Raw genomic sequence first — 517,019 nt, forward strand, 5'->3', positions numbered from 1 at the left:
ATGTGACCTACTTGTAGACTAGTTGAATGCCAATGTCATCCTCCTCTCTTTCATGTTGGCTAAACGGTCTATGGCTCTGTCATACAGTAAGTACACTTTTAGTTTTTGTTGTCATAGGCTACCTAGCTAAAATGCTGGCTAGCCTAAATTCCTAACATGGGCAACAATGAACAAGCTAAGTTAGCTAGTTAGTTAACGTGAGCCTACAAGGCCTACATCGAGGCTACATATTGAACTTCAATCGTCTAAGGCCAGTGCCACAAAATATGAATGTATGGTTAGAACTGAATTGCTGTCATAATCATTGTCTGTACAGAGAATTAGCAAGCCACACTGAACAAAAATCTAAACGCAACATTTAAAGTGTTGGTCCCATGTTTCATGAGCAAAAAAAAATCCAAGAAATGTTCCATATACACAAAAAGCATATTTCTCTCCAATTTTGTGCACAAATTTGTTTACATCCTTGCTATTGAGCATTTCTCCTTTGCCAAGATAATCCATCCACCTGACATGTGTGGCATATTAAGAAGCTGATCAAACAGCATGATCATTACACAGGTGCACCTTGTGTTGGGGACAATAAAAGTCAAGAGGTGTGAATACTTTCTGAAGGCACTGTACATACTTTTGTATATATAGTGTATGTGGACACCCTTTCAAATTAGTGGATTCGGCTATTTCAGTGATACCCGCTGCTGACAGGTGTATAAAATCGAGCACACAGCCATGCCATCTCCATAGACAAACATTGTCAGTAGAATGGCTTTACTGAAGTGGTAAGCTACACAAGCTGACAGAACGGGATCGCGGAGTTCTGAAGTGCGTAGCGTGTGAAGAATTGTCTGTCCTCGGTTGCTATTCTCACTCCCGAGGTTTCAAACTGCCTCTGGAAGCAACGTCAGCACAAAAACTGTTCTTCAGGAGATTCATGAAATGGGTTTCCATGGCCGAGCAGCAGCACACAAGCCTAAGATCACCATGTGACAGATGCCAGGAGACCGCAACCTACCTGCCCAAATGCATAGTGCCAACTGTAAAGTTTGGTGGAGGAGGAATAATAGCCTTGGGCTGTTTTCATATTTCGGGCTAGGTCCTTTAGCTCACGTGAAGGGAAATCTAAATGCTACAGCATACAATGACATTCTAGACAATTCTGTGCTTCCAACTTTGGTAACAGTTTGGGGACGGTCCTTTCCTGTTTAAGCATGACAATGCCCCCGTGCACAAAGCAAGGTCCATACAGAAATGGTTTGTTGAGATCGGTGTGGAAGAACTTGACTGGCCTGCAGAGCCCTGGCCTCAAACCCATCAAACACCTTCGTGATGAATTGGAACGCTGACTGCGAGCCAAGCCTAATCGCCCAACATCAGTGCCCGACCTCAATAACGCTCTTGTTCCCGCAGCAATATTCCTACATCTAGTGGAAAGCCTTCCCAGAAGAGTGGAGGCTGTTATAGCAGCAAAGGGGGGACCAACTCCATATTAATGTTGGTCATGTAGTGCATCTACGTCAATAACCTCGTACCCCAGCATATTGACTCGGTACTCATTGTGTATTTATTCCTAGTGTTATTTATCTTTTTTTTTTCTCTGCATTGTTTGGAAGGGCCGTAAGTAAGCATTTCACTGTTTCACTTTGTACTACATCTGCTTGTTGGGTCAGTGGTCAGGGTTTGACTGCATGGTGACCTGTGTGACTGCAGGGCACAAGTTAAGCTGTCCTTTTACTCTTCCCTTCCCTCTGCCCTCGGACACTAGATAAGGGTTCAGAGGTCAGGGGTGGTTGCTGTGTCCACACGGTGGTCAGGGTGTTTGTAGTGGACAATCAGAGGGATGGCCATTACTGGCCCATTGAGAGGGAACAAGGGCTTGACTAGACTAGGGGATCCAGAATGGACCAGTACAAACACACAGGGAGCAGCTGTACTCTTGACTTACTGGATTGGCACTTTCTGTTACATCAGTAAAAATGGTTGCATGGTGTCAATGGAATCCTCTTTTAACGATAAGAGGACGGCACTTAATTACTTTTGATAAATTCAAACAAAGTATTTTTTTTATTAATTTACAAATAATTTATTAAATAAATAGTTCCAATAAATAACATAACAATATTAACCAACATTTTACAAAAAGCATATTAATCACAATAGCCTTGAGAAAAGATGGTAAAATAAAAATCTTTGGCTACATGACATGCCTATTGTACAAAAAGAGCAAGATGGATAAATACTTGAATGGACAGACAACCAAAACTATTCCTGTTATGTGTTCATACAAAACAGTCCTACAGTTGAAACATATTTCAAAGAGGATTGTCAGTTGTGTTATCCTTCAGCTCATTCCCTGTCATCCAAATAAATAATCAATCAATTCTGTACGTAATCAATACATATAAAGATCAATGTGTCACTCAAGGAATGTGGTCATATTGCAGGATTTGATAATAAATAGTGCTTTGCAAATAGGCAAGGTCAGAATCAGAGATTCAGCACACAAAAAACAAATCTCCATAGACTTCTGTAATTGGATTGCAGTCCTTGGTGAATTGGACAAGACTTTATCTTTCCTGAAATTACCCCGCCCCCCCCCCAAAAAAGAATAATTCCTTGACATTTTCTATTTCTTAATCCTTTAAATTGTCCTTCATGGCCTTAATGCATCCTTATTTCTCATTTCAAAACGAAACATTTTTGATGCAGACATCTTTCACCACTGACAGGATGAACATACATGTCAGACATGAAGATGGGGATACATCCAAGCTACCGGTACATCCATGCAGATAACAGATTACATTTCACAAGGCTCCCATCATCCCGTCATAATTTCAAACATACAAGTGTAGCTAAATACATCCATCTCCATCTCTTTATTTCAGCAGGGACGGCATCACCCACAAACACCACACAAACATCCTCTGCTTGCCATCACCACCAACACTGTCCCCCTCAAGTGTTGCAGAGCTAAAATGGAGTTTATGGGTGGGGGTATGGTGACAGACAGTTTTACCCCAGGGAGTGGTAGATGATGATCACCCATCAGAGGAAACTGCAGCAGGCAGACTACCAGGCCTCGGTACTGTCACAGCTTGATCCAGGGGAGGGGGCGTCAGTGTCGCTGGCCAGGCCCCAGGTCCTGGAGGAGGAGTGGAGATGTTCCACGTTGCCTCTGAGGAAGGTGAGCAGGGCGGTTGGGGAGTGCGAGGCCGGCTGACCACTCTGGCTCTCCAGCAGCTGCACCAGGAAGTTGATGTAGCGCATGGCCAGCCGCAGGATCTCGTTCTTGCTCAGCTTCTTCTCTGGCGGGTGGGTGGGGATGAGCTTGCGGAGCTCAGTGAAGGCAGTGTTGACGTTGTGCTGCCGCCAGCGCTCCCGTGTGTTGGTGAACACCTTCTTGGTCATCGTGCTGCTCTCCTGGAGGGAGGAGGAGAGGGAAGTGTTTTAGAGAGAAATCTACACAGAATCAAAACTACCACGGTGTTGTTCTACTGGAATTACACCCTATTCCCTATATAGTGCACTACTTAGCCCATGGCAAAAGTAAATGTTCTTTGAATGTTATGTGACATGTTTTTCTCTGGAGTTTAGTCTGAAACGGCACTATAGTGCACAACTTTTGTCTAATCAGAAGTAGTGCACTGTATAGGGAATAGGGTGCCATTTCTGGCGCAGACCCCAGGCAGAAATGCAGTATGGTGGTGTCACATAACATTTGAATTGCACCTAAATCTCCACGATGACTGAAATATGGTGCATTAACACCGTAATGGTAAGAAATAGATGTAAAATATAGTTTAAGTATGACTAATGTAATGCATTTGATATTGGAATTCAGTTTCACCTTCAGAAGAGGAGAAATACCATCATGAAAATACATGTTTATGGAAAAGGTCTGACCTTCAGTCAATGCATACAGAGGATGCTAGTGTGTTCGTCACGATTAGCGTACATACAAATAAATACACTTCTGTTGTGTTGAACTATTAATTTCTGAATGGTACACCAAAAAACACAAGCGGAAAATGTGCTCCATCTTTCATGAGATTCCTTAACATTTTCATTCCAACAATTTTTTACTCCAACAATTCTGCAATTCAATAAAGGAAAACCTCAGAGGAAAAAACTAAAAAAATCCACTTATTGTCCCTGATCTCACCTGGTAAGTGCTGTAGCGTGCAGACAGAGGTATCAGGTAGCAGAAGTGTGTACCTCAGGTCATCAGTGTTGGCTGCTGCAGTAGACCAATGTAGTAGTCCAGTCCTGTGTGTAGTAGGTCCAGTCAGTCACAGCCTTCTCATACTCTGATGACTGTGTGTGAGAGGGAGGGATGGAGAGAGGGAAGGCTGGCGCATACATCTCACATTTTTATAGCTGGGCGAGCCCCTATTGTGTGACGTGTGCGGTCGTTGAGCCTCTCCTCCAGTCTGCTGCATTGTGGTGTTCAACTCAAGAGTGATGTTTCCAGCCGCAGACCACTGTGTTTCCCGTTGGGTGTTCCATTCTGTCTGTAAACAAAGAAATGACCAATAGGTTAGCGGTAAACATATGAACACTGATGTAATATCATACGTTTAACAATTTCAGAGAATATTGGAAAACTTTTACTTTCGTATCATCCACTCCTTTTTGTTGAGTCATTTCACTAAATGATTCATGAATTTTAATACGCAACGATGTGACTTTTAAAAGCTAACATTACGCTTACAAATAAATTCCTATTGAGCTGAAACTGAGACGTTTCCCTTCCTGATCCTTCCCTTACAATTCCGGACATTTGTTCCTTTCTATGCGCAAACATCAACCATGGGTAACCCATTCAGTAAAACTTTGATATCACCAGTCCTGCTACCACTGAATTCACCCTGATTGGGCCACAAAAGGTAAAAATACCATATCCAGATTGACAGTTTAACAATGCGTGTTTTGTTATGACTATGGTAATCTTGTTGAGCCATTCCAGGGGCCACACATAAATTACAGGGGGAGCATGGGGAGCGAGCAGGCTGGTCCTTCCCTGAGCCACAAGCATGAGCGCAAGTCAAGCCATCTCTCTACAACCCCTCCTCCTCGGCCCACCTCTCCTACACCCTCTCTCTCCGCCTCCCACTTTCAACCTCCGTTTCAGATTTTTTTAAACGACGTCTAGTTTAACCAATTGTTAATGTTCTTTTTTACACCCTTCAAGTGTTGTTTCAAAGACGCAGCCTTCCATAAAAGTCTCTCTGTGTGGAGTAGGAATTTACATAATCCGATTAGGGCCTGGGATTAGCGCTGGGGCCTGGAGAACAGGCCCAATGGGGCCGGCCCTGAATTGCTGCCATTCATGGGCCTTGCTGCACTTCCAAGGGGCTGCACCTGCAATGGTGGGTTCCCCTCTCCCCTGCTCTCTCCACTCTACTCGGCCTCAGGTCTGCAGACGCACTCACAGCAGGCAGTAGGCCCCTTCAGCCAGCCAGCCAGTCCCTACGTCCCCATCCTCACACCAGGGGTGTATTCATTACGCAGATTCTGTTGCAAAACATTTAGCAACGAAACCTTTAACTCCAAACAGAAACTGTTTTGCAACAAAAACTTGAGTTTCTATTGGACAAATTCAGGTAGATCCCTCCCAGTTTTGTTCTGTTTGCTGTGTTCGCTTCCATTTGGTTCATAAACGGTAAACGGTTTACGTTGCAAGACTTAATGAATACACCCCAGGGCCGCATTCAGTAGGGCCAGGGCACAACTTTGTGGAATGTTTAGATAGAAATGTATTATGTAGAATAAACATGCCTCTCTGACATGTAGAATAAGGTATCACATTGTCAGATTTATTCATGACATTTCTATCTGCAATGTTCCACAACATTTTCCTGCTGAACGCTGCCCAGCACTCTCCCAGAGCATTTACTTCACCATGACCACGATCATAAAATTTAGCTCAGCAAAGGACTTTCATCTGAAGAGCTGTGGACTGTAGCTCGGCTTTAGCTTTGGTTTTCCTGTCACGGAGGGTGGTGTGGGGGTAAAGAACCATTCGGCTTGACGACACTGAAGAAAACAACATAAAGCTCCTATGGCGAAGTGAGAAAAAAATACATTAGTCAGTTTTGTTCAATTGTAGATCTTATTGAACTACATAAACATCAAATGCAGTAAGATAGCCATGCAGTAGTGGTGTCATCAGAATAAAAAGAAACATCAGTGTAGCTAAAGAAACAACTATGCAGAGACTACAATTACAAAAGTAAATGTTAACGTCTCCTTTCAACTGACGTTCACATCGAGAGCCTGTCCAATCAAAGTACTGGATCTAGAAGAACATAGTGTTATAAAACAATCAGAGTTGTAGCCTGACCTTTGAGGTGGTTAGGAAAGAATTCTGCTTTGAAGGTTAGATTTGAACAGCCTGTTAATTCTCACAATATGTCACCTATTCAATCCAGGGCCAAAGTGTGGCAGGCAGGACCAATTACTGGACCATTACACTGACGTTGATTTAGCCTCCACGTGTTGGACTTCTTTAATCATTTTCTCCCTCAGCTTTTGTTTTGCTTGCCGTTAAAAACACCCCCTTTTGGTCTTTTTGTTAGGCTTGTTGTTAAGGCAATGTGGCCAGAGACATATAACCGAAACGAAAGGCTAGCTTGGTGGTTATTTATGGTGTGTATGTGTCTGTGTGTGTGTGTGTGTGTAGCTTATGGACAGAGGAGGTTTGCTGCTGGCAGGAATCAATGCCCTCGGGGGCTCTTTGTCTGAGGCTCATTCCTGCGGGAGCAGGCTTCAGTCTGCTGGCTGGTGGAGATAAGCACTCTCTCCACACTCTGAGAGACAGTGATAAGAGGATTTCTGTGCTAAATGAAAAACTACCTTTTGAGCTCTGAAATGAAGTGGGGGGGGGAACTATCAGTTTTAACTGGAAAAATAGAACCTTCATAAAATGTTCTGATTAGGAAATATTATTCTATGTAAAAGTAGTATTCGTAATAATAATGTATCTGGGTATTTAATCTAACGTAAACGGACTAATTTTAGAGTGTAAAATTATTCATGTATCAAGTCGGAATGCCAAGGACTAAATTGCAGGTCAATTACAGAGAAAAAAACTATCCTTATTTTCAGTGCAGGGACAATCCATATAAAACTGAATCCCCAGCAAAAACAAATACAAAGCACGTATTACTTTCCCAATGGTTATTTCACACACACCTCCCAAATAGAATATATGTAGTATTCCTTTTGGAATTCTCTCGAACCCTGCAAAATGTTTCTCTCAGCAACTATTCACATGGCAGTGGAAATGCAGTGTCTATCTGACTACATAAAGCATTTTTACAAGTTGTAACTGAGGTATTTGGGACCAGTATAGTCTTAGTCCCTTATTGTCGGTAAATACAGTGGCTATGCTTGTGAATGGAGCTTTTATTGCAGTCCTGATGTCCAGTCCACCTGCTGTTTCTCACTGCGGCACAGCTAAAAACACTAACCATGGAGACAGTTGACTGCTACGGAAAGGTCACAAGACGAAAGAATTGGACTAGACAGAAGATGTTTAGATATGCACTAAGTGAACATTTGAATTCATGGAAATTACTAACATACATTCATTTGAGTTCATAAATATTAATCCGGTCTTGTTCATGGTCCTGATACAATGCTTAACATATTTTGGCAAAAGCAAAGAAAGATAGAGGACAACATTTCAGTATCTTTAACGTCATATTTTTATATGAATTTGTAAAAGCCAAAATTACACAAAACTGTCTACACGCATCCTTCTTATAAAACATTCACAACATTTTTATTAAAAAAACTTAAACAAAAATGTATGATTATTTTCCTAACAACAGTTGAACATTTAATAGTGTCCTATAAAACACTCAAGAACCTATGGTATATTACAGAGCCTTCAGAAAGTATTCATACCCCTTGACTTTTTAGAAATGTTGTTATGTTACAGCCTGAATTTTAAATGAATTAAATTGAGATTTTGTGTCACTGGCCTACACACAATACCCCATAATGTCAAAGTGGAATTAAACATTTAAAATGAAAAGCTGAAACGTCTTGAGTCAAGAAGTGTTCAACCCCTTTGTTGTGGCAAGCCTAAATAACTTGTATGGACTCACTCTGTGTGCAATAATAACATTTAACATGATTTTTGAATGACTACCTCATCTCTGAACCCAACACATACAATTTATCTGTAAGGTTCTTCAGTCGAGTAGTGAATTTCACCCACAGATTCAACTACAAAGACCAGGGAGGTTTTCGCAAAGAAGGGCACCTATTGTTAGATGGGTAAAAAAATAAATAAAGCAAGACATTGAACATCCCTAGTCACTCCACCTAGTCACTACAAAGATACAGACGTCTTTCCTAACACAGTTGCCGGAGAGGAAGGAAATCACTCAGGGTTTAATGGCTATGATAGGAGAAAACTGAGGATGGCTCAACAACATTGTAGTTACAACACAATACTAACCAATTTGACAGAGTGAAACGAAGGAAGCCTGTACAGAATACAAATATTAAAAAATATGCAACCTGTTGGCAACAAGTGATTAAAGTAATACTGCAAAAAAAAACGTGGCAAAGCAATTCACTTTATGTCCTAAATACAAAGTCTTATGTTTGGGACAAATCCAATACAACACATTACAAGAGTTGCACTCTCAATATTTCCAAGCATAGTGGTGGCTGCATCATGTTATGTGTTTGCTTGTAATAGTTAAGGACTGGGGAGTTTTTCAGAATAAAAAAGAAACTGAATGGAGCACAGGCAAAATCCTAGAGGAAAATCTGGTTCAGTCTGCTTTCCACCAGACACTGAGAGATGAATTCACCTTTTAGCAGCACAATAACCTAAAACACAAGGTCAAATATAAACTGGTGTTGCTTACCAAGAAGAAACTGAATGTTCTTGAGTGGCCAAGTTATACTTCTGATTTAAATCTACGGCAAGACCTGAAAATGGTTGTCTAGCAATGACCAACAACCAATTTGACAGATCTAGAAGAATTTTGAAATAAATAAAATGGGCAAATGTTGCACAATCCAGGCGTGGAAAGCTCTTAGAGACTTACCTAGAAAGACTCAGCTGTAATTGCTGCCAAAGGTGCTTCTACAAAGTATTGACTCCCAAGATTTCTAAAAACACGCTTTCTATTTGTCATTATCTGGTATTGTGTATAGATGGGTGACAAACAAAATAAAAGGAATCCATTTTGAATTCAGGCTGTAACACAACAAAATGTGGAATAAGTCAAGGGTTATGAATACTTTCTGGAAGGCACTGCACCTGTATTTCTTACATACTGAATATCACTAGTTGTAGACAGGGCAAGGGACTGACAGGATTCTATCCTTGAGAGTTTTCTGTTCATTCAGGTCATTCTTACTATTTTGCAACTTCATAAATATGAGACATTTTAGAAAAACCTTAGTCTTGTCTGTCCATCACTTCGGCCTGGCACCTTCTCATAACTGAGCTTTCCCCTCTTCAATGGCGTTAAAACTGGGGGGAAATAAGAAGAGTGAAATACATGAACAGGACAAAATAATCTTGTAATTGCTCACATTTACATAAATAATTATGTTCTTTTCACACTTCAGGCTATATTGGAACTTTTCCAAAAGACTAAAGGAGTTCTCTAAAAACCTATTTAAATTCAAACTTGATTTCTCAGCACTCTAAACATGTTACTCTCAGTCTTCACCTGTGCCAGCCATCTCTGGGCCTTCTGCTCTCCTCTTCCTCTCCATCCCCGTTCTGTAACTGGTCCCATAGTCAGGTGACACACTCATGTCTCCCCTCCCCAGGGCAGTGCTGTTGGGACTGCCACTGCTACTGCCCCCCCATGCCAGAGCTCCTCTAGGCGAGGCCAGGCTGGGGTAGTGGCTGACATCAGGGTAGTGCAGCCGGTCACTGTACCCTACTGTAGAGAACGAGTACATCTGGTTGTCGGAGTACGCTGGTCTCTGTGTGTTGGTGCTGTAGCTGAATGAGGATGAGAGGCCCGTCAGAAATTGATTTTCTGGCGCGTAGTTTCTGGGGGAGCCACAGGACTCCTGGTGCAGGGGTGCGCTGCCCGTCCACTCCTCTCCTCCTCTATTCCAGCCTACAAACTTCAGCTCATTGCTCTTCTCTACCTCCCATGGGTTGTGGCTCCAGGTGTGCTGAAAAGGGGCCTGCTGGGAGCCAAAGGAGGGATTCAAGTCCACCTGGAAGTCTGCACCATCTTCCTTGGTCATGACAGAGCTTTCTTCATAGAAGCTCCCCGCTACACTCTCAGCACTGGGGGAGCCAGCGAGGAAGCAGATGGAGTTGAATGGTTCTGGGTCGCGGTGTGTGTGACGGTTGCAGTCGGCGTGTGGATCGCGGCTTGTATGAGTGTCGGTGTGTGTGTATTGATTGTCTCTGCTTGTGGCCCAAGGCTCAGTGGGGCTATTGTGGTCTTTCTGATGAGTGAAGTCAGTGTGAGACTCTGTGGAGGAGGTAGCCGCAGTCAGCTTGTACAGAGACGTGGTGTCACTGAAGAGCTGAAATAAGAAGGAAGATAATTATTTCAAGTTTGTATCAATATAGCACCTTTACAGAGTTTGGCTGATTAAACATAACTGAAGACAAAGTTCGGAATGATGAGGATGCAGATGTTCCATAGTATATGGAAAACGCATACATCTACATTGTAATATACAAAAAAGTAAAAGACAACCCCATATTTTCTTCCCAATGAAGGCAAGGTGTATGACAAGACTAGGAAACTCGTGAGACGAGATGGCTGGCCAGGTCACCTTGACAACTTTGTAAGGGACCTCAGGGAGCAGCTCCTGCAGCTGGGAGAGGGAGGCCCCCAGGAGCCAGTGGAGAGAGGGGCCCCTACTCAACATCAGCTGGGCCACCAAAGGGTTCACACAGGGGAAACTTAAGAGGCACCTCTCCTCCTGGAGGGAAGACATAAGGGAAGAGCAGCCGGTGAGACCAAATAAACAAACACGTACACACACGCAAAAAGACACACACACAGTACCAGTCAAAAGTTTGGACACACCTACTCATTCAAGGGTTTTTCTTTATTTTTTATACTCTTTATACTATTTTCTACCTTGTCACAACACAACTGATTGGCTCAAACGCATTAAGAAGGAATGGAATTCCACAAAGGCACACCTGTTAATTGAAATGCATTCCAGGTGACTACCTCATGGAGCTGGTTGAGAGAATGCCAAGAGTGTGCAAAGCTGTCATCAAGGCAAAGGGTGGCTATTTGAAGAATCTCAAATATAAAATATATTTTGATTTGATTACTACATGATTCCATATGTGTTATTTCATGGTGTTGATGTCCTCACTATTATTCCAAAATGTAGAAAATAGTAAAAATAAAGAAAAACCCTTGAATTAGTTTGTGTGTCCAAACTTTTGACTGATACTGTACATCCATATACACATACAAACACATTCGCACACACGCACACAGACCCTCCACTGGGACAACTAATTCCCTCTGTGTAAACTGTATGCTTCCGTCATTAATTAACTAAATGATGAAATCGGCACTATTATACAGCACTCTGAAATTAACTACATTCATTTGGTATTAGGATCCCCATTAGCTGTTGCAAAAGCAGTATCTACTCTTCCTGGGGTCCACACAAAACATGAAACATAATACAGAACATTAATAGAAAAGAACAGCTCAAGGATAGAACTAGATCCATTTAAAAATGTCACACGTAACCTACATATCAATACATACACACAAACTATCTAAGTCAAATAGGGGAGAGGTGTTGTGCCGTGTGGTGTTGCTTTATCTGTTTTTGCAATGGCTCGATATAATACTGTACGCCTTCTTGAATTTGGGGACTGTGAAAAGACCCCTGGTGGCATGTCTGGTGGAGTAAGTGTGTGTGTCAGAGATGAGTTTAAGTTGACTATGCAAACTATTTGGAATTTTCAACACAATGTCTCTCATAAAAACAAAGAAGTGATGCAGTCAATCTCTACAGAACTCTTAGCCAAGAGAGACTGGCATGAATAGTATTTATATCAGCCCTCTGATTAAAATGAAGAGCAAGACGTGCCGCTCTGTTCTGGGCCAGCTGCAGCTTAACTAGGTCTTCCTTGCAGCACTCAACCACACAACTGGCCAATATTCAAGATAAGACAAAACTGGAGCCTACAGGACTTGCTTTTTGGAGTGCAGTGTTATAAAAGCAGAGATTATCTTTATTACAGACAAAACTCTCCCTATTTTCACAACCATTGAATCTATATGTTTTGACCATAACAGTTTACAATCTAAGGTAACACAAAGTCATTTAGTCTCCTCAACTTGTTCTGGATTGCACCCTTCATTACCAGATTCAGCTGAGGACTAGAACTTAGAACTACCAAATACAATGCTCTTAGTTTTAGAGATGTTCAGGACAAGTTTACTACTGGCCACCCATTCCAAAACAGACTGCAACTCTGTTAAGGGTTTCGGTGACTTCATTAGCTGTGGTTTCTGATGCTTATATGGTTGAATCATCAGCATACATGGATACACATGCTTTGTTTAATGCGAGTGGAAGGTAAAAATTGGTAAAAATAGAAAAAAGTAGAGGGCCTAGAGACCTGCCTGCTATAGACCACACTTTACATGTTTGACATTATAGAAGCTTCCATTAAAGAAAACCCTCTGAGTTCTATTAGATTGATAGCTCTGTATCCACGATATGGCCGAGGTTGAAAAGCCATAGCACATAAGTTCTCAACAACAGTTAATGGTCAATAATATCAACTGCTGTGATGAAATCTAACAGTACAGGTCCCACAATCTTCATATCAATTTCTTTCAACCAATCATCATTCATTTGTGTCAGTGCAGTACATGTTGAGTGCCTTTCTCTATAAGCATGCTGACAGTCTGTTAATTTGTTTACAGAGAAATAGCATTGTATTTGGTCAAACACAATTTTTCCCAACAGTTTGCTAAGAGCTGGCAGCAAGCTGATAGGTCAGCTGTTAGAACTAGTAAAGGCCACTTTACCACTCTTGGGTAGCGGAATGACTTTGGCTTCCCTCCAGGCCTGAGGACAAAGACTTTCCTCTAGGCTCAGATTAAAGATATGACGGATAGGAGTGGCTAAAGAGTCAGCTACAATCCTCAGTAGCTTTCCATCTAAGTTGTCAATGCCAGGAGGTTAGTCAAAAAGAATCAACCAAAATTCTATCTTGCAATGCTTTTTTTCATTATTTGTATTTTTATGCACGAGTATGATGGCTCACTGTTTGTTGTTGGCATTTCCTGCCTAAGTTTGCCCACTTTGCCAATGAAGTAATCATTAAAATAATTGGCAACATCAAATGGTTTTGTGATGAATAAACCATCTGATTTGATGAAAGATGGAGTTGAATTTGTCTTTCTGCCCATAATTTAATTTAAATTTTTTATACAATTAGTCTTGGCTCCATAATATAGTTTCTTCTTCGATTTGTTGAGTTTAGTCACATAATTTCTCAATTTGCAGTAAGTCAGCCAGTCAGATGTGCAGCCAGACATATTTGCCACATCACTTTCAACCGTACAGTTTTTCCATATCCTCATCAATGGTGCCCTCACAGTTCTAACATTGAGTTTCTTAACAGGTGCATGCTTATCAATAATTGAAAGAAGCAATTTCATAAATTCATCAAGTGCAGTGTCTACATCATCCACATAAGGGTCACAGCTAAATCTTTTGTATGATCTCTTATACACTATTTTAGGCCCAGCTTTTGGAACTTTGGCTTCCCTGATATAGCCACTGTATTGTGATCACTGCATCCAATGGGTACAGCTTTAGAACAACGTTCTACAGTATCAAAAAAAATGGAATCAACACATGTGGATGACCTTGTTCCTGTCGTGTTTGTAAACACCCCGGTAGGTTGATTAATAACTTGAACCAAATGATAATAATAGCAGTGGAAAGGATGAAAATACCACATGCTACTGAGAGATAAAAAGGCAGTTTGGTAAGACTACAGTAGTTACTAGTCACCTTTGAGGAAATCACAGAAAGCCACTCTCTGTCCAGGTAGCTGAGAGGATCTCTGTCACTGGACAGCAGTGTATGGAAGGCTATCTGGCAGATCCATTTGGCAATGTCCACCACTTCTGATACAATAAGCACCTGGTATTGAGAGAAATAAGTCAGCAAGGCATTCATAGAAATGTTGTATCAGACTTGCATGGTTGATTTTGATGAGATATTAAATGTATTTTACCTTGACATCCAGGTCCTCAGTCTTGAGGCCAAACAGCACCAGAGAGGAGTAGACCAACACCAGGTTGTTGAAGCCCTCACTGGTCAACCTACACCCACAGAGACGACCACAAAGACAACTCAAAAATGTCTTCTGTGGGAAATGTGTGTGCGTTGATGGTGAGTACTAACCCAGAGTCCTGCTGGCAGTGAAGGATGAGCCAGCAGCAGCTGTACTGCAGAGACAGAGCAGTCAGTCGAATCACTAGACTCTCACAGGCCCGCTCCTGACACAGCTCCTCCTGCTCCTGGTGATGGGGGAGACCAGAGCAAAGAACACATATGCACAGTTTGAGAATAATGTCTTAACCTACAGTTCTTCTAGATATGAGACAGAAACAGATAGAAAAGTGGTATCAACTGGGAAATGTGGTATTCAACAATGTAATAATAGGATAGAAAGGGGAGTGTATGAAGGGAGAAGGCCATGGGCATACAGTCCATTTTGGTGGAGAGACATTCTTCCGAAGAACATTTATTGGGACACAACTAAACAATGGATAAGATCATTCGAAAGAGACAGAGCATGGCTCTCTCCTCAATGAGACTGGCCAGGAGGACCTACTTGAATGATGACTGCAGTGCTTTCGTCTACTGTAATCACAGCATAGTGGTGAGTCCCTCCAAGCATCTGCAAGGACTGAGAATGGCTCCTCTCCAATACAGTCATATTACACCTGCAACAAAGAGACACATCCTCAAACCTACTCCAAGAAATAAGGCCAGTAAAGTCAACGGATTTCAGAAGTGACTTCAAATTATTCAGTGGAAAGAAGACCCACGTTGATTCCAGTATCTGAAGCAACAGAGGACAGCTGAGCAGACCCTCGGTCACAAACAACACGAAGGGGACACTCTGCTCCAGAGACCAAGACTCAGGGTCACTCACTGATGGATTATTACAAACACAGACAGGCAAGCACACACAAATGGAAATTGGTGAAAGGAGAATAGATTATTATAGTGCCTTTACATCTGCATTGCTTGCGCTCTTGGGTTTAAGGCTCGGTTTCTGTATACGCACTTTGTGACAACTGCTGTTGTAAAAAGGGCACTACAAATATATTCGATTATCATAATTGATCGATCATTTTAGAATTTCATGAGAAATGGCCAAGAAGCAATTTAACACCATTTAAAAGAATCATCTTCCTGCTGAGTTCAATACAAACCAGAGGAATTAGGTATCCTGGTCTGGAAGGTGATGTGTGTGATGTTCCTCTCTGTGCAGATGGCAGCCCAGGGCGAGTGTTCTGTGTTGCTGTACTCCACCACCAGGGAGAAACAGTCCCAGGGGAAGTCTGCTCCCATGTGCTGACTACACACCACCACACAACAGCTATGCTGCAGGCTGGGAGAAGGGAGAAGGCATGACAGTATAATTTCTCAATAGGAGTTCCAATAAACAAAAGAAGTATGTATAAATAGAGTTTTGGGAGATACTCGCCTATCTAGAACTTTCGAACCCTCCAGCTTACTTCGACTCTCCTCAGGATATACTGCAGCTACAGTCTCACCTGGGACACACACACACACACGCACACACACACACGCACACACACGCGCACACACACGCGCACACACACACACACACGCACTCAGATAGGGTGGGGCTGATTAGTAAAGTAATCTTGCATAAGACTATTAAATTTAAAAATGTGAGCAAGTGTAAGATAAATGCACCGCAACAGGCCATGTCTGCTGGAATTGGCATTACTGAGTAATACAAACTAGACAATACTAGGTCAAGTCTGAGAGAAGCGAGAAAGTTTCCTTACCTGTGACTTGGCTCAGGGCTTTAATGAGCATAGCTATGGCACAGTCCAAGTCCATTGTTATTATCACCAGAACCTACAATATTAAACGAATTTACCTCTGAAATACTACAGTCATCAATTGTGATGACTTTCACAACATAGTCGGATTTGTGGTAAAGTTCACATACTGTAGATCTTATCGTGCCTTTTAGCTTTCATGTTGAATTAAGTGCAACTTTTTCTTTTCATATCCATATGCATTTTGATAGGAAAGAAAACTCACATTGGAGTTTTGGACCCCTTTGCTCTTGCTCTGCACCCATGTGGACAGCTGTTCCTGCAGTTCCAGTATCTTAGGGTTGGGCTCTTGTTTTTTCTGACTGAGATACAGAACAATCTCCAGCTTTCTCACCAGCTTGTCCAGACTCTGCCCCACGCAGGCCTCTGTGGCCTTGGATAGGTACTCTGTTACAGGACCAAAAAGAGGGGAATTCCAGATGTATAGAGGACAAAACCGTGGTTTGCGATCAATTAAAAGCATTGTTGAATAGTAGTGTGCTAGGAGGTGACATTTTCAACTCCTGTATACTGACCCACTGCAGTGCTAAGGTCACACTTGAAGAGCAGGTCCTTCACTGTCACAAGGACATGTATCAGTGCCACATAGTTAAACAAAGCCTCTGGGTCTGCAACACAACATCAAACAAGTTATTCTATATGTCAGGCCATAAAATGAGACATTCAGATTCAATTACTAGGCTGCAGTATATTATTACCTTAATTTGTATTTACTTTGATTCTTTCAATCGTGGCTTAAACACGGTTTATCAGAAATCTACTAAACAAATGGAAAGTCAAGGAAGAACACACCAGAATAAGCCAACACATATATACACCAGTGTCCAAGCATGATGGATGCCTGACTGGTTGTGTTTGGTAAATGTGTGTGTGTCTCACCCTGGCCCTGTCGAATGCTGAGCTCCTTCTCCTGCTGTTTCAGTAGGAAACGTGTGTGGTCCGGGTACAGGGTGCTGTAGTCTCCACAGGCTGTGTTGGTAAGTCCCAACTCCCTGGCTCTGGACAGGCAGGGCAGAGCAAACGCCTGCAGCTCTCTGTATGCCCAGAACTGACTCTCTGCAGCACAGAGGGAGGGGAGGCGGCTGTAACTGTGCTCAGAATTGGACGTGTGTCATGGTTAGCAGCTTGATGTTTATTGGGATGAATCTTGTCCTGGAGGCAGAGCTGAGTGATATCCTCTAGATTGGCCAGCTGCAAAGTCCAAATTGACTATATATCGTAATAATTAATGAAATGGTCTTTAATTTAAGGTTAGGATTAGGGATAAGGTAAGCAGTGTGGTTAAGGTTAGGTTTTAAAAAATATTTTAGGACATCGTGGCTGTGCCAGCTAGTGACCACTCTGCAGAGCTGCCTCTAGTACATAAGTCATCACAATAATTGCCAACCTGCTCATGGTTAGGGGACGATGGAATCAGTTTTCACAGCATCGTCTGCATTTGGTTATCAATATACTGTAGCTATGTAAATGTTTAGTAACAGTATTTAGCTATTAATATAGGTGAACATATTTAGTAGGATTATTTAGTTCAATGTGAACCACAGTACTGCACTGTACCTGTGGCTTGGACATGTATGACTTTGCTGTTATGTCTGTCCTCAGGGACAGGCTGAATGACTTCCTCAGGGTCTCTGATGTAATTTCCTGTGACTGCATAGGCAACAGGCTTTACATCAAAGCCAGGCCTCATTTCTGTCGTAGGTGGCTGTGGTGTCTGCTGCTCCACCTGTGCCACTGAAAATCACTCACTTACTTATTAAATAAGTTAAATCCTTAGAGGGCCTAAAATAATCTCACAAACCCATGTTGCTGTGAATACTGCTTGTCATGGTGAATTACCATGAACATGGACAGTAAAATATCATATTGTATCTATTTCATACTCTACCTGGGGTGCTTGTATGGTTCTGAGGCGACACCGAGACGTAGGTTCTCTGTTGGGCCCTTAACATCATGAAAGTGGACAGAGGGTCTAAGTCCTTCTGAGGTTTAGCCACTGGGAGACTCATGTGACGGTCTCTCACACTGGGTCTGGGGGTTGGGAGTTTGGATATATTAGCTCTCTGGTGAGGTAAACCCTCCTTCTTCTGAGGTCTAACGGCATGGTTTAACTTCTCCAGATAAGTAGTGGTGGTAGCCTGTGCTGCTGAGATGGCCACACTCCCAGGTCTCTCTTTCTCACGAGAAGTTGAAACAGCCTGCGTTGAAAAGACCACAGTCCCAGATCTCTCTTTCTCTTGGGAAGAAGTAGATGCTTGGGCTGTGAGAGCCACATTCCCGGTCCTCTCTCTCTCCTGGGAAGTGGCAACAGCTGGTGCTGAAACGTCTGTGTTCCCAGCTCCCTCTCTCTCCTGATGATACGACACAACCATGGGCGTTGCATTCTTCAGGATAGACCTGCCTTTGATCTCACTTGGTGGGCCTGACAACTCTAGGGACAGAGAGAGGAGCGAGATCCAGAACTTTGCTGCAGCCATATTATACACATTTTCAATGTATTTTCAAGCACTGCGGAAGATAGCGGCAGCAAGGTGATTATTATATTATATGGTAATAAACTGATTCATATATCGGCCTGATATTAAACTTACCAGAGTCATCTACAGATTCCCTCAATATATCTGTAAAACAAGATAACACAACATCCTAAATAAGTTTCACGCTTTGAAAGAATTTACAAAGTTACCTAGACAGGTAGCTAGCAATACTGCAGTGGGACAATAGTTTTATAGATCAGTCAAACTTACTGTCCATCTGGCAGGGTGATAGTAGTGTGAAGTCCTCTATCATACTGCTCAATGTCTCCATAAGGTGGGGTTGGTCTGAGATCATCATACTCTCAGTGAAGTCAGAGGAACCATTCCCATACATCCCTATAAGTTCTGGTGAGTTTGTTCCCAGAAGTGATAGTTCCATTCCTTCATCGAGTCTCACAGAGTTGTCCCGACCAATCCCTAATAAGACTTCGGTCAAAGGCTGGAGCTGCACAACGGATTCTGACTTCTGAGGCTCTGTTAGCATTTAGCAAAGAGAAGAAAATGTATTCTTAGTAATGCACTGCTGCTAACAACGCAATGTGCAAAATGCAGCATGAATGCAGGCAAAGGAGGTGTGACAGAGGGAACGTAGGTAACTGTGAACTGGTAACAGTGCATATTGTAATTTGTGATAAGTCTTGTTATGTCACACACCTCATCCAACTACAGTACTATGCTCTTACCTGCCAAAAGAAAGCCCACTACCAAGTCAAGGTGCTTCTCCGCCCTCCAAAGTGCCTCTTCCATCTCCTCCTGATCTTTCTCAGACACAAAATAACTACAAGACAATCACCGGCCCCATGAGACCCTGCATCACTTAGTGGCACGCTGCATCACTTAGTGGCCCGCTGCGCCACTTAGTGGCACGCTGCGTCACTTAGTGGCACGCTGCGTCACTTAGTGGCACGCTGCGTCACTTAGTGGCACGCTGCGTCACTTAGTGGCACGCTGCATCACTTAGTGGCACGCTGCATCACTTAGTGGCACGCTGCATCACTTAGTGGCACGCTGCATCACTTAGTGGCACGCTGCATCACTTAGTGGCACGCTGCATCACTTAGTGGCACGCTGCATCACTTAGTGGCACGCTGCATCACTTAGTGGCACGCTGCAACACTTAGTGGCACGCTGCATCACTTAGTGGCTCGCTGCATCACTTAGTGGCTCGCTGCATCACTTAGTGGCTCGCTGCATCACTTAGTGGCTCGCTGCATCACTTAGTGGCACGCTGCATCACTTAGTGGCACGCTGCATCACTTAGTGGCACGCTGCATCACTTAGTGGCTCGCTGCATCACTTAGTGGCTCGCTGCATCACTTAGTGGCACGCTGCATCACTTAGTGGCACGCTTACAGAGCCATATATAGAGATATGATGTACTGTGTATATGGTGCAGCGCACTTAGTGATGGAATCTCAGAACAAACAACATTACAGGTTGCTAGATCCTGTATCATGATATAATTAGCCACATCTGCAGTGGTAGAACAGCCCAAGGAATGTACCCCAGATATGAAAAATACATGGTATTATCTCTCTAGTCTTACTCTCACACTGGTGAAAGGTCAAGAGGTGACTTACTTTCTATAGAGTGGAGAGATCTGCTCAGCTGAGAGTTGGGAGGAGGCCAGACAGAGCTGGGTCAGGTTGGGCTTGGGAGAGGGGGTGAGGGGTAGGTCCATCTCCATCTGAGTAGGCAACACCAAGTGATCTGATAGGAGGGGGGTGGAAATTCTAATAATTCACACATTGATTTGGTTATACCATATGTCAACAATACATTGTGCAGTGTATGTAGCCAATCTGTTGATTTATTGACTCTTGACACATAATGAGAATATACAATAAAGTAAGAACTACAGTAAAGTGAGATCTACAGTAAAGTGAGATCTACAGTAAAGGGAGATCTACAGTAAAGTAAGATCTATGGTAAAGCGATAGTTTTGTACCTGATGACTTGAGATCCAGCAGCATTTCATTAATCTCACAGTGGGATTCATTGACTGGCAGGCTTGGCACTTCAAACTGGGATATGTCTACTGACTCCAGTGCATCTGGGGGAGTTGCTGAAAGAAAGAACATAAAACAATGACTTAACTGGCTAAAGGTTAAATAAACAGCTGACACAGGACTTTGTGATTAGCCTCAGTCAGTCATTCTACACGGTAAATGCTGTTCCTAGATATAGTTACCCCCCCACCTTTAGTGAGCATATCCAGGCAAGAGGTTCGCTCCTCTATCAATTCAGGTACAACATTCAATAGTTTAGGAATATTTGAAAAGGGGAGGCAATCTTCCCTCCTGGGTGTGCAGGTGTCCATTTCAACAGGTAACATCAGAGACTATAAGAAAGGAATAACATTGAATCATTTATACAATCTGGTAACTATTTGCTAAACAGATGTGTTATATAATCTTCCTACTCAGTGTCCTGTATGATCATCTCTTCATTCTCTATGATTGTATTTGTACTAAGGTTTTTTTGGGACAAATCTTGAGCCTTTCTTTATTAGATCAACTGGTGCTGGGGATCAGCTTGACGGTAAGGATGCATTACTTTGATTTCATCATCAGGATTTGGATCAGAACAAAGTATACATAATGAATCTCTTTTATGTATGGTAAATATTGTATACATAAATGCAAGTGCTGAAGAAAACCCAAGAAAATTACTTTAAAATGCTGCATGAATAAATGTAAAAAATGGTAAAGCACAGCGAACCCTAAATGCCTGTGAAGCCTTACGTATTTTTGTTTAAAGATGCACTACGCAGAAATCGCTCCACCATTTCATGGTTGCTAAAATTTGAATAGTCGCTTAATTTCAGTTTATGTGACAAAACGAGCAGTCATAGTGTAGAGTATCATTGTACCATCTAAACCGCTGCAAAACATATTTAATTTTTAGCTTTGTACACCAGCTTCAAACAGCTGAAACTACAAAATTTTTGGTTATGGAAAAGACGCAAAAATGAAACTTAAGAACGGGAAGCATAAAAATAGCGCACATAGAACAGATCTACCGCTTCTTCAGACCTATAACTCACATTTCTATGTGAATTTAGTTGGGTTGCCAGAAAAGTTACATATTGTAGCTTTAAATGTGTATACCCTGTGTATAAAGATGGTCTTTGTTTTGCATACTGTGTTGCAAAGTATGACTATTTTTTGTTGCATTTGTTGTTAATAAAACATTAAAATAATAATAATAATACAAATAAATGACCTCTTCATTCAACAACGACTCTTTGCTAAAGTCCTCGTCAGTGTTTGAACAGGTTTCGGAGCTTTCCGTCTCTGCATCAAGGGGTACCTCATAGGCCACACAGTGCCTGAAAGCCCAATTGACATTAAATAGTTTACAAAACAAAAACGGATCATTAAGTAATACTACACAACAAAGACACCTGTATATTACCACCATGAATTAAAATATCCTTAATGAATTGAAAATTGCCCATGGTTTTCTATAAGGATGATTAAGAATTTAATTCCAATTCCCTTACTGAGTTCACTGAAATGACCCCAATACTGTTGCCTACCTGAATATAGCTTCCTCTGACAGGGTGCCTCCAGTGGAGCTGAGAAGAGGATCTGACACAGGCAGATTCCTCAGTCTGGACAACTTGGCTTTCATGGAGGGCAGATGTTTCCTGAACTGTGGCAAGTGATCAGCAAACAGAACTTCCTCTGGCATGACAAGATCTGAGAGGAAAATACAGTTTTGGTTATATCAGTACATGTCCACATAGTTATTTTGCGACTTGTTTCTTTTAACTTACCTCTACTGACATAGACACTTCTTATAGCAGATACCTTAGGAGAGGATATCTCTGGATACGTAATTCAAAATAACTCCAAGGGATTTTCCTCTTCATTGTTATTCATCCAATAGCAGGAAAATAACATTGTCTGATACACAGTGTAGGAATATTGGCATTGAAGCATTATGTTATGAACTGACCATCACACTGATGTCTTGGGCTCATTTTCTCTCCTGTGCTCTTGCTAAAGGATTCATTACAGACAAAGTGCCCCTTGTCCTTCCTAGCCTCTCGCAGGAACCACGCTGCTTCATCTCTATCTAAGTCAAGCTGCGAGTTAGGGTTGGAGCTCGGTATCACCTCCAGAAGATCCACTCTCATCTGGGTCAGACTAACACTCAACCTGAAAAATGACATCATGATAAGAAAACCCTGTCACATGTAGCGCATACAATCCTTCAGTAACTTCTCAGGTGTAAACTGAACTTTAAGCATTTGGATTGTCTTTCAACACACATACTGTAGATGTACAGTAGCCTATATACATGTATTCAAATTAAGTGTTTACTTCTCAAGAGAATATGTTGGTTGTCCTTTAATGCCCAAGTCATCTAGTACAGATCCACTGACAAACAGTTTGCAGTTGGAAATCACATTCCCTGTCAAAACATGGAATAGGAAAAACTTGCCTATGAGTCCTTATCTAACCACTGCTGATGCAATAATGTAAATGTTTCGACTCCTTCCTATAGATAATCATAATCATACAAATCTATGTTGGCCCATATTTAATTGAAGCATTTACATTGAAAAACCTTGGAATAGGGCCAACTGCTGGGTAGTCAGGTAGATAAGTAATTAAAAAGAGTAACTCAACATACCTCTGCTCCATGGTTTCCTGTAGGTGACCTCAGGGGGGTTACCAGTGTGGGGGTAGAGGTCACTGCTACCCAGATGGTAAGGCATTGGCAGGGCCAGCCAGTTCATGGTTAATTTGAGACTAGTAGAAGCCTATAGATTGAGACAACGATGCAATCTAACATCAGACCAAGGTTCAAATGAAGCAATTTTATACGAGATGGCAAGGTAAACTACTTTTTTTAGCATGGCTGCAGTTATAGATACAAAGCAAAGCCGAAAATAATACCTTGAATAAATAATTTCAAATACTTTAGCTGTACTCGATTGAGTTTGACTGTTGCAATGGAAGCAATAAAAAATAAGAAGTTTGGTAACAATATACAACACTAATTTATGTTTACTAAAAATAATAAACAGGGGATAAATCATTGGCTAACACACAGTCTTCAGATAGAGGGGAAAGGCCTAAGTAGTCAACTCACCTCGGAAGAATAGTCGAGAGCTCTATACTTGACTGCTGAGAAAATATGACTTGAGAAAGAGCACCCATCTTCAGACCTGGAGGGGGACAAACAAAAGTAGAGCAAGAATAGAGAGTCAAGATCTGAGTAGCACTTGTTGTGCAGAATTTTTATAACTCTAATAGATTGATCATATTAGAGAAACAGACTTAAATTATGGATATTGGTCCTGTAACGCTAACATATTGTATTTGCATGACTTATTAGCTATAGTATTGTGTGACGTGGTGACGTGAGCCAGTGGCTGCATGAACATAAACACACAAACTAACACAGGTATTTGGACTGTGTCAGATACAACAGATTGTAAACCAAAAAAAAGAAAGAAAACAACAACAATGTATCACTACTAAAGAGAAGAGCATTCCATCAGCCCAGGTTTGATTGAGTTTCAAAAATTTTAAAATAATAAATTATTAATTCGAGCAGAATAGAGTATTTTGTATCATGGCTCCTTATCGTATTTTGTCTTAAAACATTTGCATTTGTTTGACTTGTGAAATGCACTCCAACTCAAAGATTAAGATTAATGTACATTTGACAGATATTTTATTTAAAAAGAAGGTACACAATGAGTACATCCATATATTTTAAGAATGTACTTGGCTTCATGTTGTCAATATCCAATGAAAATGTCTGATGGCAATCTTTGAGAACTCAGTTAGGGACACAGTAGGAAGCAACGTGGGTGGTGTGCCAGCTGTAATGAGTTTTTCACCTACAGTATAATGTGATTTAAATCACATTTCAGAGACTGGAAATTCCTGACCACTATTTTGATTTCATGTCCACAGATACTCCCAGGTGTATTTTTCAGACGAGCCAAACTACAACCAAAGAGGAGATGAACACCACTGATTTCCAAAGGCAGACACCTGTCTATATAAGGTCCCACAGTTGACAGTGCATGTCAGAGCAAAAACCAAGCCGTGAGGTAGAAGGAATTGTCCATAGAGCTCAGAGACAGTATTGTGTCGAGGCACAAATCTGGGGCAGGGTACCAACAAATGTCTGCAGCAATGAAGGTCTCCAAGAACACAGTGGCACCACCCAGACTCTTCCTAGAGCTGGCCACCAGGCCAAACTGAGCAATCGGGGGAGAAGGGCCTTGGTCAGGGAGGTGACCAAGAACCTGATGGTCACTCTGACAGAGCTCCAGAGTTCCTCTGCGGAGATGAGAAAATCTTCCAGAAGGACAACCATCTCTGCAGCACTCCACCAATCAGACCTTTATGGTAGAGTGGCCAGACGGAAGCCACTCCACAGTAAAAGGCACATGACAGTCCACTTGGAGTTTGCCAAAAGGCACCTAAAGACTGTCAGACCATTCGAAACAAGACTCTCTGGTCTGATGAAGATTGAACTCTTTGGCCTGGATGCCAAGTCACATCTGGAAGAAACCTGACAGTATCCCTACGGTGAAGCATGGTGGTGGCAGCATCATGCTGGGGGGATGTTCTTCAGCGGCAGGGACTGGGAGACTAGTCAGGATCGAGGGAAAGATGAATGGAGCAAAGTACAGAGAGATCATTGATGAAAACCTGCTCCAGGGCACTCAGGACCTCAGACTGGGGCTTAGGTTCACCTTCCAACAGGGGAACGACACTAAGCACACAGCCAAGACAACGCTGGTGTGGCTTCGGGACAAGTCTCTGAATGTCCTTGAGTGGCCCAGCTTGAGCCCGGACATGAACCCAATCAAAAATCTCTGGAGAGACCTGAAAATAGCTATGCAGCAACGTTTCCCACTCAACCTGACACAGCTTGAGAGGATCTGCAGAAAATAATAGGAGAAACTCCCCAAATACAGGTGTGCCAAGCTTGTAGCTTCATACCCAATAGGACTTGAGGCTGTAATCGCTGCCAAAGGTGGTTCAACAAAGTACTGAGTAAAGGGTCTGAATACTTATTAAATGTGATATTTTTAATGTTTACATTTTTTTTAACAATTTGCAAACATTTCTACAAACCTATTTTTACTTTGTCATTATGGGGAATTGTGTTTAGATTGATGAGGGGGAAAAACAAATGTAATCCATTTTAGAATAAGGCTGTAACGTAACAAAATGTGGAAAAAGTCAAAGGGTCTGAATACTTTCCGAACGTACTGTATACTGTTTGCCAAGTCTCCTACTTTGTAGTTGGCCTTCCTGTTAACGGTTGGGTGATGTGGCTGATTTTGACTGACTCTGGGTTGGCTGCAGAAATCTTCATCCTCAAGTTGAGCATGACTGAGATCCTCCACTGCATAGATAATGTATACAACTGTTATGGGAGTTAACATCCCTGGAAAAGTGGCATCCTTCATGTGGGATTTTATGTGGATTGGTTGTCCCCTGATCCAGTGCTGTGTCTGTGCAGAGCACTACCTGGCGGTGGTCCACCCTGTGGTTTTCTTAAAGTTCAGACCCCCTAGATACAGGGTGTAGTGTAGTGGTTTAGTGGTTTGTAGTTGTGGTTAATTATGTGGTATTTGGTATCTTCTATTCTCATGTACCATACTATAGGGCCTTGGTCTTATTCCTGATTATTTTTGGTGATGTTGTTTTGCTGCCTCAGTTCTCAAGGCTCTTAAACAGCCCAGGCCCAGGGAGAGAGAGAGGAAGGTGGGAAATAACATGAAAGTCTTTAGGATCCTTTTGACTCTAATGACTACCATATGTGGCGATAATCTATGTCCCGTTACCAGTTGTTTTCATCCTGTTTGATTATTAAATATAGCGGAATTGTTCTGTGGGTTAGTGCAGCCCCTTCTCTACCTCCACAGGACTGGCAAACTGCCCTGTATTAAATCAAATCCAATTTTACTTGTCACATGCTCCAAATACAACAGGTGTAGGTAGACCTTACAGTGAAATGCTTACTTACAAGCCCTTAACCAACATTGCAGTTTTAGGGGTACAAAATATGTACATTGAGGTGGACACTATAGCTCAAATGTAGCTATCTTAGGCTATATTCTTTGAGAATTAAACAACTAAACAGATTCCCAGACTGTAGCTTTTAAATCCTGATATTAGGCTAAGCCAAGGGTTTTCAAAGTGGGGTCTGCAAGGGGTTCGCAGCCAGACCTCAAAATGAAAATACATGAAAAATGAATATTACTAACAGATGAAACAACTTTTGGCCAAAGGAACTGTGAAATAAGTTTAAAGTGTGTAATACAATGTAATATTATGTTCTTAACCTTGGGCAACATGGCCCTGGGAGGCTCAAAGGGATATTGGTAGGCACATTACTCCACCACTTATACATTTCTTAACTCAAAACATGTATTTATTTTCACATCAATGCACTGTAATTTAAGGCTTACAACTTTAAAGTTGTCTCTCTGCCTCATGGCTAAATGTGTAGAATTGCAGCATATTAGCGTTAAAGCGGCACCAACCAAAAAGCTTTGCCTCATGGAAAAACTATGTAGAATTGTAGAGCATTTGCTTGAACAATGCAAAACTTCCTCTCCAGGCCGAGACTTGGTTCATCCAGCCATGCACTGCAGATGTCATAGTAAAACTCCTTGTAGACTATTTTTTATCGCACTCCTGTTGTGTGATTATGATTATGAGGGGGTCCCTGATGAATTTGCTATCACAAAATGGGATCCCTGGTCCCCCCAAAATTGAGAACCCCTGGACGAGGCTATATGTTGTTCTGTTAGCTAATAGTTTATTGTAGCTGTAAATTAGCTACACCTTGTGATTCATTTGAGTTAGTACACCCTGTTGAAGATAAACTCCTCTGATATAGGCCTTAGTAGGGAGCACTTGGCCAATAGTGTACTGTATTTTGTACAATACATTACCCAGGGCCTAAATAGCTTACTGTATGATCTTTAGCCATGTGTTTTTGTTGCTAAAGAGATATTAACTATATTATAATGACTATAGTGTTGTACAAAACCAATGTCTTCTTTGTAATAGAAATTATGCCTAATTTAGTTATCTACTATTCTCATGAAGTACATTAAGCAGGATATTACAAGTATTCTGTTAGCTAACTCTTTTTAAATTGACATTCGTTCTCTAGTATGATGTTGGATAGCCAACCAGGCCACAGAGGCTAACTAACCTAGCTAGCTAACGTTAGCTATCTTCACTGCCAAAACATATCAAATGTGGGTTAGCTGAGCTAGCTATCAAGCTCTGGACATGGACTCAAGCTCTCTCTAAAAAAAAAACAGGAATACAGTTAGTTGTATATGACCAACCATACATTTTTGTTCAATACTTATAGCTAGCTAGCTACGTTATTATATGACACTTACATGGCGGCGCCAATGACCTCCCTTCATCTAAAAACAAATGAAATAACAACCTCTTCTTTACTTCAGTCTCACCTCACCTTTCGATGCTCTCGTGACCTTCACTTGACAGATAATCATGACGTCACGACTCGGCCTTCTCCCAGCATCTCCGTTTCCACTAGACAATACAGCCACAAAGTCAGTTTCACAGCCCCAAAGTCTAAATTGTCTACATAAATTTGCTTTTTGGTCTTCATTTAAGGCTATAGTTAGGCGTAGGGTTCGCAGTGTGGTTACGATTAGGGTTACAGTTAGGGTTAGAATGATTCTAAGAAGATACATTGTAGAAATGGCCGGGGGTTTAGCCATAATGATGACTTTGTGGCTGTGTTATCTAGTGACGACTCAGGATCTCTGCTCCCATCCTTCACGCAGAATTATATTTGTATGCTTCCTTGAGCTCAATGATATGATAATTCGACATTGAACACAGACTTGACATTCATGAGGAAAAGTGTTTGATCACAGAATATTGATATTTCCTTCATGAAATATTGTAATTTTGTGCATAATATAAATGTTCACCTTCAGTTTTTATCATCTCATAGTACTGGTATTGCATCTATTTCATTCTGAACTTGTTATTAATACATGTAATTATAAAAGGTTTTGCTACCGACAGAGTAAAGATTGTGTATTTTATTGCATGTAGGCTATTTTAAGAACATATTATTTATGATATTGCTGATAATAAAACTATATGAACAATTAAAAACACTGAAAACATATTCACTTGCATGTTATCACAAATAAGAATACAACACCTTTTTTACACAGTCACAATTTTACAGATAGATGTTGTTGAACATTATGCTGACATTACCAAGTGTGACCCATCTGAAAAAGTCAGTTATCACGATGACTGTCATGTCTTCTTACAAATCCTGACAAAGGGATACAAAAGATTCAGCAGGCGATGTATTAAGTCAGATTTGATCAATATACTGAAAAATAATTGCACATATAGAACATGTCATATATAGGCATACACACAAAAATGACCAAAGCAAAGACTCCAATTGATCCTCCAGCAAAAAGGGATGAAGCCTTCGTTATGAGGATGTACCTACCAAACAAGAGAAAACATCTTACAACAATCTGATTAAACCACAACAAAGCTAAAGGGATAAAGATGAGGAAAGGGAACCTCTCCCTTTTGCCCAAATAACACAAGTGTGCTTGAAATCCTAGAAAATAGTTCAAATGGCACAGTATGACTAATAGCACAGGAGTTCAATAAGATCAACAATCAATATAACTTTGTTAAAGACCTTCAAAACTGTCATTCCTTTTTGATGAATAAACTCCACATATAATTTATTTCCAATGCAAAGCAGTTGGTCTTACCCCTCCCCATTGACTGACAGCTTGTGATATGATGTAATAGTCTCTGCCATTCTGTAGTGGCGCGTTGTAGAAGACATCATAGTAGGTTCCGTCGGCCACAGTTAGGGTCATCTCTTTCCCCTCATCCCTCAGATGGACCTGGGCAGTGACGCACTGTCCATGGGACTTCCTCTGATTGGAGGAGACTGGATTCTTAGGAGAGCTGCAGTCAAACACACGGGTCTCCTCCAGTGCCACCTGGAAGAAACTGTAAACCCAGGAACAAAAGAGAAAAGTGTTTGTGTCATAATAGAGAGTGGCAGGCGTCACTGGGTCCATTTCAAGATATTAAATCAGCATTTCGTGAGGTAGAGGGATAGAGGTAAACATATTAATTATTTAACTGGGTCCACAGTGTTAGCTGATCTGTGTAGCCACAGTGGCAATGGAGCCTCAACTTCTCTATAAAGATGTATTTGGTTTGAGGAACTATAAGAGAAGAAGTTATTGACACATTTAAATATCATGTCAAAGTCTATATTAAAAGCAATATTCTGCTTCATATTTCTCATAATACCTTAAAATATTCAATCATCAAACTGTTATTAGTTGAGGTTGTTTGTAGTGTACCTTGTAGGCTGGTGTGAGCTGTGACCGTGGAAGTGAACCTGCACAATGCAGTAATGCTGATGGTATAGCTGGTAACAGGCAGCAGGTTCAGGCAGATATCAGGGAGGTCTGAAGTGGAGCTGTGGAGCTTTCCTCCTGTCATGGAATGACCTTGGATTGTCCCTGAATCCCGAAAATGCTACCTGTGATAGACAGGTAGACAGATCAAGTAACTATGTCAAGGTATATGCATAGGTGTATGCAGTTCAGAGAGCACTTTTTCTAATAAACAATTTGGTATAGTTTATGGTCTTTGTTCAGATAAACTTACTCTGTAATGTTCTGTATCTTCTTCATACTTGTCTGCATTCCAACGCAAACATTTTTCATTAAAACAACCGTCGCTGATGGCAGGCTTGATTTATGGTATTCACAAGAGATGAGAAACAACGTGTTAAAAAACGTTAAAAAGTCAATAAAAAAGTTCACTGATTTGCAAATTCCTTCCATATACTGAAAGGTTTTTCAAGTGAACTATGGTTTACGATTCATGAATGGCATTGCAGTGTAGAAGCCTGCCACTTCTCGGTGATGTCACACACAGAGGTGTTCCTTCCTCTCCAGCTGTGGAATCCCTCCAGACAGCGATGGAACACAACACGTGTTCTGCCACATCTCCTCTGAGTTGGCCAGAGCAGGGGCTGGTCTGCATTTAGCTGTAAAAAACATGGTAGAAGTCATATCAATTGAAATATACAAAGGAGATCCTGTGACAATTACCATAAAATATTAGATCACAATATACAGTATATACAAATACTAGTTTTCATTATTTTGTTGTAACATAATCAGGATCATGATTAAACATGAATTTACAACACGGACGCACACTCTCAATACAACCAATTATCCAATACAACATTACCCCCTTCTGGTACAGGGTACTAGGTGCTGAACGTCTCTCTTCCATTGGTAGGCGCAAACATGACAAACAACACAGCATCAATTTGAATGTGAGCACTTTAACACAATATAATGGGTTCACGGTTATATTGTTAATATAACTTTGCATATTATTGAAACAATTCCCCACTACCCTGATGGTGTACAAGTTGAGAGACTATTTCCACCCTCCTGGTATAATCCATCCTTACATACATACTCAATAACTCTCACCAGGCCAGTTGTATTGACCCACAACATGTTAGTATGGGGAAGGTTTAGTGGAGCCCCACAGTTTACCTCTGCTCACTGAAATACATTTGTTTTTGGTAGCCCTTTCCTACAGTCAAATGACCAAATCACCTTATGGGTTGGCAGCAAAGGGAAATGTGAATTATTATGTGGATTGTAATTAATAGACCTTCTATAGGGGTTGAAATTTCAAAGTGGAAATGACACATTTTAGCAATTTTGCATTTGAATATACTGTACGTTTAAATACATGTCTTTCAATACATTCATTCATGAAGTTCTATATCCTCCCAAAGTGTATTCTCTCCAACTCGTGGTGTGATATCCTTCAACACATCGGTAATAAACAACAGTACCAATCAACAATGTCCGGTTCCATAGCATCTTAGCATGGGATATAAACACTGGCTCCCCACAGTCAATCTCTAGAATTTAACCAGTTAAATTAAGCGAACAGTAATTGAAAATGTAATCTACGTAATCCCCAAAAGTAATACATTATCATGAAAGGGCCATAAACAATAACTAGTAATGTTGCATGCTCCAATAAAGGTTAAAATCTCACTTTTCTGGTAAAAATAGTTATAAATTGCTGAGGTGTAGTCACTTTTGAGGACACAAGCTCAAGTACACAGGACAAAGATGATACAAACGTGAAAATATGAATAGCTGTATGAATAAGGCTTGAAATGACTTGTATGCTTTCTAAATATAGTATATTCAAAGTAGAAAATTACTTACTATAAGATTCCTTATAACTGTAAAATACATATTTGTATACTTACTTTCTAAAGGTCTCTCTTGATCAAAAGTCTGCCCCCATCTCTGTGAATGTCTCACAGAGTGTCACGAGTCCGACTGAGGGTGGTTTCCCTTCTCGGTCGGGTGGCGCTCGGCGGTCGTCGTCACCGGCCTATTAGCTGCCACTGATTGTCTTTCCTCCCCCTCCTTGTATGTTTATTGGTAGCACCTGTGTGTATGATTAGTTTGTCTTTATTAGACAGCCGGCCCGCCTGGTTGTTGTGCGGGATTATTCTTTGTAACCTTCTGCTCTGTATCAGAGGAACGTGTTAGTTCGTAGTCGTGCATTTTTCAGTCGTCATTTTGTCATTCCCTGTGTTTTGGGGCCGTGATTACTGTTAGCACCCTGTGGTACGTTAGTGCAATTAAAGAGCACGGCATTGTACTCTCTGACTCCTGCCTTTGACTCCACACCCACGACACCCGGATTGTTACACAGAGCTCTAGCTTTTGGCTTTCTGAACTTGTTAGGAACTCAACATTTCATCTCCTAATAATCTTTTCTGTCTTGTCACGCCCTGATCTGTTTCACCTGTCTTTGTGCTTGTCTCCACCCCCCTTCAGGTGTCGCCCATCTTCCCCAGTGTATTTATACATGTGTTCTCTGTTTGTGTCATGTCTTGTTATGTCTGTTCCTGTCCTTTCTCTTCACTCTGTCTCTCTCTGCTGGTCTTTTTAGGTTACCTTCTCTGTCTCTCATTCCTCAGCTGTTCTACATCTCCTCTAACTAGCTCTTTCACTCGTTCCCACCTGTTCTCTCTTCCCCCTCTGATTAGGTCTCTATTTCTCTCTCTGTTCCTGCTACTTTCAGTGTCTGATTCTTGTTTGTGTTTTTTGATGCCAGAAGCAAGCTGTCGTCGCGTTTGCTTCCACCTTGTCCTATCCTGTCGGAGTCTGCCTGGCAGGTGCATCCTGCATTATACTAACGTTCTTTTGTTCTATTGACTACGTTGGAAGAGGATTTATGCCATTCCTGTTTTTTCATTAAAGAACTCTGTTTTCTGTTAAAACCGCTTTTGGGTCTTCACTCAAGTACATAACAGTTTGTCTGTTGCGGTTCATCTGGTCTTGTCAGGTCTTACCAGCTTGTTTTCCCATCTCTCTGCTTTCTGTGTCCCCGGTTCTGACCATTCAGTCTGCCCTGACCACGAGCCTGCCTGCCATTCTGTACCTGTCTGACTCCGCCCCGTTTACCAACCTCCTCTACATATCCTTTTATCCGCATCTTTATTTATTTCCATTTTGCAGACCCCACGGTGCTGAGCGGATTTGATAACCAGACTTGAGAGATGGGTATCAGAGTTAGCTGAGGTCACAATGAAATCCAACCACCGCTCTGTCTCAATGGTGATGTTGGCAATGGTGGTTTGTCATCATCAGCATTTTTGACATATTCCGTTTTTCTGTATTGTGTGTAACAGTGATAACACCAAGTACAACTGAAATGATAACTTAAAACACAAAATATAAATATCCATTAACAAAAGTGTTATTGCTTATTAGACACATTTCCACTTCCTGAACACATACTACTTAAATAAAAAACATACAGCCTTTTCTTAGTAAAACGCAAACGTAAAAATGAAATAAATACAGTAGTCTTTCCACCATATAGTCAGACACATTCTATTCACAGGCTTGTACGCAGCACAGAGGTTGTAGTAGCATTTTAGCAGTGCAGGAGATGCTAATATGAAGGATTATGTACTCCACTTTGGGAGACATATAAAACACATTAGCAAATTCCACAGTTATGATGTGTACGCCAATAAGAGCTACTATATATGGCATAACATAACATAACATTATGAATTAAAGAAGTTTAAAACTAGGTAAGTAAGCAGCCCAATGTATAAATGATTAACATAGATATGGGAGTGACATGAACAATTGGTGATATTCAATGAATTTAAGAAAATTAATCTTCAAATTGTAGGCAGGCCTACTTGTTTATACAGCCTACCTTTTCCTGAATCCACTTTATCCACAGTGTTTGTGAGAGCGAGTTAGTCTAGTATACAGTAGTGTAGGAGGGGGGGATAAGTCCACCATGCTGCTATCATCACCCAGCCCACCAGGACTCAGAGGGGGTCTCCCTCTATCACTCCCCCAGTGAGCCCATGTCACACTGTGCCTGCTGGAGAGGCCTGATTAAGCACCAGCCTGTCCCTAAAACCAGCAAACAAACACTCCACTAGGGTATCTCCACATATACTGTACAGAGGAGGATGCAATGTATGGTAACACAACATTGTAACTAAGAGGCAAACTAAGAGGCATGGGCCTCTACTTCAGATGACTTTTCTCAAGACATTTGACTACAATATTTAGGAATGCAAAAAAAAAATAAGTTTATTGAATGTACAGTAAACAAAGGACACATATTAGTACATAAAGTACAAGTATTAAAAGTGTATCTAAAGTGAAGAAGAGCAAGCAGAACATAAATGGAAATCAACACATGATCACTCAAAGGCTTTCTGTAAAGAACCTATTATTCAGATCACAGTGTTTGATTCAAGAAGCATTCAAAGTGGTCCTAAGTAGCTAAGAGAAATGCTGATGATTTCACTATGCACCTTTATTTCGTATTACCCAACACTATAAATAAGAATGCAAAATCGATGCAAATACTGTGCAGTGACATGACAAATAACCATGATTTTAACATCACCACACTCATTTTGTGCAGAGTAGTGGGCAGCTTTTGAAGACAATAGGGGTTGATTGATAGAAAATGTATACAAAATTACAAAAACTAAAAATTACTACAGTATCTGCTCTGCCTCTGATACAGTGTGAATGGATGAAATTGTCATAAAAAGGAACAGATAGAATGATCATAGAATGGAACAGAAGCAACAAGGCTGCTTTTTAGTGTGTGTGTCTGCTTGTGCAGTGGGTTCCGGGGCCACACTCTCCTCTTTACACTCAGAGTAAGTGTCATTAGAGATGGACAGCCGTCTGCCACAGACCAGGTCTGCAGCATTACCATCCATGATGGACATGTTAGTGACAGTCTTCTCTCTTAGGGACATGTCACCGTCATCATCATCATCAATGAGGACAAACTCCTTATTAATGTGTACCTCCATTACACAGAGTAGGCTGTGTGTCTCCCCCGACTCATCAATAGTGAGTGCATCCACAAAGGTCATAGTTGAAGTCTCTGTTAGAGTCTCGTGTGTATCTGTTGAGTTGTCCTCAGGCCCAGAGCAGGGCTGGCTGCTGGAGGCATCACAAATCACCATTACGTTACAGACCTTTGGAGCATTCTGATCCTGTAGGTCGTTCTGTCTCCTGCCGTTGGTGACTACGTCCGATGGAGAGGGCACCTTTCCTCCACCATCTCTGCTGGTGACCTGGGACAGTCTTTGGGAGTGGGCATCATTCTCCATGATGCGTACATCACCAGGGTATACCTCATACACCACCTTCACCTTCTGGCCATCACCATAAACTGTCAAACTGCTTCCATCAAGCTTCCTTTCGCCCTCCACCACTGGAGAGGAGAGGTGGATGGCGCTGTTCTCGCTTTTCCTTTGTTTCTTCATGCACTGCTCTGAGGTGCGCTGCACTGAAATAGAAAAGGGAATTATCATCACCCCCCTTTTGTCATAACATAACTTAGACATCTCTATTTCACTTGAGCTAAAAGAGCTCCAGGCTTCCCAGTTTTAACGTTGTAATAGTTGTCCTCAGAGACCATGCTTAGCGATTATGTGAACACTTGTGAAAGACAATAAAACTCTTATTCAATTACTTTTTTTCCTGATTTATCCAGTGTGGACTGGTTAAAACCTTTAAATTAGTTTAGCGCACAATACCGTATCCATTTAGGAGCATGTGAAATAGTCATTATGATAACAAACTGATTGGTACAAAGAGGGAACATGCTTCCATTTAGTATAGGTCTTTAAAGATAAATGAATGAAGTGAGAACTTTAAAAAAGGCAAAAATAACTGAAATCCCCATAAGATCTAAACCCTTTCAGGAGAGGACAGTGTGGACATTCTCCCTTTTAAGTGAGTGAGTAACTGAGGGAAAGTTGCTACAAGTAGCAGCTCCATAAGACACTACCTTGCCACACCCACAGTGAGCAGTTGTTAGTAAGAACATGTTTCAGTAAAGCATCTATTCAGGATATGAATTTCTTAGTCTAACAATTTATTAATAGATGTTGTTGAAATTGTTGTAATAGGATGATGCAAACATTGCTCCTTCTACAGTTGGCCCCTAAAAGCCTTACATAATCTAAATTGAGGGAGAATGGTACTAGCCACTGGGCACAGATGTCAATTCAACTTATTTCCCATGTTGGTTCAACTAATTTAATTGAAAATTGGAAACAATGTTGATTCAACCAGTGTGTTCCCAGTGGGCAGGGCATGATGGGACATTAAACCACACTATCATCCAACCAGACATAGCCAAGCTTTTAGTCATCAGCAGGGCTCTGCCATTCCAGACACACTAACAGGAATGCATTCCATAGTTTAAAGGATTGGCCCTGTTACACATGACTGAGTTCTAAGCATTACAGAATAGGGACTCCATGAATTAATAATACAATATTTCAAAAGGCTTAGTGGTCGAGGGAAAATGGATCAATAATGAAAATCTGATTTGAAATTACACAATTATTGCATTATATTGTAAGGGGGTATGCTGTGACATTGCACATACAGTACAGTAGTTTAACAATAGGTTCTGCTATCCACAGAAGAGAGCATTAAGCAGGGATGAAAGTAAAGCGGTATGGTCAGTTATGGCGTCCCGGTAAAATAAATAGTGGGGGTACGCCATACTGGTAAAACGTGAGCCTATCACAATTAATACAACATGCCCAGAAAACTATAGGCGATTACACCATTATTTAACATTACTGTATGTCAGCCGCATGATAAACGTGACAATTTACTGGAAACCGGATGGTATACGCTCCAAATTGCTTTGTGGTTTGAGGAGAACACTTGCATTTTGTCAAGGTGCAGAGGCAGAAACATTCGCGGACAATGCGGAGATGAGTGGCCGAGACCGATGTGCGCGTTAACAACGCATCAATTAAGGCTACAAATGTAGGCCTAATGACAATCGCAGAATGCCATTACACTACACGTAGGTGTTTTGTAACTGATGTCCCTTTCCATTCATCAAATTGCGGGTGTACAGCGCACTGTTGGGGTTTGGATACTGAAATTATTTTGGGAGTGAACGAATGTGCGCTGGTAGTCTACAGAAGCGCCTTTGTGACTGTTTGACAATCTGATGAAAACATCGTGACTGGTTGTTTATGCCACATCAAAAGGCATATGCGCCGTGTCCATACGGCGAGGGGAAGCTAAATAAAATGCATTGTCAAAAGTATATAGTCTAATTTGCTTACTCCTGTCTTTACATAAATAAATACAAATCATAAAAAATAGCCTACTACACCAGCAAGCATGATTTGGCCACAGAGGATTAAAAAATGGTTTATTAAATGGCATAACATGAACTCGGAAGGGCCCGCAATTTGGGAAGCGTGCGCTCCAGATACCAAATAGATGATTGTTAAATTACAATATTCAGTGAAAAGCAGAGAGACCCAGCCAGGCATATCGCAGTATTTAAAAATACAATCGTGGAAAAACTGTTTGGAAAGTAATTGGCTATTGTTGTAAAGAGATGACAATGAAAATACTCCAATAAGTATTTTAGTTAGCCTATCAAAATATGTAACTAAATTGAGCGAACAATGGCCTATCTTGTTGGCACCAGCGGAGAACATCAGCCATATCCTCCGTGAGAGGCTACCATGTCATTTTTGTAGTATAAAAAAACTGCGTGTGCCACTTGTGTCCCATACCTGTAAGAAAGTAAATATATACTGAACAAAAATATAAACTTAACATGGAGCAATTTCATTGATTTTACTGAGTTACAGTTCGAATGAGGAAATCAGTCAACTGAAATAAATGTATTAGTGCCTAATCTATAGTTATCACATAACTGTGAATATAGATATATGCAACTGTTGGTCACAGACACCTTTAAACAATCCACCTCACAATAGGCCTCAGGATCTGGTCAAGGTATTTTTGTGCTTCAAATTGCCATCGAAAAAATTCAATCGTGATCATTGTCTGTAGCTTATGCCTGCCCATACCATAACCCCACCGACACTATAGGGCACTCAGTTCATAACGTTGACATCAGCAAACTGCTCCCCCACATAACACCATACATGTGGTCTGCAGTTGTGAGGCTAGTTGGAGGTACTGCCAAAATCTCTAAAAAGATATTGGAGGCGGCTTACTTTAGAGAAATTAACATTCAATTATCTGGCAACAGCTCTGGTGGACATTCCTGCAGTTAGCATGACAATTGCAGCTCCCTCATAATTTGAGACATCTGTGTGGCATTGTGTTGTTTGCCAAAACTGCACATTTTAGAGTGCCTTTTGCTGTCCCCATTACAAGTTGCACCTTTGTAATGATATATGCTGTTTGATCAGCTTCTTGAAATGCCATACCTGTCAGGTGGATAGATTGTCTTGGCAAATGAGAAACGCTCACTAAAAGGGCTGTAAACAAATGTGTGCACACATTTTGAGAGAAATAAGCTTTTTGTGCATATGGAACATTTCTGGGATCTTTTATTTCAGCTCATGAAACATGGGACCAACACTTTACATGTTGCGTTTATATTTGTGTTCAGTGTACTTTCACACTGGTATGGTACATCTGACTGTGAAGACAAATGTGGAAGGAAAATGGGGTCCCAATAATTTCCCAGTGAACACCCATTTGGTAAAGCAGCAGTGTGCTTTTTGGCTTGCATTTCAGGTCAGAAACAGGTGCATAAAGTCTGATTGTGTATAATGAAATCAAAGCTAATTTGCTTGGTTTCACAATCATGGAATTGAAATACATTTTCATTTTTGGACTTACTTTGATTAAAATAGTGGATAGTCATGTTCATATGTCCTTGAATAGTTCTAGAATCCAGCCACCTGTCTCTGCATGATGATACATGAAGTGCAAATGCTGCTTTGTGGTCACTGTGTGGGGAATAAGAAAATGGGGAATTTGGTGTATTTTCATCGCAACAAAAAACACAAGTATGATTCATTCAAAGCTTTGCTACACAGCCTAATAAGCTGTAGTAAGACCAAACATGCCATTATGTTACCTACAATCAAGCTATAGGTACAGTATGATTTACTGTTTCCTCAATCCCATTCAACAACAATCACTGAGCAATGTTTCAAGAATGTACAAGAGCTGCAGGCAAAGTGATCATAATTTTATTTTACCAAAAGTTGTGCAGTCCTCCATTGAGCAGTAAACCTCCTTCCAGCTTCTTCTTCAAGATGTCAGGGGGTTTATGTAAATCACGTCACATCACATGTAGGACATATTGTCAGGATTTGATCAGTGGGCAGTCAGACAGTAAATATTGTCAGGCGCGGTTCAGTTTTCCAGTGATATGAAGGTCTACAAACAGAGATGCCTTTCTTCACAACCCCCCACCCTCCTCTCCTTCCCTCATCTCATGCACTCAGAAAATACATATACTCTCCGTGCAAGGATAGGCAGTCATGGGATGCTCCACTGATTACACTCACACGACTACCACATGCAGTAAGGTGGAAGAGATCTGAGCTACTGATCACATAATTTAAGGATGGTATTTACAACTCTACAACAGCAGAATTACATCTCTATGGGCGTGCAGACAATAGAATGGTTTTACGCCACCTAATCCCCTCACAATAAAGATGATTTCTTTACCACATTAGCTGAAACTGCAATTAATTGTATTTATATTTATTGAACATTTACATACAATCCAGAATCTAATCTCCACTCAGAAAAGATGCTTGAGTAGAGACACTGACATTAAACATTAGTATAGTTTAATTAATGGATCTCTACAAAGCATTTCCATGATACAATACTGTTTGATGTTCCTCTATATATCTACCCTGTCCACACCTCAGGGATAACATGTTAGGAACAGTCTCCCCCTCTAAGCAACATCACACGAGTGCAGGGAGGCATGGCAATTCCTTCTCTTCGTCCCCTATTACCAAATGTTTCACAATGAATAATACAAGAGGAAATACTTTCACATACATGAAGGCAATGGACAAGGATATAAAATATTCAAAAGTCTCCATTCCCTGTAGCCTATGCCGCTTCTGTGAACATAGCAGCATTGGAGTTGTAGAGGAGGACACAGAAAATGCGTTTACACCTCAGTTATTGTTTGATGCAAATATTTATTCTACAGGGTAGCAGTATTTGGGTACTTTGGATCGAAGATGCATTAGTGTAAAAAACCTGCTGGACCATAAAGCCAATGCCACACTGACTATGATGCCACATATTGGCAAAGATGAGATTCATACACATTCATATCCTTATTATTACAACTTTCATCTACATGATATTTATACAAAGTCATAACTGATCATTTTAATTCACTTTCTCTACTGTAGTCCTGCAGATTTGTCCCATGATATGATGTATCTTCCTCCCGTACTGCTCCATTTGGAAGCTGACACACTGGAGAGGATTGCACTCGTGCACTCTCACAAAATGAAATGGTCACTATTCCTGGTACTAACAACGGCTTCTTGAACTTTGGCGGTGACAGAGATGGGGATGTTGCCAGAGAGTTTGGCAGGAAGTTAGGAGGAGAAAATGTGGAGAGTAGTAGTTTGTTCTGAGATTCCATCACGAAGTGTGCTACACCATATACACAGTACATCATATCTCTATATTTGGCTCTGTAAGCATGCCACTAAGTGATGCAGCGTGCCACTAAGTGATGCAGCGTGCCACTAAGTGATGCAGCGTGCCACTAAGTGATACAGGGTCTCATGGGTTCAGTGATTGTCTTGTTGTTATTTCTTATCTGAGATAGATCAGGAGGAGATGGAACAGGCACTTTGAATGTAAACTACCGACTTCAACTGTAGATATTCCATTAAAAATCTGCCGTTTCCAGCTACAATAGTCATTTACAACATTAACAATGTCTACACTGTATTTCTGATCAATTTGATGTTATTTTAATGGACAACATTTTTTATTGTCTTAAAAAAAAAGGAAATTTCTAAGTGACCCCAAACTTTTGAACGGTAGTGCAAATGAGAAACAATATCAGCACATTGAAGATAATTGTTCCAAACGTGAACAAATAAACAACCATCTTAGTAGGCAGCGTGCTGTTTGAAATTATGATTATAATGAAATGTAATCATATCCCTAGAACAAATTTGACTGCTACATTGTCAAGAGACTCTGACTTTGACACCACCATTGCAGGAGTATAAATGGCCCTGTTTTTTAAGAAGAGCGAAAAAGGTAGGGAAACATAAAATTCTTTGACTGTCAAACATGACATTAGCTTTGAGTAGTTTATAAAAGCAATAAATGTTTGTATAAAGAAAATATATGGCACACGCTGGAAGCTCAGCAATGAAAAAATGTATCAGAATATTTCCAATTTTCAGAAAATTGATGAGAAGCTAGGTGCTTTTAGCAATGCTGATGTATTTATGTACACTAGTGTTGCTTTCAATTGTATGGAGGAATGCTGTGTTCAAAACAACTGGGAACTCGGAAATCTCTAACTTCCGACTATATCAGCCATATACCACAAACCCCTGAGGTGCCTTATTGGTATTATAAACCGGTTACCAACATAAATAGAACAGTAAACAAGTATTTTTGCGTCATACCCGTGGTATATTGTCTGAAATATCACACGTTTCAGACAATCAGCATCCAGGACCCAAACTACCTAGTGTAAATACCTTGCTTGTAGTAACCAAACAATCCACTTATTGTGATCATTTGACAAAATGTTAACAATAATGGAATGATGAGATTCAAAGGATTAAAATTGATGAAAGATGAATGTCTGCACTGCAGATGGGACCACCAAATAAGGGAGTGACGAGCTGAGCACTGAGCACTGAGCACCGCAATGCACATTCTGACAGTCAAACATAGAATTGAGTTATAATGTCCATCCTCCATTGACTTGACGCGTTAGAAGTTTCAGGAAATGGTCGCATCTCCGGCTGGCTGTGCCTTTCAGGAACTGATATTTTAGTCGCAGGAAGAATCTACAACATACAGTAAGTAATATGGTATTCCAAGACTGTGATGATACACGAAACAATACTTCAAAGACAAGGACTGACAGGGATCAGCATGTTAGTGTTAAATCATTTGTTTAAATAACAAGACTTGAATGACAACAGAAATTCCTAACAATGGAGGAATAATTCCTTATATTTGGGGTTTTACTGGGGTGGGCAGGTACAGTATATGACCCTGACTGGTTTGTTATTTGTCCACAATCAATTTACATTTACATTTAAGTCATTTAGCAGACGCTCTTATCCAGAGCGACTTACAAATTGGGATAGCTTTGGATAGCTTTTCACCGTGAATTAAAATGGCCATGGAACAGACAGTAATGCCTTTTAATAGCTCTCAGTGAGATGTTTGGTGTTGCTATTCTCATGGCACAAGAAAGCCAGTACTTCCTCAGGTAGGCCAGGACAAACGGATACAGAAGCACTTCCTCCAGTGTTGTTGAAGTGTCTTCAAAGTCTTTATCCTGTAAAGTGTATTGACAGAAAAACATTATGGTACTTCCAGTATGTGATGTAATCATCCAGATCCAGACTTATTTTCTTGTTTACAGCCTGCAGAAAGATAACGCTGTCATTCAGTGTATCTTTTTATCCTAGCCTAAAAGTGAACACGATTCATGTCAAAAGTGTTCTTTAAAAACATTCTTACAATAATAATTACCTGCTAGACGTGATACCAGCACAGAAGGATGTGGACATTTGGGAACACTTATTTTGTAGCCCCCACTTCCTTCATGTCCTTTTTGGTCTTCTTAATGTGCTTTTGACACAGCCATGATCAAAGAAAAGTTGTGTAAGTAGGGAGTGTGTTCTGGGATAAGAAAATGATGTAATGTTCAACTTGCTCTGAGAGTTAATCGCTCTATATGAGTGCGCCTGCAAAAATTATTATTCTTTTTAGCTAATGTTGGATTACGAACAAACTCAAAAGTGGTAGATTTAAAAAAAAATATTTATTGTTTTCAAGTAATTCATAGAAAGTTACTTAGAAAAAGTCAAACATAATTAAATTGTGCATGGGACACAAAATGACAACTTTTTATCCAGGAATATGTTAAAAGCAACAGACATAGAATATACTGTGACGAACCACAATTTCAAATAAGGAGAAAGAAAGTGGAATCATGAGATCAAGGTCAATTATCCTTTTACAATGAAGAAATCTTCCAAAAGCAACTGTAGGCACTTTTGAACTGCCTTGTGCTATAACATTGACTAACAGGTGTCTGTAAAAGAAACTGCGAATGTAGTAAACTCAGATTGTTCTTACATCTGAACTGTCACTTAGCCTGACCTAAGACCAACAGGTTTGACAAATGACGTAAGGAATAATAATAATAAAGGAAATCAAATGTAATGCTGAATCTCTGAGATACATAAACGTGTGGGTGTACTCTTCTTCCTGGTGCATGTAGGGTCCCTCCTCCAGGTGCCAGGGTGACATCCTCCTGACCCCTGAAAGTGGCTTCTCTTAGTTCAGCATCCAAATTCAGTCCAGTCTTCAGCCAAAAAGCAGCAACAACACAATGCAGACAGAATTGACAGCAATCAAGGGCACTGCAAGATGAGAGAGTAAAGATTATGAATAATGCCAAAGGCAGACCAGTCTCAGTTCAGTCTGGTCAACATCAAATTGTTAAGAGGAAAACAAGAATAATCTATCAAAAAAAAACAACAGCATGAATGCAGAATATTTTTGTTGTTGATATTTGAATATGGTATTGATTTTTAGATGGACATTGCATTATATCTGTCCCATTATGGCGTCTGTGAGAGCACGTGCAGCGCCACTGAGGCCATCTCCATTTTGAAGGGTTTCCACTAGATGACATAGCCAATTGTCTATATCGAAAAAAATGTATGAAAACAAAAAATGTGCCTTTTTGTTTTAATTTAAGGTTAGGTGTTAGACAATGTTAGCAGTGTGGTTAGGGTTAGGTTAAAGTCAGATATTAAGAAGATATAAATTGTAGAAATAGGAAGAGTTTCTGACTTTGTGCCTGTATTAACTATTGTCAACAATTACATTTTTCTACTACTACTTTGTGCTGTCAAACAAATGGAAAGGCTGCACACTGCCACGTAGAATGTGTGGTTTGAACAGGTATAAAGTAAAGGTTGGTAATTTACTGCCAACCGCAGTTATGGAATGTTTTCTCACGAGTATAATTCATTGCCTGATCCCTCCTGGTAACCTAATGGAATTATGTGATCCTTCCTTAACCCATAGATGGGTTAGGCTACAACTGCACGAAAATGATGCCCGGGCATCAATGGAGCGAAATTCTGTGTGTTATGATTCCGGATGATCAGATAACTATTAAAAATTACAACAAGTTGCAATGTGGGGAATTGCAGGTGGCTCGTTCTCAGCTTGTTGTATCTTGCTATTGATAACATGTCTAGTTTTGAGGTGTTTTGACTTGTCTGGTTATGAGGTGTTTTGTCACACCTATGCCAATATGGCTATATGTCGCTAGCTAGTTAACCAAAATTAACCAACAACTAACGATGAAATTAAAAGGCAAGTGCTCATTGTACAGATTTATTTATGTTTTCAATAAATATTATTAAAGGAAATATAGTTTACATCTTGTCAACAATCCTTTGATTCTATGCCAACTCCTCCTTGCTTGACTGCTGTGAGGGTGATAAGCACAATTCCGTTAGCGAACTGCAGCACCTCGAACAATTTGTTCTCGAGTTCAAGTTTGTTTATAAAGCTGTGTCCGTCATAACTTTTCCGCAACCTGATCAAATTCACATAGAAATGTAAGTTATAAATCCGTCATTCTCATTGAAAGCCAGTCTAAGAAGCAGTACATCTGTTCTATGTACGCTATTTCTATGCTTCATGTCCTTAAGTTTCATTTTTGCGTCTTACTTTTGGTTTTGTACACCAGCTTCAAACAGCTGAAATTACAGTATTTTTGGTAATTGAAAATATATTTCACAGCGGTTTAGACGGTACAAGGATTCTCTACACTATTGCTTGTTTTGTCACAAACTGAAATTAGGAAAACTATTCAAATTTTTGCAACCAGGAAATGGCAGAGCGTTTTCCGCATATTGCAGCTTTAATTAAATAATTATTGCACCATGCGATTATCAGTTTTTCTTATCTATGCTGCCTTAAGCATGATCTATTTTCCTGTGCGCATAAATGACAGACAGTTGTTGGTCGGAGAAAGTCTCTGGAGCCACTGAGTGTGTATCAATCCTGCTGTGGGACCTATTATGGCCAGCAGATCAAACAAACAACTAAAATGACAGGTCACTCAGAAAAACTAATCATGACTCTTCGAGTCAGTACAAAAAGCATAAATCATTCACCAACTGCACATCACCACAACCCATATGAAGTCCCACCCAGTTGACTACTTCAAAATGGTGAAAGTAATCAATGGCGCTGCTCAGTCTAAAACAAGCTTTTGGGCACTAAAGTCACAGATAGAACAAGGAGCCAGATGTTTCACCGGATGTATAAATCTGAAGCATCCGGAAGGAATTTTCACCCCTCACTAAATATGGTGAGGAGAGGAAGCCCAGTGGTTGGCAGTGGGAGAGTATGAAGCGAGGTGGAACTGGGTCGACATTCTGCAGATTTTCTCATCGAAGAAAAGCCCAACCTCAATACAGTTCTGTTTCCAAAACTTCCAAAGTTTTGTAGACGTGACCCTTTGACAGAGTTTTTAAAAAGTACGTTGTTTACAAGGAGTGCAAGGGCAAATTGAGTTATTGTATACATGCACTTCACAGAGAAGGCGTTCCCTAATGGAAATACGCAAATACATGCCAGAACGTGCCAATAGGGTCTTACTAGATTGTGCTTGGCTCTGCTCACACTATGCTTCATTGCTCCCATTGAAAATGACACAGATGAACTACACTGTATATACAAAAGAATGTGCACATCCCTTCAAATTAGTTGATTTGGCTATTTAACCCACACCATTGGTGACAGGTGTATACGATTGAGCACACAGCCATGCAATCGCCATACACAAACATTGGCAGTAGAATTGCCTGACTGAAAAGCTCAGTGAATTTCAACATGGCACCGTGATAGGATGCCACCTTTCCAAAGTCAGTTTATCAAATTTCTGCCCTGCTAGAGCTGCGCCGGTCAACTGTAAGTGCTGTTATTGTGAAGTGGAAACGTCTAGGTGTAACAACGGCTCAGCCGTGAAATGGTAGGCCACACAAGTTCACAGAATAGGACCGCTGAGTGCTGAAGCGCATACAAATCGTCTGTCCTCTGTTGCAAAACTCACTACCGAGTTCCAAACTGCCTCTGGAAGCAACGTCAGCACAAGAACTGTTCGTCGGGAAGTTCCTGAAATGGGTTTCCATGGCTGAGCATCAGCACAAAAGCCTAAGATTCCCATGTTCAATGCCAAGCCTCGACTGGAGTGGTGTAAAACTCAGTGCCAGTGAAAACATGTTCTCTGGAGTGATGAATCACACTTCACCCTCTGGCAGTCCGACGGACGAATCTGGGTTTGGCGGATGTCAGGAGAACGCTACCTTCCCCAATGCGTAGTATAGTGGCAGCTGTAAAGTTTGGTGGAGGAGGAATAATGGTCTGGGACCTTTTTAATCATCATTTGGGCTAGGTCCCTTAGTTCCTGTGAAGGGAAATCTTAAGGCTACAGCATGCAATGACATTCTAGATGATTCTGTGCGTCTAACGTTGTAGCAACAGTTTGGGGAAGGCCCTTCCCTGTTTCAGCATGACAATGCCCCGGTGCACAAAACGAGGTCCGTACAGAAATGTCGAGATAGGTGTGGAAGAACTTGATTGGCTTGCACAGAGCACTGATGTCAACACCATCGAACACTTTTGGGATGAATTGAAATTTTAATTTTTTAAATTTTTTAAATTTACCTTTAGAACACATTCTTAATTTGAATGACGGCCTGGGAATAGTGGGTTAACTGCCTGTTCAGGGGCAGAACGACAGATTTGTACCTTGTCAGCTCAGAGGTTTGAACTCACAACCTTCCGATTACTAGTCCAACGCTCTAACCACTAGGCTACCCTGCCACCCCAAAAATGCCAGCTGCAAGCCAGGCCTAATCACCCAACAGGTGTCCACATAATTTTGATCATGTAGTGAATCTTGGGTTAGTTATAATATATATACACACACACACACACACACACACACACACATCTTTGCTAAAGTCCTCTATCCATCTCTATGGTCATACCTCTCATCACTGTCCTCACAGAGCGGACAAGGTTCATTAGCTGCACTTTGATGCCTGGTTCATCACCAAATCCACCAACACTTTGGTCCACACCCCAGCCAACTAGAGGGGGAAAAAATGCTATATTATATGCAAACACTAGACCGTAAGAGATATCATTGTAGCCTTTCCACTTATTACTGGTGTAGCCAGCTAACGTTAGCAAAACACTGTTGAAAGTAATGTTAAACAAAATATGCACAGCCACTTACTTTTACTTAAAAATCTATCTTCGTGCAATACGGCGACAGCATTAACACACAAAATCACCGCTTGAATAAGGGAATATAATGTAAACGCCATTGATATCTGTAAAGTATTAGCTAGCTAACTTTAGCAGCTTCACGTATTTCTTGTGACGTTGCCTAAATGCAGCTATGGCAGCATGAGAAGGACGAATTGAACGAGCAGTTCAAAAGCGTGACTTCCTGAAGAGCGAGGGACACAGTAAACGGCCAATGTAATACCAATAATGTATAATAATAATCCATACTCATGGCCAAAGGGGTAGCTATTGATTTGATTGTGTTAGTGCTTAAACGTTGTCCAAAAACGAATATTCCTGGGAGGCTAGGGATGTAAACATAGACATATAATTGAATGGCTCTCATTTAATAAGATCAAACACTGAATTTGCAACGATTTACTATAACGGTCAAATTTCATTTCTGTAGATAAGAAAATGTAAACATGAGGACGCCACTGTAGACTGAGATCAGTGGAAAACATTCGTGTTAATAAAGATGACAGAAACATGGTCATCATGAGAATAAAAATCTTTATTAGTGTTTTATGAAGTCTGCATAATATGCCACACGCCTGAGAAGCTTATGGTCAGAAAAAAAACCCTGCTCTATCAATACCGCCCTCTACTGGTAAAACAACTGTGACAACTACTATACTGACTGCTTTGCAAATAGTTTACTGTTAAATACACATATTACTGTTCTACTGTTATGTACGTCTGGTCCACTTCAGATTTGTTATGTACTCTTCACATTCATATCTTGTAGGCCAATGGTACAAGGCTTCAACACTGGACCCTAACACATGGTTCAGTTCCCAAAATCCAAACTCACTACAGTAGTTGCACTTACAAAGTACAATCACTAGTGCCGTAAGGTTAACAGATTAATAACATCAATAAAGGAGAAGGGAGAAAAGGTGTTAAAAAAATCTTGCAACAGCCACAAAATGACAATGGCATACTGCAAGCTCAGTCTTGTTGTACATACTGTATTTTATAGACAAGAACAAATACATACACTAATACAGAATCTATGTCCCAGTGTGCAGTTTCATCTCTCATGTAAGAACATGGAATACTGCCAAGTTTCTGTAACATTTAGCTAAAAAAAATCTGAAAAAATAAAATATCAGTTTTATGGTTGACCTTTTATCCTTTATTGAGCACCAAATGGCTTCCAAGAGTGAAGAGATGAATGAGTCAAAAAAAAGTTCATACATGCCTCTGAGTCACATAACCTAACCATACATTGCAGGAAAACAGATATCAGGTTACAGGCATTTAAGCTTTGACTTGTGTACTTCTGAAGTACCAGATGTGTTTTTTGTTGTTGTTGAGAATATACCTGTTTACATTACGTGGGGCAGTGTTTTTTTGAAATTAGATTAAAGTTTAACCTTTAAAAAAAAAAAAAAATCACCTGGAATGATCCATGCTCCTCATCGATTGCGAGCCATGTCACTTAAAAACAGGCAGTCTTGAAAATATTAACTCTAATAAAAAGTGAATGACAGAAGAACATTTAAGTATATTTATATATAAAAATACATGAGAATACAAAAAAAGTAGCAAAAGAAAGGGGATATAGGCTAAACACAATATAGAATGAAATTCACTGATACCTTTAATTCTCCAAGTGAAATAACCTTTCAATAATTCACCTCGAGAGACTTAGACACCCAGTGAAACATGAGAAAAAGCTTTTGGAGCTGATATTCTCTGGTCCCTGCTTTGTGCATCCAAACTTAAGAAAGTTCAGGACTTACTAGCCTGCATTCTGAGGCTGTGTGTGGTGGAAATGAAACATAGGCTACCTATAATAACATTGAGGATGCCATATAATGACAAAGAGCTCAAATGAATGTCAGCTATAGCCAGATTGATTTTGCAGCTTGTTTAGTTTTTTTTTGTGCTAAACATTCCTATATGTCCATTAAGAAGTGAATCTTACAACGACACACATCTGGAATAAAAAAAGAAATATTCTGACAAAAGAGTAAATTACGTCAATTAAGCAAATACATTTAAAAACATAATTTAGCATTTCCCTTAAAGGAGAAAGCAACAAAGGCCATCATAATTTCTTAACCAAGCTAACTCCCCCTGACAAAAAAAGATGTATCCATGTTTCCCAGAGAAAAGTTACCTCATGGTCAAAAAGATGGATGAATATATTTAGCATTTACGCTTGTGTTACTTATACAAGCATTCTCTTACTGAGAAACTATGTGTAGAAGATTTTTTGGTATTTCCCCTGCCGACAACAATTCATCCCTGGACTTTAAAACCAATATACATTTTATTTGTACCACAAATAGATCTAATATTAAGGATTTGGGGAAAAGCAATTTAACAAGGTGCAACACAAAGATGGGTAACAAAGTGCCAAATTATATTTGGAAAAGTCTGTCTCACGGCGTGTGTGCGTTTAGACAGGGAAGTGGCACTAGGCCACAAATACTATGAAGTATGTTACAGCAGAAATGTATTCTGCAGATTTTTTTTCACGATGGGACTCAAGTTCGAATTTTATGATCTTTGAGTGGGCGACTATTTGGGTCGTTTTCTAGGATTATGACATACTGGAGCAACGTACAGAAGGGGATCCCATCTGAGTCAACACTTTGTCCAGCCATTGCAGGGGTCCGTTCAAATGCAGCTCAATCCAGCAGGGAGTGCTTGTGACAGTCTGCCGTCTGTGAGACAAATGAAAGACCACAACAAAGCCAAATTAGTGAAATCACTCGGCATGCAAGCACAGGAACATCACACAAAACCCAAGGTTAGCCTGAACTTTTTTTTTAAACTTCTTGCCCTGTAACAGAGGTATTGTTGAAGAGGGTCAAGTAACGTTTGAATACCCCTCCAGCTCCTTAAACATTCCAAACTTCTAATAAATCCAGAAAAGCGGACCATTGGCAAGCTACAATGTTTTGTTTTTTTAAATGTATGCCGATGAGTATATTAATATTACCGTCTTCCTCCGACTATCCATCGTCTACTAACTACTTAGATGTGTACAACTGCAAGAATAAAAGTATTCTTGTAATAGTCAGTCATCATGCTTGCCTGTATTCAGCCCCCCAGCCTTTGACAAAGCTCATGCGGATGGTGCACATCCTGGTGAGCTGGTACACAGCCTCAAAGCCCTGGTTTACGGACTGGGCCAGCAGTGCTGCAAACTCCTGGTTGTTGAAGATCTTCAGGTTACAACCTGAGGGAGCGAGGGGAGGAGAGGGTCAGCTGGGAATCATGGATGGACTTTGTTTAGAACATAAGTAAAGCCTGCAGAACCTCCCTGCTATCAATATTATATTTTCTGTAGAAACAAGTAGGAAGACTAACTAAACAATCTAAACCTGAGACAACAGAAAACATATTAGTAATACTATGAAATGATAATAGGAGTGAGCACATCGAAATCAAAGAGATGGTGTTTGTCTAAGTTACCTGGAGGAATTTTGCAAACGGTTGCTGGGTGCCACCCATACCGTTGGTTGCAGTTTGGACTCTGAACAAAGATGGCGCTATCACTGAGACACTCAGCAAACACCTCACCGCCAATATAGTACAGCCGGACCCCTCTTCCTGTGGAATAATGCAAAATATACTTAAAAAAAATGCAACACGTAACAATTTCAAAGATTTTACTGCGTTAGAGTTCATATAAGGAAAACAGCCAATTGAAATACTTGCATTAGGCCCTAATCAATGGATTACACATGACTGGGAATACGGATATGCATCTGTTGGTCACAGATACCATGTATATAATAAATAAATAGAAATGGGGCGTGGATCAGAAATCTGGTGACCACTATTTGCCTCTTGCAGCACAACATCTTCTCAGAGTTGATCAGGCTGTTGATGGTGGCCTGTGGAATGTTGTCCCTGTCTTCTTCAATGGCTGTGCGAACTTGTTGGATATTGGCGAGAACTGGATAAAATGCCATTATTTGTTTTCCGTAGCTTATGCCTCCCTATACCATAAGCCTACTGCCACCTCGGGGCACTCGGTTCACAACGTTGACATTAGCAAACCGCTCACCCACACAACGCCATACATGTTGTCTGTGGTTGTGAGGCTGGTTGGACAAACTGACAAATTCTCTAAAACAACATTGGGGGGGTTGCTTATGGTAGAGAAATTAACATTACATTCTCTGGTAACAGCTCTGGTGGACATTCCTGCAGTCACCATGCCAATTGCACACTCGCTTAAAAAGGAGTCATCTGTGGCATTGTGTTGTGTGACAAAACTGCACATTTTAGTGGCCTTTTCTGTTTAATCAGCTTCTTGATATGCCACACCTGTCAGGTAGATGAATTATCTTGGCAAAGGAGAAAAGCTCACAAACAGGGATGTAAACAAATTAGTGCACACAATTTGAGAGAAATAAGCCTTTCGTGCGTACATAAAATTTCTGGGATCTTTTATTTCAGCTCATGAAACATGGGACCAACACTTTACATGTTGCGTTTATATTTTTGTTCAGTGTAAATAAGCATGAGTATTTCAGCTACAAAACAGTGCTGTTCAATTACTTTAATTCCATTTAGTTATAGGTTTTTCTGAGTCCAACACGTTGTTTCTTTAGAGAGAAATCAAATAATCCACAAGAGAAATCAAGTCAAGAACTACGCTGGGCTGAAGGGAGCTGTAGTTTTCATTATTCAAATATTCAACCTAGTTCAGTGCAGAAATGATCTACAATGACCATAATCCATTGCGCCAGTTTTTCCAGCTCAGAGACTGATCAGAGGAAGAGGCGAAGCGAGAGGTTTCACTCTCGCCAAAATCTTTCTAAAATAAACCCAATCCGTTTCTATGGGCTTATTTTGGACCTAAGCTTGCACTGCATCGCAATGCTTGAGGCGTCACTACAGACCCGGGTTGATCCCAGGCTGTGTCGCAACCAGCAGTGACTGGGAGTCCCAGCGCAGTCGGGGTTGGGAGAGGGTTTGGCCGGGGGGGTGGCTTTACTTGGCTCATCGCGCTCTAGCGACACCTTGTGGCGTGTCTGGTGCCTGCAGGCTGATTTAGGTCGTCAGTTTCTGAGGACGCATGACTCAACCTCGTCTCTCCCGAGCCCGTTGGTGAGTTACAGCGGTGAGACAAGATCGTAATTGGGTATCACGAAATTGGGGAGAAAAAGGGGGTAAAATACAAAAAAATGGAAAGTCATCAAATAAAAACAAAGTAATGTACACAAAAAATATATTATTTCATATTTTTCTATTTACATCTACCCAATGTGGACCTGACAGAGACAATGGAATATTTTCAATCTTTTGGAAATTGAAGTTCACTATTTCACAATACATTTAATGTTTTTTTTTTAAATTATCAAAACCAAAAACAGTGATATATTTTTTTAAAATAATAGAACTGAACTCAAAAAGCACTAATCTCTCAGCACTAACAAAACATGTGTGTTAAATTACAGAACAAATCCTGTGCAAATCTGAATTGGCACCATATTCCTTTTGGCCAGAGCCTTCAAAAGTGGTGCACCACATAAGGAATAGTGTGCCTCTTGTGGCGTAGCCCGTTGTACCTATGTGCCTCCTGGTCATCTCTACAGTGGCATTCCTGTTGACGTTGGAGAGCAAGCCCAGACAGAAACGCTCTGAGTTGGAGGGATCTGTGAAACCATCCACGGTCAGAGAGGGCTGCGAAGCGTGGAATGTCTCTCCAACACGCTGGTTCAGCTCATAGTAGGCTATAGAGCACCAGAACGCAGGCTCAGAGTAGGTCACCGGCTGCAGGTCTGAAAAACATGGGGGATGTCATTATAAAAAGCAAGTACACATGTTGACGGGAGTAGACCAATGATCTCCAAAGTAGGCACTGGGCTGTCTAAATAGTACTCAATGAATGTTGTCAAATTTGGTCAGATTACAAGTGACTGATAAATGACTGATGCTTTAGACAGACAGTTATTCTTACCCATGCTATGATTGACAGGTGAGAGGGTGCCAGGGGACAATTCAGCAGGAGAACCTGATATGAAAAATACAAAATAAAATAAAAAAAATTATAAAATCGCATGGTCGGACTTATTGTTGCAAAGAATCCACTAAGATATTTAATCAACAAATCAAAACTTGACAGTTTGACAACTGTCTTATTTCTTATTTTATGTTAGAACATCCTATTTGAGGTAAGTGGAATATACCTGTGTCCATACTTTGATTCATCGGTTGATCGCTGGCTTCCCCATCCTCACTTATGTATCCAGGTGGTGGTGTTTCTATAGTAACAGAGGGGGGAAACTACTGATGAGCTGAACCTGATACATCGTTATCATGAAGTCCATTTGCATGTCAACTCATGGTAGATGCACAAACCTGGTATGTAGTTATTTGGAGGCTCGATCCCCGCAGGAAAGCTTGTGTTCTCAGGTATGGAATGAGTGTAGTCGTCCAATGGGGGCAGCTCTGTCAGAATCTCAGAGTGTCTTGGCACAAGTACAGGAGGCAGAACTAGAGGAGAGAAGATTCTTCAAATGTCAAACAAAGTTCTTCACAAAATATCAATGAAGACTATTCCCACTTATCCCATCCTTTTGCATGTACCTATGTGCATGTCTCATGTCAGCAGAAAGAATCGCAGAACGAGCTGTTAACATATAGGCTTTTATGGCACCTCCACCACTGGTTCAAAAGACAACCTACCCGGGGTCTCCACCCTCTGGTAGTGGTAGGGGTTGATGCAGACCTCATCCTTCTTGAGGTGGAAGGCGTACTCGCAGGCCTCGATGGCACGCAGTTCATGGTGGCTGTGCAGGTCGGGCCATCGCCACAAGCGGCAGTAGATGACGTGAGGAAGACCCTTTCTGTGAGATACCTGCAGGCGCCCATCCAGGGATCTGACAGGACGGACAATAGAGGAAATAGATGTGAGAATTGAAAGTGTAAGGGAAGGAAGAAATGGGGAGGAAGAGAAGAAGAGATGGAGACGCATGTGGCCAGGAAGACAAAAGGTGGCGGTGTGGAGAGGGGAAGAGGGGAGTGATGAGGTATGAATGGAATTTGTGTTCTCAATGTCCCTCACCCCCCTGGAATGATTACTTCCCACATCAAGGTTGTACAACAGTATGTAGCACAGGACAGTTGAGGATAGATAGTCACCTGGTTTGGTCAGGGTAGCTGTATAGGCCTGAGGTATCCCACTGTTCTATCGTATTTGGTGTACTCAGTCCCCATATTTCAGAGCAATTGCTGTGCACAGAAAAACCAAACAAAACAAAAACAAATGATAAACATGGGGCATGAGTCATTCAGAAATACCAGTATGGGTAATGTAAACATTAAAAGGCCTCTTTTATTAGAGTCATTTTCAATCAGGTATTTCATTCTTTCAGTCAGGAACTGAAAAAAGACACGCCAAATAAGAGAAGCCTTTTGACGGAATAAAGAAAAACGGCATAAGATGGGAATACAGCAGTGGAGACTGGTGGGAGGAGCTATAGCAGTAGGGGTTCATTGTAATGTCTGGAATGGAATTAACGTAACAGAGTCAAACATGTGGTTTCCATATGTTTGATACCGTTCCATTAATTCCATTCCAGGCATTAAAATGAGCACGTCCCCTTATAGCTCCTCCCACCAGCCGCCTCTGGAGTATAGTAGTATATACAAATAAACAGTATGCAAGACAAAAAAAAAACATTAATGTTACTGTGGCATTGTACCAAATATTCTGAAAAACTGTGAAACTTTTCCACCACAGCTGTGTCGGTTGGAAGCACTTAACTTATCTTGAGACATTCAAGTAAACACAGAAGACACACAATGGGACTAAAAGAAAAGGAGGGCGCAACCTTGGAAAAAAAGTACATTTCCATTTAACCACCCTCTACAATTCACTTTGTGATTCTAATGGACACGTAGAAAGGAATGATCAGAAAATTAACACTAGAAATTAAATAAAAATGGAATGGCGAAATATGATGTGATATTTGCTTCTGATACAATATCCAGAATCAGAATTCAGAGCTGATATAGCCTACCTCAGAAGTGGGAATGAATCTAAACTATAGGCTCGGCCAGTATGTTATGTTCCTAAAAGAGCTCTGAAATAGGTTCTAAACTTCCCGCCTGCCCTGATTGCAACTCGCCAGTCTCCATGTGTCACCAGCCGCCTCTGCATTTGCGACATTCTTCCATCAGGCTACATTCCGATAGTTGACAACAACAAAAATATGCAAAAATAAACAAGTGACAGGATTTCACTCTCTAACTTATAGTATAGGCTGCCTTCGCATGATGGCTGACTTGGTGGGAAAGAAAAGTACGTGTTCACCTTCTCGGCAGTTCTTCAGTTTTAGGCTGAATGATGAAGGTGAGCTAGCAGACCTGACCCAAGTCACTTACAGAATTTGCAAAAAGATTATCAGGGCAAAGGACTACAAACCTCCGTCATCCTGCAGAGTTAGCTACTATAGGGGAGAACATGATGGTGATCCTTGTTATAAAGAATGCTACGAATTATTTGTTTTATCCGATTGTATATTTAGGATTTTTAAAGTTTGATAAGCAAAAAGGCATAGCCTAAGGATAACAGGACTATTCGTTTTTAGCCCAATGTTCATTCAATTGTTAAAGAATGGAATACGCTAAATAATAATTGGTTTTATCTGATTGTTGTTGACTTTTATATAAATGCGCCAATCAAATTAAAAAAGTTGTTTGTGAGACAAATCCCCCCCCCCCAAAAAAGTGTTCACACTTAGTGCTGCTGCAGGAGTTTTTCCAAGCACGTTGTGCAATTCAAGAATACGAATAAACACTGTCAAAGTAACATTTACTGAAATTGTTATTGACAGTAGCCTGTGGTAAGCCTATATTATTGGCTGTTTGGTTTGCAAAGAGGGATTTTCTGACGGCACAATTTATTTTGCCTACACGTTGGTCAAGCAAAGCAGAAACGCATCAGGTTTGTTTAAACTTCCTATTCGATTACTCCATCTTGAAATTGTTTGTTCTCTCTCGCTCCATGTTACTTGTTTCTATTTATTACTTATTAATTTCTCATGTTTCTTATTTAGGCTATTAGCAAAGAACTTTAAGATGCAAATCCGTTATGACAACATATTCAGTCGATGGTTGATCATGAAAGAGTTGGCTATGCCTAGGCCAACAAGTCACGTTCAAATCAAAACGGGGAGAAAAATTACGATTTTAAAACGATAAGCCAGACAATGACTTGTCTGCTGCAAAAGGCCCACGATCATCAGACTTTGGAGAGAGAGAAAAAACACATTAGGCCCCGTCTGACCTTTTGCACTGCTTTGGTGCTCTTCGCTCTTTCTACATTGTTCTCTTGCATTATTTAGTCTAGCTACTTCTTACAGTATGTATTGAAAATGTATGCTATGGCAATTAGGGAATAGGCCACTTGGCATGGCAGTCATCTGTGTTCTCAATGCGATGCACGACTGTGTGCAATCAAGCTCAAATATGCTAAACCATCGTTTGTAACATCACAATGTCATCATCATCAACGATAGCGGTCAAACATCGTCGATAGACGATGCAATTGTAATAATCACCCAACCCTAGTGAGCTCAAACCATTGATTTCTTCTCAATAATGTCTGTAAAGTCAAAGTTAGCACACCGAAAGGACTGACGTCACACGAGTCTTGTGGAGCTTGTGGGCGTCGTATAGCAAAACAGGCAACATGTCTGTGTTCGTGAAAATCTCAGTTTTCGATAGTGGAATCGTAGCTCAAACCACTCAGACGACTTTACGGATGTTTTCGTGAACCGTAACGTTTTGGCATCGTCTCACGTCTGACAAACACCGCAGATTCAGATGCCTGACACCAGCGATTCCACAGATTGAGACGCAGCCCATGCAAAAACCCAGAAATTTGTAGCGCAAACACGGGGTTGCATTTAATAAAAAAGGTGATGACGTCGCCGATTTCCTGCACGGGCGCAGACATCGATCTTAGAGGGTTTAAAGAGCGCCAGGTTGGTGTGTGACAACATGCAAGAGATCAGTCATTCATTCATTGATCTCCTTGGATATACTGGTAAAGTAATCAGGCTGTTCGCTACCTAATGAAGTAACATGATTGAACAAGGTGCAAACAAATGCCCACGAGTGTTTTTTCTCTAGGGCACTCGGAAACGGTACAGCGAACTACTGTCTGGGAGTTGTTTTTTCCCCTCCGCACTGGTGCTCCCAAAATAGAATGTCTGGTAGCACAGCAAAATATTTAGGAGCATGTGTGAACAAAATGGTTGAACTTTCAAGCCCTGATTGCAATACATTTTGCAAGACTATCTACACAATATTGATTCCACCTGTCAACAAGATCTATACCAAATTACTCATTATCTAATAAACATACAAACATCAACTGTTCTAAGCAGGTTATCATTGAATAAATAGGGTATTTTACAACATACCCAGAGAACATGTTCTACTCTAGGACATCAAGGTTAACTGGCTGATTGCCTTACATCAGTCATACAATGCTTTCATAAAGTATACCCCTCGACTTATTTCACATTTTGTTGTTACAGGCTGAATTGAAAATGTATTTTGTCACCCATCTACACACAATGCCAAAAGTGAAAATATCTTTAGACATTTTTTGCAAAATGATTGAAAATTAAATACAGAAATATCTAATTTGCATAAGTAGTCACACCCTTTGCTATGACACTCCAAATTGTGCTCAGGTGCATCCAATTTCCTTTGCTCATCCTTGAGATGTCACTACAACTTGATTGGAGTCCACCTGTGGGCAATTCAATTGTTTGGGCATGATTTAGAAATAAACACACCGGTCTATATAAAAAGGTCCAACAGTTGACAGTGCATGCCAGAGCAGAAACTATACCATGAAATCCAAGGAACTGTCTGTAGATCTCAGAGAAAGAATTGTGATGAGGCATATATCTGGGGAAGGATATAAAACCATTTCTAAAGTGTTGAAAGTTTCTTAGAGCACAGTGGCCTCCATTGGAAAATGGAAAAAATATGGAACAACCGGGCAATAAGGACCTTGGTCAGGGAGGTGACCAAGAACAATGACAGAACTACAGAGTTCCTTGGCTGAGATGGGAGAACCTGCCAGAATAACAGTCTACAGCAATTCACCAAGCTGGGCTTTATTGGAGACTGGCTAGATGGAAGAACATGACAGCACAGCATACCTGTAGTTTGCAAATAGGCATGTGAAAGACAGAGCATAAGGAAAAATATTCTGTGATCTGATGAAACAGAAATTGAACTCTTTGGCCTGAATGCAAAGCTCTATATCTGGAGAAAACCAGGCATAGCTCATCACCCGTCTAACACCATACCTACCTTGAAGCATGGTGGGGGCATGCTATGAGGAAAAAAATAAATAATCGATTGAATCAATTTTCAATTCAGGCTGTAACACAACAACATGTGGAATACATCAAGGGGTATGAATATTTTTGAAAGCATTGCATAAGTACATGTTGGGGTGCTGAGTCAGCATTTACATTTAACTGTAGGACAATTTCTGAGATTCAATGGAGGACAGAAAGATTTAAATAATTTGGGAGTTATAATACCTTTATGTTTTAGGACCTTGTATGTTCGAGAGGCTGTTTAAAGAAAGAGGAGGCCACTAGAGGGTTAGCCGATAGTAAATACACAGGTAAAATACACCGTATATAAGCATCCCCATACAAAGTTCTCTGATGCATGGTCAACTGTTCACTCTACAGAACCATACAACGAATGTAAGCAGAGCTCTGTGTTGTTACCTGGCATGGGGTTACGTACCTGGGGATGGTGACACACTTGGTGTTACAGTTCTGGGTGGTGATGGCCTTCTCCAGCTCGTCCAGCTGTCCAGTCTTCTTCAGCTTCTTAACCAGGCTCTTGACAGCCTTCTCACACCACTTCTCCTCCTGGCCATTCTGTTCTCCACTCCCTGCTCCCCCGGGGCCGCTGGCTGACTTCTTCCACCCCAGGAGCCTCTTCACAACCGGAGGGGTGAAAGGCAAGATGGAGGACATTTTGGGTATAGCGAGCAGGATTCTTGAGAGAACTCAAACACACTCGGGAGGCAGAGGGGACCTGGAGGAAGGGAGGCACAGTTTGGCCCTTTCTCTGGTGTGGTCCCTCTGTTTCGTGAGGAATCACAGGGCTGGTGTGAGGATGAGCTAGATATGTGCAGAAGAGATGACACCTGAGGGGAAAATCAAACAGGAATTCAGTAATCAATGTCAAAAAAAGAGATTGTGATGTGTGATAATGTATTCAATTGTGTGTGTGGGGTCCTTTACAAAGTGAATGGGTGGTCTTGAAAAACTATTCACCATACCCGATTAAACTCAACCCCACAATTTATGGAGTTGAGCAGCGACTAGTGTCGGTGACCTGAAGCTCCGAAGTTTAGTGTAATAGCGTGCTCTTCTTTGTGTGCCGAAATAAATGTGACATCGGAGCTCCAGTCTGCCCACACTAATCGGCTATGGTGGATAAGGGATTTTTCAAGACCACCCACAAAATCAGAGAGTTGAGTCATTCAATCCCACCATCACATCCTTTTATCAGCAACAACTGCAGTTACATTAGGCAGCAGATTCAACCCGCTTGCTTACAGTTGCACTAGGGTCACAGACAGCCTTCCCGTGTACATTGAGTATACCAAACATTAGGAACACCTTCCTAATATTGAGCTGCACCCTCCCTTTTTGAGCACTACAAGGCGCTCAACGCGTTCCCACAGTTGGCTGGATGTCCTCGTGTCAAGTGGGCTGAATGTCATTTGGGTGGTGGACCGTTCTTGCTCAACAGTTACCCCCCTTGTGTATCGTGAAAAACCAAGCAGCATTGCAGTTCCTGACACAAACCAGTGCACCTCGCACCTACTACCATATCTCGTTCAAAAGGCAGTTAAATATTTTGTCTTGCTCATTCACAGTCTGAATGACACACATACACATTCCTTGTCTCAACTGCCGCGAGGCTTAAAAATCCTTCTTTAACCAGTCTCCTCCCCTTCATCTACACTGATTGCAGTGGATTTAACAAGTGACATCAATAAGGAATCATAGCTTTCACCTGGTCAGTCTAGGTCATGGAAAAAGCATGCGTTTTTAATATTTGGTACACAGTGTATATCAAGACACTGTGGAGCCGGCACAAGATATGGCTTGGAAAACAGTTGTTCAATCTTCTCGGTGTAACGGGACAATTCAGAGTACATCCCTGGATTGAGGTACATTTTCCGAGCCATATCTCGCGCTGGCTCTGTGGTGTCTTAAAGTGGAATGGAAACACCGTAGGAAGTAAAGCCAAGCAAATAGATATATTCCATCCACTAATACTAAACATGTGCATACACTAACGTACACTGAACAAAAACAAACGATTTCAAAAACAGTTACGGTTCAGAGGTCGACCGATTATGATTTTTCAACGCCAATACCAATTATTGGAGGACCAAAAAAGCCGATACCGATTAATCTGACATTTTTTGTTGTTGTTGTTGTTGTTGTTGTAATAATGACAATTACAACAATACTGAATTAACACTTATTTTAACTTAATATAAAACATCAAAATCAATTTAGCCTCAAATGCATATTGAAACATGTTCAATTTGGTTTAAATAATGCAAAAACAAAGTGTTGGAGAAGAAAGTAATATGTGCCATGTAAAAATGTGTGCCGTGTTAAAAAGCTAACGTTTGAGTTCCTTGCTCAGAACATGAGAACATATTTAAGTTGGTGGTTCCTGTTAACATGAGACTTCAATATTCTAAAGGTAAGAGGTTTTAGATTGTAGTTAATATAGTATTTATAGGACTATTCCTCTCTATACCAATTGTATTTCATATACCTTTGACTATTGGATGTTCTTATAGGCACTATAGTATTGCCAGTGTAACAGTATAGCTTCCGTCCCCCTCCTCGCCCCTACCTGGGCTCGAACCAGGAACACATCGACAACAGCCACACTCGAAGCATCATTACCCATCGCTCTACAAAAGCCACGGCCCTTGCAGCGCAAGGGGAATAACTACTCCAAATCTAAAAGCGAGTGACGTTTGAAACAGTATTAGCGCACACCCGGCTAACTAGATAGCCATTGCACATTGGTTACACCAGCCATCAGGCTGATAGGCTTGAAGTCATAAACAGTGCTGTGCTTGCGAAGAGCTGCTGACAAAACGCAAGAAAGTGTTGTTTGAATGAATGATTACGGGCCTGCTGCTGCTCAGACTGCTCTATCAAAGCAGACTTAATTATAACATAACAACACACAGAAATACGAGCCGTTGGTCATTAATATAATCGAATCCGGAAACTATCATTTCGAAAACAAAACGTTTATTATTTCAGTGAAATACAGAACCATTCGGTATTTTATCTAACGGGGCCATGCATCCTCATCATCATGATAAATTATGAGGTGATGGCAGCGGATGAATGGTATGAGAATGGCCCTCAATCTCTTCACAGTATCCCTCTGCATTGAAATTGCCATTGATAAAATGCAATTTTGTTCGTAGCTTATGCTGGCCCATACCACAACCTCACCATGGGGCACTCTGTTCACAATGCTGACATCATCAAACCCCTCACCCACACGACGCAGTCTACCTGGTTAAGTTGAAACCGGGATTCACTCATGAAGAGCACACTTCTCTAGCATGCCAGTGTCTATCGATGGAGAGTTGCATCCCCCCTTTTGCCCTCAGAACAGCTTCAATTTGTCAGGCATGGACTCTCAAGGTGCCGAAAGCTTTCAAAAAGTTGTGTCAAGTTGGCTGGATGTCCGGTACAGTTGAAACCAGGATTCACCCATGAAGAGCACACTTCTCTAGTATGCCAGTGTCTATCAAAGGTGAGCATTTGTCCACTAAAGTCCATTACGACACCGAACTGCAGTTAGGGATCTTTTACTTCAGCTCATAAAACCAACACTATTCATGTTTCTTTTTAGTATTTTTATATTGAACGTTTATTTTAGGTATGTGTAGCGCCATCTTGAATTGCCATAGTAATGATTGACGCCAATTGCGTTAATGGCAGGTTTGAGCAAATTGTGAGTTTTCGTACGGGGACTGAAAGTGAATGAATGCTACTCCCGGGAGGCTCCTCGCCTCCACTGGACCTGAAAGGTTTCTCACAACTTTGAGATCAGGACAACAATTTGTTTTTATGCTAGTAATTATAATAAGTACATATAAATCTTTGATTGATAAGACTGTGAAATTAACCTTTGACAGTCAGCCAAAAACAAGGTAGCTAGTTAGCCAGCCGACTTGATTTAGCTCATTTTGTCTTTGTGTTAATGTAGACTTTGATAACTAAAATTAAGTGCTCATATTGACAATTTGAAGAACATTTGTCGTCATTAGTATTAGCTAGTATAGAGCTAAAATTAACTGGCTAGTGTCTGATTCGATTTGTAGCTAACGAGCTACAGCAGATAGCTTACCAGCCACAACTAAGAGGGCTGCAGGATTGCTATTTTACCAGTAAAATGTATGATACCCATATAATTATTAACTAGCTAGATCATTAGGTGTCTGTTTATTTATGTGATATGATTCCTAAAAATAGCAAACCTGCTGGCTGATGATTGCAAGAATGAATGTAGTCTAAGGCTGAAGCTTAACCATTTATGATGAAAACTAGCTAATAGCTATGACATTTGAAAGCTTAGGCTGGTAGTCAGTTTGCAACAAAATCATCCTGGTTTAGCTGGTAATGGTCGTTGTGTACTATTACCTTGCAAAAGTATTCCGACCCCTTGGATTTCTTCAAATTGTGTTACAAAGTGGGATGAAAACGTATTTAAATTGTAATTTTGTCAACAATCTACTCAAAATACTCTGTCAAGGTGAAATAAAAATGCATTTAAATTTTTTTTTAAAATAAAATAATACAAAGTAATTACTCAAATGTAACCACAGCTCCTTTGTTCAGGCAAGCCAAATTAGTTCTGGAGTAAAATGTCTTAACAAATCACATAAGTTACATGGACTATGAAATAATAGGGGTTCAAGGGCTGACCCCAATTAGTCCATTGGTCAATTATTTGGTTGATAGGCTGTTGGTCAGCCGAGATAAAAACAATTGGGGTCGAGAAGTAGCAAAATAGATGTTTTTTCTCAGAGGGCTAATTCATCGAGTCTGCAGGGAAGCCACGGTCCTAGAAGGGGAGTGTGGTTAATAAGATGCACAAGGCACATCTCTCTCCAGAATGCGCTCGTTCACCATTTCGTGCTCAATCAGCATTTCATAACTTAAATTGTGTGAATAGTTCGCCCTTTGATTTTTAATGTCTATCCCCATTACACATATCAGCAGTAGCCTACATTTAAAGTTAATTCCCATAATTTCTAATCTACAATATTTCTTTGGTTATGGTAATTTCTGTTAATACATTCATGCCTGATTCACACGTCTCAGTGCAGAGGCCGTGTGGCTGGCACCCCAGTAGTACATTTACTGTTCTAAATCTACAATGTTTGTTTGGCTAAGGTAATTTCTCTTAATGCATTCAATATATTGTTACAGTCATGTACCTTTCCCAATGTTGAGTAGGCACCCGATTACGCCAATGTTGAGTAGGCACCCGATTACGCCACTGTTGAGTAGGCACCCGATTACGCCAATGTTGAGTAGGCACCCGATTACGCCAATGTTGAGTAGGCACCCGATTACGCCAATGTTGAGTAGGCACCCGATTACGCCAATGTTGAGTAGGCACCCGATTACGCCAATGTTGAGTAGGCACCCGATTACGCCAATGTTGAGTAGGCACCCGATTACGCCAATGTTGAGTAGGCACCCGATTACGCCAATGTTGAGTAGGCACCCGATTACGCCACTGTTGAGTAGGCACCCGATTACGCCACTGTTGAGTAGGCACCCGATTACGCCACTGTTGAGTAGGCACCCGATTACGCCACTGTTGAGTAGGCACCCGATTACGCCACTGTTGAGTAGGCACCCGATTACGCCAATGTTGAGTAGGCACCCGATTACGCCACTGGTGAGTAGGCACCCGATTACGCCACTGTTGAGTAGGCACCCGATTACGCCAATGTTGAGTAGGCACCCGATTACGCCAATGTTGAGTAGGCACCCGATTACGCCAATGTTGAGTAGGCACCCGATTACGCCAATGTTGAGTAGGCACCCGATTACGCCAATGTTGAGTAGGCACCCGATTACGCCAATGTTGAGTAGGCACCCGATTACGCCAATGTTGAGTAGGCACCCGATTACGCCAATGTTGAGTAGGCACCCGATTACGCCAATGTTGAGTAGGCACCCGATTACGCCAATGTTGAGTAGGCACCCGATTACGCCAATGTTGAGTAGGCACCCGATTACGCCCATGTTGAGTAGGCACCCGATTACGCCCATGTTGAGTAGGCACCCGATTACGCCAATGTTGAGTAGGCACCCGATTACGCCAATGTTGAGTACGCACCCGATTACACATACAGAAGAAGGCCTAGCCTACCTGGCCCATTTGGGGAGCTCTGATAGTATTGCTGATCTAATTAACTCACTACTGCTCAAAACAGCAAGTAACCCTTTTCAGAAACCATTGAGAATGACAATGGTTCCATAACGCATTTGACAAATATTTCCATCTCTCCCCCATACACACAAAAGTTTGGGGTCGCTTAGAAATGAAAAGCTAATTTTTTGTCCATTAAAATAACATCACATTGATCAGAAAAACAGTGTAGACATTGTTAATGTTGTAAATGATTATTGTAGCTGGAAACAGCAGATTTTTAATGGAATATCTTCATAGGTGTACCGATGCCCATTATCAGCAACCATCACTCCTGTGTTCCAATGGCATGTTGTGTTAGCTAAACCAAGTTTATAATTTTAAAAGGCTAATTGATCATTAGAAAACCCCTTTGCAATTATGTTAGCACAGCTGAAAACTGTTGTACTGATTAAAGAAGCAATAAGATTGGCCTTCTTTAGACTGGTTGAGTATCTGGAGCAACAGCCTTGGTGGGTTTGATTACAGGCTCAGAATGGCCAGAAGCAAAGAACTTTCTTGTGAAACTTATCAGTCTATTCTTGTTCTGAGAATTGAAGGCTATTCCATGCGAGAACTTGTCAAGAAACTGAAGATCTTGTACAACGCTATGTACTACTCCCTTCACAAAACAGTGCAAACTTGCTCTAACCAGAATAGAAAGAGTGGGAGGCCCCGGTGCACAACTGAGAAAGAGGACAAGTACATTTGAGTGCCTGGTTTGAAAAACAGACGCCTCACAAGTCCTCAACTCACAGCTTCATTAAATAGTACCCGCAAACACCAGTCTCAACGTCAACAGTGAAGAGGCGACTCCGGGATGCTTGTCTTCTAGGCAGAGTTGTATAGAAAAAGCCATATCGCAGACAGGCTAATAAAAAGATTAAGATGGGCAAAAGAACACACACTGGACAAAGGAACTCTGCCTAGAAGGCCAGCATCCCGGAGTTGCCTCTTCACTGTTGACGTTGAAACGACATTTCTAAGTGACCATAAACTTTTGAACGGTAGTGTACTTTTGGCCATGTAGTATATTACTATTCTGAGTTTCAAACCTTACAAAATAAGGAAGACTCAATATTCAAGTGTTTCCTCTATCTTCATTAGGATGTTGTGTAAATGGCAGTTTGGGGGAAAAGTGTAGATGTTCATATAAGATAGATGTTCACATGTTTTGTCTTGACTGATTGCCATTTGATTTATGTGGTGCTATTGTATGTCATAGTTGAAAGGGCTGTTTCTCAACTTTCAAAACGTTTAATTAACGTTAGTTAGCTGATGTTCTAAAGCCTAGTGTTTCCATTCCCCTTTAATATACACAGGAATGCTGTCCAACCCTAGTGCAGCTGTAAGCAAGTGGGTCGGATCTGCTGGCTATAGCAACAAGTTAACATCATAGCTACCATTGTTTGCGAATATACACATGTACAAAATTAATATTTAAAAACTAACAGTGCGGGTGGATTCTGTATAACACCACATCTTAATTTACCGGGTGGTTAGCTAGCTGCAGTGATTAACTGTTTAATTGATAAACTCCAATGCTGGTTAGATTGTTTATTGTAGGTACAAGTAGTAGCAAGCTAGCTATCTCGGCTAAAGTAAGGGGCTAGCTAGTTATCCGGGCCATAGCTAACGTTAGCTAGTTAGCACTTCCAGGCCAGTTGGTTGATGGCCATTTTATCAGCAGTAAATCAACTAACGTTAACTATATAGCTAGTCAAATTAGATAGCCAAGTTAACAATTGATTATTCATATATAAGGTAGCTATGAAAAGCTAAGGAAATTATTGAGTACGTAACTTGTATGGTTGGAGTACATTATCGTCCATTCCTATTGTTGTGCTACAACAATTAGCTAGTTAGCCAATGTTAGCTAACCCAGGCTTACTCAATACAGCTAACGTTAGCTAAATGACGAGCTAGCTAGTTCGCTAACGTAAGCTATAATTAAACAATTATTTGATGGCGACATGATACACCACCATCATTGCCAGTTAGAATAACAATTACATGTTATATTAACACGTGAAGTGATAAATAAGATAGCTAGAACAAATGTACAAAAAATCATAGCAGCTAACATCACACAAAACAAAAGTCGAGGGAAAATTAAAAGCATTGCATTACCCCTTGATGATGAGAATCTCGAGCTCTTCTCCGTGTAACGATATATGCAGTAGACAATGGGGAAACCTTTCCTTTAAACCCAACTATAAATGTACCCGCTATCTCGACGAGAAGATTGCTGTATTTTCTCAAGTCTGATACCTGGCTAGCCGCTTAGCTTCACAAGTTAGCTAGACCTGAACAAGAAAGACACCCTAGTAGGCTAGCTGCACGCAGAATCTTAATCCCTCCTGATTGGATCAAAGAAGACAATCACCTTATTTTAGCATATCGGATTGGGCTACAGCAATGTCAATCTTTTTTGTTTATTTGACAGCATGGTTTATTTTTCGAATCTGTCGTTGACATTGTCAGAGTGAGGAACTAGCTTGCGATACATACTTTTATATGAATTGATATAACTGATAAACCTTTCTCATAGTCCATAAAGACTAGAGGTGAGGACAAAAATATTGCATGTAGCAGCATCCCCTAATTTGAAATGATGCACAATTGGTTACTCAAAGATAAGATTTCACGCGGAAAAAAATCCAGGCTACTTTAGATGATGTTTCTGTTTGAAAGTAGCTACCGCGGCTTGTGTATCTCTCATTCCTCCGTTGAAATCATTGATCTAACACATCTGTTGCAGGTTTCAAAGCTCTTCCTAAATCAAATTGTATTGGTCGTATAGGTCTACACATACCTCGACTAACCTGTACCCCCGCACAGTTGCATCGATGCTAATGTTTCGAGCTCCAACAACGCACCATACCTAACAATACAAAACATGAATACACAAATCCACAAAATAAAAGAAACAACTTAAGAAATATCAGAACAAGATATGTCAGAGGTCGGAATATAAAATATATATGTATATAATGGTGCGTATAGACAGTATAAAAATATGAAAGGTGTGTATAACACTAATTATATAGGATTTACAGAAGAAGTGGGTTGTATGTATGTAACATTATTAATGTGACCAGTGTTCAATCTCTGTGTACATAGGGCAGACACACTGAAAATGATCAATCCCATATTGGTCTTTAACAGTCAGGCCAACCCAAACTGTACTGTGCAGGTAAGCTATTTGTAGGCCTACTATTGAACAGATAAATGAGGCTGTCAACTGACTCAGAAATTCACAGGTTTCTGATGAATTATTTTCCTGTTCTGTTGGTTTTCTTCCTTTCATTGGTTAGCTGGGAAATGCATTATCCTATTCATATTAATAACCATAATAGTTGTTGCATCTTTAATCTCACCTCTTCCTAATTTTTGAATGGATATTTTCATCTCTGTCGATGAAACTGCTCGCATGTGCAGTGCACATTTTTAGAAAGATGTTTCCCGCAAATTGCATTTTGGAACATAGGTGCGTAGGCCTACCACATTGTGCTTGCACATTGCTGTGCCTTAAATGTGAAGAAATTGTTTATCAACCTTTTAAGCTAAACATTCTAGTCTGTTCCATCAGTCTGTCATCTTTTCTTTTGTTTGTAATGTATTTTTCATTACACGTCGGACCGCAGTAAGACTAGCTGTCGGTTTTGGAGCCGGCTAATGGGTATCCTAATAAATCAAAGCAAGCCTTATTAATTGATACAGCATATACCTCCACTACACTACTTTGATATGCATCGTGGGGATTAAGATGTGAGTATACGCAATGATCACTGAAAAATAAGTGGGTATACCTGCATATACCCGCCACTACACCACTGAGTGTGCCCCTGGTGGTGCGTAGGGCTGACCGCACCACCCTCTGGAGACGATACAGTCCAACAGGACGCTCTCAGTTGTGCATTGTAGAAGTTTATGAGGGTCTTCTTCGTCACACTGTCTGTGTGGATGGGCCATTTCAGGTTGTCAGTGCACACCGAGGAACTTGAATATTTTTGCCCTCTCCACTGCGACCCGTTGATGTGGATGGGGGCGTACTCTCTGCTGGCTCCTGAAGTCCACGATCAGCTCCTTAGTTTTGTTGACGTTGAGGAAGAGGTTAATGTCCTGGCACCACTCTGCCAGGGTCTTCTCCCTGTAGGCTGTCTGGTCATTGTTGGTAATCAGGCCTACCACTTGTTCGTCAGAAAACTTGACGATTGAGTTGGAGACGTGTGTGGCCACACAGTCATGGGTGAACAGGGAGTACAGGAGGGGGCTGAGCACGCTAGTACAGTATCAAATCACATTTATTTATAAAGCCCTTCTTACATCAGCTGATATCTCAAAGTGCTGTACAGAAACCCAGCCTAAAACCCCAAACAGCAAGCAATGCAGGTGTAGAAGCACGGTGGCTAGGAAAAACCCCCTAAAAAGGCTAGAAGCTAGGAAGAAACCTAGACAGGAACCAAGCTATGAGGGGTGGCCAGTCCTCTTCTGGCTGTGCCGGGTAGAGATTATAACAGAACATGGCCAAGATGTTCAAATGTTCATAGATGACCAACAGGGGCAAATAATAATAATCACAGTGGTTGCACAACAGGTAGCTGATCACATTCAGAGTATCTCTACTGCTCCTGCTACAGCAGGTCTGGGGACTGGGGACAGCAAGGAGTCATCAGGCCAGGTAGTCCTGAGGCATGGTCCTAGGGCTCAGGTCCTCTGAGAGAGAGAAAGAAAGAAAGAAAGGAGAGAAAGAGAGAGAGCATACTTAAATTCACACAGGATAAGACAGGATAAATACTCCAGATATAACAGACTGACCCTAGCCCCCCGACACATAAACTACTGCAGCATAAATACTGGAGGCTGAGACAGGAGGGGTCGGGAGACACTGTGGCCCCATCCGACAATACCCCCGGACAGGGCAAAACAGGCAGGATATAACCCCACTCACTTTGCCAAAGCACAGCCCCCACACCACTAGTATATGTTCGTGACCACATCAAGGAAGGGATGAAAGAAGCAATTTAAAAAGTATTCAAACAGGGCCTCGCATTCACCACCATGGTATCATCTTAATAGTCTAAGTGGCTTCCTTTCCTCATTTCCTTCCATTCATCTGCATGGATGTGGAAAACCAGGATGGGCGGAAGCAAAATTTAGGGAGCATCAAAACCATGATGAGTAAATTTAGACTGACTGACTGATCAACGCATAATATTGAGTAGTTATTTAGGATATAAGGTGATTTGTAGATCATTCAGTCAGTCTTGACTAACCTTTAAAGTCAGCTGCAATGTCAAAAGAATCGCCTTTAACGTAGGCAAGCCCTGGGCGTTCAATATTGCAGCCAACTGCAGACTGACTGATCTACAAAGAACCTTGCAACATAACTAACTACTTATTGTTATTTTCTAGATCAGTCAGTCACAATTTATCCATTATACATTCATTTTGATCCATTCGAACACTGCCAAAGAGAGGAAGCCAATGTCGACTACTGGGTCACAGGGAGAATTTCAATTGCATTCCTTGATTCCTCCTCGTGTTCTCTCCTCAACTCCTTCTCAAACCCCATTCGAAGGAGGTGAGGAGAGAGTATCCAAGGAATCAAGGAAATGCAATTGAGATTCTCCCACACTCCACAAGTCGTCCTCATAGGTCACGTTCGAGAGGATCAAAACCTCAATGTATCATAGGTAAATTGTGAATGACTGACTGTTCTACAAATAATAATGAGTTGTTATTTATGATGCAAGGTTATTTGTAGATCAGTTAGTCGGAGGCCATTGTAATCGGACATTGAACAAAGACATTGTAATCTTGTTTTTTAGTAGTAAAATGTAAAAAAATTGTCATCTGTACTCATAGAGCTCCTTCACCCTCACTGATTGGTTCAATGTTCAATTAGTATCACCTGGCATCATTATAAAAATCCTTGACCTGAACATTATTGCATTATTTGGTCATCTTGCATTCATCAGGCATGGCGTTCTATCTGCTTCTGAGTATATCAATTTTGGAAATCTCAGGTGAGTAATAGGGCATGCTTGTGGTTGATGGCTTTCACCAATCCTTTATGCTTGTATTTAACTGTTTTTGACGTGTGACTAAATCTGCCACCAGTAAGACTTTAGCTAGCTTCATAAAGTAGCCAATGTTGCTAATAATACATTTGGCCAACTATGTTATCAACACTGTTTGGAATTGTCAATAGATTTGTTGTCTTTGGTTCAGGTGAAAGGTCAGTACCCAACTTTAGTTTAAAAAAAAAAATGTTTTTTTTTTAACTTGTAATTATTACTTAGTCATTCAAGTGAAACTTCCCAGTCGTAACTCTGAATTTCTGATAACTCCAACAGCATTGAATGCCCAATAGTTGTACTAAAAACTGACTAGACCGCCCTCTACAATCCACATTGTTATTCACAGAATGATTACTTTTAATTCCTATGTGTATTTGTTCAGAATTCACATATTTAAAGAATTAATAATTTATTCTCTACTTCCAAATAGTTTTGAGTGTAGCTGTGCGGACTCCATTGAAATGCAACCTGGGCACCAAACCTTGCAAGGATGGATCTGAGTGTATCCTCTACCAGCATGTGTGTGACGGCGAAGTAGACTGTAGGGATGGCTCTGATGAGGAGGACTGCACTGTCACATGCACTAAAGGTTTCCACTCGATTTCCATTGATTTCACCAATCTAGTGTTAGATCAGTGATTTCCTCAAGGAAGGATGGACTCCAGGGTCTTTAAATCAATAAAATCATCAGTTTCAGTTACATCTCTGTCCCTCCAACATTTTGAATTAGTGTTTCATCCATTCATTTAGGCCAGTTTCTGTGTGCCCATGGGAAGAAGTGCATTGACCAGAGGCAGGTGTGTGACGGGGTGGCCCAGTGTCAGGACCGTTCTGATGAGGTGGACTGCCTAGAACACATGGAGGGCTGTGCCCACCACTGTGACAACAAGACCCGCTGCCTCCCTGACATTTTCCTTTGTGATGGAGAGAAGGACTGCCTGGATGGCACTGATGAGACAGACTGTGGTAATGTCACTATTGCCTCTAGAGTTTTGCTTTAACATGGTCCTTATTACATCTTTCAACTTATGTAAACGCATGTTGCTTTTTATTGCACATTGTCCTTTGTGAAACTGACTTTAGTGTTAATCTCCCCAGATTCAGCTGCCGATGGTCACAAAAATCATCATGATGAAGTTTCTGAAAATGACTCAAGCAACTACAAAGGGAGTACCACCATGTCTGCACCAGCACCCCTCAAATGTCCTTTTGGCATGAAACCATGTCAGGACAAGACTGAGTGTGTTCTTTACAGCCATGTGTGCGATGGAGATGCAGATTGTAAAGATGGCTCAGATGAGGAGACATGTTCAGTAGAATGTGACAATGGTAAGATTCAGTGCATATGAATGTGTATGACATTTTGAGAAGCATATTCCTCCCCTGTTTTATGTTGTATAAGACAATGCTACTCTAGTACAGTGGTTCCCACCCAGGGCTACTAGGATCCCTGGGTTTTACTTGGCCTATCCACAGGGGGTATTTCAAGACTAATGAGTCCGTAGGCCTACTGGTAAAATGCACATGAGGGGGTACTTCAGGCAGAGAAATTCAGTCGGTGGTACAGTAACCGCAGAAGGTGGGAACCAGTTTATCTTGTGTAATGCTTACTGTAGCAACATTTTGAACGAGCTAGCATATTTGCATTCACTCAAATACCAATAGAACATATACACACAGAACATAGTTGCATAGACTACTGCATGGTGTGCATGTTGAGAGCCATCTTAGACATATTCCTCACAGGTCACGATTTCATTGTTATTGACTGCTCTTAAACTGTGCTGCATGTTCAGGCCAGTTTCAGTGTACCAATGGGAAGAAGTGCATTGACCAGAGGCAGGTGTGTGACGGGGTTGCCCAGTGTCTGGACCGTTCTGATGAGATGCACTGCCTGAAGCCCAGGGAAGGCTGTGCTCACCACTGTGACAACAAGACCCGCTGCCTCCCTGACACCTTCCTCTGTGATGGGGAGAGGGACTGCCTGGACGGCACTGACGAGGCCAACTGTGGTAATGCCCCCCCCCCCCAGTCAAACTTGCTGCTTGAGTTTTGCTCAATTGTCCTTATTTATCTTTACCCATGTTGATTTATAATTTGTCTCTTTTCCTTTGATACTAAAGTCCGTTTTTCATCCTTAGATTCAGACTCCACTGATGATCATAAAAATCATCGCTATTTTGTTGCTGAAGATTATGACGGCAACAATGAAGGGAATGCCACCTCAATGTCTGTACCAGCACCCCTCAAGTGTACTTTTGGCACTAAACCATGCAAGAACAATATTGAGTGTGTGCTTTACAGCCATGTGTGTGATGGAGAGGCAGATTGTAAAGATGGCTCTGATGAGGAAGAGTGTTCATTAGAATGTGGAAGTGGTAAGAATCAGTCAACTTAAATACAAATTGTAGTTTGACATTTTGAAAAGCATATTCTTCCCCTTGCTTTTATTGTTCTGTACATGACAATACTGCTCTCTAGTGTAATGCATGTTTACTGTAACCTTTAACTAGCTGGAATTCACTCAAATACCAATAGAACATATACACACAGAACATAGTTGCATAGACTACTGCATGGTGTGCATTTTTAAAGTTTCATTTTAGACATATTCCTCACAGGTCACCATTTCATTGTTATTGACTGTGCTGTATGTTCAGGCCAGTTTCAGTGTGCCCATGGGAAGAAGTGCATTGACCAGAGGCAGGTGTGTGACGGGGTGGCCCAGTGTCCGGACCGTTCTGATGAGATGCACTGCCTGAAGCCCATGGAAGGCTGTGCTCACCACTGTGACAACAGGACCCGCTGCTTCCCTGACACCTTCCTCTGTGATGGGGAGAGGGACTGCCTGGACGGCACCGACGAGGACAACTGTGGTTTGTTCCATTTCCCAAGGACTACTAAACTGTTAAGCAGAACTGTGGCCATGTTGAATCTTATCCAAACTTCTCGATTTTAGAGGAAGTTCAATTTAAGAAATTTCCGATTGGTCCCCTTTACCCATAGCTGATGAGAGCTGCAGCAGTGTGGAGTTCCGTTGCACCAGTGGTCAGTGTGTATCTGTAAGCATGCGCTGCGACGGGCATCCTGACTGTTGGGACTACTCTGACGAGGAGAGCTGCCACAAGCCCCCCCAGTGCACCACCAACCGCCACTGCCCACAAAGCCAGGAGTGTCTGCTGGAGGAGTGGGTCTGTGATGGGGAGCAGGACTGTAAAGATGGCTCTGATGAAGAGGTGGGAATATTTGGCCTGGGTTGCAAGTCTGTTTCGTATGACTATTCCATAAGGAGTTGGCAGAAACTGACAGGCAGGATGGCTAATGTTAGATTAGTAGGATGTAGAATTGAGTTATTTTAATGGTTTACAGCCTTATTTAGTACTCAATTGCTTTTGAATGACTTAGGATAGCCTCACGCCACCTGAGCTTGCGCAGCTGTTCGCTATACGATAGCGCAGTGGTAATTATGAGGCTAGTAGCTAATGTGCTTTTACCTCGCTGTGACTCAACTTGAGTATAATACGGTATATTGAATTTTCTTTCAGAATTGCGAGATGGTCCAATTGAAGTGTGGAGAGTTCCAGTGGGCCTGTACATCAAAGAGCCAATGTGTTCCCAAAGCATGGAGATGTGATGGAACAAAGGACTGTGCTGACGACAGTGACGAGGCAGGATGTGCGTAACGAGAAACTTATTCAAGCTGTGTGATTTGTTAATTACTGGATTGTTATGTTGCAAATGAATTTGTAATACTAAATGAATAAGCCTTTCAATTATTTAGACATTAGTAAAAAAAAATCAATTAACTTGGTGGTTTTTGTACATTTGTTAATAGGTGGTCAGGTGGCAACATGCCCCTCTCACCAGTTCCAGTGTGCTAGTACGTCAGAGTGTTTGGACATGGCCCTGGTGTGTAACTCAGTCAGAAATTGTGCTGATGGTTCTGATGAGGGTGGCGACTGCAAAACCACGTGTCCAGACAAAGCCATATGTGTCCAAAACTGCTACAGCACACCACAGGGAACAGTGAGTAATGGGGAAATGCTCTTAAGTAAATACAAATATTTACCTGCTTCTCATTGTGTTTGACCACCTCTACCAATTCTGTTTCTCTCCCATAAAGAGGTGTGGGTGTAAGGCTGGTTACCAGCTCGACGAGGATACAGTGTCCTGTGGTGATATTGATGAGTGTGTCGGTGGTAGACAAGGTGTTTGCAGCCACTCGTGCGTAAACACTCAGGGCTCCTTCCACTGTCACTGCAACCCTGGTTACCTGCTCGAATCTGATGGCCGCCACTGCAAGATCATGGGTAAAATTAGTGAAATATCAAGGCTTAGTGACAATCATGGAAATTCCCTCTACCAATTTATAAAATAAAAATCAAGCTATGAATGTGCACGACAGTGAATTGACTTGGGGAATGCAAGGTATGTTGGCTGAAGTACTCGTATATGTCACACAGTAGGTCTATACCAACCCACTTTCTTTTCCCACAGGTGAGCCTTATCTTCTGGCCTCTGTGCAGACAGACCTGTTCCTTGTTGGGCTGAGAAGCAGTAGTCTGGTAGTCCTGGTGTCTGCTAAGAAAGCCATCCTGTCTGTGGACTATGACTGGAGGGATCAGAGGGTGTTCTGGGTCAGCCTGGATTCAGAGAGCATAAACTGGTCCTCTCTAGACCAAAAAAAACAAGGAACTCTTTTCAAAGGTTAGTATTATGGTTAAACTAAACATAACGATTGATGCTGTAAATAGACCTGATTTCACAGTGATAAGTTTTGTTCAATTGTTAAATCTTAAACAATTTTCATCTCTACAGGCATCAAATCTGACTGCATTGCTGTTGACTGGGTAGGGAGGAACCTGTACTTGATTGATGGCATTGGAGGTGGTCGTATTATTGCTATTGGATTAAACTCAACCATTACAAGCGCTCTGGATCTCACTGTCATTCTTGACAAGGAATTTGAACAACTTCTCTCTCTGGCACTCCTGCCACAGAAGGGGCAAGTATATTTTGTAGTTGTGACTGAACAGCACCCATCCAAACGTTCTAGTGCTTTTATGTGTTTGGAGAGGTGATATTTGACTAAATTAATACATGCTGCTAAACAATCTTGATCAGGGTCTTGAGTTGGTTTCCACTGAACTGCTGTCCTATTGTAGGCTCATGTTATTTAATGATTTTATGTATTGTGTTTTCAGGAGACAGACCTTTTAAGTAATCAACAATAAAATTGATTTGGATTTCATTGCAGGCTCCTGTTCTGGTCGGAGATTAGTAATGAGGCAAAGATTGAGCGGGCCGGAATGGATGGGTCTGAGAGGAGAGTGGTGGTCAGTCACAGCCTCAGCTGGCCAGGCAGTCTGGCTGTGGACCCAATAGGGGAGCGGCTCTACTGGACGGACAAGAAGCTTGGGTGCATTGGCTCAGCCACCCTGGATGGCGGGGACATCAAGGTACTACAAATGGCTGGGTGTTTGCATAGGACTAGATCAGACTTGTACTTTAAATGAAATCCTACCTGAGTTGGATAACCTATTAAAGCCATATTTCAATGTCCGCTATCTATTCCTTTCCCTCCTGAAGATTCTGCAGTTGACGGAGACCACCAACCCGTTCTCGGTCACAGTTTTCAATGACCTTCTCTACTGGTCAGACACCAAGAAGGGAACTATTCAAGGGGCTAATAAAATCACTGGAAAGAACTGCAAAGTTCTACTCAAACGACCTGCACAACCCTTTGGACTCAAAGCAAGTATCTTTTTCCCCAATTTTAATGTGTGAATTGTAAGTTTTCATTTCACCTAAATAAGATAGTAATCTCATGGGTTTCCTGTAATTGCACAAAACATGTTTGTATTTAAATGTGTGTAATGATTTGCATGTATCTGGGGATGCAGGTCATTCATCCACTGCTGCAAACAAGCACTGATAGGCCCTGTGAGAAACTTCATTGCTCTCACCTGTGTGTATTGGCCCCCGGCCCCAAAGGGGTCTGCAAGTGTCCCTCTGGTCTGCTCCTAGCAGAGGATGGCCTCAACTGCTCCAACCTGGTCAACTCTGCCTTCCTCTTGGTGTTGTCTCCAACAGTTGTCACACAGGTAGGACTCTGCCCACTCAGGTTTACCCACTTCACTTGATACTGCCCAATATTAAATGCCACTAGCTACATGTTAATGAATCAAAGTCCCTGTCCTCTAAAATGAAAAGCTCTTAAGAATGCCTGGTCACATAAGCTCTCAGTAATAACCTGTACTTTGAGTCAAGCCCAATTGGCTTTGTGTGCAGTTATTCAGGAGTAAATGACAAACCTCTCCACCATGTACTTAGACATATGCATGTGTGTCTCTAGATCTACCTGCAGACCATGCTCAGTGCTGTGGGCCTGAAGACCTGGCCTGAGCACCTCTCTCTACCTCTCGCCAATGTCAATGAGGCAGCCATTTTGGATTACACCCTACGAGACAAGATGTTGTACCTGGCTGACTCTGGCCAGTCCTCTGTAGGCCTCTTCAAGCTGAAGGAGACCAGCTTGGTGCCTCGCGGCCAATTCCTGCAACTTAAAGGGGACACTGTCACAGCCCTGGCTCTAGACTGGATAACCCTCAACGTGTACTGGAGTAGTACCAAACAGTCACGCCTGCAGGTCACCTCTTCCCATGGGGAACACACTGCTGTGCTAATTGATGATATTGGAAGTCTGGAGTCCATAGCTCTTCACCCACTTAGTGGAAGACTCTGTTTTGCCAAGCAGGGGGAAAGTGCTCATGTGGAGTGTGCTCACATGGACGGGGGGAAGCGAGCGCAGGTTTGGAAGGATGCTGTGCAGCCCACCTCCCTGACTTTCTCCAATGATGGCGGGGAGATTTACTGGGCTGACATTGGTGAGTAACCATTGTTGTACAATACAAACCTTCACTTTAAGTCAATCTGTAGGTGGTGATGGAATACTTGGATTTTATGTTCCAGGTGCTGGGGTGATCGGCTCTGTCAGAGTTGATGGTTCTGGATACATTGGGTTTACAACTGGGGATGGCCTGATTGCATTTGCGCTCAGCAACAGCATGCTCCTTTGGGTGACAGACCGTGGTAATGTAGATTATTCTTTCTTAACACCGCTGCCATTGCCAGTGCCACATTACTGTAGCCAGGTGATGGCTCTGAAACTTTAATCAAAGTAGAACTAAGGATATGGTTCTTTCACCATGGTTTTGGATTCATTGCTGTGTAACATTTCAAATGTTTCAGACACGACCCAAGTTTGGTATAGAGATGACCAACAGATCAAGACACTTTGGTTTGAGGTCAACACCGAAGTTGTCAGTTTAAAGGCCTACAGCAAGTCCAGCCAGATGGGTAAGAAAGGCCACAACATTTGCACACTACTCTATTTACTGAGACTCTTCACACTTTACTCTTCCTCATACACATCTATTTCCAGGCTTCAACTTCTGCTCTGCTGGGAATGGAGACTGCAGTCACTTCTGTCTGGCTGTCCCTGGTGGTAGGACATGTAGGTGTGCCCATGGCCATCGACCAGTCAATGACACACACTGCGCCCTAGACCAGCACTGCCCAGCTGGTAGTAGACCCTGTCTGGATGGGCACACATGCCTCCCCCTGGAGAAGTTCTGTGATGGGCATCCTGACTGCCTTGACACCTCGGATGAGAATTGTGAGATATTCATTAGCAATGCCTGAAATTAACACTCTTAGCTTTAACTCAGCATTTCCCACACCTGCTCCTAGAGGATCCTTAGCACTACACACCTGAAGTGTTTTAACACAAGCTTTTATTTAATTCAGTTGTGTAGTGTTAAAGCAAGCAAATGTGCAGCTATTGGGGTTCCCAGGACCATGATTTGCTGTCATAACCTAACCTCAATTGAATACAAAACGTCTGTTTCTCACCCAGGTGTCCATCTCAAAGGGCAGTCTGAAGTCCAGTCCAAAGCTCCAACCCTGCCTCCAAGCCCCAGCATTCCCACATCTGCAGATCTTGGCTCTACCACCTCTCTGGACAACAGTGGGCTGGTGAGAAACCTGGATGTCAAGCAGCAGTGTAGCGAGAAGCACTGTAATGGGAATGGCGAGTGTGTGGAGACCAATGGGGGCACCTCCTGTGCCTGTGGTCTAGGCTTCAGTGGAGACTCCTGCCAAGACCAGCTCGCCAACACCATGCAAGGCCCACTAATCTATGGAGCCGTTGGTCTCTGTACTGCGATTGTAGTTATCAGTGTCCTCGTTGCCGTGGTCAGGAGGAAGACTGCAAACGCAAGGTACGCCATCCCAACTGCTTGTGTGGCTCCATCGTTTAGTTGAACATGTCAATCTACTAGGTTGCTGATTGACCCTATTCACCTTTCCATTCCTAGGCAAGCCAGCCCTGTGGTAAAGCAGACCAGTATGACTGACTTGGCGAAACATGGAGATTCTCCCTCTAAACAACATTCACCTGACGACATTAACTTTTCAGAGGTACAGTAGGTTTTATATTGTATTTCTAAGCAAATAAACTTCAAGGTTTGCCTAATACAATTGTGTTTTATTTCACAGGAAGTGGCATCATCTGTGGCGTAACTAATTAAACAGCATGTTTTATTCCTAATCAATAAAGATGTTGCATTTTCTATGGGCTTTTTCTTGATACATTTCCAATCAATTTTGCTCTATGGGGATTAATTTCTGTAAAGCTACGCAAAGGCAACTGTGGATTTGAGCTGTGACTCAAACTTTCTTTTTCAGATTATAGACCTTAAAGCAATGAAACTAACTTATTTGGTTCTGACCACATTGTGTATAGACTTTTTGACACTAAAAGTATTTAAATGATAAAACTACTGCTTTTATGATTCTGAAAAGTTATATGCAGTGGTGGAGAAAGTACTCCATTGTTTTACTTGAGTAAAAGTGTTTTAAATTCACCTTTATTTAACCAGGTAGGCAAGTTGAGAACGAGTTCTCATTTACAATTGCAACCTGGCCAAGATAAAGTTTGACACACGGTTACACAAACAAATAGTCAATAATACAGTAGGAAAATAAGTCTATGCAAATGAGGTGAGATGGGAGGTAAAGGCAAAAGCCATGGTGCTAAAGTAAATACAGTATAGCAAGTTAAACACAACTGGTAGCTTTGCAGTAGAAAGAAATAATGGGGTGCAAAATAAATACAGTAGGGGGACGAGGTAGTTTGGGCTAAATTAAAGCTGGGCTATATGCAGTAATCTGTGCGCTGCTCTGACAGCTGGTGCTTAAAGCTAGTGAGGGAGATGGGTGTTTCCACTTTCAAAGATTTTGTTTGTTCCAGTAATTAGCAGCAGAGAACTGGAAGGAGAGGCGGCCAAAGAGAATTGGTTTTGGGGGTGACCGAGACGTGCTGCTATGGTGACCAGCGAGCAGAGAAGGGGAGACGTTACCTAGCAGGGTCTTGTAGATGACCTGGAACCAGTGGGTTTGAAGCGAGGGCCAGCCAACGAGCGCGTACAAGTCGCAGTGGTGGGTAGTGTGTATGGGGCTTTGGTGACAAAACGGCTGGCACTGACTGCATCCAATTTATTGAGTAGGGTATTGGAGGCTATTTTGTGAATTACGTCATCGAGGATCGGTAGGATGGTCAGTTTGACAAGGGTATGTTTGGCAGCATGAGTGAAGGATGCTTTGTTGCAAAATAGGAAGCCAATTCTAGATTTAACTTTGGATTGGAGATGTTTGCTGTGAGTCTGGAAGGAGAGTTGACAGTCTAACCAGACACCTAGGTAGTTGTCCATATAATCTAAGTCAGAACTGTCCAGAGTAGTGATGGTGGGCAGCAATCGGTTGAAGAGCATGCATTTAGTTTTACTTGTATTTAAGAGTTGGAGTCCACGGAAAGATGTATGGCATTGAAGCTCATCTGGAGGGTTGTTAACAGTGTCCAAAGAAGGGCCAGAAGTATACAGAATGGTGTCTGCGTAGCGGTGGCTCAAACTCACCAGCAGCATGGGCATCATTGATGTATGCAGAGAAGAGTTGAACCCTGAGGCACCCCCATAGACGGCCTGGTCAACAGACCCTCCGATTTGACACACTGAACTCTATCAGAGGTAGTTGGTGAACCAGGCAACGCAATCATTTGAGAAAAGAAGGCTATCGAGTCTACCAATGAAGATGTGGTGATTGACAGTCGAAAGCCTTGGCCAGGTCAATGAATACGTCTGCAGTTTCTTATCGATGGCGGTTAAGATATCGTTTAGGACCTTGAGCGTGGCTGAGGTGCACCCATGACCAGCTCTGAAACCAGATTGCATCACGAGGAAGTTATGGTGGGATTCGAAATGGTCTGTAATCTGTTTGCCTTGGCTTTCGAAGACCTTAAAGGTAGGATAGATATTGTGTGGGTCAAGAATGTTCCGCAGCTGCGTTCCAGTCTTTGGGAATCTCAGACGACACGAGAGGTTGAACAGTCTAGTAATAGGGGTTGCAACAATTTCTGCAGAATTTTAGAAAGGGTCCAGATTGTCTAGCCTTGGCTGATTTGTAGGGGTCCAGATTTTGGAGCTCTTTCAGAACATCAGCTGACTGGATTTGGGAGAAATGAGGAAGGCTTGGGCAAGTTGCTGTGGGGGGTGCAGTGCTGTTGACTGGGGTAGCCAGGTGGAAAGCATGGCCAGCCATAGGAAAATGCTTAGAAATTCTCAATTATTGTGTATTTATCGATGGTGACAGTGTTTCCTATCCTCAGTGCAGTGGGCAGCTGGGAGATGTTCTTCTCCATGGACTTCAGTGTCCCAGAACTTGAGTTTGTTGCAGGAAGCAAATTTCTGTTTCAGCCAAGGCTAGCTTTTTCAAACTGCCTGTATATTGGTTTTTAGCTTCCCTGAAAAGTTGCATATCACGGGCTGTTCGATGCTAATGCAGAACGCCATAGGATGTTTTTGTGTTGGTTAAGGGCCGTCAGGTCTGGAGAGAACCAAGGGCTATATCTGTTCTAAATTTTAAGTCATCAAGTAAAATACTACCTGAGTATGTGGTTTTAAATATACTATCAACTTCATCAAATGTAAATTTATTTCAAATAGCTTATATTAAGGAAACCACAGCACAATTTTATTCACAGCTAACCAGGGGCACACCAACACTCAGAATTTACAAATTAAGCATTTGCGTTTAGGGAGTCTGCCAAATCAGAGGCAGTAGGCATGAAGGCTGTTCCCTTTAAGTGACTTGGACCATTTTCCTGTCAATGTAACGAGTACTTGGTGTCTGGAAAATGTATGATGTACAAATGACATTGTCCTTTTAAGAATGTAGAGGGTATAAATAGCACGTTACACTATGGGTTGCTACATTTGCTATGTAGCCCTTTACACTCATACCATATACAGGTTGAAAATGTCAGCTTTGGGCTCTGACAAGTGCCTAAATTGGAACCCCGTGGCTGTAGTGTGCGATGAATGACTTCAGGGCTCTGCGCTGTTGGTTTTGACTGACAGCTGTTCTTAACTTGTGACAAATAGCCCCATCACTCCTGCTAAGTGGGCTGTTTTCTGATTAAGGGTAATGCTGTAAATTAAGAATTTGAAAGATGACACTAAGGATTTACAAGTTTTTCATTAGGCCATAATCTAGAATTCACATGACTAGGAATTAGAATTCCAGTCAGACCTTAATTGGATCTCAGGCGGATGGTATTTTGGGCATTCAAATTGCTTTTGATAATGTGATGTCAGCTTTTAACTGCCCATAACACCACCACCCCCATGGGGCACTTATGTTAGAACTTTGACATCAGCAAACCACTCACCCACACGACACCGTAGGGCTGCAGTTGAGGCAGATTGGATGTACTGACAAATTTTCAAACTGGAGGTGTCTTATGGTAAACATTCCAGTAGTCAGCATGCCAATTGTACACTCCAACCAGAGACATCTGTGGCATTGTTTTGTGACAAGGTGCACCTGTTTAATCAGCTTCGTGATATGCCACACCTGTCAGGCAGATGATTATCATGGCAAATAAGAAAATGCTCACTAACAGGTATGTCAAATTTGTGTGCATATGGACATTTCTGGGATGTTTTACTTAAGTTCATGAAACATGGGACCAACACTTCACGTTTCTTTTCACGTTTTTGCATATAGGTGTTTCCACTGCCACTTCCAAAGACGCGACCATGTCAAATGAACAAATTCTGCTGGCTTTTATAAAGACACTTCCTGTTTCAATCAGCTGTCTTTTTTAAAAACATTTTTATAAATATACCTTTCCATCCAGTTTGAGAGTAATGTGGTTAGTTGTCAAAGTGCATTGAAATTAAAACTCTGCACACTTTGGACTTGTGGCACCACTGTGAGACCGTAGTTAGTTCTCTCAAACCAGTGTCCTTATTTTTGGTCTTACGTTGTACCTAACCCACATTTTCCAGGAATATTCTTGTTACTGAATGTATCGTAACAAATGCGGCAAACTACAGTAAATGTGTAATGCTTGGCAGGTGAACTTGTCTTTTTCATAGTTTAAAAAGAAACATTTCAATTTTGCACTATCCATATAGGTTAATTCCCATGAGTGTAAAGGGTCAAGCTAAATTTAAAGGGACAAGGCAGTCATTTGATTTTCATACTAAAATTCTGAATGCACTGTAGTGTAAGAGCTGCTTGAAAAGACCTGCTGAAATTTCAGCTTGTTTGGTTGGGTGGGGTTTTTGGACCGCCTGTTGAAGTCACTAGGCAGTATCAGTTAATAGACCAATGACTTTTTCCTCTTAGCCAATAACAGCTGATTTTCCAGTTACATATACCTCCAATTAGACCCCTCAGACAGTCTTAGCTACAATTTTGTTTTTCATTTTGACTATTAATCACAGTAAGACACTCAATTGTAACAAATGATTTGATAGAAATAAAAACAGCTGCATTGGACATTATTTTAAATGGGAGCTTGAAGGAGACTTCCAAGTCTTGTTTAACCTTAAATCGGCTCGCCTGGATAAATAAAGAACATTCGTATAACATTGCAATCACATGAAAAGACAGACAACACAGAAGGATAGGGACATATGACAAGTCAATACAGAACAAATATCACAACACAGCGGGGCAGAAACACATGGCAAAGCAACATTAGTAAAAACAGTCAGCAATAAATGATAATCAGGTACAAAAGAAATGTAAAGCGTCCATGGCCCATAAGTTCTTTCTCCCGATTTGGAATACCTCACCATCAAATCCGACCCCATTACATTCCATTTTTTTTTGTTATTGTTACAGGCATGCAAAGGTGGGACTGAGTCACAAGTAGAACGGGTTGAGTAAAGTCGTGTATTCTAAGAGCAAGCCAATTCACAAGTTGTCAACTCAAGTAAAAAAATAAACGTGATGACTTGTTCAACTACAAATGTCTGAGGCAACCAGACCGCTCTTTTCAATATTTTGTCTACAACACACTTTGATGTAAAATAGGGCATGAAATCAGAAGGCAAAGCAGGTTGATGTGCTTAGTGTACATTCTAAAAAGAAAAGGTTCCTCAGATTGCAACACTGACGGAATCCCTTATGGTGCTCCCAGAAACCTTTTCCCTGAGGAGCCTTTTAAAGTTTCCTCAAAGCACATTTTTAGGGTGTTATGAATTATAACAAAATACAAATTACATTGAGTGGTCACAAATCTCACTTGCAGACATCACAGAAATCTCTGGTCTCCCTTATCCTTCTACAGCAAAAGGTTTGCCATTCGTAGAACATTTGTTGGTAATTTAACCCCTCATCAATTCCCAGAACACATTTCTGAATTAACAGCATAGTTCTTTTTACTGATGCTGCATACTCATAATGAATTTTGCCTAAGAACACAGCCATGAATAAAGAATGGTACCAACACATCCTCCGAGAGCAACTTCTCCCAACCATCCAGGAACAGTTTAGTGACGAACAATGCCTTTTCCAGCATGATGGAGCACCTTGCTATAAGGCAAAAGTGATAACTCAGTGGCTCGGGGAACAAAACATTGATAATTTGGGTCCATGGCCAGGAAACTCCCCAGACCTTAATCCCATTGAAAACTTGTGGTCAATCCTCAAGAGGCGGGTGGACAATCAAAACCCAACAAATTCTGACAAACTCCAAGCTTTGATTATGCAAGAATGGGCTGCCATCAGTCAGGATGTGGCCCAGAAGTTAATTGACAGCGTGCCAGGGCGGATTGCAGAGGTCTTGAATAAGAAGGGTCAACACTGCAAATATTGACTCTTTGTATCAACTTCGTGTAATTGTCAATAAAAGCCTTTGACACTTATGAAATGCTTGTAATTATACTTCAGTATTCCACAGTAACAACTGACAAAAATATCTAAAGACTGAGGCAGCAGACTTTGTGAAAATGAATATTTGTGTCATTCTCAAAACTTTTGGCCACGACTGTATTTCTATGCGTGCTGGGGCCCATGACGTCCTATTATGCACAACCAGAATGACAGGGACAGGACACATGGAGCTTTCAAGACAACTGAGGACTCAGGGAAAAAACGAGGTCAAATCAGAAAGTCGGAGGACTAGAAAGAGGCCCGAGTTCCCGACTTTGAATTCAGATTTGGATGACCGTTCCAAACGTTTTTTTCCCAAGTTTTCTTCAGAGTTCCCAGTTGTCTGGGAAGACAGTAGGCTAAGTTAGAAGAGGGAAAGGGACCAAATTATTAGGGTGAGGCACATAGGCTACTAACAGCTTACTACACAACATACACTTAGTATTACCTTCTTAGCTGCAGTATACATATCTCCTTGGCATATAACATAATTTATGCAGCAGCATACAAGACATTTTTGGACTCACGTTGTTGTGCAGTGCTCGCTTGAACAGGAAGGCAGCACGGTGGTCTTTTGTGGGCAAATTTTGTCATCAAACTTTGTCATGAAAGTCTGGCATTCTCTGGATTTATGGTGCTTTCAAGACAACTGGGAACTTGGAAAAAAACAAAGTCGGATCATGACATCAGTGATCTTCAGGTTGGAGCTCTAGGAAGAGGCTGATTTCCCGATTTAGAATTCCGAGTTGGATGACTATTTTCCCAGTCGGAGCTAGTTTCTTTCTGAGTTCCCAGTTGTCTTGAACTCACTGAAGTTTTGAACACAGCAGAAGTCATGCTGGATTTATAGCATGGCCTATGTATTCAACCTTTTCCGGCCCATGGTGTTGAATGTTTATCCTTTTAAGCTTGGAAAAGAGACTTAAAACGCAGACTTGGACCACACACCCACTCCACTGAATAGCAGGCTAGTGATTGCTTTGCAGCGCTTGCAGTTAGCCACAGATTCCTTCCAAGCCACTCAAAGTTGAATTTGCGCTTTCTAACTTGTTGTGTAATGTTTATGTCCAATGACCAATGAGGACCGATACGTTTTATCTATAATTTCTTTTCATATGACACGGAATGAAAAGGAGATGATAACCACTAGCCTCCTAGCTAAGATTTTAATGACACCGGGTGCTGTAGATGCTTTGGAGGGCAGGCAGTGTGTCCTTACTGTTTTGTATACTCTGTCTGTGTGCGCCGGGAAAATGGTAAAAATTAAGAAAAACTATGGAATGAGTAGGTGTGCCCAAAATTGACTGATACTGTATGTACAGTTAAAGGCAGGCCTTGAAATACATCCACAGGTACACCTCCAATTGACTCAAATGATGTAAATTAGCCTATCAGAAGCTTCTAAAGCCATGACATAATTTTCTGGTATTTTCCAAGCTGTTTAAAGGCACAGTCAACTTAGTGTATGTAAACTTCTGACCCACAGGAATTGTGAAACACTGAATTAGTGAAGTAATGTCTAAACAATTGTTGGAAAAAGTGTCATGCACAAAGTAATGTCCTAAACGATTTTCCAAAACTATAGCTAACAAGAAATTTGTGGAGTGGTTGAAAGACAGGTTGGAGTCATTAAAACTCAAGTGTATGTAAACTTCCGACTTCAACTATATTTTTCACAGAATGTTCATTGCAGTTTTTGTAAAGAACACTTTCCAGCTACTATTATCTTATTTATTTCGAAATTACTGTGATGCAAATCTTAAATAAAATTATTCAGAACAATCAATGGTATTTATTAGTCTTTACAGTAAATGTCACCATCCCAAAACCTGCATCAATGAATGACACCAAAGGCAATACAGATGCAATATTTTCACTCTATTTCTCTCATATTTGAGTGACAATACTGACAATATGAGCTAAGCATGGAGTGAGATAGTTGCCAACAGCCATTGTCTAACTGTAGTAATTATTCAATAATTTACATACGTCTTACTCATGATAATCCACTTGTCTAATCAAAATTACACTCAAACATGGAATGAACACAATTTGATGTTGAACCGTATCTAAACTATTTCAAATACCTGAGTTTTGCAAACAGACATTGAAATCCATTAACATTGTAAAAATGTCAGTCTGAAGCATTTACGTAGGTTTTTAGAAACGCAAAGCCAGTCAAACATTGCAGTGCTTTACAAACTCCTCACATAACAGCATTCTTCACCCCAACAAAAATCTAAATAATTTGGTGAAAGCATTAATGACATCCATTCCAACTTCGGACAAAATGGGAAATAAATTGTGTGGCTATATTTAATTCCTCATTCACAATTCTCTTATGCTGGCTTTTATCTGAGAAACAAATGGATCAATAGCCATGTAATAACAGAAATTCAACCCCAAAACTGCTGTACAATACACTAGGAGAGGGATCCAAGTTTATTGCCCTGAGGTCCTGGCACCAGGTTCTGGAACCCAGGCACGACTACCTGTACTCTTGGCAGAGCAATGTTGGGAAAGAGGTGGATAGTGTAGTTAAGTCTGCGTAGACTGGGGAAGTAATGTGGAGCATAGAGAACTAGGGGGTGGAGTCCCAATGTAATTAAAATTATACATATTCTATGGTTCTGGCAATGGGGACTGGGGCTGCTGCTCTGGCTCCTGGGGCTGCTGCTCTGGCTCCTGGGGCTGTGGTTCCCGGGACTGCCGTATCAGTCCCCCATTCTGTGCTGTGTTGTAGGACCCACAGCCACTGCACTTCATTCCCAGAACATGGAAAGGCACCGTACAGTGGGTTTGGCAGTCATTACATATGATCTACAGGTCAGGGAGAAGGAGAGACCGACCAAACCATGTCATGAGGCAGAAATTGTGCTCAATACTGAAACTTAAAAATTAATTTAAATATCCCTTGAATATAAGCCTAAAGTGAGTCATAATATAAAGCCAAAGTAAATCTATACCCGATCAGTGTAGTTACAGTACCCCAAAACACAAGGGACCACAATAATTGAGGTCATCATGTTTTGCTTTTTAAAGTTCTATACCCGATCAGTGTAGTTACAGTACCCCAAAACACAAGGGACCACAATAATTGAGGTCATCATGTTTTGCTTTTTAAAGTTCTATACCCGATCAGTGTAGTTACAGTACCCCAAAACACAAGGGACCACAATAATTGAGGTCATCACGTTTTGCTTTTTAAAGTTCTAATTCACATTCAAAGTGAATACATTTGTGTCATACCTTCACAGTGGCATCCTGATATTCAGTGGGCATGGGTGACTGAGTGATCTCCTTGTCCATCTGCTCCCAGTTGTGCTCCATATTCCAAGCAGAGTGCATACAGAGTGGGCATCGATACGCACTGAAGAGGACATATAGAGGACATATTGCTGGTCACACAGATCGTCATTGCTTATATGAATGTCATGCAGATGACATGATTGATAAGATAATGACAGTAATTAGGATAAATACATCATAACTAGCACAATATTTGAAAAGGACAATGGATCTTACCCAGTTTGGACCATGTCATCAAAGCATGTTCTGAAAAACAAAAGAAGCAGTGAACATTCTAAAAATTGTTTCTGATACCAGAAGACACGAGTAAGACACCAGTATTGCACCTTCTGTATCATCCATCAGATTAACAGTGGCATCAATACAAACTTGTGTAGGTCCTATAGGCTAATGACAAAGGTTTTGAGAGTATCTATCATAAGGAAAAGGTCATACTTATGTAGAAGATGGCCACATGGAAGAATTTGGGCTCCTATTCTGGATGTGTGGATATCCTTAGTTAGAGAGAAGACAAACATTATATATCTATGATAAACTATTAGAGGAGAAGTACTGGTGAAATTGTCAAATATAGGCTGTGTGAATTTCTATATTACACAATTGTATGCTAAATTACATTAACAAAGTGAAATGCACAGCAATCGTGTTACTGATCTTACTATTCACTAACTTACCTCCATACACACTGGGCAGTTCTGCCTTGAAACATTTTCAACACACTGAAACAAAACAGTCTATTACTGATAAATCAAGTGAAAGACAAGAGCCATGGCATTAGCAGTATTGCATTGACAATTCCCACACAAGCAACAGAAAATAATAAGGGCCAATCACCTTGTGATTTCCTCTTAGATCTCCGGCTAAACAGAGATTGCACTTCTCACAGTGGAAGTATTTCTCCCTTGGTCCGATCCTGCAGGAGTACAAAACATAACTAACTGTACAGTCATGGCCAAAAGTTTTGAGAATGACACAAATATTCATTTTCACAAAGTCTGCTGCCTCTGTCTTTAGATATCTTTTGTCAGATGTTACTGTGGAATACTGAAGTATAAGTACAAGCATTTCATAAGTGTCAAAGGCTTTTATTGACAATTACACAAAGTTGATGCAGAGTCAATGTTTGCAGTATTGACCCTTCTTTTTCAAGACCTCTGCAATCCGCCCTGGCACGCTGTCAACTCTTACATCTATGGGGGCGCTATTTCATTATTGGATAAAAAAACGTGCCCGTTTTAAGCGCAATATTTTGTCACAAAAAGATGCTCGACTATGCATATAATTGGTAGCTTTCGAAAGAAAACACTCTGACGTGTCCAGAACTACCAAGATATTTTCTGTGCGTGCCCTAGAACGTGAGCTTCAGGCAAAACCAAGATGAGACGGCATCCAGGAAATGAGCAGGATTTTTGAGGCTCTGTTTTCCATTGTCTCCTTATATGGCTGTGAATGCGAGAGGAGTGAGTCAACCCTTTCTGTCGTTTCCCCAAGGTGTCTGCAGCATTGTGACGTATTTGTAGGCAGATCATTGGAAGATTGACCATAAGAGACCACATTTACCAGGTGTCCGCCCGGTGTCCTGCGCCGAAATTGGTGCGCAAAAGTCAGCTGCCAGTATTTTTCCATGCGATTCAGAGAGGAAAGCAAGCTTCCACAAACGATATATCAATGAATAGATATGTGAAAAAACACCTTGAGGATTGATTACAAACAACGTTTGCCATGTTTCGGTCGATATTATGTAGTTAATTCGGAAAAAGTTTTACGTTGTAGGTGACTGAATTTTCGGTTCGTTTCGGTAGCCAGATGCAATGTAGAAAACGGAACGATTTCTCCTACACACAGACGCTTTCAGGAAAAACTGCGCATTTGGTATGTAACTGAGAGTCTCCTCATTGAAAACATCAGAAGCTCTTCAAAGGTAAATGATTTTATTTATTTGGTTATCTGGTTTTTGTGAAAATGTTGCGTGCTAAATGCTACTCAAAATGCTATGCTAGCTTTGCATACTCTTACACAAATTAGTCAATTTCTATGGTTCAAAAGCATATTTTGAAAATCTGAGATGACAGTGTTGTTAAGAAAAGGCTAAGCTTGAGAGCAGACGCATTATTTTCATTTTATTTGCGATTTTCAGAAATCGTTAACGTTGCGTTATGCTAATGAGCCTGAGACTTTAGTCACGATCCCGGATCCGGGATGGGGAGTTCCAAGAGGTTAACTTCTGGGCCACATCCTGACTGATGGCAACCCATTCTTGCAAAATCAATGCTTGGAGTTTGTCAGAATTTGTGGGGTTCTGTTTGTCCACCCGCCTCTTGAGGATTGACCACAAGTTCTCAATGGGATTAAGGTCTGGGGAGTTTCCTGGCCACAGACCCAAAATATTTATGTTTTGTTCCCTGAGCCACTTAGTTATCACTTTTGCCTTATGGCAAGGTGCTCCATCATGCTGGAAAAGGCATTGTTCGTCACTAAACTGTTCCTGGATGGTTGGGAGAAGTTGCTCTCGGAGGATGTGTTGGTACCATTCTTTATTCATGGCTGTGTTCTTTGGCAAAATTGTGAGTGAGCCCACTCCCTTGGCTGAGAAGCAACCCCACTTCCCTGGCTGAGAAGCAACCCCACACATGAATGGTCTCAGGATGCTTTACTGTTGGCATGACACAGGACTGATGGTAGCGCTCACCTTGTCTTCTCCGGACAAGCTTTTTTTTTTTTTTACAGATGCCCCAAACAATCGAAAGGGGATTCATCAGAGAAAATTACTTTACCCCAGTCCTCAGCAGTCCAATCCCTGTACCTTTTGAAGAATATCAGTCTGTCCCTGATGTTTTTCCTGGAGAGAAGTGGCTTCTTTGCTGCCCTTCTTGACACCAGGCCATCCTCCAAAAGTCTTCGCTCACTGTGTGTGCAGACGCACTCATACCTGCCTGCTGCCATTCCTGAGCTAGCACTGTACTGGTGCTGCCTCGATCCCGCAGCTGAATCAACTTTAGGAGACGGTCCTGGTACTTGCTCGACTTTCTTGGGCACCCTGTAGCCTTCTTCACAACAATTGAACCGCTCTCCTTGAAGTTCTTGGTGATCCGATAAATGGTTGATTTAGGTGCAATCTTACTGGCAGTAATATCCTTGCCTGTGAAGCCCTTTATGAGCAAAGCAATGATGACAGCACATGTTTCCTTGCAGGTAACCATGGTTGACAGAGGAAGAATAATGATTCCAAGCACCATCCTCCTTTTGAAGCTTCGAGTCTGTTATTCGAACTCAATCAGCATGACAGAGTGATTTCCAGCCTTGTCCTCGTCAACACTCACACCTGTGTTAACTTCTTTGGGAATGGGGGGCAGTATTGAGTAGCTTGGATGAATAAGTGGTCCAGAGTAAACTGCCTATACTCAGGCCCAGAAGCTAGAATATGCATATAATTAGTAGATTTGGATAGAAAACTCTAAAGTTTCCAAAACTGTTAAAATAATGTCTGAGTATAACAGAATTCATATGACAGGCAAAAACCTGAGAAAAATCCAACCAGGAAGTGGGAAATCTGAGGCTTGTAGTTTTCAAGTGATTGCCTATCCAATATCCAGTGTAAATGGGGTCAGATTGCACTTCCTAAGGCTTCCAGTAGATGTCAACAGTCTTTAGAAAGTTGTTTCAGGCTTCTATTGTGAAAGGGGAGCGAATAAGAGCTGTTTCGACAAGTGGTCAGGCTGAAAGCATTTAGTTTAGTCTCGCGTGTGGCAGTGAGCACGATGGTCATTCCCTTTCTAATGACAACGGAATTGTCCGGTTGGAATGTTATTGAAGATTTATGATAAAAACATCCTAAAGATTGATTATATACATCGTTTGACATGTTTCTACGAACTTTAATGGAACTTTTTTGACTTGTCTGGACTTAGTGCCCACGATTTGTGCATTTGGATTAGTAAACTAAACGCTCAAACAAAAAGGAGGGATTTGGACATAGATGGACTTTATCAAACAAAAACAAACATTTATTGTGGAACTGGGATTCCTGGGAGTACATTCCGATGAAGATCAAAGGTAAGTGAATATTTATAACGCTATTTCTGACTTTTGTTGACTCCACAACTTGGCAGGTATCTGTATGGCTTGTTTTGGTGGCTGAGCGCTGTACTCAGATTATTGCATGGTGTGGTTTCGCCGTAAAGCTTTTTTGAAATCTGACACAGTGGTTGCATTAAGGAGATGTTTCTTTAACAAGAGAATCACTGACATGATGTCAGCTGGTCCTTTTGTGGCAGGTCTGAAATGCAGTGGAAATGTTTTTGGGGGATTCAGTTCATTTGCTTGGCAAAGAGGGACTTTGCAATTCATTGCAATTAATCTGATCACTCTTCACAACATTCTGGAGTATATGCAAATTGACATCATGCAAACTTTGAAAATGTATATTTGTATCATTCTCAAAGCTTTTGGCCATGACTGTACATAGTGGCTATGCTATTCATGTGTTTTAAGACTCCAATATGCAAATAAAATTAACATCTAAAAGATGCTGGTGGCCAGCAGCTGGCCAAACATATCAGCTGATGAATATGGGTGAGCTCTATATGAGAATGTTAGTTGTAACACAAAGTCAAACAGGGCAGTTACTCACCTGCAAATTCCACAGGGCTGACAGTGATACTGCTTCTTGTCTTTATCAAACAGGTGACAAATATCACAGTAATATTCCCCAAAGGTCACATTACACTCCACGCAAGTCTGTTGTGCCTGAAAGAAAAGAGATGAAATAAACAAATAATGGGACCATATTGTTATATTGACAGTACGGATGGGACTCAGTGAGAGACAACAGTTCCCCTTTAACATAATTACCTGTTGTACTGTTGTGCAGACTGAGCACTGCACTTCTTTGACCAGGAAGCGGTCCATTTGATGGTCCTCCTCAGCGTCATGGCACAGGCGACAAACATATGCTTTACCACAACACGGAGCCTGAGGGATATAACCAAGTTTGGAACGGGCTTAATTAAATAAACCAACACATTAATTTGTTGGTGTCAAGAACCTTGATGGAAGGCACAGTGATGCCAAAACGGCGATTTACCCAATAAATTACTGGGAGTTTCCGTCTCTCTTTATTTTTTATAGTTTCTTCGCCGTTTGTCAGCACCTCCACACAAAATAATTTCAGGGTGCGCGCCAGTTCATGTTTTCTATTCTAAGACCCTTGACGGTAATAACTTTGCGAAGGTAACCAGGCTCAGGCTTACCTCTCTATTCATGATGAAAGAATGCACTCTGACATGAACTTCCTTAGCTCGCTAGCTAGCTAGCTGACAACCATTTTCGACTGTGACAAGCCGATAGCTACTCAGATATCAATGAATTAATATACGAATGACACCAAGCGAACAACTGCTAGATGAATGTAAAATATATATACAATATAAACTTAGCTAGCTAACTTTAGCTGACAAACAATTTAACGCCGGTGACAAGCCGCGATAGCTAGCTAGTATAATATAATATACGAATGACACCAAGCAAACTACTGCTCCATTAATGTAAAATATAGATACACCATTTCCAACTACACCACTTTCTTGGTTAAATACATTTCTTGATGGGTTGCCAAACAAGGTTTTTCATTTGATCTGACATATGTAAATCCATCTCCCGTTCAGATGGTAAATTAATATAGCCAGAAAGCTAACGCATTAGTTGGCTAAGTTAATAACAGGTATTTTATGAGCAAAACACGTTAGCAACACAAAGCAGCATACGTGAACATAAATAAGGCAATCAATAACATATGTGTCTTAATATCTGGTAGAATTAACACTTGCTCATAAAAACTATTTCTCACTTTCAACAAACAACGGCGCACGTAGTGTTCACATCCAACCAGAGAAGCCATTATTCTTCTTCTTCTATGGTATTTTTGGCGGTCCGCAAACATACGTTAAAGTCGCATGTCGCTCCCTACTGTGTGGGGTGAAAACTGGGGAACTTCAGGCAGAAGAAGACGGGAAAATAGAGAAAGGGTAAACAAACAAAAAAAGTTAAACGTACTGATATTACCCCCCAAAATGTTTTTTCAACGTACTCCTTTATTCAGATTCAAAAGGTCTACTCCAATCTCTATAGGCTCTGGGGCCTGAAAGGGAAGCACATCTTCCCTACAACGTTTGCAGTGGTGGAAAAAGTACCCAACTGTCATACTTACCTTACTAGAAAATGACTCAAGAAAAAGCTAAAGCCGCCCAGTAAAAGTCTGAAAGTATTTGGGTTTAAATATACGTAAGTATCAAAAGTAAATGTAATTGCATAAATATACTTAAGTAAAAAAAACATTTCAAATAGCTTATATTAAGCAAACCTGACAACACAATTTTATTTTTAAAATTGTATTTACTGATAGCCAGGGGTACAACATGCAGACTTTCTTTACAAACAAAACATTTGGGTTTAGTGAGTCCTCCAGTTCAGAGGCAGTAGGGATGACCAGCGATGTTCTCTTGATAAGTGCATGAAATGGACCATTTTCCTGTCTTGATACACATTCAAAATGTAGCGAGTACTTTTGGGTGTCAGGGAAAATATATAGAATAAAAACGTATATTATTGTCTTTTGGAATGTAGTGAAGTAAAAGTAAAAGTAGCCATACATTTTTTTAAAGTAAAATACAGATACTCCTAAAAACGACTTAAGTAGTACACTTGTATTTATTTATTTCACCTTTATTTAACCAGGTAGGCTAGTTGAGAACAAGTTCTCATTTACAACTGCGACCTGGCCAAGATAAAGCAAAGCAGTGCGACACAAACAACAACACAGAGTTACACATGGAATAAACAAGCGTACAGTCAATTACACAATAGGAAAATAATTAAGTCAATACACAGTGTGTGCAAATGGAGTAAGGAGGTAAGGCAATAAATAGGCCATAGTAGAAAGTAATTACAATTTAGCAAATTAACACTGGAGTGATAGATGTGCAGATGATGTGCAAGTAGAAATACTGATGTGCAAAAGTGCAGAAAAGTAAATAAAAACAATATGGGGATGAGGTAGGTAGATTGAATGGGCTATTTACAGATGGGCTATATACAGCTGCAGCGATCGGTTAGCTGCTCGGGTAGCTGATGTTAAAGTTAGTGACGGAGATATAAGTCTCCAACTTCAGTGATTTTTGCAATTCGTTCCAGTCATTGGCAGCAGAGAATTGGAAGGAAAGGCGGCCAAAGGAGGTGTTGGCTTTGGGGATGACCAGTGAGATATACCTGCTGGAGCGTGTGCTACAGGTGGGTGTTGTTATCGTGACCAGTGAGCTGAGATAAGGCAGAGCTTTACCTAGCAAAGACTTATAGATGACCTGGAGCCAGTGGGACTGGCGACGAATATGTAGAGAGGGCCAGCCGATTAGAGCATACAGGTCGCAGTGGTGGGTGGTATATGGGGCTTTGGTGACAAATGGATGGCACTGTGATAGACTGCATCCAATTTGCTGAGTCAAGTGTTGGAGGCTATTTTGTAAATGACATCGCCAAAGTCGAGGATCAGTAGGATAGTCAGTTTTACTAGGGTATGTTTGGCGGCGTGAGCGAAGGAGGCTTTGTTGCAGAATAGAAAGCTGATTCTAGATTTAATTTTGGATTGGATATGTTTAATATGAGTCTGGAAGGAGAGTTTACAGTCTAGCCAGACACCTAGGTATTTGTAGTTGTCCACATATTTTAAGTCAGAACCGTCCAGAGTAGTGATGCTAGCCGGGCGGGCAGGTGCGGGCAGTGAGCGGTTGAAAAGCATGCATTTAGTTTTACTAGCGTTTAAGAGCAGTTGGAGGCCACAGAAGGAGTGTTGTATGGCATTGAAGCTTGTTTGGAGGTTTGTTAACACAGTGTCCAAAGAAGGGCCAGATGTATACAGAATGGTGTCGTCTGAGCAGAGGTGGAACTTCCATAGTCTCAGGCAAGGAAAGGGTGCAATGTATGAATTTATGGTTGATCAGAATCATTGTTATAATTATTGGCCAGAGAATTAAGTATAACTACAAGTCCAAATCCCAATCTGCTCCATGGCTAATTTAGGGAAGGGCCTATTTTAGCTAGCGAGTTAGCTACACGCTGGAGGACAACAACACAACAATTTTAGTTTTTTTCTATCAATGATATTTGGCTTTTGATGTGATTGGTGTGAAGCGAAATCCAAACTAGCTTCCCTTGACACTTTCTTTTGGTGCACAAGGACCATTCACAGTTGAGCTCACCCAGTTTAGCTCAACGCGGATCGGCTATTATTTTATTTTTTAAATGATCAAGGAAGGCCAAATGTTCGCTGGCTTTCCTTGCATTCAATGTCATGGGCGGCAAAAAAATATTATACTATTTTTGACCAGATAGCATCAGATAGATTGGCTACACATACAGAGACAGAGGTGTGCCGTTTTGCTCGCTCCGATTGTTTCTCCAGTGAGATACATTCAGCCTCTTGAACATTGAAGGAAAATGATGAAACACAGAGAGACGAAACATCAATTATTTTATATGTTTAAAAAAAACAAATTCCTTGGTACATTTTTTGGGATATGAACGCAGCCATGACCATGCCAACACAGACGTGCCAAGCGGTGGAATGAGGGAACTGCTTGTCAAGGGTAGAATGGGGAAAATATATGTTGAACATTTGTGAAATTGTGAGAGTAGGCCTAATAATTATAGCATTTTGCAATTGAATTTTGTTTCCATTGTTAATTCAAGCAACATATCTTGACAAGCTATATATAATTTGACCACATCAGTGTATTTGTTACAATATGAATCCATATAAAGTAATTTGTTAAATTAGAGGCACGTGTTAAAGTGAAAGCATTGTTGAAATACTATAAAAGACCATGGGAAATCGAATGAGCGATGGCTAATCTTGCACTGTTGGAAGATTTGACATGTGCTACATTTCGCAGAGAGCGCGGTTTTCGAAACCTGTGGGACTTTTTGCAGAAAGTACAGATTGGTTTTGAGAAACGATATCTGATAAACCAATCTTATAGGTTCTTTGCGAGGATTTAAGACCTACTTTAGAAAGGCAAACACATGCCATTCCGGTGCACATCAAAGTGCTATCCACCCTCGGGTTTTTGACAACAGCCGCTTTTCAGCGGGAGCTTGCCGATCTGCATCTCACCTCCCTCAAAAAAACGAAATATATTTTTAGAAGAAAAAAAACTTCACTTTACTGTATTAGTGCACGGATATAGACATCTATAGTACGGGTAAAGAACAAATATCTGCGGACCCGCCTTGACAAAAATCGCAGCACCCCCAAACATCTTATCGCAGGTATGCCTACATGAGGGAGCTGTTGAGGATCGGTGGCTTATTGGTGAGTGTTTTTGAAGTATATTTAACCTTTATCTAACTAGGCAAGTCAGTTGAGAACAAATCCTTATTTACAATTATAGCCTACAGGGGAACAGGGTAAATACAACCTTTTTGTTGTACTCTAACACTAGCATCCTTTTATTTCAGTCTTGGAAAATATTTAGTTTTCTTCGCTTTTTTTTGGTTGTGCCATTGTATTTCATGCTACAGCGTTGTATATTCTTCACAGGCTTTAAAGGGATGATTTTGGGGCGTTTTGAAATTCAAATAAACAAGGTCGTGCACAAGCTCTGAGGCTAAGAACAATTGGTATTTATCAATGGTTATTTCCTACCGGTGTGTGTATGACGCTCGTAAGATTGTTTGATAATATTGCGTTTACGACAACTGGGAGCTCGGAACTCGAAAATCTCCGACATCCAACTTCAGTGCGTTCAAAAGAACTTGGAACTCGCTGAAAAAAACGAGCTCCAACTTGGAAAAATCGATTTGAACGGTCATCCAACACGGAATTCCAACTCAGGAACTCGGGCCTCTTTCTTGAGCTCCGACTTTTCCGACCTGAAGATCACTGGCGTCATGATTTGACAAACATGCATCTCATTTAACAAATGACGGTGCTTTTTATGGATTATTATCGTAACAAATGCACTATGTGGTCAAATTATGATACAGTATAGTTAGCCTGTCAATATATGTTGCATGAATTCACAATGGAAATGAAATAGAAAAATGATGTAAGAATCTCAGAATCATCTCAGAATGTCACACATTTTCCCCATTCTATGATTGGCAGGCGGTTCCCTTTCTCCGCCAGTTGGCATTGTGTGTACGCATCCATCGGTTATGGCTGTGCATAAATTTATGAACACAAGCAAACGTTCATATTGATAAATCTCACACATTGTATTGAAATGATTCCACGCATGATTTACACACAGATTTGTGCCTACACATAATTGATAAACGAGGCCCCTGGAGATCCAAAAACCTTTCCACAGCATTCACAATTACGCCAAGTTTCTTCAATTTCTTGTTTGTTTGACTTGTACAATTTATCACCAAAATCCACATTCTTCACTATCAGTACTGCAGAATCCCTCAACTCATGAACAACACTTTCTGCAGGTTGCAGGCATCCATTACCATTCCTTCCGCTATTTGCACTGCCTCTGCATAGGAGACCTGATGGACTGCCCGGATTCTTGCTACTTTGACCTCCTTCACCATTACAGGACATTCCTGGAACTCGAGAAGTGGTTCCCACCACATTAGCAGCATTGTGTATCCACTGACTCTGCCACAACATATTTATTCCTTCTGCACGCACTTTCCATGTGGCCAAACTTTTTACATTTAAGATACTGCAACGGTCTGTTCACGTAAGCTCTCACTGCGTATCTCATATACCCCAGCTTGATCAAATGGCAATAGCACCGATAGCCTTTCCTCTTTCCTTCCATTCACCATACAGTTCAATCGACGTGCATCAACTACCCCTGGTACGCGGTGCTCTAGATTTTCCCGCCACACCTTTCACTGGTGCCCTGTTCAGAAAATCAAAGCTTTCTTCATTGCCGCGCAGTCGTGGGTGAACAGGGAGTACAGGAGAGGGCTCAGAACGCACCCTTGTGGGGCCCCAGTGTTGAGGATCAGCGGGGTGGAGATGTTGTTGCCTACTCTCACCACCTGGGGGCGGCCCGTCAGGAAGTCCAGTACCCAGTTGCACAGGGCGGGGTCGAGACCCAGGGTCTCGAGCTTGATGACGAGCTTGGAGGGTACTATGGTGTTAAATGCCGAGCTGTAGTCGATGAACAGCATTCTCACATAGGTATTCCTCTTGTCCAGATGGGTTAGGGCAGTGTGCAGTGTGGTTGAGATTGCGTCGTCTGTGGACCTATTTGGGCGGTAAGCAAATTGGAGTGGGTCTCGGGTGTCAGGCAGGGTGGAGGTGATATGGTCCTTGACTAGTCTCTCAAAGCACTTCATGATGACGGAAGTGAGTGCTACGGGGCGGTAGTCGTTTAGCTCAGTTACCTTAGCTTTCTTGGGAACAGGAACAATGGTGGCCCTCTTGAAGCATGTGGGAACAGCAGACTGGTATAGGGATTGATTGAATATGTCCGTAAACACACCAGCCAGCTTGTCTGCGCATGCTCTGAGGGCGCGGCTGGGGATGCCGTCTGGGCCTGCAGCCTTGCGAGGGTTAACACGTTTAAATGTTTTACTCACCTCGGCTGCAGTGAAGGTAGAGACCGCATGTTTCCGTCACAGGCCGTGTCAGTGGCACTGTATTGTCCTCAAAGCGAGCAAAAAAGTTATTTAGTCTGCCTGGGAGCAAGACATCCTGGTCCGTGACTGAGCTGGATTTCTTCTTATAGTCCGTGATTGATTGTAGACCCTGCCACCTGCCTCTTGTGTCTGAGCCGTTGAATTGAGATTCTACTTTATCTCTATACTGACGCTTAGCTTGTTTGATAGCCTTACGGAGGGAATAGCTGCACTGTTTGTATTCGGTCATATTACCAGTCACCTTGCCCTGATTAAAAGCAGTGGTTCGCGCTTTCAGTTTCACGCGACTGCTGCCATCAATCCACGGTTTCTGGTTAGGGAATGTTTTAATCGTTGCTATGGGAACGACATCTTCAACGCACGTTCTAATGAACTCGCACACCGAATCAGCGTATTCGTCAATGTTGTTGCCTGACGCAATACGAAACATGTCCCAGTCCACGTGTTGGAAGCAATCTTGGAGTGTGGAATCAGCTTGGTCGGACCAGCGTTGGACAGACCTCAGCGTGGGAGCTTCTTGTTTCTGTCTGTAGGCAGGGATCAGCAAAATAGAGTCGTGGTCAGCTTTTCCGAAAGGGGGGCGGGGCAGGGCCTCATATGCATCGCGGAAGTTAGAATAACAGTGATCCAAGGTTTTGCCAGCCCTGGTGGCGCAATCGATATGCTGATACATTTTAGGGAGTCTTGTTTTCAGATTAGCCTTGTTAAAATCCCCAGCTACAATGAATGCAGCCTCCGGATGTATGGATTCCAGTTTGCAAAGAGTCAAATAAAGTTCGTTCAGAGCCATCGATGTGTCTGCTTGGGGGCGAATATATACAGCTGTGATTATAATCGAAGAGAATTCTCTTGGTAGATAATGCGTTCTGCATTTGATTGTGAGGAATTCTAAATCAGGTGAACAGAAGGATTTGAGTTCCTGTATGTTTCTTTCATCGCACCATGTCTCGTTAGCCATAAGGCATACGCCCCCACCCCTCTTCTTACCAGAAAGGTGTTTGTTTCTGTCGGCGCGATGCGTGGAGAAACCCGTTGGCTGCACCGCTTCGGATAGCGTCTCTCCAGTGAGCCATGTTTCCGTGAAGCACAGAACGTTAGTCTCTGATGTCCCTCTGGAATGCTACCCTTGCTCGGATTTCATCAACCTTGTTGTCAAGAGACTGGACATTGGCAAGAAGAATGCTAGGGAGTGGTGCACGGTGTGCCCGTCTCCGGAGTCTGACCAGAAGACCGCCTCGTTTCCCTCTTTTACGAAGTCGTTTTTTTGGGTCGCTGCATGCGATCCATTCCGTTGTCCTGGTTGAAAGGCAGAACACAGGATCCGCTTCGCGAAAACCATATATTCTTGGTCGTACTGATGGTGAGTTGACACTGATCTTATATTCAGTAGTTCTTCTCGACTGTATGTAATGAAACCTAAGATGACCTGGGGTACTAATGTAAGAAATAACACGTAAAAAAACAAACTGCATAGTTTCCTAGGAACGCGAAGCGAGGCGGCCATCTCTGTTGGCGCCGGAACTTGAAAAGGTAGCACCTTTTCTCTGCACAGCAAGGCTGCCAATGACTTCTGACTCGGAGAAGTACCTCATCTGCTTCGCCATCATCTTATGTAGGCCTGCAATCTGAAGGCCACATACTGACAGCCTGTGAACATGACCGAGACTTCCCAATATCACCACAGCAAGCTTGCACTGTAAGCTGAGGCGTGACATGGACCCCCCCACAACAATATCTGGTAAATTCAGTACATATACAGTTGAAGTTTACATACACTTAGGTTGGAGTCATTAAAACTCATTTTCCAACCACTCCACATTTTTTCCAACAATTGTTTACAGACAGATTATTTAACTTATAATTCACTATCACAATTCAAGTGGGTCAGAAGTTTACATACACTAAGTTGACTGTGCCTTTAAACAGCTTGGAAAATTCCAGAAAATTATGGCTATAGTAGCTTCTGATAGGCTAATTGACATAATTTAAACATGGTACCTTCAGGCATTTGACTCATCTGTACAAACAATAGTACGCAAGTGTAAACACCATGGGACCACATAGCCATCATACCGCTCAGGAAGGAGGCGCATTCTGTCTCCTAGAGACGAATGTACTTTGGTGCGAAGAGTGCAAATCAATCCCAGAACAACAGCAAAGGACCTTGTGAAGATGCTGGAGGATACTGGTACAAAAGTATCTATATCCACAGTAAAAATGAGTCCAAATCGACATAACCTGAAAGGCTGCTCAGCAAGGAAGCCACCATAAAAAAGCCAGACTATGGTTTCCAGCTAATTTATGTGGATATATTGAAGCAACATCTGAAGACATCAGTCAGGAAGTTAAAGCTTGGACGCAAATGTGTCTTCCAAATGGACAATGACGCCAAGCATACTTCCAAAGTTGTGGCAAAATAGCTTAAGGACAACAAAGTCAAGTTATTGGAGTGGCCATCACAAAGCCCTGACCTCAACCCTATAGAAAATTTGTGGGCAGGACTGAAAAGTGTGTGTGCGAGCAAGGGGGCCTACAAACCTGACTCTGTTACACCAGCTCTGTCAGGAGGAATGGGACAAAATTCTCCCAACTTATTGTGGGACGCTTGTAGAAGGCTACCCGGACCGATTGACCCAAATTAAACAATTTAAAGGCAATGCTACCAAATACTAATTGAGTGTATGTAAACTTCTGACCCACTGGGAATGTGATGAAAGAAATACAAGCTGAACTAAATCATTCTCTCTACTATTATTCTGACATTTCACATTCTTAAAATAAAGTGGTGATCCTAACTGACTTAAGACAGGGAATATTTACTAGGATTAAATGTCAGGAATTGTGAAACTGAGTTTAAATGTATTTAGCTAACGGTGTATGTCAACTTCTGACTTCAACTGTACACCTCAACATCATCATTCACTGTTGAAGTGAACGTAATTGTCAGACCTCTTCACTAGCTGACCACCAGTAAAACCTGTTTTAAGAACAGTTACTTAACCTGCCGGGCCGTCCCTTAACCTGTATGTACAAATAAGACATCAGGTCTGAAATCAGTGTGGCAGGAGAAGATGATTACGCAGAAGTATCACTGCGCTTTTATGTGATGGTTTTTCTAGGGGGAGTGGGAAATAGCGAGGAAGCAACTTGATTTAACTCTGATCGCTTTTATTCGAATGTTTAACAGTGCAAGCAGAGACTTTAAAAAATAAATAAATCATGTTGCAAGAGATACCGGAACAAAGAGAAGAAAGTCAAATTTGAGAGGTGCCAGGTCACTAACTGTACCTGCCTTTGTGCTCAGAGTCAAAAAGCCACAGGCTACACCAATGCTTATGTACAGTGCATTCAGAAAGTATTCAGACCCCTTGACTTTTCCCACATTTTGTTACATTACAGCCTTATTCACCCCCCCCCCTTGCTATTAGCTTAGTATTTTCATATTGTGGCTGGAAAGGGTCCCAGTCAATGTTCCCTCTAATTTTTTGAGCACTGAGCAAATTTCAGGTATGCTGAGCGCAAACATGAACATTGAAAATTCTGTGCAACTTCCAGTGCGTGTTTACTGTGAACACTGAGGCTGTACCCGTAAAGTTAGTAGGTTACTGTGATTATTGGATCATAATGTAGGCCTACCAGAGTAGCAGAAAATTGAGAAAATGCATCCCATAACATTTTAAGATAGAACTATTTCCATCATTCAGCCTACAGTAGCAGCCAATGTTCAATGTATGCCTACATTCCATGAGATTTTTGAAGAAGAAAAACAAACATTCAGGGCTCGACATTAACCTCTATCCATTTCTTTCAGACAAGGAGGCTACTGAAAATGTTGTGATTGATGCAAGAAACCACCTTACAAAATAAACCCCATTATTATTCCCATACCATTATTACAGAGAATCAGACAAATTATGCTACACTCTGCCTATTGGCTACTTAGCATATTCAAGATGTCTCAAAATACAACACTGCCCCTTTAAGACATTAAAAAAAAACTTTACCTGACAACACCTGAATTAATCAAATGGCCATCCAGACTATTTACATTGACCCCCCCCCTCCCCCCTTTGAATTAACACTGCTGCTGCTTGTTATCTATGCATTATCACTTTACTCTTACATACATGTACAGATTACCTCGACTAACCTGTGTCCCTGCACATTAACTCAGTACTGGTACACCCTGCATATTGCCCAGGTGAATGTTATTATTATTATTTTTTACTTTAGTTTATTTAGTAAACATTTTCTTAAATCTACTTCTTGAACTGCATTGTTGGTTGAGGGCTTGTAAACCATTTCACGGTAAGGTCTACTACACCTGTTGTATTCGACGCATGTGACAAATACAATTTTATTTGCTTTTCAAAGATGGCTAGAAAAATGCACGCATTTTGTGCTCTTGTTAGAAGCAACCAACCTGAGCTAGTAACTCACTAACTACATGTTTGATCATAAAACAAGCTCATCGACTCGTGACTGCTCATACGTTAGCCTAAACACAGTCCGGTTCAAAGATAATGGCACATATCCATATATGGCAATTACCATAGGCCTACTTCAGCTCTGATTGGTTATGGTGCACCGGTCTGTGTAGAGTAGCTTGGCATATCCCATGCTCTCGTCGTTTGTTGTGCATTTTACCATGCTTAATGTGATTGAGATTGCATCAGGACAGGGTATGACTAGCAGAATCAGTGGTACAATCGACTCCTGAAACTTTAACCTGACCCAACTACTCTCCTCTCGCTCCTGCTGGCTTTCGCAGATTCTGCCACTACTCTCCTGGAGTTGCCGGTAATAGGTTGCCGACTCCCGGTGTAGCCTTTCTCATGTGGAATGCCAATTTATCTTACCATTTCTACTAGTCTGCCTGTCAGTTATGGTTTTCATATTCACATTTTCATTTCATTTATAATAACGTATTTATATCTCAAAACAATTGTCATGTGGTTAATCAACATTTTATCTCAATTGTACTTTTTAGGTTTGTAACTTATATTGCTATTGCCAACTGTAATTTTTTTTTAGCCTACATAAAAATGCATATCCCATAAATCACATTGGCTGCATATGGCCTGTTTGCAACTAACTTGAAATATTGTATCAATTTTTAGCTTGGGTCTGGCCTGAAGCTTGAGCTAGTGAATTTACAATATAACATATTCTGGGCCCTCTGAGTTTCCAGCACCAGTGAGCTCGGGACAGACGCAGCTGTAAGAATTGTGCACACGCTGGGACACAAGAATTGATTTGGGCAGGAGCTCATCTGAGCTGAGTACCGGCACCTCACATGTTCTGCTGCTTGAGCTCCTATTCCTCTTATAGAAAATTAGTTCAAAGTATTGTAGAGCTCCTGCACCTAAATATAAACAGTACCGACACCCAAAATGAGTAAAGGAACCTATGTCAGTCCAAGTCAAGCACCGATAAGAAGCCTATTTTTATGACGTTTCCACTGGATCAGAGCATGACATTTTTCCCTTTCACGCTGAGTGGTTATCGAAAGGGAGAGAGCTTGAAATAATAATACTTTGAGGAACTATTGTAATTCTCAATGGATGCAAAAACGGACTTTATTTGCTTGCTGTTTGAGTTGAAGAAAACATTACTTTGAGAAGTTCCACAGACCATTCGTGGTGGTGCGTTAAACCAATCAGAAATACTATCAGATCCTCAAGTTGGCATATAAATGTGCCCATATTTGCGCGCAGGCCACGAAGCCTATAAGCCTACTTCTATGCGTGCTCATCTTTACTCAACATTGACATGAGCGCTCCTAGCAAAAGACGATGACTAAATTGACAGGACTCATAAATGGAATTAAATAAACCTAAACGTGTTTCTCGCAAGTGTAGCATAGGTTGTGCACTCTGCAAACAATGTGTCCACTCCGAAAATGAGAACAGGAAGACTGGAATAAAAATACTGAATGCATTAAAATACATGACCGTAACAAACATTGTAGATTATAAATTCAAGGAATTCACGGTAAATGTACTAGGGATACATGTAATGGAGAATTGATATACACAAACAATTCACACAATGAAGTTATGAAACAATGAATGGGCACAAATTGGCGGGAGAGCACATTCTGGAGAGAAGTGCATTGTGCATCTGGGCGCATGGTCAATACCATGTATCCATTGGCCATGTAGCATTTGCAGTGAAATGGCCTCAGCAGAAGTCAGGGCAAGGATGGCCTCAGCAGAAGTCAGGGCAAGGATGGCCTCAGCAGAAGTCAGGGCAAGGATGGCCTCAGCAGAAGTCAGGGCAAGGATGGCCTCAGCAGAAGTCAGGGCAAGGATGGCCTCAGCAGAAGTCAGGGCAAGGATGGCCTCAGCAGAAGTCAGGGCAAGGATGGCCTCAGCAGAAGTCAGGGCAAGGATGGCCTCAGCAGAAGTCAGGGCAAGGATGGCCTCAGCAGAAGTCAGGGCAAGGATGGCCTCAGCAGAAGTCAGGGCAAGGATGGCCTCAGCAGAAGTCAGGGCAAGGATGGCCTCAGCAGAGGTCAGGGCAAGGATGGCCTCAGCAGAAGTCAGGGCAAGGATGGCCTCAGCAGAGGTCAGGGCAAGGATGGCCTCAGCAGAGGTCAGGGCAAGGATGGCCTCAGCAGAGGTCAGGGCATTCATACTTTTTACGCTTCATGGAGCACTGCAGAGCTGTTGTCAATGAAGTGAGTTTGTGATAATACAGAATGTACCCCCACCTACCGTCAACCAATCATGTCAATGTGGAGCTATACAGAGCTCTCCACATTGTTACAACATTTGGAAGGCGCATGATGATGCAGTACAGAGCTCAATTTACATGCTTCTGGAGGCTCCGCAAATGAGTCACACCCTCCATATGGAGCCTCCTACCACATTTTCTAATCAAGCATAAATTGACTTTTAGTCTAGGCCTCCACAATGGATTAGTTCACTCAGATGGGCGCATATATCTATCTCAAAAAAATAAAGGGACCACTAAAATAACACGTCCTAGATCTGAATGAATGAAATACTCTTATTAAATACTTGCTTTACATAGTTGAATGTGCTGACAACAAAATCACACACATTATCAATGGAAATCAAATTTATCAACCCATGGAGGTCTGGATTTGGAGTCACACTCAAAATTAAAGTGGAAAACCACACTACAGGCTGATCCAACTTTGATGTAATGTCCTTAAAACAAGTGTGGCCTCCACATGCCTGTATGACCTCCCTACAACGCCTGGGCATGCTCCTGATGAGGTGGCGGATGGTCTCCTGAGGGATCTCCTCCCAGACCTGGACTAAAGCATCCGCCAACTCCTGGACAGTCTGTGGTGTAACGTGGCGTTGGTGGATGGAGCGAGACATGATGTCCCAGATGTGCTCAATTGGATTCAGGTCTGGGGAACGGGCGGGCCAGTCCATAGCATCAATGCCTTCCTCTTGCAGGAACTGCTGACACACTCCAGCCACATGAGGTCTAGCATTGTCTTGCATTAGGAGGAACCCAGGGCCAACCGCACCAGCATATGGTCTTACAAGGGGTCTGAGGATCTCATCTCGGTATCTAATGGCAGTCAGGCTACCTCTGGCGAGCACATGGAGGGCTGTGCGGCCCACCAAAGAAATGCCACCCCACACCATGACTGACCCACCGCCAACCGGTCATGCTGGAGGATGATGCAGGCAGCAGAACGTTCTCCACTGCGTCTCCAGACTCTGTCACGTGCTCAGTGTGAACCTGCTTTCATCTGTGAAGAGCACAGGGCACCAGTGGCGAATTTGCCAGTCTTAGTGTTCTCTGGCAAATGCCAAACGTTCTGCACGGTGTTGGGCTGTGGACGTCGGGCCCTCATACCACCCTCATGGAGTCTGTTTCTGACCCATGCACATTTGTGGCCTGCTGGAGGTAATTTTGCTGGGCTCTGGCAGTGCTCCTCCTTGCACAAAGGTGGAGGTAGCGGTCCTGTTGCTGGGTTGTTGCCCTCCTACGGCCTCCTCCACGTCTCCTGATGTACTGGCCTGTCTCCTGGTAGCGCCTCCATGCTCTGGACACTACGCTGACACACAGCAAACCTTCTTGCCACAGTCCGCATTGATGTCCCATCCTGGATGAGCTGCACTATCTGAGCCACTTGTGTGGGTTGTAGACTCCGTCTCATGCTACCACTAGAGTGAAAGCACCACCAGCATTCAAAAGTGACCAAAACATCAGCCAGGAAGCATAGGAACTGAGAAGTGATCTGTGGTCCCCACCTGTAGAACCACTCCTTTATTTGGGGTGTCTTGCTAATTGCCTATAATTTCCACCTGTTGTCTATTCCATTTGCACAACAGCATGTGAAATTTATTGTCAATCAGTGTTGCTTCCTAAGTGGACAGTTTGATTTCACAGAAGTGTGATTGACTTGGAGTTACATTGTGTTTAAGTGTTCCCTTTATTTTTTTTTTGAGCTGTGTGTGTGTGTGTGTGTGTGTGTGTGTGTGTGAACAACAGCCTAACGATCAAACAATTGACTAGTCGACTAATTGCGGTCAACCCTAGTGTACACACTAGGACACAGAAAGCCGAAGTGAAAATGACAGGCAATGCCTCAGCATCATGCAAATTAAGCAACTCTGTGGCTGTCTCCGTGGCACTGCAGAACATGCTGAGTATGTCACTCCTGCCTTCATCTTATTGTATAATGATGAGAATATAAAAATCAGCATGAATGGTCTTGTAATTTAGTTCATGTATATGTGCTATGTGGATGGTCTAAATTCACGACAGCAGCTGAAGATACAGAAGTTATTTTGAATGGGAGAGTTGTCTTGCTGATAATATGGCTGTGTGTGTCAGAGGGATGTAGCAGAATTCAACTCAGTGTTACTAAAGTAAACACACAACCCAAGACTATATGTACACGGTTCACTCTTGCTATATGTTTTCTGATCCATGAAACATTGTGTACGTGTGGATCCTTGTATACTAAAGCCAAATGAGGGGAAATATAAAGACAGTTGTTCATCTGATTTACTGAACCTGGTATGAAAACAGTGAACACCTGTTTGCCCCTGTCCGGGGGGTATTGTTGGACGGGCCACAGTGTCTCCCAACCCCTCCTCTCGGCCTCCAGTATTTATGCTGCAATCATTTGTGGGCTAAGGTCAGTCTGTTTATATCTGGAGGATTTCTCCTTATCCGGTGTCCTGTGTGAAGTATGCTCTCTCTAATTCTCTTTTTTTTCCTCTTTCTCCTTCTTTCTCTCTTTCCCTCTCTCTCGGAGGACCTAAGCCCTAGGACCATACCTCAGGACTACCTGGCCTGATGTCCCCAGTCCACCTGGTCGTGCTGCTGCTCTGGTTTCAACTAATCTGCCTGCGGCTATGGAACTCTGACCTGTTCACCGGACGTGCTACCTTGTCCCAGACCTGCTATTTTGGACTCTCTCTCTACCGCACCTGCTGTCTCTAACTCTGAATGATCGGCTATGAAAAACCAACTGACATTTACTCCTGAGGTGCTGACCTGTTGCACCCTCTACAACCACTGTGATTATTATTATCTGACCCTGCTGGTCATCTATGAAAGTTTGAACATCTTGGCCATGTACTGTTATAATCTCCCCCCGGCACCCCCAGAAGAGGACTGGCCACCCCTCAGAGCCTGGTTCCTCTCTAGGCTTCTTCCTAGGTTCCTGCCTTTCTAGGGAGTTTTTCCTAGCTACCGTGCATTTACATCTGCATTGCTTGCTCTTTAGGGTTTTAGGCTGGGGTTCTGTACAGCACTTCGTGACAACTGCTGATGTAAAAAGGGCTTTATAAATACATTTGATTATAGCTACAGTGATAGTCAAACAAGTAACAAGTCATATTTGAGGCAAGCTTTCTAAATAGTTACTCATGGGAACATTTTGCAACAAAAAAAATACAAGTGCCCCACCAACAGGCTTTGCTTCTCTCCACCCTGCAGCCCTCTCTGTAATGTGATATGGCCTTACCGGTAGTACACAGTCTGTAGCTGGTGAATGGGTGTCTAGCACAGCAAAGCAGATTACAAAATAAAGAGTCCTACAGTGCAATATCCCCTCTTCTCCTCCTCTTCATTTTTCTGTCCTGTATATTCTACAGAAATACTTTCCATTCTCTCAGTTTACCTCTATCCCACTCTCTTCCCTACCCTATCCTACTCTCTTTCGTCACTGTGACATCCTCTTCTCTCATCCTCTGTTCCTTCCCTGTCTACCACCATGGGGACTTCAAGGGGGGGAGGGGGGCTGCAGGAGATGTGGGATTGGCTGAGAGGCAGGGACCTCTCTCAGCTCCTTGGCTTAGAGCCTGTGAACTCTGAGTTGAGGTCCATCCTTGTCCCAGGGAGCATCAGCAGTGTGGGACTGCTCTGGATAACAGATGCACAGAGAGCAGATACTTTTCTGTTTGTTTTGGGTTTTTATATTGGCAATATCACAGTGAGGAAAAAACACTGTGCTGCAGCCTCTCTCTTCCTCTCCAAAGGAAACAAGTAAGTTGCTATTTTGCCTTTTTACTTTCCTATTCCTTCTCCCCACAGATGCTGGATGTGTGTAAAGTTACATATGGCACATGCTGTGAGGGAGAGCTAGTGATTTGGAAACCCTCCAAAATCATGTGACATATTGGCATTCCTGTCAATATTGATGTGGCATCTGTGATTGTGTGTGAGGTTGTATGTGTTTGTACATGCATGTGTAGGTGTGTAGAGAGGACATATAGAATGCATTTATGAGGGAAAGGTGCACTGCGACTTTACATTGACCAAGCTCATCAGCAAACTTGTCACTGCATCAAATCTCATTGACGGAGTAGCTCAAGGTCTCCCTCCCAAAATCTTCTGGTGTGACTTTCAGGCTGCGGGGTGGCACACGCTATTAATAGGGAGGAGAAGGAAAAACACACCTTTTTAGCTGAGGCGATGGCTAGTGGAGTAGAACACTCGAAGAAGAAAAGGAGAGCCTTACACTCTAGGAGCTCAGATGCAATCATTTTATTACCAATGTTTTGACCGACAAGCTGTCTTCATCAGGGTATTAATAAGCTATTAAAATCAAATTTATTTATATAGCCCTTCGTACATCAGCTGATATGTCAAAGTGCTGTACAGATACCCAGCCTAAAACCCCAAACAGCAAGCAATACAGGTGTAGAAGCACGGTGGTAGGAAAAACTCCCTAGAAAGGCCAAAACCTAGGAAGAAACCTAGAGAGGAACCAGGCTATGTGGGGTGGCCAGTCCTCTTCTGGCTGTGCCGGGTGGAGATTATAACAGAACATGGCCAAGGTGTTCAAATGTTCATAAATGACCGGCATGGTCAAATAATAATAAGGCAGAACAGTTGAAACTGGAGCAGCAGCACGGCCAGGTGGACTGGGGACAGCAAGGAGTCATCATGTCAGGTAGTCCTGAGGCATGGTCCTAGGGCTCAGGTCCTCCTCCTCCGAGAGAGAATTAGAGAGAACACTTAAATTCACACAGGACACCGAATAGGACAGGAGAAGTACTCCAGATATAACAAACTGACACTAGCCCCCCCGACACATAAACTACTGCAGCATAAATACTGGAGGCTGAGACAATGAATAGGCCTGCTCCAAGTGTGCCCCAAAACACTGATCTCTTCCAAAGATGGAATTTCTTTAAAGCAAACATTACCACCATTTACAGTACGTTAAAATAAATATAGCTTTTGGTCTATTACTGACTTTGGTTTTCATTCCTGTGTTAACTTCAGGCCACAGACTTATAGGGGTTTTAGGAAAGAGCTGGTGTGTTGTAATGCTTCCTCAGTGTGTGTGTCAGAGTTTTCCATATTAAACTCAGCAATGTGGAGCAGAGCAATGCCCAGAAACCACCCTCCCTCCATCGCATGGACAACAGCTCAGCAGCTCTGTAGCCCTGTTCTGGAATTACTCCCTGGATTTCCATAGTCATGCTTATAGAATTGATTATTATTTCAATCAATCATTGCCTTGCTTGTCTTGCATTGGTTTTATTGTTGGTGAGAGCAGTTTGTTAACATGGAAAAACATTGTATGCTTTAGGAGTCATATTATCCAAAAGGAACAGAAAGAGACTGACTGCCAAATCATACAATCTATAGATGTAGAATTCATGGAGGAGTTTTCTACTGTTTGGTCACTTCAGTGATGGAATGATTCCATGTTTCCTTCAGCCGTTATCCAGTCCCTTCCTTTCTTGCACAGTCTATAAAATAGTATATCAACTGACATAGACCCACAGCGGTGAAGATATTACTGCACAAGCCATTTGAAAGTCTGAAGAATGTGGACCCCCCCCCCTCTGTGGTTCTCTCCCCTCTCTGTCCCTTTCTGACCCGCTCTATCCCCTCGGTTCCTGTCTATTGGGTTGTCTGGGCATATGGGCCACAGCACAGATTATGACTCCAATTGAAGGGTTGAATTCAGTAGGTTAGACGAGAGGATTTTCCATACGTCTACCTCTTCAATATGGTTGATTGCACTGGAGATTGTGTATCATCGTTCATGCCCTGTAGTCCTGGGGTCTAGCAAGTCCAGGTCTATTGACATTGACATTGACCATGGATCGAATCAATCCTGGTCTGGTATCATATTTAATATCCACCTGTCAAATGCTCTGACCCATTGTTGTGTGGAACACAGCCTTGTGTGGTACTGGCCTCTAGCATGCAAATGTTCCCCAGCCTTCTCGAACCCACTCAGATTACACACACGGCTTATGAGAGCACACAGTTTGTCTCACCGGAGAGGACCAACTCACAGGGTCGACAGAGAATCAAGGCTTACACATTACTCCACATATCACGTTTTGTCCTTTTCCCTTGAATAGGGATGTCCTTTCTCCCCTGTTTTACACTGATTATCACATCTTATGATGCACTGGTAGTATTTTTAATACACACTGAAACATAATGCTCTGACAACAAAGCAAGGCAGATAGCATACATAATGAATGTCTGTGTTGACTTTTTTTCACAAGTATGTGGTACATTGTCACAACTCTCCGTACAAAACTCCAAACTGGTCAGACTTTTAATGTAGACAGTTTTTTTTAATTAAAAACCTGTGAATGTGCAATCAGTTAAATGTATTTATAAAGCCCTTTTCACATCAGCCGATGTCACAAAGTGCTATACATAGTGCTATGCATTCATTTGGATTGTAAATGTCTCTCACCACACAAACATTGATTCAAAATATGCAGTACCAGTCTAAAGTTTGGACACACCTACTCATTCCAGGATTTCTTTACTATTATTCTACATTGTAGAAAATTAGAAAAAATAAAGACATCCCAAATATGAATTAACACATATGGACTCATGTAGTAACCAAAAAGTGTTCAACAAATCAAAATATATGTTGCATTTGAGATTCTTCAAAGAAGTCACCCTTTGCCTTGATGACAGCTTTGCACACTCTTGACATTCAACCAGCTTCATGAGGTAGTCACCTGGAATGCATTTAATTTAACAGGTGTGCCTTTTTAAAAGTTAATTCGTAGAATTTCTTTCCTTCTTAATGTGTTTGAGCCAATCAGTTTTGTTGTGACAAGTTAAGGGTGGTATACAGAAAATAGCCCTATTTGGTAAAAGACCAAGTCCATATTATGGCAAGAACAGCTCAAATAAGCACAGAGAAACAACAGTCCATAATTACTTTAAGACATGAGTCAGTCAATCCGGAAAACTTCTTAGGCATGGAGGTAAAGCCCTGTTATTCTCCTAGGTGTAGTGTATTATTTAACTAGTATTTATCTCTGTGTAGCATTTCTCAGCTGATGTTTTATCAGTCTGTTAATTGGACAAATATAGATCCACTGGGAGGATTAATAACTCTAGAGCTCAGAGGGGAAAAAGCAGAGGGTGACTTAGCTACAGCTATAACAAAAGGAATGAATCACTAAACATTGGCTGTTGAATTACTGCTAAGTTATTATCGTTGTAGCAGGTTTAGTCTGGTCACTAAAAAGCCATGTCAACCAGTACTGGTTGACGTAAGGGTTTTAATTTCTGAGGATGTTATACAATTCATACATAAAGCCCTTTTGTAGGAAGTGTCCCACCCTGAGGAACATAGCTTTCCTGTTGGAGATGATCAGACAGATGTGACTTCTGAAGCTGCATGGGGACCTATTTGTCTCTCTGCATCCATAAAAGGCTGTTGTTGAGGAGCACTTCCCCTAAAGGGTAAACTATCCCATGATGACACATAACAACATCCACAAACACACACATACAGCAGGCCGGATGCAGTGGAAATGCACAGGACTTCAAAGACCTGTTCTGTACTGAGAAGAACATTCCTTAAATTCGTGTTAATATAACTGCATTGTCCAATTTACAGTAGCTATTATAGTGAAAGAATACCATGCTATTGTTTGAGGAGAGTGCACAGTTTTGAACATAAAGTTATTAATAAACAAATTAGGCACATTTGGGCAGTCTTGATACAACATTTTGAACAGAAATGCAGTGGTTCATTGGATCAGACTAAAAATATGCACATACACTGCTGCCATCTAGTAGCCAATATCTAAATTCCAGGTGGGCTGGAATAATACATTATAGCCTTTCTCTTGAATTTCAAAGATGGTACAAAAAAAATACAAAAAACAGTTTTTTTTTTCTTTGTATTATCTTTTATGAGATCTAATGTGTTATTTTCTCCTACATTCCTTTTACATTTCCACAAACGTCAAAGTATTTCCTTTCAAATGGTACCAGGAAAATGTATATCCTTGCTTCAGGGCCTGAGCTACAGGCAGTTAGATTTTGGTATGTCATTTTAGGTGAAAATTGGGAAAAAAGGTGGCTGATCCTTTAACACACTGTGACCTTCAGCACAGATTAACACTATCATGGGGACAACAACCTCTTACATATTATCACAATAAAGCAACATGGATGCTATTGACTACACCTTTAATTGTTTAGTATGAAGAAATAAACTGGGATGTTATGCTTTACTGATAATTGATAACATATTGGTTGTTGCTCCTTTAACCAATTGACTATCATCTGTGCGATGACAGTGCGAGAGGAGCTGCCGTGATGTCATGCAGGAAGAATGACCTCTGAGGGACATGAGAAACGCAGCTGGAGCTTCACTTCTCTTTCCTCCACAGTGTAAGTCCTGTCAAGTGTCCTGTAGCTTCAATACAAAGGATCAGAGTGTTGTATGTCTCTGTGATGTCTTGAGAGTGCTGTATGGTATTCTCTGGTCATCCCCTATTTCCCTTCCAAGCCTTGTTCTCTCTGTTTAATAAACACAACGCACTTTGTTTTCTTGAACTGTAGAAACTTTCCGTAAACAATTGTTGACATGTTCTATGTTTACACTGGGTCACAGCAGGTTGTTCTTAGAAACAATAACTAGCTCTGGGACAAAGTTATTCACACTTCGACTTGATGCTCTCTGGTAACATGTTACTATATCTCCCTGATTGTACTGAAGCACCAAAAACTAACCCAATAACAAAGCTTCCCCTCCTCTGAAAATGTGACCTTCATAATTCATAACATTTATAGGCCTATTTATATATTTAACATTTCTAGGTCAATATATATGCCTATTTCATTTCTGCAACAACACACTCACTTATCATAAATTGTTTGCAAGCTAGTGCCAGTGAGTGACTCCTAGGCCTAGAGAAGATGAGATTATTGACATTGGAAAAGATCCGAGTGAAACATACTCATTTTAAACTTTTTTTGTTTTGTTCTGCTGCTGACATCTGCCTCTTATTATCAGACAGTTGAATTACCCCATTCTTTGTCACTAACAGTGAGAGACACACAACTTAAAAGTTGCCTCCTACCAGTATTCAAGTCACCTGCCCGGTGCCAGTGGCCCCTGCATGCAAGTCAGATGAGTGCACTCTTGGAGCGGGAGGGTGGAGGAGTAGGTATTTTCTGTGATTACATTTTTTTTTAAAGAAGATTATGAAAATAGAACTCTTTGCCAACGCACCCCACTGGGTGGTGGGTTTGGCGTCGAAATGAAAATGCATGAGCAGAAAATAGCCTCATACTTCTACTGTAAAATATGGTGGTGGATCTGATGTTATGAGGCTATTTTGCTTCCATTGGTCTCGGTTAAGGTTAATGGCATCATGAACTTTACCCAGTACCAGGACATTTTAGCCAAAAACCTGGTTGCATCTGTCAGGAGGCTGAAACTTGGGCTGCAAGTGGATCTTTGGGGCACCACGAGAGCGGTTCGTTAAAGAGTTACCATCTCCTGAATTAAACTCTAAAAGGTCTTTACCTATCACATCTATAAACAGTCAACTTATTAATCATAACCTCGTATCATATCATCATTTTGAACACTCGAAACCTCCTTTCATCTGTCTTACTTATGATTCAGTACTACACAAATTGGTTTAATTATTTATTTACTAGCTAATTAAATGGCAACACAGGATAAACATATACACTTAATATGTTAAACATAGGTCCCTAGCGGACTGACAACAATATGGCTGCTTGTTACAAAAGACATGGAGAGGGTAAGAGGGACAGAAACACTTAACGTTGGTACAGTACATTTAGAAACTACTCTCACTTACAGTATTCCCATACTTTGCACATGAACCGCCACCCACTTGGAGTAAAAAATCATGAATGTATTTATGTGAAAATGCCTTGGCTCTCTTTGTATCTCTCTCGGAACTGGGCTGCCTTGGAAAGGGGGTTGGGCCTTTTCGCAGCACAAGATACGGACGACTTCCGATGCAAAGTGTTTGAAAGAACACAAGCCAGCCCCATCAATTGAAGATAGCATCTTCCTTGACTCATGGACAGAGAAGTCTTCATGGACAAATCTAAAGTCTGGGTAGCTCCTCTACCTTTCTGTTCACCCTAGCGTCAACTCCCTAACAACACAGAACAGGCACTAAAACGACTCACTTCTCTGCGACGTACTCTGAAGAGAAAGCCGGATATGAAAGAACACTTTCATGATTTCATGCAGAAGATCTTCGACAAGGACCAGGCTGAAAAAGATCCACTGTTAAAGGGAAAATAAGAATGTTGGGATTCACTCATCTCTGGTGTGTATCATCCCCAAAAACCAGGTCAGATATGAATAGTGTTTGACTCCAGTGCTAAGCATGAAGGTTTCTCCCTCAATTATGTCCTCCTCAGTGGACCAGACTTGAATAACACACTCCTCTGAGTCCTCATCTGATTCTGAAAATAACTTATTGCAGTCACAGCTGATGTGCAACAGATATTCTACTGCTTATTTGTCAGAGAAGACCACCGATATTACCTGAGGTTCCTGTGGTATGAAGATAACAACCTTCGCAAATATATCACAGAATACAGGGTGAAAGTACATGTGTTCGACAACAGCCTCTCTCCAGCTGTGGCTGCACAAGATAGCATCTAACAGCAGCAAAGTCATGGATGTATTTCTTCCAGAGGATCGTGCAAAAGATCTCAAAGATCTGGAACCTCATCAGCAAAGCCTAGGCATCAGTTGGAATCTGGAAACAGACAGCTTCACCTTTCGTGTATCCCGAGAAGAGAAGCCATTCACAAGAACAGCCTATTTGATCTCTACTGAACATGAACAATGTGAATGGGACACCCCTCTACCAGAGGAGAAAGTTATACTGTGGAAAGACTCACTGATGGAACTCGAACAGCTCACTATCCGAAGGCACTAGGTCCCTGTCTCCTTGTCTTCCACACAGCAAAGAGAACTGTGCATCTTCTCAGATGCATGTACTATGGTCATATCAGCTGTAGCCTACCTCAGAGTGGTCGATGTCGAAGGAAGAAGTCATGTTGGGTTCGTCATGGGAAAGTACAAACTGGCTCCACGTCCTGCTCACACTGTTCCATGCCTAGAGCGTTGTGCCGCTGTCTTAGCAGTTGAGATGGCAGACCTGATCATTGATGAGATGGACATTGATGCGGCAGGGTAGCCTAGTGGTTAGAGCGTTGGACTAGTAACCGTAAGGTTGCAAGTTCAAATCCCCGAGCTGACAAGGTACAAATCTGTCGTTCTGCCCCTGAAAAGAATAAGAATTTGTTCTTAACTGACTTGCCTAGTTAAATAAAGGTAAAAAAAATAAAAAAATCATGCAGTGAAGTTCTACACAGACAGCAAGATTGTGCTAGGATATATTCACAACACCTCAAGAAGATTCTATGTCTACGTGTCAAACAGCGTGATACACATAAGGAAGTCCACACAGCCAGACCAGTGTCAGTAAGTAAAAAATCGAGCAGATCATGGAACTAGGCCTGTGCTAGCAGGCGTCCTCAAAGAAGAGACTAGTCAGTCAGAAACCTTTGAACTTGTGGGATCAGATACTTACGCAGAGATCCGGGCCGCAAGTCACAACATTCACTACTGAAGTTACTGAAGACCAACTTGACTCACACAGGTTCGAACGATTCTCTAGCTGGAAGTCGCTCACCTGAGCAATCGCAAAACTAATCCACATAGCCAAATCCTTCTCCAGGGCTCCGGACAGTGATAAGAGCAACCACTTTAAACAAGCCAAAACCACCATCATTAGATGCGTACAGCAAGAAGTCTTCAAAGAAGAAATCAAATTCCTCACCAAAAGAGAAGAGGTCACCAAACACAGTCCTCTAAAGAAGCTGGACCCTATCATCGGACGCGTTGATAAGAATCGGAGATTGCACAGCGGCAGCTGATATTTCATGGGAAGAGAAACACCCTATCATCATGCCCAAGAACGACCACGTCACCACTATTGGTGAGGCAATACAACAAGCAAGTTGCACATCATGGTTGTCGCTTCACTGAAGGCGGAGTCCGTTCAGCTGGATTGTGGATCACTGGAAGCAAAAGATTGGTATCCAGCATAATCTATAAGTGTGTGATCTGCAGAAAACTGGAAGAGCAAAATATGCCAGACTTACCTGCAGACAGACTTTCCTCTGATCCTCCGTTCACTCATGTTGGACTGGATATCTTTGGACCCTGGAGCATCACCTCTCGCCGGACAAGAGGAGGCAGCGCTGAAAGTAAATGCTGGGTCGTTCTGTTCTCCTGCATGAGTACAAGAGCGGTACACAACAAAGTGATAGAGTCTATGTCTACCCCCAAATTTATCAATGCTTTGAGAAGATTCTTCTCTATCCGGAGACCTGCAAAGCAACTCCGCTCCGATCGTGGCACAAACTTCATTTGGAGCCTGCAAAGAGCGGGACATCAGAACAGCTGACTCTGAGATGAGTACTTACCTTCAAGACCAAGGATGCACGTGGACTTTCAATCCCCCTCATGTGTCACATATGAGAGGAGCTTGGGAGAGGATGATTGGAATTGCTCGTCACATTCTGGATGCCATGCTTCTGGAAGTTGGTTCTACTCGTCTCACAGATGAAATCCTCACCACACTCATGGCTGAAGTCATGGCTATCATGAATGCTCGACCCATAGTTCCAGTGTCCATGGATCCGGAGATGCCAGCAGTTCTTACAGCTGCAATGCTTCTAGGGTTGCCAACCTTCTCACTACCAAATAAGGGACAAAAGTTGGTGTGCCAGTGCACGGTGCCACGGCGGTGTGGGTATGGTGTTGTGTAAATGAACATACAGCGTATATTCTTATTCAATTGGAAAGGCAAAGCTATTCCATTTAGTCTATAGCTTTACTAAAACTGTATCATTATGTAAATGTATGTGAATAAACCTCAAAATAAATTATCAAAGAAATCCCAATTTGGACCTTTACAGCGAAAAACACATTTCAAATGCAAAAGATGGGCATGAGTCACTCACCTATCTCGTCTGCTTTTTCCATGTTGTTGCTTTTGACTGATTCAAGCAGTCGTTTTGCATAGCCAGAGAAGTCCTTACATGACAAGTCACAGTTCACAGATATTTCAAGTTCATTTTTGATCAGCTCTGTGCTGCATCTGTTTCTTGAGTCTGACCATTTAATGGTCATCAGAGAAAATGTGTTCTACAAAAGGCATTTGAGCCTGGCACACTGAGGACAAATGAGACAATCCTGAACATGTTGATCAAGTTGGCTTTCCTTAGGTTTTGGTAAACTGCCACCCACTTCTCACTGGTGGATTTTGTGGCGTCCTGTCTGGCTTTCTGTATTTCCTCCCGGCACAAAACTCTTCATAGAGTTGGTCCATACTGACTGTCTCTGTCATTTTGAGGGCAACCACCACCTGCTCCAGGTCAGTGAAGGAGAGCTCCTCATAGAGGCTGATCGGTTTCAGTTTCACCAATACATTTTCTGGTGAGAAATCAAACCACTTGTCAATGTATGTAATGACAGTGTCATAGAACTTTACAAAGTCCTGTTGCTGCTTGGACCTTTGTGCTGACAATTGTTTGTCCAGCAGCTGCTTGGTCTGGTATCCAAAAAAGCTGTCCTGTTTCCGCTGAAGCATCTTCATTTTGAACTTTAGGACTTCCTCCAAAGTTGACATTGGCATTATCTGATGCATAGGCTATGATGTGTCTAATGTCTTTTCCAGAGTTCATCAGAGCTTAATGTGTGCCATTTGCAGTTTCATCACCGTCTTCATAAAAGTCAAGTATATTGCACTGCACTCCATCAAATACAGCGATATCTCACGCACACTGGAAACATTTTTCTATTTCTCTTGTTTGAGGCATCACTGAGAAATACAAGGGCTCACCTTCGGTCGGAAGACAGATCATCCAAAATATCCCGCACAGTCTTTGGTCCTAAAATATGAATTGTAATCATCTCATCTTTTGTTCTTCCCAAGTGCATCTTCACAACATTTGAGTCATGAAACAAAGCACCGTTGAGCTTAACACGACAGTCGGTGCTGTTGTAGCTGAGTCTGTGTTTAACCGTATGGTACACATACAAGGCTTCACTTGCCGCGATTTTTGTCATTTTCCACAGTAGACGTCACGAAGAATGCAAAGATATTGCTAGCACCTTTAGCTAGCGGGGCTGCCTTGTGCATTACTGTGGATTCATGCTGAGTTAGATCATTCTCCCCTCCATGGCCAATTGAGAATTCCCGACGGCATAAAGTATAGAAAGCTTTCGAGTCACCACTGATGGGCTTAACCCACGCCTGATGGGCTTAACCCACACCTGATGGGCTTAACCCACGCCTGATGGGCTTAACCCACGCCTGATGGGCTTAACCCACGCCTGATGGGCTTAACCCACGCCTGATGGGCTTAACCCACGCCTGATGGGCTTAACCCACGCCTGATGGGCTTAACCCACGCCTGATGGGTTTAACCCACCACTGATGGGCTTAACCCACGCCTGATGGGCTTAATCCACGCCTGATGGGCTTAACCCACGCCTGATGGGCTTAACCCACGCCTTTTTTGCTTCCCATTGTTTGTTTTAGCTGCACAGTCATTTCTTTTTAGCAGGTTTATCCATATTTCCTTGAAATGCCAAATCGACCGAACAACAACAGAAATGACTTTGCAGGAATTGGCGTGTTTACGCTATACTGTGATTGGATGACTATACGGGACAAGGGAGGTCCCGTATGGGACAAAGCAATTTAGCCCAATATAAGGGACATCCAGGCTAATACGGGACAGTTGGCAACCCTAAATGCTTCTGACACAAAATATTGAAACTACAACAGCATCATTCCCCAGGAGACTTCAACCTCAAAGATCTCTACAACAAGCAATGGAAACAAGTCCAGAGCCTTGCAGACACATTCTGGAAATATGAAGACAAGTGTACCTGGTGACACTCCAGTCACGCAGAAAATGGTAAATTGACAAACCTAACCTGCAAGTTGGAGATGTCATCTTATTAAAACACACCGAAACGAATGGCCTGTTGGATTCGTTGTGGAAACTGTACCAAGCGGTGACAACTAAGTCAGAAAAGTGGAAGTGAAGGTCATGAGACAGTGCACCCCTAAGGTGTTCTTCAGACCTGTCGCCGACATCGTCCTACTCCTCCAAAAGTAAACATAGTGACATAAAAGGACATTATGCCAAGCGGGGAGGGTTCTGATAGCTGTACTTCTGTACAAAGTATTATATTGCCCTACTATGTTGTCATCTTGTGGCAAATTTGGGTACTGAGGTTTTTAATTTTCTAACTTTCAGTTCAGAGCTATTTCCTGTCATAACAATCCAACAGACAAGCCCTACTTTTCCGTCTTACTAGGCCCTGGTTAAAGATAAGTCTATAAGTAGTTTTGAGTTATTAGAACATGCTTTTGCCAATTCAAATTGTGTTTCTAGAATATTTACAATATTTAGTTATTCTAGTTATGATGATGCTAAGCTAATTGCTCTAACTATCGCCCAATCACTTAACTTTGTGTGTTAGCATGCTAGCTATCGTTTTGTGACGGAATTTAGCTTATTTGGTTTTTAAATGTATCTAGCTATTTTAAGTGCTTGAGCTAAAGCATAGTTATTAAGCTATATGGACACTTAGATTGTGTAAATGTACATAGTGACTTTTTCTCATACATTTCCTCCTTTCTATATCTGTTACAGTTTTACAAACAAAATATATTCTACTAAAGATTCTACTAAAGTGACCAATGCCTCCTGATTCTTTATTGAAAGAGTGTAGGCTGTCTGCCAGGCTTTGTAGTTTACACATTGTGAGGGCTGAACACTAATGCTTCAAGCCAACTCTTGAATAGTTCAACAAGTGGGCACTCTCTGGGAAGACTATCTCTATGCAATTCTTATTTCAATACATTTAAAAAAGTCAAAACTTTGATGAGAAATGGGCTAGGGACTAAAATGTGACAACCCTAATAAAAAAATTAATTGCATGGCAGTTATATTTTTCAATAAAATTATCAGGAAACGGTATTGTATGTATTGTGATTAGTGACATTTACCATTAAACCCAATGCAACCTAAATTAAATTAAATCAAATCAAAATCAAATCAAATGTATTTATATAGCCCTTCTTACATCAGCTGATATATCAAAGTGCTGTACAGAAACACAGCCTAAAACCACAAACAGCAAGCGATGCAGGTGTAGAAGCACGGTACAATTGCAAAGCCCTATACAGTGTGTGTTTGGGACTTGCACTACTGAAAACCATTACAGACCATTGAAACCATTAGATCTGCTGTAGCCTAATAGTTTGCTTGTTACCAGGAATGGTCTAACAGGGGTGGCAGGTAGCCTAGTGGTTAAGAGCATTAGGCCAGTAACCGAAAGGTTGCTGGTTGGATTCGCCATGCTAACTAGGTGAAAAATCTGTCGAAGTGCCCTTGAGCAAGGCACTTAACCCTAATCGTTCCTATAAGTCTCTCTGGATAAGAACGTCTGCTAAATGACAAAAAAATAAAATTCTACTAATCCGAACCTTTTTTGAAGGGAATAAACCACACATAAGCGTAAAAGAAGGACAAACAAATTTGCTGGCTTGAATTGTGAGGATGACAATTTATCTTCATTGTGAACCAATTCTATTGGTTTTCAGTTGTGATCTATTTAATAAACACAAGAAACACAAGAAACCAGCAAAATCGAGAAAAGTGTGACGGTATTGCATGTACAGCGGCATTTAGTGGTCACTTTCACACTACTTTATGGTAAATAATGCATAGGACTTCAATGACTAATTTCTCTGCACACGGGGGAAAAAACATCACCAGATTCACAGGGAATACATTACATAGTATTGAGAAGCGATACTCCAAGCCACAGCTTCATACTACAGAGAACTGATACTGTATACTGGTTGTTGGGGTGGGATTGACATGGGGTGATGGGGGTCCATGGGTGGCTTTTGTACATTTCTTGAGATTCCTCATGTCTTACTCATTGGTAGGAATAGGTTTGGTTCAAATCGGATGTTGGGTACTATCACTGGTGTAATGCAATTTCTCTGGGGCCCCGCAAGGTCACCTGAATGCGTTAGCCACTCACAAAGTAGACTACCGATCGCTGTCCATGGTGCTGAAATTGCAACATGTCTATGCGGCTGCATGCCTATCGAATCGATGATGGGCTTTCTATGGTGCCGGGGCATAGCTTTGCTTTAGATAATGGCTATGTGTTTATCGGTAGGCCTATTTGGTCAGCCTTTTCTCGGGTCCAGCCTAATATTTCACAAAGCTATGCACGGTGTCACAATGCTGCCATTTTGCTGGTTGGTGGCAATACTATAATTACTTTTTCAGTAATTAAAGTAGGAAATTCAAATTAGGGCTGTCCCTGACTAAAGAAATCTTGGTCGACCGAGAGTCGACTTAATATTGGTTGAAATATTAAAATGTGTATTTTTCCCTATATAGACACACCTTATGTGTTTTAACAAAATCAACTAGCCTATTTATAGGCTAATAAGCTTGTCTTATGCTTTAAGTACACTGTGATTAAATAATTAAGACACACAAATGACTTGAGGGAACCAGAGATCAAAATAGCTTAACCAGAAGAAAAAAACTATTCCCGACCCTCCTCCTCCCACTTGCTGCTGGCTTTCGCAGATTCGGCCATTACGCTCCTGAAGTTGCCGGCAATAAGCTACACCACGTGTCGGCAACCTTTTCCATTTGGAGGGCCAATTTATCTTACTTTTCTACTAATCTGCGTGGCAGTTATGATTTTCATATGTAATTTATAATTGTCACACCCTGACCATAGTTTGCTCTGTATGTTCTATGTTTTGTTTGGTCAGGGTGTGATCTGAGTGGACATTCTATGTTGGATGTCTTGTTTGTCTGTTTCGGTGTTTGGGCCGGATATGGTTCTCAATCAGAGGCAGGTGTTAGTCATTGTCTCTGATTGGGAACCATATTTAGGTAGCCTGTTTGATGTTGGGTTTTGTGGGTGATTGTTCCTGTCTTTGTGTTTGTTACACCAGATAGGGCTGTTTTTGGTTTTTCACGTTTCTTGTGTTTGTATATTGTTCATTTATCATCTTCATTAAAGATGTATCAAAATAACCACGCTGCGTTTTGGTCCGCCTCTCCTTCAACAGAAGAAAGCCGTGACAATAATAGTCTTCGTATCTCAAAATCAGTATCATGTGGTTAATCAAAATTCTAAAAGTAACTTATATTGCCATTGCCAACTATGTAGGCAAATAATTGCCTAAAAATAAAAACATAGCAGCCTGCAGGTAGAAAATGTCTTGATAAAAATAAATACCCTATAAATCATATTGGCTACACATGGCCTGTCTGCAAGGAACTTGAAACATTGTATCAACTTGGTCCTGCCTGAAGCCCAAACTGGCAAACTTGCAACATTGTATAAAATATTCTGAGCCCTCAGTTTCCCACACCAGTGAGCTCCAGACAGACACAGCTGTAGACTATTTGTGCAATGGATAAGAAGTAATCAGTTAGACCTATTTCTTTTTTTAAATCCACCAGATCAGAGCATTACATTTTTTTCTCCTTTACGGGGGTGGTTATCGAAAGAGAGCTGGAAAGATTTTTCAAGTAGGCTAAGTTGAGGAACTATTGCCATTCTCAATGGATGTGAAAACAGACTTTGTTTACTTGCTGTTTGAGGTGAAGAATACATTTATTTGGAAGCTCCACAGTGGCGGTGAGTTAAGACTATCAGATACCCAAATGGCCACATTTAATGGCCTACATTTGCACAGGGGGCAGGTAACCTAGGCCTACTTCTATGCATAATCAGGTGTGCGTACCTAATCAATGTTGACAGGAGCGCAACAAACAAAAGACAACTCAATAATTGACAACTCATAAATTGAATGAAATAAACCAAAACTTGATCCTCACAAGCGTAGCCTGGGTTGTGCAGTCCGCAAACAACGTGTCCACTCTGACAATGAAAATGGTAAATGACTGGAACAATAATATATTGACTGCGTTAACAGAAATGACCTTAGCCAAACAAACATTGTAGATTTAGAACAGTATAGGTACTGCTGGTGATACTGGTAAACCATCACGCGGCCTCCACAAGGACTTCGTCCGCTGAGACGGGCGTGATTCAGACGGGTGTCTCGTGTGCCATACATTTACAGTGCCTTGCGAAAGTATTCGGCCCCCTTGAACTTTGCGACCTTTTGCCACATTTCAGGCTTCAAACATAAAGATATAAAACTGTATTTTTTTGTGAAGAATCAACAACAAGTGGGACACAATCATGAAGTGGAACGACATTTATTGGATATTTCAAACTTTTTTAACAAATCAAAAACTGAAAAATTGGGCGTGTAAAATTATTCAGCCCCCTTAAGTTAATACTTTGTAGCGCCACCTTTTGCTGCGATTACAGCTGTAAGTCGCTTGGGGTATGTCTCTATCAGTTTTGCACATCGAGAGACTGAAATTTTTTCCCATTCCTCCTTGCAAAACAGCTCGAGCTCAGTGAGGTTGGATGGAGAGCATTTATGAACAGCAGTTTTCAGTTCTTTCCACAGATTCTCGATTGGATTCAGGTCTGGACTTTGACTTGGCCATTCTAACACCTGGATATGTTTATTTTTGAACCATTCCATTGTAGATTTTGCTTTATGTTTTGGATCATTGTCTTGTTGGAAGACAAATCTCCGTCCCAGTCTCAGGTCTTTTGCAGACTCCATCAGGTTTTCTTCCAGAATGGTCCTGTATTTGGCTCCATCCATCTTCCCATCAATTTTAACCATCTTCCCTGTCCCTGCTGAAGAAAAGCAGGCCCAAACCATGATGCTGCCACCACCATGTTTGACAGTGGGTATGGTGTGTTCAGGGTGATGAGCTGTGTTGCTTTTACGCCAAACATAACGTTTTGCATTGTTGCCAAAAAGTTCAATTTTGGTTTCATCTGACCAGAGCACCTTCTTCCACATGTTTGGTGTGTCTCCCAGGTGGCTTGTGGCAAACTTTAAACAACACTTTTTATGGATATCTTTAAGAAATGGCTTTCTTCTGGCCACTCTTCCATAAAGGCCAGATTTGTGCAATATACAACTTATTGTTGTCCTATGGACAGAGTCTCCCACCTCAGCTGTAGATCTCTGCAGTTCATCCAGAGTGATCATGGGCCTCTTGGCTGCATCTCTGATCAGTCTTCTCCTTGTATGAGCTGAAGGTTTAGAGGGACGGCCAGGTCTTGGTAGATTAGCAGTGGTCTGATACTCCTCCCATTTCAATATTATCGCTTGCACAGTGCTCCTTGGGATGTTTAAAGCTTGGGAAATCTTTTTGTATCCAAATCCGGCTTTAAACTTCTTCACAACAGTATCTCGGACCTGCCTGGTGTGTTCCTTGTTCTTCATGATGCTCTCTGTGCTTTTAACGGACCTCTGAGACTATCACAGTGCTGGTGCATTTATACGGAGACTTGATTACACACAGGTGGATTGTATTTATCATCATTAGTCATTTAGGTCAACATTGGATCATTCAGAGATCCTCACTGAACTTCTGGAGAGAGTTTGCTGCACTGAAAGTAAAGGGGCTGAATATTTTTGCACGCCCAATTTTTCAGTTTCTGATTTGTTAAAAAAGTTTGAAATATCCAATAAATGTCGTTCCACTTCATGATTGTGTCCCACTTGTTGTTGATTCTTCACAAAAAAATACAGTTTTATATCTTTATGTTTGAAGCCTGAAATGTGGCAAAAGGTCGCAAAGTTCAAGGGGGCCAAATACTTTCGCAAGGCACTGTATATATATATATATATCGACCAGTTGACTAAATGGGGTTAGCCCTAATTCAAACATTGCATATTGTCAAATACATTTTCGATACAACAGAATACTACCAATTGATATACAGCTGTCCTGCAGAGGCTGCCTGAACCTGCATGACATGAGCCATCCTCAGCTCTCTCCCAGCTTGGATAGAAAGTTGTGAGTAAAACCAGTCTATTAATGGCAAATACTACAATCAGTCCACCCTCAAAACATTAGCTTACTAGGGATTGTTTCATTATGCAGTGTACTATTTATAGCTGTATACCGTCTTTAGCTGCAATTTAGGTGCTATTTATTTACTTTTTGTAAAAATGTACACATCAAATAGACTAACAATGAGAAAAAGTAGTCTGCTTGAGGATAAACTCAGCCACTTTGATTTAAGCCTAATTTAATTTACCTAGAATATTGCAGCCCATTTGTGTAGGCTATTAGCCAGAAAAAACTCAACTGTTCAAACCCTCAAGAACTGTTGTCCGCCAAATATGATAATCTGTTTGCATTTGCCAATTTATTGGCTGTCCAGTATCCAGATGACCTGTTCCCAGAGCTTCCTATACAGTTAATATCTTTCCGTAACGTGTTGAGGCCGGCAATTATGGAGAATGAGAGGCTCAATGAAAGATGTTACAGTACTGCTGTATTTGAAGCACTCCTCCCTTCTGCCCAGTTTCCCTGATGTTGCTACGGCAATAAAGCTGTTTTTACCATCCCTGTAACTGTCGCTTCTGCGGAAACTAAAACTCATAAAGAACTACATAAGAAGCACTAGGCTCTCGGTCATTGACCACGGAATTTGTTCACTGATATCTCCCTTATTCTTTCAGTCATTAAAAGGTGTTATTTTTCAGTCACATTCCTGAAGCCCGAGAAACAAACACTTTGCTTCCTAGTACATATGGAAATGAGAACGGTTTATTAATGAATTACTTTTTGGAGGGTTAGACATCGATGACAGGCGCATGGGTCGCCAGAGCTCATTGCCGCCCCCCCCCCCCCCTCCAATATGGGTGCAATCAGTTTGCTTAATTTCTCAGATATACAATTAAATGTCAATTAAATAGTGTTGCAGCAATGGCAATCTTACCTGTTTCTACCTACAGAAACTTCAGAACAATTTGAGATGGTGGATGTCATGGCTTGCTGAAATGACATGGAACAAATCCTCTGAGTTATTTCTCTGTTAGGCTACTCTATTGTATACGCAAATCGCCCATTGGACAATGGTATTTAATTAGTTGAAAAGACATGAGCAGACACGACTGGCAATCAAACAATCATTGATTATTAGGCCTAGCAATTAAACAGTAGTCCAGTAATTGAGATGGCAGTCATGATCCGTATAACCCGTTGAATATTAGAGAGGAGGATTACACTAGAAGGGGGTCCATGACCTTGACATTATGTGGTGATGATGTGGTGGTAGCTCCAGTCATTAGACTCAATGTTTAATGATGTTTAATCTTCACGATGACAGAGAGATGGTGCTTGTGCTGCTTGCTGTACAGTGACTGTTCCCAATGACTCTTTACCTCTCTGCCTAGTCTGGAGTCAGTTAGTGCTGTCACTAAGGGGGTGTGTGTGTGTGTGTGTGTGTGTGTGTGTGTGTGTGTGTGTGTGTGTGTGTGTGTGTGTGTGTGTGTGTGTGTGTGTGTGTGTGAGAACGACCAAAACAATTTCAGCAGAGGAGTTGGCAGGCAAACAGACAGTATGGAGAGCAGAAATGCCTTTTTGATTTGTCTAAAGAAAAGAGGTAACAGTCTCACTGCAGGCCTAGTGTCTTGCCTGGGCTCAGTCGTGTGCCATCATGAGTTTGTGAAGGGCAAAGTAGACATTCTGCTCTAATGTCTACTTATCAAATGGCACCCTATTTCCTACATAGTGCACTACTTTTGACCAGAGCCCTATGTAGGGAATTGGTTACCATTTGGGATTGGGACACATGTACTGTAAGCATTGATTTAAGGTATGCCTGTGTGTCCTAATTTCACCATCTTCATTTGTCTATGATCTTCCATGTACTTTTCATGCACTGCATGCCTCGGACTTGTGAGGGGATCCTATAGGATGAGATACTGTAAATATAAGCTCATATGGGCTCGGGCTCCATTGTGATTGCGTGGTAGTATGGCATCAGAGGAATAGCAGTGAAATCCATTGATGTTTTACTGAAGCTCAGTGATGACATCTACTGTCAGTCTAAAGTAGTGGAGCTTAGACTGGGCCCACACGTTTCACTGCTTAAAATAACCTAACCACTCACCATGAGCTACTGATTATGCTATTGCTAGAGGTTTTAGATGGATGTATGGGTATGTTGTCCCTCTTATGATCTACTGTACTTTATTCTATGGTAGAAAGGACATGTCAGGTTCTGCTTTGTCTATTCTCACTGTAGCTTGTTGTTGTGTGGTTGTAGGCATTGGGGCAGGGCTATTTTCCCCAGTCCTGGGCTCAAGGTACTTGCAATGTTGTTCAAATCCCCATTGAAGTTGCTGTTACATTTAATATATCAAATTTCCCTGCGCGGAAAGCAAACATTACATTTGAGACTCATGTTTGGGTTAGTAGACCCGCTCAATATGAGAAGAAAGGACTGCAGGTGACGGTGCCAGCTAATTTCCATATCAACTAATGTTTTTGTATGCACGTCTCAGTTAGCTGTGGAACAGTTTCTATGGAATTTGCTTCAAATAGCCCATCGCTGTCTGAAGTGTTATAAAAGCACAATTTCTCCTCTTTCTCCCCCCTCCCCTCTCTCCCCCGTTCTCTCTGTGTGCGTGTCCTTAGAGAGGTTCAGATTGATTCATTTAATCCAAAAATGGGTGAGTGTGTCTAGAGACCCCTGTTCTCAGATATCCTGTTACACTGATTGTCACCTCTGGTCTGCTGTGATTTGACCGGATTTAAATAAATGCATAAGACACAGAAATGGACACCCCACTGATGGTGTGGCAGCAGAGAGAGACACAGTGCAGGCTGTTCCATTAGGCAGAACCAGTGCAGATAGAGAACCTATTCTGGAATACCATCCTTTACTCATGAAGCCTAAGGAGGATACTGTTTGAAACTAACGTTTGCTGGTAATTTATCTCCATCAATCAAATTAACAATTAGATATAGGAGCCGTTTTGGCCTACTTAATTTGTACACAAGATGGCATTGTATATTTAAGTGATAATGCCCGAGAAGCAGGTGTTTGGAGGATATTGGCATGGGTGTTGTTAGCACCGGCTTCGAGGGCCTTATCACTTTTATACAATGGGTTACCAACATGTTCAAATAATGATTGACATATTTTCATTAAAAACTTTATTTTGATTCATACTATTGTAACAGTATAGCTTCCGTCCCTTTCCACACATCTACAACTGCCTCCCACGACGCATCATTACCCATCGCTCCACACAAAGGCAAGGGGAACAACTACTTCAAGGTCTCAGAGCGAGTGAAGTCACCAACTGAAATGCTATTAGCACACACCCCGCTAACTAGCTAACCAATTCACATCGGTTACACTCACCCCCCCCCTTTGACCTCCTCCTTTTCTACAGCAACCAGTGATCTGGGTCAGCAGCATCAATGTAACAGTATAGCTTCCGTCCCTCTCCTCGTCCCTACCTGGGCTCAAACCAGGGACCCTCTGCAAACATCTACAACCGCCTCCCATAAAGCATTGTTACCCATAGCTCCACACAAGCCAGGGAACAACAATGTCACCGACTGAAACACTATTAGCGTGCACCCGGGCACACAATACAAATAGTCCGGGTAGCCATTTGATTACCAGTTCAGCAGTCTTATGGTTTGGGGGTAAAAACTGTTGAGAAGCCTTTTGGTCCGGGACTTGGTGCTCCGGTACCACTTGCCATGTGGTAGTAGAGAGAACAGTCTATGACTGGGGTGGCCGGGGTCTTTGACAATTTTTAAGGCCTTCCTCTGACACCGCCTGGTGTAGAGGCTTAGCCCCAGTGATGTACTGGGCCGTACGCACTACCCTCTGTAGTGCCTTGCGGTCAGAGGCCGAGCAATTGCCTTACCAGGCAGTGATGCAACCAGTCAGAATGCTCTCGATGTTGCAGCTGTAGAACCTTTTGAGGATTTGAGGACCCATGCCAAATGTTTTTAGTTTCCTGAGGGGGAATAGGCTTTGTCGTGCCCTCTTCACAACTGTCTTGGTGTGTTTGGACCATTCTAGTTTGTTGGCGATGTGGACACCAAGTTTAAGCTGTTTTCTAGTGACATTGATTTGGATACATCCATAACAATGAGCCAATGAAGTGTGATTAGCCTGGCATAGAACATGTGCTCTCTCGTCAGGAGACTGTTGTTCAGAGGAGCTAGCCAACAACACAGCTAACAAAATAACTTCAAACTGAAGCTGGAAAGACTGCAAACGAGCTGCACTTCGTTTCGTTTGACCTTTTTAAATGGACATTTCATTTGTATATATCCATGCCAGCTAATTCATGATTTCAACTGGCTGAGAAACACTGCCTGTCTGTCTGTCTCGTCCCGAGTCCCGCGTGTTCATTACTATGGAACAGCTGGAGATCAAATTTGAATATTGAAACAATGTTGCAAATGATGGAGAGACAGACCGCAATGTTTATACATATCCCCTCTGTTGAAAACTAAATGTTAGTCTGAAGGAAATGTGAGATAATGTCTAAATGTTTTTTAAAGTGGAGATCAAGTTCATAAATTGCTTGTTTGCGCTGATGAGACAGGGGATTGCGTAGTCAGATGGAACAGAGTGGATAGGCAATTTAACGTCATAGATTTAGCCCGTGGTAACTTGTGTAATAGACACCGACTGGAGTGTGGTTGCACCAATCAGCATTCAGGATTAGACCCAACCGTTTTATAATGGTCAACACCTTGGAACTCATTTAAGATAGAGTTGAATTTGGAAGTTTACATACACTTAGGATGGAGTCATTAAAACTTGTATTTCAACCACTCCACAAATGTATTGTTAACAAACTATAGTTTTGGCAAGTCGGTTAGGACATCTACTTTGTGCATGACACAAGTAATTTTTCCAACAATTGTTTACAGACAGATTATTTCACTTATAATTCATTGTATCACAATTCCAGTTTACATACACTTATGTAATGGCTTTAGATGCTTCTGATAGGCTAATTGAGATAATTTGAGTCAATTGAAGGTGTACCTGTGGATGTATTGCAAGGATTATCTTCAAACCCAGTGCCTCTTTGCTTGACATCATGGGACCAGCAAAAGAAATCAACCAAGACCTCAGATATAAAATGGTAGACCTCCACAAGTCTGGTTCATCCTTGGGAGCAATTTCCAAATGCCTGAAGGTACCACGTTCATCTGCACAAACAATAGTACGCAAGTATAAACACCATGGGACCACGCAGCTGTCATACTGCTCAGGTGGGAGATACTTATCGTTATGTTTGGAGAAACAAGAGGGAGGCTTGCAAGCCGAAGAACACCATCCCAACCGTGAAGCACGGAGGTGTCAGCATCATTTTGTGGGGGTGCTTTGCTGCAGGAGGCACTAGTGCACTTCACAAAAAAGATGGCATCATGAGAAAGAAAAATTATGCGGATATATTGAAGCAACATCTCAACACATCAGTCAGGAAGTTAAAGCTTGGTTGCAAATGGGTCTTCCAAATGGACAATGACCACAAGCATACTTCCAAAGTTGTGGCAAAATGGCTTTAGGACAACAAAGTCAAGGTATTGGTGTGGCCATCACAAAGCCCTGACCTCAATCCTATAGAAAATTTGTGGGCAGAACTGAAAAAGCATGTGTGAGCAAGGAGGCCTACAAACCTGACTCAGTTACACCAGCTATGTCATGAGGAATGGGTCAAATACACTCACTTGCTCTGAGACCTTGGAGTAGTGGTTCCCCTTGCTCTGCAAGGGCCACGGCTTTTGTGGAGCGAGGGGTAACGATGCTTCGGGGGTGACTGTTGACGTGTGCAGAGCATCCCTGGTTCGCGCCCAGGTCGGGGCGAGGGGACGGACGTAAAGTCTATACTGTTACATATGGTAATTACATCTGACTGTATAAAATTATTACCATGTTTTTATCTTGAAAATAAAGAACATTTGCATTCTCACATGTGATAGAGGGGCTATCAGGTACTTTTGATTAGGTTCGCCACTACAGCACCTTTCTCTCTTTTTCTGTATAACAAACAAAATAAGCATGAAACCAGCAAGCTTGACCATGCCTTATTTCTTACCTGCCTTATTGCCTATGCACTTACTTTTGTTCTATTTTCAGACTTTGAAACAATTCCATTTTTCTCTAGTTCCTCAGCCCTTCCACCCTCCCCAATCTCATTGGTTGCCTGACTGTTTACAGGCCAACGGCTGATTTAACATCCATGAGACTCTGACATAATCGGTTGATGTTATCTCCCATTACAGTAACATGACAGCATCACAGGCTGAGGACATACGCACCCCACCTTAGTGCTTCTGTTCTGTTTAGTCATGAGATGCTGTAGAATTAGCCTTGTGTTACTCTAAGCTATGTGAGATAGTTATACAGTACAGAAAATATACAGTCTGAAGGCTAACACACTCCACTCTATTGAAGTGCTTGGGGTCAACTCATTTGGGCTGAAACAATAACTACAATAAGAGGATGAGATGGCCATGAGGAATGATTTAGTAAAGGGACCAAGTGAGTTCAACAATTGGAGAGGAGTCATAGATGTCTGTCTTCTAGTAGCTATGTGATGCATATTACACATCCTCCATGACCTTTAGCAGTGGAGTGCCATATCTCAGCTCATTTATGTCCACACATTTAATGTGATGCTACAGAAACTCGTACTCCTCTCTCTTCCCTCTCCAAAAGATGACAGAATGTTCATTGAAAAACGTAACAGAAAACGTATCAAAAGGACAGCCAGAGAAATGGTGGGATGCGGGCATACGGTAAGTTAAGCTCCTTTCCCTTGTGTCCTTAGTCAAAGGCCTGTAGATCCCAATCACTTTCTGTTTCAGACACAGTAGGATATGACTGGTGAGTCATCCAGAACTGATGCTAGACCTGAAGAACCCCCCCCCACACACACACACACACACACACATGCACACACGCACACACACAAGACCCCTGCCAGTGGTTTTGCATGAGTGGGATAGATGTGTGTATCCACCCTGCCGCGAGTCTCAGCTCTAGTGGAGACGGCTCATTATAGAACGGCAGCTCTTGGCAGCGAGACCAGCTATTAGTTGAGTTGTCGAGGCAGACATTGTGACGTCACAAGGACTGAGACGTCAGTGTGCCATATGATCACTGGAGACAGCTCACCTGTTTACTGTGGTGTGTGTGTGTGTGTGTGTGTGTGTGTGTGTGTGTGTGTGTGTGTGTGTGTGTGTGTGTGTGTGTGTGTGCATGCATGCTTGTATGTGTTTAGCCTAGATGATGCCCGGGAGTACAGGTAGCCTAGTCGTGGGCCAGTAACCGAAAGGTTGCTGGATCGAATCCCTGAGCTGACAAGGTAAAAATATGTCATTATGCCCCTGAACAAGACACGGTTCCCCGGTAGACTGTTATTGTAAGTAAGAATTTGTTCTTAACTGACTTGCCTAGTTTAAAAAAGGTGAAATATATATATATTTTTTAAAGTATCGGCATGCTGTCACACAGTTTGTGATGTGGCAGCATGGTGCCCTTGGTACAGGAAACCAAGTTGTCACCCCCAGTTGCTGTGAGGGACACTTTCCCTGATCCTCATTCACAGTATACTGGGTTCCACCCTGGGTGCTAGGATTCTCAAAGCGTTTGGCATGATGACATACTAGTATTATGCCTAAAGAGTGTTCGTTGCCAGACACTTATTGGCATGAATTTGTTATGGTATCATGTCACTTGCTGTGAACAGAACACAACCCTTAGTTTGCTTCCTCCACATACAAACACCTGCCAGGTGTTTCTTTAGGACATCAAAAACGTTCTTACTGGGCACACCATGTCATATCAAAGATTCTAAAGGCTGTTTGTTGATTTCTCACCCAAGTGTCATCACTGCACTTTCTCCTTTAACAACAAAGTTTAAAATGGGAAATTGTCCGATTTTATTTATACATTTGGAAGTGTGCTTGAATAGTTAGTTTGTTTGCATATTTGTTTTTTCTGCATATAAAGTTTTAACTTTTGTCTATGTTGAAAATTGGTTATCATTGACATTCTACGGTTGAAATGTCACCCTAAAAACAACAGTTAACACCAATGACTTGTGTCAGGTCTATGCAGGTAAATGAGAACTTACTCCAAGCGTTGCTAGTCAAGGAGGCATGGGATGTCCAGTGAAATAAGACATAAGACGGTGAAATAAGACACGCGTGAAATCATTAGGTTAAGGTACCGATATTCCAGAGGAATTTTCAACCAGGATATCAAACACTTAACTGACCTTGGACAAATGAACTCAATTACACATTTAAAGCGAGTTGTCCACGACCTCAGGCTTCCCCCTGCTCCTCGTGTTGTTTATATATACAATATACTGTATATCCTCCTTTGGCTGTGTGCATGTCAAACATCACTCTAATGCAGGGTTTCCCAACCATCTCCTCTGTGACCAATATCTGTATACATGTTTTGCTGGTCCAAAGGACATTACTTCAGTAATGCATAATAGACCATTATCTGTAACCAACTGCTAAATAGGGGGAATGATTCTTGAGAGAATATATAACCACCTGTCCCTTTTTGAGCCATTCCTTGGTGTGGTTGCTCCCCCAGGCAGTCATGTTCATATTGTCCCAGTGTCCATGTGTGTTCATTCACCACATGGTGAACAACACCTCTCCACAAGTCCTGAAACATACAATCGCAATGCATACATAAAAAAATTGCCAGAAAGGAAAATTGCAATTGGCTCAGAACAGGGCAGCACGGCTGGCCCTTGAATGTACACAGAGTGCTAACATGAATGATATGCATGTCAATCTCTCCTGGCTCAAAGTAGAGGAGAGATTGACTTCATCACTACATCTATGTGTGAGAGGTGTTGAATGCACCGAGCTGTCTGTTTGAAGTACTAGCACACTCCCATGCATACCCCACAAGACATGCCACCAGAGGTCTCTTCACAGTCCCTCAAGTCCAGAACAGACTATGGGAGGCGCACTGTACTACATAGAGCTATGACTACATGGAACTCTATTCCACATCAAGTAACTCATGGCAGCAGTACAATTAGATTTATAAAACAGATACAAATACACCTTATGGAACAGCGGGAACTGTGAAGCAACACAAACATAGACATATGCATACAAACACACGATAACATACACACTATACACACATGTACACATGGATTGTGTTATAGATAAGTGGTAGTAGAGTAGGGGCCTGAGGGCACACACTTAATATGTTGTGATATCTGTTGTGAATGTAGTGCAATGTCTTTACAATATTTAACCGCCGTTCCTTGGACCCAAGGAAGAGCTAATGGGGATCCATAATAAACACAAATACAAATACCCACTTTGCCTATTGCAGACATGATTTCAGCAACTCAGGGACAAGTGCTAGCTCACAGCTAAGCACGGTACAGTTAATACGTCATCACTCAAACATAACACGTGCATGAGAGTAATAAATGAGACAAGATAAAGATGACTTACAATAAACTCCTCATATGTGTCCCCCCTTTTACAGCACCATCAAAAGTGGTTGACAACCTCCTTCGTCCACAGAATGAGTTCTGCCTGGCCTTTCATCTGTGCTGTCTAGATATGATAAGAATTCCAACACTGGAGCAACATCGTCACAGCATAAAAGTAAAACAATATATACTGTAATAGCTTTTCAGTACAAACTCACTGCATGAATTTTCTTGGCCAGGTTCTTGGCTCCATGCCACATATCGAGACTGCTGTATTCTGCAGTCTTTATATTTTCCTTTCACTCGGTGTGAAACAATACGAGAGATATACACTACCGGTCAAGAGTTTTAGAACACCTGCTCATTCAAGGGTTTCTCTTGATTTTGTCTATTTTCTACACTGTAGAACAATAGTGAAGACATCAACACTATGAAATAACACATATGGAAACATGTCGTAACCAAAAAAGTGTTAAACAAATCTAAATATATTTTAGATTTGAGATTCTTGAAATCCTGCCTTGATGACAGCTTTGCACACTCTTGGCATTATCTCAACCAGCTTCATGAGGTAGTCACCTGGAATGTATTTTAATTAACAGGTGTTCCTTCTTAAAAGTACATTTGTGGAATATTTTTCCTTCTTTTTTTTGTAACAGTATTTTTATTGGAATTTCACAATTTTCACCCATATTAAGAGATACAACAACAGAGACAAAGCACACAGAACAAAAACAAGAAAAACAGCACCCACTTACACATATCTACACGCATATATATACACATACATACATACACATACATACACACACATACATATACCCATGCATATACACACACATACGCATACATACGCGCACGCACACACACACATACACACCCATACATACGTACATCATTTTCCTCTTCCCGCTCGGTGCTTCTCTCACCCATCACCATCATTGCGTCTCTCAATACATACATTTTAAACAAACTTACAAACAGAAATTAAACAAAAAAGCTCAGTTTAAACCAAGAGGTTAGGTTCCACACATGGAACGTACAGTGTAGTTCTGAAATACATAGATCCCCGCCATTCTAAGAGAATCCTTGCAGCATAATAGCTGATACCTCAGGTTCTAGGTAATTTAGATAAGGTTCCCATACTTTGTAGAACTGGTCTGTTTTAGAATGCAATGTACATGTCAGATATTCCAGAGGCACCCATTCAAATAGTATCTTAAGCCAATCTTTAAAAGAAGGAACCTTATCACTAATCCACTGTAAAAGGATGTTTTTCCTCGCTGCGAAGGTAAGGATGTTGTAAAGCCTCCTTTTACCCACAGAAGTAACATGTCTACTAGGGAGACCTAACAGTAAAGAAACTAGGTCCAATTCTAGATCAACCCCTAGGATCTTTTCAATTTCTTGCAGAACACCAGACCAGTATCTTTGTATTTTGGTACATGACCATAAACAATGTGTTAGGGTGCCTGTATCAGTTTTGCATTTAAGACACTGAGGGGAAGAGGAAGTGGGGGTAAAAGCATGTCTGCGATTTGGGGATATATGCAATCTGTGTATTATTCTTAATTGGATTGCTCTAGTACGGTTACATATAGATATTGTTTTTGCATATCTCCAAATGTCCTCCCACATCTCTTCGTCAATAGTAACAGACAATTCTTTCTCCCACACTTGTTTCACCCTCTGTGTGTTGACAGCAGAAAAGGACCTTAAAGTATCATAAAACAGACTTACAGACATTTTCCTTTGTGGGAAAAAAGCATTCTTTCAATGACAGACACATCAGGGTTACCAATTAAGGTGGTGCTCTTCAGAATATAATGTCTTACTTGTAGGAAGCGGAAAAAGTCTTGCTTTGGGAGTTGATATTTCTCGACCATCTGCTCAAATGACAACAAAATCTTATCAGCAAATAAGTCATTTAGTCTGCGTATGCCCTTATTAAGCCAAAAGTTAAAGCCAGTATCCAGCAATCCTGGACTGAAATCTGGGTTGTTAAGAATTGGGGTAAGAGCAGAGGTTAGTTTGGACCTTCCCAAGAAACGTTGAACTAACCTCCTTACTTTGAGTGTGTTAAGTGTAACGGGATTATTGCAGTGATCTTCTATAGACTTGAAACTTCTGAAAAATAAAAGATCCTGTAAGGTGTATTTTGAAAGAGAAGTCTCAATGTCTAACCAAATAGAGGAGTCATCATTTGTGATGCAGTCAGAAATATAACAAAGGTGGGCACACCATTGATAGAACCTGATATTGGGCAGGTCCAAGCCGCCCATAGAACTTGGCAGCTGCAATATTGCCATCTTAAGTCTTGGCTTGCGTTTACTCCATATAAAGGAACTTAGCCATCCATTTACATCCTTTAATACCTTATTGGAGAGTAATACTGGGATCATTTGGATTGGGTAAAGTAGTCTAGGTAAAATGTTCATTTTCAAGAGGGATATTCTACCCAACCAAGAAATCGGGAGAGAGTTCCAGCGCTCCAGATCCTGTCTTATTGTATCAAACAAGGGAACAAAATTGGCTTTGTACATTAGCTGGAATTTAGGAATTACAAATATACCCAGATACATGAAACTTGAGGGAGACCATTTAAAAGGGAAGGGGGGAGAAGTATTAGGTACAGAGTGTAGGCTACCAAGTGGTATAGCCTCTGACTTAGTAAGGTTAATCTTGTAGCCTGAGAATACGCTGAATAATTCAATAATATTAATAAGAGATGTAATTGAAGTCTTGGGACTAGAGATGAATATCAGGACATCATCAGCATACAAGCTTATTTTATGGTGAACATCACCAATGAGCAGCCCCTGTATAGCAGGCGTTACCCTGATGGCCTCGGCATGAGGTTCCATAACGAGTGCAAAGAGGAGGGGGGATAAAGGACAGCCCTGTCTGGTACCTCTGTGTATAGAGAAGCTATATGACCTTAGCCCATTAGTAAGGACAGCAGCCTGAGGATTATCATATAAAACTTTCACCCATTTTATAAAGTTGTCCCCCAGACCAAATTTATTTAGAGCAAATAATAGGTAAGACCACACCACACGATCAAATGCTTTCTCAGCATCTAGGGAGAGCACAAGACCACCCGTAGCACTTTGTTGGTAGGCTTGAATTACAATAAGAAGCCGCCTGACTGTTGCATGACTTACAGGCCTTAATGAAGCCAGTTTGGTCTCCTTTCACAGTTAGTGGCAGTGAGTCCTCTAATCTTGTGGCTAGAATTTTAGAAAGCAATTTTCTATCCACATTCAGAAGGGAAATTGGTCTGTATGAGGAACAAGACTCTGGACATTTCCCTTTTTGAGAATAAGTGAAATGTTTGCTTCTCTCAGCGTTTGAGGGAGTTGGATATTTGAAAATGAGTGGTTAAACATATCACGCAATGGCTCAAGGATCAGGCCATGGAACTCTTTATAGAACTCACTACAAAACCCGTCTGGTCCTGGGGTCTTACCATTTTGCAGATTCTTAATTGCGAACATTATCTCTTCCTTGGTAATAGGGGCATTAAGGAGGGACCTCTGCTCTTCGGAGATAGTAGGTAGCTCAATCTTACAAAAGAAGTTCTCCATTAATTTGGGCGCATCCTTTGGCAGTTCTGAGGCATAAAGGTTTGTATAAAATTTCTTAAATTAGTCACTTATCAATTTATTTCCATATAAATGATTACTATCAGAATCAGTAATAGTAGCAATTGACTGAGAGTCAGCCCTCTTTTTAGCTAGGTATGCCAAGTACTTTCCTGGCTTATCGCCATGTTCATATAGCTTTTGCCTGATAAATCTAATTTTCTTTTCAGCGTCCTGTGTTAGGAGAGAGTCTAACGTTGATCTAATGACTGATATTTCCTTTAATAGGGCAGGAGTGGGCGTTTTAATGTAGTCCTTCTCTTTAGTTCCTAATTCACCCTCTAACATTTCTTGCTTTTCACGCTTTTTCCGTCTCTTAGTAGCTGTGTATGACATAATCAGACCCCTGGTATACGCTTTACAGGTCTCCCAAAGGAGCGAGGGGTTATCTGTTGATTGAGAGTTAATAGAGAAAAATGCTTTAAACTCTGTAATAAAATATGATGTGAATGTATGGTCTTTAATAATGGTTGTGTTCAACCTCCAATGTCTTGACCGATTGAATGCCCCGTTGAGTTTTATGTCCAGGATCACCTCCGCATGATCAGATATGACTATGCTTCCTATCCTAGCGGATAAAACAGACTGCAAAGACGTCCTGGGCATACACAAAATAATCGATTCTAGTCTGACATCCATGAGGTGCAGAGAAAAAATTGAACTCTCTGTTGGAGGGATGAAAAGCTCTCCAGACATCTGCATACCCCAGATCATCACAAATAGCTTTAAGTGACTTAGCTTGAGGAGAGAGTGAAGCTATACCGCTGGGAAACTTATCAATAAGGGGGTTCAACAAGCAGTTAAAATCTCCTCCAACCACTGCAGTGTCCGAGTTTAATTCTGAAAAGTCTAGAAATACCTTAGTGAGGAAATCAGGGGGGTGAGCAGGGGGGAAGTAAATATTCAACATGGAAATGTTCTGCCCTTGTAAAGTACCATTAATTATAACAAAGCGACCAAATTGATATTTCACACAATTCAAGACCTTAAGTGGTAAGTTCTTTTTCACCAGAATTGCTACACCTCTACTTCCAGATGTAAATGATGAGAAAAACACTTGACCAAACCCCCCTTGTTGTAATTTCAGGTGCTCTATCATCCAAATGAGTTTCTTGCAACAGGGCAATATCAATATTTTATTTTTTCAAAAAAGACCGTACCTTCTTTCTTTTAATGGGGTTATTGCTCCCTCTAATGTTCCATGTACATAAAAGCAGTCTGTTACCTGCCATTATATCTTGACCATTCAATATCCAGACTGGATCCTACTGTAAAAGTGGGGTGGTACCTTTTTCCATGGGTTGAACTCTCCTCTATCTCACTGAGCATAAACAAACGATATGAACCCTGAACTCTAACTATACTAAACCCAAAAATTAAACATGTAAAGATCCAAAAGGGGGTTTTCCCATTAGCTAACATGCAGGGGATTTGAACTCTCCAATGTAGACTCTTATGTCCGCATTGCCGCTCAATAGCCTCATCCTTTATATGTATGGAAAAGAAAATCAATAGAAGAAGATTGAGGCTCTTCCACCTAAAACCAAGCCTGGGCACCAATATGGATTCAGACATATCTCAGCCTGAGCTATAGCGGCTATTACTTTAGCAAGAAAAATAATAAAGATACGAATATTACTGAGCCGGAGTACGTGAGGACTCACACCACTGTTTCATGATCAGATTCAACTAAAAATAAACAAAGTTATCCAATGCTGTGGAGGTGCAGCTTAAAGTTATTTACCCGAGAGAGTCAATAAACGCAGCAGCCTCTTCAGGTGTGTAGAGCTTTTTAGGTGATCCGTTGATCATAATCTTCAATGTGGCCGGGTACAACAGTGCGTAGTCCATCTTCATTCTCCTGAGTCGAGCCTTCGTCTCATCAAATGCTTTGCGTCTTTGTACAACCGCTGTGGAATAATCATTGAAGAATGAGACCTTTGGACCTTTATGTTGACTACCATCAGAGCCGATCAGAGCCGATGTTTCTAGCCGCATCCATGACGCGCTGCTTGTCGGTGAAGTTGTGGAACTTTATAACCACCGGCCTTGGGCGCTGATTGGGACCGGGTATCGGTGCTTGAGAGCGATGGGCTCTGTCCAGCTTCACACGACCAGCCTTAGTGTCCATTTGTAGGTAGCCAGGGATCCATTCCTCAAAGAATTTTACTGAACGTGTCCCTTCAGAATTTTCCGGGAGTCCCACAACACGAATATTGCATCTGCGTCCTCGATTATCCAAGTCGTCAATGTGCTCCGCCATTTCGCGCACCTGTTTCTCAAGTGCTTTTATCTTAGCGTCCATAGATGTAGTTGAAGTTTCCACTGTAGCAATTCTTCCTTCCGCCTCAACAACAAGTTTCACAACCCTCTGTATTTCAGCTGAATGGCCTGCTATTGCTTCCAAGACCGTTCTTATGTTAGCATTGATCACTTTAGTAATGTTATCAGTCATCTTTTGAATCATCAGGTCCATTGTGCCTGGATCCGCAATGGTGTTAGCTTCGCTAACTTTAGCTAGCTCCTCATGCACATCCACAGGGGTGGTGGTTTTGGTCAACTTCTTAGTAGTGCTATTGGGCATGTTGTCGGAGATTTTTGCGAAATAGTCATCAAGACTCATTATATGGTAACTTATTTAGCCAATTCTACCACTTTTTCAAGCTAGGAAATTAATGTAAGAATATAAATTTACGAATGCCACGAGAGCTCGCTGAAACACCGTGTTCTCTCTACGGCGCCATTTTGTCCCCCATATCTTTCCTTCTTGATGCGTTTGAGCCAATCAGTTGTGTCGTGACAAGTTAGGGGTGGTGTACAGAAGATAGCTCTATTTGGTAAAATACCAAGTCCATATTATGGCAAGGACAGGTCAAATAAGCAAAGAGAAACAGCAGTCCATCATAGGCACAAGCACTCAGAAACCAAGATGGTGGACTGAACACAGCAATGTAGATCACCTCAAGATGAAAACAAAATATTCAAAATAGGTAAGTTAGACTAAATATTAGCACCTCACAATCTGGTGAGTAATAACCTTCAATCTGGATAACAACACAAAACAAATCATAAGACTAGCGAAATGTTTCAACAAATATTGTGAAAACAAGCAACACACAAACATGACGTGTAAGGACCAACGCTAGAGTAGAGAAGCAGGTACGGGGATTCAAACATTTAATCAGGAACAGACATGAAACAAGACAGGAACAGCTTCAGCACATGGGTATACAAGTACATTTGACAATCATGCTGAAGCGGGGAACAGAGCGGGGAACAGATAGATATAGGGGAGGTAATGACAGAGGTGATTGAGTCCAGGTGAGTCCAATAAAGGCTGATGCGCATTAGGGGGGAAGGATGGTGGCAGGAGTGCGTAATGCTGGGGAGCCTTGCGGCCCTCGAGAGCCAGGGGGAAGAGCGGGGGCAGGCTTGACAGGCGGAGAGTAAGACATGGGAACCGATCTCAAAAACAAAAACATGACTCTTCTACAGACACAAACAATTTAATATTTTCACCACCAGGAATGTTAAAGGTCAAAATTGATCTGTTAAAATCAATAAATGACCAACTGGGCATACTTGAACTAGTCAGTAAGGATATAAAAGAGTTGAAGGCAAGTCTCGAGATGAGTGACCAAAAAGCTGAAACATTGGAGAAAGACACAAACGAGCTAAAAGGGACAGTCAATAAGATTGAAACCAAATTTAATGAACTTAAAAAGGAGAACATCGTTCTGAGAGAAGCCTTACTTGACATACAGACTAGATCCATGAGAGAGAATCTGGTATCCAAGAGACAGAAGGAGAAGTTCCCGAATGTGTAGTTAGAGTTCCTCCTTATAGCCCTTCAGATCCCACGCAAAGCTATCGCTTCCGTCAAAGGTATGAACATCCAAATTTGCTTTCTTTAAAGATAAAATAAAGGTTAAAAGCCTGGGTAAAAGACTTGCTGGCTCAGAAATAGGCATGAATGACCAGTCCCTAAAGGAAATTGCAGAACGGCACAAAGTTCTGTAACCAATTTTCAAGGACAATAGATTAAAGGGGAAACTCGTAGCTCTTGTAGTCGATAAACTGTATGTTGATAACCAATTTTTCAGAGACACAAAGACTACTCCATGGCTATTCTAAAAATGACATAATCCCTATGGAGGCAAACAATGAAACACACAATTCTAGCCATGTTATGGATTGTAATAATACAATATATATATATATAGCTTTCTATCTATCTTCAAATATAACTAATTGGAACAAAAAAGCACTAATTCAACATGGTGGAGATAAAAACACAGCAGACATAAGGCACAGTATGTGTGGATGTATTGAGATGGATGGTGTGGTGTGCGTTTTTGGTGTTTCAGAAAGTGTGGCTGTCACGCCCTGGCCATATAGAGGCTTTTATTCTCTATTTTGGGTAGGCCAGGGTGTGACTAGGGTGGGCAGTCTAGTTTCTTTATTTCTATGGTTTCTGTTTCTATGTTTTGACTGGGTATGGTTCTCAATCAGGGACAGCTGTCTATTGTTGTCTCTGATTGGGAATCATACTTAGGCAGCCTTTTCCCTTTTGTATTTGTGGGTAGTTGTCTTTGTTAGTGGCCTGTAAAGCCCTAGCAAGCTTCACGTTCATTTTTGTTGTTTCTTGTTTTTGCTGGCGACATTCAAAATAAAAAGAAATGTACGCTCAATACGCTGCAACTTGGTCCGGTCATTTCCCTGACGACGAACGTGGCAGTGGCGTTAACTGAGTGAGAAAGGAAATGGTTGCATATCCCAAAACCAATGTATGTCTGTGAGCAGAGGTTTTGAGAGCGCTTTCAATTTTGTGCAGATGAGGGATATACCTTTTATAATGAGTTATACATCTTATTTATTTAATTATTGTCCTATCATGGTGGAACAGCATGTTAAAATGAATTATACATCTAATTAATTTTGTTATGGTCCTATATTGACGGAACGGTCCACAACCCTGTACCCTAGACACCCACCTGAACGACCCAGATACTAAGGAGAAGTCCCTATCTGTTTTATGTGCCTGCTCTAAGCTACCTGTATGTGGCCAAAATACGGTCAGAGACCTTCTAGAGCAGCACCTGGCAGGGTTGGTCCTGCAAAGCCAGAGCCCCCTGATGGGAAAGCATAATATACAAGGAAATTCTCAAAGCTGCTAATGAGAACATTGACGACCTTGTACCTAGCAGGTAGGGATTCTGGTGGGGTGCCCCCACCCAGGCACTGGCAGTGCTGGCAACACTGACTGCAGTAACCTATGGGGAGGGGGTCACACTCGGACATTCAGAGAGAGGGCATATTATTGTGGCCATTGTGCACAAAATCAAAGGTCTGATTGCATGGAGATGCTTGGGAATATGGTCACAACGGGGACCATGTGTGGATGTTTCAGGGGAATGGGGTACAGTTGAAGTCGGAAGTTTACATACACCTTAGCCAAATACATTTAAACTCAGTTTTTCACAATTCCTGACATTTAATCCTAGTAAATATTCCCTGTTTTAGGTCAGTTAGGATCAACACTTTATTTTAAGAATGTGAAATGTCAGAATAATAGTAGAGAGAATTATTTATGTCAGGTTTTATTTCTTTCATTCCCAGTGGGTCAGAAGTTTACATACACTCAATTAGTACAAGTGCCTTTAAATAGTTTAACTTGGGTCAAACGTTTCTGGTAGCCTTCCACAAGCTTCCCACAATATGTTGGGTGAATTTTGGCCCATTCCTCTTGACAGAGCTGGTGTAACTGGGTCAGATTTGTAGGCCTCCTTGCTCGCACACGCTTTTTCAGTTCTGCCCACAAATTGTCTATAGGCTTGAGGTCAGGGATTTGTGATGGCCACGCCAATAACTTGACTTTGTTGTCCTTAAGCCATTTTGCCACAACTTTGGAAGTATGCTTGGGTTCTTTGTCCATTTGGAAGACCCATTTGCGACCAAGCTTTGACTGATGTCTTTAGATGTTGCTTCAATATATCCACATAATTTTCCGTCCTCATGATGCCATCTTTTTTGTGAAGTGCACCAGTCCCTCCTGCAGCAAAGCACCTCCACAACATGATGCTGCCACCCCTGTGCTTCATGGTTGGGATGGTGTTCATCGGCTTGCAATCATCCCCCCTTTTCCTCCAAACATAACGATGGTCATTATGGCCAAACAGTTCTATTTTTATTTCATCAGACCAGAGGACATTTCTCCAAAAAGTACGATCTTTGTCCCCATGTGCAGCTGCAAACTGTAGTCTGGCTTTTTTTCTGGTGGTTTTGGAGCAGTGGCTTCTGCCTTGCTGAGTGGCCTTTCAGGTTATGTCGATATAGAACTCGTTTTACTGTGGATATAGAAACTTTTGTACCTGTTTCCTCCAGCGTCTTCACAAGGTGCTTTGCTGATGTTCTGGGATTGAGTTACACTTTTCGCACCAAAGTACGTTCATCTCTAGGAGACAGAACGCATCTTGACAGCTGCGTGGTCCCATGGTGTTTATACTTGCATACTATTTTTTGTACAGATGAACTTGGTACCTTCAGGAGTTTGGAAATTGCTCCCAAGGATGGACCAGACTTGTTTGGAGGTCTACATGTTTATTTCTGAGGTCTTGGCTAATTGATTTTGATTTTCCCATGATGTCAAGCAAAGAAGCACTGAGTTTGAAGGTAGGCCTTGAAAATACATCCACAGGTAAAATCAGAAGCTGCTAAAGCCATGACATAATTTTCTGGAATTTTCCAAGCTGTTTAAAGGCACAGTCAACTTAGTGTATGTACACTTCTGACCCACTGGAATTGTGATATAGTGAATTATAAGTGAAATAATCTGTCCGTAAACAATTGTTGGAAAAATTACTTGTGTCATGCTCAAAGTAGATGTCCTAATCAACTTGCCAAAACTATAGTTTGTTAACAAGAAATTTGTGGAGTGGTTGAAAAATGAGTTTTAATGACTCCAACCTAAGTGTATGTAAACTTCCGACTTCAACTGTATATCTGACCTCCATCACCTAGGACATGACAATGGTTAATCAAATCTCCCCAGTGTGTGTGTTTGTGTGTGTGTGTATCCCACAACTGTTGCAAGGAAGTTAAAGATGTTAGGAACAATATAGGATGAATCAAAATAATTGTTTGCTAAAATAATAATTGCTTGCCATAATGTAGTTTTGGTAATGGTGAGACTGGTGAGAGGTAAAATTCAGTTGCATAAACTCCCTACATTACTACAAATATTAATGGCTAATTATAGAAAATAAGATAAACAAGATTTAAAAAATATATAAATACAAATCAAGGTGAGGGCGATGGAAATGCATTTGGCGGTTGATCTGCTTCTGTGCTATGGGTGGCACGAAGTGCTCTTTTCGAAGGATGGGTCCTGGTCCCTCCGGGGCCATGGGATCCGGGGTGTCGTGGGTGGTCTGCCGGACATTGGGATTACAACCCAACTCGGGATGAGGATGGGTTTTAGCGGGTGGAATAGTGGGGACCAATTGGAGGTTTACTTAGTAGCAATGCAAATATCATGGTACAGCTATGTAGACACTCAATCATCATGTTCCTTTTTAATGGTACATTTACAAACATATATTATGATAAAATAGAATTTAAACTTGTCTCATTATGGTAAAGAATCTCAAATAAAGAATGAAATTGAAGAATCTGAAGTATAAAATCTATTTTGATTTGTTTAACACTTTTTTTGGTTACTACATGATTCCATATGTGTTATTTCGTCGTTATTTCGTAGTATTCTACAATGTAGAAAATTGTCAAAATAAAGAAAAACCCTTGAATGAGTAGGTGTTCTAAAACCTTTGACCGGTATTGTATATTTGCAGTGCATTTGGAAAGTCTCCAGACCCCTTTACTTTTTCCACATTTTGTTATGTTACAGCCTTGTTCTAAAATGGATTAAAAACATTTTTGTCCTCAACAATCTATACACAATACCCCATAATGATGCAGCAAAACCAGTTTTTTTTTATACATTTCTGCTAATTTCTTACAAATTAAAAACAGAAATACCTTATTTACATAAGTATTCAGACCTTTAACTATGAGACATTAAATTGAGCTCAGGTGCATCCTGTTTCCATTGATCATCTTTGAGACGTTGCTACATCTTAATTGGAGTCCACCTGAGGTAAATTGAATTGATTGGACATGATCTGGAAAGGTACACACCTGTCTATGTAAGGTCCCACAGTTGGCAGTGCATGTCAGAGCAGAAACCTTGGTCAGGGAGAAAGGCCTTGGTCAGGGAGGTGACCAAGAATTAAATGGTCACTCTGAGGGAGCTCCAGAGTTCCTCTGTGGAGATGGGAGAACCTTTCAGAAGGACAACCATCTCTGCAGCACTCCACCAATCAGGCCTTTATTGTGGAGTGGCCAGATGGAAGCATCTTCTCAGTGAAAGACACATGACAGCCCTCTTTGAGTTTGACAAAATTCACCTAAAGTACTCTCAGACCATGAGAAACAAGATTCTCTGGTATGAGGAAACCAAGGTTTAACTCTTTAGGCTGAATGCCAAGCGTCACATCTGTAGGAAACCTGGCACCATCCCTATGGTGAAGCATGGTGGTGGCTGCATCATGCTACGGGTATGTTTTTCAGTGGTAGGGACTGGGAGACTAGTCAGGATCGAGGGAAAGCAAAGTACAGAGAGATCCGAGCCATCGGGACCTCAGACTGAGGCGAAGGTTCACCTTCCAACAGGACAATGACCTTAAGCACACAGCCAAGAAAATGCAGGAGTGGCTTCGGAAAACAAGTCTCAGAATGTCCTTGAGTGGACCAGCCAGAGCCCGGACTTGAACCCGATCTAACATCTTTGTAGAGACCTGAAAATAGTTGTGCAGCGATGCTCCCCATCCAACTTGACAGAGCTTGAGAGGATCTGCAGAGAAGAATGGAAGAAGCCAAGCTTATAGCATCATACCCAAGAAAACTCAAGGCTTTGATTGCTGCCAAAGGTGCTTCAACAAAGTACTGAGTAAAGGGTCAGAATACTAATGTAAATGTGATATTTTAGTTTTTATTGTTAATAAAATATCAAACATTTCTAAAAACTAGTTTTTGCTTTGTTATTATGGGGTATTGTTTGTAGGTTGATGAGGGTGAAAAAAATAATTTATTCCATTTTAGAAGAAAGCTGTAATGTTTATCTTTCAGGATTATGCCTATATAGTTTTTTATTTTGTATTATTGCTAGATATTACTGAACTATTGGAGCTAAAAACACAAGCATTTCACTGCACCTGCGCTAACATCTGCAAATCTGTGTACACGACCAATAAACTTAGATTTTGACTTGACATCTTCTCTATTTTTTTCCACAAAAAAGTAGAAGCATGTTGAATTTGGCATTGTATAGAGAGCGTTGTCTGTACTTTCCGTAACATTCAACCTCCCTCATGATACATTTATAGCGGTATGTAGCTTCTCTGGATGACTTGAAGTACCCCAAAAAAGTTCCAAGGTTGATCGAAACCTTGCTTTCACTACAATAGCAGAGTGTCTTTTTAAATCCTGCCTAAAAAAATGCAGTTTCTTTATTGGCTGTAATTATTTAAAATGTCAGTCAATGACAAAAGACGAGTAAACAGTCAATCTGTAATTACTGATGTTAGTTAGTAGTAGATGCCATGTAGAAACCGGGTTCACACACACTCTCAGGGGAATCCCATCCCATGGGGTTTGAAGTATCACTACTTGACCATTGTTATCAAGCTAAACTCTGGCAGTTGTTTTTGAGGCTTTATTACAACAGTATTGGTTGAGACTGACTACAACATGGCCACAACCCTGAATGTGCACTCATGGCAAAAGACAAAGTAACACAAATACAGGAGATGGCAAACCACAGTTCTCATCGAGCCTGAATTCATTCAACACAAGGCAACACACAGCAGAAGATTCCCTTTCCGCTCCTCAGCTGATATCACAGCTTCAAACTGAGGTGAATCATTTCTTTAGAGAAGGAGACGTGTTTATCTCTGCACTCCTTCCCTGATGACAACAGGACTGAACTGTGTGTCTGTGGCTCTTCAGTAATGTCCCACAGGGGCTTGGGCACCATGACCAATTATGCTCCTCTACTCACCACAGCCCAATCGATGAGCAGCCACTGGCCAAAGACTGTGATAATTGCGTGGGCGCCCTTGTTGCCTCTGCTGTATTTAGTGCAGATTGTTCAGATGAGAGGACTGAAATTGAAGATAGGTGCTTTGTGTAGTGGCTGTCTCTGAAGTACATCCTCTCTGCTGACGAGAGCTGAAACATTGGAATGGTCTTGATTCTGTATTGCTATTGACTTTGAAGATGTAGACAGGCAGTGTCATTTCCTTTGGTTGACATGATTCCAAATCTATTGTTGTAGCCATTGTGGTACAATTAAGCCCAGTTAATTGTATATTGAAATATGTCTTGCAGAGTAAATACTACTTCAGAGGATTTAAATTGTTTTTAAAGGAGCAGAGTAGAACAGAGAGCGGAAGGATCGTCGTTAAACTCCTCTCAGGTAGCTAACAGCAAGAAGCATATGGCTAAGACATGTTTGGTTCTGATTAGGAAGATACTGGTTTCGTTAAACTTCCATTTCCCTCCAAGAGTGACTGAATATATTTTTTTGTAGATCTGAGTAACAACAAAAGGAAGATACACCACTTTTTATAATCAGTGGAAAGTTTCTCTTTTGTATCTTACCTCCTGATACATACAATAGATGTCATTTACATGGAAGCACTGAAATGGTATATATTTCTACATATGGCCAGTGGCGATTTTAGCATGTAAATCTTGGTGGGGCAAACTCCCTACATTTTTTTGAGATGCATGAAAGCAAAGCCACTACACAACACAATACAACACTAAACAATACATCAATTGCACTATAACAGTGACAAACAGTGCCCACAAACTGTTAGGGCCTACATAAAGCTGTCCCAACAGCAGAGCTTTCTTTTCAGCACCATGTTAGGGCCTACATAAAGCTGTCCCAACAGCAGAGCTTTCTTTTCAGCACCATGGAGTGAATCCTTATCACTGCTACACCTGGCTATCAGCGGAGTCTTCTCTGGCAACGAAACAGTTAATTCAGCCTGCCTTTAAAAAAACAAGGCTGATCTGGTTAACTTACTTAAACAAATGTGGGTTCTACTGGCAATTGAGATGCACAAACTATAGCATAAGGGGACGACAAGCGGATAAGAGGCAATCCGTAAGTTTGATTAAGACATTAATGAACAAGCTAGGACGGACGTAGTCAATAAAACCATTTATCCAGCACTTTGAAATGTACAGCCACAGAACATGGGCCATTCTTACAGTAGTCTCCCCGTATACCAAGTCAGAATGTAGGATAAATGAAGGGGGCAAATAAGCAGAAAATTAAAGCTCTTACAGTATTCAATGATTACATTTCTCTAAAACAGGCTGTAGGCTATATGTGCACCACCATGTCAGAACAGTAGGCTTATGAGGGGGAAAGGGACCAAATGATTAAGGTGAGGCACATGGGCTACTAACAGCTTACTACACAACATACAGGTAGTATTACTTTCTTAGCTACAGTATACACTACCATTCAAAAGTTTGGAGTCACTTAGAAATGTCCTTGTTTTTGAAAGAAAAGCACATTTTTTGGTCCATTAAAATAACATCAAATTGATCCGAAATACAGTGTAGACATTGTTAATGTTGTAAATGACCATTGTAGCTGGAAACGGCAGATTTTTAATGGAATATCTACATAGGTGTACAGAGGCTCATTATCAGCAACCATCACTCCTGTGTTCCAATGGCACGTTGTGTTAGCTAATCCAAGTTGATCATTTTAAAAGGCTAATTGATCATTATTAAACCCTTTTGCAATAATGTTAGCACAGCTGAAAACTGTACTGATTAAAGAAGCAATAAAACTGGACTTCTTTAGACTAGTTTGTGGGTTTGATTAAAGGCTCAAAATGGCCAGAAACAAAGGAAAGTTTTTTCTGAAGATCGTCAGTCTATTCTTGTTCTGAGAAATGAAGGCTATTCCATGCGAGAAATTGCCAAGAAACTGAAGATCTCATACAACGCTGTGTACTACTCCCTTCAAAGAACAGTGCAAACCGGCTCTAAGCAGAATAGAAAGAGGAGTGAGAGGCCCCGGTGCACAATAGAGCAAGAGGACAAGTACATTAGAGTGTCTAGTTTGAGAAACAGGCGCCTCGCAATTCCTCAACTGGCAGCTTTATTAGATTGTACCTGCAAAACACCAGTCTCAACATCAACAGTAAAGAGGCAACTCCGGGATGCTGCCCTTCTAGGCAGAGTTCCTCTGTCCAGTGTCTGTGTTCTTTTGCCAATCTAAATTGTTTCTTTTTATTGTACAGTAAGATATGGCTTCTTCTTTGCAACTGCCTAGAACCAAAAATCTCAAATTTGGACTAATCAGACCAAAGGACAGAATTCCACTGGTCTAATGTCCATTGTTTCTTGGCCCTAGCAAGTCTCTTCTTATTATTGGTGTCCTTTAGTAGTGGTTTCTTTGCAGCAATTAGAACCATGAATGCCTGATTCACACAGTCTCCTCTGAACAGTTGATGTTGAGATGTGTCTGTTACTTGAACTCTGTGAAGCATTTATTATGGCTGCAATTTCTGAGGCTGGTAATTCTAATGAACTTGTCCTCTACAGCAGAAGTAACTCTGGGTCTTCCTTTCCTGTGGCGGTATTTATGAGACACAAATTAACTTTTAAAAAGGCACACCTGCTAATTGAAATGCATTCTACAATGTAGAAAACAGTAAAAAATAAAGAAAAACCCTGGAAAGAGTAGTTGCCACTGATTCCTTCCAAACCACTCATTGTTGAATTTACGTTTTACAACTTTTTGTGTAATGTTTATGTCCAATGGCCAATATGTCCAGTGGCCGAGCACCGATACGTTTTATCTATCATTTCTCTTTATACTTTCTGTTCATATGACAAGGATTGAAAAGTATTTTCCAGTAGATTGTCGACTTGATTCACGATGATGACTGCTAGCTTGCTAGCTAAGATTTTAGAATGTATGATGTTGACATCAGTCCAACCAAAGCTTCGGTGGATATAACCTGATTTGACGTCATTTTATCTGTGGTTGATGACCTTGAGTCTTCTTTGATAGGCACTTCTAATGTAACTCTATGGCAGCACCCAAAGGGCTTGAATTTTTTAGCTCTACCCGTAGATTTTGCGGTGACGTAGTGTCCCAATGAGTGACAGAGCACTGAGCCAATCACTGTGCAACTAGAGAATTTTACCAACCCCTATGCTCCGTATTTTCCGCTGGCTTCCCCACCACTGAAAGCACTGAGCGAGGCTGAAACACCTGCATTTTGGTGCTGCCTTACTCAAGAAAGCAAAAAATAGACCATGTTTTTACATGGTTTGCAAACTGATATGTGACACGTATTCATGCCAAAATAACATGCAAAACAGGCATTGAAACAACAATAAAATCAAATACAATTTTATTTTTTGCTAAACAGGTGGGGCTCAAAACAGGTACCCTGAATAATGGGTCGCCACTGCATATGGCTTGTTGTTGCTAGTTCCTCTGTGCTTGTCTTGACCAAAGCATTTGGCCAGTACTCTACAAATTGTTTTAACCTCCCTGCCACCTGAGGTTAATCCTAATCTTTTGTTTATTTGGTTTATCTAAAGTGGACATATTAGTGGCAAGTTAGACAAACTTGGATTATAACTATACTTAGCAAAACAAACTAGTATTTGCTCACCTTGGTCAGTTGTGAAATTGCAGAGGGTGTGGCAGGTGGAATTGGGGGTTATTAGGCCACATGAACAGAGTAGGGTTGTATAACACTGACTGGTAATTCATTGACGTTTATCACCTAAGTTCTAATGTAGGCTAATGGGTCAGTGGAGTACAGCACAGCTCTTTACTCACAGGTAATAAATAGTCTACACACACGTGCAAGCATGGACACACACACACACACACGCACACACACACACACACGCACGCACACACACACACACACACACACACACACACACACACACACACACACACACACACACACACACACACACACACACACACACACACACACACACACACACACACACACACACACACACACACACACACACACACTTCACCTGGTTGCCATGGAAACCAATGTACTCTGGTCATAAACTAGGCTGCTTTCCTAAATTTACTCTGGGGTGTCGAAGTGCGCTCTGGATCGTTCGTAAATTCAGAACATGGTCAGATGGTCCCTTCGTAAATTCAGATAGAGGGAGATAAGAACTAGATAGCTACTTTCCAGACACAAATAAGAGAACAGCTCACTCTGACCATTTTACTTACCCTAGCAGAGCTGGTTGGACTGTTTTCATGTTATCAAGATGGTTAGTGAATGTAACTGTGTACTGGCTTCAATTTAATTACACGTTTTGGCTGATCCTTACTGACACCTGTCATAAAAACTGGCATGACATGTTCGTAAATTCATCAATTATTCTGCACTCTCGCCCTCTCAAACCAGAGTGCTCTGAACTTGCCCGAGTGAATCTACCAACGCACCTTTAAAAAGCCCCATACAAACTGCATCACCTGATTTGTCTCAGTTGATCACTTGGTCTGCATCTCAAATGACTAGATGACGAACAGTCTATTTTGAGATTTGCCCATTGTTAAAACATTGGTGTAAACTACCTGCATACTATAAAATGAGTGCCCAAACCTAAAAGTTCATAACAAACATTGCTTTTGTTGATACATTTCACCAAGGTTGTGTATACCAATGTGCAGAGTAGGCTACAGTTCCCAACACAGTTGGGGAGAACAGACTACCTGCAGTGCTACATCCACTGTTGCTGAAAATGTTCTGCAACTCAAATTCTACTTTTCAAAGCCTTGTATCAGACAGCAGAAAGGTTAGACTTGATATTATACTTTTTCTGTGATGAACAATGCTGGATAAGGCCTGGCCAAACATTACCCCCCAGAATTGCTCAAGCAGAAGCATCGGCACACAGGCATATAAGGTGAAAGGCATTTAATCATACTATTCTAATATCTCCTCTCCTTTTCTCATCAGACCCCCAAGTCTGAGAGGCGGAACACATGATGCAAAAGAATGCCCAGGCCGAAGACCGCCAGAGGGACAGTGTGAGTGCACACGCACGCACACACCAGTGGAGGCTGCTGATGTGTTGAATACCATTTCATTCACTCCATTCCGGCCATTATTATGATCCGTCCTCCCCTCGGCAGCCTCGACTGGCACGCACACGCATGCAGCACGCACTCACACACACACGCACGCACGCACGTACAGTAAACCGGAAGTAGAAAGTCATAGAACAACTTCATTTCCTGTGTGGAACACTCGATGTTAGGTGTAGTGAAGTTATTTTTTGTTGCCCTTGTCAGATTGATTAATGATACGTTTTTCTATATATAGTTGGTTGGAAGGTGAATAAGTAGTGAAGGGAGATATATTTTCCTGTATAGTTCTAAACAGCAAAGGTATAATTGAAGCCACAGTGCCTCCATTTTGGAACTCCCTCACCATTGTAAAAAATATTTCGGAAGTGCTAGAAATGCATTTGTTAACGTCAACATTAGTTTTTGTCACATTTATTCTATAACAGCCACCTTAATGCATACTTTTAAATGACACTATGTGAGCTAAACACACAAACAAAACATAACAAAATATGATATTTTTTTCCCTTTTAAAATATATATATTTTTTATTAGTAATGTTACTGTCCCCACTACAACAAAATATAAATAAATACATGGAATTCTGTCCTTGAAACATTCATTTAATTACTGTAGAATTCCATTCATTCCTATGGGTTAAATCCTAGACTAAGCTTTAGCATTCTTATATAGTAGATGGAACGGAAAGTAAATATATTTCATTAAACCCAATTCAGCCATTACCAGGGTGTGTTTGACAGGTCATTACAAAAATGTCCACGGACGTAATGTTAACGGGAAAAATGACAGGCACAAGCAAGAGTATGAAAGTCGCAGGAGTTAAATGAAAGGAATCAATTCAGAGAGATTTAAGTGACAAGTGGATTTTGCACCCCTCAAACACTGGAAATACCGTAGATGTCGGAAAAGACAGGTCCACAGGAGGGTGGGACATGCGAGTTGCTACCTTCAATGGCATATCTGTCTTTTGATTTAAAACCTCTACAGGATCGGTGTCTTGACCTCGGGACGGTTGAGCTAAAATAGGCTAATGCAATTAGCACGAGGTTGTAAGTAACACAAACATTTCCCAGGACATAGACATACCTGATTTGGCAGAAATCTAACTGCACTGTCCAAATTTCAGTAGCTATTACAGTGAAATAATACCATGATACTGTTTGAGGAGAGTGCACAGTTATGAACTTGAAAATGTAAGTAATAAACCAATTAGGCAAATTTGGGCAGTCTTGATACAACATTTTGAACAGAAATGCAATGGTTCATTGAATCATTCTAAAACTTTGCACATACACTGCTGTCATCTAGTGGCCAAAATCTAAATTGCGTATGGGCTAGAATAATACATTATGGCCTTTCTCTTGCATTTCAAAGTGGATGGTACAAAAAACACACAAAAAATCATGTTTTTTTCTTTGTATTATCTTTTATGTAATTCTTCTAGATTAATTTCACATTTTCACAAATGTCAAAGTATTTCCTTTCAAATGGTATCAGGAATTTGCATATCCTTGCTTCAGGTTCTGAGCTACAGGCAGTTAGATTTGGGTATGTCATTTTAGGAAACAATTGAAAAAAAGGGGGCGGACCCTTAATTAAGCAGTTATTAATAGGCTGCATATACATATAAAAACAAACATCAACAAAGAGATTCAAAGCTATACCTATATCTTATTAAAAGAGGAAACTGTGATGAAATTGAAAAAAATAAATATGAAATTACTCTTCCTCTCACTGTACGAATAGGATATTGTTTTTCCCTCTGACTTTGGGTTCAAGTGTGTATGGTATCCACATCCAAGCCTCCAAGGAGGATTTATGCAGGTGCTTTCACAATGTCTATTTCCTCAGGTAGAGTGTAAATTAACACAAGAGGGGTGGTCACAGGGACAGGAAGATATAGAAAGCAAGCATCTGAATGGGTGTTTAAATGAAAATGTGGAATGCACATAATATTCATGTGAACCAGCTCTATAGAATTTTCATACTCATTTGTGTCATTATGCAAACTGGTATGTGTTTGTGGCTTTGCAAGGGAAATGGACTCAATCTCCCCCCTGAAGTTGCATATTGCACCTCAGAGCTATGTTTCCTTGGAGTATGTAACATTTTGGAATGCAAATGTTACTATATTAAGCACAGCTACCGGCCTGGGCAAATTTCACCTCTGGGAAAGTCTTGATTATAATTTTAACCATGAGGAAATCATGCAGAGTACACATCTGAGTAAGCACGCACTGTGATGGTGCTTATGACCTGGGTGTGTGACATTAAATAACTATATGAATAGCAAATGAAGAGTTTCATTCCAAAACGCTATATCCACCAATTTCTCAGATGCATGTTTTTTCATCAGAAGTGATTTCTTATGGGTTTCCCATGTGCGTGTAAGATATGACTATTCTCATGTTTTTAAATCATATATTTTAGATGTGTATTAAAATGGGTTTTGTTTCAAAATGCTATATAACCATTGTTTAGCTGGAATGGAATGTTCATACCATGTATATTTGACTGTGATATGTGGTTGTCTCACCTGGCAATCTTAAGATGAATGGAATGGATGAATGTACTCTTATAAGAGCATCTGGATAAGAGCATCTGCTAAATGACTAAAATGTCAAATGTAAATAATTTACATAAAGATCTCAGATTACTGTATTGATCATTATTAAAATGTTTTAATATTGATGTCACAAATGGATCATTTGTACGGCTCTTTTTTTTAAATGTAGTTTTTGTCACACTTGACTGTGCAAAACCTAGCAGAACTTCTTATTTCTCTGTGAGAGTGAGATGGATATATAGTGTTTTGCAACAAAACATGATTATTTGTCTCTGAAATTAAAACATGAAGGGATAGATTTCAAACAAATACATTTCTGCCATTAAACAACCCCATGCCATGATTATGTGGTGAAACACACCAATCTTTTTCACCGTTTTTAAACAATAAAAGCTCATTTACCAACATTTCTGAAAATGTACTGTAGACATAGCATTTTGGAATGAAACTCTTTAAATGTATAATATAGGCAGACATTTTTTTATTGAATCAGGTGCAAATATTATGATGCACTGTGACATTTTCCGCTGTTGTAAGTGAGCTAATGGAAGCTGTACTGTACGTTCTACATCTGTCAGGTCTGTGAAAACAATTATGTTTCAGCTTTGTATCTTCTGCACCTGTGAGCTCTCTTAGATGGAGGAAGACAGAGAAGATTGTCTGGGAATGGAGAGTGGGAGATTGAGGTGGATATATAGTGTTTTGCAGCACAGAGAAGATTGGCTGTGAATAGAGAGTGAGATGGACTAGAATAGGGGAGCTAAGGGCTGCAATGTTCTGCCCCAGGAGGCATTGTAGAGGGAGATAAGTAGTGAGAGGGAGGAAGCAGTGGGGTAGACTGGTGACATAGTTCAGACTAATGAATACTTAACATAAACATTAACAGGCTGACCAATCAGGGCCTTGCATTGATTAATAGTCTTGAGTTACCTTATGTACATAGCCATGGCTATGCATATGCAACAGTGGCCAGGCTGAATGTAATGAAAGACCCGAGATGGTCCAGACAGCTCCAACTCCCCCTGGATGCACCTGATCTACATGTATTAGGGCCACAGCAGGGGACCAAGCACACTGTTTGTTTGGAACTCCGTGGGCTAGAAAGGGAGAGAAGAGGTACAGAGTGAAGAGTTAAACAGGGGCTGAGGGCTCTACTTCCTGGACAATTCTTTTTTTTTTCGTTGAAACTTTATTCATACAGGGAATCCCAACTGAAACCAGGGTCTCTTTGTCAGTGAGCTTTCTCATGTCTTTTTCACATCTTTTTCAACGTGTTTTCTTTACGTATCCCTATAGACCTGAAAGAACTGGATGGAAATGAACAACGGAGAGCGTCTAGATTGCTGGAGGGCTAAGTGGAGGCTGTACACCTGAAAATGGGTCTGACCCTCAAAGATCTTAATCTTCTTCATCCACTTCTGTCTATCTACAACTCAATCTCAATGACTAACAACGGTGGGGCTCGGTCACGGCAGATGTGATCATTTCCGTTTGTGTCACTGACACACCAGCAGTGTGTTAATTGTTAATGTTTTTTTTTAATTCTGCTTACTTACCTCCTCATGTATTTATGAACAAGTGGTGCGATCTACTGAATTTTTCACACAGGTAATTAATTAAATTAGCAGATAGCTCTATAAAAGGCCCGGCACCCGGGGAACTTAATTTGTTTTTTAACCAGAGCTTGGTGCAGCATGACTGGGGATCGTTTCTGTTGTGTCTGTCTGGGCATATATGTGTCTCCTTGATCTCCCTGATCGATTGTACACCTTGTGTAAAGAAACGTTATCTTCTGATCGCAGCTCTCATTTTACAGTGTTGACTATGATTAGAGTGCCATCAATCTGGCATAAGATGTTGGCAGAGTTAGTTAGTTCTAGAAAAGACATGTAAAGGCCACCAGAGTCCATTGGGTTATGTGTTTTTTAAGCTGGGAATGTAGTGTGGATAGTGTTGCTATGTCCGATATGTCTTTCAGAAGATGGAGTGGTTGAGGCAAAAAACAATGTCTTTGCATGAGGTGAAAAATAAGATGTCAATATCACTTACAGCACATTTCTGTAAACTTGATAGGAAAGACATCAACAGCGTCTTGTCAGTTTCCCAGTAAACGTTGAGGTGACTGCAGTGAAGCCCAGAGGCTTCTCTTTCACCCCTCCTCTCTCTCTCTCTCTCTCTCTCTCTCTCTCTCTCTCTGTCTCTCTGTCTCTCTCTCTGTCTCTTTCTCTGTCTCTCTCTCTGTCTGTGTGTTACTCTTGGATCAGTTGTTGTTTGGTAGAAGGAGCCTTTTCTCGTCTATGTTTTGTCTGTATCATTGAGAGATGCCGGAGGCTGACTGAAAGGTTTGGGGGTTTAAACAGCTGGTTAAATGTGGGCCACATACCCTGATCCTGTGAGGCTGCAGCTCTGATACCGCTAGCTACAACAGCAGTGTATTCTGGACACATTAAGTTTCCTCTGTCCTCTCTATGCTCCTGTTGTGGGGCATCGTGACATTCGTTTTCCTGTTTCTATTGCTCAGTTATACTCCCCACTGTCTGTCTCAAACTTGACCAGCTGTCTTTCGAAACATAACACGATCAAATGAAACCCATATTAATATTCAAAAGCTATGAAGCATCAGGCTTTTTCAATGCCCTGAGAAAATTGTAGCTGGTATAGAATGATCATGCATGTATTCTATGTAAGGTAGGGCATATGGACATATGAAAAAACTTTCGGACTCAGGTGTATTCAATTTGTTTTAGGAGTATTGTAAATGTGACTAGATATCTATGACACATTTCATCTTACCTGGGAAAAAAATCCACTTTGCTGAATGTCTATGAATATAAAATAGCAATTTGCATATAACGGTTAACTGGCAAAACGGATAATACTGGATTATTGGAAGCAAAGCTGAGTATTTCCAGGCCAGCCCATAGTGTGGGATCACTCAGAGGGTTCCAAGATGGGGTTTTGCAAATAAAAAACAATGACTATTCTTTCAGAATGAGTCTTAAGGCCTTTTTACAGGGTAATACCTCTATGTGGTTCACCATTCAGGGCCTTGATGGGCTCAACAACAGAGACAAGGGGTGATGTGTAACTTTGGGGGAAAACGTTTCTTTGGAACCATCCTAACGACTGATACACAGGAATGTTCTTGCAACGTTCCAATGAAAATGTGCCTAGAACATTCAAATCTTATATTCTGAGAACATTTTGTGTATGTTTGGTGTGACATTTATGGAATACTCTCCTAATCATCAAACTGGACACAGGAATGCTCTTGCAACGTTCCGATGAAACACGTACTGGGGAAGTTCTGCTTGACATTAAGGGAATGGTCTCTTGGAAACCGTCCTTGCACAACACTGGAACATTTCTATGAAAATGTTTAGTAATGATCTAATGACTCAAGGGAACGGTCTATAAAGGTGTGGGAACGTTTGTTGTTAGCTGGGATGGGCAATATCAAATTGATAAGCATTGGCTGAATTATGCATGGGATATAAGGCGTGAATAACAAGCGAAAGGCAGGAGCGGGCAATAAAAACCACACTGCATCTGTAAATACCGATATCGCTCGCCAAAGTAGGGCATATAAATGTGTATTATGACACTATAGCCCATTTCAGTGCAACTGCCACTGTTGGGCAGTTCTAAGGTACAGCTGGGAGATATTCTAGAGAAGCAGGATCCTTAGATATCAGTACCTCCTTTATTTTGATCTTATTAATAATGGTTCATTCAGTTGGTGTAAAGCCAGAAGTTGGAGGAGGCTGATACTGAGAAGCTGATGATAAAGTGTCCTATCCCTCTGGCCCAGATATATCATCAGGGGGCTGGAGATGCCAACTGACACTCTGACAGAACACATACAGTATATTGCCTTATAGATGGGAGGTCTAAACTGTTGCTGAATCTATCGGGGGAATTTAGTTCTCTCTCCCTTTCTCTACCATCCTTATCTTCACTTTGCTCTCTCTCTCTCTCTCTCTCTCTCTCTCTCTCTCTCTCTCTCTCTCAAATTGCTTTATCGGCATGACGTAACAATGTACATATTGCCAAAGCATACATTGGAAGTGAAATTATACTTTTAACAGTATTAACATCATAAAAAAGATATCAAGATTGTCAACGCAACAGGACAAGTCATAAACAACAATAATCAACGGTGGGGGGATGGGGTTGTATCAGAAATGACAAAATAAACATACAGTGGCCAATAGCATTAACAAGAACAATGGCATAGAAGACATGTGCAAGTTGGTTGGTCTGTCAGACAGACAATGTCCCTCATCTTATGGCAGGCAGCAATGTAGTGCGCTGCCAACACAGAGCTCTCTGCGTCCTCCCCCAACAGGACGGATAGCTTCTTCTCATCAGAGGTCTTGGAAAACTCTCTCTCTCTCTCTCTCTAGTTTTTCTCAATTGCTAAAACAGAATTTCTGAAACCTTGCTCCAAACCTCATCTTCAAGCACTATTTACATAACCTCTGACTCCTCTCGCAAAATGAAACAATCACCTCAAAACAGTTTTACCTGTGTTCAAAATCACACTGCTCTCAAATCATAAACAAAGTGATCAAAATGATATACACTCATATACACTCTCAAGCAGTCAGTAAACAATACACCGAAAAATAGAAAACACATTGTTCAAAAACACATTGTTCAAAACATACAATTCTCAGAGAAGTACATTTTTAATCTAAAAAAATATTCATATTTTTCCGTCATTGTCTTTTGATGAACGAAAACATGTTCTATCATAGTAGCTCAAAATTGATCAGAAATTACGACTCTGCTTTGCTCTTTGCAATTTTGTTTTTTGTTCTTCCTCCTCCTTGTAGCCCTATTTTTTACAGTACTGTACCCTGCATCTCACACACTTGTCCTTTGTCTCTGTGATACTGTAATTCTTGTTCTTTGTTGATATGAACCTGCAACCAGTCAAAATCTATTGAGCCGTCAGTACTGTTAATAAATTGAAACCACAATGTTCAGGGCCATACAATTTGTCCATTGTACAGTATACAGCCTACAATGCACTGTACTACAGTATCCATTCTCAGACTTTCTCCTTCCCACCTTCAACAACCTGTTTGCTCTCTGAACTGGCTTATATTGGTTGTATCGCATCATTTGAAACAGGTTAAATCAATTTTGAGTGGTTGTGTTCAATCAATGACATATGTTCTCTATTTATATTTGATTGTTGCCACTTGTGTTTACCAGTATGGATGACATGTGCATTAGAGTGCAGAATGTGTTTTGAGAATGAGAATGTGTTTCGAGTTTTCTTGAAAAGTCTAAGTGAGATCTGCAAATTGTGTTTTACCATGTGAAATGGTTTAAGGTATTGACAACAGACTGCATAATTAGCTAAATGAGTCCAGGCATCTGAGAACTTTGTTCAGCCAATGGGTTTTAGTGTTTTAGCAATTGAGAAAAACAGAACAGGGAAGCCTTGAGGCACCTGCCACTGGTCCTCTCTGCCCTGCCCTACAAAATAGACCATTACCTACTGTATATTCCAGAAGCAAGATTAATCATATGACCCTCCTCTCATAATGTCATGGAAGACAGTTATTTTTATTACAGGAATACTTCATTTTCATTTCCAGGTTTAAGTAAAATATGTGGATCACTCATAAATGGATGCCATACTATTTGGTCTGACTCCCGCTCCATAGCGATTGAATTAGCCTACATGTCTTTTCTTTAATGTTATCAACTGTTACTAATGATCCTCAGCAACAACCAGCTGTGACGTCCTTTACAGAGAAAGCAAATGAAGGTAAACAAAACAATGTTATTAAATGAGATAATGTTGGCTAAACCACCTCATGGGAAACTACAGTTGAATATGTTCAGTTATTAGGCCTCCTGTTGGGCGATACTTGATAGTGGCTAATATTTAACATGATAGAAATAGGAAAGAGGGAAAGCCATGTTATCTTATAATTAAGACATTTGGGAATGCCCATCTCTGCAAAGTAAAAGGCTGTACAATTTAAATTCTTTATAATGACACAGAGTTTCATCAACTTTACTGTGGGAATGTTGATATGTTGATATGCTTCAGTTTGCTGCCATATGACTGGCTTCACCTTTGCCTCCAGCGATTAGAAGGTAAAACACATTGCCTTCATAAAAGTATTTACACCCCTTTACATTTTCCACAAATTGTTGTGTTACAACATGGGATTAAAATGGATTGAATTGTCATTCTTCCATTTAGTTTGAAGTGCACATTAGAGGCAGCATTCTGATAAAGGCCACAAATGTTTGTATTATAAGTCAATAAATGTAAAAAATAAAAATAAAAATAGAAAAGTTGCACCTCCCTTTTCAATGAACATTTCTTACAGAATCTTCCCTGAAGGGAGCATAATAAACACAAGGCCATGTGTCCACGAAGAGAGGACTATGATCTGGCTAAAGGCCATAAAAGGAGAGAAAAAAAACTTTATTAAATATTCTGTTTGTTAAAGGGGGATCCTGTTTTCCTCTTCCTCTCTCTCTTGTCTATATTTCTGTCAGTTTTTCTCTCGCACTCTTGCCCCCTCCTTTTCCCTCCTTCTGCCCCTTCCTCCTGCTCTGAGAGGAGAGGGATGCTTCAAGGGCTGTAATCCAGGCAGCAGGTAAGGAAATGACAATCCTGAGCAAAATAAAAGGATATAGTATATTGTTCTCCATACAGTGTCTTATAGGTGTCTTATAGTGTCTCTGTCTTATAGCCTATGAGATTTAAAAAAAATAATTCTCTCAAATATTGTACCTGAACATTATCCAATTGAAAATATTACTGCTTGGGGTCTGTAGTCCTGATTTGATTTCATGTATTTTGTTAAGGTATTGGAACTACCCAGCCGAACAACGAGTGGATCTGAACATAAAGTACAAAGTCACTTCAAAAAGAGGAAGTCAGGGGAGAGGTTTAGGAATTAACCTTCCAATGATACCTCGCATCATGAGTGTCCACTTAGGATGACAAGACGTCAGAGACCTTACTGTGCTGTGCTTCCACAAGGCAACATGTAAGGCAACATAATCAATGTGGGGCTATGCGTTCTTTGGAAAATAATGCACAACGTGGAATGTGTGTGCCACGACGCATAGCGGAGTGCCACTAACCTTCCACGGAGTTGCATAATTTTTTTCTCCAGAAAAAGCATAGAGCCCGAGTTAATTATCCTGCTTATACTACGGCTATAATTTAACACATTTGCTGCTAGAAATGTGTTCATTTATTTGGCATACCTGCTGGCAAGATTGGTAGAATTTAGAAAATCAAGCACTTACCAAATGTACTGGAAAAAGTCTCACATTCCTTTCAATCTTTTACCAGAGATGCAAAAGAGCATATTTTTTTAGTTTATAAAATTTAAAGAAACAACAGTCAGGAGGATACAGACAGCTCAAGAGGTATGCTTAGATATGGAGAAAAATAAACATTTTTTATATAGAATTAAGCTTTAAACATATGGCTCTAGATTGCAGGAAAAAAGCTGTTTCATGTGGGGTTTGTTTTCTAGCCTAGCACCCCACCGGCCCACTCCCCAGCAATCCTCATTTACTTTGTACCCCATCAGATTTTGGGATGCATGACAGTAGTTGCCTTAGTAATCAAACAAACAGACCTGCTAGCTTAGCTAACCAAACCATCAGTCCGACGAGAAGGATATACTGCTTTCCCCGGAACAGGCCCAAATCCCTGTCATTTGCGTGAAGAAAAGACGGAGGAAAAGGGGGCGAAGGTCGGGCTGCCTTCTGAGAATCCGTAGGCGAGCGAGTCAACTCCCACTGCCATCCGTTCTACTGGCTAATGTGCAATCATTGGAAAATACAATTGATGACCTACGATTAAGATTATCCAACGGGACATTAAAAACTGTAATATCTTATGTTTCACCGAGTCGTGGCTGAAAGATGACATGGATAACATAGAGCTGGCAAGATTTTCCATGCACCGGCAGTACAGAGAAGAAGCTACGTCTGGTAAGCGGTGGGTGTGTGTGTCTATTTGTAATAACAGCTGGTGCGTGATGTCTAATATTAAAGAAGTCTCGAGGTATTGCTCACCTGAGGTAGTGTACCTTATGATAAGCTGTAGACCACACTATCTATTAAGAGATTTCTCATCTATATTATTCATAGCCGTCTATTTACCACCACAAACCAATGCTGGCACTAAGACCGCACTCAACCAACTCTATAAGGTCATAAGAAAATAAGAAAATGCTCATCCAGAAGTGGCTTCTAGTGGCCAGGGACTTTAATGCAGGCAAACTTAAATCAGTTTTACCAAATTTTTACCAGCATGTCACATGTGCAACCAGAGGGAAAAAAACTCTAGACCACCTTTACTCCACACACAGAGATGCATACAAAGCTCTCACTCGCTCTCCATTTGGCAAATCTGACCATAATTCTATCCTCGTGATTCCTGCTTACAAGCAAAAACTAAAGCAGGAAGTACCAGTGACTCGCTCAGAAGCGGTCAGATGACGCTATGGTACTCCACAGGTCTGTTTTGCTAGCACAGACTGGAATATGTTCTGGAATTCATCCAATGGTATTGAGGAGTATACCACCTCAGTCATCGGCTTCATCAATAATTGCATCGACCTCGTCATCCCCACAGTGACCATACATACAGTACATATACTAACCAGAAGCCATGGCTAACAGGCAACATCTGCTTTAAGCAGTACCGGTACCCCCCCCCCCCCCCGTATATAGCCTCAGTATAGTTATTTTATCGTGTTGCTTTTTATAATTTTTTACATTCGCTTATTTGGTAAATATTTTCTTAACTCTTCTTAAACTGCACTGTCGGTTAAGGGCTTGTAAGTAAGCATCTCACGGTAAGGTCTACACTTGTTGTATTCGGTGCATGTGACAAATAAAGTTTGAATTGATGTGATTTGACCCACCTTGGATCGCTAACATAATGATTAGGATCACAATTCCTGAATGTAAATATTATGGGGACACCTATAGACTGGCAGCCAAGCACGAGTTATCAGTGTAGCCTATTATCATCTAGACATGATTTTGAAATACCTTAACAACCTGGAATAAAAACCTACCCTACAGGCTTTCATCATAAATCAATTGATTTAAAAAAAAACTATTACAGAGGGAAGTTTGGAATCGTCCAGTGGAATAATGCACATGCTTGGATAATTACATAACCAACGCCTCTAGTAATACGACTCCCATCCGAATAGGGCTATGTAACACGGCAAATAATAGGTTTACCGGCATAAAGAGTGTGCTGCATCATCCCATGGGATCTGCCCCAAGGCAGAAATATTACTGAAATATTCTAGTTCCTACACATCGCCTTCTATACTCAAACAAAATAGGCCTTTTATAAATCAATAACAAAATGGTCATTTTTCAAACACCTGAAACAGCTTTTTCCTGCAATCTAAAGACATAATCATTATCCTTGATTCTGTGTAAAAAAATACGTTTATTTTTCTGCATATCTGTATACATCTTGAGCTGTCTATATCCTCCTGACTGGTGGTTATTTATTTAAAGAAACTAAATATGCAACTTTGCATCTCTGCTAAAATCTGGGTAAAAGATTGAAAGGAATTTGAGTCTTTTAGCGCATTCGGAAAGTATTCAGACTATTCCACATTGTGTTACGTTACAGCCTTTTTCTGAAATCGATTAAATAAAACATTGTCCACATCCATCTACACACAATACCCAATAACGACAAAGCAAAAACAAGTTTTTAGACATTTTTAGTATTGTGTGTATTCAAACCCTTTGCTATGAGACTCGAAATTGAGCTCTGGTGCATCTTGTTTCCATTGATCATCCTTGAGATGTGTCTACAACTTGATTGGAGTCCACCTGTGGTAAATTCAATTGATTGGACATGATTTGGAAAGGCACACACCTGTCTATATATGGTCCCACTGTTGACAGTGCATGTCAGAGCAAAAACCAAGCCATGAGGTTGAAGGAATATTACGTACAGTGCCGAGACAGGATTGTGTAGTGGCACAGATCTGGGGAAGGGTACCAAAACATTTCTGCAGCATTGAAAGTCCCCAAGAACACAGTGGCCTCCATCATTCTTAAATGGAAGAAGTTTGGAACCACCAAGACTCTTCCTAGAGCTGGCCGCCTGGCCAAACTGAGCAATAGAAAGAGAAGGGCCTTGGTCAGGGAGGTAAACCAAAAACCCGATGGTCACCTTGACAGAAGGACAACCATCTCTGTAGAACTCCACCAAACCAAACAATCAGGCCCTCGTGGTAGAGTGGCAATCTCCACAGAGGAACTCTGGAGCTCTGTCAGATTGGAGCATCGTGTTCTAGGAAGAGTTTTGGTGGTTCCAAACTTCTTCCATTTAAGAATGATGGAGGCCACTGTGTTCTTGAGGACCTTCAATGCTGCAGAACTTTTTTGGAACCATTTTCCAGATCCGTGCCTCGTCACAATCCCGTCTCAGAGTTCTACTGACATTTTTCCTTCGACCTCATGGCTTGATTTTTGCTGTGAAATGTCACGCCTGCTCCCGTTCTCCCTGCCTGTCTTTCATTATGTACACCATCATTACGCGCAGCAACACTCATTGGACTGTGACTCACTTGGACTTTGTTGATTGTCCCGTCTATAACTGTCGGCTCCCCCATTTGTTCCCTGTGTCAGCATTGATGTTGTTATTTTCTCCCCTGTCCAGATGCTGTCCTTTCCTGTTTCATGTCTGTTGCTCAGGGTAGCCTAGTGGTAGTAACCGGAAGGTTGCAAGTTCAAACCCCCGAGCTGACAATGTACAAATCTGTCGTTCTGCCCCTAAACAGGCAGTTAACCCACTGTTCCTAGGCCATCATTGAAAATAAAAATGTGTTCTTAACTGACTTGCCTAGATAAATAAAGGTAAAAAATAAAACAACAAAATAAATGTTCTCCCTGTACCTGCTTCTCGTCTACCAGCGTCGATCTTTACAGAATGATGATAACACTAAAATAAACATCAGGGGTTTGGGTTTTTGTTTTGGTTGGTGATAAGAGAGGTCTTCTTGCCTCGATGGGCTCGGCAGGTTCCCACCCCACGTCATGCTTCAGCCGGCCCATCAGGCTCTCATGCCTCAGTTGAATCGTTAGGGTTTCACCCCTCAGCTGAGTCGTCGGGCTCCCACGCCTCAGTGGGATCGTCAGGCTTTCACCCCTCAGCTGGATCATTAGGCTCCCACGCTTGAGCAGGTTTTCCAGGCTCCCATGCCTATGCCGGTTCATCGGGCTTCTATGCCACAGCCGGCTTGTCCAGTGCCCATGCCTCGGCCGGCCCGTCAAGCTCGCCCGGGTGAGACACCGGGTGGCGCCTCTCGTATTCTGCCAATTCTATTCTTTGGTATGGACAGGGTTGTGTGATTGTCTATAGGTTGAAGACACTCCTGACCGCTAGAGCTTTACATGACGGCACTACAGTGCAAGTGTAAATAGTTTGGAATGAGGGCCTCAACTAATTTGAATGGATCGATAAGAACTAATGGATTCACAAGTACATACACAGTGGGCACAGATGTCAGATCAACATCTAGTTTTGATTTGTGAAATCAACATGAAATCAACAAAACATTTCACCATGTCAATGGATTTAGGTTAAAAGTTGGGTGAAAAAAATACAAATTTCCCTCACGTTGATGACTTTTTGCAAATCCAATCAGTTTACCACGTTGATTCAACGTCATCACATTGAATTTTTGTTGTTGAAATTAAGTGGAAACAACGTTGATTCAACCAGTTTTTGACCAGTGGGTAGGTTCTTTCTCTCTGCTCTCTGCATATCTCTCCCTAAACACGTCTCTCCTCTCCTATGTCCCAGGTGTCAGATGATTTGTCAAACTCTCCAGAGCTGGGGCCCGTCTCCAATATGGAAACCTTTCTGGTCCGGAGGCTGTCCTGTCGCACCATCCAGCTGCCCCCTCTGGCCTTCAGGCAGGCTGAGCAGTACTACTGCAACTACAAACCTGAACCAGACACGGTCATGTTCCCACCACGACCGACCACACTGGCTCTACGGACCCCGCCACTCATTGCCATCACCTCCGCTGACAGCAGCAGGTGAGAAGTGTGTGTATGTTTGTTTGTTCCCTTGTTAGTTTTGATCAAATGCAATGAATGTTTAAACTGTCGGGCTGAATGGGAAGAGTGCTTCGTCGTTTTGGATGAGCAACAGTTATACAAATATAGCCCTTCATTTTCTGTGTGTTTTTGGTAGTTATTGAAGTAAACCCTGACTCACTTGTTTACTGAAGTCTGAATCATCAGTGTATTTCTAATAAAGATCTCTTTGCCAGTAATTGACTGATTTCATTAACAAGGACACAATATACGGATCTGGAAAATATTTTGATCAGGGCATCAGAGAACACATCAAGTTTGGCAGGTGCTTTGTGGCCTTGGCAGGTGCTTTGTGGCCAGGCAATGTCTTTGTAATATGGGACTGAGAGAAGAATGTAGGACCCTGTAATTAGATTTCATAGAATGGACAGAGTCACTGGGCTATATGACACCTTGCTCCACTCATCATGAAATCTGTCGTCTTCATCAACAACCAGTTACATACATTACAACGTCCAATGGCTTGACACAATGGCTCTCATCCAACTGCTGGGGACGATGATGTCGTTTGTACCAATGTTCCAGCATGTCAAAATGCTTTTATCTAGATAGATGAAGACAGCATGAGGGCAAATCCACGGTAGCAGAACTAAGCTGAGTTTAAACAAACCGTACAACTCTATGCACAATGACTAATTGTATTAGAATTCATGTGATGGATTGAGAGATTGAGAGCACTATGTACATTTATGTTGCATTGGATAGTATTGGATTACGCTATTGACTGCAAGGACCAGAATGCTTCGCGACAGGAAGTGGAAGTGAGAAAGCTCCACTTATGAACAAGTGACAAGTGATTAGCCTGGCTTTCGCTAGCAACTTTCTTTATAGTTTTGTAGAATCTAGAGTGGTAAAATGTAACGTGAACACATTTTATTACTAAAGGAAGCGTTCATTTTATAACCAATGTCCTGAGTCATTACCTTATAAATTGTAAAGTCTTAATTTCACGTGCACAAGTACAGTGAAATGCCTTTCTTGCAAGCTCCATACCCAACAATACAGTAATCAATATTAACGTAGCACTAAAAATAACACAAGGTAGAACAAAAACACACAAGAAATAAGAACACGAGAAAGTAAGAAGCTATTAACAGAGTTAGTTCCAATACTATATTTACAATGTCCAGGGATACTGGAGTGATAGAGGTAGATAGGTGTAGGGTGACTAGACATCAGGGTATATGATAAACAGAGTAGCAGCAGCATAAATAATGATTGTATGTGTTTGTGTGTGCGTGAGTGTAGAGTCAGTATCAGTGTGTGCATGTTATGTGTGTGTTCGAGTGTCAGTGAGTGTGTAGAGTCCTGTGAGTGTGCATAGAGAAAAAATATAAATTCAACTCAAATAGTCTGTGTAGCCATTCTGTTAGCTATCTAGCAGTGTTATGGCTTGGGGATAGAAGATGTTCAGGAGCCTGTTGGTGAGACTTGACACCAAATGCCGTGCGGAAGCAGAAAGAACAGTCTATGGCTTGGGTGGCTGGAGTCTTTAACAATTTTCCAGGCCTTCCGGTGATGTTCCTTGGCTGCCCGCACCAGCCTCTGTAGCTCCATGCGATCGAGGGCGGTGCTGTTGACATACCAAGCGGTGACGCAGCCAGTCCAGATGCTCTCAATGAGGCAGCTATAAATCGCTATTTGAGGGCCCATGCCAAACCTTTTCAACATCCTAAGGGAGAATAGGTGCTGCCACGCACAAAAACCCGGTAGGATGAGCCGTAACAAAGATCAAAGGGATGAAGCAGCTGAAATGCCTGAGGAAGAACGTCCACATGAATCAGAAAGAACGAGACAAAAGCAGAGAAGAGAGAATTATTTTTTTTCTGCTTTAATTTCTTTCATCACATTCCCAGTGGGTCAGAAGTTTACATACTCTCAATTAGATTTAGTAGCATTGCCATTAGATTGTTTAACTTGGGTCAAACATTTCGGGTAGCCTTACTCAAGCTTCCCACGATAAGTTGGGTGAATTCTGGCCCATTCCTCCTGACAGAACTGGTGTAACTAAGTCAGGTTGTAGGCCTCCTTGCTCGTAAATGCTTTTTCAGTTCTGCACACAAATTTTCCATAGGATCGAGGTCAGGAGCTTTGTGATGGCCACTCCAATAACTTGACTTTGTTGTCCTTAAGCTATTTTGCCACAACTTTGTAAGTATGCTTGGGGTCATTGTCCATTTGGATGACCCATTTGCAACCAAGCTTTAAGATCTTGACTGATGTCTTGAGATGTTGCTTCAATATATCCACATAATTGTCCGTCCTCATGAAGCCATCTTTTTTGTGAAGTGCACCAGACCCTCCTGCAGCAAAGCACCCCCACAACATGATGCTGCCACCCCCATGCTTCACGGTAGGGATGGTGTTCTTCGGCTTGCAAGCATCCCCCTTTTTCCTCCAAACATAAGGATGGTCATTATGGCCAAACAGTTCTATTGTTGTTTCATGAGACCAGATTACATTTTTCCAAAAAGTATGATCTTTGTCCCCATGTGCAGTTGCAAACCGTAGTCTGGCTTTTTTATGGCAGTTTTGGAGCAGTAGCTTCTTCCTTGCTGAGCAGCCTTTCAGGTTATGTTGATATAGGACTCGTTTTACTATGGATATATAGATACTTTTGTACCTGTCTCCTCCAGCAACTTCACAAGATCCTTTGCTGTTGTTCTTGGATTGATTTGCACTTTTCGCACCAAAGTACGTTCATCTCTAGGAGATAGAACGCGTCTCCTTCCTGAGTGGTATGATGGCTGCATGGTCCCATGGGGTTTATCCTTGTGTATTGGAAGTTTGTACAGAAGAATGTGGTACCTTCAGGCATTTGGAAATTGCTCCCAAGGATGAACCAGACTTGTGGGGGTCTACAATTTTTGGGTTGATTTCTTTTGATTTTCCCATGATGTCAAGCAAAGTGTCACTGAGTTTGAAGATAGGCCTTGAAATATATTCGCAGGTACACCTCCAATTGACTCAAATGATGTTAATTAGCCTAGCAGAAGCTTCTAAAGCCATGCCACAATTTTCTGGAATTTTCCAAGCTGTTTAAAGGCACAGTCAACTTAGTGTATGTAACTTTTTGACCCACTGGAATTGTGATATAGTGAATTATAAGTGAAATAATCTGTCTTGTGTCATGCACAAAGTAGATGTCCTAACCGACTTGCCAAAACTATAGTTTGTTAACAAGAAATTTGTGGAGTGGTTAAAAAACAAGTTTTAATGACTCCAACCTAATGTATTCCGACTTCAACTGTGTATACAGTACCAGTCAAAAGTTTGTACACACCTACTCATTTCAGGGTTTTTCTTTATTTTCACTATTTTATACATTGTAGAATAATAGTGAATACATCAAAACTATGAAATTACACATATGGTTTTAAACAAATCAACCTTTATTTTATATTTGAGATTCTTCAAAGAAGCCACCCTTTGCCTTGATGACAGCTTTGCACACTCTTGGCATTCTCTCAACCATCTACACCTGGAATGCTTTTCCAATAGTCTTTAAGGAGTTCACACATATGCTGAGCAGTTGTTGGCTGCTTTTCCTTCACTCTGCGGTCCAACTCATCCCAAACCATCTCAATTGGGTTGAGGTGGGGTGATTGTGGAGGCCAGGTCATCTGATGCAGCACTCCATCACTCTCATTGGTCAAATAGCCCTTACACATTCTGGAGATGTATTGGGTCATTGTCCTGTTGAAAAACAAATCATAGTCTCACTAAGTGCAAACCAGATGGGATGGCGTATCGCTGCAGAATGCTATGTTAGCAATGCTGGCTAATTGTGCCTTGAATTCTAAATAAATCCCTGACAGTGTCACCAGCAAAGCACCCCCACACCATCACACCTTCTCCTCCATGCTTCACTGTGGGAACCACACATGCGAAGAATATTAAGTCTCACAAAGACACCGCGTTGGAACCAAAAAATATCAAATTTGGACTGATCAGACCAAAGGACAGATTTCCACCGGTCTAATGTCCATTGCTCATGTTTCTTGGCCCAAACAAGTCTCTTCTTATTATTTGTGTCCTTTAATAGTGGTTTCTTTGCAGCAATTCGACCATGAAGGCCTGATTCACTCAGTTTCGTCTGAACAGTTGATGTTGAGATGTGTCTGTTACTTGAACTCTATGAAGCATTTATTTGGGCTGCAATCTGAGGTGCAGTTAACTCTAATGAACTTACTCTCTGCAGCAGAGGTAACTCTGGGTCTTCCTTTCCTGTGGCGGTCCTCATGTGAGCCAGTTTCATCATAGAGTTTCATCATGATGGACTGTCATTTCTCTTTGCTTATTTGAGCTTTTCTTGTCATAATATTGCCTTTTACTAAATATGGCCATCTTCTGTATACCACCCCTACCTTGTCACAACACAATTGGCTGGCTCAAACGCATTAATTTTTAATTTATTTTTTACATTTAACCTTTATTTAACTTGGCAAGTCAGTTAAGAATAAATTATTATTTACAATGACGGCCTACCCCGGCCAAACCCGGACGTCGCTGGGCCAATTGTGCACCGCCCTGTGGGACTCCCAATCACTGCTGGATGTGATACAGCCATGGAAAGAAATTCCACAAATGAACTTTTAACAAGGAGCCCCACCTGTTTTGAGCCCCACATTTTGGCATTAATACGCGTCACATATCAGTATGCAAACAATGTAAAAAATGTATACTGTATATGTTGGGCAACAAACACTCCCCCACTCAGCACCCCCTACTCAAAACATCTTCCTGTTTTTCTGTTTTCAGCTCAAAATGCAGGTGTATAACACAGTTTATTTTTGTATCTTGCATTTTGAAAATGTATCACCGTTTATGGCTGTAATGACTGACAAGCCACATCGTGCGCGCGTGTTCGCCCTCTGCGCAAACGCCAAATTGTAGGGAGAGAGGAATGCCGTAAATAAATATGCAGCTCCAAAAATTGTTTGGTGATCAAGAATATGAACTGTTCACTTTGCAAGCTCATGAATGGGGCATCAAGCAACAATTACTAGCATAGGCCACTGGTCTTTTGGTATGACAAAATTGCTTGAAATTGATAATCTATTTATGAAACTTGCTTTTGAAATTGGTTCAATTAACTACATAATCAAAATGTTAGACAAATAATGAAAAGGGCTTTCTGGCAGCCTAATTAATTGGACAAAGACTTGTAGTTGAACAAGTCATTGCATGTATAGATTATTTGTTTACTTGAGACTTGACGTTAAAAAACTTGTGACATGACTTGGCCTTAGAATGCACAACTTCGACTTGACTCGAGACTCTACCTGTTCTACTTGAGACCGACTTGAGACTCTGATCTTGTGACTTGAGACTTGCTTATGACTCGAATAATAGTGACATGGTCCCACCTCTGTAACCGGCACCCCGAGCCATTACTTTGAAGACAGTTATTCTATAAGGACTAATGTCAGACTGAGTATTCTACTGCTGATGAAGATTTCATCAAAAGTGCATTACAGTGGCTTGTTAATACAATTAAATTTCTAAAGGAGGCAAATAATATTGGAGCAAAACCTTTTGTAATAATTAAGATGTCTCCAGATTGACTTTAGATGCAGTATAACGATAGCTAGCTAGCTAAGATTGAGGGGAGACAACTGCTTTTTTTGCTAGCTAACATCAGCATTGCTAGCTACAATGACTATTTTGAACTATTGGCACAGTAAAAAAAACATTTACTGGAAAAACTGTGCAGATGCAAAGTTTGGTTACAGAAGTACGGTAAAATCTTCCTCAGTTTTAAACTTTGTATCTGCACAGTTCTTCCTATAAATGTGTTTTTGTAAAAATATTCAGTAGAAATTATTAAAAGTAGTCCTTGTGCATAGAGATCTACGATTTGTTAAACTTTAAGAATCAATAGTTATTTGGGGGGGGGTATACATTTTAGTCTCAGTGTAATTCCATTACCATGGAATTGCCTATGGGCAGATATCATATAGGCCTAGGCAAGGTGGTAATCGTTTCTGTTTGAAAGTCTTTCCATGTACACGAATCACTGTTCCATCAAATAGACATGACATAGTTGTCAAAGTTTAGGCATCAGGCATCCGGCATTGGGTGGCAGCCATCTCTTAGGTTAGCTGTCAAAAAAGCACTTTATATTCAACTATAATTTTCCTCCAAAATGTGGCTGAATTTCTCTTGCATATCCAGTTTGTTGTTGGTTGCATGCACCTTGATTCGACTGCAAGGTAGTAGCAGTATTTTCCTTTCTCAAAGCAACTATTCTGTAAATTTTAAGAAAGTAAGCTATTTTAAGTTCGCTGGTTCTGAAGCATTCTTTGGTAACCAAGTGTTATGAAATGGAGACCAAGTCACCACCTGTATGAACACAAAGACATGACAGAGTGTCATCCTATTCATGAGTTGCACATTTCGTCACAATATTGTTTAAAACATTTGGTTTAGGACTAAAGCCCGGCTGAGCAGTCTACACAATGCGTTATCAATGAGTGCTAATGAATATTTAATCAAAAGTCCATTACAGTGGCTTGGAAATAGAATGACATTTCAAAAGTAGGCAAATACTACAATTGGAAGTGAAACCATATGCATAATTTTGATGTCGCCAGATTGACTTTAGATGCTGTATAACGTTAGTTAGCCTGCTAAGACTGAGGGGAGACAACCGCATTTCAGGTAGCTAGTGTTCGCTTTCTTAGCTAGTTCTGACAAACTTTGCTAGCTAATGACAACATTGCCATCTGTCTAAAGGACGTTTGATGACATAATGATGGCAAGTTGTTTCCTACTAAATATTTGCCTACTTTAGCAACGTCATTGTATTTACAGGCCAATATAGTGTAATTTAGATGACAAAAGTCATTAGCCTCTGTTTAGAATGGCTGGGCTTATCACACATTTTGGGAACCACTATGGCCAAGAGCAGCTTGAGAATGTTCATAACAATGGCATGACGTGACAGAGTGATGGAGGTGCAACCTATGAATACTCTAGTGATATAATAAGATCTTTTCAGAGTGAATATAATTGCACTTAAATAGTTTATTTTTGTATTATTTTATTTAGATTTTTTGTATGTTTGAGTATTGTTAATACTTGTGTTTGGTTTGTTAGACATGTTTGATGTAGCAATGTAAGTAGATTTTTGTATTATGAATAAAAAATATTAAAAAATAACAAAAATTAATACTCTAGTGACCATTTACAGTGTTTTTTCATGTATTTTTTTTGTTTGTTACACAGCAGTTGTTTTTTAAATTTTTAAATTATTATTTTTTTATTTTTTATTATTCATAATACAAAAATCAACTTACATTGCTACATCAAACATGTCTAGCAAACCAAACACAGCTATTAATAATGCTCAAACATACAGAAAAAAAAGAAAAAAAAAGAAACAATTTAAGTGCAATTATATTCACTCTGAAAATATCTTATTATAATGATTCATGAAGATGTTATTATTTTTGTTATTCACTAGGGTTAGTGTTTTAATAAGATAATTAAATTCAATCAGAAAAATGTGTAATTTTGGTATAGAATTTTGGAATTTTTGTTTGTGTATAAAGTATTTGGCAACAAGAATTAAAAAATTAACAATCATTTCAGTGGTTTTGTTATCATTGCAATAGTAACATATTATATATTTTATGTTAAAATTATAGGCAGTGTTCATAATGGCAAATAAGTACTTTGCAAGGTTTTCCCAAAATTCTGACACAAATTTACATTCAAAGAACAATTGAGACAGATTCTCACCTTCTTTTTCACAGAAAACGCAGATATCATCAATAGCCACAAATATGGACATCATAGAATTACATGGATATATCTTATGCAAAATGTTGAAGTGCACTTCCTTAACTTTGTTTGGTATACAGTATTTGTAAGGTCTTAACCATGCATTTTCCAGACAATGTCAGGAATAAGCATGTTCCAGAAAAACTTTCCTCTCGGTGTAAATTGGTTTTGTGAATGAAGAATTTGTCTTATATATTTATTACAACAAGATTTCTCAAGTAAGCCCACACCTTCCAATCTGAGTTCTGGATAAACTTTGTGATCATTCCCAAAATTAAGATGACTTTTCATAAGTGTAGTTAGACCACTGGGAATGGCTTTGATCACAGAAATGAACTCTCTGAAAGGTATTGGAAACTCTTTCAATGTTATAAATTGTTCATATGTGAGAATATTACCCTTGTTGTCAAACATGGACAAGGACAAAGTCAATATTCCTCCCATGCCAGCTGGGGTGAACAATGACTTATTCCTTACAGTTATGTCTGAATTATTCCACAAAAGAGTCTTATGAGGGGAAAAAATGTGCAGGAAACATATTTTCCAGGCCAGTAAAGCTTGTTGGTGAAACCTAGCCAATTTAGCAGGTAATCTTTCAGGAATATAATTACATTTCAGTAAAAAACAGTTTATCTTGAAAGTGTTATTTATGTCAACAAAGTCCAACACTTCTAGACCGCCTTCAGCTCTTTGGTTAGAAAGGACATATTTTTTTAGTTTGTGAGACTTGTTTTTCCAGATGAAGTCAAGAAAGGTCTTATTGATCTCTTTACAAGTAGCTGGATTTACACATAACGATAATGAGGGGTACACAAAATGAGACAGTCCCTCTGCCTTGGACAGAAGTACTCTCCCAAGTATAGACAGATCTCTTTGTAGCCAATTATTAAATATATTTTTAGTTCTCTGAATTTTAGGAGAGAAATTCAAATGTTGTCTGACTAAGTGGTTTTTTGACAGATGTATTCCTAAATATTTAACACAGTCCTTTACAGGAATATTTTCAATTTCTTTATCATCAGAGTCAAATAAACATAAGATTTCACATTTGGAAACATTCAGTTTTAATCCTGATGCAATAGAAAATGCAGTTATAGCATTAAGGGCATGTGAGACCTGGTCTTTGTCTCTTAAGAAAAGAGTAGTATCATCAGCCAGTTGGGAAATTTTGATTTCTTTGTTAAAAATGGTTAAGCCATACAAATTTGTATCATTCAGAATATCTAGAGAAGTTAGAAGTTCCACAACCAAAATGAATAAAAATGGCAAAATTGGGCATCCCTGTCATACACTTCTGTTGACACTAAATCTTTTGGAAGTATTAAGGTTTAGTAGCACAGATCTATTTATATCTTTGTAAAACATGCAAATTACTTTAATAAAATGTTCACCAAATCCAAAAAGTTTAAGAGACCTAAAGAGAAATTCATGTTCAATTGTGTCAAAGGCTTTACAGAAGTCCAGAAATTGGACAACCGCATCTGAGTCAATTGCATCTGAATAATCTATAAGGTCCAAGACTAAACGACTGTTAGAGCTTATGTGACGGCTCTTCATAAATCCTGTTTGTGTCTCATTTATAATGGTATCTATTCCTTTCTTTAATCTTTTGGCATAAAGCAGAGCAATCCATTTGTAATCAGTATTTAATAAAGTAATTGGTCTCCAATTGTCAATGAGAGAAGGGTCTTTATCAGGCTTCGGAATCAGTGAAATAATGTCCTGTTTCATAGTGGAGACCATTTCCCCTTTTTTAATGCAATCTTGAAACATATTGAAAATCAGGTCTTCTAGTAACTCCCAAAACTGTCTATAGAATTGAACTGACAGGCCATCAGGGCCAGGTGATTTCCCTTTTTTCATTGAATTCAGAGCCTTTCTAATTTCTCCAATTGACACAGGTGAATCGCAAACTGAGTGGAAATCATCCTCAATTACAGGGACACAATTCTGAATGTGGCAAATGTAACTTTCACAACCATCTTCCTGAACTTGAGAGTTGTAAAGGTTTTCACAAAAGGAATTGACAAATGATGATATTGTAATGGGGATCTTTGCATAAAACATAGTTAATTTTGAGTGCACTTCTAGTTTATTTTGTAGTTTCTCTTTTCAAGTGCAAAAAAGTAACTAGTGTTTTTTCCCCCCTCTTCAATCCATTTGGCTCTTGACCATACAAAAGCGCCCTTTGCCAGATCCGTGTAAATCTGTTCTAATTCTAGTTGTAAAGACCTGAACACAGACTCTTCAGATAGATTATCTTTCTTTAGAAAACTGTCAAGCTTGCTCATCATCTCCTTTTCTCTATTGTTCTTTAATTGCATCAGCTCTTTGACGTGTTTAATGGCTACCACTCTGACTTTATATTAGAAAAATTCCCATCGACTTCCATGACCCAAGTCTTTTCTAGCAAAAATATCTTTAGCTAATGACCATTTACAGTGTTGTATAGATTATATTCCTGCCTATGATGTCAGTGCTGTTTCCTTCCTTGGTATTCATAGACAAACACATTTGAAACCCCACGTGTTTGCCTCCCCTCACCATCTAGATTTCTTAGGGCCTGTTCGTAAATTCACTCTGGTTATCTACTCCGATTTCAGAGCACTCTCGTCTCAGTGTGCCAGAACGCAGAATATCTGATGAATTTACATATCCAGTGAATATGGCCGGTGTCAGTAAACGTCGCAAAAAAAGCGTAATTAAAATGTTGCCTCATTCCACGGACGGCTGAGTGTCTGAAGGTTTTTGTTTTTTCCTATTAATTAAGACCTAGACAACCAGGTGAGGGAGTTCCTTACTAATTAGTGACCTTAATTCATAAATCAAGTACAAGGGTGGAACGAAAACCCACAGACACTTGGCCTTCCTTGGAATGAGTTTGACACGTGGTGTAAAGTGTAGAACTGTGTGCTGTTTTCAAGGGATTGTTAAATAAATGTTAACTATTTGGTTGTAATATCATCACTGCTTGAAAAGCATAGTCAATACATACAAATGTCAGATTATTACATACAAAACAAATGCACACATTTATCTCTGTCATCAGAGTTATACAGCAAGTAACTGCATGCTTTTCATGATCATTAAACATCAATCATGTCATTTCAGATACATAGGGTAGCCTCAAGATATCTCTCAATATAGGCCACCATGAATTGGATATTTGAGTGATATCAAATCAAATTAAACTATACCTGACAAGTATGAGTGGTTTAAGTTAATTTCCCATATTTTGTGGGCTCTGCCTTTCAAGCAGCAGAAGGGCACATTTGCCAATGTAGGCTACAGTTAGTTGATATTGTTTACTTTGCAAGGAACTGGTAGAAACTTTGTATAGCTGGCTAAACATATAAGTAGAACTAATGTACTTTTTTCTCCAACCAATGTTCTCCAACCAGCGAAGTGAGCCAACATGATCCACTTTTCAACATTGTTTTTAAGAGTGTTTAATTATGATTGCTTCTGACAGAAATATGATATAGGCTACATTGATTGATGGACCACGACAAATTGGCTAGCGAGCTAATAACAGATCACGTCAATATGGCTAGTTATCAAGCAAACTTTCAGGGGGTAAACTATATGACGAAATCCAAATATTGTTTGGACGAGGACTTGCAGATGTCGAGCTCTAAATGATGTTGTTTGCTTAGCTAGCTATATGCCAAATGGATAGGTACCTTCACATATCTGAAATTACATGATCAATTGATGTTTACTGATGATGATGAGCATGCAGTTACTTGCTGTACAACTCTGATGATAGAGCTAAATGTGTGCAATTGTTTTGCATGGAATATCAGACATGTGTTTTTATGACTACGCATAATAGTTGATAATATTTAAACCAAATAGTTAGAAAATGTATCAATCCCTTGAAAACTGCACATAGATAGATGTCAATGGTTTTAGCAGCCAAATCGAATGTATTCTGACGTTTTATTGAAAACAACCTAGAAGACTGATGCCTACAGTCTGATATTAAAACATTAAGACACAAGAGGGTGTGTGTTAGGGGGAATTTAGCACAATAGTCCTAAAATAAAATGTGGAGGGGAAGCTTTGTTAAAATGGTGTGATATGACATCAGTGCGTTTTCAGGATTGATTTATACAGTATAGTAACAAGCCTTTTATCATATCCTTATTCATTTCTATGCCTTGTATTATCTTCCCTATGGACAACAGGGAAGAACATTTTTGAGAATTCTAACAAAGACCAGATTGTGGGACGTCTTAGCTCAGCTTCAAGCTTGGTTCATTTATAATAATATTGGAATATTGGAAGACTTTACCACTTCCAAGTTCAAGTTAAGGTGTTATTTGAACAATGCAATAGTGACGTGTCTGAACTGGGATATAGGTTACAGATAAACCAGGACAGAGAAAGAAAGATCAGGCACTTCTTAAATGGGAGAGTCTGTCATACCCCTGTCCTCGCCAACAGCATGTGCATAGCAACCACTGCTCTGTCACAAGCCTATTTCTGAGGAGATAGCGTTCGTGCTATTGCCGTTGAAAAAATGTCAGCCCCTGGCCAGTTAGTTTGCAGTGTAATGGGCTCGAATCAAGCAGGGGGAGAGGAGGAAAGAACACACTGCGATTTGACTGAAAGTTCTCTCACGGGTTTGAAGGAAAAAAATAACAAAGAAATGGAAAATGTGCCAAAAGCAATGTCATGGTGGCGGTGGTAGAAGGAGCTCTCTCCTCTCTGGAGTCTGAGTCACAACCTAGGTCCCATCCACCCCCTATCAGTCTGTGTGGAGAAATGACACTGGACACAACACAAATATAAACTACAATGAAACAAATGTAGTTTGTCTGCCCGTGGTCGCTAGGTAGCCTAGCGGTTAAGAGCACTGGGCCAGTAACCGAAAGGCCACTGTTTCGAATCCCAGAGCCGATTGCAAAATATCTGTCAGTGCCCATGAGCAAGGAGCTTAACCCTAATTGCTTCTGTAAGTTGCTCTGGATTCGAGTGTCTGTTAAATGTCAAAAGGATACAGTCATATACAGTAAGTATTTTATGTTAATACTTTAGGAATGTTTCATCCTTTCCGTTGCATTTAGGGATCCAAAAAGCAAACAAAAACTGTGCAATGCATACAATAGCAATATATTATTTAAAAAAATAAAAAAAGGAGACATATTTTAACATCCCTCTCCTGTTTTCCACCTTCAAAGGTGATGGTTTTGATTCCATGAACAATGATCAAAGATATTGAACACTTGATTCATATTCTATGACATTTTGATTCCCCCTATATTGATTCCATTAACAAGGATCAGAGAAAAGCAACATTTGGATTGATTACCAATTCAGTTACGACATTAACTTACCCATCCCTTTGTACTGTATTTGTGTTGTGGTCAAAAGGAGGTGGCCAAGGTCTCATGTTTTATGTATGCTGTAATAGCTTTCCTATTCCATTGTTACAGTACTTGCCCAAGGACTGCAGATGGGGGATTACCAGTGGATGTGTTTCCTTAGGCCTACTCCATGGATTCTTAAAGTTACAACCGCAAGATGTTCAGTATTTTTTTTACACCAAAAGCAACTGTAATAGTTGTTTAGGGTCTGGTCTAGTTCCACAGCCTGGTCTCATAGACGAGACGTAACATAGTAAATGTAAATCCGGGGGCACTCAAATTAGCATATACCGTACCAGTCAAAAGTTTGGACACCTACTCTTTCAAGGGTTTTTCTGTATTCCTACTATTTTCTACATTGTAGAATAATAGTGAAGACATCAACACTTTGAAATAACACATATGGAATCATGTCATAACCAGAAGGTGTTAAACAAATCAAAATATATTTTAGATTATTCAAAGTAGTCACCCTTTACCTTGATGACATCTTTGCACACTCTTGGCATTCTCTCATAATGTTGATGTCTTTACTATTTTCTAACAAAGAAAAACCCTGCAATGCGTGAGTTTGTCCAAACTTTTGACTGATACTGTATATTACCCAAAGGTTGCGAGTTCAAATCTCATCACGAACAAATTTAGCATTTTCGCCAATTAGCAACTTTTCAACTACTTACTACTTTATAGCTACTTTGTACCTACTTAGCATGTTAGCTAACCCTAACCTTATAGAGTTTAGCTAAACCTGCCCCTAACTCCTAAATGTAACCCTAACTGTCACGGCTGTCGTAAGAAGTGGACCAAAGTGCAGCGTTGTGAGCGTACATTTTCTTTTATTAAGTAAAATGTCGCCAACAAAACAAGAAATAACAAAAACGACCTTGAAGCTTACAAAGGCTATAGTGCCCCTAACAAAGACAACTTCCCACAAAGACAAAAGGGGAAAAGGCTGCCTAAGCATGATTCCCTATCAGAGACAACCATAGACAGCTGTCCCTGATTGAGAACCATACCCGGCCAAAACATAGAAATACAAAAACAAAGAAAACAAAACATAGAATGTCCACCCAAATCACACCCTGACCAAACCAAATAGAGACATAAAAAGGCTCTCTAAGGTCAGGGCGTGACACTAACCTTAACCCCTAACCCTTAGCCTAGCTAACGTTAGCCACCTAGCTAGAGTTCATAACCTACACGTTTTCGCAAATTCATAACATATTGTACATTTTGCAAATTTGTAACATATGATACGAATTGTATTTCATAACATATCATACAAATTGGGTGATGGATATCTGAAACCAACTTCAACCACCCAGAAGAAAGGCACATGGACACCCACACTTCAGGTTGACTTGTTTTTTTATCTGCAGCTAAAGATATCAAACAGTGATGACAGGCATTGACAGGATGATCACAGCCACACTTTAACTGGTTAGATAGGACACAATATATCTCTTAAATAGGAGCAAGAGTAATGATACATGCCCTCAATGTGAAGTGACATCAATCCATAAATACAGAGCACAAGTACAACTCTTTTTAAATAAACCTTTTAAAGGTAGTAAGAAAATAAAAATTAACTTAATATTTCATTAAAGAAGCCTTGAATTACCAATAAATCACCTGCTAGCAATAGCTAGTGACATAACAGTGCACTGACTGAAGGTGCTAGTTAGCTCCTCATTAACATGGCTAGCTAAACCATGACTAACTTGCCGAAATAGGCATTAAATACATTAACAGCAACATAAATATATACATAGTCACATTCTCTAATGACTTTGGGGATATAGGAACCAGTTTTCAAAAGTCACTATTGTGTTATACAGTTTTAAACAGTTTTTATGCACAGAGGAAGGGGACATGAACCTGCTCTCAGAACATCTCTGTCAGACTGAAGAGCAGACAGACCAACATTTCAAATGGGGGAGAAGCACTCAAAATCCACTATTTGTTATTTCAAGGAAAATAATATAAAAAAGGTAAGTCTGAAGACCTTTCGTGTTGCCAACCTTACTACAATGGCAGTAAATATTTTTATGAATTCGACAACACAATGTTAGAAAACCTTAATAATAGCTACCCTTTTCTGAAGTGAATGGTTTCACCCACTGCTCTACCTGCGAATGGTGGTGTTCTTTGATATTATATTGCGCAGCGCAAGTGAGGTTGATGGAAACTCTACATTTTCACACATCCACAAATGAATACGTACGAAACATAACAAATCATACTAAATGGAGTGTCTCCAATTTACATAAAGAATAATACGAAATGCTCTGAGGTCAGGTTGTGTCCCATCTAGATTACTGTCTGGTAAGTGCAGCAAAGAAAGACCTAGCAAAGCTGCAGCTGGCTCAAAACAGAGCAGCACGCCTTGCCCATATAGAACTAACATCAACAACATGCATGCCAGTCTTTCCTGGATGAGGGTTGAGGAGAGAAGAAATGCATCAATTCTTGTTTTTGTGAGAAAACAAATTGTTGAAATGTTCAAATTGTCTGTATAATCAACTTACATACAGTGGTGTAAAGTACTTAAGTAAAAATATTTAAAAGTACACTTAAGTTATTTTTTGGGGTATCTGTACTTTACTTTACTATTTATATTTTTGGCAACTTTTACTTTTACTTCACTACAGTCGTGGCTAAAAGTTTTGAGAATGGTGAAACAAATATTAATTTTAACAAAGTCTGTTGCCTCAGTTTGTATGATGGCAATTTGCATATACTCCAGAATGTTATGAAGAGTGATCGGATGAATTGCAATTAATTGAAATGAGTCCCTCTTTGCCATGCAAATGAACTGAATCCCCCCAAAACATTTCCACTGCATTTCAGCCCTGCCACAAAAGGACCAGCTGACATCATGTCAATGATTCTCTTGTTAACACAGGTGTGAGTGTTGACGAGGACAAGGCTGGAGATCACTCTGGCATGCTGACTGAGTTAGAGTAACAGACTGAAAGCTTCAAAGGGAGGGTGGTGCTTGGAATCATTGTTCTTCCTCTGCCAACCATGGTTACCTGCAAGGAAACACGTGCCATCATCATTGCTTTGCACAAAAAAGGGCTTCACAGGCAAGAATATTGCTGCCAGTAAGATTGAGCCTAAATCGACCATTAATTGGATCATCAAGTACTTCAAGGAGAGTGATTCAATTGTTGTGAAGAAGGCTTCAGGGCGCCCAAGAAAGTCCAGCAAGCTCCATGACCATCTCCTAAAGTTAATTCAGCTGCGGGAACGGGGCAGCCCCAGTACAGAGCTTGCTCTGGAATGGCAGCAGGCAGGTGTGAGTGCATCTGCACACACAGTGAGGCAGAGACTTTTGGAGGATGGCCTGGTGTCAAGAAGGGCAGCAAAGAAGCCACTTCTCTCCAGGAAAAACATCAGGGACAGACTGATATTCTGCAAAAGGTACAAGGATTGGACTGCTGAGGACTGGGGTAAAGTTATTTTCTCTGATGAATCCCCTTTCCGATTGTTTGGGGCATACTGAAAAACGCTTGTCCAGAGAAGACATAGTGAGCGCTACCATCAGTCCTGTGTCATGCCAACAGTAAAGCATCCGGAGACCATTCATGTGTGGGGTTGCTTCTCAGCCAAGTGAGTGGACTCACTCACAATTTTGCCTAAGAACACAGCCATGAATAAAGAATGGTACCAGCACATCCTCCGAGAGCAACTTCTTCCAACCATCCAGGAACAGTTTGGTGACCAACAATGCCTTTTCCAGCATGATGGAGCACCTTGCCATCAGGCAAAAGTGATAACTATGTGGCTCTGGGAACAAAACATAGATATTTTGGGTCCATGGCCAGGAAACTCCCCAGACCTTAATCCCATTGAGAACTTGTGGTCAATCCTCAAGAGGTGGGTGGACAAACAAAACCCCACAAATTCTGACAAACTCCAAACATTGATTATGCAAGAATGGGCTGCCATCAGTCAGGATGTGGCCCAGAAGTTAATTGACAGCATGCCAGGGCAGATTGCAGAGGTCTTGAAAAAGAAGGTCAACACTGCAAATATTGACTCTTTGACACTTGTGAAATGCTTGTAATTATACTTCAGTATTCCATAGTAACATCTGACAAAAATATCTAAAGACACTGAAGCAGAAAACTTTGTGGAAATTAATATTTGTGTTATTATCAAAACTTTTGGCCATGACTGTACATCCCTAAAGAAAATAAAGTACTTTTTACACCATACATTATCCCCGACACCCAAAAGTACTAGTCACATTTTGACAGGAAAATGGTCCAATTCACACACTTATCAAGATAACATCCCTGGTCATCCCTACTGCCTCTGATCTGGCAGACTCACTAAACACACATGCTTACTTTGTACAGTAGATGATGTCTGACTGTTGGAGTATGCCCCTGGCTGTCCGTCAATAAAAAAAGAAAATTGTGCCGTATGGTTTGCTTAAGATAGGGAATTTTAAATCATTTATACTTTACATTTGATACTTAAGTCCATTTTAGCAATTCAATTTACCATTCATACTTAACTATATTTAAAACCAAATACTTTTGACTTTTACTCAAGTATTATTTTACTGGGTGACTTTCACTTTTATTTGAGTCATTTTATATCAAGGTATCTTTACTTTTACTCAAGTATGACAATTGAGTACTTTTTCCACCACTGCTTACATCTCTGACAGACAGGGTCCCTGTGTGGCTCAGTCGGTAGAGCATGGCGCTTGCAACGCCAAGCGTCGTGGGTTCGATTCCCACTGGGGCCACCCATATGCAAAAGTAGTGGCCCCAGCCGACTTGTAAGTCACTTTGGACAAAAGCGTCTGCTAAATGGGATATATTATTATAATATATTATTATATATATTATTATTATATTATTATACATACTTACCCCACCAGACATGCCACCAGTGGTCTCTTCAAGTTCACAGACTCAAATCCAGAATGAATTCACGGCTACACACATATAGAGCCATAATCTCGTGGAACTGCCTTCCATGTCAAATTACTCAAGCAAACAGCAAAATATTGTAATGAAACAGCAGGGAGCATGTCTCGAACCCTCGGCCTTCGAGCCGCGCTATCGACTGTTCCGCAAAAGCACGCTCGTGTGGTAGGGTGGATTTCCACGCTTAATTTTTGTTTACATTTGTACATTTTTAATTTGACCTTTATTTAACTAGGCAAATCAGTTAAGAACAAATTCTTATTGTCAATGACGGCCTAGGAACAGTGGGTTAACTGCCTGTTCATAAACCCAGGGTCGTTACAATATGCTTTAAAAAACAACACCTCGCAACACAACGTTTCTCCACCATCTTACGTACTTGTAATTTAACGTTATATGTTCATGTTTTTAAATGTATGGAAATTCTAAAGTATTTTTGTCTGTGATGTATTTTTCGTGTCGGACCCCAGGAAGACTAGCTGTCGGCATTGGCACCGGCTATTGGGGATCCCAATAACATCTACAAATCTAATCCAAATAAAGAAAATGTAAACATCTTATTTCTGAAACATATAATGGCAGTAATGGATTTTACTTTAGGCTCAAGGTAGTCTATCCACATACCACGTACAGTACTGCGGGGAACACAGATGAGGAATCGTCACAGCACTTTGCTGAAATGGGCGAGCATGCAGAGGGTGGTGCATTTGGAATTCAACTTCAGACAGGTTCTTGTCGAAGCGACAGGGAGAGAGTGACATTGGACGGGACGTTGCTGATATTGCATTAACGACATGAAATGTTAATAAAAAAAGGTTCATTTTTTCTTAGCACAGTATAGATGGCAATAGTGTTTTTAGCAATTTGGGAACTCGTTTCTGTGTGGTGGCACATATTAATAATGACATTCGTTGCGCAAATTAGTCACCAAAATGGATGTATTGTTGGATAGATTCATTGGATGTCACTGTCAGGAGTGCTGTATAAGTATTGTTAGCAATACGAGGCAATGAACATTATTGAACTGCTTGCCTCTGTCCTCTTATAGGTCATCCAGAGAAGTGCCTGGATCTTCAAGTAACGTTTCAAACTAATAAAAAAGCTTCAAACAAACTTGAATTAATGTAGGTCTCCAGCAGAACTAAGTTTTAGAAGACACCTTGGCAACAACAGCCCTGAGACACGGCTCCGAAAAAGTCCAGAGGCTTCACTCTTCATGTTTTTATCTGGACTGCGAGTCTATTAAAAACCTTGGCAAGCTGCGATGGATACTGGCGGCGGTAAAGTGACATCCCTCGTCGCAGGTAGCTTCGACAGCAGCAGCAGTGGATGCACTGGTGAAAACGCGAAAGCGCCTAAACATTTGTGGAGGCAACAGAACCAAGCAGTGCTCTCTCCGCTCCACCACGCGCTCGAGGTACGGAAGAACAACCGGGTGAGACAAAGAGGATTTTCGGACACCGAGAAATACCTCAGCCCTAAGACCATGGACCGGACTTATGCAGTGGACACCGGGCACCGACCCTGTTTGAAGAAATCACGGATGTCATGGCCATCCTCGTTCCAAGGACTTCGACGGTAAGGACACATATTTTCCTCTCAATCCAAAGGAGAATTTGAAGGGCGTGTGTGAATGACGGGAAGCGAAAAAGTAAGTAGGCTTCCAAAGGTGAAAACGAGTATTCGCATACTCTTCTATATAAAATACATGTCGGAACTTTGGACATGCTTTAGTTTCGATCCCGTACATCTTTTTAGGTAGCAGTGAAACATATCCTATAGTGGTAGTCTAACCGTTATTAATCTGACCGGCGAGAGGTGACAAAGACGGATTTGTAAATGATGTATGTGTGGGTAATGAATAAAAAAGAATGCGAGCAGATGGTTTGTTCATTCCTTTATAGACTATACGTTTAGTCTCAATACCCGTGTCTGTTGTTGATGAAATTGATGTCTTGATTGATGACTGTAGTTTGAAAAAAAGACAGCCCTGTGCTGAGACTGGGAGTAAAGTAAGGCGACACATTAATAACCTTCGGGAAACGTGGACCAAAGTATGCACAGGGAGGGCACGGAAGTCAAATACCCCACAGGAAAATAAAGGGTCACAATTATGATAGTCGGTGAATAACAGCGATTGTACCCTACTTATGCTGGCTCGTGTTTAAATACAATGACTGTGAGTGTTTTCTATAGAATATGGTAAATCATATTTAGGCTATGTATATAATAATATTCCTTATCGCACCTTCTCACTGTCAGACAGCATGTCATACTTTACACAGCCAAAGTATTAAAATAAACCAATAGACAGCAGAGGACCACCCAATTGCTTGTGTGGCTGGACATGCATGTCTCACATTAGCTTCAATTTGTGAGCACATGAGCAAGCATAAGTGGCACTCAGACTCCCTCATTTACTCAACACACCCCCTACTAGTAAAAAGCTATTTATATCAGCTGTAATAAGACAAATGTAAGCTCTTACCATATACTGTAAGGGAACAGACTCAGTTCAGAGCAGTTCCCCAGTCCCAATACAAATGTACCATATTCACACTATCATGCCCAGGGCTGGCTCTAGCCTTTTGGGGGCCCTAAGCGAGATTTGGTTGGGGGGCCCCACACTTTGCAGCAATACATTTTAGAAGCTTCCTCTTGACCGTGCAGAGAAAATATTTTGTTTTTAAGTTCACTTCCTGCAATTCTACACATTCTGCCTATGGGCGGGAGAAAATGTTATAATTTTATAAAACATTAAATGCAGTTCTACGCATTTTGCCATGGGGCTGAGATCGTTGTGGCTTTACAGCTAATTCCTTGCAATTCTATCCATTTTGCCATGGTGTGGAGAGACACTTTTTGCATTTTAAAGCTAATTTCCTGCAATTTTACACATTTTTTAATGCCTTATGCAATGTTAATACACTACATGGCCAAAAGTATGTGGATACCGTCGAACATCTCATTCCAAAATCACGGGCATTAATATGGAGTTGGTACAAACTTTACTGCTATAACAGCCTCCAGTCTTCTGAGAAGGATTTCCACTAGATGTTGAAACATTGCTGCTGTAGCGTTAAGATTTCCCTTCACTGGAATTAAGGGGTCTAGCCAGAATCATAAAAAACAGCCCCAAACCATTATTCCTCCTCCACCAAACTTTATAGTTGGCACTATGCATTGGGGCAGGTAGCGTTTTCCTGGCCTCTGCCAAACCCAGATTTGTCCATCAGACTGCTAGATGGTGAAGCGTGATTCATCACTCTAGAGAACGCATTTTCATTGCTCCAGAGTCCAATGAAAATGCTCCAGAATCCCATTCTGGGAGCTTATGTGGCCTACCACTTTGTAGCTGAGCCGTGGTTGCTCCTAGACGTTTCCACTTCGCAATAACAGCACTTACAGTTGACCGTGGCAGCCTCAGCAGGGCAGACATTTAACGAGCTGACTTGTTGGAATGGTAGCATCCTATGACAGTGCCACGTTGAAAGTCATTGAGCTTTTCAGTACGGGCCATTCTATTGTCAAAAAGATTGCATGGCCGTGTGCTTGATTTATACACCTGTCAGCAACGGGTGTGGCTGAAATAGCCAAATCCACTCATTTGAAGGGGTGTCCACATACCTTTGTATATATAGTGTATGGTATCTGAGTGAGAATGACTAACAACATCAATGGGGGCCTACTGGAGGTCAGGGCCCCTGGGCACGTGCCATGAATGCCCGGTCGGTATTCGGCCATGATTACTACAAGTTTAGATAGCTGGCAAAACTAACTACCAATCTTAAAATTGTTAGCTGACATGGCTAATTGAGTGACTGTCAGTGACTGACGTAACATGAGAAAAACTGATGGACAACTAAATTTCAAAATTGCACCCGGTGTATTCTACTATTTTTACTCTCAACAGTAAACCTCGACCGATTTATCGGTTGACTGGTATTATCGGATGATATTAGCCTTTTATGGATGTATTTGTATCAGCGTTTAATCCACCGGAAAGATGCAGAAGATGCAGAGAAAAAGCTCAGAATAAAAGCCATTGTTCATAGATACAGTCGAAGTCTGAAGTTTACATTCACCTTAGCCAAATACAGTTGAAGTCAGAAGTTTACATACACTTAGGTTGGAGTCATTAAAACAAATTTTTCAACCACGCCACAAATTTTTTGTTAACAAACTATAGTTTTGGCAAGTCGGTTAGGACAAGTCATTTTTCCAACAATTGTTTACAGACAAATTATTTCACTTATAATTCACTGTATCACAATTCCAGTGGGAATTTAAACAGCTTTAAACAGCTTGGAAAATTCCAGAAAATGATGGCATGGCTTTAGAAGCTTCTGATAGGCTAATTGACATTATTTGAGTCAATTGGAGGTATACCTGTGGATGTATTTCAAGACCCACCTTCAAACTCAGTGCCTCCTTGCTTGACATCATGGGAAAATCAAAAGAAATCAGCCAAAACCTCAAACGCTTGACGGTACCACATATATCTGTACAAACAATAGTACACAAGTATTAACACCATGGGGCCACGCAGCCGTCATACCGCTCAGGAAGGAGACACATTCTGTCTCCTAGAGATGAACGTACTTTGGCGCAAATCAATCCCAGAACAACAGCAACAACCTTGTGAAGATGCTGGAGGAGACAGGTACAAAGTGTATCTATATCCACAGTAAAACAAGTCCTATATCTACATAACCTGAAAGGCCGCTCAGCAAGGAAGAAGCCACTGCTCCAAAACCGCCATAAAAAAGCCAGACCACAGTTTGCAACTGCACATGGGCAAAACCGCCATAAAAAAAGCCAGACCACAGTTTGCAACTGCACATGTGGACAAAGATAGTGCTTTTTGGAGAAATGTCCTCTGGTCTGATGAAACAAAAATATAACTGTTTGGCCATAATGACCATTGTTATGTTTGGAGGAAAAAGGGGGATGCTTGCAAGCCGAAGAACACCATACCAACCGGGAAGCACAAGGGTGGCAGCATCATGTTGTGGGGGTGCTTTGCTGCAGGAGGGACTGGTGCACTTCACAAAATAGATGGCATCATGAGGACGGAAAAGTATGTGGATATATTGAAGTAACATCTCAAGACATCAGTCAGGAAGTTAAAGCTTGGTCGCAAATGTGTCTTCCAAATGGACAATGACGCCAAGCATACTTCCAAAGTTGGACAACAAAGTCAAGGTATTGGAGTGGCCATCACAAATCCCTGAGCTCAATCCTATAGAAAATGTTTGGGCAGAACTGAAAAAGCGTGTGCGAGCAAGGAGGCCTACAAACCTGACTCAGATACACAAGCTCTGTCCATATTGTGGGATGCTTGTGGAAGGCTACCTGAAACCTTTGACCCAAGTTAAACAATTTAAAGGCAATGCTACCAAATACTAATTCACTGTATGTAAACTTCTGACCCACTGGGAATGTGATGAAAGAAATAAAAGTTGAAATAAATCATTCTCTCTACTATTATTCGGACATTTCACATTCTTAAAATAAAGTGGTGATCATAACTGACCTAAGACAGGGAATTTTTACTACGATTAAACGTCAGGAATTGTGAAAAACTGAGTTTAAATGTATTTGGCTAAGCTGTTTAGTGGGGCAAAAAAGTATTTAGTCAGCCACCAATTGTGCAAGTTCTCCCACTTAAAAAGATGAGAGAGGCCTGTAATTTTCATCATAGGTACACTTCAACTATGACAGACAAAATAAGAAGAAGAAATCCAGAAAATCAAATTTTTAATCAATTTATTTGCAAATTATGGTGGAAAATAAGTATTTGGTCAATAACAAAAGTTTATCTCAATACTTTGTTATATACCCTTTGTTGGCAATGACAGAGGTCAAACGTTTTCTGTAAGTCTTCACAAGGTTTCACACACTGTTGCTGGTATTTTGGCCCATTCCTCCATGCAGATCTCCTCTAGAGCAGTGATGTTTTGGGGTTGTTGCTGGGCAACACGGACTTTCAACTCCCTCCAAAGATTTTCTATGGGGTTGAGATCTGGAGACTGGCTAGGTCACTCCAGGACCTTGAAATGCTTCTTACGAAGCCACTCTTTCGTTGCCCGGGCGGTGTGTTTGGGATCATTGTCATGCTGAATGACCCAGCCATGTTTCATCTTCAATGCCCTTGCTGATGGAAGGAGGTTTTCACTCAAAATCTCACGATACATGGCCCCATTCATTCTTTCCTTTACACGGATCAGTCGTCTTGGTCCCTTTGCAACAAAACAGCCCCAAAGCATGATGTTTCCACCCCCATGCTTCACAGTAGGTGTGGTGTTCTTTGGATGCAACTCAGCATTCTTTGTCCTCCAAACACGACGAGTTGAGTTTTTACCAAAAGGTTCTATTTTGGTTTCATCTGACCATATGACATTCTCCCAATCTTCTTCTGGATCATCCAAATGCTCTCTAGCAAACTTCAGACGGGCCTGGACATGTACTGGCACTGCAGGATTTGAGTCCCCGGCGGCGTAGTGTGTTACTGATGGTAGGCTTTGTTACTTTGGTCCCAGCTCTCTGCAGGTCATTCACTAGGTCCCCCCGTGTGGTTCTGGGATTTTTGCTCACCCTTCTGTGATCATTTTGACACCACGGGGTGAGATCTTGCGTGGAGCCCCAGATCGAGGGAGATTATCAGTGGTCTTGTATGTCTTCCATTTCCTAATAATTGCTCCCACAGTTGATTTCTTCAAACCAAGCTGCTTACCTATTGCAGATTCAGTCTTCCCAGCCTGGTGCAGGTCTACAATTTTATTTCTGGTGTCCTTTGACAGCTCTTTGGTCTCTCTCATCTTTTTAAGTGGGAGAACTTGCACAATTGATGGCTGACTAAATACTTTTTGGGAGGACCAAAAAAGCCGATACCGATTAATCGGACGATTACAACAATACTGAATGAACACTTATTTTAACTTAATATAATACATCAATAAAATCAATTTAGCCTCAAATAAATAATGAAACATGTTCAATTTGGTTTAAATAATGCAAAAACAAAGTGTTGGAGAAGAAAGTAAAAATGCAATATTTGCGATGTGAGAAAGCTAACGTTTAAGTTCCTTGCTCAGAACATGAGAACATGTGAAAGCTGGTGGTTCCTTTTAACATGAGTCTTCAATATTCCCAGCTAAGAAGTTTTAGGTTGTTGTCATTATAGGAATTATAGGACTATTTATCTCTATACCATTTGTATTTCATTAACCTTTGACTATTGGATGTTCTTATAGGCACTTTAGTAGTGCCAGTGTAACAGTATAGCTTCCGTCCCTCTCCTCGCTCCTCCCTGGGCTTGAACCAGGAACACAACGACAACAGCCACCCTCTAAGTAGCGTTACCCATGCAGAGCAAGGGAAACAACCACTCCAAAGCTCAGAGCTAGCGAGTGACGTTTGAAACGCTATTAGCGCGTGCTAACTAGCCAGCCATTTCACTTCGGTTACACCAGCCTCATCTCGGGAGTTGATATGCTTGAAATCATAAACAGCGCAAAGCTTGACGCACAACAAATAGCTGCTGGCAAATCTCACAAAAGTGCTGTTTGAATGAATGTTTAACCGCCTGCTTCTGCCTACCACCACTCAGTCAAATACTTAGATACTTGTATGCTTGTATGCTCAGTCAGATTATACGCAACACATGACACGCTAGATAATGTCTAGTAATACCATCAACCATGTGTAGTTAACTAGTGATTATGATTGATTGATTGTTTTTTATAAGATAAGTTTAATGCTAGCTAGCAACTTACATTGGCTTACTGCATTTGCGTAAAAGGCCGTTTCCTTTTGGAGTGCAACGAGAGAGAGGCAGGTCATTATTGCGTTGGACTAGTTAACTGTAAGGTTGTAAGATTGGTTCCCCGAGCTGACAAGGTGAAAATCTTTTCTTCTGCCCCTGAACGAGGCAGTTAACCCACCGTTCGTAGGCCGTAATTGAAAATAAGAACGTGTTCTTAACTGACTTGCCTAGTTAAATAAAGATTAAATAAAGGTGTAAAAAAAAATATAGACAAAATCGGTGTCCAATTTAAAAAAAAAAAATCGGCCCTAATTAATCGGCCATTCCGATAAATCGGTCAACCTCTAGTTCCTACATTTAATATAGTGGTTACATTAATATTCTTTCCTCAAATAAAAAAATCAGCTTTTTGAGTATCTTTGTAGGGCTGTTTGAAAAACAATTCATACAGATTTGTTTATTTAATTCCAGCTATAATAATAAAAATCAGATTCCCAAAAATCCCATATCGGTCAGACTCAGTTGTATGTTGAGTAGAGGCCCGTAGCGGCCGGGAGCCCTAAGCAACCGCTTATGCCTGGAACCGGCCCTGATCACGGCGTCCCAAAACAAACTGTGCTGGCTCTGATTATTTTCTTTTCACATTGTCCTTTCCAGCACAATGCTACTGCTCAGAATGGCATGTTTCTGCAGTGTGAGAGGTTAACAGGCCTACCCTACATTATTTTCACTAGTCCCTGATACCTGCATGCGCTTCATACCTTCACAACAGTCTTAAGCCATTCTTTAAACCAGGAGTTGACTGTAGATGTTTTGAGGCAGTATTGAAGAGCAAAGGGCTGCTCCACATTCAGACAGAGTCCTGGGGATTCTTCTGCTCTAATTATCCATTTTAGCTGCAAAGTAAAGTAGAGAAAGACATTTCGTATTAAAGGTCACCTCAGTTTCCTGTCTGAAGTGCTGTAGCTAATGTAGTATCCATCTCTGGACTAATATTCTCTTCAGTTATGAGTGACACCTCACCTCTGGGCCATGGGGAATATTGACCTAGCTGTGCTGGGAAGGGACTGTAAACATGCCTCCAGATCCGATATTCAGAGTCTAGACAGAAAGCAAAGCATGAGATCTGTTTATGAGATTGTAAAAAAATCTTTAGAAATCGTATTTGGGAGAGAGGAAGACTTGCACTGTGTACAAAACATTAGGAACACCTGCTCTTCACATGACAGACTGACCAGGTGAATCAAGGTGAAAGCTATGATCCCTTATTGATGTCACCTGTTCAGTAGAGGAAGGAGAGGAGACAGGTTAAGAAGGATTTTTAAGCCTTGAGACAATTGTCATGGATTGTGTATGTGTGCCATTCAGATGGTGAATTGGCAAGAGAAAATAATTAAGTGCCTTTGAACAGGGTATGGTAGTAGGTGCCAGGCGCACCGGTTTGAGTGTGGCAAGAACTGCAACGCTGCTGGGCTTTTCACGCTCAACAGTTTCCCTTGTGTATCAAGAGTGGTCCACCACCCAAAGGACATCCAGCCAACTGTGGGAAGCATTGGATTCAACATGGGCCAGCATCTCTGTGGAACGCTTTTGACACCTTGCAGAGTCGAAACCCCAATGAATTGAGACTGTTCTGATTGCAAAAGGGGGTGCAACTCAATATTAGGAAGATGTTCCTAATGTTTTGTACATTTAGTGCACGTGATCTTTATAGGAGTTATAGTCATATTTTTAATATTTCAGAGGGAGAGGGAGAAAAGGTGGTAAAAGGATGTGAAGTGTTGCTCATCACATTGCATTGTTTTAGTTGAGAGAAGTTCAGGGCCTTGTTCCTAGGAAGATGATTAGCCAGGGGACAGTGTGTATAATGGTCTCCCCTGGTCGATACCAGTTCACTCAAATCAAATCAAATCAAATTTATTTGTCACATACACATGGTTAGCAGATGTTAATGCGAATGTAGCGAAATGCTTGTGCTTCTAGTTCCGACAATGCAGTAATAACCAACAAGTAATCTAACTAACAATTCCTAAACTACTGTCTTATACACAGTGTAAGGGGATAAAGAATATGTACATAAGGATATATGAATGAGTGATGGTACAGAGCAGCATAGGCAAGATACAGTAGATGGTATCGAGTACAGTATATACATATGAGATGAGTATGTAAACAAAGTGGCATAGTTAAAGTGGCTAGTGATACATGTATTACATAAGGATGCAGTCGATGATATAGAGTACAGTATATACGTATGCATATGAGATGAATAATGTAGGGTAAGTAACATTATATAAGGTAGCATTGTTTAAAGTGGCTAGTGATATATTTACATCATTTCCCATCAATTGCCATTATTAAAGTGGCTGGAGTTGAGTCAGTGTCAGTGTGTTGGCAGCAGCCACTCAATGTTAGTGGTGGCTGTTTAACAGTCTGATGGCCTTGAGATAGAAGCTGTTTTTCAGTCTCTCGGTCCCAGCTTTGATGCACCTGTACTGACCTCGCCTTCTGGATGATAGCGGGGTGAACAGGCAGTGGCTCGGGTGGTTGATGTCCTTGATGATCTTTATGGCCTTCCTGTAACATCGGGTGGTGTAGGTGTCCTGGAGGGCAGGTAGTTTGCCCCCGGTGATGCGTTGTGCAGACCTCACTACCCTCTGGAGAGCCTTATGGTTGAGGGCGGAGCAGTTGCCGTACCAGGCGGTGATTCAGCCCGCCAGGATGCTCTCGATTGTGCATCTGTAGAAGTTTGTGAGTGCTTTTGGTGACAAGCCGAATTTCTTCAGCCTCCTGAGGCTTCTTCACGATGCTGTCTGTGTGAGTGGACCAATTCAGTTTGTCTGTGATGTGTATGCCGAGGAACTTAAAACTTGCTACTCTCTCCACAGCTGTTCCATCGATGTGGATAGGGGGGTGTTCCCTCTGCTGTTTCCTGAAGTCCACAATCATCTCCTTAGTTTTGTTGACGTTGAGTGTGAGGTTATTTTCCTGACACCACACTCCGAGGGCCCTCACCTCCTCCCTGTAGGCCGTCTCGTCGTTGTTGGTAATCAAGCCTACCACTGTTGTGTCGTCCGCAAACTTGATGATTGAGTTGGAGGCGTGCCTGGCCACGCAGTCGTGGGTGAACAGGGAGTACAGGAGAGGGCTCAGAACGCACCCTTGTGGGGCCCCAGTGTTGAGGATCAGCGGGGAGGAGATGTTGTTACCTACCCTCACCACCTGGGGGTGGCCCGTCAGGAAGTCCAGTACCCAGTTGCACAGGGCGGGGTCGAGACCCAGGGTCTCGAGCTTGATGACGAGCTTGGAGGGTACTATGGTGTTGAATGCCGAGCTGTAGTCGATGAACAGCATTCTCACATAGGTATTCCTCTTGTCCAGATGGGTTAGGGCAGTGTGCAGTGTGGTTGAGATTGCATCGTCTGTGGACCTATTTGGGCGTTAAGCAAATTGGAGTGGGTCTAGGGTGCCAGGTAGGGTGGAGGTGATATGGTCCTTGACTAGTCTCTCAAAGCACTTCATGATGACGGAAGTGAGTGCTACGGGGCGGTAGTCGTTTAGCTCAGTTACCTTAGCTTTCTTGGGAACAGGAGCAATGGTGGCCCTCTTGAAGCATGTGGGAACAGCAGACTGGTATAGGGATTGATTGAATATGTCCGTAAACACACCAGCCAGCTGGTCTGCGCATGCTCTGAGGGCGCGGCTGGGGATGCCGTCTGGGCCTGCAGCCTTGCGAGGGTTAACACGTTTAAATGTTTTACTCACCTCGGCTGCAGTGAAGGAGAGACCGCATGTTTCCGTTGCAGGCCGTGTCAGTGGCACTGTATTGTCCTCAAAGCGGGCAAAAAAGTTATTTAGTCTGCCTGGGAGCAAGACATCCTGGTCCGTGACTGGGCTGGATTTCTTCCTGTAGTCCGTGATTGACTGTAGACCCTGCCACATGCCTCTTGTGTCTGAGCCGTTGAATTGAGATTCTACTTTGTCTCTGTACTGACACTTAGCTTGTTTGATAGCCTTACGGAGGGAATAGCTGCACTGTTTGTATTCAGTCATGTTACCAGACACCTTGCCCTGATTGAAAGCAGTGGTTCGCGCTTTCTCGGGACATTATGGCAGATCATGTATGGGACATGACCTGTCCAGTTCACTTCTCTCTCTCTCAATGTTAAAGGTCATTAGAGAAAATAATTTGAAGACTTTCAAGCGATACTAAGGCCCCTTATTCAACCTAAACCACTATCCAGAAATGTGTGGGGTGAGCAAAACCACCTCCAAAGCTGTGAATAGCATGTTTGAACTGATGCCACACACACACTGTTTACATAGCTGGGGTAAGTCGTGTGGGGATGGGGGTGGGGAGATTTATATCGGTCCACTAATACAGGACTTCAAATGTTTTAACTAAATGTATTTGTGTTTGTCCGATAGTTACCTGTACAAAAAACGTTAATCTGGGAAAACGTGTATATAAAATATGTGCTTGATATATGTTTTCCAGTTTCTTGAAATACTTTGCAAATGCAACTTATTTCTACGTGAAAACTGAAATGGTCTATTCATTCCTTTTCCATTTTAGGAGACACTCTTATCCAGAGCAACTTACACTAGTGAGTGGGATACATTTTCGTACTGGTCCCGTAGGAATCAATCGCACAACCATAGCATTGCAAGCACCGTGCTCTACCAACTGAGCCACATCATCACAAACCACTTGAAGTCTCAATGTACTAAATTACTGTATTGGGATTTGTTTTTCTTCATGGTGCTAGAAAGTCTACTGGTACAAATCTAAATGACCAGCCTATGTACAATACAGTAATGTACATTTACATTAAGTGGTTTGTAAGGATGGTAAATTAATACTGCACAAAAAGTGGTTGTTTTCCATGTTAGTTGATGAAGAAAAATAATAATAATTTGAATTTGATGTGAATGTTTTGTGTTTTTTTCCCCATAACTTTGCACCTTTTGATGTAACTGTTTGAGGACAGGGTTTTGTTCTTTCTGGAGGCCGTTAGAATGACAATCGCAGAGAAAGAGAAAAGGCAACAACCTTTACAATTTCAACTATTGAATCCTGCAAGAGACTGTTCTTAATTGTACAACTACATTTGTTGCCCCAAAAAATGCTGAAAAATGTGTATTGCTGGTGCTACAAATGTCTATATCGGTCCGCTAATACGAGTAAAGGCACTACTTTTTCTAAATTCAGATTTTTCAGGGGATGCTGCAGGACCCTCAACACCCCTACATCCCACGGCTATGACTGTTTATATGATAACAATGTATCAAAATGCTTAATTCTCCCATCACAATTACAATTGGTTACGATTTATTTGAGCCCTTCATAATGCTACATCGTGAGGCTATCATAAGTATGTTATAACGCATGTCATAGAAAGTGACACTGGTTGATGTCAGCTTTTTTCTTACTTTGAGACCTTCTATTTTTTGGGGGGTATCTGTACATTAGTTTACTATTGATATTTTTGGCAACTTTTACTTTTATTTCACTACATTCCGAAAGAAAATAACACCCAAAGTACTAATTTTGTCAGGAAAATTGTCCAATTCACACACTTATCAAGAGAACATCCCTGGTCATCCCTACTGCATTTGATCTCACTAAGACTCACTAATGTTTTGTTTGTAAATGATGTCTGAGTGTTGGAGTGTGTATCCGTCAATAAACATCAAATAAAATTGTGCTGTCTGGTTTAATATAATGGATTTGAAGTGATTTATACTTTAACTCAAGTATGACAATTTAGTACTTTTTCCACCATGGTGTGGCTGGGGGCTATAGCATTTATTTCACACGACACATCAATTTAGACAAGTGTGTCTGGGTAAGCGTCATCTAATATTTATAACATATTTTTATCTGGACACTTTCTATTTACTTCAAATTTTTCCTTATTGTACTCTACTACCACTTTTAGTATTCATCTTTACTACGCTACTCACTGTTTAGCACATGACCTCACATGTGAATCCTTAAAGAGATGGGTGGGGCTGGCTTAAGACGGTGTGAACAATGCTGAATGGGTGTAGACAAACGAGAGCTCTCCAGTAGGTACCAAAACATTCAAAAGCCCTTTTCTTTAAAGTGAGTTTACATTTCGTATGGTATTTATTCATTTGTTGATGTCCATCCCCATTTCGTATAATATGTTACGAATTACACTTCATGTTATATGTTACCAATTTGCAAAACGTATGATATGTCACAAATTCTAGCTAGGTGGCTAATGTTAGCTAGCTGGCTAACATTAGATTGTCTAGTGGTCCGGGTTAAGTTTAGGTGTTAGGTGAAAGGGTTAGGGGAAGGGTTAGCTAAAAGGGTTAGGGTTAGGTAACTTGCTAAGTAGCTGCAAAGTAGCTAAAATGTAGTAAGTAGTTGAAAAATGTCTAATTAGCAAAAAAGCTCAAATTGTCCATAATGAGGTTTGAACTCACAACCTTTGGGTTGCTAGACGTTTGTGTTAAACGCCTACCCAATCCACCCCGACCAATCATCCATCATCATTTTTGCTTTACGTAACCATCTGTCTTATGTAACCATCCAAACTTAACATATCATAGTAATTTAAGTCTCTTGGATTTACTTTTAGAGTACTATGTTACATCTATTCTATGAGACCAGGCTGGGTGGCTGCCTGTCTCAATGTGTTACTCAGTGACTGGCTCGGTGGGATGACATACAACCTCGAGGTAAAACACCACCACAATGTGCCACCACGCCACCAAGCCCTGAAACTAATCAGCACTTCTGGGTGATGGGAAGGAAGAATACGTCAAATTCTGTCACAATTACATTTCTACCATTCCACTCTTGGAGCCAACCAGTCACCAAGACGCCACATTCATTTGTATCCGATAGGATGCAGAAAAGGCCAAAATACTTTGTCTTCTTTCTTTACAAAACCTTTGATTTTTAATTCAATATAAAACGTGACTTGTCCTCTTTCACACAGTGGTCTTCATTAAGGCCCCTAATGGTACAGCCTGTGGTATAGCCCTCATCGCCAGCTTTAAGGCATGGGGTTTAACCCCCTGACTGTATCATTAAATCTATGGAGTGTTGGTGAACAGGCTGATCATCACCACTGGGCATGAGGCTATATACAGTATATCCACACAGTCACAGTCACAGCATTAATGCTCACATTATTACATGGGCACAGCACTGTGGGATTACTCCACATGAGAAGAAATAGATACAGGGAAGACCTAAGCATGTATTGTTGCAATATATCTAAATCAAATCAAATTTTGGCAATTCATTCAATGTTATGCCTGTGTCTTACAATGTCTGTATATTTGATGAGTGCATAGGGCAATGGACTTGGAAGGCATATCAATAAATGGATGAATGCATTGTTTTGTCTTAGTTCAGGATCACTGCAAATCTCTTTGCATAACCTCAGAGCTTCCTCCTATTGCAATTGCTTTATTCTGCAATCATAAGGGGTTTGACATCTCGTGTCTTTGAGCCAATTATGATAACTGGATGGCTGACTGGCCTAATATAATGCAATTTTCCATTTGGAAGAGTAACTGCTGGCAATTTGTGTCATCTTGATAAATTGCATGAAAGTTACTCAAAGTAAATGACAATTCACCATCAGATTTAAATAACTTTTAGGGCTTTTAAAGTGATATACCTCTCCTTGTACTGTTAACACGGATGTCTTTAAAAACAGTGATAATGGTTAGGACTGATGAGAGAGAAGATGCCTGGTTGTGTTGATGGGACAATTATTGAGGCAAAAAATGACGGTTATTTTATTTTCATGACGGTCTTCATCCATAACCATTGGTTACACGGTAATTGTCGCCAGCCCTACTTCTCAATTCTATAGTAAAATTCTCACTGAAGACTGATACATTACACTACAGAGTAAGAAGAACTCAATAAATGCTATAGTGCTCCTGATATGTAAAGGAAGTGTATTTCACCACTGTAAGTCATTTGTCTATTGAAGTGGATGGAATAGAACCACAAATCCGTCAGGAGGCGAGACATCCATATATACTTGACAGCCAGTCCTAATCAATTACCAGGTCGATACAATGCTAAAGCCAGTATCAATTTCTATTGGTGACATCTGGATTTCCTTTCCTTGATGGATCTGTACTGAACAAAAATATAAACACAACATGTAAAGTGTTGGTCCCATGTTTCATGAATGAAATAAAAGATTCTAGAAATGTTCCAAATGCACAAAAAGCTTTTTTTTCTCTAAAATGTCTGCACTGTATGGCGTTAGTATTCAGGACCTGGCTCTGGAAAGCTGGCCCCCCTCCTGTCAGACCGGTGCAATTAAAACAGCTAATCGTTTCCTCTGCTATTATTGAGGTCAATGTCATCACATACTGTATTTGAGTGATTATTCACTGGGTTGTGCTACCAATTCGGTGTCTTTTGAGAGGTGTAACTTGGTCATTTTAACATACTGTCATAAGGAGCACAGGTTCAACTTCATAGCAAACATCTCAACGTGTAAAAACAATTGCTATAGTAAGTGCCTATTAACTGCCAAACGAAGTAACAGATTTGATTGTAACATGGTCTTAACTCAGCAATAAATCCCCTTGTGACAAGGGGATTGGAAGCTTGTTGTGTGCAACAAGGAGTGGCAATAAAATACAAGCTTGTCTAGCCTGTCCATGAGTAACAGGGTTGATATGTTACGCTCGACCTGCTCTGTTTCCCACCACAAAACACCAGCAAATGGCCAAGAAGAGAAGAACCAGCTCACCTGATTTTTACACCCTGATTTGATTAGTAGATGTTCAATGAAATAAATAACATTAAAGGAATAGTTTCACCGTATTAAATCAAGAGTTCAGTAAAAGGGTTGACTTTAACATGAGGGACAGATGTAAATGAATCACTAATCACATGAAATAAATGCTAAACTTTGGACATTACTTTGTCAAAGCAGCAAGTGGGTTCAATTCTTTCTAGAAGTCAGAGGGTGCACTGAAGGTCATGTCAAAATGCTGAATCGTCACTTTAGCAAGTCTTTATTCATATGAAAAATCGGATTTATTGAATTCTCCATGTGATCTCCATGTGATCTATATTAAATTAAATTCATTTAACAGACTTTTAAAATGCAATATTTGTGCACGATTTCTACTTAAAATATCAGAGGGATGCAAAAAGTATTACTTTCGTGGGGAACGACCCCACCATACACTTCAGCGTTTCCCAACTCCAGTCCTTGACATTTTTGTTGTAGACCCAGACAAACTCACCTGATTCAACTCATTGAGGGCTTGATGATCAGTTGACAAGTTGAATCAGGTGTGCTTGTCTGGGGCTACAACAAAAATGTGTGCTGATGGAGGTACTTGAGGAGCTTTCTGAATAGCTCATTGGAGCTACGTATACTTGAAGAACTTATTCTCATTCAAAGCGCTGTGGTTTTCGCTAGGGTGCTTTGGGCCCTTTCCTCTATGGTAGATACAGTGAGCTCCAAAAGTTATGGGGACAGTGACACATTTGTTTTGGCTCTGTACTCCAGCATTTTTTTAGATTTGAAATGATACAATGACTGAGGTTAAAGAGCAGACTGTCAGCGTTAATTTGAGGGTATTTTCATCCATAGCAGGTGAACCGTTTAGAAATTACAACACTTTTTGAACGCAATCCCCCGATTTTAGGGGAGCAAAAGTAGTAGGACAAATTCACTTGTGTATTATAGTAGTCAAAGTTTAGTGTTTGGTCCCATATTCCTATCATGCAATGATTACTTGTGATGCTACAAACTTGTTGGATGCATTTGCTGTTTGTTTAGCTTGTGTTTCAGATTTTGTGCCCAATAAAAATGAATGCTTAATAATGTTATTGTAAAGAATATAATGTTTTTTTAAACACTTCTCCAAATATGCGGAAGCTGTTGTTCAATTTCTTCAACAAATGATCAGGTCTATATAATTACAAAACATACATTAGTAATGGAAAGGAAACACAGACAAAAATACTCCTTTCGTAATACAATTTGTAGGCAGAAGTTGGTACAGAGTACAGTATAACAGTATATAATAGTTTCTCCCTAAGTTCTGCAAAATGTCTAAGACATCCTATAACTCATATAGCCCAATCCCCCTTATGTAACCTTCCCTGGCAACAACATTTGAATAAATCTAACCTCCCCCTGACAGCAGGAACCATCTTGTTAGCAAGTAAAAACTCAGAAGTGGGTTTGACCGAAACTTGACCTTTCATCACAAGTATAGGGTCATAACAATGTGAACGAGTGTAAGCATCTTCTGACAGGTGGCTGGTTTCATCAGGTCTGTGGCAGCCTTGTGTTCTCAGAAAACCAGATAACCACGGTGGGATCCAGACAGGAGAAGTCTGAATGTAGACGCCTTCTGATAGTGTCTGAAGGTCACAACACTCAACAACAGGTTTTAACACACACACAGAGGTCTGCTGAAGAGGAGACCTTACAGTTTATCATAACATCATTTATTAACCCTTTAAAAGGCATAGGGCCTTGATTTAACCCTCTTTAAAGCTACCATGATTACAGATAGTCCTGAATGAATCATGAATAACGAGTGAAAGTTACACACACATATCATACGCCCAAGAGATGCTAACCTCTCACCATTACAATGGGGGGTGGGGGGTTTATTTATGCATCTGAAAATACCCTCAAATTAAAACTGACATTCTGCACTTTAACCTCATTGTATCATTTAAAATCCAAAGTGCTGGAGTACAGAGCCAAAGCAACAAAATAAGTGTCACTGTCACAATACTTTTGGAGCTCACAGTATATCACATTGCCAGTGTGGTTTTGCAGTTTAGAAGGATGTTGGCCGGCTTATTATTTCAGTTGAATTGAAGATAATGATGACAGATAACAAGGTTGAGGGTGTAAGAGTGAGATGGTCATCAAGGATGGTTAACGACACAAAGGAAAGGGTTACAAGCAAAAAGGTGACTTGTAACAAACACTTGCTAACTGAAATGCTAAGATCTGCCACACTGATTAGTGACAGGTGTGGGTATTTAAAGGTGGTGAAGGAGCTGGAGTCTCGCCTCTGCTGGAAGGGGATTGGACAGGGGATGGTGGTTGGTGATAGGGTGAGATGACTGTCGGTCAGGGTTGGGACAATTTGACCATACCCAGGCTACCACTCACTCTCTGCTCTGCCTGTCAGTTTGCGATACGTTTCACTCCACTCTGTCTGAAAGACCCAACCTTCAAATGAGTAATTTGTACAGTGTTCAACCATGTTATTGTATGTTTTCATTGCAAAGTAGGCCTAATGGGATGTGCCACTAGCACTACCAATAAATACAATATCCCTCTTATGCGTCTAGAGATATGAATCACTGAAACTAGGTCGCTATGGACAGCTTCATAGCAGGCTAGGTACCAGAGAACATCTTCTCATCCAAGCCTCTCATCTCCACCAAGCGATTGTCTTTAATTTCCCTCCATCCCCCCCTTCTTTCATCCCTCCCTCCCTTTTCACGCTGTTCTTTAACAGCCTAATGAGATGCTTGAAAGACGTTTTGAACGATAGCCACCATTTGAAGAGCTGACAGCCAAAGCCCTGGTGGCAGCTGTGCTGGTTATTGTGGGGGGAGGGGGGGGGGGGCTCTCTATCTTGGCCTCCCATTACTGGTCCTGGGTCTGTTCTTTCAGCTATAGAGTAGGGAAACCTTGGAGACAGAGACCATAAATAATAAATGGTTCCGGCTGTTAAATGGGCATCTGTATGAAGGCATTGGGGAAGGTAATTAAACAGAAAGTCTAACTGGATCCTGTTGTATTTAGTGACAGGCAGCGTAGAGCTATAGAGTCATTAGCCACTCCTGCTGTAGACTACCATAAAAAACTTGACAGCACGCAGCGCCATGCTCTGGGGAGCCAGCCGAAGAAGGAGAGCCAGGGGTGAAGATGAGTGTGGCTATAGGGGTATCTGTCAATCATAATATGTTTTGAAACACTCACATGAAGGATTCTATAGTATCTCTGGCTTTGTTTTCTTCCCTGTCTGACTAATAGTTGTTCTGGCCTCTCTTCTCCACTTTACTTTCCCGCTGGAAAATAAACTAAGTCTTATTTCCTACTTTTCTCAAGCCTCAGGCTGCTTGTACTGGGTCCTGAGTGATATGCCTCTCAGGCCCTCAGATGTCTCCTGCCTCCTCTGTCAGCTGTGATCTAATGACCTGTCACATACTACCAACAGCACACGGTGCTTATGACAGGATGTTTTTTCAGGGCAACTCCACCACTTGAACTGCACTTCCAACTCTCCACATCTCTGCCCATGTGGCGTATAGAGGCTTCCTAGAGGAAGAAAACTGGACTTGGATGGCATGGAGTTGCTGTATTATACAGCATGCCAATTGCAAACAGCATGGTTTAATGGTAATATATGTATTATTTGTTTTTCTTGTGTAGATACTGTATCTGCCTGGCCCGCAGACATGTTTTTCTCTACATTGGTCCTAGAGACTTATAAAGCCTGAGCTTTAATATAGCTCAAGCTGTATTATATACAGTCGAAGTCATACACCTTAGCCAAATACATTTAAACTCCGTTTTTCACAATTCCCGACATTTAATCCTAGTAAAAATGTCCCTGTTTTAGGTCATTTAGGATCACCACTTTATTTTAAGAATGTGAAATGTCAGAATAATAGAGAGAATGATTTATTTCAGCATTTCTTTCTTTCATCACATTCCCAGTGGGTCAGATGTTTACATACACAATTAGTATTTGGTACCATAACAATGGTCATTATGGCCAAACAGTTCTATTTTTGTTTCATCAGACCAGAGGACATTTCTCCAAAAAGTACAATCTTTGTCCCCATGTGCAGTTGCAAACCGTAGTCTGGCTTTTTTATTGTGGTTTTGGAGCAGTTGCTTCTTCCTTGCTGAGCAGCCTTTCAGGTTATGTCGATATAGGACTCATTTCTTCTGTGGATATATATACTTTTGTACCCGTTTTCTCCAGCATCTTCACAAGGTCCTTTGCTTTTGATCTGGGATTGATTTGCACTTTTCGCACCAAAGTACATTCATCTCTAGGAGACAGAATGCGTCTCCTTCCTGAGCGGTATGACGGCTGCATGGTCCCATGGTGTTTATACTTGCATACCATTTTTTGTACAGATGAACGTGGTACCTTCAGGCATTTGGAAACTTTTCCCAAGGATAAACCAGACTTGTAGAGGTCTACAATTTGTTTTCTGAGGTCTTGGCTGATTTCTTTTGATTTTCCCATGATGTCAACCAAAGAGGCACTGAGTTTGAAGGTTGACCTTGAAATACATCCACAGGTACACCTCCAATTGACTCAAATTATGTCAATTATCAGAAGTTTCTAAAGCCATGTCATCATTTTCTGGAATTTTTTCAACCTAGTGTATGTAAGTCCCCCTGTTTGGGGCGTTTGTTTTGTTATACGCCCTGTGTTTTCGTGGGGTTGGCTTATGTTCGCCGTTTTGGTGCATTAAAGTAGCACTCCCCTGAACTCTCTGCTTCCTGCGCCTGACTTCTCACCCACTACACTCAGAACGTTACAGTGGAGATGGTGTTGGAGAGAGCACGGCCAAGGCAGACAGTATGAGACACTCTTCTGATGTTTGACTTCCACACAAAACACTTGTTGTGAACTTGTATCATAAGTTAGTACATCAGTTTGTTAGACATTATAGATAATGCTATAGTTCAAGAAGTATCGCCTCTTAGATCAGGCGCCGTATCCACAAAGCGACGCAGAGTAGAACATTTGTTGTAAGTGCTGAGAATAGACATTTTACTCCTCTTATCGGTAAAAATAAAAGCTATGCGTTTGGCCTCTTTAAACAGAATACTTTTTGTTGTTGTCATATACACATGATAGATGCAGTGAAATGTGTTGTTCTACAGGGTCAGCCATAGTAGTACAGCACCCCTGAGGCAAATTAGGGTTAAGGACACACTGACCATGTTTACATGCGCACCAATGTCCTGTTATTATTCGGGATACTGAAGAATTCTGTTTGGAGTTGACTCATATAAACATCATGTGCCGTTTACAATAACCCAAAAACGATTGGACCCCGGTCATGAGAAACCCTGATAAGATGCCTGGGATATTCAGATTTTAGACGGGATACTGTGGCATGTAAACATATTATCCAGTTTACTATTGTTGTTTGCGGCCTGCGCAGGCTCAGCTATATATCATGGGCGTTGTGTGATGAGGTTTTCATCTGATTGTCAAACAAATCACTTCAAAAAGTAGGTTACCTGCACAGTTTGATCCACCATAATTCCATAATAATTTATTTAGCTGATACTCCATACTCGGCCGTATAGCCTATTGGCTACTTTCACACCTCATTTAGACAGGTTTCTGCTTATAAATGCCAACTTTAGGCCATTTGTTTGTCAACTATACAGTGCATTCGGAAAGTATTCAGACCCCTTCATTTTTTGTTACGTTACAGCCTTACTCTAAAATTGATTCAATATTTTTTTTTCTCCTAATGAATCTACACACTATACCCCCAGAATGACAAAGTGAAAAGAGGTTTTTAGAAATGTTTGCAAATGTATTAAAAATAAAAAACAAGTAATTTATTTTACATAAGCATTCAGACTCTTTGCTATGAGACTCGAAATTGAGCTCAGGTGCCTAATGTTTCCATTGATCATCCTTGAGATATTTCTACAACTTGATTGGAGTCCACCTGTGGTACATTCAATTTATTAGACATGATTTGGAAAGGCACACATCTGTCTATATAAGGTCCCACAGTTGGAAGTGCATGTCAGGGAAAAAAACAAGCTATGAGGTGGAAGGAAATGTCCGTAGAACACAGAGACAGGATTGTGTCGGCACAGATCTAGGGAGGGGTACCAAAAAATGTCTGCAGCATTGAAGGTTCCCAAGAACAAAGTGGCCTCCATCATTCTTAAATGGAAAAGGTTTGGAACCACCAAGACTTTTCCTAGAGCTGGCCACCTGGTCAGACTGAGCAATCAGGGGAGAAGGGCCTTGGTCAGGGAGGTGACCAAGAACCCGATTGTCACTGTGACAATGCTCCAGAGTTCCTCTGTGGAGATAGGAGAACCTTCCAGAAGGACAACCATCTCTGCAGCACTCCACCAATCAGGCCTTTATGGTAGAGTGGCAAGACAGAAGCCAGTACTCAGTAAAAAGGCACATGATAGCCCACTTGGATTTTGCCAAAAGTCATCTAAAGGATTCTCAGACAATGAGAAACAAGATTCTCAGGTCTGATGAAACCAAGATTGAATGCCAATGCCTGAATGCCAAGCATCACATCTGGAGGAAACAAGTCACCACTCATCACCTGGCCAATACCATCCCTACGGTGAAGCATGGTGGCGGCAGCATCATGCTGTGGGGATGATTTCAGCGGCAGGGACTGGGAAGGATCGAGGGAAAGATGAACGGAGCAAAGAACAATTAGATCCTTGATGAAAACCTGCTCCAGATCGCTCAGGACCTCAGATTGGGGCGAAGGTTCACCTTCCAACAGGAAAACAACTCTAAGCACACAGCTAAGACAGCACAGGAGTGGCTTCGGGACAAGTCTCTGAATGTGCAGCCAGAGCCCAGACTCAATCGAACATCTCTGGAGAGACCTGAAAATAGCTCCCCATCCAACCTGACAGAGCTTGAGAGGATCTGCAGAAAAGAATGGGAGAAACTCCCCACATACTGGTGTGCAAAGCTTGTAGCATCATACCCAAGAAGATTTGAGGCTGTAATATCTTCCAAAGGTGCTTCAACAAAGTACTGAGTAAAATGTCTGAATACTTACGGTATGGAAATGTGATATTTGTTTTATACATTTGCAAAACATTCTGAAGACCTGTTTTTGCTTTGTCATTATGGGGTATTGTGTGTAGATGGATAAGAGGAGAAAAAAAAACAATTTAATCAATTTTACAATAAGGCTGTAACGTAACAAAATGTGGAAAAAGTGAAGGGGTGTGAATACTTTCCGAATGCATTGTAGTTAGACACATGCGGCTTCTCTTCTTTCATAGCTTGTTGCCCCAGAAGTCTATAAAGTAGTGCTCACCAGAATAATGTCTTACATCGATAGAAGAAATGCATTAGTAATCTAGTTAACACCAGTAAAGTTGCCTGTTTAGTTTAGGGACTAGAGAGAGAAACACAATAACTCCAAAATAGTGGAATAGTGGTAATGTCAAATTTCCAAATGTCATCAGTTTGACCAGTTTTAAGGAAATCAAAAACTGAGAAAACGATGAAATACGTTTCTGATAACAGTGTCAAAGATAACACATTACATGTGTGTTCTCAAGAGATGCTGAAAGAAATACATATTTCTTCACTCCTGTTCCTGAGACAAAATGAACATTTGTTGTATAAGAGTTCATATTATATTACACTACATGTGAGAGGTTATAAGCCAACAGTCAGTGTCCATATTTCAATAACTATTCCATTTAGCCTATATGAACTTAAATTAGGAATATTCTGTTTATTCATGGATACTTGTGAGCAGGATGTCTACTATCTGGAATAATTTGTGCATGAAAATGTGATCACTGACAGATTTTTCACCTTGATGGCTCGTGTATTCAAATCCAGCAACCTTACGGTTTCTTGCCCAATGCTCTAACCGCTAGACTAACTGACTTCCACCTAGGTGACATATATTTAGGCGACCTCATGGCCAGTTAAGAGTGTAACTTCACAACATTTGATGTACAGTCTTATTCACCATGTTTTTCTCTTTCACAGCTGGCGATGCTTCAGCGCGATTGGTAATTAATTTGCTACTTGGTCAATGAGCGACATCACTATCTTTGCAGGTACCTCCAACTGTCATGATTACCAGCTGATATAAACGTTTGTGAGTTGATCATACTCCTGGCTCAGAGTTTGTCTACAGTGTCTTAACATCATCCTAAAACCTACTCTGAGCTGGAAGTCTTTTAGTCTTTAAACAGGTTTTAACAGGATCCCTAAGAGCTTTTCTGAGACGTTTTGTGGACACGGGCCCAGATCTACATTAGCTACTATGCTTACTAAAGAAAAGCAATTGTCTCTCTCGTAGCAAGTACCCTTGTGTTGCAGGGTAGTCAGCCACTATAGTAACTTTATAGCAGCTCAGTTACGTTAGTGGTTCTACTATACTGAACAAAAATATAAACACAACATGTAAAGTGTTCGTTCCATGTTTCATGAGCTGAAATAAAAGATCCCAGAAATGTTCCATATGCACAAAAAGCTTATTTCTCTAAAATGTTGTGCACATTTGTTTACATCCCTGTTAGTGAGCATTTCTCATTTGCCAAGATAATCCATCCAACTGAAAGGTATGGCATATCAAGAAGCTGATTAAACAGCACGATCATTACATAGGTGCAACCTTGGGCTGGGGACAATTAGAGGCCACTCTAAAATGTGCAGTTTTGTCAAACAAGACAATGCAACAGATGTCTCAAGTAATTGGAATTCTGACTGCAGGAATGTCCACCAGAGCTGTTGCCAGAGAATTTAATGTAAATGTTTCTACCATAAGCCGCCTCCAATGTAATTTTAGAGAATTTGGCAGTACGTCCAACTGACCTCACAACCACAGTGTCCACGTGTAATCACACCAGCCCAGGACATTCAACTTCTTCACCTGCAGGATCATCTGAGGAGGAGGAGGGGGGGGGGGGTACTAAGGCATATTTCTGTCTGTAATAAAGCTGTTTTTGTGGGGAAAACTAATTCTGATTGTCTGGGCCTGGTTCCCCAGTGGGTGCGCCCTTGCCCAATCATGTGAAATCAATAAATTAGGGCCTAATATTTATTTAAATTGACTGATTCCCTTCCATGATCTGTAACTCAGTAAAATCTTAGAAAGTGTTGCATGTTGCATTTATATGTTTTTCTAGTATAGATTGTTCTTTACATCATCATTTTGTTCTTGCATAGCACATAGTGCAATTAATGAATGGTTGTATCATCACAAGTCTGGCTGTACGTTAATACTGATTGATATTGATACTGTTTGTGTGTGTATAATACATCAACTCTGTGGGCATGAATCATACGTTAATTTGGTGTCATTAGGACTGTGATTGCCTAATAAATCCAGCCCATTAGCTCATTAGGAGACGATGGGTTTCATATGAGAGGCTGGGGAGAAACAGGTCTTGATGGCTCACGTTTCGGACGCATTAAGAAAACACTCGAGATAGTGTGGCGCTCATCTAAGTGACATCAACAGTTAGGGACCCCGTTGTACATTAGTCCTATCTGGTGTGTTCAGTTAGGTTTACCTCGGGGACATGGTGGAAATTGAGATGGCTGGCAAGAAAGTCCAACTTGACAGCCTCAGTAGTTTTATTGGTCTCTTTAGTGACCAAATGCAATACTATTTCTCTGTAAACAAATTAACAACAGACTTTTAGCATGTTTATTTTACGAGGCAAGTCAGTTAAGAACAAATTCTTATTTACAATGACTGTGGTTTAACTGCCTTGTTCAGGGGCAGAACAACAGATTTGTACTTTAACAGCTCGGGGATTTGATCAAGCAAACATTCAGTTACTGGCCTAATGCTGTAACCACTAGTGTCACACCCTGACCATAGTTTATTTGTATGTTTCTATGTTTTGGTTGGTCAGGGTGTGATCTGAGTGGGCATTCTATGTTGGATGTCTTGTTTGTCTATTTCTATATCTGGCCTGATATGGTTCTCAATCAGAGGCAGGTGTTAGTCATTGTCTCTGATTGGGAACCATATTTAGGTAGCCTGGGTGTCACTGTGTGTTTGTGGGTGATTGTTCCTGTCTCTGTGTTTGTTGCACCAGTCAGGGCTGTTTCGGTTTTCGGCGTTTGTTGTTTTTGTATTGTACGTATTTTCATCTTTATTAAAGATGTATCTAACGAACCACGCTGCATTTTGGTCCGATCCTTATTCCACCTCATCGTCAGAGGAGGAGATAGAGGAACCGCGTTACAACTAGGCTACCTGCTGCCTCTTATAGAGAAGGGCACTCAACATGTACTGCACTCACACAAATGAATGATGATTGGTTGAAAGAAATTGATAAGAAGATTGTGCGACCTGTACTGTTAAATTTCATTACAGCCTTTAATATTATTGACCATTAACTATTGTTGAGAAAACGTATGTGCTATGGCTTTTCAACCTCTGCCATACCGTGGATACAGAGCTATCCATCTAATAGAACTCAGAGGGTTTTCTTTAATGGAAGCTTCTATAATGTGAAACATGTAAAGTGTGGTGTGTCGCAGGGCAGCTCTCTAGGCCCTCTACTTGTTTCTATTTTTACCAATGACCTGCCGCTGGCATTTAACAAAGCATGTGTGTCCATGTATGCTGATGATTCAACAATATACGCATCAGCAATCACAGCTAATGAAGTCACTGAAACCCTTAACAAAGAGTTTCAGTCAATTTTGGAATGGGTGGCCAGTAATTAACTGGTCCTGAAAACCTCTAAAACTAAGAGCGTTGTATTTGGTAAAAATCTTTCCCTAGGTTTTAGACCTCAGCGGAATCTGGTAATGAATGATGTGACTGTTGAACAAGTTCAGGAGACTAAATTACTTGGTGTTATCTTAGATTGTAAAATGTCTTGGTCTAAACATATACAGTGCAATCGGAAAGTATTCAGACCCCTTGACTTTTTCCACATTTTGTTACGTTACATTCTTATTCTAAAAATAATTTCCTCATCAATCTACAATTTTTGATATCACTTATTTTAACCACCTTTGCCTGCTACCATTCATTCCAATTCGACTGTTTTGGACTTCTCTGGCCAAAATGGCTGCCATTATTATACCATTCTGGAACTTTGAAGGTTTATGAGCAATTCCACTGTAACGTAATTGCGCTAAGAATTAGATTCTTCACTTTAAAATGTATGCCAAACTTAAACCATTGATCACATTGATCACAAAGTTTAACAAACCATCTATGCACAATAACTAATTTTAACAATTTACACTGAACATTTTACAAAAACACTTATACTGGAACAACTGTGCAGATGTAAAATTTGGTAACAGAATATCAGCAAAATCTCCCTCCGTTTTAATGTGACCACGTTTTCTTATAACTCGGTTAAATATTTTCTTCGATTTAAGATTCAAAGATGTCTGCAGAAAGAATGGGTTGTCAGTTATGACATGACACCTTGACTTTGAAAAAACCTCTTTAGTTTATTGAACTACAGTAAGTGAAGTGGATTTTCAACTGTTAACAGAATTTTGTTAACATAATTTCATCATGGGTCCCTGATCTGTACTATATAGAAATGTATAATCTGTTCATGGTGATGTATCCTAAATAAGTACACAAAGGTAGACATTTGCAATATCCTCTTATATTTGGGTATTATTCTTCACACTGGGTATTATTTTTATGAGCAAGACCAAAACAAGACCAAATCTGAACCAATCATAGAACCAATTAAAGGTTTTGCACACAGTGTCTATGGAGAGCATGATCACACAGTCATCCGGAACAGCTGGTGCTCTCATGCACATGCTTCAGTGTTGCATGCCTCGAAGCATGCATAAAAGGCATTAAGCTCATCTGGTAGGTTCGCATTACTGGGCAGCTCTCGACTAGGTTTCCCTTTGGAGTCCGTAATTTCTTTCAAGCCCTTTTCAAGCCCTTGAATGAATGCTTGAATGAATCCCTGTATCTAACTTATATTTAAGTTAACGGACATGATGGAAATTCCTTGGTAACGGAATTACGCTGAGACTCAGATTTTTCACTTTAAAACGTATGCCAAACAAGAACCATCGATTTAAAAGTTTAACAAACCATACAACTCTAAGCACTATGACTACTTTTAACTTTTACCATGGAAATTCCCATGACTTAATCATACATGAATATACTGTATCTCCACCTTTGTCACCTTTGTGAATGTACTGTATGTATATATTTTTTTAACCCGACACATAAAGTCTTCAGTGTGATTTAAATAATAAGCGATAGTGTGCCGACTGCCATGATTCTATCTCCCTAAACACATGCCTCTAAGGTCAGCTCTCTCATTTTGTAAATATTCTCCATGACTACATTAGATGGAGGGCTCCGTTGATTGAATTAGGAATGTGATCTCTGTCATCAACTGAGTTCAGATTTCCTACCACCTCCCTTAGCAGAGCCTTTACTAATTGTACCAAAGCCTGGCTTAGGACACTGTATACATATCCATCAATCTGACCTGCTCTGAAGCCTTCCAGAATCTAGCCAGTATTATATTATACTATAATACCTACCAAGTAGGTGTAAATCTTAGCTTGCTCTATGGAGTCAGAAACAGAACACCCTACGACTTCTCACGACGTTCCTTGTGACAGTGAACAGGCACTAGCTGGACTGCAGTTTAAGAGAGAGTGAGAATGGAATGAACCGAGTGTCAGAAAGGCAGAGACAATCAGAACAGACTGAGAGCTAATTGATGTTGATCACTGTTCAGTTAGATGGTCTATCTTGACCATCTAGCCTTCTGTATAGGCTATCACTGTGTTGTTGTTATCTGATTAAGTTCAGTTACGTACACTGATTACACATTAGAAGAAGACAAGAAAAAGATCTGAATGCATTTGGTGTGTCATAGTGGTTTCTGACTTGTGGTCAGACTTGCTCGAGTGGCACAAACTTAAACTTGCACTTTTTGTCAATGCTGAATTGAATGTTATTGAGAAAACAGAAAGGTGTCACAATGTATTTTGCAAACATCCTTTCTGAATTTAAAAGTAATCCACAAAAAATAATCATCTAGTTTTTAAAAAGTATCTGTAATCCAATTACAATATTTTTTGCTGGTTACAGTAAAAAAATATATATAATCAGATTACATGTAATTAGTTACTCCTCAACCCTGTTTACGGGGCAGACCCTTGAATATCATTGTGTTGTGTCATGAGTGAGTTGCCTTGGTTGGTAGAATAAGTCTGCGGATCAAGGGCAGTGAATCATTATGTAAACGTGACTTCCCTCTGGCCTGAATTAAGCTCTCTTTTGTACAGTATATAGCTGAACTGGGTAATTTTTAAGGGAATGAAGGCTCCATGTCATTCCCTTCACTGAGACCATATCTAGAATAAATACAAATATAGGGTTGGACCTGAAGGTATCACGTTTCAGGTAAGACCCAAATGTAGACTGTGTTGAAGTAACAATGTTTATTACAGCAACAGGGCAGGCAATTGACAGGTCAGGGCAGGCAAACGACAGGTCAAGGCAGGCAGAGGTCGGTAATCCAGAGTTGGGGTAAAAGTAAAGGACGCAGGCAGGCTCAGCGTCAGGGACAGGGGCAGGCGGAGTGGTCAGGCAGGCAGGCTCAAGGTCAGGACAGGCACGGGTCAAAACCAAGAGGGCGAGAAAAAGAGTGACTGGGGAAAGCAGGAGCTGAGCCAAACCACTGGTTGACTTGACAAACAAGACGAACTGGCAACAGACAAACAGAGAACACAGGTATAATACCCAGGGGATATTGGGGAAGATGGGTGACACCTGGAGGGTGGTGGAGACAAGCACAAAGACAGGTGAAACAGATCAGGGCATGAAATGAAGGCTTGATATAGGAACAATCATCTCTCTTTATCTCTTCAGTCTCTCCATTTCTCTTGACACCAGCACTCTCTCTCTGCCTCTCCCTTTCTTATCATCTCATCTCTCTTTTCAACACGTAGACATGCACACAAGCAAATACACTCAAACATATGTATAAACATGTGTGTATGTGTGTGGCTTTTGCTCTATGGCTCTGAGATCCTGAAATCCTATGGAGATTAGATAAGTGGTATTTCTCAATATGCATACTACCGTGTTCCATGCTTCGAGTGCGTTCTTCAAGGGCATTCTCGAGTACATTCTTATTAGGATCAGAATTTGTGGAGAATGCATACATTTTATATTTGATAAGCACTGCCTACTCCTGTGGTACTTCATTACCTTTGACCAATATTTCGCCTCATCTATCCTGGACATTCCTGGATCTCGACTACCCTCTGTAACATATTATATACACTACCAGTCAAAAGTTTTAGAACACCTACTCATTCAAGGGTTTTTCTTTATTTGTACTATTTTCTACATTGTAGAATAATGGTGAAGACATCAAAACTATGGAATAACACATATGGAATCATGTAGTAACAAAAAAGTGAAACAAATCAAAATATATTTTATATTTGAGATTCTTCAAATTGCCACCTTTTGCTTTGATGACAGCTTTGCACCCTCTTGGCATTCGTTTAGGACTTGAGACTTGACTTGAGACTTGACTCGGACTTGCCTGCCTTGACTTGGGACTTGACTTGGGACTTGAGTGCTAAGACTTGAGAATTGTAAAACAAGGACTTTGTCCCACCTCTGATGTGTGATGAGGCACAAGTAGACAACTAGCTCGCTAGCTGTACAAGGAACAAGGTGAGGCTACGAGAACATTCAATGAATCGTCCACTATGTCAACAACTTTCGATGTCCACGCAATGCCGCTCACAGGACAGATCCCTGGATTTAAGAGGGCAGACATTCAGGTGCTACTGACATTTGAGACCAAGTCTTCTGTGTCGCGCAGGTACAAAAACGTTGATGCGTGATCATGTTTAGTCTTCTCCTAAATCTTGATACAGTTTAAGTTAGAGGTTTACATACACCTTAGCTAAATACATTTAAACTCAGTTTTTCACAATTCCTGACATTTAATCCTAGTAAAAATGCCTTGTCTTAGGTCAGTTAGTATGACCACTTTATTTTAAGAATGTGAAATGTCAGAATAATAGTAGAGAATTATTTCTTTCAGCTTTTATTTCTTTCATCACATTCCCAGTGGGTCAGAAGTTTAAATACACTCAATTAGTATTTGATAGCGTTGCATTTAAAATGTTTAACTTGGGTCAAACATTTCAGGTAGCCTTCCACAAGCATCCCACAATAAGTTGGGTAAATTTTGGCCCATTCGTCCTGACAGAGCTGGTGTAACGGAGTCATGTTTGTAGGCCTCCTTGCTCGCACATGCTTTTTCATTTCTGCCCACAAATTTTCAATAGGATTGACTTGTGATGGCCACTCCAATACCTTGACTTTGCTGTCCTTAAGCCATTTTGCCACAACTTTGGAAGTGTGCTTGATGTCATTTGAGACAGCAGTGTAGCCTAGTGGTTAGAGTGTTGGACTATTAACTGAAAGGTTGCAAGTACAAATCTGTAGGCTGTCATTGAAAATAAGAATTTGTTCTTAACTGACTTGCCTAGTTAAATAAAGGTAAAATAAAAAAATTGTCCATTTAGAAGACCCATTTGTGAAAAAGAACATGGGCACTCATGTCAATGGATTTCATGTTTTGTATTAAGTAAATAGTTATTATTAATTATTTTAATAAATGAGTAACTGCAAACTTTGACTGCGTTTTTCTGCATTTTCCGCTTGTATTGATGCCCACTTCGGAATGTGTACAAGCTGAGAACACATCCGAGAAGTGCCCTACGTGCTCCATTTCGCATACTTTGATTTGGATTCATACACCGAATGATGCGTGCTCCAATTTACACACTCGGAACACAGTAAATCAAATCAAATTTATTTATATAGCCCTTCTTACATCAGCTGATATCTCAAAGTGCTGTACAGACACCCAGCCTAAAACCCCAGACAGCAAGCAATGCAGGTGTAGAAGCACTGTGGCTAGGAGAAACTCCCTAGAGAGGCCAAAACCTAGGAAGAAACCTAGAGAGGAACCAGGCTATGAGGGGTGGCCAGTCCTCTTCTGGCTGAGCCGGGTGGAGATTATAACAGAACATGGCCAAGATGTTCAAATGTTCATAAATGACAAGCATGGTCAAATAATAATAATCACAGTGGTTGTCCAGGGTGCAACAGGTCAGCACCTCAGGAGTAAATGTCAGTTGGCTTTTCATAGCCGATCATTGAGAGTATCTCTACCACTCCTGCTGTCTCTAGAGAGTTGAAAACAGCAGGTCTGGGACAGGTAGCATGTCCGGTGAACAGGTCAGGGTTCCATAGCCGCAGGCAGAACAGTTGAAACTGGAGCAGCAGTACGACCAGGTGGAATGGGGACAGCAAGGAGCCAGGTAGTCCTGAGGCATGGTCCTAGGGCTCAGGTCCCCCTCAATATGCAATAGTATGCATATTGAGAAACACTAGGTATATGGAGCAGAACTGATTAATGTTTTTAAGGTAAAATGCAGCCATTTTTATCTCAATATCAAATCAGTCTGAGAAAAATTAAGTAACTTATTGTGATTTTTTTTTTAAATTATTAAAAAAACAAAAAAGCTTCTTAGCAAAGAGCCATTTCTCAAGCAAGAATTTTGCCTGGACTGTGTGGGAGTGGTCTGACTGGGGAGGGGGAAAACTGAAAACTAGCTGTTTTTGGCAGTAAGGTTTGGAACTCTTTATTTTTGGTCTAGTAACTAATTTACCACCTGGTGATGTCACCAGTCAGGCCAATTTCAGGTGGTCATTTTAATCAGCTCTAACATTAATAGGGCAATAATTTCCAAGTATTATTCCATTCTCGTGTGAAAATATATATAAAACAAAGGAAAATGCATGTTTTTGACTCTCCTCAAACACCATGGATGTGTGTGCCAATGCCCCAACCAGCGGCAGCCCGCCAATTAGGGCTTTAGGTGCGGCGCCTCACATGCTTGGTAAAAAAAACCCACAAAAAATGTAATATTTGTATTTACTAAAATATATATATTATAATTAATGAATCATGTTGTAAATGCTCATAAAAGTGGTAAATGTGTACATTTTTCCTGTTAAATTTTTTTCCCTTATTTGTAAGGGAAAATCAAGTCTGAAATTTCAAGTGGAAAATTACAAACTTCAGAAGCCTTTTTAGTCCCCAAATACACTAAAAGTTTACATTTATTGCATTGCAGGAACGTTACCCTGCAACAGGGTGATTATATTAAGATCTATATATGTAGCTAAAGCTAGGAGTCTTCTCCAAATGCCGAAACAGAGAAACACAAGAGGATCAAACAGTCCAATTAACATCTGTGAACAAAACAACAACATCACTAACCTTTTTTTCCCAAACCGAAAACAGCAATTTCAGATCAGATCAATAATGCGCAATTTGTGTTTTACAGTCTAATTATTCTCTCCAGTAAACAAACATTAAACGTAATCCATATTTGTTATTTATAGATTGAATTTATCCAATGGATTCTGTACACTATCAGCTGTGGTGCTTAGAATCTAACTGTCACAGCAAGCTACCACTTCATGCCATGTGGGAAGGCACTGTCTCTCTACATTATTGCATTTAACACAATCCAGATTTCTCCATTGTAATTGGACCCTGGGCACCAACCATCAATGCGCTGTAAACGTACTGATGCTCTGTGTTGAAAAGAAACCGGCAGAGCAGAGACGGCCACAGAAATCCAGCGGTGAAGATGCCCGGATACAAGTCTATGTTTGTCTTGTTTATCTTTTTCAAACTCTGTTCATGAAACATGGATTTGGATTTGAATTCAAACGGCTCAAGAGATGATACTGTCCGACATCTCCGGGTGTTACTGAAAGATGTTTCACACATGGGCCTGCCCGTCTGTGTATGGCCAGATAGCAAACCTCACGATTTTCATTAACTCAAATTTCTGGCCAAATGTAACATCGTTGACTTTTAAAGTGGAAACCTATCTCAAAATAAGTGTCTGAGTTCCTGTGCAATTGTGAAGAGGGTGTTGGGTCGTTCTTGTCTTAACTAGTCACAGTGAGGGTCATCTTCTCTGAGCCATCTGATTTAAGTGGCTGACTTGGGGCAGGATCCTCTTCTCTACGGACGGATGTGTGCCACTTGAATTCCAGTGCTCTAAGTCGTGGGGAAGCCAGTTCACCTTACTCTCTGAGTCTTACCCCGGCTGTTTGACCTAAGCTAGGAGGGCCATCTCCGTCCCAGCTCTCCCCTGCCATATTGAATCATACAACATTCAATGAAACACTGGTACTCTGGGACATGCACGTTACCGTGGTCCCAGATAGCCAATCTATTGTGGATTATGTCTTGTACTGTAGGTAGGTAAGAGTCTTTAAAGCACAGACTCTTGGGATTTGATTCTAGAACATGCTGGTGCATGGAATCCACTTGGTCTACACCATCTTTGGTTTTTAAGTGTAAGAGTATCTCTTTCGTTAAACTCACATTCAGTATTTATACAGTTTGCTCTGCTCTCATCAGCTATATCTGTATACTATCAACCTGGCAACACTGTTTACGTTTTACACTGTGAACACTGAAGCAAGGTGACAACCTGATTCTGTATGTTAAGTCCTATTGATTCTCAAAGATGTCTAGAGCATGCTCTGTTGTATATCTGTACTGTTTCTCCTGGTAACCATTTTCTGTCACTTGTTGTTGTATGAGATTGGGCCTGGGAGTGGAAACTCTTATGTGGATTTTAGCCCACCGCCAACCCCTCAGGATGATTGCTAAATCTTGTCAGCAGAAGCAGCTGTGGTGTCGCTGATTGTGTGAGACCCGAGGATTTGTGCCGCATTCAAAACAACTCCGGACGAGCTCCGACTGGGGAAAATTGTTTTAAACGGTCGTCCAACTCCAAGGCGGAAAATCAAGCATAATCCTAAAGCTACAACTTTCCGAACTGAAATCACTGACATCATGATTTGACCTCGTTTAAAAAAAAAAGTTTTTGTCTTGAAGGGACCAATACTCTTTCTTTATCCCAAGCACGCACGCACACACACACACACACATACACAGGGTCAAAGGGCCACACTACCTTCCTCAGGCTGCTCCTCCATGGGAGGGAGATAGAAGGATAAAGAGCCAGCTCTCTCTTTTCTTCCACCCTTCTTCCCCATTCTTCTCTCATTTTCGTTCTCCTGATGTCTCTGGGGAACATTGTCTTGTTCATGAGAAGTTCAGGTCAGGAAAGGGTGCCTCTATGTCATAGACAACCGGTTTCTTTTTTTTACCATTTTGATTGTTGCTTTCGTAGCCTCGAAGAGATCAATAAAACAAAAGTGTTGTGTTATAGCTAGCTGATTGATCGTGCTTTGATGGCTGGACACATATATAGGAGACAACAATAAAAATCACATTGTGAGGAAAGTTATGAGGACCTGCAGCTAATAAGACATTTCCTCAGTCTATGTGAACTTGCTAACTGTGTGAGGTGTAAACCTTCTCAGTTAACTGGGCTCTTTGAGAGTAATTTATTATCGACCCCTGGAGGACTGAGCTCAGCAACAGCATGTTGCAAACCAAGTAGGGAGAAGGTTGTGTGTGTGTGTGCGTGCCTGCCTGTTGGTGTGTGTGTGTGCTCCCAGGATAGATGTGTGTGCGTTTCCCCCTAAGGTTGATTGTGGCATCGTAGCAACAAAAGGTGAGATCTATAGCTACCGTCTGCTGTGAAGACCCCTCATTGTTCTCCCAGCAAGACTGTCAGTCCTGCTTCAAGTACAAACTATCACTGTTGTGTTCAGTCTGGTGAAAGGTTAGACACAAAGGCCCAAGGACTGACTGACTGAGTCATTATGAACACAGAGCCTCATAAATGTTTAGTATCAATTGTACACCTAATTGATTGTTTTAGGCTATTTATCCCATCCATTAAGAGAACAGTGAGTAATGATGCTTTTACAGTATTTGATTCATAAAGCATTGATTAGCATTGGTGCATAGCAATATATCCCCAATCCCTATCATAATACCAGAGTATCCTAACTAAGTACTCTTGTTCGAGTTTCTGTTTGCTGTAGTTGAGAATAGAAAATTAGAAAGATGAATGACAGGAGAGACAGTAGGAAGAGGAAGGAGAGGAGAGACAGTAGGAAGAGGAACGAGAGTAGAGACAGTAGGAAGAGGAACGAGAGGAGAGACAGTAGGAAGAGGAACAAGAGGAGAGACAGTAGGAAGAGGAACGAGAGGAGAGACAGTAGGAAGAGGAACAAGAGGAGAGACAGTAGGAAGAGGAACAAGAGGAGAGACAGTAGGAAGAGGAACAAGAGGAGAGACAGTAGGAAGAAGAACGAGAGGAGAGACAGTAGGAAGAGGAACGAGAGGAGAGACAGTAGGAAGAGGAACGAGAGGAGAGACAGTAGGAAGAGGAAGGAGAGGAGAGACAGTAGGAAGAGGAACAAGAGGAGAGACAGTAGGAAGAGGAACGAGAGGAGAGACAGTAGGAAGAGGAACGAGAGGAGAGACAGTCGGAAGAGGAACGAGAGGAAAGACAGTAGGAAGAGGAACGAGAGGAGAGACAGTAGGAAGAGGAACGAGAAGAGAGACAGTAGGAAGACGAGGGAAACCAAACTTTCCAGTGTTTGTGTAGGAGGCACCACCATAACTGCTGCAGTAAAATAACATTGACAACATGAAGGAAATGTTTAGTCATTTGAATTAGTGATGAGATAAAACAGTAAAGTACACAATGATAATGTATGCAGAGGGGAGGGCAGAGGGAAATGTAGCTCTTATTTGAAGTAAGAAAATGTCTAAATGCATGATACCTGTTCACCCAAACAGATGAAAGCAGAGCTCAGAGAGGCCAAAGTGACTCTTAAATAACACACTGGCAGAAAGAGAGAAATAAAAAAATGTGAAATTGGACCAGGTAGGCAGGGCCTGAGTACAGAAGGGCTTCCCAGGAACCAACCGTCTGTCACGTGTGCTCCCTCTCCGACCTCTACGTCACCAGGCTGCTCATTATGGCGCACAACTGTCACCATCGTTACGCGCACCTGTGCATCATCAGACTCACCTGGACTCCATCACTTCCCTGATTAGCTTCCCTATAAATGTCACTTCCTTTGGTTCCTTCCCCAGGTATTATCATTTTTGTCTCAGTGTCATGTCTGTGTGCTGTTCGTGTTTCTTGTTTTGGATTATGGTCCGTTTTATTTTATTAAAACATTCACTCCCGGAACTTGCTTCCTGACTCTCAGCGCACATTGTTACACATTGTCAAAGGAATTGGACATAGACTTCAGATTTTTAAGTGTAATCTTTAGTTTGATAGTTATTCACTGCACTTCTGGGTTTTCTCTGGTATTGTTGTGCCTCAGAATTACCTTTAATCTGGTAAAGACACTCAGTCTTCTCTGGCAGGAGTAGAAGCAAAGGTTTTCACACCGCCTTGTTCAGCGCTACCCCTTAGAGAACCAGGGAGACAATGATGTGTGTGTCCTTGAGAATGCCCTTGTTTGTGCACGTTCAGAGCTGTTTGAACAAAATAAATCCTGGAATTTCATCCTGTTAAGTTGAGATGGGACTTTTGGCCCACATCATGAGGTCATAATTTGATCTGATTATAATAGACCAAGTACCCAGCCATGCGCCCCCGGGCCGGGGTCCGGGGTGTTTGCCCCCCTGTGTTGAAATTTGTCATAGGAGCGTTATTTTGGTGATCTCTGGTACATTCTAATGCATTGATTCCATCTGAAATACACAATGAAATTATTGAATACTTTATAGAGTTTACTTCCCAGATTGGAAAAATGAGTTGTGGTATTGTGTAGGAAGTCATGACTTTACAATTGAAATGACTGAAAATATATGAAGTCAGTGTATTGTTAGTTGTTTTGGATATTGTCTAGGCCTAAATGATCAGGACTATTTTCTAAGTAAGATAACATTCAACCTTTTTAGCATTTAAACTGTCTTGAGATATTAAGGTCTTATCTTCAGTTATTTTTTAATTTGACCTTTATTTAAGGCAAGTCAGTTAAGAACAAATTCTTATTTTCAATGACGGCCTGGGAACAGTGGGTTAACTGCCTGTTCAGGGGCAGAACGACAGATTTGTACCTTGTCAGCTCGGGGGTTTGAACTTGCAACCTTCGGGTTACTCGTCCAACCCTCTAACCTCTGCTGCAATATATGAATTTCCACAATGTTAAAATGATGTATTTTATAAAAAATTAAGTAAATAGCCCACATTATCTTAACAAATGAGTTTTTTTTTCAGGCTTTCAAAATTACACTTTTTAAAAGCGTCAATATTTAACAATTTGTCGACCCAACCACATTCACATAGAAATTAGAGTTATAGATTTGTCATACTCATTGAAAGCAAGTCTAAGAAGCAGTAGATATGCTCCATGTGTGCTATTTCTATTCTTAAGTTTAGCTTTTATGTCTTTTACTTTTGGTTTTGTACATCAGCTTCAAACAGCTGAAAATATAACTTTGGTTATGAAAAATATATTTAGATGGTTTAGATGGTACAATAAATCTCAACACAATGACTACTTGTTTTGTCACATTAACTGAAATTAGACAAACTGTGGGGTGGCAGGTAGCCACATTGACTCCAATGCATTGACTCCAATGCTACTACCGTACCCCATTCAAAGCCACTTCAATATTTTATCTTGCCCATTCACCCTCTGAATGGCACACATACACACTCCATGTCTCAATTGTCTCAAGATTTAAAAATGGTTCTTTAACCTGTCTCCTCTACTTCATCTACACTGATTGAAGTGGATAGAACAGGTGACATCAATAATGGATCATAGCTTTCACCTAGATTCACCTGGTCAGCATATGTCATGGAAAGAGTGCTTATGGGTAATGTGAACGAGGCTTTACTCCCGCCCCGTTTGCAGGTACAAAAATAACATTGGATTTCCACAACTCGTTACCACTTACATTACATGGGATGTGTAATGGAATGTGCAAATTCACAAGCATCATTCTCTCCCTCCCTCCTCCGTGTAAAGAGATTCAACTGCAAACAGAGATCTGAATATAATGGCGAGATGCTCATGTCGCCGCACTAACAAAATCTACATTTTGCAATGGCCATCTCAGTCTCCAGACTTCAAACCTATTGAAATCCTGTGGTTTGAATTGAAGAGGGCAGTCAATAAGCGCAGAGGAAGGATATCTGAAATATCTGAAAGATTTGAAAGGATTCTGTTGGAGGAATGGTCTCAGATCCCATCCCAATGTGTTCTCCAACTCATAAAACATTTTAGAAAAAGGCTCAATGCTGTTATCCTCGCAAAGTGAAGTATTGGAAGGTATTGAAAACAGAGGTGTCAATAATTTTGAGCCCTAACTTTTTTGAGAAAAAACAAATATTGTTAAACAAAATATCTTTCTCTCGCAATTGTATAAGTACAAAATTACATTTTTCTTAGCGTAAAATACAGCAATTATTTTATCAAGGGTGTCAATCATTTCAGACCCCACTGTATGTGGATTGCGGGATAACCTGTATGGGTTTTGAAGGTATGTTTCTCTGTGAAAGGGTTGAACCCATGTCATAATAGTATAGCAATGAGCTCATAGAGAGAGACAGTGAGAGGGTAGCACTTTTAATAACACCTACATTATTCAGTGTGGCTCTAGGTGTGAAAATAAACTCCATTCCATTAGTTCTTTCCTTTTTCTCTTCTTTTCTGATGAAGCATCCAATGAATGTGCCCACAGTTCTGTCAGTATGGCTTGGATGCTTTTGGCAAAGCAAAGGCAAGCTGAAAACTGCGCTTGCACCGTGCCACCATTTTAATTGTGAAAGTAATAACTGGACATGAGATCCAATATTTGCTTTCACTGCCGAAGGGGGACTTGATGGCGGCTGTGAAATGTGTGGTATTGAGTTATTTAGTTATTCATCAGGCCCACATTAGCTCATTGAACAATGTGTTCTCATCTAGACTGCTTCCTTGCCATTGGTGGTTCTTTGTACCCTCTTGATTGATTGTGTAACACCACCACAGAAACACACTGGGAACATTACACTGCCTCAGGCTACTGAGGCTGACTCTTCCTCAATCAGAAAACTTAATTTGTCCATTTTCAAATACAGTTATCATTATTAAACAGGGACAATCTTTTTTACGGGGACTTAGTTTCAAATGTTGACCTGTAGAGAGAGGAAACAGACCTTTTTGCTGAGTGTTAGTTAATGTACAACTCTGACAATGTCGCCAACATTTATAAGTGTTTGTGTGTACTCTGTGCTATCTGAATGACTAGTCGTTGGCCTGGTGCATGTGGGTAGTATTTGAATCATTGGGAGAACTGGTGAAAGGGTCCAGATGGGCTGTGAAGGAAGAAAGGTGAATTGTGTTATTCCCACTGTGGCAGTTTTATTGTGCCAGGCTAACTGGGCCAAGTCTCTGTGGGCCACACTTGTTTGTGCCAACCCCCTCCTGGAGATGGGAAACCCCCCCACCTTCCACCTGTTCAGACCAAGCTAAGAGACACAGAGAGCTGCGGATACAGAGGAATTAGGAGCGAGAGAATGAGGAAGACAGAGAAGAGGAAAGTGATACATTTGCGTAAAATGCTTATGAACCATTCTCAGCGTTAAACTAACAGGCTTTAAAAAGGATAATGTTGCAGGTCACTCCAAAGCACAGTCGCATCACCAAGTAGAGGGGGGAGTGGAGGATTGAGAAAGAAAGAAGATGGCATTCAGAAAAGGGGAAAGAGAGATGACACAAACATGTACATTAGGCTATGTATTGTCTATAACAGGGGCGTCACATATAATATGGACATACTTCTGCCAACACTGTCCTCTCAGTTCCCAAAAACCAAGCCATGAGGTCGAAGGAATTGTCCGTAAAACAGGATTGTGTCGAAGCACAGATCTTGGGATGGGTACCAACAAATTTCTGCAGCATTGAAGGTCACCAAGAACACAGTGGCCTCCATCATTCTTGGGATGGGTACCAACAAATTTCTGCAGCATTGAAGGTCACCAAGAACACAGTGGCCTCCATCATTCTTAAATGGAAGAGGTTTGGAACCACCAAGACTCTTCCAATAGCTGGCTGCCCGGCCAAACTGAGCAATCGGGGGAGAAGGGCCTTGGTCAGGGAGGTGACCAAGAACCTGATGGTCACTCTGACAGAGCTCCAGAGTGGCAGAATCATACTGTGGGGATATTTTTCAGTGGCAGGGAATGGGAGACTAGTCAAGATCGAGGCAAAGATGAACGGAGCAAAGTACAGAGAGATATTTGATGAAAACCTGCTCCAGAGTGCTCAGGACCTCAGACTGGGGCAAAGGTTCACCTTCCAACAAGACAACGACTCTAAGCACACAGCCAAGGCAATGCAGGAGTGGCTTCGGGACAAGTCTCTGAATGTCCTTGAGTGGGCCAGCCAGAGCCCAAACTTTAACCTGATCGAATATCTCTAGAGAGACCTGAAAATAGCTGTGCAGCAACACTACCCATCCAACCTGAAAAATCTTGAGAGGATCTGCAGAGAAGAATGTGTGAAACTCCCCAAATACAGGTGTGCCAGGCTTGTTTAAAAACCTGTTTTTGCTTTGTCATTATGGGGTATTGTGTGTAGATTGATGAGTGAAAAAAATACGTTGAATACATTTTAGAATAAGCCTGTAATGTAACAAAATGTGCAAAAAGTCAAGGGGTCTGAATACTTTCCAAAGGCACTATATGTAAAATCTGATTTCATAGCGTCCAAATCTTTAAATATTTCTCTTCACAAGAAATTTGAGCTCCTGGTTGTAGATCTGTCCATAAACCAGAATACACATTTATTTGATGCTGAGATTTACCACTCCCCTGCTGTCATGGCAGATGCTATTGGTGCTATATCCGAGTGTTTAACACCTTTCTGTCCTCAAAGTTGGTCATTTTAGGGGATCTGACTCAATTGATCTAAAAACCTACACGGCTAAATGTAAAGAACTCTGTTCACTCCTTATTGATTGATTTAATTCTCACTAATAAGCCCCATAAGTATTTGTATAGTATTTACATATGATCTCAGTGATCATTGTCCAATTGTATGTATTAGAGATACGAAACAGCAAAATACTAATCCTTGTTTAATTATGTAGAGACATTTAAAAAAAAATACATGACATGTTCTACTCTGATTTAGCCGCTATCTCCTGTATTCCTGACCCTGAGTTTGCTCTCGAACATTAGTCCACCATATTTATACCTCTGGCAGATAAACACACCCCTTTTAAACAATTCAGAGTCAAATCAAATCAAATCAAATGTATTTATATAGCCCTTCGTACATCAGCTGATATCTCAAAGTGCTGTACAGAAACCCAGCCTAAAACCCCAAACAGCAAGCAATGCAGGTGTAGAAGCACGGTGGTTAGGAAAAACTCCCTAGAAAGACCAAAACCTAGGAAGAAACCTAGAGAGGAACTAGGCTATGTGGGGTGGCCAGTCCTCTTCTGGCTGCGCCGGGTAGAGATTATAACAGAACATGGCCAAGATGTTCAAATGTTCATAAATGACCAGCATGGTCGAATAATAATAAGGCAGAACAGTTGAAACTGGAGCAGCAGCACGGCCAGGTGGACTGGGGACAGCAAGGAGTCATCATGTCAGGTAGTCCTGGGGCATGGTCCTAGGGCTCAGATCCTCCGAGAGAGAGAAAGGAGAGAATTAGAGAACGCACACTTAGATTCACACAGGACACCGAATTGGACAGGAGAAGTACTCCAGATATAACAAACTGACCCCAGCCCCCCGACACATAAACTACTGCAGCATAAATACTGGAGGCTGAGACAGGAGGGGTCAGGAGACACTGTGGCCCCATCCGAGGACACCCCCGGACAGGGCCAAACAGGAAGGATATAACCCCACCCACTTTGCCAAAGCACAGCCCCCACACCACTAGAGGGATATCTTCAACCACCAACTTACCATCCTGAGACAAAGCTGAGTATAGCCCGCAAAGATCTCCGCCATGGCACAACCCAAGGGGGGGGCGCCAACCCAGACAGGATGACCACATCAGTGAATCAACCCACTCAGGTGACGCACCCCTTCCAGGGACGGCATGAGAGAGCCCCAGTAAGCCAGTGACTCAGCCCCTGTAATAGGGTTAGAGGCAGAGAATCCCAGTGGAAAGAGGGGAACCGGCCAGGCAGAGACAGCAAGGGTGGTTCGTTGCTCCAGAGCCTTTCCGTTCACCTTCCCACTCATGGGCCAGACTACACTCAATAATATGACCCACTGAAGAGATGAGTCTTCAGTAAAGACTTAAAGGTTGAGACCGAGTTTGTGTCTCTGACATGGGTAGGCAGACCGTTCCATTAAAATGGAGCTCTATAGGAGAAAGCCCTGCCTCCAGCTGTTTGCGTAGAAATTCTAGGGACAATTAGGAGGCCTGCGTCTTGTCACTGTAGCGTACGTGTAGGTATGTACAGCAGGACCAAATCAGAGAGATAGGTAGGAGCAAGCCCATGTAATGCTTTGTAGGTTAGCAGTAAAACCTTGAAATCAGCCCTTGCTTTGACAGGAAGCCAGTGTAGGGAGGCTAGCACTGGAGTAATATGATCAAATTTGTTGGTTCTAGTCAGGATTCTAGCAGCCGTATTTAGCACTAACTGAAGTTTATTTAGTGCTTTATCCGGGTAGCCGGGAAGTAGAGCATTGCAGTAGTCTAACCTAGAAGTGACAAAAGCATGGATTAATTTTTCTGCATCATTTTTGGACAGAAAGTTTCTGATTTTTGCAATGTTACATAGATGGAAAAAAGCTGTCCTTGAAATTGTCTTGATATGTTCTTCAAAAGAGAGATCATGGTCCAGAGTAACGCCGAGGTCCTTCACAGTTTTATTTGAGACGACTGTACAACCATTAAGATTAATTGTCAGATTCAACAGACGATCTCTTTGTTTCTTGGGACCTAGAACAAGCATCTCTGTTTTGTCCGAGTTTTAAAGTAGAAAGTTTGCAGCCATCCACTTCCTTATGTCTGAAACACATGCTTCTAGCAGGGGCAATTTTGGGTCTTCACCATGTTTCATTGAAATGTACAGCTGTTTGTCATCCGCAGAGGAATGAAAGTTAACATTATGTTTTCGAATAACATCCCCAAGAGGTAAAATATATAGTGAAAACAATAGTGTTCCTAAAACGGAACCTTGAGGAACACCGAAATTTACAGTTGATTTGTCAGAGGACAAACCATTCACAGAGACAAACTGATATCTTTCCAACAGATAAGATCTAAACCAGGCCAGAACTTGTCCGTGTAGACCAATTTGGGTTTCCAATCTCTCCAAAAGAATGTGGTGATCGATGGTATCAAAAGCAGCACTAAGGTCTAGGAGCACGAGGACAGATGCAGAGCCTTGGTCCGATGCCATTAAAATGTAATATACCACCTTCACAAGTGCTGTCTCAGTGCTATGATGGGGTCTAAAACCAGACTGAAGCATTTCGTATACATTGTTTGTCTTCAGGAAGGCAGTGAGTTGCTGCGCAACAGCCTTTTTTAAGATTTTTGAGAGAAATGGAAGATTCGATATAGGCCGATAGTTTTTGATATTTTCTGGGTCAAGGTTTGGCTTTTTCAAGAGAGGCTTTATTACTGCCACTTTTAGTGAGTTTGGTACACATCCGGTGGATAGAGAGCCGTTTATTATGTTCAACATAGGAGGGCCAAGCACAGGAAGCAGATCTTTCAGTAGTTTAGTTGGAATAGGGTCCAGTATGCAGCTTGAAGGTTTAGAGGCCATGATTATTTTCATCAAAGATAGATCTAACCCTTGGTTTTCTTCTGAGCTATCTCATTCAGATGAAAAATCAGATCTGGGCAAAGAAAGGATAACTGGCCCTGTTGTGGATTGGAAATCTTTCAGACAATTGAGAAACATATGTGCTATCTCGATTAAGAAAGCTAAATTAGGTCAATGGTAAGCTCTATCTCTGACTCTGCTGGTGATCCTTCTAAATTTAGGAAAACAGTAAATACACTGAAACGTCCAAATTCCTCTTCTTCCCTGCCGAAGCAAGTTCTGTCTGACTCTGGCATCATAACTGAGAAGAATAGAATAAGGGATGCTTTTGGTCATCATTTCATCTCAACAGGCTTTTTATTTGAGAGTTTAATTGACCCTGGTCAGTCAATCAATTGACTGCTCTTCCCTCTTCCAGTCTCTAGCTGACTCGACGGTTAACCCGTGAACTTCTAGTGAATCTTTTCATTTCAACAATTTACTATCTGTGATGTGTTAGATGCCTTGCTTAAGGTTGATGTAAGAACAATTCGCTGGGGCTGATATGCTTGATCCATTTTTTAACCCATATTTTTAACCTGACGATTATATCTGCTACTATCCCCAAGGTTTGGAAGGCGGCCCATGTACTCTCCCTTCACATAGATGGTGACCCTTGTGACCAAAAGTTTATTTCTAAACTTTCCTTTCTAGCTAAAATATGACAATTCTTGATTAATTCACAGCTACGATCTCTCTTATCTTTGAAATGTGTTCTAAATGTACATCAGTTGGGCTTTAGACCAGGTCGTAGCACTATCTCTGCTGCATCCCTAGTTATAAATGGTGTGGTTAACTGTATGGATAAAAGGCAACATTGTGATGCCCGCTTTATTGACCAAAGGCTTTCGATACTGTTGATCACTCACTGCTAAATCAGAGGCTTTACTCAGTTGGCCTAGACCAGGCTGCATGTAACTGGATTAAAAATGACTTGACAGATGTAACTCAATGTGTATCTACTGATGGTGTTAGATCAGGTTTCCAGGATATTCTGAAAGGTTTCGCGTAAGGGTCGATTCTGGGTCCTAGACTTTTTTACCATTTACATTAACAATATCGACTTGCACTTGTATGCCGATGATACTCTTGTGTATGCTATTGCCCCCACTGTTTCCCAGGCTCTATCTGAACTATAGTCTGCCTTCATTGCATTAGAGAACAACTTTAAGGCGTCACTACAGACCCTGGTTCAATTGGGAGTCTCATTGGGTGGTGCACAATTGGCCCAGTATAGTCCGGATTAGGGTTTAACTAGTTAAATAAAATTTTATTTTTTAATAATAATAATATTGATCGTGTCCCTGCTTTCAAATATCTGGGAGTCTGGGTAGATGAAAAGCTGTCTTTTAAATAGCGAATTGATGAGTTAATAAAGATGCTGAGAATAAAAATGGGCTTCTACAGAAATAGGTCCTGCCTCTGGCTAAATAGTTGAAAGCAGATTATTCAGTCAACATTCCTATCGGTCCTAGACTATGGCAACATCATCTATATGAACGCAGCTGCCACTTCATTAAAGATGTTGGATGCAGTTTATCATAGCACTTTATAACGGGCGACAGTTTTAGTACTCACCACTGCATTCTCTACCAGAAAGTTGGTTGGCCCATTTTTGATGTCACATAGGTTGGTACATTGCTATGTTTTAATTTTTAAAGACCTTTTTACAAAAATGCCAACTGTACCTAACATCATTAATAACCTTTAGGCATACGAGTTACCTCACCTGGTCTCAGGGATGATTTACTCTGGAAACTCCTTTGGTCTCTACTGAGTTAGGTACATCAGCTTTCGGTTTTCTTGCTCCTTATTTGTGGAGCAATCTTCAAAATGTTCTTTAATTGTATGTTCTGGTGCTTCTAGGGCTATTCATAAAGCTGATTGAGGACCTTATTAATGAGAATGTGTTTGTTTTTATAACCATATTATTCTTTCTACTTGCATTTTTGCATTTATATTGATGTGTGTATTTTCTGTAATTTATGTAATTCAGGGCTCATCTGTAAAATACATCTTGGTCTCAGTATGACTCCCTGATAAAATAAAGTTGAAATAAATACTACAAGCCTATTCAATCCTGCTTGCCGGTGGTTTGAGTTTTCAGGGAAAAACAATCTTAATGGACATTGGAATTATCAAAACAGTGTAGAAATTATAATGGATTTACATTTATATTCTCTTTACTCTTTCCAGCTTGCTAACAGTCATCAAAACCAAAGCTAGACCGTCAGGGAGCATTGATAAGTCCAAAAGCGATTGATTAAGGACTATTTTTTGCAAATTTTTACAATGAGGAAATATATACTGAACAAAAATATAAACGCAACATGTAAAGTGTTGGTCCCATGTCTCATGAGCTGAAATTAAAGATCCCAGCTATTTTCCATATGTACAAAAAGCTTATTGTTTACATCCCTGTTAGTAAGCATTTCTCCTCTGCCAAAATAATCCATCCACCTGACAGGTGTGGCATATCAAGAAGCTGATTAAACAGCAGCATAATTACACAGGTGCACCTTGTGCTGGGGCCAAAAAAAGGCACTCTAAAGTATGCAGTTTTGTCACACAACACAATGCCACAGATGTCTCAAGTTTTGAGGGAGTGTGCGATTGGCATGCTGACTGCAGGTATGTCCACCAGAGCTGTTGCAAGAGAATTTCATGTTAATTTCTCTACCATAAGCCACCTCCAATGTTGTTTTAGAGAATTTGGCAGTATGTCCAGCTTTCCTCACTACCGCAGACCACGTGTAACCAAGCACATCTGGCTTCTAAATCAGTGGGTCATCTTAGACCAGCCACCAGAACAGCCCATGAAACTGAGGAGTATTTCTGTCTGTAATAAAGCCCTTTTGTGGGGAAAAACTCCTTCTGATTGGCTGGGCCTGGCTCCCCATTGGGTGGGCCTATGCCCTTCCAGGCCCACCCATGACTGTGCCCCTGCCCAGTCGTGAAATATAGATTTGGGCCTAATATTTATTTCAATTGACTGATTTCCTTATATGAACTGTAACTCAGTAAAGTGATTGAAATTGTTGCATGTTTACATTCATATTTCTGTTCAGTATATAATACATTTCATTATATACGGTGAAGAACGAATGCAGTCTGTGGAGCAAAATGAGTTTGACACTCTGCTCTATAGGATATGGGGAAACAGGGTCTGGATGTTCTGTAAAGCAATGCTTTATTATGGACAGACTTCTCCCCATCTTAGCTACTGTTGTATCAATATGTTTTCAACATTACAGTTTACAATCCAGGGTTACACTTAGTCACCTCAACTTGCTCAATTCCCACATTATTATCAGATTTAGTTGAGGTTTAGTGTTTAGTGAATGATTGGTCCCAAATACAATGCTTTTAGTTTTTGATATATTTAATACTAACTTATTCCTTGCAACCCATTCTGAAACTAACTGTAGCTCTTTGTTAAGTGTTGCAGTCATTTCAGTCACTGTAGTAGCTGACGTGTTTAGTGTTGAGTCATCCGCATACATAGACACACTGGCTTTACTCAAAGCCAGTGGCATGTCGTTAGTAAAGATTGAAAAAAGTAGTATATTTGGGTTTGAAAAGGGGAAATCTGAAGCGGGATATTCGTTGAAATCTGTGTCTTTTCCTATGAGATGACGTGCAAATTCCTTTCAGAATACGTTTCTTTTCAGGGCTGGGTTTTATTTGTATGTTACCACCCACCAGCATGGCATTGTTTTTTAATCAGAAACACCTGCAAAGTTCCTCTTTGCGAGACGCAACTGAGCTGAGTCAAACATCGATGTCCACTTGGGCGATTGGAGCAAATGGAGCCATGGAGCAAATTAAAATAGGTGTTGCAAACATGTTTTTGAAAGCTCCACTTTTTTTTTACTAGAAAATGATCATAATTCGTTGGATAATTCATTTATTTTTCAGCCAGTTTTTATAAAAAACATCTGACCATTTTATAAATGGTATAATAATTGCCTCAAGATGAGAGGTTTTGACCACTAAAGTGTTGCTTCACTCCACGCTCCACTGCTTGATCGGTGCAGCTATAAACCACAAGTGTCTATCCTATAATGAAAAGGCACCTGCAGAAGAAAATTCAAGGAATTTGTTCATCTATTTTGTTGTGCTGTTACATGTGTATTGGTGCTTCGTGTCCGATGCGCATTGTGACATATCATTTGCGGCATGCATCATGAGCAAAGTCATTGAAACCAATTATTTCACTTCCGGGTGCACAGGATTTTGCTCTACTGCAGCCGAATAACCTGCCAGCCCACTGAAAGGTTGCACCATGTCCATTACAGTGTAGAAAAATGCATCTCTAGTGCAAACCATTCAATAGTTATCCATATTACCGTAGCGTCGTCTAACTCGCGTCTAAGATTCGCGGCCGCAATTTATGGAAGATACTTTGGCGATAACAATAGATGGCGATGTCAAAGACACTGGTTTCCCCTATTCATCTGTGGCTAAATTTTCCCTCAATGAATTTGACAAATCCAGCTCCAGAACCAGCCATAGCCTAGCCAGCTGGCTAATGTTTTGAAAACAGTGTAGTTAAAAAAAACAGCAACAACATAACATTAGCGAGCTAGATAAGGTTAGCAAGATCAGGTTAGCTGTCAGCGCTCTATTTGTTGTTTCTCCACTCAATCTGAAAAATCACAACTACCTAATTCTTTGGAGGTGGAACCTAAATGAGCATTTCTGCTCTAGGACAGGAATGACGTCTAAGTAGGGGCAGCGTTGCCCTCTGGAGGGGCCCTTTAGCCCCCGCAGCATCTTGACCTTCCACATAAACACATAACAGCTGACTGGGGATGGAGTAATTGTGATGTTCACTGTTTACCACTAGGGTCTAGGGGCTATTTTTATACCACCCCCTACCTTTTCTCTCGCTCTCCCCTTCTCCTTCCTCCACGGGTCATTTCTATTCATCCGCTTTCATTTACTGCCACTTCACATCAGTTAAAGCCAGCTCTCCTTTCTGTCTTGGCAAGCTCCCTCTCCCATCCTCCCTGCCTTTCCCACCTCCCTCCTTCCCTCCCGTCACCCCCCTCCTTCCCTCCCTCTGTATTTCTTTTAATCATGGCTGACTTTGTGCCAAAGAGAGGCGAGATAAATAACAGCTAATATACTCTGTCCAGATCAGATCAGACCAGCACAGCACAGCACAGCACAGTGTTTCTATAAAATAAACACCATTGAAAGACAGAGAGAGGCACAGAAAACATCTGTCATTCAGCCTGATGGGACTCTGGTGGCAGAGAGGAATAGAATGTCTACTGTAGAACCTAGTGTAGAATAGAACAACCCTGGCTTTGAAACACTCATTCACTGTTTTATGAGACATTTAATGGCTGTTATATTACACACTGCAGTGTTGTGGGGCTTGATGCCTCTGCCAAAGCCGCTTTAAACATCTTGCTGTATTCAGGATGTGTTGTAAAGTCAGTTGGTACTGAAACGGAATGTTATTGTTTCCTTGAATGAGGTGATTTGCTATGCTTTTTGAATGGAATGAGGCCTGCGGCAACAGAGTTGCATAGATAGAACTGAAAAAAAGAATCAGAATCAAAATCTGAATCAGAATCACCTTGATTCGCCAAGAACATGTACAGTGCATTCGGGAAATATTCAGACCCATTCACTTTTTACACATTTTGTTACGTTACAGCGTTATTCTAAAATGGATTCAAAAATATATATTATTGTCAATCTACAGACAATACCCATTAATGACAAAGCGAAAACAGGTTTTTAGAAATGCTAGCAAAAAAAACAGAAATACATTATTTACATAAGTATTCATACCCTTTGCTATAAGACTCGAAATTTAGCTCAGGTGCATCCTGTTGCCATTAATCATCCTTGAGATGTTTTTGCAACTTGATTGGAGTCCACCTGTGATAAATTCAATTGATTGGTCATGATTTGCAAAGTCACACACTTGTCTATATAAGGTCCCACAGTTGACAGTGCATGTCAGAGCAAAAACCAAGCCATGAGGTCGAATTAATTGTCCATAGAGCTCCAAGACAGGGTTGTGTCATGGCACAGATCTGGGAAAGGGTACCAAAATATTTCTGCTGCATTGAAGGTCCCCAAGAACACATTGACCTCCATCATTCTTAAATGGAAAAAGTTTGGAACCACCAAGACTCTTCCTACAGCTGGCTGCCTGGCCAAACTGAGCAATTGGGGGAGAAGGGCCATTGCCAGGGAGGTGACCAAGAACCCGATGGTCACTCTGACAGAGCTCCAGAGATCCTCAGTGGAGATGGAAGTACGTTCCAGAAGGACAACCATCTCTGCAGCACTCTACCAATCTGGCCTTTATGGTAGAGTAGCCAGACAGAAGCCACTCCTCAGTAAAAGGCAAATGATAGCCTGCTTGGCATTTGCCAAAATACACCTAAAGGACTCTCAAACCAAGATTAAACTCTTTGGCCTGAATGCCAAGCGTCACATCTGAAGGAAACCTGGCACCATCCCCACAGTGAAGCATGGTGGTTGCAGCATCATGCTATGGGGGTGGTTTTCAGCAGCAGGGACTGGAAGACTAATCAGGATCGGCCCAGTACATCACGGTGGCCAAGCTTCTTGCAATCTAGGTCCTATATAATAGGCGGTGTCAGAGGAAAGCCCATAAAATTGTTAGAGACTCCAGTCACCCAAGTCATCGACTGTTTTCTCTGTTACCTCACGGCAAGCAGTACCGGAGTGCCAAGTCTTGGACCAAAAGGCTCCTTAACAGCTTCAACCCCCAAGTCATAAGATTGCAGAACAATTAATCAAATGGCCACCAGACTATTACATTGACCCTCCCCCCATTTGTTTTTTATACTGCTGCTACTCGCTGTTTATTATCTATTCACTTCACCCCATCCTACATGTCCAAATTACCACAACTAACCTGTACCCCCGCACACTGACTCGGTACCGGTACCCCCTGTATATAGTCTCGTTATTGTTATGTTATTGAGTTACTTTTAATCATTTTTTACTTTAGTTTATTTGGTAAATATTTTCTCAACTCTTCTTGAACTATACTGTTGGTTAAGGGCTTGTAAGTAAGCATTTCACGGTAAGGTCTACCCCTTTGTATTAGGTGCATGTGACAAATAAAGTTTTATTTTTGATCGAGGGAAAGATGAATGGAGCAAAGTACAGAGAGATCCTTGATAGAAACCTGCTCCAGAGTGCTCAGGACCTCAGACTGGGGTGAAGGTTCACTTTCCAACAGGACAAAGACCTTAAGCACACAGGCAAGACAATGCAGGAGTGGCTTCGGGACAAGTCTCTTAATGTCCTTGAGTGGCCCAGCCAGTGCCCGGACTTTAACCCGATCAAACCTCTCTGGAGAGACCTGAAAATAGCTTTGCAGCAACGCTCCCCATCCAACCAGACAGAGCTTGAGAGGATCTGCAGAGAAGAATGGGAGTTTCCCATTTAGAATTCAAGGCAAACTTAACCAGCATGGCTACCACAGCATTCTGCAGCGATATGCCATCCCATCTGGTTTGCGCTTAGTGGGACTGAAATTTGTTTTTCAACAGGAAAATGACCCAACACACCTCCAGGCTGTATAAGGGCTATTTGACCAAGAAGGATGGACTGCTGCATCAGATGACCTGGCCTCCAGTACCTCCTGACCTCAACCCAATTGAGATGGTTTGGGATGAGTTGGACCGCAGAGTGAAGGAAAAGCAGCCAACAAGTGCTTAACATATGTGGGAACTCCTTCAAGACTGTTGGAAAAGCATTCCAGGTGATGCTGGTTGAGAGAATGTCAAGTGTGTGCATAGTTTTACTTTGAATAATCTAAAATCTAAAATCTATTTTGATATGTTTAACACTTTTTTTGGTTACTACATGATTCCATATGTGTTATTTCATAGTTTTGACGTCTTCACTATTTTTCTACAATGTAGAAAATAGTAACAATAAAGAAAAACCCTTGAATGAGTAGGTGTGTCCAAACATTTTACTGATACTGTATGTTTCTTCAAGCTTGGTTAGAGCATGGTTGTCCTGTGGTTATTTCAGAACTGAGCATGTAATCGAACTCACAAATGCTGATGCTCTAGATACTAAACTAGTCTAAAGAAGGCCAGTTGTATTGTTTCTTTAGCAGAACTGTCACGTCCTGACCTTAGTTCTTTTTTATGTCTCTATTTTAGTTTGGTCAGGGCGTGAGTTGGGGTGGGCATTCTATGTGTTGTTCTATGTTTTTGTATATCTGTGTTTGGCCTGGTATGGCTCCCAATCAGAGGCAGCTGTTTATCTTTGTCTCTGATTGAGAACCATACTTAGGCAGCCTGTTTTCCCACTATGGGTTGTGGGTAGTTGTTTTCTGTCATTGTATTAGTTACCAGACGGAACTGTTTTGGTTGTTCTTTTTGTTGACTGTGTATTGTAGTGTTCAGTTTAATAAAATGACGAACACTTACCACTCTTCATATTGGTCCGATCCTTCATACTCCTCGTCAGAAGAGGAGGAAAATCGTTACAAGAACATTTTTTAACTGTGCTAACATAATTGCAAAAGTGTTTTCTAATGATCAATTCACCTTTTAAATGGATCAACTTGGATTAGCTACACAACGTGCCATTGAAACACAGGAGTGATGGTTGCTGATAATGGGCCTCTGTACGCCTATGTAGATATTCCCTTAAAAATCAGCCTTTTCCAACTACATTTGACATTTACAACATTAACAATGTCTACATTGTATTTCTGATCAATTTGATGTTATTTTAATGGACAACAAATTTGCATTTCTTTCAAAAACAAGGCCATTTCTAATTGACCCCAAACTTTTGAACAGAAGTGTACATGTAAAGACAATTTTTCTATAAAAAACACAACAAATCAAATCAAATTTTATTGGTCACATACACATGGTTAGCAGATGTTAATGTGAGAGAAATGCTTGTGCTTCTAGTTTCCACCGTGCAGTAATATCGAACAAGTAATCTAACAATTTCACAACAACGACCTTATAGACAAGTGTAAAGGGATAAATAAGAATATGTACATATAAATATATGGATGAGAGATGGCCGTGCGGCATAGGCAAGATGCAGTAGATGGTATAGAATACAGTATATACATATAGTGCCTTGCGAAAGTATTCGGCCCCCTTGCAGCGTGATCTGGGTTCCACATCTTTTTATTTATAGGTGACACTCACAGAAAACAATACATGCAATAAATCTCAAAAGGAAACGTGAAGCTAACAATAGTGCTAACAGGCAACTATACATAGTCAAGATCCCACAAAGCACAAAGGTGAAATGACTGCCTAAATATGATCCCCAATCAGAGACAACGACAAACAGCTGCATCTGATTGGGAACCATACTTGGTCAACGTAGAAACATAATCACCGAGATGACCCTACCTAGTCACACCTCGACCTAACCAACATAGAGAATAAAAAACTCTTTGTGGTCAGGGCGTGACATTTGGTGGCTAGAGATTTGAGTCAGTATGTTGGCATCAGCCACTCAATGTTAGTGATGGCTGTTTAACCTCTTGAAACTCCCCATCCCGGATCCGGGATTGTGACTAAGCCTCAGGCTCATTAGCATAACGCAACGTTAACGATTTCTGAAAATCGCAAATAAAATTAAAATAATGCGTTTGCTCTCAAGCTTAGCCTTTTCTTAACAACACTGTCATCTCAGATTTTCAAAATATGCTTTTGAACCATAGAAATTGACTAATTTGTGTAAGAGTATGCAAAGCTAGCATAGCATTTTGTGTAGCATGTAGCACGCAACATTTTCACAAAAGCCAGATAACCAAATAAATAAAATCATTTACCTTTGAAGAGCTTCTGATGTTTTCAATGAGGAGACTCCCAGCCACATACCAGATGCGCAGTGTTTCCTGAAAGCGTCTGTGTGTAGGAGAAATCGTTCCGTTTTCTACATTGCGCCTGGCTACCGAAACAAACCGAAAATGCAGTCACCTACAACGTGAAACTTTTTCCGGATTAACTACATAATATCGACCGAAACATGGCAAACGTTGTTTGGAATCAATCCTCAAGGTGTTTTTTCACATATCTCTTCATTGACATGCAGTTCGTGGAAGCTTGCTTCTCTCTCTTTTCTCCCATGGAAAAATACTGGCAGGTGACTTTTGCGCACCAATTTCGGCGCAGGACACCGGGCGGACACGTGGTAAATGTGGTCTCTTATGGTCAATCTTCCAATGATCTGCCTACAAATACGTCACAATGCTGCAGACACCTTGGGGAAACGACAGAAAGGGCAGACTCATTCCTCTTGCGTTCACAGCCATATAAGGAGATCATGAAAGACAGAGCCTCAAAAATCCTTGTCATTTCCTGGATGCCAAGTCATCTTGGTTTTGCCTGAAGCTCACGTTAAAGGGCACGCACAGAGAAGATATTTGTATTTCTGGAAACGTCAGAGTGTTTTCTTTCGAACAGTAGCAATTATATGCATAGTCGAGCATCTTTTTGTGACAAAATATCTTGTTTAAAACGGGAACGTTTTTCTTCCAAAAATGAATTAGCGCCACCATAGGTGTAAGAGGTTAACAGTCTGACGGCCTTGAGATAGAAGCTGTTTTTCAGTCTCTTGGTCCCTGCTTTGATAGACCTGTACTGACATCGCCTTCTGGGTGATAGCTGGGTGAACAGGCAGTGGCTCAGGTGGTTGTTGTCCTTGATGATCTTTTTGGTCTTCCTGTGACATCGGTGGTGTAGGTGTCCTGGAGGGCAGGTAGTTTGCCCCCGGTGATGCATTGTGCAGACCACACTACCCTCTGGAGAGCCTTACGGTTGTGGGCGGAGCAGTTGCTGTACCAGGCGGTGATATAGCCCGACAGGATGCTCTCGATTGTGCATCTGTAAAAGTTTGTGAGTGTTTTTGGTGATAAGCCAAATTTCTTTAGCCTCCTGAGGTTGAAGAGGCGCTGTTGACAGTAACGCTGAAAGAACGTTCTAAGAATGTTTTTTAAAAACATATACAGTCTGTTCTCAGCTTCAACAAAACTCTCTATCCTCTATATTGTTATGTGTGTTCTGGTGTGTCAGCCGTACTAACTAATTTGCCACATCCGAACTTAATGAGTTAATTTTTCCTTTTAAATTGGGTCTGTTTGAATAGATAAACATCTCACTGACGACATGCCACAAAATATAAATGTGTTTGCATGATTAATGCCAAAGCAACTAAAAAAATCGGTGTCCTGTGTGTGCTTGGAGTTCCAAACTAAGCTAGCAGTGTAATTAAACGTCTTATTGAAACATGTTCTCAGAACTTTATTTACACTGAACAAAAACATAAGCAGTTATGGAGGATTAAGACACATACAATGCTGAAAACTGACAGATTTTAATTTAGATTTTTTACATTAATTTACTTTCATTCACGTACTGATGCGTCAACATGTAAAGTGTTGGTCCCATGTTTCATGAGCTGAAATAAAAGATCAGAGACATTTCCTTATGCACAATAAGCTTCTTTCTCTCAAATTAGTTCACACCCCTCTTAGTGATCATTCCTCCTTTGCTAGGTTAATCCATCCACCTGCAGGTGTGGCATAACAAAAAGCGGATTATACAGCATGATCATTACACAGGTGCTCCTTGTGCTGGGGACAATAAACGGCCACTTTAAAATGTGCAATTTTGTAACCAATCAAAATGCCACAGATTTCTCACATTTTGATGGAGCGTGCAATTGGCATGCTGACTGCAGGAATGTCCACAAGAGCTGTTGCATTCGAATATTAGGTTAATTTTTCAACCATAAGCCACCTCCAGCGTCATTTGAATAATTTGGCAGTGTGTCCAACTGGCCTCACAACCACAGACTGGCACGCTGTATAAGTGTGCTCTTCACGGATGAATCCCGGGTTTCAACAGTACCAGGCAAATGGCAGACAGCGTGTATGGTGCCGTGTGGGCGATTGGTTTGCTGATGTCAATGTTGTGAGTAGAGTGCCCCATGGTGGCTGTGGGTTATTGATTTGGGCAGGCATAGGCTACGGACAATGAGCACAATTGCTTTTATCGAATGCACAGAGATACCGTGGAGAGATCCTGAGACCCATTGTTGTGCCTTTCATCCAGTGCCATCATCTCATGTTTCAACATGATTATGCACGACCCCGTGTCGCAAAGATCTGTACACAATTCCTGGAAGCTAAACATGTCCCAGTTTTTCCATGGCCTGCATACTCACCAGACATGTCACCCATTGAGCATGTTTGGGATGCTCTGGATCAATGTGTATGACAGCATCTTCCAGTTCTCGCCAATATCCAGCAACTTCCCACGGCCATTGAAGAGGAGTGGGACAAGATTCCACAGGCCACAATCAACACCCTGATCAACTCTATGTGAAGGACATATGTCGTGCTGCATGAGGCAAATGGTGGTCACACCAGATACTGACTGGTTTTCTGATCCACGCCCCTACCTTTTTTTAAAGGTATCTGTGACCAACAGATGCATATCTGTATTCCCAGTCATGTGAAATCCATAGATTAGGGCCTATTTAATTTATTTCAATTGACGGATTTCCTTATATGAACTGTAACTCAGGTAAATCTTTGTTGCATGTTGCGTTTATATTTTTGTTCAGTATAATTACATTCAAATAACCTTCTCAGAATGTTAATAAAACCTCCCAGGAAAACATTCAGGGAACCATAGTAAAACATTCTCAGATCCTCTCTGCAACCTAAAAATGTATATTTCCAGAACATGCATACAGCCATCTACACACAATATTCCATAATGAAAACATATATAAATTAGATATAAAAATATATATATATATAAGTATTCACACCTCTGAGTCAATAATTTGTAGAAACACCTTTGACAGCTGTCAGGATTTGGCCAGGGTTGTTCCGGGTTTTTGTCAGTAGATGTCCCCATTGTGCTTTTTGTCCCTGTGTTTTTCCCTTGATCCCCATTATTGTTTGCACCTGTGTCTCGTTTCCCCTGATTGTATTTAAACCCTTTGTTTCCCTCAGTTCTGTGCTCTGTGTTTGTATGTTAGCACCCTGCCCTAGTGTTCTGTGTGCTCTTGTCGATTCCGGGTGAAGTTCTTGTGGTATTCTGTTTTTTGTTTTTGTTTATTTTTTGGTGAGTTTCTTTTGAGGTCTTTTTGTGTTTTTCCTACCACCTTTTGGATTTGCCATTTTTTGTATTTTAGGATTTTTTTAATTAAATACACCGTCTTAAGTACTGCTGTGTCTGCCTCATCTTCTGGGTTCTGCTGACTATTCGTGGCTCAGTTGGTTAAGTGACTGTTTCTCACTCCGGAGACCCAGGTTCGAAACCGGGTCCTGACAACAGCTTTAACAGCCTTCCACACCTGGATCGTGGAACGTTTTCCACACATGGATCGTGGAACATTTTCCACACCTGGATCGTGGAACGTTTTCCACACCTGGATCGTGGAACATTTTCCACACATGGATCGTGGAACATTTTCCACACCTGGATCGTGGAACGTTTTCCACACATGGATCGTGGAACGTTTTCCACACATGGATCGTGGAACGTTTTCCACACATGGATCGTGGAACGTTTTCCACACATGGATCGTGGAACGTTTTCCACACATGGATCGTGGAACGTTTTCCACACCTGGATCGTGGAACGTTTTCCACACCTGGATCGTGGAACATTTTCCACACCTGGATCGTGGAACATTTTCCACACCTGGATCGTGGAACATTTTCCACACCTGGATCGTGGAACGTTTTCCACACATGGATCGTGGAACGTTTTCCACACATGGATCGTGGAACGTTTTCCACACATGGATCGTGGAACGTTTTCCACACATGGATCGTGGAACGTTTTCCACACATGGATCGTGGAACGTTTTCCATTTAGAATTTTCAAAATTCTTCAAGCTCTGTCTAATTGGTTGTTGATCATTATTAGACAACCATTTTCAGGTCTTGCCAAGTAGATTTATGTCAAAACTGTAACTCAGCCACTCAGGAACATTCCCTGTCTTCTTGGTAAGCAACTCCAGTGTAGATTTGGGCTTGTGATTTTGGTTATTGTCCTGTTGAAAGGTGAATTCATCTCCCAGTGTCTGGTGGAAAGCAGACTGAACCAGACTGAACCAGGCTTTGCCTGTGTCTAGCTCCATTCCATTCCTTTTATATCCTCGTAAACTCCCCAGTCCTTAACGATTACAAGCATACACATAACATAATGCAGCAACCGCTTTGCTTGAAAATATGGAGAGTGGAACTCAGTAAGGTGTTGTATTGGATTTGCCCAAACGTAACACTTTGTATTCAGGACAAAAAGTTAATTTTCTTTCTCTCCGGCAACTGACTTAGGAAGGATGCCTGTATCTTTGTAGTGACTGGGTGTATTGATACACCATCCAAAGTGTAATTAATAACTTCACCATGCTTAAAGGTATATTCAATGTCAGCTTTTTTTTACCAATAGGTGCTCTTCTTTGCAAGCCATTGGAAAACCTTCCTGGTCATTGTGGTTGAATCTATGTTTGACATTCACTGTTCGACTGAGCGACCTTACAGATAATTGTATTTGTGGTGTACATAGATGAAGTAGTCATTCAAAAAATAGTTAAACACTATTATTGCACACAGAGTCCATGCAACTTATTACGTGACTTGTTAAGCATATTCTTACTCCATATTCTTACTTATTTAGGATTGCCATAACAAAGGGGTTAAATACTTATTGACTCTCTCTCCCTCTGCCAATCTGGCCATCACTGCCAGAGACACCTGTAGCCAGGAGGACACTGCTTTTAGCTATTTCAGGGCTGGAACCTGTTATTCATGTAGGTCTGTTATTCCTGTAGGTCTGTGGATCAGGGCGTTATTCCTGTAGGTCTGTGGATCCTGGAGTTATTACTGTAGGTGTGTGGATGAGGGCATTATTCCTACAGGTCTGTGGATCAGGGCGTTATTCCTGTAGGCCTGTTGATCAGGGCGTTATTCCTGTAGGCCTGTGATTCAGGGCGTTATTCGTGTAGGTCTGTGGATCAGGGCGTTATTCCTGTAGGTCTGTGGATCAGGGCGTTATTCCTGTAGGTGTGTGGATCCTGGAGTTATTACTGTAGGTCTGTGGATGAGGGCATTATTCCTACAGGTCTGTGGATCAGGGCGTTATTCCTGTAGGCCTGTTGATCAGGGCGTTATTCCTGTAGGCCTGTGATTCAGGGCGTTATTCGTGTAGGTCTGTGGATCAGGGCGTTATTCCTACAGGTCTGTGGATCAGGGCGTTATTCCTACAGGTCTGTGGATCAGGGCGTTATTCCTGTAGGTCTGTGGATCAGGGCGTTATTCCTACAGGTCTGTGGATCAGGGCGTTATTCCTACAGGTCTGTGGATCAAGGTGTTATTCCTACAGGTCTGTGGATCAGGGCGTTATTCCTACAGGTCTGTGGATCAGGGCGTTATTCCTGTAGGTCTGTGGATCAGGGCGTTATTCCTACAGGTCTGTGGATCAGGGCGTATTCCTACAGGTCTGTGGATCAAGGTGTTATTCCTACAGGTCTGTGGATCAGGGCGTTATTCCTACAGGTCTGTGGATCAAGGTGTTATTCCTGTAGACCTGTGGATCAGGGCGTTATTCCTGTAGGCCTGTTGATCAGGGCGTTATTCCTGTAGGCCTGTGATTCAGGGCGTTATTCGTGTAGGTCTGTGGATCAGGGCGTTATTCCTACAGGTCTGTGGATCAGGGCGTTATTCCTACAGGTCTGTGGATCAGGGCGTATTCCTACAGGTCTGTGGATCAAGGTGTTATTCCTACAGGTCTGTGGATCAAGGTGTTATTCCTACAGGTCTGTGGATGAAGGTGTTATTCCTACAGGTCTGTGGATCAGGGCGTTATTCCTGTAGGTCTGTGGATCAGGGCGTTATTCCTACAGGTCTGTGGATCAAGGTGTTATTCCTGTAGGCTTGTGGATCAGGGCGTTATTCCTACAGGTCTGTGGATCAAGGTGTTATTCCTGTAGACCTGTGGATCAGGGCGTTATTCCTGTAGGCCTGTTGATCAGGGCGTTATTCCTGTAGGCCTGTGATTCAGGGCGTTATTCGTGTAGGTCTGTGGATCAGGGCGTTATTCCTACAGGTCTGTGGATCAGGGCGTATTCCTACAGGTCTGTGGATCAAGGTGTTATTCCTACAGGTCTGTGGATGAAGGTGTTATTCCTACAGGTCTGTGGATGAAGGTGTTATTCCTACAGGTCTGTGGATCAGGGCGTTATTCCTGTAGGTCTGTGGATCAGGGCGTTATTCCTACAGGTCTGTGGATCAAGGTGTTATTCCTGTAGGCTTGTGGATCAGGGCGTTATTCCTACAGGTCTGTGGATGAAGGTGTTATTCCTACAGGTCTGTGGATCAGGGCGTTATTCCTGTAGGCCTGTGATTCAGGGCGTTATTCCTACAGGTCTGTGGATCAGGGCGTATTCCTACAGGTCTGTGGATCAGGGCGTATTCCTGTAGGTCTGTGGATCAGGGCGTTATTCGTGTAGGTCTGTGGATCAGGGCGTATTCCTGTAGGTCTGTGGATCAGGGCGTTATTCGTGTAGGTCTGTGGATCAGGGCGTTATTCCTACAGGTCTGTGGATCAGGGCGTATTCCTGTAGGTCTGTGGATCAGGGCGTTATTCCTACAGGTCTGTGGATCAGGGCGTTATTCCTGTAGGCCTGTGATTCAGGGCGTTATTCCTACAGGTCTGTGGATCAGGGCGTTATTCCTGTAGGTCTGTGGATCAGGGCGTTATTCCTACAGGTCTGTGGATCAAGGTGTTATTCCTGTAGACCTGTGGATCAGGGCGTTATTCCTGTAGGCCTGTTGATCAGGGCGTTATTCGTGTAGGCCTGTGATTCAGGGCGTTATTCGTGTAGGTCTGTGGATCAGGGCGTTATTCCTACAGGTCTGTGGATCAAGGTGTTATTCCTACAGGTCTGTGGATCAGGGCGTTATTCCTACAGGTCTGTGGATCAGGGCGTTATTCCTGTAGGCCTGTGGATCAGGGCGTTATTCCTACAGGTCTGTGGATCAGGGCGTTATTCGTGTAGATCTGTGGATCAGGGCGTTATTCCTACAGGTCTGTGGATCAGGGCGTATTCCTACAGGTCTGTGGATCAAGGTGTTATTCCTACAGGTCTGTGGATCAAGGTGTTATTCCTACAGGTCTGTGGATGAAGGTGTTATTCCTACAGGTCTGTGGATCAGGGCGTTATTCCTGTAGGTCTGTGGATCAGGGCGTTATTCCTACAGGTCTGTGGATCAAGGTGTTATTCCTGTAGGCTTGTGGATCAGGGCGTTATTCCTACAGGTTTATGGATCAGGGCGTTATTCCAGTAGGTCTGTGGTCTGTCAGGACGTAGGATGAAGTTGTCTGTAGACGCTTATCATGTAACTTGTGTGTTTTCTTGCTGGTGTTTTGATGATATGGGAACTGTAGTTGGTTGGTTTTAACCTGTCTAAACAGTTGTCTGTGTGTAGTTGTAGTTTGGAGGTTGTGTAAGGACAAACATATAGTATTTCCAAAGTGGAATTCAGACTGGGATCGTAGGAGTATTCCTGTTGATGGTACTGTCATTCCCAGGTGGAGGTGACATCAAGAAGAAAAGTAGATTGCTCAGAGAACTTTTTGTTTGGTAATACTTGAGAACTCACTGACTCCAGTTGTTATTCCCTAACTGTATTTTTTCATCACTGTGGACTTTTCTCAGCTGGCAGCCAATCACACTCCTTTTATACCAGTGTGGTGAATCACCTGCAGCTAACACACCTTGTATGTTTTACTATAAAAAGAGAGAAAAGAGAGAAATGTCAGCCTTCATGGTATTTTATACAACGGGTAGGTCTAATCCTGAATGCTGATTGGTTAAAACCGCATTCCAGCCGGTGTCTATTCCACAAGTTTCCACTGGCTAAATCTATGACTTTAAAATGCCTATTTACTAATTTCCATCTGACTGCACAATCCACTGTCGCATCAGCCCAGCCAGGCAATTTATAAACTTGATCTCCACTATAAAAAGCATATAGACGTTACCTCACATTTCTTTTAGACTAACATTTAGTTTTCAACAATGGAAATTTGTATAAACCTTGCTGTCTGTCTCTCTGACATTAGCAACATTGTTTCAATATTCAAATTATATCTCCAGCTGTCCCATAGTAATGAATCTGTTGGGACTCGAGAGGAGAGACAGGCAGGCAGGCAGCATTTCTCAGCCAGTCGAAATCATTAATCAGCTGGCACAATTTTTATGGATATATACAAATTAAATGGCAATTGAAAAAAGGTCAAATTAAATGAAGTGCAGCTAGTTTGCAGTCTTTCCAGCTTCAGTTTGAAGTTATTTTGTTAGCTGTGTTGTTGGCTAGCTCCCCTGAACAACAGTCTCCTGACAGAAGAGCACATTTTCTATGTCAGGCAGAATCGCGCCTCCCTAGCTCATTGTTATGGATGTATCCAAATAAATGTCACTAGAAAACAGCTTAAACAAATGCAAATGCAATTATTGTTCTTATTCTGGCTGCACTTTTTGACGTAATTGTAAGTTAGCTGTAGCTGGCTAGCTCTTAAGCAAGGGATAAGAACGTTGCCAGCCAGTATGGCAATGGAACATTTAGAATGAACGACTGGGTCGCGTCCCTAGATACAGAACAAAAAGATTGAATGACTGGGTTGCGTCTCTGGCAATCGAAGCGATAGAATCAACGACCAGCCGGCTTGGGTAGCGACCCTAAATTTGTGTTGGGACAATATCTTGTGGAAGGATAACATAGTATAAATAAATTCATCAAAATAAAATTTTTAATGAAAATATGTAAATCATGATTTGAATATGTTGGTAACACGTTGTATAAAAACAATAATGCCCTCGAAGCCGGTGTTTGGAGGAAATATTGGCACGGTTTGCCGGCCCTTGACTTTGTCTCAGGCCTGACAACACCCATGCCAGTATGTCCTCTAAACACCGGCTTCGAGGGCTTTATCAAATACACACAACCGCTTAGTGCCAACACCAGGATGGGTAAATACTTATGCTGAATAGCTTGTTTAGCTCTGAGAGTGTTTGTTGTGTTGTCAAGCAGAGGGTGTTAAGAGCTGTTTGACATCTTGGAATGCCTGAGGTAATGTTAATCCTGTGGTTGTTCATTCAGATATTCAAACTCATTTGACAATGTAAACATGTCCAATCGTACTTTACATGAGATTCTCAATACCAGCAGTCTTATGGGCTAGGCTCATTGGCCCTCTTGCGGTCAGACACAGTGGGTGTTGAGAGAGACTAATGCTAGAATCCCTCCAATGAAAAGCCTAGATTCCAAAGAAGAGCATTTTCCCACTGTTTCAATATTTGTGGATGTTAGAGTGGTTTCTGTGCAAAGCCTGCCCTCTTTTGGTCAAAGGGTCATTTCAGCAAACTAATGAGTTTGAGTTTTATGATGTCAGATTTAGGATATACATTGTTTTCTGTGTAAACTGTAACTATAAACACTTTACACATCCAACTGACTTTATGCGGTATATTTATTTTTATTAATGTACTTATTGACATGTGTAAATGCAATTATCACAGTACAATTCATTAAATAATACAACTTTTTCTTTTCTTTTTTCTCCCGATGTGTTTGCCTTACACACATGGGTCTTTCTATAAATAATGGGGACAACGTGTGACAATGTGACAACGTATTTTCATGCAGTTCCACATCTTATGGTTCCATTAGATGAATACAAGTGAATGTATGCAAATTGAACCATAACTCCTCCTATTCAACATCATAGGCCCAGGACTATGCATCCTTTAAGCAGGGTTCATACAGACATTGGCAAGTCAAATTGAAGGACTTTCAGGGACTTTTTCAAGGACTTCCTTGTCATTTTCAAGGACCTCAATGTTATACAATTGCATAATTTATATAATAGTACATATATGGCCTGATTTAGAGCCCACCCCCCTTCCCCCCTGAAACATGCAAAAAAGTGTTAATTTTTTTTTTTTTTTAAATAGGCCATTACCACTTTAAGAATAATGCTATTTTTAGGTCTTGCCAATGCATTGATATTCAAATATTATTACATTATTTGAAGCGGCAGGAAACAAACGGAAGTGGCCACATCTCTCACAAAAACGGATTAAAATTAAATCACGCGTAATTATAAGGGAGCAGGAGAATTTATAAATTACTTACAATAATTACAAGGACTTTTCGAGCACCAAATTGGAAAATCAAAGTAGGCCTATTCCAGTACTATTCCAGAATTTCTGAGCTCCAAATTCAAGTTCAAGTAGGCTGCATCAAACCTCTTGTAATTGTTTAAAATTACAAACTACACGTTTGTTGTCATTATATCCAGAACAATTAATAGGAAAAGTGTTAGGTGTTGCACAATATTCTATCCTATACAATTGTGCACAGTAGACTCGGTGTCTAATCCAAGGCACAAAAACATATGAAAACATGAACTCATTACCTTACTGCTTTCTCCGTTAAATCCTGCTGTAAATCAAGCATATATTATATCCAACGTGGATCCAGGCACAACTGTCTTCACCAGGGAATAAATGAGATTTCCAGAACTTCTTTGCTCCAGGCCAGATAGATCACTCTATTTTTTTCAGATACTTATTCCATGGATCTAGTTGACTGGTGACAAGAAATCTGTAAACATTATGAAATTAGGTTGATTAAGTTACTGATTCCAAAAACATTCTAAATACAGCCCTTTTGCCTGTTAAAATACAGCTCTTTTGCCTGTTAAAATACAGCCCTTTTGCCTGTTAAAATACAGCCCTTTTGCCTGTTAAAATACAGCCCTTTTGCCTGTTAAAATACAGCCCTTTTGCCTGTTAAAATACAGCCCTTTTGCCAAAAAAGGAAAGACATTTCAGCATTCATGTTGTGCCATTTCTCTGGTGTTTAGTAAACTCTGAATGGTTTTAAAAAGAGAGAGCTTGTGCCTGAGGTTATTGTAACATTTGTGTGCTTTCAAACATACTGTATAAGACCAATCTTCCTCATATTTCCACTTGTAAATCTTGTTCCCATACCAGTCTAGAACAATTCCACGGTAACGGAATTGTGCTTTTTTTTCACTTTAAAATGTATGCCAAACAAAACATTTTTTGATTTGAAAGTTTAACAAACCGTACAACTCTACGCACAAGGACTACTTTCAACAATTTACACTTAAACATTTCCAAAAACTGATTTAGTGGAAGAACTGTGCAGTTGCAAACTTTGGTAACGGAATTACGGTAAAATTTCCCTCAGGTTTTTTGCAACCACGTTTTCCAAAAACGGTTAAGTATCTGCTCCGAATTAAGATTCAAAGATACCTGCAAAAAGAATGGGGTGTCAGCTATGACATGTCACATTGAGTTTGACAAAAAAATAATTTGTTATTGAACTACAGTAAGTGAAGTGGTTTTACACCCGGAACGGAATTACATCATGGGTCCATGATCTGTACAACACAGAAATGTATCATTATGGATATGAATGTCATTCTTCTCATGTTTTAACCAGGTTGGACAGCGCAGCACAGTAGAGTTCAGCACAGTACAGTTGAGTAAAGTTCAGTATAGTGCAATGCAATGTACTGTACTCTACTATTCTCTACTGTACTATAATCATCTTTACTGTACTGTATTGTACTATACTGTTTTTGAGTTTAGTCTACTCTGCTCTACTCATGGTACTGTACGGTGCAATCCAACATTGTGAAACATACGCCTATGATAGGTTCAGATTTGGTCCAGTCCGGTCCGTCTGTGGACATTAACGTCAAGGCCAGGGTGGACTGACCAACTGTCAACTACTTTTCAAAGTCCATGAACGTTCGCTGTCGGTCTGTGCTCAGCGGGTGAGGATGCTGGTTACAGTAAATGGAAAGAGAAGGGGCTCATGGGTAGATGTCAGTAAGAGCTGGGAGAGGTGACATTAACTGGAGAGTGTGAGTGCGGTAGAGAGAGGTAGAGAGAGAGAGAGAGAGAGAGAGAGAGAGAGAGAGAGAGCGAAACAGAGAGGGAGGGGTTGTCCAGACTCAGAGTGTTTTCACACTCTTGGTTGGACCACTACACGACAGAAAGACAAGGAAAAACAGCTATGAGCTGAACATAACAGTATGCCAGTGGAAAGGAGGATGGTACCAGGCGACCCATCTGTGGTGTGTAACTGTTATGATTTCCCATTGTAGCCAATTCAGTTGCAGGAATTACAAGTTTGTGCGTCTTTTACTTTCGGTTTTGTACACCAGCATCAAACAACTGAAAAAACAACATTTTTGGTAATGGAAAATATATTTCACAGCGGTTTAGATGGTACAATGATTCTCTACACTATACTTGCTTGCTTTGTCACATAAACTGAAATTAGGCGGACTATTCGAATTTGAGCAACCAGGAAATGGCGGAGCGATTTCCGCATAGTGCATATTTTAATAATTCATAAACAAAATTGATACCAGTAAATTCACTATCACTAATTGGTAGGTCTACCATTACTTGTTACATTTGTGAACTTTAATTATCTTCTCTCATGAGGGAAAAATGTGAAAATATCTTAAAGATACTGTATGTGGGTTTTTGGTAAAGGGGTCTTTACGTCAACATTATTGTGTTTTGATGTATTTCTGATACCATTTAAGACTTTTTCTGGTAGATGTTCTCTAAGACCCCTTTTCCATCAGTTTTTTCCAGACAGCAAAGCCTTTACTTATGCCAAATTTTAAGATGTAAAATGGTTGGAAAATGTATCTAGACAGGTTTCCCACTAGTAATTACCAGTTGGAGGGCTGTTCAAGTGGATTTTACCCAGTGGTATGTGATAAATTCCCACTTCCCGCTTGCTTACGAACACAGCATTAATATTAGTCAGTCATCACAGTCCCCAAATTCATGCTCTCCTTAGTTTGGAGTTGTGACAGGTTGCAACCAATTGATTCCAACATTTAAATACAACTTTCAGTGAGTGCTGATTTTCCCCTTTGATACAAATGTTACAAACTGTTTTGTCTGAACCGTCTGTTTCATGTTGTATGTCATGTCAGCTTCTGCCTTAGGCAGTTGTAGAAGGTATCCACACGAGGGAGACAGAGGCTTGGATTCCAACAGTGCTTTTCTCTCTGACACTATTTGAATGAAGCCCCTTCTGTGTCTATAACCTACTACATTAAACATTGTCAAGCAGAAACATCTCTCTTTCACTAAGATAATTTAGTAGCACCCATTATTTCGGACTATAGCCTTTCGCATACTGGCTCAGGACAGAGTAGTAGTGCTTACTTCCAGGCTAATACATCAAGTTTAATTCTAGAAATGATGAGACCTGTGTACCTGATTGTCTTTCTGGGTGTCAGAAACAAGTTGTTATGAGAACTACTCATCCATCCAAGAAAATAATTTTACACTACAAGTTACTGTATTGTAAAGTAACCAGTAGAGAGCAGTATGCACATATGGCGTCTCGTGCATGCTGTATGTGTCTCTGTCTGTCTTTGTGTGGTGAAAGGAGGGGGAAGGAGAGAAAGACAAAGGGAACAAGACAGAGAGAAAGAATAGCGGGAAGACAGGCAGAAGCGAGAGAGCGAGAGAGCGTGTGTGCTCAGTGAGGAGTCGTGAGTCCTGCAGATTTGTCTCTTTTCATTCCTCTTTTGTGTCTCCAGCTTGAGCCAGTTATTTCTTTCCACACATCCACTTGTCGCCTTCCATCCATGTTGCCCCTGGTAACGAGGGTGAAATACACACAGACGTCATGCAGGCAGGGAGGGGGGGGGAGAGAGAGAGAGAGAGAGCAACAGAAGGGAATGGAGAGACAAGGAGAGAGTGGGTACTGCAAACACACAAGTATTGATACACCAGAGGCTATAGTTAAAACAACCACTGCTTCCCTTGAGAGAGGTATTCATCAACATTGGTGAAGCAGTTGAAAGATGTTCAAAACACTGCACCAAAACATAATAGAGTTGTTTTAACTAATATTTATTAAGTAACTGGTACCAAAAAAAAAAAAAAAAACTTATGTAGGTTCAAATTCTGTTAACTTGCTCAAATTGTCTCATGTTCATTCAACTAGAAATTATTATTTGGGCGTCTTACCTAGTACAGGCTGTGGAACTAGTTACACACAGTGATGACTTTAGCATGTAAATATTGGTGGGGCAAACTCAAAACATATATTTGTTATGCATGCCAGCAAAGCCACTACACAACACAACACTAAACAATACATTGCTTGCACTATAACAGGTGACAAGCGGTGCCCACAAACTGTTAGGGCCGACGTAAAGCTGTCCCAACAGCAGAGCTTTCTTTTGTTGCACCATGGAGTGAATCCTTACTACACCTGTGTCACGCCCTGATCTGTTTCACCTGTCCTTATGCTTGTCTCCACCCCCACCAGGTATCTCCCATCTTTTCCACTTACCCCCTGGGTATTTATACCTGTGTTTTCTGTCTGTCCCTGCCAGTTTGTCTTGTTTGTCAAGTTTACCAGCGTTCGTCCTGTCAGGGCATGTCTTTCCCTGCCTTCCTTGCCTGTCATGACCCTGTACCCGCCTGCCTGACCACTCTGCCTGACCACTCTGCCTGACCACGCTGCCTGACCACTTTGCCTGACCACTCTGCCTGACCACTCTGCTTGTGCCTGCCTGCCGTCCTGTACCTTTACTCCACCTCTGGATTACTGAACTCTCCCTGAGCCTGCCTTCAGTCCTGTACCTTTACTCCACCTCTGGATTACTGAACTCTCCCTGAGCCTGCCTGCCGTCCTGTACCTTTACTCCACCTCTGGATTACTGAACTCTCCCTGAGCCTGCCTGCCGTCCTGTACCTTTACTCCACCTCTGGATTACTGAACTCTCCCTGAGCCTGCCTTCAGTCCTGTACCTTTACTCCACCGCTGGATTACTGAACTCTGCCTGAGCCTGCCGTCCTGTACCTTTACTCCACCTCTGGATTACTGAACTCGGCCTGAGCCTGCCTGCCGTCCTCTACCTTTACTCCACCTCTGGATTACTGAACTCTGCCTGAGCCTGCCTGCCGTCTTGTACCTTTACTCCACCTCTGGATTACTGAACTCTGCCTGAGCCTGCCTGCCTTCAGTCCTGTACCTTTACTCCACCTCTGGATTACTGAACTCTGCCTGAGCCTGCCTGCCTTCAGTCCTGTACCTTTACTCCACCTCTGGATTACTGAACTCTGCCTGAGCCTGCCTGCCTTCAGTCCTGTACCTTTACTCCACCTCTGGATTACTGAACTCGGCCTGTGCCTGCCTGCCGTCTTGTACCTTTACTCCACCTCTGGATTACTGAACTCGGCCTGAGCCTGCCTGCCGTCTTGTACCTTTGCTCCTACTCTGGATTATCGACCCCTGCCTGCCTTAACCTGTTGTTTGCCTGCCCCTGGTGTTACAATAAATATTGTTACTTCACGCAGTCTGCACTTGGGTCTTACCTTGATTCCTGATAACCTGGCTGTCAGCGGAGCCTTGTCTGGCAGCGAAATCAAATCAAATCAAATTATATAGCCCTTCGTACATCAGCTGATATCTCAAAGTGCTGTACAGAAACCCAGCCTAAAACCCCAAACAGCAAGCAATGCAGGTGTAGAAGCACGGTGGTTAGGAAAAGCTCCCTTGAAAGGCCAAAACCTAGGAAGAAACCTAGAGAGGAACCAGGCTATGTGGGGTGGCCAGTCCTCTTCTGGCTGTGCCGGGTAGAGATTATAACAGAATTAGAGAACGCCCACTTAGATTCACACAGGACACCGAATTGGACAGGAGAAGTACTCCAGATATAATAAACTGACCCCAGCCCCCCGACACATAAACTACTGCAGCATAAATACTGGAGGCTGAGACAGGAGGGGTCAGGAGACACTGTAGATGCGGTAGATGATATAGAGTACAGTATATACGTATTGTGGCAAACCTCTTCAAGGTTAGGAGCGTTTGTCACAAACTAAGTGGTAAACTGTCACCAAATCACCCAAGAATGAGAGTTCTTTCGAACAGGACAGTACCTGTGTGTTTGTTTCACCGTCCTGGTCCACCCAGGCCGTAGGCGAGGTCAAGGATAGCAGGGTTCGGTACACAAATCGGGTTCTCGGTAGGTCCAGGTCCAAACGCCAACAGGTAAGTCCAAAACAGTCCAGCTAATACACGGTAAATCCAGCCAATCTCTATTGTCTCTTTCTCTATTGTTCATAGATCCTTCCAGCACTCTCTTCTCCTCTTCCTGGTTTTTCTTGACCCTTTATCTGTGGGTTGGCTCCACCTTCTGAGGGTTCCCCTTGCTTCTGGGACTTCTGGTTTTGGTGGTCGGCCATTTTGTGATCTGTAGTTCTGACAGGGGTGGCCATTTTAGTGATCGGGCAGAGCCCGTTCATTAGTTCTGCTCTCACATATCTGCCATTTACCACTCGACCCCCTTCTTTGCCACAGTATACATATGAGATGAATAATGTAGGGTATGTAAACATATTAGGTAGCATTGTTTAAAGTGGCTAGTGATATATTTTACATCATTTCCCATCAATTCCCATTATTAAAGTGGCTGGAGTTGAGTCAGTGTGTTGGCAGCAGCCTCTCAATGTTAGTGGTGGCTGTTTAACAGTCTGATGGCCTTGAGATAGAAGCTGTTTTTCAGTCTCTCGGTCCCAGCTTTGATGCACCTGTACTGACCTCGCCTTCTGGATGATAGTGGGGTGAACAGGCAGTGGCTCGGGTGGTTGTTGTCCTTGATGATCTTTATGGCCTTCCTGTAACATCGGGTGGTGTAGGTGTCCTGGAGGGCAGGTAGTTTGCCCCCGGTGATGCATTGTGCAGACCTCACTACCCTCTGGAGAGCCTTACGGTTGTGGGCGGAGCAGTTTCCGTACCAGGCGGTGATACAGCCCGCCAGGATGCTCTCGATTGTGCATCTGTAGAAGTTTGTGAGTGCTTTTGGTGACAAGCCGAATTTCTTCAGCCTCCTGAGGTTAAAGAGGCGCCTTCTTCACGATGCTGTCTGTGTGGGTGGACCAATTCAGTTTGTCTGTGATGTGTATGCCGAGGAACTTAAAACTTACTACCCTCTCCACTACTGTTCCATCGATGTGGATAGGGGGGTGTTCCCTCTGCTGTTTCCTGAAGTCCACAATCATCTCCTTAGTTTTGTTGACGTTGAGTGTGAGGTTATTTTCCTGACACCACACTCTGAGGGCCCTCACCTCATCCCTGTAGGCCGTCTCGTCGTTGTTGGTAATCAAGCCTACCACTGTTGTGTCGTCCGCAAACTTGATGATTGAGTTGGAGGCGTGTGTGGCCACGCAGTCGTGGGTGAACAGGGAGTACAGGAGAGGGCTCAGAACGCACCCTTGTGGGGCCCCAGTGTTGAGGATCAGCGGGGTGGAGATGTTGTTGCCCACCCTCACCACCTGGGGGCGGCCCGTCAGGAAGTCCAGTACCCAGTTGCACAGGGCGGGGTCGAGACCCAGGGTCTCGAGCTTGATGACGAGTTTGGAGGGTACTATGGTGTTAAATGCCGAGCTGTAGTCGATGAACAGCATTCTCACATAGGTATTCCTCTTGTCCAGATGGGTTAGGGCAGTGTGCAGTGTGGTTGAGATTGCATCGTCTGTGGACCTATTTGGGCGGTAAGCAAATTGGAGTGGGTCTAGGGTGTCAGGTAGGGTGGAGGTGATATGGTCCTTGACTAGTCTCTCAAAGCACTTCATGATGACGGATTTGGCATCCTTCCTCCCCATTTGGCAGTTCTATCTTGACGGAAAATGTTGTATTTGGGGATGGAAATCTCAGAATTTTTGGTGGCCTTCCTAAGCCAGGATTCAGACACGGCAAGGACATCAATGTTGGCAGAGTCTGCTAAAGCAGTGAGTAAAACACACTTAGGGAGGAGGCTTCTGATGTTAACATGCATGAAACCAAGGCTTTTACGGTTACAGAAGTCAACAAATGAGAGCACCTGGTGACACAGAGGGCCTGGGTTAACCTCTACATCAGCCGAGGAACATGGGAGGAGAAGAAGGATGAGGGTACGGCTAAAGGCTACCAAAACTGGTCGTCTAGTGCGTTGGGGACAGAGAATAAAAGGAGCAGATTTCTGGCCGTAGTAAGGATAGTTTCAGGGCATAATTTACAGACGCTTATGGTAGGGTGCGGGTAAAGTGGAGGTAAACCTAGGCATTGAGTGACGATAAGAGAGGTTACATCTCTGGACGCACTAATTATGCTGGCTGAGGTCACCGCATGTGTGGGAGGTGGGACAAAAGAGGTATCTGAGGCATTTTGAGTGGGACTAGGAGCTCCGCAGTAAACTAAAACAATGATAACTATCGTAAACAACAGTATACAAGGCATATTGACATTGGAGAGAGACATAAAGCGAGGCATAAAGCAATCACAGGTGTTGATTGGGAGAGCTAGCTAAGACAACAACGGATAAGACAACAACATCTAATCAGCTAAGACAACAATAACAGGTAAAATGGCCATGAATGGGCAGAGAGGGTCAGTTAACTACACACAGGGCCTAGGTTTGAGGCTGGGGCCGACAGATAAACAAAATAGACAAAATGGAGTACCGTGATTAATGAACAGTCCAGCAGGCATCAGCTATATAGCCAAGTTATCATAGGGTCCAGTGAACAGCAATAGATGAAACAGGGAAGCCGCTAGGTAGTCGTTACTACGCTAGCAAGCGGGAGATACGGAGTTAAAATAAGTTAGCAGGCCGGGGCTAGTAGAAGCGTCTATTCCGACGTCCGGCAAAGGTCGGTTGAGGGCACAACGGATGGAATTACATCGGCAGACCAGTCGTGATGGATCGGCGAGGCTCCATGTCGACAAAGGGCCCAGGCCAGTTGGCAAAAGAGGTATTGTAGCTGGAGTAATTTCGTTTGCTAGCTGGGAGATGCGCTTGGCTCCAGGCTAGCTGGTTTAACATGTTTTAAAATGAGAAAGCCACCAAAAACTGGGTTGCCTTTGTAATGGAACGCTTTGTATGGAAAACCAAGTTAAAGCCAACATCTGATGTTTTCTTGCTCACTAGCGCAACACCCTTCAACGGAAACAGCAGGAAACAAACGAAAGTGCCTACATAAAAACTGATCATAAATTCAGTCACAGAATAGTGATAATATGTTGAAGCAGTAGAAAACTTCAATGACTTTTCAAGGACCAAAGAACTTAGAGGAATTGTCCAATTTTAAATGAAGACTCTTCCATGATGACTGAATTGCGCATTGCAAATATTCAATCAAGACTTTCTCTTACAAAACATTATTGCAGTCATAGTGCAGTATAACTGTTAAAGTGCAGTATAACTGCAGTATGCTGAAAATACTGTGTCCAAAATATATATTTTTTACTTCAGTAATTTTGCAGTGTAACTGTAGTTAGACTGCAGTACACTGCAATTATTCGGCAATTACTCCGTCCAAAATATCACAGTTGACAGCATTTACTGCATTTTCACTGCAGTTTCAAAAAGGACATTTTTATTTGTAAGGGTTGAACTTTTTAAATACCTGGTTTGTGTACCCATTCTGTTCTTAGTATTTACTGGGAAATATCACCTACCACTTTCCCCTACCCCTATTGCTGTCGGTCTTCATTCAACGCAACTGTGGAACTACTAAAGTTCCACGGCCTTCTTTTAGGTAAGATTAATAGTTGAATGAACATACTGTATGAGAGCAAACACATCACGTTGAGCAAACACATCATTTTAAGTTGATTTCATTTTTTACTACTTTTTCACAAGCTAAGTTTGGGCCAACTAATTTGTTTTAGTTCAGTTAACACTTCGACCGAAAAGTTGAGTAAACAACAAAAAAAAGTCTGTGGAATTAGTTACTTAATAATAATTTACAGTGTGAGTGAGGAAGGGTCATTGAATACAACTGCTACCTAGCTGACTGACAAACTAGGGTAGACCTGGGGCAATTGTAAAAGTTTTTGTCTTTAAATATATTGCTCAAAGACCACCCGAACTAGGCCAGTCATTTTTTTATATTAGAAACTTACATCGGTCCCCTAATCATTCATACCATTTATAGGTCTGTATATAAGACAATCGGATCACAATATTGATTTTAGTCTGAAAAGTCCAGACGTTACGTTTGCCCTCGTGCCAGGGGAATTGTAAAAGTAGCTGGGGTCAAATGTAACATGTACAAATAAACCAACTAAATGAACTTAACATAAAAAAACATGAATGTTTATGAATTATCATATTATCATAGACATATGTAATGATTTGGCAAGAAATATATATGTATGTTTATGTACGTAACCAATATTTACAGTAACACTCATGTTTGTACATGGTCATTCAGTTCCTCTCACATCATCTGAATAGTCTGATGGTGCCCAAATGATATCTGTTTACAACTTAATTGACACTACAGGACCACAAGGCTAATTACAATTTAACGAAGTTACAATTGCGCTCAACCCAGAAGCCATGACAACAATAGTGACACATGTCAATCATGTCAATGTTTAGCCAACATAAAGTGATGAACATTATGCTAGTTTGAATTCTTGGACAATAATGCTCAGGACGGTAGTAAGACAAATAGTGAGATATTTGGCTGTAACTTTTCAAGCAGGGAGAGAACCTAAATGGGCAATACTGTGTGAGTTTAATCACTCTCTCGTTTCTGTTGGAGAAATTGAAAATGTTACAATTGCTCCCATTTTAACACTGTAGCATTAAAACACTTTCCCAGTTGTGATTTCTGTTGGTCTGTTGTAGTGACACTGTTTGGCCCAAAGGTGGTGCCTGTAAAGACACAGGCACCTGCAAACCTGAGTTACAGTGCTGAGGAGGATGATGATAATGATGATGAAGGTGATGGTGACAATGATGATGACGATGGCGATGGTGACAATGATGATGACGATGGTGATGATTATGATGATGGATGGATGGATGGTGACGATGGTTATGATAATGGTTGCTATGCTGAGGACAATGATGTTGATGATAGTGATGATTATGGGGTTATCATAATTAGAAGGAGGAGGAGGAGATGGAGACAGAGGACGAGTGTACACTACTGACTACACAATACGTTTTAACATTTCAGTCTGCTATCATAATTGAACTCCTATATGTAGTCTATACTGCCTTGCTAATTCTGACCTTTATAATGAACTGCCCTTATCTGCATAAAACTCAGTCGGTGATGCGCCACAGGTGCTCTGGACTGAAAGTGATTGTGTAATTTCCTGTGACATTCTGAGTTCATCTGCCTTTCCCCGAGTCGTTTCTCTCTGTAAATAGCCTGTAAGAGGAGGATGGACATGAGGAGGCTGCTTTCCCAGAGTACCCAGAGAAGAGGCAGATTAGAGGGTGCATACTGTGTGTGTACAGTAGATGCTCCAAGAGATGTGGTTGAAAAGATGCTGCATGAAACGCTTTGAGCATCTAAAGGGTGCGGATATACTTTTTCTTCTTCTCACAAGACATTAGTATACTCATGATTCTCACGGCATCTAGTCTCAGTCGCAAGATTAAAGATGAATCCAGCTATGGCTTTTGTCTCTTCTTCCCCAGGTCGAAGTGGTTGCTGTAGTAAGACTTTGTAAATGCCAGTGTTCCTACTCTGAGGCTTTACTCTGTTATCTTTAGACTAGATATGGGTCTGCTCTTACAGAATGGCTTGTGGACAACAGAGGGATCAAGCTCAATATTGCTGGGTAGAGATGGGGTCAGCGAAATGGATTCATATGCTGGCCTCTTCAGTCCTTAGTCTCACCAATAATGTTCTCTCCACTCTCAATGGATGATAAACTGCTTCCACAGGAGTATGGAAGAACATAATGGAGGAACATATGAATAGCTGATCGCTTTGAGCCATCGCCATCGCTAGTAGGCTATACATGTTGATCAGCGGAAAAAGGAGCCTTCCTTTTTCACTAGATACTGTGATGTCTAAGGTATACATTATACAGTTTAACACCATTAGAGCCTCACATGTTCAATGGCCGCTATTTGAAAATTACATTGCTTTATCGCTAGGCAGTCAAAATGCCTGAATATCAGAGATAAAAGTCACGGAGGGAAGGGAAAAGGATAGAAGGAGAGAATGTGATCAGTCTGACACTATCTGAACAACAGAAGTGAGAGATGAGAGATGTTGGGAAGGAGGGTGGCTTTTTTCTCAGAACTCGATGAGAGATGACATCAGCTCCTCTTTAATGGTGAGCGGCTCAGTACAAGGGTGCATCTCAAGTCTGAAGAGGATTCCTCTCCTTGTCTTCTCCCCTTTGTCAAAGGTTAGGGCAGATGAAATCAAATTCATTATTACACATCCACCTGGTGAAGCACCTAACACGGCCATACCCTGTCCTGATCCACTAATGTGTGTCCTGCTTCTAGTGGGCTGAGGGTTACTCAATAACTAATGTGTGTCCTGCTTCTAGTGGGCTGAGGGTTACTCAATAACTAATGTGTGTCCTGCTTCTAGTGGGCTGAGGGTTACTCAATAACTAATGTGTGTCCTGCTTCTAGTGGGCTGAGGGTTACTCAATAACTAATGTGTGTCCTGCTTCTAGTGGGTTGAGGGTTACTCAATAACTAATGTGTGTCCTGCTTCTAGTGGGCTGAGGGTTACTCAATAACTAATGTGTGTCCAGCTTCTAGTGGGCTGAGGGTTACTCAATAACGAGTGATGCTTTTAGTGCTGTCTGCTGCACTACCTGACAAGTGATCCAGGAGTAACCTACGCCCTTCACTCTCATTTCTCTGTTTACACACACACACACACACACACACACACACACACACACACACACACACACACACACACACACACACACACACACACACACACACACACACACACACACACACACACACACACACACACACACACACACACACACACACACACAAGCATGCATTTTCACTCACACACCCAGCCTTGCCCTATCACACAACCATGTCTCATCTCATCTTAACAGATACTTACTCATTGTCTTTCTTTCTCCCTGTCTTTCTATCACTCCATCACTCAATCTCCTTTCTCTTCCCTGATCATTGTCCACACGCACTCTCCAACACACACACACAACCTTGTGCTGATCATTACGTATAGCCTACTCTTTGTCTCACACACACATTCACATACACATCCTCCCGCTGCGTCGGAGCCGAATTTCCTAGGCAACCATAGCGTGGATTAGAGGAGAGGAGAGCTATAACTGTGGCAGTGCTGTACTGGGCTCTGACGCTCAGCGTTGCTTCAGAGGATCATTAGCACACAGACAGCCTGCAGTCTACACCAGGCTCTGCTAGGCACCAGAGGAGAGGCAGGGTAGGGCTGCGCTGGACTGGGCTGTTGCACTGGACTCTACTGTACTGGCTTACAAGGCTGGACTGCGACAGGACTGCACAACACCAAACTGGACTGGACTGGGTTACTGCACTGGAATAGGTCTGCATTTTCCTGGGCTTGGCTGTACCAAACTGTTCAACGAAGCTTTGCTGTGCATGACCGGACTGGGCTGCATTGGACTAGGTTGCACCTCACTGGCTTACATGTCTGTGCCGTGCCTGGCTGGGTAACAGCACATTAAAGAGCTGGGAAAGACGGAACCCTCTTTCACTCTCCTCCTTCGCTCCATCCCTTCTCTCTCTTTGTCACACCTTCACAGCAACAGCTCTCAGTCGTCTCCAGCAGAAGAACAGAACAGACCTGAACATACGCATCCATCCATCAGCTGGAGAAAGAGAGAGACGGAAAGAGTATTCTTTCATTTTCTATTTTTCTTTTTGTGGTGAATTCTGAATTCTTTGTTCAGTAAAAAAAAATAAGAAAAGAGGACTAGAGTAGAGAGTTTCCAATGCCTCTCCCGTGGGGTTTTGGATTGGAGATTTGGCACGTTGTTTAACTGCAGACATCTTAGCGGACTGCTGTGGACGGTCACTAGCTGTTCCAGACTGTTACTGTCGCATACGGTCCTCCTGGTTGACTGGCTGTCGTATACAGTCATTCAACTGTTTCTGGTGGTGGTATACCCAGGTTGGGCATGGCCCAGCAGGCTGGCATGGGGGTTGGGGTGGCAGTTGGCGTAGGGGTGGACACCCTGGCAGTGCCCCCCATGGCCAAACATATCGGTCTGAACGAGGACCTGGTGAAGATCCTGAGGGAGAACCTGCTGCAGCCGGAGAGGACCCGAGGCCACCGCCGCTCGCCCTCCTCCATCTCCCCCCGCCTCTCCCCCCGGAACTCCCTCGCCTGCTCCGCCGCATGATGATCAACAACAACAACCACAAACAGAGGAGGTTCACCGTCGCACACACATGGTGAGGGAATGGAGGTACTGTAGACAGGCTAGCAGATCTGCTGGAATGCTTGTGGACTTTGTTTGTTTGTCTGTGAGTGTGTCTCACACTGTGCCCAACCTTCAAAAATTAAAACACTATGTGTTCGTGTGTATGCAAATGCACAATTTAAAGGACTTGTATGTAGGACACTTCCCAACTACCACATTTGATTCCTTGGAAGTTTTTAGGTTGCAGGGAGGTTCTGAGAATGTTTTACTGTGGTTCCTTGAAAGTTTTCCTGGGAGGTTTTATAGAAGCTGTACGAACAGAAATTAGGTTATTTAGAGGTTTTTGAATGTTTATATAAGACTTGTAATAACACTTGTAGCTTATTTTGGTGTAACTTTTTTTAAACTCCAAACACAGATATGACAAATGGAAATTCATGTCCTTAGGCATTAACCATGCAAACACATTTGTTTTCTATTGTGGTATGGCATCAGTGAGATTCAAACCTATAATCTTGTGTTCTCTATCCATGGAATTAGTCCACTTCGCAGCCAGGATGGAGCTAGCATATCATGTTTTTGTAAGCATATAAAGCTGTTCATAGTCTATTCAAAGAGAACCCATTTCAAAGGAGACAAGCACTCATTAATGTTCTCTGAACTATTTAAGAACATTACTTTAAATTGAAACATAAAGAACCTGTAGGAAACGTTATGCTGAAGGACTGAAATTCCCACTGAATAACATTCATTTTGTAACTTTCTTGGAATAATTTAAGAACGTGACTTTAAATAGAATCATGAGGAAAGCTGCAGGAAATGTTATGCTGAAGTACTGAAATTCCCAAAGAAGAATGTTGTTTCTTAATGTTTTCTGAACTATTTGAGAACATTACCAAATGTCAAACAGCTGGAGAACGTTCTTAGAACAAAATTGAAATGAAATGTAAAAATGTTTAAACCTGTAGGAAACGTTATGCTGAAATACTGAAATTGCCACAGAAGAACATAGTTCAGAAAACATTAAGAAACAATTTGAGAACATTACCAATGTCAAACCAGCTGGAGAACGTAAAATTGAAATTAAATGTAACCATGTTTGAACTTTTAGGAAATGTTCTGTTAAAAAATGAAATACCAAGAAATATATTTTAATATAGTTCCTTTAAAAGCAACTTTTTTTGGTCAAATTCTTGCTAAGAATGTTCCAAAGCTAAGCAACTGTCCTGCACCATTCCCAGAAAGTTGTGGGAAGGTTGTTTGCAAAATAAAATTAGGACGTTGTTAATTTGGGTGTGTGTGATATTAGATAAACTGTTTGAGTTTTAAATTATTTTCTTTGTTTGTTGTTTGTTTTAAAGCTTTGTATTCTCAGTGTGTGTGTGTGTGTGTGTGTGTGTGTGTGTGTGTGTGTGTGTGTGTGTGTGTGTGTGTGTGTGTGTATGTGTGGTAGTAAATCAAATCAAATTGTATTTGTCACATGCGCCGAAATCAACAGGTGGAGACTTTAATGTGAAATGCTTAGTTACAAGCTCCCAACAATGCAGTTCAAGAAATAGAGTTCTGAAAATATTTACTAAATAAACTAAAGTAAAAAATAATATAAAAAGTAACACAATAAAATAACAGTAATTAGGCTATATACAGGGGGTACCGGTACTGAGTCAACGTACAGGGTACAGGTTAGTCGCGGTAATTTGCACATGTATGTAGGGATAAAGTGACTATGCGTAGCTAATTAACAGCGAGTAGAAGCAGTTTGGGGGAGTGTCAATGTAAATAGTCCGGGTGGCCATTTGATTGGACCATTTTTTGGGCCTTCCTCTTACACCGCCTAGTATATAGAACCTGGATGGCAGGAAGCTTGGCCCCAGTGATGTACTGGGCCGAACACACTACCCTCTGTAGTGCCTTGCGGTCGGAGGCTGAGCGATTCCGATACCAGGCAGTGATGTAACCCATCAGGATGCAACGGTGCAGCTGTAAAACCTTTTGAGGATCTGAGGACCCATGCCAAATCTTTTCAGTCTCCTGAGGGGGAATAGGTTTTGTCGTGACACTCTATATGCTGTCGATCAGGCCTACCACTGTTATGCCATCAACAAACTTAATGATGTATGTTGGAGTCGTGCCCGGCTGTGCAGTCATGAGTGAACAGGGAGTAGAGTAGGGGGCTGAGCACGCACCCCTGAGGGGCTCCCGTGTTAAGGATCAGCGTTGCGGATGTGTTGTTACCTACCCTTACCACCTGGGGGCGTTCTGTCAGGAAGTCCAGGATCCAGTTTCAGAGGGAGGTGTTTAGTCCCAGGGTCCTTAGCTTAGTGATGAGCTTTGAGGGCACTATGGTGTTGTACACTGAGCTGTAGTCAATGAATAGCATTCTCACATAGGTTTTCCTTTTGTCCAGGTGTGAAAGGGCAGTGTGGAGTGCAATAGAGATTGCATCATCTGTGGATCTGTTGGTGCGGTATGCTCATTTGAGTGGGGGTCTAGGGTTTCTGGGATAATGGTGTTGATGACCAGCCTTTCAAAGCATTTCATGGCTACAGACGTGAGTGCTACTGGTCAATAGTCATTTAGGCAGGTTACCTTAGTGTTCTTGGGCACAGGGAATATGGTGGTCTGCTTGAAACATGTTGGTATTACAGATTCAGACAGGGAAAGGTTAAAAATGTCAGCGAAGACACTTGCCAGTTGGTCAGCGCATGCTCGGAGTTCACATCCTGGTATTCCGTCTGGCCCTGCGGCATTGGGAATGTTGACCTGTTTAAAGGTTTTACATTGGCTGCGGAGAGTGTGATCACACAGTCGGCCGGAACAGCTGATGCTCTCATGCATGTTTCAGCATGTCTCAAAGCGAGCATAGAAGTTATTTAGCTCCTCTGGTAGGCTGGTAGCACTCGGCTGTGCTTCCCTTTGTAGTCTGTAATAATAGTAGTCTGTAGTAATAGTTTGAAAGCCCAGCCACATCTGACGAGTGTCAGTGCCGGTGTAGTACGATTCGATCTTAGTCCTGTATTGCCGCTTGTTTGATGGTTCGTCGGAGGGCATAGCGGGATTTCTTATAAGCTTCCAGGTTAGAATCCCGCTTCTTGAAAGCGTCAGCTCTACCGTTTAGCTCAGTGTGAATGTTGCTTGTATTCCATGGATGTACGTACAGTCACTGTGGGGATGATGTCCTCGATGCACTTATTGATGAAGCCAGTGACTGATGTGGTGTACTTCTCAATGCCATCGGAAGAATCCCGGAACATATTCCAGTCTATGCTAGCAAAACAGTCCTGTAGTTTAGCATCTGCTTCATCTGACCACTGGTGCATCCTGCTTTGTATTCATCTGTGTGTGTGGAGTAAAAGTGGTCTGAAATGTTTTTCCCTCTGGTTGCACAATTAACATGTTGATAGGAATGAGGTAAAACTGATTTAAGTTTCCCTGCATTAAAGTCCCCGGCCACCAGGAGCGCCACCTCTGGATGAGCGTTTTCCTGTTTGCTTATAGAGGTATACAGCTCATTGAGTGCGGTTTTAGTGACAGCATCGGCCTGTGGTGGTTTGTAGACAGCTATGAAAAATACAGATGAAAACTCTCTAGGTAGATAGTGTGGAATACAGCTTATCATGAGATACCCCCACCTCAGGTGAGCAAAACCTTGAGACTTCCTTAGATATCGTGCACCAGCTGTTGTTTACATATATGCATAGGCCCCCGCCCTGTGTCTTCCCAGAGGCTGCTGTTAGAGTACCGGTAGAGTGTGTAACCTGCCAGCTATGTTCTTAATGTTGTCGTTCAGCCATGACTTGGTGAAACACAAGATATTACAGTTTTTTAATGTCCCATTGGTAGGATATATGTGCTTTCAGTTCATCCAATTTCTTTTCCAGCGATGAACGTAAGCTAGCAGGATGGAAGGTAAATGCAAATGAGCCACTTGTCGCCTGATCCTCACAAGGCATGGAAACAAGGCATGGAAACCATGTGTTTGATGTGTTTGAGCCACTTGTCGCCTGATCCTCACAAGGCATGGAAACCATGTGTTTGATGTGTTTGATACCATTCCACTTATTCCACCCCAGCCAATACCTCGAGCACGTCCTCCCCAATTAAAGGGCCACCAAGCTCCTGTGGTATGTCTGTTGTTTGTGTGTGTGCGCGTGTGTGTGTGCGCGTGTGTGTGTGTGTGTGTGCGTGCGTGCGTGCGTGCGTGTGTGTGCGTGCGTGCATCCATGTGTCTGCGTGCATGCATGTGTCTGTATGTGGGGGTGTAAGAGAGAGACAGAGAATTGGGAGAATGCAGTAAAAAATAAGGGATTAAAAATGAGTTTTGTTATGAAAGTACCTGCTATATATTCTGTCCTGGCTGCTCGATGGGTTTATGCTTTAAACGACAACTATCCCATGACAGTTGTTGTTATGCCATTGACGACATGCTATAAACAATACTATTCACCTTTGTGTTGTATTTTTGATACATCTCTTCTTCCATCACCTCGTAAGTGTGGAGCTGCAGTTGCTGAAAAAATGAGTCTCCTATCTATCCCTGTCTGCCTCCCCTGTCTTTTCCCATCCTCCCTCCTCTCCTCTCTTCCCCCCTCTTCACTCCGTCCTCCACGGAACCTCTCCAAGGCCATCTTTTATGTGATTCAAATCCCATTTATTCAACATTTCACCATCCTGTTCCCCGTTAATCTTCTTTCTCTTCTCTATTTCCCCCGCCTCTTCTTCCCCCTTCTCTCATCTTCCTTTTCTCTCCCGACTCTTTCCTCCCCCTCACCTCTCCCCCTCTGTCCTCTGCGCACTTCCTTTTCTCGCTCAATTTCTATCCTTCCTTCCCCTCTCCTTCTCTCCTTTCTCCATTCTCCCCTCCCCCTTTTGTCCCTTCCCATCCATTCTCTTCTCCCATTCTTCCTCATCTCTACCCACCCCTTCTCACCCTCCCATCCCTCATTTTCCTCCTCTTGATGTGATGGAACTAATTCTTCTGAGAGAGATGAGTGGGATTTGGGAGCTCTAGCCAGGATTTGCTATTGCCTTCCTTAGCTTTTCTCCATCTTAAATTTCACACTGACAGAGGGAGAGAGCGAGAGAGAGGGAGAGAGCGAGAGAGAGAGAGAGAGAGCTAGCGCATAACGTTCTGAGAACTATATTTCTTGGAGTTTGGTGAAAGCAACTTTCTGGGAACGGTTCTGGATAATTGCTTGGCTTTGGAACATTCTAAGCACATTTAATTAACTTGACAGAAACATTTTATTTTCTTGTTATTTTATTACTTTAACAGAACATTTCCTAAAAGTTCAAACATGATTACATTCCATTTCAGTACTCAAGCATAACGTTTGCTACAGGTTTCCTCGCGGTTCTATTTAAAGTCATGTTTTCAAATTGTTCGAGGACATTAAGAAAACCTTCCATAAGAACCACAAGAAATCGTTAGTAACGTTTAGAGAACGTTCTAAGAATGTTATTCAAAAACATATACGTTCCATTCTCAACAATCCTCTATCTTGTCAAGTGTATTGGCCGCGCCCACTAATTGATTGTCACAATGAAAAAGAAATATGCTTGCCTCCCTACCGTTTTTTAGATAATTGTCACATTGTCAAATTTTTAAGGCCTCACCCAAAATGACAATTATGAGTTCTCCCAAACTGATAAACAATTCTAATAGTTTGCCTAATTTTTATGTGACAAAACAAGCAATCTATAGTGTAGAGATGTAAGGATTGACGCTGGTAGAGACGAGAAGCAGGTACAGGAAGTGAACATTTAATAGCAATGGACATGGAACAGGACAGGACAGTGTCTGAACACATAATGACATTAATGCTGACATAGGGCACAAACTGGGGAGTAGACAGTTATAGACGGGGCAATCAACAAAGGGAAGGAGTCCAGGTGAGTCCAATGAGCGCGGCTGCGTGTAATGATGGTGACAGGTGTGCGTAATTAAGGGCAGCCTGGTGCCCTCGGGAGCAGGCTTGACAGTACACCCCCCCCCCGGCATCCCACCTGGACGAGCCTGACGGGCCGGCCGAGGCATGGGCGCTGGAAAAGCCGTTTGGGGCGTAGAAGCCAGACGAACCGGCAGAGGCATGGGAGCCTGGCAAGCCGGCTCAGGCATGGGAGCCTGATGATCTGGCTGAGGCATGAAAGCCCGATGATCCGGCTGAGGTGTGCTAGCCTAATGGGCCGGGTGAAGCATGACGTGGGGTGGGCGCCAATCGAGCCCACCAAGGCAAGAAGACCTCTCGAGCCAGCTAAGGCGTGGAAGCCCTATGAGTTAGCTGAGGCACACCCAGTTCCCTCAGCGACGGCACACGGACCCGACGTCACCAACCAAAACAAGAACCCCAAACTCTTTTAGTGGTGTCAGCATTCTTCAAAAACAGAAGTTAAGAACAGGAAGCATAGAAATAATGCACATAGAACAGATCTACCGCTTATTAGACTTGCTTTCAATGAGAATGACAGGTCTAGAAACTCACATTTCTATGTGAATTTGTTCAGGTCGCCCCCCCCCCCCCCCAAAAGTTACATATTGCAGCTTTAACACGAGCACTGCTGGGCTTTGAGGGACCACCCTTAAAGCTAATGAGCAGTCATTCTGACTGCAACATTCTAACAGTGTAATAAATACATTTTATATATGCTATAATTTGGTTGTGTACACTGAGTGTACCAAACATTAGGAACACCTTCTTAATATTGAGTTGCATACCCTTTTTTCCCTCAGAACTGTCTCAATTCATCATAGCATGGACTCGAAAGCGTTCCACAGGGATGCTGGCCCATGTTGACTCCAATGCTTTCCACAGTTGTGTCAAGTTGGCTGGATGTCCTTTGGGTGGTGGACCATTCTTAATACACACAGGGAACTGTTGAGCGTGGAAACAGCATTTCCTTTTTTTACACAAAGTGGTGGGCCTGTCACTTACTACCATACCGATTCAAAGGCACTTAAATCTTTTGACTTGCCCATTCACCAGCTTAAACATCCTTCTTTAACTGGTCTCCTTCCCTTTCATGTAGACTATTTGGAGTGTATTAAACAGGTGTCATCAATAAGGGATCATGGCGTTCTCCTGGATTCACCTGGTCAGTCTAGGTCATGGAAAGTGCATGTTTTGTGCACTCAGTGCAGGGGCGCAACATTGGTTTTAGAAGTGGGTCGGACATAAATTCTTATATTGAATTTTTATATTTTTACCAGTCGGAAAAACACACCAAACAGCCTACCCGACCACTTGGAGGCGTAACGCATGGTCCTAATGCACCCAGTTGCCTCATTTGTATCACATTCCAATGGGGGGGGGGGGGGCAGAAATGCAATTTCAGAATGTTGGGGGGGATATTCTGTCCCCAGTGAAAGTTGCAACCTTGACTCAGTGTAAGTGTCGAGATGACAGCAGTCAAAAATAGTCAATTATTGTCAGCTCGTACTTGTGTGTGTCTTCACGAAATGGCATCAGTTGGGTTTCATTTAGCTGTTATTCCTTGTCTTAACAGTTGACACAATTTCCGTCACTTTCACTTGCGTGACACTTTGACATACCTTTGCTTGGTTGTAGTGCGTAATAGTGTCCGGTTTTCTCTTTGTGTCCTGTCTTCTTGTCATTCTTCAGCACTGTTGTACAACGGCTGTGCAAGTGTCTTATTCTGCGCAGGGAGCTCCCGTCTCACTTTGTTCATGGTGCCGGCCAGTCTTCTTTGCAAGCAACTGGTTTCACAATGACAGTGAAGTGAAGAACTTGTCCACGCTGACATGAATTCCCTTGCCAACGTAAGGTTCCACAAGCCTCATCACCACATTCTCTGACACTTTCTCACCTGCTGCCCGATGTGGATATTTTCCCAGAAATTGGAAGCTATTCAGCATGTACAAATATGCAGGCTCTCACTGTGAGAGTAGACTGATCATGCTGTGATTTGGTGGACTTTTTAAAGATTGGAATTAGAATGGATCAATACAATAGAATGGCCTGCCCTGTTCTTCATTCACAATTGGTGATTACATAATTAGGCACCGCTTGCTCCCCCTCGCTCATCAACCCATTCTCCCACTTTCTCGCCATCATACTTTACATAATTTATTTCATCTGTTGTTATATGTGTGAAATTAGTTTCGGTATAGTTTAGGTTTAGTTTCGAGGCAATTATCTGGGTGATTATCAGCTAGGAAATGCACTTTCAACAGTCGGAATAAGGAGCGGAGCAGGCCCAACTGTTGGAAGAAGGAGGGGTAATGTGGAAAACCATTAAAAAAACATGCCTTCCTAAAACTGGTCATCACTCCAGTTTTGTTTGTGATATTACGATTCTAACACCGACAGACTTATACAGACTTATTTAGGGAAAGTCAAGGATGGAGGAGGGCACGACTCAAGAGTCAGAGTAAACCCCCCCCCCCCCCAAAATCCTGAGCAGTCAAAATGGCTGCTTTAGTGATTCTAAGAACAGGTGGGAAAAAAACAGTTGATCGCTAAATCCAGCGAGAACTAGGACCATGAAGAAACGTCGAGCTGGAGCTCGTCTGAGAGGTTGCCTTCTGAGCCCTCACCCTCTATGTACTTATGTGCTGATTGGTTTTGGTTCTGTCCACTATAGTGCTGTCCAGTTAGAATGTGATGTTGAGACCTATTATTGTAACTTGGTCATCACAGACACGCGGGCCCAGCTTCTTCTGTTTGAAGATGTTTTATATGATTGCGTGGTCTTAAAAGGAAGGAACAATACAATCACGAGGACCCGTTATAAGATAGATACTAAGACATACACATACAGCATGCAATAATAGTAAAGAGATGACATCAAACTATCCCGAGAGGAATTTACTGTGCACTCGCTGACACACGGAAAGAACTAGAAGGCATTATAGGAACTCCTATAATCTGCACAATTGTGCCAGCTACCAAAATAATAACATCTAAAGCTATGCGTCATGTGGCTGTCGCATGCAAATACTGTAAACATCGCTAAGGGACTGTACGTTATTTATATTGAGGGATAGCTGGTGAAAATTGGACCTCTCTGAAATGAAAATGAATGGCCCTCCCTTCAATAAAATCTATTTTTACCTTACCCTTCCCGAACTCTAAATATTAATGAAAACATAAAGTAGATATCAGAGAACATGTCTACTGTTTACCCTCACTCCTAGGACAGACCTGAGCCTTTAGATATGTAGTTTTAGAAACTGTTCTTGGTTTTGTAAGCATTAGCCTGCATGGCAAAGTAGCCAGAAGGTTGTGGATTCACATTCCACCGCTGACAATTGCAGGGGTGAAAAGATCCCCATGATATTAAAAGCACTGGATGAATCTATCATCTTATTTGCAGACCGAGAAAATTCGACATTTTTTAATGACTGGAGAGAAGCAGAATCTTGTAATACCACAACAGAGCAGGACAACGGCTATTGTTTTAAGAGAGGATAGTCTATGTTTGGAACAGAGCTAAAGTTGTCTATCAGCTGTAAAACTGTAGGTCAACAGAACCAGTTACAACTGAAGTATCTGACCATCAATGAATTTGAGAAAAATACATTTGTTTTTTAAACAGCAGCTGCATATCATCAGGTAGGCCGATATGCACTTATAACTTTTTTAATCCGGAAACTATCATTTTCAAATGTATTACATTTTGGTCCGTGATGTTGTCGTGACAAAGTAGATTTGTGTTAACTGTGATTTATGCATGGGCATATTAAAGTTGCAACACAATGCCCTCTTGTTGTTGGTAGCATACAGTCAAATTAAAATGAAGACTGTTTAAATGAATTAGGACTTCTAGAATTAGCCTAATTTCAGTACCCATGCGCTGTCCATCTCCGCGGCTGCCGCTTCATAGTAATGTAAATGACTCAAATATGTTGTCAAACCCCTGTTCGTTTGCAATGTCGACCTGTTAAAGCCAGCACTATACTATTTTCAAACTGTTGTGCAAGGATGGGATCATTTACCTGTCTTATATTAGCTTGCTTGTGCTCAGTTAGGAGGGGTGGAAATATTTGAGGTGTGTCCTTAAAAACATTTTAGGCAGCGTTGGTAGGCATATTTAAGACCAACCAAAAGCTGTTTTTAGCGGTAATGCGGTTGATTATGGAATGACAGAGCAGAAACGCAGCCTATCCAGCTGTGATGCACACTGGCCATATATGAGCATGAAACATGTGCTTTTGGTACCCCTAACTTCATATTTAAAAAGAAAACATTAAAAAACTAAGTTTTTTCCCCCATTTGATTAAAATCCAAGCATAGCCTCCCTTCAATGAAGGCTGTTTTATTTTTGTCCTGCCAAATGCAATCAAGTAAACTAGTCAAGACTAGTCAAGGGTTTGGTTTGTGAGACTGCTGTGAGACGGCTTGGAAAGAAATCACCAAAGCAGGAGCAAAACAATGAGCGGACATTCCCTTTTTATCTATGTATTGTAGGCAGGCCTACTATGTTTATCATGCTTTGGAGGTGCATAAAAACTCCTCCATGATGTAGGCTACATTTGATAAAATGTTTATTTCACCTTTATTTAACCAGGTATGCCAGTTGAGAACAAGTTGTCATTTACAACTGCGACCTGGCCAAGATAAAGCAAAGCAGTGCGACAATAGTACAACAGAGTTACACATAGGATAAAGAAAAGTACAGTCAATAACACAATAGAAAAATATATATACATTGTGTCTTTACTATCATTAAATGAAGACTTTTAGTTTTTATCAAAGATTCTCTTTAATTAGTATTACACGATTAGACTGATTAATCATGTAACTGTAATTAACTAGGAAGTCGGGGCACCAAGGAAAATATTCAGATTACAAAGTTATAATTTTCCTAATCTAACTTTTCAGATATTTTCATATCTGATCAATAGTCTTCTGATTAATGACTTATTCTTTATTTTACCTCACGTTAGTCTCATTCCAAACGTCAACCCATTCTTCACTATGAGTCAGCCATACATCAAGTTTCTTAAATAATTTATTTATTAACTAACTAAACAATCACAGAAGTGCATAAACAAACAGTAGATAGTTACAAGGAGATCGGCATCGCGGCTTGGTGTACAAAAGGGAAGTGGAGGTCGACTGAGATAAGACAACACACAGTTGATAATTATAACAATTGAAATGCTAATCGTTTGCACATGAACGGTCACTCACAATTGCAATCAATATATATATTTACACTCAGTGTGTTGTCTCTGTTGAAAAGTTTGTTTCTGTTGGAGAGTTTGTCCGCCCTCTCTGTCGTGGTTAGAATGGTTAGTTCAGAGTGACATTCATTCATGTCGTTATGGATAGATGTTTCGGCGGTTGTCGGTCTTCGCGTTCAATGATACCAAATTCCTAACTGCAGACTAGTAATTAATATCAAAGACTTGTTCTTATTCTGTCGGTATCGATAGTCAAAGAGTTTAACCACGTGGGATGGTTAAAAGATTCAGCAGTCTGGTCTCAAACCTTGGCCCTCTCGATATCGAGGTAAGCTGGTCTGCAACCTTTGTTCTCTCGTAATGGAGAGAAACATGGTCTGTTGAGAAATTCTCAAAGTGGGGGTTTTATTCGGGAGAGCAGAAAAGGCTGTCTCATGATGCCAGGTCCGAACTGGGCACATGGGCGGTCCTCTGATTTAGTTCAACTCAAAAGGGAATTGGAGTTTCCTTCATTAAACAGTCCAAAATCACATTACACAATTTTACAAAAAGTGTAACTGTTCTGCCTGCGGCTATGGAACCCTGACCTGTACACCGGATGTGCTACCTGTCCTAGGCCTGCTGTTTTCAACTTTCTAGAGACAGCAGGAGCGGTAGAGATGCTCTTAATGATCGGCTATGAAAAGCCAACTGACATTTACTTCTGAGATGCTGACTTGCTGCACCCTCGACAACTACTGTGATTATTATTATTTGACCATGCTGGTCATTTATGAACATTTGAACATCTTGGCCATGTTCTGTTATAATCTTCACCCGGGACACAGCCAGAACAGGACTGACCACCCCTACGAGCCTGGTACCTCTCTAGGTTTCTTCCTAGGTTTTGGCCTTTCTAGGGAGTTTCTCCTAGCCACCGTGCTTCTACACCTGCATTGCTTGCTGTTTGGGGTTTTAGGCTGGGTTTCCGTACATCACTTTGAGATGTCAGCTGATGTAAGAAGGGCTATATAAATGCATTTTATTTTATTTGATATCATTTTCACTCATTCATCTAATACAACAATTAGATGCAAACCTCATATCTGAGGCTATTATATAAACAGCGTTATAGTAATGTGGCCGTATTGTCTCCCATGACTTTAACAACATTCTACCAAACGGTCCAGTTTGTAGCTGGATTCTTCACCGATCTTGTATACCTTTTCTAGAACATAAATGTTGTTCGGACCTCAAGTTCTGTGAGGTGGAAGAAATTCTTTGTTCTCTATGAAAATTCACTCTGTCTCTATACTGTGGCCATGAGGAGATAATCTCCTCCAGGAATTTACGACCTCTCTCTGACCACAGCAGCCTGGGCGTAGGAGACAGCGAGAGGGGGATGGGGCTTGCTGTACCCAAAGAGTGCAACGTCATGACAAGTGTGTGCAAATGGTGTAAGGAGGTAAAGCAATAAATAGGCCATAGTAGAGAGCTAATTACAATTTAGCAAATTAACACTGAAGTGATATGTGCAGATGACGATGTGCAAGTAGAAATACTGGTGTGCAAAAGAGCAAAAAAGTAAATAAAAACAATATGGGGATGAGGTAGGAAGTTGGGGTGGGCTATTTACAGATGGGCTATGTACAGCTGCAGCGATCGGTAAGCTGCTCAGATAGCTGAAGTTAGTGAGGGAGATATAAGTCTCCAACTTCAGCGATTTTTGCAATTCATTCCAGTCATTGGCAGCAGAGAACTGGAAGGAAAGGCGGCCAAAGTGGGTGTTGGCTTTGAGGATAACCAGTGAGATATACCTGTTGAAGCGCGTGCTACGGGTGGGTGTTGTTATGGTGATCAGTAAGCTGAGATAAGGTGGAGCTTCACCTAGCAAAGACTTATAGGTGACCTGGAGCCAGTGGGTACAGTGGTGGGTGGTATATGGGGCTTTGGTGACAAAACGGATGGCACTGTGATAGACTGCATCCAGTTTGCTGAGTAGAGTGTTGGAGGCTATTTTGTAAATGACATCGCCGAAGTCAAGGATCGGTAGGATAGTTAGTTTTACGAGGGTATGTTTGGCAGCGTGAGTGAATGAGGCTTTGTTGCAAAATAGATAGCCGATTCTAGATTTAATTTTGGATTGGAGATGCTTAATATGAGTCTGGAAGAAGAGTTTACAATCTAGCCAGACACCTAGGTATTTGTAGTTGTCCACATTTTCTAAGTCAGAACCGTCCAGAGTAGTGAGGCTAGTCGGGCGGGCGGGTGTGGGTAGCGATCGGTTGAAGAGCATGCATTTAGTTTTACTAGCATTGAAGAGCAGTTGGAGGCCACAGAAGGAGTGTTGTATGGCATTGAAGCTCGTTTGGAAGTTTGTGTCCAAAGAAAGAAGGGCCAGATGTATACAGAATGGTGTCGTGGGCGTAGAGGTGGTTCAAGGAATCACTCGCAGTAAGAGAGTCATCCTTGATATATACAGAGAAAAGAGTTGGCCCGAGATTTGAACCCTGTGGTACCCCATAGAGACTACCAGAGGTCCGGACAACAGGCCTTCCGATTTGACACAATGAACTCTATCTGAGAAGTAGTTGGTGGATCAGACGAGGCAGTCATTTGAGAAACCAAGGCTGTTGAGTGTGCCGATAAGAATACGGTGATTGACAGAGTTGAAAGCCTTGGCCAGGTCGTTGAAGACAGTACTGTATTTTATCGATGGTGGTTATGATATCTTTTAGTACCTTGAGCGTGGCTGAGGTGCACCCGTGACCAGCTTGGAAACCGGATTGCACAGCGGAGAAGGTACGGTGGGATTCAAAATTTCAAAAGGCAGGGCAGGAAAGCAGGGCAGGATGGATATAGGTCTGTAACTATTTGGGTCTAGAGTGTTACTCCCTTTGAAGAGGGGGGTGACCGCGGCAGCTTTCCAATCTTTAGGAATCTCGGACGATATGAAAGAGAGGTTAAACAGACTAGTTTTAGGGGTTGCAACAATGGCGGCAGATAAGTTTAGAAAGAGAGGTTGAAGATTATCTAGCCCAGCTGATTTGTACAGGTCCAGGTGGTGCAGCTCTTTCAGAACATCTGCTATCTAGTGTAACGTTCATAGACCAAGGTGCAGCGTGATAAGTGTTCATGATCTTTAATACTCAGAACACCAAACAAAAACAACAAAAGGAATAACGAACGTCACGTTCTGCCGGCTTCACAGAGCTAATAAAAAACAAGATCCCACAACATAGGTGGGAAAACAGACTACCTAAGTATGATTCCCAATCAGAGACAACGATAGACAGCTGTCCCTGATTGGGGACCATACTCGGCCAAAACCAAAGAAATACAAAACATAGAATGCCCACCCCACATCATACCCTGACCTCACCAAATAGAGAAATAAAACGTCTCTCTAAGATCAGGGGGTGGCATGTGGATTTGGGTGAAGGAGAAGCTGGGGAGGGGGGTGCGGCGTTGTTGGCTGGGGTTGGGGTAGCCAGGAGTAAAGCATGACTAGCCGTAGAGAAATTCTTCTTGAAATTCTCGATTATCGTGGATTTATTGGTGGTGACAGTGTTTCCTAGCCTCAGTGCTGTGGCTAGCTGGGAAGAGGTGCTCTTATTCTCCATGGACTTTACAGTGTCCCAGAACTTTTTGGAGTTAGAGGTACAGGATGTATATTTCTATTTGAAAAAACTAGGCTTTGCTTTCCTAACGGACTGTGTATTTTGGTTCCTGACTTCCCTGAAAAGTTGTATATCGTGTGGACTATTCGATGCTAGTGCAGTACGCCATTGATCTGGAGTGAACCAAGGGCTATATCTGTTCTTCGTTCTGTATTTTTTGAAAGGGGCATGGTTATTTAAGATGGTGAGGACATTACTTTTAAAGAACAACCAGGAATCCTCAACTGACGGGATGAGGTCAATATCCTTTCAGGATACCCGGACCAGGTCGATTAGAAAGGCCTGCTCGCAGAAATGTTTTGGGGAGCGTTTGACAGTGATGAGGGCTGGTCGTTTGACCGGGGACCCATAGCGGATGCAGGCAATGAGGCAGTGATCGCTGAGAACTTGATTGAAAACAGCAGAGCTGTATTTGGAGGGGAAGTTGGTCAGGATAATATCTATGAGGGTGTCCATGTTTAGGGTTGTACCTGGTGGAGATTCAGGGCATCTAGCTTAGATTGTAGGACAGCCGGGGTGTTAAGCATATCCCAGTTTAGGTCACCTAACAGAACGAACTCTGAAGATAGATGGGGGGCAATCAATTCACATATGGTGTCCAGGGCACAGCTGGGAGCTAAGGGGGGTCTATAACAGGTGGCAACAGTGAGAGACTTATTTCTGGAGAGATTCATTTTTAAAATTAGGAGCTCAAACTGTTTGGACATAGACTTGGAAAATATGACAGAACTTTGCAGGCTATCTCTGCAGTAGTTTGCAACTCCTCCCCTTTGGCAGTTCTATCTTGATGGAAAATGTTGTAGTTGGGGTTTGAAATCTCAGACCTTTTGGTGGTCTTCCTAAGCCAGGATTCAGACACGGCAAGGACAGCAGGGTTGGCGGAGTGTGCTAAAGCAGTGAGTAAAACACACTTAGGGAGGAGGCTTCTTATGTTAACATGCATGAAACCAGTGCTTTTACAGTTACAGAAGTCAACAAATGAGAGCGCCTGGTGACACACAGGGCCTGGGTTAATGCAACTACTGTGTCAGATTTCAAAAAAGCTTTACGGAAAAAGTAAACCATGCAATACTCTGAGTACGGCGTTTAGACAAACAAATACATATATCCGCGATGTTGGAGTCAACAGCAGTCAGAAATAACATTATAAATATTCACTTACCTTTGATGATCTTCATCAGAATGCACTACTAGGAATCCCAGTTCCACAATAAATGTTTGTTTTGTTCGATAATGTCCATCATTTATGTCCAAATAGCTACTTTTGTTAAACAAATCAAAACTCACGAAGCGCGTTCACTAGTTGCAGACGAAATGTCAAAAAGTTCCATTACAGCCCATAGAAACTTGTCAAATGATGTATGGAATACATTTTTAGTATGTTTTTAACATAAATCTTCAATAATATTCCAACTGGAGAATTCCTTTGTCTTCAGAAAAGCAAAGGAACTGGAGATACCTCTCATGTGAAATGAGATGGTCACGCGTGACTGCTGCCAGACCTCTGACTCATTCCCCTCTCATTCGGCCCCACTTGACAGTAGAAGCCTCAAACAAGTTTCTAAAGACGGTAGACATCTAGTGGAAGCCTTAGGAAGTGCAACATGACCAATATCCCACTGTATCTTCGATAGGGGCTGAGTTGAAAATCGACCAACCTCAGATTTCCCACTTCCTGGTTGGATTTTTGGTTGGATTTTTTTTCTCAGGTTTTTGCCTGCTATATGAGTTCTGTTTTACTCACAGACATCATTCAAACAGTTTTAGAAACTTCAGAGTGTTTTCTATCCAAATTAATGATATGCATATATTAGTAACTGGGACGGAGGAGCAGGCAGTTTACTCTGGGCACCTCTGGGCACCTTATTCATCCAAGCTACTCAATACTGCTGTCACGTCCTGACCTTAGTTCCTTTTTTATGTCTCTATTTTAGTTTGGTCAGAGCGTGAGTTGGGGTGGGCATTCTATGTTTTGTCCTATGTTGTTGTATTTGTGTGTTTGGCCGGGTATGGTTCCCTATCAGAGGCACCTGTTTATCATTGTCTCTGATTGAGAACCATACTTAGGCAGCCTGTTTTCCCACAATGATTTGTGGGTAGTTGTTTTCTGTGTCTGTGCTTTCCATACAGAACTGTTTCGGGTTTTAATTTATTTCTCTTGTTTTTTGTATTCTGTGTTCAGTTTAAAAAATACATTATGGACACTTACCACGCTACGCATTGGTCCGATATTTCATACTCCTCGTCAGAGGAAGAAGAAAATCGTTACAACTGCCCCCCAGCCATAAGAAGTTTTAACCTCTACATCACCCGAGGAACAGAGGAGGAGTAGGATGAGGGTACGGCTAAAGGCTATCAAAACTAGTTGTCTAGTGCGTTGGGGACAGAGAATAAAAGGAGCAGATTTCTGTGCGTGGTAGAATAGATTCAGGGCCAGTCAGGGCCATCACATATATTCGTGCCCATCATGAAACTAGAGATGAGAAACTTGGTGAATACCAGTAAACCTCATATTTAGAAGTTATTTTCCTGTAACTATTTCTTCTTTCCCATTTCACCAACTGAGCTACAATGAACCAGACAGCATCTCTGCAACAAGTCCAACTCATTTGAGTACTACCAATGAGGAGAAAGGATGTTCTGTCGGATCGGTCTGTTCACAGTGTGTGACACAATGTGTCATTGGGTTGAACAATCAGTGCCAAGTAATGACTTCTAATGACTTGCAAACATACAGTACACAGTATTACCTCTATTCTTGCAACCTCTGCCTCCTATCTATCCATGTAGTAGTACCTAATAAGGGATACTTGCTTGTACATGTCTTACATGTGCTCATTGCTCAGTGAAGATGCCCTTCGGTGTTGTCCACCACAACTCTCCTGCAGCCACATCTAGTACTCCTAAATAGACAAATGGACACACAGACATGCTTACACAGACAGTCAGCGAGAGAGGCATGCATACACACACACACACACACACAAAGCTGGGCCAAAAAGCGAAACAGAATGTTTTATTGTACATTTACATTACATTTAAGTCATTTAGCAGACGCTCTTATCCAGAGCGACTTACAAATTGGTGAATTCACCTTCTGACATCCAGTGGAACAGCCACTTTACAATAGTGCATCTAAATCATTTAAGGGGGGGGGGGTGAGAAGGATTACTTTATCCTATCCTAGGTATTCCTTGAAGAGGTGGGGTTTCAGGTGTCTCCGGAAGGTGGTGATTGACTCCGCTGTCCTGGCGTCGTGAGGGAGTTTGTTCCACCATTGGGGGGTACATGTGACGTTACACTGTATAGTCTGATGACATGCTTTCAGATAATTCCCTTGTTTTTGAATAGCCACGTACTCTTCTAGAGTAACTTTAGTGCAACATAGCCTAGCTAGCTGTGGTAGAAAATAAGTAACCATGCTAGTTATCCAGCTAATTGTTTGAATGCACCTTCCAAATGTGAAATTACAAGACAAAAAGCCACTTACCGAAAGGTGTTCCATGATGTCTTCCTTGTTGTGAAGGTATATAGCTAGCTAGCTTCGGCTAGCCAGTGCCAGCGGGCTAGCAAGCTAACATTAGCCAGTAGTGCTTGTTCATAGCCAGCTAACGGTGACTAACCCCATTCCGTACAAATGTGAGCAACCGTGACATTCGAACAAGGCTGGAATGAAAACTAATGGGACTGTAGCGACTGTGTTGGCATCAAAATCTGGGGTGTGAACTACATTTCTATTCAAGCATTGATTGACATGGTAATGGCTCTATGGTAGTGGTGAAAAGTTGAGAGAAAAAAACTGACCCCTCCGATGCTGTACGTTACATAGTGACGTGTCATGGCGTCACGTACAGTGCGCATAAAGCAACTAATTCTGTCTTACAGCCTCTCTCCACCAGGTGTAGCTCTTCTCTCACCGTTTAAAAACAAGACCCTTTCTTGGGTAAGGGTAAGGGGGGATACCTAGTAACTTTTTTGCATCATCACTGCAAGCTATCATGACTCTCAAAAGCCGCTGTTAACTTATGAAGATCACTATAGCACTGCCCTAAAAACCTGATTCAAATTCGACACAAACCTTCAAATAGGTATGTCATGACACATTATATAAACTCTTTATAGTGTTTAATTTGCATTTTAGAGGCGATAAGGTGATAAGTTGGACAGATCGAGTGAAAAAAGACGTTTCCCCACACATCTCTGCTTCTCACTATCAATAGGTTTTGCTTCCACACCCGCCATTTTTTAAAATACCAGACGGAGCTCATTGCCTTCTTGAATCATGCAGAGATTGGCATCATGAAGGTCTCGTCATTGATTTTGTTGGAATGGGGAGAAATTGTGCTTTACAGCTGATATTACAGTTAATCTGGAAGTATTACGTTTTTGGGGCGCTAAAATAAGGTCAATTGTACGGACCAGCGCGATGTACAAAAGTGCGTTAGTTCACGTTAGCTACTAGCTACATATAATAGCCAATTAGGAGAGAATAAGCAGGAAATCCATAATCCTCCAACCAGGATTTCTGGAAAACCAGGGAATGTGTCTCCCTGGTCTCTTCCACTGAGCTTTATGGTTCTCACCCGCGAGCTCCTCGCACACACTGGTTGTTTTCCTTCTTCTTAATTTTATTGGCAGTCTACATCCGAAAATGTGTATTGCCGCCACCTACTCTCCTTGATCATCACAATTTTAGATCTTTACATTGGTATAAAGTAAATAAATACAAAAAAAACCCGACCCAACCTACATTCACTACAATACCTATCCCTATCCTACTAGCCTTAAGATCTATATTAGCAAAAGACGGGCTGAACAGGCCTCCATTAACATCGACGGGGCTGTAATGGAGTGTGTCTAGAGTTTTAAGTTCACCAACAAACTATCATGGTCCAAACACACCAAGACGGTTGTGAAAAGGGCACGACAACACCTTTTCCCCCCTCAGGAGACTGAAAAGATTTGGCATGGGTACCCAGATCCTCAAAATGTTCTACAGCTGCACCATCAAGAGCATCCTGACCGGTTACATCACTGCCTGGTATGGCAACTGCTCGGCATCTGTCCGTAAGATGCTACAGAGTGCAGTGCGTACGGCTCAGTATATTACTGGGGCCAAGCTTCCTGCCATCCAGGACGTATATACAGGCGGTGTCAGAGGAAAATCCAAAAATTGTCAAAGACTCCAGTCACCAAAGTCATAGACTGTTCTCTCTGCTTCCGCATGGCAAGCGGTACCAGAATGCCAAGTCTAGGCCCAAAAAGCCATAAAACTTCTGAATAACTAATCTGATGGCCACCCAGACTATTTACACTGTCACCCCACTTGTTTTTGCGCTGCTGCTACTCGCTGTTTATTATCTATATATAGTCACTTTAATATCTAACTCTTCACAACAATACACACACATCTAAAATAACTTCTGATCATTTTCTTGCCTTAGTACCTGACATGCATATCTTAGACCACCTTTTGCAAAACATTAAATACAAATGTTGTTTGTCAGGTTGAGAGGAATGTGACGTATATGGAAAGAGAGTGAAAGAGAGGAGAGAGAGAGACTGTCTTATAGTTGTGCAGCATGGAGTCGTGTCTTGGTGTGTGAGAAATATAATAATAATAATACTTCCCGCTCCTTGGCAGAGATGGATTTCTCTTTCTAAAAGGTGTGGATATACTGTCTTGCCGTGATGAAAAACCATTTTTATGCCACATTGTTACAGTGCTGCGATTCCATTTAGAATGTCAATGCTATGAATTTAACTTTACTCAATACATTCCAAATATGAAAGGTTCCAAGAAAAGAAAGAAAGGTTATTGAGGATTGACTACAGGGGTGATACAGTTGTTAAATATAAGGTTAAATGCAGGTATCCTATAAGTAGGGTTAGAAAACTCCGGTAACTTCCCAGTATTTCCAGAGATCGTGGTTGGAGGACACACCCAGCGATGAACTGTACTGTAAAGTGACAGAAAGACAAATTTCAGGCCCTGTGATTGACTCTAATTGTCAGTAAGACTAAGGACTGAAGTCCATTTACTCTCAATCAGCCTCTCATTGTTTTACAGCTCCAGAAGAGAGCAGTGCAGCCGTGCAGGGCAGTTAATCTGATGGTTTACAGCCCCCTAGGCTCCACTACACACTCAATAAAACTACACACACATTCTCTCTCTGTCTCTCTCTCTCTCTCTCTCTTTCACTTGCTCTATCTGTGCTGTAATGTTATAAAGCTCCGAGATGTGGAAGATGGAATAGATTATAAATATACACATTTTAGTATTCACAGAGGTTGTGAAAGGGATTCACATTTAAGTTAGTTTAACTGTATATTGTTCAGAAATGTATTGTATATTGTCCAAATTATCATAGTAGTATTTGTTTTATTATAGATCTGGGTAATACAGTATTCAAGGCTTTACCTACATAGAGGATGTTTGTTTCTGGTATAGGTTAATCATACAGCAGCAAGCTCTGCTCACTCTTCTTATATTAGGTCCTGTGAGTTTTTGTCTCTTTTCAGTTGAGCTGAGTGGTAAATAAGCCTTCCACTGTATCAGTTCTAGTATTCAAAAGCAGTGACTCCTATTTAGTGAAATGGTGACAAGAGTTCCATTTGGGGCTATATTTGATCTACATGGCCTTTATAGAGACACAAACACACTCACGGTGTACAATTTACTGAGGATATAATGTGGAAAGAGACAGTGGTTTAGGAGATGGATTCTCTGTCACAGGGTCGCTGGTGGTGTCACGACTCAGGATGTGACCCAGATGCAGACACGGGAGGCGGATAGTACAGTTCTCAGAAGATTTATTATAAACACGGGGCAGGCAAAGGTTCGTGATCAGGTCAGAGTCAGGCAGGTACAGGACGGCAGGCAGGCTCGGGGTCTGGGCAGGCAGAGGTTCGTACTCAGGTCAGAGTCAGGCAGGTACAGGACGGCAGGCAGGCTTGGGGTCTGGGCAGGCAGAGGTTCGTACTCAGGTCAGAGTCAGGCAGGTACAACACAGCAGGCAGGCTCGGGGTCTGTGCAGGCAGAGGTTCGTACTCAGGTCAGAGTCAGGCAGGTACAACACAGCAGGCAGGCTCGGGGTCTGTGCAGGCAGAGGTTCGTACTCAGGTCAGAGTCAGGCAGGTACAACACAGCAGGCAGGCTCGGGGTCTGGGCAGGCAGAGGTTCGTACTCAGGTCAGAGTCAGGCAGGTACAGGACAGCAGGCAGGCTCGGGGTCTGGGCAGGCAGAATGGTCAGAAACAGGGAAAACTAGAAAATAGAACTAGAGAAACAGGATGGCGGGAAAGAATGCTGGTAAGACCTGACAAGACAAGACGAACTGGCAACAGACAAACAGAGAACACAGGTATAAATGCACAGGGGATAATGGGAAGATGGGTGACACCTGGAGGGGGGTGAAACAGATCAGGGTGTGACAGGTGGGCAATTATGTTTCTGATCACAGTAAATATCAAAACACAAAATATATCCGCAATAGAAATTGAACCTTAATCTCATCCCAGGTTGTTGCTGTAAATTAGAATAACAGTAATAGTCAACATACCGGGTAAACATAAGGGCTAATGAAGAGACACATTAATCTCACAAGAGACAGTGGAGTGTAATCACATACTGTAAATTGAGTATGTTTATGACTGCTTCACAGCTCATTTCTGTAATGTTCTCTCTGTCCAATAAAAGGGAAGAAGAGTCAACGATAGCGATTTGGAATCCATCTGCTGAACGGCAATCATTTCTCACTTCCATTGTCCAATGACAGAATGGTTGCCATGGTTTCATCCATAGGAGATAGTGTTTGTGTGTGTGTGTGTGTGTGTGTGTGTGTGTGTGTGTGTGTGTGAGAGAGAGAGTGGCATAGGTTTCAGTGGCATAGGGAGATTGGCTATGCTGTTACTCCTCTATTCTGAACTGAGACCTGCTTCTCATAATGACTGGTTAATTGCTGTTGAGTGCTGCCACTGCATCATCATGACAGGGACCATAGTGATTAATTGAATAGAAACTCAATGGTATGGATAACCGTGTGACATCTATTTAGATGGACATACACACACACACTTTAATTTTTTTATCTGAATCTACTAATGAAATTGACATTAAAATAGGATCCAAACATTTCTGTATGCATGGACACTCAAGGGTGCAGAGAGCACCTTCTTTTCCAAACAGCTAGGCTGCCCACGACAGCTGAAACAGAGCACTACCTAGCCAACTGCTTTGCCCTAGTCATTGGCAGCAACACACACGCACACAAACACACACAAAACCCTCTGCTTCTGCCTAGGCTGAATCAAAGAACTGGTCCAGAGTGGTCCTCTTGCCTAGCTGGGGAGTAGGGTTGTGGGGATGATGATGATGATGAGTGTGGACTATATCTACCAACCATATTGAGTGAATGTCAGGTGTTGTGCTATGAGACTGATAAAAGACCATTGCAAACATTATTATGAGCCATCCTCCCCTCAAGCAGCCTCCTGTGATGCGCAATGTTCTGATGACTATCCCCTCCGCTCTCCCTCCAGCTGGCTCGCATGCTCTTTTTCTTTGCTAATGATAGGAGTGTATGTTCAGTCTTCGGTCTGTTGTGTGTAGAATAGCATAGGTTAGGACTAGATAATTGATGATAGATAGCCCCTGCTTTACTGGAATCGATTGATAGGCCTAGTGCATGGTTCCGACTCTGTCTGCCTGGTGAACTGACTGTGCCACTTCCCTCTCCCCTTTTCTAGCTCGCTATAAAATACAGTACATGCTAATGTTCACAGAAGTATGATTCATTAAAAAAATGTTTTAAACATGACTCTGTAAACTGATATTGTTAGCCAGCTATAGCTACATCAGGATGCTGCTGTTGGAAGTACAGTATCAGTCAAAGGTTTGGACACACCTAGTCATTCCAGGGTTTTTCTTTATTTTGACTATTTTCTACATTGTAGAATAATAGTGAAGACATCAAAACTATGAAATAACACATATGGAATCATGTAGTAACCAAAGTGTTAAGCAAATATATTTGATATTTTATATTCTTCAAAGTATCCACCCTTTGCCTTGATGACAGCTTTGCACACTCTTGGCATTCTCTCAACCAACTTTATGAGGTACAGTAGTCACCTGGAATGCATATCAATTAACAGGTGTGCCTTGTTAAAAGTTCATTTGTGGAGTTTCTTTCTTTCTTAATGCATTTGAGCCAATCAGTTGTGTTGTGACAAGGTAGGAGTGGTGTACACAAGATGGCCCTATTTGGTAAAAGACCAAATCCATATTATGGCAAGACCAGCTCAAATTAGCAAAGAGAAACGACAGTCCATCATTCCTTTAAGTCACGAAGGTCAGTCAAAAATGTCAAGAACTTTTAAAGTTTCTTCAAGTGCAGTTGCAGAAACCATCAAGCACTATGATTAAACTGGCTCTCACGAGGACGCCACAGTAAAGGAAGACCCAGAGTTACCTCTGCTGTAGAGAATAAGTTCATTCGTGTTTCCAGCCTCAGAAATTTCAGCCCAAGTAAATGCTTCAAAAACTTCAAGTAACAGACACATCTTGACATTAACTGTTCAGAGGAGACTGCGTGAATCAGCGCTTTATGGTCAAATTGCTGCAAAGAAACAACTACTAAAGGACACCAATAAGAAGAAGAGACTTGCTTGGGCCAAGAAAAACCAGCAATTTTACGACATGTTGTTTAACTTGTTATGGCTGCAATCCCAATATCGGGATCGATATTACAACTACCAGTGAAAATAGAGGGCGCCAAATTCAAACCACAGAAATCTCATAATTACAATTCCTAAAACACATGTCTTATATAATTGTAAAGCTATTCTCGTTGTTAATCCCACCAAAGGGTCCTATTTCAAATAGGCTTTTCTGCGAAAGCATTACAAACGATTATGTTAGGTCTCCACCAAACCACAATAAGCACAGCCATTTTTCAGCAAAATATAGCATTCACAAAAAGCATAATTAAAGATAAAATTAATCACTAACCTTGAATTATCTTCATCAGATGACACTCATAGGACTTCATGTTACACAATACATGCATGTTTTGTTTGATAAAGTTCATTTTTATATTTAAAAAATCTGAGTTTACATTGGCGCGTTAGATTTACTAGTTCCAAAAACATCAAGTGATTTTGCATAGCCACATCGTTTCAACAGAAATACTCATCATAAATGTAGGCGATAATACAAGTTATCCACATTGAATTATAGATATACCTCTCCTTAATGCAACCGCTGTGTCAGATTTCAAAAAAAGTTTATGGAAAAAGCAACCCATGCAATAATCTGAGACGGAGCTCAGAACAGTAGCCAAATTAGCCTCCATGTTGGAGTCAACAGAAACCAGAAAATACATGATAAATGTTTCCTTACCTTTGATGAACTTCATCAGAATGCAGTCCTAGAAATCCCAGGTCCACAATAAATGCTTGATTTGTTCGAAAATGTCCGTTATTTATGTCCAATTAGCTACTTTGGTTAGCGCGTTTGGTAAACAATTCCAAAGTCACAAAGCGCGTCCACTATAACGTGACGAAATGTCCAAAAGTTCCGTAACAGTCAGTAGAAACATGTCAAACGATGTACTGAATCAATCTTTAGAATGTTGTTTACATATATCTTGAATAATGTTCCAACCGGAGAATTAGAATTACTTCAGATGAGCGGTGGAACGCAAGTCCTTCCCCTGTGAACGCGCCTGGTGAAAGCATGGTCCACTCATGGCTGGAACAGTAACTGGAACAGTAACAGGAGTAGTAACTGGAGCAGTAACAGGAGTAGTAACTGGAGCAGTAACAGGAACAGTAACAGGAGCAGTAACAGGAGTAGTAACAGGAACAGTAACAGGAGTAGTAACAGGAACAGTAACAGGAACAGTAACAGGAGCAGTAACTGGAACAGTAACAGGAGCAGTAACAGGAGCAGTAACAGGAGTAGTAACAGGAACAGTAACAGGAGTAGTAACAGGAACAGTAACAGGAGTAGTAACTGGAACAGTAACAGGAACAGTAACAGGAGCAGTAACAGGAACAGTAACAGGAGCAGTAACAGGAGGAGTAACTGGAGCAGTAACAGGAACAGTAACAGGAGCAGTAACTGGAACAGTAACAGGAGGAGTAACTGGAACAGTAACAGGAGGAGTGACATGAGCAGTAACAGGAACAGTAACAGGAGGAGCAACTGGAGCAGTAACAGGAACAGTAACAGGAGTAGTAACTGGAACAGTAACAGGAGGAGTAACTGGAGCAGTAACATGAACAGTAACAGGAGCAGTAACTGGAGTAGTAACAGGAACAGTAACAGGAGGAGTAACTGGAGCAGTAACAGGAACAGTAACAGGAGCAGTAACTGGAACAGTAACAGGAGCCGTAACAGGAACAGTAACAGGAGGAGTGACATGAGCAGTAACAGGAACAGTAACAGGAGGAGTAACTGGAGCAGTAACAGGAACAGTAACAGGAGGAGTAACTGGAGCAGTAACAGGAACAGTAACAGGAACAGTAACAGGAGCCGTAACAGGAACAGTAACAGGAGGAGTGACATGAGCAGTAACAGGAACAGTAACAGGGGGAGTAACTGGAGCAGTAACAGGAACAGTAACAGGAGGAGCAACTGGAGCAGTAACAGGAACAGTAACAGGAGGAGTAACTGGAGCAGTAACAGGAACAGTAACAGGAGGAGCAACTGGAGCAGTAACAGGAACAGTAACAGGAGGAGCAACTGGAGCAGTAACAGGAACAGTAACAGGAACAGTAACAGGAGTAGTAACAGGAACAGTAACAGGAGGAGTAACGGGAACAGTAATAGGAGCAGTAACAGGAGCAGTAACTGGAGCAGTAACAGGAACAGTAACAGGGGGAGTAACAGGGGGAGTAATTGGAGCAGTAACAGGAGCAGTAACAGGAACAGTAATAGGAGCAGTAACAGGAACAGTAATAGGAGCAGTAACAGGAGCATTAACTGGAGCAGTAACAGGAGCATTAACTGGAGCAGTAACAGGAACAGTTACAGGAACAGGAACTGGGAACAGTAATTGGGACAATAACAGGAGCAGTAACAGGAACAGTAACAGCAGCAGTAAGAGCTGATGATGACGTTCAGGCTTCCTGTGTAGAGAGGTCTACATGCTGGAGATGTGCTGGTGTGGGGGTGTTGGAGTGTGGGGGAGGGAGGTCAGGACTGCAGTCTCACCACTCTGTCTCCATCATAGCCAATGCTTCACCACGGACTGTAGCAAAATGGAATACCAACTGTATGTTAACACCTGCTCTTGAATGTTGCAACTAGTACTGCATAGTGTGTGTTCGCGCTGGTGTAGCAGTGTCCCATTTTACAGTTTCTAAACCAAACACAATCATCAGTACTGAGTAATCTGGGCATACAGTGGCAAAACACGGGAGTGCTGAAAATAATAACACATTTATTTACATAACTGACACTCTATCTAGCTGTAGCGTCCTGTTGAAAAGTTTTGGATTGCTGCGGCCGGCAGTAGCAAGCGGGATGAGGAGAGAGGGATGGATAGAGAGGGGTGAAAAGAGAGGGATAGAGAGAGAGAGGGATGGAGAGAGAGGGGTGAGAAGTCAGGGAGAGTCAGCGCGTAGGAGGAGAGGTCCTGAGGCATAGCGGCTGTAATTTAAGCAGGGCGTGATTCTCCACTCCTCCACTCCTGTTTACACCATCCTCTCCCTTCACTCCTCTCTCTCACCCCCCATTTTCTCTCTACCAGAAAAAAACACAGGGAGAATAACAGTCCCAATGTTAATGACTGCCTAGCCGTCACGTCTGTATATACAGTGCATTGGTATTGCGTGGGCTATACTAATAGTAAACATACATGGTGTAGGCTCCTGGGACCATATTCAATCCGTAGGTTTAATTTGAATGTGACCTGTAGAGGGCCTTGGAAAACAGCTGTCGGCCAATTGGATAACAGAGCGGATTCTCATGACTTTCCATTGCTGCCGCTGGAAAAGTTACTATCAACTTTTATGCCTTTGATGAGAAATGAGCTTTTCCTGATTAGTGTATATATGAGAGCTGTGGTTACTCCGCTTAGGCCCTATTGCTGCAAAACAGAGTTTGAATTTGCAGCCATGTGACTTGTGTTGGATAGTCTGTCGGTGGAGAGGAGTGAGGAGACCTCCTGTTATCTGTGTACAAATGCTCACCACACACACACTCACCACACACACACACACACACACACACACACACACACACACACACACACACACACACACACACACACACACACACACACACACACACACACACACACACACACGTGACAAATGTAAACAAATTCTTAACGCTTACATTTTTTAGTACATGAACAATTGAGAACAACAAAATCCAAAAATGCCATGTGAATTCACAATGCTTATATGGTCCTGCGTATGACAATGCAGTTCCATCTACCACAGTCATGGCTATCAGACGTCACTCACCTTACTGCTGTCCCCCACCCACTCACCAACGATGGTAGTTAATTCCATCTTTAGTTTCTCTGCTGTGTGCCTCACCACCATGTTCTCAGTGGTCAGTGCATGGCACCATGTCCCATCTCTCATTAACATAATGGCTTGTTGCAGTGATGTATGACAGTGTGTTCTTAGACGTCCAACAATCTGTTGTTAACGCCGTGTTTGGTGTGTGAGAGCTTGCGCTTTACACTTGCAGAGCAATCATCGTATAATTTCTCCATCCCGGGCCGTCACGGTCTATCGACATGGCATCTTTGTAGTCTGGTTCTAGATATCCCATCAGGGCATTGAAGCAGGCATCCTCTACCACTGACAATGGCTGCATATCAACTGCAATCATTTCTGTAATCAGCGCTGTGATTTTCTCACACTGTCCCTTATCGCACTTCTTTCGTGTTGTGATGACCCTCCCACTCTGTCTGACGAGTTCTTTATCTTTGTTTTCTTGTTTTCCTTAATAGGATGTCGGTGGGAGGGGCTGGGAGGGTCATCAGCGACACCTGGGCTCGGGTGTGTCCCGGGATAAATACACCTCTCCCCCATTCATTGAGGAGACTCTACCTGCAGACACACTGATAGATTTTGGTTGTGGCATTTTTGTGGCCGTTGTGTATGCTTTGGCACCTTTCAACACCCCTCGTTATCACATGTATCCACGCAAACACTCACTTACACTACTGACTACACACACCATTGTTAATTTTATTTAGTTTACTTCAGTTAATAAATATATTTTGTTATTCCTTATCTCCCCTCTGTCTCCCTTTTTATTACGAACTTCAAGCCGGTTCGTGACAGTGTGAAGAGCCTGTCTAATGTCTGTTGGGGGGCCTGCGCTGCTGCCAGCAACGGTTTGGGTCTCACGGTGCCTCCCTTTCAGGTGGTACAGCATTGCACCTGTACTGCCACAAGGTCAATTCCACCTAGCAAGGTTTGCATTTCACCACCTCATTTAACTTCTCAAAGTATTGCCATACAGGACTTCGCTTCTGTAGCTTCACTGTCTAACCATGTTTCCAACTCATAATTGCGACGACGTGCAGAACACTATATCTGTGTCAAGTAATATCGTCCGACTAACGTTCCAGCATTGTTGCGTTTGGTGTTTGTGTAATTGACATTTTTCCCTTTATGATGATCTGGACCTGTTAGTTGTAGTTTTGTGATAAATGCACCGTGACCCCCCCCCCCCCCCCACACACACACACACACACCTACAGTAGTGTATTTGGGACGAGAGAGGAGACCTCTCCTGGGACTCAGTCATGACTGTGCATTCTGAATCGGGAGCAGTAGATGGGAGACAGGACACAGGGTGTCGGATGCAGGACCAGAAAGAAGAGGATGGGAGATTGTTGGAAAGCTAGCTCAGTGTTGCAGATATCTTGTGGCGATATAACACACTGTAATATTCCACTAAAATGACTGCTAGAATCCAATCAGCTAAAATGGGGTTTGAGGAGATTCAGCCAAGGTGAACATCATGGAGGTGTTTTACCATAACAGGCAACATTAAATTGTTTTCCATCATGCAGATTATTCCCTTCTGATATTATAGATTACTTATTTCTATTGTTCATGTACAGCTGTAAGGGTGAGTGAAATTAGGTGTTTGCTATCTTCAGTCCAGCTGAGTGTGTGTCTGTATATCTGTACACAATAAGTTCCTTGCTCTTGACGTTTATGAACAGACTCTACTATAATGTGTCTTTGAGCTTCCTCAGACACCCATGTATCTCAAAGTGCTTCCTCCACTGTCTCCTGACCCTCTCTACTTCTGCAACATCCCAGTCAGGAGCCACTCAGTCCGCTATTAATAACCCCTGTAATGTACTCCAATTTCAAACCTGATAACTTTGACACTAACCACAATGGAACATCTTGTCTGTCTGTTTATTGTCCTACCTAGGGTTGCAGGAAGGGTATATTACTGGAAACGTTGAAAGTTTACCGGTAAACAACCAGGATTTTGGCATCTTTCAAGGATTTCATGTAATACATCACAAAACATTTGGTGTCCTTTTTTGGTACTTCAGATTATCACAGGTGTCTAATTATCTCTGGCCCTCTGTGCGGCCTTACTACGTGTAAAATATATGAAATAATTAAGATTAAAAAATTGCATGACAAAGCTCTAAAACATAAACCATCAACTAAGTTTATAATATGGTGTTTAATATGAGTGTTTCAGCATAAAATATCCTTTTACACACTTATTTATTTTGCTGAGTCAATATGTATTTTTGTAAATGTTTTGGCATCAAACTGTTGGCATTTGTGAACAGTCAATTATTGAACGAGAGTAATTGAAGTAATTGAAAATATGCCACATTTTTCATTAATTACACCAAAAAATGAATACCATATATTAATACTATTTTTGTTTGTTTTTCAAGTACAAATTACAAAAGTTATGATAGATTGCCATAGATTTTCTGTTAATCTCCAAAATGACTGAAGATTCGAGTAACTTTGGTAAATTATCGGTAGCTTTGCAACCCTAGTCCTACCTGCATGTGTACTGTATGTCCTTAAGATGTCGTTGATGGGTCAAATTTACTATGCCCTTTGGGGGGAAACATTTTTAACATAATCGTTGTTGCTAGACAGCCATTTTCAAGTCTTGCAATAGATTTTCAAGCCGATTTAGGTCAAAACTGTAACTAGGCCCCTCAGGAACATTACGTGTGGTTTTGGTAAGCAACTCCAGTGTAGATTTGGCCTTGTGTTTTAGGTTATCATCCTTCTGGAAGGTGAATTCATCTCCCAGTGTCTAGTGGAAAGCAGACTGAACTTTGCCTGTGCTTAGCTCCATTCCATTTAGTTTTTATTCTGAAAAACTCCCCAGTTCTTTACGATTACAAGCATACCCATAACATGATGCAGCAACCACTATGCTTGAAAATATGGAGGAGTACTCAGTAATGTGTTGGTTTGGATTTGCCCCAAACATAACACTTTAGTCAGGAAAAAAAGTTAATTACTTTGCCACATTTTTTGCAGTATTACTTTATTGCCTTGTTGAAAACAGGATGCAAGTTTAGGAATATATGTATTTTGTACGGCTTCTTTATTTTCACTCTGTCAGTTAGGTTAGTATTGTGGAGTAACTACAATGTTGATGATCCGTCCTTGGTTTTCTCCAATCACAGCCATTAAACTCTGTAACTATTTTAAAGGCACCATTGGCCTCATGTAGGGTGACCACATTTAAAATACCCAAATGCAAGACAACAGGATGATTTTGCAGGACATTCATGGGACAGTGTAGCCTACTGTTACGCACACCTCTTGGAGGAGGGAACGCAACACCCTGCTACACAACTCCCCATGGAGTGAAAGAGGTATGGAATAGCAGGTGCGGGCAAGGATGACAGAGGTAGAATATATTACCGTTTACAGGAAATGTATTTCCTAAATACAGCAATTTGGGGAAAAGAGGCTGGATGGAACCAAAGCAAAGACAGTCAAAGTTAAAGAGCCCCCTCTCCGAAACACACCAATATTATTCTCTCTCTCTCTCTCTCTCTCTCTCTCTCTCTCCTGAAATGCACACATACAAACCCACAACAACACAGATACTGGGGAACGTAACACCTACATTTTCAAAATAGTCCATGGCATTATCACTGTAAATCTTGAAGAATAATTTGTCACGTTTTGTCATTGAAATGTCCAAACTGCATCTGCATCCCAATCATTTGATGTCAATCAGTTTTAAAGGCACCATTGGTGCATTTAGATCATATGCATTTTGATCTTCTTGAATGACTGTTTTGTGAGCAAATTATGCAGATGGTGTTACCAAACTATACAACGGCACTCACTGTTGAGTTTTGGCCATATGAGAGATTTTCTTTATACCATTCAGCTAACCATCCTAAAATCTGATAAGAAATGAGAGCCTCACAAGTTTGACTAAATTACCTTATATCGTTCAGTCTAATACGGCTATCTACTTACTGCTGTAGCTCTTTATCAGAAGCACACTTTTTGTAAGTAGTTTAGCCTACTGTCCTCTCCAGGTTTAGCTAGAATTTAGCCCTAAAGGATTTGGGAATTATGAATGGTTGACAATAGGCCTATGACATTGGCCTGTGTCTGGTCAGAATATCAGATCTCAATAACAATTGGAGAAGTGTTTAACATCACCAGTAGGCTTAGCTACCACATCCTTATGATATGTTTTCATAAGCTGAATGTGACTACGAGAGACAGATTGGAATGTCTGACTGAAATATGGGAGAAATCCACCTTTTTTTCTGAATTAGTGGTGTTTAAATTTGTTGATAAAATGCGGGACATGATTATTTGTTCGCGGGACAAAGGGCCAAAATGCGGGACTGTCAAGCACAATCCGGGACATGTGGTCAGGCTAGCCTCATAGTGAAATCCCTTTCCCTCCTCTGTGGCAACTGCTTTAGGAAGGACGCCTGTATCTTTGTAGTGACTGGGTGTATTGATACACAATTCAAAGTGTAATTAATAACTTCACCTGCTCAAAAGGATATTCTATGTCTGTTTTTTTTACACATCTACCAATAGGTGCCCTTCTTTGCGAGGCATTGGAAAACCTGGTCTTTGTGTTTGAATCTGTGTTTGAAATTCACTGCTCGATTGAGGGACTGTTAAGAACTTGAGTGAAGACCCAAACGCGGTTTTAACAGAAAACAGAGTTCTTTAATAAAAAACAGGAATGGCATAAATCCTCTTCCAACGTAGTCAATGGAACAAAAGAACGTAGTATAATGCAGGTTGCACCTGCCATGCAGACTCCGACAGGACAGGACAAGGTGGAAGCAAACGCGACGACAGCTTGCTTCTGGCATCAAAAAACACAAACAAGAATCAGACACTGAAAGTAGCAGGAACAGAGAGAGAAATAGAGACCTAATCAGAGGGGGAAGAGAGAACAGGTGGGGAAAGAGAGAATGAGCTAGTTAGGGCAGATGTAGAACAGCTGAGGAATGAGAGACAGAGAAGGTAACCTAAAAAGACCAGCAGAGAGAGAATGAAGAGAAAGGACAGGAACAGACATAACAAGACATGACAGTACCCCCCACTCACCGAGCGCCTCCTGGCGCACTCGAGGAGGAAACCTGGCGGCAACGGAGGAAATCATCGATCAGCGAACGGTCCAGCACGTCCCGAGAGGGAACCCAACTCCTCTCCTCAGGACCGTACCCCTCCCAATCCACTAGGTACTGATGACCACGGCCCCGAGGGCGCATGTCCAAAATCTTACGAACCCTGTAGATGGGTGCGCCCTCGACAAGGATGGGGGGAGGGACGAGCGGGGGCGCGAAGAACGGGCTTAACACAGGAGACATGGAAGACCGGGTGAACGCGACGAAGATAGCGCGGAGAAGAAGTCGCACTGCGACAGGATTAATGACCTGGGAAATACGGAACGGACCAATGAACCGCGGGGCCAACTTGCGAGAAGCTGTCTTAAGGGGAAGGTTCTGAGTGGAGAGCCATACTCTCTGACCGCAACAATATCTAGGACTCTTGGTCCTACGCTTATTAGCGGCCCTCACAGTCTGCGCCCTATTACGGCAAAGTGCCGACCTGACCCCCTTCCAGGTGCGCTCGCAACGCTGGACAAAAGCCTGAGCGGAGGGGACGCAGGACTCGGCGAGCTGAGATGAGAACAGCGGAGGCTGGTACCCGAGGCTACACTGAAAAGGGGATAGACCGGTAGCAGACGAGGGAAGCGAGTTGTGGGCGTACTCTGCCCAGGGGAGCTGTTCTGACCAAGACGCAGGGTTACGAAAAGAAAGACTGCGTAAAATGCGACCAACAGTCTGATTGGCCCGTTCGGCTTGACCGTTAGACTGGGGATGAAAGCCGGACGAGAGACTGACGGAAGCCCCAATCAAACGGCAAAACTCCCTCCAAAATTGAGACGTGAACTGCGGGCCTCTGTCGGAAACGACGTCAGACGGAAGGCCATGAATTCGGAAAACATTCTCGATAATGATCTGAGCCGTCTCCTTAGCAGAAGGGAGCTTATCGAGAGGAATGAAATGAGCCGCCTTAGAGAATCTATCGACAACCGTAAGAATAACTGTCTTCCCCGCTGATGAAGGCAGTCCGGTGATAAAATCTAAAGCGATGTGAGACCACGGTCGAGAGGGAATGGGAAGCGGTCTGAGACGGCCGGCAGGAGGAGAGTTCCCAGATTTAGTCTGCGCGCAGACCGAACAAGCGGCGACAAATCGACGCGTCACGTTCCCGAGTGGGCCACCAGAAACGCTGGCGAATGGAAGCGAGCGTACCCGAACGCCGGGGTGGCCGGCTAACTTGGCAGAGTGGGCCCACTGAAGAACGGCCGGACGAGTAGGAACGGGAACGAACAGAAGGTTCCTAGGACAAGCTCGCGGCGACGGAGTGTGAGCGAGTGCTTGCTTTACCTGCCTCTCAATTCCCCAGACAGTCAACCCCGACAACACGCCCCTCAGGGAGAATCCCATCGGGGTCGGTGGAGACCTCAGAAGAACTGAAGAGACGAGATAAAGCATCAGGTTTGGTGTTTTTGAGCCCGGACGATAAGAAATAACAAACTCGAAACGAGCGAAAAACAGAGCCCAACGAGCCTGACGCGCATTAAGTCGTTTGGCTGAACGGATGTACTCAAGGTTCCTATGGTCAGTCCAAACGACAAAAGGAACGGTCGCCCCCTCCAACCACTGTCGCCATTCGCCTAGGGCTAAGCGGATGGCGAGCAGTTCGCGATTACCAACATCATAGTTACGTTCTGACGGCGATAAGCGATGAGAGAAAACGCGCAAGGATGGACCTTGCCGTCAGAGAGAGAGCGCTGAGAAAGAATGGCTCCCACGCCCACCTCTGACGCGTCAACCTCAACAACAAACTGTCTAGAGATGTCAGGTGTAACAAGAATAGGTGCGGATGTAAAACGATTCTTAAGAAGATCAAAAGCTCCCTGGGCGGAAACGGACCACTTAAAGCACGTCTTAACAGAAGTAAGGGCTGTGAGAGGAGCTGCCACCTGACCGAAATTACGGATGAAACGACGGTAGAAATTAGCGAAGCCCAGAAAGCGCTGCAGCTCGACGCGTGACTTAGGAACGGGCCAATCAATGACAGCCTGGACCTTAGCGGGATCCATCTTAATGCCCTCAGCGGAAATAACGGAACCGAGAAAAGGGACAGAGGCGGCATGAAAAGTGCACTTCTCAGCCTTCACATAAAGACAGTTCTCCAAAAGGCGCTGAGGACGCGTCGCACGTGCTGAACATGAATCGAGAGAGACGGTGAAAAAATCAGGATATCGTCCATGTAAACGAAAACAAAAATGTTCAGCATGTCTCTCAGGACGTCGTTAACTAGTGCCTGAAAGACAGCTGGAGCGTTAACGAGGCCGAAAGGAAGAACCCGGTATTCAAAGTGCCCTAACGGAGTGTTAAACGCCGTCTTCCACTCGTCCCCCTCCCTGATGCGCACGAGATGGTAGGCGTTACGAAGGTCCAATTTGGTGAAAAACCTGGCTCCCTGCAGGACCTCGAAGGCTGAAGACATAAGAGGAAGCGGATAACGATTCTTAACTGTTATGTCATTCAGCCCTCGATAATCCACGCATGGGCGCAGGGACCCGTCCTTCTTCTGAACAAAAAAAGAACCCCGCGCCGGCGGGGGAGGAGGAGGAGACTATGGTACCGGCGTCGAGCGAAACCGACAAATAATCCTCGAGAGCCTTACGTTCGGGAGCCGACAGAGAGTATAATCTACCCCGGGGGAGTAGTTCCCGGAAGGAGATCAATACTACAGTCATACGACCGGTGTGGAGGGAGAGAAGTGGCCTTGGAACGACTGAACACCGTGCGCAGATCGTGATACTCCTCCGGCACCCCTGTCAAATCGCCAGGCTCCTCCTGTGAAGAAGAGACAGAGGAAACAGGAGGGATAGCAGACATTAAACAGGTTACATGACAAGAAACATTCCAGGATAGGATAGTATTACTAGACCAATTAATAGAAGGGTTATGGCGCACTAGCCAGGGATGACCCAAAACAACAGGTGTAAAAGGTGAACGAAAAATTAAAAAAGAAATGGTTTCGCTATGATTACCAGAGACAGTGAGGGTTAAAGGCAGCGTCTCACGCTGAATCTTGGGGAGAGAACTACCATCTAAAGCGAACAAGGCCCTGGGCTCCCTAACTGTCTGAGAGGAATGTCATGTTCCCGAGCCCAGGTCTCGTCCATAAAACAGCCCTCCGCCCCAGAGTCTATCAAGGCACTGCAGGAAGCAGATGAACCGGGCCAGCGGAGATGGACCGGAAAGGTAGTGCGTGATCCAGAAGGAGAGGCCTGAGTAGTTGCGCTCACCAGTAGCCCTCCTCTTACTGATGAGCTCTGGCTTTTACTGGACATGAGGTGACAAAATGACCAGCGGAGCCGCAGTAGAGACAGAGGCGATTGGTGATTCTCCGTTCCCTCTCCTTGGCCGAGATGCGAATACCCCCAGCTGCATAGGCTCAGCATCCGAGCCGGCGGGGGAGGGTGGCAGTGATGCGGCAGGTGGCAGTGATGTGGAGAGGGGAGCAACGGAGAACGTGAGCTCCTTTCCACGAGCTCGGCGACGAAGATCAAACCGTCGCTCTATGCGAATAGCGAGAGCTATTAAGGAGTCCAGACTGGAAGGAACCTCCCGGGAGAGGATCTCATCCTTAACCTCGACGTGGAGACCCTCCAGAAAACGAGCGAGCAAAGCCGGCTCGTTCCAGTCACTAGAGGCAGCGAGAGTGCGAAACTCAATAGAATAATCCGTTATGGATCTATTCCCCTGACATAGGGAAGACAGGGCCCTGGAAGCCTCCTCGCCAAAAACAGAACGGTCAAAAACCCGTATCATCTCCTCCTTAAAGTCCTGATACTGGTTAATACACTCAGCCCTCGCCTCCCAGACTGCCGTGCCCCACTCACGCGCCCGTCCGGTAAGGAGAGAAATGACGTAGGCGATGCGGGCTGCGCTCCTGGAGTAAGTGTTGGGCTGGAGAGAGAACACCACATCACACTGAGTGAGGAATGAGCGGCACTCAGTGGGCTCCCCAGAGTAACACGGCGGGTTGTTGATCCTGGGCTCCGGAGACTCGGAAACCCTGGAAGTGGGCGGTGGATCGAGGTGGAGTTGGTGAACCTGTCTTGTGAGGTCGGAGACTTGGACGGCCAGGGTCTCAACGGCATGTTGAGCAGCAGACAATTCCTCCTCGTGTCTGCCTAGCATCGCTCCCTGGATCTTGACGGCGGAGTGAAAAGGGTCCGGAGCCGCTGGGTCCATTCGTGGTCTGATTCTTCTGTTAAGAACTTGAGTGAAGACCCAAACGCGGTTTTAACAGAAAACAGAGTTCTTTAATAAAAAACAGGAATGGCATAAATCCTCTTCCAACGTAGTCAATGGAACAAAAGAACGTAGTATAATGCAGGTTGCACCTGCCATGCAGACTCCGACAGGACAGGACAAGGTGGAAGCAAACGCGACGACAGCTTGCTTCTGGCATCAAAAAACACAAACAAGAATCAGACACTGAAAGTAGCAGGAACAGAGAGAGAAATAGAGACCTAATCAGAGGGGGAAGAGAGAACAGGTGGGGAAAGAGAGAATGAGCTAGTTAGGGCAGATGTAGAACAGCTGAGGAATGAGAGACAGAGAAGGTAACCTAAAAAGACCAGCAGAGAGAGAGAATGAAGAGAAAGGACAGGAACAGACATAACAAGACATGACAGGGACAATACAAATAATTGTATTTTTTGGGGTACAGAGATGAGGTAGTTATTTTTTTAAATCATGTTAAAACATTATCATTGCACACAGAGTGAGTCCATGCAACTTATTATGTGACTTGTTAAGCAAATATTCACTCCTGATCATAAGCTTGCCATAACAAAGAGGTTGAAAACTTATTGACGTTTCAGCTTTTCATTTTTAATTTATTTGTACAAATTTCAAAAAACATCATTCTACTTTGACATGATGGGGTATTGTTTGTAGGCCATTGATGCAAAATCTTAAATTCAGGCTGTAACACAACAAAAAGTGGAAAGGCGAAGGGTGTGAATACTTCTATGGAACTTCCAGTCATTGCGCTAACGCGAGTTAGTACTGGCTCACAAAACGACCTCTAACTTCCTTCATACTGGACACAGCGACATAAAAATGGTATCCACCAGTTCATCTGACTCTGGGGAAGAGGATTGAGGGACTCGTTGCCAAAAATGTTTTAAAATATGCTTAACATTTTTAAATTATAAAAAAGCTATTGAGATAGTGTTGAATTGTGTTTGGGAAGTAAAGATAAACATGGTTTTAAAAAGGTTGTGGAAATATATTGTAGGCGGCTTAACTTAGCTGTACGTTGGCTCAACTACCCCATACCCGGGGTAAGTTGTGCCAAGAGACCACCATGTTTTCAAAACGGATTATTTCTGATTTCAAGGGATACACAACATACATGGACATATCTTTGTTGGAAAGAATACTATATTTCCCTTGACGGAGTGATGCTGAATGTAAAAAATGGCGTAACTTACTCCGCTCTTCCCTAACTTTGAGGGTGGATGAGATGGGTTTCCATGCTACAGTATGTACAGTATGCCCAGTTAGTAGGAGTTAGGAGAAGAAACATGGAGGAGAGTGGTGACATTGAGACTATAATGAGCTGAAGGCAGAACAGAGGAGAGCAGAGAAGAGAAGAGGACCCAGCTGTTTCACGATCCCTTCAAAGGCCCTTTGATGCCTGTTTAAGCTGGAGCCAAATTAGGAGATGTGCTTGTGCCACAATCTCCAGCTCCTTTGTCGCTCTTTCTCCCTCTCTTCCTCTTCCTCTCCTTCTGTCTCTCCCTCTCTTGTCTCCCCCTCTCCTGCCTCTCCCACTCGCTCCCTCTCTCTTTCTCTCCCTCTCCCTGTCCCTCTCTCTCATTCTGTCTCCCTCCATCCATGTCCCTCTACCATCCGTTGTGCCCATTTGAGAGCAGGTCCTTTGATTAGATCATTAATGCCTGGCCTCATTGTTCAGGGAGAATCCAGTGATAGTTCTTCGGTCTCCTCTGATAGGTCCTGTTCTGTATAACAGCAGCTCATTAAGACAGCCTGGGGAAGGAGAGGAAAAGAGAGTGAGAATGAGGCCTGAAGGAAGAGTGCTTTAAAAATACATTCATCTTTATTATTGAATAGGGGCCCAATGCCCATCTATGTGCGGAGTTTTCTCCTCCATTGAAGCTGTGGCCGTAGAGGAGGCTGCAGGCGTTGTGTCACCTGGCATGTCTCATCACCATTCACGATTACGTGAGCTGAGGGATTTTTAACGAATACCAGTAGTAATTTGCATGACTCAAAACATAATTCAATGGGGCTCTTGTCCCTAAAAGACCCCAAATGATTCTCATCTTCAGTTTTTTATTTATTTAGCGGAACGAGAACCATTAGTGATGCCTGACTGTGGTGAATCCATGAGTCATCTCTGGATATAGTTCGACAGCTCCTCTCATCATCGTCAGAAAAGCCTTAACTAATTATTGTCTAGTATGCAGACTCAGCTTAAGGGTACCTGGGCCTACCCCTATAAGGAATGGGTTGTCTAGGTATCACCCACATAAACCGCAACAGCACTCGATGACTAGCCTATAAATTCCATTTTGATTGAAAATTACCTTCGGCCAATGTTACACACTGAGGGAAGACACAGGAACAAATGAGGGGTAAAACTGCATTTATCAGTAGATAAACAATACAAATATATTTTGGACTTCATATGGTAGGTATAACAACACTTGGCAGATAAATAGAGAATCAGTAAACTACTTATAGAGTTATAGGCCCTCTGTGCACTTTACGACTATACAACCCACAGCCACTGTTCTCTGGGAGTCTATGATATACTGTGTATAGAGGAGATAGAGCCCCACAGGAGTTGTATAGTAGCTACTAGCTAATGTGCCACTGGGCTGTTATATTGTTCCATTCTTCTCAGCATAACATCCTGCTGCTGGGTGTACCATTAGTACACAGGGTCAATCTGGAATACAGCAGAGCCATGCATGGCCAGGGATTTGATCATCAAGGAGATTGTGGAGGCCAGGTCATTTGATGCACTCTTGGTCAAATAGCCCTTCCACAGCCTGGAGGTGTGTTGGGTCATTTTCCTGTTGAAAATGCTGCAGAATGCTGTGGTAGCCATGCTGGTTAAGTGTTGCTTGAATTCTAAATAAATCACTGACAGTGTCACCAGCAAAGCACCCCCACACTATCACACCTCCTCCTCCATGCTTCACGGTGGGAACTACACATGCGGAGATCATCCATTCATCTACTCTGCGTCTCAGAAAGACATGGCGGTTGGAACCAAAAATCTGAAATTTGGACTCATCAGACCAAAGGACAGATTTCCACCAGTCTAATGCCCATTGCTTGTGTTTCTTGGCCCAAGCAAGTCTCTTTTTCTTATTGGTGTCTTTTAGTAGTTGTTTCTTTGCAGCAATTCGACAATGAAGTTCTGATTCAGACAGTCTCATCTGAACAATTAATGTTGAGATGTGTCTGTTACTTGAAATCTTTGAATACATTTTTGGAGTTGTAATTTCTGAGGCTGGTAACTCTAATGAACTTATCCTCTGCAGCAGATGTAACTCTGGGTCTTTCTTTCCTGTGGCGGTCCTAATGAGAGCCAGTTTCATCATAGAGCTTGATGGTTTTTTGCGACTGCACTTGAAGGAAATTACCTTCATGTCTTAAAGTAATGATTGACTGTCATTTCTCTTTGCTTATTTGAGCTCTTCTTGCCATAATATGGACTTGGTCTTTTACCAAATAGGGCTATCTTCTGTATACCGCCTCTACCTTGTCACAACACAACTACTTGGCTCAAACGCATTAAGAATTAAAGAAATTCCACACATTAACTTTTAACAAAGCACACAACTTTTAACAAGTGCTCCCCCTGCTGTCTCCTGAAGTCCACGATCAGTTCCTTCGTTTTTGTTGACGTTGAGGGAGAGGTTATTTTCCCGGCACCACTCCGCCAGTGCCCTCACCTCCTCCCTGTAGGCTGTTTCGGCATTTTTGGTAATCAGTCCTACCACTGATGTGTCGTCTGCAAACTTGATGATTGAGTTGGAGGCGTGTGTGGCCACCCAGTCATGGGTAAACAGGGAGTACGGGAAGGGGCTGAGCATGCACCCTTGTGGAGCCCCTGTGTTGATGATCAGCGTAGTGGAGGTGGTGTTGCCCACCTTCACCACTTGGGGAGGCCCGTCAGGAAGTCCAGGGCCCAGTTGCACACGGTGGGATTCAGACCCAGGCCCCCAAGCTTAATGAGGAGCTTGGAGGGTACTATGGTGGCTGAACAGTAGTTAATGAATAACATTCCTACATGGGTATTCCAGATTCCTAGAGGATTTCTATGGATACCCTAGAACAGTTTCAAAGCACGCCATGCTTTAAAATAACACTCCGCTCAGCATTGGAAAATATTAATACGGAAGATTTCTAATTTGTGTTGGCTACTACGGTGATCTCTTTGATGCATGAAATGTAATTTGGGTGGGTGAAGTGTGACCTGTGTTTCTCCACAGGTCTGTGCCCAGAATGTTGAGCTCCGCTGTGCTGATGTCTGTCTCTTTGCTTCCTGAGTGACACAAGCTGCTGTCAGTCAAGGACACACAGCGCTGCGGGGTTGAGGTGGGATCTGATGGGAACTACAATAGCAGCTCTAGGTACTTGAGGCATCACCACCTAGACACAGATAGCTGTTGGAGTTGTGTCTGTGTTTCAGGTGAGATCTGTGGTTTGTGAATGTCAGGTCTCGGGATTTGGCTTATCACATTCACATGATGGAGTGGCTGTCTTCTGTATCACACAACAACTCTAATTTCCCTACAAAAACAAATTACAAAAATATTTCCTTGTCAAATTCTCAGAACAAAATATCTTGAGTAGATGGTAAGTTGAAATCTCCCTCACATCCACTTGCGTACACTCTCACTCTCTCCCTCCCTCCCCTACTCTCCCTCTGTCTTCCCCTCTCCCACTCTCTCGCTCTTCATCTCTGTCCCTTCTATGCAGCACTCATATAAAAGGTTGACCCCTGGGGCCGGTCAAGCGGACATGGCTTTGTGTGTTATTCAAGCCTGCATGTGATGTGTGTATGTGTGTGTGTCTATGCATGTGTGGGAAAGAGAAGAGAGGGGCGAAGAGAGAGAGGGAAAGTGTGTGAAGTTTCTGTGTGTGATCGAGAACAAGAAAGAATGAGAGAGGGATAGAGTGGAAGAGAGAGAAATGGACACTGAGAGAGAAAGGGACAGAGAGAGACTGTCTTCCATTCTAGTGTTTTAATAAAGAGGCAATTCAATTAAGATGCAGATGCCTCAGATCTTCACACACTAAATAATGCTGTTTGCAGACATTGACGTTGAGTTGTTTTCTTTAGAAATAGTTGTTGATTCTGGGTCATTGATGTTGGGTTATTGAAATATGACCCAGTGGGTCAGATCAGAAGGCTGGAGTTGTTGGGGTGGTACCACTTTGTTACAAATTGTTAATAATAATAATATTAATAGGATATTAGAATATGTAATGTGCAGACATTATTACATATGCAGTGTACAAACTTAACATGATGAAGAGGAATGATGTCTACTCTCATGGGTGGCCAAAAATAACTACCAGAAAGTCACAACCCCAATAAACCCTGTCTCCTGAAAATAATCTAGGGATTACATTAAAAAAGACCTAGCTGCAGGGTCAACCCAGCATGAAAGTGAAAACAAACCTAACTGATGGTTAAATTAAGGCATGTTTTGGTAATCCCCAAAACCAAATATGTTGCATTATTCATGCAACCCAAAATAACCCAGTGTATGTTCTGTCCAATATTTGCCCAGCCCTGGGTAATAATCAAAATTGCAAATCCATTTTATAGATGTCACCCCTTGATCATTCTCCAGAGCTGCTTCCAATATCCTGCTCTTTATGAGAGAGAGAGTTTGTGTGTGTGCACACCTGTTTGTGTGTGTGTGCGGGGGGGGTTACGTGTTTGTCTGTGTCTGTGTCTGTGTCTTTGTCTCTGTGTCGGTATGTGTCTGTGTTTTTGTAGATGACTGTCTCCATCCTGATTACCAGTTGTCTCCGGTCTTCCTGAACGCTCGGTCTGCTCTGATTGTATTGATTCTCTGCTGTTGTATTGACTAATGACGGATGAGAGGCTGAGAAATTAGCTGCAGCTCTCCTTGTATGAGCTAATTGGTATGTAACTCCCTTGTCATGGCTTCCCAAGGAAAGTCTGTGTGCGTGTACGTGTGCGTGTGCGTGTGCGTGTGTGTGTGAGTGTGAGTGTGAGTGTGTGTGTGAGTGTGTGTGTGAGTGTGTGTGTGAGTGTGAGTGTGTTGTGTTGACAGGTTGGTGGTTGGACCACTGTCATTGCTGTGTGTTCAACAGTTGCAGCCCTGAATTCATTCAGGTGACCGATGGTCTCATTGGCTTCACTGTGCTGCCAAGCCACAACAATGCTGGATAGACTAAATCCTGATTGACTCAGTATTTGTCACTCAGCTTTAGATAGCTGCATTGCTACACTGTATCAGCCAATGCTAGATTGGGAAGTCTATTTTTGGAGCTGGGAGCAATTTTCTGTCAAACTGCTTGACGCCATTTTAACTGGGCGTGGCACAAACCCTGTTAGCTACCTGCTCTTTAACTACAGTTACAGACAGATGTCCAACATCTATTTAGTTACCAAATAACCATATTACCATAACATTACCAGCAAGTTACAGGAAAGGTGCTTTTCGTTATCTGATTCCAAGTGTGCATTTAGAATGGTAATATGTATGATTTTCCTAGCGTGTCTCTCCATGAATAGTAATGCTAAATCGCTGAGAGCCTGCGACACATTTTGTTCAAACTGGAATTAAAGAGTGGGTGGCAGAAAATCACTGGAGACCTAAATTACATTCCACCAGCGTTTTCCTCTCCCTCCCTGTCTCTCCCCCTCTCTCTTGCTCTATCGCTCTCTGCCACCTCCTCATATTGGCACTTGTTCAGCAGCAGATCCTCCTCTACCTCAGGTCTATTTATAGAACTTCATTTGTCTGTGTCGTGTGGCATGTTTGCTTTGTTTGTTGGGTTTGCGACTTTGCACTGTGTTTGCAGTGTGTGTGTCGGTGTGTGTGTGTGTGTGTTTACAGTGTGAGTGGTGGCTCTGATAGCACTGAGAGGGGATGGTATTGCCAGGATTGTGTTATAAAGGGCACTGATAACAGTCCAATCACACAGCTGCCAGGGACATCCCAGCTGACAACAAATGTTCCCAACAACAAACGTTCCCACAACTTTAGAGAACGTTCCCTTAAATATGTGTGTTTGCAGTGTGAGTGGTGGCTCTGATAGCACTGAGAGGGGATGATATTGCCAGGATTGTGTTATAAAGGGCACTGATAACAGTCCAATCACACAGCTGCCAGGGACATCTCAGCTGACAACAAACGTTCCCACAACTTTAGAGAACGTTCCCTTAAACCTCTTTGGGCTGCAATCCCGTTAACGGGATGATATGACAACAGCCAGTGAAAGTGGCCATATTCAAAACAACAGAAATCTCATAATTAAAATTCCTCAAACATACATGTATCTTATACCGTTTTAAAGGTAGACTTGTTGTTAATCCCACCACAGTGTCCGATTTCAAATAGGCTTTACGGTGAATCCACAAACGATTATGTTAGGTCACCACCAAACCACATTAAAAACAGCCATTTTCCTGGGTTTACATGAGTTTACATCTAGACACATGACAAGTAGGAAGTATACGGAGGGTACGGGGCAATAGAGGACGAACAGCAGAGGGGCTAATAATTTTGGTGCAGGGGGAAAAGATCTCGGCTTCCAGGGGTGTAGTCATGGGGCTATAGCGGCGTGCCAGCGCACCCGGCTTAACATACCGGTCTGTGTTGCGGAAGCGAAGTGGCCCGGGCCTTACTGAACCCCTCCCGAAGGTCCTGCTACTCTGCAAGAATGGCTGAGAGGTTCGAGGCAATTTCCAAGCCCCCAGGAAGATGTCCTGGGGCAGGCAGATCTGATTTCAGGCAATGAGCATGGCTCCAGCCCATGATGGCACCAGTAGACCAGACAATCAAGGGATTGTGTCACTGGAGCCAAGAGAATCGCAATACCAAGACTCAATTAGCAGGAATTGGAGCGTCTCGCTGTTGATGGGGGTGGTATGATGGGTGACCCGGCCTATAGAGCACCCGTCCAGTGCTCTAACATTCATTGGAATGGAGAGGGGTTGAGTAGGGATGCCCAGCTCAGAGTAATGTCCATAAGACTAATTTTGGTCCCCGAGTCGATGAGTATCTGGAAAGACTTGGACTGCTCGCTCCACCACTTGGTGGCATGGAGAGGGGGGCGAGTAGGGGGAGAAGCTAAATTGTACTTAAGACCCAACAGAGTACTCATTCCTACCAATGAGCTAGGTCTCTTGAAGGGACAGGTAGACACAAAACGGCAGTACCGCAATACAAACACCTCTGGGTGTTAAGTCTGCGTACGCGTTCCGCTGGAGACAGCCTTACCCTGCCAAACTTCTGGGTTCATAGTCTGCCACACTGAGGGAGTCCTGCCAAAGCTGGAGTAACTTTTGGGTTCATAGTATGCCACACTGAGGGAGTCCTGCCAAAGCTGGAGTAACTTCTGGGTTCATAGTCTGCCACACTGAGGGAGTCCTGCCAAAGCTGGAGTAACTTCCGGGCAGCCTCTCTCCCGGACACCGGAGCCTCGAAAATGTTTCTCACTTCCGTCACAAATACCTCCAGACTGATGCAGATGGACGATTGTTGCTCCCACACCGCCGTGACCTAGGCGAATGCCCTCCTGGATATCAGCATAATAATGTACGCCATCTTCGAGGGGAACTAAGAAGGCTGCAGCTTGAAAACGTGACCAAATACTTATTTTCCAGCATAATTTGCAAATAAATTCATTAAATATCCTACAATGTGATTTTCTGGATTTCTTTTTCTGGCTACCAGAAAGTGCCTTTTAGCATGACGTCCAGATGCTTTTTGAGGGTTGATGTGGCATTTCTACAAGGAAAAGGTTAAGTGGGGTAACAACACAGCTGCAGTCTTCGATTTTTAGCTTTACGATAGACTATTGGAAACGGGTTCGCCAACAGCATGAACTCTGTTATCATGAGACAAGGTTTTAAAAGATATACAGTACCAGTCAAAAGTTTGTACACACCTACTCATTCAAAGGTTTTTCTTTATTTTTACTATTTTCTACAATGTAGAATAATAGTGAGGACATCAACACTATAAAATAACACACGTAGTAACACGTAGTAACCAAAAATGTTTTAAACATTTACAAATCTTTTTTAGATTTTAGATTCTTCAAAGTAGCCACCTTGATGACAGCTTTGCACACTCTTGGCATTCTCTCAACCAGCTTCATGAGTTAGTCACCTGGAATGCATTTCAATTAACAAGTGTATCTGTTCCCCAGCTTTTCAAAGTGGATAATGCTAGTGTCATACAGGTTAATTACAGAATGGTGAGGTTTTACATCCATGTTCCCTCACAGTCTTTAAATAACATATCCTCATATACTCTTTTAAATCCTAAAGGCAGACAATTAACTGTAACTCTGTAACTTGGCAACAGGTTCCGCTTAGATGCCCACACACAATGTAAACAACCAAAAAGGAAACACACACGCACACACACATACACACACACACACACACACACACACACACACACACACACACACACACACACACACACACACACACACACACACACACACACACACACACACACACACACACACACACACACACACACACACACACACACACACCAGCCCAGATGACTGTTTTTCATACCCGGATCAGCAATAGGACTGATATGATACCCATCATGAAGCAGAATGAGATTTATCCCCACAATAGCTGATGTTGTAGTTCAGGGAGCACTCTGTCACAAAAAGGCTGCTGTGTAGCACCCAGGAGAGAGATAAACAGTACGTAAATCCCTTTGCCACCTAGTGGGTCTATTAAATCGCTCCACTAAACAATTAAATATTTACCTAATCAAAAAACTGTATAGATACAGCATTTGAGTGCGGTACACATGTAGGATCTTAATTTGATCCTTCTTTTGTTGCTGAGAATTGCGCTGCAGGAAATGCAGATGAGATTTATGATTTACACAAATTCCCTGAAAACTCACACTAATAGACAGTTATATTAAGTTTATAGCCTAACCACGACTAAGCAACATTACTGTATGGACTAAACGTTCAAATCCTGTTGCTGCAGGATCATTTTGCTGTGAAAGTGCAGGTGGTCCTGTGTAGCTCAGTTGGTAGAGCATGGTGCTTGCGATGCCAGGGTTTGGTGTTTGAGTCCTATGGGGAAGCAGTACAAAAATGTATGCACTCACTCAATACTGGAAGTTGCTTATGGTAATAGTGTCTGCTAAATGACAAAAAGTTTTTAATAATTAAGATCTGACACTTTTTTGGTGTGGCTGCTCAGACACCCAGCTAACAATTCTAGGTAGAGCGAAGGTTTTTGTAATGTTACCCTAATGTTTGAGTGTCTAGTTTTCCATTAGTTGGGAGAACATTCTGTCTATGTTAGCACAAACCTTCTGAGAACCTTTTTAGCATGTTTTTGTGTTGAAGTTAGAACAATCCCCTAATGTCAAACAGAATTTATATAAAACATGCTTCGAATGTTCTCCGAATATACGATGTTAATGTTCTAGACACATTTCATGACAATGTTGCACGAACATTAATGTGTCCAGTTTTCTGAGGGTTAAGAGAATATTCCATCAACGTCCCACCGAAACATACACAGAACATGGTGGCCACATTTTCAGAATGTAAGATATTAATGTTCTAGACATGTTTTGCAACATTAGAATTGAACGTGTATGGAACATTCATATCTTGTGTTCTGAGAACATGGCCACCATATTATGTGTACGTTTGGTGGGACGTTAATAGAATATTCTCCTAACCAACAGAAAACTGGACACGTGAATGTTCTTGCAATGTTCCCATGAAACGTGTCTAAAACAGTCATATCGAGTTCTGAGAACACGTTAGCCACATTCAGGCTACGTTCTATTTGATATTAAGGGAATGGTCTCTTGGAAACATTCCGTACACACCACAGTAACAGTTACTGTAGGGCTACAGTAGTTGTATCCACATACCTAGAATTAGTGATGCTGTTTCTATGAGTGGATCTGCACAGTGCTCAACACAGTGACTAACAGTGTTTGCAGGACTTCACACATCTTCATACATGTCAACTGCCATTTCTGCAATAAGACTGTGGTTTAGATTGCATTCAGACAAAAAGTAAACTGCAACATGATCTGATGGTGGAGGAAGTGGGAGGGTGTGCGTGTGTTTGTTCATGTGTGTGTGTGTGTGTGTGTGTGTGTGTGTGTGTGTGTGTGTGTGTGTGTGTGTGTGTGTGTGTGTGTGTGTGTGTGTGTGTGTGTGTGTGTGTGTGTGTGTGTGTGTGTGTGTGTGTGTGTGTGTGTGTGTGTGTGTAACAGCACTCAGCATTACACAGACAGAGCGTCAACCCCCAAGGTTGCAGTCTGGACTTTCAGGAGGACATTAGTGTGTGCATGTGTGTGGCACTATATGGATTTGTACCATCAATGTATATGTGTCTGAATGATGCTATTTATCACAGCTAGAGAGGCAGGGACAGCCGGGAAAGGACTCCCCTAGTCCAGGAGAGAGAGAGGTGGGGTGTGGTTAGTGGCTGCTCAATCCCTGCTATGGACTTATAGCTTTTGAAAATCTATGAATAAAGGCTTGATAAAAGCATACCAATGAACAGTTTCAGCAACCCACACCCCACAATAGCAATGTCCAGTGACTTAAATCGGCTTGAAAATGGCTGTCTAGCAATGATCAACAACCAACTTGACAGAGCTTGAAGAATTTTTTAAATAATAATGTGCAAATATTATAAAATCCAGGTGTGCAAAGCTCTTAGAGACTCACCCAGAAAGTCTCACAGCTGTAATCACTACCAAAGGGGATTATAGCATGTATTGACTCATGGGTGTGAATACTTATGTAAATGAGATATTTCTGTATTTCATTTTCAATAAATCTGCAAACATTTCTAAAAACAGATTCCTTAAAATTACATCTCCCTTTAATCAGGGACTGATTTAGACCTGGGACACCAGCTGGGTGCAATTAATTATCAGTTAGAACAGAAATACCAGCAGGCTCCAGACCTCGTAGGGTCAGAGTTTAATACCCCTGCTCTAGAACCTTTTCTTGTGTGATGGTGTGTGTGTTACATGACTGGCAGTTTGTGTGTATGTGTATCCCCCTGGGTTTCTGACTTGCTTTAGAGCTCTTTAGAATGGTTACATGAATAAGACATTTCCTGGGTGTAACCATGGGGTGTGTCAATTGTTTTGTTGTGACCAACAAACACAGATGTGATTGAACACGCCCGTGCCACACACACAAGCAGACACACACACACCCACAGGTAATGGACATGGGTTGAGAGTGGCTATCAACACATCAACTATTCTCTTTCTTTCTTTGTATCTATTGCTCTCTCTCTCTCTCTTTTCCCCATCTGTCCATCTCTCTAAATACTGTATCTATTCCTCGGTCACACTCCCTCCATCACTCTCTCTCTGCCCATCTTCCTTCTCTCTTCCACCCTCTCCTCCCTCTGTCCCTCCTATCTCTATATACAGTGCATATTTTATCTAAAATACTTTACAGAAGAGCTGCAGAATTCAGAGAAGTGTCAATGCTACTTCCTCTAATTGATTTTGAGGAAAGGCTGTTTTCACGCTATTGTCCTGTTGTGCACACATGTTCAGTGGTTACCAGTGGTCACGGCAGCCATGGGGCTCTGTTACTCTAAGCAGCAACTATGACCTTTAGAAATGTCTCTCTGTTCAGGCAATTTGTCCCCTCTTGCAACATTATCACAGTGTACACTGGTTTAGACCTAGATACACCTAGATTCAGTGTACACCTAGATTTACCTCAGTCAATCAAGTTAAATTTCTCTGACTTCTACGTCTTTAGAATGGCTAACACAACGTGCCATTAAGCCTCTATACACCTACAATATTAACAATGTCTACACTGTATTTCTAATCAATGTGATGTTATTTATATGGACAAAGAATGTGCTTTTCTTTCAAAAACAAGGACATTTCTAAGTGACCTCAAACTTTTGAACGGTTGCGTAAGTCAAAACTGCAACTCGGCCACTCAGGAATATTAACCGTCTTCTTGGTAAGAAACTCCAATGTAGATTTGGCCTTTTGTTTCAGGTTATTGCCCTGCTGAAAGGTGAATTTATCTTCCAGGGTCTGTTGGAAAGCAGTCTGAACCAGGTTTTCCTCTAGGATTTTGCATGTGCTTGGCTCCATTCCTTTTCTTTTTGTCCCAAAAAACTCCCTTGCCGATGACAAGCATACCCATAACATGATGCAGCTACCACCATGCTTGAAAATATGAAGTGATGTATTATGTTGGATCTGCCCAAAACATAACACTTTGGATTCAAGTTAATTTCTTTGCCACATTTTTTGTAGTTTTTTACTTTAGTGCCTTAGTTGCAATCAGGATGCATGTTTTGGAATATTTGTATTCTTTACAGGCTTCCTTCTTTTCACTCTGTCATTTAGGTTGTTGATCCATCCTCAATTTTCTCCTATCAAAGCCGTTACCTGTTTTAAAGTGCTCAAAGGGCTATTCAACGTCTGCTTTAAAATGTTAATTACCCATCTACCAATAGGTGCCCTTCTTTGCGGGGCATTGGAAAACCTCCCTGGTCTTTGTGGTTGAATCTGTTTGAAATTCTCAGCTCGACTGAGGGACAGAGATGAAGTATAATAAACAACTTATTATGTGACTGGTTAAGCAAATTTTCCAGCCTGAACTTATTTAGCCTTTCCATAACAAAAAGATTGAATACTTATTGACTCAAGACATTTCAGCTTTTCATTTAAAATTAATTTGTAAAAATGTCTATAAACATAATTCCACTTTGACAGTATGGGGTATTGTGTGTAGTAGGCCAGTGACACAAAATCATAAATTCAGGCTGTAACAGAACAACATTTTGAAAAGGTCAAGGGGTGTGATTACTTTCTGAAGCCACTGTATATTATGATTGCAGTTTTAACTGGAAATGAGGAAGTCTTCTTTAAGTCCTGTAGTGAGATAACTTACAGACTACTTTTTAGACATAAAAACACTGGGCAAAACTTGATTTTGGATTGAACTACCCTTCTAAGTACACAACTAAATTGAATGCTGTATGTCTCAATTCAATTGGGCTCTTCGTTTAGTCTGGATACCTTTTCTATGGCCCTCAAGTGGTTGGTAGAGAATGGAAGGAGCTTCAGACTAGAGTTTGGCGGTATCCAGATTTTGATACTGTTTTACCATTTCTGCACCATACTGTGATACACGGTATTACCGAATGTGCAGACAACGGGTGTTATTCCTACCAAAAAATAATTGATAATAATATTATAAAAATAACAAATAATAATTGACGCACAAAACAACTTAGGCAACAGGGATCTTGATCAAGGAGGGGATTGATTGTCTCTACTGTAACCAAGAAGCTTGATCTTGACATCTATCCGCAAGTTAGCGAACCAAATGCATAGCTGGAGACCTGAGCCGGATATAATTTATTTAGATGTCTTATAGTTATTGTTAAAGCTGCAATATGTAACTTTTTGGCTGACCTTACCAGAATTCACATAGAAATGTGAGTTATAGCTCTGTCATTCTCATTGAAAGCAAGACTAAGAAGCAAAATATCTGTTCTATGTGCTCTTTTTTTATACTTCAGCTTCAAACAGCAGAAAATACAATATATTTTGTTATTGAAAATATATTTTACGGAGGTTTAGATGGTACAATGATTCTCTACACCAGGGGTACTCAACTCACCCTACGAGGTCCGGAGCGTGCTGGTTTTCGGTTCTACCTGAATATTAATTGCACACACCTGGTGTACCAGGTCTAAATCAGTCCCTGATTAGAGGGGAACAATGAAAAAATGCAGTGGATCTGGCTTCGAGATCCAGATTGAGTTTGAGGGCTCTACACTATACTTGCTTGTTTTGTCACGTAAACTGAAATTAGGCGAACTATTAGAATTTGAGAAACCAGTAATGAAAATCACATCGTTGGCATTGCGAAATACACCGGCATACGGTATAAACGGTATATCGCCCAAGCCTACCTCAGAACAGGATTATGTTAGCGCTTGTTGGTGTTGCATCGTACTGTATATGCATATGTGGTGTGGTGTTGGGGTGCATTGGCGTGTTACTGCAGGGGACTCTGACGTAGGTAGCGTTTGTGTGTGAGAGAGCAGGCCTCTGGGTGCCCGGCAGCAGCAGTGCCTGTGGACGGTGGGAACACAGGTGGGAGTGGGTTCCTGGTCAGGCTGGAGTCACAAGGAATAAGCCAGGATGATTAGGTAGAGCTTTGGGCAATTCACTGCATTTGTTATGGAGCTTAAGTTTTTATAGAGTCTGCACTGAGATGAGGACCCAGATCTGCATACTTCTCCTTCTCTCCTCTCTTTTTCTTTCTCTCCTTTCACTCCCTCTTTCTTCATGACTTTGTGTTTGAGAGGACCCAAATTGTCACTAGAAAACAAGGACAAAACATGGCTGGACCTCTGGCTCTGTGGGTGTGTGCGTGCGTGCATGTGTGCATGTTGAAGGATGACGATGGTGTAAGAATAATTTTCCTCATTACTGGTTTGTTGCATTCATTGTGTTATTGACAATGGAAATCAAACATGTTTGATGTTAGAGAACACAATCTCTCTCTGTCTTTTACACACACACAGCCTTTCCCCTGATTAAATTCCTGTTTGTTTCTCTCTGGCTTTAATGAGAAACACACCTGTTTTCCACAGATGTTCTCCTTAACAAGCTGTCGACCTTCACTCTCAGATGAGCTGTATGGAGGGGATGACCGTCTGATGCTATAAATCAGACAAACTAAGAACCTATTTAGTATTTTAGTATTTTATTATGATCCCCAATTAGCCACTGCCCTCCTGGGTTCCAAACAGGAAACAAAGCACAACAGATAAAAAACGTAACCCGACATAATATGGGGGAGGGGGGTATTGCTAGCTTGAGTTACCTGGGCTTGTAGAGAGTTCCATGTAGTCATGGCTCTATTTAATACTGTGTGTTTCCCAGCCTCTACTCTGGACCTGGGGACTGTGAAGAGACCTCTGGCTGCATGTCTTGTGAGGCACCGATGAGTATCTGAACTGTGTGCCAACTGCTTGAAGAGACAGTTCAGTACCTTTAACACATCAACACCTCGCACAAAGACCAATAGTGACGCAGTCAATATGTCCTCATTGACATGCATACCGCTGACATTCACCCTCTATGTACATCTAAGTGCAATACGTGCTGCTATGTTCTGGACCAACTGCAATTTTCCTATGTCCTTCTTTACCGCACATGATCACACAACTGGGCAGTAGTCCAGGTGAGATTAAAACTAGGGCCTGTGGGACCTGCGTGGTTGATTTAGATGTCAAGAAAGCAGAGCAATTCCTTATCGTGGACATAACTCTTATCGTTTTAGAAACCATTGAATCTATATGTTTTGACCATGACAGCTTGCTATCTAGGGTTACACCCAGCAGTTTAGTCTCCTCGACTTGCTCAATATCCACATTATTCAGTAATAGATCTAGATGAGGTTTAGGGTTGAGCCAGTGATTTGTCCCAAAAACAATGCTTTTAGTATTTGAGATTCAAAAACTGACTGGAGCTCTATGTTAAGGGTGTCAGTTATTTATTTCTACTGTCATAGCCTATGTGTATATGGTTGAGTCGTCAGCGTACATAGACACAGGCTTTATTCAAGGTCAGTGGAAGGTCATTGTTAAAAACAGAAAACAATGGCCCAAGCCGGCTGCCCTGCGGTACACCACACTCAACCGAATTTGCATTAAAAAGGCCATTAAATAAACCATGCGGGTTCTATTAGATTATGCAACTTTCAAACCATGAGGCAGAGGATGTAAATCCATACCACCTATGTTTTTTCAGCAACAGGTTATGATCAATATAACAAGCTGCACTGAAATCTAACAAAACAGCTCCCACAATCTTCTTATTATCAATTTCTTTCAGCCTATCTTCAGTAATTTGTGTCAGTGCCGAGCATGTTGTGTCCTCCCTATAAGCATGCTGAAAGTCTGTTGTTAATTTGTTTTCTGTAAAATAACATTGTATTGGGTCAAACATGATTTCTTCCAAAAGTTTGCTAAGCACCGGTAACAGGCTGATCAGTTGGTTGTTTGAACCATTAACATAAGTTTTTTTTTTTGCAAGCAACTTGTTCGCCAATGAGTGAAGTGAAGAAATTGTCAAAATTGGTCATTTATTCCAATACATTTTAGAATGCCCAAAAATATGTCTATGAATCTAACTACGTTTTATAGGCTCCTCATTATGAGACTAAGCCAATTTGCCAATGCTAAAATCAATGTTGTCTATATATATTCTTTAGCATGCTAGCTTCATCATTTTTTCTGACATGCCGAAAATGCAGCTTGACATGTGACTACAGTTTGCATTGAACTGTGGGTGACCAAATTTCTTAACTGGCTCCCTCGAGCTAAATTCGAGGTCCACTTAAGATAGCAGTCAAACAACATCCGGTTTCGATGGGGATTCCCCTGAGGGAAAGTGGCTTGCGCAGGACTGAGGGAATACAAATAACACACTGCAGCCTCTCACTGTGTAGCCTACTCCAAGTTGACTGGAGTAGACTGATAAGACTGCTTTGATTATAGGGTACATAGCATTTTAAGATTAGGCCTATAATTAGAATGGATCAATACAATAGAATGGCCCGCCCTGTTCTTCATTCACAATTGGTGATGACATAATTATGCATTGTTCGCTTCCCCACGCTCACCAATTCACCCTATCACTTAATTTATTGAATCTGTTATTAGGCTATATGTGTGAAATTAGTTTTGGTATAGTTTAGTTTCAGTTTCGAGGCAATTATCAGGATGATTATCAGCTGGGCACTGCACCTGACAGGACTGTTTCGTTTTCGTTCATTCTTTTTGTTATTTTGGTTTATGTTCAGTTTAAATAAAATAACATGAACACTTACCACACTGCACTTTGGTCCGATCTTTCCTACTCCTCCTCAGATGAAGAAGATCGTTACAGGAGGGGGGCATTTTATTTTTTACATTTTTTTTAATCAGCAATCAACATGGTTCTATTGTTAAAGGTTGCTTTGCTATTCTTGCGCAATGGAATGATCTTTGCCTCCCTCCAGGCCTGAGGGCACACATCGTCTTCTAGGCTTAAATTGAAGATGTGACAGTGTATTCCACTACCAACTTCAGCAATTTACCATCCAGGTTGTCAGTACCAGATGGCTTTTGTTATTTATAGATGGCAACAATTGTTTCACCTCTTCCACCCCAACTTTACGGAACTCAAAAGTACTGTACTTTTCTAACATTATTTGGTCTGTTATGCATGACTAGGAAGACTCAGCGTTTGTTGTTTGCATTATATACTAGCTATTATATTAAGATCACCACAGCCAATGGGTGTGGATACTCCTTTAGAGCAGATTTCTGCCGAATTGGTAAAGATCTGGTCAATACATGTTCGATGATTTAGTTCCTGTTCTGTTTGTAAATATCCTGGTAAATTGACCGATAACCTGAACCAGATTGCAGGCATCGGTTACAGCTTGAAGCTTCTTTTTGAGTGGACAGCTTGTTGACAGCCAGTCAATATTTAGGTCACCCAGAAAATATACTTCTCTGTTGATATTACATACATTATTGAGCATTTCACACATATATATAGTCCAAATACTGACTTGTTGTAACGTACTGGGTGTAGTGGATGAGAAGTCAGGCGCAGGAAGCAGAGAGTTCAGGGTAGTGCTGTCAGGACCCGATTACGAACCTGGGTCTCCGGAGTGAGAAACAGTCACTTAACCAACTGAGCCACGAATAGTCAGCAGAACCCAGAAGATGAGGCAGACACAGCAGTACTTAAGACGATGTATTTAATAAAGTAAAAAAGGAGAAGTCCTTAAATACAAAAATGGCAAATCCAAAAGGTGGTAGGAATAGCACAAAAAAGCCTCAAGAGACACTCAAAAACAAAAACAGAATTCCACAAGAGCATCCACCGGAATCGACAGGAAAACACAGAACACTAGGGCTGGGTGCTAACATACAAACACAGAGCACAGAACTGAGGGAAACAAAGGGTTTAAATACAATCAGGAGAAACGAGGTACAGGTGCAAATAATAATGGGGAACAAGGGAAAAAACATAAGGTCAAAAAGCACAATGGGGGCATCTAGTGACCAAAACCCGGAACAACCCTGGCCAAATCCTGACAAGTGCTGTATTTAATGCACAAAACGGCGAACATAAGCCAACCCCACGAAACACAGGGCGCACAACAAAACAAATGCCCCAAACACAGGGACTTAAACTGTCCAGCAAAACCCACGAAATGGGAAACACGTAACCCACAGACGTGCACACAAGTTACACAAAACAATCCCGCACAAAGAGCAGGCGGGCCGACTGGTAAATAAAGCCAGACTAATCAGCCTAAAACACAAACAGGTGAAACCAATAAACAGAAAGGGGAAAAAGGATCAATGGCAGCTAGTAGGCCAGTGACGACGACAGCCGAGCGCCACCCGAACAGGAAGGGGAGCCACCTTCAGTAGGAGTCGTGACACTTGTTGCACTCAATGGTCTATAGCAATGTGCTACAAGAATAGACTTTAGGTGAGGCAGATGAACCAGTAGCCATATTACTTCCACATCATCTGACATGAGATTCTCAAAGGACCAGCCTAACAGGAATATGACTCTGAACATATACAGCAACACCTCCTCCATTTGCATTCTATCTTTCCTATATATTCTATAACCATGTATAACTACTACTGCATCATCAAATTAATTATCTAAGTGTGTTTCAGAGATGGCCAGAATATGAATGTTTTCTGATGTTTGTAAGTTGTCAATTTCATGAACCTTGTTTCTCAGGCTTTATAAGTTAAAGTTTATATTTTGAGTCATTTTCTAAAAAACGGTCCTTTTTACAATCCCATCCAATGGGAGAGCAGAACTACCAGACCCTGCATTGATTGAAGCATTGTAAATTATGGCTATACCTTTCTACCATTAATACAGGACAAGTGTAGTATGAGCTCATGTAATTAGGTCTGTGCGATATGAAACTAATCCCGAGGGTACACACAGTCTCTGACAGGGCTGTCATGGAGAGTGTTGATCTGGGCTGCGGTCAGGGAGAGACACCCTGTTCCCTGTCAGATCCCCCTCAATCTGTAGGATGATCTCAGGGTCCAGAGAGGAGAGAACTGGTTTCCAGTTACACATGCCACACACAATTGTGTCTGTCTGTCTGTCTGTCTGTCTGTCTGTCTGTCTGTCTGTCTGTCTGTCTGTCTGTCTGTCTCAGACTGAATGACAGACAGATAGACTGAATGACAGACAGGCAGACAGACAGAGAGACAGACAGACAGACAGACAGACAGACAGACAGACAGACAGACAGACAGACAGACAGACAGACAGACAGATTTATTGCAAAGTGTATCTGGGGTTTTACAAAAGCGCTATGTATTATTATTATTTATTACAGAAAGATACTTTACAACTTTATTACTCCCTTAGTGGAAATGAATGTGTCTTGACGTATCCACTCCATTAGAATAAGAGACAGACGCTTGGCAGTGATGTGTTTCACAATAATCCAGTCATCTTCCTGTGAGGAATAAACCTGAGAGAGTGTGTCATGTTTTTAAAGCTGGTGTCTGTCTGCCAACTGTCTCTTTATAAATGTCAACAGCTAGCGACACGTTACAGGCTGTTAACTAGAAGGTGCTCCAGCAGCTCATGCAAATATTGTTACGGCTTCAGCCTCTCAGAGCAACAGAGGGAGCACGTACATGATGTGATGGAACTCAAGGGTTTTATGCTCTGGCCAGCTGGGCTAGTAGACAGCAATTTCTACTAGCCTGGGTCCAAAGTCTGCTGTGCGATAATGGAAAAGACAGAATTTTACCTGCATCTCAGGCTAGTTGGGCACATTTTCTACTAGCCCATTCTGAAAAGGACTAGCCTTGGGCTAGTGGGCTAGCATATTTTCCATCCCTACATCTAAATAACATCAAGTTATCATGACGGACAGGGAGATAGGCTGATGATCTTATGAATATACTATTTAAATGTCTATTGTGATCCATAACTGTCTAAATCCTGTTTGCCCAGGGTTGATGGCTAACCTTATTGGCAGTGATGTCATTCTGTATAGCTACAGTTGAAGTCGGAGGTTTACATACACCTTAGCCAAATACATTTAAACTCAGTTTTTCACAATTCCTGACATTTAATCCTAGTAAAAATTCCTTGTCTTAGGTCAGTTAGGATCACCACTTTATTTTAAGAATGTGAAATTTCAGAATAATAGTAGAGAGAATGATTTATTTCAGCTTTTATTTCTTTCATCACATTCCCAGTGGGTCAGAAGGTTACATACACTCAATTAGTATTTGATAGCATTGCCTTTAAATTGTTTAACTTGGGTCAAACGTTTCACAAGCATCCCACAATAAGTTGGGTGAATTTTGGCCCATTCCTCCTGACAGAGCTGGTGTAACTGAGTCAGTACTGTAAGGACTCCTTGCTCGCACACGCTTTTTCAGTTCTGCCCACAAATGTTCTATAGGATTGAGGTCAGGTCTTTGTGATGGCCAATCCAATACCTTGCCTTTGTTGTCCTAAAGCCATTTTGCCACAACTTTGGAAGTATGCTTGGTGTCCTTTTGGAAGACCCATTTGTGACCAAGCTTTAACTTCCTGACTAATGTCTTGAGATGTTGCTTCTATATAACCACGTAATTTTACGTCCTCATGAAGGCATCTTTTTTGTGAAGTGCACCAGTCCCTCCTGCAGCAAAGCACCCCCATAACATGATGCTGCCACCCCCGTGGTTCACGGTTGGGATGGTGTTTTTCGGCTTGCAAGCATCCCCCCTTTTCCTCCAAACATAACGATGGTCAGTAAGGCCAAACAATTATATTTTTGATTCATCAGTCTAGAGGACATTTCTCCAAAAAGTATGATCTTTGTCCCCATGTGCAGTTGAAAACCGTAGTCTGGCTTTTTCATGGCGGTTTTGGAGCAGTAGCTTCTTCCTTGCTGAGCAGCCTTTCAGGTTATGTCGATATAGGACTCGTTTTACTGTGGTTATAGATACTTTTGTACCTGATTCCCCCAGCATCTTCACAAGGTCCTTTGCTGTTGTTCTGGGATTGATTTGCACTTTTCGCACCAAAGTACGTTCATCTCTAGGAGACAGCAACGCGTCTCCTTCCTGAGCGATATGATGGCCGCGTGGTCCCATGGTGTTTATACTTGCGTACTATTGTTTGTACAGATGAATGTGGTACCTTCAGGTGTTTGGAAATTGCTTCCAAGGATGAACCAGACTTGTGGAGGTCTAAAAACCTTTAAAAAATGCTGAGGTCTTGGCTGATTTCTTTAGATTTTCCCATGATGTCAAGTAAAGAGGCACTGAGTTTGAAGGTGGGCCTTGAAATACATCCACAGGTTAACATCCAATTGACTCAATTGATGTCAATTCGCCTATCAGAAGCTTCTAATGCCATGACATCAATTTCTGGAATTTTCCAAGCTGTTTAAAGGCATAGTCAACTTAGTGTATGTAAACTTCTGACCCACTGGAATTGTGATACTGTGAAATAATCTGTCTGTACACAATTGTTGGAAAAATTACTTCTGTCATGCACAAAGTAGATGTCCTAACCGACTTGCCAAAACTATAGTTTGTTAACACGGAATTTGTGGAGTGGTTGAAAACCGAGTTTTAATCACTCCAACCTAAGTGTATGTAAACTTCCAACGTCAACTTTAGCAACCCTTTAGCTGTGACTATTGGGTCTAAATACTGTAGCTCTTGACTCTTTAACAATTGGTAAGGTATTTGATTTTACATTAGAACTCCTGAAATCCACCACGTTTGAGAATAGATTTAACGCTTAGTTTTTTCTGATCTTTAGCCTAGTCATTTTCCTGGCTGGCAACGCTGCTCCCTTGGCTGTGAGCCAGTCCTATCTAGATCTGATAATCACTCCTGGGGCTGTCATGACATTTTGCCAATCACATCCCAGTTCAACACCAGGGGGAGTACAGGGACACAGGTTCAATCTAAATGAGAATCCATACCTTCACGCCATTTAGAGAGTAGACCTCTTTAAATACACCAGGTTGATATCGCTTTGATAGTGCTGTTGTATCACTGTTTTCATCCTTATTGTCATCATTGTCATGATCATCATTATATTAGGAATGGTCATTACCATTTCTAAAACATCTTCAATGTTAAGTTGTCATTGTAATATCTACAGTCAAAAGTTTGGACACACCTACTCATTCCAGGGTTTTTCTTTATTTTCTTTATTTATATATAGTGAAGACATCAAAAGTATGAAATAACACATTTGTAATCATGTAGTAACCAAAAAAGTGTTAAACAAATCAGAATATATTTTATATTTGAGATTCTTCAAAGTAGCCACCATTTGCCTTGATGACAGCTTTGCACACTCTTGGCATTATCTCAACCAGTTTCATGAGGTAGTCACCTGGAATGCATTTCAATTAACAGGTTGCCTTGTTAAAAGTTAATTTGTGGAATTTCTTTCCTTCCTTCAATCAGTTGTGTTGTGACAAGGTAGGGGTGGTATACAGAAGAGAGCCCTATTTGGTAAAAGACCAAGTCAATATTCTGTCAAGAACAGCTCAAATAAGCAAAGATAAATAACAGTCCATGATTACTTTAAGACATGAAGGTCAGTCAATCCGGAAAATTGTAAGAACATTGAAAGTTTCTTAAAGTATAGTCACAAAAATCATCAAGCGATATGATGAAACTGGCTCTTATGAGGACGTTACAGGAAAGGAAGACCCATAGTTACCTCTGCTGCAGATGATAGGTTCATTAGAGTTAACTGCACCTCAGATTTCAGCCCAAATAAATGCTTCACAGAGTTCAAGTAACAGGCACATCTCAACATCAACTGTTCAGATGAGACTGCGTGAATCAGGTTTTTATGGTTGTATTGCTGCAAAGAAATAACTACTAAAGGACACCAATAAGAAGAAGAAGCGACTTGCTTGGACCAAGAAACACGAGCAATGGACTTTAGACTGGTGGAAATCAGTCCTTCGGTCTGATGTGTCCAAATTTAGAGATGTTTGATTCCAACCTGCTGTGTCTTTGTGAGATGCAGAGTAGGTGTTTGGATGATTTCCGCATGTGTGGTTCCCACCATGAAGCAAGGAGGAGGAGGTGTGATGGTGTGGGGGTGCTTTGCTGGTGACACTGTCTGTGATTTATTTGGAATTCAAGGCACACTTAACCCTTTGATGCGTACGATCACATATTTGTGATCATTGTTGATTGGTCCTTGCAGCGTACGGTCTCAACTATGTGATTGGAATAGTACCACCAGAACGTATGACGCAACAAACGAGTCTAAACACCATTGTTGTCTGAACAGCATCTAAATACTTTTTTGTACTGATGGAAAATAAAGGTCTTAAACTTTATTCCTCAATTTGACCTTTTATTGTAAAAGATAATTCGAACTTCACCATCCAAGCATCACACGGAACACATCCACAGCCAAACTGTTAGCGACCTAACAGCTAGACTAGTTTACAATGTACCACATCTCTGGTGAGCACAAGAGACTAATGTAATGTTGTTTAGAAAATAAATGCGTGTCAGCTAAGCTAACACCAGGTAAAGTCTTTATGATGGCAGCCACGCATTCAAAACCACTGGGAACTAATGAGTTCCGACTGGGTAAAATAGATTTGAATGGTCATCCAACTCGGAATTCCATTTTTATTATGGGGGATTTATCAATAAATGGGGTGCAAACACAGGAGAAATCCCTGGAAAGGGGGTCTGAGATAGCAAACCAGAGTAACCATAGTTACAATCTAAGTCAGCCCTGACAGAAAAGCTTAACACTTGACAGACACTGATAGCCATTGAGTATAGAGATAATGTCCGATTTCAAAAGGAAACGCCTCACTGATGAGGAGATACGAGGAATATTTCGTCATTTTGATGATGAATCTGTGTATGAGACTGAGTCTGATCAATCAGACAGTGACGAGGCATATCTGCCCCCCAACCTTCTGGACTGTGAGTGTGAGGAAAATGGTGCCCACCTCAACCTTGCAGGCAATGAGCACCCATCACCTTCCCAAGATGCTAATGTTGCTGTCAATCTTGTAGACTGTGAGGGAGAAGAAGTTGAAGTTGAGGATGATGGTCCCTGCTGCTGGAGATCCTGTCACTTCACACTATCAGAGATAGACTTCAATGACACCCTGTCTGGGGTACAAAGCACCCTGCCTACCCCCTCAGTCAGAATGTTTTAAACTGTTCCTTGATGAGGAATTGGTGGAGAGTGTGGTGCAGGACACCATCAGCTCTCTTCAAATGTATCAACATTCAGAATGCCTTTAGCCTACTAAATATGCATATTTGTTTGCAGGTATTCTCATGAACTGAAAGAGAAGACCCCTGGCGTAAAAGGGAAGCTCTCAAAATTGGTGAACACCACCGTAAGTGAAATGTATACCTTCCTGGTCACGGTGCTGCTGATGGGGCTAGTGAAGAAGGGCTCTGTGAGGGACTACTGGACCCCTATTTCCCCAACCTTTTTTCCCCAGCAGCACTTCCTTGTCTTGCTGAGACAACTTGCTCCACTTTGTGAACAACGCCACTGCCAACATTCTCAAAATGAGGAATTTCTTGGTCAGCTTCACCTGGCCATTTGGAAGAGTGTTGGTTCCTCACAAGGACTTGTGCATTGATGAGTCTCTCGGGGCTTGTAAAGGAAGGCTTGCATTCCACCTATACATCCCATCAAAGCGCCACAGATGGGGTGTACAGGGACTGTCTGACAGGATATGTACAGCACCTGATCATCTACACCGGCGCCACCGCAGATATGAGGCATTTTGATCACCATGCTGCAGCCTTACCTTAGAAAGGGGCACACTGTATTTGTGGACAACGGGTACAGTAGCCCTACCCTTTTCCAGTACTGTTTGAGGGAGAACATGGGGGCCTGTGGCACAGGGAGATCCAACAGAAAGGGGATGGCAGTATTCAAAAAGAAAATGAGCAAGGGGGAGGTGGAGTCCCAAACAAACGGGGAGATAACGGCAGGGAAATGGCACGACAAACACCATGTCCATGTTCCTTCCACTGTCCACACCTCCAAAATGTCAGACACAGGAAAACTGGACTATGACACCAGAGAGAGGAAAAAGAAGCCAGACTGTGTCTTGGAGTACAACAAGAAGATAGGACTAGTTGACTAAGTTGGACGTGCAGTACAGGATAGACCTGATGCGGCAGCTCCTTGAGGACCACCACACTCCTCGTCGTCCTTCTGCTGATTTGAATCAAATCCTATGTTCCCTAGCCAACAACCTTTATCCTAATCTGTAGACTACTTTAAAGTAAAGAGAGCGATTTGAGTTGTTACATTACATCAACTTTTCCTAGGAACATACTGTATAGTTAGTCATACTTGAAGTTAATCCAAATGTCACCACATTTTGGAAGGAGAGCGATAACTGGTTCACCAACGTAACATTCAGCCTGTAGATGGCATAAAGCATGAACCTTGATAATCCTGTCTTGCTCCATAGTTTACGATAACCCATTATATCGACAACCTCGCTTCACTCATGCCACGGTCTCTGCATACAATATAGCTGATTACACGCACGCACCACAAACTACCTCACTTTGTTGCTAACATGAGTTCGTCCACCAGCCTGTTCTCATTATCCTCTGCCTCGACCAGGCTAAAACCTATCCCAGCCATAATAGTCACCGCATTTGATGGGAAATATCTTCCTCGCTTGGTGACGAGGCAGGAACCTGTAGGCTACATGTCCAGTGGTGATATTACGTTGACATGATGATGAAATGTATCCACAGCTGTAGCCTAGTTTTCCAGGGGAGAATCAATTAAATTAATTTGAAAAAAATAAGGAAAAAGTATTTAGGATGCCAGCCTTTCCCGGCCTTAGCCATGGTGATTATGATTATACCACGCTTTCACTTTTTGTTCGCCACTATTGTAAAAAGAAAAGAACGCATGCTGTAAGGGCCGTTATTAATATTTAGAACTTATGTGTCAAAAGGTTAACCAAAATGGCTACAAAAGCATTCTGCAGCAATACGCCATACCATCTGGTTTGTGCTTAGTGGGACTATCATTTGTTTTTCAACGTGACAATGACCCAGCACACCTCCAGGCTGTGTAAGGGCTATTTGACCAAGGAGGAGAGTGATGGAGTGCTGCATCAGATGACCTGGCCTCCACAATCACCCGACCTCAACCCAATTGAGATGGTTTGGGATGAGTTGGCCCGCAGAGAGAAGGAAAAGCAGCCAGCAAGTGCTCAGCATATGTGGGAACTTCTTCAAGACTGTTGGAAAAGCATTCCAGGTGAAGCTGGTTGAGAGAATGCCAAGAGTGTGCAAAGCTGTCTTCAAGGCAAAGGGTGACTACGTTGTTTAACACTTTTTTGTTTACTAAATGATTCCATATGTGTTGTTTCATAGTTTTGATGTCTTCACTATTATTCTACAATGTAGAAAATAGTCAAATTAAGAAAAACCCTTGAATGAGCAGGTGTGTCCAAACTTTTGACTGGTACTGTATGTTGTTTACATATAGGGATAGGAGGGACAGAGGAACGAGAGGCATGAATAGAGGAGAAGGAAGATGGGCAGAGAGAGTGATGGAGGGAGTGTGACTGAGGAATAGATATTTAGAATAACAGACAGATGGGAAAAAGAGAGAGAGAGAGAGTAATAGAGAAAGAGAGAGAATAGTTGATGTGTTGATAGCCACTCTAAACATATGTCCATTACGTGTGTGTGTGTGTGTGTGTGTCTGTGTGTGTGTGTGTGTGTGTGTGTGTGTGTGTGTGTGTGTGTGTGTGTGTGTGTGTGTGTCAGCAGCACTCAACAGCAGGTGTTGGAGCAGGCCTGGGGTCACACACTCAACAGACCTAGTTCTTGTTTAGAGAAAATTACACCTGATTGCAGTCGATGGCCTGCACTGATAACATTTGTCTTTCTCTCTCCCATTTCTCCCTTCTTTCTCTTTCTAGGTAAGTGACACTTCAGAAGAGGTTTTCTCAGAATATGATGCTTCAGAAGGTAACACTGCTCTGCGGCCTCGCTCTTCAAACAATGGACTCTTCTCCTACTACGGGATGAAGTTAGCTAGCATGGATGTCCTTGTTTGTGTCCCAAATGGCACCATATTCTGTAGTGCACTAGTGTGCCATTTGGGACTCAGACCTTGTGTTATATACTATAGAGTATGACAGTATGAGTCATAATACTCATGAAACCTAGCGGTCAAACAGGGAAATCGTTTTTCCACCATCCTTTTTCCCATAGGGTTTTTTAGAAACACTTTAAACAATGGCTGTGTTTCATGTAGGCTTACCCTGGCGTGACATTTTGGTAACTGTGTACATCTCTGTAGAAGTTCTAGGCATGTTAAGTCAGTTAAGAACAAATTCTTATTTACAATGGCAGCCTATCGGGGAACAGTGGGTTAACTGCCTTGTTCAGGGGCAGAACCACAGAGTTTTACCTTGTCAGCTCGGGGATTCAATCCAGCAATCTTTCAGTTACTGGCCCAACGCTCTAACCACTAGGCTACCTGCTGCCCAGAGGTGACTTTTATCATTAAATTGGTTTAATTGATTTCTCACAGGCTGTACGACTACAGACATATCCTACTTTAAGAGGAAGCAGCAGCCCTATCCATCCTGGTGTTGATCTGTCCCAGCAAATCCACTGTTGTGTTGTTGTCTCAATCTCAGAGTCAGTGTGACCAGAGGGGTATACTACAAAGCAGCATTAGTGAGTTTGCAAGCTAACTTACTTAAATGTTTGGAAATAACTTCACATGTTTTCGGAAAATCTGCTTCAAATGGGCATGGATGGATTCAGTTGTTTCAACCAATTGATGAACCAGAAACGATTTATATTTCTACTTGTTTTTCCGAGATCTGGCGAGAACTCATTGATCCTGATTTGTAGTATACCCCTCATGATATTATAGCGCCAGTGTGTTGTTGTTGATGCTAATCTTTTGATGTAATCAGATGATCAGGGTTAGGGGTCCTTCTCATTATCTCCCAGTCTATTGATTCGCTGAGGTTATGCACAGCAACACAGCAACGTTGCTCAGCTCAGAGCTCCCTATCGCTTCGCTCCCAGGTGGGAGGAATACAAATTTCCTCCTCCACACCTCATCAATCGATCCTTCCAGGCTGAGCTGTTAGTGTGTGTGTTATATAGACCATCAATACAGATCGATGTAGAGAGAAAGGAGATCTCATTAAAGCACTGAGAGAGTGTTGTTGAATAACAGTCAATCTGTGCCATTACCTCTGTCCCTGTCGCTAATGCATTCATGAATGTACACTACCAGAGTGAGACTATGTCAGTTGAAGCATTGGTGCTGTACAACTAGCTTCTTTATAAAGAGCTGAGAAGACTGGGCCGGTGGACGCGAAAGTAGAGATTAGAGTTTGTTTTCTATTCAGTGCCATTTGTTCTGTTCCGTCTAATGCATTATACAATGACTGTGTGCCATGTTCTGGCTGAGTGAATTATGTTAAATGTATCCCTGTCACTGTGAGATGTTGATAGATGGCTATGATTGGCCCTCCTGTGCTGGGCACATCAGTGTGAGGGTGTACCATTGGCCGTGTTCAGGGTGGTGCGTCACTCTGCATCTCAGCCAGGCCCAGGAGCTTCCCTCAGGCTGCTCCCACCACTTACGTAACACTGCTATTCTTACCCCTGGATGTGTGTGTGTGTGTGTGTGTGTTTGCCACTGTGTGTTTGTGTGCATGCATGTGTGTGTATGCCGCAACACGTCGCAACACTTCCCACCGTGCGACCTCCGACACATCAACAGAGTCAGCACTCTCTCTCTCTCTCTCTCTCTCTCTCTCTCTCTCTCTCTCTCTCTCTCTTCCTTACTGTCTCCCTCTGTTTGTATCCCCCTCCCTCATCCCCAGAGACAGCTGGAGGTGCAGCGGACATCCACAGGAGAATACGTATATGTATACTCACTCTATCCTCCATGGGTAGCGCACACAATCATTTATTCACTTAACAGCGCTCAGAGATGGGCCAGGAAGAGAGAGTGGGATAGACAGGGAAGAGGAGGAGCAGCTGGGGAAGTCTACACGTTTGTGGTGCCTTTCCATCCCAGGTGGAAAGACTTGGGAGGGCATTTGATAGTCCTCATGTTTAGCCTCAGTGTCTCCAAGGGTTGAGTGTTTCGTGAAATACATTGGGAGCATTTGGTGTATCGGAAAGGCCCTTTCGTTGTTTTCACAGGGCATTATTATAGAGCCTTGTCTGAATACAGCACTTGTTTTCAACAGGCAGGAAGAGCAGGAAGAGCAGGAAGAGCTTGCGGTGCACAGGGGGGCCGTTTAGAGGTCAACGCTAATAATTCCAATGTGCACTCACCATCTCCTCTTGACTGGCTGTGTCTGTTACCAACACACTGACCTGATCAGCCATATGGAATTCAATGTGAATACATACAGTTGAAGTCGGAAGTTTAAATACACTTAGGTTGGAGTCATTAAAACTCATTTTTCAACCACACATTTCTTGATAACAATCTATAGTTTTGGCAATTCGGTTAGGACATCTACTTTGTGCATGACACAAGTCATTTTTCCAACAATTGTTTACAGACAGATTATTTCACTTATAATTCACAGTATCACAATTCCAGTGGGTCAGAAGTTTACATACACCCAGTTGACTGTGCCTTTAAACAGCTTGGAAAATTCCAGAAAATGATGGCATGGCTTTAGAAGCTTCTGATAGGCTAATTGACATCATTTGAGTCAATTGGAGGTGTACCTGGGCCTCTTTGCTTGACATCATGGGAAAATCAAAAGTAAACAACAAAGACCGCAGACATTCAAAACAAAAGTGAAAAGATATTAAACAACGATAGGACAAAGTGACAGTAACAGACGAACGTAACAAAAAAATTATTATAATTATAATTATATATACAAACATACAATAAGAAAAAAACAATAATGAGACATTGGATCACCTGCCGTAGGCTACATATTATACATTACGTGTGAAACATTGTGAGGATTATATAGAGATTCAATCAATGAAATGTGGGGGGAGATTCTCCATGTAGTCAATAAAAGGTTGCCAAATTCTGTAAAATGTCTTTAACTTATTCCTCAAGCAGTAAGTGATTTTCTCCAAAGGGATACAACTATTAACTTCCGAAAGCCACATTGCAACTGGCAGGGAGGAATCCAATTTCTATTTCAAGGCAATACATTTCTTGGCAATCGCTAGCAATATCTCTGTTAGCTTTATAGTATGGCTTTGCCTAAGATTGGTGTTAGTAAAGTTACCCAGTAGACAGACCACCGGGTCTAAAGGGAATGCAACCCCGTGATTTGAGGATATGTCTCAAACCCCCTGCCACCGTGAAACCGTGTAGTTTTGAACACTGCCAAGTGGAATGGAGGAATGTTCCTACATCTGAGCCACATCTAAAACATAGGGAGGAGATATCTGGGTTGAACTTGTGCAGTCTAGATGGGGTGATATAGAGCTGATGGTGGAAATTAAACTGGATCAGTCAGTATCCGGAGTTCAATGTGGATGTAACACCCTCCCTGCATAGGTCACTCCATAGATCCTCATCAAGATCAATACCCAGATCTTTTCCCCATCTAAGTCGGGGTTTATCTAGCCCAGGCAGTGTTAGTCCTGACATAAGAGCATCGTATACACAGGAAATGGTCTTGAACAGTGGTTGGTCTGTGTGGCAGAGTTGGTCAATAGGTGACATCTTAGGTAGGTTCCATTGTCCCTTGAGAGTCACCCTAATAAAGTTTCGTAGTTGTAGGTAGCTAAAGAAGTCCCTGTTAGGCAGGTGGTATTTCTGTTCCAGCTGATCAAAAGACATAAGAACTCCCTCCTCATAACAATGTTCCAGAAGAGTGATCCCCTTATCAGACCATGGTCTAAAGTTACTATTCTGGAAAAACATAGGGATCAATCTATTGTTCCATAAAGGGTTTTTAGGGGAAAGGAATCCCCCTCTTCTGAACAGCTCAGGCAGTTTGCACCATGCCAGGACAGAATGTATGATTAAAGGTTTATCCGTGATGGTTTTTATAGATTTTCTGTCCCATTTGTAAAACAATTCTGCCCCAGTGTCATCATTTACCTCAAGCTTTTCAATGTTCAACCATGAGGGAGAGGGACCAATGTCAAACCTCTGAGCCAGAAACCTAGACTGTGCAGCCCAGTAGTACATTCTAAAATTGGGGAGGTTTAAGCCCCCTTGACTGTAATCAAGGGTCAGTTTATCCAGGCCAACCCTAGGGGTTTTGCCATGCCAGATAAACCGTCTGGTCAGCTTGTCGAGAGAGAGACATCCACAAGTCTGGTTCATCCTCGGGAGCAATTTCCAAACACCTGAAGGTACCACGTTCATCTGTACACACAATAGTACAAAAGTATAAACATCATGGGACCACGCAGCCGTCATACCACTCAGAAAGGAGACGCGTTCTGTCTCCTAGAGATTAACGTACTTTGGTGCGAAAAGTGCAAATCAATCCCAGAACAACAGCAAAGGACCTTGTGAAGATGCTGGAGGAAACAGGTACAATGGCCATAATGACCATCGTTATGTTTGGAGTAAAAAGGGGGAGGCTTGCAAGCTGAGGAACACCATCCCGACCATGAAGCACGGGGGTTGCAGCATCATGTTGTAGGAGGGACTGGTGCACTTCACAAAATAGATGGCATCATGAGGACGGAAAATTATGTGGATATATTGAAACAACATCTCAAGACATCAGCTTGGTCGCAAATGGGTCTTCCAAATGGACAATGACCCCAAGCATACTTCTAAAGTTGTGGCAAAATGGATTAAGGACAACAAAGGCAAGGAATTGGATTGGCCATCACAAAGACCTGACCTCAAACCTATAGAACATTTGTGGGCAGAACTGAAAAAGCGTGTGCGAGCGAGGAGGCCTACAAACCTGACTCAGTTACATCAGCTCTGTCAGGAGGAATGGGCCAACATTCACCCAACTTTTTGTGGAAGCTTGTGGAAGGTTTACCCAAAATGTTTGACCCAAGTTAAACAATTTAATGGCAATGCTACCAAATACTAATTGAGTGTATGTAAACTTCTGACCCACTGGGAATGTGATGAAAGAACTAAAAGCTGAAATAAATCATTCTCTACTATTATTCTGACATTTCACATTCTTAAAATAAAATGGTGATCCTAACTGACCTAAGACGGGGAATTTTTACTAGAATTAAATGTCAGGAATTGTGAAAAACTGAGTTTAAATGTATTTGGCTCAGGTGTTTGTAAACTTCCGACTTCAACTGTACCATTAGGAAAGGTCACATTCCGTTCTATTCCTGTACATTTGTTCTTTCATAATAATCCTATTTCTCCACAATGGCTCTCAGAGCTTTTACAGGATGCTTGCTGGCTGACCTCGCTCTTAACACTAGAACCACTAAAAAGCTGTCATTTTGATTGCTCATGAATTAAAAAAAAAACTATTAATCTTCTATTTTTTAAGTCATGCCCCCCTCTGTCCTTGACTTTTCCTAAACAAGTTTATTTAACACACTGCCAGTGTTAGAATCGTAATATCACAAACAGACCTGGAGTCATAACCAGTTTTAGGAGGGCACGTCATTTTTTAAATGGTTTTCCCCCTTTGCCTCTCCTTCTCCCGACAGTGGAACGTGTAGTGCCCAGTTGATAATCACCCCAATCATTTCCTCGAAACTGAACCTAAGCTATACCGAAACTAATTTCACACATATAACAACAGATGAAATAAATTAAGTTAAGTATGATGGGGGAGAAGGGATGAGTTGATGTGCTAGGGGAAGCGAACGATGCATAATTATGTCATCAACAATTGGGAATGAAGAACAGGGCTGCTACAAAATCGGGATGGAAATGACTCTGATGACTCAAATGTCATTTCTCCGCCGCCATCTGAGTCATATTCATAGCAGCGCTAACGCAGCATGTGCATCCATTCATCTTGGTCTTCTTGCCATTGTAAATTACGCACACTGTGTACGCCACGTAAGCCTGAGTAGCCAGATTTAACGGCGTGGATTTGGTGTATTGATATAGGGTTCATACCATTATCAGATTAGAATTAGAATGTATCAATGCAATATAATGGCCAGTCCTGTTCTTCATCCACAATTGGTGATTACATAATTATGCATTGTTCGCTTCCCCTCGCTCATCAACTCACCCCTTCTCCCTCTTTCTCCCCTATCATACTTTACTTCATTTATTTCATCTGTTGTTAAATGTGTAAAAGGACATATCTGATGAATATTCTTCTGATTCTGAGCATTACCCTGAATAACCTACACCTCTGAGGCCTAAGAGCAGAAAAAGACAGAATGGTGCGCACTGAGCAGGGGCCTTGCGCCACTACCAAATGAAACTGTGAGACAGGAGTGAGGAAGGGACGGCACTGTTAAGATAGAACAAGCCGGTGACAGTGCTGTGGGCCTAATATCAGCACACAAGGTCATCACTGAGAGAGCAGGCCCTACATCTCAAGCAAAAAACAGCAACAGCAATTCACTCAACAGTTGTTGTTGTTTATGTGACCTGGACATGCTACAGCATTCAGGGATTGTACTGTGGCTAAGGTCACACACGGAGCAAGGAGACACTGCCTGGGATCTGTCTGTTGATGATCTGGAAGCGTTCATTTAAATCCTGTATGTCAATGGAGCATAAGGAGGAAAAAGCGTGCATATGAAGAGCTTCTGGTCAGATGTATATGGGACACTTTTCTTTGGAGAAACCACGTCACGGGATGGCTTCAGATAGATCACGCGTTACCTCCATTTCGATGACAAACAGACAAACTCGCCATGCTATCCGACTATTTTTGACTGCTGTCATATCAACACTGATATTCGTTATAATGCCATTGTTGCCTTTGTGCCAAGTTTCACTATTTATTAAGGCCACTTGGCCCTTATGATGATGTTTAGGCTACTGATGCTTTATCATTTGACTTCACATCTTGCAGACCGTGGTTGGGATATTTATGTTTATTTTGTCATTATAAAATAAGCTGTTACCCTATTCCAATACATACGTTTATGTTTCATAGTTGTAACAAAGGCACTCCCCGAATAAAATTGACTGAACACTTGAATTATTATTGTTATTATATTAATTGTTTTACATCGAGGTTATAGTAACATAAAATAATGAAAATGCTATTGTGCTATTTGATACCTTCGACTTTTATAAACACAACAAAACAATTATTTTTTGCGATATCCTATATGACATTTATTAATTACACTTTTTCGATTGTTTCAGTCCAAATGACTCATTAGCTTGAAGGTGGGTCCCTCGATGTCCAGCAGTCTTCCTGCAGTCATATATACTGTGAATATTGGAAAGGTCCAATTTTGTTAATTAAATTAAGATTTGTTCAGTCAGCCAAGCCAAGCTGTAACCTCCTCCTCCGCAAAACCTCAACCTTTTAGAGAATCCTTGCCGGTCTTAAAACATCCACTTCCTTCAGCCTTCCCTGCACTGTGGCTTATAAAACATTTACTGAAACTGTCTGTGTTCCAACTCATTCTCTTGTTCTCTCTTCTCCCTCCTGTCTCATCAGATCTGTAATAGCACTCTCCTTTGATTTCTGCCCTGCACTGGTTCACCCGTTACAAACCTCTGATACATAGTGGTCTGTCATCCTTCTCTTCTCTTCCTCCCTTTGAAAAACAACTTGAGACGGAGCGATGAGGACATGAATGTGGAGTCAGGGTCAAACATGTATGTGTATTGCCTATTCCTCCGCCGTGTTGGTGAGGCAGGAGAAGGTGCGGTGAAACCCCTTGACTTTTAAATGTCACCTGGACTGTGACAGTAGCAGACACAGGGGCCAGCCCAGCTCCTGTCCTGTAAACTCTTACGCTTACAGTCAACTCCTCTTCTAAGACTCACAAATGATCACATTTTATTCCTCACGCGTTTATAAATAGCTACAAAGTAACTGTATACGTTACTTAACTGTAAATCCTGTAAAATAATGTTACTGCCATGTTCTGTAAAGCCTTAGGTTTGTCATATAAAAATAATCATTCAATATTACCTTCTATCAGGCCAACCTAGTCATGTGCTGAGCTAGCAGACATAATCTCATAGACAGAGCCATTTGTCTGGGTAATTTTACGGCCTGGCTGCCTCCACCTAGCTTGTAATTGCTTTAACAGTTTAACGTCTCCCAAGTTCCTTTCACACTCATACATGGCGCTGTTGTCATAATTCATGCTCAGTAATGGAATTCGAGAGACAAAAAAACATCACATGTTGCAAAATTTGAAATAGTTTTTTTTACATTGGATAAAAGTAGGGACTCAGAGCTACAAAATGGTATATAATACACTACATTTGAGGAACAATGGGAAAGTAATTCTGCTTTGGAAGTTGAGAAATTTGTAACCTCTATTTTGAGAAAACGGCCCTTGAATAGTTTCCAACCTACTGGAGAGCTCTCCTTTGTCTACACCCAATCAGCATCGTTCACACGTCTTAAGCTTTAGACTAGAGGTTGACCGAATATGATTTTTCAACGCCGATACCGATACCGATTATTGGAGGACCAAAAAAAGCCGATACCGATGAATCAGATTTTTATATGTATATTTGTAATAATGACAATTACAACAATACTGAATGAACACTTATTTTAACTTAATATAATACAGCAATAAAATCAATTTAGTCTCAATCGTTAATGAAACATATTCAATTTGGTTTAAATAATGCAAAAACAAAGTGTTGGAGAAGAAAGTAAAAGTGCAATATGTGCCATGTAAAAATGCTAATGTTTAAGTTCCTTGCTCAAAACATATGAAAGCTGGTGGTTCCTTTTAACATGAGTCTTCAATATTCTCAGGTAAGAAGTTTTAGGTTCTTGTTATTATAGGACTATTTCTCTCTAAACATTTGTATTTCATATACCTTTGGCTATTGGATGTTCTAATAGGTACTTTAGTAATGCCAGCCTAATCTCGGGAGTTGATAGGCTTGAAGTCATAAACAGTGCAACGCTTGAAGCACAGCGAAGAGCTGCTGGCAAATGCAGGAAAGTGCTGTTTGACTGAATGCTTACGAGCCTGCTGCTGTCTACCACCGCTCAGTTTGACTGCTCTATCAAATCATAGACTTAATTATAATATAATAACACACAGAAATATGAGCCTTTGAAAACAAAACGTTTATTCTTTCAGTGAAATACGGAACCGTTCCGTATTTTATCTAACGGGAGGCATCCCTAAGTCTAAATATTGCTGTTACATTGCACAACCTTCAATGTTATGTCATGATTATGTACAATTCTGACAAATTAATCACGGTCTTTGTTAGGAGGAAATGGTCTTCACATAGTTCGCAACGAGCCAGGCGGCCCAAACTGCTGCATATACCCTGACTAGGCTTGCACAGAACGTAAGAGAAGTGACACAATTTCCCTAGTTAAAAGAAATTCATGTTAGCAGCAATATTGACTAAATATGCAGGTTTAAAAATATATACTTGTGTATAGATTTGTAATTTTTTTCCCCCCTTTTCGTGGTATCCAATTGTTAGTAATTACTATCTTGTCTCATCGCTACAACTGCCGTACAGGCTCGGGAGAGACGAAGGTTGAAAGCCATGCCCCCTCCGAAACACAACCCAACAAAGCCACACTGCTTCTTAACACAGCACGCCTCCAACCCGGATGCCAGCTGCACCAATGTGTCAGAGGAAATGTGTCAGAGGAAATACTGTGCACCTGGCTACCTTGGTTAGCATGCACTGCACCCGGCCCGCCACAGGAGTCGCTGGTGCACAATGAGACTAGGATATCCCTACCGGCCAAACCCTCCCTAACCCTGACGATGCTAGGCCAATTGTGCATCGCCCCACGGACCTCCCGGTCGCGGCCGGCTGCGACAGAGCCTGGGCGAAACCCACAGCCTCTGGTGGCACAGCTAGCGCTGCAATGCAGTGCCCTTGGCCACTGCGCCACCCGGGAGGCCCCATGTATAGATTTTAAGAAAGGCATTGATGTTTAGGTACACATTGGTGCAACGACAGTGATTGTATTCGCGAATGTGCTTGTTAAATCACCCAATTTGCGAAGTAGGCTGTGATTCAATGATAAATTAATTAAATGATACATTTACAGGCACCGCATCTATTATATACAATGCAGGACAAGCTAGATAAACTAGTAATATCATCAACCATGTGTAGTTAACTAGTGATTATGTTAAGATAGATTGTTTTTTACAAGATAAGTTTAATGCTAGCTATCACCTTACCCTGCCTCCTTGCTGCACTCGCATAACAGGTAGTCAGCCTGCCAATCAGTCTCCTCGTGGAGTGCAATAATCAGTGTCCAAAAATGCTGATTACCGATTGTTATGAAAACATGAAATCGGCCCTAATTCATCGGCCATTCCGATTAATCGGTCGACCTCTACTTTAGACCAACCCATCTCTTTAAGGATTCACATCTGAGGCTATGTACTAAACAACCAAAGATTTCAAGACTAAAGGCTGGTTCATACTACGGGTGTGTTCATACATTTAATCTGGAGTGCCATGGTGTGCTCTGGGTGTTTGTAAACTCAGAGCGTTGTCAGATTATCCATTCGTAAATTAAGAGCGTTTCGGATTCGGAGCGTTTAGAGCTAACACTGGACGCTCTGGCCAACAAGTAGGGTTGATCCTAACGTTCTGACCTAACAGTAGTCAAGCACCCAAGCTACATGGCTAACTTTGGCTAGCTTGCTAGCTACTTCCAGACAAAAATGAGAAAACAGCTCCCTCTGACCATTTTACTCGCCCTAGCAGAGCTGATTAGGCTGCTTTTATGTTATCCAGAGGGTTGGTGACTGCAATTGTGCTGCTGGCAACAATTTAATTACACTTTTTTTGCCAATGTTTACTGACACCGGCCATATTAAATGGGTGTTGAGCGTTCGTAAATTCATCAGTTATTGTGCGTTCTGGCACATGAGAGTGCTCTGAAATCTGAGTAGATAGCCAGATCAAATTTACCAGCTACGTCTATCGACAGTTGTCTTAGTGACATCATAAACATTCTATTGAATAGTTACTTGTATTGTGGAGTCTTTTGTTTAGACATGTAGCTAGCTAGCAACATAATCCCATTTTGTAACGTTACTACCCTGCATGAATCTGCAGGCAGCTAACCAACCAGGTTCAATGTTTGTTACCTAACATTAGACTATAACTAGCAATGCAAATGGCTCTGAGATACAAATAATATTACTACGCAGATAATACACCCTAACTTGCTAGCTAACAGTACACTTTAACTTGAAATGAAAATTCCTTTCTGACAAAATTAGTAACGTGTAATATGAAAATGTAACTAGCTAGAGTATCTAACCCGTATACATGGATGGATGTTCTCCCTCTCTGTCACGGATGCCATGACTGCCCTTAGTTTGAAGATATAATCCGGAGACATGTGTTTTATACAACAGCCTTCTGTGTGTTCTCTTTTCGACTCGTCTGCATATTTGCAATCAAATGCCATACATTTCTACATCTCCTTAGCTATCATACTCTAATTGCACTTATTTCAAAACTCGATCCTGCAGAAAGAGGGAAGCAACACTTATGCAGTTCTACTACCTGATATCTTTTAAAAAACAAGCTGCGTTAGAAAGGATTACCTACACATACTGACCATCTCATATTATAGACAGAAGCGTGCTACATGGCAGACCAATCCCAAATAATCTCTTGGCATGTCTAGCCCACTCATTATCTCAACCAATCAAAGCTAGCGGGAAGGTTGTTCACTTTTTCCGTGGCTGAACCAACTAGGCTCATAATGTAACAATTGTATTCGTATTTACAGATGGCATACAGGTTTGTTATTAAGGCACATGAAAGTTCACATGTTCCAGAAGGCATTTCTGCCACAAAAAAACCCCACATTTACATTTAAAAAAAGTTTACTTTCAAATGGCGCTCCTGTGAACTAGTATAGTGCGTCATATGACTAGTTTCCTGAAACGAGTCACATATGATAAATGTTTTGTTCAGTGAATTGCCATTATGCAAATAGCCCTCAGACAGGATTATTTCATTCACCGAACCACATTGTTCTCTAACAAAGATCCTGAACCAGGTCTAAATGAGTTGAGGATTTCCTCCTGCTTCACTCTGCTCTTCCCTGGAAGTACAGGAAAAAAACAGTTTTAGGGTTGAAGGAAGAGGTCTAGTCAACTTGCCAGCTGTTACTAGGCAGGATCACCACATCATTTGCAAGTCTCTCACAGTACCAGTGTCAACCACTGATGGTTTTGCAAAATAACATCTGATTCTATCACGTATCATATGAGTTTATCATCATATGAAGAACATCAAATCCAAACTTGGTTTTGCCATAGCATTTGATGTGAAGGAAATAGACAACGAGGCAAGATTTTGGCTTGCCCCTCCTAATGGTAACGGTTAGGATTTCAGGAGGGAATGCTGATATAGTAGATCTGTTCCTAGGGGCAATTCATCCTACTCCTTGGATTATTACCATATCCTGGAGATCATTGGGAGATCATTGCATCACTCTGAGGCAGTACTAATCACACCCAGATAGATGAGTGAGGCGATACAGAACCGTGTGGTTGGTCAGTGATTAAAATCCAGACTGAGAGCAGTGCTGGGAGAAGTAAACCAGCATCAGGCAGGCAGGGCTGCCTTAATGACACAAAACTGCTGCAATGCAAGAAAAAAAAATATTTTTGAGGTGGGGGGTCTGGTTCCGTCATAGGACAGAGAGTAAAAGCTAGGAGTAGAGGGGTGATGTGGGCTGTAGGCCCGAGGCTGGAAGCCAGGAGGGGTAGGCTCAGAGCTGGTTATAGCCAGGGATAGAGTAGGGTTAAAAATGGCAGCATAGACCTGAGCCTTGCGCTGACCTCTTAAGTTGCACACTGACACCACCTGCCAAACAATGGATGTGCCCTCTGTCACCCCAACTGCGATCGAGATTCAGATTGGCCACAGCTCACACTTCCAACTGGTCCCGACTGAATTAGAGGGAGAGTACGTCTTATTGAGATGCAGCAGCAACTGTTAGTTAGCTGCAGCAGATGGTACTGTTCTGGAGATTGCCTGCAGTCATGGCTCATTGATATTTAAACAGCTTCCCATCTGTACCTGCTCCAGGGAGAGGCAGAGAAAGAGATGAACAGCAGCCAGGGAACTGCAGACCAGATCCTCTCCCGCATGGTGCTTGATCACGCCATACGATTGTGTTTCAGTCACTGAAGCAGTATCTTTCTTATACCACTTGCTTAAGTCTGTGACTCTACTGTATGCAATGCATACGCCAAGGCCTGAATGTTAGAGGATCTATGGGGGTCATTGGGGTGGAACGGTGTGCAATTAAAATGATTCAAGTATTTGTCTCAATTTTTTCCTTTCGGTGCCAAAATGAACTTTTCAAATGTGACTGCTGTCTTCCGAGCAGTGACAGGGATTTTTACCTGAGCCATTAACAGTGGAATACGTTTCTTGTCGATCTGCAACTGAAGTCTATGCCACATCTAGTATTGGGACCCTCAAACCCATTATTTCTCCAACCAGCGCTTGATGCTACCAAACCCCAGATTAGGTTTTGTGTGTCTAAAAACCAATGTATAATTTGATGGGTAAAGGAGTTAACACTTAGTGAAATGCCACCTCATCACAGGCTATGAATGACAAGGAGGGTGAGTGGGGGCCTTGGCATTTCTACAGCTACCCGTTTGACGGACATCTAGCCAAGAAAGCCCACCTCCGTCTCACCCTCTCTCAGGCCTGATGGACAGAGGGTCCGGCACTCTTTCTCATCTGTACTCACATTTCTCTTGTATTTCCATTCGAAATTGAGATGAAGAATACTTTGATAGATATGGCAGCCCCTCGCATCTGTCAATAAGCCAACACCACCTTGTGGCGACTGAGAACTGAGCAGTGACATAGTGAGAGGAATACTTCTGTGTAAATTACTATATCATGCCCTATGGCAATTCTACTATATTGTACTGTATGTACCTTTTCTGTTGTACTGTATGTATGTTGTCTGTTGTACTGTATGTACCTTTTCTGTTGTACTGTACTCTTTCTGTTGTACTGTACCTTTTCTGTTGTACTCTATGTACCTTTTCTATTGTACTGTACCTTTTCTATTGTACTGTATGTACCTTTTCTGTTGTACTGTACTTTTTCTGTTGTACTGTACCTTTTCTGTTGTACTGTACCTTTTCTGTTGTACTGTACATTTTCTGTTGTACTGTACCTTTTCTGTTGTACTGTACCTTATCTGTTGTACTGTACATTTTCTGCTGTACTGTACCTTTTCTATTGTACTGTATGTACCTTTTCTATTGTACTGTTTGTACCTTTTCTGTTGTACTGTATGTACTTTTTCTATTGTACTGTTTGTACCTTTTCTGTTGTACTCTATATACCTTTTCTATTGTACTGTATGCACCTTTTCTGTTGTACTGTACTTTTTCTGATGTACTGTACCTTTTCTGTTGTACTGTACTTTTTCTGTTGTACTGTACCTTTTCTGTTGTACTGTACCTTTTCTGTTGTACTGAAACCTTTTCTGTTGTACTGTATGTACCTTTTCTGTTGTACTGTACTTTTTCTGTTGTACTGTACCTTTTCTGTTGAACTGTACCTTTTCTGTTGTACTCTATATACCTTTTCTATTGTACTGTACCTTTTCTGTTCTACTGTACCTTTTCTGTTGTACTCTATATACCTTTTCTATTGTACTGTACCTTTTCTATTGTACTGCATGTGCCTGTTCTATTGTACTGCATGTACCTTTTCTATTGTACTGCATGTACCTTTTCTATTGTACTGTACCTTTTATATTGTACTGCATGTAGCTTTTCTGTTGTACTCTATATACCTTTTCTATTGTACTGTACCTTTTCTATTGTACTGCATGTACCTGTTCTATTGTACTGCTTGTACCTTTTCTATTGTACTGCATGCACCTGTTCTATTGTACTGCTTGTACCTGTTCTATTGTACTGCTTGTACCTGTTCTATTGTACTGCTTGTACATTTTCTATTGTACTGCATGTACCTTTTCTATTGTACTGTTTGTACCTTTTCTATTGTACTGCATGTCCTTTTCTGTTGTACTGCATGTACCTTTTCTATTGTTCTGTACCTTTTCTATTGTTTGTACCGGCACTGTTCTCTCAGCTATTGATCTAGAGATGAATGAAGAAAAGGACTTTGCTAAATGTCAGCGCACATGAAATCGATATCCGCTTCCCTGGCATACATTTCCGTTCCAAGTGTAGGAATCCATAATGTGCTGTTTTGTTGTGTTTGCAGCATGGCTGGTTTAATGAAAGTGCTGCTGTAGAATGAAATAAGATTTGATGTTTCATAAAGGAAGTTCTGACGATCATTATATTCAGATGATGATCTGTTGTCAAAATGTGAGTTGGAATAATGGAATAATAATAATAATAGTAATATTATGGTACTAAAGGATATAAATAGGTTTTGTCACTGACAAATGCTTATTTTTTCTTCTGTGGTTTTGAAAAAGCTCAAAGACTTGCAAGTCTCCCTCCCTCTCCCCATCCTGCTCTCTCTCCCATCCTTAAATATCTCCCCATCCCTCTTTCTCCCCTTCTCTCTCCCCATCCCTCTCTCTCTCTCTGAGCCTTGCAGTCGATCTATGTTTACCCACTGTGACCTTTCCCATTTCCCATTTCTCCAATCTCCAGTCGATCTATGTTTACCCCACCCTCTTTCTTTCTCTCTCTGTCTCGGTACCAACCACGATGGCCTTTTCCATCTCCCCTGTCTGTCTGTAGTGTGGCAGGCTGCAGGATGGCTAGTGACAGCTCATCATGTTCAGTAAAGCAGGGGTACAGCCCCAACACTGGGACCTTCGTTATGTAACAACACCACAGACGGACAGGGACAGGCTATTTATAACCTGGACCCACCATCAATTTAAACACAAAGATGCTAGATGAGATAGAGTACTGTTTGGATGATTGTGTGTGTGCGTGCAAGTATATGTGTGTCTATAATAAATCAAAATATTACAGTTTACACAGTACACTATGTATTATAGTCAAAGGAAGGAAATTCCTCTACTTGGTTACTTCCCAAATTAACCCTTTACCACCCCTTCTTTCCACTCCTTTCACCCCTCCACCCCCCTCTCTCTTTCTCTGACGGTTGGGTGATAGAGAGGGTTTCTGGAGGGGGAGGGGCAGTCTGACTCCTGGCAGGAGTTGAGAGACTGCTGACTTGTGCGTTGGGCAGGATGTGTGTAAGAGGCAGGACTGAATCCTATATTTCAGAGCACAACAATTGGCTGAGAGCCAGGGTTGTTTTATATTTAAACACCACTTTAAATGTGTACATGACACTAGAGGTCGACCGATTATGATTTTTCAACGCCGATACCGTTACCGATTATTGGAGGACCAAAAAAAGCCGATAGCGCTTAATCGGGCCGATTAAAAAAAATAATATTTGTAATAATCACAATTACAACAATACTGAATGAACACTTATTTTAACTTAATATATTACATCACTAAAATACATTTAGCCTCAAATAAATAATGAAATATGTTCAATTTGGTTTAAATAATGCCAAAACAAAGTGTTGGAGAAGAAAGTAACAGTGCAATATGTGCCATGGAAGAAAGCTAATGTTTAAGTTCCTTGCTCAGAACATGAGAACATATGAAAGCTGGTGGTTCCTTTTAACATGAGTCTTCCACATTCCAAGGTAAGAAGTTTTAGGTTGTAGTTATTATAGGAATTATAGGACTATTTCTCTCTATACGATTTGTATTTCATATACCTTTGACTATTGGATGTTCTTATAGGCACTTTAGTATTGCCAGTGTAACAGCACAGCTTCCATCCCTATCCTCGCCGCTACTTGGGCTCGAACCCGGAACACATTGACGACAGCCACCCTCGAAGCAGCATTACCCATGCAGAGCAAGGTGAACAACTACTCCAAGTCTCAGAGCGAGTGACGTTTGAAACGCTATTAGCGCGCACCCTGCTAACTAGCTAGCCATTTCACATCAGTTACACCAGCCTAATCTCGGGACTTGATAGGCTTAAAGTCATAAAGAGCGCAATGCTTGAAGCATTGCGAAGAGCTGCTGGCAAAACGCACGAAAGTGCTGTTTGAATGAATGCTTACGAGCCTGCTGGTGCCTACCACCGCTCAGTCAGACTGCTCTATGAAATCATAGACTTAATTATAACATAATAACACACAGAAATAGTCTTAGGTCATTAATATGGTAAAATCCGGAAACTATCATTTAGAAAACAAAACATGTATTATTTCAGTAAAATACAGAACCGTTCCGTATCTATCGAACGGATGGCATCCCTAAGTCTAAATATTGCTGTTACATTGCACAACCTTCAATGTTATGTCATAATTACGTAAAATTCTGGCAAATTAGTTCACAATGAGCCAGGCGGGCCAAACAGTTGCATATACCATGACTCTGCGTGCAATGAACGCAAGAGAAGTGACACAATCTCACCGGGTTAATATTGCCTGCTAACCTTTTTTTTAGCTAAATAGGCAGGTTTAAAAATACATACTTCTGTGTATTGATTTTAAGAAAGGCATTGATGTTTATGGTAAGGTACACGTTGGAGCAACGACAGTCCTTTTTCGCAAATGCGCACCACATCGATTATATGAAACGCAGGACACGCTAGATAAACTAGTAATACCATCAACCATGTGTAGTTATAACTAGTGATTATGATTGATTGATTTTTTTTTATAAGATAAGTGTAATGCTAGCTAGCAACTTACCTTGGCTTCTTACTGCATTCGCGTAACAGGCGGGCTCTTCGTGAGGCAGGTGGTTAGAGCGTTGGACTAGTTAACCGCAAGGTTGCAAGATTGAATCCCTGAGCTGACAAGGTAAAAATCTGTAGTTCTGCCCCTGGACGAGGCAGTTAAACCACAGTTCCGAGGCCGTCATTGAAAATAAGAATGTGTTCTTAACTGACTTGCCTCGTTAAATAAAGTTGTAAAAAAAATAAAAAAATGCCGTCCAAAAATACCGATTTCCAATTGTTATGAAAACTTGAAATGGGCCCTAATTAATCGGTCGACCTCTACATGACACTGAAACAAAATTTCCGCACGGGAACAATAAAGTCAGTAACTAAGGGTGATGGTTTTAATGCTCACACATGCACATACTCAGAATGGGCTAACCCTTTCCTCAACCCAGCATCACGCTCACACACACACACACACACACACACACACACACACACAGAAGTGTACTTTAAAATTGGCAGCGCCATTTTAAGGTACTGTAAAACCTCTATTAAACACTGAGTCTCAGATCATTGCATGTCCTTTTTAATAGCCGGGCATTGGCACAAATTTCAGCTTATAAATGCCGGGTCTCAAGGAATTGTTTATATTTCTGTAAATTAGTAGGCATCTTATCCAGAAAAACTTCCTGTACACTTTCATACTGGCCTCCCATGGGAATCGAACCCACAACCCTGGTGCCACAATTGCAATGCTCTACCAACTGAGCTACATTGGAGTTGAGGGTACCACAGGGCTGATATTCCCTGATATTCCCACTGTCATCTGCATGAAACATAAATAAAACTCTTCTGTCATCGTTGCCATAGCGCCACCAAAAGGAAAACACAACATCAAATTCAAGCTCTCCATGGTGAGGAAGCACAAAATAGGCTGGGTGTATGATACTGTATGCAGCCTCTGCAAGTCTGATCTGCAATGGATTTGTTATTATAATCTTTATACTGGTCATACTGGTCACAATAAATAGTGTGGTAATCTTTTTTTTTAAATTATTAAGCAAAAGAAACCTGTCTCTAATAAGCACTAATGTTGTTTCGTTTAATACCGGAGCTTCGAGTCACGCGTCGAAAATGCTAAGGAACTAACTTCGAAGCAGTGTGCCGATGCGTGTATCAGTTGATCAGAAGTACATCATCAATGATGTCCGAAGCTTCGTTTGATCACATGCTTTTTCAAACCGTGTGTTGCAAAATGGGAGATTCCATTGATTTCGCTGCGGTTCCCGTGCTTTCTTCGAATCTATGCTGCTTTCAAACTTCAATCTCTACTGAACACCGTAGAAGCATCAAACGAAGCTTCGGACATCATTGATGATGTACTTCTACAAAATTAAAAGCATCATACAAAATTCCATAGATTCCATTTTTGAAAAATAGTAAACTTGAATACAAAAAAGGGACGCATGATATATATATATAAGATGCAAACCTGGTATTCCAACTGATTATAGGCAACTGAAGCGAACGACTTACCATTGCGCCACGGAGTTTTGATGAAAACAGTACATTTTCTTATTATTTTTATGTTTGAAAAAAAGCTAATATTGGTGACTTATAGCCGCCACCTACAGTCTTGAACCAAATCTTGTTGTTTATTTATTGTGGCCACTAGATAACGGTCATATAGCTTAAAGCCATTTACAAACTAGGGAAACCAATTTACAAACCAATACAATGCTCTGATAATTGGCTGATCGCTTCCAACCCATAGTAATTCCCACCCAGTTCACCACTTTAAAATGTCTATGCAAAAATTTGTTATTTCTATGTAATGATCTACATTCCTCTCTATGACACGCACTCGCACACACACAAGAGAGTGAGATGTCTACAGTCACAGATGTCTACAATGTACAGCATATTTTACATGCTTATTGACGGAAACACTGTCCTGTTTCACTATTCTTTTGTCCTATTTGACATCAAGAATTGTAGTACATAAACTCCAGGGTATGTAAAATCATATGTAATCAGGGGTTTGAGATTAGTGCCTGGAATATTTATGAGTTTAGATATAGTTAGGCATCTCTCTGAAGACGTCTACATTACAGAGAGATGGATGTTGCCTTGGTTCCTGCTAAGAACATACCTAAAGAAGCCCAATGCTTGATAGTACTCACACATGCACTTGCACATGCCAGCACGCACGCACGCAAACACACGCAAACACACGCACGCACACAAACACACACACGCACGCTAGCAGAAACATACAGACGCAGAAACATGAGCCAGCATTAGTTCTGTAGTCTGAAATGTCATGGTTCAATGGTGTGTGGGCACACAGTGAGAGAGAGAGAGAGATGTATAGAGAGAGAGAGAGAGAGAGAGAGAGAGAGAGAGAAAGAGAGGGAGGAGTAGGGAGAGAAAGTGTGTGTAGAAGGGTGGACAGATAGTGAAGGAAACATGGTGAGAGAGAGAAAATAAGTGATAGAAAATTAATTCCCCAAATGATGGATGTCACCACTTCTCCCACACTCTGGTCACTCACACACACACACACACACACACACACACACACACACACACACACACACACACACACACACACACACACACACACACACACACACACACACACACACACACACACACACACACACACACACACACACACACACACACACACACACACACACACACACACACACACACACACACACAGGTCAGCAACACCAAGCCTCAGAGGACTGGAAAGCTTCCCTCCTGCTTTCTTCTCTCCTCTCCCTGCCAGTTGTAAGCTGAATGAAGCCCGTGAGCTGTGAGTTCTAAGAGGATCAATAGGTTTAACTCACTGTACACAGGAGGAGCAGGCACACACATAACAGGGTCAGGACATCCCACTGACTGACTGCCTGTGAGGGTGGGAGGGAGGGAGTGAGAGAGTGAGAGAGCGATAGGGAGAGCAGGGACAATAGCGCAGCGCTCCACTCATTTTCTTCCCCCTTTCCCTTCCAACCCCGGGAGCTCATGGGGACAGGCAAGATCTAGACATAGCGAAAGAGAGGGAGATAGAGATAGACAGAGAAAGAGAAAGAGGGAGAGAGAAAGAGAGAGGGTGACATGCCCTGTCACGCTAGTGTCGACTGCTCCCGTGCCGGCCGTCTTCCCTGTCTGTCAGGAAAAGGAATGTTTTCCGGAGAGATGAATCCCTGAACCCGTTCACCATGAGGATGTGGGACAGCGATTTCCAGATCCTCGCCGGAAGAATCCCTCGGAGAAAAGAGCAGCCGCCTGAGAAGCTAGTAGCTGATCCTTTGTGGACTCCTGGGTCACAGTGCTGAGGACTCTCTTCCATTCACACCGCTGAAGCATTACAGCACTGCTTTCTTGTTTTGCTCGTTGTCATATTTGGTGGATTTTGTTAATAGTTGTGTTTACCCTGCATCTTTTTTTGAGGATTTGTTATGCTCCAAACTGCTTTTGTTAATCCAAGCTGGGGTGGCCTTGCATTATGTAGTCCATTCATATTCCAGCTGCTGACAACATGACTCCATAAAGGCTGACTTTGTGCCCAACACTGGAATGACTAAGTGGACCTCCAGTGTCATTACTATGGTATAGAGCACAGAGCAGTCTAAGGGGCAGGCAGGCATGATGTTGTTTTGGGAGTGGTCACAGTGTGTGGAGGGCAGTGTGTGTAGATAGTCTTAAAGGTTAGAGGGAAGATTCATCACGCGGCTTCATGAAGCCTGGACTCTGCCACGGGGCGAGGGAGAGGACTATGATGCACCTCAGCAACTTCCCTTTCAGGAGGCACTCATGGATTTGGTGAGTGTGTGCGTCTGTGTGCGTGTGTGTGCGCGCGTGTGTCCAACATGGCGGCAACCGTTGTGGACATGAGTTCTGTTCTCCTGCATGTTCTCCTGTGTCCTATGTGTTCCCGCTGCTCTGTACCATTCCAGGATGGTTAGAAACCCCGACAGGCAGCCCAGTTCTACTCTGGGAGATTTATTGTTCAATGGGCCAGACATTTCCTGCCATTTTCTCCCACATAAGCCTGTGGAGGCTTATGGAGCTAGCTAGCCATGGCCCCCCTGCTTTGGATTCCCCCTCTGCACTTTTCATCAGCCACTTAAATAGAGGCTCCTTTTGGGATGTGGCTTTGTCAGGGCCATGACAAGATTCCCTGCTGATTGCTGTCTTCAAATGGTTTGTTATTAGAGCTAGTCATATAACAGTGACTCAATGTTTGGACCATAAGGGTCTCTGTCAGATTATTGACCCATACCTCAACACTCCTGCTTCCTTCCTGTCCAGTATTAACATGCAGTACAGTCTTCAACACAAACAGGCTTCTGCTTTTCTTTGTGCAATGACAGAAGTGTTCTGGAGAGTGAGCTCAAACGCTGGCTGTAGCACATGCTGTGCAGATTCATACTGCAGACATCATTTTGCTTCTCTACATGTGCGCAGCCAAGCATTGTCTCAGGTCAGGAAAACTCCATACAAGACAATGGAATAATTATATAGCACATTTTTCTCAATCAATTTAGAGCGAACACATGTATTCGGTATAGGTGGCCGTCGTGGGAATAAAACCTCTAGTGTCAGCTGTTGAGTTTGTCTAGGTCAGGTCACATGGTTAGGAAAATATGTACAGTAGTTCCAACTCATTGTTTACTTGATCAGTATTAGATTAGAGGCAGTGGAGGGATGCCACTAGACTGTGACCTTTAGAGAGGCCAAACCAGAGACTGTGGTTGTATGAGGGAACAGCTGACAGACAGACAGCGGTCCGGAGGAATGTTCCTATCTAATCCAGTAGTAGCTACTTGAAGAGAAACAAACTATCTCTCTCTCTCTCTCTCTCCTTCTCTCCCACTTTCTCTCTCTCTCTTTCGCTAAAACACACACATGCTCAATATTGCCGCAAGTTATCCTTTGATATCGCTAGCTAAAGTCACACTTCAAACTTGAAGTTGATTACTTTTGTCATACAGACGTGACATCATAGGGTTGCTGAGAAAGTATTTGCCATGACATGCTATAATTTGTGAGGGCAACTTTGATAGAGTTGACCTTGTCTGAAAGACTGTGTTGCAGATGCTTAAGGGTACCTCAAGATTTGAAAATACCAAGCCAGAAATTATAGTAAAATATTGAATTGTTTAAGGCTGTTCTTCCAGGAGGTGCTATCTAATCCTCATCCTCAAAGCCATGGCAGTACAGTAAGTAGGGGGATGTATAGTAGTGTACATGTAGGTGTGGGTCATAACACCCTCAAGCCACTGCTGCCTTCTATGTTTGCATCCCAAATGGCACCATTCTGACCCGTGGTGTAAAGTACTTAAGTAAAAATACTTTCAAATAATACTTACGTTGTTTTTTGGGGTATCTGTACTTTACCTTAGTGTTGATATCTTTTCCTAAAGAAAATAATGTACTTTTTACTCCATACATTTTCCCTGACCCCAAAAAGTATTTGTTACATGTTGAGATGCTTAGCAGGACAGAAAAATTGTCAAGTTGACACACTTATCAAGAGAAAATGCCTGGTCATCGGCTCATCCCTACTGCCTCTGATCTGGCAGACTCACTAAACACAAATGCTTAGTTTGTAAATGATGTGTGAGGGTTGGAGTGTGCCCCTGGCTATCCTTACATTTGAAAAACTTTTACTTTTGATACTTAAGTATATTTTAGCAATTACATTTACTTTCGATACTTAAGCAGATTTTAAAAACTTTTAGTCAAGTAGTATTTTACTGGGTGGATTTCACTTGTACTTTTTTCATTTTTATGAAGGTATCATTACTTTTACTCAGTATGACAGTTGGTTACTTTGTCCCCCACTGCTTTTGACCAGGGTCTATAGGGCTCTGATCAGTATAGTGCACTATGTAGGGAATAGTGTGCTGCTATTTTGGACATAGACTATGTAGGGGAGTTAAATAAGGATTCTTAAGCCTTTCATTTAGTCATGAATTGATGCTCATTATAGAGATCGAATGGTTTAGCTTTAGCAGGCTGCTCTTAATGTATGGCAATAATTTGGCATTGCCATGTTAATTGGTTAGATCATCTAAATGGGTAATCATTCCTCCTCAGAGTTTCAGTACACAAGTACCGTATATGTTCCAGTATAGTACAAACACATAGTACAGTACAGAGTTTCAGTTTAGTATAAATGTTTTATTATTTTTCAAACATGTGTTTCCCCTTTCATGGATAGTCTCAGGGGTTTGGTGGGATATAACAGACAGATTGAGTGACAACATGGCCACGTTGTTATGGTTGTCTGAACAAAGACTTTCTTCTCATTCCTTTAGTGATGAGCTGTCAGAACTCATTTTGACGGTGTGTCTGTTTGCTGCAGGGGGGACCGAGCACTGTTTCAGTCCCCATAGAAGAGGAATGCACCATCCATCCCCTACAGTGTGTGTGTGTGTCTACAGGTGAGCTTTCAGATGGATGGTGCATTATTTATCACTAGTCTTCAAACTTCTTGAGCTGGCAGTACTTTGGCACTGTTTCTCTATGGCTTTATTTATCAATCTAGCAAGAGGGCAATATTTATGTCTGGGGGGAAAAAACACCTTTTAATCCAAATAATCTAGTACATAAAAGTATAATAAAACATATACAAATTTGATGATATCATAGTAAATTCATGACGTGAATGAATAAGCCTTTTCATACTTTGTAAAATGTCTATATTATACTGAGCAAAAATATAAACGCAGCGTGCAACAATTTCAAAGATTTGACTGAGTTACAGTTGATATAAGGAAATCAGTCAATTGAAATAAATTCATTAGGCCCTAATCTATGGATTTGACATGACTGGGCAGGGGTGCAGGCATGGGTGGGCCTGTGAGGGCATGGGCCCACCCACTTGGCAGCCAGACCAATCCTAATTCGTTTTTCTCCACGAAAGGGCTTTATTACAGACAGAAATACTCCAGTAAGCGACCGTTGTTTGGTTAGCGATGTTTCTGTAGCACTCGTAGTTACGGAGTTTGCAAAACAGATGGCTACTGGATTGATGTAAATAATCCTGATATCATTCTGCCAGGTAGGCATAGGCTACTTTGTAGTTAACATTGAATTGAGAAGGCTTTTGGCAAAACCTTTCCGTCTCTACCAGAGGAATGTTACCATTAGCATCATCGCTAATGGCACACGCACAGAGAGGTACATGGGCATTCATGTGTCATTTCAGAAAGTTGCAGGAAAATGTTAATCACATGCATTTTGTGGGCAAGTGAATGAATGTTCTTATCAGTTCCATAGATTTAGTTGATTTCCTACTAAGTTCAATACATTTTGAATTTTGTTGAATTCCATTATAATGTCTGTATTCCGTGATTCTGTCTGCGTTCTCCGCAGAGCAGATTTTATAGGGAATAATGGCCATAATGTGTTGTGTCTGCCTCCAGCATAAAATAAGCTTTGGACTTCCATACAAAATGACTTCTTTACTTATTTTAGGTTAAGGAAGTTTGTACAGTAGGCATCATTCTTTATCACACAGCTATATAAGTTATATGTATAGATCCGTGTGCTAGAGACGAAAACAACGAGTGGTCTGTCTTCGCTCTGCTGTGTAACAGAGCGTTTACGCTATACAAACAGCACTCACCTAGCCATGCTATCCTCACCTTCATGTGGGTGCTAACAAGCTAGCATGCAAGCTAGGTAGTGTTACGTATCAACAGCTATTGCCAGCCAGTAGCGGTTGGAATCTATGGTGAGCTTCAAATGGTCACTCGCATCGCAATATCACAGAGGATTTGTATAAAGTCCCACCCTGTTCAGCTCCCTCGCCCATCCATCCTACATAGCTCAACGGTCCCCCACTCACTCCACTTCTCTCGCTTTCATTCCATTGAAAGTGAATGGGTTCCGATGTTTAACCGTGCGATGTGGTTGTGTAGTGTGAATGCACTGTAAGGGCTGCTGGGGAGCAGACATTTTCTAAGCACCACCCACTTGAAGAAGCTGGGTGGTGACATCAAAGTTTTCGAACCCAGAGGCACAACATCACGATACTTCCGGAGCAGACTCGACAGACCAGACTGGGGTTTGGGAAGTCAATGGGAGAAGTGAAAAATGTGTCCTAACATGCTGACCAGATCGGACACGTCGGGTGTGCGAGCGTCGCAAAAGTTATTCAATTATTGCACCCACACAGCTCGCATGCGCCAATGAGCGCCTGCGCTGCCAGGGGCTAAAATAGGACTCCTTTCTATTTCTGACGCAGATCGCGCTGAAAGTCCTGCCTCTCCCATCTCATTGGTTTATAGAAGCAAGTAACCATTTTCCATCACACCCTGACCAAACCTCATTGGTTATACTGACGTGGGTGATTGAAAGATGAACTGTTTTTCCGGGAGTCGTGGTAATACTATGAACGTTTAGATGCCAATCACCATATAAGTTAAAAGATGAAAAAGCCTGGAAGGAGGAGAGGTGACTAGAAACAATTCGGTTGGCCGTTTTATGTGTGGATTAATTGGCGGAGTAGAGGAGCTTGTGCATTTCAGGTAAAATAACTCAATGTTTATATCCCAGGACAAATTTGCTAGCAACAGCAAGCTAGCGAAATAGGACAAATTAGCAAGCAAGCTAGCTAGCTAAATTGCCATACATGTGCCCAAATTATGGTAATTGGTTCAGAGTTTGTTTTGATATTTTAACCTGCGTGTCGTGATCGCGATTGGTGTTGGGGAACAAAATAAATGTATGCACGATAGTGCATGATGGCCACGCGCGCAGCCGGGTTGGGTTCCGTATTAGGGAAACATTTTCTGGAATTCTGAAGGCAAAACCTAGATTCATGTCTTAAGTAGTCAAACCTGTCATTACTTAAAGTTTGCGAAAGTGACAAACTGAAACGTTTTCATTTTGGTCAAAAACAACTTTTTATCAAATGAGTGCATTTCAATATGTTTAGGTTCATTATTATTATTATCATCCTCATCTTAGAATTTTCATTGTTGGACCTAAAATTCCAGAAAACACTAGGAAATCAGCTCCAACTGATTTATATTTTGTAGTATTTTATGTCCAACAATGAAAATTCGAAAACAATTATAATAATAAACCCAAAAATATTTGCTCAGAAAAATTGGTAAGTATTCCCACTGTAACGTTCGTCGGAAGAAGTGGACCAAGGTGCAGCGTGGGAAGTGTACTGGACCAAGGTGCAGCGTGGGAAGTGTACATACTTTTATTACAACTAAACACTAAACAAAACAAAAGAACAACGAACGTCACGTTCTGAAGGCTACACAGAGCTAACAAAGAACAACATCCCACAACCTAAGGTGGTAAAACAGGCTGCCTAAGTATGATTCCCAATCAGAGACAACGATAGACAGCTGTCCCTGATTGAGACCATACCCGGCCAAAACATAGAAACACAAAACCTAGAAATAAAGAACATAGAATGCCCACCCAAAATCACACCCTGACCAAACCAAAATAGAGACATAAAAAGCTCAGGCGCAGGAATACCTAATAGGGGGTCTTAATACTCCACCCAAAAATATACAACATGCCATGAAAAGGCACGGGGACGAAGCCCAAAACAAAAACGTATACAAAAACACAGGGATGTAACCCAAACAAAAAAGTGAGGTTAAACCTCTAATAAAATACACGGACAAGACCCATAATAACAATACACGGGACAAGACTCGTAATAACAAGCGTACAATAATACACAGGACAAGACCCGTAATCACAGGCGTACAACAATACACGGGACAAGACCCGTAATCACAGGCGTACAACAATACACGGGACAAGACCTGTAATAACAAGTGTTCAACAATACACGGGACAAAACCCGTAATCACAAGCGTACAACAATACACGGGACGACACCCGTAATAACAAGCGTACAACAATACACGGGACAAGACCCGTAATAACAAGCGTACAACAATACACGGGACAAGACCCGTAATCACAAGCGACGCATAGACGCATAGAGTCAGTGACGCATAGAGGCCGGTGACGTAGACCTCCGGAACTTGTGCACAGAACGAGCAACTGTACCGGGGGATCCATGACATATACAAAAATAAGAATCATATGAAAGAAAAAAAATATGAAAAATATGAATCAAAAAAGTTATGTAATCATATGAATAATTATTATCAGTAATTCTCGTGCCCAATTTCAGGTACTGTAGTCTTATGAGGTTTAATAATGGACCAGCATAATCCTCTCTGTCCCTGGTTTCCCAACACTACCAAGCCCCTGCTGACTGAATGACGAGAACTTCACCCCCCTCATCTTGCAATTGTTTTACGGGATTAACATGTTGCTTTAGTTTTCCTCTTTACTTAGGTCTATCTCTTCAACATGAATATATTCAAATTCAGTCTCGATATTCAAGGTATATTTATTTAAAGATCTCAAAGTACATGTTGCGCCCTGAAGCCAGTGTTGTTATTTTCTGAGCGTGTTCTGTTGTTAACATGTGCTCTGCGGTACAATAGACTAGAGTATGTATTTGAAAGCCCCATGGCTCCTGGTCCAGTAAGACATGAGCACAAGCAGATGCCAGACTAAATCTGCCATTTACCTCCATGACAATAAAGCCTCACCTGGCTAGAGAGAGGCTGATTGGCTGTTACACAATCCCAGTTCACCTTGGATTTGGCACTCAGCAGGCAGGCACTCACGCACACGCACACACACACTCACGCACACACACACACACACACACACACACACACACACACACACACACACACACACACACACACACACACACACACACACATACCTACGTAGGAGAGTGATTTTTCATCTATACTCCTCAGACCTGTAGACAGGCAGTGCTATCTTTGTCAACAGAGGACGCTCGGTTGTCTTTGTCATAAGAGGACGTTGGGTTTAGAGCAATAGTTTGTCAGTTAGATAGTCGAGACTTCACAGCTCTCATTGAAGGGATTAATGAGTGGCTTAGTGTTACGTTGGCAGACTCACTTTTCATTTGTCACAAACACATTTGTCGCCATAGTGATTTTTTGGGGTTGGACTTCGGAGAGCTAATTACTGTTCTTGTCTTTCTCTGCCGATGTTCAATATTATTACATGGCTATAAATACTTGAAGACAGAGCATTAGTTTCAGGAACAGAGTTAATGTGGGAATAATAACATTATTGTAGCTGGCACTGACAATTTGACTCAATCTAAAGGCGTTTTCATCATGCATCACTATTTGTCATGTCATGTTATTACCATTTTTGTGGGCTTGGGTCTGAGCACTCTAATAATGGGAATGAAATTAACATTGTATGTGGATTTCTATTTGCAGAAATATGAAATAATCAGAAATGTAACAACAGCTGCAGTGTACCTACAGTAATCATATACAGTGAATCCTAATACACTTTGATGTACAGAGCGAGGAGAGGAGAGAAGAAATGTGAGGTATATTTTTAGATACTGTACCATGGTACAGTAGGAGTTGAGATGGAGCTCTGCGCTTTATTTGCTCCCAGAGGTATTGGCACTGTGAGGCCTGAAGAATCAATTCAGACAGGTGGTGAAAGTGGATGAAATTAGCTGCTCTCTTTCTCCCCAAGAGCTCTCTTTCTCCCCATTTAGTCTTGTGCAGGATCAAATAGTGTATACCCAAACTTAGAGAAAATTGACTCACTCTCAGTTACTTTGCTGCGACCCGAGGTGGAGGTTAAGAAAATTGGCTTTTGGTGACGTTGTAGTGCTGCCAGAATCGCATCCTTCTGGAGGCAAAGCCATCACTCAGTGTACCCATAGGACCAGCAGAGACGATAGAGAGAGACGAGAGAGAGAGAGAGAGAGAGAGAGAGAGAGAGAGAGAGAGAGAGAGAGAGAGAGAGAGAGAGAGAGAGAGAGAGAGAGAGAGAGAGAGAGAGAGAGAGAGAGAGTGTGTTGCTGACGCCTCTCCTGCAGCATCAATCTCTGTCATCCTGCCGTGCTGCCTGTGATACACAGATCTTTATTAAGGTGGGCTATATAGAGCCAGACTGGGGGGGAGGCAGTCTGCTGCAGAGCTGCATGGGGGCAATAGACAGCTTGTTGGAGAAGTGTGTGCGTGCCGTATGCATGTGTTGCACATAGTGATGTTCCATGGAAAATGACTGTTCGTCTGGATAGGAAGAGCATCAAAGCAGCATAATACTGTGCCATTTCTAAACAATAAAATACTTTCCTTGTTACTCAACAAGCTACTCACCGTCTATACAGTAACTGTTGTTTGCACATTCACAGCTTGTTTTGTGTCTTTTGGTAGAGGAGTGTTTCATGCTGGGGAGTGAGTCAGTCAGTCAAAGCTGGCATTAGTCTTCTTACCAGATGTGAAGCTCGTCGTTCTCAGGATGTGCTGTTTTCTCCTCCTTAGCCCTCACACACACCTTTTCTCTCACTCTTATTTCACTCACACACACACACACACACACACACACACACACACACACACACACACACACACACACACACACACACACACACACACACACACACACACACACACACACACACACACACACACACACACACACAGAGCTTAAGTCAAAGGAGGTGCAGTGAGCCATGGCTGGAGATAATGTTCCCTTTACTCACGATAAACCAGCAACAGCCGAGGTCTAATGACTCATCCAGCACCCCAGATCTGCATCTTTTTTTATGTGTGTACGTTCGTGTGTGTGAAAGTGAGCATTTATCAACCATTGTACTGGACAGAATATGTGCTTGGCAGGGCCAGTTCCTTTGAGTAACCATGTATCACTTTGTCTGGCATCCACTGTCAGATTCAATGCTCAGTATATTTTCCTTAAAACCTCTTAGAGGTGAGGGTGCGTTTTAGCATTACTATCATAATTTATTGTAATTTTTTAACTAGGCAAGTCAGGTAAGAAAAAAATCTTATTTTCAATGACGGCCTAGGAACAGTGGGTTAACTGCCTGTTCAGGGGCAGTTACGGTGACAAGTCCACCGCTCTAACCACTAGGCCACCCTACTGCCCTGCTGTATTGCTCACATACACATATTTAGCAGATGTTAATGTGGGTGTAGCGAAATGCTTGTCTTCCTGGCTCCAACAGTGCAGTAGTATCTAACAATTCCCAACGATACACACAAATCTAAAAGTAAAGTAAATATATACAAATTAGGATGAGCAATGTCGGAATGGCATTGACTAAAATACAGTAGAATACAGTATGTACATATGAAATTAGTAAAGCAGTATGTGAACATTGTTAAAGTGACTAGTGTTCCATTATTAATGTGGCTAGTGATTCCATGTCTATGTCTATAGGGCAGCAGCCTCTAAGGTGCAGAGTTGAGTAACTGGGTGGTAGCCGGCTAGCGATGGTTGTTTAACAGTCTGTTGGCCTTGAGATAGAAGATGTTTTTCAGTCTCTTGTTCCCAGCGTTGATGCACCTATACTGACCTCATCTTCTGGATGGTAGCAGGGTGAACAGGCTGTGGCTCGGGTGGTTGATGTCCTTGATAATCTCTGTGGCATTCCTGTGACACCGGGTGCTGTAGGTGTCCTGGGGGTGTCGTGGAGGTGTCCTGTAGTTGTCCTGGAAGTGTTCTACAAAGACACCATACTTCCCTCTATGATGATATAAAAACGTTTACATTCATTTTCGATAATATCGATATAGAATAATTAGGTACAACAGTCCATTTCACCTCTGTGACGCAGCAGGAACGTGCTGAGAAGTGACAATATGCACGTGGAGAGGTATACACCCATTAAAAACCACTTAGCACCTTGAGTGATGGAGTAGCCACTATTAACCACGAAAAATGAGTGATGTAGGTGAAAACAGTGGCAGTGATGGCCATGGAGAAGGAGCAGCTTCCAATTAAGAAAATATTGATAAAAAGGGTTCAACTGTTTCAGTAATTTGGAAGTGGTTTGGCTTTTTGAAGTCCGACAAAGAGCAGAGCAATGTTCGGTGCAAATTGTGCCGTAGACAGGTGGCTACGAAGTAGCATGTGAAGCAAAATCAACATCTGAAGCAAAATCACTCTTTGAAACATGCTGGAAGTGTGAGTTTGCGCCACGGTATTGATAAACTCTCCTCAAGCACCAGCCAATCTAGGGATGTTCGCCCGAAGCAGTCAACACTGGCAGCATTTATGCCCTACAAGCAAACATCGAAAAGACAAAGAAATCACAAATGCTATTATGCATTGCATTTTTATGGACATGCTACCAATTAGCACAGTCAAAAAGGAAGGTTTCAAGGGGCTTATCAAATTAATTGACCCCAGGTACCCCTGGCCGCAAACATGGAACAATTTTTCTTGTTCGTCATTGAAAATAAGATTTTGTTCTTAAATGACTTGCCTAGTTAAATAAAGGTAAAAAAATTAAAAATAAAGGTATAGAATGACATATTTTTAATTTGTCAGCACAGGGATTTGATCTAGCAACTTTTTGGTTACTGGCCCAACGCTCTAACCACTAGGCTACCTGCTGGTTACTGGCCCAATGCTCTAACCACTAGGCTACCTGCCCAGTGGTTTGTTCAGGCATTAGGCATTATTGAGTCTGAAGCAGATATACACCTTTTAAACATTACTTGATTAATATCGTGATAATTATCGTTATCGTACGAAAAATGATTTTACATATCACCCAGCCCTACACCATAGACCATATGCACTATTTGACTGTCAGGTTGTCATTCTAATCATTTTGTCTGCAAGGCCTTTTTAATGCATGTCCCTGTACTTACTATTGAGATGTGTGCAGCCATCCTCACACAGAAGAGAGCCACTGCGACTGCATAGCCCCAACCCTCACATCCATTTTATTGAATTCCCTCTGCTCTGTTTCCCATGTATCCCCAGTAGCAGAGGTAAGATAGAGCATTCAATCTTCTGTATCTCTCTGGAACATTTGGAACACAGCAGTCAGATCAATAAAAATGCAACCCCGGTGTCAGAAATGTCAGAGGAGAGTAGAGATGGCCGCAGGTGGTTCATGACTAAATTCACCATGAATCAGATCTATCTTTTCTATCTCTGTGTCTGAACGGTTGAACCTCTCAGAGCAGGGGCACAGTAGGCTGGCAGGCTGGCAGCATGTCACCTAACAGCATGACACCTGCCCTCTGCCCAGAAAGGGATTGGAGATAGACGTGGCAAATACAAATATGAGCACGATTAGAGATTAAGCTCCTCCTTAACCCAGCCTTACAGTAAAGGTGCTACAGCCTAGTTGTCTGGTATCTGTTCATACCATTAGTGAGTGTGAGGTCAGAGATCTGGTGCTGTGTCCATGCGTACGTCACCATTAGACCCCAACAATGGCCATCGGATCTAATCAGACAGGCCTTTCCTGCTGGAACAAAAAAAAAAAACACTGAGACCGGTGGCCAATAGCAGTCACACCTCGCTCACAAAATAAACAGATGTAATGAAACAAAAGCGTTGATTTCATTGACTTTGAAAAGGCTTTGACAGTATAGACCGAGAGAAGCTGTGGCACAATACTGTGGCACAGTATGGCACAATATGGAATCCCACCCAAATTCATCAACATCATTAAGCACACCTACCAAGGAATGCAATTTCAAGTCTATCATGAAGGAAGTCCAACAGAAAAGTTCCAAGTCCTTAATGGCATGCGGCAGGGCTGACTTCCCTCTCCCTTCCTCTTCCTTCTTTGCGTAAACTGGATCATAAAACAAACAACCAACAATCAAACCGGTATTCAGTGGAGCCTGACCGAACAGCTAGAGGATCTAGACTTGGCTGATGATTTTGTACTATTAGCACACACTCACCAGCAGATACAGAAAAATCCCATACTCCAAAACAGCGATTCTCAACTGGTGGGTCGCAACCCAAATTTGGGATGCGGGAGGTTTTGAATGGGTCTGAGAGAAAAAAATCTAAATATATCTATATTCTGTTAATAATAAATACTCCTGTAATGAACTTGGATGACTTAAACCAGGTAGAAATTATAATGAACTTATATTTTGTAACAATTTATCTTTTTTCTTCAATCACAGTATTTTCAATATAGAATTATTAGAAGCGCTATTTAGCGTATTTGTTTGATTTTGTGGTCTCAAACCAATTGAGTTTAACATTCCTCATCAAGAATATGGGCAAAATTGAATTATTGACAATGAAAAAGGTGGGACTATCGTTGCTGGTACATTTACTATCAATATAGCATTAAACATAGTTTTCCAGATTGCATTTTGGCAACAAAAAATGGCAGTGTGAATATTAGATCGCGACTGAGACAACCTTGTTGAAATTGGGTCCTGAGGCAAAACCAGTTGAGAACCATTGCTCTAGAAACAATAACAGCTACGTTGGACTTGAGATCAACCTCCCGAAAACCAAAATCATGAGGATCAAGAATAAAAACAACACACGCATAATCATGGGAAACAACCAACTAGAGGAGGTAGATACATTCACCTATCTACAGTAAGTAGTGTTACGGAGGGACAGATTAAGATATCAAAGCAAGAATTAGTGAAGCAAGAACAGCATTCAACACATTGTTCTGTACGGATCTGATGCATGGAGAACCACCACTGACACACTGAACAAATCACAAGCATTCCACAACCACTGTCTCAGGCACCTTCTGGGAGTCCACTGGCCAGATATCATCAGCAACATCAAGCTGTGGGAAACTACTAAACAAGAACCAATAGCAGAACAACTCAAGAGGAGAAAGTAGAGTTGGATAGGTCACACACTCGCAAAAGGAGAAGACCTAGAACTATGTGGAGACGAAGCACAGAGCAAGCGATTAAGTTTGTGGGTCTGACATGGCAACGCCTGGAGAGGAGGGCAAAAGACCGAAAGGGATGGAGGCGATCCATCAATAACCTATGTTCCTCAAGGAATACAAAGGCCTGAGTAAGGAAGTACTAAAACAAAAAGGTGTGATTATTCTACAGGAGAACAATCCTGGGCACTGACCTGGGGTTATGTGAAGTACATGAACCACACAGTTCTGAGTAGTTAGAACATTCTGGAAAATATAAAGACATCCTATAGCCGGTATCCTAACCAGGATTTCTGGAAAACCTGGGAATTTTTTGGAAAGTTACAGGAATTTTGCAACCCAAGCTGAGTCAAATCAGAGCAAAGCAGAACATTCCAAACAATAGGCCTACTGGTCATCCCTCTTGTCCCGGCCCTTCAGGGTAGGTGGCTTACTTGTTTGTGAATGTAGGTAATTTGGGAACCGAATGAGAACAATGGATCGTTCAGCTGATCTGTTATACTGACGTCTGTATCGTCCGATTGTTTCTATCCGTTGGCCTGAGTGTTACATCACTGGGCTAATCACGTTAGGATTCACCTGCAGAAAATGTTTATGAGAACAACAACAATAGAGGCCTATTGCTTATGACGAACAAGGTGATTAGGATCAGTGTGATGGCAACAATGGACGGAGTAGCTTACCTTGGCTTATCATCAGAGAAGGAGTCCGCGCCAATGACGTGGACGTCGATTAAGGCAACCCCCCCGAACTGCTTTTATTCGGAGGGGTTTGGTTAAATGCGGTAGACACGTTTCGGTTGTATGCATTCAGGTGTGCAATGCCCTTTCCCTACCTTTCCCTCAAACACGCAGACATGATATGTCCATAATACAGCACCAGTGGGCTAATGCTATAATCAGGTACATAATTATTGGCACCCTTGATAAAAATGAGCAAGAAAGACTGTATAAAATAAATGATACAAATAGTGAGACATATTGTACTGTATGCTCAATTAACAATATATATATTTATACTAATACAATTGCTCAGCGAAATAGATTTTTTAAACAAGTGAAAAAAAATCTCAAAAAGATATGGGTCAAAACGATTGGCACCCCTGTTTTCAATATCTTTCAGTCCCTCAATTTGTGTGGATAATGGCACTGAGCCTTTTTCTAGAATGTTTAATGAGATTGGAGAATGCTTGGGGAGGGATCTTAGACCATATCTCCATACAGAATCTTTCAAGATCCTTGATATCCTTTGTCTGCGCTTATGGACGGCCCTCTTCAATTCAAACCACAGCTTTTCAGTGGTTTTTTAAGTCCGGAGACTGAGATTGATGGCCATTGTAAAATGTTGATTTGGTGGTCAATTAACCATTTATTTGTGGATTTTGATTTATGCTTGGGGTTATATTCGGGACCTTGTAGCCAAAAAACCTGGTTACTTCTGCCAGGAGGCTGAATTTTGGCCGCAAGTGGATCTGCACTGGAGAGCTCTTCTTTGTATATACCTTTTCAACATCATTCACACCCTCTTAAGCCCCACAGATATCTTTAATGATTCACATGCGAGTAAGTAAGTGTAGTAAAAAAAAACAAAGACTTCAAGACAAAAAGTGGTGAAAGTAGTAGCCTACAATAAGGAAAAACTCAGGGTAAAAACACACACTATCTTGTCCTTGGCCTATATCCTCATCTGACTCTAATGCAGGTCATGTTGTTCTTCACATTATTGTGAATACAGAAGGATACAGAAGGTACAGTACAATGAAATGGTTACTTGCATATTTGCATAGCAGCAATATCAAAAATAGAATTTGTATTCTATAATCACTTTATAATTATTAGATCATGCTTACCCAGACACACTTGTCTAAATTGATGGGTCATGTGAAATAAATGATATAACCACTCCCCATTCACATCTAGCAAAGTGGATGGGTCACTATTGTCTGGACATGTACGTACATATTTTCATGAAATAGAATAGATCACCTCAGACACACCTGGCTAACTTGATGGGTCACGCAATCAGTCTTTTGTTTAGACATGTAGCTAGCTAGCTGAATAATGAACCACAATCCCAACCCATACTACTTGCGATACAAATGAATTGTCATGAAATGAATCTTCAGCTCGTTAAAGCTAACCAACTAAGTGCAATATTAGCTAGCTGCGAACAGCTCATTCCATTTCATCCAACTCACTGTCATATTCAAAGAGATGCTCTCCACTCCTCAATTTTGCAGCGTTGGTGATTGTGCCCATTGGAGACGCTTCTTCTTGTTTTTAGCTGATAGGAGTGGAACCCTTTGAGACTGCAATAGCCCATCTGTGGACCGACGACTTGTGTGTTCCGAGGTGCCGTTCTGTGCCATTATTTGTATGTTTGAGGTCCGCCTGTTGGCTTGCATGATTCTTGCCATTCTCCTTCGTGCTTCTTTCATCAGCAAGCTGTTTTTGCCCACAGGACTGCTGCTGACTGGATGTTCTTTGTCTGTCGTACCATTCCCGGTAAACCCAAGACACTGTCGTGTGTGAAAAGCCCAGGGGGACGGACGTTTTAGAAATAATGGATCCAGCGTGCCCGGCACCGACAATCAAAGTTGCTTAGGTCACTTATTTTAACCATTCGTTCCATTTTTTCCCCTTCATTTAAAAAAGAAATTTAACATTTATGTAACGAGGCAAGTCAGATAAAAACACATTCTTATATACAATGTCGGCTTACCCCGGCCAAACCCGGGCAACACTGGGCCAATTGTGCACCGCCATATGTGACTCCCAATCACAGCCGGATGTGATACATCCTGGATTCAAACAATATCGCAAGCCACCACCACGTGACTCACTGCCTGTAGGAGCGATACATTTTTGTGAATGGGGTGGTGTACCTAATAAATTCTCCGGTAAGTGTACAGTATATAGCTGTGTTACACTTAGAATTACATATTAAAACTCGGGTGTTTTTTTATTTTTTTTTATTTCACCTTTATTTAACCAGGTTGGCAAGTTGAGAACAAGTTCTCATTTACAATTGTGACCTGTATTTGATGGTGTGACATCACAACATCTATTATAAGGTGCTCAACTGCATACAACCATAGGAACTCTCAGGATGATGACCCTGTTGTCATGTTTATGACAACAACACAGCTTATGACGAAGTATGATTACAATTACCATTGTGTCGTTGTATTATTATGATCGTCATGGTGGCCCTGGTGCTCTATATTCTGTTTGGAGAACAGCTTAACTAGGCTAATCTCCAGATTATTTTGGGATCTTCGGGAATCCTTGATCGTGGCAGCCCCATACACACAAGCACACACACACTTTGTCTGTGCCCATATGCCCTTACTCACTCTCCCACCTCCCAAACACATGCAGTGACACTACGCTGTGATGATGTCATCAGGGTTTTAAAGAGGGATTACTCTGACATCACTGAGAGGGGTGCCAGACTAAACCTATTAGCACAGGCATGTGCTGGCTCTGCTGTGTGTGTGTGTGTGTGTGTGTGTGTGTGTGTGTGTGTGTGTGTGTGTGTGTGTGTGTGTGTGTGTGTGTGTGTGTGTGTGTGTGTGTGCGCGTGCGTGAATGTTTGTTTTCCCGGAGATTAGAAAAAAAGAAAAGAGAGTGTCAGAGTTTGATTGAATGATTGATTTGATTATTAATGTCATTAATCTGTCATTACTGTTGAGGTTATTGTAATATGTTATATTGTATTTAAATTTATATATGCACATGAGGTATGTGGGAGGCTGGGGGGTGTAGCTCGTAATATGTATAGGTAATAGGAATGTAGATCTTTGTTTGTGTTTTTGTGCTTTTACTTTGCTTATGATGTTTTTCAAATTGATGTATTGTTTTTTTACATTTCTTAAGGACTCTTGAAAGACTAGCCCTTGGGCTAAAACAGATCCTAATAAGATCAAATCAAATCCATCCATCTTGACACTTTGCATCCCATTAGCTGTGATGTGTCAGAGTGGTGTTGAGTTGATATTGGATTTGACCTGTAAACAGCTTACTGGTGCTCCATGTGCTTCTCCCAGAGACAATCAAAGATGTTCTACGTGAGGACATCACAGTGGTAAGACACTACCCCCTGTTATGTCTGCTCATTTACTCTTCATATATTGTAATTGCAGAGCTGTTGGTATTATCACCTTTTTTTATGTTGTGTGTTGGCACACTAGTCTTGTTGTTTTGTGCACACTAGGATTCTGTCTATCCCTGTGCACTGACTGCAGGACTGTAACTGAGCAAGGGAGACTCAGAGAGCCATGGTGGTTACATGTGTTCCTGGGAGACACTGAGTGAGATTACTGTACTGTACGCCTATCTGCGTCTGCGTCTGGTTTTGTTTCACACCTCTGTAACACACACACTCGTTTGCACGCGTGCGCACACACACACACACACACACACACACACACACACACACACACACACACACACACACACACACACACACACAGAGAGAGCTGTCGTCTGCCTAATCCCCTAGTGTGTTACGCTTGTCCCATCATATTTACAGACATGTCAAAAGATTTTGATACAGTTGATTGTTCTTTCTTATTGGGGAAGTTGTCTGTGTTAGGCCTTGGCACTGATGCCTGTTTGTGGTTTCAGAATTATCTTAGTGATAGAACCCAGGCTATTATGATAGACAGGGTAAAATCTGAATTCCTTGAAGTGCTTAAAGGGGTACACCAGGGATCGATTTTGAAGCCATTGTTGTTCACGTTGTATATAAATGACATTGGGAATACTGTGAACACCTGTAACATTCATCTTTACGCAGATAACACATTTATTCACTCCTGTGCCTCTTCAGTGCAGCAGGCCATTGGTGACCTTCAGCATGATTTTGACTCAATCCAGAAATCACTTACTGATCTTAAATGAGTGTTAAATGCAAATAAAACCAAGTTCATGCTGGTCTCTAGATCTCGTAATGTTTATCCTGAGGACTTGCGTATTTGCACTCCAAATGGAACCTAAATTTAGAATGTTTTTCTTTATAAGTACTTGGGTATCTGGTTTGATGACAAGTTGTCTTTTGAAACAGACATTGACAACTTGACAAAGAAGCTGAGATCTATGATTGTTGTTTTTATAGAAATATATCCTGCCTCAGTCCTGAAAATAGAAGGAAGATTGTTCAAACAACGCTTCTCCCTTTAATAGACTATGGTAATATTATTTATATGCATGCGACAGCCTCTGTTTTGAAACCATTGGACTCAGTATTTATTACCCCTGGGGACGGTTTTAGGACTCACCATTGTATTCTTTACAAACATGTGGGATGGACCTCTGTCTGTATGAAGAGAGCTGCACTCTCTTATTTATTTATTAGCAGAAACTTCCTTTGTACAGTACTTCATTGATTCATTTTAGACCTACAAATTACCAAACCCATTCACAGGGATGGATAACTCTGGAGATCCCTTTGGTCTCCACAGAATTAGGAAAATCCGTTTTTCATGTTTTCCCCCTTATTCGTGGAACAGTACACATCATTCCTTGCAATTAGATAATCTGGTGCCTTTCAGGAATTTTCAATTATTGATTGGAGACTTATGTTACTGAATGTGATAGATTTAAAAAATACATTTAATGTTGTGTATTATGTGTTTTATTATAGTGTTTTATTATAGTGTGTTTAATTATAGTGTGCTTTATTATAGTGTGTTTTATAATAGTGGATTTTATTATAGTGGTTTTTATTATAGTGTTTTTTTTTATAGTGGGTTTTATTATAGTGGGTTTTATTATAGTGGGGTTTATTTGCAATGTATATGTAGGGCTGTTGTTATATTTATGTATTGTGGTTTATTTGTAAACGTATACAGGGCACTCTTGTAAAATAGTTTAATATTAATGTGACTCCCTGTTTAAATAAAGGTTAATAATAACAGGGCAGGCGGAGGGGCAGGTTTCGGGTCGAGAGCCAGACTCGGTCCCCCAGTGCGAACACCGGGGCCTCACTGCGGCGGGGGTCTGCGTTCTCCTTTTGGCGCAGCATGGCCCGCTGAAGGTGCACACGGACAACTTCCCATGTCTCCTCTGCGCGCCTGAACCAGTCGTCCACCGCAGAAGCCTCGGTCTGACTCTGATGCCAAGGTGCCAGAACCGGCTGGTACCTCAGTACGCACTGGAAGGGAGAGAGGTTAGTGGAGTAGTGGCAAAGCAAGTCCTGTGCCATCTCGGCCCAGGGCACGAACGCCACCCACTCCCCCGGGTCAGTCCTGGCAATAGGACCGCAGAAACCTGCCCACATCCTGGTTAACTCTCTCCACCTGCCCGTTACTCTCAGGGTGAAGCCCTGAAGTAAGGCTGATCGAGACCCCCAGACGTTCCATGAATGCCTTCCAGACCCTAGACGTGAATTGGGGACCTCGATCAGACACCATATCCTCAGGCACCCCTGAGGCCTCCGCAGTCTGTAGGGCGTAGGGTGACCGGGCAGAGGGAGGACAGGACTTCGAGAACCGATCCACAACAACCAGGATCGCGGTGTGACCCTGTGAGGGGGAGACCAAGGCCAATGTGGAAAGGGTAAGGGGTGTAGCTTCCCTCTGGGCAGGTGCCTAGGAGCCTTACACTGGGCGCACACCAAGCAGGAGGAAACATAAACCCTCACGTCCACCAGTACCTCCCGCTCAAACAGCGCACTGTCCGACCGATCCCAGGATGACCAGAGGAGGGTGACGTGTGGACCCAATAGATCAACCGGTCACCAACAGCAGACAGGACGTACAGACGCCCAGCGGGACACTGGACAGGAGCGGGCTCTGCACGTAACGCCTCAATGTCCGCGTCCAGCTCCCACACTACCGGCGCCACCAGGCAGAAGTCGTGGAGTATGGGAGTGGGATCCATGGGCCGATCCTCTGTGTCATACAGCCGGGACAATGCATCTGCCTTCACGTTCTGGGAGCCTGGCCTGTAGGAAAGGGTAAACACAAAATGGATGAAAAACATGGCCCACCTTGCCTGGAGAGGGTTCAATCTCCTCGCTGCCCGGAAGTACTCCAGATTGCGGTGGTCAGTCCAGATGAGGAAAGGGTGTTTAGCCACCTCAAGCCAATGTCTCCACGCCTTCAAAGCCTTGATGACAGCCAGCAGCTCCTGGTCCCCCACATCATAGTTTCGCTCCGTTGAGCTGAGCTTCTTCGAGAAGAAGGCACAGGGGTGGTGCTGGAGTGGAGTACCCGAGCGCTGAGAGAGCACAGCACCTATCCCAGCCTCGGACGCGTCCACCTCCACTATGAACGGCAAAGAGGGATCCGGATGGGCCAGCACGGAGCCGAGGTAAACAGAGCCCTCAAGTGACCAAAAGCCCTGTCCGCTTCAACTGGCCACTGCAAACGCACCGGGCCCCTCTTCAGCAGTGAGGTAATGGGAGCCGCTACCTGACCAAAATCCCGGATAAACCTTCCGTAGTAGTTGTCAAACCCTAAGAACCGCTGCACCTCCTTTACCGTGGTGGGAGTCGGCCAATTACACACGGCATAAATGCGGTCACTGAGGTGGAAATGCGGTACCCTAGGAAGGAGACGGACTGCTGAAAGAACAGGCACTTGTCAGCCTTGACGTACAGGTCATGCTCTAACAAGCGACCAAGCACCCTTCGCACCAGGGACACATGCTCGGCGTGTGTAGCGGAGTATATCAGAATGTCATCAATATACACCACTACACCCTGCCATGCAGGTTCCTGAAAATCTTGTCTACAAAGGCCTGGAAAACTGATGGCGCATTCATCAACCCGTACGGCATGACGAGGTACTCATTGTGCCCTGAGGTGGTACTGAAAGCTGTCTTCCACTCGTCTCCCTCCCGGATACACACCAGGTTGTAAGTGCTCTTGAGATCTAGTTTGGTGAAGAAGCGCGCCCCGTGCATTTACTCAATCTCTGTGGCTATAAGCGGTAGCGGGTAACTATTCCTCACAGTAATCTGGTTCAGACCCCGATAGTCAATACACTTGCGCAGACCTCCCTTCTTCACAAAACAATTTCGCAAACAATTTATTTATAAAATTCCCAGTCGCGCCTGAATTGACAAGCGCTTTATGCTGGGAATGCGGGGAAAACTCAGGGAAAGTGACATACACAAACATTGGAGAGGGGGTGCGAGGGGATGGAACTAACAGACCCTGATCTGAACGTCCGCGGGTAGCCAGCAGGTTATCCAGCCGGATGGACAGGTCCACCAGCTGGTGGAACGTGAGGGTGGTGTCTCTGCAGGCCAACTCCTGATAGACGTCCTCGCGCAGACTGCAACGATAATGGGCGATCAGGGCCCTGTCGTTCCATCCCGTGCTGGCAGCCAGGGTTCGAAACTCCAGGGTGAACTCTTGGGCGCTCCTCGTCCCCTGCCTCAGATGGAAGAGGCGTTCACCCGCCGCTCTACCCTCGGGCGGATGGTCGAAGACTGCCCGGAAGCGGCGGGTGAACGCCTCAAACTGGTCCAACTCTGCATCTCCCTCTCTCCACACGGTGTTGGCCCACTCCAGGGCTTTCCCGGTGAGGCACGAGACGAGGGCAGACACCCTCTCACGGTCCGAAGGAGCCGGGTGAACGGTTGCCAGGTATAGGTCCAGTTGTAATAGGAACCCCTGGCAGTTCGCAGCCGTCCCATCATATTCCTGGGGAAGGGAGAGACGAATCCCACTGGGACCAGGGGCGCGTAGTGGAGACCCCGGTTGTGCTGGTGGAGGCACTGGGAGAACTACCTGTCTCTCCCAGCGGTCCATTGTCTGGACAATACGGTCCATGGCGGTGCCAAGATGGTGGAGCATTGCTGCGTACTCCCGGACGCGCTCCTCCACCCCTATACCCGGGTTACCTGCTCCTGCTGATGCCATAAGTTAGGTCCGGTATTCTGTAGGGCGTGCATACTGGTGGTAGAGAAGTCAGGTGTAGGAGAGCAAAGACTGTGTTACAAAGGCACAGTTTAATGATAAAAATCACTGTGAACAAAAACAATATATACAATGGGACACAAAAAAAAACGAAATGTGCACAAGCACTTACAATAAACAATACCGGACAAGGACATGTGGGGAACAGAGGGTTAACTACACATCATGTAATTGATGGAATTCAAACCAGGTGTGTGGGAAGACAAGACAAAACAAATGGAAAATGAAAGGTGGATCGGCGATGGCTAATAGACCGGTGACGTCGACCGCCGAACGTCGCCCGAAAAAGGAGAGGGACCGACGTCGTGACAACATTTGCATAGAATAAGCTAAATCTTCTCTCTGCCCCAGGCCAAAATGTGTGGAATTGCAGCAAACTTACAATAAAACTGTAAAAACAATGCTGTCAAGAGGAGGGGCTGCTAAAATGTTTTGCTCGCAAAGTGGTGGGCCCCCCCAAAAGGCTAGGGCCGGCTCTAACTGTTTGTATCAGTATGGATGTGGGTAGGCAGACAGATCCACCATTTGTTTATTCATCAAAACCCATCCGTTTCGCGCCACTGCCAGCTACTGCGCCTATAATTTCAGTTGTGAAAATAGCTCAAATATTTCTGACTCAACCTCAAACTTATAACGCTACTGCCAGCGCTAAGATTGACCATTGCATTAGGTTTGTTAAAATAGAGCCCTAGCCTCCCAGGTGGCGCAGTGGTCTAGGGCACTGGGGTCGAGCCGAGGCTCTATCGCAGCTGGCCGCGACCGGGAGGTCCATGGGGCAACGCACAACTGGCCTAGCGTCGTCCAAGGGGTAGGGATATAGGGTAGGGGTAGGGATATCCTTGTCTCATCATGTACTAGTGACTCCTGTGGCGGGCGCAGTGCATGCTAACCAGGTCGCCAGGTGCACGGTGTTTCCTCTGACACAATGGTGCGGCTGGCCTCCGGGTTGGTGGCGCGCTGTGTTAAGAAGCAGTGCGGCTTGGTTGGGTTGTGTTTCGGAGGACGCATGGCTTTCGACCTTCGTCTCTCCCGAGACTGTACGGGAGTTGTAGCGATGAGACAAGATAGTATACTACTAACAATTTGATACCAATAAATAATAATAAAAATAATTGAGCCCTGGGAGTTCATACAGCTTAGCTCCTCACTGAAACATCCAACTTAATGGCTGTGTTTACACAAGCAGTCCAATTCTGATATCGTTTGACCAATCACATCAGATCTTTTCACATCAAATCTTTTTCAAAACACAAATTAATGAAAAAAAATATATAAAAAATGGGCTGCAGGTGTAAACGTAACCATGGCAGGTAGACTAGTCATGAACTGCCAATGGATGTTGTGACCCTTGAAGTGTTTGTGCTTTTCACATATTGTTCTCTTCAGGAAACCTGTTTTACTTGGGAACATCTTCAGAAAATATTGATAACTATACGAACTATTTATATCATTCATCATGTCTTTAAACTCAGCAAAAGAAAAAAAAGTCCTCTCACTGTCAACTGCGTTTATTTTCAGCAAATGTAACAGGTGTAAATATTTGTATGAACATAACAAGATTCAACAAAAACAGAAATTTTATAATGTGTCCCTGAACAAAGGGGGGGGGGGGTCAAAATCAAAAGTAACAGTCAGTATCTGGTGTGGCCACCAGCAGCATTAAGTACTGCAGTGAATCTCCTCCTCATGGCCTGTACCAGATTTGTCAGTTCTTGCTGTGAGATCTTACCCAACACTTCCACCAAGGCACCTGCAAGTTCCCAGACATTTCAATGGGCCTCACCCTCCGATTCAACAGGTGCCAGACGTGAGTTCCGGGCTCTTCGCTGGCCATGGCAGAACACTGACATTCTTGTCTTGCAGGAAATCACGCACAGAACAAGCAGTATGGCTGGTGGCATTGTCATGCTGGAGGGTCATGTCAGGATGAGCCTGTAGGAAGGGTACCATATGAGGGAGGAGGATGTCTTCCCTGTACAGCGTTGAGATTGCTTGCAATGACAACAAGCTCAGTCTGATGATGCTGTGACACACCACCCCGGACCATGACGGACCCTCCACCTCCAAATCGATCCCGCTCCAGAGTACAGGCCTCGGTGTAACGTTCATTCCTTCGACGATAAACGTGGATCCGACCATCACCCCTGGTGAGACAAAACCGTAAAACCGTCCTCTCTCCCTGTAGCGCTGTCTTAGGCGTCTCACAGTACATACATTGCAATTTATTGCCCTGGCCACATATGCAGTCCTCATGCCTCCTTGCAGCATGCCTAAGGCACGTTCACGCAGATAAGCAGGGACCCTGGGCATCTTTCTTTTGGTGTTTTTCAGAGTCAGTAGAAACGCCTCTTTAGTGTCTTAAAGTTTTCATAACTGTGACCTTAATTGCCGTCTGTAAGCTGTTCGTGTCTTAACGACCGTTCCACAGGTGCATGTTCATTAATTGTTTATGGTTCATTGAACAAGCATGGGAAACAGTGTTTAAACCCTTTACATTGAAGATCTGTGAAGTTATTTGGATTTTTACGAATTATCTTTGAAAGACAGTGTCCTGAAAAAGGGAAGCTTGTTTTTTTGCTGAGTTTAGATATAGGCGTATTGATTGTTGAAAATTGTTCTATGACACCTAAATGGATGGGAATACTCCATTCTCATTTATTCTGATCTTCTTTTTACACTCTTCATATTGCATATCATTTCCTGTAGATTTTACAACAATAAGGCTTGGGGAGAAGCCTGGTGTTCATACCCATTCATTTTCCCGTTACATTGTCTCATTAAATGAGTGATTATTAAACCTGAGGCTGTCTCCTAGCAACTGAGGCCTGATTAGTTATCAGAACCTACCTGCCCTTCTGAATTCTGTCATTCTGCAACCATGGAAACAAATTTACAAACATTAATCTGAAAGGAGAGCTTAAAGATAGAGAGGACCGAAAGAACCTGGTCACCTGGACAACGCAAAGGGTACACTAGAGTGGATTTCTAGTCCAGAACTTTCGGTTCCCTCAAAAGGTTTTTGATACCCATAACTTGGGAAACTTTCCATAAGGTTTCCATTTCAGATGTCAAGCATGGCCTTATTTCTATTACAGCATATTGGATGACTGTTAATTCATATTCCATTCACCCAGCTCAACGTACCATCGATATGTTTAGGCTATTACATGATACTCGTATATTCCATATACCTATCATGAGGTTGCTACAACCTAGCCTACAAATTAAAGTTTACAATGTAGGTGCACAGGTCGAGGGAGATTAGAGTAATCAAGGTGACAGACAGTTACTGCATCCAGCTGATCGAGGTTGTAGTCATTACTCCAACAGTTGCAAACTAGGGTTTCTATTGGACAAATTCAGGTATGTTTATCCCCGATTCGTTTCGTTTTGTTTGCTTCCTTGTCAGAAAGGCATTTCAACAGAATCGGTGGAATGAACCCCTGATCACATGCAAACACAGAACTAGCAGCCACATATAAACCGCATGATCACTTTGTTCATTGTATATATAATTCCTTCTCGCATCTACGCTCTCTCCTCTTCTCACCTTTTCCCTTCAGTGCACAATACAACAGCTGTCTGTGACCAGGCAAAAAAACCTCTCCAAGCCAAACCTTCATACAATAACCGCTACACACAGCCTACATTGTTTTGACCATATTAATGTCATAGTCAACATAGCTACTAGCACTAACACGTTAGTAAACCCGCTAAAATAATGCAGTACAGTGTATAGCAAGCAGTGTAGCAGTTACAGCGGCGGGCCCGTTGGCAATAAAATAAAACCAAAAGCTTACCTTGACTTTACCAGTGTTGGGTAGCCATAGCCAGCTACATTTACATTTAAGTCATTTAGCAGACGCTCTTATCCAGAGCGACTTACAAATTGGTGAATTCACCTTCTGACATCAGTGGAACAGCCACTTTACAATAGTGCATCTAAATCATTTAAGGGGGGGGGGGGTAAGAAGGATTACTTTATCCTATCCTAGCTAACATAGCAGCCCTCTCTGTTTGACGGGTATTTGTGTAGACTAAACTAACTAGCTGCATTGCTAACTAAGTAAATTAAAGTAAAACATATATTTCCAACAAGATACAGCTATTTCTCTCTGTCTCTCTCTCTCTTGCTTCTCCTTAATTTTGGAAGAAATTCATTTGTTCAAAACTGTTCAACTATGGTCTCTCTCTTTGAGTCAACTTCTCACCACATGTTATGCACTGGGGTGCTAGCTAGCTGTAGCTTATGCTTTCAGTACTAGATTCATTCTCTGATCGTTTGATTGGGTGGACAACATTTCAGTTCATGCTGTAAGAGGTCTGATAGGTTGGAGGACGTCCTCCAGAGGTCGACATAATTCTAAGGAAGGGGTTGAGAATCATGAGCCTCCTAGGTTTTGTATTGAAGTCAATGTACACAGAGGAGCTTCCACTGATGTTAATGTTTTACTATTTTTATTAAATTCACTGAGGAGGATGGTACTCCCCTTCCCCCTCTGAGGAGCCGCCACTGATGTCAAGGATTTATTTGCATATCTTACTCTCCTTCCTCTTTCTATAGATGGCATTTTGGTGATCTACACATGCGTAGTGAAAGTCTAGACACCCCTGGCACAGTTTGCATTTTCCATATTCATCTACACAATGTACTCCCCATTTTCAAAGATACATTTATTTTCAAGTATCGTGGTGGATGCATCATGTTATGGGTATGCTTGTCACAGGGCCTGTGGTGTTTGTCAGGATAAAAATAAATATGAAAGGAGAAAAGCACAGGTAAAAACAATTTGAAGGAAGGCTTCCAAAGTGGCGCAGTAGTCTAAGGAACTGCATTGCAGTGTTGTGGAGTCACTACAGCCTGGCCATTTCTGGGATGGCGCACAATTGGCCCAGCATTGTCCGGGTTTGGACGGGGGGTCTTTTCTTGGTTCATTGCGCTCTAGCAACTCCTTGTTGGCTGGCCAGGCTCCGCAGGCTGACTTCAATAGGCAGTTGAACAGTGCTTCCTCTGACACATTGGTGCATTTGGCTTCTGGGTTAAGCGAGATGGTGTTAAGAAGTGCAGCTTGGCAGGTCATGTTTTGGAGGACGCATGACTCGGAATCTTTGCATTTCCTGAGCCCATCGGCGAGTTGCAGCAATTAGACAAGATCATAATCATGAAAAGGGGGTACATTTTGGGGGCGGTAAACAAGTCTCAGTTGGAAAATTACACAAAATGCTAATGCCAAAGATACACCAGAATGGCTATAAAATTGGTGTTATGTGATCCAGTCTCACTCCTGACAACAGTGCATTCAGAAAGTATTCAGACCCCTTCCCTTTTCAAGAGTTTTTCCGTTATAGCCTTATTCTAAAATGGATTAAAAAACAAACATAATAACAAAGTCAAAACAGGTTTATAGTAATGTTTTCAAATTTATATACATTTTCTTTTTTACATAAGTATTCAGACCCTTTGCTATGAGAATCGAAATTGAGCTCAGGTCCATCCTGTTTCCATTGATCATCCTTGAGATGTTTCTAAAACTTGATTGGAGTACACCTGTGGTAAATTCAATTGTTTGGACATGATTTGGAAAGGTACGCACCTGTATAAATGAGGTCCAACAGTTGATAGTGCATGTCAGAGCTAAAACCAAGCCACGAGGTCAAAGGAATTGTACGTAGAGCAATCCCCAAGAACACAGTGGTCTCCATCATTCTTAAATGGATTAAGTTTGGAACCTCAAAGACTCTTCCTAGAGCTGGCCGCCCGACCAAACTGAGCAATCGGGGGAGGGAGAGGGAGGTCATGGAGGTGACCAAGAAGCCGATGTTCACTCTGACAGAGCTCCAGAGTTCCTCTGTGGAGATGGGAGAACCTTCCAGAAGGACAACCATCTCTGCAGCACTCCACCAATCAGGCCTTTATGGTAGTGGCCAGACAGGACAGCCCGCTTGGAGTTTGACAAAAGGCACCTAAATGACTCAAGATTCTCTAGAAACAAGATTCTCTGGTCTGATGAAAACAAGATTAAACTCTTTGGCCTGAATGCCATGCATCACGTCTGGAGGAAACCTGGTACCATCCCTACAGTGAAGCATGGTGGTGCAGCACCATGCTGTGGGGATGTTTTTCAGCGGCAGGGACTGGGAGACTAGTCAGGATAGAGGCAAAGATGAACGAAGCAAAGTACAGAGAGATCCTTGATTAAAACCTGCTACAGAGTGCTCAGGACCTCAGATTGGGGGCAAATGTTCACCTTCCAACAGGACAATGACCCTAGGCACACAGCCAAGACTAAGCAGGAGGGGCTTTTGGACAGGTCTCTGAATGTCCATGAGTGGCCCAGCCAGAGCCCGGACTTGAACCCGATCAAACATCTCTGGAGAGACCAAAAAAAAACCTGTGCATCGACGCTCCCCATCCAACCTGTCAGAGCTTGAGAGGAGATGCAGAGAAGAAGGGGAGAAACTCCCCAAATACAGGTGTGCCAAGCTTGTAGCGTCATACCTAAGGAGACTCAAGGCTGTAATTGCTGCCAAAGTTGCTTCAACAAAGTACTGAGTAAAGAGTCTGAATACTTCGTTTTTTTAAATTTGCCAAAATGATAAAATCCTGTTTTTGCTTTGTCATTATGGGGTATTGTGTAGATTGATGGGGGAAATCTTTATTTAATCCGTTTTAGAATAATGCTGTAACGTAACAAAATGTGGAAAAAGTCAAGGGCTTTGAATACTTTCCGAATGCCCTCTAGGTTGAGTAGATCGGTAAGACTAAAATCAAGTGTAATCCCCTTTTAGATGTAATTATATAGGCAGCAAAATGTGAAGACTGTGTAAGGGGTGTGTAGACTTTCACTAGGCACTGTATGTTGCTCAGCACTGGTGGGTTGTGTGCTGATTATACATGTGAGGCAGGCATCCAATCTAAGCGATTTTTGAACCCAGCTGGCCTTCTCTGCTGTGTAGGGCGGAGGGTGCTCTTTCTATACACCACCTTTGTTAATGAGTAAGTATGAGAAGTGAATGTTTTCCCAAGGCTCTGTATACAAAGACCCAAAACCCTTTATTTGAGCCTATTTTGTCAGTAGGTTGGACAGTACAGTAAGGCCCTGTTTGTTGGGTTCGTGATGGGGCCTGGTGAAGGGGTAATAGGGTCAGAGAGGAAGAGGTGGCGCGAGAGGTTTCGTTCTCGCCCAAATCTGTCCAAAATAAGCCTAATGCATTTCTATGGGCTTATTTTGGACCTAAGCTTGTCGCCTGCCTTCCCGCCTTTGGTACAACGACTCCCATTGTTAGGGCGCAGACATGAGCATCTAGTCATTATATACGGATCTCTGAAAGGGTACAGCAGGGGATTGGGACACAGGAAGTGTGAAAAGGCCATCTGGAGCAGAGAGGGAGAGAGAAAAACACCGCTCCTACCTCTTCTTTTCTCTTATTTCCTCACACTCTCTTGCTCTCCCCCTTTTCTCTTGCTCTTCCATTCTCAGTTACTCACTCTCCCTTCTTCCTTCACTCTCTCTCTCCTGTTGATCTGTCGCAGGTGACCTTGAGAAGATCTCAATGGTATACTCCTAGCATCCTCTCTCCTCTATCCTCGTTTCCTTCTCAAACCCCATTGAGGTGAAGGAACCTCTGGTTTTCTTGTCCAAATGGGCTTTGAGAAGGAAACAAGGAGAGTGGAGGGAGGACACAAGGAATATGCAATTGAGATATTCCCAGTGAACCGTTTCTAAGCTCCTAATGAGGTCTGTGACCCTGGGCTGTAGCACTCTGCACCTCATAAGCCAATCACACTGACACATTCTGAGACAGCCTGGCCAATTAGGTGTCCACTCTCTCTCTCTAACTCCCTCTAGCACACTGTCTCTCACCACTCTCTCTCTTTCGCTCTTTCTCTCTGGTGAGCTATTGAATGTCTTGATTTAATAATACAGTTGAAGTCGGAAGTTTACATACACCTTAGCCAAATACATTAAAACTCAGTTTTTCACTTTTCCTGACATTTAATCCCAGTAAAAATGCTCTGTCTTAGGTCACTCTGATCACCACTTTATTTTAAGAATTTGCAATGTCATAATAATAGTAGAGAGAATGATTTATTTCAGATTTTAGTTCTTTCATCACATTCCCAGTGGGTCAGAAGTTTACATACACTCAATTAGTATTTGGTAGCATTTTTACTTGGGTCAAATGTTTCGGGTAGCCTTCCACAAGCTTCCCACAATAAGTCGGGTGAATTTTGGCCCATTCCTCCTGACAGAGCTGGTGTTACTGAGTCAGGTTTGTAGGCCTCCTTGCTCGCACACGCTTTTTCAGTTCTGACTACACATTTTCTATGGGATTGAGGTCAGGGCTTTGTGATGGCCACTCCAATACCTTGAATTTGTTGTCCTTGAGCCACGTTCATCCCTAGGAGACAGAACGTGTCTCCTTCCTGAGCGGTATGACGGCTGCGTGGTCCCATGGTGTTTATACTTGCGTACTATTGATTGTACAGATGAACATGGTACCTCCAGGTGTTTGGAAATTGCTCCCAAGGATGAAGCAGACTTGTGGAGGTCTACACATTTTCTTGTGAGGTCTTGACTGATTTCTTTTGATTTTCCCATGATGTCAAGCAAAGAGGCACTGAGTCTGAAGGTAGGCCTTGAAATACATCCACAGGTACACCTCCAATTGATTCAAATTATGTCAATTAGCCTATCAGAAGCCTTCTAAAGCCATGACATAATTTTCTTGAATTTTCCAAGCAGTTTAAAGGCACAGTCAAATTAGTGTATGTAAACATCTGACCCACTGGAATTGTGATACAGTGAATTATAAGTGAAATAATCTGTCTGTAAGCAATCTTTAGAAAAATGACTTGTGTCATGCACAAAGTAGATGTCCTAACCGACTTGCCATAACTATATTTTGTTAACAAGAAATTTGTGGAGTGGTTGAAAAACGAGTTTTAATGACTCCAACATAGTAAACTCCCGACTTCAACTCTATATGCCATTTAGCATACTGTTTTATCCAATGAGACTTACAGTAGGACACACATGGGTGGGCCAAGCAGGAGTCAAACCCACAATATTGCTGTTGCAAGTGCCATGCTCTACCAACTGAGCCACACAAGACCATATTTCTGATAGCAGCCCACTGAGCACAGACGTCAATTCAACGTCTATTCCACGTTGGTTCAACTCCATTGGACTGATGTGGAAACAGCGTTGATTCAACCAGTGTGCCCTGTGAGACAACAGCCTAACACCATTCCTGAGTGCTCACAATGTTGCAGTCAGTGATGGTCTGTGGCTGATTTGGCAGCCAGGTGTGTGTGGGTGCATGTGTGTGTGCTGTGTCTCCATGTCTGTGTGTGTCTGTGTGCATCACGATGTGTTTCGACATGTGCATTGTTGCATCTGCTATTGTATCTCTGACTTTAAAGCAGCGGATAGCCACCAAGGACCAGTTGTCACCTGCTAGCTCTGCTTTTGTGAGCACTAGGCAGAAGCCATGACAGACAAACACAGTTGTGTGTCTGCGTGCGTGTGCTTGGTGTTCAGCTCTTACTGTCCTACCTCTTAGAAGAGACTGTCCCCTGTTGGCAACGGAAGGATGCTCATTACAAACCCAAATTAGCCTGGCAACAATGCACCTTCATTATGGTAAAATATTAGTTGAAACATCAATGTCATTGCTTGCAGCCATAACAAACGGCTTGTTCTCCCTGCTATTGATCGAGGTTATGGGAAGGATTTGGAGTTAACGGGTAGTCTAACTGAAAAAATGTGTTTTCAATTACTGTCAACTGTTTTAGCAATTGGTTAAATGTTAGGCGGTGATACAGTATGTTTCTTATGGTGGTGCTGGTGTTGCTTTTGATAAGGCTCATGCAACGACAATATGATGGTGAATTTCAGCAAGTGCAACCCCTGCATGGTGCACTGCTGCCTCCTAGCTTTGGAAGCTGGGTATCACAGCTCTTATGGGTGGACTATCACAGCACTGAGTGAGTGGGAGAATTTCAATGGAATTCCTTGATTCCTTGGTCCTCTCTCCTCGCCTCCTTCTCAAAACCCGTTGGATGAGAAGGTCAGAATGTGTTTTGAGATGGAAGCAAGGAGAGAAGACACAGTGAATCAAGGAAATGCAATTGAGATTCTCCCAGTGAGTGAGTGAAGTGAGTGAGTATTATCTTCTTAGCTATCTCAAATGGTCATAGAAGCCCATAGAGCGAGATGGTAATAGTCTCTTAGAGACAGACAGTAGTAGCGTTGGTACCATACTGTATGTGTTTCTGAGGTAACTCACATGTGAAGTAGTTGTCAGTAGCTACATGTACCCAACCCCTGCACACAATCATATAGTGTCTCTCTCTCTCTCTCTCTCTCTCTCTCTCTCTCTCTCTCTCTCTCTCTCTCTCATTCACTCCTCCTGCCTCTCATACTAGCCTTATCTCATGCTTCTCCCTCCGTCTCTCTTTCCTTTTTCTCTTGCCTCTTAGAGGGGAGATGTCCAGTGGAGCTCTAGTAGGGGTGTCGTCCCTGGCGCGTGTGTGTGCGTGTGTATGTGTCTCTCTCTACTGTGTGTGTCTTCTGTAATGGAGTGGTCCCTCACACATATGTGTGTACGTGTGTGTTTGTTTCGGCTGTGAGTGTACGTAGAGTGTGGAGGTGTAGTAAGATGAGTCTGCCAGCGAACTCTGAGTCACTTGAAAGGATAGCACGCTACCGCCATGCCTGCTCCAACGGCTCTCCATACGCCACCAACAAGCCCATCGATATCAAGCCCAAGAGGAGAGGGTAACTGTGGGGACCGGGGCTCAGGCACTGGGGGATGGGGATGGAGGGTAGGCTACTGTGACTGTGCATTCCTGCAGTAGTATCTTTATTTGTTATTCATCTAACATTATGTGGTGTTTCTGGTTAGTTATTCATCCAAGGTTATAGTGTGCAGTTTTGTCACAGAGACTGAGGCTTGACATGGACTAGAATGGGATTGTTGCTGTGATTCTTGCACTGTCCTAGTTATTTTACAACTGAGTGGTTGAGGTATTAGAAGAGGAGGAAAGATGAGGGGAAGTTGCGAGTGTGATTGAGTTCTATTAGCCAACTGTATTTATCAGTAACAGCTCTTTAAAGCCCTTCATCATTTTTTTTTGTGTGTGTGTGTGTGTGTGTGTGTGTGTGTGTGTGTGTGTGTGTGTGTGTGTGTGTGTGTGTGTGTGTGTGTGTGTGTGTGTGTGTGTGTGTGTGTGTGTGTGTTTGCTCTCTTATCTGAGCCCGACCTGGCCTGCACTGATAATTCTCTCCACCGGGGCAACCCTAACAACCAGAGCAGCGTTCACATTGGAGTGCGCCACAGTGTTATGTAAAATGTCGTTGCTCCGTTTCTCGGTTGCCAGGCTGTGATAGCTTTGTGGCTTTGGTTTTTCTAAGTGATCCAGACAACCTCTAGTTCTGTAGTTCTGTTGTTTGCTCTGTGTAGATCCAGTTGCACAGGTGTTGGTCGATAACAACAGTACACATTGTGCGCGCCTGTGTGTGTGTGTGGAGCAACACGTCTGCTGTTAGATAGGCACGTAGATATTGGTGCCATTAGAAGGGTAAAACAGTCGACAAATAATGGAATGAGAGCTCCACCAAAGCCTGCACTTTACTCCATGTTCTGGAAGACGGCTCCTTTCAGAGGATTATTCAGGTTATTGGCTGCTCTAAAGCTCATAGCCAAAACACTTTATTCCCATTAGTGCTAATTCTGCAGGGTTTTAGACCTTGTTATCCCCATTCACTCTCTCAAAGTAATCAGATGTGCATTATGATTATCAAAGCAGGTTTTTTCTATATACGTGTATGTATGTGTGTGTGTGTGTGTGTGTGTGTGTGCCTGTGTGTGCGTGCGTGCGTACATGCGTGTATGTGTATGTGTGTGTGTCTGTGTGTGTTCGTGTGTGCGTGCATGCGTGCGTACATGCATGTGTGTGTGTGGTGTGTGTGTGCGTGCGTACATGCATGTGTGTGTGTGTGGTGTGTGTGTGCGTGCGTACATGCATGTGTGTGTGTGTGGTGTGTGTGCATGCATGTGTGCTTGCGGGAGTGTGTATGTGCGCAGGCGTGTGTCTGTAATGTAGGGTACCTGTCTCGGCACCATAACCAAGTCATAAGATAAACGTCAGTGTGTCGTAATATAGATATGGGTGGAGCTCAACCCGTCGATTGAGTGGGCTGACCATCTGTTCTTAGCAGCCTCACGTCAACCTATTTATAACTTTGCACTGATAGTGAGCGTGAATAGGGCCATCTATATGTATCATAAACTCATGTTGGGAGGCCTATTTATCGCTAATAAAATCTATTCAACAAAGTGACTTTAGAATATTCGGATTCTTAGCTTGGCCTAATTCTATTGGATTTCTAGGCCTACTGCAGGTTACCATGAAAAAAGGGGACTTCCGCTTTAGAATTCCAATAGCACAGGATCAAATGACTAAGAGCTTGGTCCAATTTGTAACGCTGAAGTTCATCGTTACAGCGTGATTGAAATTTAAAGGCGATGATCCCGCGTCAGTGGAGACTGAATTCACGGTGAATGTTGTATTTGTCAGCTCAATCAGAAATTACCTTTAAATTGAGATAGCGCAGTCTGTAACGCTTCAGATATACAGATTGAAACGAGTCCTACCAGGTACAGTAGGCCTATTTCAGCACTAGATGGCAGTAATGAATAAAATCATCTGTAGGCCGAATTTATACTGTACCTATACATTTACATATGACTGAATATAACTGCTGTACAGACCTTCTTAGTTTGAGCGTTTTGTTATCATTTCTTTAAATTGTTACGCCTTTGTTGTAGTGTTCTATGCAATAATGATGATATTACAGTTTCAAATAAAAATGATAAAGCCTTTAGCCTGTAGCTATGACCCAGGGGCGTGACTCAGGGCGTCACTCATGCGCTCTCCTGAACCAGTGGATTGTGCCTATTCAACTCTGGTTCATTCACTGCAAAAGACTGACAAAGGTTTATGTAATGTGTATCGCATGGACAGCCAGCCAGTCAGGCAGCATGAAATCAGCCACACTACCTCTGCTGTTAGAGGTAGTTGGTTTGCCAGCTTCACACAGAGGTTCATCCTCTGATTGACTCCAGTACTGGAGAAACGTGGTATGCATCCCAAATAACACCCTACGGTATTCCCTACAGTATGTACTGCACTCATTTTTACCAGAGCACATAGGGCTCTGGTCAACAGTAGTGCATTATACTGTATAGGTAACAGGGTGCCATTAGGGACACAAGTATGATCCTGTCAACAGAGGATAGGTACATAATGCTGGATGGAGAGTGTATTTATACTACACCATGGCAGGGTGTATTTATACTACACCATGGCAGGGTGTATTTATACTACACCATGGCAGGGTGTATTTATACTACACCATGGCAGGGTGTATTTATACTACACCATGGCAGGGTGTATTTATACTACACCATGGCAGGGTGTATTTATACTACACCATGGCAGGGTGTATTTATACTACACCATGGCAGGGTGTATTTATACTACACCATGGCAGGGTGTATTTATACTACACCATGGCAGGGTGTATTTATACTACACCATGGCAGGGTGTATTTATACTACACCATGGCAGGGTGTATTTATACTACACCATGGCAGGGTGTATTTATACTACACCGTGGGGGGATGTATTTATACTACACCATGGCAGGGTATATTTATACTACACCATGGCAGGGTGTATTTATACTACACCATGGCAGGGTGTATTTATACTACACCATGGCAGGGTGTATTTATACTACACCATGGCAGGGTGTATTTATACTACACCATGGCAGGGTGTATTTATACTACACCGTGGTGGGGTGTATTTATTCTACACCGTGGTGGGGTGTATTTATACTACACTGTGGCAGGGTGTATTTATACTACACCGTGGTGGGGTGTATTTATACTACACCGTGGTGGGGTGTATTTATACTACACCGTGGTGGGATGTATTTATACTACACCATGGTGGGGTGTATTTATACTACACTGTGGTGGGATGTATTTATACTACACTGTGGTGGGGTGTATTTATACTACACTGTGGCGGGGTGTATTTATACTACACCGTGGTGGGGTGTATTTATACTACACCGTGGTGGGGTGTATTTATACTACACTGTGGTGGGGTGTATTTATACTACACCGTGGTGGGATGTATTTATACTACACTGTGGCGGGATGTATTTATACTACACTATGGCAGGGTGTATTTATATTACACCACGGCGGTGTATATTTATTCTACACTATGGCGAGATGTTTTTATACTACACTATGGCAGGATTTATCTAGTGTTGTCCAATGGCTGCGAGCTTTACACCACTCCAGCCGATGCTTGGCATTGGTGATCTGGAAACCGATTTCATGAAGCTCCCGAACAGACTAGTGATGACATTGCTTCCAGAGGCAGTTTGGAACTCGGTAGTGAGTGTTGCAAATGAGGATAGACAATTTTTTACACGCTATGTGATTCAGCGGTCCCTTTCTGTGAGCTTGTGTGACCTACCACTTCGCTACTGATAGTCACTGAGCTCTCCAGTAAGGCCATTCTACTGTCAATGTTTGTCTATGGAGATTGCATGGCTGTGTGCTTTATTTCATACACCTGTGAGCAAAGGGTGTGGCTGAAATAACCGAATCCATACATTTTGTATGCAAAGGTTCACACAGGGTCCAAAAAGTGACGGGTAGAAGAGATAAGGCAAGTTTATTATCAATATACAGTACTTTGTTAACATTGCCCCCAGTTGAAACCTGTTGCATCCTGATTTTGGGTGTATAGGCCTATTCCTTAGCTGACGTGTGTGGGTAATATCCTGCATACTGTTTGTTACATACGTACTCTACACACATTATCGTTGGGTCAGCATTGATTATGTAGAATTTACAACTCATCGTGTAAGAGTGTGTGTGTGAGTATGTTTGGGATTGTTTGTGTGTGTGCTTATTTGAGAGTGTGACGTGCGGCCCACGGTGGCCTCAGACCTGTCTCCTTTCTCTCACATAACAGAAAGCGCTTCATTTGTTCTCAAGCAGCAGAGGAAGCAAATAACCTCTCGAGTGGCCGGCTTCTCTTTTTCTCTCTCCCTCTTCTCTGGCAGAACAAAAGACGATATCCTCTGATTGACGTCACTCTGCTGTCATTACATCCTAGACTGGTGTGTGTTCTAACGACACACAATTATGCCAGGGTGTGTGTGTACGTGCATGCACACGTGTGCTTGTTTGTGTGCATGTGTTTGTTGCTGTCATAGCCGGGCCTTATTACTAGCCAGGTCTTGCTACGGGGCATTTGTTGTGTCTGAGACGTGCATCATAAGAGCAGCACTTACCTGTCTCAGTTAGACCTTAATGAGGAGCGCTCTCTCTCTCTCTCTCTCTGGCTGTGTGTGACCAGGTGATGTGGTAATTGGGTTCGTATTGCCCTGTCAGACATGTTGACCCAGTTCTGCCATGTGGTGAAAGCCTCCATGTTTGTTGTCAAAACTCCCTCACAAAGCCCGGAGTGATATAGTTCCAACATTAACCACATTCTCTATCTGTTTGATAAGACATGTTGATTATAGACGTTGACTCCAGTTGAAGCAGTGTTTACTATTACCTCACACCGAATAAAATATGATCAAGTTAGACTAAGTAGCAATAGATGGTTACAATTGATATGAAGTTGCAAGGATATATTAGACTTCCTAGAATTCATGCGCTATTACATGCAACACAGTATTTTCACAACATTGGATAATGGTCTGTGGCTCGTGGGGTCTTGTAGCTTACCCTCTCTCACTCACACCCTCTCCCCTTTGACTCTCTCTCTTATGGCGGTCCTCTGTTCTTTTCCCACTTCCCTACTCCTCCTCTCCTCAAATATTCATTGTCTGCTACTCCTTCTCCCCCTCCCTCCCTCCCTCCCTCCCTCCCTCCCTCCCTCCCTCCCTCCCTCCCTCCCTCCCTCCCTCCCTCCCTCCCTCCCTCCCTCCCTCCCTCCCTCCCTCCCTCCCTCCCTCCCTCCCTCCCTTCTTCTCCCTACCTCCCTCTCTCCCTACCTCCCTCCCTCCCTCCCTCACTCCCTCGCTCCTCCATTATGCAAGTGGTTTTCACTTATTGAAGTTGCTTAATTGACCCCCCATAATTTTGGATAGCCACTGTCACTAAACAGGCTTGAGTCCGACCATCCTTGGACAAGCTCACATTTCAAACACAAGGAAGCTGATGAGGGCAGTGGCAAACACTGAGTTTTCATCTACAAATAAATGGTTTAAATGGCTAAATAATTCATCAGTGCACCGAGCTGCTTAGCTAGCTGCACTGCCCCCATTGAAAACGCTGTTAATACTAGCTAGCTAGCCACTTAAATAACTTGTTTTCTACAAATGTACAGTATGTTACCTAGCTAAGTTAGCTATATCATGAATATAACTCTCATCTGCTGTCTACACCAGGATATGAGGATTTGAGAGCACTATTTAGCTCAAAAAGTGGGTAGTAGCCTTGACTGCATGCTGACACATTCAGAGCCATCCAGTGGCTACTAGAGCTGGGAAGAAAAAACGATCACTTATCGCAGGCATTTTGCTAATATAGTTTTTTACGATAAGTAGTTTATACTAGAGAAATGTGAAGTTTGAAATGAAATGTTTGCTAATATGGATGATTGTTAATGGTGCAATTGATGGCTACAACCATCAAACTGTATGACTCAGTTGGTAGAGCATGGTGCTCGATTCCTGGAGCCACCCATAAGTAAAATGTATGCACGTATGACTGTAAATCACTTTGGATTAAAGCGTCGGATGAATGACATATACAGTGGATTCGGAAAGTATTCAGATCCCTTGACTTTTTCCATATTTTGTCACGTTACAGCCTTATTCTAAAATGTATTCAATTGTTGTTGTTTTTTCTCATCAGTCTACACACAATATCCCATAATGTCAAAGCAAAAACAGATTTTTAGTAATTTTTGCAAAAACCTCAAAATCAGATGTACATAAGTATTCCGACCCTTTACTCACTACTTTGTTGAAACAACTTTGGCAACACTACACGCCTGGTTACAATGCTCATATTATGACTTTTTTTTTTTAGCTACTTTTTGTCCTTACACCTATAATAAGTCACTGTGGATGAACTCAATTGTAATGAATTTACAGTGTAAACGTGCCACATGCCACTATGCTACTTCTCCAGCATGTTGTGGATAATACTACACACCTGGCGTTGTTGTTAGGTTGCTGTGGCAGCAGTGGGATTGATGTTTGAGACAGCGCTGTACTATGGGATAGATCCCCACCCCTGAAGGAGTTACAACAACCTCACCAACACTGCCCACCCCAACACCAACCCCCCTCAGAGAGTGATGGTCATTTAGTCTTTTCAGAAAACCGTCTTATTTGGCTCCGTTCACGTAAAGGAGCCGACTCATTTGTCTCCCATACGGCTCTTACAGTAGTTCAAAATGCTAAATAATCTCCCGAGAACCATGAAGAAAATTGCAAATCTACAATGTCAAGCCCAAAAGGTGGGCTACGATTATGTCATATCGTTAAACGCGCGTTCAAATACATCTCTACCTGGCCAACCATGACAAAATCAGCGTGGACCAGGTTGACACGCTCTCTCCACTATTTATTGTCTCTGCGGCGAGTATTCACCCTCTTTAGATAATTATTTTGTCACTTATCTGTAGAAAAACGTTGTTTTGAGCTTAAAAAGCAGTAGTAGCAGTATGCAAATCAGGGAGCCAAATGAACAGCTCTTTCACCGGTGCGATTCGGTTCCTGACATTCACCAAAAAGTTCAGTTCAAAAATTTGAACCATTTGTTCGTGAACGACCCATCACTACTGCAGGAAGGAAAGAGAGAGGAAGAGAGGAGGAAGAAAGGGTGAGGAGGAGAGCTTACACATGCGGCCAGGAAGAGAGAGAGAGAGTCCGAGAGAGGAGAGCTAGAGTGAGTAAAGTGTCAGAAGATAGAAAAGAGGGAAAGGGAAGAGAGGGGAAGGGCTTATACTTGCTGGCCAGGAATAGTCAGTTGAGAGAGGGAGAGGAGGAAGGAGAGGGAAGGAAGAAATGGAGATAGAGAGAGAGAGAGAGAGAGAGAGGGAGAGGAAGAAGGAGAGGGAAGGAAGAAAAAGGAGGAGAATTTACACACAACAAGAGAGGAAGAGAGAGGGAGAGCAAAGCAGGAGAGAGAGGAAGAAAGGGAGATAGAGTAGAGAGAGAGAGAGAGAGAGAGAGAGAGAGAGAGAGAAAGAGGCTGATCCCACACACAGTGAAGGTCTGAGAGAGAGGATTCCAGTAGTGGATAGTTTTAGTTGGGACTTTAGTTGTGTGTTCTGTGACTCATCTACCAGTCTCTGTCTTTGTCTTGATCACGAGCACTCAGGTTGGGGCACAGAAGCACTGAACACGACCACAACAGGCACATTACACAACCACTCCATTGGACCGCTCCACAGGATTACTACAGTTGGAAGAAGAGGTTACTACAGTTGGAGGGACACGGTCTGAAAATAATCTTATCAGAGCTTTTTGAGACTATAGAAGTGAAAAGTGACAGTGGTGGTTTGACCACAATCTGAACATAACAGTTTGATGGGACCTGGAGGAAAACAAGTGGTAACAGTGGTTTGAACGCAACAGGAACACTTTCCTCTCTAGGGAGTTGTGGGTTCTGTGGTTTGACCGGAACAGCACTGTGGGGGCTGTTATCTGGACAGGGCTCTAGCGTTTAGCAGATCCGAGGGGTGAGTGGGTGAGGAGGTCACACCATGACTATTGTTCTGAAGCCACGATCTCGCTCCACCAGCTCTCTACGGAACACGGAAGGAATCTGGTAAACAGACACAAACTTCTACCAACCCCCCGCTGTCCTGTCTCTCTCTGTTTCTGTCTATATCTCTGTTTCTGTCGTCTCTTTCCCTCCTCTCTCTCTCTCTCTCTCTCTCTCTCAACCCTTGCTCTCTCTAACCTGCTTCTCTCTCTGTTGTCCTGCTACTTTCCTAACTTTCTCACTGACCCTATTTTCAGTCCCCTATATTCTTACCAGCTGTTATTCCTGTTTTTTAGTTCTCTCTCTCTGTTCACCATCCCATGTAAGGCTCTGTCATTCATTTCCATATCGTTTTCCTCCCCCTGCCTCTCCTGCTTTTCATCTCAATCCTCTCCGTCCCCCCTCTGCCTCCCTTTTCATACGGTCTACTGTTTTCTGGTTTCTCTTCCTTCCTCTGTCTCCTTCAGACTGTCAACCCCTGGCCTGTCTTTTCGTATTTGGTGTTTTGGTTTTGACTGTGGGTCACTTGGAAAGTAACTGTATGTGAGAGAGCTTCTTCTATCCTTGCACTCGATTGTACTCTGTTAACTATACAACACACTTCATGGAAGAGCAGGCATCCAGCATGGCAGTTTGTCTCTGTGCTGTCTAATTGTGCGTTACTGCGTTTCCATCAGAACTCACTGTATCAAGCCCATGAAACAGCCGATACATTCTGTCCAAGAAGGTCATAAAGGCCTTATGTAAATCATAATCGACTCTGGAATGTGTGTCTGTCCCTTGCTGACGTCCCTAGCAGTGCCCCCAGCAGTGCCCCCTCCTTTTCCATAGAATGCACCTCTGGGGGCTGCTCTCCCTGCCTTCCCCTCTCCTCACCCTACTGTCTCGAATTGTCCTTGGCTCTTTCTTTTTCTCAACCCTTCTGCACTCCCATGTTCCCTGTGAGCGTAGATCTCTGTCGAACATTTGTTTGTTTCCACAGTGTTTCGCCGTGGTACTTCCATGCTGTACTTTAGCTTAGCAGTCCAGTCCAGCCCTGAACAAACACGCAGCATGCTGTTTCCCTCCTCGACCCTGGCCTTTAGGTCACCCTGTTCTCACACAGTCAGCTAATTATCCACATAAGATCCCAGACTGGGAGAAGGCCTGTGTGAACCGTGCACCGCCATTAAAGCCATTGGGAAGTCTTTGAGTGGAATGAGGCTGCCACTGAAGGACAGGTGTTATGATCAGATTAACACGTGGAAGGAGATCTCTTTCAGCCAGATGTCTGCCCTGAAAGTTCAACCTGGTGGAATTCTTCATATCACCAGTGTCAGTGAGTTAGATAAACATAGCTTTGTCTAAAGCTGAGTACATGACAGTAGCGAGGGAGAGGTGGGGGATGGAAAGGAGAGAAGGAGGAATGTCTGTGAATTGTTAACACTCCCCCTTCACCTTCATTGATTGAGGGTGTGTGTGTGTGAGAGAGAGAGAGGTGCATTCCTCTGTTATCAGTAGAATAATGTAGAATCTCTCCTCTGCATGGCTGACTGCACAGCAGGTTCTACCCCAAGGGAACTCTCCATTATGTCTCCCTCTGTGACATCACAATAGCTCTCCCCCTCCCAACCATGCCATGTCTTTGTGACATCCATCACAACATCTCATCTTCCATTCCACACAGCATGTCACCCTCTGTGACATCACAACCCCACGCCCACAGACATGCCATATGTCTTTGTGGCAACCCTGAAGCCTCTGCTTTTCTTCTGTGTGTCGCAAACCTTTTTTTCTTAAACTCCTGTCACATGTGAGGTGGGCTTCTGTCCCAAACCCGCCTCACATTTTACATGTCACATGCCACATGTATCTATGACATCACAATACTCCCTCATTCTGTCAGCTCTTACATTAATTCATTTTTCTGGCTGGTATGTTTATTTGTAAACTTTGGAGAATCGCCAAGGGAAAGACACACACTGCATCTCTCCTTATCCTGTCTCCTGTCTTACCTCAGAATTCAGAGCTTTTCCCACTCTGGCCTCCCTAATAGTCATTTTGAAATTGGGTAGTGCATCATCAGTTTTCCTCTTTCTTGTCTTGCCAGCCGAGGTATACCTTAGGGAGCTATGTATAACTTGTCAGAACTGTCCAGATCAACTAGCCCCTGTCAGCAAGAAAAGTACCATTAAAACTGCTAAATGTTCTCTGGATCCCATGACAAAATATGTAGAATTACAGGAAATAACTGTAAATCTGCAAAACGTGTCATGAACAGTGCTTGTGTCTATAGAAATAGATGTGTGCGTTTGCAGGCATGCGGTGGTGTGCAGGATTTCCCCAAATGCTGGAAGGGGGGCCGGAGTGAAAAGTTTGGGATCCCCTGATCTAGATCAAGCCCCTCTGCTGTTATGGTTAATGTTCTGATGAGTTCTCATTAACCTGCCGGGGAGATGTGCCAGGAATGATTGTCAAGTGACGCAAAGATTCCCAATGGCTAGTTAGTTGGCTCGGTATATATCCTAACTGTTATCTACAGTAATGTGCTTATTAGTCAATATATACCAATTTAGTCTGACACGCTTTTTTCCTGCTAGAACATGTTTACAACAGCAGTAGCTTATCCCAGTACTTTTTTCATGTGATCTGTTCTCATCTCTAGCTTGATTGAAAAGCTGGACTGGAAAGTTGGACTCGGTGGTGGAAAGTGGTCTCAGTGCTAAACATGGAGTGACCCTTTGGAAAGTGTGGACTTATAAGGTTCCAGTCGAGGTCTTTGAGTGTCAGAGTGATTCTCAACAGACTGGTTTGCTGGATGTTCCAGGCCTAAAACGTTTACCGTGACCTATCCAGTAGGGACAGAGAATAATTGTAATCGGCCAATCAGAGCTTCTATTTTGCCCAGAACCTTTTTTGCTCTTAGTTGCTATGTTGCTATGTGTTCTCCCATTCATTCATAAATAGCACGAATGCAGGTACGGTATGCTGGTTGTCACATGTATTACTATCAGTTATATGCTATGGTACAGTGTGTGACATCAGCATGTGTAGGTGTTAATGACTGACTCATCTGCTCAGCATATGTTGGCCAGCTGGAGACTGACTGGCAAGATCTCTCTTAATGAGAACATGTGAGCAGTGTGTGTGTGTGTGAGTGTGTGTGTTTTGTACCTGGTTCCAAATTTGTTTACTAAATGTGCTGCTAGGGTGTTAGTGTAGGGAACAGATGGAGAATGTCATTTATCAGTCAGTGTGATAGCTACTTGGGAGAGTTGAGCGCTGCTTATAACAATTATATGAGGGTAGAGAGAGGGATGGGCTACATAGAGAGATAGAGTACAGAGAGGGGCCAGAGAGAGAGGGTGAAACAGAGAGAGAAGACAAATGGGAGAGATAAAGAGAAATAAGACAGAGAATGCGATGGAAGCAGGGTACAGAGTAATGAGAACAATATGTTTTCTCTTTACCCGCTCATTACGTGAGCCTATCAGAGGAGCTAAATCCCTTCTATGCTCGCTTCGAGGCAAGCAACACTGAACTATGTATGAGAGCACCAGCTGTTCCGGATGACTGTGTGATTACGTTCTCCATAGATTTTGGGTAAACATTCACAAAGCCGCAGGGCCAGACGGATTACCAGGACGCATTCTTAGAGCATGCACTGACCAGCTGGCAAGTGTCAATACTGACATTTTCAACCTCTCCCTGACCCAGTCTGTAATACTTACATGTTTCACGCAGAACACCACATTTTAAATTGTGTTATTTACATTGGATAAACGTAGAAAATGCTGCTGTACCTCATACAGTAAAGTTGAAGAACAATGGAAAAGTAATTCCGCTTTGATAGTTGTTAAACTTGTAACCTCACTTTTGAGAAAATGGCCCTTGAATGTTTTGGTACCTTTTGGAGAGCTCTTCTTTGTCCACACTCATTCAGCAACATTCACAAACTCTTAAGCTTTAGCCCCACCCATATCTTTAAGGATTCACATGAGATGCTATGTACTAAACAACCAAAGATTTCAAGGGCTGGTTTATACAGGTGTGTTCGTAATTTAATCTAGAGTGCCAGAGTGTGCTCTGCCCGTTCATAAATTCAGAGTGTTTCATTCTCAGAGCGTTCAGAGCGCACACTGGACACTCTGGCTGAAATCTTTGGTTGATCCGAGCATTCTGCCCTAACAACAGCAGTCAAGCACCCAAGCTAACTGGCTAACGTTGGCTAGCTACTTCCAGACACAAATGAGAGAACAGCTCACTCTGACCATTTTACACACCCTAGCAGAGCTGGATAGGCTGTTTTTATGTTATCCAGAGCATTGGTGATTGCAACTGTGCTGCTGACAACAATTTAATTACACTTTTTTTGCCAACGTTTACTGACACCGGCTATATTCAGCAGGTGTTGAGCGTTATTGTTGTCAGTTATTCTTGCCTCTGGCACACTCTGACGAGAGTGCTCTGAAATCGGAGTGGATGGCCAGAGTGAATTTGCCAGCTATGTCTATCGACAGTAAGACTATCATAAACATTCTATTGAAATAGTTACTAACAGTACTAGCTAACAGTACACTTTAGCTAGCTAACAGTACACTTTAACTTGAAATGGAAATGATTTTCTGTCTAAAATAATAATGTGCAATATCTGAAAATGTAGCTAGCTAGACTCTCTTACCCGTATACATGGATGGACGCTCCTCCCTCTCTGTCACGGATGCCAGGGTTGCCCTTAGTTTGAAGATCCGTGAACAGGTGTTTTATACAAAAGCCTTCTGTGTGTTCTCTTTTTGACTCCGTCTGCATATTTTCAATCAAACGCCAGAATTTTCTCAATCTCCTTAGCTATCATACTCTAATTCCACTGATTTCAAAACTCGGTCCTTCAGAAAGTGAAGAGCAACACTTATGTAGTTCTACTACGTGATATATTAATTTAAAAAAAGCCACGTTAGAAAGGATTACCTACACATACTGACCAGCTCATATTATAGACAGAAGCGTGCTACATGGCAGACAAATACAAACTCATCTCTCGGCATGTCCAGCTCACTCATTATCTCAGCCAATCATGGCTTGCGGGAACGTTGCTGTCTTTTTCCATGGCTGAACCAACTAGGCTCGTAATTTAATAACTTTATTCGTATTTACAGATGGCATACCTGTTTGTTATTATGGCACATAAAAGTTCGCATGTTCCAGAAGGCATTTCTGACATAAAAATGTATTATTTCTGACTCGGAAACGAGTAAGAAATGACTATTGCCCGTAGCACTCACATCTATAGCCATGAAATGCCTTGAAAGACATTGGTTCACATCAACACCATCATCCCAGACACCCTGGATCCACTCCAATTTGCACACCGCCCCAACAGATCCACAGGTGACGCTATCTCTACTGACCTTTCCCACCTGGATAAGAGGAACACCTATGTGAGAATGCTGTTCATTGACTACAGCTCAGCGTTCAACACCATAGTACTCGACAAGTTCATCACTAAGCTAAGGACCCTGGGACTGAACACCTCCTTCTGCAACTGGATCCTAGACTTCCTGACAGGCCACTCCCAGGTGGTGAGGATAGGCAACAACATCCCTCAGGGGTGTGTGCTTAGTTCCCTCCTGTACTCCCTGTTCACCCATGACTGCGTGGCTTCAGTCATGTGTAAGATTGCCATGGGTAAGATTGCCGACGACACGATGGTGGTAGGCCTGATCACCGACGACAATGAAACTATATTTGGAGGAGGTCAAAGACCTCAGTGTGGTGCCAGGACAACAACCTCTCCCTCACCGTCAGCAAGACAAAGGAGCTGATCGTGGAGTACAGGATACAGAAGGATGAAGATGCCTCTTCCCCCTTAGGAGGCTGAAAAGATGTGGCATGGGCCCTCAGATCCTATATAATTGAGAGCATCTTGACTGGCTGCATCCACGCTTGGTACGACAACTGCTTGGCATCTGACCGCAAGGCGCTAAAGAGTGTAGTGCGTATGGCCCAGTACATCACTGGGGCTGAGCACTCTGTCATCCAGAACCTATATACTAGGCCTAAAAATGGTGAACGACTCCAGCCACCCAATTCATAGACTGCTCTCTCTACTTCCTCACGGCAAGTGGTACAGATGCAACATTTCTGGAAGCAATAGGACCCTAAACAGCTTCTACCCCAAAGTCATAAGACTGATAAATAGTTTGTTAAATAGTTAACTCAGTAGCTACTCGGACAAACTACTTTTTGGACTCATCACCATTTATTATCTGTCACTTTACTCCTAGTTATATGTACATATCTCCATCAATAACCTCATACCCACCATGCTCAACAACTTGGTACTGGTACCCCATGTATATATACAAGTCATTTTGGATTATTATTACTTTTATTATTACATGTTTTCTCTGTTTTTCTTTCTCTCTGCATTGTTGGGAAGGGCCCGTAAGTAAGCGTTTCACTGTTAGTCTACAACTGTTATTGACAAATAAAATAGTGTAAAACTCACACATTTTACATCCAAAGGTCAGAGTAGTTAGAACCTGCCTGCTCAGTGCCTCTCTGCATCACAAGGCCTGCCTGCTCAGCCTCTCAGGCCCTGCCTCTAAAGCCTCTGCCTCTGTTTCCCAGGACCTTCCTCTCTGCCTCCCAGGCCCCGGTTCTTAGACCCTGCCTCTTAGCATATCTCGCTCTCTGCTTCTCAGGCCCTGCCTGTCTTCCTCTAATGGAGAAAACACACCGAATTACGGTCTACCGTTCGTCTGCTGTTCATTCGCCATTCGTTCTCTTGCTGACTGTGGAGTGTGTTTTAGGGACCACCCGCCGGTGAGCATCTGACTGCCAAAATGTTTGGCTGTTTCTACATGTATAATCGGTTTGCTCTCAGTTTGCAAATAACAGCCAGCATTTTGTTCAGACGTGCTAAGTACTCCCTGCCTGGAAAATCTACCGGTATGTCCGTGCCTGAAGGGCTCTCTGTCTCTCAGGCTCTGCTTCTCTGCCTCTGTCATCTACCGGTATGTCCGTGCCTGAAGGGCTCCCTGTCTCTCAGGCTCTGCTTCTCTGCCTCTGTCTTTCTGTGTCTCACACCTTGCCTCTCTGTCTCTCAGGCTCTGCTTCTCTGCCTCTGTCTTTCTGTGTCTCACACCTTGCCTCTCTGTCTCTCAGGCTCTGCTTCTCTGCCTCTGTCTTTCTGTGTCTCACACCTTGCCTCTCTGTCTCTCAGGCTCTGCTTCTCTGCCTCTGTCTTTCTGTGTCTCACACCTTGCCTCTCTGCCTCTCAGGCTCTGCTTCTCTGCCTCTGTCTTTCTGTGTCTCACACCTTGCCTCTCTGCCTCTCAGGCTCTGTCTCTCAGCCTCTGTCTTTCTGTGTCTCACACCTTGCCTCTCAGGCTCTGTCTCTCAGCCTCCTAGGCCCTGCCTGCTCGGTCAGCTGGGCCAACACTGGGCTGAGGAGATAATATACTGGTAACCACATGATTACTTATGATTAAAAAGAGCACATCCTAAGATGCTTCCCAGGTGCTGGATTGAGTAAACAGTTCAAGGAAGGCAACGTTTCGACATGCAATGAGTCTTATTGGTTGGTATGTCCTTTGTGATTGCAAATGATAACGCCAGAACATAATTCCTGCTTATAGGAATTCATGTAACCTATTAATTGTCCCCCACGATGAAATCAGGGATGGGGCTGTGGATCTGTCTCCGTCCATCCGTCCGTCGGTCCTTCCGTTCAAAAGTTAATCACACACAGATATCTCAGACAGCATTGACCCAATTTTGATTAATATGCATTGTTGGCATTATTTCATACGTTGCCCTAGTGGGAGAATTGAGGATTTACCCGCATGAGTTCCCGATGTTTGCCAAAATGGGTTACATCTGGGTCAAGGGCGGATGTGTAGTGTGACCTATATGTACAATAGGTAAATCAAATCAAATTTTATTTGTCACATACACATGGTTAGCAGATGTTAATGCGAGTGTAGCGAAATGCTTGTAATCGTATGTTCCCTGGCTGGGAATCGAACCCGGGCCGCGGCGGTGAGAGCGCCGAATCCTAACCACTAGACCACCAGGGACCAGGTAGGCTGTAAATGTGTGTTTTCACCTGGGACCAAACTGGGTTTGTTCTCAGTCTCCATGCAGGCCCCAGATGTTGCTGCCCAAGCAATTTTCTTTATAAAAGAAATGGTTTATTTATAGCACATGCTCAGATCAAATGCAATTCAGGAAATCTGATTAAAGAGAGAGGTCAATCAAATTACGAATGTACACATTGGTTTCCTCACCCTGTATAATATATATATATATATATTGTACCTTTATTTAACCAGGCAATTGTGTTACGAACTGGTTAATAATGTTATTTTAGGTTCCGCATGTAGCCTAGGCAGCCTAGACTAAAACAACTATAGCTTTCCAGCTCAATAGCAAGATGCTCTATCCGCACTGACTGGTGAAGTAGTTGTATGTTGAGCTAATGTAAAAAATGTGGGAAAAAAAGAGATATATGATTTCAGAGTTTTAAAAAGGAACAGAAAGGAATAATATATTTTAACCAGTTTTTTTATTTTTTATGTTTTGGTTTGCAGGTTGGAAACATAATGATGCCCCTGCTACATAGTGCACTACTTTTGACCAAAGTCTTATGTGCCCTGGTCAATAGTAATGCACTTAATGAAGTGCACTGTGTAGGAATAGGGTGCCATTTGAGTTGCAGTCCTAGACTCCAGTGATAGATAATGGCACTATCTCTAGTACCCTCTGGCATATTGGGTTTCACATGTAGGGGCTACAACCACATGGCTGTTGTGAAGAAGGGAAGTGGGCTGTGCGTGCTTGTGTGTGTGCGAGATAGACATGCTGGTGTTTTGTTTGTGGTATACAGTGTTATGTGGCAGGCTGAACCCATGGCCTGGTGCAGTGATATGACCCAGAGGGGAAAGAGTGTAGGCAGCAGGCCTTGATACACATACAGATGCTTCTGTCTCACTCGCCTAGCTAACAAACATTCACACAACATGCACCAATCCTTTCCCACCTCCATCTCTCTCCAGCGTGAAAATACATGTGCCCCTTCACGTCCAATGTATATAGTTTCCAGCATGCCAATACGTATACCTTGCAATTATGAATGCATGTGTGTCTCAATGACCTTGGTTTTATGAAAGGAGCATTGAGAGAAAATACTTTGGGAAGTACACCACAGTAAAATCACATTGGCTAGGGTGCTATAGCGATGTGATCAATTTGAATATGTGATTTGATCATAGGCCTTTTTTCTTAGTGGCGTTTGAATAAGCTAGCTGAATCTCAGGATGTGCAACCAGTCCCCACAGTGTTCTATTGCGGAAGCCTACAGTAAACACAGATGGAATCATGGTTGACGTAATGTCTTTCAAACAATAAGAATGTTTATTCACGTCAGAATCTGCAGCTGGATGTAAACACTTGTCGTAGGGTCAAAGAGCGGGGCTCTTCATTCGGAGGATTTAGAGAATATGCTGTTCTGTGTTTTTCCGATTTTTAGGGCTGACAGAGTGCTTACTGTGCTGTACCCATGCATAGCCACAACACCACGTCATCAACACTCACAATGACGAACCCACGCAGACACAGCTGACGCAGTCCACTCAGCTCACACTGTTCCCTCCACCACACACACACAAACACACACACACACACCTACGCACACACGCACACACACACGCACACACACACACTGTGCCAAATAGCACGGGCTCCCCTATCAGCTCCACCACGGATCCTATAGGATGATCACAACAGCTATTTTCATCACATAGCTGACACTGGTGATGGTGATAGGGGTAGTGATGATGAAGATGTATTTGGTGCTACGTAGAGGGGGATCCCTCTGGAGGATTACAGTAGAGCCAGGTCTGGTTCCCCTTGTAACAGTTCAGGTCATCCTGGATGACAGCGCTAATCTGGAGGACTCTTAGGAACGGTGACATCAAATGGGGATTGCGTCATTGTCCTAAGTGGTGGTGGTGACTCAATGAGTCATTGTCTTTATCACAGCTGTGCTACAGTACTGGCCTGTGTTACAGTACTGGCCTGTGTTACAGTACTGGCCTGTTACAGTACTGGCCTGTGCTACAGTACTTTGCCTGTGTTACAGTACTGGCCTGTGTTACAGTACTGGCCTGTTACAGTACTTTGCCTGTGTTACAGTACTGGCCTGTTACAGTACTGGCCTGTTACAGTACTTTGCCTGTGTTACAGTACTGGCCTGTTACAGTACTGGCCTGTTACAGTACTTTGCCTGTGTTACAGTACTGGCCTGTGCTACAGTACTTTGCCTGTGTTACAGTACTGGCCTGTTACAGTACTGGCCTGTGCTACAGTACTTTGCCTGTGTTACAGTACTGGCCTGTGTTACAGTACTTTGCCTGTGTTACAGTACTGGCCTGTTACAGTACTGGCCTGTGCTACAGTACTTTGCCTGTGTTACAGTACTGGCCTGTGTTACAGTACTGGCCTGTGTTACAGTACTGGCCTGTTACAGTACTGGCCTGTGCTACAGTACTGGCCTGTGTTACAGTACTGGCCTGTGTTACAGTACTTGCCTGTGCTACAGTACTGGCCTGTGTTACAGTACTGGCCTGTGCTACAGTACTGGCCTGTGTTACAGTACTGGCCTGTGCTACAGTACTGGCCTGTGTTACAGTACTGGCCTGTGTTACAGTGCTGGCCTGTGTTACAGTACTGGCCTGTGTTACAGTGCTGGCCTGTGTTACAGTACTGGCCTGTGCTACAGTACTGGCCTGTGCTACAGTATTGGCCTGTGCTACAGTACTGGCCTGTGCTACAGTACTGGCCTGTGCTACAGTACTGGCCTGTGTTACAGTACTGGCCTGTGTTACAGTACTTGCCTGTGCTACAGTACTGGCCTGTGTTACAGTACTGGCCTGTGCTACAGTACTGGCCTGTGCTACAGTACTGGCCTGTGTTACAGTACTGGCCTGTGTTACAGTACTGGCCTGTGCTACAGTACTGGCCTGTGTTACAGTACTGGCCTGTGCTACAGTACTGGCCTGTGTTACAGTGCTGGCCTGTGTTACAGTACTGGCCTGTGCTACAGTACTGGCCTGTTACAGTTACCATATAAAGGCTTTTGGATATTCTTGTGGCTGTTTGAAAGAATATTTTGAATCCTAAGCAACCTGCTGTTCAATGTTCTTTGCAGTACGAATAAACAAAAATGCAGACAGGTATCCTATGTTTCTAACACCCACTGTTTATGATTATGTGTAATATTTCCTCTCTCTCTGGTTGTTGTCTGACAGTTTTGATGTGGACAACGGCACATCGTCGGGGCGCAGCCCGCTGGACCCCATGGCCAGCCCGGGGTCTGGGCTCATACTGCAGGGCAACTTTGTCCACAGTCAGCGGCGAGAGTCCTTCCTCTACCGCTCTGACTCGGACTACGAGCTGTCGCCCAAGTCCATGTCCAGAAACTCCTCCATCGCCAGCGACATGTGAGTTTTTTCTCTCTCTGTCTCTCTAACCCCACCACACACACACACACACACACACACACACACACACACACACACACACACACACACACACACACACACACACACACACACACACACACACACACACACACACACACACACACACACACACACACACACACACACACACACACAGGGTCTATCTACAAAATGTAGTACTATGTCTCTCACTGAAGAGATGGACTGTTTTCAAAGGTGTGGTGAGTGATATGATGTGATAGCTGTCAGTGCGCTTGTTGCCCCTTCCTAGTTCTCTGTTTGATTGACAGCTGATGCTGAGGTGTCACAGTGACACGTCTCTATTCGAAGCCCTTTGCCCTCAGCATTAGTGAAATGTGTTTTTTTTACGGGGCTGGTTGGTCAGCCATATCAGGCAGCTCCTCACCAGGTTGTATGTAACATGATGTCCCTTTACTTTTCCCAGTTGCCACACTGTGGTTTCTAAGGAAAGTGGAATTGGTGGACAGTTGTTCCAGTAAACCAAGCTACTGTACAGAGTGTTACTCTGGAGGCCAACTGTTACTCTGGGGCTTATCATTGACCTACAGTAAATTAAGAAACAGGTGTCTTTGATATCTAACATGAAGGCTAAACATTGTCCATTTTCTATATAGAATATACACAATTGACAATATTTGATGCACTAAATGACTCATTTTTCTTGGAAAAGACATAAAGACCATGGATGTCTCTAAGGAAATAGTTTACTGGCAGAATCTTTTAGAAATGTCCCTTGTGCTTCTTTATGTAACCAGTTATGTCTGCAGATATATATAGAAAATATATTAAAGGTCTCATGCTGGGTACTAGCATGCAGATACCAGTGTTGGTGGCTGGGGAAAGGGGAGAGAGGAGGAAAGGGAGGCTGGAATGCAACCTCTCGCCTAATCGCTCTCTCCCCCCTCCCCCTCTCTCTCTCTCTCTCTCTCTCTCTCTCTCTCTCTCTCTTGTCTTAGTTATTGAGAAGTATTGAGAGTACAAAACATTAAGAACACCTGCTCTTTTCATGATGTAGAACTGACCAGGTGAATCCAGGTGAAACTATGATCCCATATTGATGTCACTTGTTCAATCCACTTCAATTAGTGTAGAAGAAGGGGTTAAAGGTTAAAGAAGGATTTGTAAGCCTTGAGACAATTAAGACATGGATTGTAAATGTGTGCCCTTGAGAGGGTGAATGGGCAAGACAAAAGTGCCTTTGAGTGGGTTTATGGTAGTAGGTACCAGTTCTTGACACCAGTTTGCAATGCCGCTTGGTTTCTCACGCTCAACAGTTTCTCTTGTGTATCAAGAATGGTCCACCACCCAAAGGACATCCAGCCAACTTTACACAACTGTGGGAAGCATTGGAGTCAACATCCCTGTGGAACTCTTTGTAGATTCCATGCCCCGACAAATTGAGGGAAAGGGAGTCAGTTGTCCAACTGAATGTATTCAACTGGAATGTGTCTTCCGCATTTAACCCAACCCCTCTGAATCAGAGAGGTGCGGGGGGCTGCCTTAGTCGACATCCACGGCACCTGGGGGTTAACTGCCTTGCTCAGGGGCATATCAACAGATTTTTACCTTGTCAGCTTGGGGATTCAATCCAGCAACCTTCCAGTTACTGGCCCAACGCTCTAACCACTAGGCTACCTGCGACCCCTCTGTTCTGGAGTCAAAATGTCTTGTTCAATGTCTTGAACAACAATGAAAAACATAATACTAGTGCTACCCTCGCTACCCTCACCCTTTTCTCCCTAACATTATTGATGTGTGTACAAAACATTAAGAAAAACCTTCTAATATTGAGTTGCCCACCCCTCCAACCCCCCACCCCCCACATTTTGACCCCAGAACAGAGCTTATCAATAAATATAGCCCATGTGTTCAGTCCTTGCATTTGTCTGGCCAGTCTCCCCAAGGATGATGATGATGTTTGGTTGTGTAGAGGGTGTGTAAAGGCCATGTGGATGTCGTCTCTAATGAACTCTACTATAGATTTCAATGAATGACGCCAATTGTGGTACTGTATACAGTGCCTTCAGAAAGTATTCAGACCCCTTGACTTTTTACACATTTTATTACGATACAGCCTTAATCTAAAATTGAAAATCCTCAGCAATCTACACACAATACCCCATAATGGCAAAGTAAAAACAGGTTTTTAGAAATGTTTGCAAATTTATTACAAATAAAAAACAGAAATAAGTGTTCAGACCCTTTGTTATGAGACTCGAAATTGAGCTCAGGTGCATTTTGTTTCCATTGATTATCCTTGAGATGTTTCTACAACTTGATTGGAGTCCAATACATTTTATTGATTTGATATGATTTGGAAAGGCACACACCTGTATATAAGGTTGCACAGTTGACAGTGCATGTCAGAGCAAAAACAAAGCCATGAGGTCAAATTAATTGTCCGTAGAGCTCTGAGACAGGATTGTGTTGAGGCACAGATCTGGGGAAGGGTAACAAAAAATGTCTGCAGCATTGAAGGTCCCCAAGAACACAGTGACCTCCATAATTCTTAAATGGAAGTAGTTTAGAACCAGCAAGACTCTTCCTAGAGCTGGCCGCCCGGCCAAACTGAGCATTTGGGGGAGAAGGGCCTTGGTCAGGGAGGTGACCAAGAACCTGGTGGTCTCTCTGACAGAGCTCCAGAGTAGTGTAGTTCAGGGGTGTCAAGCAAAATATAAATTACCAGTCAAACGTTTGGAAACACGTACTCACTCAAGGGTTTTTCTTCATTTAATTTTTTTAATATATTGTGGAATAATAGTGGTGATATTACAACTATGAAATTACACATATGGAATCATGTAGTAACCAAAACAGTGTTAAACAAATCAAAATATATTTTATAAAAAATATATATATATATATATAAAAAAAAAAATATATATATATATATATATATATATATATATATATATATATATATATATTATATAGCCGCCTGTATTAATCTCCTTATCATACTCTGCTTCTACCAGACATTCCACTGATTTCAAAACTCGGTCAACGTCTTCCGTGATAACAACACTGTTGATTATTGTCGTTTCTTCCCCATCGCTGTCATCAGAAGACTCTACGATATCTTCTTCAATGAAAATGTTTTTTACGTAAATCAGGGATTTCCTCATCGTCTGATTCATTTTTAGAGTCAGAGAGAGTCAGCGTGGCACGATCGTCCTCCAGAAAGTAGTCCATCACAACTTTTCCTACTGACCTTTGTCAATAGTGCCTGATCAATTCAGGGCAGCAATGTAATTAAGAGCAGTAGCAACATATTTGTAGTTCTCCATAGCTAACGTTATATCTTTCAAAAAACTGCAGTAAAAAGGATTATCTACACATTACAAGCAGCTCATTTTATACACACAAGATGCTACACAAGATGCAGACCAATCCAAACTCATCTCTCGGCATGTCCAGCCCACTCATTATCTCAGCCAATCATGGCTAGCGGGAAGGTTGCTTTTTGTTCTGTGGCTAAATCAACTAGGCTCATAATGTAACAATTTATTCGTATTTACAGTTGGCATACAGGTTTGATATTAAGACACATGAAAGTTCACATGTTCCAGAAGGCATTTCTGCCCCCCAAAAAAACATTTAGATTTTTTTTTAAATTACGTTCAAACGGCTGTCCTGTGAAGTCGTGACTTGTGACATAGTTTCCTGAATCGGGTCACATGTTGTCACGTTGTATAATTATATGAGACAGGCACAGGAATAGGTAAACGTTTTTTGATTTCTCCACCCAAAATAAAGTACATCATGAAAACGACGAGGACGAAGCCCAAAACAAACACGTACAGTTGAAGTCGGAAATGTACATACACTTAGGTTGGAGTCATTAAAACGCATATTTCAACCACTCCACAAATGTCTTGTTAACAAACTATAGTTTTGGCAAGTCGGTTAGGACATCTACTTTGTGCATGACACAAGTAATTTTTCTAACAATTGTTTACAGACAGATTATTTCACTCACTGTATCACAATTCCAGTGGGTCAGAAGTTTACATACACTAAGTTGAGTGTGCCTTTAAACAGCTTGGAAAATTCCAGAAAATTATGTCATGGATTTAGAAGCTTCTGATAGGCTAATAGACATAATTTGAGTGTAGCTTCTGATAATTGACTTAATTTGTGTCAATTAGAGGAGTACCTGTGGATGTATTTCAAGGCCTACCTTCAAACTCAGTGCCTCTTTGCTTGACATCATGGGAAAATCAAAAGAAATCAGCCAAGACCTCACACATAAAATTGTAGACCTCCACAAGTCTGGTTCATCCTTGGGAGCCTGAAGGTACCACGTTCATCTGTACAAACAATAGCACACAAGTATAAACACCATGGGACCATGCAGCTGTCATACTGCTCAGGAAGGAGACGCGTTCTGTCTCCTAGAGATGAACGTACTTTGTTGCGAAAAGTGCAAATCAATCCCAGAACAACAGCAAAGGACCTTGTGAAGATGCTGAAGCAAACAGGTACAAAAGTATCTATATCCACAGTGAAACGAGTCCTATTTCAACATAACCTGAAAGGCCGCTCAGCAAGGAAGAAGCCACTGCTCTAAAACAGACATAAAAAAAGCCACACTACAGTTTGCAACTTCACATGCGGACAAAGATCGTACTTTTTGGAGAAATGTCTTCTGGTCTGATGAAACAAAAATAGAACAGTTTGGCCACAATGACCATCATTATGTTTGGAGGAAAAAGGGGGAAGCTTGCAAGCCGAAGAATACCATCCCAACTGTGAAGCACAGGGGTGGCAGCATCATGTTGTGGTGGCTGCTTTGCAGCAGGAGGGACTGGTGCACTTCACAAAATAGATGGCATCATGAGGACGGAAAATTATGTGGATATATTGAAGCAAGATGTCAAGACATCAGTCAGGAAGTTAAAGCTTGGTTGTAAATGGGTCTTCCAAATGGACAGTGACCTCAAGCATACTTCCAAAGTTGTGGCAAAATGGCTTAAGGACAAGAAAGACAAGGTATCGGATTGGCCATCACAAAGCCCTGACCTCAAACCTACAGAACATTTGTGGGCAGAACTGAAAAAGCGTGTGCGAGCAAGGAGGCCTACAGTCCTGACTCAGTTACACCAGCTCTGTCAGGAGGAATGGGCCACAATTCACCAAACTTATTGTGGAAGCTTGTGGAAGGCTACCCGGAACGTTTTACTGAAATTAAACAATTTAAAGGCAAAGCTACCAAACTTCTGACCCACTGGGAATGTGATAAAGGAAAGAAAACTGAAATAAATCGTTCTCTCTACTATTATTCTGACTTTTCACATTCTTAAAATTAAGTGGTGATTTTTTACTAGGGAATTTTTTACTAGGGAATTTTTTACTAGGATTAATAGTCAGGAATTGTGAAAAACTGAGTTTAAATGTCTTTGGCTAAGGTGTTTGTAAACTTCCGACTTCAACTGTATATACACATACTAATCAGGGGGAATGGGAACCAGGTGTGCGTAATGAGACAAGACTTCCTGACTTTTTTGACTCCCCTGGTCTTGTTACTTTAGACAGAAAACGAAAGTAGCGAGGTTTCTCAGGTGGATCAGAGGGTGTAATCCACAACCGTCTATCAAACCAAAGGTTGCGTGTTCGAGTCGCGTCGGGGACTACATTTTCATTAACCCTTCCCCTAATCTTTATTCTAAACTTAACCCAATTCACCTAACCTGCTACGTAAATTCACCTAACCTTTGTTATTTTAGTTCCATGACCTTTCACGTAAATGATCCTAACCTTTGTCGGTAGTTCACCTAATCACCAACGTAAATTCCCCTTTGTTGTTACTATGGAACAAGCAACCTGGTCTCAGAGAAAGACGTATAAATTAATACGTCTTCCAAGAAGTTAAGTTACATCATCAAATTCATATGCTATTGTACGACTGTATAAGACGTATGATAGTATATGTCTTCTAACAGTATGACATTTTACGACCGCAATTCCATTCATAATCTTACATAACCTAACGTATCATACGAAATGGGGTGTCACAGATTTACGTGCAGAATAATATGAAATGCCCTGAGGCCACATTGTATAGCCATATTACTCTAGTCTTGCCATAATCAAGCTTACGGCTGGGATCATCTCCTCTTTGTCACGCAGAGGGTTAAAATGTGAAGGTCATGTTTAGAATGTCTGTAGACAAAGGTGTGTCAAAAAAATGTAATCTAACCTCTTTTTATCTTTGTCTCTTTTTTGCAGTCATGGCGACGATATGATTGTAACACCATTTGCACAGGTGAGCAATGGCACGATTGCTAAGCAAGATTTATTGTGTTGTTGCCTAATTCCTTCAGGAAACCACGGTAGTGTATGCTATGCTGAAATTGTGCAAAAGACCCAGGCCCACTGACCAGTTTAGATTGGGTGGGGCAATCACTGTTCAAGAGATTAATGTGAGGTTTTAATGTCAATCTGTCCTTATCTCCTCCAGGTTCTAGCCAGTCTAAGAACTGTACGGAATAATTTTGCCGCATTAACCAATTGTACACAAGACAGAGTGTCCAACAAGTAAGTCTTCGGACACATACACTGCATGTACCTTATACACAATGAATCTGTAATTACTGCTGTGTAGTAGTCTAGAGCAAGGCACACAGCTACCCTAATTATAGCTAAATATTAGTGTTGTTTGGGGATTTTGAGGCCATATATTGGATATATATATGTATTTATATGATATCTCCAACTGAAGTCACTCTTTATGATGTTATGTTACAAACTGCTTCAGTATTCCCCATGTCATCTCTCTTTGACTGTGTTTACACAGGCAGGCCAATTCTGATCTTTTTGCCACTAATTGGTATTTTGACCAATCAGATCAGATATTTTGCCCTGGCCTGCATGCTATACCACCAGACACATGCTGCTGCATTTGACACATTGCGTTGGAGAAGATGTGAATCCTTTGCTGTAGTTCTCCCCCTGCTGGTCTTCACTGGGACTACAACAACAGCAGTCCTACTCAGTAAAGGGGCCCTCTCCGCCATAGAGCTCCTGTTCAACGCGAGATCTGTGATGAATGGGGACTGATTCAGCTGGAAGGGTGCAGCAGATTTACCTCTGTTAGTGAGATAGAGTGGGGAGAAAGAGAAGGGGGGAAAGACAGGAGGAGTTAGATAGGAGAGAGATAGAATGAGGTAGAACAGTGGTAGTGTTTTGGGAGGAGATCAATGTGTATTTTGTTTCTCCCCACACCAGGAGATCACCCATGTGTAATCCACCTCCCATCACCAAGACCTCATTCACAGGTACGCTGATAGTCTTTATCTGTGTGGTCTTTGTGTTTGTTAGTGTGTGTGTCAGTGGAGGCTGCTGAGGGGAGGACGGCTCATAATAATGTCTGGAACGGAGCAGATGGAATGGCATCAAACCATGTGTTTTATGTATAATATACCGTTCCACCGATTCCGCTCCAGCCATTACCACGAGCCCATCCTCCCAAATTAAGGTGCCACCAACCTCCTGTGGTATGTATGTGTGCGTGTGTGTGTGTGTGTACTGTATGAATATGTTGATAGTGAAAGTAGGGAGAGTGAATACTCAGCAATATCATCCATTCTATCCGTTTGGTAAAATGCAGCATCCCTTTATGATGGTGTCATGGCATTGTGATATGACAGACATTGGGATGGGAGCTGTCCGACGAGAGATAGAGGATGAGGACATAGCGATCCTTTAGGGGGAGCCAAACAACAGGACACTGTATCAAAGCGATCCAGAGTGTGTAGTAAATACAACATGTCTGACATGTTTGGAAGAGATACGCCTGTAGCTACAGTACAGCACAATGGGAACCAAACAGCATGAAGGCTGCAGGACAGTGGTTAGCAACCCTGGTACAGTAGCATCAGCAGGACTGTTTGACTTGCGGTTCACCTGTTTGTTTGTCTGTCACTCAGCCTTGATTGGAAAGGCTTCTGTACCAAAGTGCTGTCAGGCCCCATGCTCCATCCCCTGACTGACAGCTCACAGCCAGACCCTACATTCCACACAGCACTATGGGATCCTGCTAGAATCAGGTCACTACATCTGAGGCTGGGCTTAGCAGGCTGGTGTGACCCCTTACCTTTCGCCCCCCACTGTAGCAGTGACCCGGTATACAGTGATGGGAATGACATCTAAATCAGTGTCTAACTAACACCATGAAACGAATTGGCCATTCACTAGCAATGTACTTAACAAGCCAGAGCCAACCAACAGAACAACGAAATGAACAATATCAAGTTTGCTTTCATTTTTGTTTTGTAATCATCTGTAAGCAATCTGAAAGACACAGATTGTTGGTAGCCTTTGTCGAAGAGGAGAGGAGAGTGGCCCCCTACTACTTCAGAATAGGGCTTCTCTCTCAGGTGTTTTATTCAGGAGATGACACAGGGACCAGAATAGACCTGTTCTTGAAGGGCACTTCTCATTGCCCTCTAGCACTGTGTAGGGCTGGCAGTGTGTGTGACAGGGTGAGCAGCCAACCATGTTAGTAGGTCCTGCTAGTAGGTCCAATACTAAGTCAGTAGGTCCCATACTATGTCAGTAGGTCCAATACTATGTCAGTAGGTCTCATACTATGTCAGTAGGTCCAATACAATGTCAGTAGGTCTCATACTATGCCAATAGGTCCCATACTATGTCAGTAGGTCCCATACTATATCAGTAGGTCCCATACTATGTCAGAAGGTCCAATACTATGTCAGTAGGTCTCATACTATGTCAGTAGGTCCAATACTATGTCAGTAGGTTCCATACTATATCAGTAGGTCCCATAAAATGTCAGTAGGTCTCATACTGTGCCAGTAGGTCCCATACTATGTCAGTAGGTCCCATAATGTGTCAGTGGATCCCATACTGTGTCAGTGGGTCCAATACTATGTCAGTAGGTCCAATACTATGCCAGTAGGTGCCATACTATGTCAGTAGGTCCCATACTGTGTCAGTAGGTCCCATACTATGTCAGTAGGTCCAATACTATGCCAGTAGGTCCCATACTATGTCAAAAGGTCCTATACTATGTCAGTACGTCCCATACTATGTCAGTAGGTCCCATACTATGTCAAAAGGTCCTATACTATGTCAGAAGGTCTCATACTGTGTCAATACGTCCCATACTATGCCAGTAGGTCCCATACTATGTCAAAAGGTCCTATACTATGTCAGTAGGTCCCATACTGTGTCAGTAGGTCCCATACTGTGTCAGTAGGTCCAATACTATGTCAGTAGGTCCAATACTATGCCAGTAGGTCCCATACTATGTCAAAAGGTCCTATACTATGTCAGTACGTCCCATACTGTGTCAGTAGGTCCCATACTATGTCAGTACGTCCCATACTGTGTCAGTAGGTCCCATACTATGTCAGTAGGTCCCATACTGTGTCAGTAGGTCCCATACTGTGTCAGTAGGTCCCATACTGTGTCAGTAGGTCCCATACTGTGTCAGTAGGTCCCATACTGTGTCAGTAGGACCCATACTATGTCAGTAGGTCCAATACTATGCCAGTAGGTCCCATACTATGTCAAAAGGTCCTATACTATGTCAGTAGGTCCCATACTGTGTCAGTAGGTTCCATACTGTGTCAGTACGTCCCATACTGTGTCAGTAGGTCCCATACTGTGTCAGTAGGTCCCATACTATGTCAGTACGTCCCATACTGTGTCAGTAGGTCCCATACTGTGTCAGTAGGTCCCATACTATGTCAGTAGGTCCCATACTATGTCAGTAGTTTCCGTACTATGTCAGTAGGTCCCATACTGTGTCAGTAGGTCCCATACTATATCAGTAGGTCCCATACTATGTCAGCAGGTCTCATACTATATCAGTAGGTCCCACACTATGTCAGTAGGTCCCATACTATGTCAGTAGGTCCCATACTGTGTCAGTAGGTCCCATACCATGTTGGTAGGTCCAATACTATGTCAGTAGGTCCCATACTATATCAGTAGGTCCCATACTGTGTCAGTAGGTCCCATACCATGTCGGTAGGTCCCATACTGTGATAACAGGTCCCATACTCTGTCCCATATCCTGCTCCTTTCATTATCAGAGTGCTGTAGATCTTATATTTGGGCCATGCAAATCCAAGCTAGAATCCACAGGCTCTTATTGCCCTGTTAAAGCAAAACACGTGTGACAAGCCAAACCCATGTACAGTATTCACTAGTGTAAGGTGCCATGACATTCAAAACCTCCTTTTCTCACAAAACATTCCACTATCTACCCGGGAACATGTGTAGCACACAGTGTGTGAATAATTGATGAAATTGCACTATATTTAGAAATTATTAGAGTGCCACCATTATGGCCCTGGCCATAAAAGATAGTGTGAGTCATGGGACTGATTGTTTGAGAGAATTGACTACTTGTAATTCATGTGGAGGCCTGTGCTGGCAGTGTCATCCGAGCCTGGGTCCCAGTATCTTTAGCTAATCCACTCTCTGTGCTTGCTCCATGTCATGTGCCAGAGACTGGCCTTTCTTGCATCTTCAAATATGAACATTGTATCGAAGCTGGAGGAGAACAGAGGATTTGATCCGGATTCATCACCCTCACAGCTATTCTCCAATCATAACGATTATACAAATACTGAAACTCTGTCTTTTCTCCACAGAACACGTTGGTATCTGGTTTCTAAGCAACCATATTTTGTTTGTCCAGATGAAGCCAGCCTGTCAAAAGTTGCTTGCTCAGTCTAAATTCTCAAACTGAATGCATACTGCAAATCCAACCACAAAACATCTTAGTTTTGATTTTAAGCCTCAAAATACAACATGTTTTTTTAGCTAACAGCTAAAACAGCCATTTTTTGAGGCTCCACATGTTATATTTGTTATTTCCAACAACCAACCGAGCAATTCTCTCGTAAATCCAGCGCCGAAAGGCCAGCCTCTTTAGGAATGACAAGAATTGTCAAGGAGTGAAATTTGATCTAGAGATTCTGGTGCTATCCTGCTGAGAAGGACAATAAAGGAGGTGATGTAGAACCGTCCAAATGGGACATGGAGAGGCCAATGGGGCATGAGACGAGCCCTGCCATGATTCGCACATGACATTTAGGCTGCTCTCTTTCAGCTCCGTCCCCCTCCCTCCCCTATTTATTAGACATCTGTCCATCAATGTATCGATTGGTTGGTTTTTGAAGACGGCTATTTTTAGTGTGGGATAAGAATAGACTGGATGAGGAGAATAGACCAATGAAGAGTGCTGTAGCTGTGTGAACTTTGACCTGAGGAGAAAAGATAACGCTCGTCTTGTGATCCAGACCAGGTCGTGAGGGAATGGGAACAGCTGTCCGTTTATTAATGGTTAATTGCATTCTTGTTACCATTGCATTCTTGTTACCATTGCATTCTTGTTACCCCTGCACACATCTATTGCTATGGGCACAAGCATTGTTCATGACACAAACTGTTCACACCCCTCTTGTTGGCCCCTCTTGTTGGCGCATTTATTGCAATGCTATACATTTTGGGATGGAGACTTTTTGCCATTTTAAAGCTAATTTCCCGCAATTCTATTCATTTTGCATGTCTTATGTGTGTTCATGTCATATTTGAGAGACTCAAACATTAAAACAAAATCAATGGGCTAAAAAAAACATAGCTAAAAAATGTCAGCTGACTAATTGATTTGGACATTTCTGACCAGTTATAAATGGCTCTCTACGGTCTGCAATGACTGACATGACAAGAGGAAAACTGCTGATGAACAAACCAATTTTCGAAATTGCACCTTGTGCATTCTGCTCTTACAACTTCAGAAGCCCCACCGTTTGGGAACCACTGGTATAAGGGACAAAGTATCGCCGTGTTGCTGTAGCTCTCAAATTAGTTTCCTTCTGCTTTAATCTCATGAAGATTGGACATAAAATATAATGGATTTAAACCAATTTGGGTTTTGGTTTCATTGTGGCGAAGTTGGTAGAGCAGGGCGCTTGTAACACCAGGATTGTGGGTGTGATTCCCACAAGGGACCAGTACAAACAAGTATGAAATTGTATGAACTCACTACTCTGGATAAGAGCATCTGTAAAATGACTCAAATCTAAATGATAATGATGATTTCCAAAGCAATGGCAACATATATTAAAACAACTACATGTCCTTGCTGGCGGTAGGTACAGGATTACACCTCTCCCACTTCCAGTCCAGCTCCAGTGTTCCTAGCGGCTCCGGTCCAGTGTTTGGCAGCAGCCTGCCGTCTGTGCAGCAGAGTGGTCTCTCTGTGCGCTGGTGTCTGATGTCGCACTAAGCATGAGAAGAATGTCATTGACGTCAGTGCAGTTTCTGTCAGAGAGAGTGGCACCCCAGCCACAGAGAGAGAGAGAGAGAGAGAGAGAGAGAGAGAGAGAGAGAGAGAGAGAGAGAGAGAGAGAGAGAGAGAGAGAGAGAGACCCCTGCCATTGAGAGAGAAAGAGAGTGATGCAGAGAGGGAGAGATACAGAGAGGGAAATGTAAAAGAGTTGAGCTTGAAAGACAAAGGGGAATGACAGAGAGATTTAGGGCCAGTTACAGTGATGCAATGCTGATGTTTGAGGCATGCTGGGAAAATTACTGTACATGTTGCACACACATAGCCTATACTGTACTCATGTAGGGAACTTCCATACTTTGAACCGTATTACTGTACATTTGGCACATAGTACATATGCAGACACCAGTGGCAGTCGGTGCCATTTAAGATTAGGGAGGACAACACATTTTTTTTTATGAGCATGGTCTTATTTTTATAACACCATATTGGATGACTGTTATTCATATTCCATTCACCCAGCTCAATGTAACACCAATATATTTACGCTACTACATGATACTTGAATTTTCACTATACCCTATACCCATCATGAGGTTGCTGCAACCGAGCCTGCAAATGAAAGTTTACAATGTAGGTGCGCACAGGTCGAGAGGAAAATGTGAGTAATGAAGGTGACAGACAGTGACTGGTTCATACCGCCTTGCACACTCTTGACTGCATCTAGCTGATCTAGGGTGTAATCATTAGTCCAAACAGTTGCAAATTGGAGTTTCTATTGGATAAATACAGGTAGGTCTATCCCCGTTTCATTCCGTTTGCTTCAGTTCAAGAAACTTTTTCAACAGAATCGGTGGAATGAATACACCCATGATCACCCACACACACAGTTCAACTTTCATAGCAGACACATACACACAAGCTTATTAACTAAAATGGATAAATTGAAAGTGTGGGTTCACAGCTCCAATCCAGATGTGTTGGTCATTACTAAGACATGGTTAAGCAAGAGTGTTTTGAATACGGATGTTAACCTTTTTCGGCAAGACAGATCTTCCAAAGGTGGGGGAGTGGCAGTCCTTACAAACGATCACCTTCAGTCCTCGGTTGTCTCCACCTAGTCAGTCCCCAAACAATTGGACTTGCTGGTTTTAAGCATTACACTTTCAAATAGCTCTTTGTTGGCTTTTGCTGAGTGTTATCATCCTCCATCAGCACCGGCCTGTACCCTACCTTCCCTAAGCTCTCTCCTGGCCCCTTACACTAAGTCTGAATTTGTCCTGTTAGGTGACCTAAACTGGACATGCTTAAACCAACTGACCAAGTCCTAAAGCAATGGAACTCCCTAAATCTTTCTCAGATTATTACCAATCCCACAAGGTATGACCGCCTGTCACGCCCTGGTCGTAGTATTTTGTGTTTTCTTTCTTTATTTGGTCAGGCCAGGGTGTGACATGGGTTTTTGTATGTGGTGTGTTTTGTCTTGGGGTTTTTCGTAGGTATTGGGATTGTGGCTTAGTGGGGTTTTCTAGCATAGTCTATGGCTGTCTGAAGTGGTTCTCAATCAGAGGCAGGTGTTTATTGTTGTCTCTGATTGGGAACCATATTTAGGCAGCCATATTCTTTGAGTGTTTCGTGGGTGATTGTTCCTGTTCCTGTTCCTGTTTTGCACCAGTTTAGGCTGTTTCGGTTTTCATGTCACGTTTGTTGTTTTTGTATTGATTCGTGTTCCTTGTTTCATTAAAACATGAATCTAAATAGCCACGCTGCATTTTGGTCCGACTCTCCTTCACATGAAGAAAACCGTTACACCGCCCCATTATAACTGATTATAAATCCATAATAATACATATATTATCACCTAATGTTGTGTTAGATCTTTTTATCAACTTTTGAAAAAAAGTTTTGAACTTCTATTTGCTATTTATGGTCTGTAGGCCTCATTGACCTGAGCACATACAACTGTTTTTTGAGTTAAAAAAAAGTAGACACAGACTACTTTGTGTCAAAGTTTAACAAGGACTCTCTAATCCTCACCAGTGTCATGATCAAAGATATGAGCCTCACATACAGTATATTGTTTGGGCAATGTGCTGCCACTGAATGAATTGTGAGAAGGGCCTCAAAAAAGCTTTATATACCAGCTGCAAGAAAAGTTATATACACTATTGAAACAATGTTGCGATTGTTTGTGAGAATTCCAACAGGTGTGGTTCCCATGGGGGAAAGATTCTATTTGGGGAAAGGTTCCTGTGGGGGTTGCCATGGAAGCCAAGAAGGGGAGTGAGGGGTGTGTGTGTGTGTGTGTGTGTGTGTGTGTGTGTGTGTGTGTGTGTGTGTGTGTGTGTGTGTGTGTGTGTGTGTGTGTGTGTGTGTGTGTGTGTGTGTGTGTGTGTGTGTGTGCGTGCGTGCGTGCGTGCGTGCGTGCGTGCGTGCGTGCGTGCGTGCGTGCGTGTGTGTGTGTGTGCTCAAACACACATGTACAGTGGGGCAAAAAAAAGTATTTAGTCAGCCACCAATTATTCAAGTTCTCCCACTTAAAGAGATGAGAGAGGCCTGTAATTTTCATCATAGGTACATTTCAATTATGACAGACAAAATGAGAACAAAAATCCAGGAAATCACATTGTAGGATTTTTAATGGATTTATTTGCAAATTAAAGGTGGAAAATAAGTATTTGGTCACCTACAAACAAGCAAGATTTCTGGCTCTCACAGACCTGTAACTTCTTCGTTAAGAGGCTCCTCTGTCCTCCACTCGTTACCTGTATTAATGGCACCTGTTTGAACTTGTTATCAGTATAAAAGACACCTGTCCACAACCTCAAACAGTCACACTCCAAACTCCACTATGGCCAAGACCAAAGAGCTGTCAAAGGACACTAGAAACAAAATTGTAGACCTGCACCAGGCTGGGAAGACTGAATCTGCAATAGGTAAGCAACTTGGTTTGAAGAAATCAACTGTGGGAGCAATTATTAGGAAATGGAAGACATACAAAACCACTGATCTGGGGCTCCACGCAAGATCTCACCCCGTGGGGACAAAATGATCACAAGAACGGTGAGCAAAAATCCCAGAACCACAAGGGGGGACCTAGTGAATGACCTGCAGAGAGCTGGGACCAAAGTAACAAAGCCTACCCTCAGTAACACACTACACCACCAGGGACTCAAATCCTGCAGTGCCAGACATGTCCCCCTGCTTAAGCCAGTACATGTCCAGGCCCGTCTGACATTTGCTAGAGAGCATTTGGATGATCCAGAAGAAGATTGGGAGAATGTCATATGGCCAGATGAAACCAAAATATAACTTTGTGGTAAAAACTCAACTCGTCGTGTTTGGAGGACAAAGAATGCAAAGAACACCATACCTACTGTGAAGCATGGGGGAGGAAACATCATGCTTTGGGGCTGTTTTTCTGCGAAGGAACCAGGACGACTGATCCGTGTAAAGGAAAGAATGAATGGGGCCATGTATCGTGGGGCCATTCCATCAGCAAGGGCATTGAAGATGAAACGTGGCTGGATCTTTCAGTATGACAATGATCCCAAACACACCGCCCAGGCAACGAAGGAGTGGCTTCGTAAGAAGCATTTCAAGGTCCTGGAGTGGCCTAGCCAGTCTCCAGATCTCAACCCCATAGAAAATCTTTGGAGGGAGTTGAAAGTCCATGTTGCCCAGCAACAGCCCCAAAACACCACTGCTCTAGAGGAGATCTGCTTAGAGGAATGGGCCAAAATACCAGCAACAGTGTGTGAAAACCTTGTGAAGACTTACAGAAAACGTTTGACCTCTGTCATTGACAACAAAGGGTATTTAAGTATTGAGATCAAATTTTGTTGTTGACCAAATACTTATTTTCCACCATAATTTGCAAATAAATTCATTAAAAATCCTACAATGTGATTTTCTGGATTTTTTTCCCTCATTTTGTCTGTCATAGTTGAAGTGTACCTATGATGAAAATTACAGGCCTCTCTCATCTTTTTAAGTGGGAGAACTTGCACAATTGGTGGCTGACTAAATACTTTTTTGCCCCACTGTATGTGGGGGTCTGGGAGAGGAAGTGAGGAACTTAATTTTATACACTAATTGTAGTCATTCATTTCTAATGACCAGAGATTTTTGACCGTGAACACCACAGGTGTACAAAAGTTAAATAAAACACCCAAAATGTTTTGAAAATTATCCAAATGTATTTTGTGTGTTCAGATGCCGTGTAGACAAAGTCGTGGAACCTTATGACAATCAGATTAAATGAACTACTTTTCTCAGAGAGAAAACTTGTAAATCGGTTCAATTCGACCGGAACACAGCAAGAGGGTTAATTGGGTTTTGAGAAGGTGACACACTCTACTAATGAATGACTGAGAGAGGCTTCAGTGCATTGCTTACATTTGCAATGGAAATAAGGAATATAGAATATAATAGAAATTACAAATATTTGATACACTGTTATTTGAGGTTTGAAAGGGGTTAGAATAGACTACTGATACCTCACCCTAACATTGTTTGAAATTCTCTGACTTTACATTCGTTATTCAGAAATTATTCCTCTTTAAAAAGCATCACTACCCATAAATCTCTTTCTCAGTCATCTGTCTCAGACACATACTGCATACGATACATCAGAGAAACTGCAGTCGCTTGAAGGGTCTGGGAAAAACCTGGGAAGCTCTGTCTCTTTCTCCTCTCTCTCCCTCTCTTTTTCTTCATCCCTCTTTCTCTTTGTCTCCTCTTATCTGTCCACCTATTTTCCCTCACCCTTCTCTCTTTCTACGTTGAATGGACACGCAAATTGAGCTCCAGCTCCACTGCCTCATACTCCAGGCCAGGCTTTCTGTGGGGTCCTCCCCTATCCACAGTGCAGTCCTCTCAGGCTTTAGGTACAGCTCTGAGGAAGAGCAGCGATCTGCCGTCTGGATACCAGGGATGCTACACACACATCATCTATAGGACGGAGCCCAGACTCAACACACACTCATTGGATTATAGCGTTGGCATGTAGCGTTTCTGCTGCAGGGAGGCTGAGGCAGAGTGATGTGTTACGGTTAGCTCTCCATCTGGTGTGTGTGTGTGATTTGTGTGTGTGTGTGTGCGGTAAGCGCGCACCCCACAGCTAGCCAGTCAGCCAGCCAGCCGGCCAGCCAGCCAGCCAGCCTGCCAGACAGGCAGCCAACCAGCATGCTACAGTGTGCTCCCCTTTGTTCCAGCCTGGTGATGAAACCCTCCTGGTTGTGAGATTCTGGACAGCGTCTGGACCTACTGCCCCTCCTCCACCCCCATCCCTCCCTCTCATCTATCCCTCTGTCTCTCCATCCTTTTCCTGGGCAGACATGGGCCTGCTATCCAGACTGCACTTCATCCTTCCCCTGGGCAGACATGGGCCTGCTATCCCTCTGTCTCTCCATCCTTCCCCTGGGCAGACATGGGCCTGCTATCCCTCTGTCTCTCCATCCTTCCCCTGGGCAGACATGGGCCTGCTATCCAGACTGCACTTCATCCTTCCCCTGGGCAGACATGGGCCTGCTATCCCTCTGTCTCTCCATCCTTCCCCTGGGCAGAAATGGGCCTGCTATCCAGACTGCTCTTCATCCTTCTCCATGACTGGAATTATATCTCTTCTATGGACTGTATACTGAACCTCAGACACACACATCACTGAGAGACTGGGATTCTGTGTGTTGTTGTGCGTATGTGTGTGTCTGTGTGTGTGTTTGTCTTTGTCTCTGTTTTGGTGTATCGTATCCAAACCTAAGGGGCACTCTCCATATTCTCAGTCTCTGCTGTGATTTTAACTGTTGCTGTATTAGGGGTGCTTGGGCTTCAACAGCCTGGTGCAGGGTTTTGGGCTAGGTTTAGGTTTCAGGACTATACGCCCCTGTCATTCCTCCAAAGGTTTGGACAGTAGGACTATTGGACACGGAGGGGGGGGTCTCTGAGATAGGTTTCAGGACTCTAAGCCCCTCTGGTCTCACCCTATCATGGTGTCTGTCTTGGGGTGGAAATCAGACTTGTGACTTGGCCTCTCTCACTCTCCTACTGGCCCCTCTGCACCAGTATGAAGAGTCACCCATGCGTCCACTCGGGGCATCTCAGCATTGCTGTGTGTGGGGAGGCAGACCGCGGGCCAGCAGTCTGCGCTAGCCCCCTGAAGCGCCTCCGTACTGACCCCCTGCCCCCCTGTCTTGCCCCCCCAGAGGAGGCCTATCAGAAACTGGCCACTGAGACGCTGGAGGAGCTAGACTGGTGCCTGGACCAGCTGGAGACCTTGCAGACCAGACACTCAGTCGGCGAGATGGCCTCCAACAAGGTAAGGACAAGAACCTTTTACTTATTATTGTGTGTCATATTTAGTTGCATTTGAGTAAGTCTTTGTTTAAAAAAACATGGAGGTGAGATCTTTCACAATCAAAGATTGTTGGCTTCCTACACTGTTGGGGAACAAACTTTGACCAGTGTCTTGAGGTCAGAACCTCTTTTCCCAGAGAGATCTAGTAAAGTGTGTCATCTATCTATAGAATGATGTGTCCATTTGACCAGGGCGCTCCTGTTGGCTTTGAGTGTCTAGAACTGCATGATCCATGTTGCCAAATACTGGGTTTTTCCTTACTGTACTGTTCTGTGTATCCAGTTATGCTAGAGGAAAGGTCTGTTGAGGTAATGTAAGGATTGACTATCCATCTCTTCACGCATACTTGTGCATAACTGAAGTGTTTTGGAACTACACTACACTACACTTCAATGCATTCGTTCCCTCTCAGCTGGGAACATGACTCTACTGTATGGAGTGACCATTGACAGGTAGCCTAGAGGTTAGAGAGGAGGAGGGCCTGCCAACAGAAAGTTGCCTGAGTTGGGAGCTTGACAGCTTTTCAAATGTGTTCTAGCCAAACTGCCATCTTGAATTCATACTTGGATTGATTGTGAGGAAGGATACAAGGAGAGGGAAGTGACTTTAGACTATTGATATGCACCCCTAGTACCACCATTCTCTCGCTCGCTCGCCTTTTCTCTCTCTCTCTCTCTCTCTCTCTCTCTCTCTCTCTCTCTCTCTCTCTCTCTCACTCACTCACTCACTCACTCACTCACTCACTCACTCACTCACTCACTCACTCACTCACTCACTCACTCACTCACTCACTCACTCACTCACTCAGACCTATTCCTCCTCCTTCTACAACAGTAGTATCTGTACTAATATGAATAATGATATAATGAAGCATACTGTCTTTCACATGGTATGGGGAGATCCATTGTATCAGTATCTGTTGCTGTTGCTGTATCTAGCATTATCATGCAGGGAAGGGAGATGTGCACGGAGAGTGCTCGGCTCGGCTCTCTCCAGCATGGGCCTGACGCCCTGCATGCTGAGCAGCTCTGGGCTCTGCTGGAGAGGCTGCCTCCCTGGCTGGTGATGTCACACCCCATGATGTCACAATAGGGTAGATGGGCGCAAGATAAAGGAGAGGCAGGTTGGACAGACAAAAGGACACAGTCAGACACCGATCCTGTAGCTGTAACACTTGCAGATGGTAGTACAGCCACAGACAGACAGATATGCATTGACCCTATACAGGGGTGAGAAACACTGGCTATACACAGGCTATATGTCACCCTGTCTTATATGAGCGGCTAGCACACACAGCTATCCCTGGTTTCCATAGCAACACACCTAGTTGGCTTGCCGTCTCACTCCAGTGAACACACACACACGACAGACAGACGGGCTATGTTACTCTCCGAGAACACACCATGTACACAACTGTCACTCCTCCTCGGTTATTATCAACCTCTGACATGGCTATTTTTTGACTAAAACATCAACATGAAGTATTTCATTTTGGTGATACAGAACGGTAGCATTGGGTACCAGTATTATCCACATACCATTGTGTTATTTTGTGCTGTTTGTATTCACTACATGCAATTATAGCAGGTTGTAACATGTGCATTAGCTATACAAGACTTAGGTAAAACACAGAACACAGGCTGGGGAGGGTCAAAAGATGTAGACGGTGGAATAGCATGTATTGTATGTAATGGTGACATCACTGTTATTGTGACGAGTGATCTCATTCGCTGGACCCAGCTGGCCTCGAGCATTATTTTCCCCCCACCTATTTGATGATGTCAGTATCACATGCCATTATTGTCTCGGATCCATCTTGAAGTTGAAGAAAGACATAATGGGTATTGGTGTTTGCAAGGGGCATGTTGTATAAATAAGGGACATGTTGTGTTAATAAGGGGCATGTTGTGTTAATAAGGGGCATGTTGTATTAATAAGGGGCATGTGTGCCATTATATACCATTATGTTGTACATGGTGTAGGTGATGTACATGTTGTTAGCTTTTACATACACACACTCACTTTCTTTTCCTTCACCGAGGAAAGGGAAATCTGCCACCAAAATAAATGTTAGAGATCAAAAAATAGTTCTAGATATGAGATCCATTTTGACTGGGTCTATATTCAGTAGGGAATTGCTGTTTTGTGCCACAATTCCCCAAAACAAATGTTCTACCTAAAGGTGGGTGTTTCAGACTGCCTAGCTAGCCAGCCTGTGTGCGCGTGCTTGCCTGTTTTGTGTGCCTGTGACGGCCTGTTCCTAGTCTCCCGGACACAGGCGGAGGCGCTATATCTCTCTTAATGGGAGACCAGCAGTCTCAGCTGCTCCAGCGCTGCTACCCACATTGCCTTCAGGGACCCAAGGTGGAAGGTCATCTGAGACATGACCTGTTCCGAAAAAGCCAAAGCAATTATAGTGTCTCTGTATGCTATCTACTGAGAGGGTATTTTGATTGGTCCAAGGCTTAACTTAACTTAACTTTTTTAGGTAGGAAACGCATAGTATTGTCGTCTTTTAGTGTATGCCCCACAAATATAGTTTACAATTAATTAAGGTGGCATGTTTTTTTAAGCAGATAAATAGCCTGCTCTCTTTTCCTCTGTTAATGCCTTTCAGTGTGTTCTGACTACCGCACATCCATACTGCATCCGAGCTGCTTCAGAAGCACACATACAGTACAGTGTTCATGTACCCAACCCCAGTTCAGAGAAAACACAGCCAGGTTATTGCTCATCATAAAAGTCAGGACCAAAGACATGTCCCAAAATGGCACTCTATTCCCTATATTCAGATTGTCTATCTTAATTTGATCACTCTGTTGTTGCAGAGAAATTTCCTGCGCTGGTAGCGTATCAACCCCTACAAAAATAGCCATTAATTATAATCCACATAATAATTCACATGTCCTGTTGCTGCTGGACTATTTTCTTAATGCAAGAAACAGCTTTGCAGTGCTAGCTGTGCCACTAGAGATCCTGGTTTGAGTCCAGGCTCCGGGATGTCCTTGTCCCATCGCGCTCCAGTGACGCCTGTGGCGGGCCGAGCGCATGCTGACACGATCGCCAAGTGTATGGTGTTTTCTCCAACACATTGGTGCGGCTGGCTTTCAGGTTAAGCATTGTGTCAAGAAGCAGTGCGACTTGGCTGTGTCGTGTTTCAGGGAACACACAGCTCTTGACCTTCGCCTCTCCCGTGTCCGTACGGGAGTTGCAGCGATGGGACAAGACTGTAACTACCAATTGGATTTCATGAAATTGGGGAGAAAAAGGGAGACAAAAACTAAAGATAGGCCTCATAGTCAAACAAATAGAATACAGCATCATTTATGACCCTGAATGAAGTGCCACACAGTATTCTCTGTGCTTTAAAAACGGTCCCATTCAGACATGTTCCAGACAGCCCAGTGACTGACCCTCGCGCCTTGTGCAAATTGAATGGGATTTATAACTGTATTACACATATTATTTTCTGTGCTCTTCTCTGACTCAACTCCCAGGAAATTAGCCCGAACTATCTCCAGTGTGAATATTGCATGACCAGGATGAGACCATCGCTGCTTCCAGCAACAGTGTCCCACAGATTACCTCAGCTAGATGACACACATCAAGAGTACACTCACACTCACACTCATGACACACAACACGCAGTAGTGCCATCAAACACACACACACACACACACACACACACACACACACACACACACACACACACACACACACACACACACACACACACACACACACACACACACACACACACACACACACACACACACACACACAGACACGCTTGGCTAGGAAACTGATAGTGTAGTAGTCTTTTAGTTTTTACAGAGATCCTGATAGGAGGATTCCGGATTTCCTGCTTATTCCCTCCTCATTCCTGGGATCCTCCAACTGAGATTTTGGGAGAAGCAGGGAATTTATTGAAAGTTCCCGGAATTTTGCAATTCGAGCTGTACCCAACCCCAGTTCAGAGAAAACCCAGCAAGGTTATTGCTGATCATGAAAGTCAGGACCAAAGACATAGGATGTGTCCCAAATGGCACTCTATTTCTTATATACAGATGTTCTGTCTATATTTGATCACCTTGCGCCACAGGAAATTCAAATCTGTAGTGTATTCTACTTTTAAGAAGACTTCTAAAGTTTGTAATTTACACTTTAAATTGTCGGACTTGATTTTCCCTTATGAAAAATGTATCAACCCCTACAAAAATCCCCAGAAATTATTATCCACATAATAATTCACATGTCCTGTAGCTGTAGGAGTTTTTTCCTACTATGAGAAACTGGTCAAATGAAGATATCAGATCTGTAGTGCACTACTGACCAGAGGACAAAGCCATGGCCTCATGGTCAAACAAATAGAATACAGCATCATTTATGACCCTGAATGAAGTGCCACACAGTATTCTCTGTGCTTTAAAAACGGTCCCATTCAGACATGTTCCAGACAGCCCAGTGACTGACCCTCGCTCCTTGTGCAAATTGAATGGGATTTATAACTGTATTACACATATTATTTTCTGTGGTCTTCTCTGACTCAACTCCCAGGAAATTAGCCCGAACTATCTCCAGTGTGAATATTGCATGAGCAGGATGAGACCATCGCTGCTTCCAGCAACAGTGTCCCACAGATTACCTCAGCTAGATGACACACATCAAGAGTACACTCACACTCATGACACACAACACGCAGTAGTGCCATCAAACACATGCACACACACACAGTACACGCATACAGTATGTCCCCATCCCGCTGCACTGCAAAATTAAAATACCTCCAACCTCAACCAATCACACAGAGAGATGAGCTCACTCTGCTCCAGCCCAGCCAATCAGCTCTGGTGATCAAGCACACTGTTTTCTCGATCCTCTCCCTGATAGGCTGGGTGTGTGTGTGGGTGAGGGCAGCGGCCCGTGTGGTTAACATAGGAGTGTGTGTGAGGGGCAGAGGCAGCCTTATTTAGAAGTCGTTGAGAGGAGATCTTCTCTCTCCAGGACCACTGGCAGCATCCAGGCATCCTCCTCTCACGTCATCTATTATTCACACCTCCCAGTAGTGTCTTTAGTGTGTGTGTACGGGTTTTTACTGTGAGTGTGTTTGTCCGTGTGTGCGGGATGATGCTCTCACCAGAACCACGGGCAGCCAAACGCTGTCCCCAGCTTCCCTAGAGCGCAAAGCTACAGTCAAAATCCTGGACTATGGCTTTCCCCATGCAGAGGAACGACGCAGAGGAAGAGGCAGATATGACTGACCCTGTTCAGTGAATGGATCTGCAACACACCTCAAGGCCCCTCTTATTCTGGGACTCTCACTGTATTGAGCTGCTTTTGCTGGAGGTGTTGTTTTTGTTCCTCTCCCTCTTTTTTGGCGGTTCTGTCATTCTGAACTGTAGCTGACTCTAGTCTGCCTGTTCTGTTTATATTTGGACCACATATTGATTTTTTTTTCTCCAAAATGCCTGAGGTCAACTACCTGCACTCTGTGTCCTGGGGATTTCTAAAGGTAAGATGTCAGGTGGATTTTGTTATTCAAAATACCATGAATATGTATTTTTCTGATAAAGCAAGTCGTTATTCCTCCGATGAGGTGAGAATGATGTCCTTGCCAGATGAAGGAAAAGCAAGGCTTGTCCCTGACAAACCTGTGGACTTTGTTTATTTGTGCTGCAAAGAGAGAGACAAACGTGTTGTTGGACGTAGTCCACCTGCTGGTGTTATGAGTTAAATGGTTGTATGGCTGGGTGTGCAGTCTGTGGCTCTGATATAGATGGCCGCCAATTGTTTTGATGCTCTTACTGCTGGCTGCATGTTCACAGGACTTATAGCTTATAGCATACAAGGGCCGGGGGTTTTTTTGTATGAAAATGCAGGGATAGAGATATGCTGTATGTGAAAGGTGATCGAGTGCGTTGGTAAATATTTATAGGGCTGTATCAATGGCAGTCACTTTAACAAAGAGTCTTATGTCAAAGTCCAACTGCACAGTAAGTACTATGGGTTTATAATGGCCTCTGATATTGATCTATATTGACCATTCACATACATTATGCATGCTGGCTCCCTAACTTGGGGCGCCACAATTGCCAGGTTGAGAATGAAATGTAAATGTGTGTGTATTCAGATAGTGTCAGCACCACAGCCTTCAGCCTGGTTTCACAAATCACTGTTGTTTTACGAGTTCTCCTCCACCTTCCTCTTATTGTCCTCCAAATCAAAGACCACATCTACATTTGGGTCTGCCACTCCAATCAGGAGAGAGGGAGCGAGCGACAGAGGGACAGAGGGAGCGAGGGAGAATGATAGTGGTTGACAACGAATTGGGTTACCGATGACATCAGAACTGTGGCTAGTGGGGGGGAGCAGCGAGTATCTCACCTACTCTGTACCGCTTCTAGCCTCTCAACTGTGTGTGTGTGCGTGTGTCATAGCACGCTGTAGTAGTATTGATTAAAGTGTGGAGTCCCATAGTGTCTGCCATTTCCCTTCTAAAATAATTTTCGGCCTTTATAAATGACTTTGGCCCTCAATGGCAGATATGGTCAGAGTGAATGCTCCAATATGTGCTCCAGGATTCCACCATCTTTGTCCCAAGTCATACAAAATCACGAGTGACACATCCAGTGCCGAATATAACTCAATTTTCCCTGTTTTACTACAAACTCTAACCCCTTCTCTCTGCGTTTGTTTGTCTGTGTGTTGTGTTCCAGTTCAAGAGAATGTTGAACAGGGAGCTCAGCCACCTGTCTGAGATGAGCCGCTCTGGGAACCAGGTGTCGGAGTTCATCTCCAGCACCTTCCTGGGTGAGTGACCACAGTGACCGCTGGGCCCCTCCCTGCTCATCCGGGGCCCTGTAGAGGATCTGTGTCCCAAATGGCACCCTATTTCCTATATAACCCAGTACTTTTGACCAGGTCTCATAGGCCGTATTTTGTGTTGTTAATACACACAGTTTGGACATCCCACTCACGGTCTCTTGTTCTATGTTTTTAACACATAGTATCTTCTTTATTGTGTTTGACACAGACAAGCAGCACGAGGTGGAGATGCCAACTCCGCAGACGCAGAAGGAGAAGGAAGACAAGAAGAACAGGCCCATGTGTCAGATCAGTGGGGTGAAGAAACTGCAGCACAGCTCCAGCCTCACCAACTCAAACATACCCCGCTTCGGAGTCAAGACAGAGACAGAAGACGAACTGGCTAAGGTGGGCAGCAGTTGGAGAAAGGGGGAGGAGAGGGATTGGGAGGAGACATGAAGAGAGAGGGTAAAGGGCAGAAAATTGAGAGACAGAAAGATATTGATGGGAGAGGTAGAGAAAGAGGGGAAGATAGACAGAGCGATGCTCTTAAACAGATGTTTACTACTGTATATTGGTGTGTGAAGGGTTGGTTTCCCTTTGCAGGAGCTGGAGGATGTAAATAAATGGGGCCTTAATGTTTTCAAAGTCACTGAGTTCTCTGGGAACAGGCCCCTGACCGTCATGATGCACACTATATTCCAGGTAATCATCACATTTGATCTGCTCTATTTTTGTTGATTGTACTTACATGACTACTAGAATACACAATAATGTTTTGCTTTTTCTTATAGGAGAGAGACTTGTTAAAAACATTCAAAATTCCACTTGACACCTTTATAACATACCTGATGACCTTAGAAGACCATTACCATGGCGACGTGGCCTACCACAACAACATCCATGCTGCTGATGTCACCCAGTCCACTCACGTGCTGCTATCCACCCCCGCTCTAGAGGTTGGACCCCTCAATCAATCAGTCAATCAATTCATCAGTTACATACTTCAGTTTTTATTTGTCAGATTGTAACTGACAGATTTCGGATTTCTGTTATTTGGTGTGTTACTCACCATCGTATCATGTTTGTACTGTCCTCTCTGCTGTTCCCAGGCTGTGTTCACCGACCTGGAGATCCTAGCTGCCATATTCGCCAGTGCTATTCATGACGTTGACCACCCTGGAGTCTCCAACCAGTTCCTCATCAACACTAGTGAGTCTGAGTACAGGCCTGACTTAATAGCTACGCCAATGGCTGGCTGGTGCACACACACACACATACACATAAAAGCCACTCATCAGAGCATGCACGAAAACGTAGACACACACACACGTGCCCACCCCTACACACATGCACACACACTCGAATGAACTGTAGAGATCAATGATGGATGCCCTCTGTCTCTCCTGCGCATCTGGGATTAACATCCCCCTCCCAGCTCTGGGACAAATGCTTGTTCTTAGAAGCTCTAAGTACAACAGGAATTGCATCACATACTGTAGAATGCAGTACCAAATAGTATAGTGTAAACACTAGCTTCATTACAAGTGGAAATAGTGTCCTTATTCTAAAAATGATCGACCTCTGCAGATGTGTTAAAGAGATTCTCCGGCACTTTTGTATGCTTTTCAGCTGGTAGTTCTGAAACCAATTGTGTACTACATCACATATGTGCACCGCATCATTGCTCTCTCTCTCTCTCGCTCTGCTGTGTGTGCATCTTGCTAGCTGTCACTCAGATGGCGAGGGGCTGAAGCTCATTGGCTAGAACTCGAATTACAAGGAGGCTAGCCCACATGGAGGAAATGTAGGGAAAATGGCCCAGCACAGCTTCCAGATAAACAGTCACTTTCAAACTAGGGATTTCATGGCTAATTGATGTAAGCCTGTAATTGTGCTCATAGATTAAGCACGTTTATAAATTGGGTCATTCTGAATGCTCGTTGGCTGAAAGATGTGGTATATGAGTCAATATACCACGGGTATGACGCAAAACTACTTGTTTACTGCTCTAATTACGTTGGTAATCTGTTTATAACCGCAATAAGGCACCTCAGGGGTTTGTGGTATATGGCCAATATATCACAGCTAACGGCCGTGATATATTGTCGTACATAAGAACAGCCCTTAGCCATGGTAGAGCCATGGCCTTTTTGCCTAAATTAATTACACATTCACACATCAAGCCCAAAGCGGTAGGTTTAAAAAACACTTAGTAGTCTCCAAAGTTCATGAGCATGTGTTTTAAAGTATATATTTCTGTTTTATATATTGACTGGTAAGGCAAAGGACCTCAACAACGCCTCTCCACCAAACCCTGTTTTGTGGATATAATATCACGTTATTTATGTCAAGCATCTGAGTCAGTGTATGTGTGTTTGTCCCCCAGACTCAGAGCTGGCGCTCATGTACAATGACTCGTCAGTCCTGGAGAACCACCACCTGGCTGTGGGCTTCAAGCTGCTTCAGGAAGAGAACTGTGACATCTTCCAGAACCTGACCAAAAAACAACGACAATCACTGCGCAAGATGGTCATCGACATTGTGAGTGGCTGGATAATCATCAGTAACCAATATGAACGTCTGTGAAATAGTCTCCACATCAGCTTAGAAAATGTCCATGGTTATACTTGATTACTTCTGTTAACTTCATATGAAAGTTCTGTTCTATTGCTTTGTCCCTGCCAGTATTGTGACAGCCTGTGTTGCATCTCTGGTGGTCCCCAGGTCCTAGCGACTGACATGTCCAAACACATGAACTTGCTGGCTGACCTAAAGACCATGGTGGAGACCAAGAAGGTGACCAGCTCTGGAGTTCTACTCCTGGACAACTACTCTGACAGGATACAGGTACTGCAGAACATGGTGCACTGTGCGGACCTGAGTAACCCCACTAAGCCCTTGCAGCTGTACCGCCAGTGGACCGATCGCATCATGGAAGAGTTCTTCACCCAGGGAGACAGAGAGAGGGAGAGAGGCATGGAGATCAGCCCTATGTGTGACAAACACAATGCCTCGGTTGAGAAAAGCCAGGTACCCAAACACACCAGACACATTCACAAACACCCAACACACACTCGCACATATCCTTACTGTTGTTTTTAACTAAACCTAAGCCTCCCTCTCCTCTCCCCAGGTAGGCTTCATAGACTACATTGTCCACCCTCTATGGGAGACGTGGGCGGACCTGGTGCACCCTGACGCCCAGGACATCCTGGACACTCTGGAGGACAACAGGGAGTGGTACCAGAGCACCATACCCCAGAGCCCCTCACCTACCCTGGACGAACCTGAGGATATCAGCCGCCCCCTTGGAGGGGACAAGTTCCAGTTTGAACTCACCCTGGAGGAGGACGGGGAGTCGGACACGGAGAAGGACAGTGGCAGCCAACCCGAGGAGGAAGATGAAGAAGAGGAGAATAGTTGTAGTGACTCGAAAACACTCTGTACGCAGGACTCTGAGTCGACAGAGATACCACTGGACGAACAGGTGGGGGAGGATGAGGAGGTGGAAGTGGAAGTGGAAGGAGAATCCTCTTCATCGCAACCATCTGTAGTCGAAGAGGAAGAGGAGGGGGAGGATGATGAGAAGAAGGGAGAGGAGAAAGCAGCCGATACATAGCAGTGTATGGACGGCAACTAAACTGTTCTTCTTAGTAACCAGAGATTATTATTTATAGAGTATTTTGGGGTTTTGTGGAGTGTCTGTCTGTTTTTTTTTATATATATATATATATATATATATGTTTATGGTTCCAAAGCGCACGCTGCTCTTCACCCCTTGGTCCCTCCTCTCTCCTCATCCCATTGGTCAGCTTCTTGCTCACTGGTACTTCTACAAGTATTTTGCACTCAGGAAAACCCTTTTCCATTCACATTTGTACTGGAGTTGTCTGTGTGTTATTTAACTTTAAACCCTGTCCTACTGTGTTGAAGTTACATGAAGGATTTTGATTGGCCGTTTAGAGTGTGTTTAATGCTGTTTATATACAGTATATCTCCTCCTTTCAGCCTGACTGATGGCAGTGTGTCTGTGTGTTATTAAGTGCCGTTCTGCAGAAGTTGCTATAGTGTATTTTTTTCTTAGTTCTTTGTACTCCTCAGCAAAGCCAGTGAAGCAATGTGCTAAGTTGCTGTGTGGTCTGGATGAATGAAAGCCCAACAGGACATGTCACCATGCAGAGAGGAGCTGCAGCACATGGAGAGAAATGCATTGTGGGAATTTATCAAGACACTTTTCTGAAGTTGAAGTCTTCCTTGAAAACCTGACTGAAAAAAAGGCTAAGATCTTACTAATGCTAGGTTTGACCTCTAGAGTTTTTGTATCATAATGTACGTATCTTTTTTAGGTTTTACTTTTGCTATTCTAGGCTTTACTTTTGTTAACAAAAAGAAAAAGAGAAGTGACTTGAAAGTCAAGTGAAATCTGTTGATGAGAATACCTCGTCTGCCACTGCTTTTCTGTGTGTAAAAGGGTCATTTTCTAGTTATTGTATTTGGGTTAGTATTGGGGAATATTTGCACTCCTTTAAATATATCCAACCTGGCCTCAGGGCAATACGTAGCATCTGGGACAGACATTTGCCCCTTCCATATAGTATCATATGTTACATTACAAATGGAATAGTGATTGTACAATATTATACAAATTGGAGGATGTGTAGTATCATAAGTCTTACCTGGTCGAACAATATCATACAAATTGTATTAAGTAAGTTATCGTATGTCTTGGAGGATGTATATGTCTTTGTCTGAGACCAGGCTGCTTGTTGCGTTGCAGGATAATTTACTTTGCTGGTTAGGAGAATTGACAACAAAGCAGTGGTTAACTTGAGCAGGAGCTCACCAGAGCAGAGTACCGGTACACAAAAAGCTTCTACTGCTTGAGCTTCTGTTCATTTTATAGAATATTAGCTCAAAAGTATTGTGGAGCTCCTGCGCTGAAATATAAACCATACCGGCACCCAAAATGAGTACCAGAAACTATTTCAGTCTAAGTCAAGCACTGCGACAAGAATGTATGTAAAACGTTAGAAGGTCCAGGCTGTATCACATCTGGTCGTAATTGGAAGTCCCATAGGGAGGCGCACACTTGGCCCAGCGTCGTCTGGGTTTTCCCGGAGTAGGCCTTCATTGTAAATATGAATTTGTTCTTAATTAACTGACTTGCCTCATTAAGTAAAGGTAAAACATAAATGACAATACAAGGTAAGAATTAGGTAAAGGGTTGGGGAAGTGTTAGCTAAAATGCTACACATTACTAGATGGTTGCGGTTTACGCCCACCTATCCTTCCCGAGCAACCACATTTCGTTTCTGTCTTAAGTAACCAGACCATTATTCCATTTGTAGCATAACTGAACTTATCATTTTATGTCAAATAGCAAACATCTAAATTATGAGTCCAGTCTAATATATCGCCCAATTCCAAATCAACCCCCAGCTCCTACCCTCTGTCCACGCACTTGATCTGAGAGGATTGGATATATATTAAGAGTTTCAAAATCCTCTCATATCTTTCAGGAGTGCCTAGGGGGCATGTGTTCGGGCTGGATTTTGTCGATTGCATGTTTATCAAAAGTAATTTACACTATTACTCCCATACCACTGTCCCCATGTTTGGTTGTAATAACCATGTAACAATTATTTCCAAGAATGTTTTCGCTGAAAAAAAATGACACATGTTGACATATAGGCCCTACTTTACTTTACGTTCAATGACATAATTTTGTCTGACTGACCAGAAGGACGCCTTTAAGTTCTACTTGTTGTTGCCTGCAGTAAATGTGAGCAAATGTCATCCGAAAATGCAATGCTTGTATTGGATATAAGAAGCACCTTTGGTTAAAGGGTTGTGGAAGTCTGAGGGGGGTTTGTTAGCTTTTTAAATATACTGAGTGTGTTGCTAAGCACACAGTAACCTTATTTCCCATATTCTGTCAATCGTGTCTTCGTTTTCTGATTGTGGTGTAGGGATGTGGTCGATTCTGTTTCTCATTCGGGAAGCAATTTGTTCAAAAATAGTGGTAAGAATATATTTAGCGTTGAAATCCCTCAGATAAAGTAACAGCTTTGTGATATGTCTGAAATATGAAAAGTGACAGTCATTATTACAATTGGTCATGGCATATAAGAAACAAATCAAATTCCAATTCAATAATTGAAAGATCCTCATTTCAAATAAATGTCTCTTTTCATCTCTTGAATGGGGAACTAATATTACTATCCTGAATTGACTTGGAATGGAATTGACCGCAGCCTTTACTGCAGGTCAGTAATATTCACCAACGCACTACATGCTTGATGTTTTCACACGTTAAGAAAATGCCTGTCGTTGTCATGACACTATCCTTTTTTGATTTTTTTTTTTTTGACCAAGAACACAAGACAATCAGCTCCATGGTGTAGTAGTGGTCTCATAAGAAGTATAGTCGGCTATAGTTAATGCACTGATGTTTTCATATCTCTCTATTTTACTATTTTATTTCAACTCGCCAAAACTCACGTGCACATTTAGGCTTGAACAATGCCCTATACACTTAATCCAAGAGACTCTTTCTTTTCCACATTTTCTATTGTTGTTGTTGTTGTTACAATTGATGTTATTATTTATTGCTATGTTTTTCTATTTGTTGTGTCTTTCTTGCCGTATTAGGGTGGGACAGTAAAGCTTTCACTGCAGCATAGAACGCAGTACAGGCTTGCCAGTTACTATACCCAAATATGCTGTTTTTCTAACTATGTACATACAGTATAAAAAAAAATGTTGAAATGTAAAATATGACTTGCAGTAATGAACATGTCTTTTTAAAGAGTGCTTATTTTAAAAGAAATGTGTCGTTTCTAATGTTTTATTTCATTCTTATTTCCTTGTGCCAAGTTTTTTTCCCCCATTCTCACCGGATGACCTTCCCAAAATACAGTTTTTCTGGTTGTATCTCTGTTTACAAACATATATTTATTGTGCTGTAAATACTACCATTACTATTATTATTATTCTCCTCATGATGCTGTTTGTTGTAAATTCATTGACTCATCATCCCTTATGGTGATGGTGTGGCTGTATCATGTCCCTCTTGTTGAGAGAATGTTTATTACACAAAAATGATCCATTGATATCGGTTTTCTGAGAAGCTTGCTTAGAGTGGAGGAGGAGAGGGGAAAGCCAAATTGTTTTCTAGAGGAAGCTGTTCCTTGGCCCATGGGCTGTGCCTTAAATTCAACATGCCATTTTTATGTCTCTCGTTTCTTTTTAATTCTCCTCGTTTGCTGCATTAGAGAGTCTTGGGGTTTGAGCTGACCTCACCCAGACAATGGCCTCCAGTTGTAAAAGGAACTCATTAAATAATGTTGCCTTTTTACTATTACAGCCAAATCAGAAATATTATGTGAACATGGAAAAAAAGGCAGTACGTGCTATACATTCTGTTGTCAAGGTTGAAAACGGAGGTCATGGCTGTGGAGTTCCTGGTCGACTCAGGCCTAAGATCCACTAGATGAGTGGTGGCTTGGCCAAGCTGGATACGTGGGGTTGGTTGGTCCTATGGGGTTATTAAGCACCAAGATTTAGAGACGCATCCACGTGTTCAGTCACTGCTGCATTTATTTAGGCTGAAACACTCACGATGTGTTGCTCATCCATGCTTGGCAAGCACATCTAACCATACAACATGCAATATCTAAAACCACTAGCATCTTTATGCCTGGAGAGGAGAAGGCTAGTATTTATATAGTAGGGGGGTCATCATAAAAACACATCCTTCGATGGGGACTCTTATTTTGACACACATACTGTAGATTATTAACAGCCATGGACCAATGGAATCAGTGGTTTCTTTTGTCATTTTGTGTTATATTTCTATGGTATGAAAGGAATACACAAACTGTAAGTAACTTCAAAAAGGTCTTCAGGACAATTATTTTTGGGTTATGTCTTTAGAATGCCAACTTGTCTTGAAGTTTCACGAGACAATATAAAGTTATTTTAATGGATTCCTTGTAAATTGCAGTCTATTGAATAGCACTGTAGATCATAAACTTTCTGTAAAAAAAAATAGTTAAAAAAGTGAAGAAAAAATGTTTTTTATATGCAACAGATTAAATAAAAGCATGGGTTGATTCTGCCTATCCGTTGGTCTCTTCTGTATCAGTATAAAGGGAATTGTACGGAATATTTAGTAAAGATAGGCAGGTCGTTCCAACAATTTGGTGCCTTTTGAGAAGTTTAACTTGGTCAAAAAAAACTTTGATTTCACCTCATTTTAACATTCTGTCATAAAGAGCACACATTTTCTCATCCCAAGAGGTTAAATAAATAAATAAAAACACCATAGTCAGTGCCAGTGGAGGATCCTCAAAGGAGGAAGGGGAGGACCATCCTCCTCAGTGAATTTCATAAAAATATTGAGTTTTTTTTAGATAAATCTATACTAAATATATTCACGTCACCAAATTGTCACACCATGATCTGTTTCACATGTCTTTATACTTGTCTCCGCCCCCCTCCAGGTATCACTCATCTGCCCCATTATCCCCTGTGTATTTATACCTGTGTTTTGTCTTGTCTTGTCAAGCATACCAGTGTTTTTCCCATACTCCTCTTTTCGCTCTAGTCCCTGTTTTCTAGTTTTCCCGGTTTTGACCATTCTGCCTGCCCTGAGCCTGCCTGCCATTCTGTACCTTATGACACAGCCCTGGATTACTGACCTCTACTTGTCCAGAGCCTGCCTGCTGTTCTATACCTTTCGAACTCTGCTCTGGATTACTGACCTCTGCCTGCCCTTGACCTGTCGTTTGCCTGCCCCCTGTTTTTGTAATAAACTTTTGTTACTTCTGCATCTGTCTGCATCTGGGTCTTATCCTGAGGTCTGATACAAATAATTGATTAAAATGCACTGTTTTGCAATGAAGGTCTACAGTAGCCTCAACAGCACTCTGTAAGGTAGCACCATGGTGTAGCAGCTAGTTTCTGTCCTCCAACCTATCAGAGCTCTTGCAGCATGAATTTACATTTTGTCCACCCAATCAAAGGATCAGAAAATGTATCCAGCTTGCTAGCGCTGCATTGCATAAAATGTGGTCAGTCGTTGATTCAAAAAGTGAGAAAGACAATCGTTGAAGCGTTTTGAATTAAATTAATTTCAAAAAAAAGGAAGGAGAAATAAACGAGAGAGAGAGATAGCTATATTTTGTTGTATTTTTTATTTTCTTTCAATTAGCTAGCGAATGCAATTACTCAAATACTTGGCTCAAACAGTAAGGGATGCTATGTTAGCTAGCTGGCTATGGTTATTCAACTCTGAAACTCTTTCAAGTCAAGGTAAGATTTTGGTTTTATTAATTTATTGCCACCGGGGTCCACTGGTGTAACTGCTAAACAGCTTGCTGACTGTACACCACTATGATTGTAACACGTTAGTTCTAGTAGCTATGTTTACTAGCTATGACGTTAGCTAATATGGTGACAACGATGTATGCTGTGTGTAGCAGTTAGCAGTTGTAATACGAAGGTTTGGCTTGGAAAGGTTTTTTCACCTGGTCACAGACAGCTGATGTGTTGTGCACTGAAGTCCACAAGCGAAGGGAAAAGGTGAGAGGAGGAGAGTGCGTAGTTGCGAGAAGGAATTATACAACAAGCAAAATGATCATGTTTGTATATGGCTGCTATGAAAGTGAACTGTGTTTGTGTGTGATTAGGGGTGTATTCATTCCACCGATTCTGTTGAAAAACGTTTCTTAAATGGAAGCAAACCGAACGAAATGGGGATAAACATATCTGAATTTGTCCAATAGAAACTCTGGTTTGCAACTGTTGGACTAATGATAACACCCTATATCAGCTAGATGCGGGCAAAAAGTGTGCAAGGTGATATTGAATGTGTCACTGTCACCTAGATTACAAAAACAAATATCTCAACCTTTGCACTTACGTTGTAAACTTTAATTCATAGGTTAGGTTGTAAAAAAACACATGATAGGTACTATAGGGACAATATTGATATCATGTAGTAGGCTAAACCTATTGATGTTACATTGAACTGGGTGAATGGAATATGAAAGACAGTCATCCAATATGCTGTAATATAAATAAGACCATGCTCATAAAAATAAATTGTCCTCCCTCATCTTAAACGTCACCGACTGCCACTGGGCAGTGCTTATTAAGTGCTAAATAATGTAACTGGTTTAATGATTTTACTTAAATCAGCTGTCAATAGATAAGAATGCTATTTTCGGATGATTATTCCCTATTGGAATTTGTACCCTCTCTTAAGCCAGATTTCACCATAAAGCAGGTTTTAGTGGCTGGTATATGGGCCCTTGAGCCATAAAATCAGCCAATGGTTTCTTGCAGTGATTAAAATGTTTCAAATGTGTAGTCTATTCAAACTCAAGGTCTCTGCCCTGATTCAATGCTTTGACACCAGGCATGGTAGGATGAAACAGCGAACAGATAAGGAAAGGTATTTAGGTCTGCCCTCCCCTTTCGACTGTGGTAGATTTCCTCTTAGACGATATGCATACGTCTGTCTATTAAACCTTTAAATATAAAAGTTGTTTGCCTTGTCTTTTGCATCCAGCATTTCTCCACACCGTGACCAGTTTTCAATTCGTAACAAAAACCACTTGTGACAGAGGGAATGGAATCTTGTGTTCAACAGGGAGTGGTAATTGAATGCCAGCTTCACAGAACTGATTTTAATTGTTCAAACATTTCTAGTCTGTCTATCTATGGGTAACATGATTGACGTGTTATGCTCAAACCGCTCAGTTTTCCACCACAAAACACCAGAAACTGGGCAAAAAGAGAAGAACTAGCTCACCTGCTTTTACACTATGATTCGATTAGATGTGGAATGTTTCTTTAAGAATTTATTTGTCTTAAAAAGGAATCATTTCACGATGTAGATGTAATGTTCCCTATATAGGGGACTTTGAGCAGTTCTGGTCCAGATCCGACTGACATTTCGGGGTACAAAGTGCTCTGTGAACGTTGTAGAGTCCAGTGCCTTATAAGGCCAGAAAGCCCTATCTGTCTGCTCTCCGCTACCACTTGAAGTGTCAGGTTTCACACCGCACATTTGCATAGGGAGTGACGTGTTACAATTTGCCTCCCCTCTGAGTGAAAGAGCCCACAGCCTGGGAGACGGCCAATGAAGGGGGACGGTCTGACGAACCAATAAGTTGTGGTTTCATCTCGGATTCAGAGCTCTCATCATGAAAAAATACAAAACAATGCAATAGAACTGAAACACGACGACTTTACATTTACATTTTACATTTAAGTCATTTAGCAGACGCTCTTATCCAGAGCGACTTACAAATTGGTGAATTCACCTTCTGACATCCAGTGGAACAGCCACTTTACAATAGTGCATCTAAATCATTTAAGGGGGGTGAGAAGGATTACTTTATCCTATCCTAGGTATTCCTTGAAGAGGTGGGGTTTCAGGTGTCTCCGGAAGGTGGTGATTGACTCCGCTGTCCTGGCGTCGTGAGGGAGTTTGTTCCACCATTGGGGGCCAGAGCAGCGAACAGTTTTGACTGGGCTGAGCGGGAACTGTACTTCCTCAGTGGTAGGGAGGCGAGCAGGCCAGAGGTGGATGAACGCAGTGCCCTTGTTTGGGTGTAGGGCCTGATCAGAGCCTGGAGGTACTGCGGTGCCGTTCCCCTCACAGCTCCGTAGGCAAGCACCATGGTCTTGTAGCGGATGCGAGCTTCAACTGGAAGCCAGTGGAGAGAGCGGAGGAGCGGGGTGACATGAGAGAACTTGGGAAGGTTGAACACCAGACGGGCTGCGGCGTTCTGGATGAGTTGTAGGGGTTTAATGGCACAGGCAGGGAGCCCAGCCAACAGCGAGTTGCAGTAATCCAGACGGGAGATGACAAGTGCCTGGATTAGGACCTGCGCCGCTTCCTGTGTGAGGCAGGGTCGTACTCTGCGGATGTTGTAGAGCATGAACCTACAGGAACGGGCCACCGCCTTGATGTTAGTTGAGAACGACAGGGTGTTGTCCAGGATCACGCCAAGGTTCTTAGCGCTCTGGGAGGAGGACACAATGGAGTTGTCAACCGTGATGGCGAGATCATGGAACGGGCAGTCCTTCCCCGGGAGGAAGAGCAGCTCCGTCTTGCCGAGGTTCAGCTTGAGGTGGTGATCCGTCATCCACACTGATATGTCTGCCAGACATGCAGAGATGCGATTCGCCACCTGGTCATCAGAAGGGGGAAAGGAGAAGATTAATTGTGTGTCGTCTGCATAGCAATGATAGGAGAGACCATGTGAGGTTATGACAGAGCCAAGTGACTTGGTGTATAGCGAGAATAGGAGAGGGCCTAGAACAGAGCCCTGGGGGACACCAGTGGTGAGAGAGCGTGGCGAGGAGACAGATTCTCGCCACACCACCTGGTAGGAGCAACCTGTCAGGTAGGACGCAATCCAAGCGTGGGCCGCGCCGGAGATGCCCAACTCGGAGAGGGTGGAGAGGAGGATCTGATGGTTCACAGTATCGAAGGCAGCCGATAGGTCTAGAAGGATGAGAGCAGAGGAGAGAGAGTTAGCTTTAGCAGTGCGGAGCGCCTCCGTGATACAGAGAAGAGCAGTCTCAGTTGAATGACTAGTCTTGAAACCTGACTGATTTGGATCAAGAAGGTCATTCTGAGAGAGATAGCAGGAGAGCTGGCCAAGGACGGCACGTTCAAGAGTTTTGGAGAGAAAAGAAAGAAGGGATACTGGTCTGTAGTTGTTGACATCGGAGGGATCGAGTGTAGGTTTTTTCAGAAGGGGTGCAACTCTCGCTCTCTTGAAGACGGAAGGGACGTAGCCAGCGGTCAGGGATGAGTTGATGAGCGAGGTGAGGTAAGGGAGAAGGTCTCCGGAAATGGTCTGGAGAAGAGAGGAGGGGATAGGGTCAAGCGGGCAGGTTGTTGGGCGGCCGGCCGTCACAAGAAGCGAGATTTCATCTGGAGAGAGAGGGGAGAAAGAGGTCAGAGCACAGGGTAGGGCAGTGTGAGCAGAACCAGCGGTGTTGTTTGACTTAGCAAACGAGGATCGGATGTCGTCGACCTTCTTTTCAAAATGGTTGACGAAGTCATCTGCAGAGAGGGAGGAGGGGGGGGAGGGGGAGGAGGATTCAGGAGGGAGGAGAAGGTGGCAAAGAGCTTCCTAGGGTTAGAGGCAGATGATTGGAATTTAGAGTGGTAGAAAGTGGCTTTAGCAGCAGAGACAGAGGAGGAAAATGTAGAGAGGAGGGAGTGAAAGGATGCCAGGTCCGCAGGGAGGAGAGTTTTCCTCCATTTCCGCTCGGCTGCCCGGAGCACTGTTCTGTGAGCTCGCAATGAGTCGTCGAGCCACGGAGCGGGAGGGGAGGACCGAGCCGGCCTGGAGGATAGGGGACATAGAGAGTCAAAGGATGCAGAAAGGGAAGAGAGGAGGGTTGAGGAGGCAGAATCAGGAGATGGAGAAGGTATGAGCAGAGGGAAGAGATGATAGGATGGAAGAGGAGAGAGTAGCGGGGGAGAGAGAGCGAAGGTTGGGACGGCGCGATACCATCCGAGTAGGGGCAGTGTGGGAAGTGTTGGATGAGAGCGAGAGGGAAAAGGATACAAGGTAGTGGTCGGAGACTTGGAGGGGAGTTGCAATGAGGTTAGTGGAAGAACAGCATCTAGTAAAGATGAGGTCGAGCGTATTGCCTGCCTTGTGAGTAGGGGGGGAAGGTGAGAGGGTGAGGTCAAAAGAGGAGAGGAGTGGAAAGAAGGAGGCAGAGAGGAATGAGTCAAAGGTAGACGTGGGGAGGTTAAAGTCGCCCAGGACTGTGAGAGGTGAGCCGTCCTCAGGAAAGGAGCTTATCAAGGCATCAAGCTCATTGATGAACTCTCCGAGGGAACCTGGAGGGCGATAAATGATAAGGATGTTAAGCTTGAAAGGACTTTCTCTTGGAAGCCCTGTTTATACCCAGTTCTAACATGCATCTGTTGTTCTGATCTTGTACACATTCTGATTGTGCCCACATTTCTCGACAGATGTAGACAATCAAAAGACGCATTGTGATCTGATTGTGATTAGATCTTCATGACCACCTCCGGATGTGTCAAAGATGCTTCTTGCACATATATCCTTGAAGTGTAAATGAATCATGACAACGAAAGCATATACATTTGGCCACCATCATGGTTGTCTATCAAAAAAATCATACAGGCCAGTTGAGGGATAATTATGGACAATGATACCTCTACAATTCCTCCAGAATTAAGATCATGATGTGGTCGGATGACACAGTCCAATCTAAATTATATCAAGTATATAGACATATAGGTATGAAGATATATATTTGAGAATGAGAAAATAAAGGGTTCCCCTGTTCCCACATCCAATGTCAGTGCAAAACCATACATTTTAAAACATTGTACAGAAAGGCCAGGGACTGTAATAGCTGGACTGGGAATGGGAGAAACCAATGCCCATTTTATTCAAAGCTGGACACAATATTGGGTGACCATCTCACGGTCCACCACCCACCGTCCCAAGCATCCACAATACATTGTAGTTCAGTCTAAATTCTGTAATGCAATGATCAATCATTTGGAGGAAACCAAACCACGGTTGTTCTCCCAGCATGTCATATTTGTTAACCTTTTAGGTAGGCTACTGTTAAGGGCTGCACTAAATACGAATCTGACCCCTGGTATATAATGCAATCCTGTGTATTATATTCTGTGAATCTTTGAGCATTTTCCAGACAAATTGCTATGGCAATAAAGTGCAGACGATGTCCGAACTGATGCGTAAAGGAGCATAGCTTCTTTAGAGAGCATAAAATATTACCTTTTTACCTTTATGAAAACAACGTACAAACAGTGCCTTTAGAAAGTATTCACACCCCATTACTTTTTCAACATGTTGTTATGTTACAAAGTGGGATTAAAATGAATTTAATTGTCACTTTATTGTCAACGATCTACACAAAAAACTCTGTATTGTCACAGTAGAAGAAAAAATCGAACAATTGTAAAAAAACAAATACAAAAATAAGGATAGGAAAAATAAACACTAATATATCTTGATTACATACTGTAAGTTTTCAACCCACTGAGTCAATACATGTTAGAAAATAGTCTCTAAGAGCTTTCCACACCTGGATTGTGCAACATTTGCCCATTATTCTTATCAACATTCTTCAAACTCTGTCAAATAGGTCTTGCCTTAGATTTTCAAGTAAAATTAAGCCAAAACTGTAACTCGGTCTGGCAGAAACATTCACTGTCTTCTTGGCAAGCAACACCAGTGTAGATTTGGCCTTCTGTTTGAGGTTACTGTCCTGCTGATAAGTGTATTAATCTCCCAGTGTCTAGTGGAAAGCAGACTGAACCAGGTTTCCCTCTAGGATTTTGCCTGTGCTTAGTTCCATTTAGTTTATTTTTTATTCTGAAAAACTCCCCAGTCTTTAACGATTAAAAGCAAACACATAACATGATGTAGCCACCACTATGTTTGAAAATATGGAGATTGTTGTATTGGATTTGGATTTGTCCCAAACATAACATTTTGTATTGCTTTGCCACAATTTGTTCAGTGTTGCTTTAGTGCCTTGTTGCAGACAGTATGCATGTTTTGGAATATTTTTATTCTGTAATGCTTCCTTTTTTCACACTGTCAGTTCGGTTGGTATTGTGGATTAACTACTATGTTGTCTCAACCCCACCGTGTGAAACTGGGTCCTGGACTTCCTGACGTGCTGCCCCCGTGTGGTGAGGGTAGGTAACAACATCTCCACCCCGCTAATCCTCAACACTGGGTCCCCACAAGGGTGCATTCTCAGCCCTCTCCTGTACTCCCTGTTCACCCATGACTGCGTGGCCATGCATGCCTCCAACTCAATCACCAAGATTGCAGACGACACTACAGTGGTAGTCTTGATTACCAACAACGACGAGACAGCCTACAGGGAAGAGGTGAGGGCCCTCGGAGTGTGGTGTCAGGAAAACAACCTCACACTCAATTTCAACAAAACAAAGGAGATGATTGTGGAGGGACAGTAGTGGAGTGGGTGGAAAGTTGACAGGACAGTAGTGGAGAGGGTGGAAAGTTTTAAGTTCCTTGGCATACAGATCACGGACAAACTGAAATGGTCCACCCACACAGACAGCGTGGTGAAGAAGGCGCAGCAGCGCCTCTTCAACCTCAGGAGGCTGAAGAAATTTGGCTTGTCACCAAAAACACTCACAAACTTTTACAGATGCACAATTTAGAGCATCCTGTCCGGCTGTATCACCACCTGGTATGGCAGCTGCTCTGCCCACAACCGTAAGGCTCTTCAGAGGGTAACGTGGTCTGCACAACGCATTACCGGGGGCAAACTACCTGCCCTCCAGGACACCTACACCACCCGATGTCACAGGAAGGCCAAAAAGATCATCAAGGACAACAACCACCCGAGCTACTGCCTGGTCACCCTGCTATCATCCAGAAGGTGAGGTCAGTACAGGTGCATCAAAGCGAGGACCGAGAGACTGACACACAGCTTCTATTACAAGGCCGTCAGACTGTTAAACAGCCATCACTAATATTGAGTGGCTGCTGCTAACATACTGACTCAACTCTAGCCACTTTAATAATGGACAAATTGATGTAATACATTTATCACTAGCCACTTCATATAATGCTTACATACCCTACATTACTCATCTCATATGTATATACTGTACGCTATACCATCTACTGCATCTTGCCATCTTGATGTAATTAAATGTATCACTAACCACTTTAAACAATGCCACTTTATATAATGTTTTCATACCCTACATTGCTCATCTCAAACAGTGGGGAGAACAAGTACTTGATACACTGCCGATTTTGCAGGTTTTCCTACTTACAAAGCATGTAGAGGTCTGAGATTTTTTATCAAAGGTACACTTCAACTGTGAGAGACGGATCTAAAACAAAAATCCAGAAAATCACATTGTATGATTTTTAAGTAATTAATTTGCATTTTATTGCATGACATAAGTATTTGATATATCAGAAAAGAAGAACTTAATATTGGTACAGAAACCTTTGTTTGCAATTACAAAGATAATAAGTTTCCTGTAGTTCTTGACCAGGTTTGCACGCACTGCAGCAGGGATTTTGGCCCACTCCTCCATACAGACCTTCTACAGATCCTTCAGGTTTCGGGACTGTCGCTGGGCAATACGGACTTTCAGCTCCCTCCAAAGATTTTCTATTGGGTTCAGGTCTGGAGACTGGCTAGGCCACTCCAGGACCTTGAGATGCTTCTTACCGAGCTGCTCCTTAGTTGCCCTGGCTGTGTGTTTCGGGTCGTTGTCATGCTGGAAGACCTAGCCACGACCCATCTTCAATGCTCTGACTGAGGGAAGGTGGTTGTTGGCCATTCATTCTTTCCTTTACACGGATCAGTCATCCTGGTTCCTTTGCAGAAAAACAGCCCCAAAGCATGATGTTTCCACCCCCATGCTTCACAGTAGGTATGGTGTTCTTTGGATGCAACTCAGCATTCTTTGTCCTCCAAACACGACGAGTTGAGTTTTTACCAAAAAGTTCTATTTTGGTTTCATCTGACCATATGACATTCTCCCAATCTTCTTCTGGATCATTCAAATGCTCTCTAGCAAACTTCAGACGGGCCTGGACATGTACTGGCTTAAGCAGGGGGACATGTCTGGCACTGCAAGATTTGAGTCCCTGGCGGCATAGTGTGTTACTGATGGTAGACTTTGTTACTTTGATCCCAGCTCTCTGCCGGTCATTCACTAGGTCCCCCGTGTGGTTCTGGGATTTTTTCTCACCGTTCTTGTGATCATTTTGACCCCACGTGGGTGAGATCTTGCATGGAGCCCCAGATTGAGGGAGATTATCAGTGGTCTTGTATGTCTTCCATTTCCTAATAAATGCTCCCAGAGTTGATTTCTTCAAACCCAGCTGCTTACCTATTGCAGATTCAGTCTTCCCAGCCTAGTGCAGGTCTACAATTTTGTTTCTGGTGTCCTTTGACAGTTCTTTGGTCTTGGCCATAGTGGGGTGTTTGGAGTGTGACTGTTTGAGGTTGTGGACAGGTGTCTTTTATACTGATAACAAGTTCAAACAGGTGCCATTAATACAGGTAAAGAGTGGAGGACAGAGGAACCTCTTAAAGAAGAAGTTACAAGTCTGTGAGAGCCAGAAATCATACTTATTTTCCACCATAATTTGCAAATAAATTCATAAAAATCCTACAATGTGATTTTCTGGATTTTTTCCCTCATTTTGTCTGTCATAGTTGAAGTGTACCTATGATGAAAATTACAGGCCTCTCTCATATTTTTAAGTGGGAGAACTTGCACAATTGGTGGCTGACTAAATACTTTTTTGCCCCACTGTATATGTGACAATAATAATAATAATAACAAAAAAACATAATTCTGTTTGCTCAGGGTATAGAGCAAGCTGTGGTCTGTAGGGTGTTACTGTAGATTCAAAATACATGTCCATATGACCTTTCAGACAAGAGAACCATTGTCGGCTTCTTCGTGTCATCTTCTGTTTGCTCAGGGTATAGGCTGTGGTCTGCATCGCTACAGTAGAATGACACTTTCATGTGAAATGTTTATTGTGCTTTTAAATATGTTTTATCTTCCTACCCAGGGACTGCAGTTGAAAACGAGTTTGCAGACTGAATGTGGCCTTATTTTGTTGACATTGTAAATGTAAAACCACCCATGTCATCGACAGACTGGAATGTCCATTGTGCAACGTGTTCTACTTTGGATGGACAAAAAGACATCTCCAGGATTGCATGGCTGAACATGAATACCCCATACATGTAGGTAATAAGTACTACCCCATGGGAGGCACTGCAAGTCCTTGCACCAAAGCAATACTATCTCTTTACCCAGACTATTTGGCTAAATGGTTACACAGACTATTTGCATTGACCCCCCCTCTTTTACACTGCTGCTACTCACTGTTCATTATCTATGCATAGTCATTTTACCCCTACCTACATGTACATATAACCTCAATTACCTCAAACTAAGAGGAGGGTTGAAAAATTGGTGGCCATCCGGACAAATTTGAGGCTTTTTGAGCATGACAAAGAGCCATCCTCAACTAGGTTGGAAAGTGACAGTGAAGATGAGGCCTCAGAGTCTGATGTTCAAGGGGTGGACATTGAGGAGGTTCCACTACCTCCTGTATACAGCCTCGTTATTGTTATCGTTTTTTTTTTCTCTTTTCTTCTTAACTCTTATTTTTCTTAACACTGCATTGTTGGTTAAAGGCTTTTACATTAAGTAAGCATTTCACAGTAAGGTCTACTACACCTGTTGTATTCGGCGCATGTGACAATTCAAATTTGATTTGATCTCTACAAGTTATGGGCATTGATCATAGTTCAGTCTCAATTAGAAAATGTGACTGGCTTAAACACCTCAACCAAAGGGAAAGATTCTAGGTATACTAACAGGCCACTAAGTACAGTGTTTAATGAATGTATGGATTTTTCACCATTCTTGTAGGGTTTGAGAGTGTTATGGCTGTATGGCTATATACAGTATATATATATGTATTTTTGCTGTCATCTACTGGACTTTTTACATACTGTTCTCTTTCATGGCTAACGATTTATATTGTTCTACTACTACTTACCTAATACTACTACTACTATTCTAATGCCCATACGGTTATGGTATCACATTTTATGTATAAAACACAAGATATTGTTGTTGTAATCCACTATTATTTTGGACTGAGTTCTCCAAGGCTTTCAATTGGGAATTGTTGCAGGATCGCAGCCATTTGTGTCTCAACACTCAAGGAAGATGCCTGTTACAACTCACCGTCTCCTCTTGTCTCCTTTTTCTTTATTCTGTTTAACAGGTATCAGTGGAGGCTCCTCAGAGGGGGAAGGGGAGGACCATATCCTTTTTTAGATAAAACTATACTAAATATAATAGCGTCACCAAATAATTGATTAAAACACACTATTTTGCAAAGAAGGTCTACAGTAGCCTCAACAGCACTCTTTAGGGTAGCACCACAGTGTAGCTGGAGGACATCTAGCTTCCATCCTCCTCTGGGTACATTGACTTCAATACAAAATCTAGGAGGCTCATGGTGTTCACCCCCTTCCTTAGACTTGCACAGTAATTAAGACAACTTCCGGAGGATGTCCTCCAGCCTATCAGAGCTCTTGCAGCATGAACTGACATGTTGTCCACCATATCAAAGTATCAGAGAACGAATCTAGTGCTGAAAGCATACGCTACAGCTAGCTAGCACTGCAGTGTATAACATGTGGTGAGTAGTTGACTCAAAGAGAGAGTAAGACAATAGTTGAACAGTTTTGAACAAATACATTTCTTCCTAAATGAAGGAGAAGCAAGAGAGAAAGTTTCACTTACTTCACTAGCAAATGCAGCTAGCTAAACTTAGCAAAAAAAGAAACGTCCCTTTTTCAGGACCCTGTCTTTCAAAGATAATTCGTAAAAATCCAAATAACTTCACAGATCTTCATTGTAAAGGATTTAAACACTGTTTCCCATGCTTGTTCAATGAACAATAAACAATTAATGAACATGCACCTGTGGAACGGTCATTAAGACACTAACAGCTTACAGATGGTAGGCAATTAAGGTCACAGTTATGAAAACTTAGGACACTAAAGAGGCCTTTCTACTGACTCTGAAAAACACCAAAAGCAATATGCCCAGGGTCACTGCTCATCTGTGTGAACGTGCCTTAGGCATGCTGCAAGGAGGCATGAGGACTGCAGATATGGCCAGGGCAAAACATTTCAATGTCCGTACTGTGAGACGCCTAAGACAGCGCTACAGGGAGACAGGACGGACAGCTGATCATCCTCGTAGTGGCAGACCACGTGTAACAACACCTGCACAGGATCGGTGCATCCAAACATCACACTTGCGGGACAGGTACAGGATGGCAACAACAACTGCCCCAGTTACACCAGGAAAGCACAATCCCTCCATCAGTGCTCAGACTGTCCGCAATAGGCTGAGAGAGGCTGGACTGAGTGCTTGTAGGCCTGTTGTAAGGCAGGTCCTTAACAGACATCACCAGCAACATTGTCGCCTATGGGCACAAACCCACCGTAGCAGGTCCAGACAGGACTGGCAAAAAGTGCTCTTCTCTGATGAGTTGCGGTTTTGTCTCACGAGGGGGGATGGTCGGATTCGCGTTTATCGTCGAAGGAATGAGCGTTACGGTCTGGCGCAGTGTGTCACAGCATCATCGGACTGAGCTTGTTGTCATTGCAGGCAATCTCAACGCTGTGCGTTGCAGGGAAGACATCCTCTTCCCTCATGTGGTACCCTTCCTACAGACTCATCCTGACATGACCCTCCAGCATGACAATGCCACCAGCCATACTGTTCGTTCTGTGAGTGATTTCCTGCAAGACAGGAATGTCAGTGTTCTGCCATGGCCAGTGAAGAGCCTGGATCTCAATCCCATTGAGCACGTCTGGGACCTGTTGGATCGGAGGGTGAGGGCTATGGTCATTCCCCCCAGAAATGTCCGGGAACTTGCAGGTGCCTTGGTGGAAGAGTGGGGTAACATCTCACAGCTAGAACTGGTAAATCTGGTGCAGGCCATGAGGAGGAGATGCACTACAGTAGTTAATGCAGCTGGTCGCCACACCAGATACTGACTTACTTTTGATTTGACCCCCACTTTGTTCAGGGACACAATATTCCATTTATGTTAGTCACATGTCTGTGGAACTTGTTCAGTTTGTCTCAGTTGTTGAATCTTGTTATGTTCATACAAATTTATACATGTTAAGATTGCTGAAAATGAACGCAGTTGACAGTGTGAAGACGTTTCTTTTTTTGCTGAGTTTAGTTTAACCTACTGAAACAACCTGCTCAAACAGAGGGATGCTATGTTAGCTATCTGGCTATGCCTTTCCAACACAACAGGTATATGTCACTAGTCACCCCCAAAGCCAAATTCTCCTTCCAGTTCTCTGCTGCCAATGACTGGAACCAACTGTAAAAATCACTGAAGCTGGAGACTCATATCTCCCTCACTAACTTTAAGCACCAGCTGTCAGAGCAGTTTGCAGATCACTGCACCTGTACATAGCCCATCTGTAAATCAAATCAAATTTATTTATATAGCCCTTCTTACATCAGCTGTACAGAAACCCAGCCTAAAACCCCAAACAGCAAGCAATGCAGGTGTTGAAGCAAATAGTCCATCCAACTACCTCATCCCCACACTGTATTTATTTTTTTATCTTGCTCCTTTGCACCCCAGTTTCTCTACTTGCACATTCATCTTCTGCACATCTATCACTCCAGTGTTTAATTGGTATATTGCAATTACTTTGCCACCATGGCCTATTTATTGCCTTACCTCCCTTATCTTACCTCATTTGCACACACTGTATATACACTTCTTCTACTGTATTATTGACTGTGTGTTTGTTTATTCCATGTGTAACTCAGTGTTGTTGTATGTGTCGTACTGCTTTGCTTTATTCTTGGCTAGGTCGCTGTCACGCCTTGGTCATTGTATTTTGTGTTTTCGTTATATATTTGGTTAGGCCAGGGTGTGACATGGGTTTATGTATTGTATTTTCGTATTGGGGTTTGTAGTATTTGGGATTGCGGCTGAGTAGGGGTGTTGTATAGGTTTGGCTGCCTGAGGCGGTTCTCAATCAGAGTCAGGTGATTCTCGTTGTCTCTGATTGGGAACCGTATTTAGGTAGCCTGGGTTTCGCTTTGTATTTCGTGGGTGATTGTTCCTGTCTCTGTGTTAGTGTTCACCAGTCAGGCTGTAATAGGTTTCACGTTCCGTTTGTTGTTTTGTATTTATTCGTTATTTCATGTATAGTTCCGTTATTTGTTTCATTAAAGAACATGAGTAACCAACACGCTGCATTTCGGTCCGACTCTCTTTCGACAAACGAAGAACGTCGTTACAGTCGCAGTTGTAAATGAGAACTTGTTCTCAACTAGTCTACCTGGTTAAATAAAGGTGAAATAAAAATAAAATAAATAAAAAGATATCACCTATCCTAACTGACATTGGTAATAGAACTGTGTTTGTGTGTCAGATATTACCTATCCTAACTGCCATTGATAATAGAACTGTGTTCATGTGTTAGATATTACCTATCCTAACTGCCATTGATAATAGAACTGTGTTCATGTGTTAGATATTACCTATCCTAACTGCCATTGATAATAGAACTGTGTTCATGTGTTAGATATTACCTATCCTAACTGCCATTGATAATAGAACTGTGTTCATGTGTTAGATATTACCTATCCTAACTGCCATTGATAATAGAACTGTGTTCATGTGTTAGATATTACCTATCCTAACTGCCATTGATAATAGAACTGTGTTCATGTGTTAGATATTACCTATCCTAACTGCCATTGATAATAGAACTGTGTTTGTGTGTCAGAAATGACCTATCCTAACTGCCATTGATAATAGAACTGTGTTTGTGTGTCAGATATTACCTATCCTAACTGCCATTGATAATAGAACTGTGTTCATGTGTTAGATATTACCTATCCTAACTGCCATTGATAATAGAACGGTGTTTGTGTGTCAGATATTACCTATCCTAACTGCCATTGATAATAGAACTGTGTTTGTGTGTCAGATATTACCTATCCTAACTGCCATTGATAATAGAACTGTGTTCATGTGTTAGATATTACCTATCCTAACTGCCATTGATAATAGAACTGTGTTCGTGTGTCGGATATTACCTATCCTAACTGCCATTGATAATAGAACTGTGACAATGTGTGTATGCGTTCACAGAAACATGCATGGCTCCAGCACGTGCAGACTTGCAAGATAATGTGATGAAGTCCAGACTGACAGACGGGCTTGATAATGATGTCTCTGAATGGAGAGAGGCCTGGCACTCAGCATTAACATTTAAGTAGACAACTTTTACTTGTATTGTATTTTTTTATTATTGAATTGAATGGTATCAGTCAATATGAGGAGGGAAAACCCCTGTGTATTCTGCACCAGGATCAGGGAACTCCTGTTGTATAAGGGACACCACAGAGGAAGGTATGACCATTCTGTTTGCCAAGGTAGGCCCTGTACCACCAGCCAAATGTCGATAGGCACAGTGTCTGTATCAGCTGGGAATGACTATGGAAGGTGAAAGGTGCACATTGCTTCTATGGTATTATGTAAAGGTTTGTTTATTTTATATGGACCTGTTACTACATTTGAAAGGGTTTAAAACACTTAGTTTAGAATATCTACATTCAGCAATTGCATTCTCCTCATATTACTCTGCAGGTTACAGATCTATTCAAAGCTTCCTCTGACATCTGCCTATAAATATTGAACTCAACTTGCAGGAGGTTTGTTTGTTGTGATTGAGAGGGGGGAAACAGCTGCGCGCAAGGTTCTGACAGATGGTTATGTCTTAATAGTGGTAAGTCGCTCTGGATAACAGTATCTGCTAAATGACAAAAATGTAAAATGCAAATGTTTAACATACCGATATCATTGTATTTAATGATTATTATTTAATTTGACTGTGTAAAACCTTGCAGGACTACTTATTTCTCTGAGATAGGATGGATATACAGCCTTTAGCAAAAAAACATGATTATTTTCTCTTTGAAATTAAACTATGAAGTGATACAGTTCCAACAAATGCAAGTCTGTCATTGAACAACCACATACCATGATTATATAGTGAAAAAAAACACACCAATCCTCTTTCATAATCTCTTCAAACATTAAAAGCTACTTTTCTGATATTTATTCAAATGGATATACAGCGTTTATTCATTTGTTGATTCCACATTGTTATCATATGGAGAATAACTGTGCAAAGGGCAGAGTTATTCAGTCCTTTTTCCACTTCCATATCCCAACCCTAGATGGCAGCAGCAACTGGGTCAGTTGCTGAGTTTGTTCTGCCAGCAATGTGATACATTTGACGATTACTCAGGTGTTGGCAATCAGTGAGAGAGGTGGAGCCTTGGTCTAGCGGTCCTTGCCTGCATTTGTTTGTGTAGATACTTTTCTTTTGGAATTTTTTCTTCATATTTTCCTTTTTTGAATATTATTATTTTGTCACCGAAACTTAAATGTTAATGAACAAACTGATTGGGCTGGCCAACTAGGAGAGTCAAGACCGAGCTAGCCGAGTACCCGAGTACCCGCATACCCTTACCAAAACATTTCTGCAGCCTTGAAGGTCCCCGGGAACACAGTGGCCTCCATCATTCTTAAGTGGAAGAAGTTTGGAACCACCAAGTCCCGATGGTCCTTGGTCAGAGCTCCAGATTTCCTCTGTGGAGATGGGAGAACCTTCCAGAAGGACAACTATCTCTGCAGCACTCCACCAATCAGGCCTTTATGGTAGAGTGGTCAGACGGAAGCCACTCCTCAGTTAAAGGCACATGACAGCCAAAAGGCACCCAAAGGATTCAAGATTCTCTTTTGTTGTAATGCCAATCGTCACATCTGGAGGAAAACAGGCATCTCTACGGTGAAGCATGGCGGTGGCAGAATCATGCTGTGGGATTTTCAGTGGCAGGGACTGGGAAGCCAGTCAGGGGAAAGATGTATAGAAAGATCCTTGATGAAAACCTGCTCCAGACCTCAGAATAGGGTGAAGGTTCACCTTCCAACAGGACAATGACCCTAAGCACACAGCCAAGACAACTCATGAGTGGTTGTGTACAAGTTTCTGAATGTCCTTGAGTGGGCCAGCCAGGGCCCGGACTTGAACACGATTGAACATCTCTGGACAGACCTGAAAATAGCTGTGCAGCGATGCTCCCCATCCAACCTGACAGAGCTGCTGAGAAGAATGGGGTGGTAGCGTCATATCCAAGAAGACTAGAGGCTGTAATCGCTGTTTAAGGTGCTTCAACAAAGTACTGAGTGAAGGGTCTGAATACTTATGTAAATGTATTATTTTGTTTATCTTGATTTCTTTTTTTTTTATCGGATCTTCGACCTTATGACTTGCACTGACATGCACTGTCAACTGTGGGACCTTTATATAGACAGGTGTGTGTGCCTTTCCAAATCATGTCCAATCAATTTAATTTACCACAGATGGACTCTAAATTGTAGAAACATCTCAAGGATGATGAATGTAAACAGGCTGCACCTGAGCTCCATTTCGAGTCTCATAGCAAAGGGTCTGAAAGGGTATTTCTGTAAAAAAATATTTTTTTTTGCATAACATTATTAAAAACAGTTTTTGCTTTCTCATTATGGTTTATTGTGTGTAGATTGATGAGGAAAAACAACAGCCATTTTAGAATAAGGCTGTAACGTAACAAAATGTGGAAAAAGTCAAGGGGTCTGAATATTTTCAGAATGCACTGTGTATGATTCAGTATGGTGGGCTTCGGGGAATTATGAAGGTATGTCCTTTGGAAAGTGGTTAAAATTTGTTTTAAAAAATGACGGTAGCATAATAAACTATAGGAAATGTATAAATATACATAAAGTATTAGCCGAGCCAAGCAGGCTCAAACTACCAGCGACATAGCCATGTTTGCTTGTGCTGGAAGTTCGAGCAGATGGTCTGTTGACAGCATGCTTCTAACATTAGCGTCTATTCACAAAGGTATCTTCCGTCTGGGGGGGTTTCGTTAACAATCTTCGGCGCTCGGTCCGAAATGTTCATATGCATCGCATGCTGTATGGTTTTGGAAACATTATATTTCATATAATGAAATAACAAGAATAATCTTAAGAATAATAAACTAAATGCTAAATTACAACACACCTTATAGGGTTAGGGTTTCCACATGGCCATATTTCCATGTTACAGCGATTTGTTTACGGAAGACTGAGGTGACCACTTGTGCTAGTTAGCTATCTTGCGTGCTCTAAACACCTGTGTGTAACGGAAGGAAGTAAGTCAGAATAATGTTGAAAAATAATAAAACTGAAAAATACAGGCAGATGCAACTGTGCTAAACCGGGTTAAAATAGTGTACAGTAAATGTATATTTAGCGTTTGTGAAATTGGTTTTATGTGATATGCAAGTAAAGGGCTTCATTTTTCTAGAACCATATCGCATTTGAGAATCGATTTACGTTTAGATGGAGTATTTGACCGTTTTGGCAGCCAGAGCCAGTCTCCCTCTTAACATAGCATATACAGTAAGGTCCTTGGAGGGTAAGGAGTAACGGTAGGCTCGCCTATGCTCTTTAACAGTATATTTTCAAACTATTGCCAAGCTAGAACACTATGGAGGATATCCATCCATCCAAAATACAGCCATGTTTATGCTAACTTTGTTCTAATTAAGTACTAATGTTATAGGACCAAAATACCAAAACATGTCCTTTTAGCCTGTGGTGCCTGACTGTAAGATCATTTGTAGAACTTTATTAATTATACATGCACTTGGACATATACCAAATTGTATATAATATATATAGGGTATTCTGTTTAATAATTTGTGTGGATTTATTGAGTGCTTTGTTATTATACATCTGCAAAACAGCTAGTTCTTCTATGACCAGAGACCATAGAAAACAGCCAGTGTCCTTCTTTTGTACGGTGCACATGTGCTTCCCCCTGCTAATTTATTCAAACCTCTTTGTGTTTGAATGTTGTCTGTCCATCAGAATCACAGCAGGATAAGGCTCCCTCATCAGACTCATGAGCTTAACTGCTGTCCAATTACTGATACAGACTTTCTAACCTTTATGGTGTCATGTTGGAAAAGTAGATTTAAAAACATCCATGTGATTTGCAGAGATCTGAGTACCCATGTATTATATATTATTTTGAGGCCTCACAATGAAACTACCTGTAACCCTTACATGTATGTAAACACTATTGCTATTCTCTCTGTGTTTGTGTTTTCATTGGTTTGCATTGCATGTCAAGCACATCAGATTAAGGTTGGAATGATGTTCTCCACATTGTTCCATTTACAGCCTTGTGGGCCTATATCCTAACAATAGTCCTTAATTTGATTGCAGCCTTGATACTGTAAGTAACAACCAGGCTAGGCTGAGAGGGAACAGGATTTAGTGCCAAATGTACCTCTGTGAGATATCTGTACTAGTGAGACATTCTCAGTGTAGTGTCGGATGCACTTTGAGACAATCATGTTCTCCTAGTCCCTCTTACGATGGAAGTGCATTGATATACATTCTTTATCATCTCAGTTTAATTAGTCCCTTTCAAACTGTAATCAGTACAATACTGCGTTGAACGTTTGTGTCCCTTATATCAATAAATAATACTGATGATAATTCACAAAATATACATCCAGTGGTTTGACACTTAGGCAAACTCAGCCATACAGTTACTACAGAGAGTGGGGAGACTTCCGACAAAAAGAAAGACACACAGGTGGCTGCACTCCTCAGCATTTGTTGCCATGCAGCTACTATATCATGTTGCAGGAGAGAGATGTGAACTCCCATGCACGTGCAGATGCCAGTGTATCTGTGTGGGTGCTGACGAGGGCATTCTCTTGTCTCACACCCTCTGCAATATCTCTGGCCACGGTGATGCTTGGGATCAAAAAGGTTAAATAAAAATAAATTGGCTCTCATATCGCTGAGTCTCAGTGGTTGTTGTGGAGACTTGCAACATTATATGTAGGACTTGACACATGCAGAACGAATGCCTAAAGTTAACTATAGTACTGGGAAAATGCTCAAGAGGAATAAGCATTTCGTAGACTACTGTCAATTGAACATTATGGGGCGGTTTCCTGGACAAAGATTAAGCCTCGTCTTGAATGTTTTTTTTTGGTCCAAGTCTAGGTTTAATCTGTTTCTGGGAATCCAACCCTATGGGTAACATAACAAAAGCTTAAAGCCTGCTTTACACGGTCATAGAGAACTACAGTGATTTTAGTCAGACCTGACCCCAATTCTGTCATATCGTGCAGCAGTACGCTAGCCAACTTAATCATCTTTAAAATGCTGCCCCTGCCAAGGCAACAATGGATCATCTGTTTTCTGGACAGATATAACAAATTATGTGTTTAATATGATTGTTTAATTACCCTGTTGTAACAGTTGATGATTTTTAAAAATTATTCTCTGTGAGTTTCTCCCTCAAATTTCTGTGGCTATCATATCCTCATAGTGTAAACCTGAGCTGTGGATGTCCACGTCGAGCTCCGGCCGACTCTCCAGCTCCACTGTGAGCTCCTGCAGGATCCTCTCCAAGTCTTGGTTCTTCTTGTGCATCTGCAGATAGTTGAGCTGAAGCTGGTTCTGGTACTTGATGACTCTGTCCTTCTCCTTGTTCCACGTCTGTCTTTCATGCTCAAAGCTGTTCAACAGCCTCTCCTGAGTCTCTCTCTCTTCCCTGAGCTCCCCTTTCATTCTCTCCACCTCTCCCTGGAGGGAGTCAGTGCTCATGCACCCTTCTCTCCCCCCACTCTGGTCTGTCCTCTGCTGGGCCTGGGCCTCCAGTTTGGCCTTCTGCTGCTGCCTCTGTTCTTTTGCCAGGGCCAGATCCTTTTTAATTCCTTTGATGTCTGTCTCTAGTATACCCACCTTTTCTCTTAGAAGATCAGCCTCGTTCTTCTTGCGCTGGAGCTCATTGTGGCATACCTGGGGTGGAATAGATGAATTGTGTCATTATAAAATGCAGTTTGCCGTTCAACATGGAGGCCTAGTAGATAATGACCTAGATTCAGCATTGTCACTCACACTTAAATGCGATTTAGATCTGCTCACCACTAGTGCAGCTTCTGTACTTAACTAAAGAAATCTATTCTGTATGCATATCATACTACCTCTGATTTTCTTTTGACAAAAGCGACCCAGTACCTCGACCTCCACGCTGCGAGAGTGTATCTTGTCCTCTAGTTCTTTGTTCTGCTGCCCCAATGCCTCCATTTTGGCCCGAGTCTCCTTCAGCGAGACCTTGAGGCTTACGATGTCATTCAGCTTGTGAGTGACATCAGCCTGGGAGTCCCTGAGATGCTGCTTCAGCAGGGAGATCTCCCCAGTCTTTTGACATACCTAGTAAAGAATGCAAAAAAAAAATTGTGTTGAATTACTGGCTGCTTTTGAGAATTTTTTAAAATTACATTCTCTCTGGCCTGTGCAAACCCTGTGCAATGTATTTTCCTAGTGACCTGACCAGGAAATACTTTGGGCCCTACTCAGTCACAACTAGGGCCCTGATTTTCATGGTAAGGCCATGTGGTCAGGAGAAATTCATGAGACATGCTGGCCACACTCACCTCCCACTGGGTCTCCTCTAAGGTGGGCTCGAGCTGGGTTTTCTCCCTCTCAAACGACCTCAGTTTGACCTCTGTCAGGTCCTTTTCCTGGGTCATCCTGGCCAGCTCATCCTGGAGCCTCTGCTTGTCCTGTTGCAGCTGACTGACCTGCAGTTGCAAGGCCTGGTGGTTCCTCACGGCCCTGTGCGAGACCTGCCTGAGCTTGGTGGAGCACCTCTGCTTCAGGCCCTCCATCTCCTCAACACAATACCTCTGCCTCTCCTCGAACAGCTGGCAAGTGTCCACCTCTTTCTCCTCAAAGCTCACCTGCAGCTCCTGCAGCTCTGTCTCACTCTCCAGCAGCCTCTGCTCCAGCAGCTCAATGAGGGACTCGTCCATTGAGATGGGAGAGCGATTACAGCCTCCCATCTCCTCCAGTAGAGGAATAGGCTGCTGAGTGGACGGTATGGAGATGTCATCCTTGTTAGCCTTCACTGCCCCTCCATTGCTTAGAGCTGCAGCCCTAGCACTGGCTCTAATGCCATTCCCATTGGTCCATGTAGAGCGGGGGGGCTGCAGGGGATGGGCCATGCCATGGGCTGAGCCTCCTGCACACTGAGACAATGGGCCTGTGGAAGTACTGAGGCTCCCATTGGTGCTTTGAGTAGGCAGGCTGGACATTGAATCCTGCCCAGAGTCTGAGAGGGTCACTGAAAAGGTGTCCTGTTTGGGCCCCTGGGAGTCTTTGGTCCTTTCTGGGGGAATAAGCAGGTGGGTGAGATTGTCGCGAGTCTCTGTGGAAGAGGTGCTCCTAGGGATGACTGGCTTGAAGGCTGTGGGCCGGATCAAAGCGTTCTCGGTATTCTAGAGGCAGAGGAAGGAGAGCAAATAGTCAATCAGAGAACCTGTTGGTTTTAGTTTTCAACCTTTCTTTTAGCAATGGAGATGATCATGAAGGAAATAGTGCTGACGAGAACAGATAACCACCCAGAAATTGGAGATTTGTACATGTAGAAGTGCAATGTAAGAATATACAGAATACATGAAACTGTCATGAAACATGAAACATGAGCTTATTCCATATGTCCCATCTGTGCTGTCTGGAAAGATCACCAGTTATACCCAACCTCCTCCTCCACGCTGTTGTACTGTCTGAGAAAAGATGAATTGCCCTACTCTGTGATATTAAGTGTGAGCGTTAATCCTGTGGACTCAGCATTCCTGTCCAGTGACTTCATGAATGGAAAGCACTTTCTCTCTTGAAGCATAAAGGCCTATTCAGAGAGCAGGACTTGGATAAGACAAGATAGCATCACTGATGACATCTTACAAACGATCAAGGCATTGCAATCTGCAGTATTTACTGATTTGAATTACTAAAATATAGCCTATCTATTCATTCTTAAGGAATATAACTCATAATGCCTTGTGAGGGCTCCTAGGTGGCGCAGCGGTCTAAAGCACAGCATCTCAGTGTTAGAGGTGTCACTACAGACCCTGGTTCAATTCCAGGCTGTATCCCAACCGGCCGTGATTGGGAGTCCAATAGGGCGGTGCACAATTGACCCAGCGTTGTCTGGGTTAGGGTTTGGCTGGGTAGGCCGTCATTGTAAATAAGAATGTGTTCTTAACTGACTTTCCTAGTTAAATAAACATTTTTTTTTAAATGAGCGTAGTCCAACCCAATCATTAAGTTGTATAAGTTTGTTTGTTTTTGCTGTCATTTTAGTCTTTCTAAAGTAATAATATATAGCTTAAAATATGTTTAAAATTCTAATTTAAATCTCTTGGACTGTCAGTCCTTGCATCTAGCTCTGTCTATGACTTGGAGTGTGGTTACACACATTTGCAGTTAGGCTGAAACCCAAACTCAAAATTGTGGCTTAAGTCATCAACCTTGGCGATGATTAAAAGGTCATGTTTTTTTTGCTATCTTTGTGCTTGTCTGATCTTGAAGTTGTGTTTGAAATTGCCTCCCTGGCTATCAATTGTACAACACAGAAATATTGACACAGGCAAGTATGTTGAGCAAGTATGCTGAGCAAGTTAGAGACTCACCTTCTCCAGTTTCCCAGACATAGGCAGCAACTTAGTTGGCACTCTACAGTCTGGTTCCGTATCAGTAAAATGTCCCTGTTCTAAAAGGTTCTCTGTTAGGATGCCTCTCTGGTGAGTCGTCCGCGGCTTGTGGCTCACTTTTATGTAAAAGAAGTCCTCACTCCTGCCTGCCTGAGAGATGGCTTTAGATGTGTTGTTGGAGGACCCCTGTGCAAAGCTATACTTCAGTAGGCCATCCAGGCTCCGGCCTGTCTTCCGGTGATGGCCTCCTTTCTTTAATTTGTACTCCGTGGCCTGACAGTGCTTGCTGTGAAGACTGTGACCTGAGACGAGGCTGCTGACGCTTCCCATGGTCTCTGAGCATAAGGGAAAGCAGAATGGATGTCCTGACAACTTTAACGTATTTTGTTGAAGAGGTACTTGTAGTGTGGGAAAAACTCATGACCCCAGGGAGATATTGTCAACGTTTCCATCTGAAGGGAAGAAATTGAGATTCAAACTTGAGATTTTTTTGTTATACTTTTCTCACTATTACTTTCACAATAAACCATACTGTAGACATACCCTCTCTTCATCATCCCTGCCCCGTGAGATACAAGGTCCCAGATGTTGCTAGCCATGAACTCAAACCCTCTAGGGAACAGACATAATGCCTTTCAGTTGTCACTAGTTACTAAGTAGCAGAGGTCTCCAAAGTGAATGAGATTGCCCATGGGCTCCCCAACCACCTGGTGTCTTTTCTTTAAACATAATGTCGACAGGAACAAAAGCATGGCTCAACGGGCCAACTATAATAGTCACATTAAGTAGTACGTATCTGACAGCTAATCCGTTGCAAATCATTCTTAACACGGCGTGGCTGGCGTGGAAGACATGCATAGCTGTCACTGTTAGTGTTTTTTTTTTGTTAGAGTATGGTGCAAGTGCAGTTGTTTTGAATGAATAAGGAGTGTTAGTATTCCACTGTTTGTCTCTCAGGAAGAGATGAAAAAACAGATAAAACAGGCACCTAGTGAGAACTCTTCTGCTCACCTTATCTTTTCATAGAAAATGCAATAATAGCTATGTGAACAGGGACTAAAATCCCAATGAACGAAACAGAATACAGCCTCTTGGTCACAGCATGTCAGAAAAAATGGATATTGAGCTTCGTTCAGGAGAAGGATATTTTTTACATGTTTACATGGTTTGACATGGTACTGTTTGGCGTGATACCTCACAATTTTCCTCAAATAATAGCTAATTATTGTTTTGATTTGTACCTTTTCAAGCACAGAACAATGCCAGATGCCATATGTAAACAATCTTTGACATCACCCCCCCCCCACACACACACACACCTCCCGCCTATCTGTCTGTCTGACATTCTTTCACAATCCCTCTCAAATTCTAGAATTCACCACCAAAATTAATCACAAGACTAGAAAATATTCACATTGACTTACTGCCATGGCAAAGCATCCGTCTAGCAGACTAACGCGCAGCAATCCCTTCAGTCCTGGAAATACCACGTAGCCGTGTGTGTGTACGAGTGTGCGTCCCTGAATGAACCATTCATGCAGTGAACACACCACCACTATCACCAGCCAAGAGGGTACTATTCTGAGGGGGTGGGTCTTTCTTTGCTTTATTCAGAGGCGGCCCGGCTTTGCATAACTGACATGTAAATTCAGCTCGACGGGAGATGGGACCTTGGAAGCTCCCCAGGGAATGGGGTGTATGACATGTGCTCCTTTTACCCTGGCACACGCCGCTCAAGTGATTAACTCCTTTTCCTCACAATGGATTCTTTAAACCCCCCCCGGACACCCCCAAACTCCCTCCGCCCCCTTTTCTCCATCAACTGACTGTGTAATACCCCCCCCCTTCCCTGTTCCTCCCACACTGCCCCACATTCACTCTGAACAAACACCTCTCTGGCTGAAGAGAAATAACCCCTCTTTATCTGCTGAAGTGTGCCATTCTTTGTGTGGACTTTTGTCTGGTATTTGATTTATTCTTACTGAACAGCAAACACCATATTTGAGTGTTAAATAAATGGCTACACTTTAGAATAAGGGGCAAATTGTGCAGTAAGAGTGATTTACTGCTGAGGGCTTTGAGTTGCTCTTAGTGCTGCTGTATCAGTTTCAGCTTGCCCACTTTCTCAGCCTCTCTAGGAATATACTCTAAAAGTAAACCCTTGTTTTAGTCAAGCAGCCTAAATTGATTCAATCTTTTAACACACAAACCTTAATTGATCAACTTTTTTGGTTGATCAAGGAAATATTTTGTGCAATGTTCACAGATGGAACATTATTGATTTTAGGAATATTAATTTCAAGGGCTTTCAAAATAAATCCATTTGTTGAGATTCAACTATTGATAAACAACAGGGCACAACTGCATTAGCAGTAGGGAGATATTTCCCCAAAAATCTGTAGATAATTGCTTTCATTTTAGCCTATCATACATATTCAAGATAATGTACATGAACTGTCTTTACTAAACCATATCAGAGGCTCTTCTTGTATTTTGAAGATTTTGTAATTTCATCAAGATTACATAATTGAAATATATTATACAAATCTATCTGACCCTCGGGCCTCCTAGGATCACAATGATGTAAGGCCTTCAGTCACTGGTGAACAATTGGGGGTATTTGGAGCTACAATGAGAATGGGGTTTGGGGGAGTGATCTCTTTGCTTGAGTGTGTGCATAGTGAGGGGGAGGGTTTGATACACGTGCCCCCACCAAGCCACAGCTGACCTGCCTGACACAAAAGCCTGCCACACAGCGGACCAGCTGACACTGAGACACAGTGACACGCGTAGCCAATCCATTACCTCATAGGCGAGAGCAGGGACATACAGGACAGGATTTATACCTGTCCCACAAGGAACGGGCCGCTCTGCTCTGCTGTACCTCTTTAGCAAGGCGTCCTGTTTAGTACCTCGCCCCTAGGCTGGAAACCTCTGCTAAAGAGGTACAGTAGAGCAATTCGTGATTGGTCATACCAATCTAAAACGACTCTTAAATCCGTGATGCTAGACACAAGCGGTAAAATGCCAGAGGAAGTCGCGACTCTGGTGCACATGGAAATATCTTTGATTTGTCTCTATGTCTCTATGACATTCAGAAGCTGAGCTATGACCTAGTCAAGGAGTCTAAGAAATTGGAAGTAATCTTCTACAATGTGTGACTGTCACTAATCCATTTTATTTGTATTTTTATTTATTTATTTATTAACAATAATTAAGAACAAATTCTTATTTACAATGACAGCCTACCAAAAGGCAAAAGGCCGCCTGCGGGGACAGGGGGTCTGGGATTTAAAAAAATAAATAAATGTAATATCTACGTAGGATAAAACACACATCCCAATAAGAGAGACAACACAACACTACATAAGGAAAGACCTAAGATAACAACATAGCAAGGAAGCAACACAACATGAGAGCAGTGCAAAACATGGCACAAACATTATTGGGCACAGTCAACAATTGATTAAATCAAATTTCTGTAAAATAGAATATGTGCTGTATAATTAAATTGATGGTTGACATAAATTATCATAATAAAACATATTTGGTAGCAGAATAACATTTTATTTTCTTTATCCATTATTATTATTATCATTAAATAGCCTACCTGAAAGATGTAATGAGTATTGGTAAACTTCGTAGAATTGCAGAAAATAAGCTTCAAAACAAACATTTTCTTAGGTCCCTTAATTTTCTTAGGGGGGGAGGTGGTAGGGTGGGGGGTCATGAAATTTTGTGTCACACAGCCCAATGTTATTTTCGGTAGAATTGTGGTTAGGCCCCATCGTGGTGCGTAAACTGAGAATAGATGGACTGAGAAGACATAATTATAAAGCGTTTTAGCCTCAAGTCCTCTCAGTCATGACACAGCCATATTCCAAACTCGCATATACAGTTGAAGTCGGAAGTTTACATACACTTAGGTTGGAGTCATTAAAACTCTACTTTGTGCATTACACAAGTAATTTTTCAAACAATTGTTTACAAACAGATTATTTCACTGATTATTCACTGTATCACAATTCCAGTGGGTCATACACTAAGTTGACTGTGCCTTTAAACAGCTTGGCAAATTCCAGAAAATGATGTAATGGCTTTAGAAGCTTCTGATAGTGTCACGTTCTGACCTTAGTTCTTTTGTTATGTCTTTGTTTTAGTATGGTCAGGGCGTGATTTGGGTGGGTTGTCTATGTTCCTTTTGTGGTGTTTTTATGTTTGGCCTGATATGGTTCTCAATCAGAGGCAGGTGTCGTTAGTTGTCTCTGATTGAGAATCATACTTAGGTAGCCTTTTCCCACCTGTGTGGTGTGGGTGATTATGTTCTGTTGAGTGTTTGTATTCTGCACCAGACAGAACTGTTTTGTTCGTTCACTTTGTTGTCTTTGCTCAGTGTTCAATTTCTTTATTAAAAATATGGACACTTACCACGCTGCGCATTGGTCCTCACCTTCTTCCACCGACGACCGTTACAGAATCACCCACCAACCAAGGACCAAGCAGCGTGGTAACGGGCAGCAGCAGAAATCTCAAGACTCCTGGACATGGGAGGAGATTCTGGACGGCAAGGGACACTGGCACAGGCTGGGGAATATTGCCGCCCCAAAGCAGAGATGGAGGCAGCGAAAGCTGAGCGGCGGTGGTATGAGGATGCAGCACGGAAGTGCGGCTGGGACGAGAGGCAGCCCCAAAAAGTTATTGGGGGGCACACGTGGAGTGTGGCTAAGTCAGGTAGGAGACCTGAGCCAACTCCCCGTGCTTACCGTGGGTAAAAGTTGAACCAGGCAGGCACCGTGTTATGCCGTGAGGCGCACGGTGTCCCCGGTGCGCAGGCATAGCCCAGTGCATTACAGCGCAGCGCCTCGTATCGGTCGGGCTAGAGTGGACATCGAGCCAGGTGCCATGAAACCGGCTCAGCGCATCTGGTCTCCAGTGCGTCTCCTCGGGCCGGGGTACATGGCACCAGCCCTACGCATGGTGACCCCGGTTCCCCAGCATAGCCCTGTGCGGTCTATTCCACCTCGCCGCACTGGCCTGGCTACGGGGAGTATCCAGCCAGGTAGGGTTGTGCAGGCTCAGTGCTGCCAGAGTCTCCCGTCTGTCCTGAGCTGCCAGAGTCTCCCGTCTGTCCTGAGCTGCTAGTCTCCCGTCTGTCCTGAGCTGCCAGAGTCTCCCGTCTGTCCTGAGCTGCCAGTCTCCCGTCTGTCCTGAGCTGCCAGTCTCCCGTCTGTCCTGAGCTGCCAGTCTCCCGTCTGTCCTGAGCTGCCAGTCTTCCGTCTGTCCCGAGCTGCCAGTCTCCCGTCTGTCCTGAGCTGCCGGAGTCTCCCGTCTGCCCTGAGCTGCCGGAATCTCCCGTCTGCCCTGAGCTGCCAGAGTCTCCCGTCTGTCCTGAGCTGCTAGTCTCCCGTCTGTCCTGAGCTGCCAGAGTCTCCCGTCTGTCCTGAGCTGCCAGTCTCCCGTCTGTCCTGAGCTGCCAGTCTCCCGTCTGTCCTGAGCTGCTAGTCTCCCGTCTGTCCTGAGCTGCCGGAGTCTCCCGTCTGCCCTGAGCGGCCGGAATCTCCCGTCTGCCCTGAGCTGCCGGAGTCTCCCGTCTGCCCTGAGCTGCCGGAGTCGCCCGCCTGTCCTGAGCTGCCGGAGTCGCCCGCCTGTCCTGAGCTGCCGGAGTCGCCCGCCTGTCCTGAGCTGCCGGAGTCGCCCGCCTGTCCTGAGCTGCCGGAGTCGCCCGCCTGTCCTGAGCTGCCGGAGTCGCCCGCCTGTCCTGAGCTGCCGGAGTCACCCGCCTGTCCTGAGCTGCCGGAGTCGCCCGCCTGTCCTGAGCTGCCGGAGTCGCCCGCCTGTCCTGAGCTGCCGGAGTCGCCCGCCTGTCCTGAGCTGCCGGAGTCGCCCGCCTGTCCTGAGCTGCCGGAGTCGCCCGCCTGTCCTGAGCTGCCGCAGTCGCCCGCCTGTCCTGAGCTGCCGGAGTCGCCCGCCTGTCCTGAGCTGCCGGAGCCGCCCGCCTGTCCTGAGCTGCCGGAGCCGCCCTTTACTCCGGTGCTGCCGGAATCGCCCTTTACTCCGGAGCTGCCGGAGTCTCCCGCCTGCCCGGTGCTGCCGGAATCTCCCATCCATTCGGGACCCGTCCATTCGGGTCCCAGTCCGAGGTTGGCGGCGAGGGTCGGCGCTCTACAGAGGCCATAGAGGCGGGTAAAGAGGCCGGCAAAGACTATGGTGGAGTGGGGTCCACGTCCCGCACCAGAGCCGCCACCGCGGACAGACACCCACCCAGACCCTCCTCTATAGGTTCAGGTTTTGCGGCCGGATTCCTCACCTTTGGGTGGGGGTGGGGGGGGGGTACTGTCACGTTCCGACCTTAGTTCTTTTGTTATGACTTTGTTTCAGTATGGTCAGGGCGTGATTTGGGTGGGTTGTCTATGTTCCTTTTGTGGTGCTTTTGTGTTTGGCCTGGTATGGTTCTCAATCAGAGGCAGATGTCGTTAGTTGTCTCTGATTGAGAATCAAACTTAGGTAGCCTTTTCCCACTTGTGTGGTGTAGGTGATTATGTTCTGTTGAGTGTTTGTATTCTGCCCCAGACCGAACTGTTTTGTTCATTCACTTTGTTGTTTTTGTTCAGTGTTCAATTTCTTTATTAAAAATATGGACACTTACCACGCTGCGCATTGGTCCTCACCTTCTTCCACCGACGACCGTTACAGATAGGCTAATTGACATTATTTGAGTCAATTGGAGGTGTACCTGTGGGTGTACTGTATTTCAAGGCCAACCTTTAAACTCAGTGCCTCTTTGCTTGACATCATGGGAAAATCAAAAGAAATCAGCCAAGACCTCAGAAACCAAATTGTAGACCTCCACAAGTCTGGTTCATCCTTGGGAGCAATTTCAAAACACCTGAAGGTACCACGTTCATCTGTACAAACAATAGTACGCAAGTTTAAACACCATGGGGACCACGCAGCCATCATCCCACTCAGGAAAGAGACGCGTTCTGTCTCCTAGAGATGAACGTACTTTGGTGCGAAAAGGGAAAATTAATCCCAGAACTACAGCAAAGGACCCTGTGAAGATGCTGGAGGAAACAGGTACAAAGTATCTATATCCACAGTAAAAATGAGTCCTATATCGACATAACCTGAAAGGCCGCTCAGCAAGGAAGAAGCAACTGCTGCAGGAGGGACTGTTGCACTTTACAAAATAGTTGGCATCATGGGGGTAGGAAAAATATGTGGATATACTGAAGCAACATCTCAATACATTAGTCAGGAAGTTAAAGCTTGGTCGCAAATGGGTCTTCCAAATGGACAATGACCGCAAGCATACTTCCAAAGTTGTGGCCAAATGGCTTAAGGACAACACAGTCAAGGTATTGGAATAGCAATCACAAAGCCCTGACCTCAAGCCTATAGACAATGTGTGGGCAGAACTGAAAAGCATGTGCGATCAAGGAGGCCTCCAAACCTGACTCAGTTACACCAGCCTTGTCAGGAGGAATGGACCAAAATTCACCCAACTTATTGTAAGAAGATTGTGGAAGGCTACCCGAAGCGTATGACCCAAGTTAAACAATTTAAAGGCAATGCTACCAAGTACTAATTGAGTGTATGTAAACTTCTGACCCACTGGAAATGTGATGAAAGAAATTACAGCTGAAATAAATCATCCTCTCTGCTATTATTCTGACATTTCACATTCTTAAAATAAAGTGGTGATCCTAACTGACCTAAGACAGGGAATTTTTACTAGGATTAAATGTCAGGAATTGTGAAAAACTGAGTTTAAATGTATTTGGCTAAGGTGTATGTAAACTTCTGACTTCAACTGTGGATTGTGAGTGTGTGTATGTGTGTGTGAATGTGAGACACCAAAAAGGACAACAAAAACGTTTCCAGGGTTTAATGAGGTGAATAATTGAAAAGGAAGGCCCTGTCTCTATATTTGTACGCTGTCAATGATTCTCCTCACGTAGCTTGACATTGTTCCTTGTGCATTGTGTGGCCAAGTTGAAAGTAAGAGTTATCTTCATTAAACTAAATGACACTCTGCTGGGAATGATGTGGGAGACAGAGACAAGCATCGATCTGTCACTTTCCCTCTTATTCTCCTGCTATCCATCCATCCAGGCTGTACATGCCCTAGTGTGATTTCTCCTCAGAGCATACAATGGCAGCTAATTGGATAATCCACTTAGTACATTGGTGAGGAGGCTGTGAGTGAATGACCCCTCAGCTCTGAATAGGGAATCGCACACGCTCATTCCTACTGCCATTGATGGTCGAGAGAGAGTTTTTGTGTGGCTGTGTGCGAGTGAGTGATATCAATGAAAATGTCAACATTATGTTTGAAGTGAGTATGGGTATTTTGTAGGCTACCCTGAGTGCCCTTCAATCAATCCTTTTGAGTGGTGGAGGAAAGGGCCTTGTGTGGATGGGGGGAAAAGTTAAATGACTGGTTGTGGTGAAGTGAGCATGCGCTAGTCATTAATTAAACATCATTGCTTTTCATTAAGGTAAGAAACAGCCAGGTCCGTTTTAATGGAGGCCTATCTCTGAAATTAGAATGCTTGCCTGAAGCGATTCAACCCTTTCAAATTAGACATTAGGCCGACAAACAATCAACCGTTACTCTACAAAGGTGATGCTCATTCTATGAATTTGCATTTCTGGGGTGCCCGGTGATAACATTCTGAAAGGCATTTGCATAAGCCTAGCAGCTGGGCTCCGTACAAGGAGAAACGTGTTTTAAATTGTATCCAAATGGTACCCCTAATTAACGATCAGGCCAAAGAAAGTATGTTTGTAAGTGACAAGGCTTTATGCCTAATGTATTATTACATATCCTTACTGAGCCACACTATCCACATTCTACATCGATTATTGCTCTCTGATGTCTGTACACTTAACGTTCCTGAGTACTGAAGTGGCTGGAATCTATCCAAAAACTGTTTTAGAGAGTTGTGTGCATCATACATTAGATGTTACAGATCAGTAGCCTCTCCGTAATCATAAAATATTTACTTCTTAGGCTTTTATCTCTGAGTCAGACTAAAAATAAAAGGCCACAGTGAAAAGCAAGGCAGCAAATAGCAGTATTTGTCTACCTTTATCGAAAAGTAAAACTGTAGAGACCTATACTACTTGCATCCACTTACAGATAAGTAGTAACTTTCAAAGTAAGTTCAGTAGGTAAAAGTATCTCTGGGCCTAACCTTCTTCAATAATGTAGGACCACAGATAGAAAGCTTGTGAACCCCACAAAAAATGAGAAGCCCTCAAAAAGTGACAAGTGTCTTCTGAGCTTCATTAGAGGGGAAGTGAATTTAGCTCCAAACTTTCCAGCCTGGCCTCAAAGATACAGTATATGAAACATACTTACTATATGCATTTCTGTCTCAAAGTCTAGTTACTTGAAACAGAAACGAAAGGTTGGTTGGGGCGGATGGGTGGGTGTATACGGCGACCGTCTAGCAATCCAAAGGTTGCGTGTTTGAGTTGCGTCGGGGACATCTGTAGCATTTTAGTTCATCCTTCCCCTAACCCTTATTCTAACCTTAACCCAATTCACATAACCTGCTACAAAAACTCTCCTAACCTTTTTTGTTTTGTTCTCCTAAACACTAACGTTAATTCTCCCTGTAATTCTTCTTTGTTGTTATGATGCAACATGCAAAAAAGTCTACCAAGACGTATGATAAGTTACATCATCCAATTTGTATGATATTATACATCCTCTATGTCGTATGATATTGTACGACCGCTATTTAATTCATAATGTAACGTAACATAATATATCATACAAAATGGAGGGAACTGTCACGCCCTGGTCATAGTATATTGTGTTTGTCTTTATTTATTTGGACAGGCCGGGGTGTGACATGGGTTTATTGTGGTGTGTTTTGTCTTGGGGTGTTGTTGGGTGTGTGGCTTAGTGGGGGTATCTAGCATAGTCTATGGCTGTCTGGAGTGGTTCTCAATCAGAGGCAGGTGTTTATCGTTGTCTCTGATTGGGAACCATATTTAGGCAGCCATATTCTTTGAGTATTTTGTGGGTGATTGTTCCTGTCTCTGTGTTTATTGTCACCAGATAGGCTGTATAGGTTTCCACGTTCCATTTGTCGTTTTGTATTGTTAGTTATTTCATGTTTAGTTCCCTGTCATTAAAGAACATGAATAACCACCACGCTGCATTTTGGTCCGCTTCTCCTTCGACAGACGAGAACCGTTACAGAATCACCCACCACAACAGGACCAAGCGGTGTGGTAACAGGCAACAGCAACAGCAGGAGCAACAAAGAGAGGAATGGACATGGGAGGACGAATTGTACAGAGAAGGACCTTGGGATCAGCCTGGAGAATATCGCCAGCCTGGAGAATATCGCCACCCCAAAGAAGAACTGGAGGCGACGAAAGCTGAGAGGCGCTGGTATGAGGAGGCAGCATGGCGACGCGGATGGAAGCCTGAGAGTCAGCCCCAAAAATTTCTTGGGGGGTGGCTCACAGGGAGTATGGCGATGCTAGGTAGGAGACCTATGCCAACTTCCTGTGGTTACCGGGGGGCTAGAGAGACTGGGCAGGCACCGTGTTATGCTGTGGTGCGCACGGTGTCTCAGGTGCGGGTGCATAGGCCGGTGCGTTATATTCCAGCTCCGCATATCGTCCGGGGTAGATTGAGCGTCGAGCCAAATGCCATGAAGCCGGCTCTACGCATCTGGTCCCCAGTGCGTCTCTTTGGGCCGGCTTACATGGCACCAGCCTTGCGCACGGTGTCCCCGGTTCGCCTGCATAGCCCAGTACGGGCTATTCCACCTCGCCGCACTGGTAGAGCGACCGGGAGTATTCAACCGGGTAAGGTTGGGCAGGTTTGGGCAGGTTGGGCCTGTTCAGCGCAGCCAGAGCTGCCAGCCTGCATGGAGCAACCAGAGCTGCCAGCCTGCATGGAGCAACCAGAGCTGCCAGTCTGCATGGAGCTGCCAGTCTGCATGGAGCAGCCAGAGCTGTCAGTCTGCATGGAGCAGCCAGAGCTGCCAGTCTGCAAGGAGCTGCCAGTCTGCAAGGAGCTGCCAGTCTGCATGGAGCAGCCAGAGCTGCCAGTCTGCAAGAAGCCGCCAGAGCTACCAGTCTGCAAGAAGCCGCCAGAGCTGCCAGTCTACATGGAGCAGCCAGAGCCGCCAGTCAGCATGGAGCAGCCAGACCCGCCAGTCAGCATGGAGCAGCCAGAGCTGCCAGTCAGCATGGAGCAGCCAGAGCCGTCAGTCTGCCAGGATCCGCCAGTCAGCCAGACTCTTCCAGATCCGCCAGTCAGCCAAACTCTTCCAGATCCGCCAGTCAGCCAGACTCTTCCAGATCTGCCAGTCAGCCAGGATCCGCCAGTCAGCCAGACTTCCAGATCTGCCAGTCAGCCAGACTTTTCCAGATATGCCAGTCACCAGACTCTTCCAGATCCGCCAGTCAGCCAGACTCTTCCAGATCCGCCAGTCAGCCAGGATCCGCCAGTCAGCCAGACTCTTCCAGATCTGCCAGTCAGCCAGACTCTTCCAGATCTGCCAGTCAGCCAGACTCTTCCAGATCTGCCAGTCAGCCAGACTCTTCCAGATCCGCCAGTCAGCCAGACTCGTCCAGATCCGCCAGTTAGCCAGGATCTGCCAGAACCGCCAGCCAGCCAGGATCTGCCAGATTCAACTACCTGGCTGAGCTTCCTCTCAGTGCTGCGCTTCCTCTCAGTTATGAGCTTCCCTTCAGTCCCGAGCTACCCCTCAGTCCCGAGCTACCCCTCAGTCCCGAGCTGCCCCTCAGTCCCGAGCTGCCCCTCAGTCCAGTGGGGTTTTGGGTGAGGACTACTAGGCCATGGTCGGCGGCGAGGGTGGACTATCCAAGGACGCGAGGAGGAGGGACTAAGACTTTGATAGAGTGCGGTCCACATCCCGCGCCGGAGCCGCCACAATGGACAGACGCCCACCCGGACCCTCCCCTATGGTTTTTGGTGTGCGTCCGGGAGTCCGCACCTTGGGGGGGGGGGGGGTTCTGTCACGCCCTGGTCGAAGTATTTTGTGTTTGTCTTCATTTATTTGGTCAGGCCAGGGTGTGGCATGGGTTTTTGTATGTGGTGTGTTTTGTATTGGGATTGTAGCTTAGTGGGGTGTTCTAGATCTAGATCTGTTCTATGGCTGTCAGTCTATGGCTGTCTGAAGTGGTTCTCAATCAGAGGCAGGTGTTTATCGTTGTCTCTGATTGGGAACCATATTTAGGCAGCCATATTCTTTGAGTGTTTCGTGGGTGATTGTCCTTAGTGTCCTTTTGTCCTTGTTCTGTGTTAGTTTACACAAGTATAGGCTGTTTCGGTTTTCGTTACGTTCATTACGTTTATTGTTTTGTAGTGTTTGTGTTTAGTGTGTTTGGTCATTAAACATGAATCGTAATCTACACGCCGCATTTTGGTCCGACTCTCCTTCCCATACAGAAAACCGTAACACATGGCTTGGTTTTTGTCATCTCCCGTCTGGATTACTGCAACTCGCTGTTGGCTGGGCTCCCTGCCTGTGCCATTAAACCCCTACAACTCATCCAGAACGCCGCAGCCCGTCTGGTGTTCAACCTTCCCAAGTTCTCTCACGTCACCCCGCTCCTCCGCTCTCTCCACTGGCTTCCAGTTGAAGCTCGCATCCGCTACAAGACCATGGTGCTTGCCTACGGAGCTGTGAGGGGAACGGCACCGCAGTACCTCCAGGTTCTGATCAGGCCCTACACCCAAGCAAGGGCACTGCGTTCATCCACCTCTGGCCTGCTCGCCTCCCTACCATTGAGGAAGTACAGTTCCCGCTCAGCCCAGTCAAAACTGTTCGCTGCTCTGGCCCCCCAATGGTGGAACAAACTCCCTCACGACGCCAGGACAGCGGAGTCAATCACCACCTTCCGGAGACACCTGAAACCCCACCTCTTCAAGGAATACCTAGGATAGGATAAGTAATCCTTCTCACCACCCCCCTTAATGATTTAGATGCACTATTGTAAAGTGGCTGTTCCACTGGATGTCAGAAGGTGAATTCACCAATTTGTAAGTCGCTCTGGATAAGAGCGTCTGCTAAATGACTTAAATGTATGTAAATGTTTTTGCTTTGACATGCACTGTCAACTGTGAGACCTTTTACATAGTCAGGTGTGTGCCTTTCCAAATCATGTCTAATCAATTGAATTTACCATAGGTGGACTTCAATCAAGTTGTAGACACATCTCAAAGATGATCAATGGAAACAGGATGCATCTGAGCTCAGTTTTGAGTCTCATAGCAAAGGGTCTGAATACTTACGTAACATTTATAAAAACCTGTTTTTGCTTTGTAGATTGATTTTTATTTTATTCAACCATTTTAGAATAAGGCTGTAACGTGACAAAATGTGGAAAAAGTCAAGTGGTCTGAATACTTTCCCGAATGTACCGTACATTAGATTTGGGGGTGGGGAAGCAAATATGTGTACTCATTCGCTGCAATAGCATCCCTACATTAGCATCGCTGAACCAAGCCTCATATACAGATGCTGTATTTGGGTATCTGGGCCAGTTATTTTGAGAGCCTCTTTAGCAGGCCATGACAATTTTAATGGTTAGTCTGAAGAGATTGCAGATTGGATATAAAAGAAATACAGTTCCGTTCTGCTCTCCAAAGCCTGTCTTCTCCAGTTTTTATACACCCACACGTTTCTGTATTCCTTTTGATTTCCCTGCATGAAGCAGCACTACAATGCATGTCTATGCAGGTACACAGTTTATCCAATCTCTCATCTTGTCACCAGATCTGTCTGCAGGTTTCAACACATCATGTATACAATGGTCACAATGTTTTTGTGGTTATAGCAGTGCACACCAATTTCCTTGTTTGATGTACACTGGGGAGGTCTGTTGTCTATTAGAGACTAATTACAAGCTGTTGAAATGCTGTAGTCTGAAACAGTATATTGCTACATATTATATTGCACTTGATAGTGTTTAGAGAGAGCAGTGGAATGCTAACACCTCAGTTAGGACCGACGCGCATGTACTCCAGAGAGTTGTTTTTTAGAAACAAGCTAAACACCTCCACAAAATGACAAACTTTTCTACTCTTTATTTGTTAAAATAAAGGTTCTTCTTCAATCATAGACAACAAAACAGGTCAGAACACATTCACATGCTCAACTTCTTTCTGCTGCCTTTCCGTTACTTCTAGCATGTTTACCCTGGGCTAGTCATCGATATGAACCACTTGTACCAAGTCACATCCAGTTTAGCAGCCATAACATTTGAGCCTTAGGTGACCTACCTCCATTACTGAGTGCTGAGCTACTTTCCCGTGTCTGCCTCTTCCATGTGGAGGATGGCTTGCGCTGCTGAGTGGGACACAAAGGGGCAATGTCTCGTTTTATGTTTGTGTTTATTTTTCTTTGTCCTCTAAGCCCGTTTTTGTCTCTCCATACTGTGTGTTCACTTCATCGCACAGGAATGGAGTGCTGTCACCCTCCCACAGAAATACATAGCTACTCTTTTGCTACCTTCCTCTTTCTACCTCTCCTTTCTCCTTGTTCCTTCCCTCTTTAACCCCCCCCCCACTGTCCCTTTCTCTACCACTCACTCACCCTTTTCTTGCTCGCTCCTATCTCCTCCTCTCACTCTCCCATCTTCCTATCTATTGAGCGGTATTTCTCCACTCTGCTTTCTGCACCCCTCCCTCTTCCTCTTTCAGCTCTCCCTCTATCCGCTCTCTCTCTCTCTCTTTCTCTCTCTCTCTCGCTCACTCTCCCCCTCCTTGGCACTCAGCCACAATATTTTGTTATCCATCATAACTCCACTGCCTGTGTGGACCCACATACCATCAGCCCACTGTTCTTATTGGATGCCTCCACACTCTTCTAAAGCTTTTCCGAGGCACGGTGTGCATGTGTGTCTGTTTCAGTGTGCATAATGCTGGTTTTGTAATTCAACCCACTGTGCCATAAACATTTCGAACCTATGTTGATTTACTCCACGTTAATAATACATAGGAGCAGGCAAATCAATTATAAAACAGTAACAACTTAGTATGTAACAGCTTACACAATGTCTCTACTGTATTTATTTGACAGTTTGTGAATACTCTAAAGAATTGTGTGCTGAAAACAGGTTGGTTTTGTCACGTTCTGACCTTTATTTCCTTTGTTTTGTCTTTATTTAGTATGGTCAGGGCGTGAGTTGGGTAGGCAGTCTATGTTTGTTTGTTCTATATTTTGGGTATTTCTATGTTTCGACCTAGTATGATTCTCAATCAGAGGCAGGTGTCATTAGTTGTCTCTGATTGTGAATCATACTTAGGTAGCCTGGGTTTCACTGTGTGTTTGTGGGTGATTGTTCCTGTCTCTGTGTCTGCACCAGATAGGACTGTTTGGGGTTTTTCACATTTCTTGTTTTTGTAGTCAGTTGTTCATGTGTACATTTCCGTATGAAAAATAACCATTGACACTTACCACGCCGCATATTGGTCCTCTGATCCTTTTCGCCTCTCCTCTTCGGAAGAAGAGGAGGAAATCCCTCACAGGTTTTAGATGAAAGTTAAACTCTGACAGTGCTCTGGGGCTGATGATATGACTCATCCTCTGTTTCTCCCTGGTCTGAGCGCTCAGTGTTTAGCTCCTGAGGATTAAACCTGCTTCACTGGTTCGTCCATCCCTGCTCAATAATTCACACAGGGATATATTTTGGTCCATAACAGTTATGTAACAGATGCATTAATGATCAGCTGGATGCAGGTTAGAACTCCGACTGTGGTGTTGGAGGAAGACGCATTCCAAACCTCTCATAGTAGCTCTACTTAGATGCATTAAAAGTGACCTTTCTGTTAAAATGGATGTCCCTACTTTACTATTTTCCCCTAACCCTACCACCCTTCCCCTAATTGGAGTAAACTAACGGACAATCATTCTTAGGATTACACTTCAAGCTTATACTGTACATTTTACATACATTTCACGGACAGTATATTTTACACAAGTTATATTTTGTCTGAAAACCATCCAGTTTTGATTTCTAGCTGCCATATATATTTTTCCACTGTGCTGTGATGTTTCACAAATGTTCTGAACCTTTCTATTCTCGTAGTTTCTGCAGATTGTAAATTAAAGATAAACACCTTTGCTAAAAGTATTCATATATTATTGATTGATTGACTATGATTATCAAATCCCCCATTAGTGTTATTTGCAGAGTTAGCTCTAAGTAAATGTTGCATTATTTCAGCCATTCCTGAATCTGTGACCACAAACAAGCTACACATATGTGCGGTACCAAAACAAGTGATCTAATGATTGTCTCTTGGCAGCAAAATTTGCAGCACTGGGATGGTTGTATCCCCCAAATATATCTAATATTATATTGGTTGCAAGAATTTTGTATAATAATATCAAATGAAAAACTTTAAGTTTTGAATCTGGTGTCGTTTTGTGTGTCAGTTCATGGAATCGGTACATCGAAAATATCCTCCCAACTATTTTGTAACCTGTATGGTGCAGGCTGTGATTTTTTTGGTCCTTTAATGAGACTGGTATACGTTTTTATTATCACAATTGTCTTTAGCCAGTTTTGGTTTTTAATGCTGGGACAACAGATAGAAAAGGTCCATATATTTTTGTTAACTGCATGTGTGACGTATTTATGATATAACTTACAAAGATTTTGCCGTTTTACTTTTTTTTCAACAAAATAAATCATGTTTTTCTTTAATCAATTTAGTGCAATTGTGTTTAGCCATAATATTTGTTCTAAAATGTGTTCTGTCTTTTCTGGTGGAATAAACTGAAATTGCAACCAGCTTTCTATTGCTTGTTTAAAAAAAATAGCAATATTTTGGAGATGATTTCATTTTCAAAAAACCGAAAGTGAGAGGTTGTCATCTGAATTAATTGGAAAAGGCCATTCTGGAACATTGGATGAAACATTCGTACTAATCTGCTAGAGAACCAGTTTGGATTTAAGTATAACTTTTGTATGGCTGAAGCCTTTAGTGCGTGGTCTAATGCTTTAATATTTAATCATTTCTGCCCTCCAAATTCATATTCGTTATATATTCTTCCCTTCAATGGTAGCAAAATCTTAACTAATTTGGCTAACTTTCTATTAAAATGTATTGTATTGGGATCATTTATTTATTCAAGTATGTGAATACTGAGAATGTCCACTTCGCCATCGGACAATTGTATTGGTAAACTACACGGTAATGCAAAAGTAAAAATTTTTAGAGGTCCAATATGTAATATAGTGTATTTAGCATTATTCAGTTTTAATCCAGAGAGGCTCCAAATTGTTTTCTAAAGAGAACATGAATTGTCAGTGTATTAATGACATGTTTTTAAGCCCTGGATTTTTAGCCCCTTGACATTGTTGTTGGATCTGATTTTATTAGCTAACATTTTCGATGGCCATAATATATAGACATGCCAATAATGGACAGCCTTGTTTTACTCCTCTTAACAATGAAATACTTTATGAGAACAAGCCATTATTTACAATTTTACACCTGGGGTTACGAGACATAACTTTAACCCATTGTATAAGCGATTCTCCAAAATTAAAATAGTCCAGGCATTTATGTATAAATTCCCGTCATACTTTATCAGAATACTTTTCAAAGGTAGCTATGAATACCAGTCCTGGTTTCACAGATTTGTATAGTGTTCTATCAGGAATCAAGGTAAGATCCAAATGCAGACACATCGAATTGAGAATGGTTTAATATTCCAACAGGGGCAGGCAATAGACAGGTCAAGACAGACCGGGGTCGGTAAACCAGTGGTGGGGCAACAGTACCGGATGGCAGGCAGGTTTAGGGTCAGGGTAGGCAGAGGTCAACAATTCAGAGGTGAGGCAATCACAAGGACAGGTGAAACAGATCAAGGTGTGACAGTGTTCTATTGTTTCCAGTATTTGTCTTATATTAACTTCAATGTATCATCCATGTAAAAAAACTTTCTGATAAGGATGAATAATATTTGTATTTGTATTTATTAGGTATCCCAATTAGCTGCTGCCAATTAGCTACTCTTCCTGGGATCCAAACACATTAAGGCACTTACATTACACATAAACTGTATTGACCTCAAAGCGAGCAAAGATGTTGTTTAGTCTGCCTGGGAGCAAGACATCGTGGTCCGTGACGGGGCTGATGTTTCTTTGGTAGTCCGTGACTGACTATAGACCCTACCACATACCTCTCGTGTCTGAGTCATTGAATTGTGACTCCACTTTGTCTCTATACTGACGTTTAGCTTGTTTGATTGCATTGCGGAGGGAATAGCTACACTGTTTGTATTCGGTCATGTTTCTGGTCACCTTGCCCTGATTGAAAGCAGTGGTTCGCACGTTCAGTTTTGTGCAAATACTGCCATCAATCAACGGTTTCTGGTTGGGGAATGTTTTAATAGATGCTGTGGGTACAACTTCACTGATGCACTTGTTGCTCACCGAATCAGCGTATTCATCAATGTTGTTGTTTGCCGTTATGCGGAACATATCCCAGTCCACGTGATCAAAGCAATCTTGAAGTGCGGAATCCTTCTTGGTCGGACCAGCGTTGAACAGACCTGAGCGCAGGTGCTTCCTGTTTTAGTCCCTGTCTATAGGCTGGGAGCAACAAAATGGAGTCGTGGTCAGCTTTTCCGAAAGGAGGGCGTGGGAGGGCCTTGTATGCGTCACGGAAGTTAGAATAACAATGATCCAGGGTTTTTCCAGCCCGGGTTGAGCAATCTATATTCTGCTAGAATTTAGGGAGCCCTGTTTTCAGATTAGCCCTGTTAAAACCCCCAGCTACAATAAATGCAGCCTCCGGATATGTGGATTCCATTTTACATAGAGTCAAATAAAAAAATTCAGGGCCGTCGATACAGTGCCTTGCGAAAGTATTCGGCTCCCTTGAACTTTGCGACCTTTTGCCACATTTCAGGCTTCAAACATAGATATAAAAGTGTATTTTTTTGTGAAGAATCAACAACAAGTGGGACACAATCATGAAGTGGAACGACATTTATTGGATATTTCAAACTTTTTTAACAAATCAAAAACTGAAAAATTGGGCGTGCAAAATTATTCAGCCCCCTTAAGTTAATACTTTGTAGCGCCACCTTTTGCTGCGATTACAGCTGTAAGTCGCTTGGGGTATGTCTCTATCAGTTTTGCACATCGAGAGACTGAATTTTTTTCCCATTCCTCCTTGCAAAACAGCTCGAGCTCAGTAAGGTTGGATGGAGAGCATTTGTGAACAGCAGTTTTCAGTTCTTTCCACAGATTCTCGATTGGATTCAGGTCTGGACTTTGACTTGGCCATTCTAACACCTGGATATGTTTATTTTTGAACCATTCCATTGTAGATTTTGCTTTATGTTTTGGATCATTGTCTTGTTGGAAGACAAATCTCCGTCCCAGTCTCAGGTCTTTTGCAGACTCCATCAGGTTTTCTTCCAGAATGGTCCTGTATTTGGCTCCATCCATCTTCTCATCAATTTTAACCATCTTCCCTGTCCCTGCTGAAGAAAATCAGGCCCAAACCATGATGCTGCCACCACCATGTTTGACAGTGGGGATGGTGTGTTCATTGTGATGAGCTGTGTTGCTTTTACGCCAAACATAACGTTTTGCATTATTGCCAAAAAGTTCAAATTTGGTTTCATCTGACCAGAGCACCTTCTTCCACATGTTTGGTGTGTCTCCCAGGTGGCTTGTGGCAAACTTTAAACAACACTTTTTATGGATATCTTTAAGAAATGGCTTTCTTCTTGCCACTCTTCCATAAAAGCCAGATTTGTGCAATATACGACTGATTGTTGTCCTATGGACAGAGTCTCCCACCTCAGCTGTAGATCTCTGCAGTTCATCCAGAGTGATCATGGGCCTCTTGGCTGCATCTCTGATCAGTCTTCTCCTTGTATGAGCTGAAAGTTTAGAGGGACGGCCAGGTCTTGGTAGAATTGCAGTGGTCTGATACTCCATCCATTTCAATATTATCGCTTGCACAGTGCTCCTTGGGATGTTTAAAGCTTGGGAAATCTTTTTGTATCCAAATCCGGCTTTAAACTTCTTCACAACAGTATCTCGGGCCTGCCTGGTGTGTTCCTTGTTCTTCATGATGCTCTCTGCGCTTTTAACGGACCTCTGAGACTATCACAGTGCAGGTGCATTTATATGGAGACTTGATTACACACAGGTGGATTGTATTTATCATCATTAGTCATTGAGGTCAACATTGGATCATTCAGAGATCCTCACTGAACTTCTGGAGAGAGTTTGCTGCACTGAAAGTAAAGGGGCTGAATAATTTTGCACGCCCAATTTTTCAGTTTTTGATTTGTTAAAAAAGTTTGAAATATCCAATAAATGTTGTTCCACTTCATGATTGTGTCCCACTTGTTGTTGATTCTTCACAAAAAAATACAGTTTTATATCTTTATGTTTGAAGCCTGAAATGTGGCACAAGGTCGCAAAGTTCAAGGGGGCCGAATACTTTCGCAAGGCACTGTATGTCTGCTTGGGGGGAATATACACGAAAGTGATTAGGATCGAAGAGAATTCTCTTGGTAGATAATGTGGTCGGCATTTGATTGTGAGGAATTTTAAGTCAGGTGAACAAAAGGACTTGAGTTCCTGTATGTTGTTATGATCGCACCACGTCTCGTTAATCATAAGGCATACAACCCTGCCTTTAATCTTACCAAAGAGATGCTTGTTTCTGTCGGCGCGATGCGTGAAGAAACCAGGCGGCTGTACCGACTCCGATAGCGTGTCTTGAGTGAGCCATGTTTCCGTGAAACAAAGAACGTTACAGTCTCTGATGTCTCTCTGGAAGGCAACCCTTGCTCGGATTTCGTCTACCTTGTTGTCAAGAGACTGGACGTTGGCGAGTAGTATGCTCAGGAGCGGTGCACGATGTGCCCGTCTACGGAGCCTGACCAGAAGACCGCTCCGTCTGCACCTTCTGCGGCACCTTTCTTTTGTGTCGTCGGCTGGGATCCGATCCATTGTCCTGGGTGGTGGGACAAACAGAGGATCTGATCCATTGTCCTGGGTGGTGGGACAAACAGAGGATCTGATCCATTGTCCTGGGTGGTGGGACAAACAGAGGATCTGATCCATTGTCCTGGGTGGTGGGACAAACAGAGGATCTGATCCATTGTCCTGGGTGGTGGGACAAACAGAGGATCTGATCCATTGTCCTGGGTGGTGGGACAAACAGAGGATCTGATCCATTGTCCTGGGTGGTGGGACAAACAGAGGATCTGATCCATTGTCCTGGGTGGTGGGACAAACAGAGGATCTGATCCATTGTCCTGGGTGGTGGGACAAACAGAGGATCTGATCCATTGTCCTGGGTGGTGGGACAAACAGAGGATCTGATCCATTGTCCTGGGTGGTGGGACAAACAGAGGATCCACTTCGGGAAAGTCATATTCCTGGTCGTTATGTTGGTGAGTTGACGTTGCTCTTTTATCCAATAGTTCCTCCCGACTGTATGTAATAAAACCGAAGATTTCCTGGGGTAACATTTTAAGAAATAACACATAAAAAAACTAAATACTGCATAGTTTCCTAGGAACGCGAAGCGAGGCGGCCATCTCTGTCGGCGCCGGAAGTACATAGTACATAGTAGAATAGTAAATAACACATATGGAATCATGTCATAACCAAAAAAGTGTTAAACAAATCAAAATATTTGAGATTCTCTAAAGTAGCCACCATTTGCCTTGATGACAGCTTTGCACACTCTTGGCATTCTCTCAACCAGCTTCACCTGGAATGCTTTTCCAACAGTCTTGAAGAATTTCTCACATATTGGCTGCTTTTCCTTCACCCTGCGTTCTGACTCATCCCTAACCATCTTAATTGGGTTGAGGTTCGGTGATTGTGGAAGCCAGGTAATCTGATGCAGCACTCCATCACTCTCCTTCTTGGTAAAATAGCCCTTACACAGCCTGGAGGTGTGTTGAGTCTTTGTCTTGTTGAAAACAAATGATAGCCCCACTAAGCGCAAACCAGATGGGATGGCGTATCGCTGCAGAATGCTGTGGTAGCTATGCTGGTTAAAAGTGTGCCTTGAATTCTAAATGAATCACAGACAGTGTCACCAGCAAAGCACACCCCACACCATCACACCTCCTCCATGCTTCACGGTGGGAACTATACATGCAGAGACCATCCGTTCACCTACAGTACTCTGCGTCTCACAAAGACACTGCGGTTGGAACCAAAAATTGCACATTTAGATTCATCAGACCAAAAGACAGATTTCCACTGTTCTAATGTCCATTGCTCGTGTTTCTTGGCCCAAGCAAGTCTCTTCTTATTATTGGTGTCCTTTGGTAGTGGTTTCTGTGCAGGAATTCGACCACAAAGGCTTGATTGACCCAGCCTCCTCTGAACAGTTGATGTTGAGATGTGTCTATTAATTGAACTCTGTGAAAAACTTATTTTGGTTGCTATTTCTGAGGCTGGTAACTCTAATGAACTTGTCCTCTGCAACAGAAGTAAATCTGGATCTTCCTTTCCTGTGACGGTCCTCATGAGAGCCAGTTTCAACATAGCGCTTGATGGTTTTTGCAACCCCACTTGAAGAAACTTTCAAAGTTGGGCTGACTGGCGGCACTGGCGGCTCCTTGCAGACTGGCGGCACTGGCGGCTCTTTGCAGACTGGCGGCACTGGCGGTGCTGGGCAGACTGGCGGCGCTGGGCAGACTGGCGGCACTGGCGGCGCTGGGCAGACTGGCGGCGCTGGGCAGACTGGCGGCACTGGCGGCGCTGGGCAGACTGGCGGCACTGGCGGCGCTGGGCAGACGGGTAGTTCAGATGGCGCTGGGCAGACGGGTAGCTCAGATGGCGCTGGACAGACTGGCGACTCTGATGGCGCTGGGCAGACGGGAAGCTCCTGCAACGCTGGAGAGGAAGGCTCTGGCAGCGCTGAACAGGTGGGTAGACTCCGGCAGCGCTGTAGAGGAGGAAGGCTCCGGCAGCGCTGGACATGCGGGAGACTCCGGCAGCGCTGTAGAGGAGGAAACCTCCGGCAGCGCTGGACAGGCGGGAGATTCTGGCAGTGCTGGACAGGCGAGGCGCACTGTAGGCCTGATGCGTGGTGCTGGCACTGGTGGTACTGGGCCGAGGACACGTACAGGAAGCCTAGTGCGGGGAGATGCCACCGGAGGGCTGGTGTGTGGAGGTGGTACTGGATAGACCGGAGCTCTTGAGCACCGAGCCTGCCCAACCTTACCCGGTTGAATGCTCCCGGTCGCCCTGCCAGTGCGGCGAGGTGGAATAGCCCGCACTGGGCTATGCAGGCGAACCGGGGACACCGTGCGCAAGGCTGGTGCCATATAAGCCGGCCCAAGGAGACGCACTGGGGACCAGATGCGTAGAGCCGGCTTCATGGCACTTGGTTCGATGCTCACTCTAGCCCGGCCGATACGCGAAGCTGGCTATGCACCAGCACTGGAGACACCGTGCGCACCACAGCATAACACGGTGCCTGCCCGGTCTCTCTAGCCCCCCGGTAAGCACAGGAAGTTGGCGTAGGTCTCCTACCTTGCGTCGCCATACTCCCTGTGAGCCTCCCCCCCGAATAAATTTTTGGGGCTGACTCCCGGGCTTCCTTGCCAACCGTGTTCCCTCGTATCGCCGGCTCCTCTCTCCGGCTGCCTCTGCTCTCCTAAGTGCCTCCACCTGTTCCCATGGAAGGCGATCTCTTCCAGCCAGTATTTCCTCCCAAGTGTAACAACCCTTGCCGTCCAAAACGTCTTCCCATGTCCATTCCTCCTTTCGCTGCTCCTGCTGCCGCTGCCTGTCACCACGCCGCTTGGTCCTGTTGTGGTGGGTGATTCTGTAACGGTTTTCTTTAGTTGAAGGAGAGGCGGACCAAAACGCAACGTGGTGGTTATTCATGTTTAATTTAAAAAGACACTATACATGAATAAACTAACAAAACAAGAAACGTGAAAACTCAAAACAGCCCTATCTGGTGCAAACACAGAGACAGGAACAATCACCCACCAAAACCCAACACCAAACAGGCTACCTAAATATGGTTCCCAATCAGAGACAATGACTAACACCTGCCTCTGATTGAGAACCATATCAGGCCAGACATAGAAATAGACAAACAAGACATCCAACATAGAATGCCCACTCAGATCACACCCTGACCAAACAAAACATAGAAACATACAAAGCAAACTATGGTCAGGGTGTGACAGCTCTAAACTAAATTACTATTTGCCCATAGAAACGCGTTAAATTAACAGATCGTCAAAACATTTATCAAAACAAAGTTTGTTTTAAAGTGTCTGTCCTATATTTGAGAGATAAGAAAGATCAGGAGAATCATTTATATACATTTTTACACAAATAAAAAAAGATAATTGGCGCTAAACTACATCCATATACTTCCATAATTGATTTAAACTGGACCCGGGGTACCTTCAGATGAGGCTTATGTGTGTCCCCGAGCAAAACATGTATATTAGCATGTAGCCAAAACTGTTCGGACGCTACAGACATAAAGTGGCAGATCGGCGGTACTGACTTCAGAAGTGTTCCGTGACACGGGGGTCCCAGAGAGAAACGGAGAATACCATCTTGTTCGTGGGAGTCTCATCTTTCCACAGAGCGGTCATATTAGCTAGTACGCCTTTCGGACGCTACAGACGTTTTCGGGATAAGACCGACTTTCGGGATGTCTCATGGTCTGACAAACACCTATCTCAGCCACCTTCCACTGCAGATGCAATAGGCCGCCATTGGTGGAGGCAGTGGATTGAGACGCAGTGAATGCAACGGAAAGAAACTGATATCTACCGTTTAAACAGATGGTTTTGATGGGGAATTGTTGTATTATCCTAACTAGAATCCCGCGGGGTGCAGACATCAACTGTAGAATCTTTTTAGCAAAAAAAAACAACAACATTTTGACTGTCTGAGCAAGTTCGGAAATGACTGTTCCAGAGTCCAACACACCTAGTGTGCTAATTTGTCTTCAAATTATATTCTGTGTTTTCTTCTAGATGATTATCTGTAATCAAAATCCAGGAAAAAAGCCAAGAGGCCAGAGTGGTGTAAAAGTAAATATTGTTTCCTGTCTGTGCCAGATGTAGGGCAGCTCTCAATTATCTCTGGTGAGACCAACATGAAGTGGTGATCTCATTATATGATACGCTGTGGAGGGATTGTGATAGGGATGGGGGAATAGCTTTTGTTTCCTCAATGTCACTGTAGTTAGTAGTGTCATGTGGACTGTGTTGTCTGTGATCACACCGTGCCACCTGGCTCTGAGGTCTCAGGAAGCATTAAATCAGAGCATATGCTCAGTGTAAGGTGACACGGGTGTGTGTGTCTGTGCGCGATTGTTCTCTCAGACAAAGTCAGGCTTTGATATTCCCCCACCAGTTTTATTATTCTGCTCTCTGTGGTTATAAAAGTGTGTTTAGAAGTGTCAGTTTGTGAACTTTAGCTCAAAGACGTCCTTTAAAAGGGTCCCTGGGTGTTAAAGAAATTGACATTCCTGACATGTTCCAGTTTGCTCCTGTAGTAGGATTTATGTTGTTGGAGGGGGGTATCTAAAAGTGGTATACTAGCATTGAATGGGTAAAAGTCACTGACATATTAGCAAAGCAGTTGTAGCCTGTTGTCTGTTGTAGCCCCATTGTTCAATATTACTTTCCCTGATGTTTATGACCACATTAAACACACACACCCCCCCGCACGTACACACACACACCCACCCGCACGTACACACACGCACACACACACACACACACACACACACACACACACACACACACACACACACACACACACACACACACACACACACACACACACACACACACACACACACACACACACACACACACACACACACAGAGAGAGGGAGAGATCAATACTCTTTGTGATATGCAGAGAAAGCCCCGGCATATTGTGCTTAACCCTGCTGGCAGACACCCTGACCCCAGGGAGGAGCCTTATGGTGGGGTTTTTGTGAGGGTTGTGGTCCAGGCCTGGCCAGTCACAGCTGACCAGTCAACCAGAGAGGCCGGAGCTCAGATCTTACATCTGGACGCCTGTAGAGTCCCGCAATCCAATTTCATATATAGGACTGCTATCTGTCTGCACATATGCCCTTTGGGAGACTGCAGGAAAGCAGCTTTAGATGCTTCTATCTGCAAATCTAAGACAAAGAAATTCCCTCCATCAGTATAGTATTAAGTGTTTGCTCATAATAATTCCCTTAATCAAGGAGTGATTGAATAAGTGTTTACGTAATATTAACACGTTATGGGATAACTTCATATTAATATAATCTTGACTTCAAATGTGCAATTACATTATTGAAATGAATGCAGTACTCTGTGCTCCACAGGAAATGTCTCTGTTGGACGGTAAACAGGTATGATGACATTGAAACCCCAGTTTAAAGTGAACTGCTCCCTGGTGTTCCCTCTTATCTTTACCATAGTCATTTACATGGAGACTAAAGGGGTTTGTGTGTAGTGCCCAAAGGCTCTATCTCATGTAAACAGTCTCTTTAAGAATGCTCTCTCTAATTCTCTCTTCTTCTCTTTCTTTCCCTCTCTCGGAGGACCTGAGCCCTTGGACCATGCCTCAGGACTACCTGGCATGATGGCTCCTTGCTGTCCCCAGTCCAGCTGGCCGTGCTGCTGCTCCAGTTTCAACGGTTCTGCCTGTGATTATTATTATTTGACCATGCTGGTCATTTATGAACATTTGAACATCTTGGCCATGTTCTGTTATAATCTCCACCCGGCACAGCCAGAAGAGGCCTGGCCACCCTACATAGCCTGGTTCCTCTCTAGGTTTCTTCCTAGGTTTTGGCCTTTCTAGGGAGTTTTTCCTAGCCACCGTGCTTCTACACCTGCATTGCTTGCTGTTTGGGGTTTTATGCTGGGTGTCTGTACAGCACTTTGAGATATCAGCTGATGTACAAAGTGCTATATAAATAACTTTGATTTGATGATGTGTGACAGCAAATGGGCCTTCAATAGCCAGCCGACCTAGGTATTAATGAACTATTCTCTTCTCTGCAACCAAGGCTGAATCCTCCTCTGTGTAACAGCTTGTACACCTGGGGCAGCAGGAAGGGTTAGAGGAGATAATATTGACAGAAGTTGTCTTTAGACAAAGACACAGCCTGAGGAAGAGAGCGATAGAAGAAAAAGTGGGGACAAGAAAATCTCAGAGGTTCGTAATGTGTGTAGAAGTAGGACCTGGGCCCGGGCTTTATTGATTCACACGACTTTGTCTCTCTAAGCCCGGAGTACACAGCTGTAGGATGATGTATGGCCACTCCATTTTCAACCGCTACAGGAAGGGACAATAGTCAGGTTTAGAGACTACAGGGACCTTGTGATTCACCCCACTACTATACCGTGACCCAAGAGAAGAGAACAGGAACATGTCATGATTTGTTTTCAAGTTCTAAAATTAGCTCTGAAACACGGCAAAGAAAGACAGCTACACTCTGGTTTTTCATTTGTCTTGGCTGTTGACCTACATGTGAACAGCTCTCAGTGGTGACAAATTGACAAATCCCCTAACACTTACTTCCAGACAAGGACGACATAAAAAAATAGAGTGTGTCACCTGAATTGAGTCAAGTTGTGCTAGATGCCAAGACTGAGTGCATGCAGTATACTGACACACCAAAGCAGCGTGACTGACGCCCCTCTCTATGCAAAGGGAATTTGCTCTCCTTCCTCTGGCAGCAGAGAAATAAGGTTAGCATCAGCAATCCCAGGCAGAGAGAAACTGCCTGGGTTGGCTGAGGACAATTGAATCGTTTCCCTTCTTCTATACAACTGAGATGGAGTGGTGGGGAGACAGTCACAGTCAACCCTATAAACTGCACCATGGGAGGTAGCACCATGTACTCTGTTAATCTCAATGCCTGATCTCATGCAGAGGGCCAGGAGTTTATCCTGGTCAGGTCGTATGGTGGTCAGCAAAAATCTCTATGCACTATAAATCACTCATGCCAATGTAAGTCTTACCCCCATATCCCAAAAAATGTCTGAGAGAGGATGATATTTGATAGGATATAATAACTGGCCAGGGCTCAGAGGCCTCATCTTCTCCGTCTATGTTAAACATCCCATCGACCAATATGCTTTATTCTGATGATGATTCACTCCTAGAGTGAACCATAGAACCATAGAATCCTAGTTGACCTACCCCAATCAACCCCAATAAGATATCTTTATTAGTTTGGCACACCTCTACTGGAGGAACACCTCTCAAGTATGGATGTTCTCTTTGTCTGTGTCCATGTCAGAGGAGGGCTCTACAACACTTGAACACAAACATCAGCATTTATGTATTTACAGAGACTATGGGCCGGTTTCCCGGACACAGAATAAGCCTAGTCCTGGACTAAAAAGCATGCTCAAAGGAAATATCCAGGACTAGGGTTATCCTGTGTCCGGGAAACCGGCCCATAGAGTCTCTATAACTGCAAAGGCTCATGCTTGTGCTGGATTGTAGTATAGCCCTCCTCAGATAATGCACAGCATGGCTCTGGGTATTTGTATGACACCGCCCCCTGCTGGTGATGACTGGTTCCGTATATTTGTTTTGAACCCTGCTGTGCCATACCGACATGGGTGCTCTGAGAAATACAGCTCTTGAAAGAGCCACTTTGCCTCCTCTGACTATCACAACTAAAGCCATCTTTCATTTCTCGTTGTTAATAGTTAAATAGTTAATGACAGTTAATTATGTGGAGGAGACTTAAGCAGCTGTTAATGGCTATGGATATAAATATAGAGTGAAATGGAGCTATGAATGCATGGGTCGTTTGCGAATGAACAGCTTTTTTTGAACGTCTCTTTTGGGTGAACGTCGTGAACGGAATCAAATCTTTGAAAAAGACGTTCATTTGGCCTCCTGATTTGCTGACTGTTACTACTGCTTTTTAGTTCCAGAAAATGATTATCTGCAGATAAAAATTCTCTGAAGATTGTAATTCCTCACAACAGGAACAATAGAGAGTGAGGAGAGAGCCTTTTCTGGTCCACACACATTTTTGCTGTGGGTAAAAAACATTTGCAGGCCATCTAATAATTTTGTCCAACCTGTTCTCAGAGCATTTCATATTTTTCTGTTTGTAAATCTGTGACACTCCATTTAGTATGATATGTGATGTTTCATATGGTACAGTATGCATTAATTTGTGTTCCGAATTACAATTTGTATTATATGTTGCGATTTTGCAAAATGTACAGTACGTCACAATTTTGCAAAAGTTCTATATGTTACAACTTTGCTGAATGTATGGTATGAATTCTAGCTAGGTGGCTAACATTAGCTAGCTGGTTAATACTAGCTAGACTAGGGGTTAGGGTTAAGGTTTGGGTTCAGTTTAGGAGTTAGGTTAAAGGGTTAGGGTTAGGGGAAGGGTTAGCTAACATGCTAAGTACTTGTGAAGTAGCAAGTAGTTGAAAAGTTGCTAATTAGCTCAAATGCTAAAGTTGTCCGTGATTCATGAATCATCGTGATACATTCAAACTTGCAACCTTTGGGTTGCTAGATGTTCGTGTTATATGCCACCCATCCAGCCCGGCCAACCACCCCCAGATTTGCAATTTTTATGGTTTTAGGTACATTTTTAAGCGCTACTGAACGAAGAGCAGTTTGGGAGTCAAATGAACGTCTTTTTGAGCTGAACGGAGCCAAAAGAGCCAGCTCACTGAAAAGATTAATCACTCTGTTAACTGGTTGAGGAGACGCTTTAGTCCACATGGGGGCACTGTTGTCCTTTGCTCCTCAAGCTGACATCTTTTGCTACATTTTCATTATTCTCTTCCCCAGATAATAATGGATACCAAATGACAATATGTTATTTATGTAGGGAGAACATTTGCTCAAGCAAATCTTTGTCTTCCTTGGTTGAATTTAGCACCATGGTATGGGTGGTAGTTTCTCTGTTGTCTTTGTGTGTTTTTTAGCACAGGGTCTAGCAACAGGGTCTTTGCTAATTTCATAGCTTGGTGGTAAGGCATTCATTATCTGAGAATGTGCATCGACAATGGATAATTATCCAGGGAAGGATTTCAAATAGAGGAGAAAATACCCCTGTTGGCAGGGGCAAAATGCACAAAAACACAAAACAGCAGTTGGTCGTTGCTATTACATGTTCTGTCATCTTTCCAAAACAGAAGTGGTGATTTTGTTTTAACTCACAGTTCAAAATCATCTTGATCGTTTTTTTGGGTTTGCCATCCTGGTTTAAAACATTGCTGTGAATAAAATAGAAAATCCTTTATGATGCAATGAGAATATCTGACTGCAGTCAGAGTGAGATGGCTGGTACTCACAATGAATTATTGTCAGTAATTACTACTTTGGTTTCAAAGCAGCATATGGCAAAGTAGCCTGTATTGTCTCATTATAGTGTGAAGATAGTCATCTGCAACATCAAAGGAAGACAGTAAGGGAATTTATCAGTGAAGGAAATGTGACATTCTAGTGATGAGGAATATTAGGTTACTGAACCCCATGGTGATTAAGATCGTCATCCACCGCCGATCATTGACTCATAGAAGCACAGAGAAACTGTGACTGAAATACTGTATGTCAACGTCTCTCTGTGATGTTCAAAAGGCTCATATCCCATCTGCCAAACCATCCCTCTACTCCAGTATGACCCAGGTCTAAGGCAGCGACCTGATGGCATGGTGCTGTAGAGAGCTAGACCATTGGAGGATGAACTGGTGGCAATGCAGCGTTGCTGTAGCCATATAATTGGCTATACTGTCTGGAAATACAGATGATTTAAAGATAAGTAGATCTGCCTGGTGCCTGGTCCACGCTAATGCTTATGAACTCACGTCAGCAATTGGCCTACCCTTTGCATGAACTCATTAGACCTGAGTGGAGAAGGTGCAGCAGTACCACGCATCAGTCTCTCAAAGCTGCTCCTCAGGAACTGCTGATTATGCTAAACCCTCCTCTAGCTGTGCATTTATGTAGTAACTAATTCACCATATCAACCTCTTTTAATATAATTTTGTCATTTAGATTAGTAAAAAATGGAGTAGTGGTTCAGAATGTAAATAGTACTTAGACATTCATCTGTCTATCAGAGTAGAAAATATACACTGAGTGTACAAAACATTACAAGGATTACAAAACAAAACAAGCTCTTTCCATGTCATAGACTGACCAGGTGAATCCAGGTGAAAGCTCTTGTCCCTTATTGATGCCACATGTTAAATCCATTTCAATCAGTGTAGATGAAGGGAAGGAGACGGGTTAAAGACAGATTTTAAGCCTTGAGACAATTGAGACATGGATTGTGAATGTGTGCCATTCGAAGGGTGAATGGGCAAGACAAAATATTTAAGTGCCTTTGAACAGGGTATGGTAGTAGGTATCCAGAACTGCAAAGCTGCTAGGCTTTTCATGCTCAATAATTTCTCCTTTGTATCAAGAATGGTCCACCACACAAAGGACATCCAGTCAACTTGACACAACTGTGGGAAGCATTGGAGTCAACCAGTGGCGTGTATTCATGAATGCCAAGAGAAGCCAAACTTCTCCCCAAAAATAAAAATAAATAAATAATAATAATTGATCTTTAGTCTCTGTGTTTCATCATTTTTCTTCAATTCGCTAGAGGCTGAACGTATCTCACAGGAGAAAGCATTAGAGCGAGCGAAACAGCGCCCCTCTGTGTCTCTACGTGTAGGCTATTTATTTGATGCTGTCTTGTCCAAACGAGTATGACATTGCTGCCGCCCGTAGCATTGAAGGCAAGAGAAGCCAGTGAACATTTAAAAAAATATGCCAATAACCATTGAGCTAAACTGAGTGAGCTCAACAGTGAATTGTCCTGCGCACCTAACTGTAAAGGGAAGCCAGCTTGAGTCTTGGCGTCACTCCCATTGAGAGTATACGTCATTGACAGACAAACTTTAATTGTTGCATATCGTTGTGTTGTTGTCCTCCATTGGCTAGCTAGCTAGCCCAAATTGTCCCTTTCCTGAATTAGCCATGGATGGAGATAGGGATTTGGACGAGTGGCTGTACTCTCTGTACTGGCCAGTGATTGTAACAACGATTCTGATCCAACCATTAATTAGTACATTGTTGTGACCCTGGCCTGAGAGGATGGAAGTTCAATATGTAGCTAGATGTAGAAGGCTAATGTTAACTAGCTAACATTGAATGGAAGTATTTGTATCTATTATGGATCCCTAAGACAGCAGCTACTCTACCTGGGGTGCAGCAAAATTAAGGCAGTTATAAGAAATTACAATACATTCCATTGTATGAAGGTAGATTTGTTCCATAAGGTGTATTTGTATCTGTTTTTTAAATCTAGTTACTTGATGTGGAATAGAGTTCCATGTCATCGAAGTTAGGCTAGCAAGCAAGTATTTAAGCCAGGTAGCCTAGGACAACAAATAAAAACGTGTACTGTATGAAAGAGCCATAGACTATTTCAACAACATGAAAGAGAGGAGGATGTCATTGGCATTTCTCTACAAATAGGGTCAGTCAACATGTTTTTCTACTTGCACGCACACACACACACACACAGAAATAACAACCATGGACAGCAACATACTATTTATCTAATGTGTTGACTATTTTGTTTTTGGTATATTGTTTTGTCACTGTATTAGATAGACTAAGCAGAGGTGATTTGATGATGTTTAAGTTGAAATGGTGTTGGAATAGTGGAGGCAGCACCTGTTGTTACGGCTTTCTAGGTGGGAAGGAGAGTCGGACCAAAATGCGGCGTGTAGATTGCGATCCATGTTTAATAAACAAAAGTAAAACACGAATCAATTACAAACACTACAAAACAAGGAACGTAACGAAAACCGAAACAGCCTAATACTGGTGCAAACTAGTACACAAGACAGGAACATAAGGACACTAAGGACAATCACCCACGAAACACTCAAAGAATAAGGCTGCCTAAATATGGTTCCCAATCAGAGACAACGATAAACACCTGCCTCTGATTGAGAACCACTTCAGACAGCCATAGACTTAACTAGAACACCCCACTAAGCTACAATCCCGATACAAACACACCAAATACAAAAACCCATGCCACACCCTGTCCTGACCAAATAAATGAAGACAAACAAAATACTTCGACCAGGGCATGACAGAACAACCCCCCCCCCCAAGGTGCGGACTCCCGGACGCATACCAAAAACCATAGGGGAGGGTCCGGGTGGGCGTCTGTCCATGGTGGCGGCTCCGGCGCAGGACGTGGACCCCACTCTATCAAAGTCTTAGTCCCTCCTCCTCGCGTCCTTGGATAGTCCACCCTCACCGCCGACCATGGCCTAGTAGTCCTCACCCAGAACCCCACTGGACTGAGGGGCAGCTCGGGACTGAGGGGCAGCTCGGGACTGAGGGGAAGCTCCGCACTGAGGGGAAGCTCGGCACTGAGGGGAAGTTCGGCACTGAGGGGAAGCTCGGCACTGAGGGGAAGCTCAGGCAGGTAGTTGGATCTGGCAGATCCTGGCTGGCTGGCGGTTCTGGCAGATCCTGGCTGACTGGCGGATCTGGAAGAGTCTGGCTGACTGGCAGAGTCTGGCTGACTGACAGATCTGGAAGAGTCTGGCTGACTGGCGGATCCTGGCTGACTGGCGGATCCTGGCAGACTGGCGGCTCTGGCTGCTCCATGCTGACTGGCGGCTCTGGCTGCTCCATGCTGACTGGCGGCTCTGGCTGCTCCATACAGACTGACGGCCCTGGCTGCTCCATGCAGACTGGCGGCTCTGGCGGCTTCTTGCAGACTGGCAGCTCTGGCGGCTTCTTGCAGACTGGCAGCTCTGGCAGCTCTGGCAGCTCCTTGCAGACTGGCAGCTCCTTGCAGACTGGCAGCTCCTTTGCAGACTGGCAGCTCCTTTGCAGACTGGCAGCTCCATGCATACTGACAGCTCTGGCTGCTCCATGCAGACCGGCAGCTCTGGCTGCTCCATGCAGGCTGGCAGCTCTGGCTGCTCCATGCAGGCTGGCAGCTCTGGCTGCTCCATGCAGGCTGGCAGCTCTGGCTGCGCTGAACAGGCAGGAGACTCCAGCAGTGCTGTAGAGGAGGAAGGCTCTGGCAGCGCTGAACAGGCGGGAGACTCCGGCAGCACTGTAGAGGAGGAAGGCTCTGGCAGCGCTGTACAGACGGGAGACTCTGACAGCGCAGGAGAGGAGGAAGGCTCTGGCAGCGCTGGAGAGGCGAGGCGCAGTCGGCCTGATGCGTGGTGCTGGCACTGGTGGTACTGGGCCGAGGACACGCACAGGAAGCCTGGTGCGGGGAGCTGCCACCGGAGGGCTGGTGTGTGGAGGTGGCACAGGATGGGCTAGACTGTGAGGGCGTACTGGAGATCTTGAGAGCAGGGCTGGCACAGGACGTGCAAGGCTAGGGAGGTGCACAGGAGGCCTGGTGCGTGAGGCTGGCACGATCTTCACCAGCCGACTAACACGCACTACAGGACGAGTTTGAAGCGCTGACCCAGGAGCCATCAAATCCCCGACACATGCTGCGTCGGGGCGAATTCCATGCGGAAAGCACCAACACAGCAATTCCCTCATTTCTCTCTCCTCCAATTTCCCCATTAACTCCTTCAGTCTCTGCTTCGCTCACCTCCAACACCGGCTCTGGTTCTGGTCTCCTCCTTGGCTCCTCACGATAAACAGGGGGAGTTGGCTCAGGTCTGATTCCTGACTCTGCCACACTCTCCCTGAGCCTCCCCCCCCCAATACATTTTGGAGGCTGACTCTCAGGCTTCCTTCCGCGCCGCCGTGCTTGCTTCTCCAACTCCATTCTTCTATAACCCTTTTCGCACTACTCCAGCGAATCCCAGGCGGGCTCCGGCACTCTCCCTGGGTCGACCGCCCACCTGTCTATTTCCTCCCAAGTCGTATACTCCAGACATTGCTGCCTCTCCTGCTGTTGCTGCTGCTGCTGCTGCTGCCTCTGTTGCTTCTCCTGCTGCTCCTGCCTGTTGACACGCCGCTTGGTCCTGTTGTGGTGGGTGATTCTGTTACGGCTTTCTAGGTGGGAAGGAGAGTCGGACCAAAATACGGCGTGTAGATTGCGATCCATGTTTAATAAACAAACGTAAAACACGAATGAATTACAAACACTACAAAACAAAGAACGTAACGAAAACCGAAACAGTCTAATACTGGTGCAAACTAGTACACAAGAAAGGAACATGAACATTAAGGACAATCACCCACAAAACTCTCAAAGAATATGGCTGCCTAAATATGGTTCCCAATCAGAGACAACGATTAAACACCTGCCTCTGATTGAGAACCACTTCAGACAGCCTTTGACTTAACTAGAACACCCCACTAAGCTACAATCCCAATACAAACACACCACATACAAAAACCCATGCCACACCCTGGCCTGACCAAATAAATGAAGACAAACACAAAATACTTCGACCAGGGCGTGACACCTGTTTTCTTTGCGACTTACGGTAACTCTCTGTGGTTCTAAATCAATAGTTGTTTAGCGGCCCGAAAATGCTTTAGAAACCTAGTAGAGTCCATGCCCTGATGAACTGAGGGCAAAGGGGGGTGCAACTCAATATTAGGAAGGTGTTCCTAATGTTTTGTATAGTCAGTATATTTTCAATCAGGAAAAACTGCCAGATAACAGTTGGAGGAGGCAATTCAATAAATACAATTGCCTTATACAAGCTTTTTGTTTGACAATTATTGCCTCTGACATTTACTATCTTCCTCCATTAAGGGCAAACATCAAAAGGCATAATTTCTCTCAGTGATGCACACTTGACTGTGTCAATCCATTTTCTCTCCTTCGCTCTCCTGGTACAGTAGTACATTATCCACCTACATCTCTCTCCTCATTGTTTCTAGCATCATCTCAAAAGTATGGCGCTATCATAAGTATGTGGGAAAAAGCTTTTGACTGACATTAGTATTCATTATGATAACTCATGCAAATGGGTGGGGTACACGGTGAATCAATCCATCTTGTTATGAATAGCTTCCCTGCAGCCTCATCTTGGGTTACCAATGTGAAGTCATACAGTTAAATAATGTCATGACATTTGCAATTTGATTTACAAAATGTAGAGTACTGTACGTGAACAGCGCTTTTCATAAAATGGGACATTGATTGGTTAAACTTGATCTCAATCCAATCAGCAATGATCTACAGCAAAAGAGAGGCAGGAGAAAATGAATTATTGAGACATATCCTCAGGATCCTATTTTGCTAATAGTGTCCATACACAGTCATAATGTAGGCTATAGGTATGGGTATCAGTATTCAATGAGATGCCATGGAACAGAAAGAGGAGAAAATGCAGTTGGTAAAAAACATCTTCAGGGTCTATTCCCAACTCATTCTAACAAACCCTTGGCTGAGTTAGAAAAGGGGGGAGTTGGTTTGACCTGACATTTTGTTTGTCGGGCACGTCCACATCTGTGCTGGAGACCTCCTCTGGGGTTGGAGTAGTTGTTAGTGGAGCTGTGCTCTCCTGACAATACTCTGCCTTTGAATACAAACCTGAAGTTCACCTTTAAAAGGGCCTGCCCCCAGTCTGCCGCTCCGCTCTCCCTCTGTATGCCTGAGTGCATATATGGGCTAAGGGGACAGCGAGTGCCCAGGGTAAGACCTAAAAATACAAGCTACTCGCTCACAGCAACATCACACAGAGGCTCTCTGAGATGCCGCTTCCTAGTACTGTCCAACACTCATCTCATGAGACTGGGCTTCTTCTGCACTTTAGATTTTTTTTAAATGGCGTGAACTCCAATATTGGCATAAAGCAATTGTTTAAAAATCAAGGCAGTTGTATATATGGCTTGTCACTTTGAGTGATTAACACAGTATATCACCTGCTGTATCAATAAAAATCATTTTCATAATGATAATAAAGTGTTATCGATATCATGTCTCACAACAGCCTCCCTCACCTGCTCATATGAGTCAGTCAGTGGTCACGTCAGTTCTGGATGACATATATTTTTTTCCCGGTTTTGGGTTTTGCTGACCACTTCAATTTTATATTTTCACATAATTAATAAATATTATTTGCAGCCATGGTTATGATCTGACTGTTTACAGCGGGACATAAATAACCACTCCTGCCAGCGCAGGTTTGCTGGAGCAGCAAAATACTTCATTTTACAGTAATTGATGAAGCACACCAGTGAACAGTATTTCATATCCTGGGTAATTTTCTAATTGGTCGAGAGGTATTCAAGTTATGGCCCGCAGCATGTTCAGAAGGAAAAACGTACTTGTCACTGCATTTGTCTTAATTTAATTTAAAAACTGAACAAATATTTAATATACTGTTTAAATCTCTTTTATTCAAAGGTTACTTTATCTTTGAATTTATTATGAAAAGGTTTTTCATCGCTTTAAAAAATATATTTCCCAGACTCCTTGCTTGCATGAATGAGTGTTTATTGAGGTTGGCCTTCAAAATCTTATCAGTCATTACTCCAATGCTGGAGTCCTCCTGGGATATGTACAGGCATGCAAATATGATTTGATATTTCTGAAGCGTCTCTGATGCAGGAGGTTATGTACATTATGTACACATCCACAGAGAGAATATCGGATTACTCTTTTACTGTGTAAACCCCCCCCCCAGTAAAACCCATAGGCCTATTCATCCAAAACAAATGCTTGCAGCATTGCTGAAGGGTATAGATTTAAGAAACATCTAAGAATACTTTTTTTTATTGGGACAAAGCATAACCATACGGCAGCATACTGCACTGCGATTGTTTAGAATTTGTTGTTTGTTGATCTGTTTCATTATATGTAGAAGGCCTAGGTTTATACATTCATGCATGATTTTTTTTTCACGTATCCTTATAACCCAAATCCCACTGTCGATACCACACTGACAATTGACATAATGAATGTTTAACTGTGGTTGCATCATGAGCAGCACTAGATCTGGGAAAGAGCTTCGAAATGAGTGTCCACACATTCTGTCATCATCTAAACAATAAGAGTGGATCTTTGTCTGGTCTCTCAAAGTATATTGGGTGCATTATAGCATGTGATCCTGAAATTATCAATAAAGAGCAAATGTGTCATTTTTGAAAACACATGGCAAGCATTTGCATTCAAGATAACTAGGCCTGTCATTTAGATTATCTCCACTGTCTCCTTGTGTTCGCCTTCCTGCTCTCTCTTTCTCTCTCCAATAACCGAGATGAAAGCTATTTTCATGGCTATGGCACATTGAATTCCAATCGGTATTGTTCATACATATTGACTTCCAATTTCTTGAACTGAATTTTTCACCTAGAGTATTTACTATTTTACGCACGTTATTAAAAAACAGTTTAGGATCCATGACGGCCTCCGATGGCCTTTCTTTAAATTACTGTAGCGGCTTCAAACGGTCTTGTTTTTCTAACAATAATATCTGTGTCAATATTGCAAAATTGACCTGCTAACAACGTGTTGTCGTATTCGTGTGGCTGTTGTCATCAAACAGAAACAGGGTATGCTGTCATAAGATACAGTACCAGTCAAACGTTTGGACACACCTACTAATTCTAGGGTTTTTCTTTATTTTATACTATTTTCTACAATGTAGAATAATAGTGAAGACATGGAATCATGTAGTAACCCAAAAAATTGTTAAACAAATCTAAATATATTTTATATTTTATATTCTTCAAAGTAGCCACCCCTTGCCTTGATGACAGCTTTGCACACTCCTTCTCTCAACCAGCTGCATCTGGAATGCTTTTCCAACAGAGATCATCCGTTCACCTACTCTGCGTCTCACAAAGACACGGCGGTTGGAAACAAAAATCTCAAATTTGGACTCATCAGACCAAAGGACAGATTTCCACCGGTCTGATGTCCATTGCTCGTGTTTCTTGGCCCAAGCAAGTCTCTTCTTCTTATTGTCCTTTAGTAGTGGGTTCTTTGCAGCAATTCGACCATGAAGGCCTGACTCACGCAGTCTCCTCTGAGCAGTTGATGTTGAGATGTGGCTGTTACTTGAACTCTGTGAAGCATTTATTTGGGCTGCTATTTCTGAGGCTAGTAACTCTAATGAACTTATCCTCTGGGTCTTCCTTTCCTATGGCAGTCCAGTTTCATTCTTAGTGCTTGATGGTTTGCAACTGCACTTGAAGAAACTTTCAAAGTTCTTGAAATGTTCTGGATTGACTGACCTTCATCTCTTAAAGTAATGATGGACTGTCATTTATCTTTGCTTATTTGAGTTGTTATTGCCATAATATGGACTTGGTCTTTTACCAAATAGGGATATATTCTGTATACCACCCCTACCTTGTCACAACACAACTGATTGGCTCAAACGTATTAAAAAGGAAAGAAATTCCAAAATGAACCTTTAACCAGGCATACCTGTTAATTGAAATGCATTCCAGGTGACTTCCTCATGAAGCTGGTTGAGAGCATTTGACAAGCATGTGCAAAGCTGTCATCAAGGCAAAGGGTGGCTACTTTGAAGAATCTCAAATATAAAATATATTTTGATTTAACCATTTCTTGGTTACTACATGATTCCGTATGTGTTATTTCATAGTTCTATTTCATAGTTTTCTAAAAATAGTAAAAAATAAAGAAAAACTCTGGAATGAGTAGGTGTGTCCAAACTTTTGACTGGTACTGTATATACTGTACTTCATTACTCAAAATGACGGTGTCGAATCGGACACAACTTTTCACTGTGAAAGAAGCTGTATCTAAAATGTGTTGGTTGGTGATACTGAAAAGTGATGATGTTGTGAGTGAAATAAGTAACCATCAGATGTTTGGTGGAGTCGATGTTTGATGCTCTGAAACTTGGGGAATAGCTCTCAGATTAGCAAATCATGTTATGATAACTTGGTTAATACAAGCGAGAACACCAGCGGTGGAGCTTGATTGATTGCTATTTTTCTCATGGAAACCGTTGCAGTGTTTGGCTGTATAGTCAGTTAACTAGTTGGTTGTTTTATCTTGTTTCTACGAAAGTAATTAGTATGGAAACGGCTCAAGCTGCTTGCTGTAGCTAGCTAGCTAACTAGTTAGTTTGTCAGGCAAGAAAAGTTGTGTGCAGTGGTAAATTAGGGCTGCGCTCACGAAGCGACAACCTGAGTTGTCACTTTCACGAGCTATTCATACAGACAACCAGCTAATTTGCTACCAAAATGAGAGTAATTTAGAGTAATTTACTGTTGTCATCTTTTGGGTTTAGTTTATGGTTTGTCATGTTTGATAGGTGCAGAAATTCATAGGCTATACATTTCCTCATTTTCCTATTGTTTTCCCTATTGTTTGACAGCTTAGCTTAGGGTAGTAGATTCCCGCACATTGGAACTCATATGTGATTTGTCACTACTTCACAGGAGAGGCATTTGAGAGTTAAAAAAAATGTGTTGCCATAAATGCCTTCTGGAACATGTGAACTTTCATGTGCGTTAATAACAAACTGGTATGCCGTCTGTAAATATGAATACAATTGTTAAATTACAAGCCTTGTTGGTTTAGCCACGGGAATAAGACAGGAACTTTCCCATTAGCCATGATTGGCTGAGATAATGGATGGGTTGAACATAACATGCTTCTGTCTATAACATGAGCTGCTCAGTATGTGAAGGTAATCCTTTCTAACACTGCTTCTCAAAAGTAGATTTTAATGGCTTGTAAGTAAGTAAGTAAGCAAGCATTAAAAACAGAAATTCAAATGTTGCTACATAAGCCCGAATCCAGGTGGTGAGTCACATTTTGTGTCATGCCTGATCTGTACTAAATCTTATTGAGTGAGGTTACCTACATTTTGGAATAGTCTCTGAATAGTTGTTTGCATTTTTACATTGCTACAGACGTAAAACGCGTTGTCAGTCAAACAGCTTACTTTGAGTGGATTTTGAAATGTTTTCTGAATATTTTGTCCTCTGGTCACATTTTGGATAATTGTAGTTCTGTGTAAATATATGTGTAATATATTATACTTTTTGAATCAGTAATTTTCATCAAATATACTACAATTTAAATATTCTAGTTTGTTTTGTTCTGTTGAGTATTAATCATGTTTCGATAGTGAATGTTTTTACACAATGGAAGACAAAATGTGTGTTATTGTAACAAGTGTGCTGAGAGTCGGGAAGCAAGTACAGGGAGTGAGTGTTTTAATAAATAAACAGAATATAATACAAAACAAGAAACACGAACATTGCACAGACATGAAACAGAAACAATGACGCCTGGAGAAGGAACCAAAGGGAGTGACATACATAGAGCAAGTAATCAAGGAGGTGATAGAGTCCAGGTGAGTGTCATAATGCACTGATGCGCATAACGATGTTGACAGGTGTGCACCATAATGAGCAGCCTGGTGACCTAGAAGCCGGAGTGGGAACACACATGACAGTACACCCTCCCCGCGATCCCGGGGTTCAGGAGCGGACCGGTCCACTCTGCTAAGGCGTGGGAACCTGTCAATCCAGCTGAGGTGCGGGAGCATGGTGACCTAGAGCACCGGAGAGAGAGCATAGGTGACAGTACCCCCTCCCCGGCGCGTTCGGCTCCAGCCGCAGGACACCAACCACAGGGACGATCCCAGGGATCAGGAGCGGACCGGCTGTCTCAGCTGATATGCTTAAACCTAACGAACCGGCTGAAGCATGAGAGCCTGATGAGCCAGCTGAGACCTCCACAGTTGCCTTGGTCGAGAGGGAGCACTGGTGACCTAAAGGCCGGAGATGGAACACACATGGCAGTTATTACTATTGACAAGTGGTGTCATATTAAAGAAGAGGTTGTGCTCTTTAAAAGGAAGTTAACTTGTAATTGTCATTTGATTCTTTGTTTTAAACTATATGTTTGTTTGAAATGTGTGAGAAAACGTGCTTTATCTTGAAAACTCTCAGTCATCTACAGCAGCATTCTATAATTCTATTGGAGTCTAAAGGGTTAAGAGCAACTGTCTTAAATTCTCTTCCCTTTAGTCATTACTAAATACAAAATAGAATACATTGAGAGCACAGATTTTATCTCAATGCTATTGAGTAAAGGTCATACGCTGCCTGCCTTCTCGAAGCGTCCTGCCCTAACTAACATCTACCCTGCCCTGTGCCCGGTCCTTGTCTCTGTCGTCCTGGTTTGGCTTTTGGGAAGTTGATACACAGATTGTGTATCAACTTCAAATTTATTTTGTAAAGAGCACCATTTGGTTTGATGTGATTAATTGTGAATGTTCTCTGGAAAATAATAATCTAATAAGGCTGCAAGCAGCAATAATTGGGGTTCACAGGATGACAGAAAGTACACAAGATCAGTTGGATAACAAATCAAGCACTCATCATGTAGGAACTATCTTTCTTTATGTGCAATCAGTGAAAGCATTACCATGTTTATCTCTCAATACCACAAGGATGACTTAAGTTGAGTTTAGTCTAGTGCTGTAGGTTGGTTATCTTTGAATTCAGCAGGTAATCATTCTCAAATTAATTAGAGGCTAATTCATGGATTCTACAGTGAATTAGGTATTCAGATCCCTTTACTTTGTCTACATTTTGTTACATTACAGCCGTATTCTAAAAAGGATTCAATAGTTTTTTTCCCTCTGAATACTTTCTAGATGCACCTTACATACCAACTCTGGATTCAATCTGACTTATGGATCACACAATCGCGCCAACAGAGAGGGCTGCCTCGCTTCTAGTCCTTAGGAAACTTTGCAGTATTTTGTATTTTTATGTATTATTTCTTACATTGTTAGCCAAGGAAAGGTTATGTCTTATTACATACAGCCAGGAAGAACTAGTCGCAATTCAACGGCTCAGACACGAGACGTATGTGGCAACAAATACAGACAATCACGGACTACAAAAGGAAAACCAGCCACGTCACGGACACTAAAGTCTTGCTTCTGGACAAGCTAAACATGTTATTTTCCCACTTTGAGGAAAACACAGTGCCACCGACGTGGCCAGCTACCAGTGGCCGACATGAGTTAAGATATTTAAACGTGTTAACCCTCACAAGGCTGCCGGCCCAGACGGCATCCCTAGTCGCGTCCTCAGAGCATGTACAAACCAGCTGGCTGGTGTGTTTACGGACATATTCAATATCTCCCTATCTCAGTCTACTGTCCCCACATGTTCCAAGATGACCACCATTGTTCCTGTACCCAAGAATACAAATGTAACTGAAATAAATGACTATCACGCCATAGCTCTCACTTCTGTCATCATGAAGAGCTTTGAGAGACTAGTCAAGGATCATATCACCTCCACCTTACCTGTCACCCTAGACCCACTTCAATTTGCTTACCACCCCAATAGGTCCACAGATGATGCAATCGCCACCACACTGCACACTGCCCTATCCCATCTGGACAAGAGGATTATCAATGTAAGAATGCTGTTCATTGACTATAGTTCAGCATTCAACACCATAGTCCCATAAAGCTCAATATTAAGCTCGAGGCCCTGGGTCTGAATCCTGCCCTGTACAATTGGGTCCTGGACTTTCTGTCGGGCCGCCCCCAGGTGGTGAAGGTAGGAAACAACACCTCTACTTCACTGATTCTCAACAGTGGGGGCCCACATGGGTGCGTGCTCAGCCCCGTCCTGTAGTCCCTGTTCACCCATGACTGCGTGGCCATGCACGCTTCCAACTCAATCATCAAGTTTGCAGATGACACAACAGTAGCAAGCTTGTTTGCCAACAACGATGAGACACCCTACAGGGAGGAGGTGAGCGTTCTAGGACGGTGGTGTCAGGAAAATAACCTCTTACTCAACATCAACAAAACAATGGAGATGATCGTGGACTTCAAGAAACAGCAGAGGAGACCACCCCCCTATCCACATCGACGGGACAGCAGTGGAAAAGGTGGAAAGTTTAAAATTTCTCATGTGCGTATGTGACTCACCACCTGGATACAGTTTTATGTAGCAACATTTGAACTTCTGTTTTTTACATTGGATAAAAGAAGAGACCCAGAGCTACAAAATGGTATATCATAAAGTACATTTGAGGAAACAATGGAAAAGTAATTCTGCTTTGAAAGTTGATCAACTTGTAAACTCACTTTTGAGGAAATCGTCTTTCAATATTTTGGTGTTACTATTGGAGAGCCCTTCTTTGTCTACACCCATTCAGCATTGTTCACACCCTCTTAAGCCTTAGCCCCATTCATCTCTTTAAGGGTTGATCCGTGCGTTCTGTACCAACTTGCCAGCTACTTCCAGACATCTAATAGAGAGAGAACAGCTCACTGAACATTACTTGCCCTATAGCTGTGGTTTTGTGTTCAGAGCGCACACTGGATGCTCTGACCAGTAAGTAATGTTGTTCCATAAGCTCTGACCTTACATCTACAGTCAAGCACCCAAGCTAACTGGCAAATATTGGCCAGCTACTTCCAGACACATAATGAGAGAACATCCCACTCTAACCATTTTACTTGCCCTAGCAGAGCTGGGTAAGCTTATTTTACGTTATCCAGAGCGTTGGTGACTATACCTGTGCTACTGGCAACAAATTAATTACGCTTTATTGCCAAAGTTTACTGACAACGGACATATTCAACGGGTATTGAGGTTTCAAAAATGCATCAGTTATTCTGCGCTCTGGCTCACTAAGACAAGAGTCTTTTGTTAAGAAATGTAGCTAGATAGCTAGCTAGGTAAACAATGAATCCCAACGCATGACGTAACGTTAGTTTAGCAATCCAGCCAGCTAACGTTAGCTAGCTAGCTAACAGTACACTTTAACTTGAAATGAAAATACTTTGTCAAAATTAGAGTGGAGTCTTTTGTTAAGACATGTAACTAGCTAGATAGCTAGTTAAACAATGGACCATCATCACAACTCATGATGTTATTACCCTGCATGAATCTGCAGGTAGCTAACCACCAGGTTCTATGGCTAACACTAGTCAAGCAAATGTGTCTGAGATACGAAGAATACGATCATACACATAACGTTAGCTAGTGACACAGCCAGCTAACGTTAGCTAGCTAACTGTACACTTGAAATGAAACCACTTTCTGTCCAAATTAGAAACGTGTAATATCTTTTTAATCTTACCAGTATACATCATGGTTGGACCTGTCTCCTGTCTGATGCCATACATGGTTGCCTTAGTTTGACAATGTTTTCCAGACTGGTGTTTTCTACATCTCCTTAGCTATCATACTGAATTCCACTGATTTCAAAACTCGGTCCTTCAGAAAGTGAAGAGCATACACATAACATTAGCTAGCTAGCTAGCGAGCTAGCCAGCCAGCTAATGTTAGCTACCTAACAGTACACTTTAACTTGACATTAGGTTTATGCAATTTTACTAGGCACTACATTTAAAGAAAAAAGCCGCGTTCGACACGATTACCTACACATACTGACCAGCTCCAATAGACAGACGTGTGCTATATGGTAGAAAAGTATAACGCGTGTCAGCCCACTCATTATCTCAGCTAAACATGGATAAGTGGAAGGTTGCTCTCATTTTCTGTGGCTAAACCAACTAGGCTTGTAATTTAATTTTTTTATTCGTATTTACAGATGTTATACAAGTTTGATATTAAGGCACATGAAAGTCCAAATGTTCGAGAAGGAATTTCTGCCAAAAAACACATTTTGATTTCTTTTTTTAAACTTTTTTTTACATTCAAACAGCTCACCTGTAAAGTCGTGACTTGCGACATACTCCTAGATTCCTAAAACGGTTCACATATCACTGACAAACTGAAATGGTCCACCCACACAGACAGTGTGTTGAAGAAGGCGCCACAGAGCCTCTTCAAACTCAGGAGAGTGAAGAAATTTGGCTTGTTACCTAAAACCCTCACAAACCTTTACAGATGCACAATTGAGAGCATCCTATCGGGCTGCATCACCGCCTGGTACGGCAACTGCACTGCCCACAACCGCAGGACTCTCCAGAGGGTGGTGCAGTCTGCACAACGCATCACCGGGGGCAAACTATCTGCCTTCCAGGACACCTACAGTACCCAACGTCACAGGAAGGCCAAAAAGATCATCAAGGACAACCACCCGAGCCACTGCCTGTTCACCCCGTTATCATCCAGAAGGCGTGGTCAGGACAGGTGCATTAAAGCTGGGACTAAGAGGCTGAAAAACAGCTTCTCTCTCAAGGCCATCAGACTGTTAAATAGCCATCACTAGCACAGAGAGGCTGCTGCCAACATACACATACTTGAAATCATTGGCCGCTTGAATAAATGGAACACTATTCACTTTTTATAATGTCACTTTAATAATGTTTATACATCTTGCATTACTCATCTCATATGTATATACTGTATTCTATACTGACCTGCTGTATCTTAATCTATGCCACTGACATTGCTCGTCCATATATTTATATATTCCTAATTCCATTCCTTTACATAGAATTTTGTGTATTAGGTATTTGTAGTGAACTTGTTAGATATTACTTATATTGCTGCACTGTCAGAACTAGAAGTACAGGCTGTTCACTACACCCGCCATAACATTTGCTAAACACGTGTATGTGCAAAATAAAATTTGATTTGATGAGAAGATTTTTAAAGTATTTCTAGCATTAGCATATGTACTAACCTGCATCTATAGGTACAGTACAGTGCAGCCATATTTGAATGCAGCAACAATGTATTCTCAAAACAATTAAAAATGAATGTAATGAGTCTAAATAAAAAATCTGGAGTGAATCTGGGGAAAATGATAGCAGGTGATTTTGATCGTTAACATTACATATGTTATACCAGATTCAGTGTGTAGCGATGGCAAGTTTCAAGTTGATAAACCACTGTGGAGTGGATTTACAGTGGATTAATTAATTGGACATGTAAAATCTGATTGACCGATCACTTTGGACCAAACTATGTAATGACGTGTACCATGGCCTACGTTACACATTTGGTTCATGAGAAGAAGATTTTTTAATGATTTTTAACTAATTTCATAATTTAAGCATAAGTGCTAATATTCTAATATGGCCATTTTTGAATGCATCAACGTTCTTTTCTCACTCTTTAGGGTCCAAAGACCAAATTTGGAGTGAACCTGACTAAAGATTTTTTATGATTATTTTAAGCCTTACGTAGACATATATTATATCAATAACAAACTTAACATGATTTATCATGGTAATTTCATTGATGACCCTAAAAGTTGATAGGCCATAGTGATTAATAACTTATCCATCTCTTAACCAATCCCTTTGAGAAAAGCAAACTAAGTTTAGAGATGTACCATGTGCCTACAAACCATACAACTTGATGCTATTTGGACTTGTGGTTCATGAGAACATATTTTTCCAAAATATCCAAGAGGAAAACCTTCAATGACTGAAATTTGTTCAGCGTGAAGAAACATACAATACGAGTCAAAAGTTTGGACACACCTACTCATTCAATGGTTTTTCTTTATTTTTTACTATTTTCTACATTGTAGAATAATAGTGAGGAAATAAAAATTATGAAATAACACATATGGAATCATGTAGTAACCAGAAAAGTGTTAAGCAAATCAAAATATATTTTATATTTGAGATTCTTCAAAGTATCCAACCTTTGCCTTGATGACAGCTTTGCACACTCTTGGCATTCTCTCAACCAGCTTCATAAGCTTCATGTGCCTTGTTAAAAGTTCATTTGTGGAATTTATTTCCTTCTTACTGCATTTGAGACAGAATATAGCCCTATTTTATTAAAAAAACAAGGCCATATTATGGCAAGAACAGCTCAAATAAGCAAAGAGAAACAACAGGCCAACAATACTTTAAGAGATGAAGGTCAGTCAATGCAGAACATTTCAAGAACGATTCTTCAAGTGCAGTCGCAAAAACCATCAAGCGCTATAATGAAATTGGCTCTCATGAGGACCGCCACAGGAAAGGAACACCCAGAGATACCTCTGCTGCAGAGGATAAGTTAATTAGAGTTACCAGCCTCAGAAATTGCAGCACAAATATATGCTTCATAGAGTTCAAGTAACAGCCACATCTCAACATCAACTGTTCAGAGGAGACTGCATGAATTAGGCCTTCATGGTCGAATTGCTGCAAAGAAACAAATACTAAAGGACACCAATAAGAATAAGAGACTTGCTTGGGCCAATAAATATGAGCAATGGACATTAGACTGGTGGAAATCTGTCCTTTTGTCTGATGAGTCCAACTTTGAGATTTCTGTTTCCAACTGCTGTGTCTTTGTGAGACGCAGAGTAGGTGGACGGATGGTCTCTGCATGTGTGGTTCCCACCATGACGCATGGAGGAGTAGATGTGATGGTTTGGGAGTGCTTTGTTGGTGACACTGTCACTGATTTATTTATAATTCAAGGCAGACTTAACCAGCATGGCTACCACAGCATTCTGCAGCGATACGCCATCCCATCTGGTTTGCGCTTAGTCTGACTATCATTTGTTTTCAACAGGACAATGACGCAACACACCTCCAGGCATTGTAAGACCTATTTGACCAAGAAGGAGAGTGATGGAGTGATGCATCAGATGACCTGGACTCCACAATCACCCGACCTCAACCCAATTGAGATGGTTTGGGATGAGTTGGACCGCAGAGTGAAGGAAAAGCAGCCAACAAGTGCTCAGCATATGTGGAAACTCCATCAAGACTGTTTCGAAAAGCATTCCAGGTGAAGCTGGTTGAGAGAATGCAAAGAGTGTGCAAAGCTGTCATCAAGGCAAAGGGTGGCTACTTTGAGGAATCTAAAATCAAAAATATATTTTGATTTGTTTAACATTTTTTGATTACTACATGATTCCATGTATTCACTATTATTCTACATTGTAGAAAATAGTAAAAATAAAGAAAAGCACTTGAATTAGTAGGTGTGTCCAAACTTTTGTCTGGTACTGTACATTTAACGTTTCAAGTCTCTAGGTCAAACGGGGTAGCGGATATGAGAGTTTAAGTGAGACTGCTTATAACAGAGCCACCGATAGGCCAAGCGGTTTCAATCTTTTTGAGCAAGTTACTCATATGCTTTAGTTTCTTTGTGCCAAATTAGAAAAAAAATAAGTTTGCAATCTATTTTTGAGTTATTTGACCATGTCAAGATATTTGTCTTTCTAACAATAACAATAGGCTTCACCGTGAACCCCTAAATATTAGGAAGCACTGTGTTTACAGATGAGATGTCATGAGGATCCCTAGCAGTCAGCACTAATATGGAAGCCTCCCACTGGTGACAGAGACTGTGTAATAAAGCCACAACAGCTGTTAGAGACCAAGATCCCCATCACCAAACCCAATAAAAAGAGTAGAATTTCATTACAGATGTTCAGCTTTGGAAATGATGGCTCAATCAATAATCATCCCACATGTGAAAGACGGGGAGTGGGGAGGACGCAGTCAAACTCACATTGGCATAGCAGAAACTATGTGATTGTTTTAGAGGTTCTCCTCTTTCCAATAGAAATGTCCAGACTTTCTTCAACGGAGCAGGGAATTACATCTCGAGTGGCGTGGTTCAATAGCTCTGTCCACTCCCTTGACAACACAGTTGCTTGCTTAAGAAAAGGCTCAGAGGGTTTTTGATTTTCTATTACCTTTTTTTCTTACCCAACCATGCTCATTTTACATCCAACCCTTTGGGAAAAAAAGCCAGACAGTTCTTGACTTATGAGGCAGGCAGTTAAAAATGAAATTAAAGAAAGATCAAGGGGAAAATTATGAAACTGAAATGAAAACTTTTCATGAATGTGCATGCAGCCGAGGATCTCAATGTGTGCAATATACAGTACAGTGTCAACAGTGCCTTTGGGAAAACGTACTTAATTTCCTCCTTTCCAATAACTTGCCTTGCATTTCCACTACAGCTAGCCTCTCCTATTCTTGCAAGGAGACTGTGGACTCCTCATATGTATCCAAATTGTGAGCGCAGCAATCGAATGTGCCTATTATAAAAGCTGTTATTCTACACTGTAGCGCAGACTGAGATTCCAGGTCGTGAACAAATGTGTAAACATAAACGCTCCAGTTACTCTAGCTTATCAAGTGTATCATGAACTGAAAATCCCTGCTCTATGCTAGGCTACACTTTAATTTGCTAACTGAACCCTGAAGTATGATGTTCAGTGTTTCACAAAATGACCCCCTCATGATGTATAACATATTACACCAACCAAGCCAAAGAGAAAAGAGCCACACAAGCAGGTGTGACTGAAAAAGTGGAATGATGGGAAGGGAGTGGGCGCTGTCTCTGATTGGAGGATCCCAGTCTTGTAAACCTTAGCCCTCTCTCCAACATGTGCAGAGCGTTGATAAGAAACATCATCCCACTGGCTCATTAATCAAGTGAGCGCACAGTAACCCGACGCTTTCATATTCCCGTGCCCCTAGACCCCACCACAAAACTAACCCCCACCCCCAATATTTATATGGAAAGGAAACAAACTGGACTCCAGCAGCATCTTTAAAACTGCACCTCCAGAACACAGGCACACGAACACGTGTACACACACACATACACTCTTCTCACTTTTTCAATCACTTATACACTTATGACATCCCATCTTTGAGTACTCTCTGCCCCTCAC

General features: G+C 42.4%; 8 protein-coding genes and 1 non-coding gene across 14 annotated transcripts; 2 read left to right on the forward strand and 7 right to left on the reverse strand.

The window, feature by feature from the left end:
• Positions 1-2,617: 2,617 nt before the first annotated feature.
• Positions 2,618-4,505, reverse strand: LOC135513572 (T-cell acute lymphocytic leukemia protein 2-like). The gene is made up of 2 exons (XM_064936460.1): positions 4,163-4,505; positions 2,618-3,420 (listed from the first exon to the last, which is right to left on the reverse strand). The coding sequence occupies exon 2, from the start codon at positions 3,406-3,408 to the stop codon at positions 3,070-3,072; it is 339 nt and encodes a 112-aa protein (XP_064792532.1). The 5' UTR covers positions 3,409-3,420; positions 4,163-4,505; the 3' UTR covers positions 2,618-3,069.
• Positions 4,506-7,605: 3,100 nt separating this feature from the next.
• On the reverse strand, positions 7,606-28,131 carry LOC135513640 (protein shortage in chiasmata 1 ortholog). Its single transcript, XM_064936504.1, has 28 exons — positions 28,065-28,131; positions 23,762-23,837; positions 23,300-23,429; positions 22,987-23,077; positions 22,619-22,821; positions 22,197-22,359; positions 21,982-21,986; positions 20,604-20,720; positions 20,236-20,365; positions 19,328-19,433; positions 18,866-19,100; positions 18,710-18,739; positions 18,007-18,549; positions 17,676-17,852; positions 16,998-17,174; positions 16,634-16,726; positions 16,324-16,505; positions 16,062-16,134; positions 15,731-15,800; positions 15,456-15,634; positions 15,066-15,171; positions 14,849-14,960; positions 14,416-14,531; positions 14,246-14,333; positions 14,020-14,151; positions 10,783-10,932; positions 9,705-10,527; positions 7,606-9,502 (listed from the first exon to the last, which is right to left on the reverse strand). Coding segments are annotated over exons 1-28 (4,395 nt in total). The 5' UTR covers positions 28,067-28,131; the 3' UTR covers positions 7,606-9,416.
• Positions 28,132-43,127: 14,996 nt separating this feature from the next.
• On the reverse strand, positions 43,128-47,828 carry LOC135514295 (immediate early response 3-interacting protein 1-like). Its single transcript, XM_064937675.1, has 3 exons — positions 47,659-47,828; positions 47,408-47,509; positions 43,128-43,750 (listed from the first exon to the last, which is right to left on the reverse strand). Exons 1-3 carry the CDS (start codon positions 47,747-47,749, stop codon positions 43,695-43,697), a joined length of 249 nt encoding a protein of 82 aa, XP_064793747.1. The 5' UTR covers positions 47,750-47,828; the 3' UTR covers positions 43,128-43,694.
• A 376-nt stretch (positions 47,829-48,204) lies between these two features.
• Positions 48,205-67,551, reverse strand: LOC135514296 (mothers against decapentaplegic homolog 2-like). 2 transcript variants are annotated; one of them, XM_064937677.1, is made up of 11 exons: positions 67,356-67,551; positions 59,475-59,883; positions 54,828-54,917; positions 54,372-54,565; positions 54,045-54,179; positions 53,885-53,947; positions 53,644-53,697; positions 53,252-53,464; positions 51,144-51,281; positions 50,763-50,907; positions 48,205-50,389 (listed from the first exon to the last, which is right to left on the reverse strand). In XM_064937677.1, exons 2-11 carry the CDS (start codon positions 59,708-59,710, stop codon positions 50,266-50,268), a joined length of 1,392 nt encoding a protein of 463 aa, XP_064793749.1. In that variant the 5' UTR covers positions 59,711-59,883; positions 67,356-67,551; the 3' UTR covers positions 48,205-50,265. The 2 variants fall into 2 exon arrangements, with proteins under 2 accessions (XP_064793749.1, XP_064793748.1); XM_064937676.1 differs by having other exon boundaries at positions 53,873-53,947; positions 67,356-67,550.
• A 3,660-nt stretch (positions 67,552-71,211) lies between these two features.
• On the forward strand, positions 71,212-79,894 carry LOC135513641 (low-density lipoprotein receptor-related protein 2-like). The gene is made up of 23 exons (XM_064936505.1): positions 71,212-71,257; positions 71,742-71,900; positions 72,062-72,277; positions 72,410-72,640; positions 73,108-73,323; positions 73,453-73,689; positions 73,972-74,187; positions 74,318-74,547; positions 74,857-74,986; positions 75,147-75,337; positions 75,435-75,621; positions 75,809-76,018; positions 76,130-76,316; positions 76,569-76,770; positions 76,901-77,065; positions 77,215-77,415; positions 77,667-78,198; positions 78,284-78,403; positions 78,563-78,670; positions 78,756-78,989; positions 79,230-79,593; positions 79,690-79,792; positions 79,871-79,894. Exons 1-23 carry the CDS (start codon positions 71,212-71,214, stop codon positions 79,892-79,894), a joined length of 4,509 nt encoding a protein of 1,502 aa, XP_064792577.1.
• A 7,480-nt stretch (positions 79,895-87,374) lies between these two features.
• Positions 87,375-94,821, reverse strand: LOC135514297 (RING finger and CHY zinc finger domain-containing protein 1-like). 2 transcript variants are annotated; one of them, XM_064937678.1, is made up of 9 exons: positions 94,752-94,821; positions 93,758-93,877; positions 93,537-93,652; positions 89,741-89,819; positions 89,581-89,625; positions 89,342-89,400; positions 89,123-89,152; positions 88,847-88,967; positions 87,375-88,417 (listed from the first exon to the last, which is right to left on the reverse strand). In XM_064937678.1, exons 1-9 carry the CDS (start codon positions 94,800-94,802, stop codon positions 88,220-88,222), a joined length of 819 nt encoding a protein of 272 aa, XP_064793750.1. In that variant the 5' UTR covers positions 94,803-94,821; the 3' UTR covers positions 87,375-88,219. The 2 variants fall into 2 exon arrangements, with proteins under 2 accessions (XP_064793750.1, XP_064793751.1); XM_064937679.1 differs by lacking the exon at positions 94,752-94,821 and adding an exon at positions 93,990-94,745.
• A 76,331-nt stretch (positions 94,822-171,152) lies between these two features.
• Positions 171,153-438,233, forward strand: LOC135514298 (3',5'-cyclic-AMP phosphodiesterase 4D-like). Of its 2 annotated transcripts, none has more exons than XM_064937680.1 (14): positions 171,153-171,343; positions 408,554-408,745; positions 415,016-415,052; positions 415,248-415,324; positions 416,015-416,064; positions 427,256-427,368; positions 434,124-434,217; positions 434,441-434,619; positions 434,818-434,916; positions 435,006-435,170; positions 435,324-435,423; positions 436,601-436,755; positions 436,939-437,244; positions 437,348-438,233. In XM_064937680.1, exons 1-14 carry the CDS (start codon positions 171,153-171,155, stop codon positions 437,831-437,833), a joined length of 2,244 nt encoding a protein of 747 aa, XP_064793752.1. In that variant the 3' UTR covers positions 437,834-438,233. The 2 variants fall into 2 exon arrangements, with proteins under 2 accessions (XP_064793752.1, XP_064793753.1); XM_064937681.1 differs by lacking the exon at positions 171,153-171,343 and adding an exon at positions 355,794-356,541.
• Positions 405,251-405,322, reverse strand: trnae-cuc (transfer RNA glutamic acid (anticodon CUC)). The gene has a single exon. It is a non-coding gene; the product is annotated as a tRNA-Glu (tRNA).
• Positions 438,234-461,544: 23,311 nt separating the features above from the next.
• LOC135514299 (leucine zipper putative tumor suppressor 1-like) lies at positions 461,545-481,091 on the reverse strand. 3 transcript variants are annotated; one of them, XM_064937682.1, is made up of 5 exons: positions 480,762-481,091; positions 466,457-466,929; positions 464,420-465,262; positions 464,001-464,195; positions 461,545-463,781 (listed from the first exon to the last, which is right to left on the reverse strand). In XM_064937682.1, the coding sequence occupies exons 2-5, from the start codon at positions 466,805-466,807 to the stop codon at positions 463,278-463,280; spliced, it is 1,893 nt and encodes a 630-aa protein (XP_064793754.1). In that variant the 5' UTR covers positions 466,808-466,929; positions 480,762-481,091; the 3' UTR covers positions 461,545-463,277. The 3 variants fall into 3 exon arrangements, with proteins under 3 accessions (XP_064793754.1, XP_064793756.1, XP_064793757.1); XM_064937684.1 differs by lacking the exon at positions 480,762-481,091 and adding an exon at positions 467,902-467,988; XM_064937685.1 differs by lacking the exon at positions 466,457-466,929 and having other exon boundaries at positions 480,762-481,090.
• Between the last annotated feature and the right edge of the window lie 35,928 nt (positions 481,092-517,019).

Source organism: Oncorhynchus masou, chromosome 25, assembly GCF_036934945.1.
Source record: "Oncorhynchus masou masou isolate Uvic2021 chromosome 25, UVic_Omas_1.1, whole genome shotgun sequence".
Taxonomy (NCBI): Eukaryota; Metazoa; Chordata; class Actinopteri; order Salmoniformes; family Salmonidae; genus Oncorhynchus; species Oncorhynchus masou.

Bases quoted from the DNA above. Each gene is read 5' to 3' on its own strand.
- LOC135513572 (XM_064936460.1), bottom strand. From the start codon at position 3,408: ATGACCAAGAAGGTGTTCACCAACACACGGGAGCGCTGGCGGCAGCAC.
- LOC135513640 (XM_064936504.1), bottom strand. The intron at 23,430-23,761 runs GTGAGTTGACTA...CTCAATCTATAG, and splicing joins CTCTCGACTATTCTTCCGAG to GCTTCTACTAGTCTCAAATT. The intron at 9,503-9,704 runs GTGAAGACTGAG...ATTTCCCCCCAG, and splicing joins CCCAGAGATGGCTGGCACAG to TTTTAACGCCATTGAAGAGG.
- LOC135514295 (XM_064937675.1), bottom strand. From the start codon at position 47,749: ATGGCGTTTACATTATATTCCCTTATTCAAGCGGTGATTTTGTGTGTT. The intron at 47,510-47,658 runs GTAAGTGGCTGT...TTCCCCCTCTAG, and splicing joins AGATAGATTTTTAAGTAAAA to TTGGCTGGGGTGTGGACCAA. The intron at 43,751-47,407 runs GTATGACCATAG...CTCATCTTGCAG, and splicing joins TGTGAGGACAGTGATGAGAG to TGCCCTTGATTGCTGTCAAT.
- LOC135514296 (XM_064937676.1), bottom strand. From the start codon at position 59,710: ATGTCCTCCATCTTGCCTTTCACCCCTCCGGTTGTGAAGAGGCTCCTG. The intron at 53,698-53,872 runs GTATATTCCACT...TTTTCATATCAG, and splicing joins GAATCAAAGTATGGACACAG to GTTCTCCTGCTGAATTGTCC. The intron at 53,465-53,643 runs GTAAGAATAACT...CATGTTTTTCAG, and splicing joins ACCTGTCAATCATAGCATGG to ACCTGCAGCCGGTGACCTAC.
- LOC135513641 (XM_064936505.1), top strand. From the start codon at position 71,212: ATGGCGTTCTATCTGCTTCTGAGTATATCAATTTTGGAAATCTCAG. The intron at 76,317-76,568 runs GCAAGTATATTT...ATTTCATTGCAG, and splicing joins GCACTCCTGCCACAGAAGGG to GCTCCTGTTCTGGTCGGAGA. The intron at 79,793-79,870 runs GTACAGTAGGTT...TTTATTTCACAG, and splicing joins ACGACATTAACTTTTCAGAG to GAAGTGGCATCATCTGTGGC.
- LOC135514297 (XM_064937678.1), bottom strand. From the start codon at position 94,802: ATGGCTTCTCTGGTTGGATGTGAACACTACGTGCGCCGTTGTTTGTTG. The intron at 89,401-89,580 runs GTAAGTTAGTGA...TCTCTAACTAAG, and splicing joins ACTGCCCAGTGTGTATGGAG to GATATCCACACATCCAGAAT. The intron at 88,968-89,122 runs GTAAGATCCATT...TGTCCTCTTCAG, and splicing joins GATGACATGGTCCAAACTGG to TGCGTATCGATGCCCACTCT.
- LOC135514298 (XM_064937680.1), top strand. From the start codon at position 171,153: ATGGAAACCTTTCTGGTCCGGAGGCTGTCCTGTCGCACCATCCAGCTG. The intron at 171,344-408,553 runs GTGAGAAGTGTG...GTTGTCTGACAG, and splicing joins ACCTCCGCTGACAGCAGCAG to TTTTGATGTGGACAACGGCA. The intron at 427,369-434,123 runs GTAAGGACAAGA...GTTGTGTTCCAG, and splicing joins GCGAGATGGCCTCCAACAAG to TTCAAGAGAATGTTGAACAG.
- LOC135514299 (XM_064937682.1), bottom strand. From the start codon at position 466,807: ATGGGAAGCGTCAGCAGCCTCGTCTCAGGTCACAGTCTTCACAGCAAG. The intron at 465,263-466,456 runs GTGAGTCTCTAA...CTCTGCCTCTAG, and splicing joins TGTCTGGGAAACTGGAGAAG to AATACCGAGAACGCTTTGAT. The intron at 464,196-464,419 runs GTGAGTGTGGCC...ATTCTTTACTAG, and splicing joins TAGAGGAGACCCAGTGGGAG to GTATGTCAAAAGACTGGGGA.